Below are 523,218 nucleotides of genomic sequence, written 5' to 3'. Positions count from 1 at the left end.
AAGTTTATTGCCCAGTAGCAAGCCACAATGCATATGATTGTGATGTCTCATAAGCTAACCAACATAGAGAGGGGTCACCCCGAACATTGCAAGCATTTGCAGAAAAAAGCGCATTCTTTTCTGAAGGAGATAATTTAGCGAAGACATTTTTCCTCACTGGAGTTCGAAGGAAAATGTCTACCCTGCCAGGTGCATGTCTCAGATATATACCAGGGGTTTGTGAACAGGCTTGATTGACAGGTTTGCATCCATGAGGGTAATTCTAAGGGTCTGGGGTCTTAATGAGTATTCATAAGATGATAATGTATACAAAATAGGTTCCAGTTGATCATGATCAGGAAACTTGTCCACTGGAAAAGTTCTGAAAGCTTATTATCAGACCTTAATACCGCAGTCAGGAAGTGGAAAGTTTGCTTCTCACCACACTTCAATAAGTTCCAGAAAATACTATCCTGCAGCCTGGGTTTTCTGCTCCTCAGTGAGATCTAGTCAGCAATATAACTTGTGGTACCACTTCCCTAACATTGAGAGCAGAGTTAGAATCCTAGAATCCTACAGTGTGGAAACAGGCCCTTTGGCCCAACAAGTCCACCCGACCCTCTGAAGAGTAACCCACCCAGACCCATTCCCTTACCCTGTTATCCTATATTTACCCTGACTAATGCACATAACTTACACATCCCTGAACACATGGCAATTTACCATGGCCAATTCACCTAACCTGCACATTTTCAGATTGTAGGCAGAAACTGGAGCACCTGGAGGAAATCCACGCAGACACGGGGAGAGCGTGCACACTCTGCACAGACAATTGCCTGAGGGTAGAATTGAACCAGAGTCCTTGACGCTGTGAGGCAGCAGTGCTAACCACTGAGCCACTGTGTCGGGTTGAATTCTTATATGGTAAGGTTTTTAAAAATATTAATTCAGCATTTTTTTCATACTTTTGAATTTTATTTAAGTTCTCCTTTCATTGTCCCACCAGCAAGGAACAGAATATTACCTGCCATTTTAACCCACCAAGTAACTGTGATAATTCTTACTTCTTCTTTGCCGTTCATCCAGTAGCTGGGATTCTTAAAGCTCTGAAAATGCACATATTTGCAGTTGCTTTATCTCTTACACCATTTTACAAATGATGTGTATGTAATAGCTGCCATAGACTGTTCTTGCCCCTAACACTTTGGGCAATTTAGCACAGCCAATTCATCTGGCCTGCACATCTTTGGACTGTGGGAGGAAACCAGAACACCCAGAGGGAAACCCATGCAGACAGGGGGAGAATTCACAAACTTCACACAGACAGTTGCCTGAGGCTGGACTCAAACCCGGGTCCTTGGTGCTGTGAGGCAGCAGTGCTAACCACTGAGCCACCCTGCTGCCCCAGTAAAAACTAGATCAGTCATGATCTCATTGAATGGTGGAGCAAATGAGGGCCCAAATGGCCTATTCTTGCTTCTAACTGTATGTTCATGTGTATTTCTCTAAACATAGAGGTATTCATGTTTACATGATGCAGCACATGGTGATCTATGAAATACAAATGTTAATGGGTACATGTTGAATATTACTGTGCTGCTTTGTTTTCGTTAGCACTGGAGTCACATTAAAATGGGGTCATAATTGGAAACATATTTTGCAATGCACTGCCATACAGCAAAGCTTACTAGGATCCTAAGGTGAATGTGTTGACTTTTGATGATAGGTTGAGTAAATTAGGCTTATATTTCCTGAAGTTCAGAAGAATGAGAGGTAAACTCACAAAAAGATATGAAGTTCTGAAGGAGTTTGACATTGTGGACTTCAAGAGGTTGCTTTCTTTGACTAAGGAATCTAGAACACAGGGTACAATCACAGGGTAAGGGACTTTTCATTCTAGGACTGAGAGGAAGTGAAATTTCTTCAGGTAATCTCAATCTTCAGAAATGTCAAGCTGAGAGGAGTATAGATCTTCCATTGTTGACTATATTTGAGGATGAAATAAAGAAATGATTGGTCACTCAGGGAATTAAGGAAAACGGGGAGTAGTCAGTAAAGTGGAGTTGAAGACTGAGGTCACACTGAGTGCGTTAAATAATGGAACAGACTCAAGGGGTTGCTTTAGATCCTATTTCTTCTCCTACTCTGGAACATGAATGTGTAACATTGATTTTTGTATCTCCCTTAACTGCTGGGGTTCCAAACATTGTTAAATCTCTCCACTTCTATATCTTTCTCACCTATTTACCAAGCTTCTAAAAACCAAGCTCTTTGACTAACCCTATTGCTCAGTTGCACTAATAGCTCCTCAAGTGTCTTGGTGTCAAAGTTGGTTTGATAATGCTTCAGTGAAGCACCTTTAAGATGCTTGACAATGTGAAAGATTGTAAAGACCTTTTCATTTTTCTGTGTTTCTGATTGTGCATTGAAGTGAGAAAAAGACTAAAACCAAGGGTTTTGGAAGGGATTGCTGCCCTTTTTAAAACAAGCTGCCAGCACTCATTTTAAGTGCTGTTTAAACTGCTGTTTGTTCAAGCAGTGGAGAAAGTTTAATTGCAGATGAGCTACAGCTGAGGATAAGGGGAAAGGGGTACCAAAGGAGATTCACCCAGCAACAAGGAGCTGATGGTCTGTGAGCAGTTAGTGATGACTGTGGTATTCTGCCTGCCAACAACTGGGTACAGAACAACCTCGAATATCCGAACGAGATGGGAGGGGTGTACTTTGTTTGGATAACTGAGTGTTCAGATAACTGCTTGTTTGGATAATGGATCATGTTTTTACGGGACCTTGAGATGTTGTTTGGATAATCCAAAATTCGGATAATTGCTTATCGGATAACCGAGGTTGTTCTGCAATTGGATCTTGCATAGCTAAACAGCTTGTGGGTATGAATGCTTGTGAGAATCCATCGGATCTCAGAAAACAAAAAAAGCTAATCTTTCATCTCTCACAAACAAAAACCTCAAGTCTGAAGAAAGCCTGTCCACTTCCCCTCACCCGTTGCTGTAAGCAGTGGCTTTTAACCTATAAGAGATTTATACATGTGAACCATGCCCTCTGTGCCTCCTATAAGCAAGTGACAGTATGTAGAGAAGAGAGATCAAGGAGCAATAGGTCTTCACAAGCCAAAAGGATCATCTCAGAGAAGCCTATTCTTCAGGGACCAATGAATTTCCTTCCTAGACTTTCTATCTATCTTTTAAACCCATTTGTGTCTCATCTGTCTGTGTGTGGCTGTAGGGGGAGTTTTAAGGGGGTTGGAGCTTTAACCAGTAGAGTTATATGCAGACAGCTCATAATTATTTACCTGTAGTTTGAATCTATTTGTTTGTAACTTGTAGTAATACTTATTAAGTACAGAAACCTGATCAGTTTATTGTCAACCTGGGACTACTAACAGCGAAATTGGGGAATTCTGTGTACTTTTTATAAAATCTTTAATTTCTTCACTGACTCTGAGAATAGCAGGGCTTGATTACCAGTGAAGTGTTGAGAGTGTGTTGCTGGAAAAGCACAGCAAGTCAGGCAGCATCCAAGGAGCAGGAAAATCGACATTTCGGACATGAGCTCCGGCCTGAAATGTCAATTTTCCTGCTCCTCGGATGCTGCCTGACCTGCTGTGCTTTTCCAGCAGCACACTCTCAACTCTGATCTCCAGCATCAGCAGACCTCACCGTCTCCTACCAGTGAGGTGTACCAAAGTGCTATTGTTATGATCTCAATTGATGGTAATACAGAAAAAGTCAGATCCCAGTGTGAAACCTAGCTTCATAGATTGTATTTTTGAAATTTGGCAACCATGGTGGTCAGTAACTGAATATATTCACACAAAGCTGTCAATATACCTCTAATAAAAGAACTTAAGTGTATTACACTAAAGAAAATTAAAGAAAGCTGTACATATATGTATATGCAAATACATATAAAACGTGATCATTTAGCAGGAACTTATCATAAACAGCAAGAAGAAAAATCCAACCTTTTTCTCCCCAGCAATACCCTTGACAAACATTCAACACAAATAGTATCACTCTCATCTACATTGTTTACTTTCTTACTCAAACAATAAGCTGACAAGCATTTCCATTCAGTGACTTTGTTCACACTCTCTAGACAGGGTAACTCATTGACCTTCCTCTGGCTTTTACTACTTTGAGATTAAGCAATACATTTAATAGCATGAATCTTTTCTTTTGAAATTAAATGTCTTCTGGCCTTTGGCCCCTCTTTTACTTTTCCACTGTCAAAAAAAGCTCAACTTTATTTAAACAATTCAGCAATTATCCCCTGCAGGTAGCTTCTCTTGTCATATAAGCTTTTGTGACACAATTTCTTGGAAAGGCTGTTTTGACCCAATGCTCAAAAAGAAACTTCCAATCATTTTTTAAAAAGTCACAGAACTGAAAACCAAAACCTCAGGTTCTAAATATTAACAATATTCAAAGTTTGTGTAGAGATTTGTAGCTCAGGTGTTGGTTGCCATGGTTGTGGGTATTTTCGCCAAGCTGGGAAGTTGATTTGTAGACGTTGCGTCCCCTTTCTCAGTGACATCATCAGTGTTTTGGAGCTGCCTGTGAAGCGCTATTGTATTTTGTCAGTTGGTTGGAATTTATTTGATTTCATTCCTGCTGCTTCTGATTGCTGGTTCCAGTTATTTGTTGCATCGATCGGTAGACTGGGCCTAGGTCAATGTTTATTGATGGAGCCCATGGATGAGTGCCATGTCTCTTGAAATTCTCTGGCTGTTCTCTGTTTAGCTTGTCCTATCATCGTATTGTTGTCCCAGACGATTTTGTGGTCCTTGTCATCTATGTTTATGGCTACCAGGGACAGGCACTCATCCATGGACTCCATCAATAAACACATTGACCTGGAGCCAATACACCTGCTCCTGCAACAAACAACTGGAACTGGCAACTGGAAGCAGCAGGAACATAACCAAATAAATTCCAGAAGACACAGTACAGCATCGTTTCACAGGAGGCTCCAAAACACAGAGGGTGTCACCTAGAAAGGGGTCAAAATATCAGTAAATCAACTTCCAAGCACAACGAACATACCCACAACTATTAACAACATGCTATAAACTTTCATTGTTGCCAGTGAACTCACATACCAAAAAAAACTTTGAAAGCTGAATAACAAAATACTGCATGAAAGCAAATATTTGACTGCTATTGCTCTGTGAACAGGTACCTCCATAATAAATTAAATAAAATACCAAAAAGAACCCCTTCATGATGACTAGTGTAGTCTGGTGCAAATTTGAACAGAACAGCCTATACAGCCCATGGCAGCCCAAAGTACAAGCTGAATGGCCCAATCTTTGCCAAGATAGCAATTGAGAGCTACAAATGGTTTTAGTGTTCAGGCTCGGGGGAGCATTGTTGCTGACTGCTATCTAGAATCTGCTGTAAAATGTGCATATTAATAACATAGCAATGTGAATATTAGTTTAAGAAAAAGCCACTTGAATTTTCAATTAAAATAAACTAAGTGCCCAAGTTACTAACCCAACTGCAAAGGTTAAATGTTCCTAGCTGTGCAGCTAGGGTTAGGATTTCATATTAGCACCAAAAAGCCACTGAACTTGTAATGGTGCAACTTTCTTCATTTACAGATCAGTACATTTCAGACCTTTGTTACTGAACAAACACACTGTCTTCCCAGATTCCAACTTTTCCGTTTTTTTACATTCTTCATGCGATGCTAAGACCACTGAAAGGAATTCTTGTGATGCCATTTCTTGTGAATTTGTCACATCCTTTCCTTGAGCACCTTTCAAAATATCCTGTTAAAACATACAAGTGAGAAAACAGCTATTAACCTAAGGTGAAAACTCACATGATGTGATTAAACACAAGAATTGGATTCAAAAGATCTTAGCTGAATGTTTTGTAAACACAAATATATCACTTAAAAATATTCTTCATCTGTATTGGCAAGACCAAAAAATTGAATTTTCCAGGTTAGCCTCAGACTCTGGGTGGCCTTTTGGAAAATCAAGAATATTTTGCTGGCAATATTCTATCCATTGATAACAATATCTATATCTATTTAATCCATAATTTAACCTGTCTCAATGGTCTTGATGTGGGATAAAGGCAAGAGATTGGTACTAGGGCAATGATGTTCATTTGATGAGTTGGTGCAGTCTCAATTAGCTGAATGGCCTCTTTCTGTGTCATAGCACTTCTATCATTCTGTGAACATGTTCAATGTTTCTGCATGACCTTTGATGACCTTAATTTCCACTACATAATATTGCAAATAATGTTCCCATTCACTTACATATCTAGTTGATAGCATTGTTATCGATAGTGTTGTCAACACAATAAAAATAATCAATGCCAAGCTTCAGGCCAACAAAATTAAAGCAGAATGTGCCAGCAATAAGAAAATAAGCATATCTGCCTCCAGTCAACTTGTTGGAACTGGTCATCAACAACAACTGACAAGTAGGAATAATTTGTAGTTAGGTGGCTCAGGAAGGGAGGAATTTGCTGGAATCCCCTTAGCGACAGAGCTCCTTCCAAAGAGTGCTGATTCTGGCAGCTCCATGAAGCCAGTATTCCTTAAACAAGCTGAGAAAGAGAGCCAATGGAGTCCTTGTGACTAAAGGGATGAAGGGGTGTGGAGAGAGAGTGGGAGTGGGATACAGAAATTGCATGATCATCCATGATCACGTTGAATAGCTGTGAAGACTCAAAGGGCCGAATGGCCTATTAATGTTTCTATGACTCCATGTCTCACTGATAGTAATGGATTTTGGACAAGATGAGTGAAATTTTGAGACAATGGAGAGATCAAGAGACTTTTTTTGAGAAGATTTGTAGCTCAGGTTGAGGTTCTGGATGGAAGTTTGCTCGCTGAGCTGGAAGGTTCATTTCCAGACGTTTCATCACCCTTCTAGGTAACATCTTCAGTGGGCCTCTGGGTGAAGCACTGTTGATAAGTCCTGCTTTCTATTTATATGTTTGGGTTTCTTTGGGTTGGTGATGTCATTTCAGGTGGTGACATCATTTCCTGTGGTGATGTCATTTCCTGTTCTGACATCACCACTGGAAATTATGTCACTACAGGAAATGGCATAACCAACCCAAAGAAACTCAAACATATAAATAGAAAGCAGGAATTACTAACAGTGCTTTGCCAGGAGGCCCACTTAAGATGTTACCTAGTAGGGTGATGAAACATCTGGAAATGAACCTTCCAGTTCAGCGAGCAAACCTACATTCAGATCAAGTGACATGGTAGTTCACTGGTTAGCACTGCTGCCTCTCAGCATCAGGGACTTGGGTTCGATTCCACCTTTGGGCAACTATCTGTGTGGAATTTGTGCCTTTGCCCCGTGTCAGCATGGGTTTCCTCTGTGTGCCACGGTTTCATCCCATAGCTGAATGATGTGCAGATTAGGAGAACTAGCCATGCTAAATTTCCCATAGTATCGCTGGGTGGATGTGCATGCTAGCTGGATCATTCATGCGAAATTCAGGGTTACAGGAATAGGGAGGGTCTGAGTGGGATGCTCTTCAGAGGGGCAGTGTGGACTTGATGGGCCAAATGGCAGGGATTCTATGAAATGAAATTCTATGAAAAGGGAGGATGTTGAGATAGAGCTGGGTGCCATGTGGAAACTGTCACTGTGCTTTTGGATGATGTCATTGAGAACAAGTGTGGATAAGAAATAGGAAACAGCCAATCCTTGAGGGACACCAGAGGGTAAGATACAAAAGCTGGATGGAGGGAAAACCATTGAGCGTGATGTTTTTGACTATGGTGAGACAGACAGGAATGGAATCAGGTGAGTGCAGCGCACCCAGCCTGACAATGGGGAAGGGATAGAATAGGCAGATGGTGGATTCAGCTAGGTCAAAGTTACAGACTGGTTGATAAGAACAAGCAGCAATAGATTATCATTATATCTTTCACATCTGGTCAGCTGGTTTGTGATGCAGAGGGACAACACTGGCTGAGCTCACCAAGAAGGTCCCGTCTTCTCAGCCTTGCCCCTTGCCTGAGGTGTGGTGACCCTCATGTTAAACTCACCACCAATCATTGCTGTCTAATATTAGGGCAACGTTCCCTACCTCTGACATTACTGTGAAGGATGGATTTGGGGCTGAATGTTTTCCATATTTTGGTTAAGTATCATTTTCATCAAGTTTCATGGAAAGTTTCTCTCTGCAACCTACAGCAGGTTCTCTCAGCAGGCTCGGGCTGTTTTCCAGGAGCAGAGAAGGCTGAGGGGGTCCTGACTGATGTTTACAAAATTATAGGACATAATAGGAGTAAACATTTCCCCTTAGAAGTAGGGTTTAATTACTAGGCGACATAGATTTAAGATAAAATGCAGGAGGTTGAGAGGGGGTTTAAGGAAAGATTGTCTTTACCCAGCTGGTATCCAGAACTCACCACTGGAAAGGTTGTAGAGACAGGAACCATCAATAGATTTAAGAGGTAACTAGATGCGCACTTGAAATGCAATAGCAAACAAGGCTATGGCCAAGTGTTGGGAAATGGGATTGGAATAAATAGGCATGTGATGACCAGCACAGGTACAATGGGCCAAAGGACCTTTTTACGGGCTGCAATACTGTATGACACAATGCGCATTGACAGTATGACAAGCTGTCTGGCTTTGTGCCTGCACGAAATTGCATGGCAAGGCAGAAGCACTATGAGTCTTTCAAGTGCGGCTGAGGAAACAAAGCAATAAAAGACAAGGCAAAGCTGGGATGCTGTCAACATCCAAGTTGGAGCCAGGTGAGTGTAAGCTGAGACAGCAAGTCAGCAGCCCTGTGGGGCAATCTGCTCCAGTTGTGAGCTGGGTGTCTGTTTGTCTACAGTGACTGTGCTTGCAGGAGTCTTTCAATGAGAGGTGTCGGTGCTGTCCAATGTGCAGCATTAGCAGTGCAGGGCACTACTGTATATTGTAAGATGTGCCATGACAATGTTGAGAAGCTAGCATGTGTTGGATGCTAGCATCTATGGGCATTGGGTTTGCATGGCCGCTGCCCAAGGAGAGTGCCTGAGACAATGGTGATGGTTGTCCAAATTAGAGATCCAGGTACCCGCTCTGACTTTCATAAAAGGAATTCTCGATGTCTAGTTTCTATCCTATAGGTGGTAGAATTGGAGACTGCCTGTTAATGAAGTGAGATGAATTGACAATGAAGGCAATGACCAGGCTGAAGAAGTAGTAATGGTGAAACAACGAAATGGTGGAGGAACTGAATAGGTACTTTGCATTAGTCTTTATAGTGGAAGATACCAGCAGCATATCAGAACTTTAAGAGAGTCAGGGGCAGAGTGTAGTGGCCATCACTAATGAGAAGGAAGCTAAAAGGTCTGAAGGTTATCCAGACTGAATGGACTACACCAAGGTGATTTTCTGAGGAGATTGTAGAGGTGATCTTTCAGGAATCACTGGAGTCAGGGAGGATCCCAGAAAACTGGAAAATGGCTTATTTTACACCCCTGTTTTAGGAGGCAGGGAGGACGAAGACAGGATATTATGGGCCAGTTAGCCTGACCGCAGTCATTGGTAAAATTTTAGAACCCATTACTAAGCATGAGATTGCAGAGAATTTAGAAGTACATGGTAAAATAAGGGGCGAATCAGCATGGGTTCATCAAGAGGAATTTTAGAATTCTTTGAGAAGGTAATGAGCAAGTTAGATAGAATAGAGCCAGCAGGTATGATCTGTTTGGATTTCCAGAAGGCCTTTGATAAAGTGCATACTCAATAAGATAAGAGCCCATGATGTTAGGGGCAAGGTACTGGCATTGATTGAGGATTGGCTGACTGGCAGAAAGCAGGGAATGGGGAAAAGAGGTCTTTTTCAGAATGGTAGCTGGTGACCAGTGGAGTTCCTCATGGGTCCGTATTGGGACCACACCTATTCATATTATACATTAACAATCTGGATGAAGGAAGTAAGGACTTTGTTGCTAAGTTTGCAAATGACACAAAGATAGGTGGAGGGCCAGGAAGTGTTAAGCAAGCAGGTAGGCTGCAGAAGAACTGGTGCAGGCTAGGAGAGTTGGCCAGGAAGTGGCAGCTAGAATACAATGTGGGCAAGTATAAAGTTATGCACTTAGGTAGGAAGAATAGATGTGTATAGTATTTTCCAAATGAGGAAAGGCTTCAGAAATCTGAAGCACAAAGGGATTAAAGAGTTCTAGTTTAGCATTCTCATAAGGTTAACATTCAGGTTCAGTTAGCAGTTAAGAAGGTAAATACAATGTTAGCATTCATTTCAAGAGGGCCAAAATGCAAGAACGTACATGTACTGCTAAGGCTATATAACTGTCTGGTCAGACCACATTTGGAATATTGTGAGCAGTTTTGGGCCCTAGATCTAAGGAAAGTTATGCTGGCACTGGAGGGGCCCAGAGACAGTTTTGGGGATGAAGGGCCTGTCATACGAGGAGAGGTTGAGGATCCCTTGTCTGTCCTCAGTGGAGCTTAGAATGATGAAGGGGAAATCTCAATGAAACTTATAGAATATTGAGAGGCCTGGATAGAGTGTATGTGGAGAAGATGTTTCCACTAGCAGGAGAGACTAAGACCTGAGGGCACAGCCTCAGAATAAAGGAGCAAACCTTCTGAACTGAGGTATGGAGTAATTTCTTCATCCAGAGGATGATAAATCTGTGGAACTCATGGCTGTCCTGAGTGTATTTAAGACAGAGATAATTAGTAAGGGGATCAAGCGTTACATTCGGGAGAAAGCAGGACAATGGAGTTGAGAAACATATCAGCCATGATTGCAAGGTGGAGAATATTTGATGGGCCAAATGGCCTCATTTTACTCCTATATCTTACAGTCTTACATATAATGAGCAATAATCCCTGTCAACAGGCCTCTTGCCACTCACTGGCAAAAATCTCATCTGGATATCTGGAATTTAGTTGGGAAACGCGACTTGTTACTCCTAACATTGAGAAAGGCCTCACTCAACTTCTTACATGATTCTGCTAAATGTCCCAGTGTAGCCCATATCATTCAGGGCCGGGGAAAATCCTGCCATGATGTTCAATATCAGCCTTCAAAATCTAAATGGGTTCAGCAGAGCTCCTCAGACTCCTAGAGCAATGGTGCAGGTTTCTAGTTGATAAGTGCAGGTATGTTAAAATTGCTTCCAGTTTCACTAATAATGTTCCATTTCAACTATCCAAATTTAAAAACAATCAGGGTGAAATTGGACTGTCTCATTGGAATTGCACATGAGACACTTTGCATGAAATACCTACCTCTGCTATTCTGTTGTTAGTAATAAGCTGTGCTTGTAAATTCACTAATGCCTTTAATGTTTGCAAAGAACAGAATAAATCCAATTCAGACAATTACTGCGCCATCAGCCTACTCTTGATCATCATTAATGATTTCGTTGACAGTCCTATCAAATAGCACATACTCAGCAATAACCTGCTCACTAATAAAAACTGAAAGAACTGTGGATGCCAGAAATCAAAAGCAAAAACTGAAATTGCTGGAAAAGCTCAGTAAAGTCTGGCAGTTAAAGTTTCAGTTCCACTGACCTTTCTTGAGAATCTGCTCATTGATGTTCAATTTGGATTGTGTCTCAGCCCAAACAAGGACAAAACCGCAGAATTTCACAGGCTAAGTGAAAATGATTGCTCTTGAAATGAAGGCAACATTAGATTGACTGTGCCATCAAGGAGCCCTGGCAAGGCTGCAGTCATGGAAACCAGGGGAAAAAATCTCTAATGGCCAGGTCAGGCCTCAAAGGAAACTAGTTGTCATGGTTATTTGGAGCCCAGCATGTCAGCTCCAAGATATTTCTGCAAGAGTTCCTCAGGGCAATGTCCTACATTCAACCATCTTCAGCTCATGTCAACGATTACTCTGCTAGCAGAATAAATATTTGCTGATATTGCATATTGCTCAGTTCATTTGATAACTCTGCAGATAAGGAATTAGCATGTGCCTCTATGTTCCAAGATCTACACAACATTCAAGGTTAGGCTGCTCAGTGGAAGGTAACGTTAGCACCACACAGTGCCAGACAATGACCATTTTCACCAAGAGGGGATCTAACAACTTCCCTCCAATATTCAGTGTCATTGCCATTTCTGAATCCCTCATCAATATCCTAATTATCTTCATAATATCTTCAGTTCTGAAGAAGAGTCATACCATCCTCGAAACATTAATTCTGTTTCTCTCTTCACAGATGCTGGTTTTTCCAGCATTCCATGTGATTGTTTCAAATTTCCAAATTTTCCATGGTAGTTTGCCTTTGTCAATATCCTTGTGATCACCATTGACCAGATACTTAACTGCATTAACACAGAACATATCAGAACCTGGGTTTTCTTGTAGGATGTGGCTTACCCATTTTTCCACGACCTGTAAATCTATGGTATGATGGAATGGATGAGAGCAGCCCCAACACCATTCAAGATGTTCAACCTTATTCAAGACAAATTGACTAGCACCTCGGTCCAGCAACCTTAAAGTCATACCTTCGACTATTAATGCACCCTAGCACAACATGTAACATTTTCAGGATATACTGTTTTCCAAGGCTTCATTGGTAACACCTCAAAAGCCTGTGAACTATTCCACTCAAAAGACCAAAGGGAACATGTGCATCAGAACATCACCACCTTGAGGTGCTCCTCCAAGGAGGACACCGTCCTGATGTGGAACTATTCTGCACCGTTCCTTCACTATTGTTGGGTCAAGATCCTGGAATTCGCGGCTACAAGCTATGGAGATGTACCTTCACCACATGGACTGTAACAGTAGAGGCTCACCAAACCACCTCCTTCCTCAAGGGCAATCAGCAACAGGCAACAAATACTGACTTTGTCGGGAATATTCACATCCCATGACTTGTATAAACAAAAGGTAGACAGAAAAATCACATTTCATTATATTAATGTGTTGGCTATTAATACAGCATGACTGTGAAATAATAATCGTCCTTTCAATAATATATTAAATTACCTGGTCTTTGTACTTGCTGGGTTTTCGAATATTGAAGTAATCCTTCTCATCAGCAATGACATTATCATCAAGAGAGTTCAAACTGCATTCGTAACATATTACATAATTGTTAGTTTTGGCAAAGTGATAAATGAAGTAATTTTAATGATAGACTCCGGTTTCTGATTTTGAAAGAAATGAAAATATAAACCTTTTCTCATCCAAACAAGCTTCAGCATTGAAATAGCTGCTTGCCTCACTGAAGAGTGTTTTATTCCAGATTGGGTTGGATCTGAAGAAACATATAGACCAGAATTATTTCCTTATAAATAAACTAACAGTTAAAAGGCACACCAATATCGGAACATCAGTGCAGTGCCTTACGTATGGCACCATTGGTGGAGTAAGAATGCTTCTGGTCACTGTTTAACAGCATTGTGAGTATGTTGTTTCTCACTGTTCTTCACTTCTACTAAAGCGCAATTTTTCCAAAATACATAAAACAAAGAAACCACCTCATGAATAAGGGGGTTTCGTAAATCCACCAGCAGAAATTGAATTGAAGCAGGAGATTCAGTGCCAATTCTTCACTGATTTGTCCAAATACAGCTACAATATTGGCACCTAACTGCAAGGTGGAAAATAACAAGGGCAGCACGTGCATGGACAACACCACCATCCGCAAGTTCCCCTCCCAGCTCCCACCTAGACGTGGAACTACATCATTGTTCATTCAGTGTGGTTACGTCAAAATCCTGAAACTTCTTTCTCAACAACACTGTGGGAGTGTTGTGAAACCTACTCCACATAAATCTCAAGAATACCAGTCCTCCACGCAGTCCTCCACAAGTGGTCTCACCAAAACCATATATAAATGTATCAAAATCTGAATCCTGCACACCAATTACCTCACAATACAGTCCTACTTGCTATCGGTTTTTCCATTTGCTCGTTCAGCCTGTATGCTAACTTTCTGCGCAACTTCCATGAGTAGACTAATGTCTTTTAGAACACCAACATGTAACAATGCTGCTCCTTTAACAATGTTTTTTTTTTGGTTTTTTTCAGGATGTTGTAAAAACACAGGGTTCCAAAAAGTCTGGGTTTTACGGTCAATTTGATTATTTTGAACAGATACTGCATTGGGCAAAAGGCTTTCAAGTTTAAAAAAAAAGCACTTGTACATTGAAAGGGGAGTGGCCCAGTTGTCCCTGCTCTGCTTTTCTCAGGTTTAGTTTAGTTTTTGGCAGTCTGGCTATACATTGAAAGCAATCAGGCAGTTGTAAAAGATGCTGGACCCAAAGAAGCAGGTCCATGCTGATCCTCCTCTCTCTCTGATATCTCTCCTGTAAGACCCTGTGTTTGATTTTACCTTTTGTGCCAAAGGATGTTTATGGGGATTGTTGCAAGTATTTGGAACAACATCTTTAAGTTGGGATGATCTGTTGGGTTTTCAGATTGGTTAAGTTACTCGGTATTCTGTTCTCTTTTGTTTGTGTTTCATTCAGTAATCTTGTACATAAATTCTACCTTGTTTAATCCTATATGGTTTGACCGACTGCGTCCCTCCCGGAATATCCACGTTATACCAGCTTAAAACACAAGCAAAGTTGGGGTCTGGACTATTTTCTTGAAATGTTTTGTGGGGCCTGGCCTGGTCGATAACAAACTCTTAAGAGTTTCTTTGCTTTGCACATACAATGGATGCCCACAATTCTTGTTCCTTCATCTGTGTGGAAAATCTTGAGCGGTTTACCTGCAGTTTTAGAGTGAGCTAATTGTTGCATGAGTATTGCCTCTCTTATTGTGCCATGTTGGAGTACAGATAATGTGGGTATTTGATTGGGTTCTGCAAATGTTAAAGTATGCATTCCAATCCCTATAAACATCAGGCTTTGCATCAGGCTTTAGTTTATAAACTAAATAGAGACTGAGAAGAAAGGTAAATTAAAGTAGGTTGAATTCAATTTCAAATTGTATTCAGTGAAAGAATTAAAGGAATGAATCTCAACTCCTAAAACGAGGCTTTTTTGAGAGGTTTCAGAGGTTCAATTACCAAAAACTGTGAGAATGTGATAGTGAGCTGCTGTCTTGAACTGCCATAGCCCACATGCTGTAGCTACAACACCTATATTGTTATAAAGGGAGTTTCAGGACTTTGACCCATTGGTAATGAAGCACTATTCAATATTGTCAGTCAATTTGTCTGCCCGTGCCCAAGAGCCTAACAAAAAATAATTTAAAGGAATCTTCGTTGTTAAAGCTACAGTGGATTCTTTTAGGTGTCATGGTGCAAAAACAGCATTCCATGCATGGAATATACCTCCGGCTGTATTTTCAGGAAAGATTGAAGGATAAAGGAATGGATTAACAGGGAAAGAGAAAGAAAGATTAGATACAAACCGTGAATTTTGGCATTTTTAAAAATTCACAAGCAGAGGAATTAGATTCCGCACAAATCTTCACATAGTTCTTGGAAAGACAGCTTGTTGGCAGACAGTAACAATTAGCATTAGGTTATGTCTACCACATAACAGAGCAACATCAGGTATAAATTTCAATGGTGGTGATACCAGTATTGTCAGCTGTATGGAGATTTGCTGTTGGAATACAACAATACATTCCTAATGTTCTTCATTAAAAGGCCAACAACAAATCAACTCAAACAAGCCATGTTTGCAAAAACAAAAGTATTGTGATATGTTGTTCTACAACCTGGCAGTACTTGCTGAACAATCCCAAGTGCACTAATACCGACACTAAAAACCAAGTTAAGATAAGCACTTGAGCTTGTAATGTGGTTCATTTACACTTGTTAGAACAGCTTCATATGCGAGACTCCATTCTCTGCAAACTAAAGGAGTGCATTTAAGCTTACGTCTTTTTTCGAATTGCTTGGGGTTTTGGGGAGGAGCCTATAGTGTCCCATCACTTTCTCAATGGCAATGCCTCAACCTGTCAGAGCTTACTTGAAAACAAATCTATCAACCCCTTTTCTCCTGTAATATAAATAGTTGTGTGTGATTGTTTGAGTTCTGGCATTCTTGTGTTTGTCAAGAGGACAAGACAAAAAAGCCTCGAAAACTTATCATCATATTCAGATCATTGCATTGTCAATAAAGTAATCAGTCTGTTAACTTCCTCTGATAAAAATGCAGCATCCTGATGAAATTCACATGAAAGTTAAACATTGTGTTACTTAGGCAATGCTAGTTACAGAGTGGCAGAAATCAGAAGCAACTTGTAGCAACTGGTGATATGCTGGGTATCTCTTCCTCATTTGAGGTTGCCAACTGGTTAACACATTAACCAGTTGTTCATACACTGCTATTTTTGCAAAATCTGGCCCAGCAAGCTTTTGTCTGTCTGCTTGCTCGGATTTCTCAGCGCGTAGTATCTCAAAACGTTTTACCTACAGAATCAATGCAAGTAATCTTTCCCTTTACCCTTCAGAACTGTGCATGTTTGTTCCAGGTACATCACCAATCATGGGATTACTTCTCACAGAGGTCATAACTGTGGCAGTCATCGCAGAAGCCGCTTTCAATTTATGTTGATAGCTGGAAAAACATGTAGAAATTAAGTCTTTGCAGATGTATAATTGACTCTTTCCATCATCACAAATGGTTTTTCTGATGCTTACTGAATAACTACAAAATGATTTATTTTAGTTCCTACATTGAGTAAAATTGCGTTTGTATTAACTTTGTTAAAACACCATGGTTTTATTTTCTTTGACTCACAGATAGTACGATTTGTACAAATGATTACATTAAATACGTTCAGTGGTAGCCAATTCAGTCTCTTGAGCTTTCTGTGCCATTCAGTAGGTAATGTTTGCACTTCAAATCCCACATTCAAATCTACCCCGAAATACCTTTGATGTTCCTGCCTAATAAGCAGCATCCACCTCGACATTAAACATTTTCAATGATCCTGATTCCACTGCAAGAGTTTCCAAGTCATTCAACAAAGAGAAAACAAAGAGTAGAAATAAATGGGCCATTTTCATATTGGTGGACTGTGATTGTTGGGTGCCCCAAGGAACAATACTTGACACCCAGCTGTTGACAATGGTTTAGACATGGGGACCAAAGGCAATTTTTTCCAAATTTGTGGATGATTTAAGTTAGGCAGAAATCTGTGTTGTGAGGAAGATGTAAATGTTTCAGGGGAATTTGGACAGGCTTAGTGATAGGGCAAGAAGATGGCAGATGGAATATAATGTGGAAAATTGTGAGGTTATTCACTTTGGTAGGTAGAACAGATAGGCAGATATTTCTTAAATAGTGAGAGTTTGGAGATGTGCAAAGCAATGTCAGTGTCCTTGTCACTAAGTCATTGAAAGCTAACATGTAGCTGCAGCAAGCAATTAGGAAGGTTAGTGGAATGTCAAACTTTATTGCAACAAGGAAAACAGGAATAGTGAAACTTAGATTCAATTGTTTAGGAGCTTGGTTAGATGACACCTGGAGCACTGTGTGTAGTTCTGGTCTCCTTATCTCAGGAAAGATATTATTTGCATAGAGAGAGTGCAACAAAGGTTCACCAGACTTTGTCCAGGATATTTGGGATAATCCTGTGAAAAAAGATTAGCTAAACTGGACCTGTATTCTTTGGAGTTTCAAAGAATGAGAGGTGATCTCATTGAAAGCAACAAAGTAATTAAACGGATAGACATAAGATATTTTCCTTAGTCTACAACCAGGGAAAAAACTTTAAAAGTAAGGACCAAGATACATAGAAATATTTTTACTCAGATGGCCATGAATCTTGGAATTCTGTACCTCAGAAGTGCAGCTCAATGCAATCACACTAATTCTTGATTATCAATGACAAAGTAAAATGGGGATAATGCAGAAAAAAGACTTTAAAATGTTTGACCAGCTATGTTTGTGTTGAATGGTGGAGTAGGCTTAGATAGAGCCATAGAGTCATACAGCGCAGAAACAGGCCCCTTGGTCCAATGTGTCCATGCCAAACGGGTTTCTTAAACTAAACTACACCCATTTGCCTATATATCCTTCTAAATCTTTCCTATTCATGCACCTGGGCTGATTAGCAATAGTCAACATGGCTCTGTGCATGGGAATTCATGTTTCATGAGCTTGATTGAGCTTTTTGAAGAAGAAACAAAGAGGATTGATGAAGACAGAGTGGTGGATGTGATCAAAATGGACTTAAGTAAGGTGTTCAACAAGTTAGAGCACATGACATACAGGGAGAGCTAGTCATTTGGATACAGAACTGGCTCGCAGGTGGTGGTGGAGGGTTGCTTTTCAGACTGGAGGCCTGTGATCAGTGGTGTGCCACAAGGATCAGTGCTGGGTCCACTGCTTTCCATTATTTATATAATTGATTTGGATGTGAACATAGGAGGTATGGTTAGTAAGTTTGCAGATGACACCAAAATTGGAGGTGTAGTAGACAGCGAAAAAGTGTGCAATGGGATCTTGATCAGATGGGCCAATGGGCTGAGGAGAGGCAGATGGAATTTAAATTAGATAAACATGAGGTGCTGCATTTTGGAAAGGCAAATTAGGGCGGGATGTACACATTTGATGGTAAGATCCTGGGGAGTGTTACTGAACGAAGAGACCTTGGAGTGCAGGTTCATAATTCCTTGAAAGTGGAGTCACAGGTAGATAGGTTAGGCCCCTATTGGCACACTGCATGTAATTCTGTTCTCCCTGTTTTAGGAAGGATGTTGTGAAACTTGAAAGTGTTCAGAAAAGACTTACAAGGACGTTGCCAAGGTTGGATAATTTGAGCTACAGGGAGAGGCTGAATAGGTTGAGGCTATTTCCCCTGGAGTGTTTGAAGCTGAGGGGTGACTTCATAGAGGCAGGGTGGCACAGTGGTTAGCACTGCTGCCTCACAGTGCCAGAGACCTGGGTTCAATTCCCGCCTCAGGCGACTCTCTGTGTGGAGTTTGCACATTCTCCCGTGACTGCTTGGGTTTCCTCCCACAATGCAAAAAAAATGTGCAGGTTAGGTGGATTGGCCACGCTAAATTGCCCATAGTGTTAGGTGAAGGGGTAAATGTAGGGGAAGGGGTCTGGGTGGGTTGTGCTTCGGCGGGTCGGTGTGGACTTGTTGGGCCGAAGGGCCTGTTTCCACACTAAGTAATCTAATCTAATAATCAAAACCATGAGGGGTATGGATGGGATAAACAGACAAGGACTTTTCCCTGGGGTGGAGGAGTCCAAAACTAGAAGGTATAGGTTTAAGGTGAGAGGGGAAAGATTTAAAAGGGACCTAGAGGGCAACTTTTTCATGCAGACAGAGGTGTGTGTATGGAATGAACTGCCACAGGATATGGTGGAGGCTGCTGTAATTACAACACTTAAAAGGCATCTGGATGGATATACGAATAAGAAGGGTTTAGAAGTATATGGGCTAAGTACTGTCAAATGGGACTAGATTAATTTAGGATATCTGGTCATCATTGATGAGTTGGACTGAAGGGTTGGTTTCTGTGCTGTACATCTCTATGACTCTTTGAGTTGATGAATGGCCCACTCCTTCGACCTAAAAGGGACACTTCCCTGATCTGGACTCACCTGCAAATATAAAAATCCTTTACAAGTCAATTTGGACAAAATTGCTCTGGATCTCATATATTTCAATTAAATCATGCTTCACGCTTCACAGCTCCAGTAGAAAGAAGACCAATGTGTCCAATCTATCCTTATCAGTCAACTTACTAATTCCACGCATGAATCTCGTAAACATTCTCTGAACCTCTAATGCATTTCCAGCTTTCATTTAATAAAGAGACCAAATCTGCATGCAACATTTATGATGTTGTCTGACCAATGCCCTGTGTAACTCTAGTACAACATCCTCACATCTATATTCAGTTCCTGTCATAAGAATGGAGAGAATATCATTTGTCTTCGTTATTACTTGGTGCCTCTGCATCCTGACATTTTGTGACTAGATCATCTTGAAATTCTGCTGTAATTCTCTATTTAAGTAAGATTTTGCTTTTTTATACTTTTTGGCCAAAGTGAATTTCACTACATTTTCCCACATTATACTCCATCTGTCAGATATTTGCCCAATCACCCATCCACGTGATGAAGTGACCTGAAGGTATGTTTGCTAAATTTGCTGGTAGTACGAAAATAAGTTGTGAAGAGGATATGAGGAGGATACAAAGATAAATAGGTTGAGTGAGTGAGTGAGTGAGTGAGTGAGCGGGTGAGTGAGAGGAGATCTGGCAAACTGGGTACAACGTAGGAAAATGTGAAATTGTCCTTTTTGGCTCGAAGATTTAAATTGAAGCACATTCTCTAAATAGTGAAAGCTCTGTGATGCAAAGGTGTACCAGTGTGTACGATCAGTAAGTAATAAGAAAGCAAATAGAATGCTATTTTTTTTGCAAGAAATTGAAAACTGAAGTTGGGAGGTGATATTTCTGTTATACAGAGTGACCAGTGAGAACACATCTGGAGTAGGATGCACAATATTGATTTCCTTAATTACAAAAAGATATAAATATGCTGTAAACATTTCAGAACATGTTTACCAGGTTAATATCAGGAATTATTAAGGGCTGATGAAAGGCTTTTGTCCAAAATGTCGACTTTCCTGTTCCTCGGATACTGCCTGACCTGCTGTGCTTTTCCAGCACCACTCTAATCTTGACTCTAATCTCCAGCATCTGCAGTACCCACTTCCGCCTAATATCAGGAATAGGCAAGGCTGAAAGTATTGGGGTCTGGAAGAGTAAGAAACAATTTGATTGAAACACAGAAGATGCTGAAGGGTTTTGACAGGCTGGATGTGTGGCAGAATCCAGAACTATGGGTCATTGTTTAAAAATTAGTGATTGCCCTTTTAAGACAGAGACAGAAGCAATCTTTTTTTCTCTCAGAATAAATATCAAAGAACAAGTTAGCACAGGAAGATGCCCTTTGGCCCACCAAGACTGTGACAACACATGATACCTTTCTAAACTAAATACCTTCTGCCACATTGCAATTTGTATCCATCCAGTCCCTGTGTTTTGGACCAGACCAGACCTGCCCCATCCCTCCCCTAATTATTGTAAGGAGAGAGCCTATACCCTAACTTTTACATGTATTTAAAGGCAAGTGTAAGGCGCTGTATTTTCAATGTGGTTCGATTGGTCCACCACTAGGCTTTAATGAAAAAACACTTTATTCTTACTATACAGTTAAAATACAAACCAAAATGGCATAACCTGATCTCTACTGAAATACTTAACAAGATAATGTATCATTTAACTACTAATCATCAACTGTTCCAAAAGTATGCTGAAACCCACAAAACATACCTTTTGGCAAAAATGCAATTCAGCAAAACAGTTCTGGCTCTCACGTGCTGTCTCTCTCCAGCCCAGAAGAAAGAAACAGTCTGCCCCTTTACTTTCTAAGAGGAAGCGTCACTGTCGAAGACTTCACTTGAGTAGCTGAGAACTTAAAACATTTAGCTCAGCAGTCAGCAGAGGCCTTCCCACTAACTGATGCAAAACAAAAAGCCTGCAAGGATCTGTATGAGCCCTGGCCCCGTCCACTCATGGTTTTTCTGTCTCATTTAAAAAACACCAAAGGAGAACACAAATACTGTTTACAGACTGCCGGTCTGAAGGAGATATGTCTGCACCACTGTGACAATGCAGTCTGCAAGAGATGATGTGGAGGTGCCAGTGTTGGACTGGGGTGGGCAAAGTGAAAAATCACACAACACTAGTTTATAGTCCAACAGGTTTATTTGAAAGTACAAGCTTTTGGAGCACTGCGTCTTCATCAGATAGCTACCTGACAAAGGAGCAGCCCTCCAAAAGCTTGTACTTTCAAATAAACCTGTTGGACTGTAAACTAGTGTTGTGTGATTTTTAACTTTGCAAGAGAGACAGCACACAACACCTCTCTCATAAAGGCACAGTACTGTTACACCTGCCTATTCATGTAGCTGTCAAGATGCTTTTTAAGCATTGCTATTTTATCTACTTCTGCCACCTCTTCTAGCAGCACATTTCGGACACTTACCACTTCTTGCATAAAAAGCTTTCCCCATTTTACCTTAAACCTATGTCCCCAATAATTGACATTTCTATCCTGCCAAAAAGACTAAAAGTGTCCATTCCATCCATTAATTTTATAATTTTGCAAACTTTCATCATGTCACCCCTCAGCTTTTGATGTTCAAGTCAAAACATATTAAGTTTGTTCAATCTCCCTTTGTAGCTTAAACCCTCCAAACCAGGCAACATCCTGGTAAATCATTTCTGTACTGTCTTCAAAGTCTCCATATCATTCTGGTAGTGTGGTGAGCAGAACTGTATACAAATTCCAAATATGGCTTAACTAAAGTTCTATACAGCTGCAACATGACTTGAAAATTTTTAATGTTCTATGCCCTGACTGATGAAGACAAACATGCCATATATCTTCTTGACTTACCTTATCCACTTGTGCTGCCACTTTCAGGGAACTATGGACCTGTGCACCTAGATCCCTTTGTATGTTAATGCTTCTCAAGGTTCTGACATTTACTGTATATCTCCCTCTTGCATTAGACCTTCCCAAATGCATCACGGCACATTTGTCCAGATTAAAATTGTGGTGGGGGGAGATCATGGCCTTGAGGGATTATTGCTTGACTATTAATTCAGAGACCCAGGTAATGTTCTGCGAATACTGCTTCAAATCTTACCACGGCAGATGGTGGAATTTGCATTTAATAAAAACCTGGAATTAAAAGTCTCATGATGACTGTGAAATCATTGCTGATTGTCATAAAAGATCCAATCTGGGTTCACTCATGTCCTTTAGGGAAAGACACTGCCATCCTTACTTGGTCCAGCCTACATCAGACCAACATCAATGTGGTTGACTCTTAAATGCCTTCTGGGTAATTAGGAATGGACAATAAATATTGGCCTAGCCAGCGATTCTGTCATCCGTGAATTAATAAAACAAAAACAATGTTGTGAATAAAAACCAAAAGAACTACAGATGCTTTAAATCAGAGACTAAAATAAAAATTGCTGGAAAAGCTCAGGAAGCTTGGTAGCATTTGTGAACTCTGGCTTCTCTCCACAGATGATGCCAGACCTACTGAGCATTTCTAAAAATGGATGTATGTTTGCTCGTTGAGCTGGAAGGTTTGTTTTCAGATGTTTCATCACCATGATGATATCATTTCTGGTTCTTTTTCTCAGACGGTGGTAAATGGGATCCAAGTCAATGTGTTGGTTGATAGAGTTCCGGTTGGAATGCCATGCTTCAAGGAATTTTCATGCGTATCTCTGTTTGGCTTGTCCTAGGATGGATGCATTGTCCCAGTCGAACTGGTGTCCTTCACCATAGGAAATAATGTCACCACAGAAAATGACATCACCAACCCAAGGAAACTTAAACACATAAATAGAAAGTGGGTTACACCACCAGTGCTTCATGCAGAGGCTCAGTGAAGATATCACCTAGTATGGTGACGAAACATCTGAAAACGAACCTTCCAGCTCAGCGAGCAAACCTACATCCAGAACCTCAACCTGAGCTACAAATCTTCTCAAAACTCACATTTCCAGAAATTTCTCATTTTGGGATGGTGAATAAAGTTGTGGGGATTCAGATTAATTCTTGCAATCAGATAATAGTTCAACTGAAAGTAGGAAAACAATAGGAATTAAAGAAGATATGTCAGTGTGAGTGAGGTACAGAGTGGAATGTCCCAGAGTGGAATGGTGGCATCATTACCTGTTTCAAATTTACTTGGGGGATTTGGCCCCTGAAACCGTAACACAAATTGGTCAAATTTATACCTGATTACAAACCAAGGAGATCACTTTGACTTTGTGCAACTATGTAAAACAGGTAACAGCAAACTAGCAGTCAATTTTACATCTCTTGTGGTTTTTTATTTCCATTGAGAGCAGATGGACCTTGATCAGCATGCAAAAAAAAAAGACTTTTTCTATGTATATTTGCAAACACACAATGCATACCTAGAGCATATTTGTTTCCAGGTCAGAAGCTGGCTTACATCCAACACAGATTGGGCTTGACAATACAATTACAAACAGGTTCTCCCAAGTCAAATATCAGGTGTACTGACATTGAGTTTCCTCCCATTTCACTGATTCAGGTCAGACCTAAAGCTTGGCCACTTGAATAAGAGGGCAATCATAGTAATAAAATCAAATCTCAACCTAATCCCACACAGCAGCTTCATGAGAGGGGGAAGAAAAGAGAAAGATAACCACACAATTGTCTGCACCTCCCATCTTTGTAATGCACAGGCTTGGAAAGCACAGTAAGCAATGCTAGTGAGTCATATCCATATTAAATTCTTTTTAGTGGGGTGAAATGAGTAAAACCTCTTCTAAAACAGAAGAAAAGTTCTTTTTGTTTCCCATTTGAAGGAATTAACAATTCACTCGATAGTATAGACCTTGAATATTTTTGAAAAGAGAAATTTATTTTTGAAGATTTACAGTTACATCAAGAATAATGCAAGAATAAAACATTTCAAATGATCAAAGCAATTCATATTATAGGAGAAAAGGGACCTTTTAGCAACCTTTTCTCATGTAGTATAAATTGTGATTTCTTTTCAGCAATCTTTGAACTTAACCATTCATATCTCTTAATATTTCCAGGTTATAATTCACTGCTGGCTCCCTCACCTCTTCAACACCTTTGTGAGAAATTATCATTCAACTAACATTTTTTTGTTGTTGTAAAAACGTACAAACATATGAGCTAGGAGTAGAATGAGACAATTCAGCCCGTTAAGGTTTCTCTGCCATTCAACAAGACCAAAGAAGGTGACCTCAGAATACAATGGGATCTTGATCAGATGGGCCAGTAGGCTGAGAAGTGGCAGATGGAATTTAATTTAGATAAATGTGAGGTGCTGCATTTTGAGAAAGCTTATGCACTTAATGGTAAGGTCCTAGGGAGTGTTGCTGAAGAAAGAGGCCTTGGAGTGCAGGTTCATAGCTCCTTGAAAGTGGAGTCGCAGGCAGATAGGATAGTGAAGAAGGTGTTTGGTATGCTTTATTGGTCAGAGCATTAATATAGGAGTTGAGAGGTCATGTTGTGGCTGTACAAGACTTTGGTTAGGGCACTTTTGGAATATTGTGTGCAAATGTGGTCTCCTTCTTATCGAAAGGTGAAACTTGAAAGGGTTTAGAAAAGATTTACAAGGATGTTGCCAGGATTGGAGGATTTGAGCTATAGGGAGAGGTTGAGTCGGCTAGGGCTGTTTTCCCTGGAGAGATGGAGGCTGAGGGGTGAGCTTATAGAGGCTTATCAAATCAAGGGGCATGGATAGGATAAATAGACAAAGTCTCTTCCCTGGGATGGGGGAGTACAGTACTAGAGACCACAGGTTTAAGCTGAGAGGAGAAAGATATAAAAGAGACCTGAGGGGAAATGTTTTCACACAGAGGGTGGTGCATGCATGGAATGAGCTGCTAGAAGAAGTGGTGGAGGCTAATGCGATTGCAACATTTAAAAGGCATCTGGATGGGTATATGAATAAGAAGGGTTTAGACGGATTATGGGCTGGGTGCTGGCAGGTGGGACTAGATTGGTTTGGGATATCTGGTTGGCATGGACAAGTCGGACCATAGGATCTGTTTCTGTGCTGTACATTCCTATGACTCTATGATTCTGTGATTATCATGGTTTATCTGCTTATAATCCATACTGCTGCCAATCCCTGATCCCCTTCCCAATGAATTGGTTATCGTCACTTACCTTTGTCTAATACATACAGGGACAAATGCAGCCAAAGTAATTGAAATTATGTTGGCACCTGCTAATATAAAAATCACTCCATACAAAATATTTTTGTTGTCAGGTTGCAGGTGAGAGTCGTTGGAACCCTGGAATGGAAGAGAAATTAAATTATTTTCCAAAAGGATAGCAGCTCTAGAGTTAAAAATGCAGTATAATGAGAAATGAAAAACAATTAAAATTTAAATTCACTTACCACAATTATCAAACCCATGTCAATAAGCTTGGAAAGCACAGAAACATTTTGTTCTAGCTGTCTGAAAACAAAGATACTTAGATCATTCTCACGAATATCGATGTTTCTTAAAAATTCTGAAAATTGCAAATGTTGATATTCAGAGAGACTTGGGTGTACTCATACACAGATCACAAAAAACATGTAGACACAACACTTAGGAAGTCAAAAAGGATTTTTCCTTTATTGTGAGTTTTTAAAGCATGGAAGGAGGCCCTTTAGCCCATCAAGTCCATTCTGGTCATCAAACATCCATCTATACTAATCCCAGCACTTGGCTCATAACTTCTTATGTTCTTATGTTCCCATTACAGTCTTGAGCTGAAGGGCTGAATTCTGGGAGTGAGGTGAGAGTAACTTTCATTGACATTAGGGCAGCATTTGACCGAGTGTGGGATCAAGTAAAATGGAATTGAATGAGAATCAATGAACAAACCCTTAATTGCTTGGAATGATACTTAACATAAAGATGGCAGTGGCTAATTATCTCAGAACATTATAATATGAGTAAATTGGAGTAGGGGCAAGCCACTTAGCTTTTCAACCCAGCTCATGTATTGGGGAGAAGGTATGGAAGCCTGAACACATGCACCAGCCAGTTTCGAAACAGTTTCTACCCTCCTATTGTTAGAATTCTGAGTGGACTCACAAACTCTTAGCATTCGCCTGTACCTGTGTTTTGGTTTTTGCTGCTGTTTACCTATTATTTACTTATCTATGCTATTTAATTATGTGATCTGCCTGTATTGCTCTCACTGTGAGCTTCTCACTGTGACTCGATACACGTGACAATAAATTCAATTCATTCAATCCGTACTGATGTGCAGCAAGACCTGGACACAGTATTTCATTGTTCCGTCTCTGTCACTGGGTCTAAATCCTGGAATTCCCTTCCGAACCTCACTGTACGTCTATCTTCAACAGATGCTCTCAAGAAGGTAGCTCACTGCCATTTTGTCCACAGCACTTGGCGATGGACAATAAATGCTGACCTTAGTAGCAATGTTCATATCCAGATAATTAACATGCAACACAAATTTAATGCAACATATTCCTCATTGAAATTAAATTAAAATTTTCATGCCACCACTCACCTTCATTTGTGTTAGTACTCGGCAATGTTTTCTTTGTTAGAATTAGTTTCTTGTAGGAGTGATAGAAACAGTTTTTTTTTGTCATTCTAATTTCTAAACATATATTAGTTTATCTTGACAATTAGGAAAAGATTTGTTGATTCTCCTTTGGAAGTTTTGATGTACGGTTGTGACGGGTATCTGTTTCACTCTTAAGATAATTTTAGGACAGATGATCAGCTGGTTAGCAGTCAGTGTAGCCAGTTACAGGGAGGTCTAAATGCGGTCATTAACTGTACAAGTGTTTCAGATCAAGAACTGTTTGGTACTGGAACTCAGATATCATTGCTCATGCATCTGATATGCTCAGTTTACATTAAAGATATAAATGGAATAGATAACCCTTTCACCCAAGGGAGTACATCAAGTTAATGCTCCAGAAACTATCAATGCATCCTGGAAAGAGCATCAGCAGTATATATATCACCATATAAATATGATGCAGAAGAATCAAGACTTGTACATGCATTTTTCACGACCACAGGACTACTCAAAGCACTCTATAGTCAATTTCTGAAAGTTCATGTAATGTGGTAAATGCAGCCAAGCAGAAACTCTTGCAGAACCAATGGAGCTAATGGGAGATTAAGGCCAAGATCCACCTGCCAAGTGCCACTAGCCAATCAAAGGATGTCTTTAGCAGGCTGGCACTGGCTGTTGCTAGTAACACACCCAATGCCTCAGAATGATGAGCAGACCTTGCATAGGTGAGTGATGTGGGAAAGGATTGGCTGGAAGTGGGTCCCAGGAGAAGGGCTGTCAAAAGAACAGATAGGAACATGCGTGGCAGAGGACAGCCCTATTCCTGATGCCTTAATCAGCCACTGAATGCCTTTGAGCAGCAGACACCATCCTCACCACCTCCAGGACCCCACAATCAAACATGCCAAGGCTGCTTGTCACAATCTCAACGTGGCATACCCCACAGTGACCACTGAGTAAGTAGCAGAAGGATAGTGGCAGGACTGTAGCTCTGTGGGCTTTCATTCACCAATTATGGGCCTGAGTTGGTGGTAAGATGAGATATAATCAGGGTTGAGACAGGAAGGTGGCAGCTCCCACTCTCACCCATCACCTTCCTATCTGATTAAATCACCCTGCCGCTGAATTGATCACAGAGCAATGGCAGGATTTCATGCCATTTGTGCTCAGCCACATCTCACAATCAATAATGAAATGATGAAAAGCATTCAGAAAATCAAGGGCCTAATACTGGGGCATTTCAAAAAGCCAATATGTCTAGAATTGAAGCAGAGATCAGCAGATTCCAGCTTTGATGGAGTGGATGTGTAAGGTAGCAGTAGGAGTAGGCCATTCAGCTCCTTCAGTCTGTTCCAAAATTCAATAGGATCATCTGTGGCCTACTCCTTATAACTGCCCTTGATCTATATACCTTAGTATCTTTGCTTAAGAAGAGTTTCTCTATGTGGGAAAGTAACAGTGAAGACAATGATAACGAGATGGAATTTTTAAACTGAGGGATGCACATTGACCAGGACATCAAGGAGAAGCCCTCAGTCTTCATCACATTCTGGCAGAAGGTTTATATGTCCAGTTGAGAAAGCAGATGGGAGCTTGTTTTAATTTCTTGTCTGACAAATGATACCTTCAACACTGCAGATACTCACAGTACAACAGTGAATTATTAGCAAGATGATATGCTCAAGTCGCTGGAGTGCTACTACTGAGCCATGGGTAACAAGGTCACCTCAGATTTGAGACCTTGCTGTTGAAGAAGGCAGGATTACATAGATGGAGACCTAACTCATGAAAGGTACAGGACATTTATGAAGGATCGGATGCCAGTAGAGCAAGAAGGATGGTTCTGTTAGTTAATGATGAACGGGTGACCCAATAGCATGGATGACCAATGTTCAGGAATGATTTGGAGATGCCGGTGTTGGACTGGGGTGTACAAAGTTAAAAATCACACAACACCAGGTTGTAGTCCAACAGGTTTAATTGGAAGCACACTAGCTTTCGGAGCGACGTTCCTTCATCAGGTGATTGTGGAGGGCTCGATCGTAACACAGAATTTATAGCAAAAATTTACAGTGTGATGTAACTGAAATTATACATTGAAAAATTGATTGTCTGTTAAGCCTTTCATCTGTTCGAATACAGTGATAGTTTCACTTCTTTCATGTGTAAATCACAAAACCTTTGTTTTAAAGTTGCATTCTCAGGTTAGCTGTTAAACATATTGTCTAGTTATCACCATTGTTAAGGTGTTGGCCCCCTGTGTTCTCTGTCTATGCCATGATGTTTAGATTGATTCTAATCTAAAAAGTGAGATAACAGAGTTTTACATAAATTCATGCAGTTTTTGAGCTCAGAGTTCTACATGAATACATGCAGTTTTTGAGCAAAGTGCAATGTAACTCTGCAAGTACAAATTCACTCCACAAAATATATGTGTGCATGTGGGTCTTTGTCTGTCTGTGTGTGTGTGTCTGGGGTGGGGGTTGTGAGTGTGAGAAAGTGTGTGTGTGTGTGTGTTATCTCACTCGCTCCGAAAGCTAGTGTGCTTCCAATTAAACCTGTTGGACTATAACCTGGTGTTGTGTGATTTTTAACAATGTTCAGGAAACCATGGAAATTGTGTTATGACTCACTGTGCTGATTCTTGAGCCCCACTACTCAGGTGACACCACAAAAGTTAAAGATTTTTTTCAAAGGATGCAAAGTCCCTAATTTACCCACCTGAAGTAATTAGGTTAACAGAAAACACTGACCAAGTTCTAGAGCTTAATAAGTGTTACTAATTATTATAATTGAATAAATATAAACCACAGGTGAAACTGAACTGTTAACTATCAATGTATAACAGTATTAGTGGAAATTCTAACCCCCTTTTTAAAATCCTCTTCTAACACACACAGATAGACAAAAAAATTGATGTTATGGGTGAAGGTAAAACAATAAAGAACAATTCAATAGCTCTCGTCCACAGGCTTTGATGAGTGCTCCTTTTGCTCCCCAAGATCTTCTACAGGTTCTTTCCAAAAGGCACAGGGTGACTGGTATACTAACTAAAATTTTTGAGTTACTGGTTAAAGGTAAATGGTGGTAGAGAATAATTGATTCACTTCAGGCTTCAGGAACATTTATTGAAGAGATTTAGAGACACAGCATGCTTCTTCCAATCTGGAAAATCTTCTGCCACGGTATTGATCACATCAGCGAGCTGTTCAGATACCCAAGAATCAATCAGAGACTTGTCTTCAAGCTGACAACCTTTGGCATCTGGTCTCGAATGCACAAACTAATCAGCATTCCTGCTGCCAGCTGAATCTCAGTCTGCACACATACCCAGGTGAAAGTGAGGACTGCAGATGCTGGAGATTAGAATCAAGAGTGTGGTGCTGGAAAAGCACAGAAGGTCAGGCAGCATCTGAGGAGCAGGAAAATCGGTGTTTCAGGCAAAAGCCTTTCATCAGGAATCTTTCCTGATAAAGGGCTTTTGCCTGAAAAGTCGATTTTCCTGCTCCTCGGATGCTGCCTGACCTGCTGTGCTTTTCCAGCACCACACCCGCAACACATACCAGGTGCCATGCAGCTTCATCTCGCCTCTCCAAGTGCTTACAAACAAACAGCATAAACACAAGTTCACAGCAAATTCCAGTAATTGTTTTGAAAATGTGCAACGGCACCTTCTCGGGTCCTTGATTTTAAAAATTACCTTTCCCATTTTAGTTAAAAAATAGAAAAAAATCTAAATAATTAGTGCAGACAGGGGAAATGATAAAACCAAGAAGTCACTTGTGGGCATGGCATACAGGCCTCTGAACAGGACTTAGACGGTCGTTTGAATGCGAGCATAAGAGGTACAGTTAATAAGTTTGCAGATGACACCAGAATTGGAGGTGTGGTGGACAGTGAAGAAGGTTACCTCAGAGTACAACAGGATCTTGATCAAATGGGCCAATGGACTGAGAAGTGGCAGATGAAGTTTAATTTAGATAAATACGAGGTGCTACATTTTGGGAAAGCAAATCTTAGCAGGACTTAGACACTTAATGGTAAGGTCCTAGGGAGTATTGCTGAACAAAGAGACCTTGGAGTGCAGGTTCATAGCTCCTTGAAAGTGGAGTCGCAGATAGGATAGTGAAGAAGGCATTTGGTAGGCTTTCCTTTATTGGTCAGAGTATTGAGTACAGGAGTTGGGAGGTCATGTTGCGGCTGTACAGGATGTTGGTTAGACCACGGTTGGAATATTGCGTGCAATTCTGGTCTCCTTCCTATCGGAAAGATGTTGTGAAACTTAAAAGGGTTCAGGAAGAATTTACAAGGATGTTGCCATGGTTGGAGGATTTGAGCTACAGGGAGAGGCTGAACAGGCTGGGGTTGTTTTCCCTGAAGCTTTGGAGGTTGACAGGTGACCTTATAGAGGTTTACAAAATTATGGATGGGATAAATAGACAAAGTCTTTTCCCTGGGGTCAGGGAGTCCAGAACTAGAGGGCATAGGTTTAGGGTGAGAGGGGAAAGATATAAAAGAGGCCTAAGGGGCAACTTTTTCACACAGAGGGTGGTACGTGTATGAAATGAGCTGCCAGAGGAAGTAGTGGAGGCTGGTACAATTGCAACATTTAAAAGGCATTTGAATGTGTATATGAATAGGCAGGGTTTGGAGGGATATAGGCCAAGCACTGGCAGGTGGGACTAGATTGGGTTGGGATATCTGGTCGGCATGGACGGGTTGGACCAAAGGCTCTGTTTCCATGCTGTACATCTCTATGACTAAGTCAGGGGAATTGGCAGAAACGAACAGAAATAATCATGGGAGATTTTGATATATATTTACACGCACACCAGAAAAGTCAGATGGGCAAAGATAACTGAGATGTGGAGTTCACAGAATGTTTTCAGGATGCTTTCTTAGAACAGCATGTTCTAAAGCTGTCTGGAGAAAAGAATATGCTTGATCTTGTGCAATGCGATAGGAATAATTAATGATCTCAGTGAAGGCACCCCAGGTCACAATGACTGTAATATGACTGAAAGAAACTTTCAGTTTGAGGGAATGTGCTGAGGCTATTTTTTTCAATTTTAAAACAGGGAATTATGCAGCCATGAAACCGGGCTGGCTAAAGTGAACTGGCCCATTAGATTAAAGTTGGGTCAGTAGAAATGCAGTGGCAAATATTTAAAGGGATATTTCAGAATAAACAGAATACATACGCTCCAAAGGGTCAGAAAATTTCCAAGGAATGCATGCACCATCCATAACACAGTAAGACTGTAAGACACAGGAAAAGTGTGCTATTTGACGCATTGAACCTGTTCCACTATTCATAGATGAACCAACTATACAAGGAAAAGTAGCAGGTCAGAAGGTTAGATGGAATATGTAAAAGATCAAATAATGACACAGTCTCCCCTATTGCACTGAGCAAAAAAATCTATAAGGAAAGGCATATTAGAATATATGTGAAAGCTAGCCAGAAATGTAAAAACAGATAGAAAGTGTTTCTATGTATGCCAGAAAATAGTTAACAAAGTTATATAAAATGAGGCTAGAGAATTAATAATGGAAAATAAGGGAATAGCAGCAGGTATTTTGCATTGGTCTTCAGTACTGAGGATCCAAATAACACCAATAAATCAAGAAATGGAAGGGAGGGAGGAACTCCAGAAAGTCAAAATAATTGTGATAATTTATGGGCGGCACAGTAGCTCAGTGTTTAGCACTGTTGCCTCACCGTGCCAGGAACCTGGGTTCAAGTTTGCACATTCTCCCTGTGTCTGTGTGAGTTTTCTCCAGATGCTCTGGTTTCCTCCCATAGTCCAAAGACGTGCAGGGTTAGGTGAACTACCCATGCTAAACTGCCCATAGTTTTCAGGGAAATGTAGGTTAGGTACATTAGTCAGGGGAAACGTAGAGTAATAGGGTAGGGGAATGGGTCTGGCTGGGTTACTCTTTGGAGGGTCACTGTAGACTTAGAGTCATAGAGATCTACAGTACAGACGTTTTGGTCCAACTCATCCATGCCGACCAGATATCCCAACCCAATCTAGTCCCGCCTGTCAGCACTGGCCCATATTCCTCCAAACCCTTGCTATTCATATACCCATCCAAATGCCTTTTAAATGTTGCAACTGTACCAGCCTCTACCACTTCCTCTGACAGCTCATTCCATAAATGTACCACCATCTGCATGAAAAAGTTGCCCCTTAGGTATCTTTTATATCCTTCCCTTCTCACCCTAAACCTATGCCCTCTAGCTCTGGACTCCCCCACCCCAGGGAAAAAAATTTGTCTCTATATCCTATACATGCCCCTCATGATTTTATAAACCTCTATAAGGTCATTCCTCAGCTTCCATCGCTCCAGGGAAAACAGCCCTAGCCTACTTAACCTCTTCCTATAGCTCAAATCCTGCAACCCTGGCAACATCCTTGTAAATCTTTTCTGAACACTTTCAAGTTTCACATTTTTCCGATAAGGAGATCAGAATTGCACGCAATATTCCAATGTCGTGTACAGCCGCAACATGACGTCCCAACTCCTGTGCTCAATACTCTGACCAATAAAGGAAAGCATACCAAATGCCTTCTTCACTATCCTATCTACCTGCAACTTCACTTTCAAAGAGCTATGAACCTGCACTCCAAGGTCTCTTTGTTCAGCAAACCTCCCTTGGACCATACCGTTAAGTGTATCAGTCCTGCTAAGATTGGTTTACCCAAAATACAGCACCTCATATTTATTCTTTCAATCTACATACCCAGAAAATAGCACTGTCCTATTCCTCTATAAAACACTGCTCCATGTTAAATTAATACTTGTGGCTTACATTTTAATAAGAGACATACCTCAGTAAACCATATTCGAGAAAGAACACACTCTACTCACTACTGCAGACTTACTGTAAGGCCATGCTTAAAATGCCCACTTATCTGTTTCTGTGCTGTGAACTCTCCCAAATAGTTTCCTCTAAGATCAGTTGTGAATTTCACTATTTGTTAATTTTCCCAGACGCATTTCCATGTCCAGTGATACATGAATTGGGCTGAATGGCCTGTTTCCACACTGTAGAGATTCTATGAATATTCTATTCTATGAATCACAAGAAGTGATACCGAGTAGATTGGTGGAGCTGTGAGCTAACAACTGCCTGAGTCCGAATGAACTTTATCCTGAATCCTAATAGACTTTATCCTTGGGTCTTTAAAGAAGTGACAAGTAAGTTAATTGGTGAATTGGTTTTAACTTTCATAAACTCCCTTGTTTACGGACAGTGCCATTAGATGGGAAGATAGTGAATATAATTCCATTATTCAAAATAAGATAGAGTCAGAAAGCAGGAAATGACAAGACAGTTAGCTTAGTATCTGTCATAGGAGAAATGTTAGAATTTATTGTTATTCAAATTACAGCAGGGCACTTAGATAACTTGAAGAAAAACAGGCAGATTCTACATTGTTTTAAAAAAGAAGAATTTATGTGAGGGGAAATTCATATTTGAACCATCTGCTGGAGTCCTTTGAGGAGGTGGCACATGTTGTGGATAAAAGGGACTGTACTTGGATTTCCAAAAGGTATTTGACAAATTGTCACATTAAATGTTATTGCAGAAAATTGAAGTTGTTGGAGAAAGGGGTAGAATAGCGCCATGTTTAGATGCTTGGCTGGCTAACAGGAAGCAGAAATGGGCATAAGTGGGTCTTTTTCAGGTTGGCAAGGTGTAACAAGTAGCATGCTGCTCCTACGTCTACCTAATTTATTCATCTAAATTAGTGTAAACAACAAGGGCCAAGGAAAGACTTGAACCCAAATAGAATTCTTTAATCATGGAAACTAACTCCCAACTCATTCGACCATCAGTCGTTTCGATTAGACACAGCATGTCTAGAAGCTTTCAATTAGAGAAGTGTTTCATTTTTAATGCAGCTTTATACCTAGGTGATAAAAAATGCATTGAAGGAAACAGAAACTACACAGCAAATCTCGATGAGGATAAATTTTTAACAAGTTCAAGAAATTGCAATAGAAGAAAAAAAGCTTTCATTTTGTAGTAATGTGAACAGACCTATCCAAAGGAATACAACTGAAGGATATTTGGGTTGAATCACAAAATCATTAGGGTACAGAAAGAGGCCATTTGGCCCATTGCATCTGTTTCGACTACACGAATGAACAATATGAATTTGTGCCATTTCCTTGCCTTTGTCCCAAACCCTGAACATTATTTCTGTTGATATATTTATCTTGAACGCCTCAATAGAACATACTTTCACTACATTTGCAGACTGTGCATTCCAGACCCAAACCACTCACTGTGTGAGAAAGTTCTTAATCTCACAACACAATTACTTCCTTTTCAAATTACGTTAAATATGTGCCCTCTAGTTTCAATCCTTTAACAAGTGGAAAGTTTTGCCTCATCTATTCTATCAAGGTCTCTCATGATTTTGAAAACTTATCAAATCTTCTATCCAAGCAAACTATGCCAACTTCTTCAATCTTTCATCATGACAGGAGTTTCTCATGCCCGGAGTCATTCTTGTAAACCTCTACTGCACATTGTCCAATGTGTTGATGTCCTCCTGAAGTGTAATGCTTAGAAATGTGTATAATACTCCAGTTGAGGTCAAGGTTCAGCATAACCATCTCGTATTCTATGCGTTCATTAATTAAGCTTGGGAAACTATATATGTTATTAACTGTTCTTTCTAACTTGCCTGCCACCTTGAATGACTTATGCACATATTTACACAGCTCTCTCTCGATCCTGCACATCCTTTAGAGTAGTATCCTTTTTCTTTATACTGTATCTCCATGTTCTTTCTGCAATAGTGGATCACCTCACAACTCACCACAATGAACTTCATCTGCCACCTATCTGCCCACTCCACCAACTTGTAACTGTCCTTTAGAAGCTCCTTATTGTCCTTCTCACAGTTTACAATCTTATCAATTTTGTGTCATCCACAAACTCTGAAATTGTCCCCTCTACACCAAGATTACGGTCACTAATATATATCAGAAATCCCTGGGGAAATCCACAACTAATTGTCTGCTTCATTGTGCCAGGTCTCGGTTAGAGCCACAACATCATGTCACATAGTAATCTGGGCCTATAATTTACCACTCTTATTTATGATACTCCATGTATTTACTCCATGGACTGTACTCCTGGCTTAGAATATTTATATTTCTCTCTTATTCTAGTTCCATCTATTAACGTTCAGTTCTCTCCCAGCATTTTGTGTACCCTGGTATTCCTCTCTGATATTCTCTCCAGATTTGCTGCAGCCCTGGTGATTTAGTTTAAAACCCCTCCAACTGAACTAGCAAAACATCCTGCAAGGAACTTGGTCTGGATTTGCTCATATGAAACCCATTTGACTTTTATTATGCCATTTCTCCGAGAACCAGCTTCAGGAAATGAAAGTCTTCCCTCCTGGACAATCTTTCCAGCCATGTACTCATCAGTCCTGTCCTCTTATTTCTTGATTCACTTGTACGTGGCACTGGAAGTAATCCATAGGGAGGTCACACTTATTACTTTTGAGCACTTGCTTGCTAACATTCTATATAAATACTGACTGCCACACTGCCCACCTTACCCAAGTGACTGGTACCAAAGGTAAATCACAACCTCTGACCAACTACTCTTCCCACTGAAGAATACCCTGCAGCTGCTCTGAGAAATCTGTGCTGGCATCAGATGTGCCATCCTGGAGTCATGTTCTGTGACCATAGAAACACCTATCTGTTCCCCTAACTATCAAACTCCCCGCCACCTCTATATCTGCACTTTTCTTCATTCCTTCCTGTACAGCTCAGCCATCCTCAGTGCCATGAGCTTGCTGCTGTCCTCAGACAAACCATCGCCATCATCTGCATCCAAAAAGAAAAGCCCACTGGAGAACAAATTGACTGCAGTTGATGCCCGCGCTCCTTGCCTGGTCCTCTTAGACTGCCTGGTAATCACCCATTCCCAGTTGGCCTGCAAGCCCTTCTCCCACCTTAAGATTCAATCCACACTGTTTTCTGCCTCACAGTTGCATCCAGCTGGCACTCAAACTCTGAAACCTGGAGCTCAAACTTCAGCAGTGATCACACATCCTATTTATGTGCTTATCTAAGTCACGTGAAATTTTCCACAACTCCACACATGTCACATTCCTCATAGCCAAGCTACCCTGGTGAACCTTGAGAATATTTTTGAAACTGTAAGTTGAAAGTACATTATTCACTCTTAATCAGCTCTTTGTCCTGTTTATACACATTGGATATTCAGGGGAAAGAGTAAGAATTAATTTGTGATGGCCTCGTGGTAGACTATTAATCCAGAAACTCAACTAATATTCCCCAGACCTGAGTTTGAATCCTTGCATGGCCGATGGTCAAATTGAGTTCAACAAATAGGAGAACAATAGAACAATTGGGGAAGGGGGGACAGAAGGTCAGTGGTTAGCACTGTTGGCTAAGAGGGACCCAAGTTCAATTCCATCTATGGGTGACTGCCTATGTAGACTTTGCACATTCTCCCTGTATCTGCATGGATTTTTCCAGGTGCTCCAGTTTCCTCCCACACTTCAATGACATGCAAGTTAGGTGGATTGGCCATACTAACTTGCCCATAGCATCCAGGAACATAGAGGCTTGGTGGATTAGCCACCGGAAATGCAGAGTTATGGGGATGGGGTGGATCTGGGTGGAATGCTCTTCGAAGGGTTGGTGTGGACTCAACTGGCTGAATAGTCTGTTTCCACACTGTAGGAATGCTATGAAAAATCTAGAATTAAGAATCTACTGATGACCATGAAACCATTGCCAATTATCGGAAAAATCCATCTGGCTCACTAATGTCCTGTAGGGAAGAAAATCTGCCATCCTCACCTGGTCTGGCCTACATGTGACTCCAGACTCATAGCAATATGGTTGACTCTCAAATGCCCTCTGAAATGGCCCAGCAAGCAGCTCAGTTCAAGCACAGTTGGCGGTGGGCAATAAATGCTGGCCAGCCAGCAATGGCCACATCCTCTGAGTGAAATAAAAGAAATTCCGGCAGACCCCCAAGGAACAAAGAAGGAACTCTTTCCACCTGACTCTGTGAACCCAATGAAATACAGAAACTAGGATCAGGAGTAAACCATTTGACTTTTCAAGCCTGTTTCACCATTCAATATGATCTTGGCTGATTCTCTACCTGTATGCCATATTCACATTTTCTTCCCTTACCTCTTGATGACTTTCAAGTCTATCTCTATATTGAATATATTCAGTGGCCTGGCCTATGCAGCCTTCTGTTGTAGAGAATTCCATAGGATTACTGCCCTTTCAGTGAAGAAATCACCTTACATCAGTCCTGAAACTGTGCAGCCTGGTTCTCAACTCCCTAACCAGGAAAAACACATTCTCCCTATATCTAGCCTCTCCAGTCCTGTTAGAACTTCCCTCGCATCCTTCTAAATGCTAGTGAATACAGACCTATTCAATCCAATCTCTCCTCATAGGGCAGACTTGTCAGCTTATATCACCCTAGTGAACACAGGTTGCACTCACTCTATGGCAAGTACAGCCTTTCTTATCTAAGGAGATCAAACAATACTCCAGCTGCAGCCTCAGCAAGACCCTGTATAATTGCAGTAAGGTATCCTACATCTGAACTTCAAACCTCGAGCAATGAGGACAATATTGAGAAAACACGATTATCCAAATATCAATTATCCGAATATCAATTATCAGAATGAGATCTCGAAGTCCCAATAGAAACATTACATCAAAGGTGTGTTTCCAACACTAATTGCATCTTTTGTTTACAGTGATTGAAAGTGAACTCAGCTTACTGCCGAGAACAGTCCTTGACATTGATGGGAGTCCAGGCAACCCACTTCCCCAGATAATCTCTCCAACATTGTCCTGTACAGTCGGAGGTGGCGTGTGTGTGTGTGTGTGTGTGTGTGTGTGTGTGTGTGTGTGTGCGTGCGTGTTTGTGTGTGTGTGTGTGTGTGGTCCAGTCCGGCTGCCCAGAGAGGGCGCGGGGGCGGTGGCCGGGGGGAAGTGGGGGAGTGGTGTTGGACAGGGTTGGGAGGCGGGCAGGGTGCGGTGGGCAGTGTTGGATGGGATTTGGGGGCAGACAAGGGGTGGTGTTGGATGGGTTTGGGGGAGGGCTGGCAGTGGGGTCAGACAGGGTGTGGTGTTGGATGGGGTTGGGGAGTGGGGGTGGGGGCATGCAGGTGGCAGTGTATGATGGGATTTGGGGTGGGTGGAGTGTGGTGTTTAATGGGGTTTGGGGCGTGTGGGGGCGGTATTGGACCTGTTTGCGAGTTGGGGGAGGGGGTGAGTGCGGGGCATTTTTGGACAGGGTTTGGGGCAGGCAGGGGCTGGTGTTGGACAGGGTTTGGGGTGGCGGGGGGTCGATATTGGATGTTTTGGGGGGGTGGGCAGGGGGTGAGCGGTGGGGTGGTTTTGGACAGGGATTGGGGGTGGGCTGGGAGGGTGGTGTTGGACAGGGATTGGAGTGGGCTGGGGGGGCGGTGTTCGACAGGGTTGGGGATGGGCTGGGAGGGTGGTGTTGGACAGGGTTGGGGGTGGGCTGGGAGGGTGGTGTTGGACAGGGTTGGGGGTGGGCTGGGAGGGTGGTGTTGGACAGGGTTGGGGGTGGGCTGGGAGGGTGGTGTTGGACAGGGTTGGGGGTGGGTGGTGTTTGACAGGGTTGGGGGTGGGCTGGGGGGGGCGGTGTTCGACCGGGTTGAGGGGGAGCATGGGGCAGTGTTGGTCAGGGTTGGGGGTGGGCTGGGAGGGCGGTGTTGGACAGAGTTGGGGGGTGGGCTGGGGGGTGTTGGGCAGGGATTGGCAGCAGGTGGGCTGGCAGTGATGGGCAGGGTTGGGGGTGGGCGGGGGGTGGTGTTGGACAGGAATTGGGAGTGGGCTAGGAGGGCGGTGTTGGACAGGTTGAGGGTAAGCTGGGGGTGTGGTGTTGGACAGGGTTGGGGGTGGGCCAGGAGTTGGTGTTGGATGGGGATTGGGGGTGGGCTGGGGCACGAAGTTGGACAGGGATTTGAGGCGGGCTGGGGGGGCGGTGTTGGGCAGGGTTGGGGGTGGGCTGGGGGGCTGGTGTTGGATGGGGATTGTGGGTGGGCTGGGGGCAGTGTTGGACAGAGTTGGGAGTGGGCTGGGGGCGTTGGGCAGGGATTGGCAGCAGGTGGGGTGGCAGTAATGGGCAGGGTTGGAGGTGGGCGGGGGGGCGGTGTTGGACAGGAATTGGGGGTGGGCTAGGCGGGTAGTGTTGGACAGGTTGAAGGTAGGCTGAGAGGGTGGTGTTGGACAGGGATTGGGGCGGGCTGGGGGGGTCGGTGTTGGACATGATTTGGGGGCAGGCTGGAGGGCGGTGTTGGACAGGGATTTGAGGCGGGCTGGGGGGGGTGAAGTTGGACGGGGAGGGAGCGGGCGGGGGGGTGGTGTTGGACAGGGGCTCGTGTACGCTGTGATGCTGCCTCGTCTCCTGAACGGGGAATGTACTTAACAGAAAACTCCCAACCCCAGAGGAAAGGCATTGTATCAATTAACCGAATAATCAATTAGCTGAACAAAACAGTGCCCATCTTGTTTGGATAATTGAGGTTACTCTGTATATCACCTGCCTTCCTAATTTTTTGCTGCATCTGCCCATCTACTTCCACTGACTGGTGTACAAGGACAGCCCCAATCTCTTTGTGCATTTACACTATCCGGCTCATCAGGAACTCAACAATTTGTGGAAGTCATGATGACATTTCCTCCATTATAAAGTTGCTGATGATTTTATAAAATACAACATGATTTGTCAATCCTCAGTTAATGAAGTCTTTAAGCAGCAAGACCTTAACGATATCTGAATGGACCTGCTAAGTGGCAACATCATTTGCACCACACAATTAACAGAAAATGGCCATTTACACCAAAATACAATTTAACCACTACCCCTTGACAATCATGATTTGGAGATGCCGGTGTTGGTCCAACACCGGCATCTCCAAATCATGACTACTATCAACACCACTAACCGTTGGCTTAAAGTGGAGAGGATCTCCAAGAAGATTGCACATATCAACCCTTGACAATCAACAGCATTACCATTGCTGAATCCCCCACTATCAATATCCTGGGTGTTGACCATTGACCAGAAACTGAACTGCATCAGCCAATTAACCAGCCTGCTCAATTGGCACCTTATCTACCTCCTTTAATACCCCCCACCCCCCACCATCAATGCACAGTGGAAGGATTGCATACTATCTACAACATAAACTGCAGTAACTCACAAAGGTTCCTTTGACAACATCTTCCAAAGTGGCAACCTCCACCACGTGGAAGGATAAGGACAGCAAATGTATGGGAATACCACTGGCAGCAGGTCCCATACCATTCTCACCTGGAACTGTTCCTTCACTATCCTTGGGCTCAAATACTGGAACTCCCTTCCTAATAGCAACATTCTCTGCCCCCCAACAACTGCAGTGGTTCAAGGAGATTCGCTTAGCTGGAGGGTCTTATGGAAGCTACAAAAAAAATCAAGGAGATATGCATGCACAGCTTGGCGGTATTGCTGCTGTAAAACCCCCAATTTTAAGGCATGGAAGTTAGTTTGTATCCAGTTTATGCACATCCCTGCATATAATTACAGAGGAAACACCACGCCTTAATTTAGTACTTAAGCTTGGATCTTGCAACCAATAACTAGTTGCTCGAGCACAACTTGTTGTCTGGCTTTTCTTTGTTGGCTGCGTTGGATTCATACACTCAGATGCTGGGATGGGACTGAGATGGCATGGGATTGAGGGTGATTTAGCAGTTTCCTGCTGCAGAGAAAAGTTTTGGAAAGGATTATAAGAGGTAGGATTTATGATCATCTAGCAAGCAACAATTTGATAACAGATAGTCAACATGGTTTCATCAAGGGCAGGCCATGTCTCACAAACCTCATTGAGTTTTTTGAGAAGGTGACCAGGATGTGGATAAGGGTAGGGCAGTTGATGTGTGTATATGGACTTCAGTAAAGCCTTTGATAAGGTTCCACATGGTAGGCTGTTGGAGAAAATGCAGAGGCGTTGGATTGAGGGTGATTTAGCAGTTTGGATTAGAAACTGACTTTCTATAAGAAGGCAGCAAGTGGTGCTTGATGGTAAATATTCAACCTGGAGTTCAGTTACGAGTGATGTGCCACAAGGATCTGTTTTGGGACCACTGCTGTTTGTCATTTTTAAAAATGACTTAGATGCAGGCATAGGTGGATAGATTAGTAAACTTGCAGATGACACTAAAGTCAGTGGAGTATTGGACAGTGTGGAAGAATGTTGCAGATTTCAGGGGGACTTGGTTAAGCTGCAGAATTGAGCTGAGAGGTGGCAAATGGAGTTCAATGCAGATAAATGTGAGGTGATTCACTTTGGGAAGAATAACAGGAAGGCAGAGTAGTGAGGCAGTGGAAAGATTCTTGGTAGTGTGGATGTGCAGAGGGATCTTGGAGTCCATGTACCTAGATCCCTGAAAGTTGCCACCCAGGTTGATAGTGCTGTTAAGAAGCCATAAGGCATGTTAGGTTTCATTGGTAGAGGGATTGAGTTCCGGAGCCATAATGTCATGCTGCAACTATACAAAACGCTAGTGCGGCCACACTTGGGGTATTGTATATAGTTCTGGTCACCCCATTACAGAAAGGATGTGGAAGCATTGGAAAAGGTGCAGAGGAGATTTACCAGGATGTTGCCTGGTCTGGAGGGAAGGTCTTATGAGGAAAGGCTGAGAGACTTGGGTCTGTTCTCACTGGAAAGAAGAAGGCTAAGAGAGATTTGATAGAGACATACACGATGATCAGAGGATTAGATAGGGTAGACAGTGAATCCTAGGAAGATGACATCAGCTTGTATGAGGGGGCATAACTACAAATTGAGGGATGATAGATTTAAGACAGATGTCAGAGGCAGGTTCTTTACTCAGAGAGTGGTAAGGGTATAGAATGCCCTACCTGCTAATGTAGTTAACTCAGCCACATTAGGGAGATTTAAACAATCCTTGGATAAGCACACTGATGATGATGGGATAGTGTAGGGGGTTGGGCTTTGATTAGTTCACAGGTCGGCGCAACATCCAGGGCTGAAGGGTGTGTTCTGCGCTGTATTGTTCTATGTTCTATATTCTATGCTTGTGTGCATCCTGATCAAGGGTTGGAAATCTCAAATGAAATCCAAACATCAAGTGTAAGACAGTGGCATTTAGGCATCATTATTTACTCTCCTTGATAATTTATTTACTAAGGTTCTTTGATGTTAATTTGTTGGTATACTTGAAGCCAATATTCTTGTAACAGGAACAGAGTTTAAATTCAATCAATCAACATGTTTATTGGTGGACTGATAACGATCCAGGAAACTGTTTATTATCAGAAATGAAACTGGCACACCGAACATCTTTCAGGTAATGTCACCCATTACTCCTCCAAATTGGCATCACTGGCAGAATACTCACTTTGAATCATTATAAACAATGACCTTTTGAACAACTGTCAGTTTATCTCTTCCCAACCTGAGGGAAATCAACCATGAAGCTGAATTTGGCATAAACTCAAACGATCATTTATGCTGTGTCATAGATTCAAAGCTACATGCCAGATGTGAAAGCAGGAATGACTGTCTCACATACTAACTTGTGTCAAAATATTTAAGGACAGTCTGATAGCTCAATGATTAGCACTGATGCCTCACAGCACCAGGGACCCAGGTTCGATTCCACCCACAGGTCATTGCTTGTGCAGAGCTTATGTGTCTGCATGGATTTCCTTTGGGTGCTCTAGTTTCCTCCCACAGTCCAAAGATGTGCAGGTTTAGTGGATTGGCCATGGGAAACGCAGGGTTAAAGGGATAGGATAGTGGGAGTGGGTCTGGGTGGAATACTCATTGGAGGTTTGATGTGGTCATGATAAATTGAATGGCTTGCTCTCACAGTGTAGGGATTCTATGAAAACATTGGCTGGAATCTTAATTGCTATGCAGAGTGGGTTTTGGAGGTGAAAGTAGACAGAAGTTGAGAGATCACAATATCATAAAAGTGGCTGCTGAAATAACTGTATTCCATCACCAAGTCACCCTTTATTTACATGTGCACAGTATACTGGCTATAGCCAGCCTGCTTGGAGTCAGTCCCCCTGAACTGAGAAGAATCTAAATCCCCTGTTTATTATTTTTTCCCAATATACAGCAGTACTGCTCATAATCCCCTGTTTATATGGTTTTTATTTTAAAAAAGAACCCACACTACCACCAATCCCACTTATATTGAAGATCCATCTGTGGAGTTTAAATTAGATTAGATTCCCCTACAGTATGGAAACAGGCCCTTCGGCCCAACAGGTCCACACCGACCCTCTGAAGAGCAACTCACCCAAACCCATTCCCCTACATTTCCCTCTGACTAATGCACCTAACACTACGGGCAATTTAGCACGGCCAGTTCACCTAACCTGCACATCTTTGGACTGTGGGAGGAAACCGGAGCACCCAGAGGAAACCCACGCAGACACAGGGAGAATGTGCAAACTCCACACAGACAGTTGCCCGAAGTGGGAATTGAACCCAGGTCCCTGGCACAGTGAGGCAGCAGTGCTAACCACTGAGCCACCATGCCGGCCCACCATTTATCTTTTTTTTTAAACAGTGTGACACTCCTGTTCTTCTTTTTTGTGAGCAGAAGCTCTGACACTTCTGTTTTCTTTTATTTACCCCTACACTACCACCTAATTGCAGTAGTGCTTATTTTTTCCCCCAGCATCCATGTTGTGTGTGTGCAGGTGTGAGATACGGCAAAGGAACCCATGCTGGCACACAAACTCTGCACACAAACTCTGACCTGTGGCTGGGATTGAACCTGGGTCCCTGGCGCTGTGAGGCAGCAGTGCTCACCAATGAGCCACAGTGCCATCCCACCAATCCCATTTTTTTTCCTCCCTGTTATAATATTCTATTAAACAATTCACAGTTTACAAAACAATTAGAATTTACAGCTGTGTACAGAGAAACAGCAATTTCCCATTTATATTGGTCAGTCAGGGCATCCAGATTGGCCTGGGTTAACAAACTCAATCATGGACCTCGTAGATGACAAGATCCACCTGATTCCCATCACGACAGCTGCTCAAAGCATTGCTAGAGGCAGAGTGAAGCAGTTCTCAGTTACTCAAATGGCAGTGACACAAAGTGAATTCATAGCAATCAACTACCCAACACGTGGTGAAAGGCCCAAGATATAGCTTGGGGTGGTTTGCAGTATCCAGACTGGGGTCAATGCCCAGCAGGTGATAGGACACTGCTTCTGAGCAGCAGACTGTAGAGCCTAGTGAGGCTTTTTTTCCAGTGTGTTTGTTTCAAGTCTTCATGGAACACCTCCACCATGAAATGCCTTCTTAGTCCTCCCTCTGACTGGAACTGCTGGCTGCCCAGAGTCTCCAGCGTGCCCACCACATATTCCTAAAGATTGGGAGTCCCAGAGGCAGCCTTGGCATTGGCCAACTCTAGGAAAATGGATCAAGTTCCCCTCACTCACCATCTGCCTTTGAAATACATTGCCCTCTCGTCACTGTCACTGGGACAACATCTCCTGGAACGGCCTTCCTCACAGGCACTGTCATTGTCCCTAACTCCAACAGTCATAACAGTTCAAGAAGGCAATCACTGTCACATTCTGAATCCCAATTAAGGATTGGCAATAAGTGCTTTCCCAGCCTGTGACACCCATCAATGAATAAAAAGATGGTAGGTGGACCTCAGAAACCATCAGATCTGGGAATGCTCCTGATGGTTGATGAAAAATCTAAGACAGTAAGATTCTGCCCTAGTAGTCATGTGGAAATAAACCCACTTGTTTATTTTGCCCCTTTTAAACAGATTTCACTCAAAAAGCTTTCAAGCTAAGATTACAAATTAAACAGAGGGCTTGACTCAACTTTCAAAATCTCTTTCAAACCATACATTTCATGATGACAGATTATTATTTTAACAGATTAACTAGTTGCACAAAATGAAATTAATGAGCTTCAGCCCAGTCATAACAAACCGAGAAGCAGTGATTTTCTTTGGCATACACAGCACAGGTCTGTCACAGATTCCAATAAAAGCTCCAGTTAGTGCAGATTTGCAACATGGAGTAAAACAGGTTGTTCTGGAAAGATGGGATGAATCTTGAAGTTTTTTTGGTTCAACTGAAGTTTTGTCAATTTTTGGAGAAATTCTCACTTCCAATTTCTGCGTCACTTCCAGTTTCTGCCTCATCTTACCACGTGCAAGAACAATTTGTTATTCAGCGGATACCTGCCAAAACGCTGGTGTCTCTTGCACCTGTGCCACCTTTAAAAAGCTGCAATACACCTGCTGAGAACTGGCATCCCAAAGCTGCCTGATTCAGTGATGAATCCGAAGGCGGCAGACAAGGGGAATATTCGGCATCGTTTCTCTGACAGGGACCTGGACATCCTAGTGATGGGAAGAAGAAGAATCCTCATTCTGGTGGTCCAGCAGAGGAGGCTATGCCAGCCAGGCCTGAGGTCTTCAACTGCATCAGTGCCATTACCTGGGTGCTGACTGCAGAAAGAAGATCGATGATCCCTCACCAATCTGCCAGCTTGAGTACCACACTGCTCTCTGCTACCACACACATCACTCCACCTCTGAACCTATGCCCAGCTCCTGTTGAAGCTAATGTAACACTACTCTCATTGCAACATATTCCCTCACACACCCTTATCCCCCATAGGTCTGCCATGTCGCTGGCCTGGCAAGAACTCCAAGTCCCCTCCTCTGTCCTTTGGAACACCTCACCACCATTCCCTCACATGCACCCAGGGCTAACAGCTGAGCCGGCCAATGTCATCTTGTTCATTTCCCCTTTATTTTCCCACTCTCTGTGCCCGTAACAAGGGTGAGATATCCTGCATGGGTGAGGTGGTGCTGACATTCTTCACTCTTTAAGAATCCTGGCCCCAGCAGGGGCAGACCGGGGTTGGTCGGGATTCCAAGGTATCCATGTGCCACCAAACGAGTATGTGCCACAGTGCATGACACTGCCATTCTCCTATTGAACTGGTCAGCTCCCCCAATCATTGCACACTATGAGGAACCACAGGCTGGGACGCCCTGTTTCCACGAGCCGTCCCATTGATGGCTGTGGAGAAGCAGTTACCAGCCGAACAATCACCATCACAGACCTCTGGGCATAACAGCACGGAGGTCTCAAATGAAGCATAGCCAATGCTGCACCTCTCAACCTCCCCCAGCCCCAGCTCAGATCCTGACACCTCGGTGACAATTACTGGCACAGAGAGTGCAGGAGCACAAGTTGATGAGCTCCTCACTGAGACGGCTCTACAGCAGGCCAAGGAAGAAACATGCCAGGACATTGCCACTTGGAGACTGGTTGGAGACCAGGCACCAGGCAGAACAGGTCCCTGCTGTGTCGGCTATTAGGTCCTTCAGCCAAACGCACAGGGAGCAGCAGTAACATAAAGCAGGCTATGGGATGCAATGGCCCTCATTGGCCAGAAGCTGCATCAATGCAATGAATCAAATGATTTTCTGTCTGTCTCCATGGACAGGTTGGTGGGATCTGGGCATAGGGGCTGCTGCAAAGGCACAGATACCTGCACTCCACCATCCTGGACACTTCCCCAAAACTAAAGGCATGTTGATAGAGGCATTGCGGAACCATGATCCCAGTCCAGAAAACAGGGTGATGCCAGGAGATATCCAGCCAGAGGTGGAACTAGCCACATTCTCCTCAGTGCTTTCCACTCAGAACACTTCAGAGGTAGCCATATCTTCCTTGCATCCTGCGCTCCCTATCATGAAGCACATTACTGAGCCAAATGGATTTTTCCAATAATTGGCAATGGTTTTATGGTCATCAGTAGATTCTTAATTTTAGATTTTTCATAGAATCATATAATCTACGTGTGGAAGTAGATCATTCAGCCCATTGAGTCCAAACCAACCCTCTGAAGAGTATCCTACCGAGACCCAGCCCCTCTACCATATCCCATAACCTATAATTAATCACGGTTAACCTACTTCGCCTACACATCCCAAGACACTACAGGGAAATTCAATATGAAAAATCCACCGAACCTGCATATCTTTAAACTGTAGGAGGAAACTTACGCAGACACGGGAAGAATGTGCAAGCACCCCACAGTCACCTGAGGCTAGAGTCGAATCCAGGTCCTGTGCTCTGTCAGGCCACAGTGCTAATCATGAAGCCACTGTGCTATCCTCCTCCAGGAGGAGTGCATTTAGCTAGTGCCCATGGATTGTGCCCTGAGATGTTGTTTTCCAGTGACCAACAAGGAGGTGGTACAGAGCATGTGGAGAGCTGAATTTGCCAGGTATATGCTGTGGTTTCCTTGTTGAGTTTTTCCAATGTCTGGCTTCTTTGGTGAATTTGGTAAGTTGGGAGTCTGAATATTAATAATGCAAGTTGTTGCATTAACTCGGCATTTAACAATCAATAATGACCGTCAATTGGCATCTTACTGCTGCCCAGTGAGAATCTCACTGCTTAGCTCATGAAAAGTACAAAAGATGGAGTGAGATGATTTGATATCAAGATGGGTCTCGATGTACTTATCACCTGAATCTTCCACACATCGCTCTATAGCTCATTTCACTCAGACTCTTAAAAGATCAACCTATATTAATCTTTCTTGGCTGGGTCAAAATCATGGCATGTCCTCCCTAACAGTGCTGGGATACTCCTGCATCAAATGGCCAGCAGTGGTACAAGATGGCAGCTCACCACTACCTCCTCAAAGGCAATGGGGGGATGAGCAACAGATGTTGGCTTTGGTAGCAAGCTCATGTCTCACAAAAGAATTGAAAAATCAAAGAAATCGCCAACCCAGCAACTAATCAAGCAATAGCTGAGGTCCTTAAACTGCATTGGTGAAGGGTCCTTCCGTTGCTAAATATGAGTATAACTGTGTCGATTTGTGTTCCAACTCTGAGCTGGTTTCTAATCAGTGCCAAACACAATCAGGGCAAAGACAAGGCTGAAGTCTTTGCAACTGTTTTCAGCGGATAAACCATTTTTGCCTCCTCCTGAACTCCCAAGCATCACACATGACTTGTGCTACAAAAGAAGCTGTTTCTGCAGCCTAGCTGCTCCGATACAGTTACAACATTCACCTAAACCCCCAGAAAATTTCCCATATATGTCCTATCCATGAAAAGAAAGCAGGATAATGTAGCCAATTACTGCCTCATTGGATAGGCATATGGACGAGAATGGAATAGTGTAGTTAGTGTAGATGGACTTCAGATTGGTTCCACAGGTCGGCACAATATTGAGAACTGAAAGGCCTGTGCTATGTTATAATATTCTATGTTTTATGTTCTATGCACTGCCCGCTCAGTCCACTCTCAATCATCCACAAACAACACCCACTGAATAATTATATGCTTGCAAATGCTTACTTTGGATTATGTCCACACCTCAATACAGGATCAAGGCTTAATCTTGTTGATTACTGTGTTTCCTCAGAAGAACATAATGATATTATGGGCATGACAAACAATGCAAAATTGGGCTTAACTTCTTGATTTAACAAACAATTCCTTAAAATTTCCCCAAACCCAAAGGTTGATTTCTGCTCAGTTCAATTCATGTTATGCCTCATATTTAGTTATCTATCCAACTATGGAATGAACCAATGATCACAAAGCTCTTTCCCAACTGCTGATCTTCTTCAAAGGGCTTTACTGTATATGAAGTTGATTTTAATTTCAATAAAAGGTAATTTTATAACTTACCTTCTAACTACATCTGGATCCACAGTGGTACCATTTCCACAGATAAAATACACATCCATCAAGGTCCTTAAGAAAGAAAGACTTACATTTATACAGTGCCTTTGACAACCTCACGACACTCGAATGTATATTAGAGCCAAAGTGGTACTTTCTGATGTTATCACTGCTATAACATATCAAAAAAAGTAGCCAATTTACACACAGGAAATTCCCACTAACAGCAGTGAGATAATAACCAGATAATACGTTTTTGAGGATGCTGAAATCAAACTTGAGAGTAAGGTCACGTCTGAAAGATGATGGGTCTAAGTGTAGCAATTCCATGAGACTGTTGAGTATTATATGGATTTTTGTACTTAGTCTGTGCAGTGAGTCCGAGTGAGATACCAACTGAGCCACAGGATATAGCAAGCTGGAGTGAGGGGGATATTGTAAAACAGAAAGTGAAACATGATTCTAAGCACATGGGACACATTCACACCATCTGGATAAATTGTTGCTTCTTTAACTACCAAAATATCTATTTTCATTTCATTTCATAGAACTGATCTAATGATATTACTGGTGCTGGTTATTTGATGAAATGTGCTGGTGGGAAAGGTCATTCAGTTACCTGTAATAGCACATCCAGATATAAGAAAATATATGGTCATGATGATCTTGAGGCATAGTGGTATTGTCTGTATCTCTGGGGCGAAGATCCAAGTTCAAGTCCTATCAGCCTTGTGCATTATAAAATGCCCACACAGGTAGATCATTAGATGTTGTCATGAGGTTCTAAAGTGCAATAGTAATTTCCCTACCTCTGGGACAGAAGGCCTGGGTTCACGTCTTACTTGCTTCAGAGGTGTGTAGTAATAACATCTCTGAACAGGTTGATTCGGGAAAATATCCAGATCTGGTTGTCTCAAACACAATTTAAAATGTGTAACATTTTTTAAAAATTATGTCTTTAACACAATTCACAAATACACCATGTCACTCATGGAAAACTTCAATAGTGAGGAAGATACTTGGATTAAGTATTTTTCAATTAATTGTTTTTTGCTTGAAGTGTGTCTTACTAAATAACGAGCTCTATGAAACATTGGCATGATTTCCACAGAGGCCTGGATTTTACCTGGTCTCTAGGTATTGCCTAAACCTATAAAATGGTGAAAGAAAGCAAGGTTTTGTCCTCGCCATGCTATGGTATTTCACTCGCGTTGGTGAAAGACAGTCCTCCTAACAAGATGCCAACTGAGGCACTCCACCTGCCAGTAAGGGATATCCAGGCGAAAGTGGGTCCTGTAGATGCTGGAGATTAGAGTCAAGATTAGAATAGTGCTGGAAAGGCACAGCAAGTCAGACAGCATCTGAGGAGCAGGAAAATCGACGTTTCGGGCAAAAGCCCTTCATCAGGATATCCATCCGTCTTGCATCCTCATTGTAGGCAAGAATCTTCCAAATCCATGATCCACGAGGAATCCCTATGGCCGCACTCCTTCTGCCCATATCAACTCACCCTTCCCATCCCTAGTAAATACCTCACTACACACCCACCTTATACTTAGAGATGGGAGGGCAGCTTGCTCCACTGATGCCTTCTCTACTATGTGCAGTCAGCACAATGGCAGCTCTTGAAGGCAAATTCTCTTCCTGTAAAGGGATGAGAGCTCCAGCAACAACTAACTAGTTCCCAAATGTTTGAAAAATGTGGCTGTGTGTCCCTCAAACAGCTAAGACAGGGTTGCTTTAGCTTTTGGGTCACTCTTCCCCCCCCCCCACTCTCTCTCTCTACCCACAAAATACTCTCTGTGGCCCAGATAGGCCCACATCTTGTCATATAACTGATATAATATAACTCAAGTGTGACCTTAATAGTATACCTGTCTTTGTTTTTGTTCCATTTTATATTAAAAATGGAAATGACTTTTATTTTCCATTAAAGTCGATCTTTCTCTACTGGCACTGGCTAGGTACAACATATGCAGTACATTGTTAGTGCATGGGCCACACAGGTTGAATTAGCTATTAAATGTAGTAAAAATACCACCAGCTCATTCCCAACACACATGGAGGATGGGAAGGGGGATCTGTGGCTTTGTGCCATCATCCAACGAGTGGAGGATATGTTGGTGTGGGAGGATTAACTGTGCACAGTTTTGAACAGTAAAGGTTGGTAATGGCATTATTGATTTGAATATTGAAAATCTATGCTTTGAAATTAGAATCTCAATGTGTAGATGGGAAACTATTGTGGCAGGCAACTTACAAAGCTATGCTTGGCAGGGACATTTGTTATGGACCAGACCAGACCCCTCAAAATACTTTAAGAAGGTAGCCTAGACACTAACTTTTTCTTATTTTAAAGGCAAATGTGAAGGGTCGTGTTCCAGATGCAATGCGACTGGTCAACGTTAAGCAAAACACAATTTATTTAAACACTGCCCAGTTAAAAATACAAATTGGAAAACTTAATAGAATAATAGATACAGTAGGGATGACTAATTAACTGTTCCAATATTGCAACATCCCATAGACACATCCCTTGGCAAAAAGGAATATTCAGACACAGATTCTTACATGCAATTCTGCAATCTGGAGGAAAAAAACATCAAGTGATAATTCAGAGAGAGTAGCAGCCAGGAGATAGTCACTAAAGCTTCTAACTCTGTTGAGACCCCAATAGTTTCCGATGCTACTGCAAAAACCAAAATCCAAAAAGATGGATCTGCGAGAGCTGGCCATACCCATTCAGACTGCATTAAAAAAAGCCAAGACCTCCCAAGCTGTTTACATTATCCCAGTCTGCTCAGTACCTCTGCCTCACAATCTTGCTTCAAAAACAAACCAGGAAAAAGTAACCTTTAAAGCCATAGCATTGTCACACTTAGCACAATACTTGCATCTTTCCCCCCTCAATCCTGATGTCAATCACAAGGGACTCCTCTCCTTCACCTCCAGTACTGAAGGTGTCTACATTAAGCTGTCCAAGTTCCAGCTAGATATTGGAAATAGGTCATGTCATAACGGTGCAAAAAGTGAGGAATGGAACAATAGGACATCCAAGAATTGGTTACCACCAGAATCACACAACTTAGGGCACCATTGAATCCTGTACTAATATTAATCAGGATTGGCTCAAAGAGTCTGCCATTGGTGACTGCTGTGATCAAAACTCTACTGGCCCTGAAGATACTCCCATGACCAATGGGAAGGCACATTGGAATTTGTTACCTTTTCTAATAAAGGCCTGGCAGAATAAACAAACCTTCCAAAGACATTGCAGAATTCGTTTCTAGCACCATAATCAGTGAAGTTTATGAAGAAGCTTGTTTCTTTTATTCTAATGTGAAATAAGAGTCTGTGCTACAAGAAGTCAACAGTTTGACATTTAGAAAGAGCAGCTTTATAAATTGTGAAACTAGCAATGTACAATGTGGTTTATAGCAATCCACCATTGACACAGGTGGATAATGTTACCATTATCCCAGAGGACCATTCTCTCATTAGAAAGAGACAGCTGGTGGTGGCTTAACCTGAGGGTCACCAAGCTTCAGACAAGCTTCATTGAAAAATGGGACCTTCATGGTAACCTCAGCCAGCACAGGGATTGAACCCACATTGTCACTCTGCATCCCAACCAGGCTCTAACCAACCAAGCTAAGCAGCCACTTACAGGTGGGTAGAATGACAGAAAATATTCATTTTTGATCCTCATGCCTCACTACACCCAGAGCCATTTTATTCTTTGCTTTTCAAAAACTAAATCCAAAGAAAAATGATTGCAAGAAACTATAAAGTGCTTGGGAATCTTCCTCTATTTTATTTTATTTTATGCGTCATCATGTTCATGCCACTGTCTCAGGCTTATTAATCACCACCAAATTCTTAATGCCTTATGAAGGATGATAGTAAGAGGATTGGAATATGGTGCTGAACAGTTGGTGGAGGATGACGTCTTGTGATGCAATGGCAACCACACACAACACTATGCTAAACTAAAGCCCTTCTCTTTTTACTTAATGAGGCGCAGAGCAAGCATACAGGCAGAGAGTGAGGCAGAGGGAAAAACCATTGCTTGTGCTTGCAAAAATGGCCATATGAAAGACAGAAACATTAGACAAGGAGTGTTTGTTTCCCTTAGCTATGTTTAATTTATGACTGAGTTGGTTGGGTGGCCCAGTTCTGAATGTTGTTAATTTTATATTTCAGAGCTATACAGGGATGACATTAGCTTCTACATAGGTTAAAAACAAGGACTGCAGATGCTGGAAACCAGAGTCTAGATTGGAGTGGTTTAGTTTCTACATATGTAAACATTTTTATTCATAGGCCTCTCAGTATTGACAAAATATCTGCACTCATGCTTAGAACCTGGTCATGTTTTCTTGAGTCACACTCAGGCTTAACCAATCTAGCAGAGAAAGCACCAATTGTAAACAGAATCCATAATCAAACACAGATCAGTTACACCATTGCACGCTGAGCAATGCTGCCAGTGCTAAATACTGACAGAAGTTTGCAACAAGCACATGAATAATACTGAGGAGAGGGAGGGCCTTTTCATTGAAAAGTTGAAAATTAAAGAAAAACTTCCTTGACAATACTTGTGATGCAGTGGGTAATGTCCCTGACTCTGGTCCAGAAGCTTTGGGTTCAAGGTCTTTTCATGGTGTAGCAAAACGGGGCAGGCAGTCAACATTATTACTGATCACTGTCCATAGGACAAAACTGGAGTGTCTGCCATCTCTGTCCCAGCTGGGGTGGATTCAGGACAAGCCTTCTTGCCCTTCCTGGGGTGATGGACACGTTTCTATAAGTTGAACCTGCCTTTGGACTAAGAACTAAAGAAGGAGAATGTAATACCAATCAGTTCCTGGAGAGGTAAGTAGCAAACAGGTAGCTCTGGGATCACAAGTGCAGGTCTTTTTTTATCAGGGAACAATTTGACCCTGATCTATTCCTAGTGTTATTGGGAATGCTCTGTGGCAAAGACCTTTGACTTCAATTGCAGTATTGTTTACATTTCTGGTCTATCTTCAGTTTGGCACTAGAAACATCATGGTAGAAATTTACATGCAATATCTTTAGGAGGAAAGTCAAAATAACAGCAGTATGTACTTTTTTCAAGATGCACTGCAGAAATTCACCAAGGCTCCTTAAACAGCACCTTCCAAACTCATGGCCACTTTCACCTAAAGGACAAGGGCAACAGATATGGGAACCTCATCATCTGCAAGTTCTCTTCCATGACATTCACCATCCTGACTTGGAAATATATTGTTGTTTCTTCAGTGTCATTTGGTCAAAATCCCGGAATTCCCTTCCTCATGGCATTGTAGCTCTATCTACAGCACAGGGACTGCAGCATTTCTAGGTGTTGCTTCACCACCAACTTTTCAAGGGCCACGAGGAATGAAGAATAAATGCTGGCCCAGCCAGTGACACCCAGGTCACATGAATTAATGATATGAAAATGGCTAGAGTTCATTGGAACAGTGCATGGCTCCCACCTTTCAAGAGCCAAACCAAGAGAAGTCAACCTTATTATTTCAGCATTGCCCTCCATGTTTATTAGAATTAGAATCCCTACAGTGTGGAATAGGCCCTTCCACCAAACAAGTCCACTCTGACCAATAACCCAACCAGACCCATTTTCCCCTGACTAATAGCTTACACTAGGGGCAATTTAGCACAGCCAATTCACCGAAACTGCACATCTTTGGATTGTGGGAGGAACTGGAACCAAAGCACCTAGGGAAAACCCACACAGACACAGGGAGAATGTGCAAACTCCACGCAAATAGTTGCCCGAGGCCAGGATCGAAACAAGGTCCCTGGTGTTGTGAGGCAGCAGTGCTAACCACTGAGCCACCAGGCTACCCATAGTTTTGTGCAAGGCTTTTTCTGACATGCATTAATGTAAGATTTGACAATATGTGGATACTGTTTCAAATATAGTCTGTCAAACACAATAAATATTTAAATAGTACACATTTTGAAATAATTCTGAACTGTGTGCAAAACATTGACTCACTTTGATGAATATTCTTCAGCAACTGGGCAACAGCAGTCCTGAGGAAATTCCTGGCCCCAAAGTCAAAATGTTCCAATAAAATGCAAATACCTCACTCATTCAGGCCAATGTTGTTCAGAGACAGGTATATACAAAATTCAACAAAGCTGCGCTGGATCTGACTTTTTATGAGAAATATCCCAATTTAAATTGATGTAGACCTTTCATACTTACAGGAGGAAAATAAAAAACATTATTGATGTCTTTTAGAAACTTTTTACAATCAACCTACCCTTTCAGGTTCATGCTTTTGACAGCTGGTGAGATTTTTGAAACAATCACAGTGTTTTCAGGTTCACCAGCTTCTAAAACACTGCAATGGAACAAACATTGTTTAGAATTTCTGGGGAAGTATAATCTTGTGCAATAATGCTTTTCCATTTTTATAGCCAAAATAAATTATCCTCAACTTAAAGAAACTATTAGTCAGACAGGTGGAGGATTACATTTATCAACTGCAAAAAAAATTACAGTACACTAAAATAAACATTCACAAAATCCCTACCGTGTGGAAGCAGACCATTTAGCCCAGCACACCCCCCTCCATCCTATAAAGCTGCATTTCCCAAGGCTAGTCCATCCAGCCTGCACACCCCTGGGCACTATAGGAAATATATTATTGCCAACCCGCCCACTCTGCACATCTGTGGACTGTGGGAGAAAACCCAAGCAGCATGGGGTGAATGTGCAAACTCCACACAGACAGTCGCCCAAGGTTTGAATGAACCCGGGTCCCTGACACTGTGAGGCAGCAGCGCTCACCACTGAGCCACCGTGCTGCCCTCATTTGAAATATAATTCATTGTAACCAGGTGGTCTAAATACATACAGAGACAAACAGGTTTGGATATGACAGACAACCTTGGGTGTGTTTCTGTTGAGGTTGGACACGTAAAATGGGTCAGATGCCAATCCTCCACCTTCTCAGCCACTCCCAAACTCACCCCGACATAACATTGGAGGATAGGTGGTGGGGCAGAATCAGCAGTCCATCCACATATGTAAATAAATATTTAAGGATCAATCAACTTTATTAAAAGATTGATCGACTTACTAATTCATTGCCCATGCCAAAATATGGCTAGCACAGGGAGTTGGGCGGGACTGGGTCGGTATGTTCTTAAATGGCTGCAGAAGAAAGGCAGGAAAGAAGGGTGGGAGCACCTTTCACACAGTACTCTTTACACACTCTGTGGGAGCAGTAGAGAAAGTGTAAATACTGACGACTGGGAGCTGAAGGTATGTAGACAATGGAGATTTCATAGATTTCTTACAGCGTGGAAACAGGCCATTTGGCCCAACAATTCCTCACTGATCCTCCGAACAGAAACCCACCCAAAGTCATTCCCCTACCCTATTACATCACATTTACCCCTGACTAATGCATCTAACCTACACATCTCTGAATACTATGGACAATTTAGCCAATTCACCTAAACTGCACATCTTTGGACTGTGGGAGGAAACCAGAGTACCCGGAGGAAACCCACGCAGACACGGGGAAAATGTGCAAACTCCACATAGATAATCACCCGAGGCTGGAACTGAACATGGGTCCCTGGTGCGGTGAGGCAGCAGTGCTATCTACTGATTTGCTGGCAACAAGTAATTGACTGATTTGTGGACTAGTGATTCAAGGAACAAACCAGAGAACAGGAAATTCTACACTGAGTACTGTGCGATGAGAAAGAATTAATTACTAGTCTTGTGGTGCAGCATCCCTTGGAGAACTGCATAATATGATAGAACTTTTCGTTTAGATGGAGAGGGTAGTAGTTGAATCTGAAACTAAAACTCTGAATCGAAGCAAAGGGAAATATGAGGATCAAATTGGAAAGGATGGTTGGGGAACCTTGATGAAAAGGCTGACAGTGGATGGTTAAAGTTTAAAGAATGTACATATGAATTGGAACAATTATTAGTTCCTATCAGATGCAAAAATAGAGGGAAAATAACTCACCAATGGCTTACAAAATAAAAATAGGGTTAGTATTAAATACAAAAAGGAGACATATAAAATTGCTAGACAAAGCAGAAAGCCTGAGGATTGGGAGCATTTTTGAATTCAAGAAAAGTTTGATCAAGAGAGGGTATGAGAGTAAGATTGCAGGGAACATAATATTTCATGTAAGTATGTGAGGAGAAATCATTTGGTTAAAGACAAATGTAGATCCCTGACAGCACATAGGTAGGGAAATTATAATGACTTACAAATAGTTTACTCGTATTTTAGTTCTGCCTTCACAAATAGCCTCCCAGAAATGTTGGAGAACCAAGGATCTAGTGAGAAGGTGGGATTGAAAAAAATCAGACAGTAAGAAAATAGTGCTGGGCAAATTAACGAGGTTAAAGGCTAAGAAATCACCTGGGCCTGATAATTACATCCTAGGGTACAAAAGGAGGTGGCTATGGAAATATTGAGTGCATTGTGGCCAACTTCCAAAATTCTAAGGACCCTGAAGCAGTTTGTATAGGTTGGAGGGTACCAAACATAATTCTAGTATTTTAAAAAAAAGCCAGAGAAAGGAAAGAACTACAGACCAGTTAGCCTAATGTCAGTAGAGGGGAAAATGTTAACATGATAACAGAATATTTATAAAAGATTGATAGGATTGGACAAAGCGCGGGGTTATGATAGGCAAATCATGTTAAATAATCTACTGGAGTTTTTGAGGATGTAACTAGTAGAATAGATAAGGGAAAACCAATAGATGTAGAGTAGTTGGATTGTCAGAAGCCCTTTGATTAGGTCCTAGATGACAGATTAATGGCAAAATTAAAGCATATGGAATATAGGATAATATCTTGTCCATGAACTGAGAACTGGTTGACAGGCAGGACAGATATTGACAAAACAAGTCCTATCGCAGCTGACTGATGTCACAATGGCCATCTGTGCGTGCTTCAGCATCCATCTTCAATGTTGGAAACACACACTCTGACACTATATTGGGTGAGTTCCCTGCTCTGCTTTAAAAAAAATTGATCCGTCAAATGCACCTCCATTTACCAACTCATCTGAGAGGCAGTATTTCCAAAATAATAAGTAACAGTCTTGCACAGACCGTAGACTAAAATCCAGGAAGAATGTTATACAAACGGTTCCCTGTCTTAGAGTCAAGAGTGTCCTCCCTTATTTCACACCAGCATCTTTGAAAATTTTATGCACCTTTAAATCGTATAATGTTTGATCTAATCAAGTGGCAAAATAAAAGCATGAAATGTATGTTAGCGGGATGCTCAGCATACCATACCCATTCCACAAATCTCATGTAATGGAGGAACCGTTTGTTGGCATACCAGCTGCAACCAAGAAAGCAGTGCTCCTCCCCAAACACTATTAAACAATTTTGACACATAACTCTTGTGACATAAACTGTTTAACTTATAAATATTTAAATATCATTTATTTTTAACATCATTGACGTTAAGCTTGGGTTTTGAATTTCGAGTTAATAACATCTTTTTGTGTGTCTGAAGGTAATAATTATCTTGCAAGTATGTCTGTGGCCATGGTGATTTCTTTTACAACAGTTTGTGAGAGCTTCTTTGACAACGTAATGAGGTTTTATTTACTTTAGGCTTTTATGAGTTAGCATGGCAGACAGTTGTACCACAACACTTATTTTGAAAATTTGTAAACACAGGATTTATCTTTAAATTTATGAGAAACACTCAGAGCTCAAAGAAAGGGATTCTTACATTAATTTCCCTACAGTATGAAAACAGGCCATTTGGCCCAACAAGTCCACACTGACCCTCCAAAGAGTTACCCACCCAGACCCATTGCCCTACCCTATATTTACCCCTGACTAATGGACCTAACACTATGGCCAATTCACCTGACCTGCTTATCTTTGGATTGTGAGAGCACCTGGAGGAAACCCACACAGATATGGGGAGAATGTGCAAACTCCACACAGACATTCGCTTGAGGCTGGAATTGAACCTGGATTGCTGGTGCTGTGAGGTAGCAGTGCTAACCACTGCCCCAAGGTTTCAGTTTTACTTTGTTTTGGGCATTTCTGTGCAGTCTATGCACGAATGTGCATGCACACAGCAGATTTCCTGAGAAAGGGAAAACATAGTAGCACTAGGTGACATTATAGTAAGGTGTTAGTGATAATTCCAAACTAGAAGTGTTGGGCTAAAACTCTGAAGAGATTACTTGAAGTTGCATATATTTATATTTAGATCTACAATAGCTCCAGGAATAAACGACTGAGGCTCTAGTTAATGTGTTAAAGTTACAGTTACTTAAACCAGTAGAGAAAGGTATTTTGATGTGAATACTGCATAAGATTTGTTGCTGGGTATTGTACTGTAAAAAAAATTCTAAATAAGTATTTTAGGATTAAAATGCTTTGAATTTGTGTTATGAGTAATTAGGTTGGTGTATTCTATTTTATCTTCATTTATTTTCCTTAATAAACTTCTGTTTTAGTGTTAAAATACATCTGCAATGTTACATGCTGCTACCTCAGTAAGAGAACTCCTCGTTATAACCTAACAAAAAGGAATGATTTGTTAAGCCAAATTTCAGAATGGGATGTGACTTGTCCAATAATAATTTCAACTGAATCATAACACTGTGGCATACCTCAGTATCTTTTTCTTATTAAGAAGCACACTTCCTGGCGAACTGTCAAAAATTAGTTGTAGCTTACTGTTTCCATCAACGACAAAGACCTGAAGCAAAAATATTTGATGAGCTACACATGGTAATTATACTTTTCTGTTAATTTTCATTTGACGAAAATATATGGGTATAATGATTAAAGTGCAGGAAATTAAATAAGAGGCTGCAAAAAAAGGCTAATACAGAAAAACCTCTACACTAATTGTAGTAAAGGTTTTATTCAAATTGTGGTGGAGAGTTGTTTTTCGGACTGGAGACCTGTGACTAGTGGTTTTCCCCAGGGATCAGGCTGGATCCATTGTTGTTTGTCATCTATATAAACAATTTCAATGTGAATTTGGGAGGCACGGTTAGTAAATTTGTGGATGACACCAAAATTGATGGAAAAGTTGACGGTGAAGAAGGTTGTCTAAGATGACAAAGAGATCTTGATTAATTGGGCCAATGGGTTGAAGAGTGGCAGGTGGAGTTTAATTTGGAACAATATGAGATTTTGCATTTTGGTAAAGTGAACAAGGGCAGGACATATATAGTTAATTGTAGGGCCCTGGGTAGTGCTGTCGAACAGAGAGACCTAGGGATTCAGGGACATAGTTCTTTGAAAACAGTGTTACCAGTAGACAGGGTAATTAAGAACATGTTTAGCACACTTACCTTCATTGCTCAGACCATTGAGTATAAGAGTTGGGACCTCATTTTGAGGTTATACAAGAAGTTAGTGAAGGTGCTTTTGAAGTACTGTGCACAGTTCTGGTTGCCATTCTTCAGGAAGGATATTATTAAATTAGAGAGGGTTCAGAAAAGATATGCGAGGATGTTGCCTGGACGGGAGGTTTTGAGTTATAAGGAGTGGTTGGATAGGCTGGAATTTTTTTCACTGGACCATAGAAGGCTTAGGGGTTCATAAAGGTTTATAAATTCATAAGGGACATAGATAAGGTGAATAGCAAGGGTCTTTTCCCTAGCATTGGGGGGAGGGGTGGGGTTGAAAACTACGGGGACATATTTTTAAGGTGAGAGAAGAAAGATTTAAAAGGAGCCTGAGGGACAATTTTTTTACACAGAGGGTGGTTTGTATGTGGAATGAATTGCCAGAGGAAAAGACAAATGCAGGTACAGTTACATCATTTAAAAGACATTTGGTTAAGTACAAATGGAAAAAGGTTTAGAGGGATATGGACCAAACTCAGGCAAGTGGAACTTGTTTGGGAAACTTGGACAGCATGAACAAATTGGACCAGAGGGACTATATGATTTTATAGCTGAAAACAATGGGTTCAAGAACTTGTCACTGTTTACTAGGGGGAGATTTCTGATTACCCAGCAATAAGGCTTGGATTTTACAAATGAGGCAAATCCAAGAAATCTCCTGACCCATTCCACCACCTTAAGGATAAATGTTCATTTCTGGTTGTTAGGAATGGGGAGGTAGGTAAAACTAAATCAGACTTGCCAAATCCAAGCACAGATTTGAAGTCGCCATCAGGACCACCATTAAATATTAGGTTCTCTATGGCTCATCTTCACACCCCATCCACCTCCAACTCCCATATTTGCCAAATCATGACAAACAATGCCCCCATTCATGCCAAATGATAGGTCATCCCTTCATGTCAATCCATGCTACTCCACCACCCCCATATCCACTTACAGCCTGCATTATAATTTAGCGCCAACCTATCACAATCCATACCACCCTGTTAACATTGTCATGTTAACATTGAACAGTTTGCAGAGAAGGTTTGCCAGGATGTTGCCTATTCTGGAGGGTTATAGTTATGAGGATATATTGCATAAACTTGAATTGTTTTCACTGAAAAAATGGAGGCAAAAGGGTGACCTGATAAAGGTCAACAAAGTTATGAGAGGCATAGATAGGGTGGATAGTCAGAGGCATTTTCCCAGGGTGGAAAGGTCAACTACAAGAGGGCACAGCTTCAAGGTGAGAGGGCAAATGTTTAGGGAATAAGTGTGGGGAAAATGTTTCACACAGGTTACTGGGTGCCTGGAATGCACTGCCTGCAGAGGTGGTGGAAGCAGGCATGGTATTAGGCAAGAACTTTCGAAAGCTGATTGGGGGCAGATATTCGCAGGTAAAGGGATGGCTGGAAAATGGGAAGCCTTCAGAAATGAGATAACAAGAATCCAGAGAAAGTATATTCCTGTCAGGGTGAAAGGAAAGGCTGGTATGTATAGGGAATGCTGGATGACTAAACAAATTGAGGGTTTGGTTAAGAAAATGAAGGAGGCATATGTCAGGTATAGACAGGATAGATCGAGTGAATCCTTAGAAGAGTATAAAGGAAATAGGAGTATACTTAAGAGGGAAATCAGGAGGGCAAAAAGGGGACATGAGATAGCTTTGGCAAATAAAATTAAGGAGAATCCAAAGAGTTTTTACAAATACATTAAGGACAAAAGGGTAACTAAGGAGAGAATAGGGCCCCTCAAACATCAGCAAGGCGGTCTTTGTGTGGAGCCACAGAAAATGGGGGATATACTAAATGAGTATTTTGCATCAGTATTTACTGTGGAAAAGGATATGGAAAATATAGACTGTAGGGAAATAGATGATGACATCTTGCAAAATGTCCATATTATACAGATTACAGAGGAGGAAGTGCTGGATGTCTTGAAATGGGTAAAGTTGGAGAAATCCCCAAGACCTGATCAGGCGTACCCGAAAACTCTGTGGGAAGCTAGAGAAGTGATTGCTGGGCCCCTTGCTGAGATATTTGTATCATCGATAGTCACAGATGAGGTGCCAGAAGACTGGAGGTTAGCTAACGTGATGCCATTATTTAAGAATGGTGGTAAGGACAAGCCAGGGAACTATAGACCAGTGAGCCTGACCTCGGTGGTTGGCAAGCTGTTGGAGGGAATCCTGAGGGACAGGATGTACATGTATTTGGAAAGGCAAGGACTGATTAGAGATAGTCAACATGGCTTTGTGCGTGGGAAATCATGTCTCACAAACTTGATTGAGTTTTTTGAAGAAGTAACAAAGAGGATTGATAAGGGCAGAGTGGTAGATGTGATCTATATGGACTTCAGTAAGGCGTTCGACAAGGTTCCCCATGGGAGACTGATTAATAAAGCTAGATCTCATGGAATACAGGGTGAACTAGCCATTTGGATACAGAACTGGCTATTGAGGGTTCACGAGGTCAATTCCTGGAATGGCAGGACTATCTTATGTTGAAAGATTGGAGCGACTGGGCTTGTATACCCTTGAGTTTAGAAGACTGAGAGGGGATCTGATTGAGACATATAAGATTATTAAAGGATTGGACACTCTGGAGGCAGGAAACATGTTTCCGCTGATGGGTGAGTCCCGAACCAGAGGACACAGCTTAAAAATAAGGGATAGGTCATTTAGGACAGAGATGAGGAGAAACTTCTTCACCCAGATACAGACAGTGTAGTTATTGTAATGAGGTCAGCCCAGTGGTCCTCATAGAGTATGAGTTCCCTGATTGGGGCTGTTAAACCAATCTAATCAGGGAGCTCTGGCTGACAGGTATAAACAGGAGAGTCAGGGATTTTGCTCACTCTAGAAACTGGCTCTGTGCTCGCTTGGTCAGTGTCATGCACTCTGCAAGTGTAAGTAAAGGGTGACTTGCTGACTCAATACCAGCCTTGGTGAAAGTATTTCAACATGCTTTTCATTTCAAAAATTTAAAATGCTGGCTATTTACATAACCAGACAGCTTAACAGTTTCACATACTTTATCACCCTTTAAAGTACTTAAGAGTCATAGAGTCACTGAGATGTACAGCACAAAAACATATCCTTCTGTCCAACTTGATCATGCCGATCAGATATCCCAAATTAATCTAGTCCTATTGGCCAGCATTTGGCTAATATCCCTCTAAACCCTTCCTATACACATCCCAGATGCCTTTTAAATTTTGTAACTGTATCAGCCTCTACCACTTCCTCTGGCAGCTCATTCCATACACGCATTATATGGTCCCTTTAAATTTAGGTCCCTTTAAATTTTTCCCCTCTCACCCTAAATTTATGCCCTCTAGTTCTGGACTCACCTAGCCCAGGGAAAAGATCTTGTCTATTTACCCCATCCATGCCCCTCATGATTTTATAAAGTTCTATAAGATTACTTCTCAGCCTCAGACCCTTCAGGGAAAATAACCCCAGACTACTTAGCCTCTCTCTTGTAACTCAAACCCTCCAACCCTAGCAACTGCCTTGTAAATCTTTTCTCAATCCTTTCAAGTTTCACAATTTCCTTCCTATAGCAGGGAGACCAGAATTGCACGCAGTATTCCAAAAGAGGCCCAGTCAATGTCCTCTACAGCTGCAGCATGACCCCCAAACTCCTATACTCAATGCTCTGACCAATAAAGGAAAGCATACCAAGTGCCTTCTTCTCTATCCTGTCTACTGCGACTCCACTTCCAAGTAATTATGAACCTGCATTCCAAGGTCTCTTTGTTCCGCAACACTCCCCAGGACCTTATTATTTAGTGTATAAGTCCTGCTCTGATTTGCCTTTCCAAAGTGCAGCACCTCACATTTATCTAAAACTCTATCTGCCACTCCTTGGCCCATCAGCTCGTCTGATCAAGGTCTTGTTGTATTGTGAGGTAACCTTCTTCACTGTCCACTCACCTTCTATCTACAAACTTACTAATTATACCTCCTGTATTCACATCCAAATCATTTATACAAATGATTGTCTACTCTAAAAATTTCTAACTGTGGAATATGGTCTGTGGTCCAACAAAGATTCGGTCTGTTTGAACTCAGCACTGTGTTCACTATGGGCTAGCTGAGTTCGTGTTGTGTGAGTTTTTTCCTGCTACAGTTTCTCTTCCAACAAAAAGAGGGTTATTGGAAATGAGGGTTGGACCTCTGGATCCAGAACTACAATGCATTTTGAATAAGTGCAGGAATCTGGATTGCTTGAGTGTCAGACAAGCACTATGTGACACAGCAGAGAGAGGGTAGTAATGACCTGGAGTTACAGGCTCTCAGTGAAGGCGTGGACCCTGATGTTTTTGCGTGGTGTCATTGAGGACCAACGAGTAAATAAGAAATAGGAAAGGGTAAGGGTGCATGAGATGTGTCCCTAATTACATGGACAATCTCCTGAATTTTTCAAAGTCTGCAGCATACCTTTTGAGGTGATGGGGATAGGGAGAAGTTCTCAAGAAATTCTTAATGGTGGGATGATGTGACTGTGGACCTTGGCAAAGACAGAATTTAAAATGTTGGAAGAAATGTCAAACTGCAGAAATCTTGATGAACAGACTTGCATGATCCTCAGACAAAAGAAAATCACCTCCCATAATTATCATCACACATCACCTACTTTCAATTCCAAGATTCAAAATGCAAAAGACAAAACATTGTAGTGAAATACAGACTTACTTCTAATAGGTGATGAACACTGTTGCTGGGTAATCCTCCATCAATGGCAGCAACCTTTACCTTCCAGCCTCCCTTCCGTGTAAAGTCCAAATGATTTTTTATTCTTGAAATAAAACAACAACACAAACAATTGCTAAGACTGGAAGGTCACTATTCTGCCTCCTGGTTGTACAGTCCATCAGACATCAGCAGATGGGAAAAACATACATGGGGAGGGCCAAGGAAGATGCAACAAAGCACATTTAAGAAGGACCTTCAAGAACGTGACTCAGGTTGGAGGGAAGGGTATTGCAATGTACCAAGGCTAACAGCCAGAGTCTTCATAGAAGTGCTACAGTGTGGAAACAGGACATTTGGCCCAACAAGTGCACCCTGACCCTCTGAAGAGTGTCCCATCCACACCCATTGCCCACCCTATTACTCTACATTTCCCCTGACTAATGCATCTAGCCTACACATCCCTGAACACAATGGGCAATTTAGCAAGGGAAATTCATGCACCCTGCACATCTTTGGACTGTAGGAGGAAACTGGAGCAAACTCATGCAGACACAGGGAGAACATGCAAATTCCACATAGACAGTCACTCAAGGTTGGAATCGAACCTGGGTCCCTGGTATGTGAGGCAGCATTGCTAACCACTGAACCATCATGTCACCCTATTGTTGTCCATTGGTCGACTAAGTCTAAGTATGTAAGTATTACAATTGTCAGGTACACTCGATCTGTTATTGCAGATACTGTATTTTCCTTCTGAATTCTTGCATATCCAGCTAGCTGACTTTGCTGCACCATCAGTGGTCAATTCTCCAGCTGGCTATGGGCATTGCGCTTGGGAAATCCCTTCCCTAAACTCTTCTTGTCTTTACCTCTTCAACAATTTCCTTAAAAACCAAGGCCCAAACATCCCTGAGCATTCGGGGGCCTTTGGATGGCAACCCCTGGAAAAAGGTCGACAGCCGAATGACTGGCCCAGAAATTCCAACCTCACAGTAATAATGGGCTGTGGGCAGGTACAATTTCACCCCTCATTGGACAGAAATTCTACCCTTTCAAGCTGCCAGTCAATTTGATCAGCTGTTAGCTCCTGTAGTCCAGCCTGTGCCAGAGCTCCTCACAGTGTGCTGCCAGGGGGTACAGACAGTCACACAAAGGAGGCCTAGTGGATCCTGAGCTGAAGGACACTGGCGTGTATCTTTGGGCCAGGTTTTTCATAGCATCCCAGGAAGATGGGAATGGATTGGCAGGAGGGATATCACTTTGCAGCCAGGAAGGAGGTTGGGGGGGGTGGTGGGGGTGGTGGTGCTGGTTTAAAGGGCATCACCCTGAAAATAGCATCCCCTCCTTCCCACTGTTCCAACTGTTTTTAAAGAAAGATCCCACTCCTGCCAACCTGCTCACACCAATCATTTTATTGCATAAATAGTGTCATATTGTCAATTGAGCTTTTAAATAAGCTTTTAATTATTTATTTGCATTCAGTGGGTGGATGACAATGTCCACTCCCTAAGATGGGATGAGTGGGAAGTGGATGGGCTAGCTACCTAATCAATATTATGTTTCCACCCATCCTACCAAAAACAGAGGGGGTATGTACTATCCAGCCTTAAGTCGTTGACCGCCTGTCCTAATAGTTTCTTAAGCGGATCAGTGTTAAATATTCTTTAGTGACCCTCTTGTGAATGGCCTTGGCTTGGTGTATAATGGAAAGGTCATAAATCCAGGCAGTAAACAAATTTCTTTCAGTGGAAAAATTGATTAAGAATGTGCAATTCGCTACGACAGGATGCGATTGAGACTCTCCAGTGTCAGCTTCTGCAGAAACCCAAATTTGTCAGTAGTAAACGATAAAATAGAACTGTCATTTGCACAAGATCAAAGCTATCTCGAATGCTACTGCTCCCAAGATTTACAGTTTAAAACAGAATCTCAACAGCAGATTTACAATACTTAAAAATTGCAATAACAATTAATTGTGGGCTATTCAAAATTTGTAATATAAATTATTTTTATTTAGTTTAATAGAAGTTTAATGCATTCTGGAAGGAAAAGAAACAGAAAGATTGACTGAAAGGTTGAGATGATGCAGTTGGAATGGCTAGTTGGACCAAGTGACCAGTTTCTGTGCTGCATGTAATTCTATGCAAAGTGCAATATAAATACAATACGTTGCCATGGTTGTGCTTATTCAGATAATGCCTCATAACAAATCATTTTGACCATCCTTGAGCTCATTCAACCTGCAGTCTTCAGAGTAAGATTGCGTGTACTTAGTTGTTCAGCCATGGATCATTGGAAATGCTGCCATTTTTGTTGCTAATCTTTATATCTTGCTTTGCAAAAACTAGTATTCAAATTGTTCATTAAGTAATTAGGGTGTAGTGAGGTTTATTGAAAGGTTTTTCTAATACATTCACGGACAAATTGATTTAATCCAACAGCACAATATTGTACTGTGTGCTATTGGTGAAGGAGCAAATAGACGGTAAGACAGAAGAGGAGTAGAAAGCCATTCGGCCCATCAAGTCTGCTCAATTGATACTCTCGATCGAAACCTCTTAGTCTGATTTTTCTACTTGAGTGTATAGCTGACACAATTAAAAGAGAGAGCCAAGATATTTCTTACAAACTGATTAAATCCCCATTGTGACTCAGGGCAAGAGGTTACACAAGGTGCAGGCCATTAACAAACCCTTAGGCCTTCTTTAAATAGCTTGCACTCCCACATCTTACTTCAATGTCAGCAGAAGCTGGATGCTAATAACTAGGGGCTAATATTGGTGTGGGCTACATGTTGAACCTCTGCCTTTGAATCTGAATGAGGTCACTGAAAGCACATCTGTTAAATTGGCAGGGGTGTGTGCGCAGCATGTGCCCCTGGTGAGTGCCATGTTACTGACATTTGGACCCACCAGCCTGCCCATTCTCAGGGGGGCGAGTGGTTAATAGGAGGGCCTGAAAGTCAGGCCAGTCATGTTTGGACATCAATATCATGGATTGTGATTTCTCCCACCAGTTAGTTTTATGCCCCCTCACTGATAACATCAAAAATCCAAGCACAGTATTACTTACCGTAGACTGCCCTGCCAGAGGTGTTCACTGTTTAAAGAGGTTTGAATATAAAAAGACTCTGCCGCTGTTTTGTTTATTGGTAGTGCATCCGTTGTGGAGAAAATGACTTCCACAATGCAGAATGTAATAATGCCATTCTTCCCAACATCATAGTCAGTGGCCTAAGTATGCACGTGGAAACGTTAAAATCGTTAAATTACTCATGCATCTGATTGACATCTATATATGTAATTTACAGCAGTTCAAGCTTTGCTATGAGGAGAGAGAGATATCAGCACTGAAGTTCAATACATCCGCATGTACACGTTAAAAAGGTTGGATGCACATAACTGGGACAAAGGGAAATGTGCAGGCAGCAGTGATTCACATATAATTAATCACCTACAAGTGGTCTTTAGTTTTATTAAAAACATAAATCTATATTGCTCACTTCCAAGGCCACTATCTGATTTCTGTTTGAATAATGAAACTTGATAGGTGCACATTACATGAAATACTAACAAACCCACAGATTTACTCTGAGGTGGATCAAATGGAGCCAATGGGCCAATTTTGTTTTGGCTATACGATCTCAATAAGAAATTGTTAAATTGGGTCCAAATGCTAAATTGTTTGAATAAAATATATAAGGAGCAGCATTTCCCTTCAGCATGGGTCTGAATCCCATTGCCTAGTTCCTCTCTTCTAGAAGATGAATAGTGTGAAGAAGGTTTTCATCAACAGAGGCTCTCAAAGACTGGATCTTTTCAGGGAGTTGTGTTCCCCAGCACCCCATTTCAAAGATTAGGGGGATCCGACCCCACAATTCCACAGCCACTCCTTGAAGACCAGAAGCATTATTGATTGTTTTACGATGAGGCTTCTACCTGCATCTCAAGTGGAATGCCCCCACTCTAAAAGGGGTGGCCACTGCTGAGACTAAATGCAGCCCCCAGTGCTGAGGAGCTCAGGTACATTTGGTGTCAGGGGTCTTGTCAATGGGGTATGTATAGCATGGGGTGTGGTCTGGGTACAAGAGAACAAGGAGAATGCTTTTTCTTTTTATTTAATTCACAGGATGTGGGTATCGCTGCAGAGCTACCACTCCTAAACTCTCTTGAGAAGGTGGTGATGAGCTGCCTCCTTAAACCAGGAGGTATGGAAGGGAGGCTAGCACTTCCTAGTCTGAAATCAGCCCACTGTATCTCAGCTGCCAGATCTCCCCTTCCAGCACCAGCCTTCCATTGTCACTGGTAGACTTAAACAGTTTATTAAAACATTAACTGTTTTTGATGCACGCTTATTTACTTCTTTAACCACTTGAAGAGATTTAAAAGCTACAAATAGGCCTAATGGGCAGGAATTCTTATTTTTTCCCATGTCTCCCAAACTAGAGGGCATAGGTTAGGGTGAGACACAAAAATGTTGAAAGGGACATAAGGGGCAACTTTTTCACACAGAGGGCGGTGTGTGTATGGAATGAGCTGCCAGAGGAAGTGATGGACGCTGGTACAATTATGGCATTTAAAAGACATCTGAATGGGTATATGAATAGCAAGGGTTTAGAGGGATATGGGCCACATGCTGCCAAATGGGACTAGATTAGGATAGGATATCTGGTTGGCATGGATGAGTTGGATCAAAGGGTCTGTTTCTGTGCTGTATGTCTCTATGTTTCTATCTCTATGTCTATGTACAAGTGAAAGATGTCTACAGTCATTAGAAATGTATTTCTATCAATTTTATATAACTTCTGAAGTCTGCCCATGCTAGTTATTGCATGAGTAATCATGGACTTGGCATGGTGGATATAAGGGGCATTGGGTTTGGGTGAGTTGGCATGGAAGGTATGAAAGCACATAGGGAATGGGTGGGAGTGAGGGTATGTCAGGGCAATGGTTTGAGAATCTACCAAATCTTAAAACAACTGGGATTAAGTCCTAGAAAAGCAGGGCAGGTTTGATGTCGAAAACAGTCCTGACTTCTATTTCCCATCCTGTGGTGGAGGATGTGAAATTCAGTCCCCAGTGCCTTTGCTCAACCCCATGACGGCCTAGAGTCTATCCCACAGCCCACTCACCCCTACCCCAATGAAACAGAAATAGCATGTTTCATGTCACTTTTCACCAAAGTGGGCCTGGAAATTTCCTGGCCTGAAGTATCCACACTCATTGCCAAAATCCAGCCCCTCGGCTCAAGCAAAATATCCAAAGCTAACGAAAGTTGAAGCATCTTACCTCAAACACCGCAATCTCTAACCCATCAATGATAAATTCAGTTGGAACAACTGGAGAGAAACCAGAATCAGCTATTAAATTCCTCCATTAATAATACTTTTATTTTTAGCAATACTTTGATTAAATTATTTTAAAGAAGTGCAAGTGTCGATTTAAATCACTCAGCTTTTTAACACATTTTAAAAATAATTGATACATTCACTTGAACAAATTAGAATTTCTTTCATTGGGCTCTTGTGGCACAGTGGGAGAGTCCATACCTCGAGATCTGGGTTCAAGTCCCACCTGCTCCAGAGTTGTAAAATGATATCTGCGAACAGGTTGTTCAGAACAAAAATGAAGGACAAAAGAGTAACATGAAGGGCTGCTGTGGTAGTATCCCTACCTGTGAGTAAGGAGGCCAAGGTTTTAAGCCTCACCCTCCAGATGTGTGTAATAATATCTCTGAACAGTTTGATTAAAAAAAATCTAGAATTTCTTTCATATGGGACAAGTGTCCTAATGTCATAGAAATGTACAGCATGGAAACAGATCCTTCGGTCCAACGTGTCCATCCCGACCAGATATCCCAACCCAATCTCATCACACCTGCCAGCACCCGGCCCATATCCCTTCAAACCCTTCCTATTCATATACCCATCCAAATGCCTCTTAACTGTTGCAATTGTACAGCCTCCATCACTTCCTCTGGCAGCTCATTCCATTTTATATAACTCCTGTGTGAAAACGTTGTCCCTTAGGTCTCTTTTATATCTTTCCCCTCACCCTAAACCAATACCCTCTAGTTCTGGAATCCCTGACCCATAATGTGATGAACTATAACTGGAAAATCAGAAAAACTGTGAAAATTTACATAATTGAATAACAAAACAAGTTAATAATGACCAAGTCAAATATATATTTTCCATTTCATATTATTAATCCTTCTTAAATTGATAACATTCTTTACAAAAATATTATACCAAAATCTTGTTGCAGTTCCTTAAACATTGTGTGGGTACTAATAGTCTACAGACACTATAGACGTATAAAGACAGTCATTTGTGGTAATAATTCACTTACATCACAGTGGGCAGCAAATTAAGACAAGCTAGTTCTTGTTATGTGGATCTATTATCCCAATGAGCTTCTTTGTGTATTACAATATATGCTAACAAATGCAAATGAATCTGACATTGTATGTTCCTGATAATAAAGACACAAGATGGTGTCCAAAAAGAGACAAAAAGCCAACAGATTCTGCCAGTCTGGTCTGAACAAATAACATTTTGCCAAATAGCAATGGGTCTTTTCGTGGGAACAGCAGTGTTGTTATCAATACCCAAGGGAGGTGCTTGCATGGAGACAATAAGGAACACTTTGAATGCACAAGCTTCATTCAAATGCAGAAGGTTGTTAGAAAAGAATCAATAACCTAAATAAAAAAAAGTTTTTGCAAAAAAGAAATCGAAAGCAATCCTGAAAGATCACCTAGAAATGTTTAACTTAAAGCATTCAGCAGGAAAACACATCTCATTCATCCTGTGTATCGCCAGAGCAATTTAATTATTTCCTATTTTCCATTTAAGCACCTAACATATTCTCTGTGTTATCCTTTTACTTTCCCATTGTTCTCATCCTTTCATCTATAATTTCTTCCAGTTTTGAGAAAGGATTTGAAGTACAAACTCATCTGTCCTCTTCACAAATGCTGACTGACTCACTGAGTGTTTCCAGCATTTTGTGCTTTTGTTTCTCATTCTCTGATGTCTGGCCTTTTCCTTGCAATTTATCAATATTGTGAAAACAGTTTGGAAAGCTCTGAACACAAACGAAATGTATGCAGAATGCCAAGAAACTGTCCACTGCATATGGAAATGATCCAGTGTAGAGTAGCCCTTAGCAGCACTTCACCAGATTTTGCAAATTACTTCCAATGCAGCTGTCTGTTTTCAGTTCCACTGCACATTCAGCAAGATTGACATTCTGCACAATGGCAGGGGAACAGGTCAACCACAAGAGGGAGAAGCCATTCTTCTTACCCTCTTTCTCTCAACATCCTAGAATGTTGAAGAGCAGGTACTTCTCGACTAAAAGAGACACTGTGTAGTATTCACGGCAGTAAGCAATTTGTTAACAAGGAGATGGACACGAGTATGGTATGTTCATATAATATTGCATAGTCAAAGCTACCGTTGGCAGAATAGATGGGCTTTTTGATCAATCTTTATACCATACTGATAAATAACCAGCAAAATCCCCCTTCCTCCCCAGGGTATAATTAACTGTCCAGAACTCTGCCCCCTGCAGGCCTGAAATGGTTAATGGCGGGCAAGACAAGGTGGAGCAGCAGACTTGAGTGTGAGCAGGATCAAGTCTCGATTAAATGTAAATTCACTTGTTACTCTCCCCACCCTGGGTTATGTCAGGATCTATTATCCCCAAACCTGTACAGTGTGTAGAAATACAGTTAAGGTGCAGTGCATTGAATTTTTTACATTCTAAGATGGAAAAATAACATTGTTTGAGTTCACCCCTTGACACATCCTCACTGTCCGACACTGACTTCTGGTCTAGCTATGTCTTAAAATGTAACTCACAGAGTCTTAAAGTCATACAGCACGGAAACAGACTCTTTGGTCCAATCAGTCCATGCTGAACACAATCCCAAATTAAACTTCCTGCTCCTGGTCCATATCCCTCCAAACCTTTCCTATTCATGTATCCATCCAAATGTCTTTTAAGCATTGTAATTGTACCTTCATTCACAACTTCCTCAGAAAGTTCATTCCACTCTCGATCCACCCACTGTGTAAAAAAAAAGCCTCTTATGTGTTTTTTAAATCACTGTCTTCTCACATTAAGAATGTGGAGTTTCCATGCTCTCCCCGTGTCTTTGTGAGTTTCTGCCAGGTGCTCCAGTTTCCTCCCACTATTGAAAGATGTGCAGGTTGGGTGACTTGGCCATGCTAAATTGCCCATAGTGTTCAGGGATGTGTAGTTTAGATACATTAGTCAGGGGAAATTTAGAGTAGTAGGGTAGGGGAATTGGTCTGGGTGGGTTACTCTTTTGTGGTTTGGTGTGGACATGTTGGGCTAAATGGCCCGTTTCCACACTGTGGGGATTCTATGAAGCTAGATGTCAAGAATTCTCAACATGGAAGTCAATGTGAGTACCTAATGACTTCAGTTCCCCTCTGGCTGCAAGCAGCCTCTGTGATACTCAGCATTAATGAGTCTCTCAGGCACAATCCATGGCCAACAACTGCACATGCTCCTCACCCACAGACATTGGCATCAAACTTTGCCATCTCCTTGTGAACATCATGGCATCTCACCAATCCACAGACCAAAGAGCATTCACTGAAGTCTTCCATTGTGTTGGAAATCGATAGTACAAAATGGGAAAGGCAATGGCTGCTATCACATCCCTAGTGGGTTGGGTAAATGTCCCACCCTACGGGGTGAGGTTTGCAAGACCCACACTAAGACCATACTAAGAAAACAGCATTGTAAACAGATCATGCACTGTACAGGATACAGACCTGCAGGGATCGAATCCATGGCGAATCTAATGAATTGGCTCCTTGTGTAACCACTTCATTCACATTTGGACACAGAGATCATGGAAAGAATGGGGATGTTGTAGGCTAGAGGACAATGGTGTCATTAAGGAACATGGTGACACACTTACATTTGGGGTGACACACACATGCAAACAAGCAACTGTAGAGACTTCACCTACTACATGGGCGGCACGGTGGCACAGTGGTTAGCACTGCTGCCTCACAGCGCCAGAGACCCGGGTTCAATTCCCGCCTCAGGTGACTGACTGTGTGGAGTTTGCATGTTCTCCCCGTGTCTGCGTGGGTTTGCTCCGGTTTCCTCCCACAGTCCAAAGATGTGCGGGTCAGGTGAATTGGCCATGCTAAATTGCCTGTAGTGTAGGTTAGGGGTATGGGTGGGCTGCGCTTCGGCGGGGCGGTGTGGACTTGTTGGGCCGAAGGGCCTGTTTCCACACTGTAAGTAATCTAATCTAATCTACTGTGCAGTATAGCTCATGACATCAAACTGTCCTCAATGCATTTTCTACTTTCTCTTTCTAGGAATTCAGCCTGGCACTGCCCTGTCTGTTTGTGAGGAAGAGGCATCTGGATTTCTTGCCAACCATCACTATATCTTTGGTCCTGGGATCAACAGAGTGATGGGTGATGTACTACATGTGTGTGTGCCACACTAGCAGACCCCAAGGGTACTGGACCTGGCTCTCCTTGACAGTCCCAACCTGTCATTGGAGGCAGACGGATGATTGCATTTTTTGGTGCATTGTTGCAGCCTCTGAGCAGTAAAGACTATTGCATCCCACATGCCTGCTGCTCTTGTCCCTCCCTGTTCATGTGCACACAGTCTCTGGTAATGGAAACTAGGAGAGCGCTTTCTCCTGCTCAGGGGCTGAGCAGGTGCCTGGTCTCTGGTAGTCCTCTGAGTGCCAGTGGCCAGGGACATTTGTTCTTTCAACAGCTGCAGAGCTGTCACAGTGGAGTTCTCACCAGATTAACATTCCCACTGAGGTGTCAGTATCTCAGCTGGGTGAGGGGTACATTAGGCAGCCTTGTGATACTTCCACTAATGCCTCAGTAACCTCATTCACTGCTGCTCCTTTGGGAAGAGAACACTCCTCCTTCACACCATACCCTCCATTAGGACCTTCAGGTCCCTTTCAGAGATTGACCTTCTCTAACATGTTCAGATTGTATCCATCAATGAGCAGGCAGCTCCAGAATACCAGTGCTTACCCAGGCACAGAGCTTCCACGTGAGGGTGCAAGGGTCCCTATCGCAGGGCAGACAGCCACTCAGTACTGTGTTACTCCAGGAACAATCCTTTATAAGGCGGGAATAGATTTGGATGAGGGATATCATTGGAATGGAGCAAGCAGCAAATAATATTCATGCCACACAAGTAGCAGGAAAAGACCATTTCCAACAAGAGAGAATTGCCTTGACAGTCAATAGCATTATCTTCACTGAATCTTCCACTATCAACATTCTGGGAGTTACCTCTGATCAGAGGCTGAACTGGACCTGTCATATAAATACTGTGGCTACAAGAGCAATCAGATGCTGGGAATCTTGCAGTGAGCTTGACTCCCCAAAGTCTGTCCCCTATCTACAAGGCACGAGTCAGGAATATGATGGACTACTCTCCACAGTCCTCCCCACTTGCTTAGATAACTCCACCAACACTGAAGAAGCTTGACACCATCCAGGAGAAAGCAAACCGCTTGACTGGCAGCACATCCACAAACATCTACTCCCTCTATCACCGACCGTCAGTAGCAGCAGCATCTACCAACTACAAGATGCACGACAGAAATTCACCAAAGATCCTTAGACAACACCTTCCAAACCTATGACAACTTTCATTTAGAAGGACGAGGGCAACAGATACATAGACACATCACCACCTGCAAGATAACCTCCTCCCTCCAGCCAAAACTACTCACCATTTTGACTTGGAAATATAGCAGTCTTCCTTTTGTATCAATTGGTCAAAATCCTGGAATTCCCTACCCAATGATATTGTGGGGCTAACTGCATCATGGGATTGCAGCGGTTCAAAAAAGGAACTCATCACCACTTTCTCAAGGGCAACTAGACACAGGCTAAAATGCTGGCTAGCCAGTGATACCCAAATCCCATGAATGAATAGGAATAAATGAATGAAAAAGCCCATAGTAACATTCTGAGGTACTTATCCTGAAGGGCACCTATACTCAAGTTCATTTGGTTTAAAAAACGTCTGTTGCAAGTCGACTTCAAATAATACCTTTTATCACTTTCTTGCAGTAACTGATTCTGTAAAGTTATAACAATTAGTATATATTTTAAAAAAGCTAAATTTGTTCATTCCATTTTATGTTACTGCTTGCTTTATTTTTAGGAAATGAACTAGGGTAAGATCTTACGGTCCCCCAATGGTGGGTTTACAAACAGGAAGCCCAATTGTCTTCCCACTGTCCCCAGCTCCATTGTTGATAATTTTATAGAGTGTGGGTAAAGTCTCAGGCAGGCTGCCAATTTGAGGATCTTGAGGTCTATTATTGGCTACTTGAGTGCTGTTTCCTGCCTGACTTCAATTTTGAAGGGGATAGAATGAGTGCAGAGCTGAATGAATCCCCAAGGGTTCCCTGCTCAGACTTCAAGCAGGAAGGTGGTGGATCAGATATCTCCACACTGGGCACACTCTGCCCCATGGGAATGCATCCTCCTCCAACCAGCCTCTCTCTCAGGACCCTCACTGCCAATGAGCTTCATCTCTTTTCCCCTCCCTTCTCCTCTCCTCCCTGTTGTAGGACTCCAGCTACCTGGTCATGTGCTCTGGGAATTTCAAATCTATGGATTGCTTGTAGTCCCAGTCCTGGCCAGTGTTGGCACTGCTGCTGCTGGGTCTACAGAGTTATTGGCCAATCTGATTGGCCTGAGAGCTCCCAGGTGGAGGTCAGCCCATGTGAGGGTTGAGATCCACACCTCCAGCCAATGAATGCACTTTGCCAGGTTAAGTAACTTTTGGGGCTTCTGAAGTTGCAAGGGAATCATTCTATCGACTCTTTGGCTGCAAAGAATCTGCCATTTGAAAAATCCTACGTGATGTTTATGTTACTTGCAAGAGCCGGTGTGCATACATGGAGAACTCTCTTTTCCAAAATGTCTGCAGATGCTGGATCAGTTGAGACCTTCAAGATTATAATCAAGGGAGTTTTGTTACAGTCGCAAGAGCTGTAGACGTAAATGGTGTTTATGGACAGATCAACCATGATCTAACTGAATAGTAAAACAGAGAAGTTTATAAGATCTATGAGTTCCCATATATTCCCATCACATTACTATAGTATGTTTAAAAATATCACTAAAACTCTATCACAAATTAATTAAAATCAGATTTCTTTAATGGAACTGCCAGAGTTATGTAGTTCTGTGAAGTTGGTGGTCTGCATTTAAATTCCAGTAAGATGATTGTGTTCTTAAGGGTCCCCTATGATTACTTTGTGTATTAAATCCGTTCCCCACCATTTGCACATTTGTCAAATGGAGTCCATAAGTATTTCCCAAGATCTGAGCAAGTACCAGTCAGAGCACATTCATCGGCCCTGGATTGCCACTGACCGCAATCAATCAACTGCAGAAAATTTTAATGATCGCACTTTATCTTCAAGCTCTGAAAGGCTGAAACGGGCTGCATACAATTTTGTTTTAATTTGACAGTCATGATGGACACAGTGTGATTGTTGTTTTGACTGAGCAGGAGGGACAGTGGAGTTGAATGTGAGTCTGGGTGGTTACTTAACTTCAGAATATAGGAATTCAGACAAAAGAGACCTTCTAAAGTGGGAAAATGGGAGGTTTAAAGATTAACATGGAATTGGACAGAATACATATCAGAGAAACTTGCCAGCAAAAATACTGGTCTATTCCAATCATTCCATTTATACCTTCCCATTCTGCATCTGCATTTCCTAATTGTTTTCTCTTTACATGCAATAAATATTTACTTAAATCTATCACTGTTTCAGTCACTTTGCTTTGTAACAAATTTCACATTCTGTGTCAAGGAATTTCTTCTAATCTGACCTGATCTGGTATTGGCATCTTTTAATTATGCCTCACCATTGCCCAACATCTCTACACTCTCCCCCCCCTCGCTACACCAAGCCCACTTGTCTGATCTCGCCTACAAATAGGACCCATTTCTCTACAATCATTCCATCAAAACCCCTTCATGAAATTAAAGATATGTTTTAATTTAAAGTAAAAAATAATGCAGGGCCAAGGAGAAATAGCAAGAGAGCCAGACATATTTCTGAACTTTTCCAAACAAAAACAATGATCCGAATGGCCTCCTCTGTATCCTATGTTTTGACAGAAGCAATTTTTAAGTTTATGTTCTGATGCAGTGGGAATGGAGTGGGGAGATGTGGGGATCACTTGTAAAGTGGAGGGAACCCCAGAAATCTGGGTGCTGCGTAAGTGCTTTAAGACACTGGAGCAACCTTGCAATGATGTCCTGGAGCTGCTCTTCACTGGACATAAAAGCACTGTGTGGGTTCACTCCAAGCATGTAGAATCCAGGAACTGTCTTTCAATAATGTAACAATAAGATTTGAGCCTGATGTATCAGTGAATGGCATGTATTGTATGTTTAGGCTGCATATGTAATAAACAGTCTTACAAAGACCTCCAAGCCTAAAGTTAATTCATGACCTTGTCTTCTCTTCAACCAGCCTGTCTCAAACTCAAACTCATGAATGTTGGCATTAAACCAAACAACAAAAGATTGGGTTTCTTGAATGTTTCTAAGACTTGGATTGACTTTGCTTTTTCTTTCTCCTTTCCAGAATGAAGAGCTACAGCCTGCTCAACCTCCCAAGGTACAAATCGAACCTTCTCAGTTCTGGTAACAACGTTGTAATGTTTTTCTGCACTTCCTCCAGGACTTTCAGATTGTTTTTACAATATATGAAGAATGAAACTGTTCACAGACCTCCAAGTGTGGTCTAGCCAAGGTTCTGTGTAAATGTATTCCCTACTTGGAAGGTAAGAAAGTAAATGGCAGGCAGCAGAATGAGCTAAGGATCACTGGGAGAAGCAACACAGGTTTATTAGTCCATAAATGGTGCCAAGTGCAAGGATTCATTTCCACAATTTGGCTTGAATAGTTGACATGAAAGAACACAATGCAAAGTTCAGGAATTTTAAGTTAATGGCTTCATCCGAAAGTTAAATACGCATGAAAAATAATAGCACTGTCTATATAATTGAGAAAAGTTAGAAATGTGGAGTGAAGAAAGTATAAATGTACAATTACACAATGCTGTGATTAATCAAAGACTTTCCGAAAGTTGAGAAGTATTTGAAATTAGAGATCAAATTTCCCAATAGCCTATTGATTACCTTAGTCTCTATGTATAAGAGTCAGGTGGATGCCAAAGAGGCCATTAAGGAGTCCTAGACCATTACAACAGCATAAATAACTTAACTTGCATTGTTCTTCTGCTACTGGCTGCACTCCTCAGTAAAACTATATGAATTTCCCCAGGGGAGCAACACACACATGTCTGCCATTGGATAAAGACTCCTTGTTGCAGGAAAGTAAATGTCAGAGGTGATAATTTTGTATGATCTGGTCTCCTTTGTGTCTCTGATTAGTTTGTCTCTGGTCAACAGCAGGTAGCACCCATGTGAAATGGGAGAACGGTGCATGGAAATCAGTTTCCTGAGACAGAGACAATATTTCAAGTTAAGTCTGCACAGTTCACTGCAGAGTTTGTACAGTCATTATGGACTGTGAGATTTGGATACTAAGCAAAATTGGCCAGGGCTGACTGTGTATGTTTTTGATTACTTATCACATGACACTCATATAGAATCCTATATGCAAAATAATTGGCATTCCCAATGTAAAGAAAATGCAAGCCGCCATATACAACAACACACAACCTTGAATACAAAAACATTCAATTCTCAAAGACAAAAAAACCATGAAATTACCATATACAGGAGCTCAGAGCCCAAAAAAGACACCTCACCCACACAAAATTTAGTCCCTGTACACTCCTGGGATACACTTCTGAAATTTTATTCTGAACTTTTATTTCTTTATTTATCTTATTACAATGATTTTGTACTTTTGAAGTTCTGTCATGCTGAACTTCTTAGTTCCTTATTTTTCTATTTTTTTTCCTAAGAATTTGTACTCAGGAATCTGTACCTAGGTACCTTTGTACCTAAAATGGTGCCACAAGTGGCGACTTGTCAACTTTTCACTGTTCACATGTGACAATAATACTAATTCAAATTTTAAAAATATCTCATTCACTGAAGAAGATGAGACATACACAAAATGTACCTGGCTCCTTCCCCCTCTTCACAGCCTCCCTTTTCCAGAGATGTGAGGATATCTGGAACTGCTGCCTGCTTTGGCAGTTGGAACCCTCAACTCGTTTAAGGTGTACCTGGATCTGAACGAGACGTGCTGTAACCTGCAAGGCCATGTGACCAGGTACTGGAATGTTGGATTCAGATGAATGACTAACCCTTTTTCTGGCTGATGGGCTGAATTGCCTCTTTCTGCACTGTAACTTTTCTACAATTCTATGGTTTATTGGCTTCTTTCTCCCTCAACCATATAAAAGAAACCGGAGGCTGGAGAGCTGGGAAAGGCTGAACATTAACCAGTCAGTATGTGACAGCAACTTCCACCCTCCGTCTACTGTTTCTGGGTGACAATGGATCCAGTATGAGTGGAAACTGGGAAAGAACAAGTTCCACTCACATCCAGGGCTATTTGCACTACATGTGACAAGGTAGCATATTATATGCCCAGGAGAAAGTGGAGACTGCAGACGCTGGAGATCACAGTCAAAAAGTGTGGCGCTGGAAAAACACAGCTGATCAGGCAGTATCTGAGAAGCAGGAGAGTTGATGTTTCGAGCATAAGCACTTGATTAGGAATGTGGTGGGGTGGCAAGGGGACTGAGTGATAAATGGGAGGGAGGTGGGGCTGGGGAAAGGTAGCTAGGAATGCGATAGGTAGATGAAGGTGAGGGGTAATGGTGATAGATTGGAGTGGATAGGTGGGAAGGAAGATGGACAGGTAGGACAGTTCAAGAGGGTAGAGTTGAGACAAGGTGGAGGGGGAGAAGGGAGGTAAGGAAATTGGTCAAATTGACATCAATTCCATGTGGTTGGAGGGTCTCAAGGCGGAAGATGAGGTGCTCTTCCACCAGTCCTTGGTTGGCTAGGATTTGGTGGTGGAGGAGACGCAGGACTTGCTTGAACTTGGCAGGGTGGGAGGGGGAGTTGAAGTGTTCGGCCACAGGGCAGTGGTGTTGTTTAATGTGTGTGTCCTGGAAATGTTCTCTGAACATTCTGCAAGTTGGCCTCACGTCTCCCCAATGTAGAGGAGACCATATCGAGAGCAATGGACACAGTAGATGACGTGTGTGGAGGTGCAGGAAAATCTCTGCCGGTTGTGGAAGGATCCTTTGGGCCTAAATGAATGAGGGCATGATAAATGTGATGATAATAAATGTTGCCAATCCATAATGTGGTTATGAGTTGCCAGTTTGTCCTTTGTGTCCAATGTTGCTATGGAAATACAATGAGGTAGTGATTAAATTGAATGTCAGCAGAAGGCCACAGACCATCTCCAACCTTCCACTGACAGCAAGAAGCCTGGGCAGAAGCCAGAGTTCTTTTGGGAAGTATAAGTGACCTGAAGATATTTAAACCAAGGAATTTTCATTGGCAAAGTCTACATTAGAACTATAGGCTTATCTTGCAACACTGGGCTTTGGGAACTTGCAGTTTTTAGATCAGAGTGGTGCTGGAAAAGCACAGGATGTCAGGCAGCATCCGAGGAGCAGGAAAATTGACATTTTGGGCAAAAGCCCTTCATCATCCTCTATTCCTGATGAAGGGATTTTGCCCGAAACGTCAATTTCGAAGCTACTTAGATGCTGCCTGAACTGTTGTGCTCTTCCAGCACCACTAATTCAGAATCTGGTTTCCAGCATCTGCAGTCATTGATTTTACCATCCTATTTTTCTCCCCCTAGCATCACAAGTGCAGAAAGAGGCTCCAGTATTTATTCAGGACCATGAAAATCATGGGAAATATAAGGTTTCTAGGCAGGCAATGCTGGATTTTCACAAATTCCTGGAGGTTTTGTGCACATTTACAAATAGCTGGTAGAACTCAGATGCAGAAGTTTAACATCCAATTCCAGAAGAACCCAGTTTTGCTGGCTGGTTTAATGAGTTAGCGTGTGATTCACACCTGAGGGAAACTCAAATGCAGCAAGGTCATTTGAAGTCAGTACTAAGTTCAAACAGACGACCTTTCCACTATAGCAGAGACCTAGCACAGAAGTCACAATTTTTTGGAGTAGACAAAAATGTACATGAAGGGCAAATTCTGGGTAATCCAAGATGGAAAAAATTCTGGCTGTAACAGGCTGCTCCTTCTTTGAGGTATTTTAGGTGTTGGAGGTGATTTCCTCAAATTCCAGGAACAGCAATTACTGTTTTATATGCTGTTGCATTGTTTTGGATCTTTGGAGAAAAAAAGTCAGAACAACAGCACTTTCAAAAGGCAGAGTAACAGACAAAGGCAGCACATAGTGAGGTCAGTACAGGAGAGAGAGAGAGAAAGAGAGAGAAAGAAACCCACATTGATAACTAACACAGCAGTGATCCTGCACAGTTACTGCCTTTGCTATTTGAATTCATGTATCACTGGACATCGGAGTGCGTCTAGGAAAATTTAAAAAATGTGAAATTCACAACTAATCTTCGAAGAACCTGTTTGGGAGAGGTCGCAGCACAGAAGCAGATAAGTGAATATTTTTAATTGTGGCCTACATAAAGTCTGCAGTAGTGAATAGAGTGGGTTCTTTCTTGATTATATGTTTTATTGAGCTATGCTTCTTGATTAAACTTAAAAATATAAGCCATAAGTATTTAGTTAGCCTGGAGCAGTGTTTTGTAGATGAATAAGACTGTGCTATTTTCTGGGTCTATAGATTTAAATAAACAAAAATGGCCTTTAGTAAAGCGATATGCTCTTCTTGTTGGATGTGGGAGTTTCAGGAGAGTTTATGGGCTACTGAGGATTATGTATGCAATAAATGCCATTGGTTGCGAATCCTATTAGATTGAATGGATCGGTTGGAGAGACGGGAAGAAGCAAAGAGGAATTTACAAGAGCAAGGGGATGTGGCGGATGGCAGTTATAGGAAGGGAAACAGGTTGCAGATACAGTCACATAGATGGGTTAACTCCAGGAAAGCAAGAGAGGTAGGCAGGTAGTGGCAGGAGTCTTCTGCGGCTATCCCCATTTCAAACAAGTATGCTGTTTTGGAAAATGTAGGAGGTGATGGATTCTCATGAGAATATAACACGAACAGCCAAGTTTCTGTATCAAGACTGGCTCTAATGCAATGAGGGTTACGTCAGGTTCCAAGCAATCAATTATCTTAAGGGACTCTCTAATTTGAAGCTCAGACAGATGTTTCTGTGGCCAGCAGTGAAAAATCAGAGTGGTGTTTTGCCTCCCTGGTGCCAGGATCAAGAATGTCTTAGAGAGGATGCAGAATGTTCTCAAGTGGGAGAGGGACCAGCAGGAGGTCATTGTACACATTGGAACCAATGACATAGGAAGGCAAAAGGATGAGATTCTGAAGGGAGAATATTGAGAGTTAGGCAGGAATTTGAAAAGGACATCCTCGAAAGTAATAATATCGGGATTACTCCTGGTGATATGAGTTAGTGAGGTCAGGAATAGGAGGATAGAGCAGATGAATGCATGGCTGAGGAGCTGGTGTATGGGCAAAGGATGCACATTTTTGGATCATTGGAATCTCCTCTGTGGGTAGAAGTTAACAGTGCAAGAAGGATGGATTTGTACCTGAATAGGAAGGGGACTAATATACTGGCAGGGGATTTGCTAGAGTTGCTCAGGAGGATTTAAACTATTAAGGTGGGTGGAATGGGGGGAGGGGGAACCCAGGGAGATAGTGAGGAAAGAGATCAATCTGAGATGGTACAGTTGAGAAAAGAAGCGACTCAAACAGTCAGGGCAGGCAGGGACAAAGCAGAGAACAAGGTAGAACTGATAAATTAAACTGCATTTATTTCAATGTAAGAGGCCTAACAGGGAAGGCATATGAACTCAGGGCATGGTTAGGAACATGGGACTGAGATACCATAGCAATTACAGAAATGTGGCTCAGGGATGGACAGGACTGGCAGCTTAATGTTCCAGGATACAAATGTTACAGGAAGGACAGAAAAGGAGGGAAGAGAGGAGGGGGGAGTGCTGTTTTTGATAAGGGATAGCATTACAGCTGTGCTGAGGGAGGATATTCCAGGAAATACATCCAGGGAAGTTATTTGGGTTGAACTAAAAAATAAGAAAGACATGATCACCTTATTGGGATTGTATTATAGACCCCATAATAGTCAGAGGGAAATTGAGAAACAAATTTGTAAGGAGATCTCAGTTATCTGTAAGAATAAAAGGGTGGTTATGTTAGGGGATTTTAACTTTCCAAACATTGACTGGGACTGCCATAGTGTCAAGGGTTCAGATGGAGAGAAATTTGTTAGGTGTGTACAAACAGTTTTCTGATTCATTATGTGGATGTACCTACTAGAGAACGTGGAAAATTTAACTTTTGAGAAATTAGGCAGGGCAGGTGACTAAGGTGTGAGTGGGGGAGCACTCTGGGGCCAGCAACCATAATTCTATTAGTTTTAAAATAATGATGGAAAAGGGTAGACCAGATCTTAAAGTTGAAGTTCTAAATTGAAGGAAAGCTAATTTTGACGGTATTAGGCAAGAACTTTTAAAAGCTGATTGGTCCCAGAGGTTCGCAGGTAAAGGGATGGCTGGAAAATGGGAAGTCTTCAGGAATGAGATAACGAGAGTCCAGAGACAATATATTCCTGTTAGGGTAAAAGGAAAGGCTGGTAGGTGTAGGGAATGATGAATGACTAGAGAAATTGAGGGTTTGGTTAAGAAACAGAAGGAAGCATATGTCAGGTATAGACAAATCAAATGAATCCTGAGAAGAGTATAAAGGCAGTAGGAGTATACTTAAGAGAGAAATCAGGAGGGCAAAAAGGGAACATGAGATAGCTTTGCCAAATAGAGTTACAGAGAATCCAAAGGGTTTTTGCAAATACATTAAGGACAAAAGAGTAACTAGGGAGAGAATAGAACCCCTCAAAGATCAGCAAGGTGGCCTTTGTGTGGAGCCACAGGAGATGGGGGAGATACTAAGTGAGTATTTTGCATCAGTGTTTACTGTAGAAAAGGATATGGAAGGTATAGATGTAGGGAAATAGATGATGACATCTTGAAAACTATCTATATTACAGAGGAGGAAGTGCTGGATGTCTTGAAACGCATAAAAGTGGATAAATCTCCAGGACCTGATCAGGTGTACCCTAGAACTCTGTGCAAAGCTAGGGAAGTGATTACTGGGCCCCTTGCTGAGATATTTGTATCACTGATAGTCACAGGTGAGGTGCCGGAAGATTGGAGTTTGGCTAACATGGTGCCACTATTTAAGAAAGGTGGTAAGGACAAGCCAGGGAACTATAGGCCAGTGAGCCTGACATTGGTGGTGGTCAAATTGTTGGAGGGAATCCTGAGGGACAGGCTGTACATGTATTTGGAAGGCAAGGACTGATTAGGGATAGTAAACATGGCTTTGTGCATGGGAAATCATGTCTCACAAACTTGATTGAGGTTTTTGAATGAGTAACAAAGAGGATTGATAAGGACAGAGCGGTTGACGTGATCTATATGGACTTCAGTAAGGTGTTGGACAAGGTTCCCCATGGGAGACTGATTAGCAAGGTTAGATCTCATGGAATACAGGGAGAATTAGCCATTTGGATACAGAACTGGCTCAAAGGTAGAAGACAGAGGGTGGTGGTGGAGGGTTGTTTTTCAGATTGGAGGACTATGATCAGTGAATGCCACAAAGATCGGTGCTGGGTTCACTACTTTTCATCATTTATATAAATGATTTGGATGTGAGCATAAGAGGTATAGTTAGTAAGTTTGTAGATGACACCAGAATTGGAGGTGTAGTTGTCAGTGAAGAAGGTTACCTCAGATTACAACAGGATCTTGATCAGATGGGCCAGTGGGCTGAAAAGTGGCAGATGGAGTTTAATTTAGATAAATGTGAGGTGCTACATTTTGGGAAAGCAAATCTTAGCAGGACATACACACTTAATGATAAGGTCTTGGGGAGCATTGCTAAACAAAGAGACCTTGGAATGCAGGTTCATAGCTCCTTGAAAGTGGAGTCGCAGGTAGATAGGATAGTGAAGAAGGTGTTTGGTATGCTTTCCTTTGAGTACAGGAGTTGGGAGGTCATGTTGTGGCTGTACAGGATATTGGTTAGACCACTGTTGGAATATTGTGTGCAATTCTGGTCTCCTTCCTATTGGAAAGATGCTGTGAATCTTGAAAGGGTTCAGAAAAGATTTACAAGCATGTGGGCAGTGATGGAGGATTTGAGCTATAGGGAGAGGTTGAACAGGCTGGGGCTGTTTTCCCTGGAGTGTCAGAGGCTGAGGGGTGACCTTATAGAGTTTTATAAAATCATGAGGGACATGGATAGGATTAAAAGACAAAGTCTTTTCCCTGAGGTGGGGGTGGGGGAGGGGGTGTCCAGAACTAGACGGCATATGTTTAGGGTGAGAGGGAAAAGACCTGAGGGGCAACGTTTTCACGCAGATGGTGGTACATGCATGGAATGAGCTGCCAGAGGAAGTGGTGGAGGCGAGTAAGATTTCAACATTTAAAAGGCATCTGGATGGGTATATGAATAGGAAGGGTTTGCAGCGAAATGAGCCAGGTGCTGGCAGGTGGGACTAGATTGGGGTGGGATATCTGGTCAGCATGGACGGGTTAGACCGAAGGTCTGTTTCTGTGTTGTACATCTCTATGACTCTCTGACTCTAAATGTCATGAAGTGAACTTATTTAAATGCCCAGCCCTTTAAAAGTTAAAACTGGCTGCCTAATCAGTGAAAGTTTTCAAAAAAAGTCCAATTTAGCCATTACAATAGCTGTTGCTACATTTCAGTGTATTCCCTGGTTGCTTCCTATAAGCAACAATTATCACATCAATTTGATGCTTCTTCCTCTCCTGACGTCCCCAGCAGTATCCTTCCACTGACACTCTCATTCATTTGGCTGAACTGGTCCTCACCATTAACAATTTCTCCTTCAAATCCACCCACTTCCTTCAGGCCAAAGGGGTAGCCATGGGCACCAACATGGGCCCCAGCTATGCCTGTCTCTTTGTTGGCTACGTAGAACAGTCCATCTTCCGCAGTTACAACGGTACCACTTCTCACCTCTTCCTCCGCTACACTGATAACTGCATCGGTGCCATCTCATGGTCCCGCGAGGAGGTTGAGCAGTTCATCAACTTCACCAACACATGCCACCCCAACCTTAAATTCATCTGGACCATCTCTGACACTTCCCTCCCCTTCCTGGACCTCTCCATCTCCATCAATGATGACCGACTTGACACTGACATTTTTTACAAACCCACGGACTCCCACACCTACCTGGATTACACTTCTTCCCACCCTACCTCCTGCAAAAATGCCATCCCTTATTCCCAAATCCTCTGCCTCCACCGTATCTGCTCCCAGGAAGACCAGTTCCACCACAGAACACACCAGATGGCCTCCTTCTTTAGAGACCGCAATTTCCCTTCCCACATGATTAAAGATGCCCTCCAACGCATCTCATCCACATCCCGCACCTCCGGCCTCAGACCCCACCCCTCCAACCGTAACAAGGACAGAACGCCCCTGGTGCTCACCTTCCACCCTACCAACCTTCACATAAATCACATCATCCGCCGACATTTCCGCCACCTCCAAACAGACCCCATCACCAGGGATATATTTCTTTCCCCACCCCTTTCCGCTTTCTGCAAAGACCGTTCCCTCCGTAACTACCTGGTCAGGTCCACGCCCCCCAACAACCCACCCTCCCTTCCTGGCACCTTCCCCTGCCACTGCAGGAATTGCAAAACCTGCGCCCACACCTCCTCCCTCACCTCCATCCAAGGCCCCATAGGAGCCTTCTACATCCATCAAAATTTCACCTGCACATCCACCAATGTCATTTACTATATCCATTGCTCCTGATGTGATCTCCTCTACATTGGGGAGACTGGATACCTTCTCACAGAGCACTTTAGGGGACATCTCCAGGACACCTGCACCAATCAATTCCACCGCTCCGTTGCCCAACATTTCAACTTCTCCTCCCACTCTGCTGAGGTCATTCAGGTCCTGGGCCTCCTCCACCGCCGCTCCCTCACCACCCAATGTCTGGAAGAAGAACGCCCTCATCTTCCACCTCGGAACACTTCAACCCCAGGGCATGAATGTGGACTTCATCAGTTTCCTCATTTCCCCTCCTCCCACCTTAATCCAGTTCTAACCTTCCAGCTCAGCACTATCCTCATGACCTGACCTACCTGTCAATCTTCCTTCCCACCTATCCGCTCCACCCTCCTCTCTGACCTACCACCTTCAACCCCACCCCCATCCATCTATTGTACTCTTTGCTACCTTCTCCCCAGCCCCACCTCCCTCCCATTTATGTCTCCACCCTGGAGGTTCCCTGCCTTCATTCCTAATGAAGGGCTTTTGCCTAAAACTTTGATTTTCCTGGTCCTCAGATGCTGCCTGACCTACTGTGGTTTTCCAGCACCATTCTAATGTAGACATCAATCTGATTGACAGCTCAAAGAGTTTTTTGAATGATTAGCTGTCTATGATGTGGAGTTATTAATAGATGGTACTAAACACACAAGACTTAAATTTTTGAATAAGTTTTAACACTTTTTTTTAATATAGTAAAGATGGCAACTGATATTTAAATTTTTTGTCTCCACATGGAAACAGGATGTCTGTTTAATATTAAAAAGAACTAAAGATGCTGGAGATCTGAAGAAAAGAACAGAAATTGCTGAACAAACTCTGCAGGTCTGGCAGCATCTGTGAAAAGAAAGCAGAGTTGATGTTTTGAGTTTGGTGACTCGTCAGAACTGAATTTATTTACTTGGCAACAAAAGAATGGTAACATAGACAGAAGTTAAGATCTACAAAGCAGTGACTGAGAGCTTGGTGGCAGCAAATTCAACTGAGGCCTTCAGAAGAGAATTGAATAATTAGAATTTGAAGAGGCCTCTGCCTGTGCATTCATCACTCTGTGGTTCGGTGCCCAGTGACTTGGCAGCAACAAAAGTAGAAAGGTTTTGTAAATTGACAGGTTTTGGCCTGTTGAACCCAGTCATACGCATGTTTTGGAAGCCAGGATCTTTAGGTATCAGATGGACTGAAACTTAGCATTTATCTTCAAATGATGTTCAATGCCCCACGGCCAATGAATAAACTTTAAATTATGATATACTGAATTAAAGTGAGGGGGTTACTATAGTGGATTTGATATTTATTGCTTAAACAGTTCACATCTTTCATTCTTAATGCAGAGCTAGATTGGCCAACTCTGCTTGATATGTCCATCGTCAACATGTTATTCTCAACATCTGTGGCTGTTGTAACTGTTTCTTTTATACCTGATAATTGTAAGATCACAAGGTCATAAGGTGTAGGCCATACATCCCATCGAGTCCACTCAACCGTTCTATAGGATCATATCTAATCATCCTCTACTCCACTTGCCTGCCTTTTCCCAATAACCCTTGATTCCCTAGAAATCTATCTACCTCAGCTTTAAATATTCCTAACAACTCAATCTCAACAGACATCTGTGGTAAAGAATTTGACAGATTCACTACTCTCTGAGGGAAGAAATCCCTCCTCTGTTTTAAATGGAGAGCCCTTTTCCCAAAAGGGGAAATGACCTCTCCACATCTTCCCTGTCAAGCCCCGTTAAAAACTTTTATCTTTCTATAAGGGCTCCTTGCATTTTTCTAAACTCCAATGAACATAAGCCCAAATTACTTAAACTCTCCTTATAAGAAAATACTTCCATATGTGGGGTTAACCTAGTGAATCTTCTCTGGCCTGCCTCCAATACCAATACATCTTCCCTTAGGCAAGGAGACCAAAACTATTCATATCACTACTCACCACTTTTATTTTCCATCTTGGTAAATTCAGGTGGATTGTCATTTTCATCAGCAATGATAATTTTAATATGTCCTGAAAAACATGAGTTAAAAATTTAGTCAGAGAGCTCTTCGAGAGAACAAAGTGGAGATTGATCCAAACAAAGCTGGCTGATGGATATCACAAAGTGGTTGCAGATGAGTTACAGTAAGTGTATGAAGATCATGTAAGACAGTCAAATGTTACATACCAATAAGACAGATCTCCTGGTAGGAATAGGTATATGCTCCACAGAACAAGAACTATTGTAATTAATAATGGAAATCTCTTAACACATCCAGTGGAAACTGTTGAGGAAAGCTCTGTAGAGTTTAGTTGGTATTTAACTGAAGTATTGATAAAATTAATGAGAGATTATCACCTCTGTATAAAATAACACACAGATATCATTTTTTTACATTATCTGTGCAAGACTTGAGACATGGGAATTCTATCATACTAGTAAGAACTAGGTAAATTTTGAGGGGTGAGCTGGTGAGTGTTGGTTGTTCTGAGGGGAAGGTGTTGTGGATGGACTGGCAATAGGCTTTGAGATTTGGCTGTATTATTCATAATTGTGATCATTGAGAAAAATGAAGGATTCTGGAAGGGGCAGAGCATTGCTCTCAAATTTTGAGAAGAAGAGTCTTTCACAGACAGTTAAGAAACCAAAGGCTATTTTAGGTACCGACCTCAACAATGGGTCTCATATTCTTAGCAATGGGCTCAATACCAGAACAGATTGAGTGCACACTTTGTCGATACTTTAATGCTTTAAAAATCTAAGCAGTGCACACAAATTTCAATCTCTACTTGTGGAGAAAGCACATAAGCAGTTTCTAAACCGCTATGCAAGTAAAGCTGACCTTCTTCACTCATGTTTGAAGAAAGAACAGTGTTGTAGTCCACAACTTGTACTCTGAGTTGAACAGCCTGGACACTTTCACGGTCGACAGACCCACTGTAAAGCAAAGACCCTGATTGCTCCATCACTTGAAACCAGTTTTTACAGAGTGAACTACTCAGCCTTTCTCCCTTCTCATCGAGACACTCAGTCCCTTGAATAAAGAAGTGCAGTTCTGCATCAGTGTCTGGATCAAAAGCTTGAATGGCAGTAACTGTTGCATTAATTCTTCCATTTTCACTTGCAAACACATCAGAGAGTGAACTTCCAATCAGAACAGGAGTTTCATCATTGACATCCAAGATATCCACTTCAATGGTCATGTCGCCAGTGTTGGGGTTGAACCCAAAATCGTTGGCAGCCACTTTCAGTCTATATTTACGTGGTCCACCATCATAATCAAGTCTATATTCTGGATTTACCCGGATACATGCAGCAGGTTGATGTAGCTCTATCTTCTCAGTGCTGAGAATAAACTGTCCCCTGGCCCCATCTTCAAGACTGTAGATCAATAATCGGTTTGGATCAGTTACATCATTATCCGAGGCCCAAATGGAAACAATGCAGTGATCTGGAATAAAAAAAACTCAGTGAACTTGTTTTGAAATATCATCAAAACTAAGTATTTCCATTGGCGAACCATAAAAGCAAACTTCCATTTGTAAAGCCAAAACATGCACATTCTGTTCCATTTAACTTCATGTAGAATTTAAAATGTGGCATCACAAGGGAATTTGGGTTAGACTTTCTGTTTCTGTTTCTGTGGAATCCCTGATGTGGCAGATTCTGAGAGAACTGCCTGGGTGATTGAAGATTCTGGTCGGGCAGCATCTGAGGATCAGGAGAGTGGACATTTCAAGCATAAGCTCGGCATCATTCCTGATGAAGACATTTTGCTCGAAACATCAACTCCACTGCCCCTTGGATGCTGCCTGACTGGCTGTGCTTTTCCTGACTCTGATCTCCATCATCTGCAGTCCTCACTTTCTCTCAGATTGAAGATTCCGCAGGGCAGTTCCATGGTACTTGGAACCCTCTGAAAGCACCCATTTAAATCAGATAATTTGGAAGGTCCTGCTGTGGTTAATAGTTCCTTGGGAAACTTAGATGATTAGAAACTTGGATAACTAGAAAGGTTATATCCCTAGCTTACCACACCCACCTTCAACTACACCTCCCCCAGTACCCTTACAATCCTCAGACCCTCTCCTCCCGAAGCTGATACGTCTTTTCCCCTCAATGGACTCTGACACACCTCTGTCCCCTGGAAACCAACTATCACTCCTATTTTGCCACTAGGGCACAGACAATCTCCTTACCTCCCCATTCCCAAACTCATGAACGACAAAATATGGAGTCAACAATCCACAGAATTGCCCTTGTTTGATGATTGTGCTTTAAGTTGGTGCTAAACTATATTCAGCAGGTAGATTGAAAAAATAAATATTTTGCACTTATATCAGTACAGCTGGTATCATCTAGTGATCTTTATCAAGTTTAATGTAATATGTACAATGTGGATTGATAGAATGCCTTTTGCCCGAAACGTTGATTTTCCTGCTCCTCGGATGCTGCCTGAACTGCTGCGCTTTTCCGGCACCACTCTAATCCATATTTCATTTCTCTGACTGGACTCCTGACCTCAAATTTCTTGGAACTTTTTTCTTCAAGTATCGCATCAAGATCCCAATCTGAAACTTAAGGGAACTCTCATTTTCTGATTTGGTTGCATGAACCTCTGGAGGCTGTTCCAGTCTACCAGAGAAAAGAAAGGTAGGAACCACCTTAATGCTTAGGTTACAATCATGGCCGGGACTGTTTTAAAAAATGATTTTTCTTTCACAAATGGTTTTTCTTTCAAAAGATGATTTTTAGATCACCTCGTTTCCAAGGGAAAAGAACCCCTGAGTGTATATCACGCCTTTCACCATCTCAGTAACAAAACGCTGCGGCCACTGTACTTTTGAACTGTAGTAATTAACTGCAACACTCAGTTTGCACATAGCAAAGTCCCACAAAGAGCAGCAGGTCAGGCAAAGATATTCCAATGGTCATCACAGCAGTCCGAATCATGTGTAAATCCCGACACAACTGACTCCAAGGGAATTGCCCAGGAAACTTAAAATTCCAATGGACAATTTCGCAGAGTCTGGAAACCATCCAAAATGGCCCCTTAAAGTTGTGATAGTAACCCCAGGAAATGTTGGAGGATTGAATTTTGAATTCCTGAGTAACTATTAAACTGAACCAGTGAGTCACCCTAATCCACAACACTAACCACACCTGCACCCCACCCCTCCCCGAAGACTCTCAACACTATGCTCGACCACTTACCACTTCTCACTCCATGGCCTAAACTGACATTCCCCTACACCCCAACTCCAACCACCCCACCCTCCACCCCAATCCTGTCAGCCCTGACACAGCAAGAATGTAAATTCATTGGAGGTGGTTCTGAGGATGCATATTAGATCAATACCTGAGAATGGGTCGTTTGTCTTATGAAGATAGGTGGGGCAAGCTGGGATTGTTTCTACTGGAGTTTAGAAGAGTGAGAGGTGCCTTGACTGAAGTGTGCAAGATTCTGAATGTTTCCTCCCACAGTCCAAAGATGTGCAGGTCAGGTGAATTGGCCATGCTAAATTGCCCATAGTGTTAGGTGAAGGGTAAATGTAGGGGTATGGGTGGGTTGTGCTTCGGCGGGTCGGTGTGCACTTGTTGGACCAAAGGGCCTGTTTCCACACTGTAAGTAATCTAATCTAATCTAATGTGCAGGTTAGGTGGGTTGGCTATGCTAAATTGCCCATAGATTCCAGGGATGTACAGGCTAGTTGGATTAGCCATGGGAAATGCAGGGTTACAGGGATAGGATAGGAGGTGGGTCTGAGTGGGATGCTCTTCTGAGGGTCAGCGTGGACTCAATGGGCCGAATGGCCTGCTTCCACACTGTAGGGATTCTATGAGGAGTATTTATTTTCTCTCGAAGCGTTTGAGAGACTTTGGAACTCTCTGTCCCTGAAGGCAGTGGAGATGGTATCATTGTATTTTCTTAAAAACAGAGGTGGATAGATTTTTGTTAGGCAGGGGAATCAAGGATGCTCGGGCTAGATGGGAATGTGGGACTCAAAACATAAACAGATCAGCTGTAATCATATTCAGTGATGGAGCAGGCTCAATGTGACAAATGGTCTATTTCTGGCGTTATTTTATATTTTCATAGTTAAAAATCACACAACACTATGTTATAGTCGAACAGGATTATTTGGAAGCACCAGCTTTTGGAGCACTGCTCCTTCATCAGGTTGTGAAGTATAAGATTGTAGGACACAGAATTTATAGCAAAAGTGTACGGTGTGAAATTATATATTGAAAAAGAACTGGATTGTTTGTTAAGTCTCTCATCTTTTAGAATGGGCATGTTGGTTTCAGTTCTTTCATATATAAATCCCAGCTCTTTCTTAAAGTTACATTCTCAAGTGAACTTTAACAATAGGTGCCATGTTGGCCCAGATAATGCATTGAAGGTGTGAGGAGCCTTGTGTGAGGTTGTCTGTGCCCCAATATTCAGACTGATTCTAATCTAAATATTTTCATTTGTATGTTTCCAGCCCACCTACATCCCAACCTGTCATCCCTGTGTCTCCCCCATCCTTGACCCAACCCCAGTGAAGCCAGCCCAGCCACTCAGACTGCTGGCCTCTGACTGATTCTAAGCACTCATCCATTCACCTGGCACCATTGCACTCTACACACTTTGCACCCTGCCCTTCATCCCCCCCCCCCCCCCCCCCACTCAAATGGCATTCTAATTCCCTCACCCTTCCACCTTTCCCACCAGATACTTAACCTCCCTCATCTATCTTGCACCATAATCTCTCACAAATCTGACATTATAAATATCCACTTACGCTCCATCCCCCATATCACCATTCTCTAACTTACTTTATGTGTATATCCTTTCACAATGACTGTCAATGAGGTTGTCAATGGTTGGGTACATAACAGCAGAGAATGCACATCCAGCCATGATCTTCCCTGCTTCTGGATTCGAGGATTCTTGGACAGGTCTGTAACAGGAAGTCCCTGTCCAGAATCTCCAGCACAGAAGACATCAAAAGGTAAGTGGGTAATTTTAAATACAACCAGGTTGGGACATGGGCTTTCTGACTCTGATCGGAATTTCTGGAATTTAAGACACAATTTCACTCAAACAAGTGTATATAGATACTTGTATTTCAAAGTAAGGCGATATGTGGACAATTTTGCACATGGCGACTCAACTGTATGGAGGGATAGTCAGCATAAATGACCAAAGGGATGTGGATTACTGCAGTTAATATGCAACTCTCTTATACCTGAAAACCTGTGATCTTTTAACCATGGAACTGGTGCATGCCCAGATAACAGAAGTGTCTGCGTGCAAATGTGACGGAAATTCCAGATCCTTACGTGGAATCACATTTTTCACATTCCCTATTTGTTATTTCTGCACATAATTGTTGCTATGATCTCATTATATAAAAACAAACATCAATTTTCCTGACACACTGACTAAATGTTTCTTCATTTTATAGCAGATAAATTTGATGAAAATTGGTTAATTTGGGGGTAAGATTTGATCAGGTACTGAACTATTTGCTAACATTTGAGTAAAATAATTTGGGTTTAATTTTTCATCCATCTCATAAATATATCTCTTACCTAGCTGATCTTCAGGTACAGCAACAAAAATGGTGCTCTGGTTAAAAACTGGTTTATTGTCATTCACATCCTAGAATATAAAATTTAAATAATAGTTTAATTCACTTCAACAAAATACACTGACCAGGTACTAATTATTAATTTGCTACAATGTTCTACCTTCTTTCACCTCTGTCACCTTTTGATGAAAAGAAATAGTAAATTGAATAACTATATGCAATATAAGTTTCAGGGATGTAGTCGGACACGCAGCTGCCTTAAGATGGTCTGCCATTAGGTCATGGCTGATCTGTACTTAGCTGCCCTTTCTTGTTTACAGTCCAAATCTCCTCATCCAATCCCTTACTTATCAATAATCCGTTGGTTTCTGTCTTGAAAGTTTCAATTACCACAACAGCCACAGCCTTTTGGGATCATTCTGCTCATTTATACTGCAACGACTCGAAGATCAAATAGGCCCTCCCTGGGTTTTGGCCTTTTGTTTTGTGGTTTTTATGCCCACATTCTTAAAGTTAGGGTCAGGGCAGATACTGACTGGAACATAGGAACACAGGACCAAAGGAACAGGAGGAGGCCATTCAGGCCCTTGAGCCTGTTCCATTATTTAACAAGATCATGGCCAATCTGTGGCCTAGATTCACATACCTGTCTTTTTACTCCACCCACACTGTGCTATTTATACCAAGTGAGGAGCAGTTGTGCGACATCTTTGCAAGGTTGCTCCAGGGTGTTAAAACACAGACCCACCATGTAGTGCACAAAGTGGAAGACAATGGTCTAGATGAGGTCTGACTAAGACTGCCACTTCCAACCTTGCTATTGACATAAAAATGCTCCTGTGCTTGCACACAACACGGATAATAGGTTTGATGATCAGTGGTAAGTCAGAGTAATGATAAGATTTTAACAAAAGGCAAGATTTCAACATTTTTCTAAAGTCAAAATAGAATGGACAAAGAATTATGTAAGCAAATCTGTCGTATAAAACTTGCCACCAGGAACATTACTGTGTCAGTAAAACTCAATATGCAGAACCGATCAGACTGCTTCGATAAGACAGGGTCTATGAATAATTGATCAACCTTATACTTTTCACAGAGCTTAATTTCTTGTTGCTTGACCAGCCATCAAAAATAGATAAAAAGAGAAATAGATCTACCTTGTTTCTCTCTTCTTGAATTATTAAAATACTCCCAGAGGATACGTTGATTTTATTGGAGCAGAACTTAAGTTTCTAAAGAGTTTTGCTATAAGCATTACATTGAGAGCCTGACGAGTGTCTAACACTCCACGAGATATCTTATAATGAAATAGAAGTCACAGTACATTCTGTTTAAGTTCCAGAATAACTTTATGGAATGATCATGTCAGGACATCTTCAATGGCAGCAGGCAACTGGCTGACCAAGTGGTGAATGTGTCAACATTCTAATAGAAACGATCCAGTAGCATCTAATAGATTGGTTCAAGGGACTGATTAGCCTACTTTTGTTCCTATGTTAGCTAATAATTTGTTGGTCTTTTTTAAGTAACACAATATGATCTTTTACCTTAATAGGAAGCCAGAACCTCAGTTTAGCCTTTGAGCCAACAGAATGCTGCTCACATGACACTGAGTGGTAGAGCAAAGTGTGCAGAGGACACTTAAAGTCTGCAGAGGAATATAGGCAGGTTAAGTGATTGGGCAAGGGTCTGGCAGATGGAGTACAATGTTGGTAAATGTGAGGTCATCCATTTTGGTAGAAATAACAGCAAAGTTGGCTATTACTTAAATGGTGAAAAATTGCAGCATGCTTACTGTGCAGAGGGACCTGGGTGTCCTTGTGCATGAATCACAAAAAAGTTGGTTTGCAGGTGCAGCAGGTAATTAAGAAGGCAAATGGAATATTGCCTTTCATTGCTAGAGGGATGGTGTTTCAAAATAGGGAGATTATGCTGCAGCTGTATAGGGTGCTCGTGAGGCCACACCTGGAGTACTGTACAGTTTTGGTCTCCTTACTTGAAAAAGGATGTATGTGGCACCGGAGGGGTGGAGAGGAAATTCACTAGGTTGATTCCAGAATTGAGAAGGTTGCCTTATGAGGACAGGTTGAGTAGACTGTGACTGTACTCACTGGAATTTAGAAGAATGAGGGGGAATCTTACAGAAACATATAAAATTATGCAAGGAATGGATAGTATAGAAGCAGGGAGGTTGTTCCAACTGGCACATGAAACTAGAATAAGGGGGCATTGCCTCAAAATAAGGGGAAGCAGATTTAGGACTGGGTTGAGGAAGAATCTGTGAAATTCCATGCCCTGTTGAGACGACCTTGCTGAAAGTTTTTAAAGCAAAGATAGATAGATTTTTGAACAGTAAAAGAATTAAGGACTATGGTGAGTGAGTGGGTAAGTGGAGCTGAATCCACAAAACTATCTTATTAAATGGAGGAATGGGCTCAATAGGCCAGATAGCCTACTCCTCTTCCCATTTCTGATGTTCTTATGTTATGAAGAATTCTCTAATCTATACTTAAAGGTCAGACTAACTTAAGAAGCCAAATTCTGGAGCTAAATCCAAAGCCTCTGAGTCAGAGGTGAGATTCGTATCAAGGACTAACACCGTTGATGGACAAACATGGACATAAGAGGTCATGGAGATGTAGCGTCTGCATTGGAGGTCATGGTGCGTATACAGTGAGGTTTGGGGCCATGGGGATATGTGATGGGCATGGAGCTGAGATGGGGATCATGGGGAATAGAGTGGGCATTGAGGTAAGGAGTGGGCATGGGGAAGTCACTCTGTAACCCATATCAACTCCACGGGCATGGGGGGACTCAAAGGACAACGGAGTAGAATATTGGGGTATAGAGTGAAAATGGGGGTATGGAGTAGGCATAGGAAGTCATGGGGGTGCAGTGCCATAGCAGGAGCAGTATGGAGTTGGCATGGGGAAGTCTTGGGGGTACAAAGTGCACACCAGGGGTATTAATGTATGCAGTGGACATAGGGTATGGAGTGAACATGAGGAGGTCATGAGGATATGGGGTGGACATGGGGAGGTCATAAGGTTATGGCGCAGACATGGAGAGATTATGGAGAGGACCTGGGGAAGTCATGAAAATATGCAGCAAACAAAGAGGGCATGAATATGTCATGGGGATATGGAGTGGAAAGGGACAGGTCATAAGGGTGTGGAGTGGACAGGGAGACATCATGAGTGTATGGAATGTGTATAGCACCGTTGAGAGGTGGGGAGATGAGGGAGATAGGAGGTCGGTAAGGGTTTTACAGAGCCGCACAGTCAGTGTCTGACCTGGACAACATTCTAATGAAGAGAGACATTTCTTCTAATTTGCCTCCAACCTGCTTTGGGAGGTGTTGCTGTGATTCCAGCCTGCCCCTCCCATCGCACCATGAAGTCAGTGTACGCAGGAATTAGCTGGCATTTGACTGGATTGCAAACTGGACAAGTATCCGTGCAATTCCAGTTTTGAGGATGAGAATCTGGACAAATTATTTCAGTCACTCAAACAGTTAATTCAGGATTAAAATGGAACATGCGTAATTCCCACATTAGTCCATGACCTCTCCCAACCATGGTTTCGGAGTTAGGGCAGGGAACAGCAAAAGCAACAGCCAGTTCCTCATCACTGAAGATTCTAATTGACATAAAATGGTTAGTGTCACCATGGAAACCATTGGCCATTTTTTCCAAGTTCCAGCTTCAGTAAATGGCCCAACCACTTTCCACCTGCACCTGCCCAAAATGGAATGAAAGCCCCAATTAATTTTCTGGCAACTAAGCGCAAAAAAAGTTTTTTTTTCTAATTTCTCTGGGGAGAGCTCTTTTCAAAAGAAAACTTTCTGAATTCTTACAGATGTGAGTCAACTTTGAAAAAGAAAGCCATTTGTTTAATCTTAGAGCCTGAGATTTGCTGGATGTTAATTGAGCTGTGGAATTTAAAAAGCATTTGCAGTGACCTGGACTTGAACAGGGTGTTAGCAAGGCAGCAGCCTTAAAGGTTAACAGTCAAACATCAAAAATGTGCTCCAGGACTGAGACTACTCAGAGCTATTACCATTGGAATTCCACTCAGACACTGTTAAAGTGACACTTCTATTAGAAAATGGAGAGAAAAGAAAATCACTGTTTCATGTCATACCTCCACTTTGATGACAACCTGTACTGTAGAGCTATGTGGAGGATTACCACAATCTCTGGCTTGCACAGTTAAATTGATAATTCCATTCAAAGAGTCATCCATGGATTCCCTGTCCAGTGGTTTGACTGCAGATATTATTCCAGTGGAACTATTCATTGTAAAATGCTTAACAGGATCCCCTTCAATGATTGAGTAAATAATGTTACTGTTCGGGGAGCCCTCCTGGTCCCTATCAAAAGCCTGTGAATGAGAAAAGTCCAAGAACAGTGAAGCAGTCACAGCCTTTCAGAAATGACATTTACTGGAAGTTGAAAGCTGATTAGTTAATGATTTGGATTTGTGTCAACTGTTGGCTAAAACAGCTGCATTGTATCTGGAGGCTAACAGCACTCCTGGTGATTTAATGGCTAAGTGTTCATTGATCTGAGCCAATTCAGCAAATGCGTTCAACCACCCTTGTGTGGAACCTCACCTTACCTGAAGATAGAGCTGTGTAATTATGTTGACAGTTCATATTGCATTGGACCAGAACCTGGTTCAAATTGGTGCTAGCAGTATAAGAGAAACAAAACCCTGATTCTGTTTTGTTAACAGCAGCATTCCCATTGAAAAGTAAATCATACAGGTAATAAAATGGCTATTGATTTGTTATCACTATACATTAACGTCCAAGATCAATTTTAACCCTTGGTGGATGAAACACATGATTTTCTTAAAATAACTAGCTCTTGTATATTGTTGCATTTTTGCCAAAAGTGTGACCATGTGAAGACATTTGAGGATTAGCTAAAGAGGTAAAGAGTAAGAAATAAGATGGAGCTGGAAACAAAAGGTATGGTGTATTATTATTCTGGTTCATGACTATTTTACTAGAGGGAGTGTTAGCTTACATTTTACCATTTTGAAAAAAAAAATCAAGGTTTCAAATATTTTCTGTAGGTTACTCCTGCCTTTTCTTTTCTTTAGGGAAGACATAGAGAAACATTGCTTGTGGGTCAGTCATAATTTTTGTTTAAACCAAAATAGCTGATACTTATGGAACAAAATAAGGGAAACCTCAACCAGGGGGCCAGGGTTAGCAGAGAGGTGGGTGGTCGGGAGTGGGAATGGATAGGGGGTGGCAGTTGCTAAGTATGTGAACAGGGGCATGGGGATTAGAAACAACTAAAACCTATAATATATCTTGTTGAAGCCATTCTCTGTTGCTGGCTCACTTACAGGCTCATTCAAACCATTCTAACTCACTTTGGAGATTTTCAGGATCAGTCCTTAACCAGCTGTCTGAGCAATAATGGATGAGAGGCTGGACAAACAATTAAAACAAAGGACTATCCCTTTAAATACAGGACAGTTGGTCACAGTGGTGTCAACATATTTTCACAACATGACCACTTGCATAGAAATGTTTGACCCTGGGTTCTGTGTCCAAGTGGGGTGAGGTGGAATATATCTATCTATGACCAGATTACAATGCTGATGAAATAGATTGCATTGGACAGTACACTCCAATGTTCTGAGTAAACACCTTAGACTGTTTACAGAATCATAGATTCCCTGCAGTGTGGAAGCAAGCCAGTTGCCCCTCTAGCCCACACATCCCCCTACTCTATCCCTGCATTTCCAATGGTTAATCCACCTAACCTGCATCTCCCATCACACTGGACAATTTAGCATGGCCAATCCACCTAACCTGCACCTCCCATAAAACTGGACAATTTAGCATGGCTAGTCCACCTAACCTGCACATCTTTGGACCGTGGGAGGAAACTGAAGGAAACCCATGCAGACACGGGAAGAATGGATAAACTTCACACAGGCAGATGACCAAGGGTTGAATCGAACCCAGGTCTCTGGCGCTGTGAGGCAGCAGCACAAACCACTGAGCCACCACGCCACCCCAAAATTGATTCTATGAGCTTAACTCTGCTGATGTTCAACAGTATGAATTGGGATTAGTCCATCCTGTATCAGAGAGGAATCTTTACATCAATTCTGTTTAGCTTATCTATGTGTCTCATGTAATGCCAGAACGAAGGGACCAAAACTCCTTCCTAACGGCCGAAATCCTTTGATCTTGATTCAAATCCCTATTTCTGACCCAGTTCAGACAAAGAGTTACCTAGCTACCTTCCCAGAACTTTTTGGGCTTGATGTCCTCAGTCTTGGGGTGGGATAGAGATGGGGCAGGGTCAGGTGCCTGGGTGGGGGCACGGGTGTTAGGGGTGTTTGGATGTCAGGAGGGTGTTGGATATCAGTGTCAAGTATAGGTCAAACTTTGGACAGGAACTGTGTGTGTATGTGTGTGTGTGTAATATATATATAACATACATATATAAATAGGTATACATTCAGTTTTATGGTTTGCCAGGAGTTAGAAGGCTTTAATCCACTTAAGTCTTCCTGGGCAACTATTCAGAAGTCAGTTGGAAACTTCCAGCTATCCAGAAGATTGGAACAGAGCTCTGCAATATTCCAGATATTCACATGGTGCCTTTTCCCTATGGACCTCAACGTCACGAACATGTCATGACCCATTCAAAAATAGAAACATTTCACTGGAATTTTCTTCATACCTGAACCTGGACAATATCTTTGATTACATTTTCCTTAATGAATCCAGTGTAACTATTTCTTTGGAAAATGGGTACTTCATCATTTGCGTCCGAGATGGAAACTTCTATCTGTACATTGGTTGCAAGTCCTCCACCATCTCTAGCTTGTAGTATTGCAAAAAACTGCTGTCTCTTCTCTCTGTCCAAGAACATTTTATTTTTCACAAAGAATGTCCCAAGATGTGGATCCACGTCAAACGTCTGCAATCTGTCATAATCAAAGCCAAATATAAACCATTATCTAACTTGTGATTCAGGAATAACATAAGAAATTGGAGATAGTGTAGGCTATCAGCCCTTTTTTTTGAGTCCGTTCTTCATTCATTCAGACCACGACTGATATTCTACCCTAAACCCACCTACCCACACAATCCCCATATTCCTTAATTCTCTCTGTATCAAAAGATCTATCAATTTCTGGCTTGAATATTCTTAATAAATAAGTGTCAGCAGCCCTGTGAAGTAATGATTCCAACCCATTTGTGATCTATTTCATTTACTGGTACTTTGATTTTCATTCTTAAATTTTTAGTAACACCTTTCAAATAAAAGGTATTGAATACATTTCAACTTCCAGTCCAATAGATTGTTTTGGCAGACAAGCAACTTGATCAGATTCAATTCTTCCATTTCCCACTGAATGGCCAATTGAGTGGAATTTCTTATGATGCTTAAGAACAGCTCCGGTAACCTGAATCTTGTGACTGAAATTAGCAGTTAACCATGTCACCTTTTAATATGCAAGAATCATTTTGCAACTCGGATCCTGCCTGTTCGAATGCAAGTAGAATCACAGAATGCTTACAGCACAGAAGGAGGCCATTTTCCTCTCCAGCTCTCCAAAACTGCATCATAACTTGGCGCCATTCTCCTGACCGTCATTCTCCTGTGCTTGTTCATTGTTTCTATTCAAATAAACATCTAATGCCCTTTTGAAGGCTTCAGTGAACCTGCCTCCACCAAAATTCCAGATTTGAGCCACTCCTTGTGTAAAAAGTTTCTTTTCTCGCATCACATTTGCTCCTTTTGCAAGTCAATGTTAAATCAGTGCTGTCTTGTTGTTGCTCCTCCTTCCTGACTTGCTGAGCTTGTTAAGTATTTAAATGCTTCAATGAGATCACCAGTTTATTTAAGTGTGCATTTTGTCCGCAAATCTCTTATGTTTCAATATTTGAATGGATGGTCTAACCAGACATAACCAGTTCTGAGGAAGGGTTACTTGACCCAAAATGTTAACTCTGATTTCTCTTTATGGATGCTGCCAGATGTACTAAGCTTTTCCAGCAATTTCTGTTTCTGTTTCAGATAGAATTCTAACCATCACATGTCCAATTTGAAGGTCAGGAGGATGTTCAAAGCATTCTGTCTTCAAATTTAATTTTTGAAATAACATCAGATCGAGCCAAGGTGGTCAGTTGGTACCAGTGCAAAAGTGGCACCACACCACCCATCTTTAGATGTGCAGCCTTATTCATTTACAGGATGTGGACATTGCTAGTAAGGCCAGCATTTATTACCTATCAATGTTCTGTACATTTCTGGTCTCCTTCCTATCGGAAGGATGTTGTGAAACTTGAAAGGGTTCTGAAAAGATTTACAACGGTATTGCCAGGATTGGAGGGTTTGAGCTATAGGGAGAGGCTGAACAGGCTGGGACTGTTTTCCCTGGAGCATCGGAGGCTGAGAGATGACCTTACAGAGGTTCATTAAATCATGAGGGGCATGGATAGGATAAATAGACAAGGTATTTTCCCTGGGTAAGGGAGTCAAGAACTAAAGGGCATTGGTTCAGAAATGGAGGGGTAAGACTTAAAAGGGACCTAAGGGGCAACCTTTTCACGAGAGGGTAGTGTTAATGAAATGAGCTTCCAAAGGAAGTGGTGGAGGCTGGTACAATTACAACATTTAAAAGGAATATGGATGGGTATATGAATAGGAAAGGTTTGGAGGAATACGGACCAAATGCTGACATATGGGTCTGGATTAGGTTAGGATGTCTGGTCAGCATGGATGAGTTGGACCGAAGGGTGTGTTTCTGTGCTGTACATCTCTATGACTCTATGTTGCTTTTGAGAAGGTGGACAGTGCGCCATCTCCTGGAATCACTGCAGTTTATTCAGTAAACCCAAGGGTGGGTATATTCTTGGTGCTCATTTCTGCAATTGCTTGACATAACTGTGTGGTTTGCTGGTCTACTTCAGAGATAATGAATAATCAGCCACATTTCTGTGGAACTGCAGTCATCTCAAGGCCAGACCAGCTATGGATGCCAGATATCCTCCTGATTGCACTATTGAAAAATTCACTGAGAAAACTCTCACTCCATTGCCTAAGAAAACCATTTATTCATCCAGTAATGGACTATTCGGTAGCAATTAAAAGAGGCTCAGACCATAACACAAAACAAAGAACAGTGAATGCTGGGGATGCAAAACAAACAAAAACAGACATCGCTGGGAAACTCAGCAGGTTTGACAGTGTCTGTGGAGAGAGAAACACAGTTAATGTTTTGAGTCCAGTGACCCATCATCAGAACTCATATATATCAATAGTATTATAAGTAACAGTGTTTTGTTAGTCATATCAAAATTGCTGGGAATATGGTCCTCTGTCCAGAAACATATTGTTACCATATCAAGATGTAGATACTTCCTTCCTCCTGACTTCTACAACACTTTGTAGAAATTAACAAAATTGGTAATTCAACCTCAGAATCAGAGTGAACAGCTACATCTAAAGATTAGGAAACTTACACGCTGTCAGATCCAAGAAGTTGATAGGTTATTCTGTGCAAATCTGAGCTATCAGCATCTGTAGCCTTTGTAAACATAAAGAGATCAATAAACAGATTGTATGTAAATGATTTTAAAATATATTTTAGTAAAATCTCCCTATAATTTCTTACAGTGATGCAAGTCACACTGTAGCCATTTGGACTATCTTCTGGGACTTCCAGTAGAAAATAATCTTGGTCAAATACAGGGCTGTTGTCATTTCTGTCTGTTATATCAACATGTACAATGGCAACAGAACTGAACATTTCTTGTGTCTCCATTTCAACAGCACAAATCTGAAAAAATAAAAATTGTACACTTTGATAAACTGTCATTCTAATTAAACAACTGAATAAAAATCATACCGTAACCAAAGTAGACCAATAACAATAGCTATTCTGGAGAAAATCTAACTACACATTGGTTGCAGTACTTAAGGAGGCCTTTTCCTGTTCACAGGACGCAGTGTATATCACTGGGGAGACAATTGTAGTAGCTGGAGGTTTACACTGTCGTCTTTAACCTAGTGTTTGGGCTATGGGAATGCTTTCCTCAACTTTCATTCCATCTACAGGCTTCTCTCATCTTTATAACCTTCTGCTTGTCTTATAACAGAACGACACAAATGCAGTTGTGTTCTCTTACACCACTCCTTCAGTCTCAACCCCTGCAATTATGGTCCCTACAATCTTCTGAGATTCCCCATTGCTCTTGTTCTGAACGTTTGAATTCCCTTCACTTCCTCCATTGTGTCCAATTGTCTAGTTTCTGCAACTCCCTCCCAAAAACTCTTACCTCTTGCTCTTCCATTAAGGTGTTCATCAATACCTACATCTGAATGGCCTCTCCTGACATCAACTTGCAGTGGGGAGTGGTTCATTAATTTTGTCTGATATTTTCTACTGTGAAATATTGCCTGTGGTTTTACTATGTTAATAATAATGACATTGTCAATCCAGTCTTAAAAACGTATAGTTAGCACTTAATTGCTGTCTGCAATGGCCAGACAAATCAATTGTTTCAAATTTCCAATCCTTTAGGAGTATTCAAAAATGTGGGGCATTTTGGAAAATCATAACAAGTGCATGTATCTCCACAGCTACTTCTTTTTGAACCTGAGGATGCAGCTCATCAGATCCTGAGGATCTTTCAACTCTAACATAAACATAAACCATAGTCGGCTGAAGGTTTTCTACTATAACGTATTAAAATTTTGCTTCCGTTCAGTAGGGATTTGAGAAGGAATTGAATGAGCTGTTTTATCAAATAAGGCAATTTTGTTTTCAAATGTGTTGTACAAAGTACATTGGCTATAAAACTATATTGTTTACATACCATTCAAATAAATGTTTGATATTGGAATTAACCAAGAGTTATTTTTAGATTTAAACAATTAATTTGCTATAAGTTGAAGGAACAATAAATCGCTTGCTTCAATACATTTTACAAAAATAAAAGTGGGTGGCATGGTGGCACAGTGGTTAGTACAGTGGTTAGTTCAATTCCCACTTCAGGCAACTGTCTGTGTGGAGTTCAGACATTCTCCCCATGTCTGTGTGGGTTTCCTCTGGGTGCTCTGGTTTCCTCCCACAGTCCAAAACTGTGCAGGTTAGGTGAATTTGCCGTGCTAAATTGCCTGTAGTGTTAGGTGAAGGGGTAAATGTAGGGGAATGGGTCTGGGTGGGTTGCTCTTTGGAGGGTCAGTGTGGACTTGTTGGGCTGAAGGGCCTGTTTCCACACTGTAAGTAATATCAGTGCCTACTGTCTGTGAGAGCAACTCATCTAGTCCCATGCTCCAAACTCTTCCCCCACAGCTGTGCCAAACTTTTCTCATCAAATAATTACTGAATTCCCTTTTGATGGCTTTCATTGAATCTGCTTCCATCAATTCCTAATCATCCCCTGCCGAGAAACGTTTTCCAAATGCTGCCTTTGTTTCTTTTGCCAATCCTCTAAAATGAGGGTCTCTGATAGTCAACCCTTCTACAGATGGAAACAGCTGCTCCTTATCTCCTCACGCAGGCCCCCCGTGATTTTGATCATTTATGTCAAATCTCATCTTAATCTTCTCTTCTCTTAGGAGAGTGGCCTCAGCATCTCCAATCCACTCATGAAACCAAATTGTCTTATCACTGGGACCATGCTAGTCAATCTTTTTTGCACTCTAAGTGCTTTCACATTCTTGATAAAAGTGTAGAATAAAATATTGTACAAGATAATCCTGTCACCATCCCAAATAGGACAGACATCAAACAGATTTAGCAATGTAAGGCTGGGTATCTATGACCTGCTGAGGGCCATCAACAGCAGTGGAATTGTATCAACCACAGTATGTCACTTTGTGGCTTGGCACGTCCTCTACTGTGCCATTACCATCAAGTCAACCTTGGTTGAGTAAAGAGTGCAGGAAGGCAAATCAGATGCAGTACCAGGCATACCTACAAAATAGGTGTCAACTTGATGAAGGTAAACAAGAACATAAAAATGTAAGAACATAGGGTTCCCCATGGTAGGCTCATTCATAAAGTCAGGAAGTATGGGATACAGGGAAATTTGGCTATCTGGATTCAGAACTGGCTGGCTGACAGAAGACAGAGAGTGGTTGTAGATGGGAAATGTTCTACCTGGAGGTCAGTCTTGAGTGGGGTCCCGCAGGGCTCTGTTCTTGGGCCTCTGCTCTTTGTAGTTTTTATAAATGACTTGGATGAGGAGGTTAAGGAGTGGGTTAGTAAATTTGCAGATGACACTAAGGTTGGAGGTGTCATCGATAGTATAGAGGGCTACTGCAGGCTGCAGCGTGACATAGACAGGATGAAGAGCTGGGCTGAGAACTGGCAGATGGAGTTCAACTTGGTTAAATGCAAAGTGATGCATTTTGGAAGGTTGAACTCGAATGCTGAATATTGGATTAAAGACAGGATTCTTAGCAGTGTGAAGGAATAGAGGGACTTTGGTGCGCAAGTACATAGATCCCTCAAAGTTGCTACCCAAGTGGAGAGGGTTGTTAAGAAAGCATATGCTGTTTTGGCTTTCATTAACAGAGGGATCGAATTTAAGAGCCACAAGGTTTTGCTGCAGCTCTACAAGTCCCTGGTGAGACCACACTTGGAATATTGTGTCCAGTTCTGGTTGCCCTACTATAGGAAAGATACAGAGGCTTTGGAGAGGGTGCAAAGAATGTTTACCAGGATGCTGCCTGGACTGGAGGGCTTGCCTTATGAAGAAAGGTCGAATAAGCTTGGACTTTTCTCTCTGGAGAGAAGGACAAAGAGAGGAGACCTGATCGAGGTATACAAGATAATGAGAGGAAAAGATAGAATCAAAGACTTTTTCCCAGGGCAGGATTGATTGGTACGAGAAGGAGACGTCAGAGGTAGGTTCTTTACGCAGAGAGTTGTGAATGCATGGAATGTTTTGCCAGCTGAGGTGGTGGAAGCAGAGTCATTGGGGACATTTAAGCGACTGCTGGACAAGCACATGGATAGCAGTGAGTTGAGGGGTGCGTAGGTTAAGTTACTATGTTTTACATAAGGATTAATTCTCAGCACAACATTGTGGGACAAAGGGCCTGTTCTGTGCTGTACTTTTCTATGTTCTATAAGAACTAAGAGTAGGAGTAGGCAATTAGGTCCCTCAAGCCTGCTTCACTCTTTAATGGGATCGTGGATGATCTCATCTCAGTCTTAGCTCCACTTTCCTGTACACTCCCCATAACCCTTTAACCCATTACTAGTTAAAAATCTGTCAATCTCCTCCTGTGTCCTGGCTTTCTCTGCCCTCTGGGTACTGAATTGTACAGATTCATGATCCTTTGAGGGAAATTATTCTTCCTCAGCTCTGCTTTAAATATGCCATCCCTTAGCCTAACACCTCTTGCTCTATATTGCCCTACAAGAGGAAGCATCCATTCTCTGCTTTCTTTGTCAATCCCCTTTAGCATTCCCTTCCCATCTCAGGCGACTGTGTGGAATTTGCACATTCTCCCCATGTCTGTGTGGGTTTCCTCTGGGTGCTCCGGTTTCCTCCCACAATCCAAAGATGTGCAGGTCAGGTGGACTGGCCATGCTAAATTGCCCACAGTGTTCAGGGAGGTATAAGTTAGGTGCATTAGTCAAGGGTAAATATAGGGTAGGTGAATGGATCTGGATGGGTTACTCTTTGGAAGGTTGGTGTGGACTTGTTGGGCCGAAGAGCCTGTTTCCATACTGTATCAGTATTATATCCCCTCTCACCTTTCTAATACTATTTATCAGAAACTTGCCTGAACCAGACATATAAATACCTAGGCTATAATAACAGGTCAGAGGTTGAAAACCTTTTGATAAATAATTCAATTTCTCACTTCTCAAAGCCTCTGCATCATATTCGTGACACGTGACGCATATGATGGGCAACATTCCACTGGTCTGAATGAATGCAGCTTTAACAACACTCATGAAGCTCAACATATTCCACAATGAAGCAGCCTGACTGATTGGTAGCCCAAACACTGCCTTCAATATTCACCCCCTTCATCAGCAGCAGCACAGTAGCAGCAATGTGTACCATCAACAAGGTACACTTTAGTAACTAATCAAGACTCTGCTGAGAGCACCTTACAAACCCATGATCTGTTGGAAATCTATGTGAAACAACTTAAACTCAGAAATTGGGCAAAAATGATTTCTAGCTAAATAAAAAAGCCATAGAACTACTGATGGTCGAATACCCTTACTCCCACTCTTCCCTCCCACAACAGCGATAGGGTCCCTCTTGTCCTTACCTACCATCCCACCTATATCCACCTCCAAAGGATCATCAGTTACCATTTCCGCCAACTCCAGTGGAATGCCACCAACAGACACATACCCTCCTCTCCACTGTCAACCTTTTGCAGGGACTGTGCCCTCCGAGACACCCTGGTCCATGCCTCCTCCATTCCTAACACCTCCCCACATTGCAGTGGATATTGCAGAAGGTGTAACACTTGCCTGCTTATTTTCTCCCCTCAGTATCTAAGGGCCAAATGCACCTTCCAGGTGAAGTAGTGCTTTACCTGCACTTCACTTAATCTAGTCGAATGTATTCGTTGCTCACAATGTGGTCTCCTCTACACTGGGTAAATAAAGCATAGACTGGGTGACCTCTGTCGGCAAAAACGAATCTGATCTTCTGAGTGCCTGCTACTTCAACACACTACTGTGTTTGCTGATCAACGTGACAGAATCTCTGTCTCGGGCTTGCTCCAGTGCTCCAGAGAAGCTCAGTGCAAGATGGAAAAACAACATCTGATTTTCTGCTTGTGAACTCTGCAACCTTCTGGACTCAATAACGAGTGCAATAATTTTAAGGTCTGAGGACCTTCTCCCAACTCCTTAACCTAAACTCCACACACCAGGCCCTGTCATCACTATTAACCTATTGTCCACCACTAACAATCCCCATTTTAGCAGCTATCCATCCCCCCAGGCTGACCTCTACCTATTCCTTTGCCTGCCAAACTACTCTATCTGGGTTCCATCTTCACCTAACATTTTCTCTTTCTCCCTGTCTCCCCACCCTCCTCTAGAATATATACCAACCTTTTCCTAGCTACAATCAATTCTGAAGAAAGGTCACTGGACCTGAAAGATTATCTTTGCGTTCTATTCACAGATGCTGCTAGACCTGCTGTGGTTTTCCAGAATTTTCTGTTTTATTTTATGATATCCAGCTAAATGTCCTTGTAAAAAAGAGCTTTCCCTTGCTTTTCCTGCAAATATGTAAGTAAGAATAAAGAATTCCATCCCTAAGGACATTGTTGGTCAATGTTAGAACTCTCAAAATTACATTGATTTCATGCCATGCACCTGAATTTTGCAAACTTAACAATTAATTACCACACAAGTCCTCAGTAATTTAGTTCATCATATTTATTCTGTTTTCTTAACTCCAATGGACCAATTAAATTAATGAACATCAACGTAATTAGTTTTTGCTGGAACAACATCAAACTGAAAAGGCATGCTACTGTAATGAAAATAGTTGCACAAGCAATAAAACAGACACCCATTGTGTGTTTAGCCTGTTGAACTGTGCTGAGCACAAATCAGGCCATTGAAGTGTATCAGATATACCAAGGACAGACATTAGTGAAGGGATCAATTCACAAAAAGGCAATGTGGAGAAATCCTAAAAGAATTTGGAAGACAGCACATCAAGGTGGTTTCAAAATTGCTTGTAAACACCAAAGTTGCATAGGTTCTTTGAATCTTCGCAATTATTGGTAACTGCACTATTGTAAAGTTTCAGAAGTTTTACAGGATAGTGTTTAAGAAAAATCCTGACAATCTCACATAGTAGTTGCAACTTCACAAATAGACGGTGTTGAAACTTCTCTGCAAACATCAAACCCATCACAACCCTACCTTTCCTCTCCATTATTCCAGCTTTTCACATTGCAATAGCTCAACCTGAAATCAGGATTCTGCTCCGACAAGGTGAACATAGAACATACAACATAGAACAATACAGCGCAGAACAGGCCCTTTGGCCCTCGATGTTGCATCGACCTGTGAACTAATCTAAGCCCATCACCCTACACTATCCCATCATCATCCTCGTGCTTATCCAAAGACTGTTTAACTGCCCCTAATGTGGCTGAGTTAACTACATTGGCAGGCATGGCATTCTATGCCCTTACCACTCTCTGAGTAAAAAACCTGCCTCTTACATCTGTCTTAAATCTATCACCCCTCAATTTGTTGTAATGCCTCCTTGTACAAGCCAACATCATCATCCTCGGAAAAAGACTCTCACTGTCCATCCTATCTAATCCTCTGATCATCTTGTATATCTCTATCAAATCCCCTCTTAGCCTTCTTCTCTCCAATGAGAACAGACCCAAGTCTCTCAGCCTTTCCTCATAAGACCTTCCCTCCAGACCAGACAACATCCTGGTAAATCTCCTCTGCACCTTTTCCAATGCTTCCACATCCTTCCTGTGATGGGGCAACTAGAAGTGTACACAATATCCCAAGTGAGGCCGCACTAGCGTTTTGTACAGTTGCAACATGACATCATGGCTCCAGAACTCAACCCCTCTACCAATAAAACCTAACACACTGTATGTCTTCTTAACAGCACTATCCACCTGGGTGGCAACTTTCAGGGATCTATGTACATGGACTCCAAGATCCCTCTGCACATCCACACTACCAAGAATCTTTCCATTGACCAGTACTCTGTCTTCCTGTTATTCTTTCCAAAATGAATCACCTCACATTTAACTGCATTGAACTGCCAGTCTCTAACCCAAACTGCTGAGTTTTTCTTGCAGTTTCTGTTTTTGTGATGCATAAGAGCTTCATGTGAAAGGAATAGAGAGTTTAGGTGGAAGGGTGTTGTCTACTGGATCTTTCAGGAATCGACAGCATGAGTTGCTAAAGGTCCATTCTTCCTACATTAGCTTAGTTTGCTTCCGGGTGCTCTGGTTGCTTCCCACAATCCAAAGCAGGTCAGGTGAATTGGCTACGCTAAATTGCCCATAGTGCATTAGTCAGGGGTGATGGTAAGGGATTGGGTCTGTGTGGGTTAAATCAGAGGGTGGATGTGGAGTTGTTGGGCCAAATGGCCTGTTTCCACACTCTCGGGATTCTATGACTTCTATGAAATCACCCTCAATCCCATGCCTCCGCATTTTCTCCAACAGCCTACCATGTGGAACCATATCAAAGACTTTACTGAAGTCCATGTACACCACATCAACTGCCCTCCCCTCATCCACATGCTTGATCACCTTATCAAAAAACTCAATGAGGTTTGTGAGACACGATCTGCCCTTGACGAAACCATTTTGACTATCTGCAATCAAATTATTGCCTAATAAATGATTATAAATCCTCTCTCTTATAATCCTTTCCAAAACCTTTCCTACAACAGACGTAAGGCTTACTGGCCTATAATTACCTAGGTCATCTCTGCTGCCCTTCTTGAATAAGGGCACATTTGCAAGCCTCCAGTCCTCTGGTACTAAACCAGTAGACAATGATGACTCAAAGATCTAGGCCAAAGGCTCCACCATCTCCTCCTTGGCTTCCCAGAGAATCCTCGGATAAATCCCATCTGGCCCAGGGGACTTATTTACATTCACACCTTCTAGAATTGATAACACCTCCTCCTTACTAACCTCAATCTTTTCTAGTCTATTAGCCCATATCTCAGTCTTCTCCTCTACAATATTCTCCTTTTCCTGAGTGAAAACAGATGAGAAATATTCGTTTAGCACCTCTACGATCTCCACATGGTCTAGACACAACTTCCCACACAACTCTTCTGCTTAATAAGAGATACAATTTCTTTAGTAAACCATGGTTCCCTTACTTTCTCACTCCCTCCCTGCCTGATAGTGACATACCTATCAAGGACATGCAATATCTGTTCCTTAAGCCAGCTCCACATTTTGATTGTCCCCATCCCTTGCATTTTGCTACCCCATTCTATGCCTCCTAAGTCTTGCCTAATCATGTGATATTGCCCTTCCCCCCCATCTATAACTCTTGCCCTGTAGCATGTACCTATCCATTTCCATTGTAAACTAAACGTAACTGAATTATGGTCACTCTCTCCAAAGTGCTCACCTACAACTAAGTCAAACAACTAGCTTAGTTCTTTACCAAGCACCAGATCCAGTGTGGCCTCCCCTCTTGTCGGCCCTTCAACATACCGTGTCAGGACACCCTCCTGCACGCAGTGGACATAAACTGATCCATCCGACATACTAGAGTTATAATATTTCCAGTCAATGTTGGGGAAGTTAAAGTCCCCATAATAACCACCGTGTTCGTTTCACTCCTACCCAGAATCGTTTTGCCAATCCTCTCCTCCACATCCCTGGAACTTTGCGGAGGCCTATAAAAAACTCCCAGCAGTGTGACCTCTCCTCTTCTCTCCTGTTTCTAACCTCAGCCCATACCACCTCAGTAAACGAGTCCTCGTCAAAAGGCCACCTTTCAGCTACCGTTATACTATCCTTGGCTAACAAAGCCACACCTCCCCCTGTCTTAATGAAAGGTCTAAACCCTGGAACCTGCAACATTCATTCCTGATCCTGCTCTATCCATGTCTCCGAAATTGCCACAATATCGAAGTTCCAGGTACCCATCCATGCTGCAAGCTCACCAACCTTATTCTGGATACACCTGGCATTGAAGTAGACACACTTCAAACCAGCTTGCTATCTGCCAGCACACTCCTGTGTCCATGTTCTCCCTACTCACATCCTCTTGTGCACTGAAACTATACCACAGGTTCCCACCCCCTTGTTGAGCTAGTTTAAACCCACCCAAATAGAGCCAGCAAATTTGTAGAGGTCCCACCTTTGCCAGAATGAGCTCCAATTATCCATATACGTGAAACCCTCCCTCTTGCACCACATATTTAGCTGATATCTCTCCCTGTATCTCACCTCACTATTCCATGGCACAGGTAATAAACCAGAGATAACAACTCTGTATGTTTTAGCTCCCTGAAATCCTGCCTTACATCCCTATCCCTCTTTCTACCCATGTCGTTGGTACCTATATGGACCATGACTTGGGGCTGGTCACCCTCTCCCTTCAGGACCCCAGGTGCACTTATCAATATAATCCTCAACCCCATTGTGACCTTTGGCATCACCAATTTGCTCCAGTCTTATCTAATCATTGCTAGAGCTTTTCTAGAAATGGCTTGTCTTTCAATTCTGAGATGATTCTGTCTAGAGTTCCCGAAGGTTCACATCTACATTTCACCCTTTGCAGACATCTGCAGACATAGTTTGATTTCTGTCTGTGAGCTGATGCCTGCCTGTACTACCTTTTTGCCATTTTCTTTGGCTTCCCCACTGCCTCTGTTGCTGTGGGTTGGTATGAATGGGTGCAATCCACCTCATTGGTAACGCTGCTGGATTAGCAACTTAGAGGCACAGCCCAATGCTCAGATTTCACCATGGCAGCTGGTGGAATTAAAATTCAATCCACTTACCTGCCCTAAACATGTGTCTGAGCAGGTTGATTAATATTATCTAAACCTTCACCACACAATTAGTCTCAGTCAGGGTAACAATGACATGCTATAGTTCTAGAGGGATCCAAAAGGGGATGGATTTGTCCCATTGCCATCAAGAGGCAAACTAATGGGCATGCCCAGAAGAAATGGCGAAAGAAGGGCTGGATTTGTCTTCTATGAGAACTGCTCCTTGTCTATCCTACCAGTCAAAAAGCAGATTTTTCTTATGTATGCCTTAGTGGGAGACACCTACTATGTCCCAACAGCATCCTCGGGGTATCAAAAAGAATGGACATAGTGCATTCTATATGGAAAGAACATGGCTATTAGCAATATTTCTTCTGATTTAACCATTAGCCACCAAATTTAGTTTAAGCCAGAAACTGATGAGAAACTGCACATAGCTATCTGTCCACCCAGATGATATAAATGAGGATTTGGCAGTTTGGAGCCATGGAACTTTCAACTATTCCACATTTCATCGCAGACTGGATGAAGATCATTTTTGAGGCAAAGAAAGTTGTCCATAAATGGGCCATGCACAAGAAGGAGATTAAAACTCAAGCAGAAGAGGCAAGTGGAGACTTGCAGACTCCAAGTTTCTGCAGTAAAATTTGGAATTGGGGACTGGACATTCAAATCCATCCGTTGATCAGAATTGTGTCTCATGTGATTGTTGTACTGCAATTTGTGATACATATCAGTGTAATAGTCTTGTTTCATTTGTTAAAACAGAATGTTAAGAAATGAAAGGAACTGACACCAGGGATTGGTCTCAGATACCAAATGATAGCTGGTATAGAAGAGGGTTTGTCATGACTGCTGACTATAGGCTATAAATAATCTAGACATGGTTAGTTGGCAGTATTTCTTATTAGGTTGGTAAAAACAATGACTGCAGATGCTGGAAACCAGATTCTGGATTAGTGGTGCTGAAAGCGTACAACAGTTCAGGCAGCATCCAAGGAGCTTCGAAATCGACATTTCGGGCAAAAGCCCTTCGTCAGGAATAAAGCCATGGAGGGCTTTTGCCCGAAATGTCGATTTTGAAGCTCCTTGGATGCTGCCTGCTGTGCTCTTCCAGCACCACTAATCCAGAAGTATTTCTTATTATTTGTTCATCATCATTTGTATTGATATTAAGATGTGCAAAGTGTAAAACAATGTATTTGTCACAGAACAAAAAGAAAATGAGTAAGATATTGTAAACTGATCTGTAACTTTGTTTACATTTATGACTAGATTTTTGATAAGTACAATGATCCAAATGGCATTTCAAATAACAGAAATGAAATAATGCTTTGCTGACAGTACTTTACTGTAAAGGGAGTAACGCTCACCACTGTCTGGAGGTGCCCGGTAGGATGTAGCAAACCTAGTTGGGATGATCCTCAGATAAACCTTTGGATCAAAAGGAGGGAGATGTTGGAAGTGGCTGAAGATAACAGGAACTGACAAGATGCTTGACAATGGGCTGTTATGTGAATGGAATTACGCTGAATCATTCAGATTCGCTAAGAGCTAAGATTGCAGGAAATCAGTTACTGCTGTCACTACCCAATAAAGATAAAACATTCAGGATTGGTCACAGACTCAGATAATTCCAAATAAGGCGAACGCTTGGCACAGAGAGATGTGTACAAAGCATCCTAGAAAACCCCTGATTTTTCAGCAGAACTTTGAAGAATAACACTGCAAGAGGTCTGAAGGCAAGGTGAAGACATTGAGAAGGGTTTCCTGCCTGGTCACTACTAACTCTCCCAAGTAATAATGTTTGGGGTTAGTTACAGAACCCAGCATACTTAAAAGTGCGTGTTATTCATTTAAGTATGTAATAAATTAACAGAGCTTTATAGAGCTCTAAGTATCTCTGCTGTATCTTGATCTATGTATATACTGTTGTCTTTGAGAGACAGGAAACACTAGCAAAACCAAAGCCATTGTTTTCCCTCCATAAAGTCCCTTGCCTAGCTATCAAATCCATTCCTTTTTGTAAAGTCTTAGCATAACTTCTGATGCCTCGGTTAGGATCCCAAATGGTTTCATAACAGTCATCTCAACTTGTCCATCCCAGCTTCAAAGATTTATGATAACCCACCCTCTGGGGTTCATTGCTTCTGCATCACAGTGAAAATTGTGCCATATAGTTTATATTGCTCTTCCTCAGTCTTCCTAACAAAATTCATCACCACGTATTCATCCAAATTAAATTTCACCAGCCAGCTCTGTGCTCAGTTCACTGATCCATGCCCCCTAGGATCTGTTTCTATCCATCTCTTTGTGAACTTTGGGCTAGATGTTAAGGAGCATTGTAAATCTTGACCCTTCCTAACAGCTGGCAGCCTGCCAAGTTGAAACTCAGCTGTCCAGGAACCGTGTTACACCGGCAGCAACTTTATTTGTTTCAGAAATGAACATCCATTCCCATCCTGAAAGAGGTTCTGCCCAAGAGAGCTGGCAGCCATGTCTGGGATCATAGCCAGAACCCCAAACGAAGATAGGATAGGATTCCAGCTTAAAGGGAAGTCAGGAGATTTTTGGACTGGCCAGGCTGGCAGACTGCAGCTGGGGTTGGGGGGGGGGTGGTTGGGTGGGGTTGTGAGGGTGGGGGAAGGGGTTTTGTTGAAGTCTGAGAGATTGGCTCCAAGGAAGAGATAAAGTGAGAGATACAACCTCAGAACAGGTACTCCAATGGGCAAAAACCACCTCAACAGCAACCCAAGCTGTCAGAGTACCTGCCTTATCCTTGCATGTGCCAAATAGTAGTGAATCCCCTGGTCACAAGGGCCTCAATAGGACTATATATAGATGAATTGCGTGATGCCCTCCCTGCCCTTTTGTAACACAGGAGCCAGGTTGGAGGTGAGTGGGAAAGCCAACCACTTGATTTCATGAGCCCCCCTAACCATGAAATTAACAGAGTAGTCAAACACAGTCATACCCTACTGAGTTTTGTTTCATGGTTGTTACAAAGCTGTTTTCCCCTTTAAGCAGAATGTAAAAATACTAGCTATCTGATCATCAAAACCAGCAAACTAAAGCAAACAAACACAATTGTCTTGATGAAACAAGCAATTATGCGCATGTAAGGCTTAGGAGTGAAGCTGCACTAGCAGAGGCAGCCCTGGGAGTACAAAAATGTGCATCGTTTCTCCAGAGTATGGATGGTCAGTTGCTGGAGTCCAACAAGGGAATGGGTGGTAGAGAATTGGTTCAGCAAAGTAAAAACTAAAAGCTTGACTGTTGGAAGTCAGAAATAGAAAAACAGAAAAATGCCAGTTGAAGCAATACTGAACTTGAACAAGGTATTAGTTGGACCCAAAGTTGAAGTATTGAATGCAGTTTGGGCATCAAATTATATAAAAACTATAATAATGGGTGTAAATAAGTATTTGGGAGAACAGCACTTGAGTGTTATTGAAAAAAGAGTATTCTTTTTCGGCTTTTCATCTTGCCTCATCAATACAATTGACAAGTAGTGTCAAAACACAGGGTAATTAACAATATATTGTAGGAGAGTAAAGTATTGATTAGTTGACAAGTGGACTCTGATTAGCAGAGGCATCACCAATTGATGATGGCTGAGAGTTAACTGCCAAAATTTGTATATGTTTTAAACCAGACAAGTTAACTATGGTCAATGAAGAAATGGACTGAAGAAATGAACCAGAGAATATGATCACCTATTTTGTTAAGTTGAAAGAGGCACAGTGTGTGTACATGTTCTTGTTGTCTGCACAGGACAGGACCTTATGTACTAAGACATGTAGCTTTCAGTAGATGCAAGTATACCACAGTGTGAGCCTGATTGACAATCCTAAATTAGTACATGTCGTCCAATCGCAAAAATCACTGTGTTGTGGGTTTCATCGGTATGGGCTAGTCAGTTATTGTCAGTACGTTACTCGTTGCAAACTGTCTTCAGTGGATCAAAACCTTGGAACTCACTCTCTCTCTCTCTAACAGCCTGATGGGTGTCCTTATCCACATGGAATGCTGCAGCTCAGGAAGGTGACTCATCATCACCTTCTCAAGGGCGATCACTGATGGGCAATAACTAGTGTTGCTAGCATCCACAATTAATACACATTATCACATGGTTATTGTGGGACCTTGCTGTGTACAATTTGTTTTGTACATTACCAACAGAGGGACTACATATCAAAAGGGCTTTGTGAAGTGCAAAATACTTTGAGTTATCCTGAGATCATAAAAAGGGACAATATAAATGCAAGGTGTTCCTATTTTCCTCTACCATCAATGCTTCTTTCATGAGAAAAGCATGTCAGTCCCATGTTCTGTAAGCAAATCATACTTGGCTTACCGTCAAAGTCTATGAACTGTTCCATCTATTTGGAATGTAACAGTGAGTCTGGAAGATGGAGTAGCATTTTGGGAATTTGTGGTTATACACATTTATGTAATTGTGGTCTAGAGCGCTGTATGGGCGAGCTAATTCTTTGGCTCTCTTCCATCTATTACTGTTCACCCCTCCAATAGTGCAAGGTCTGACCCTTGCTTGTGGTTTCTTCTTCATTTTCCACATGTTGGCAAAGGATATTGGCTCCAGTCTCCAGCATTTCCTGCTCACTGCCAATATTTTAGTCCCTGATGTAACTTATGTTTTTTTCCCTCTGCTCACCGCCTCATGCTAGGCCCCAAGACAAACCTCCTGTTAACACAGAGACAGGGTCAGAAAGCAAATGAAAAAACTTTCAAGGGAGAGAAAATGTAGAAAAAGAATTAGTAGGAAAGTAATTGCAGAGTGGTGCAGAAATTTTTAATTTCTGGGCTGAAGTATCTTTTCAGAAAAAGTCCTAGGATTGTTGAGGGGCCCAGGCCACAGTTACATGTGGCTGGTGTGGGTCTTGCGTGGGGGACATCATCTGACAGGGGAGACAAACATGTTGGAAGTATGGAACAGAAACAGAAATTGCTGGAAAAGCTCAACAGATCTGGCAGCGTCTGTGAAGAGAAATCAGGGTTAACGCTTCAGATCCAGTGACCCTTACAGCCTCAGGTAGCTCATGCGTATTTCTGTGCATTGGCTTTCAGCAGGCACTGTATTACACGATTTGAGGTCCTTGGATTGGGCACTATGTCTCTTTGAAAGAGTTTGTGGCCACACAACTGGCCACACTCCCACTGGCCATTTGCAGCATATGCCTGGACTGAGTGCTTATAAGGCCCACCTCCCCCTTTCACTATTTAATATATCTGATTAAAAGGCATTAACAAAGCTGACAGACAGGGAATCAAATTTCAGGAACAATGGTCGTGACTGGGATTTCTATCTTTTTGTATAAAGCCATCAGAAATTAGGTAAAGCATAAACTTTTCCACTTTTTCCTGAGGTTACTTTGTTAAATAAAATTTAAGTGACGACAATCACAGCATGTTGCATGAATCCTGGTGTGAACGGGTTGTCCATGAGCATAGATTGAGTAGACTGGGCCTGTAACCTGGAACCTAGAAGAATGAGTGGTGAATTCCTTGAAAACGTATTCTGTTCTCAAGGGGTTTTGTTTTATACTTTTTTACTTTATGTCTCAGACTTATGCAGCAACAACATTTAGGGGAAGTGGTGACACAGCAGTTATGTCATTGGACTAGAGAAAGCTGGATGTTCAAGTGCATGAAACTCAGAGGGTAAGTGTGCAGGTACAGCAAGTAATCAGGAAAGCTAATAAAATGTTTTATTGCAAGGGGAATTGAATGTAAGCGTAAGGATACTATGCTTTAAGGATAATCTCTGCAATATAATGTCATACAGTCATAGAGATGTACAGCACGGAAACAGACTCTTTGATCCAACTCATCCATGCCAACCAGATATCTGAAATTAATCTCGTCTCATTTGCCAGCACTTGACCCATATCCCTCTAGAGTCAAGATTAGAGTAGTGCTGGAAAAGCACAGCAGGTCAGGCAGCATCCGAGGAGCAGGAAAATTGATATTTTGGGCAAAAGCCCTTCATCAGGAATACAGGCAGGGTGCCTGAAGGGTGGAGAGATAAATGAAAGGAGGGTGGCAGTGGGGAGAAAGTAGCATAGAGTACAATAGGTTAGTGGGGGAGGGGATGAAGGTGATAGGCCAGGGAGGAGGGTGGAGAGGATGGGTGGAAAAGAAGATTGGCAGGTACGACAGGTCATGAGGATGGTGCTGAGCTGGAAGTTTGGAACTGGGGTGAGGTGGGGGGAAGGGGAAATGAGGAAACTGTTGAAGTCCACATTGATGCCCTGGGATTGAAGTGTTTCGAGGCAGAAGATGAGGCGTTCTTCCTCCAGGCGTCGGATGGTGAGGGAGCGGCGGTGAAGGAGGCCCAGGACCTCCATGTCCTCGGCAGAGTGGGAGAGGGAGTTGAAATGTTGGACCACGGGGCGGTGTGGTTGATTGGTGCGGGTGCCCCAGAGATGTTCCCTAAAGCACTTCACAAGGAGGCATCCAGTCTCCCCAATGTAGAGGAGACCGCATCGGGAGCAACGGATACAATAAATGATATTGATGGATGTGCAGGTAAAACTTTGATGGATGTGGAAGGCTCCATTAGGGCCTTGGATAGAGGTGAGGGAGGAGGTGTGGGCGCAGGTTTTGCAATTCCTGCGGTGGTAGGGGAAGGTGCCAGGACGGGAGGGTGGGTTGTATATGCCTCTTATCGTTTTGTAGACCTCTATTAGGTTGGCCCCTCAACTACCAGCTTTCCAGTGAAAACAATCCAAGTTTATCCAACCTCTCCTTGTACCTAAAATCCTCCAGACCAGGCAACATCCTGGTAAACCTTCTCTGCAAGCTCTCCAAAGCATTCACGTCCTTCTGGCGGTGTGGCAACCAGAACACAATATTCCAAATGTGGCCTCACTGAAGTTTTATACAGCTAAAACATCACTTGCCAACTTTTATTAACAACAAAACAGAAGTTTCTGGAAAAGCTCAGCAGATCTGGCAACACCTGCAAAGAGAAATCAAAGTTAATGTTTCGGGTGCAGTGACCCTTCCTCAGAACTTCTGCCAATTTTTATGTTCGGTGCACCATCCAATAACGGCAAGTTTGTTGTAAGCCTTCTTCACCAGCTGTGTTGCCATTGTCAGGGACCTGTGGACATGTAAACCCAGATCCCTCTGTATGTCAATGTAGACATTGGAAGACCCTGATCGTAAGACCCTACAGCGGATAGTGAGGATAGCTGAGACGATCATCGCGGTCTCTCTTCCCTCCATTACAGACATTTACTCCACATGCTGCATCTGAAAGGCTAAGAGCATTGTGGGAGACCACACACAACTCTTCTCCTCCTCCTGCCATCTGGCAGAAGATACCAGAGCCAGTCTTGGTCTCTCACAGCCAGACTATGCAACAGTTTCCTCCCCCAAGCTATCAGGCTCCTTAACACGTTATGATTGGACTCTTTCCCATCTGAAATTCTTTGCACGACTTTGAATTGCTGTTAGAAAAATGTCTATTATTCATCATTCTTCTGGTACACTGTAAGTTGCGTGTTTTGCACTTCTTATGCACTTTATGATTGTGCACTGTATGATTGTGCAGTTTGTGCTGTCCATGTAGCACCCTCAGTCCTGGAGGAACGCTGTCTTGTTTTGACTGTATCAGTTGAATATGGTAGAAATGACAAATAAAAAGCTACTCTACCCTACTCTACTCTAAGGGTTCTGCCATCTATTGTATAATGAGCACCTGAATTTGATCTTCCAAAATGCAGCACCAGATTAATCCAGATTGTCCAGATTAATCTCCACCTGCCATTTCTCTGCCCTAATGTGCAATCTATCTATATCCCACAATTCTCCTCACTATCTGCAACACTGTCAATTTTGCTGTCATCTGCAAATTTACTAATCAGATGACCTAAATTTTCCTCCTGATCATTAATATAGATTAGATATAAGTATCAAAGGTCCCAGCACTGACCTGTGTGTAACACCACTAGTTACTGCTTTCCATTTTAAAAAGCACCCTTCCACCACTACTGCCTGTCTTCTATGAGATCCCCAGGGGACTTAATTGAGTGAATGTTATTATTTTTCTGCCTCTTATTCTAGATGAGGAAAACAATATTTATTAATATTTTATGAACCAATCAAAAGATTTTGCTCTCCTTGAACATATCACGCTCAAATTTTCCAAATCCTTTCAGTAACAAATCTTCATTTACAATATCGTGACAGGTCAACTATTGCATTAAAAGGTACTTAGTTGAGCATACCTGAAATTGTGAAAAGTCACTCTTCTCAAAGTCTAGTCTCTCAGAACTTGCCACTTGGAGTGTTAATATTCCCTCATTATAAACAATATTTTGATTCAATTTAAAAGCTGTGGAATTTGCCCCAAAAAGAAATACTTCAAATGTCCCATTGTAACCCTGTTGAGGATAGATAATATGTTATTTAACTCAGTTACCAGAAAATAGATTCCAACTTTTAAATAAAAGTCAAATAAAACTGAAATGAACATACTTGATCAAGGTCTTGTACGAATATGTGAAGAATGGGTACACCATTTGCAGTCTCCTCAGGCACACTCACATGAAATTTGTCAGTAGATATTCCATGCACTGAGTAAAATGTTGGTTTATTGTCATTCACATCAAGTATTAATACTGTCACTGCTGCTGTTGTTGAAGCAGATAGGTCTTTAACACCCTCAACAAGTTCAAAAGCCTAAATGTAAGAAAACATTTTTATTTTGCCCTGATTTAAATGTGTATTAATGCAACAAGGTAATGCAACAGTGCAAGAAAGATCAAATCTGCTGTAGTTCCCACCCCCAACAATTTTGATGACCTACTTTTTCCTGTTTTTCAAAAATCATCCAAACATCTGCACAGCCTAATCTTCAGTAACTCATTTGTTTTCTAAACTGAGCACTGTAAGCTTTGCAGCTGACACTGACATTTCAAAATTCCTGCTGTGCTGTGCATCCACAGTAGATGTTATAGGTTTGAGCCTGAAAGTATTGAAAGGACACTAAAAGGCAAATGCGTGTATTGATTTAATATAGAATTTCTGCACATTACAACAGCTGATAAGTTACAGGGGTATCTACTTTCTACTCTCCCCACTCCTGTCAATGGAATGAAATAAATGTTATAAGTGGCAAGCAAAAAACATCCAGACTGCATCTGGCCGGTAATTTTAACCTAAGAAGGGTCAACCTAAATACTGAAATGTGTACTGAAGTTAAAACTGTGGGGTTAAACTGGAAAACTATATCTCTGTGATGATGTTTAAAATCACAATGTCAGAGGTTCACAGCTGAGTAGGACTTACAGTGATATCAATTGTTACATGTTCTTTCATCTCTTCTCTGTCCAGCAAAGAGACAACAGTGATCGTGCCAGTTACTTCATCCACAGTAAATGCTTTTGTACCTAAAGTAACCAAATTAACAAACATGTGACCTTAACATAACATTCAAGGATATGGGACATGTGCAAGAAATTGAGATTAGTGCACCTTTAGTGGTAGTTATGTCACAGCAGACTTGATGGATTGAAGGGCCTCTTCTGCACTTAATGAATCTATGAATTTCTTCTATCAGAGGGTTTGAGTGTTTGGGACTCTTTGTCACAGAGAACTCTGGGGCAAAGTTCTTGTGTATATTTAAGAGATAGATTCTTAGTCAGTAGGCAAATCAGGGTTAACAGGGAAAAGGCAGGAAAGTGGATGATAGGAACATCTGATCAGCCATAATTCTATTAAATGGTGGAGCAGGCTCAAGGGGCTGAACAGTCAACTCCTGTTCCTTTTCTAATGGTGTTATGGTCTTACTGTGTCAAAATGTTCCTCCTGTTTTGTGCCTGAGCCTTTACATTTAATATTACAGTTATGGCCCCATTGGTTTCAATCCCTTAATCAAAAAAACAATCATTCTAGCTACTGGGTCCCATTACCCAACAATTTAAATTGTCAGATCATCCCCTATTTTCAGCTAACAAAGACAATCTGAACATTCAGTCATTCTATTTATTTGCATTGTCTATTGCACCAGAGGACACAACAGCAATGAAGTGGACTTGAAAACAAATTAGCAGTCTTTTCTCATGCAATGTAAACTGTTGCTTCATCCTGAGATTTGGCATTCTTCTGATTCTGAGGAAAAGTAAGGGCAGCAGATGCTGGAGATCAGAGTCAAGAGTGTCATGCTGGAAAAGCACAGCAGGTCAGGCAGTATCTGAGGAGCAGGAGAATCAACGTTTCGGGCATGAGTCCTTCATCAGGAATGTGGGGGTGGGGGGCCCACAGGCCCTGTGGCTGATCACTTCAACTCTCCCTCTCACTCTACCATGGGCATGCAAGTCCTGGGCCTCCTCCACCGCCAAATCCTGGTCACCCGATGCCTGGAGAAAGAAAGCTTCATCTTCTGCCATGAGACCCTCCAACTGCACGGCATCAACATCGATTTTATTAGTTTCCTCATCTCCCCACCCCTCACCTTACCCAATCCTCTAACTCCGCACTGTCCTCTTGAACTGTCCTATCTGTCCATCTTCCTTCCCACCTATCCGCTCCACTCTCCGCTCCGACCTATCACCATCAACCCCCACATTCATCGACCAATCGCATTCCCAGTTACCTTCCCAACAATCCCACCCCTTCCTATTTATCTCTCTGCCTCCTTAGGCCACTTCCCACCCAATTTTCCTGATGAAGGGCTTATGCCTGAAACAACGACTCTCCTGCTTCTCAGATGCCGCGTGACCTGCTGTGCTTTTCCAGCGCCACACTCATTCTTCTGATTCTGTCCTGAAATCACAAAAATCTTTGACAAAATGTTTAATTATTTAGCAATAATAAAATATGTTTGTACTTCCCTCTTATGAAGGTCTCTGCATATTCTGGTCACAGGTGAAGTGGCCTGTGATCAGAATCAGTAAACAATTGATTTGCAGACCTCTTGATGCCACGGAGGCTCACCCACCAGCTATGACAGCTGGGAAAATGCAAGCAACCCAGTTATGGTTTCTCACTTATCCATTCTGGTTTTGCCGAACTGAAAAATTACTTCAGTATTGTCAGAAAACCATTTGAATATATGGAGCCTCATAGCTGGATCCAATCTTTCCCCCACCCCACATTTGAAACTTTAAGGGTTTCAGACACTGGACAGCAATGAGGAATGTTCCCACTTGCACACTCAAGCTACTAAGGAAAAGTTAAGAAACTGAATAGTTTCCTGGGAGAGATAATCCATAGATTCAGGATGAACATAGAACATAGAACATTACAGCGCAGTACAGGCCCTTCAGCCCTCGATGTTGCACTGACCTGTGGAACTAATCTGAAGCCCATCTATCCTACACTATTCCATTTTCAACTATATGTTTATCCAATGACCATTTAAATGCCCTTAAAGTTGGCAAGTCTACTACTGTTGCAGGCAGTGCGTTCCATGCCCCTACTACTCACTGAGTAAAGAAACTACCTCTGACATCTGTCCTATACCTATCACCCCTCAATTTAATGCTATGGCCCTTCGTGCTAGCCATCACCAACCAAGGAAAAATGATGTGGGGATCATCTTGCCTCATGGCAATAACTTTGTTAAATTCTGTCATATTCTGAGACTATAATTGTCCAAAATTGTGGCTCCAGGAACAGACAAGCGATTGGGAAATCAACATTTAGCAACTATCCTTCTGACTGACTAAATATTCTAGCTTTTCCCCGATCCCACTTTTACTGAGATGCCCATGCTTAGCTACTTCCCCCATTTAGTAACACTGCATATTCTCTGCCCTCAGCATGCCAACGTACTCCATTGTGTCACCTGCCCTTAATATTCAGCTCCCATCCTTCACTGCCCTCTTCATCTCTATGACTATTCCCCTGCCCTCAGCATCTCAGTTTTCTGCCCCCATTACCCATGATCCCCTCATTTCCTGCCCAACAATCTTACCCTTTCACTTCCATTCTCTCGCTTTCCTTTCCACCCATCCCACTCTCTATTGACCTTTTCTGTTAATCCCCTTTTAGGTTAATCATTTATTTAAATGGATCTCTGTTTTTAGTTGAAGCTCATTTGCCTGGCCTGGTCAGGTTAGTTAACACCAAGCAGATGTTGGGTTAGGTTATGGCCTAGTTGATCTTTTACCCCAATCACAGAAAGCATTTATGGCAGACTGCATATAAATGAGACTTCTCATGAACTGAAGTACATGGAGAGGCTTCAGTGTGACTGCTTATGCAAAGAACTGACATTTTTCTGAAGTAGACAACTTTGTGAAGAAATTTGCGCTTAGCAGAGAGCGGAGGAAATAGTTGACTGTATCAGATATATGCCATTGGCGGACCAAGCTCAGACGGTAATATGGCCTTTTCCTGCTCTTTTCTTCTACACTTCTATGAATTAACTCACTAAGTGTGCTTCGACAGCTCTCTGAGGAATTGCTCACTCTCTCATTTATATAACTCTATCCCTTCACCATTGCATATAATCATAGAATCACACAAGAAACACCTGACCCTTCGACCTAATCTAACTTCACAGCTCTTGGATGTAATGGTGTACCAAGTGCTCATCCAGGTACTTTTTAAAGGATGGAGTCAACTTGCCTCTACCACCCTCTCAAGTAGTGCATTCCAAACTAGCATCATACTTTCGGTTAAAAAAAGGTTTTCCTCACATTGCTCTCCCCTTACCTTTAACACGTCCCCTAATGACTCACCCTTCAAGGGGAACAGCTGCTTCTTATCCACTCAGTCCATGCCCCTCATATTGCTGTACTCCTCAGATCACCCCTCAGTCTTGCCTGCTCCAACAAAAACAACCCAAGCCTATCCAACCTTTCGCCTTAACATAAATTTTCCATCCCAGGCAGCAACCTGGTGAATCTCTTCTGCAGCTCCTCCAATGCCGTTTTCCCACTTGCTCGTCAAAGACAGAGAGAATGGAAAAGTCTATCCTCAGAACCGCTTTTCAGCCATGAACACTGCTGCTGCTTAATATCACATAATGGAAACTTGCCCTTTACAGAGTGGATGTTCCCAGTGCTAAAGATTTCCCAGTATTGTGCAGATGACAGATTGGCAAGTTTAGAATATGTTCAGCAAAAAGAATTAAAATCTTCATTTGTGTTTTTATTATGTGGTAAGGATCTCACATCAATGCTGAAATACGTACCATTAATACTATACCTGACTGGATTGTTAATACCTTGGTCTCCATCAATTGCTGTTATAGTGATGATGCTTGTATTCTAAACAAAGAATATTTATGATACATTACCAGATCAATTGGAAATCACATGCAATAATATAGCACATTTTGCAAATAATGTTAATTTACTATCAAACATACCACGGGTAAATTCTCTGGAACTCGAACATAGTAAAACGAGCTTAAATATTCTGGTGGTTTATTTGGTATGTCAATCACATTTACGATCAGTCTGGCAGTGGAATATTTTGTTTCTGGTTCTCCTTGATCCTGTTGAAAGAATTCGATTAATTTTACACCTTCCAGCATGTATTACTAACTATTTTACAAGAACCTTAAAAGTAATTCATCTGCTCTGTTGTGATAAACCCAAAATATCTTGGCCAACTTTGTACTTGAATGAAAACTGATTTTTTCAATAAGTTGTGAGAAAGCTTTTAATGCTGGATAGATCCAAGATTGTAATTGGGCAGAAAAGCAAAGGTAAACAAGATATTTCGGTGACAGAGAATGTTTTGCAATGCTGTGGACTGTAGGAGGAAAGGGAGGTCTGAGGGATGAAAGAATTTGTACAGGTTTGAGCCCTTGGAAGAAATGAATCAGGGTGGGCAGTTGATAAAAATCACTCCACATCCTACTGTTCTCTATCTTTATCTATATACATTCACACAGTGGACATATATCTTGCTCAGTTGGCTTTACTGCTTTAGCAACCTAATACTGAGCATTGCCTCTTAATCAATTCAACTAATGAGATATCTGCCTAGTGACAAGCTGTTCCATCTGCTCCTTGTCATTAATCATTAGATGAGACCTCACAGGTTATACTGAGTGATACGGCATGGTTTTTTAAAATGTAAATAAACTTTGCAACTGAAACCTTGCTTAGACTTTGGAATGACCTGGATTATTACTACATACCTCTGCTTTGACAAGAAGCTGATAAATGGTGCTTACAGAGAAGTCCAGCTGACCTTTCAGGTAAATGCTTCCATTTTTGGATATTTCAAATAAATCATTATTATCTGAGGGTAGAAGCTAGATAAAAATATTAAGAGGCAAAATCCACCAAATGTACTTCACATATACAATTTATGAAAAGCACTGCATCTAATGTATTAGACAAAATGAATATTAGAGCATTAGAGAAAGGGAAGTATAGCAATTACCTCGAGAATTTCATATGTTACAGAACCATTATTGCCTCTATCAATGTCTCTTGCAAATACCTTGAATATTTCAGTTCCCACATTTTCATTCTGCTCCAAAAGTAAATAAGGTGTTTTTAATAATATGTTCTCAGAAGCAATTTTGCCATTATTATGTCATTTTTGACAACACGTAATTGACCATAATTTAAAGCTGCAAGTTCAAAGCGATACAATTCAACATGTGAAACTGGTTACCTCTGCAACTTCAACTTGATACGGTAACCCTTTAAATACTGGCGAGTTGTCATTAACATCCTCAATATAAATATGTAAAGTCTTTCTCACCTATACAAAACAAAATAACGTTAACTATTTTTCCTTATTCCTATCACACTCATTTTCTCCTATTAATACCCAAAAATCACTGCTGCCACAGAAGAGGAAAGCTAGGTTTATTGGGAAGCTCGTGAATGATCATATGGTAATGTTGCATCAAAGCGCCTGACTCAATGTGTTGACTGGAATTTTGGTTATTTAGAAGCTTCACTTGTAAAGTGACCTTAAAAACTTTTATAGAAGTCATTCAGTTCAAACATACTCAGTACCGTCTTGGTAGAAAAACTTTGAAAATTGATTCTCAATATGAAGTGAAGGGTATGTATCTGTAAACAATAATAACTTGCTGTTGATGTAACTTACCAATGCATTTATCCCATCATCAACTGTAATAATTACTCCAAAGTGATCATTGCTATTTTCATATACCTGCAAAAGGTTAATGTGATGATTAAGTGTAAAATATTTAAAATGCCTTGTGGAATATTAAATTACATTGGTCACTAATTTTCAGTACATTTTCGAGGCTTGTTGCTTTGGTTCAGCTGTTAATCCTGTTAAATTGCAAACAGAAACATGTCACACCAAAATATTAAACAGGACAAAAGAAATATCACAGGCTTCTGATCATTTTGCAAACTTATGAACATATGAAACAAGAGTAGACATAGATCATTCACCCCCTGAGCCTGATATGTCATTCAATTAGATGGTGGCTGAGCTATTTGTGTTTGAATTACACATTGCCATCCATTCCCAAGTTTTCAACTTCACCACCTGGTGAAACAACCTGGTAGAATGTTAGAACAATTGTCCAATGTTCATTGTATTTACTTTTCAGCTTTTCTTTTCATTTGTCTAGAAATGATGGCTCCACCAATCCACTTCAGTGATGAAATGTGGACAAAATAAAAACCAAAGGAACCGCAGATGATGCGAATCAAAAACAAAAATTAGAAATTGCTGGAAAAGCTCAGCAGGTCTGGCAGCATCTATGGAAAGAAACCAGAGGTCACCAGAGGTAATGTTAACTTTAGTTTCTTTTCACAGATGCTGCCAGATCTGCTGAGCTTTTCCAGCAATCTCCATTTTTGTTTATGAAAGGTGGACACTTGGGGCCCCCAAAACGAAGCTGACCAATCCTCATGAGCTGAATGGAAGATGGCCTGTTCAACAAGGCAATGGTATCCGCCACCTTGACTAAGTGTACATCCAGGTCACTTGGCATATCAGTGAGGGCATAAATGCAGACCTTGAGGGAAGGGGAGAGACACCTCAACACTTTACTCCAGTGGGCAGTCATACCCCTCAGACCAAGATATTCAAAATTGGTTTGTATCAGAGACAGGAGTGTATGGCTGCAGATGAGGCAGGTATGGTGACCCCGGGGTTAAAAATGAGAAGCGTTAGCACCAACAATTATCTCAACAGTTACGACATTCTTGAAAGCTGTATGGACAAGAGTGGGGACTACGGACAGGATCGCAAACTGACTGCAGCATCCTGTTACAGGGAGTAATTCAAGTAGGAGATTAAAATATGAATATAGTTATGGTAGAGGACAGTATAACTGGAGGGATAGATACTGTTGTCTGAAGACATGAGCAAGAGTCTGGAGGAAGGTGTTACCTCCTGGGTGCCAGATGTTAGGACATCTCCTCAGAGGGACTGTAAGGATCCAATACCAACAACCCTGCAGGAATAGGAATGAGGCTTTCTTGAAAGACTTCAAACAGGAACAAAATTAAAAAGCATATAACTCTGAATTACAAGGAGATTGAAACTGGGAACTAAATATTCAGGGATATGTGATTTTCCAAAGGACAGGCAGGAAAGAAAGGATGTTGAATAGCATTGCTGTACAGTATGAATAAGTATGATAGCAAGAAATTATCTTGGATTGGAAGGTATAGGATACACATGGATAGAGATATAGAAGAAAATTAAAAGGGTAAGAAGATATTGCTAGGAGTAGTTTATAGGCACCTTAGGTTTATGTGGGACAGACAATAAGTCAGGAGATGATGAGAGCATGTGACAAATTCAATACATTAATCATGGGTGCCTTTAACATTCATATAAATTGTGACAGTCAGAATGACAAGGATGTGTTTGTAGAGTTTATTCAGGATAGTGTCCAAGAACAATACATTATGAATCCAACCTGGAATCAAGCTAGTTTGAGGCTGGTGATCTATAATGAGGTAGATTTAATAAATGATATCAAAGTAAAAGATCCCCATGGAAACAGTGACTGTAATATGGTAGAATTTAGCATTCAGTTTAAGAGGAATTGACTTGGATTGGAAACAACTGTGCTAATGGGGTGGCACAGTGGCTCAGTGGTTAGCACTGCTGCCTCACAGCACCAGGGTCTCAGGTTCAATCCCAGCCTTGGGTAATTGTGTGCAAACTCCACACACATTCTCCCTGTGTCTGCGTTGGCACCCTCTGGGTGCTCCAGTTTCCTCCCACAGTCCAAAGATATGCAGATCAGGTGAATTGGCCATGCTAAATTGCCCATTGTGTTAGGTGAATTAGTCAGAGGGAAATGGGTCTAGGTGGGTTACTCTTTGGACAGGTGGTGTGGACTTGTTGGGCCAAAGGGCATGCAGCATGTCTAATCTAATTTTACACTCCTTTTGGAAGGAGTAACAGGAATGCAGAGTACTGGGCTAATAGTAAATGAACAGAGAGATCTCAGTGTCTATGTACATAGATCCCCAAAAGTTGTCACCCAGATTGATAGGCTTGTTAAGAAGGCATACAGTATGTTAACCTTTATTAGTAGAGGGATTGAGTTTTGGAGCCATGAGGTCATGCTGCAACGTACAAATCTCTGATGTGGCCACACTTGGAGTATTGCATACAGTTCAGGACACCACATTATAGGAAGGATGTGGAAGCTTTGGAAAGGGATCAGAGGAGATTTATCGGATGTTGCCTGGTATGGAGGGAAGGTCTTATGAGGAAAGGCTGAGGGACTTGATGCTGTTTTCATTAGAGAGAACAAGATAGAGAGGTGACTTATTTGAGACATATAAGATAATCAGAGGGTTAGATAGGGTGGACAGGGAGAGCCTTTTTCCTCAGATAGTGATGGCTAGCACAAGGGACCAAAGCTTTAAAATGAATGGTGATAGATATAAGACAGATGTCAGAGGTATTTTCTTTACTCAGAGAGTAGTAGGGGCGTGGAACGCATTGCCTGCAACAGTCGTAGACTTGCCAACTTTAAGAGCATTTAAATGGTCATTTTACAGACATATGGATGAAAATGGAATACTGTAGGTTAGATGGGCTTCAGATTGGTTCCACAGGTCAGTGCAACATTGAGGGCCGAAGGGCCTATACTGCACTATAATGTTCTATGTTCTATGAGAGTACAAAGGAATGAGGACAGAGCTGGCTCTAGCGGACTGGAAAAGGAGATTGCCAGCAAGGACCATTGAGGAACAAATGGAACACATTTACTAAAATAGTTCATGGCTCACAGCAAAGACATGGACCAGTGAGAAAGAAAGATTCTAAAACTGGGATAAGCCAGCCATGTCTGCAGAAAGCTACAAAACAGAGGAATTTGGGAATCTTTCTGCACAAATCACAAAAAGCTAACATCCAAGTTCAGGAGGTAATCGGCAAGGCAAGTGGAATGTTGGCCTTATATTTCAAAGGAAACTATACAAGACATGAGTCAGACTACAACTGGAATACAGTGAGAAGCTTTATCTAATGAAAGATATACTAGCATTGGGGGCAGTCCAGAAGACATTCGTTGGGATGAGGTATGGAGGGACTGTTTAACGAAGAGAGGTGGGGCCTGTACTCATTACAACCTAGAAGAATGAGAGGTGACCTTATTAAAACATACAAGATTCTTAAGGGACTTGGCATGGTAGGTGCAGAGATGTCGCTTCTCCTTGTCAGAGAGTCTCAGACCAGACTACATAACCTCAGAATAATGGGTTGCATAGATGAGGAGTAATTTCTTCTCTCAGAGAGTAGTGAATCTGTGTAATTCTTTATCACAGAGAGCTATTGATACAGTATAATCAAAGCTGAGATGGTCAGATTTTCAGCAGGAGAATCAAAGATTTATGGGAAAAAGGCAGGAACGTGGAGTCAAAGATTATCAGATCAACTATGATGTCATTGAATGTCAGTATAGACTTGATAAGCTGAATAGCCTACTTCTGCATCAACATCTTATGGTGTTAAAACCTTACCAAAGAGTGGTCTACCTAGGAAATTGAAAAGTGCCAGTTATCTTCCCCATCCTAGCCTCCTTCCCCCTTCCCCCAGGAGTGACTTGTAAAGGCTCTGAATGTGAAATATGTTTGAAAGCGACTTGAGCATCACTTCAGAGTTACAAGCTTGCTGTGATCACACAGTTACCTTTTCTCTACAAGCACCAACGCAACAGGTTATTCCCCCTTCTTCACTTTGATATTCCCATCAACTGGCACGTGGCCAGGCTCACAGCTTTCTGTGGTTTTAACTCCACAAAGTGTGTGTAATGTCAGTGACAATGTCTCCGCCCAGAAGCCAATTTGAATGATAGGACTGGCCTCCATTTGAACAGGAGACCATCCCTGGAAGACTGCTCCCTAAAGAAGGTGGAGGTTGTGGGTGTAGTGGCGGTTGAATTGCTGCATGTAAACTCAATTCTTAATCGTCTTTAATACTGACAACAATTAGTGAATATATTCTTGTAACCTTTAAGATATTTGAGTTGTGAGCACCCTATAGACGTTAAATAGACCAGCCATTCTAATGAGCTGGACAAGCCCCAGAACCCAACATTTATTGCTTGAGACATTTAACCAGATGTGATTTGTTACAATCAGGCTGTAACATCGAATCCTTTGCTGTGGCATGTCGTTTAACATTTTTGTTAGCCAGCTAATTTCTCAAGGTTTCATGTCAAGCCAACACAAGCAATACATTCAGGAGATAATCTAATTTATAACTCAAAATGATTTCAAGAAAAGCATTTTAAGATGATACCAGGCATGAGAGTTTTTTGTTATGAGGAGAGATGACTGAAACTCTCCTTTCACAAGCTTTTTTCACAAGATCAAAGAGGATTAAGGGGAGATCAGAGATTTGTAAAACATGATAAGGGATGTCATATTTCAGAATTTGTAGACCACTTGCCCACAGCAAGGATTTGGAAAGTAGTTACTTTGGATTAGCATAGGTCTGCATGGAAATGTCATAGACTGCAAATGAGAATGCTTTGACGAACATACATGAACTGTCGGTGTAAAGAGGAGAATTTGTTGTAGCACACTAATCTGCAGGCCTCCCATCTTTATCCAGCTGACTGCACTTTCAACTTGCAAGTGTCAAGGATTGATCCCAATTGACTGAAGCCAATCAGGTCCTTGGTAACAAGACAGGTCTGTTTCAATGATTCCATTAGGCAGAGACGTAATCTTAACCTGAGGACTGAGTGAGGAAATTCTAGCACCCAACCTTTTGGAGGCTGGGCTCATTGTTAGAAATGGCCTAACAAAATAAGTAATTGTTAATTATTTGCAGCTTTTGATTATGGCAGAGGGAGCAGGAGTGTGTAGAAAAGGCTACTGGTGCAACAATAGGATGGTTTGCTTATTTTGATGAAAACTAAATATGAGCAAAATGTAGAAGTTCAGAGTGTGAATGAAATATTTGCACGTTTAGTGCATCTTACTATTGTTAATCTAGAGTGTTAGATACTAGCTGTTTCCATGTCATAGAGTCATAGAGATGTACAGCACAAAAACAGACCCTTTGGTCCAATTCATCACTTTCAGGGCAATGGCCCATATCCCTCTAAACACTTAATATTCATGTACACATCCAGATGCCTTTCAAATGTTATAATTGTACCAGCCTCCATCACTGCCTTTGGAAGCTCCTTCTATGCATTCAGCACCCTCTGCATGAAAGAATTACCCCATAGTGCCTTTTCAAATCTTTCCCCTCTCACCCTAAACTTATGCCTTCCAGTTTTGGATTACCCTACTTTGAAGAAAAGACCTGGATTATTCAACTTGGTTCAGTTAAAATCATTTGTGACTTAGGAGCAGGATGAACATCTGATCCCAATGAAGACTTGCCCTCACAAACTAAATTGACACTCCAGCAGAGTGAAGTATTAAGAAACATGATGCTAAATCAAGTCTAGTCTGATGGTTTAGGTCTATGTTAGTTGAGCACTGAGGTATTGGGCCAAGGTACCAGTGGTCATGATTTTAAATTGAATGATGTGGAATGAAATGCAAAAGTGTCTGGTAAAGTTTTGATTTGCATCAGAAAAGATAATGATTGGATCTGCTGGATTGGTGCCAAAATGCAAATGGCTGACTTTGGAGAAAGGACTCAGTCATTCTGTCTCAACAGACCTGGGATTTGCTCCAGTTCCACATAGTGTGGTTGATCTAATGCCCTGTGAAATCGTCCATTAAGCCATTCATTTGTACACCATTATTGGAGATCACATTTGTATGAAGTGTCATATCGGTCTTGACATTCAAATCAGATCAGATTGAGATCTAACAACTGCATCTTGTCAAACATTGGAATTATCTCCTCACGGAGAAAGTGAGGACTGCAGATGCTGGAGATCAGAGCTGAAAATGTGTTGCTGGAAAAGCGCAGCAGATCAGGCAGCATCCAAGGAGCAGGAGAATCGACGTTTCGGGCATAAACCCTTCTTCAGGAATGCGCATTATCTCCTCGCTACAACCTGAGACCAATAACAAGATGGAAGAGTATTGTACATAGAATACAGAACATTACAGCGCGGTACAGACCCTTCAGCCCTCAATGTTGCACCAACCTGTGGAACCAATCTGAAGCCCATCTATCCTACACTATTCTATTTTCATCCATATGTTTATTCACTGATCATATAAATGCTTTTAAAGTTGGTGATTCTACTACTGTTGCAGGCAGTGCGTTCCACGCCCCTACTACTCTCAGAATAAAGAAACTACCTCTGACATCTGTCTTATATCTATCACCCCTCAATTTTAAGCTCTGTATGGTAATGGTTCTAAAAGGGTTGATGTTCATGTTACCTTGGCTACACTCATTCTTCTTATTTCACACAATCTGGGGTGGACACATGCAGTTCTACTCCAGATTTCGGAGGGAGAAGACCTATCTGTATCAGCTGCTTATGGTTCTAGTATTATTCCTGACCAAATGTATTTGTTCTTATTGCTATTATGTCATGATCCTTTTTGTATAATAAGAATATGGCCTCTTCTACAGATTAGCTAAGAGGATGTATCACTAATCATTAGATAGGCACAAGAAAAAACAAAGGATGGTTAGTGGCAGTGAGTTACCTCAAACAAACCTCACCTCATACCACATACTAGAGGTGGCAAAAATTAAAAGGTACCAAAAGTGGTCATCTGAGAAAATACACAAAAAGCTTTCTAGCAGTTTAATAAACCAATAGGCCAATCAGTCATCCTCATGACATCTCTCTGTTACAATCCTAGGCATCAAGTCAGGAAGCATTGGGAACCCAATGATGTGCAGACAAATGTATAGATGTATTGACATCAACATTAACTTGGAAGCATATAAAGTCTAATGGCCTGAGTTCAAATAATTTCTTAGAAACCTCCTTTCAATTAATTCCTATTGTAGCCATACCTCTTATCTGACAAATCAGTGATCCTCCAAGTTGAACACAACTTGTAGAAGGTACTGATGGGAAAGAAGGATACAGAATATATCTCTGGGTATAGCATGTGAATGTCCACCACCAGAAGTAGTGTAATCATATGCTCTGGATGAATCTAGTCAAAAGCTGAAGAACATAGCCAAGTGATTTAGTTTTCCTCAGGTGCTAGTGGAATCAAACTCAAAGAGTGATTCAAATGAAATCAAAATACTGGGGATGCTGGAGATTTGAATACTTGCAGCTTAGTGCATGGCTACAAGGGTAGGGTAAGGAATGGGTCTGAGTGGGATGCACTTTGGAGGGTCAATGTGGACTTGATGGGCTGAATAGCCTATTTTCACACTGTAGGGATTCTGTGATTCTATGCTGTTTGGCATGCAAGTAGTCCTGTTTGGTAGTTTACTATTTTGATACCTCAATTTTAGGTATGTCTGGTGCTACTCCTGGCATATCCTCTTGCACTCTCCATTGAACCACTTTCCATATCCCCAGTTTGATGGTGATGGTTGTGTGGGGGCTATGGCAGGTCATGACGTTGCAGATTATGTTGAGTACAATTGAGCTGCTATTGGTGGCCCACAGTGCTGCATCAGCACTGGAGATATTTAGGTTATTGAGTTGCTGGTGACATATAAGTTCCTCCCCCTTTTGGTTTCTCCAATGTTGGATTTCCCTGTTCATCGGTTTTTGGGTAACCTTACAGCACCTGGAACTTGTGGTACAAAACCATGAGTGAAGGTATACATTCACAAGGGACTCAACCTTTATTAGATCAATGCAGCAATATCTGTTGAAATCATGCTATCAGCTGCCAAATCTTTGGGCATTACAGTCTTAAGTTGCTCAAACTGTTCGAAGTCTGTCCCATTTAGGACAGTGTTAGTGCTACACAACACGATGAAGGAAATTCTCAATGTGAAGGCAGGACTTCGTCTTCACAAGGTCTGTGCAGTGGTCAATCACACTGATATTGTCATGGGTACATGCATCTGCAGCTGGCAGATTGGCAAGAATGAGGTGAAGTATGTTCTTCCCTCTTGTTGGTTCCCTCACCACCTGCTGCAGACCCAGTCTAGCAGCTATATGCTTTAGAACCCGACCAGCTTGATTAGTAGTACATTGCCGAACAACTCTTGGTGGTGGTAATTGAAACCCTCCCCCAGTCAGAATACATTTTGCACCATTGCCACCCTCAGTGCTTCCTGAATGTAGCTGAGGGAGGACAGTATGGGTAATCAGCAAGATGTTTCCATATCCATGTTTAACCTGAAGCTATGAGACTTCATTGAGTTTAGAGCCAATGTTGAGAACTCTCAGGGTGACTTTCTCCCATCTGTATATTACTGTTCCACCACCTCTACCAGGTGCGTCCTGCTGTTGGGATAAGACATATCCAGGAATGGTGATGATGGTGTAAAGTATAATTCTGTGAGTATAAATATGTCAGACTGCTGCTTGACTAGTCTGCGAGACAGCTCTCCCAATTTTGGCACTAACCCCCAAAGGTAGCAAGGAGGAATTTGCATTATTAGAGTTAATATTGACAGAGTTGCTTTTGCTATTGTCTTTTCCAATGCCTCGGTTATTGCCTGTTAGTCTGTCCTTTATTATTTCTTTGTTGAGACTTGACTTGCTAGGAAGAGTCAACCACATTATTGTGGGTCTGAAGTCATAGGTAGACCAGACCAGGTGAGGAAGGCAGATTTCCTTTCCTGAAGGACATTAATGAACTAGATGGGTTTTTGTGAAAAATAGTCGTGGTTTCATGGTCATCATTAGATTCTTAATTCCAGGTTTTTTAAAATCAAATTTAAATTCCACCATTTGCCAATGTGTGATGCAAAGGCAGGTTCCCAGAACTTAGCTGAGTTTCAGGATTAATAGTCTAGCAATGATACCACTGGGCCATAATATGGGTTCCCTAATATGGGCTCTGGATCAGAAGGTCCAGGTTCAAGTCCAAACCTGTCTGATCAGGTTGATTAAAATATCTAAAACTGAAAAAAAAGCATCATTCATAAAGGAAAAGCAGCTACTTGGATGTCAGGAATGAACAATGGCAAAAAGGAGGCAAAGTAAATCATCTCACAATCCTAAGATAAAAATTGCAGGATTTTTTAAAATGATGAGAGATTTGAAAGTGTTGACATGCAAAGGCACTTGTATTAAATGATGGAGCAGGCTTGATGGATTGAATGACCTAGTCCTGTCCCTATATTCTTATGAGGATACAGCAACAGTGATTAACCAAGGAAGTTAGAGATAGTTCCATATTGACAGAAAAAACATACAATATGGTAAAGATTAGCAGTAAATAGAATTGCAAAAGTTTTAAAAGCAAAAGATGACCAAATTAATTACTGTAGAGGGAGAAAATAAACTCTTCGTGTAAACTAGTAAGTAATTTCACAATAGACAGTAAGAGCTTCTTTAAATATATGAAAAGAGAGCAAGAGAGAGACCAAAGTGTGCATAGGCCCCTTAGGGAATGAGGCTAGAGAAAAAGAACGGGGAACCAGGAAATGGCACAAAAATTCAACAAATACTTTGTATCAATCTTCACAGTAGAGGATATTAATAGCTCAACAAAAATACTAAACAAAAGGTATGGAGGAAACAAATACAATGACTATTATAAGAGAAGAGTGTTAAGGTAACTAATGGGACTAAAGTCTAATAAGTACCCTCGATCTAATGGGTTGCATCCTAGGATACTAAAGAAAGAAACCATGGGAATAGTGGTTGCACAGTCAGTAATCTTCCAAGAATCCTTAAATTCTGTAAAAATTCCAAAAAATTGGAGTTGTCAATGTAACACCCTTATTCAAAAAGTGAGAGAGATGAAAACGGGTAACTATAGGCTGGTTAACTCAACATTTATTGTTAGAAAATGTTAGATTCCATTATAAAGGATACAATAGTGGATTATTTTGAAATACAGAATATAATCAAGCAGACTTCATGACAGTGAAATCATGTCAGTCGAATGTATTGGAATTCTTTGAGGAGGTAGTAAGCTGGATATATAAGAGGGTAAAAGGTGTTTGGTAAGTTACTGCTCAAATGATTACGCAATGAGATAAGATACATGGTAACACCACTCCCTGCGAGTTTCCCTCTAAACCACACAACATCCTGACTTGGAAATGTATCACCGTTCCTAGAGCGTTTGTGTATCAAAATCCTGGAACTCCCTCCCCAATTGTATTGTGTGTCGAGCTTACAGCTCATGGACTGCAGTGGTTCATGAAAGAAGCTTATCACTTTCTCAAGGGCAACTGGGGAAGAGCGATAAATGCTGGCTTACCCTGTGATGCCCACATTCCATGAATGAACCTTTTAAAATATGTTCATGTGTTGGGGCTATCATATCAGCATGGAATGAGGATTAGCTAACAGAAGTTACATACAGGGGCATTTTCAGAATAGCAATGTGTAATTGATAAAGTGCCACAGGGATCAATGCTGGAGATACAAGAATTTACAAGGTATATTCGTGGGTTGGATCAGGAAATTTGGTGTACTATTGTCAGGTGTCCGGATGATACAAAAACCATTTTGAAAGCTTCAGAAGGATAGAGACAAGGTTAAAAGGTGGGCAAAAACTTGGCAGATGGAATATGATGAGGAAAAATGCAAAGTTATGCACTTCAGCAAGAAGAATAGAGGAGATAAATATCATTTAAATGGAAAGAAAAGTTGCAAAACATAGCACAGAGAGATTTGGAGTCCTCATGCATAAATCACAAAAAGCTGTGTAAGTTCACCAGGTAATAGCGAAGGCGACTGGAGTGGTGGACTTAATTTCAAAGGGAATGGTGTATAAAAAATACAAAAATCTTGCTAAAACAAGTGAAGTCACTGGTCAGACCACACCTAGAGTACAGTTTTGGTCCCCTTTATGGTAAGAAAGATATGTTGGCATTGGAAGCTGTCCAGAGGAGGTTCATCAGGTTGATTTTGGGTATAAATGTATTCAGAGAGGTTATGTGGTTTGGCTTGCACTGATTAGAATTGGAAAGAGAGAGTGTGTCCATTCAGTGTTCTTGTTTCACTAACAGAAGTCTTGGGAGACTACTATTCCCTCAGTGTACTCCGGTAGGTAGTGCCTTGAACAGTAGTGTTGACTACCTGATATGAATTAAAACAAAAGCTTGGAGGCTAACTTTTCCCTCATGCAATCTTCGTGACAATGCTTCTGTCAACCAAAGCCATTGAAGAAACGAATTAATCGTATCTGTCTTTCACACAGCATAAATTATTATCTCTCTCTGAAATTTCGTATTCTTTTCTATTCTGTCCTGATGAGTGCATGACAAATAATTTTGACAGCACATGCCTGTCATATTAAACTAATTAATTGGACTTTTTTGAGGAAGTAACAAATAAGGTGGGATGTAGGTGATATGTAAATATGAAGAACTTGGATTTCCAAAAGCTATTTGATAAGGTGCCACATTAAAGGTTAGTAGACAAACACATGGTGTAGAAGATAACATATTAGCAAGGACAATGCATTGGTTAGACAATAGTAAGTTGTAAGTAGGGATAAATTGGTCATTTTCAGGCAGCATGTTGAAAACAGCACCATAGGGATCAGTGCTGTTCACCATTTATATCAATGACTTGAGAATATATGATAATTAAATTTGCTGATAATTCCAATGTAGATAGGAAATTGTCAAGAAGTCATAACATGTCAGGTTAAGTGAGCAATTTGATTTATTTGATTTATTGTAGTCATGTGTACCTAAGTACAGTGAAATGCTATGTTTTGTGAGCAGTACAAGCAGATCATAGCAAACAAAGACATAGAAGTCACAGGATGTTTAAAGCGAGGTAAACAGGCAATAAAGTGACAATTGGAATTTAAGGTAGAAAAATCTGAACTGTCCATATTGGCAGACTGACTAGAATAGCAAATTACTGTTTAACTGGAGAGAGATCAAAGAACAGGGTAGAACAGAGGGATACTGGTGTCCTGGTACATGAATCACAACAGGATTGTTTGCATGGGCAATTAATAATTATGAAGGCAAAAGTGATGTCGGTGTGTCTGGAAGGGGAATGGAATATAAAAATAACTGCTGCAGCTGTACATGGACTTGATGAGGCCATATGTGGAATACTGCATACAGTTTGGCTTTTCATATTTGAGAAAAGAAAATGATTGTTAGAAGCAATCCACAGATGGGATAAAGGACTTTTCTAATAAGAAATTATGTATTAGGTTGAATTGATACCAACTGGGGTTTAGACGAAAGAGAGGTAATCTTACTAAAGCATATAGGATCCTGAGGGGAGTGGATTGATTGATCCCTCAAAGGATGTTTCCTCTTGTCGGGGAGACTCGAATTAGCAGGCACAGTATAAGAATGTGATTGGCCCCTTTTAAAGATAGAGGGGAATTGATTTTTTTGTTCCCTCAAAAATTTGTGAATCGATGGAATTTTCTTTCCCACAGGCATTGTAGGCTGGATTGTTGAATTTAGATTTTTGATTTACAAGTGAGTCAAGGGTTGCAGGGTGCTGACAGGAAAGTGAAGTTGAGAGCAGCCATGATCTTACCAAATATCAAGCAGTCTCAAAGGAACTGCTCCTGCTCTGAAGGCCTATGTTCCTAAGTCAAATGGTTATGATTCATTATTATCTACAATGCTGCTGCTGAAGACCAATTTCAGTCCAAGGTCTCCAAGCTACTATGAAAATAACTTAAACATCATGAACGAATTCTACACTTGGCAAACAAGGTATAGAAATGATTTGGAGATGCCGGTGTTGGACTGAGGTGTACAAAGTTAAAAAATCACACAACACCCAGTTATAGTCCAACAGGTTTAATTGGAAGCACTAGCTTTCGGAGCGACGCTCCTTCATCAGGTGGTTGTGGAGGACACAATTGTAAGACACAGAATTTATAGCAAAGATTTACAGTGTGATGTAACTGTAATTGTAAACTGAAACATACCTTGATTATTTGTGAAGTCTCTCATCTGTTAGAATGCTAGATGTCAACATTTTCACATCTTTTCTGGCTGACACCAATTGTTACAGTTAACCCGAGAATGTAACTGTTAAAAAATGTTTACATATGAAAGAAGTGAAACTATCATGGTCGTTCTAAGAGATGAGAGACTTAACAAACAATCAAGGTATTTTTCAATGTATAATTTCAGTTACATCACACTGTAAATTTTTGCTATAAATTCTGTGCCTTACAATTGTGTCCTCCACAACCACCTGACGAAGGAGCGTCGCTCCGAAAGCTAGTGTGCTTCCAATTAAACCTGTTGGACTATAAGCTGGTGTTGTGTGATTTTTAACAAGGTACAGAAAAACTGCCCTTTATAAAATTTTCACCAATATCACAGTGTGCTAAACTCAAGTAAAAAGAAAAAGTAGATAGTTCATCAAAAGAACACTCAAACCTCTCTGTCAATAGCTTCTTTTACAATGACATCACCGCTGCTGCTGTTCACCATGAAATAAAGTAATGCTAATTCTCCTTCCAGCCCATACGAGAGTGGGTCACCATCTTTATCATCAGCTGCTATCCGGAAAACAAACGTACCTGGGATGAAAACATGAAATGACAATATTTAGATATCAAGTTGTAGTGGTCAAACCACAGAAATACAAAGGAGGTGTCTCATGCAGTGATGGAAATGGGTGAAGTGAAAGAAGATGATGATTGTTTAAACTGAGACAACAAAATAGGAAAATAAAAGAAAATAATGTGAGTTTGGAAAAGGATGAAAATTACAAGGTAAAGTCTATAGAGTTTATAGTTAGACTTCATAAAGTTTCGTCTTATTTATATGTTGGCTACTTATTCAGAAAGAAAGGCGGAGAACACTGCTGCATCTTTATCAACGGAACTGAGGTTGAGAAGGTGGAGACCGTCAAGTTCCTCTGAGTTACAATAACTGACAACCTGTCCTGGTCTTCCCACATCTATGCGATGGTCAAGAAGGCACAACAATGCCTCTTCCTCAGGCAATCAGGAAATTTGGCATGTCCACAAGGATTCTCGCCAACTTTTACAGGTGCACCATAGAAAGCATACTGTCTGGGTGTATAATGGCCTGCTATGGCAACTCTTCTGCCCAGGACCATAAGAAACTACAGAAGTTGGTGTGCAGAGCCCAGGCAATGCCAGAGCCAACCTTCATCCATGGACTCCATTTATATGGCTTGCTGATGTGGAAAGGTTGCTATCATCATCAAAGACTCATTGCTCCCTGTCAGGCAGAAGATATAGAAGCCTGAACATACGCACCAACATGTTTAGGAACAGCTTTTTTCTGGCTCCTATTAGACTGATGAATGGACTGTCCAACTTCAAATAATGCTGATCTTGCTAACGTTGATCTTGCCAAGTGCACTCCTTGTATAATGTAGCCTGTAAGCCTCTGCATACACCCTATCATCTGTACATCCTTGCTTACTATGATCTGACTCTACTGCTCATAAACAAAGCTTTTCACTGTAGGTCAGTACACATGACAATGAAACAATCATTCTTACACCACCCTGAAATCAGCCTGATGACAAAAATGATCCCAACTGCAGAGTGCGAGTTCTGGAACACGTTATATGAAATGGAATGATATTTCCTCTCACTGATGTAGTGGAGATGAGCCTTCCAGCTGCCTGTGTAACTTTTCTATTAATCCAAAAACATTTCCCTCTGGCGTCTGATTATAATAGTTGGATGTGTTAGGAACTGGATAACTACATCCCTTCTGTCAGGAGACTGCAATGAGATAAGTGGGGATTTGACTGTTTTGGAAGACAGGAAAGGCAAAGTACATGAAATTTGATGGAGCAGCAAAGGAGTTTATGACAAAGGTCAACTCGTCTAGAAGCAGAAGTTGACCATTCAGCCCATTGCGTCTACTCTACCCTTCAACAGCTGCTTATGTTCCTTTGCTATTTCCTGTTCCCATCTGCACAACTTTATATACTTCCAAACTTAATACATCAGCTAACTTATATATACAGCTTTCTTACTCGTTCAGCAGATTGGGCATCGCCTCAGGGAACTTCTTGGTGTAATATTTTTTAATTAACATATTGAGAGATGTGATTACAGATTTCTGGAGCAGGGAGGGCTTGAAAGCAGGGGTCCTAGTTCAGAGGCAGGGACACTACCACCTTATAAAAGAATCTCTTCGATCCTCAGGGTAGGTGTCCTCGGCCCAACTGTCTTCAGCTTCTTCATCAATGACCTTCCCTCCATTATATGGTCCGGAGTGTGGATGTTTGTCGATGATTGATTGCACAATGTTCAGCACCATTCGCAACTCCCCAGATACTGAAGCAGTCCATGTTCCAAGATTAGGACAATATCCAGGTTTGGGCTGACAAATGACAAGTAACATTCATGCCTCGCCAATGCCAGGCAATGGTCTCCTCCAACAAGAGGGAATCGAACCATCTTTATTGGATATTGGCATCACTGACACTGAATCCTCCAATATCAACATTTTGGGGATTAACGATGACTAGAAATTGAACTGGACTAGCCACAGAAATTCTGTGACTACAAATGCAGGTCAGATGATCAGAATCCTGCAGCAAGCAATTCACCTCCAGACACCTTACCACCAATGCACAGTAGCAGCAGAAACTATGAAGGTACAAGACGTGAGTTGACTGTGACAAACTGGATAACTTTATTAAAATGCACAGCAGTGAATAGGTAGTAAGGAAATGGATGCATGCATTGCAACAGTTATCCACTCATTTTGGGCAAAAAAACACAACAGGCCTAACCATACTTAACAGAAGAAATTAAGAACAGTACCAGATCCCAAGAGAAGTTATATAAAATTGCTGAAAATAGTAGCAAACCTGAGGACTAGGAAGAGGTGAGAATTCAGCAAGAGAGGTTGATTAAGAGGCTTTCTGAAGAAAGGTTACTGGACCCCACATGTCAACTCTGATTTCTCTCTACAGATGCTGTCAGACCTGAGTTTCTCCAGTAATTTCAATTTGATTGAGAGGGGAGTATGCAACCAAATACTAAGGAACGTAAAAGCAGACCATAAGAGTTTATATAAGTATGTAAAAAGAAAAAGATTCATGAAGACAAATATAGGCCCTTTACAATCTGAAACAAGAAAATTGGTAATGGCGAACAATGAAATGGCAGATCAATAAACTAATTTTGTTCTGTCTTCATACAAGAAGACACTAAAAACTTCCTGAAGAAGGGCTTATGCCCGAAACGTCGATTCTCCTGTTCCTTGGATGCTGCCTGACCTGCTGCGCTTTTCCAGCAACACATTTTCAGCACTAAAAACTTCCCAGGAGCGGTAGTGAAGCAACGATTGTCTAAGGAGGAATTGAAGGAAATGCATATTCGCAGTTTAAAAAATGGTGTTGGAGTAATTAAGGGGAATGAAAGCTGATAATCAAAGAGTTAGGTACAGTGGATTGTGAGTGCCTTTTTCCCCAGATGGTGATGGCTAGCACGAGGGAACATAGCTTTAAATTGAGGGGTGATAGATATAGGACAGATGTCTCTCTTTACTCAAAGAGTAGTAGGGGCATAGAATGTGCTGTCTGCAACAGTAATAGACTCATCAACTTTAAGGGCATTTAAAGAGTCATTGGATAAACATATGGATGAAAATGGAATAATGTAGGATGGGTGGGCTTCAGACTGGTCCCTCAGGTCAGCGCAACATTGAAGGCTGAAGGGCCTGTACTGCGCTGAAATATTCTATGTTCTAAATCTCTGGGGCTTGATACTCCATGCACCAGGATACTAAAGGAAATGGACATGAAAATAATGGGTGGGTCAGTTGTCATTCTTTAAAACTCTCTAGATTCAGCAACAATCCTGGCAGCTTGAAATATTCATAAAGGAGGGAGGGGAAAAAAATCAGGAATTATAGACCAAGTTTAATATAGAAGTGGGATTTGATATCAAGACACTCACAAAATACCAACAGTATTACACAAACCAACCTAGATTTTGAGGATGATATCACTTCATCTGATATTGAAAAAGAGGCAAAGACATTGTAAAGTGTAAGGGCTCTGACAACATTCTGTCAACAGTACTGAAGACTTGTGATCCAGATGTGCTGCTCCCCTAGCCAAGCTCTTCCAGTACAATACTGGATTAGTGGTGCTGGAAGAGCACAGCAGTTCAGGCAGCATCCAATGAGCAGCGAAATCGATGTTTTGGGCAAAAGCCCTTCATCAGAATTCCTGATGAAGGGCTTTTGCCCGAAACGTCGATTTCGCTGCTCGTTGGATGCTGCCTGAACTGCTGTGCTCTTCCAGCGCCACTAATCCAGTATTTGCTTTCCAGCATCTGCAGTCATTGTTTTTACCTCTTCCAGTACAATTACAACACTAGCATCTACCCAACAATGTGCAAAATTGCCCCGGTATGTCTTGGACCCAATTAAAAAAACAAATTCAATTCGACCAATTATTATCCTATCAGTCTACTCTTGATCATCAGCAAAGTAAGTGAAGACTTCATGAACAGTGCTATCAAGTGGCACTTTTAAAGGAATAACTTTCTCATTGAAGCTTGGTTTGAGTTCCGTCAGGGCTCCTGACCTCATTACAGCTGTAGTTCAAACATGGCAAAAGAGCTGAATTCCAGAGGTGAGAGTGACAGCCCTGACAGCCAAGTATGGGATGAAAGAGCTCTGGCTAAACTGGAGTTAATGGGATGCAGAGAGATAATTCTTCACTGGTTGGAATCATAGAGAACAAAGGAAGATGCTCGTGATTGTTGGAGGTCAGCTCCAGGATATCTCTGCAGGAGTTCCTCAGGGTAATGCCCTAAGCCCAACCATCTTCAGCTGCTACAATGATGACATTTCGTCAATCATAAGGTCAGAGTCGAGGGTGTTTGTTGATGATTGCGTGATGTTTAGCGCCAATTCATACCTCCTCAGATACTGAAGCGGCACGGTGGCACAGTGGTTAGCACAGTGGTTAGCCTCACAGCGCCAGAGACCTGGGTTCAATTCCCGCCTCAGGCGACTGACTGTGTGGAGTTTGCACATTCTCCCCGTGTCTGCGTGGGTTTCCTCCGGGTGCTCCGGTTTCCTCCAACAGTCCAAAGATGTGCAGGTCAGGTGAATTGGCCATGCTAAATTGCCCATAGTATTAGGTAAGGGGTAGATGTAGGGGTATGGGTGGGTTGCGCTTCGGCGGGGTGGTGTGGACTTGTTGGGCTGAAGGGCCTGTTTCCACACTGTAAGTAATCTAATCTAATGAAGCAGTCTGTGTCATTATGCAGCAAGACCTGGGTACAGCCACAATTGGGCTGGAAAGTGGTAAGTAGTACTTGTGCCACATGAATACCAGGCAATGGTCATCTCCAACCAGAGAAAATCTAACCAACTTCTTTGAATGTTCAATGGCATCACCGCCACTGAATTCCCAACATACTAGGGGTTGTCATTGACCAGAACTTGAACAGCCTTATAAGTATTGTTTCCAGAAGAAATGGTCAGAGGCTGGGAATACTGTGGCAAGTATATCAACTCCCTTCTCCCAAAGACTGCCCACCATTTACAAGATACAACTTAGGAGTACAATGGAATACCCCTCACACTTCCCTAGTTAGGTGTAGATCCAACAACATGAGAGATGCTCAACATCTTCCAGGATAAATAGAGTTCACCCACCATCTTCAACATTTACTCCCTCCACTAATGATGCAAAATGGCAGCTGTGTGGCTCATTTACAAGATGCAATTCAAAAACCCACCCAAGATCCTTCAATTATATTTTCAGACCCACAACCTCTACCACCTAGAAGGACAAGAATAGCAGATGCATGGGAGCACCATCACCTGAAAATTCCCCTGCAAGCCACACACCAATCTGAGTTGGAAATAACCTGCTGCTCCTTTAGTATTACAGAGGGCAATAAATGTAACCGGTGATATCCACATTCCATGAAGTAATAAAAGAAAAACACAGTGTTACTGATTTTACACACTGCTACACAGACATTGCCCTCTTAGTGTTACATCAATAATCCACTACAGCTTCATTAAATGGGTGAGTGGTACATTGATTGGTCAACTGTACTGCAGAATTCTCGAGAAGAGACATATTGGACTGAAAATGTTAACTCTGCTTCCCACTCCATAGATGTTGCTAGGCCTATTGACTTTCTCCTGCATTTTCTGTTTTCCTTTTAGAATAATTAATTCAATTGATTGCTCCAAATGTGATATCAATGTCAAAATTAATATTATTCATTAGTGAATAAATAATATTTAGAGCATGATTTGTAAATTTCATCGATTTATGTCATCTTACCTCTTGGTGCAGCCTCAGTTACATGTACAACAGTCATGTTTGCCTTAAAGGTTGGAGCCACATTTTGTGACCAAATTAATGTAGACTTTCCTGTAAAATAGTAAATAACAATATTCAACATGATTGCTTACAATTTAGGCAAACCCAAAACTATATGCACTCCATGAACCATGGAATAATTTGAATGACTTCGGTTGAAGTTTAATAACTCTGAGCATTCAGAATGCTTCCTTGTTCATCAAAAACTTTCAGATTGCATATTTTTTTAAAAAAAGGAAATAGTATAAAGCTGCAGCATTGAGTATGGAATACAATTTGATCTTTTTTTTCTCAAACTCGTGGCAGCCTTGGGAGGAAGAGATTTCTAATTCACTAAGCTGTTTACCACTGAGGTTTTCTTTACCTCACAGCTGGGTGTGGATTGCAAGGAATAGTCGGTAAATCTCTTATCTTTCTATTATTCAATTACCAGGGTACAGTAGTAGAAAGCAGGTGAAATGCCTTGTGTAAAGGAATTAGGACCCTGGAACAATTGTGCAGTGATGTCTCAGAGCTGCATATCATCAAGTACAAATGCCACAGATTGGGTAGAGTTCAAACAGTCTAGAAGAATGTTAGAAGGAACAGCCTGGAACTCTGTACCAGACCAGACTACAAAATAGACATGAACCCACAAAGAAGAAGTAGATCAGTCTTTACCTAATGTAACTATAAATCAGTGCTTGGTATATCTATGATTATCATGTACAGCAGCATACACAACTAATGTATAATTAATAAATAAATAAATTTAAGGTCTAAATCTGAAGATATTCCTTAACTTTCACATCTCCTTGACAAATCTGTAAAAAACTCAAATTCATAGTGTAAGTTCAACTATATGATAAATATAAGTAGGCCTTCAACATGTTTAAAATAGCAGTTCCTGATTTCCTTTCCTCTGATCTGTGTGATTCCATGTTGGGGTAATGCTGATAATAGCTGGACTAACATTAACTCTCACAAGGGTAGCACAGTGGCTCAGTGGTTAGCACTACTGCCTCACAGCACCAGGCACCTGGGTTTGTGGAGTTTGCACATTCTCCCTGTGTCTGCATGGGTTTCCTCCAGGTTTCTTCCCACAACCTATGTGCAGGTTAGATAGGTTAGCCATGCTAAATTGCCTATAGTGTCAAGGGATGTGCAGGCTAGGTGGATTAGCCATGGGAAATGTAGGGAGGTGCAGATGGATGGGATGCTCTTCGAGAGTCAATGTGGGTTCAATGGGCCAAATGTCCTGCTTCCACACTGTAGGGGTTCTGTTCTATGAACACTCAAATCAAAGGCGACTTCATGATGCTTTTTTCTACTCATGAGTTGTCATAACTCAGCTTGGAACCTGTCTTCTATTGACATCATGTACTTTCACCAAGCTTGCTGTGTACCCCTCAGGAATGGGACATTAGATGTTTTGCTCTTTCAGATTGAGGAAAATTATGTGCCAGTTGTAATGAACTCTTTCAATTAACCAAAATCTGAATCTAGAAATATTTCTGTTTTGTATGGCTAGGTTTCTCCATAGGAAGAATTGCTGAAAATAGCATACATCCATGAACAATAGACCAGTTTTCCTCATCCATAAATAATTATAACTGTGTAGGTTGGGATTCCTGTATTATACTGCCCAAAATTGGGAACTATAGTTTGGGAATTCAATATCACAAATCATGGAACACCAGGAAAGAGTTAGTGGCAGTTGCTGGAACAGGGGTGGAAGGTGTAATGAAGGGTGAGGGTCCACTAGTAAGCATTTTTTTCTGCTCCTGCTGTAATGCCTCTCAAATACATTGTGTTGAAGCTTCCCAGTTGATTGTAGAGATATGGGTTTACAAAATTAATGTTAATAAATTCTATAGGAGAATGACTGAGAGATAATGAGCTATTGGAAATCTCATTTCAGCCTCTACTTGAAGCAAAGGAGGGAAATCCAACCTTTTTTCTCTGTCGTAACATTCATCAATATATCAAAGTTGCATCCATGATCACAAAAATTGTGATGCATAGTTTGACCAGCTAATTAATAGTATCATTCAACACGGTCGAAATCACTTACCTGGAATAAGTATGATGCAGACTGCGTATAAATAATGAAGAGTTCTCATTTGCACAGTCAACATTTCTAACCCTCCTTTGAAATATTCTTTGTTTTTGATACGTGAAAGTATGATAGTGATGTCAAAAATATCTGCCAAATATATGAAAATATAATAAGATTTGTTTTCCCACTTGCAATTTTTTCCACATTTCTTGCTGTTGGTAAACAAGAGTTTACTGATGATAATTTCTCAAGAAGCTCCAAATACTCTGAAAATGCTCAAAATCCTGACAGATGCAGATAAAATTTTCCATGAAGGCTTACCGTTAATATGGCACATTTAACATAATATTGATTTTAAACAATTAATTCAAATGATAACTTGAATCTGCTTCTAGAATAATTGATAAATTAAACAGCTTTAATGCTGGAATATTTTATTGTAAAAATTACTTGTATGAATTCATATTTCTGGTCCATTCATTAACAATAATTTTATAAACCCATATTTCCTCTCAATAAAACAACATTGCAGTTAAAATGTACCTTTAAGACAGAAATATTTAGTCACACATCAAATTTCCTTGCTACGACTTGCAATATCTGGAAAACTTTTGTGTTCCATTAAACCTCCTCAAGTTTTCACATTGTGGAACTTTCTGTCCATATTATCTTGATTCAACTTGCTTCCCAGGGAATATTCATCAGTGGTTATTGCATAAATCACACAAGCAGTAACGATGTGTAGCAGTGAAGGCAGTCTGGAGAAACTTCTGGCAGTTCACTCAACTTGAATCACCATGGCAACAGAAGCTCCTAGTGCTCATTAAAAGTAGGCTGAAACCAACTGGGAACTCCAACACATCATAACTGATTTTCATCAACAGAGGGCAGTTGGTCGTGTAAAATACAAAAGCAAGTTATTCACACCAGAAGTACATTTAACATTAAAAGATATGCATTTACGTTGAACAAGTTAAAAGAGAATTAGAACAAATTATGATTAAACAATATGGGCTTCTTTCAGCAGCAAAACAAGTGTACAAGCATGATGAATACTTCTAAAAGTGGAAAACCAACTTAATTTTCTGAGAGACATCCTCCTCAATTCAAATAGGCAGTCATCTAAGATTAAACGATATTTTTCCAGTTCCAATATTGAATATGGCTATTACATATTTCCATCTTCAATGATTACTTTACCATGACAGTACTGTACGAGCTGTCAGAATTTGTACAAAAGTGTCTTTAAAGGTAAGTTGGTTTTTAATACAAGTTCTGTTAGGCTACCAGATGTCTCTGATGGAAAAGATTAACAAATTCAAATATTTGTGAAGGAAATCAATCTGTTATTGAAAGAGGAATATCAATTCTCTTAAAAGATGAGGAGTGACATGAAGGCTAATATTTCAGAAGGTACAGGAAATTAAAGAAAAACGTCTATGAGGGCTGTAAGTCATGCAAAAGTAATTGAGGGATTGCTGGGGTGAGATTTGGGAGACATACCCATGGTACATTTTCCAGTCAGCAGAATCAAGCAGGACCAGTGCAAACAAACCATCTGCACTGGAATTTTACTCCTTGAACATTTCCAGCCTAGCATGTGATTGCTGTTAAAAGTTAACATTTAAAGCAGCCTTGAATATATGTAAAAGCTACACACATTCCTCATCATTGATCACTGTATCCTGTGGAATGATCGTGAAGAGAAACATCAGACAGAAAATGTCTGCAGACATCTTCACAAATCATTTTCCTTTACTGCCAATTGCTTTTACTACTATTTCTTACTTTTAGTGCTCGGTGCACCATTTTTCTGCTCTGGCTCACTAAAGATGTTTTTAATTAATGGTCTTAATTGTTGCTCAGCAATGGCTCTTTCGGGTGGTTGAAAAGACATACTGCATATGTATTTTAGATAAAAATGTAAGACGTAGGAGCACAACCATTTGGCCCACCAGGTCTGCTCCATCATTCAATAGCTTGTCTAGTAATTCTCATCTTCACTATCCTTCATTTTCCCCAGAGCCCTGGGAGTTTGCTTATTGGGACTGTGGTGTATACTTGGAACAGCATAATTAAGTCTAATTGGATAGGCTAAAGGGGTTCTTTATTCTGATCTTGTGTTTCATCGTGTAAATTTTTGTCTGCTTTGAAATCTCGTAGTCAACCTTGCTATCTTACTCTGGGTAATTTTCACTGTACAGTTACTGAAACAAATTGCAAAGTTATACTCTGGTGCTGGCTGCTTAAGAATGTGTTGAGTGGTCTGGCTTAGTCCATAACAGATTGGGGGCTCTTTTGCGGGATTTTAAACAGCGAGTGGTAGGTGCTAGTATCTTTATTTCGGGTGTTGGTTTGGTTGGGTAGACAAAGCTTGGGATAGTAATGGCTCTTGCAGTCACCAAAAGTTTTCTGGAAGTGGATGCGGTCACTTTGGAAGGTTTGCAAAAAGTGAATAAGACTAAGCTGCAGGAATTGGCAGAGAAGCTGGAATTGGAACTGCCTGCTTCTGTGAGGAAAGGAAAGATCATTACAACAGTAGGTCAACATTTAAACTTGCTGGAGAAACCATCAGAATCTATAGAGATGGCAAGAATTCAATTACAAATGAAGCAGCTTGTGTTAGAGGCGAGAGATAAGGAAAGGGTAGCAAAAATGAAACAGATTGAGTTATAATTAAAAGCAGAAGAGAGGGAAAAAGAGAGAACAGAGAAAGAAAAAGAGAGAGCTTTTAAACTTCAAAAACTGACGCTTAAAAAGGAAAGTCAGCTTAAAAGGCTGGAGATAAAGGTTGAGGGTAGGCTTGGTGAGGCAGAGAGTGAGGATGAGCAAGCCCATGGTAGTCAGAAGCCTAGTGAGAAACTGTTTAAATATGTTCAAGCATTGCCTAAATTTGGTGAGAAGGATGTGGAAGCCTTTTCATCTCATTTGAAAAGGTGGCTAAACAAATTCAGTGGCCAGTGGCAACGTGGGTTTTGTTGATCCAAACAAAACGTGTAGGTTGGACTAGTATTCACATCCCTATCAGAGGAGGTATTTGGGGAGTATGAGGAGGTGAAAAAAGCCATTCTAAGTGTGCGTGAACTTGCACCAGAAGCCTATAGACAACATTTCAGATGTGCATGGACGTACCCTGGTCAAATTACATTGAGTTTGAAAGGATCAAACAGCGTAATTTCAATAGGTGGATAAAAGCTTTAAAAAATGAGCAAACCTATGATGCCCTTAGGTAATTATTTTGGAGGAATTCAAAAATTCACTGCCTGAAGTAGTGCAAACTCATGTGGAAGAGCAGAGAGTTAAAACAGCAAGGTTAGCAGCTGAAGCGGCTGATGATAATGAACTGGTCCATAAAACTTGGTTTGATTTCCAGAATCAATTTCAGTCCATGGGAGATAGAAATTGGGGCAAAGAGAAATCCTCACATGGAAATGGAAAGATAGATCTCAGTGAAGATCATAAGGAGAACCTACCACAGGATGAAAAAGAACCCTTGAGGGGGACAAAGACGTTAAAAGGCTACAGTGTTTTCATTGTAATAAAGTGGGTCACACAAAATCACAGTGCTGGTGGGCTAGGAGAAAAAACTTTCAAGAAAGATTAAATAGAGCTAGAGAGTGGGCCAGACAGTATTTAAAAGTATCACAGCATACAGTGAAACAGGAAGCGGATAAGAAATCACAAATTCACAGTTTTGTAAGTGGGGATAAGGTATTGGTGTTACTTCCAGTAACAGGCGAGCCTTTAAAAACAAAGTTTAGTGGACCGTATCAAATCAAGAGGAAGTTGAGTGAGGTGAACTGTTTGGTGAGGACTCCAGACAGGAAGAAATCTCACACAATGTGGTGTGTGAATATGCTCAAAAGGTATTTTGATAGGGAAGGAAAGCAAGAGGAGAAGGTGTTAATGATTACAGCACAGAAGGAAGAACCATGTTCCGAGGATTCTGAATTGGACATTCCTCAAATCAAATTGGACAATGAGGAAGTTGTCAAACATTGGGATAAATTATTGAGTTACCTTCCACAAGAAAATCAAAATGACCTGAAAGAGTTATTACTATCACATGGGGAGATATGCAGAAATAAACTGGGAAGTATTAACTTAATTGTGCACGATGTAGAGATAGGAGATGCTGTTCCAATTAAACAAATCTTTATGGGCATAGCCCTTGAAAGCTGGCACAGGTTGAGAAGGAGATAGAGCGTATGCTCCAAGATGGAATGAGTTGCAGTGACTGGAGCTCACCTGTAGTCATTGTGCCAAAGCCAGATGGTACCCAATGGTAATGTGTGGACTATCGCAAAGTCAACACTGTTACAAAGACTGATGCATATCCAATTCCACCATTGGAGGACTGTGTCAAAAAAGTGGGACAAGCAACTTACATTTCTAAGTTGGACTTGCTCAGAGGCTACTGGCAAGTACCTCTATCAGAGACAGCAAAGGCCATTTCAGCTTTCATAATGCCAAATGGACTATATCAGTTTAACGTCATGCCATTTGGTATGAAAAACGCTGCAGCCACATTTCAGAAACTAATAAGGTCAGTGCTGGATTACCCAACTGTGAGGTGTGTATTGATGACCTGGTGATTTTTAGTCACTCGTGGAAGGAACATTTACAGCATTTATTGGACTTATTCCATCGACTTCGGAAGGTAGGTGTAGTGGTAAATTGAGCTAAAAGTGAACTTGCCAAAGCCCAAGTCACCTTCCTGGGACATGTTATTGGGCATGGACACATGGCCCCACTGGATGCAAAAACAAAAGTAATTGGGGAATTTCCCACACCTTCGACGAAAAAAGCAGTACTACAGTTCCTGGGGTTGAATGGATTTTATCAAAAGTTTGTACCAAACTTTGCAGTGTGGCTGCACCATTCACCGAATTGTTAAAAAAAGGGCAAGAAGTTTCAGTGGACAGTGGACTGTCCAAAGGCATTTGATGGCTGAAATACTGTGTTAACCACTGCCCCAGAATTAGCCACACCAGACTACACGAAGCCTTTCAAGGTGCCTATTGATGGCAGTGATGTGGGTGTCAGTGTGATGCTCCTGCAGGAGGATGACAAAGGGAATAGAAAGACCCATCGGGTATTTTTTCCAGGAAGTTGAACATTCATCAACAGAAATATTCAATGGTGGTGAAAGAGACTTTAAGCTTGGTGTTGGCATTACAACATTTCAGTGTTTATATTACTAGCAATGCATCTGAGACAATTATATACACCGATTATAACCCATTGACATTTGTGGAAAAACTTTAAGGACTGTTTAGATGGAGATTGTTGTTGCAACCGTGCAATTTGACAATTGTGCATGTGGCAGATCATGAAAATGTGATTGTCGATGCCTTATCAAGATTCAAATGAGATACGGAGGTGTTTGATGGAGGGGGTTTACCACGGCCTGAATCTACATGTGGTTGTGCATGTTTGCATCTTTACAATTAGTGTAGTGTATTTGTGTGTTTAGATTACTAACCGGGGTTTTGAAGGGTTAAAAGTGAAGCCATCTTTTGGTATTGATGGTTAATCTTTTTAAGGGGTGAGGTGTCACAAAGCTATTCCCTTTTTTACTAAAAGCTGTTCCTTGGCTCAAGGAGACTCTGCCCTTGATTTTTTTCAGCGGGGTAATAAACCAGGCCGGGCTCCAATCAGTCTGGTTTGGTGCAGAGATGAAAAGGATTTTGAGAGGCCTTTTGTTTATATGTAAACAGATGAGACTTCAGGCCAAAGGGGTGGTGCTTTAGAAGTGATCTGTATAAACAGAGAGGAGTGGTCAGCTCTTTAACTGGATTGAGCAGTTTTAGTTCAGTCTTGAACTAGGAAGTTCAGCAGTGAGTTATGTGGACACTCTCTCTCTTTTCTGCCCTTCAACTTCAACCTGTAAGCATGTGTTCCATTTAAACTGGGTTTTAAAGGGAGTTTGCTTATTGGGATTGTTGTGTATATTCGGAACAGCATAATTAATTCTAGTCGGATAGGATGAGTTCTGTAGGGGTTCTTTATTCTGTTGTGTTTCATCGTGTAATTTTGTGAATAAACTTTTGTCTGTTTTAAAATCTAGTTGTCAACGCAGCTATCTTACTCGTGGTAATTTTCACCCTCTCCTTTTCCTGAAGGGTCTCAAGGACACTACATGCTGACCATTTCCTGATGAACTTGTGGTCAAATGTGTTTTTCTGCATAAACTTCTCCATGAAGGACCGGTGATACAGAACGGTCCAACTACTCGGAGCGTTCCGCAGCAGCGAGGCCAGGCCCATCCTTCGCAACACCGAAGACAGGTAGAACCTCAGTACGTAGTGACACTTGGTGTTTGCGTACTGGGGATCCACGCACAGCTTGATGCAGCCACACACAAAGGTTGCCATCAGGGTGAGGGTGGCATTGGGTGTGTTTTTCTCCCGTTGCCCAGATATTTATACATCGAGTCCCTTCGGACCTGGTCCACCTTTGATCTCCATATCAATTGGAAGATGGCCTGGGTGACTGCAACGGCACAGGTTCTGGGAATAGGCCAGGCCTGTGCCATGTATAAAAGCAATGATAGTGCCTCATACCTGATGACCAGGTTTTTTCCCACGATGGAGAGTGACCGTAGCTTCCATCTGCCCAGTTTCTGCCTCACTTTGCTTATACACTCCTCCCAAGATTTGGCGCACACCCCAGCCCTCCGAACCAAATACCCAGCACCTTCAGGTGGTCGGTCCTGACGGTGAAGGGGATCGAGGATTGGTCGGCCCAGTTTCCGAAGACCATGGCCTCGCTCTTGCCTCGGTTTACCTTGGACCCGAAGCCCGTTCGAACTGGTCACATATGCACGTGTCAATGCACGGACAGCGGATCCGAGCAGAAAACGGCGATGTCATCCACATACAGGGAAGCCTTAACCTGCAGGCCCCCGCTGCCAGGAATAGTCACCCCTCTCAGGCTCGCATCCTTCCTGACGGATTCGGCAAATGGCTCTATGCAACACACAAACAAGGCGGGTGAGAGAGGGCAGCCCTGCCTGACTCCAGATCTGACTGGGAAGCTATCTGATTCCCACCCATTGATTGAGACTGCACTGACAATGTTGGTGTAGAGCAGTCTTATACAATTGCATATTCCCTCCCCAAAGCCCATTTTGGAGAGAACATCTCTCATATACGTATGTGATATCCTGTCAAAGGCTTTCTCCTGGTCCAGGCTGATCAGGCAGGTGTCCAACCCTCTGTCCTGCACGTAGGCGATCGTATCCCTGAGGAGTGCGAGACTCTCAGCAATCTTCCTGCCCAGTACAGCACAGGTTTGGTCAGGGTGAATCACCGACCCCAGAGCAGACCTGACCCAGTTGGCGATAACCTTTGACAAAATTTTGTAATCTGCAATCAACAGTGAGATTGGTCTCCAATTTCTGATTTCCTCCCTCTCCCCCTTCCGCTTGTAGATGAGGGTGATGATGCCTTTCCTCATGGATTCACTGATGGTACCTGCCAGAAGCACACTGACATACACCTCCATCAGGTCCTGGCCAATCAAGTCCCACAGAGCAGAGTAGAGCTTGACTGGTAAGCTGTCGCTTCCGGGAGTTTTATTATTTTCGAGGAACTCGAGGGCCTTGGTCAGCTCATCCAGAGATAGCGGCTGGTCCAGCCTCTCCCGTGTTCTATCGTCTAAGACCTCCATGATAGAGGACAGGAACGATGGGCAGGCCACGCTGTTGGTTGGCTTCAAGTCATATAGACTGGCATAGAAGGATTTGCTGATCCTCATGATGTCAGCCTGAGATGACGTTACCGAGCCATCTTCTTCCTTCAGGCTGCTGAGCACGGAGCTCTCTTTGTGCACCTTCTGGAAGAAGAAACGTGAGCACATCTCGTCCTGCTCCACCGAGCGGACCCTGGACAGGAAGATTATCTTGGAGGCCTCCGAGGCAAACAGTGAGGCTTGCTGGCCCTTCACCTCCTTGAGGTCCTCCGTGACATCCACCCCCATCGTCTGTAGCAGGAGCAGGTTCTGCATACTTTCTTGGAGTTGGGACAGTTTTCCCCGCCTCTCTCTCGCCTCCTGAACACCTTTGAGGATGAAGAGCTTCGTGATGTTCCCTTTTACTGTTTCCCACCAGTCCGCTGGGGACTCAAAGAGGGGCTTCACGGTTCTCCAACCTGTGTAATCCCTCCTGAGCTCCTCAATGTTTGCTGGGGTCAACAGCTTTGTGTTCAGCTTCCACGTTCCCTTACCAGCCCGCTGCTTGTCCTGTAGGTGACAGTCGGCCAGCAGGAGGCAGTGGTTAGAGAAGAACACCAGCTTGACGTCGATGGATCTGACCGAGAGCACTCGGGACACAAACAGGTAATCTATCCTTGAGCGGACAGACACATCTGCTCATGACCAGGTGTATCTACGCTGCGCTCCATCTGCAGGGGTGCTGAAGATGTCTTGGCATCTGGAGCTGTGGGGCGGTGGGTACCTCTTGGTTCTCATTGGGTGGGGGGAGGTCTTTACCCATCCCCTCAGAGGGATTGTCTTTTCCTATTTGGGTGGTGCTGCCCTCCTTTCTCCCTGCGGCGCTCTGTCTCTTCCTCTGGTGACGTCCCTCCTTGCACCCATCCTCACCATCTGAAGAGCTGCCTGTATCCTCGTCGTGTAGGTGTCGTTTCCCCTTTTGCTGGGTGGTTTTCGGGGCCTGCTGAGGTTTCCTCTTCCTGCTTTTGACTGTAATCCAATCCTCTGCCTCCTTTGCTCCCTCCTCTTCCATTTCCTCCGTCTGTCTTGAAGGAGCTTGGATCGGCTGCTGCACCTCCCCACTGTCTGCTGTCTGCTCCGCTCCAGCCTGCCCTTCCTTCTGGGTGCCTCCAGACACCATTCCTGTGCTGGTTTGTGGTACCTTGCTGGTCTTATGCAGGTCCACGGCTCGTGTTGCCACCTCCGGCCATCTGTGCATAGGTGGCAGCCCCTTGACTTGAGCAGGCCTTGTACATGTGGCCTGCCTCTCCGCACAGATTACAGTTCTTGGCCTCTTCACATTTCTTGGTCGGGTGGCCTTCCTGCTTGCAGTTTCAACAGACGGTCACGTTACAATCCGCCGCCATGTGGCCTGACCTCCTGCAGGTTGGTAAAAACAATGACTGCAGATGCTGGAAACCAGATTCTGGATTAGTGGTGTTGGAAGAGCACAGCAGTTCAGGCAGCATCCAAGGAGCAGCAAAATCGATGTTTCGGGCAAAAGCCCTTCATCAGGAATAAAGGCAGTGAGCCTGAAGCATGGAGAGGTAAGCTAGAGGAGGGTGGGGGTGGGGAGAGAGTAGCATGGAGTACAATAGGTGAGTGGGGGAGGGGATGAAGGTGATAGGTCAGGGAGGAGAGGGTGGAGTGGATAGGTGAAAAAAAAGATAGGCAGGTAGGACAAGTCATAGGGACAGTGCTGAACTGGAAGTTTGGAACTAGGGTGAGGTGGGGGAAGGGGAAATGAGGAAACTGTTGAAGTCCACATTGATGCCCTGGGGTTGAAGTGTTCCGAGGCGGAAGATGAGGCGTTCTTCCTCCAGGCGTCTGGTGGTGAGGGAGCGGTGGTGAAGGAGGCCCAAGACCTCCATGTCCTTGGCAGAGTGGGAGGGGGAGTTGAAACAGGGCGGTGTGGTTGATTGGTGCGGGTATCCCGGAGATGTTCCCTAAAGTGCTCTGCTAGGAGGTGTCCAGTCTCCCCAATATAGAAGAGACCACATCGGGAGCAACGGATACAATAAATGATATTAGTGGATGAGCAGGTAAAATTTTGATGGATGTGGAAGGCTCCTTTAGAGCCTTGGATACAGGTGAGGGAGGAGGTGTGGGCGCAGGTTTTGCAGTTCCTGCAGTGGCAGGAGAAGGTGCCAGGATGGGAGGGTGGGTTGTAGGGGGGTGTGGACCTGACCTGGTAGTCACAGAGGGAACGGTCTTTGCGGAAGGCGGAAAGGGGTTGGGATAGAAATATATCCCTGGTGGTGGGGTCTGTTTGGTTGTGGCATCACACTTTCATGCCCTGCGTATGTCAGGTAACCTCTGCTTCCTCCGATTGCGAAGCTGGAGGGTGGGTGGAGGATGTTCCCACTGGCATCGACCCTCAGGATTACCCTGACCTGCTGCTTGCTGGTCCAGATCCCGAAAGGATTGACCACATTGATGCTTTCTCCCTCGACCTGGACATATCTTCTCAGGAAGGTCAGGACATCCGCTGTTGGGATGTGGGCGTTGTACATATGGAAGCACACACAACAGGACCGCTGACAAGATGGAGAACAGAGGTTCCCCTTCCTTCTCCTTGAGGACCTTCAGGAGCTGCTCGCAATTCTACACGCTCCTGAAGGTCACATCGAAATAGCCTGCCCCAGGAAAATCCTGCAGGCAGTACATGTCTTTTTTTTATTTCAAAAATATACTTTATTCATAAAATACTTTAATGATCTGTACAACTGGACATGCCATACATATGTAAACATTCCATTTGTTTGCATACCGAAAACAGAGTAATCATTCCTATTTACAGGTCTGTACGATTACATTTTTAGCTGAGGCGTCAGCAGAGCCCAAATGACTGCGTGGGCCCCCTGTTCTTCTTTAGGCAGGCAGATGTTACACAGTAGTCTTTCCCCACCACGCCTTGGCGGCAGCTGCCCCAAGCTTCAGCGCGTCCCTCAACACGTAGTCCTGGACCTTGGAATGTGCCAGTCTGCAACACTCAGTCGGGGTCAGCTCCTTCAACTGGAAGATCAACAGGTTTCGGACCACCCAGAGAGCGGCCTTCACCGAGTTGATGATCCTCCAGGCACAGTTAATGTTCGTCTCGGTGTGCGTCCCGGGGAACAGGCCGTAGAGCACGGAATCCCTCGTCACGGCGCTGCTCGGGACGAACCTCAACAAACACCACTGCATTCCTCTCCAGACTTCTTCTGCGTAGACACATTCCAGAAGGAGGTGTGTGACAGTCTCGTCCCCCCCGCAGCCGCTTCGAGGGCAGCTTGCGGTGCGGCTGAGAGTCCGGGCGTGCATAAAGGATCTCACAGGCAGAGCCCTTCTCACCACCAGCCAAGCCGTGTCTTGGTGCTTGTTGGAAAGTTCTGGCGATGAGGCATTCTGCCAAATGGCTTTGACAGTCTGCTCAGGGAACCGCTCGATAGGATCCGCCCTCTCCTTTTCCCGAAGGGTCTCAAGGACACTATGTGCTGACCACTTCCTGATGGACTTGTGGTCAAAGGTGTTTTTTTTCATAAACTTCTCCACGAAGGACAGGTGATACGGAACGGTCCAACTACTCGGAGCATTCCGCGGCAGTGAGGCCAGGCCCATCCTTCGCAACACCGGGGACAGGTAGAACCTCAGTACGTAGTGACACTCGGTGTTTGCGCACCGGGGATCCACGCACAGCTTGATGCAGCCACACACAAAGGTGGCCATCAGGGTGAGGGTGGCATTGGGTGTATTTTTTCCTCCGTTGCCCAGATCTTTGTACAGCGAGTCCCTTTGGACCCGGTCTATCTTTGACCTCCATATAAACTGGAAGATGGCCTGGGTGACTGCAGCAGCACAGGTTCTGGGAATAGGCCAGACCTGTGCCACGTATAATAGCAATGACAGTGCCTCACACCTGATGACCACGTTTTTTCCTGCGATGGATAGCGACCGTAGCTTCCATCTGCCCAGTTTCTGCCTCACTTTGCTGATACGCTCCTCCCAAGACTTGGTGCACCCACCAGCCCCTCCAAACCAAACACCCAGCACCTTCAGGTGGTTGGTCCTGACGATGATTGGGATCGAGGATTGGTTGGCCCAGTTCCCGAACAGCATGGCCTCGCTCTTGCCTCGGTTTACCTTGGACCCCCGAGGCCCGTTCGAATTGGTCACATATGCACACGAGTCTGCGCACGGACAGCGGATCCAAGCAGAAAACGGCGACGTCATCCATGTACAGGGAAGCCTTAACCTGCAGGCCCCCGCTGCCAGGAATAGTCACCCCTCTCAGGCTCGCATCCTTCCTTCCTGATGGACTCGGCAAATGGCTCGGCAAACAAGGCAGGAGAGAGAGGGCAGCCCTGCTTGAATCCAGATCTGACTGGGAAGCTATCTGATCCCCACCCATTGATTGAGACTGCACTGACAATGTTGGTGTAGAGCAGTCTGATCCAATTGCAGATTCCCTCCCCAAAGCCCATTTTGGAGAGAACATCTCTCATATCTGTGTGATATCCTGTCAAAGGCTTTTTCCTGGTCCAGGCTGATCAGGCAGGTGTCCACCCCTCTGTCCTGCACGTAGGCGATCGTATCCCTGAGGAGTGCGAGACTCTCAGCGATCTTCCTGCCCGGTACAGCACAGGTTTGGTCAGGTTGAATCACCGACCCCAGAGCAGACCTGACGCGGTTGGCGATTACCTTTGACAGAATTTTGTAATCCGCATTCAACAGTGAGATTGGTCTCCAGTTTTTGAGTTCCTACCTCTCCCCCTTCTGCTTGTTGATGAGGGTGATGATGCCTTTCCTTATGGATTCACTGATGGTACCTGCCCGAAGCATACTGACATACACCTCCATCAGGTCCTGGCCAATCAAGTCCCACAGAGCGGAATTGAGCTCGACCGGTAAGCCGTCGCTTCCGGGAGTTTTATTCTTTTCGAAGGACTCGAGGGCCTTGGTCAGCTCGTCCAGAGATAGCGGCTGGTCCAGCCTCTCGTGTGTTCTGTCGTCTAAGACCTCCGTGATAGAGGAAAGGAATGATTAGGAGGCCACCCTGTCGGTCGGCTTTGCGTCATACAGACTGGCATAGAAGGATTTGCTGATCCTCATGATGTCAGCCTGAGATGACGTTATCGAGCCATCTTCTTCCTTCCGGCTGCTGAGCACGGAGCTCTCTTTGTGCACCTTCTGGAAGAAGAAACGTGAGCACGTCTCGTCCTGCTCCACCAAGTGGACTCTGGACAGGAAGATTATCTTGGAGGCCTCTGAAGCAAAGAGCGAGGCTTGCTGGCCCTTCACCTCCTTGAGGTCCTCCGTTACATCCACCCCCATCGTCTGCAGCAGGAGCAGGTTCTGCATACTTTCCTGGAGCTGGGACAGTTTTCTCCGCCTCTCTCTTGCCTCCTGAACACCTTTGAGGATGAAGAACTTCGTGATGTTCCCTTTATACTGTTTCCCACCAGTCCGCTGGGGACTCAAAGAGGGGCTTCATGGTTCTCCAACCTGTGTAATCCCTCCTGAGCTCCTCGATGTTTCCCGGGGTCAACAGCTTGGTGTTCAGTTTCCATGTTCCCTTGCCCGCCTGCTGCTCGACCTGTAGGTAACAGTCGGCCAGCAGGAGGCAGTGGTTAGAGAAGAACACCGGCTTGACATCGGTGGTTCTGACCGAGAGCATTCGGGACACAAACAGATAATCTATCCTTGAGTGGATAGACCTGTCTGCCCGTGACCAGGTGTATCTACGCTGCGTTCCGTCTGCAGGGGTGCTGAAGATGTCGTGCAGCTTGGCATCTTTTACCGTGTCCATCAGGGCTCTGGACATCGCGTCCAGTTTACTGTACCCCCCGATGGATCATCCATCTGCATCAATGATACAGTTGAAGTCTCCGGCCAGAATGACCGGCCTGGACGTAGCCAGCAACAGTGGAAGCTGCTGCAGCACAGCCATCCGTTCACTCTTACCCACTGGGGCGTACACATTAATCAGTCTCAGGGGAGCATTCCTGTACATGACGTTAGCGATGAGGAGGCGCCTGTCCACCACCTCCTTAACCTCGGAGATGGTGAAGTTGCCTCCTTGTAACAGGATAGCCAGGCCGAAGGCGCGGCTATCGTTGCCCCCCGACCAAACTGACGGCCCATGGGCCCACAAGCTCGACCATCTCCTGTAGCTGCTGAGGTGCGGTATCCCACACTCCTGCAGAAACAGGACGTCGGCTTTAACGTTGGCCAGGAAGGCCATCGTAGAAACACATCGCGTAGCCGATTTGATGCTATGCACATTGATGCTGGCAATTTTTAACCCCATTTTAACAGTTTACGAGGTTGACACTGTTCATTTGCTGCTGGTCTTTCCCCTCTGCTTCAAACCCGCAGCATTCCAGCAAAATCTTCTTGATAAACACCGTCCTATCGACCGGTGTATACTCCTCCACCTTCTTCACAGTCACCCTGACTGTGTTGCGAATGCCCTGGCCTGGGCTGCGAGTCGCTGCTCTGAGGTTGGCTGGTACCTGAATTGGCATTAGGCTGAAGCCAGCATAAAGATCCACCAAGAGTAGGTCAGCACAACCAAACGAACATCCAACGTCCTATCATGATCCAGCGATGATCTCTAGCAGCTCCGACGACTCGCAACACGCCCACCGTAGTATCCCCCCTACCAGCACACGTCAGCTGCGTTGAACCTGCAGCACTCGAGCAGAATCTCTTCCTCTGATCGTCAGGAACTACACATATTCTGAGCCAAAAGGCCGAGAAACAATCAGTGCAGCAGAGTCAGCCAAAGCATCACAAGCAGGACTTCTTTCCCAACCTCACACAATGGAACTGAGGCACGTGAAATCATATTTCACTGACTCTAAATATTTTAAAGTTGCAGAGATCTGCATTATCTGTGTAATCCCAAGTACAAATGCAGCTCACCGCTATGATCTCTTTATAATTATCTCTGAGAATGAGACATTGAGATTGAAGTGTCTAGCACAGGTCTAAGTGCTGATGTGGGTGGGGTAAAGGTGGTTAGGTGTCCAGAGTGAATCAGTAGCCAGAGGAGAGGGCATAAGGGGTTAGGAATCTCACAGGTTGAGGTGATGTCTTGGATTACAGGATATATCCAAGTGTTTCTTTTCGAAATATAGTTAAGAGAATACTCAACAATTTGCTTATATATGAACATTTATTAAGTAATAGTAAAAAATTGGAACAGAAAGGAAATAAAATGACTTAAATATGGCCATCTATGAAGTAATAAAAAATATGAAAAAGGAAAGAAAAGGAAGCAATGAGTCTCACACCCTCCTGCCCATTGGGGACTTCTCGATCGATGGCTGGTTTGGAGGCTTAGATTTGTCCCTGGCACCGTCCACAATCCAGGTCTGAGGTGAAGTCCAAAAATATGAAATGAAACTCTCTCTCTTATATATGGTAACAAACAGTCAGCAAAGAAAAGCTGATACAGAAAATAAGCTGCTTGCAAGTAGAGAAAACAAGTTTTAATCGTGCCGTCGCCCTCAAGGTCATGCAGCTTTTGAATATTATCAATAATTTTCAGCCCATCCTGTCCAGGTGAATGGGAGTAACTGAGTGAAGATGCTGCTTAACATGAGCCTTAATGGCAGGTAGGTGAAGTAGCAGAGTTCGAGTTAGTGTGAGGTAGCAGAGGTAAGGTGGTAGTACTTCACCTAATGGAAGGCAAAATATCATGAACCTTTTTCCTGTATGTCCCTTTGGAGAGTGGACGCTGTGCTGACCCAGTGCAAACTTCAAATCAGGTTGACAGGATCTGGCTGGGTCGCCTATTGTTATCCTGAGGAAGAAGATTGGACCATCTCTCAACCATCCTGCCCACCATGACATCCAGATCTCTGTCAGCAAATCATCAAATTGCCTCTATTGGCCATCTCTGGAGCGATACCTCCAACTCTGCAAATGAGAATGGCAGTTCCTGGCTGACAGTGATTGATTTGTTCCATAGATGGGGATTAAATATGATGCCAGTGGTGGGAATTGTGCAAGGTCATAGCAGTGGCAAGTGGAGGCCACTAGAGGCATGGTACTTACCTAACGAGATGAGAAGCAAAGAATTGTGAGACAACTCACCGCAGCTCACGGAGAGAAAGTTTCCATGAAAATCCATAAAGCTGAAACCTAGTAGATTCTCAGTAAAATTCAACCAAATGCCTTTTGGATGGGGTATTAAAATGAGGCCATTTATCTATTAAAGATCTCACCACCATCCCTCCACACCCTAATTATGGACTATCTGATAATTTGTTGTTTATAGGACCTTTGTTATAGAATATTTCAAATGTGATGAAAATTTGCATTCATACAGCTCACTGACTGTGGAAACATATACATAATTACTTTACAGAGATTTCTTAAGAAAATGCACATTATATAAAAAAGCCATCACAGAATTTTATTTTACAACGACTGAGCAACCTTCTCAATCTCACAATGTCCTAAAGGTTTTGAGCCAAATAATCATTCAGAAATGCAGTCTCAATTATAACATAGGGAAACACAGAAATAAATTTGCATACAGCAAGGGGGAACATGAACATTGAGAGTTAGGAACATAGCAACAGGCCATTCAGCCCATTGAGTCTACTCTCCTATATAATATGTTCATGGTTCATCATACAGTTTGATGCCCTTTATGCACACTACCCTTGTAACCCTTTATGCCCCTGGTGATCAGAAATCTATCAATCTCTTTAAACATACTCAAAGTGTGATCTTACACAGCCGTCTGTGGCAGAGAATTCCAAAAGTTCACAAAACACTAAGTAAAAGAATATTTCCTCAGCTTGATCTTAAATAGCATCTCCTTCATATACCTGTGGTTCTCGACACCCTAAACAGGGAAAGCGACCGACCTGCATCAACCTTGTCTATTCCTTTAAATATTTTCTAGGATTCAAATCATCTCTTATTCTTTGAAACTCTAGAGAACACAGATTGAGTTTGTTTACTTTCTCTTCATAGGACAGTCCTACTTTTCTGGGAACAAATCTCATGAACCTTGGTCGCAGTCCCTGTATGGCATCTTCTTGAGATTAGAAAACCATCCTGCACACAGTGTAGTCTAATAAAACCCCAACAGAGCTGTGTTCAATCCTCTTGCAATAAAAGCTAATGGACCTAATGGCTTGCAGCATCTGCGTGTTCGCCTTCAGTAACTTATTGACAAGTCCCTTTGCTCATCTACATTTACAAACTGCCTATTATTCCTCCTACCAAAGTGGTGGCCTCTCACTTTTCCATATTATGTTGCATCTGCCTTCTTCTTGTCCACTCTCTAAACCTGTCTAAATCCTTCTGAAACTGTCTTCTTCATAACACACTGTTTGTCTTTGTATCATCTGCAAATGCAGAAGTATTATGTTTGCTCCCCACCTTCGGATCGTCGATATACACTGTGAATATCTGGGGCCCTAGTACACCGCTTGTCACAATCTGCCAACACGAGAATGACCTATTTATTTCTATGCTCTACTACCTTCCTATTGGCCAATCATTAATCCATGTCATTACCTCCTGCACCATGTGCTTTAGTTTTGCTAACCCTGATCAAAAGCCTTATGAAAATTGAAATACACTACATTAATTTATCAATTATATCAGTTACACCATAAACGTAGGTAACCTTGAAAGAATATATAGTTACTGTAAGTCATGTAATAGTTCTTTAAAGACTGTCCACTGCCTATGTACAGTCAAACCTTTTAATATAATTTCCCCATCCAGTTCAGCAAAATTGTGCTTTATGATTTTGTAACTTACCTCATTCAAAGTTAACATCCTTGCTTTAGATTGAACTACCTCACATTCAAATACAAAATAAAATTCAATCATACTATGGTTACTTGTCTCTAAAGATTCTTTCACAAAAAGGTTGTTAATTAGTCCTTTTACATTACAAAATACTAGATCCAGTCTGTCCTCCAGTTGGATCCTCAGCATACTGTTCTGGAAAACAATCTATAACACACTGCATAAACTCAGTCTCCCCAGCTTGAGTGTTCAGTTGATTATGCAGTGCATCTGCAGATTGAAGTGTCCCATGATGACTGTGTTCCTAAGGTACAAACTTCTGACATCCTCTGATGTATACCATGCCTCACACTAACATGGTAAAAACAGTCGGTGGGAGGGGGGGGGGAAAAGAGGGTGGAATGGATAGGTGGAAAAGAAGATAGGCAGGTAGGACAAGTCATGGGGACAGTGCTGTGCAGTGGGAGAGGGACTCCCTGAGATTCTTGTAGAGAGAGGAGGAAAACTTCTTCAAGGTAGGCATCCTTGCAAGAGGATTCGCAGTGGGGTTAAAATCAACTAGGTAAAAACAAGGACTGCAGATGCTGGAAACCAGATTCTGGATTAGTGGTTCTGGAAGAGCACAGCAGTTCAGGCAGCATCCGAGCAGCAGTAAAATCGACGTTTCAGGCAAAAGCCTTTCATCAGGAATACAGGCAGAGAGCCTGAAGGGTGGAGAGATAATACGTTTCAGGCAAAAGCCCACACTAAAACTACCTATAAATGGTTCTGATGGCAATGTCTGCTGCCCCCTGCTGTATCTTAATTCCAACCAAACCAATTAAAACAGGTTGTTCTTTCAGTTTAAGATCGTCCCTTAATAATGCTTTGATCCCACCCCTTACTATCAGCACAACTCCACTCCCTTTCTAGGTGTTGAATATTCAGTTCCCAGTTCCGGTCCCCATTCAGCCATGTCTGTGTAATGGAAATTAGATCATACCCATGTGTCTTCATTTGTTCTTTTAGACCTTGTTGTGAATACTGCATGCATTCAGGTAGACTGCCTTTTAACTTGGACTTTTTGACATCATTCCAATTTGAAGACATTCAAAACAATACAAAGCACTGTCTCTCCTGTTGTCCACTCTTCCTAGCAGCTTTTCTACTTCTTGTTGTCAATTTTACTTTCTTCTAATCAGTGTTATTCTTAAGGTTCCTACCCCCTTTAATAGTTGGTTTAAAGCATCCCCAACAGCACTAGTACATCTCCCTTTGACTATATTGTATCAGTCCCAGTATAATCAAGGCGTAAGACAGCTCCCACCTACCTTAGAATTGTTTCCACGTCTCAGGAACATGATACTCTCCAGCTTAGACCATTTCTCCAGGCCGTGCCTTTCAATCAATCGATCCTCCTGCATTATGCTCATTAGCATGTGGTACTGGGTATAACCCTGAGATTACTGCTCAAGGTCTTGCTTTTTAATTTCCACACTAACTTCCTGAGATTTGCTTTCAGGACCTTATTCCTCTTCTTTCCCATGTCGTTGATGCCAATGTGAACTACAACTTCTGGATGATCCCCCTCCCCAGAAGGATATCGTGCTCCCCATTCCATGGGCCTGGAACCAGTGAGTCAATGGCATCTTGGAGTCATATCTAAAGCCACCGAAATGCTGTCTAATCACCTGACTGGAATTCCTCCCCTATGTCCTCGCCCTTCTACTTACTCCTCCCCTTTACAACAGAGATGCCTTGGTGCCACAAAATTGTGTTTGGCTGTATTCCCTGAGGAATAAAATAAATAAGCCTAACTAGTAACATTACTTCATTTAGAATTTACTCTTATTTTCTTCTGGTTTCCTTTATAATTCAATTTCAATATGACCAGATGTAACATTTTTCTCTCTTTTGCCAAACTTTTTTTATTGCAATCTAATTAGTTACATTTTCATTACAAGTGATATGCTTTTCTAGTTTTAACTGTTTAGGTTCGCTCCTTATCACCAACTATTAAACTTACAGTTTTCCTACTGTTATAGTTCAGGAAGCCAAACAGGAAAGGAACATTGTTTACTGTTGAACAGCTACTACTAATGAATACCTAGGCTAGCTCCAGCCCAAGACAGACAATTCTGCATACCCATCATGAAAAGGGTTCAGGGAACTCACACTTGACAAACTGCAGGGGAAGATTAATTCATGATTCTCGATGAGCCTTAAAGGGGTTACCACATCTACGATGTCTTCCTTCACACTGAGCCCACACACCGATTGCCTCCTCTCTTGGACTGAGGACCATAAGCTTCATCCTCTCTTTATCCATTGCCCAGAGACTTATCACACAGGTCAGGGTGTCTGTGCTCTCAGGAGTGAAGGCTCTGAGCATCACCCTCTATCCACACCAATGAATGAGCATACAAGCTATTTTAATGAATCAGCGTTACCCAGGACTCCACTCTTCTCAAATTGTAGCAGGAATCCATTATAGCTTCCCTTCAACAAAAGACAGTTTTGGTTTATTTAACTTTTCACCTGAAGCAAGGATCTCAACTACCGTGCTCACACAGATTCATACCAATACACCAATCTAGGAACCAAACTCAAATTTTCTATTTTAAAGGCAACAAGCCTAGTCCAAGGCAAGGGCACAACACCTGTAAATAGGCCATAAACAAGGGTGAATTTTAAAGAATTCCTGAATCAATAACAGTGACAGGTTTAAAGTACAGAATTCCCAAACATGGGCATATCAGTTAAAAGCACAATGGGGAAAATGGGAGTAGGGGAGAAGCAAAGGAATGGAGCCTTTGTGGTGGGAAATTGGAGTTTATAAATCTGAGGGAGTCTCCACAATTTATGTTCTATTTAAGTGAACCTCTCAACTGATAAGGACTATTTCATGGTGTGCTTATAGAGTCAGTTTCCCTGTTGGGCATAGGGTGATAGTGTCAGCTATTTCAGATCATTCATCTATTTTCTTCTAATCCCCATGCCATCCATTCTGTCAAACTTCATTTCCCTCACTGTGCCAGTATTATCTTTCTGCATATGTGCAAGGTAAATTGGCAATCCTGATTCAGCATTCACTTTTCCAATCCTTGAAAAAGATTGTTTCCTTGACTAAAATGTTCCATAATTTGATATCAGAGAACTCAGGAATCAAATTCCCCAGGACAACTTTCAAGATTTAAAACTAGCTATACATATTTCAGCATTATTACATATCAGAACTGATAATTGGTTTCCTTATATGTAAAGGTGCTGACAATGCACCTTCTTTGGTATTTCTAATCCTTAGTGAAATTTACATCTATGTGACTGATGGAAACAGGGTCCTATCATATTTGAAGCCATAAAGAATGTCTTGTCTTTTTTCCATGTAGCATTGGATAAAACAAAACATTCAACTTAAAATGATTTTTTTTTTAAAAAAAAGGAAGAGGCATTTGCTTTTACATCTGGGAATAAAGAAAAATGCAAATGCAACATATGATCATTTGAACTTCCTTGCCCTGCACAAAATAGTCACCAACTCTCATCTGCAAAGAAACAAAAAGATGAACAATTAAAAAAAAGGCATAGAGCAAAGGGCAGGTAACAGGAGGAGGATTCAGAGAATTAGCAACACAATTAGAGATGGGAAGAGTGACTATATCCTTGATTTATTGCACACATTGTCACATGAAATCTAGTTAGATCTGAAACATGTTATAAAGTACATGTTATAAAGTACATTGTTAACAGCTAACCCGAGAATGCAACTTTAAAATAAAGGTTTTGTGATTTACACATGAAAGAAGTGAAACTATCACTGTATTCGAACAGATGAAAGGCTTAACAGACAATACATTTTTCAATGTATAATTTCAGTTACATCACACTGTAAATTTTTGCTATAAATTCTGTGTTACAATCGAGCCCTCCACTATCACCTGATGAAGGAGCGTCGCTCCGAAAGCTAGTGTGCTTCCAATTAAACCTGTTGGACTATAACCTGGTGTTGTGTGATTTTTAACTAGTGTAAACTACAATGACTGCACTGTGAATTTAGCCTAATCTAACTAAACATGCAATCACTGCTATTTTAGAGTTAGTGAACCAGATTTCACAATTGGGCCTCCAGATTCTCACAGTAAAATATTTCTAAAATACTTCCAGAAATATTTTTAAACCATCTCCTTTTGTCTAACTGAAATTTCTCATGTGTAAAATAGTGGTTCAATAAATCCAGAAAGTACTATTTCACAATCAGAAAATTAACATATACACAACACTATTAAATTAAATCTGTACCAAACACTTTGACTTGAGGGCCTCAATGTTTTCCAAACATATTCAAATTTTTAAATCCAAAGTTGAGGTTTTATGTTGAAATTGGATGGTGAAATCTCAGCATGTACAATGTTTTTAAATTTTCCAGGCGCACTGATGCTGTTAAATAATCAAATCACCTATACTGATGGAATATTTTAAACTATGACTTTCTATTCCTTGCTTTTCTTCAAAAAAATTCTAAAATGAGAGGCTGTAAACACGAAGAAATAAATTACAGGTTATACCACACAGTCATAGAGCTGCACAGCACGGAAACTGACCCTTCGGCTATATGCTGAACAGATGTCCTAACCTAGTCGGGTCCCACTTGCCGGCACTTGGCCCATATCCCTCTAAATCTTTCCCATTCATATACCCATCCAGATTACTGTTAAATGTTGTAATTGTACCAATCTCCACCGCTTCCTCTGGCAACTCATTTCATACTTGCACCACTCGCTGCATGAAAAAGTTGCCCCTTAGATCCCTTTTAAATTTTTCCCCTCACCGTAAACCTATGCCCTCTAGTTCTAGACTCCCCCAACCCAGTGAAAATACCTTGTCTATTTACTCTGTCCATGCCTCTCAATTTTATAAACCCCTTTCTGGTCACCCCCCAGCCTCTGACGCTCCAGAGAAAACAGCCCCAGCCTGTTCAGCCTCTCCCTATAGCTCAAATCATCCAACCATGGTAACATCCTTGTAAATCTTTTCTGAACCTTTACAAGTTTCACAACATCCTTCTGATAGGAAGGAGACCAGAATTGCATACAAAAGTGGCCTAACTAATGTCCTGTACAGCCATAACACGACCCCCCCCCCAACTGCTACATTCAATGCTCTGACGAATAAAGGAAAGCATACCAACCGCCTTCTTCACTATCTTATCCACCTGTGACTCTACTTTCAAGAAACTATGAACCTGCACTCCAAGGTCTCTTTGTTCAGCAACACTCCTTAGGTCCTTACCATTAAGTGTACACGTCCTGCACTGATTTGCCTTTCCAAAATGCAGCACCTCACATTTATCTAAATTAAACTCCATCTGTTACTCCTCAGCCCATTGGTCCATCCAATCAAGATCCTGTTGTACTCGGAGGTAACCTTCTTTGCCATCCACTAGGCCTTCAATTTTGGTGTCATCTGCAAACTTACTAACTATATCTCCAATGCTCACATCCAAATCATTTATATAAATGACCAAAGGCAGTGGATCCGGCACTGATCATTGTGGTATGCCACTGGTCACAGGCCTCCAGTCTGAAAGGCAACCCTTCACACCACCCTCTGTCTTCTACCTTCCAGCCAGTTCTGTAACCAAATGGCTAGTTCTCCCTGTGTGCCATGAGGCCTAACCTTGCTAACGAGGCTACCAAGAGGAACTTTGTTGAATGCCTTACTGAAGTCCATATAGATCTCATCCACCGCTCTGCCTTCAACAATCCTCTTTGTTACTTCTTCAAAAACCTCAATCATTTGTTAGAGCTTATGTTGCATTCTCTCAAAATTAGAAATTACACTTAAGGTGATTGGAGTACACACAGTAGATTTTCAATTTATTTCATTACTATAAATCCATCATTTCAGCCCAACTATTCTAAAAGGATCAAGTGAATTAAATGAACATGCAAATTGGGCTGATATTGTAACAACTGATCAGTTTTTATGCGCAGGTGACAAGTTGAAAATCCACACTTTGAAACTATGAAAAACTATGAAAAAAGGGGGGGGAATTTTACAACAATATGATAAAAGAAAGTAATCAAATAAAAGGAAGTGAGATCAAGTTGGATCTAATAATAGATTAACATATTATAGGTTGTAGGACATAAACAACCCATGCGTTCTTTTATGAAGAAAAGCACAGAAATCTCAAAATGTTAAAGAAACATGTTATTTAATGGCTTTAAAGTAAATAACACAATTCCAAAGGGGAGATCCACACAAGCTACAAGTAACAACAGAAACACAGTTTACATAAAGGGACTTTTAAATAAGGAACATGAAAAAAAAATCCCTGTTTACAGTTCAAGTTATTGTACTAAGCAATGACAACTAAACACATTTTTACAGTATAATACACTTACAAAAACAAGCTTGTTATAGTCTGCTATAACATAATCCAGTAACGTTAGGGAAGACATTCCATGAACCAAAATTTGGTAAGAAATAGTTTTACAATATATAAACACATCTAACTGGATAACTAAACAGCATCCAGAGAGACACAATTTAAAAAAAATGTTTGTTATCTTTTTCAGTGCAAACGTATTTATACAAGGCAGTCTTGGCTGCTCTACTCCCTTCTGCATGAAGAAAAAAAGCTGTTTGCATTTGTACTTAATTTGATATTAATTCACTCAGTTATTCACAAGAAAAATCTGTATTCCTTTGAAATTAGTCTGTAAAAATAGACCAACACTTGATGCAATCTCCTCAGTAAAGATGTCTATTCTTGTAGCTTTGATATGTTTCAAAACCAGACATCAATTTAAATTACTATTATCGTATGGACGTTAGTTTGGAAACCACGCTTCAAGGAGTTAAAGCACCAGTGTAAAAATTCAGAAGCAATAGTCTGGTGAAAGTTTATTTATGAAACGGTAACAGAGTTGCAAAGATAGAGGGGTGAAAAGATGGTGAAGCCACAAAGATAGAAAATCATGCTACATCGGAGGTTCTGCTACCATTTCATAAATGTATGGAGGTAGTTATGTGCAACATGAACAAAATCTTAACTACAGTGAAAAAAGAATGTCTATGTTACATACATTGAAGGCTATTTCAGATCAACCACTGCCATATAAGGATAATGCATCTCATCTGCAATGTTCTATTAAAGGTCCTACTGTTGATGTAACAGATCAGGCACACTTATCTCATTAACATATATACATTGCCAGTCTTTTTAAAAAAAATGTTTTCCTTGCCAGGTCATATTAAAACAGTTTAAAAACAAACTGCATGTTCTTTTGTGGTCATAGCTTACATATGAACCAAATTATAAATTCTTCTCGTAATATTTCTGCCATTCACATCTTCATGCCTGATATGTACTTTCACAATGGCGCAGATATAACAGGATTTTGGTGCAGTAGCAATAACTGCCATTTTCCAAACAAAAAAAAATTATTTTGTTTTCTTTTAAATACACATGTTGTGGGATTAGACTTGTAGAAAAGACAGCAAAACCCAACCCAGTTTAACATGGAGATGCAAAACTACAGGACTGGCTTCACATTTAAGCATCCTTCCAATCTGTGAAACTGCGGCATCATCAGAAGCTTTGGTGTAACAAAAGCCACAATATGAAGTAATTTAAATATCTGAAATGGCATCACAGAACACAAAGGCAGTAATGGGCACAAATTAGAGATTACAGTTAAGTGTGAAAAGAATCTGGCACTGTGCTAGAATTGGTACTAAATAAAACACAGACCCAGGCTGCATGAGCCACTGTATCTAACAAACAGCTTTCCAGTACCATTTTATCTCTAACATCTGTGGCATCATGCACTTAAGCAATACATGCTCATTGATAATGCATGACAATAAACTATGCCAGGCCTCAGACTAATCAACCAAGAGTGCTAAGGTTCCACAATAAAGCTCATATATAAACTGCAGTGTGGAAAGTATTTAAGCTCGTTATAGGAGGGAGCGATTTATAGTAATATATTAATGGGACCCAGGTAAAGTGTTGGGTTGCTCAAATTTTGTCTCGCAGTGATTGAAATGCCTCAATTGTACTGCTTACTAACTTTCTCATACATGCAAAAAATATTTTTCTTAATTTGAGAGCTGCTTATTCAGCATTTTCTCTGAAGTATATTTATTTGCACAAAAAATGCACATTTAATTCACATATCATATTGATATAAGATTTACCACAACTGTAAAACTTGTAGCAATTTAATTTTCTCTACAGGGTTTGCTTTTGACACCTTCAATATTTATTTATATGTACAGTAACACGAGATGTATAATCTTGTACAATAAAAAAGTCAGACATTATTTTACCTTTCAATAGTGCAACATGTATCTGTTGGTACCATATAGCTTTTAACAATGCTTATTGGAAATCACTGACCATGGGTTTGAAGATAGTATCTTCAGGTGTGTAAGACAGCCACGTATGTGCTTGTTCAGATTTAACACATGCACTGGTTTCACAAAATCACAGGAGTTATTTTGCTGGTTTCAAAATGCTCTAAAGACGATTACTTCTAAACATGAAGTTGTCATAGAATACCATCAAGAAACCAAGTCATGAAGTGCAAACGAATTTGTGCTTTTTTTTCTCTTCTTTATCAAAATCGCAATGGACGTTTCATGCAGTATGATGTAGGCGAATGCCATGCAGTAAGCTGCATTACCCACTCAATACCTAAAGAATGAAGAAGTAAAATTAATAAGTACTTATGAAAAAAAGCTCCAAATCATATAAATGGCTTCTACATTTAGTTTACACCTCTTTTTAAAATGTATGAGCATGCCTGATGGTGTCATTGTGTTTCAAATCTCTCGAGGTGCAGGTGTATGACTGCTGAGGGTGTGATACAGAATATGTAGCTGACAGCTACGACTAACAGTGCTCAAACACTGGTAACGGAAGCTAGACACTTCATGGGCTTCTGCAGTTTCTCAGGTTCACTTGGTGCAGGATCTGTAGTTGTTCGGAAACTGAATGCTGACGTGCCTCCATGTCCCGGACTAAGAGCAGGGTTCTGACGCCTGTTGCTTTCTACTACGCTTGAAGTGTTAGAGGCCAGACTTTCACGAGTACTGAAAGACACCATGGATGGAAAAACATTAATGCTTCCAAACACTAATGCCACAACATTTAATCCTTCACAACCTTTGGCCTCATTGGGTGACTCAACTCAAAGAGGCCAGAAGTCTCCATTGTGTAGGAAATATAAAGTTTCAATGTATTGCAAAAGATATTGCTCTTCCAAAGTTTTGGTGACAATGAAGTGGGGAGACATATTCAGGATGCTGCAGAAATTTTGGCATTACATTTGAAATGACAGTATCAGAATTTGAAGCTGTTACTTGGTGCAATGGAACTATATAGTACTCTACTGCAATCCTTTATTAGTACATACATATTTTTTCACAAGTGGTACATCTTTCACTGCTGGATATGGTTAGTTTATAAGTGAAAATGATTGTGCTTTCAAAATAAAAATGTAACCTTTAATCTTCTCAACCTCCAATTTTTGCTGAAAATGCTAACAGTTATCACAAGAATCAAAATCAAGAATAGCTTAGAACAAATAGCAAAGGAAAACGGCATTAAATTCAAGCAGTCAGAATGAAAGAGGGCCCACTACGTTAGATTTATCATTAATGTCAAATTTAATGCAGGCAGACTCCCTCGGTTCCTTCCTGCTACACATTTAAGGCCCAGATGAGACAGTACATTAGAACGGTATTTTCACCAACCTGGAGCAATTTCAGCTCATTGGCAGGATGAGACAACCCCCCTCCCCCACCCCACATAACCTTTCATGCTCCAAAGCAAATGGCCAAGTATATGGAACACTAGACCAGTTAACATTGGACATGTATGCCAAGCATAAATATACCCATAATCTTTTCGTGCTAAATAGGCAGTTTTATTCAGATGATCCATTACAAAAATGAGTAATTTTCAAATTTTGCATTGAATTCAATCATATTTTTAACCAAAAAGTTTCTGATGATGATGTTTAAGCATGAGAAACCGATTGTCCAAACTATTGAACAACAGTCTTCATTGCATATTGACTAACGGTTATTAATTTCACTGCGATATAGTAAATGTTTCTAATATTTTTAATTCTTTCTTTTTAGTTCTTTCAACTCAAATAGGACATATATCCTAAATATATTGCTTCAGGTAGGAAGTAACCATTGCTGAATGTCACATCAGATTTTTGGGAATGTATAGCCCAAGTGCTTCGAACTATTTGGGATGATAAACACTTTCCATGGGCAGGAGGAGAAAGTTCAAACCAGAAGCAGGAAGTCAGAGCATTACTTCAAAAGGAACTTTCCTTTACATTCTTTGATGAGATGCCAAAATTATTCCACTAATTCACTTTAACTGAGAGACTCACCAGGATATTGAGGGCAGTTAAGGATCAACCATGGTGCTGCGGGTTTGAGTTACATAGAAGGCCAGACCAAGTAGAGACAGAAGCTCGCCTTATTTAGTGAACTAGGTGGATTCTTACAAGTGTTAAATAATTGTTGTCAATATCATCATTATTGAGACTAGTTTTTATATTCCAGATTTATTACATTGATTTTAAAGTCTGCCAGCTGCTGTGGTGGGATTTAAAATCTGTCCCCCCACTCCTCTCCCCAAGCATCTGTCACTAGATGACTAGACCATTACCACCAATCACTACTTCATCATCTCCTGCTTCTCTGCAAGAGAAAGCATATTAGTTGGTTTATAAACTTCTCAATACAGCTTTAAAGAATTTATAAACATAAAATATACTGTTAGAGTAAATCACATTTTGCGTAAGGCCACAACCAGACAATTCTCAATTTTTATCCCTATATTTTACATATTTTAACTTGTGTTGGCTACTTTCAAAGTCCTGTACAATGAAATAATCTAACACAATCAAAAATGTAATACATGTCTCAAATGAATGACTGCTTGGATTTGTCATTTGCTTGCTTACCGTGGAGAATTAAATCCACTGTCTACAGTGATACTGCTGCTGTCCATACTATCTAATCGAGCAGAATGTAAAGCTTTCTGGCTGGTACTGTTGTCACTCTCTTTTGGGCTCAGAAGAGTTAGATTCTTTTCAAACTTTCTCTGGAGATTTTTCTCTTTCTCTCGTTCTAACAACCACTGCACAGTCCCACCATCATCTCGGCTTTTACCCTCCTCTTGGTTTTTGTTGATCCCATCTTCTGAGTCATCATCAGACACATTATAGTAGTCAAAGGAAGATTCCTGATGTCCTGTTTCATCCTCTTGTCCCTGTAGGACAGGCAGTGATTGCGCCACACTTATTAGGCCAACAAAGTTCTCACAGTCTGGGTGAAGCACCTCTGATGGTTTATGTTGGGGTTCATATAAAGTGGATTCCTGATAATTATTCTCCATGTGATTTACAGATTGAATTTCTGACTGTGATTTAAATACTTGTCCATTTGGCAATGATGGGGGAGATGCCTGCCCAGCTACAGGCAAATTAACGCTATTCATACCTATAGTTTCCGGATAATGTTTCTGCTGCAGTGACAATTGCTCAAGTTGTCCATTCACATTCTCTTCAATAGGTGGGTGCTTCAAGAACCTATCCAGAGGAGACAGCTTCTTGACACCATCTGACAAGGTTAACGTATCATAATCTTTAAACAGACACTCATCATTACAGTTAGCTGATGGAGAAGACACAGCCTGAGCAGTCTCCTTGGATGCATTACACTGAAAGTAATCATCAGCTTTTGCATCGTTAGTACAGTCAGGTTCGTCATTTTTAGGCAAACCATCGCCAAGTCTTGAGTGCTCCACTGGATTGCAGGCTTCACTAACTGTTGCTGCCTCATCAATATTTACACATTCCGGTATGCTTGGCTCAGTAACATGATTTGAATGTGATGACAATCCTGGTCTGTGGTGACTGAGTAATTTGGAAGAACGTAATTTGTTATTATTTGACTGGCTTTCATCCACGCTGCATTCTTGCATCTCTTCTGCTGTGCCTGATAAAGTCATGCCAAGAGCTCGATTAGAATTATCCATTGACCTAGACCTCTCCTTGGCTTTGCTGGCCCTATCAGTTCTTGACTTTCTGTCTTGAGTATGGCTGTGGCTCCGATGAACCTTGGATTGCAAACTTTCCCGAGAATGTTCATGAAATCGGCTCTCCATCCTTCGCTTGTAAAGATCACCAGACACATCCCATTCGGGGGTCACAGGAAAATGAGATTCAACCATGTTAATTTTATCATGTGAGAGAAACCCATTATCACCCTTCATTTCTACAATGGCACTTTTCTCACATGGGGATCTGGTAATTGGGTCATAAAACTCATACTCTCTTGATTCTGCAACATCCAGATGGGTATCTTCTGATTGTTCCCCTTTCGGAGCCCTGGACTTGCTGTGTGACCGGGATTTACCATGGGACTTCTTGTGACTTCTACTTTTTTTGCTCTTGCCACTATGCTGGGCGGATGAGCCTGCTTTATTTCTGTGGGCCTTATCTTCTTCCAACTTCTTCATTAGCGCTGTGTGCTTCATGACGTTTTCCACCGTCAGGTCTGGATTAATGCGTTTGATTATCTCCTGTTCCACTTCCCTTGGTATAGAGGTTGGATTGTCCTCATCACGTAACGGCCATTCCTCAGGAGGGAACTGGGCTGAAAAATTCACTAACTGCTTTGACTTGTCCTTTTTAAAGCTCAATCTGAACAATTTCAGTCCAAATTTTTTGGATTGCTTTTCTCCATCCTTGGGTTTTGGCAATGTTTCAGTTTTGTATGAACAGTTAACCGTACTCCTGCTTTTCTCAGTCTGGGTTATCGGCATCTGGCTGAAAGAAGGAGGGCAATAGGAATCTTTACATTCCTTCATTGATCTTTTCTGGAGAGTGGAGGAATGATTGTGAAATTCTTCTCTAAAACAGTTGCAAGAATCACAATGGTTTCTGTGATGAGCTCTGTCTCGGAGGCAGCCAGAATTCGAAGGAGTTATAGTCCCTAGCTGTGGTGAAGTACATCGAGCCCGGTCAGGTATCCTTTCATCTAGATGGTACCATTTACTATTTGTTCTTATGAGAGAAGGGGTGATAAAATAAGTCTGAGGAGTTACAATGAAATATCCATCAGGAGTTGGGTAAATTTTCCGCTCTCTTACGAGCATGTTCAATGTATGGCGAAGAATATCTTGACTAGGTGTTGGGACCCCTAAAAATTAAAGAGTAAAAACATTTAAACAAGACTTATTACAATTCAATATGGCCATTTTCTACTGAAAAATTAAAAATCACTTAAGTGACTTTATGCATTTAAATACTAGTGATCTTAAATATAATTTACTCTACTTGTACAGTAAATACAACTGTTCAGTACAAAAACTTCACAAGATTCATTAATAATGAGAAAAATTACAGAATGCTGACTTGGTTAAATAGCAACTATTGTTTTCACTACATATCCAAGGTGAAGAGTCTGAATCTGTAAAGCAATTGTTCCTGGTAACAGGTATGCTAACCATATATAAAGCTAGTTACGTTATTTTTCAGTCAAGGCACTGGGATGTTGCAGCACAGTCAGTCAGTCAAAAAAAGGAGACTCCATCTGTCTTGCTCTGGGTTATTACTCCCTGCTGAAAGAGTTGCAATATAGTACAAAATGATGGAAAACATTGTAATACTCAGGTTGCCTTAATTTTCAGGATGTTGTGGGATAGGTTTTGATGAGTAGTAATAAATCATCAAAAGGGAAGAATTTTAAGAAACATTAAAATTATTTCTATTTACAGTTTAAGATAAGACTTGACGTTAAAAAATAGCTAAGTCAGACTATATGTGCAGAGTTGGAAAGAGTTAACAAAATCAGATAATGAGCAAATTTTTGATCCCTGGTGAATGATGATGTTTTGGCACGAGGTTGTAGCGTGGCTGTATCCCTGTATGGAATTTCCCCATCAAGGTGATTAAAAATATTCAATTTACATTGGACAAGCCATTGAGCAAAGGCTAATGAGTACAGAAAGAGAGACAAAGAACAGTGGGAAAATTCAATCACCCCATATTGCGCTTACATGTCCGGTGGCTGGATCAAGAACTGGCAATGGGAGGAGGTTAGGAAATGGTGTGCGCAATCCAAGGAAACAGAAAGAGAGCAGGAAAAATGGAAATGAAAAATAAAAATGGCTGGATGGGGTTTGTCGGAGGTGGGTGGGCGGGGTGGGGGTGGTTAGGCAGCTGTCAGAGTGAATGTACCACAGGGAGAGAATTCCTGTATGGTGAGGGGTCAGGCTCCTAGTCAAGACAGAAGCATGGACTGCAGTGGTGACTTCACAGTATTAAGCCTCGATCTCTGATCTTTGCTCATGTTCAGACAAGTGGAGCCTTGCAATGTAAATCTTGTAATGTAGTAAAATGATGGATGTGTTTATAAACAATGTATGATTTAATTAAACACAGTGCAAAATCTCACCCTATCCTCCCTCCGCAGTGTGGTGCTGAGTCACAGATTAACAAGGTTCATTTTAAATTCTTGGTCTGTGCTGATCTCATCCAGGACACAGCTGTAGAAGTTACAACTGGACTTAGTGATCTAGGTTTAGGGAGAGACATATTAAAAAGAAACTCAGATAGAGCTTTCACTCTTCAATATTATCCGCAAAAAGTAGATGTGGACCTTGATTGATGGAAGGATCAGGAACTTAACGTCACCATTGAAGACACTCCTATCAAGAACAGTCACTTTGATAAGGAATCAGGAACCATCAGCAACTTGTTACTGGCCAAGAATTAGTCATCACCCTCGCAAAAACCAGAAACAAAATTTTGAATTTTAGCTTTGGTAGTCTAATGGCAATTGGAGCACCCACTTCCATTTAAAACTAGATAAAAGATTCTCAGTGCAGTTTTCTAATGTTTTTGGAAATTGACTGTCCCCACTCACAAGAGAAGACTGCACAGTTTTAACTGGAAAATACCATCATTCTCAGCACAGAGTCAAAAGTGGAGAATTGAAACTTTCGTGCAGTATCTGGCCGATGTTACAATGCAGTAATATCACCATCTTTTCTTAAAGATGTGAACAGTCTGTCCGCTTAGGTGGACATGATCCCATGGTGCCAGATCAAGCACAGCAAGGAAACTCTTCTTGCTGTTTTGGTCAAAGATGATCCTTTAACCAGCAATCACTAAATCAGAATATGTGGTGATTACCCCACTATGGTTTGTGAACTGGTGTGCACAAATTGACTATCATATTTGAAATTACAATTCAAAAGTATTTAACTGGCCATAACACATTTCCAGAATTTGAGAAACATAAATACAAGCCTTTTCTTGTTTTGTTCCTTGGTGTCCACCCTCTCCCATTCTACAACAAATTAGTGGTCTGCATCAGCTGCTGGTGTTCTTGAGACAGGAACTCATGCCACTGCAGGAACAAGCACTACCTCATTTACACTGTAGGGTCTTATCCAATGCTGGCACTCTTATAGAAATGCAGCACTGTGTTGGATCAGATATTTGCCCTTGCCATTACCTTGTGCCTAGTACTAAAATGACCAGAACAGGGTAAAATTGGTTTGTTTGATAACACTCCACGAACGTATCTTGGAGCAATTTACCACATAAATGCTATTTAATAAGAAATCATCATTTGTACGGCCACTGCAACAAAGCAAAGAGGTTAGACAGACTTTTGTGCTATCCAATTATTTTATGATATAGCATAGAATGAGATAGTGATCCCACCTTGCCTGAGCCAGCTATTTGAAGGAGTTTTCTAAACCATCACAGTACTCCTTCCACAGAACCCCAAAAACATTATGGCACATAAGGCCATTCGCTCCACTGTGTCTGCGTCAGCTTATTAAATTAATCATCCATCCCAATTCCACTTTCCCTCACAGGTTTCAGCCCTTCAGGAACAGATCGTGGTTCCTTTTAAAACAGTCAAGTGTTTCTGCCTCAAAAGCAAAATAGGGCAGTGCACTTCAGACACCCACCGTAATCTGTGTCGAACAGTTTTCAGATCCTCTGGAACCCTCCTGGTGACTGACTGCTTCACTAAACAGAACACCATCCACTCTATCCAAGCTCTTCTTTATTTGATGACCTCTCAGCTCCCTCTACTTCTAAGGAAAGCATCCCAAGCCTATCCAATCTTTCCGCATAGCAGTATTTATCAAACCCTTGCAACATGCTTATAAATCTCCCCTGTACTCTCGCTCTAGATCAATTATGTCCTTCCTGTAATGTGATGAACAGAATGGTGGCTAAAGTGGTGACTCAGTTTTTAACAGCTTCAGCATTACATCCCTGTCTTGCATTCAATCTTTCTTTACCACCTTACCTACCTGTCCTGCCACTTTTGGTCATTGTGAACATGTACTGCAAAGGCTGCTCATTTCCTCTACCCATCTCAATACCCTTCTATATATTGTGTATTCCTTGCTTAGATTGCTCTGCCCAAATGCATACCCTAGTATATGTCCAGATTAGAATTCCATTTGCCACTAGTCCACCTACTCAACCAGAACAGTGAAATCATCCTGCTGTCAATAGCTGCCCTCTTCACAATCAACCACACAGGTGTATTTCCCAATCATGCCCCCGCAACATTTGGAATTTAAAATCATTAGTGAACAGCAGAAAAAGTATATGACCCACTACTGAATCCTGTGGCACTGATTTCTACTGGAAACTACTTTGCAGTTGTAGTCAGCCCCATGAACTTTTCCTTCAACTAGTTACTCAATTTCATTTCATTGAATCTGCTTCCAAATGCTGTGTCCAGCAGTACATTTCAGATCCTAAGAACTTGCGTAAAATGATAAGAAGCTGTGCAAGTATCATTGCTTCCTAAGCCACAGGATCTCATGCAACTGGCTGAATGCTGGAAGGTAGAACTGCTGGAAACTGGAACATTAATTTCTGTCCTTTTAATGAATACAGTAAATTCACCTTTCAAGTACAGCAGTCTGTGCGAGCCCCAACATCAGGATCCTGCGCTGGCCTTGCACAATATGGAAATGTGCAATTCTTAAAACTATTCAAGATGGCGGCGACCCAGCAAGTCTGAGTCTGTAGTACTCTGCCCAAGACTCAGGCAAAGTGGGCTGCCCGCCTCCACCACATCCTCTAAAACATTTTAAATAACTTTTACCCAGCATATTTAGTCATTTGCACCAAACTTGAACAGTTTGGTGCTGTGCTTAACATGATAAAGGAAAAAATGCCTGCAGCTCGCAACAGGCAGGAACCCCTCCCCCACCTCCTCCAGCAGCAGCGGAGACATCCATGGCTGCCTCGGGGGACTTACCCACAGAGGCAAGCCTGGTCTCCGTAATTAACAAGCTGCAGGAAAGGATCGATGCCTTCATTGAAGAATTCAGGACCAGGTGGGAGTCACTCTCGGTTGTGCTGCAAAAGCATGACCAAGAAATTGAAAAGCTCGAACATCACGTTGGAGGGGTGGAGCTAAAGGCTGCGACCTTGGAGACTGCCACTGAATTGGCCGTGGGCCGGGTCCAGACTCTCGAACAGCGAGTCCGGACCTTAGAGGAGCAAATCGACGACCTCTATTAATAGAGGTCGTTGAAAAAAGTATTCAGTTGCTGGGCCTTCCCGCCTTCCCAAATGGGAAGAGGAAGGCCAGCTGGCAGTTTTTTTGGAGCAATGGGTCCCTGAAATATTAAAGCTGGAGTCCGGATCAGGCCAGGTACGGGTAGAGTGGGCCCACCGGGTTGCTATATGCAGGCCCAGGTCAGACCAGCGCCCCCGCCCAGTCCTGTTCCGACTCCAATGCTACAGAGAGAAACAGATACTCCTAGAAGCCTCTAGAATCCTGGGGAAGGATTCCCAAGCCATGGAGTACAAGGACTCTAGGATTATGCTATTCCAGGATTTTTCTCCAGCCGTGGTCTGCAAAAGGAGGGCATTTGATGAGGTGAAGAAGCGTCTGAGAGATTTAAACATCCAGTATTCCTTGCGTTACCCAGCAATGCTGCACTTCAGCCATGAAGGATCCATTTATAACTTTGGATCACCGGAGAAGGCTAAAGAATTTTTGGACTCTCTTAAAGACTGTAAGAATTAAACCGTATGGTTAATTATGCTATTTTGCACCCCCCTTCCCCCGGATTACCTTTTCTCGTTTCATCCCCTTTATTGTTTAATATCGTCTCTGGGGAGCAGGGAGGGGGGCTTATTTATTTGTTACCTATTATGTGATTTTCTTATTGTTTACAGGCTTAGTTGATTCGTGTGGGGGGGGGGGGGGGGGTCACATTTGTTCTGTCCTACCTCAAATTTGTTTTTCTGAGCAGGGCTTTTTTTCCTTCTTCTATTATTATACTTAGTTATCTATTACTTGCTGGGATTGTAACTTTATAGTTTTATATGTTTATACTTTGTATTATCTTTACTAAACGCATTCAAGTGTGGGTGGGGGTTGGGTGTGGGGTATTCACTTTTAACTTTGGTTTTATAGTACACGCGAATTTATTCACTCTATTATGTGGTGCCTGGGTCGAGGGCAGGATGCTGGTTGGGAGAGGATATGGTGGGTTTATTGATAGATAGTGATGCCCCCTGCGAACAAGAGGGAAAATCTTCTTTTAAAATGTGTGTTTTATATTTTTCTTATTTAGAAAGATTTTTTAACTATAATGGTGTTAATGTAATGGAGAGCAGTATGGAATTTTGAAACTTTATTGTCCCCCGGCACACCCCTTCAAATTTATAATGGAAGCGTTCTCCAAACTGATGGCTTTTGGGACTCGTCATACAATTATAGGAGATTTTAATTGTACTATGGACCCAGAGATAGACTGGATACCCAAGAGTACTACGGGTATATCTCCTAGATCCAGACAATTGGCGGATTTGAATAAGGAGCTAGGGTTAGAAGATGTGCGGAGGAGCCTTCATCCCCAGGGCAGAGACTTTACTTTCTACTCTAGCCCCATAATTGTCATATTAGAATTGGTATGTTTTTTGCTCCCTCGACTTTTTTGAACTCCATAATATCCTGCAAAATAGGTAATATAATAATGTCTGAGCATACTCTAGTATATATGGAAGTTAAGACTAGGGACGATGAGACAAGCCACCGACATTGGCATATGGATTCTTTCTTAATGAAAGATAGTAAATTCGTAAAATATTTCTCTCAAGAATTTAAAACATTTTTGGAAATTAACTTGGGCATGGCCAGTAACCCGATGATGTGGGAGACCATCAAGGCCTATGCAAGAGGTCTCATTATTTCATACTCGACAACACAGAAAAAACAAAACGGAGAAAGCAGCGTCTACTCGAGACTCGCTTGAAGGCAGCTGAGATAGCATATGTTGATAGGCCCTCTATTGCTAAATTACAAAGGGTTACAGCCCTTAAGACAGCTTTGAGTACCGCACTTACTCAAACAGCAAAGAGGGAAATATTATTTGCAAAACAAAGACTATATGAATACGGCGATAAGCCTGGTAGATACCTAGCATTTCTCAAGGAGAAAAAAAAGGCCCCTCAGCTATCACATCCATTAGGGAAAGTGCCGGTACTTTGACTCATGACCGCAAAAGGATCAATACAGCCTTCAGAAAGTTTTATTCTGATCTGTATAAATCACAGGATTGTGAAGACAGAGCTAAGAAGACGGAGTCCTTTTTTAAAAGTCTGGCTTTCCGGGCTTAACCCCGGAACAGGGGTTGATCCTGAATGCTCCCCTGACAACCCAGGAAATACTTGATGCAATCAGGCAGCTTCAGAGCAGTAAAGCACCTGGCCCAGATGGATTCCAGGCTGAATTCTACAAAGAGTTTATAGGGGTACTGGCTGGTCCACTTATAGACATGTACAATTATTCATATAGTCAGAGCTGCCTCCTGTCTTCGATGAGAGAAGCAAATATTTCTCTCATCCTTAAAAAAGGAATGGCCCCATAAGATGGCATATCATACAGGCCAATATCTTTGCGAAAGGTAGATTTTAAAATTCGTTCAAAAACATTAGCATTAAGGCTGGAGAGGGTTCTACCATACATTATAAAAGAGGATCAGACGGGGTTTATCAAGGGCCGCAGATCATCTAATAATATTAGAAGGGTTTTAAATGTGATCCAAGTCTGTCATCAGGAAAGAATACCGGGAATAGTAGTCTCTTTAGATGCGGAGAAGGCATTCGATCGGGTTGAATGTTCATATCTGTATTACACACTGGAAAAGTCTGGTGTCAGAGAGGTATTCGCCAAATGGGTCTCAATACTATACAATGACCCCAAAACGGCCATGATTACTAATGGTTTAGGCTCGGGTAGCTTCAGTGTGGGTAGGGGCTGTCATCAGGGATGTCCTCTCTCACCGTTATTATTCACGCTAATAATTGAACCACTAGCGGAAGCTATAAGGGCTGATTCTGATATAATGGCTCCGAAGGTTGGTTCAGGTAAACATAAAATTACCCTTTATGCAGAGGATATTCTTCTTTTTCTTAGTAATCCTTTGATATCTGTGCCCCGCTTGATCCGGTAATTAATTTATTCAGTGCGTTCTCAGGCTACAAAATCAATTTCACAAAATCAGAGGCCATGCCGATGGGTGGTCTTGCTAGTATGTCCAATTTATCGGACGGGTCTTGCTTTCCCTTTCGGTAGTCTCTGAAGGGTTTTTTATATTTAGGGATTTTTATCACCCCAGGTTTTGGTCAGCTGTACAAAACCAATTTTGTGCACCTATTAGAGAGGATAAGGCAGGATTTTCAACGCGGGGGTGGGGGGGGGTGGGGGGTGTGTGGAAATCTCCTGATATCTTGTTTAGGCAGAATAGTTCTAACTAAAATGAATATTTTGCCTCGTCTCTTTTACCCTAATGAGAATGCTCCCTGTGATGCTGCTGAGGCCAGCATTGCTTAAACGATACAGTTAGCTTGGTTCTTTCATTTGGAATCATAGGCAGCCCCTTATTAAATTAAAGAAGCTGCAGTTCCCACAAGCAAGGGAAGGACTGGATTTTCCAGACTTTAGGAAGTACCAGCTGAGTTCTCTATTAAGCTACGCAGCCGACTAGGTCTTGTGTGACCTGCAATCAATCTGGCTAGATATTGAGGCTTCTCAAGCAAAGTGTCCCCTTATTAATCTCTTATTTTTAGATAAGATGAAAGTCATTATGGACCATTGTAAAAACCCTATTGTATTAAATACAATTAAAGCTTGGAAGATAATGCGGCAAGACAAAACCTCTCCTTATACTCCTATAGTGGGAGCATGGGATTTTCAACTGGGGCACACAGACGCTACATTTAAAACCTGGAGGTGCAGCGGTATTTCTTGCTTGGGGAATCGGTTTGATGGGGACGTTATGATGTCTTTTGAACAGCGGCACCAGAAATTTGGGCTGCCTAATGGAGACCTTTTCCGATATTTCCAAATTTGAGATTATATACAAAAGAAGACCACATTATTGGATAGCTCTTATAAATCAGATAGGGAAGGAAGAAAGAGAGTGTTATGGCCAATGGTCCACTCTCGCTCAGCACTCTTTATCACTCATTACAGAACAAAAAGTATTGAAAGACATGGAACAATTGTTTAAAACATAGAATCAGGAAGTGGGGTTGGAAATCACTTTGGAAATGTGAGACGACATCTGGGAAAATGCCAGAAAGATCTCCATTTGTAATAGAACACAAGTCATCCAATTAAAGATACTCCATAGGACTGATATAGCACCGGAATGATTGGAGATGCTCCTGCCCTAAACTTTGCCAATGTGTCCTAAATGTAAAGTAGAAGGGGGCACTCTCATGACATATCCATAAGCAGTGTTTAAGATCCATAATTACTGGACCAGAGTAGCAAATGCGCTGATAGAAATCTTGGGAGCAGAAATTGGAGTAGATCCAGTATAGTTTCTCCTGGACTTTCCGAACCTGCCTTCCCTGGATGTGCACGGGAGGAAATTATTTTCCATTCTCTCCTTTTGTGCAAGGAAAAATATCTTAGTAAACTGGGTAGCTGAGGGCCCTCCAGGACTTTCGAATTGGCACAGGTTAATCATGGAGTGTATTCCCCTTGACTTCCTTACAAATATGGTGCACGAAAAAACTGAATTATTCTATAAAATATGGCAGCGCTTCCTGAACTATATAGATACAGATATTTCGGCCATATTGTCAAGGGCTTTTATCTAGTTGTGGTAGTGGTTCTGACTGGTCCAGGGGTCCCGGAGGAGGGGGGGGGGTAATCCCGAGTGAATACGGATTTTATTATGTCTTGATGCTAATTCACTCTGAGCATGTACTTCATTATTTACTTACTATGTTATCTCTTTTTTTTGAGTCATGTAAGATATTCTATTATAGGCCTTGGTTATTTGTAGGTTAGATTAGTTCTTCGTTGAGTGGGGTTTTTTTCCCCTCTGTTTTTGCGTCTGTTGTGTTTTGGTTATTATTTATTGAATATTTAATGGTATATTAGTTTGTATTATTTTGCAAGTTTGCAAAAGACGTTTTAAAAAATTTCGTCTTTTCCTTCAATAAAAATATCTATATATAAAAAAAAACTAGCAAGTCAGGATGCAATGGTGGGTATTTTCCAGGGTGTTCCTAGTCATAGAATCATACAGCACAGAAACAAATCCTTTAGTGCAACCAGTCCGTACCAAACATAATCCCTCACTAATTCCTCCTCCTGGCCCATATCTCTCTGAACCTTTCCTAGTCATGCACTTATCCAAATGTCTTTTAAAAATGTTGTAACTATTCCCATGTCTACCTTTTCCTCAGGAAGTTCATTCCATACTCGAACCATCTTCTAAAAAAAAATCTGCTCCTCAGGTTTTTAAAATATTCCTTCTTTCACCTTAAAAATGTGTAGCCTAGTTTGGAAATCCCCCCTCCTAGTGAAAAACTCCTATTAGTAACCCTATCTACACCCTGCAGTGTGTCAAATGTAACTCATCTGATTCACTCATGTCTTTAATGAGAAGAGGTAAAAACAATGACTGCAGATGCTGGAAACCAGATTCTGGATTAGTGATGCTGGAAGAGCACAGCAGTTCAGGCAGCATCCAAGGAGCAGCGAAATCGACGTTTCAGGCAAAAGCCCTTCATCAGGAATAAAGGCAGTGGGCCTGAAGAGTGGAGAGATAAGCTAGAGGAGGGTGGGGTGGGGAGAAAGTAGCATAGAGTACAATGGGTGAGTGCGGGAGGGGATGAAGGTGATAGGTCAGGGAGGAGAGGGTGGAGTGGATAGGTGGAAAAGGAGTTAGGCAGGTAGGACAAGTCCAGACAAGTCATTGGGACAGTGCTGAGCTAGAAGTTTGGAACTAGAGTGAGGTGGGGGAAGGGGAGATGAGGAAGATGTTGAAGTCCACATTGATGCCCTGGGGTTGAAGTGTTCCGAGGCGGAAGATGAGACGTTCTTCCTCCAGGCGTCTGGTGGTGAGGGGGCGGCGGTGAAGGAGGCCCAGGACCTCCATGTCCTCGGCAGAGTGGGAGGGGGAGTTGAAATGTTGGGCCACGGGGCGGTGTGGTTGATTGGTGCGGGTGTCCCGGAGATGTTCCCTAAAGCGCTCTGCTAGGAGGCGCCCAGTCTTCCCAATGTAGAGGAGACCGCATCAGGAGCTCCATGCTTCAGGCTCACTGCCTTTATTCCTGATGAAGGGCTTTTGCCCAAAACGTCGATTTCGAAGCTCCTTGGATGCTGCCTGAACTGCTGTGCTCTTCCAGCACCACTAATCCAGAATCTGATGTCCAGCATCTGCAGTCATTGTTTTAACCCTTAATGTAAAATTACTCCTGAGCCCTCTCAAAGGTATCCTAGGTCCAGATTCAGAAGTACTCTGCATCTCCAGAGAACTCCAGTATCTTTGAATTTTCACTAGCCCTCATTCCTGATGAAGGGCTTTTGCCCAAAACATCGATTTTCTTGCTCCTTGGATGCTGCCTGACCTGCTGTGCATTTCCAGCACCATCCTAATCTTGACTCTGAACTCCAGAAGTCATGTTTTGAAAATTCATTCTGATTGAGGCAGCCGCACCTTAACATGAGCGCTTATGGTTGTGAACCATTAGATGTACAATCTCCGAATCAGCTGCCACGGTCTCTGCAAAAATAGTGGATGCACATTTTGGAGATGGAGGTCTGATTCTGGACCTCTACTGCTAATTTTGCTAAGACAGGGACCTTTCCATGTATATGAAAATATCAGACCATTCTAGTGAAGTAACAAAAAAGCTTTGCAGTATGTCTTTTCTTTCTATCTCCATAATCATAGGACATCCTATTTATTATAATTATGAATAGTGGAGATTTTTTTTCGCATGTCTCAGCAACTTCCATTTGTCAACAGTGGTTTTGTAAAAATGAAACTTCCTTGTCTTTGAAATTCCAACAAACGAGAGCAGCTACAAAGCATACTGTGCCCAGATTTTTGAGTGGAACCTGGATCTGATAGATCCAGGCTTGTTTAACTTTTTCTGCAAATTGTTGGTGGACCAAGGGAAGCTGGTGAATCCTCATCCCACCTTCCCCGCTGCTCCCCCAAATGTTTGTTGCAGGACTTTCTGAAGGAATTTTTATATCAGGATTTCTCCATCCTGGTGGAACAAACCAATGTCAAACTGGAGAATAAGAGGTGAGTGAGACTATCCTGGGATTGTCCTGTTATTGCCATTGTATGGCATTTTTAAGGAGACAGGACGGGGTGGTGGTCATGACCCCGCGTGCAACAGTCCCAGTGTCGACCACTCCATTGCAGTGCTGGATCATTTGCAATTTTTGTGGATTGAAGCCAGCTTCTGAAGATATTGATAAGACAGAAAGCAAGATGCCTTTCTTTATGGGTAAAGTTTATTAACTTCTCAGTCTTACAGTTCCATCCATACTCCAGTCCCACCTATTTATTAATAAAATAATCCCAATCACCTGCTTTTAGATATTTTTAATTAACTCCTCTGGAGCAGATGGGACTTGTAGTGGAGAGCAAAGAAGGTTACCTTTGAGTACAACGGGACCTTGATCAGATGGGCCAATTGGCTGAGGAATGGCAGGTAGAGTTTAATTTAGATAAATGTGAGGGGCTGCATTTTGGAAAGGCAAATCAGGGCAGGCCTTAATGGTAAGTTCCTGGAGACCTTGGAGTGCAGGTTCATAGTTCCTTGAAAGTGGAGTCAGAGGTAGATAGGCTAGTGAAGGTGGTGTTTGGGATGCTTTCCTTTATTGGTCAGTGTATTGAGTAAAGGAGTTAGAAGATCATGCTGCAGCTATACAGGGCATTGGTTAGGCCACTGTTGGAATGCTGTGTGCAATTGTGGTCTCCCTCCTAGCAGAAGTGTGTTGTGAAACTTGAAAGGGTTCAAAAAAGATTTACAAGGATGTTGCCAGGGTTGGATGGTTTGAGCTATAGAGAGAGAGACTGAATAAACTGGGGTTATTTTCCCTGAGACTGAGTGGTGACCTTAGAGGTTTGTAAATCATGGATAGGGTAAATAGACAAGGTCTTTCCCCTTGGGAAGGGGGGCGGAAAAGAGTCCAAAATGCGAGGGTACAGGTTTAAGGTGAGGGGGGGAAAAAGATTTAAAAAGGGATTTACACTATTCCCTTCTTTAGGAAGGATGTTGTGAAACTTGAAAGAGTTCAGAAAAGATTTACATGAATGTTGCCAGCGTTGGAGGGCTTGAGCTATAGGGAGAAGCTGAATATGCTGGGGCGGTTTTCCTAGAGTGCCAGAGGCTAAGAGGTGATCTAATAGAGGTTTATAAAATCATGAGGGGCATGGGTAGGGTAAATAGACAAGGTCTTTTCCTGAGGTGGGGGAGTCCAGAACAAGAGGGCGTAGGTTTAGGGTGAGAGGAGAAAGGGACCCAAGAGGCAGCTTTTTTCACTGAAGGGATGATGTGTGTATGGAATGAACTGCCAGAGAAAGTGGTGGAGGCTGGTACAATAACAACATTTTAAAATTCATCTGGATGGGTACTTGAATAGGAAGGGTTTGGAGGGATATGGGTCAAGTGCTGGCTTGATTCTTGCTGGCTAGGGCTTGATTAATTTAGGATATCTGGTCAGCATGGATGAGTTGGACCAAAGGGTCTGTTTCCGTGCTGTACATCTGTGATTCCTGCCCTAGAAGTAGGGACATTGTTACTATGCAACAAGAACCCGAGCAAGTGAACGGGAGGAATAATTGTTAATTTCTTTTCTTATTTCTGCTCCTGTTTTAATGAGCCACCTTAAAGTTTAAACGCCAAAATTTAATTCTGTATTTGGATTTGAGATCTATTTTCTGTAATAACTGTTCAATAACTTTACGAATTAATGTAACACTTGGCAAAAGTAGCTGATGTTTCACATAAAGGACGAAGTTGCACAAAAGACCTGCTTATCCAAAACTGTTATTTTTTTAAAAATCTCCAGAATAAATGCCCAAGCAGAATGTTGAGAGACTGTGGAATATTGTGAATGAGAAGAATTTGGCATATAACCAATTTTTTTTTTTTAAAATGCTGCAATGTTCAAGATGTACTGCACATTCCAGATGACTTTTTTTTCTTTTATGGTCAACTGAGACCACTTATCATTCATTCGCATGTTGCCAGTGTCAGAGTTTTATGTGGTGTCATAACAGATGTATTTTGTATATATACATTGGGTGAGCTTGTCTTGGAAAGTTGGGCTTACAGCCAAGTGAAGAAAGCAGAGTTGGCAATTGTGAATTGAGTTCCACTGAATTCTTTTAGTTTATAGAGTTAAGATTACAGGGCAGAAACAGTAGCACTTCAAAGTCTGTTTTGCCAAGTCTATGATTGCAGTGACCTGCCTGTTAGGATTAAACAACGAATCAGATTTTGCACCTTTTATGAATCTTCAGACATACTCCAAATGATGGGGTCATATTTTCAGATTCGTGGAGACTCCACATGCCTTTAAAAATGATACAGGATCTGGCTTACAAAGTATTGCCTCCAATTCCAACACATTCCATTTTCACTAGTAGGATAGATATGATTCAAATTTGAGAGAAACCTGAACTTAACAGGGCCATGTGAACTCAATGCGGAGTCAAACCAATGCCACTTCCACTGTGTTGCTCTCCCTCAAGTGAAATTTGAAATTCTAGCATGTTGTGATCACAAAGTATCCTCAACTGTTAGACCTTATTAATCTTACCGCAGTACATATTACTCAATCTAAATAGCCTGCTCTCATGTAGCTCTAGGATCTGTTATAATGGAAATAGGACTTCGTGTATGTGGGGAAAGTGAGGACTGCATATGCTGGAGATCAGATTCAATGAGTGTGGTGCTCAAAAAGCCCAGCTGGTCAGACAGCATCTGAGGAGCAGGGGAAAAATCGACGTTTCAGGCATAAGCCCTTCATCAAGAATGAGGCTTGGAGGCCAAGGGGGCTGAAAGATAAATGGGAGGGGAAGGATGGTCTCTCCAAACGCAGATAGGGGTGGGGAGAGAAATATATCTCTGGTGGTAGGATGTGTTTGTAGGTGGAAGTGGCAAAGGATGATGCGATGTATGGAGAGCCCTTGCACCCTACCCCTCCAATCACAAGGACAGAACCCCCCCCCTCCCCACCCCCCGTGCTCACCTTTCCACCCTACCAACCTCCTGGATACATTGCATCATCTTCTGCCATTTCCATCACCTACAAACAGAGCCCTCCTTCCAAGGCCCCAAAGGATCCTTTCATATCCGACAGAAATTTACCTCTACTTCCACATGTCACCTACTGTATCCATTGCACTCAAAGAGATCTCCTCTACACTGGAAAGGCAGGACGCCAACTTGCAGATCATTTCAGAGCACATCTCTGGGACACCCACACTAACCAACCCCACTGCCCTGTGGCTGAACACTTTAATTTCTCTGCCCAATCCCCCAAGGATATGCAGGTCCTGGGCCAAACCCTAACCATCCGATGCCTGCTAGAAGAATGCCTCATCTTCTGCCATGGCACTGTGTTAATGTGGATTTCACCAGTTTACCCATTTACCCTCCCCCCACTTTATCCCAGTCCCAACCTTCCAACTTGGCACCACCCTCTTGAATGGTCCTACCTGTACAGCTTCCTTCTCACCTATCTGCTCCATCCTCCTCCTCCTCCACCCTATCACCATCACCCCCCCACCTTCATTTACAGATTGAACTCTCAGCTACCTTCCCCACCTCTTTCATTTATCTTTCAGCCCCCTTGGCCCACAAGCCTCATTCCTGATGAAGGGCTTATGCCTGAAACGTCGATTCTCCTGCTCCTCAGATGCTGCCTGAACAGCTGTACCACACTCTTCGACCATCATTTAGGTGCCCAAGACACTTCTGAAGGGCTTCCAATAACAGCCGAACTCCATGAAAATGTGATATATACATACGAATGGAAAGCTTTTGGATGTCTGATGTGTTGCATAGGTTTTGAAGAGAATTTCTTTTCTTTTTGTAATAACTGAATTGCATATTTCAAATAAACTTCAACGCTGTTTTCTTTTCCCTCTGTTTATGTTCAGGTTTATGCTAGCAAGATTCTCAATAACCAAGATTTTTTTTTTCCTCTTTTGCTTTTCCTGCTTTATTTCTCACAGCACCAGAACTCCTGCAAACAGGCATTTTGAAGCAGTTCTGCAGTTTTAAAAAAAAACATGCTGTCGCTGATTCCATTTTGTCATTTGGGTTCGGAATATTTGCCATAGATTAATTGCAATTGTCACATCTCTAGATCTAGAGGCATGTTGGAGAAAATCTGTCTGCAAAGTCTAGGACACTGAGTACATGGTGAAGCAAAGGCACGTGCTGTGGATCTTGAAGAAAGCTGTCCAAGAGCTAGCTACCTCAATGGCATGGCTTTTCCTATGGTTGGACAGCTTGGCATACAACAGCAATGTAGGCAAACTGGTAACTAGCCACTTACAATAAAGTATACAGCAAACAAGGAAGTTAAGTGTGTTAGCAGTTGGACAGCTCCAGGAGAAATGCCAAGAACAGAACATGGACATCAGTACTAGGCCTTTGATACAGTCAGTCAATCAGGAGGGGCTTTGTGAGGTGATTGGGAAATTCAGCTGCCCTGAGAGAAACTGGCATGCTTTTGCTGGTTTTGGATGATGAATTTTCTGACCCATCTCCAGTCACTAATGGAATTGATCAAGGCTGTGTGTGTATGAACCAGCCCTCTTCATGGTTTTTCTCCACTATGCTGTCTGATACCTTACTAGGATCACTAGAATAGAAAGTATCAAATTATCATATGGACAGTGAGCTGCTCAATCTCATACAATTCCAGACAAAGACCAAGGGCTCTAAGGTCATACTTTACAATTTCCTGTTTGCTGAAGGCTGACTGTGTCCACTAACCACAGGTTCAGAGCTTGGTGATGCATTTATTTTCCGTTGCATGTGACGACCTCAGACCTACAATCATCATGAAGAAAATGGCAGTAGCACACTAGCTTGCTGCAGGAAACATTTATCTCGAGCCCAAAATCATGACCAGACCCTGTCAACAGGGTGTAAATTCACTTCCTTTCACAGCACACTCAAATGGTCTGTGTTAATAAAGCCACATTGCTAGCATGAGTACAACCCTCTACAGATTTTAAACATCCAGTCTGTGAATGAAGAGGCTCAGGGATATACACAGGTTAAGTGAGTAGGCAAAAACTTTAACAGATGGAATATAATGTGGAGAAAGTGAGGTTGTGCACTTTGACTGCATGAGCAATGTCTTCTCCACACCAGGTCCTCTATTCTTCCTGCCATTGAGCCAATATAGGCAAAATCAGGAATAAAGTAACTGCTCAGTAATGTGATCAGTCACAGTTGCAACAGATCTGTAATACATACCTATGGGTTAAGTGAGGGGACAAAACAACTTGTCAGATGGAATATAATGTGAGGTAATGCACTTCAGGAAAATTTGAAGAGCTGAATCATTTAAATAGCAAAAGACTGCAGAAAATTTCAGTGCAGAAGAATTTGGGGTCCTTGTGCATAAATCACAGAAAAGGCTTGCATTCATGTTTAGCAAGTACTAGAGAAGGCAAATGGAATATTGACCCCCTTTTTGTTTCAAAGGGAATGGATATAAATGTAGGGAGATTTGCCTAAGCTTTTGCAAGGCACTAGTTCAACTACAATCAGAATAATTGTAAACATAGTTTTGGACTCTACCTAAGGAAAGATATAATATCATTGAACACCATCCAGAGAGTGTTCACTGGGTTGATCATGTGGTGAGTGTCTAATGAGGAGAAGTTGAGTAGATTGGGCAACTAGTTTTTTTTTTTAAGAATTATAGAAGAATGAGCGATCACCTTATTGATTCAGTTCAAGATTGTTGGGGGACTTCAGAAGCTTCTGAAGATCCGATGGTGGGACAGAAGTGGAGGGAGAGAAATGCGTGGAGAGCAAATCCCAATCCACCAAGACTTCATTGTCTTCAACATAGTGTTTCATTTGCAGCAAAACCTTCCAAATGTCAAGTAGCTTAGCAGGTACTTGTGCACGGTGGAATCCTAACCATACATCCCAGGTGATGGGCATGGTCATCTTCACCTCAGGCTGAATAAGAGGGAAGAAAAGCACATGGCAAAATGAACCACTATGATTTGAATTAAGTTCGAATCTAAACCAAAAGCAAATAACCTTGACAAAAGAAAACATTTAAAAATGTATTTTAATTCCTTTATGGACTATCACTAGCTAGCCCAGTATTTTTTGTTTTATTTGCCCATTCCTGATTGCCCTAGGTGCTGGTAAGCAGTTGATTGGAATCACTGCAGTCCTGAGGTGTAGCAATATGTGCAGCGCTGTTGAGGTGGGCACTCTGGACTTTCACCCAGCCACACTGAAGGAGCGACAGCAAGTTATGTGGTAGTGGTGATTGTGATCTATGCATCTGCAACCCCTATCCTTTATGGTGTTAAAAGTCATAGATTCAGCAGGTTCTGGATTAGTGGTGCTGGAAGAGCACAGCAGTTCAGTCAGCATCCAAGGAGCAGCGAAATCGACATTTTGGGCAAAAGTCCTTCATTAGGAATAAAGGCAGTGAGCCTGAAGCGTGGAGAGATAAGCTAAATGAGGGTGGGTGTGGGGAGAAAGTAGCATAGAGTACAATGGGTGAGCGGGGGAGGGGATGAAGGTGACAGGTCAAGGAGGAGAGGGTGGAGTGGATAGGTGGAAATGGAGATAGGCAGGTAGGACAAGTCCGGACAAGTCATGGGGACAGTACTGACCTGGAAGTTTGGAACTAGGGTGAGGTGGGGGAAGGGGAAATGAGGAAACTGTTGAAGTCCACATTGATGCCCTGTAAACCAAATCTTCTGCCACCTCCAAAAAGACCCCACCACCACAGACATATTTCCCTCCCCACTCCTTTCCGCCTTCCGCAAAGACCGTTCCCTCCGTGACTACCTGGTCAGGTCCAAGCCCCCTACAAACCACCTTCCCATCCTGGCACTTTCCCCTGCCACTGCAGAAACTGTAAAATCTGCGCCCACACCTCCTCCCTCACCTCTATCCAAGGCCCTAAAGGAGCCTTCCACACCCAAAGTTTTACTTGCACATCCACTAATATCATTTATTGTATCTGTTGCTCCCGATGCGGTCTCCTCTACATTGGGGAGACTGGGCGCCTCCTAGCAGAGCGCTTTAGGGAACATCTCCGGGACACCCGCACCAAATCAACCACACCGCCACAATGGCCCAACATTTCAACACCCCCTCCCACTCTGCCGAGGACATGGAGGTCCTGGGCATCCTTCACCGCCACTCCCTCACAACCAGACGCCTGGAGGAAGAATGCCTCATCTTCCGCCTCGGAACACTTCAACCCCAGGGCATCAATGTGGACTTCAACAATTTCCTCATTTCCCCTTCCCCCACCTCACCTTAGTTCCAAACTTCCAGTTCAGTAACTGTCCCAGTGACTTGTCCGGACTGGTCCTACCTACCTATCTCCTTTTCCACCTATCCACTCCACCCTCTCCTCCCTGACTTATCACCTTCATCCCCTCCCGCACTCACCCATTGTACTCTATGCTACTTTCTCCCCACCCCCACCCCCACCCTCCTCCAGCTTATCTCTCCACGCTTCAGGCTCACTGCCTTTATTCCTGATGAAGGGCTTTTGCCTGAAACATCGATTTCAAAGCTCCTTGGATGCTGCCTGAACTGCTGTGCTCTTCCAGCACCACTAATCCAGTAATTTTACATTGTTAAATGAAAGACATGCATGTCCATAAATTGGATATAAACTCAAAAGATATTGCCTTGATAGCAAGTCAACTATGATCTACTTTTTGAATTTTTGAAAGAGACTACATTTATTTTTTTAAAAATCAGTGTTTGTTATTTTACTGCTGACTATTACTGGATTAGTGTTAGCATGACTGATTTCATGATCCTTCATCGTCACAATGAGGTACTTGTAAATTGTCTGTTTAATGGACAGCTCCATGTGATTATAAACATTGAATTGGGATGATGACTTCAAATGCTTGTTTGAAGGCTTTAAAAATGTTTAGACAAAATGAATGGAATTTTACAAATGATAACATTCCTTTCAATAATGGTTTTCTTCATTAAACACTTAAGAACGCTATTCAATTTCATGGTAGTTCCTGAGGTATACCCATGGTGGATACCTACGAATGAAAAGGCAAAGGGTGCTGTGTAGGGCGCAGTTTGTCATTAAGGAGTAGTATTGGAGGAGTAGTCATTTGACCCAGAAACTGGTCCTCCATTCAAAAGGATCATGGTTAATGCACCCCAGGCCTCAACATCTCTTTCTTGCCAGCTCAGCTCCCTGATATTTATCTGTTTAAACACTCTCCATGATCTCCAAAACTCTCTGGGGTAGAGAGCATTCACTACTCTTTGAAGAAGTTCCTACATATCTCAATTACAGAAAGAAGGACATTTATTTAAAACTATGTCCCTAGATCAAGATCTCCCATGGGTGGAAATAACTTCTCAACATCTATCTGGTTAAGCCCTCTCAGAATCTTGTATGCTTCAATGTCACCTGTCCTCCTTCTAAACTCATGAACAAAATGGTCTAAACTGTTTATATATTCTTGTTAAGTTGGACCCTTTATACCATGCATCAGTCCAGTGAAATCTCTTCCTCTCCAATACCAGTATATTCTTTCATAAATAGAGGGGGCATAACTTTACACAGTACTCTAGGTGCTGCCTTAGCAACATCTTGTATAATTATAACAAGACTTCTCTGGTCCTCTTAGCAATAGGAGGCCAATATTCAATTTGGCCTTATAATTACTTGCTACACTCGAATGTCACCTTTTTTTGTGTTTCATGTAAAAGATCACTCCACTCAAGTGCTGTACTTTTTGTGGAGTCTCTCCCCATATAAATAACAGTTCATTTTCTTGATTCTCCCTCTCAAAATGCATGATTTTTCACTCTCCAACGTTACACATCATCTACCAAGTTTTTGCCCACTCACTCCTCAGAAACCATTTGCTGGAATGTATTTCTTTCCTTGAATACTGGTAACACAGCAGTTTAATTATCAAGGTCAACCATATCCATGTAAAGCTTTACTGGTAATCATTGGGCTTTGCCAGCGACGAGAACAGATCATGAACAAGTCTGACATAAATTACATAAGAGTGCGGTTTAAAAATGCCAGCCACTACAAAGAATGAAACTTGATTTCAGAATAAGGAAATTCGCATGTCCACAATGGGATTAACCGCACTGGCGTTACATAAGCAACCAATTCAGAAAATCCTTGAAATCCAAAACATCAAAACAGGAAGTCCTGAAAGACAAACTGATGCCTATAAAAAGGCTCGTCGTACCAGAAATGGTCTACTTAATTTACAGGCGCTGACCTTCTACACATTTTCATTGGTTTACGTAAAGATTCAAAATGCAGAGAGTGAAGACCATTTCTGATTAGTCTTTCCTGTACTCACCACTTTCATGTACTGATTCACCACTGAGGCATACAGCTTTGAGGACAAGCTAACAAACCTTTCCCCCCAACCCAACAGTGAAGAAAACAAAAACTCTTTTCATTTAGTCAAATTCAGAATTGTTGCTAACCTCAACATATTTGTCACTGGAAACATACCTGGGAAACAAGTAGCTAAGTGCTCCATGAGTGCCTCCTGTGTGACTGGCTTCCTTGAAGCATTCATTGCAGAGATGGCCAAGCAAAGTATTTCTCCAAGAGGAATAAACTGGGACTGGCTGATGGGGGACATGCTGATTGGTGACACATCACCTGTAGATCAGACAGAGAAATAGACTCCATTAGGTTCATGATATAAAATATAAGCTATATTTATTCTGTTTAAAAGCCACACCAACCCTCCGAAGAGTAACCCACCCAGACCCATTCCCCGATAGGTACCCTGATTAAGGCACCTAACCTACATATCTCTGAACTTGATGGGCAATTTAACTTGGCCAATTCATTTAATCTGCACATCTTTGGACTGTGGAAGGAAACTGGAGCACCTGGAGGAAACCCACGCAGACACAGGGAGAATGTGCAAACTCCACACGGTTGCCAGAGGCTAGAATCAAACCCGGGTCCCTGGCGCTGTGATGCAGCAGTGCTAACCACTGAGTCACCATGCCGCCCCGACTCTGCCCTCATCAATCCTCTTTGTTACTTCTTCAAAAAACTCAATCAACTTCATGAGGCATGATTTCCCATGCACAAAGCCACATAGACTATCCCTAAATCAGTCCCTGTTTTTCCAAATACATATAAATCCTGTTCCTCAGGATTCCCTCCAACAAACATGCCCACCAATGTCAGGGTCTATAGTTCTCTGGCTTCTCCTTACCACCTTTCTTAAATAATGGCACCATGTTTGCCATCCTCCAATCTTCCAGCATTCCACCTGTGGCTATCAAATGATACAAATATCTTAGCAAGGGGCCCTCAATCACATCCCTGCAGAGCTCTAGTGTATACCTAAGCAGGTCCCAGGGATTTATTAATGCTGCAGTGAAATTTTATTAAAACAGTCACAGCCCAAGTCTACCTGAACATTTGAGGCCAGAGATATGCATTAGGCCAGGAATGACAAGAAGCATCCATTTTTGCATATGAAGAAATACAAAAACTTCATCTAGGTTGCAGACTGTGGAATAACCTCCATTTTACCCACTGAACCAGGAAACTAACGAACAGTTTGAGAGCAAGCATAATAGAGAAACAAATATTTTATTATAAAACTAAATTGAAAGCTTTATTAGATGGAAGCACTGCAGCAGTTTAAAAGCGTGGAGACTTTAAAGGCAAGATAACTGAAACAGCATTAAGATACTGCAAGATTAAAAGCCATCAGATTACAAATTGCAATGGAATGGTGCATATTTGGAGCAGCTTTAAAATATTAAGAACAGATAATATTAAAAAAAAGCTATGGCAGGAGCAATAACACCAAAGATTAAAGACACCTAAGGCAGGGCAAGAGGTATCAGTGCAGGAGCATTTTGGGACAAGAGACAATAATTCTATTAGTTTTTAAATAGTGATGGAAGAGGAGAGACCAGATCTAAAAGTTGAAGTTCTAAATTGGAGGAAGTCCAGTTTTTATGGTATTAGGCAAGAACTTCAACACCTGATAACTTGCAAAACTTTGCTCCCAAAAAGGAACAGCTGGATAATGAAAAGCCTTAAAACATGAGATAAAGAGAGTCCAGAGACAGTATTTTCCTCTTAAGGTGAGAAGCAAGGCTGGTAGGTGTAGAGAATGCTGGATGAGTAGAGAAATTGAGGATTTGGTTAAGAAAAAGGACAAAGCATTATGTCAGGTATAGATAGCAGAGGTCAAGTAAATCCTCAGAAGAGTATAACGGGAGTAGGAGTATACTTAAAAGGGGAAATCAGGAGGGCAAAAAAAGGGGACAAAGAGAGAGTTAAGGAGAATCCAAAAGGGATTTTATAAATACATTAAGGACAAAAAGGATAACTAGGGAGAGGATAGGACCCCTCAAAGATCAGCAAGGCAGCCTATGTATGGAACCACAGGTGATGGGAGAGTTTCTAAATGAGTATTACATCAGTGTTTACTGTGGAGAAGGCCATGGAAGATATAGAACGCAAGGAAATAGATCGTGACATCGTGAAAAAAAATGTCTATATTACAAAAAAAAAGGTCGTGCTGAATGTCTTGAAACGCATAAAAGTGAATAAATCCCCAGGACCTCATCAGGTGTACCCTAGGGCTCTGTGGGAAGCTAGGGAAGTGCTTGCTGGGCCTCTTGCTAAGATATTTGCATCATTGATAGTCACAGCCAATCTCCAGTCTTCCAGCACCTCACCTAATGTGGTGCCACTATTTAAGAAAAGGAGATAAGGAAAATGAATAAATTACATTCAATAGGACCTACAACTGATGACAAAATTGCCAGATTATAAAAAAAGCATAAAATGCTTTTGAAGAAATTCTAATAACTTTTGAGAATTAATTTAGTCCAACAACATAAAATTCTTGCTCTTAAAGATAAACAGACTGGTTGGAAAATCAGGTAATTTTAAATATGACATCTAAAGACTAGGTTGGACCATTGGGAATATGGAGCTTTGAATTCAGAATTTGTAAAAAAGACGAATGGGTTTCTGGATTAATAGTCTAGTGATAATACCATTTGGCTGTTGCCTCTCCTCATAGCAGAAAGACAAACGTTTAAGATGACAATGTGATTGAAACTATTACTGGATAAAAAGATACCATAGCCATTCTTAGGGGAAATTCATAATTCAACTGATCAGAGTTTGACAGAAATGGTTTCTACCAAATGGATACCTTATTAAATTTTGGGCTTGATACAGAAATAAAGTATCACCATCCTGTCAGATTAGATACCATGGCTGAAGAAACAGAAGTTATTGTCTACACAGTGCAAGTAGAACCCCTCCCAAGATTACATTTATGCTATAAGTAACAATGCAAAGAGCAGAAGACTAAGCATTGAAAATGTGCACTTAATGCACAAGCAAAATTTCTCAGTTTTGAGCCCATGCATTTCTTGACCTCCACAACACTGCAGGAGCAGAAGAAATTCCATATGTTTCAAGAGAACAACTAGTTCAGAAACAAACCACTTGTTGACTGATCAGTAAAGGGGCAAAACAGTGGATGATATCATGGTGGCTTCTCTGTGTCATGGCTGATCCCACGCAGAAGAAATCAACCATCAAGACTAACTATTTTGACAACAAAGAGAGCTGTTTCCTGTCTACACAAAAGGAAGATTGTGATATTATGGAGGTTGATAGGAATGGAAAATGTTTCCTCATCAATTCAGATGACAAAAAAAATTAACAAACTTTGCCAGAAGCAGCAAAGACTGGGAATAAGAATGCACATCACAACCCATATGAGCTCACTGATGAATTTCTAACTGATGTTGTTCAGACAGCAAAAAGCCCGAACTAAAACAGTAAATTTAACTTGGATACCAGATATGGGGTGACCCAAATTCAATGTTTCCTTCTTTTGTCTTTTAAAGAGGAAGTGTCAAAAATGATGTCAAAGACAATGCTACATAAGCAACAATCCTATTGTACCACAAGTGGATATGTTAAAATGTTTAGTTCACAAGAGGGGGAAATGGAAGCATCCAAACTACTAATAAATTGAAGTAAATAGTTTACATATTTTGGATTGATTGATTTTTCACATTCATAGCAATAGATTGCTACTTTGTGTGATATACAGGGAGATTGTATCATACAAAATGCATCAGGGAAGCGGAACACAGTGCAGAATACAGTGTTACAGCTGCAAAGAAGGTGGAGCGCGAGAGAAATCAGAATTAACATTGAAAACGTCAGTTCAGCAGTCTGATAACAGCAGGGAAGCTGCTGTTCTTGAATCTATTTGTACAGGATCCAGTGACAGAGGGGGAGCTCAGACCTAGGTTTCAGAGTTTAGAGATGAGAGTTTGTTTAGAGTTAAGGTGTTGAAGGAAGAACTGTAGTCAATACGTAGGAGCCTGATAAAGGTATCCTTGTTATCCAGATGTTCCAGGGATCAGTGAAGGACCAGGTAGATTGCACCCGTCGGGGACCTGATGTGCTCTTAGGCGAATTGTGAAGAATCAGGTAATTGAGTAAGCTGGAGCTGATGTGAGCCATGACTAAACTCTTAAAGCATTTCATAAATATGGAGGTCAGAGCATTGGATGGTAGTCATTATGGCATGTTGCACTATTTTTATTTTGCTATAAAGTCTGTGTCTTAGGATTCTGCTCCACAATCACCTGATGATGGAAGTAGTGCTTCAAAAGCTAGTGATTCCAAGTAAACCTGGAGGACGATAACCTGGTGTTGTGTTGTGTGAGTTTTTAAACTTTGTCCACACCAGCCCAGCACCAGCACCTCCAAAATCATAATTTTTACTTGGCACTGGGATTATGGTGGTCTTTTTGAAACAGGTGGGGAAATTCAGATTGTGGTAATAGGAGGTTAAAAGATGTCAGTGAATACTACGACCAACTGGAACACACAGAATCTGAGTGCACAGCCGGGTACTCCATCCAGGCCAGTCGCTTTCCAATGGGTTCATTCTCAAAAGGAGGAGAAAGTGAGGACTACAGATGCTGGAGATCAGAGTAGAGTGTGGTGCTGGAAAAGCACGGGTCAGGCAGCATCTGAGGAGCAGGAGAATCATCGCTTCTGGCAAGAGAAGGGCTCTTGTCTGAATCAATGACTCTCCTGCTGCTTGGATGCTGCCTGACCTGCTGTGCTTTTTCAGCACCACACTCTCTACTCATTCTCAAGGAGGCCAATCTAACGTTTGCCCTGGGTGACCATGGGTACAGGTGTGTCCGAAGCAGTTGGGATAGGTGATGTCATTTCACTGCCCTTCTTTCAATGGGAGTGCAAAATGGATTGAGCTCATTGGGTACGGATGTATTGTTGCCCGTGATTCTGTTCAACTTGTACCCTGTCATGTCATGTAAGCTTTGCCACAAATGATTGGATTCTGTATGCTTGGTCTGGGTCTCAACCTTAGTTTGGTATTGCCTTTTGGCATGTCTAATGGCCTTACAAAGATCATATCTTGGATTTCCTGTATATGTCAGGGTTGCCCAACTTGTAAGACCTGGACTTCCACAGGGAGTGGATCTCCCAGTTCATCGATGACTTCCAGAGGAGGAACATTTGAATTAGCTTCTTTGGCGCACACAGTCTTCTATACGCTTACTAATAAAGTCTGTGATGGTAGTGGCATACATTTGTTTAGTTTAGCTGCTGAGGTTTTGAATATAGATCAGTCTAAACTAACCTATCCTGTGGAAACCCTTTTATTGCCTCAGACTAACACTGCACTACTTTCTGTATTAGATCCTCATGCTTCTATTTCTGCCTGTAGGCCAGGAGAAGGAGCACAGCGTTGTGATCTTATTTTCCAAAATGCAGAGGGAAGAGGGAGCAGTAGGCATCTTTGATGGTTGTATAGCAATAGTCAAGGATGTTTGGACCTCTGGTGGAATGGGAGATGTATTAATGGTATTTTGGCAACACATTCTGGAGGTTGGCCTGATTGAAGTCACCAGCTGTGATGAATGAGGCATCAAGGTATTTCTGTCTCAACACTGTTTGGAGTGTTGTAAACCTTATCAAATGCACTCTTAACCTCCCTATGGGAGTGGGATGTAGACTACCTTCAGGATAGCAGAGATGATAGATTCTTGACCCAGGGAGTGTAACACATGGGGTCACCACATCTGAGCACCAGGTGGTGTCAATTCAGAGGCAGACCTCATCACCCCTTGCCTTGCCCGAGGACACTGAACAGTCCATTTGGTGACCAGAGAAACTTCAGGTTGTAAGGCACAGTCAGGTGTAGGAGTGAGTCATGTCTCTCTAAAAAAAAAAGAGCACACAGCAATCTCTCAATATAAAAATAACTAAAAATCTTTGAATGTATAGGATGTAAACCACAGGGGAAAAATACATATTCTATGAAGTAATCGTTCTGAAAGAGCTAATGTTGAGATTATATTAGGTTCTACCAATCTGATAATCTTTCAGTGTTGGGTGGAGAATAGATGGGGTCAGACATGTCATCTCTTGCTCCTTTCAGTCTTAATTATTCAATGTAACTTGTACATCTTGCGATCATGCAATAATCTACACGTTGTTGTTAAGTAGCTCTTTTGTTCCAGAGTCAATAGTAGTTGTTTATCCTCTGCCTTTGTTAACCGATTAGATGTTTAGATTTAGCATAGAAAAAAGGAGGATTGTTGGCAGTATTTTAAGCTAGCCATAAGCCTAATATGTTTAACACCGCAACATGTGACAATGCTTGAATTGTAACTTAAGTTAACCATCATTGACAAATACAGGTTTAAGCTTGCTTCTGGTGAACAGACAATTAAAAATAAGCAGCATTCTGATTTCCCAATCAGAAACCTCTGCTGCAAGCATTTGTACATAGTTGCTGGGCAAAGAAAGGATCAGGTTCACTGATGAAGTATTTGCAGTTTGATATACTGCTACTACCAGTGACCAAATCCACACATGAACAATGACCAACTGGAACAAGATTCTGGACTGCTTCCACCATTTGGAATACAATAGCACCCCAGCATAGATGCCTTTCAGCAAAAAAAAATCGAAATTGGAGCGATTCCAAGTGGGGAAGTGAAGGGAAGAGAGATTACAATGCATCTCTGAGGAATAGTTTAGAAGAATAAATTGCCAACTAGAAACCATGTTTTTGCACACTTTTCATCAACTTACAGTTAACTACAATAGTGTTGCAAAAATATGTTGCTTTCAGGAGATCTAAACTCATTTCTGTAAACCCCTCTAACTAGGATTGCTATCAGAAAGGCCAGCTTAAGGAACCCCTTTTATTGTAGGCCCTCAGGATTGACAAGATACAAACATATACACTTTATTTTCATTGAAGGTGCAACCAGTCTAGTGCTATATGCCAGTGTAAACTGGAAGTTGTGACACTGAGTTTTGCATTCCAATCTATAAATTCTCACCCTGTGACAAGACAGCATTGTTCTCTTGTGTACCAAGACTACTATTCTTCTTGATTGTACTGGCGCGAGAGGTTGCAAATTTGACTAAAACCATGGATTTCCCAAGGCAAAAATGAAACAAAAATAAGTTAACAAACCATTTGCCTCTTGTTGCTTTTACATTTTTCCCAATAAGAGGGAATGAGCTCAACGGTTATATAAAAAAAAAGTTCAAAATTTAGCTGAGAACTTCATAAGTCACCCAAAGAGTTCTATACTTGCAAATCATTTGTTAGTCGTTATTAGATCACATGTACTTCATTCACATTTCTTACTGTCTTGACATTTCTATTCAATTTCACCTGCTTTAGAGTGCTTTGCAATTGTTATGTATTGTACAAATAGAAAGTTTATGATATTTTAATTTATTCCCCAAAAGGTCTATTTGCCAACTGATGTGCAATAAATTCTGGAAACTGAACTATAAGCACTTAAATCATAAACTGAGTTAGGGATTAGCACTCCATTCTTTGCTAGCTTACAATGCTACATTTGGAGCATATTTCCATGCTTGTTATACCGTAGAGAGTTATAATATTATAGCTTAACGTGGAGACAGCCTTACTGGAGAAAAGTCAGGTCAGCGTTAATTAGAGTTTTCCCCTTCTCTGTTTACCTTTTGCAGTTGGGAAAAGTGTTGAAATAATGGAGTTTCTGTCTCTAATGTTTAAAACCAGGGAGAAGTTGAAATTCCACAGATTTCAGTAAGATACTGGAGGAATGACAGGTCTAAAATTAAGAAAAAAGCAACTTAACAGCGTAAATTGAAGCCAGAGGCACAGCCATGACAATTTTGAAAGGATTTCCTGCTATTATGTGCAGCCTCCATGCTGGTGTAAAATCATACTGAAAATACATTTCAATTAAGAAATTAATATTAACAGCTTGCAGCTAAACCACAAAAAATGTTACTGGTTTGATTAATTAGGGATTGAAACATTTGCAAGTGTTGGTTATACATTTCAGCAGGAGCTTCTTATATGGAGTATAACCTTGAAGTAGAAAAATATCCCAACGTTCTTTGAAAATGCATAATTGTATAAAAAGTACTGTCAAGACAAAGTTGAAGCTAGGAAAGAAACAACCAAGAATTTTGTCACAGATGGCCTTTAAAAAGGGTTTTTAAAAAAAGAGAAGGGAGATGAAAAGATAGTGGGGTTTACAGAAAGAATTAAAAAGCATTGGGTCTAGATGACTGAAGGAAGTGAAGTAGTACAACCCACTGAAAATATAAATAATTCTTCAATAAATAACCAGATTATTTGTTCACACATGAAGGTAGCCATTAAAACAGTGAACTGAGTGATCAGGTGAAAATTCATCTCACTGAAGGCTACAACATGAAATGTTTTGTTATAAAGTTAAAAATCACATAACACCAGGTTATAGTCCAACAGGTTACTTACCGAAAACTACACCACGTACATGCACACTAAGAACAAAATAACCTGTTGGACTATAACCTGATGTGTGACTTTTTAAACTTGGTACACCCCAGTCCAACACCAGCATCTCTATATCATGTTTTGTTATAGGTATTAATTGAGGATAGGACTTTGCATTTTCAAAATGAAAGTTAGATTGATGTTGAAACAGTGGAAAATACAGGGTATCTCCTGGCAGGACAAAGCATACCAACATTCAGGGGATCCCCAACATGTTTGACCTAGAGTCCATGATGAGACCATTAGCTGAGTCAGGTGACCCAAATGGATGATGGTCAGAATGGCATGCTTTCTACAAGAACGATATCAAAATCAAAACCAACACCTGTGTTGCAGATATCCTTGTAGTCGAGTCCTCAAGTTGACTAGGATCATAGTCAATACATGGAAATCCTTGCAGGTGACCAGAGTGCCTGGAGGCAAATAGGACATGAGAAAAGGAGTGGACAAAAGGAATGACCAATAGCAGAAAAAGAGATTTTGCAGGAAGGAAAAACACTTCAAGTTAACCTCGAGGCAACTTTATTCAACTGTGCCAGTTGTGGAAAGGATTATAATTTATTAATCCACTTCTCCAGCCACAACAGACAGTATGTTCAGTCTAGAATTGACATATACCCTGGGACTCTTGTTTCCTGAGACAGATTGATGCCAGAGGGTAAACCAGGGCTTTAAGCTGAATGGTTTTCCTCTGCAACAAAAAGCTGCCTGAGCCCGATTTCTTTTATTCCACTTAGCCTATCGCATGCTCATATAACAGTCATAGCTCAACCTAAATTTTTATACAAGACAACAAACTGAACTGTAAATAAATGGCAACTTTTGTCAACTCTACTAGTAGTATTATCCAATAAGCAGTGAATAATTCCTGCTCTCAGGCAAAGATGGTCATTTCCTTGCTAATCCTTTCAATTAAGTTTACTCCGCGGCAGTCACTACCCTATTTATCTGATTTTCCAGTGGCAATGTGATGAAAGCACTCTATTGAGGTCTCAAGAGGAGGACAGCTATATGCTGCAGAATAAATGACTAGTTATTTCCTAATTGTGATGAAAAAAACCCAGATTTTTCAAAAACAGGTCATGGTTTGCTAATATTCCATAAGAGTTATAGTTCCAGGATAAAACAGATTGGTGATTCTTCTATCAGGATACAGGCGGCAGGCAAGTCTGCATATGCTGTGGTGACACAAAGAATGCACACATTCAAAGAAGCACTCAGCATCATTCTTAAGTGACCAAAAACAGCAGCCAGTCTCAAAAGGTGGCATTGCCGGAAGTTGAGGAAATAGTTTCAGCTGGAGGTTATGCATTATCCAGGGTTTGAGGAGACCCTGAGATAATCATGCCACTGTTCCTGCCACATCAAACCCAGAGTTAAAGATCACTGTGGTTTTGTTATGTGGACGGATGGAATTCAGATTCTGTAATACAGTAGCCCCCCATACCCGCAGGGGATACACTCCAAGACCTACTGCGGAAGCCTGAAATGGTGGATAGTCGCGACCCCATTCATTTAAAATGGGAAATTTACCTTCCCGGCAGCCCCTTGGTCCCTGGTCCTGGAATGTTCCATGTAATATGCTGAGGCTGCGGTAAACCGCAGGTAACTGAAACAGCGGAAACCGACTCTGATTTACAGCAGATGAAAAAAATGTTCATTTTTCATTTATATTTTAAAATTGGCAGCATTACCAAAATTTACATTACAACACAAGGGCCCTTCTCCTTTCAGAAAGCAGTGACCTTATTTTATACAGAATACGTGGTGATGATTTTGCAATTATGTGCAGATTCCCCTCCCCAGTGGGGTCTCCTCACTGCCACTCCTTTTCCCCCACCTCACCTTGGTCCCATCGCATCACCTGGGGAAGGGCTCTTCCCAGAGCTGCAGACAAACCTCCAGCTGCGCTTATTCCCTCTCACCTTCTGCTCCTTGTTAAAGTTTCAGGTATGCAGTCCCTACTCCAGCTCTGCCAAAGTCTCATCCCCAGAGGCGAGATATGGTATAGATATATAGAATCATACAGCGCAGATCCAGACCCTTCGGTCCAACTCATCCGTGCCGACTAGACATCACAAACTAACCTAATACTATTTGCCAGCATTTGGGCCATATCCCTCTAAGTCTTCCTGTTCATGTACCCATCCAGATGCCTTTTAAATTGCTGTAATTGTACTAGCCTCCACCACTTCTTCTGGCAGCTCATTCCATACTCGCACCAACCTCCGGTCCTTTTTAAAATCTGTCCCCTTGCATCTTAAACCTATGCCCTCAAACATGAACTCCCTTACCCTGAGAAAAAGACCTTGGCTATTCACCCTATCCATGTCCCTCATGATTTCATAAACTTCCATAAAAGGTCATTTCTTAGCTTCCCATGCTCCTGGGAAAATCCCTGCCTATTAAGCCTCCAATCGTGGCAATATCCATGTAAATCTTTTCTGCACCCTCTCCAGTTTAACTATATAGCTTTCTACAGCTTTCCTATAGAACAGTTAAGCACCTTGCCCAAGTCTCCCTCGGTTCATCTCTTGTAGTGAGAGATCAGCAGCACATGCACGGTGGGCCAAACTTATATACGCAAGCACAGAAGACCCAGAACCGGTCTGACTGGAAGAGCACCAAAGTATAGAGAAAAACGTTAATCCGGTGTTGATTTAAAACCAGCTGTGTACTGTTCACTTAAAACAGGTTTACAGATGCCTGAACACTACATTAATGAGGAATGTAACCCCTTCTCTTGGAGGGTGGGTTGACTCAGTGAATAGCTTGCATGATGGCAGGTAAAATTGCGGCCATCTGTCTGAATGACAATGAAGCTATTTACAAATGTAAGAGGACACCTCACTTCATCTCTGAAAAGACAGGTGATGCTGGGGGATTGTATCTTAGGGGGCTCTGCAATTTCACTAAAGTATTTCACCAGTGTTCATTGTGATTTATCTTCCTGGCTCACAAATGTTTCCTAATTAACAGTTCATCACCTTGGCGATAAAGACAAATTCTCTGTTCAATACTTTCATCTGATCCTGCTTTGGAAGACCTGCCGTGGGTTTTTCTTTGCTGCATTATGCAATTCAGTTAAGACTTTACACTTTAAATACTGCACTTTGGAGTGCACTCCCATCTCATTGCAATGCTACTGCCAGGCTGCTTTTGTGTGCAGGAACAGGCACATGCATGAAAAAGGATGCACCTCAGGGCTCTTAGAGCTCAGTCACTCTGCACCTACCTGAATGCTCACAGCATCCCTGCCTTGCCTTTTTGTGTTGCCGCATCATTCAGAATTGGCAGGGTTTTGTGCTTCTGACCTGCCATGCTTTTCAGCACAGACAAAGTCAGGAAACGTGTCATGTTTGTCAGTCATCTGTCAAAGAGCGCACATGATACTTTAGTGCACCATGCTACATCCATGTCACAGATACATATAGCGTGGCACTTTGAAAAAGTCGCATTTTCAACTCAGACTCTCCAGCATCTGCAATCCTCTGTAACGCAGGTCTGTACTGTAAGCACCAAAAGTACACTGCTCCCTTTCCCACTGCAGCATGTGTTAGCACCTTATGCAGAAGGCACACAAAATGTGGTTCAACCAAACGGCCATATCTCAAAGTCTAAGGGTCCACAGGCTAATCAATGGGCATTGTCCAATATCAGACAGGAGCTTAGACATGGTCAGTGATAAATTAGGGGTGATCAATGTCAGGGGTTCTGTACCATTCCCTGAACTGTAATGGACCACACAGTCAGTTCTGAAGATCCAGCACAATCACACAGGAGGTTAGTGGTCAGATGGAGTTTCAGAGGATAATCAGGAATCTGGACACTCGGCAATCAAGGCTGCCCTTTGGTCATGGAGCAGGCCATGGTCAGTCTTAAATGCAAACTTATGGGACACGGAGTTAGGAAAAAAGTACATTCCCTTAGACAGGGATCAAACATAGTAGGGCACTTTGGATGGGTAGCTTGTTAATGTGATTCTTGTACCTACAGTGACAACATTGACAGGTAAGGGTGTAATGTGAAATAGCAATACATTTATGCACTGGAGCCTGTGATAATGATGAAGTCTCACCCATTTCTCTTATGTGCTCTCAGATGCTTTACTCACGCTTCCCTCCCACTAATGGCATAGTGGCTCAGGACCTGGGTTCAATTCCACCCTCTCGTCTGTGAGGAGTTTGCACACTGTCTCCTCCTATCTACTAGAGTTTCCTCCAGGTGCTCCAGTTTTCTTGCACAGTCAAATGACATGCAGGTTAGCTGGATTGGTCATGATAAATTACCCGATATAGTGTCCAGGGATGGGTGGATTAGCCAAGAGAAATGCAGGGTTATGGGCATTGGGTCTGGGTGGGATGGTTTTTGGAGAATTAGTGTGGACTGGATGGGCCGAATGGCCTGCTTCCACACTGTAGTGATTCTATGATTCTAACAAAGGGTTAATCCTGGCTGGCTAGAAATGATTGGGGGAACAGCCTGGCCTTTAAGTATGGCACCATTGCAGAAATCCTAGTAAGGGTGTGTAACCCTGCAGTCGATGAGGGCAAGATAGCAAAAAAAAAGCTACACTGCTGGGAGGTACGATGCATAAATAATGAAATAAACAAAGAGCAAAATTGCAGAGCTAATTCAGTAAGCTCATAGAGAAACCCTACATGAAACTCCCTGAAATTGGCACTAAACCAATCTTGGGCAAAGTTCAGGTCCATTCCAGTTTAAAAAAGGTGAATTTTTGTCTGGTAAACAGTTATGTTATTTTATAAACATTAAATTCCTTTCTAAGGAAGGCTTGGAAGGGTAGGTTAGATGGATAAATGGCCTTCTTCAAACTGAGAGATTAAAGAAAACTACAATTCAATCTCCTTTTGCACTTACTGTTGCCAGCCGAGTGTGCTGTGAATCACAAATTTTCCTCGTATAGTCAGTCATAGAGATATGTACAGCACGGAAACAGATCCTTCGTTTTAACTTGGCCGTGTCAACCAGATATCCCAGATAAATCTAGTGCTATTTGCCAGCACTTGGCCCATATCCTCCAAACCTATTCATATACTCAGATGCTTTTTAAAATGTAATTGTACTAGCCTCCAATTCCTCTGGCAGCTCATTCCATACATGCATCTTTGTGAAAGAGTTGGCTCTCTGGTTCCTTTTAAATCTTTCACCTCTCACCCTAAACTAATGCCCTCCAGTTTTGGACTCACTCAGCCCATGGAAAATACGTTGTCCATTTACCCTATCCATGCCCCTCATGATTTTATAAACCTCTATAAAAGGTCACCCCTCAGCCTCCAACGCTCCAGGGAAAGTAGCCCCAGCCTATTCAGCCTTTTCCTATAGCTCAAACATTCCAACCCGGACAACATCCTTGTAAATCTTTTCTGAACCCTTTCAAGTTTCACAACATCTCTCTGATAGGAGGGAGACCAGAATTTCTTATTCTACAGTTTTCAGCCTGTCTCTGTAACACTTGCAGGATTTATTGCTTAATACCTTCAAACAGAGTATAAGCTTTCTGCTTTTGCTTTACAAAAATAAGCAAGTGCAGATTTGTAGTCCCAGAACACGATCATTTCCCAGAATACCAGGTCATTTATACTAAAGGAGAACCATATGTCTCTCTCAACACTGCACCACTGTATAACCTGGATTACAAATTTAAGTTGAGGCTGCATTTGTAAACTAAAAACATCCCTACTTATTGCAATGCTCATGTTATTTTATACTTTGATTGATATCTTGCTAAGTGTTCTTTAAAATGCCATCTCAATACAATAGCCACCACAATGCCTTTTTTCAAAAAAACAATTGTGTAGGAATTTAAAGTATGGAGTCAATTCCTGTGGCAAAACCAAGTTACTGTGTCATAAAATAAAATGCTGACTGGTTTTCTCTTCACAGGCACCATTAAACTTTTATATCAGAGACTTCTTGGGGGTTGCAAAAATATCTTACCAGCAAACTCTTAGAGGGCTGCTGATGAGCTGTAAAATTGTGTGCAGGCACTTGAGTTTGTCTATTTGAGTGGCTCGGAAATATCATGCCACACTTCAAAGAGGACAAGTTCTGGTGGTGGCCTGATCAAAATTCCTCTTTCAATTCAACATTACACAAAAATCAAACAAATTAGCCACTCATTCACCACATCCATTGTTCTTGGCGGATTGCACTGTGCATAAATTGGCTGTTGCGTTGTTTACATTTGAATGATTGCACTTTAAGGTATGCTAAGGGTATTGAAAGATCCTATTGAAGGCTCCATTCATCATTACCTTCTGTGTGCTTTAAATTCAGTGCACTGCGAAAAAAAAAAGGCTGCTCAAGTTCAGTATTATTTCCATAAAGTTCAGTGAGCCTTCCCACTCACAGTGAAAATTTTGTCAGAAAATTGGTCAGACAAGCTCTTTACTAATAATTGGCACTTTGTTTGTTACCAGGTCAATCTGCAAGTTGGCGGTAGGATACAGCCAGAGAGTACAAGGCAGTTAACCAAAACCTACCTGCCTGGGTATTGTGTCGCCCAGTCAGTGAAAAGATTATTTTATAGTCATTTCAAGTCTACATTAACAATGGTGGGGAAAGCGAAACATTAGACCAACAGGCACTGTGGCCACAATATAGGATTCAATAGTTTGGAAATTCATAATATGTCCTGAGCATTGTTACAAACAGAAATACTGCACAGCCACCATACTCCAATATTTATAAAAACGTTTGCTGTCTTAATTCTGATCAATAAGTATTGCACACCAATACAGTAACATTTTATTTGCAATTGTGCATCTGTAGGGAAGTATTTGAGTCTAGTCAAGTGGCTCAAAAATGAAAGATCAATTTAAAAAAGGAGGCAGCCATTTGGTCTGGTTCACCTGCACAACACAACCTTCGCCTGTCTAACTACCTCTTGAATAACTTCCAATTTTATTGTTAAAATTGGTTTGCATTCCTTTCCTTAGAAGATCTAAATTTAAAAATAAGACATTTTAAATAATAAATGGATTTAATAATCAAAAAAAAAGCTAGATGCAAAGGAATTATTCCCTCTGATAAAGCGAATGAAGAACAACAGATTACAAATCTTAACATTACAGCTAAAATCAAACCATTTTACACATGAAGGATATTGGAAATTTGGATTTCTGTCTCCAAGGGCTCTGGATGCTATGTCAAAAGACATTTGCAAAGCTGAAATTGATAAGTATTTGTTAGATGTGAGCATCATAAAATAAAAGGCAGGTGATGTAAGAGAGGCATAGAGCAGCCATTACCTGACTGAACAGTCTACTCATCTTCTGATGTCTCCAAAAGCTGTCATCCTTAAAAGGACATTTCAGATTTCCCACCCTGTTCCTCACATAATATTCCCAAACTTAAAACTTTTACTACTTTCTGTTGTTCAACTGGAGACAAAACACATGAATGCATGGCTGGAAAGTTGGAGGAGGGGAGCTTTAGACTGTGCGACACAAAGCAACTCTGAGGAAGATGGAACCTGTACAGGTTAGCCAGTTGTTCTGAACAGAACCTGGCCGGAGCTAAGTGCAATGCATTACATTAGCGCTGCTGGGGAGGATTTAAACCAGTTTGACAAAGGGATTGCACCCAAGAATAGATACATTGGGACAAAAAAAATCAGAAATGAAAATGGAAAGTCCAGAATTAGTGGATGAGTCTTGAAAACAGAGGAGAAAGTGTTGGAGAATAAAAAAAAAAGGTGTTTCATAGTACCGAATAGCAATTTACTTCACAAAAGAGGGAGATGATACAATTTTTAAAAAATAACTCATGGGCTTCACTGATAAGACCAGCATTTATTGCCTGTCCATAGTAACCTTTGAGAAGGTGGTAGTGAGTTGCTTTCGAGCCACTGCTGTCCATATTCTGTGGGTCGACGAACAATACTGTTATGAAGGGAATTCCAGGATTTTGACAGACATCGAAGCAATACCAATATATTTACACGTCTGGATGGTGAGTGGCTCAGATTGGAACTTGAAGGTGATGGTCCCCATGAATCTGCTGCTCTTGTCCTTGATGTTATGCTTGTAAGTTTGGAAGGTGCTAGTTAAGGATCGTTGAATTTTTGCAGTGCATTTTGTAGGTAATACTGAACAACTGATCAATGACAGTGAATAGATGTTTGTGGAGATGATGTTAATCAAGGGGGCTGCTTTGTCCTGGACTGCGTCATTCTTCTGGAATGTTGGGAGATGCACTCAACCAGGCAAGTGATGAATATTTCATTAGTCCTGACCTGTGCCTTGTAGATGGAGTCTCTTACTGCAGATGGTCATTGCCTGGCATTTATACGGCACATATTATTTTCCAGTTTCCAGCCCAAGTCTGAATATTATCCAGGTCTTTCTGCATGTGGATATGGACTGCCTTAGTATCTGGAATCATGAATGGTGCTAAACTTTGTTTAATCATTGGCAAACATCCCCACTTTTGACCTTTATGATGGAAGGAAGGTCATTGATGATGCAGCTGAAGATGCTATCCTGAGGAAGTCAGCAGTGATATTCTGGAGCCGAGATGACAGGCTTCAAACCACCACAACCATCTTCCTATGTGCCATGTATGATGCCAACCAGAGAACAATTTTCTTCCAATTCCCAATGAATCCAGTTTAACTAGGACTCCTGGATGCCATCCCCAGTCAAATATGGCTTTGATGTCAAAGGCTGTCACTCTCACCTCATCTCTGGAATTCTGCACATTCGCCTATGTTTAAAGCAAGCCTGAAATGAGGTCAAGAGCCGAGTGGCCCTGGTGGATTCCAAACTGGGTGTGAGTGAGCAGGTTATTACTGAATAGATGCTACTTGATAGCACGGTTGAGAACACTTTCCATCATGTTACCGACAAAATCAAGTAGACTGATGGGGAGATAATTGGCTGGGTTGAATTGGTCCTGCTGTGTGCTCACAGGACATACATGGGCAATTTTCCACATTGTTGAGAACAGCCATAATTAATGAGGAAGAACTTGAATCACTGGTTGTGATAAGCAAAGGGAAAGTGGAAGCATTAATGTAATTAGCATCCCATATAGCTGATAAAATAACCAGGGCTCGATGAAGTATTTCCCAGAATAATAGAAGAAGCCATGGAGGAAGGGTTCTGTGGTGCAATGGTCATGTCCCTAACTCTAGGCAGTGAGACCTGGGTTCAAGTCTCACCTGCTCCATAAACATGTAATGACATCACCGAAAAAATTGGTAAGAGAATAGATATGGAAGGATAGTCAGCATGGATTTGTTCAGTGAAGATTTGACGAGCTCGATTGGATTTTCTTTTGAGGAAATAGCAAGAAAGATTGAGGAGGGTAGTATAATTAATTGTGGTGGACGTGGATATTAGCAAGGTTTCTGACAAGGTCCCACATGGTAGACCGATTTGAAAAAAAAAACCTCATGGGATCCAGGAGAACATGGCAAGCTTGCTACAAAATTGGTTCAGTGGCAGGAAACAAAGGGTAACTGACTAGGAAGACTAGATGGCGTTTTCCAATTGGCTCTGCAGGGTTCAGTCCTAGTCCCCCACTTTAAACAGTGTCGATGTAAATCTAGAGAGCATGATCACAGTTTTGCAAATAACACAAAAATTAATATTTTGGTTGACAGTGAGGAGGATAGCTGTAGATAACAGGAAGATGTCAAATGGATTGATCAGGTTTTACAAGAATGTTGCAAGAACTTTAAAAATAGTTACAGAGGAAATATTGGATAGGGTGAAGATGTTCTCCTTAGAAGAGAGAAGAGATTTGATTCACACAACAAAAATGTATAGCAATATTACAGCAGTTGTTGCACTTCTAAAGAAGGTTTTGAGAAAACATAAGGTCCAATACAAACGTATGGTCTTACTTTCTCTTTTCTAGTGGTTTGAACACCATGAACATCTTGTGTGTCCACACTAATTTTTACTGAGATATTTTGCACATTTGAGTCCTCAAATTTGTCAAAGTGCGCAAAACTTGAGACAAGCACGTTTCTTTCCTGACATTCTTTCTGCAATGAAACAATACTGAACAAATTAATGTGAACTTAGCATATAATAAATCGTCCATTTGGCTACATTTCCACATAACAAATACACCTGTAACAGTATTGGTGTTCCAGTAACTCATGATACTGAACTCAGTTTGGCATGTTCTGGTACTGCATTAGCAACAGCAAAATGCATTTCTATTTTTGCTGTAGTAAAGTTTGACAGTATAAACGTGGGAAAATGAAATCAGACTAGTTTACTCATGTCCAAATTCATGCAAGGCCTACTTATTATACTCATGAGGTTTGGTGTGCTAAGTTTCTGACATTCAACAGTGTCTCTTTGTATAATTTATTCATGTGTGAGAACTGAAATTAATTTCCTGTTCCATCAAGTCCCAAAAGTACCTCTAAAGTTTAACGCTAAAAATAATTTCCTTTAAGTTTTCTTTAAAAAGTTTAACTAACCTAAATTTCTCTTGATCATAAACTTACACGCAAATAAAGTGATTAAACTGGTTGCTTTGGAAGGAAGTGACACATTCATGTCACTAGATAGTAAGTAGGATAATCACAGTTCAACACTAATGAGTTATATTTATTTAGTTGCCTGGGTGGTACAGAACTTCAGTGTTGCTGAAAAGAGAGGCATTGCTGAAGGCTTTTATCTCGCACTCATCAGGACAGGAGGAAGAAAGACAATTTACAGACAGACAATCATAAAAGTCCAGGTGTTAGAGAAAAAGATGCTGATTGGGTGGCAGGTCAATTCTGATTTGCTTAGGCATGGACTTGGAGAAAGCAAAAGGTATATCGCCCTTTCAGCAATTTATTTGATTTTGTTTTGAAAAAGGCATTTGATTTCTTTGCAATTTTCTTACTAAATCTCCCTTCCATGAAGGCAGTAACTCATGCCGGAGCGCAAATCCACAAGAAAGTGGGACCCTCCTGCAGCTTCAATGGTTTAGATAATTCCTCTGTAAAGCTGGACGCTGCTTATAGTAGTACTCACTTCTCAATGTAAGGGTCAAGGCTGACCCTCCTGTAACCTAACAGCGAGATATGTGCATTTAAATCAGCTATTGGATGAAAATCAGGACAATAGGAGCCCTCATCAAATCTTCCTCGCCCTACTCTGTGGTCACTCAAGTCATCCTGCTGGAGAAGAAATGCAAAAGGAGTAAGGAATTATGTAAAAGCTGAAAGAGTCACACATGGCTGGTCAGAAAAAGGTTTAGGAAATTTAGTATAACAAATGAAAGAGCTGACAAAGCTGAAGAATTTGTGATGAAGAGCGCAGGAATCTATCGGTTGAGCAACAAGTTGACAATGGCGGAGCAAATGGCTAGGAATCAGGAGTAACCTAGCATCAGGAAACCTTGGGTGGAAAAGCAGGAAGGCTACTGAAGAGATATGAAAGTTAATACAATAGGTTAAAATGTCATTTATTGGGATAGTGCAGCATGCCAAGGGCACAAATAAAGGAAATGAACAAGTGCTTTGGATAAGACGTGCGTTGCTGTATACTGAATGCACTCTGCTGTGTGCATGGCAAAGATTGGATAATGCTCAATAATGAAGGTTAGACTTTCAGCAGAAAGTGGAGAAAACGATAGGTGGAAGTGATACAATGTTGAAAACAACCAACTCAATAGAGACCAGTAATTGATCTTGGATTTTCCTGGTCTATGAAACTCCAAATGTAATACATTGATCCTTTGGGAAGTTATGTATGCATATTCTTCACTTTTAAAGTGCTAGAAAGACATGAGGCTATAAAACAGCTTTGTGGTAGGTCATTAAATTATCAGATTTATAGATCTAAACTTGTCCATAAAATGTTTAAACTTTTGACCACAACAACAGTTTGACATTCTGGAGAAAAATTTCTACAGATGTTGATTTGTACTATGGGATCTTTAACAGCAACCTGAATAAATCAGGAAAATAGACTGGTCTATGGTTTAGCATTACATTTGACAGTCATAAACACTTTGGCTTCCTCCGTGATAGACAGTTGTATGCAAAAGTTAATGCATCATTGACTGGGATATACAGAGTTTATTAAATGAAAGATATATTGTGCAGTCAAGAATGAAAAAACAAAATAGAAAAGTTAGATTCTGCTGCACCCAATTTTCAACAAAAGAACTGGAGCAACAGAATTTCTCAATGCTGTGGCCCAAATCTCAATCAAGGGTGGCTGAAATACATATATGACCATGTTGGATCAGCTGATATTGGCATGTGCTTAGCAGCCACTTAAAACAAGCAGTAGGTGATTTCCAGTCCAGAAGCCCAATGTAGGCCAGTGAACACGAGTGATGGCTGAATGGGACCTGGTGTACGGTCACTGTACAGCTTGTTTGCACAAATGTTTCATACAGTGTTTGCAAAGGGGAGCCTAATGCTTGTTGTAGTAGCTCCCGATGATGATCAATGAGTGCTGTATCTGCCATGCTTGACCCAACTGGTATTTCTTTTCACCCCCTCCCACAGGAGCCTCAGCAACCTAACTAGTCAACAAAAGGAATGAACAGTGAATATGGAACGGGTACATTTTCATCTTTGAGCTTCTCTTGAAATAGAAGGAGACCCCATGCCACTACTGCAGGCTGCTGCCACACTGGACCCTGTCCTTTCTGCTAGCCCTCACACAAGAGATTTGCTACTAAATTGGTCACCTTCAAAGTGACAACCTGCTTCTGTCCTTCCAACTGACTTCTGTTTAAAACTGCACAGATCAGTCTAATCTTTGAGCTAAATTTTTTAAGTTACTTTTCTTTGGAATGCTACACCCAAGTGTGAAATTAAAAGGTTGAATCAGTACCTTCAGATGCACGGATGACCAATTAAATCTGAGTGCTGCAATTAAACAGGGCACGATTTTGTGGTATGATAAACTCCAATGATTGCGATTTTTGTGAAGATTTGTAGCTCAGGTTGTGGTTCTGGTTGTAAGTTTGCTCTCTGAGCTGGTAGATTTGTTCTCAGACATTCTGTCACCATGTTAGGTAACATCAGCGAGCCTCCAGTGAAGCACTGGTGTTCTGTCCCACTTGCTGGTTATGTGGCTTTGTCTGTTGTGGTGGGTGATATCGCTACTGGATCTTTTTCTGAGAGATTGGTAAATGGGGTCCAAATCAATAAATTTGTTGATGGAGTTCCAGTTTGAATGCCAGGCCTCTAGGAATTCCTGTGTATGTCTTTGTTTAGTCTGTCCTAGGATGGATGTATTGTCCCAGTCAAACTGGTATTCCTCTTCATCTGTGTGCAAGGATATTAGTGATAGTCAGTCATGTCTTTTGGTGGCCAGTTGGTGATCATGTATCCTGGTGGCTAGTTTCACCTGCTGAAAATGCATTGCTGGAAAAGCGCAGCAGGTCAGGCAGCATCCAAGGAACAAGAGAATCGACGTTTCGGGCACAAGCCCTTCTTCATGTCAATTCTCCTGTTCCTTGGATGCTGCCTGACCTGCTGCGCTTTTCCAGCAACACATTTTCAGCTCTGATCTCCAGCATCTGCAGTCCTCACTTTCTCCTCCGGCTAGTTTCACCTTCCTAGATGTCACAGTGGAACAAAGCAGCCAATGGAGAACTGCAGACCAACGTCTTCAAGAAAGTAACAGGCACTGACCAGATACTCAACTACAGAAGTAATACCCCATTATCCACAAACGGAGCTGCATCAGGTCATTAATTAAATGAGCAACAACACACAGCAGAACCCAGGAACTACGAGAAGCTGAGTAAAAAAACCTAAAAACATAATCAAGAACGGGTACCCAATAAGCACAGTCCGCCAATCCTTAAACAACAAACCTAAACAGGAAGGCAACATGCCCAGAGACTCTAGCCACACTACCATACATCAAAGACATCTCAGAGCTGATGACCAGACTACTCCAACTTCTAGGCATTATGTTAGCCCACAAACCTACCAATACACTGAAACAGCTACTGGTGAATCTAAAAAGGACCCTGTACCAATAACGAGAAAAACAAACATCATATACAAAATACCCTGCAAGGACTGCAACAAACACTACATCAGAGAGACAGGCAGGAAACGAGCCACCAGGATACATGAGTACCAACTATCACTAGTATCCTTACACACAGATGAAGAGGGACACCAATTTGACTGGGGCAACACATCCATCCTAGGACAGGATAAACAAAGACACACACAGGAATTTCGAGAAGCTTAGCATTCAAATTGGAACTCCATCAACAAACATGAATTTGGACTCCATTTACTAACCTCTCACAAAGAGATCCAGAAGTGATATCACCCACCACAACAGACCAAGACACATAAATAGAAAATGAGACAGAACACCAGCGCTTCATCGGACACTCACTGATGTTACCTAGCATAGTGACAAAACATCTGTGAACAAATCTACCAGCTCAGTGAGCAAACCTACAACCAAACTCCAACAAGTTTTCATTTTAAAATACATGAAGAGATGAGCTTTTAGCTGGCCTTTTCACAGAGTAGAATTTTTGGCCTAATTATGACTTTTCAAATGGAAAGGTCTCTTATAAGAAACTGGAAAAATAAAAGCTTTAGTTTTAAAATGGGAACTTACACAACAGAGGCAGCCAACATACTCAGCTTAGCAACCATGAAAGGAAACATTCCAACCAACTTGTCCACTAATGTACAGAAATCCACCCAGTCATCATGGCCCTTGCTTAGCGTCCTATTAACAGCCAAAATCTAGTGCTCTCAAGCGGTCTCAGTCCTTTAATTCACATTTCACCTAATGCAGAGTACTGCAAATAGACTCTGCATCTGAGAAGGAGGTCTTTCTGAAGCATTGTACATTTTGTTTGCACAATGACCTTGCACCAAATCCAGTTCTGCTATCACTCTGGCCTACATTGTCCTTAATAGAAATCATATCATTAAGCCCACCTCTTCCCCCAAATCTTGCTTTCAAATTCCTCTATAACATCCTCCCTCCACTATATTCCAAGAGCTCCATACCATTCCAATTCTGGTCTCCTATATATCCCCAGTTCTCAGATCTTCATCTTCAGCTGCCTGGATACTATACACTAGAATTCCCTCTTCTCTCGGAATCTTTACTATTCTTTCCTTCTTCGAGATACTCATAAAACCCACGTAGAAACAGATCATTTTTAGGCTGTAAAATCAGCAAAGGATATGGGATGAATAGGAATTTGGCACTGAGGTACAGATTCAGCCATGAGAGTATTGAATTTCAGCAAGCTTGATGGACCGTATGGCCTCCTCACTCTCACAATTTCTATGATTCATACAATCAGAGATGTACAGCATGGAAACAGACCCTTTGGTCCAACCCATCCATGCCGACCCAATATCCCAATCTAATCTAGTCCCATTTGCCAGCACCCGGCCCATAAACCCTTCCTATACATATAATCATCTAGATGCCTTTTAAATGTGGGAGTTGCACCAGCCTCCACCACTTCCCCTGGCAACTCACTCCATATATGTACCATCCTCTGTGAAAGTGTTGTCCCTAAGTTCCCTTTTATAGCTTTCCCTTCTGACCCTAAACCTGTGCCCCCTAGTTCCGGACTACTCAACCCAAGGGAAAAAAAAGAGACCTTGTCTATTTATCCTATCCATGCCCTCCCATGATTTCATAAACCACTATAAAAGGTCACCCCTCAGCCTCCAATGCTCCAGGGAAAACAGCCCCAGCCTGTACAGCCTCTCCCTATGGCTCAAACCCTCCAACCCTGGCAAAATCCTTGTAAATCTTTTCTGAACCTTTTCAAGTTTCACAACATCCTTCTGATAGGAAAGAGACCAGAACTGCATGCAATATTCCAAAAGTGGCCTAACCAATGTCCTGTACAGCCGCAACATGACCTCCCAACTCCTTGACGCAATATTCTGACCAATGAAGGAAAGCATACCAAACGCCTTCTTCACTACCCTATCTACCTTAAAAGTAGAGTGGCAGAAACTATGAACCTGCACTGCAAGATCTCTGTTCAGCAACATACCGCAGGACCTTACCATTAAGTGTATAAGTCCTTCGAAGATTTGCTTTTCCAAAGTGCAGCACCTCATATTTATCCGAGTTGAACTCCATCTGCCACTTCTCAGCCTATTGGCCCATCTGGTCTCGATCCTGTTGTAATCTGAGGTAACCCTCTTCGCTATCCACTACACCTCAATTTTGGTGTCATCTGCAAATTTACTAACTGTATCTCTTATACTCACATCCAAATCATTTATATAAAATGACAAAAAGTAGTGGACGCAGCACCGACCCTTGTGGCACAGCATTGGTTACAGGCCTCCAGTCTGAAAAGCAACCCTCCACCACCACCACCCTCTGTCTTTCACCTTCGAGCCAGTCTGTATCTAAATGGCTAGTTCACCCTGTATTCCATGAGATCTAAGCTTGCTAACCAGTCTCCCATGAGGAACGTTGTCAAACACCTTACTGAAGTCCACACAAATTACATACACTGCTCTGCCCTCAATCTTCTTTGTTACGTCTTCAAAAACCTCAATCAAGTTCGTGAGACATTATTTCCGATGCATAAAGCCATGCTGACTATCCCTAATCAGTCCTTGCCTTTCCAAGTACAAGTAAATCCTGTCCCTCAGGATTCCCTATAACAACTTGCCTACCACTGATGTCAGGCTCACTAGTCTATAGTTCCCTGGCTTTTTCTTACCACCTTTCTTAAATAATGGCACCACATTAGCCAACCTCCAGTCTTCTGGCACCTCATCTGTGACTATCAAAGATACAGATATCTCAGCATGGGGCCCAGCAATCGCTTCCCACAGAGTTCTAGGCTACACCTGATCAGGTCTTGGGGATTTATCCACTTTTATGCATTTCAACATATCCAGCACCTCCTCCTTTGTGATATGGACATTTTTCAAGATGTCACCATCTATTTCCCTACATTCTATACCTTCCATGTTCTTTTCCACAGTAAACACTGATGCAAAATACTCGTTTAGTTTCTTCCCCATCTCTTGCGGCTCCACACAAGGGCTGCCTTGTTGATGGTTGACAGGCTCTATTCTCTCCCTCGTTACCCCTTTAGACCTTAATGTATTTGTAAAGTCCCTTTGGATTCTCCTTAATCCTATTTGCCAAAGCTATCTCATGTCTCCATTTTGCCCTCCTGATTTCCCTCTAAAGTATACTCCTACTGCTTTTATACTCCAAGGATCTTTGCTGTCTATACCAGACATAGGCTTTCTTCTTTTTCTTAAAACTAGCTCAGCTTTTCTAGTCATTCATCATTCCCTATACCTACCAGCCTTTCCTTTTACCCTAACAGGTATATACTGTCTCTGGATTCTTGTTATCTCATTTCTGAAGGCTTCCCATCTTCCAGTCATCCCTTTACCTGCAAACATCTGCCTCCAATCAGCTATTGAAAGTTCTTGCCGAATACCGTCAAAGTTAGCCTTCCTCCAATTTAGAACTTCAACTTTTAGATCCGGTTTATTCTCTTCCATCGTGATTTTAAAATTAGTAGAATTATGGTTGCTGGCCCCAAAATGCTTCCTCACTGACACCTTAGTCACTTGTCCTGCCTTATTTCCAAAAAAAAGGTCAAGTTTTGCACCCTTCCCTAGTAGGTAAATCCACATACTGAATCAGAAAATGCTCTTGTGCACACTTTTAATTCCTCTCCATCTAACCCCTTAACACTATGGCAGTCCCAGTCTATGTTTGGAAAGTTAAAATCCTTTGCCATAACCATCCTATTATTCTTACAGATAGCTGCAACCTCCTTACAAATTTGTTTCTCAAATTTCCTGCTGACTATTAAGGAGTCTATAATACAATCTCAATAAGGTGAACAATCTTTTTTATTTCTCAGTTCCACCCAAATAACTTCCCTGGATGAATTCCCAGGAATATCCTCCCAAAGTACAGCTGCAATGCTATCTCTGATCAAAAACACTACTCCTCCGCTCCTCCGCACCCCCCCCCCCCTCCCCACCCACTCCTATCTTGCTCCCCTTTCTATCCTTCCTATGGCATTTGTATCCTGGAACATTAAGCTGCCAGTCCTGTCCATCCCTGCTGGCGGGTGTGACTAGATCGATTTGGGATATCTGGACAAGTTGGACCCAAATGTCCGTTTCCATGCTGTACATCTCTACGACCTGTCCTGATTGTTCTCCATATTGAGTAATTTCAAAACTGGTTTGGCAATTCTTTGACATTCGTGCCATGAAATATTTCGCCACGTTAAAGTTGCAACAGAATGCATGTTTTAGATGAATTAGAACCTGAATGTATATCTTTGGGAATGAAAATCTCTCTTACCTCCCTGACAATGTACATGGGGTAGACATTATTAGGCTGATCAGATTCAATGTTCCTGCCCACTGTCAATCAATCAATAATCTTAGATCCCCTTGATTCTCAAAATCTAAATCCTTCGGCCTTAAAAATACTCAAAAAAAATTATTGGAGTCTCAAAACCTCAAGACTGCCTGAGGAGAAAGAAAGATTCACCTTAACTCTTAAACCTCTTTTTTTAAAAGAAGTTTTAGATTTTCCCACAAGAGGAAACATCTTCACAGAATCATTACTGTGCAGAGGCTATTCAGCCCATCGTGCCCGCACTGATTCTAGTACCAGGAGCCAATCTCCTGCCTTACCCCCACGTCCCTGCACAGCACTTCTTTCCAAATAATCATCCTGAATGCCTCAATTGAACCTGCCTCCACCGCATTTCCAGGCAATGCATTCCATACCCAAACTATGTGTGAAAGTATTTTTACTTCCATCACAGTTGCTTCATTTGCACATCACTTTAAATCTACCCCTCTTATTTTTTTCCCTTATGAGGGGGAATGGTTCCTCCCTTACTATTCTACCTCCAGCAACACAAGAAGTCCGATACCCTCCAGGACAAAGCAGTGCACTTGACTGGCACCACACCCACAAACATTCACTCCCTCCACAACTGATGCAGCTCAGCAGCAGCAACGTGTACCATTTGCAAGATGCACTTCAGAAATTCACCATGGCTCCTTTGATAGCACCTTCCAAATCCAAGGCCATTACCAGCTAAAAAGGACAAGAATACCACCTGCAAACTCCCCTCCAAACCACTCACCATCTAGATGTGAAAATACAGCAACATTCCTTAGTGTTGCTGGCTCAATATCTGGAATTCTTTCCCTTATGTCATTATGGGTCTGCCTACAATAAATGGACTGCAGTAGCTCAGGGTGACAGCTCACCACCATATTTTCAAAGGGAAGAAGGAATCGACAATAAATATTTGCCCAGCCAGTGACACCCACTTCCTATTAGTGGGTAAAAACAAGCAATCATGGCTGATCCTCCATCTCAAAGCCTTCCTGCTCTCTCCTGTATTCCCTGACACTTTTAGCTTTTAGAAATCTATGCATTTCTTTCTTAAATATATTCAGTGGAATTGTCTCTACAGCTTTCTCTGATTCACCACCCAGAGTGAAGAAACCTCACCTCAGAATAGCCTACCACATCCCAAGACCATAACTCCTGAACTAACTGCTCATATTCAGGCCCCATCCAGTTTTTGCCAGGTCCCACATACACACACAACCCTGCCCTCTTCTTCTCCCCTCCTCAGTGTACAACTAGAGGTGGGATGGATATTACAACATGGTGAGTTTGTAGTGTTTCTTTGTTCTCTCCTGGGTCAAGGGATGCCTATCATGAGGAGCTCAGTGTGCTCTCAAGGAAATCAGCAGTAGGAGAGAGACAGATGCCCACTGTAAATCAACCCCTTTCCTTTAACTTCTATTTCCCCATCTTCCCCACTGCACTCTCCCAGACCTCAGGCTCTAGCAGCTACTGGCAAATACCTCTATGCTCCAGGAGGCACTGCTGCAATGAAGGTTTGTCAGCCTCTGATCACTGTCACCTCTTGGGAGGTAGTATTTCAATCTCTGGGATCTTTCATCCCAAAAGGCCAACCATTTGCCAGTTACGTGACTGACACTTCAGTGGTATGACATGGAGTTCTTGCCATCTCTTCAACTTGTATGCCCTGTTGCCCAGATTAAAATTTTTGCCCACATAACAGATTTATAACCATAACCGATTTATAACCCCAGGCAGACACAGTGGATATGTTCTAATTAACCTGTTCAGAGATGGAATTACATACCTGGCACACACATCACTTGAACTGGAGTTAGGGACACTACTATAGCACCACAAGAGCCTCTCCTAGGCAGACTTAATATCTTTTGGTGGCAATGCAGTGGAACAACTACAATGATGACCTGTAATTAAATTATAGAGTCAGGGAATCACAGAATTATAGAATCCCTACATTGTAGAAGCTGGCCATTCGGCCCGAGTCTGTACCGACCCTTCGACCCAATCATCCTGCATTCTCTATGGTTAATCCACCTAACCTACACATCTATCCCTGGACACTATGGGCAAGTTTACATGGCCATTCCACCTAGTCTGTACATTTTTGGACTGCGGGAGGTCACCAGAGCACCTGGCAGAAACCCATGCTAACATGGGGAGAATGTGCAAACTCCACACAGTCACCCAAGGCTGGAATTGAACCCAGGTCCCTGGTGCAGTGAGGCAGCAGTCCTAACCACTGAGCCACTGTGCTGCCCACCCATATCATACCTTTAATGTAATAAAGCTCAAGAGGCTGTACTTGGAGCACTGCAGATATCTCAGGTGTTATCGGCTTGAGATGGTAACTGGTGGAGGAACGCCTGAAGGAATTTGGAAACCAGGATGAGAATTCAGATTTTGCTTAAATTGGGAACAATACAGATTATGCCCGAAACGTCGATTCTCCTGTTCCTTGGATGCTGCGCTTTTCCAGCAACACATTTTCAACAATACAGATTACCAAGTAGAAAAGAAAAAAATCTATATGGTCACAACAGAATCAAAAAAAGGAACACTTATGTAATCCCAGTGTGCTAGAGATTCTCACAAATGGAAGAAAAGCAAAGAACAGATTTACCTCTACCTACTGCCATTCATGCAAAACATATTTTAGATCTCCATTTAAAGCAATGTCAAAGCACTAAATCAAGTGTACGATGCGCTTCAAGAAGACATAAACACAAGGAATCACCTTACTGCTAAAGTTCGCTTTAAATTTGTCTGATTTATGCACATTTTCTTTGAAGTCTGTGCAACAGGGATTCCCAGACTCCCAACATTTTTGCCACATATTATACCAAAAAAACTTACACCTTAAAAGAGAAAGTTTGTTTATGCTGGGCAACTTGTAATACACTAAACTAGGTCCCCAAACCTGGAAAATACATTGAAAGACAGGCTTGAATTAGGAATGCTCGAGTAGCAAGTGCAGACTTGTTCTTTTTAATTAGAATACCCTCGATTAGTAGAAACTTGAAAACCACACAGAAAAAAAATCTAAAGAATACGTTTAGTCTTAAAAATCGAACTAAGCACAAGGTTGTTATTTATGATAATCTCAATATCAACAAACATTGTCCTTTACTAACTGACAGATCAATCCCAGTTAAAGAACGTTGAATTCTGCAGCCCAGAGAACTGATGCAGCAGATCAAATACTGCATCAGGGTGAGGGTGCAGTCAGTGAACGCACCAAAATCATTTCACTGAATCTCAAAGGAGGCTCGAACGCGTACTAAATTATACCTGATTTGTTCATTTTCTTTGCAGCTTTTCTGAAAGGCAAAATGGGGACCCTGAGGTGGCGCACAGGAAAAATGCTGGAAATCGACGACAAGAGAATAGAGAGAGAGAGAGAAAATTCACGCAAAACAATTCCCCATAAATTAACCCGATTCTTGGGTTTCAGATCATGAACCTTTAAGATATTATTTCTCACTTTCTCTCTCTCTGTTTCAGGACTGGTTTCCTTTAGGTTTGCAATCCCTGATAGACACACACAACACAAACAGCCATGAGCAGCTGTTAAACATATGACATCATGACTCAATGCTATCTGTTGTTCCAGCTTAAAACAGTTCACCTCCTCTCTCCTGGCCTTCCAACATTTCCACTCTGTCTGAAATCCCCACGCAGCTCCTCAGCACACAGCTACATTTAGCAGCAAGGAAACAGAATCCTTCATATCTTGGCTTTCCACAGACGCTTTAATCCCCAGTGAAGAGTCTGAGACATTTCTTCAGTGCACCCTCCTGATATATTCACTTTGCCTTCTTACCCAGAATGCGCAGGCCATATAAAGACAATAGAGGTGTGACCATTTGCATTGTGATCTGGTAGGCAAATGTTTGAAAACTCCTTCCAATAATGGCTATTGACACGCCAGTGGGCGGCCTGCTGCACCTGTTGCCATGGCAACAAGGCTTGGCTGCTCTCTCACTGGATCCCAGCACTTTCCTCCAGTCGCACAATTAAAAATTTAACACCTGAGTTTCGCTTAAAGGCTGAAAAAAAAACAAACAGGCTTCTGCCTAATGCTGACGTTTTCTCCACCGACGACCAGACTGCTCCCTGTCTCAGAGCAGTTTATGTTAATCGTTTTAGACAGTGTTTGAGCAAGGCACTCCCGAAAACATGCTATTCCATCTGCAAATAATGCATGAAAAACGACCCGTTTTGTGGAAGCTTTGCGTCTCGCAAAATCTGACTTTCTTCAGTACTACTCAAGTTCTGTGATACCAAATGACTTTATCAATGCACAAAAGCTGTGGCTGCATTTTTCTAAACAGTACACCATTTTCAAAAATACTAATGTTTAACATGTGATTGCAATACGTTTGGAGAACCACTGCTAAGTTACTCTCATCAGTTCTGAAACCTTTTCAAAAAATAATCATAACACTTATGGAAAGCAAATTTGTACAAATTTGCAGTAGGCCATTGAATCATTCAAGTCCGATTTCTCCATTCATTAATATCATGATTGATCTGTTTGTGTTTCGAATCTCATCTATCCATGTGCCCTGATAACCCTAGATTCCTTATCCAAACTTTGTCCTGTGGAGGGTACTTGAATTTGAAGGTTAGTGTCCATGCCTCTCAGTCGTGTCTCACAAACTTGATATTGTTTTTTGAAAAAGTAACAAAGAGTACTAATGAGGGCAGAGCAGTTGACATGATCTATATGGACTTCAGTAAGGCGTTCAACAAGATTCCCCATGGGAGACTGATAAGCAAGGTTGGATCTCATGGAATAAGGGAGAACTTGCCATTTGGATACAAGTTAGAAGACAAAGGGTAGTGGTGGAGGGTTGCTTTTCAGACTGGAGGCCTGTGATCAGTGGAGTGCCACAAGGATCGGTGCTGGGTCCTCTACTTTTCCTCATTTATGTAAATGATTTGGATGTGAACAGAAGAGGTATAGTTAGTAAGTTTGCTGATGACACTAAAATTGAAGGTGAAGTGGACAGCGAAGGAGGTTACCTCAGATTACAATGGGATCTTGATCAGATGGGCCAATGGGTTGAGGAGTGGCAGATCGACTTTAATTTAGACAAATGTGAGGTGCTGCAGCGGTGTGTAATAACAACTCCACAACAGGTTGACATAGAAAATATTTTTTCCATGTGTCTATTTAGGTACACATAAAAGGCCTCATTGCATTACTCAAAGTGCAGCAGGTGTATTCTTCCAAGTGTCGTGGTCAACATTTATCCCTCAATCAATGTCACTGAAGCAGATTACCTGGCTATTGTCTCAGTGCTGCCTGTAGGACATTGACGTATGCAAGCTACCTGCTGTGTTTTCTCCATTACAACAATAACCAGTCTTTAAAAGAAATTCACTGACTGTAGAGTGTTTGGGATGTCTTAAGGTTGTGAAAGAAGCAGGATAAATGCAAGTCTTTGTCTCTGCAGTCCTTGCTATGAAAGGATTGTCTTAAGAGCAAAGATTAACTGGGTCAGGACCCTATTCACTGGAATTTAGAAGAATGAAAGGTCCTGTAATTTAAATGTGTAGTGTTCTTAAGGGGCTTGACAGGGTAAGTGCTGAGAGGTTGTTTCCCTCATGGAAGAATCAAGGACAAGAGTGCATAGTCTCAGAATAAAGGGGCACCAATTTAAGACTGAGATGAGGAGGACTTCCTTCTCTGATGACTGTGATGTCTTTGGAACTCCTTGTCACAGAGAGCTGAGTATATTTAAGGCTGAGATAGACAGATTCTTGATCAGTACAGAATCGAGGGTTACAGGGAAAATGCAGAAAAGTAGATGTGAGGAATGTCAGATCAGCCATGATCCTATTGAACAGTGAAGCAGGCTTGAAGGGCCGAACAGCCTACTCAGGTTCTTAATTTTTATGGTCATCTGGTCTTTCTTTTTTCTCTTTTTTTGTGATAATTTGTTGATTTTTTTCCATAATTTAGTTTTGCTGTTGGTCTCCTGTAAATTTGGTTTGTCATACTCAGGATTATTTATGAATATGGAATTACAGCTGCACATCTTTAATGCAAATATGGTGGTGATGTTCACATTATACTGTGAGGATTAATCTGTATTGTCTTCTCATGGGACCCATCTAGAACAGTCTTTTCAGTGGGTGGTGGTCAAGAAATATCACCATTCTACTAGAGTCACTTCTTGGAAATAATGCATCATACATGTCTATCACATGGATGTCAGGTGAGTACAAGACCAGGATCTGCTAAAGGTGACTCCAATGTTTGAATATCAACACACTGCTAACCATCTATTCTTACAAGTGATAAAAGATAAATGGCTTGAGAAAATATTGGAGGACTGACTGTAGAACTATACAAGATTAGAATGGTGCTGGAAAAGCACATCAGGTCAGGCAACATCCGAGGAGCAGGAAAATCGACGTTTCGGGCAAAAGCCCTTCATCAGGAATGAGGCTGGGAGCCTCGGGGGTGGAGAGATAAATGGGAGGGGAGTAGGGCTGGGGAGAAGGTCGCTGAGAGTGCAATAGGTGGATAGAGGTGGGGTAAAGGTGATAGGTCAGAGAGGAGGGTGGAGCAGATGGGTGGGAAGGAAGATTTACAGGTGGGCGAGGTCATGAGGATGGTGCTGAGCTGGAAGGTTGGAACTGAGGTAAGGTGGGGGAGGGGAAATGAGGAAACTGGTGAAATACACATTGATGCCATGGGTTTGGAGGGTCCTGAGTGGAAGATGAGGCTTTCTTCCTCCAGGCATCGGGTGGTTAGGCTGTAACGATGGAGGAGGCCCAGGACCTGCATGTCCTTGGCATAGTGGGAAGGGGAGTTGAAACGTTTGGCCACTGGGTGGTGGGGTTCGTTGGTGCGGGTGTACCAGAGATGTTGTCTGAAGCGCTCTGTGAGAAGGCGTTCAGTTTCCCCAACGTAGAGGAGACCACATTGGGAGTAACTGGTAGAATAAATAACATGTGTGGAAGTGCGGGTGAAACTTTGATGGATGTGGAATGCTCTTTTGCGGTCTTGGATGGAGGTGAGGGGGAGGTGTGGGCACAGGTTTTGCAATTCCTGTGGTGACAGGGGAAGGTGCCAGGAGGGGAGGGTGGGTTGTTTCGGTGCGTGGACTTGACCAAGTAGTTGTGGAGGGAACGGTCTTTGCGGAAAGTGGAAAGGGGTGCGGAGGTAGTGTGTCTGGTAGTGGGGTCCATTTGAAGGTGGCGGAAATGTCAGCAGATCTCTCTACGTATAACCACACAGCATATTTCACTTGAGATCAGGGCAACTAATAGTTAAAACTTATAAATGCAAAGTTATTGCTCATATTCTAGAAGTAGATAAGGCTGAGTTTAATAGAGACTATCTTCAGCAAATAGAGCAAAATGGTCAATGAGTAACGTCACAAAATATCAGTGGGAGAAATTTAAAAAGTTAATTATGACTTCCAAATGACACACATTCTACTTGTCAAAACATATAGTAAGAGGTGAGAGATAAAGTAAACAAAGAAAGCACACAAAAGTGCAAAAGCAAAGCACAGGTCCTATCGTAAAAATTGAGAACTAATGCACATGATGAGTATAATCACAAAGGAAGGGATTCCCATTTAAGAAAGAGATGAGGAGGAATTTATTTTCTGAGGGTAGTGAATCTGTTTTGTCTACCACAAAGGCTACAGAGAATGGGTCATTAAATTTATTCAAGGCTGAAATGGGCAGAGTATTAAACAGTTAGGGAATCAAGGGGTATGGTAAAAAGGCAGAATAGTGAAGTTGAACGTTATCAGATCAGCAATGATCTCACTGGATGGCAGAGCAGACTTAATTGGTAATGGCCACCTATGCTTCCATTCGCCAATTTTGGTCTTGTGGTCTTCTGTTAAATAATTTCTTCACATTAGCATGTGAAGTAGAGTGTGGCATATTGTTAATGAAACCAGACTGGTGATCCAAAGACCTCGGCTGGTCCTCCAGAGTTATGCATTCAAATCCACCAAAACATCTGGTGGAATTTAAATTACAATTAATAAATCTGGAATTGAAAGTCAGTATCAGTAATAGTGACCATGAAGCAATCATCCGCTGTCATAAAAATTCAACTGTTCCATTAAAGACCCTTAGTGAAGAAAATCTGCTTTTCTAACCTGCTCTGACCTACATGTGACTCCAGACCTCCATTAATAAGGTTGAATTTTAACAGACCTCTGAAATAGCATAGATAGCCACTCAGTTAAAGGGGCAATTAGGAATGGACAACAAATGTTGGTCTGACCTGTGATGCATATATCCTAGGAACGAATCAACTTATCCACAGAAAAAAAAGACTTGTATGCAACATCTTACATGATTGCAAACTGTTCCAAAGGCTTTGCAGCAATTGAGTAACTTCTAGCTGCAATGTGATGTAGGAAATGTGGCGACTAAGCTGTTGCAAGTTCACCCACACATCAATGTAATAATGACTAGATAATCCATTTTTATGTTGTTAATTTGGGACACTGAGGGTGACTGCCCTGCTCTTCATCAAACGAGTGCTGTGGAAATGTTCATGTCCACTTGAGAGAGCAGATTGGGCCAATTTAATGCCTCATCTGAAAGCCAGCACTTCCAATATACTGCACTCCCTCAGTTGCTGAGCAATTTCACAACCAAGGGACTAGATCTAACCTCTACAGTCCTATTGCTACGAACATTGGTGGCTAATTAAAAATTGGAGGATCAAGCTCCACAAATATCTCCATCCTTAATGATGGGTAGGGGCAGAGGGGTCATGGGTGCAAAAGATAAGATTGAGGCATTGTTCAGCAAGGGGTGCCAACTGAATGATCTCTCTTGGCCTCCTCCAGAGATCACCAAGTCACTGATGCCATTTTTCAATCAATTCCATTCACTCCACAAGATAGTAAGAAATGGCTAGAAGTTCTACGTACTGCAAAGGGTATGGGCCCTGTCAACATTTGGCAATAATACTGAAGACCAGGGTTCCAGAACATGCTGCACCCCTAGCCAAGCTGTTCCAGTAGAGCTGTAACATTGGCTGACAATGTAGAAAATTGTTGAGGTATTTATCCTGTAAGTAAAAAGCGAAACAAATCCAACCTATCTAATTACTGCCCTGTAAGTCTATTCTCAATCATCAATAAAGTGATGGAAGGTGTCATCAACAGTTTTATCAAGCAACACCTGCTCAGCAATAACCAGCTCACTAATGCTCAGTTTGGATTCCACCAGGGCTACTCAACATGACTGCATTACAGCTTTAACTCAAGCATGGACAAAACAGCTTAGTTCCAGAGAAGAGGTGAGTGTAACTGACTTTGACATCAAGTCTACATTTCATCAAGGAGCCCTGACAAAACGGGGGTGAATGAGAAGCAGGGGGTAAGGTCTCTACTGTTTGGAGTCATACCTGGCTCACAGGAAAATGGTTGTGGTGGTTGGAGGTCAGTTACCTCAGCTCTAGGACATCTCTGAAGGTGCTTCTCAGGATAGAGTCCTAGGCATAACTGTTTTGTCAATGACTTTCCTGCTTCATGAGGTCAGAAGAGGGGACATTTGCTGATGTTCAGCACAGTTTGGAACTCTTTCAATACTAAAGCTGCATTACTAAGTGCAGCAAGACAAGGACATTATCAACATTTGGGCACTTGTACAACGCAAGTGCCAGACAATGACTACATCTTACAAGAGAGAATCTAACAATTATTTCTTCACATTCAATAGTATCACAATCTCTGAATTCCCCCAGTATCACCATTCTTGAGGTTAAGATTGACCAAAAATTGAACTGAACCAGTCATATAAATACTGTGGCAACAACAGCAGGGCAGAGGCAGTGAAGAATTCACCTTCTGGCTCCACAGGCCCTGCAAACTATATACAGTGGTGCTGGAAATTAGATGATTGTTTTTGACTGGCACAGATTTTATAGGCTGAATGGCATTTTTCTATGCTGTACCATGAATATAACAAGACGTGAGTCAATAATTGAATGAAATACTCTCCACTTACCTAGACGTATGCACCTAGACCTGACACATAGAGGACAAAGCAGCTCACTTGATTTACAACCTCTTCACAATATTCAATCCCTCTATCACCTCTGCTCAGTAGCAGCAGAATGAACCATCTGCAAAACACACTGCAGATATACATCAACAAGTCACCTTAAACACCACAATTCAAACCCACCACCACCACCATCTAAAAGGACAAGGGCAGCAGATACATGGGAACACCACCAGCTGCAAGTTCCCTTCCAAGTCACTCACCATCCAGACTTGGAAATATAATATCATTCCTTCAGTGTCACTGGGTTAAAATCCTGGAACACGCTTCCTCATGGCATTATGGATCTACGTCCACTAAATGGACTTCAGCAGTTTAAGAAGGTAACTCACCACCTAAAGGGGATGGCAATAAATTCTGTCCCAGCCAAGTGATGCTTACATTGCAATAGCGAACAAAAAAAAGTATTACACTGGAATGTCTGTATGAATTTTGTGCTTAATCCCTGTAGAACATTAACCCATAATCTTCAGACTCAGAGATTAAAGTGTAACTGAGTCACATGATAGTGCCAACATAGTTGAGCTGTCAAGAAAACTAACATTGAATACAACCAAGGATGTGGCAAAATTAATATAAACAAAAAAGCATTAATGTACAATATAATTACACTACGGAGTGAGAAATCTCCAGACTTAAATAACACATATTTCAAGGTTCTAAAGGAGTTGGTAAGTCCTAACGATAATTTTTCACAGTTCTCTTGATTTGAGAGTCATTTGTTTAGAAATGAAAAGTGCATATTTGACTATGCCACCATAAGGTGAGAGAGGGTTGAAAAATGTAATGACAAATCAATTAGCTGAATGTCTGTTTTTTATGGAAATTACTAGAATCGTAATTAAATGTAGGGTGTAATGGATTCCTGAAGGCTAAACTAAGCCTGACAAATCTGACTAAATATTTTGAAAAGGTTATTGAATTATTGGGCAGGGAAATGTCTTATCATTATTACTAATGTGGATTTTCAGAACACATTTGATAAAACTATTCATAAGACAGTGTTAGCTAAAGTCAAAGCTCATGGAATTGAAGGCAAATTATTGATCTTGATGAGGAAAATTGGCTGACTAACAGGAGGCAGAGACAAGCATTAATAAGCATATACTGTAATTGATGAGGGCGTTTGTGGGACAGCTGTCATGTCCCTACCTTATGGCCAGGAGGCTGGGTTTATGTCCAAACTGCTCCAGTGGTGTGTCTCAACATGTCTGAGTAGGCTAATTAAAGATACCTGTACTCTAATTGGCCACACTGGACTAGTTGTGTCCCACAAGACACTGTGTTGTGACCTCAACTCGTCACGATATTTGTGAACAACTTAGATAATGGGATAGAAAGCCACATATCCACGTTTGCCAGTGACACACACATTAGGCAGCATTATAAGCAAAGTGAATGGAATTACAATATTATAAAGAGGTATTGATTAAGTGAATGAACAAAACTGTGGGAAAAGATTCCAATATAGAGAAACTTATGATCTGTAATGGATGGGCACATGGTATATTCTAAATGGTGAAAAGCTGACAAAGTGCAGTTCCAGACAAATTGGCCTGGGTGTGTGGGGGCTAAGGAGAGAATGCAAGTCTAGGTATGTAAGATATTAGAATGGTACAAAGAGGTATTGAAAATAATCCAAACGTCTGACAGAATGCAGGTCCTCATGCCTAGAAGACTTAATATAAGGAGACAGAAGTCATGAGTCAGCTACTGCAAAGTTCTGGATAGACCAACTTGTGGAATATTCGGAGCAGTGTCAAAAAGGTATCCATGGAGGGAGCACAGCATTGACTTGCCAGAATGATACCTGGACTTCAAGGGTTAAATAAGGAGGAAAGATTATGCAAATTAGATTACATTCTCAACTAATTAGAAGGTTAAGCATATTTTGATCCAGGTTTTAAAATATTAAAGGCAACAGAGAAGGTTGATAGAGGTAAGTTATTTCTGCTGGTTTAGAAGTCTAGAGTCAGGGGGTATAATCTAATTTCAGGGATGGAATTAGGAATCACCTTGACACACATAGATTGGCACATACACAGTTGAGAACTCTTTTCTGCAAATGGTAATTGATGCTGGATTACTTATTAAAGTATGAGGTTTCTGGAATTTTGTGAAATACAAGATTAATGGATTTGGGACAAAGATATCAAAAAGGGAGGAAGCAGAAAGTAGGAAACCATAAACTGGTTAGTTTAATGTCTCTTGTTCAGAATAGAATCAATAACTAAGGAAGTAATATATGACAGTTGCAAAGTTAAAGTGCAATCCATTAGATTAAGCATAGTTTTATAAAAAGTAAATTGTGTATGCCTTATTTCATAGTGTTTTTTGAAGATGAATAGGAAGGGTTTGGAGGGATATGGGCCAGGTGCTGGCAGGTGGGACTAGATTGGGTTGGGATATCTAGTTGGCATGGACGTGTTGGACTGAAGGGTCTGTTTCCATGCTGTACATTTCTATGACTCTATGTAACAAACAAAATGAATAATGGGCATCCTGTAGATGTACTATATCTGGATGTCCAGATTACATTTGATAAGATGCAGCACAAGAAGTCAATAGACAAGGTAATTTCACATGAGTAGGAGTAATTCATTTGCTTGGATAGAGGATAGGCTAACCAATAGAAAGCATAACATCAAGATAAGTGGGTCTTTTACTGGTTGGAAAAATGTAACTAACCATGTACAATCTGTATTCATGACATGGATGCAAAAGTAGAAGGTACAATAGTAAAATTTACTGAATGCACTGAATAGGTGGGAAAATAGATTGCAATAGAGAAGAAATCTATAAGTGGATATGGATAGGTTAGGGGAATAAGCCAAAATTTGCTAATTGGAGTTTAATATGGATAAGTATGAGGTCATTCATTTTACTCAAAAGAATGAAAAGGCAATCTATTTATCGAAATGGAGAAAAACTTCATAATGTTTTGGTGCAGAGGGATCTAGATGTGCTTGTGCATGAATCACAGACAACTAGTATACAGGGACAGCAGGTAATAAGGAGGGCAAATGGAATTCTAGCATTTATTGCTAAAGCATTAGAGTATAAAAGTATGATGTGGAGGTGCAGGTGTTGGACAATGGGAGACAAAGTAAAACATTACACAACACCAAGGTTATAGTCCAACAGGTTTGTTTGAAAGCACTAGTTTTCAGAGTGCTGATCCTTCAGCAGGAAACTAGTGGGGCAGGATCATAAGACACAGAATGTATAGCAAAAGATCACAGTGATATATTGAACAAACCTTGATTGCTGTTAGGTCTTTCAACTTTTAGAATGGGGTGCAAGTTTTGACTCATTAATACATAATTAGACTAGATTCCCTACAGTGTGGAAACAGGCCCTTCGGCCCAACAGGTCCACACTGACCCTCCGAAGAGTAACCCACCCAAACCCTTTCCCTCTGACTAATGCACCTAATTGACAATTTAAGCATGGCCAATTCATCTTTGGACTGTGGGAGGAAACCCACGCAGACATGGGGAGAATGTGCAAACTCCTCACAGAGGGTCATCTGAGGTTGGAATCGAACCCAGGACCCTGGTGCTCTGAGGCAACAGTGCTCACTACTGAGCCACCGTGCCATCACATTGTATGCATTGCATGACACTGTGATCTTTTGCTATAAATTCTGTGTCTACTAGTTACCTGATGAAGGAGCAGCACTCTGAAAGCTAGTACTTCCAAATAAACCTGTTGGACGATAACCTGGTGCTGAGTGATTTTTAACAGTATTAAAGTAGGGAAGTGTTACAACAGTATAAGGCATAAATGAGACCACACCTTTTTATTTTGGAGTATTGCATATACTTGTGGTTCCCTTGCTTGTGTTATGGACTAGGCCAGACCACTCAAAACATTCTTAAGCAAGCAGCCCTAGACCTAACTTTGCAATTTGTTTTGATAAGTGTACAGTGAAAATTACCCAGAGTAAGATAGCTAGGTTGACTATTAGATTTTAAAACAGACAAAGACATTTATTCACAAAATTACACTATGAAACACAAAGAACAGAATAAGGAATGCCTACAGAACTTAATCTATCCAAACTAGACTTACATATGCTGTTCAGGATATACACAACATTCCCAATAAGCAAACTCCCTTTAAAACTCAGTATAAATGCTTACAGGTTGAAGTTGAAGAGCAGAAAAGAGAGAGAGTTTCCACATAGCTCCCTGTTGAACTTCCCAGTTCAAGACTGAACTAAAAACAGCTCAGTTCAGCTCAGCTAACTAGAGAGCTGACCACTTCCCTCTGTTTATACAGGTCACTTCTAAAGCATGACCATATTGGCCTGAAGTCTCATCTGTTTACATATAAACAGAAGGCCTCTCAAAATCCTTTTCATCTCTGTACCAAATCAGTGCGATCAGAGCCCGGCCTGGTTTATTGCCCCTCTGAAAAAAATCAAGGACAGAGTCTCCTTGAGCCAAGGAACAGCTTTTAAGGAAAAAAAGACTAGCTTTGTGACATCTCCCCCCTTCAAAAAAATGAACCATCAATACCAAAAGATGGCTTTATTTTTAACCCTTCAAAACCCTGGTTGTAGTTTAAACACACATATACACTACACTAACTATAAACATGCAAACAAGCATAACCACATGCAGATTCAGGCTGCGATACATCCACCACCGAACACCTCCGTATCTCATTTGAATCTTGATAAGGCATCGACAATCATGTTTTCATGATCTGCCACATGCATAATTGTCAAATTAAATGGTTGCAACAACAAGCTCCAACTAAACAGTCTGGCATTTTTGTCCTTAAATTTTTCCACAAATGTCAATGGGTTATAATCGGTGTATATAATTGTCTCAGATGCATTGCTGGTAATATAAACACTGAAATGTTGTAATGCCAACACCAAGCTTAAAGTCTCTTTCTCCACCATTGAATATTTCTGTTGATGAGTGTTCGACTTCCTGGAAAAATACCCAATGGGTCTTTCTATTCCCCTGTCATCCTCCTGCAGACCGCACCAACAGCTACATCACTGGCATCGATAGCTACCTTGAAAGGCTTCATAGAATTCGATGTGGACAATACTGGGGCAGTTGTAACACAATGTCTAGGCTGTCAAATGCCTTTTGATGGTCCACTGTCCACTGAAACTTCTTGCTCTTTTTTAATAATTCGGTGAGTGGAGTGGCCACACTGCTAAGGTTCAGCACAAATGTTGGGTAAAATCCATTCAACCCCAGGAACTGTAGTACTGCTTTTTTTGTCAACAGTATGGGAAATTCCCCAGTTAGTTTCATTTTTGCAACTCGTGGGGGCACTTGTCCATGTCCAATAACATGATCCAGGAAGGTGACTTGGGCTTTGGCACATTCACTTTCAGCTAGGTTTACCACGAAGATGGTCTTCCAAAGTCGATTGAACAAGTTCGATAAATGCTGTAAATGTTCCTTCCACAAGTGAATAAAAAAATCATGAGGTCATCTATACACACCACACAGTTGGATAATTCGGCAATGACCTTATTAGTCAGTCTCTGAAATGTGGCTGCAGAGTTTTTCATACCAAATAGCATGACTTTAAACTGATATAGTCCATCTGGCATTATGAAAGCTGAAATGGCCTTTGCTGTCTCTGACAGAGGTAGTTGCCAGTAGCCTCTGAGCAAGTCCAATTTAGAAATGTAAGTTGCTTGTCCCACTTTTTCAATACAGTCCTCCAACCATGGAATTGGATATGCATCAGTCTTTGGAATGGCATTGACTTTGCAGTAGCCCACACATCACCGTTGGGTACCATCTGGCTTTGGCACCATCACTATGGGTGAGCTCCAGTCACTGTAACTCACTTTGATTATGTCATCTTGGAGCATGAGCTCTATCTCCTTCTCAACCTGTGCCAGCTTTAAAGGGCTATGCCCATAAGGATGTTGTTTAATTGGAACAGCATCTCCTATATCTACATCATGCACAATTAAGTTAATACTTCGCAGTTTATTTCTGCATATCTCCCCATGTAATAGTAATAACTCTTTCAGGCCATTTTGATTTTCTTGTGGAAGGTAACTCAATACTTTATCTGAATGTTTGACAACTTCCTCATTATCCAATCTGATTTGAGGAATGTCCAATTCAGAATCCTCGGAACGTGGTTCTTCCTTCTGTGCTGTAATCATTAACACCTTCTCCTCTTGCTTTCCTTCCCTATCAAAATACCTTTTGAGCATATTCACACAACACACTGTGTGAGATTTCTTCCTCTCTGGAATCCTTATCAAGTAGTTCACCTCACTCAATTTTTTCTCAATTTGATAAGGTCCACTAAACGTTGCTTTTAAAGGCTCACCTGTTACTGGAAGTAACACCAATTCCTTATCCCCAATTGCAAAATTGTGAATTTGTGATTTCTCATCCACTTCTTGTTTCATTGTATGCTGTGATACCTTTGTTTCATTGTATGCTGTCTAGCCAAATCTCCAGCTCTATTTAATTATTCTTTAAAACTTCATACATAGTCCAAATGAGTGGTCTCTGAATTCTGACTTATTAGTTTCTCCTTAATCAATTTTAATCATCCTCTGACTTCATGCCCAAAGATTAATTCAAATGGACTAAATTTGATTGATTCATTCAATGCATCTCTGATCATAAAAAGTACAAGCGGAACTCCCTTATCCCAAGCATCTGGATAATCCTGACCATAAGCCCTTAACATGGTCTTTAGTGTTTGATGCCATCTCTCTAGTGGTCCCTGTGATTCAAGATGGGACACAATAGATTTGAATTGCTTTATTCCCAAGTTATCCATAACCTCCTTGAATAATTTGGATGTGAAGCTTGATCTTTGATCTGACTGAATCTCTATTGGCAGTTCTTATCTAGTAAAAAATGTAAGTAATTCGCCTACAACCCTTTTAGCTGTGCTGTTGCTTAATGGGATTGCCTCTGGAAATCTAGTCGACACATCCATTATTGTTAATAAATACTTATTTACACTTGTTGTTTGAAGTTGGGGACCTACACAACCAATCAAGACTCTTGTGAAAGGTTCCTCAAATGCTGGAATAGGTATTAAAGGTACAGGTTTTATAACTGCCTGTGGTTTTCCGATTAACTGGCATGTATGACATGTCTGGCAAAATTCAACTACATCCTTGTGTTGTCCAGTCCAGTAAAAATGTCTTTGTATTTTAGGCTGTGTTTTCCTCACCCCTAAATGACCTCCAAGTGGTAGCTCATGCTCCACTTGCAGCACCTCCCTTCTATACCCTACTGGCAAAACAATTTGATGAATCTCTGCCCATTTCTCATCTGCTTGAATGTGTGATGGTCTCCATTTCTTCACTAAGACATTTTTTGTTAAGTAATAACACACTGGCATGCATTCACTTTTATTCTCATTTTAACTCCTCATCTTTCTGCTGTAATTCAATCAGCTTAGTTGAGCTTAAAATACTGGCTTGTTTACCTATTTGCACCTTCTCTGTTCCACTTATCTGATCAAATCAAGTTTCGGATGACACTACGTCAGCTTTTTTGTCTGTGCCTTTTGATCTCTCTTCCTTCAGCTTGTGCTTCCATAATCTTGTGATCACACCATCAGGGAAAATTCCTGGATAAACATTCTCCAGGTCTTCAGTTGCCTGCGTCTCCACGGTCTTTTCAACTAGAGTAGGCAGCATGCCTACCAGTGAATCTGCAATTGCAAGGACAAATTGTACTCCTGGTGCTGAGAGTTTGTCCAGTAGTCCTACTACAAATTCTCCACTCTTCTCTGGACTCTCTAGCCTCACTTTACATAACTGAGCACCTTTTGTCTCACCATGAATTCCTGTTACCAGTATCTTCTCTGGCAATAGTCTCTCGGGAATGAATATCTCCTCATCCTTCAGCATTACAGACTGAGAGTATCCTGTGTCCCTTCATATTGTAACCTCCTTACCCAATACTCCTGGCCTGTGTGAATAAACTTTACCCTTGCATGTATATTTTTTAAGCAGATCTGGCACTTCCTCCTTAATCAACCTCTGAACATCTTGTATACTCTGAGGCAGTTGTCTAACTTCCCTTGTGCTTTTTGATACTAGTCCATAAAAACGTCCAGGCTTGTCTGGTTTTCCTACCTCTGGTTTTCCCCTAGTCCACCAACACTGATTTTGTGTGGCCCACTTTATTAAAATGAAAACATTGGAACCTTTTAACTTCTTTGTCCCCCTCAAGGGTTTCTCTTTTACCCTGTGGTAAGTTCTCCTTATGATCTTCACTGAGATCTACCTTTCCCTTTCCATGTGAGGATTTCTCTTTACCCCAATTTCTATCCCTCATGGACTGAAATTGATTCTGGAAACCAAACTGAGTTTTATGGACCAGCTCAAAATCATCAGCCGCTTCAGCTGCTAACCTTGCTGTTTTAACTCTCTCCTCTTCCACATGAGTTTGCACTACTTCAGGCAGTGAGTTTTTGAATTCCTCCAAAATAATTACCTCTCTAAGGGCATCATAGATTTGCTTGATTTTTAAAGCTTTTATCCATCTATCAAAATTACTCTGTTTGATCCTTTCAAACTCAATGTAGCTTTGACCTGGATCCCTCCTCAGATTCCTGAAATGTTGTCAATAGGCTTCTGGTACAAGCTCATATGCACTTAGAATGGCTTTTTTCACCTCCTCATACTCCCCAGATACCTACTCTGATAGTGATGCGAATACCTCACTAGCCCGACCTACAAGTTTTTTTTGGATCAACAAAACCCACATTGTCACTGGCCACTGCATTTGTTTAGCCACCTTTTCAAATGAGATGAAAAAGGCTTCCACAGCCTTCTCATCAAATTTAGGCAATGCTTGAACATATTTAAACAGTCTCTCACTAGGCTTCTGACTACCAGGGGCTTGCTCATCCTCACTCTCTTCATCACTATGCCTACCCTCAGCCTTTATCTCCAGCCTTTTTAAGCTGACTTTCCTTTTTAAGTGTCAGTTTCTGAAGTTCAAAAGCTCTCTCTTTTTCTCTCTGTTCTGCTGCTCTCTTTTTCCCTCTCTTCTGCTTTTAATCGTAACTCAAACTGTTTCATTTCTGCTGCCCTTTCCTTATCTCTCACTTCTAACTCAAGCTGCTTCATTTGTAATTGAATTCTTGCCATCTCTATAGATTCTGATGGTTTCTCCAGCAAGTTTAAATGTTGACCTACTGCTGTAATGATCTTTCCTTTCCTCACAGAAGCAGGCAGTTCCAATTCCAGCTTCTCTGCTAGTTCTTGCAACTTGGTCTTGCAACTTGGTCTTATTCACTTTTTGCAAAACCTCCAAAGTCATCACATCCACATCCAGAAAGCTTTTGGTGACTGAAAAAGCCATTACTATCCCAAGCTTTGTCTACCCAACCAAACCGACACCCGAAATAAAGACACTAGCACCTACCACTCGCTGTTTAAAATCCCGCAAAAGAGCCCCTAATCTGTTATGGATTAGGCCAGATGACTCAAAACATTCTTAAGCAGGCAGCCCTAGACCTAACTTTGCAATTTGTTTCAGTAAGTGTACAGTGAAATTACTCTGAGTAAGATAGCTAGGTTGACTACAAGAGTTTAAAACAGATAAATAAATTTACTCACAAAATTACACTATGAAACACAAAGAACAGAGTAAAGAACCCCTACAGAATTCAATCTATCCAACTAGACTTACTTATGCTGTTCTGAATATACACAACAGTCCCAACAAGCAAACTCCCTTTAAAACCCAGTAATAAATGGAACACATGCTTACAGGTTGAAGTTGAAGAGCAGAAAAGAGAGAGAGTGTCCACACAGCTCCCTGTTGAACTTCCCAGTTCAAGACTGAATTAAAAACAGCTCAGGTCAGCTCAGCTAACTAGAGAGCTGACCACTTCCCTCTGTTTATACAGGTCACTTCTAAAGCATGACCACTTTGGCCTGAAGTCTCATCTGTTTACATATAAACAAAAGGTCTCTCAAAATCCTTTTCATCTCTGCACCAAACCAGACTGATCAGAGCCCGGCCTGGTTTATTACCCTGCTGAAAAAATCAAGGACAGTCTCCTTAGACCAAGGAACAGATTTTATAGAAAAAAGGACTGGCTTTGTGACACCTGAAGAGGGAGGTAGTTATTTTGGAGGCAGTTCTCTCAAGATTAATAAGAGAAAATCTAATTGAGGTGTATAAAATGCTGAAGGGGATTGACAAAGTACATATAGAAATGATATTTCCTCTTCTGGGGCAACCTTGGTCTTAGTTTTAGGCTAAGTGGTAGCAGATTTAAAACAGAGACAAGGAAGAATTATTTCCCTCAATGGGGCTGAATCTGTAAAATTCGCTACTTCAGAATGTGCTGGATGCAGGGAAATTAAGTAAATTTAAAGAGAAATTTTCATTAGCAAGGTTGAAGGATTATGGGGAGGGAGCAGGAAAGTGGAGTTGAGGCCAAGCTGAAATCAGCCACAATCGTACTGAATGGTGGAGAAGGTTCAACGGGCTGAATTGCCTTGTCCTGCTCCTTGTCCTTATATCCTTATATGGAGCTAGGTTATAAATTAGCCAAAATATGTTTCAGTAATGACAAAGCAGATTCAAGGGAATTGTCAGCATAGATTATGAGCTAATATACCAATACAAACCTGAAGCCATTCATCATTACTAGGTGCACATCACTGAGGTAACGCATTAACATTCAATTGACAGTCCACCATTGCTAATTATTTGGGCCCTGCAATGCCAAATAAAGAGGTGAAATAGCCAGGTGCAGGTACATCCAGTTTGAGCTGTTTTACATTGGATGCCATTGTGAAGCAGTTAGTCTGTGTCTATTGAACAGCTTCTGGAAGGATGCAGAGCAGGCAAAGCATGAAGAACAGTACATTTTTAAAAAATTCATTCCTGGGATATGGGCAGCACAACATGGATCAGCAGTAATTAGCTATCCCAATTAAGAGTCAATCACATTGTTGTGAGTCTGGAGTCACATGTAGGCCAGACGAGGCAAGGATGGCAGATTTCCTCCCATGGAGGCCACTCACAAAACAGATGGGTTTTTACACATGCACCATTATACTAGCTTTCAATTCCAGATTTCTATTGAATTAAAACCATCTGTCATGGCGGGATTCAAACCCAAGTTCCAGAACATTATCCTGGCGTTTTGGACTGCAAGAACAATGACAATACCACTATATTCCCAATTCCACTGTTTTCTGAGTTGATACCACTGATGCTATTCTGCAGCCAAATGCTTCAGCTACGACTTCTTAATCTCAGACAACTGAAAATGCATTGTGCATCAGAAATTATTCCTCCCATCAACTCTATTTAAATAGGTCAACAGCTGCTTGCAAGTTGGTTGCTAGTTGACTTTACCTCACGGAGAGTTGTTCCTTGCGAGTGAATAGCATGTGCAGAGGGCATGTGGTGTTGTGGATTGATGTGGGTCACAGAGGGTAAGGGAAGATGTTGTAAGTAATAGTGAGAATGGCAAAGCATGAGCCTTGGTGAGAGATGAGTACAATAGCAGAGATACAATGAGGTATCCAACAAATTGGTAGCACTTATGCTAGCAGGGTGGGAAAGGATATTGACTTTCTTCCTACATTGCTGAGCATTTCTTGAGACAGCTGAGAATGCTTTAACAGGGGTGGAAACCTTGAATCAGTCTGTCATGGTCTGGTGTTGTCATCTTCTCAGCTAGTCCTGGAGAAGAGGAAGTCCTGCCTCTGCATCACCCAGTCCAGCAGGATCACCACGAACCTACTTACAAAGAAAGATACAAATTTCTCCCAGCTGCCATGACTGGGGCAATACATGAACCATACATGACAGTTCTGGACAGACAGTGCTGGAAGTCGTGGATTTGCTCGCCAAGCCAATGTGCTTTTTCTGCCAAGTTTTGTTGCCTCACTGGATGACATCATCAGTGTACTTCTTATAAGGTGTTGGTGCTCTGTCCTGCCTGGTATTTATGTGTCTCTGTTTGTTGGTACTTCTGGTTCTGTACCTGAATAGTTTGTATACAGGGTCAAGTTCAATGTGTGTATTGATTGAGTTCCAATTGGAGTGCCAGGCTTCAAGGAATTCTCTGGGGTGTCTCTGTTTTGCCTGTGCAAGGATGGTTACATCGTCCCAGTTGAATTTGTGTCCTTCGTTGTCTGTGTAGTTGGAAATGAGAGAATGCTGGTCATGTCTGGCAGTGGCAAGCTGATGTTCATGCACTTGTATGGTCAGTTGTCTTCCTGTTTGTCCTATGTAGTGTTTTTCACAGTCTTTGTAGAGTATCTTGTAGATAATGTTCGTCCTGTTGGATGTGGATGTCGAGTTTTTAACCTTTGTGAGGAGCTGATGGAAGGTGTTTACTGGTTTGTGAGCCACTTAGATTCCCAGGGATCTGAGTGGTCAGGTTGTTATCTCTGATCTGTCTTTGATGTATGGTATGGTCGTTATCATGTCTGATCATGTAGTGTTTTCATCTTTGGGTTTGTCCCGTAAGTACCAGAGAATACTCCTCTTGGGGTTATCTGTTTCATTTAAATTCTTTGAACAGAGGCTTGTCTGGATGTACAACAGTATTTCAAAGATATGGTTAATATGAAGGGATGCCAATTAATTTTGTAAGTGGTGATTTGTTCTGGGAATGATGCTTGATAAGGTATAACCAAAATCAGATGTGAGGACACACAATAGGATAGCTACTAATGGATATAACAAGAGAATCACTATGATTCACAGTGGAAAACCTTCCCCAAAAAAAACACAACTCAGACCTGGCCAAAAATACATAAGTTTTAGCATTTGATTTCTTTCACTGACATTCACGATATCAGCTCCCATTACTTTTACACCAAGTACCTGAAAGTCTTCTGAACCCACATGGACACAGGACATCTCTGCTATTTTCCACTTCCTCCAATAAGGCTTCTCATCCAGCATTTGAAAACCTCTGTGCTCAATCTTTCTCATTTTGTGCCATTGTTCAATATGTCTCAGGTTGGCTCTAGCATGCATTAGTTTTCACAGAATCATAGAATCCCAAGTGTGGAAACAGACCATTTGGCCCAACATGCCCACACTGACCCTCCAAAGAGTAACCCACCCAGATCCAGACCATACCCTATTACTCTACATTTACTCCTGACTAATGCACCTAACCTACACATCTCTGAACACAATGGACAATTTGAGCATGGCCAAATCATCTAACCTGCACCTAACCTGCACCTAACCTGCCCATCTTTGGACTACACTAAAGTAGTACAGGTTAAGTTTCATGGTACTTGCCACAAACAATACTGCCCCCTGAAGTGGTGAGCAATATTAGTTCATACTAGCTGGATACATTAGTCTTTTAAAACAGCAGGCAACTCAACCTCACATGCTGCCTGTATTGTGTCAATGTATATGGGTTAATTGTGCATCTCCAATGTATATACATAACGATTGATGGAGCTCATCAAACAACATGTCCCTTTGCTTGTGCACAATGAAATGAATACTTACTGGACTCAGAACAGAGATACAGAACCCAGTATCCAATATTAAATGCAAGTCCCAGTTGCACAACATTTGCTAAACAATCCTGCTAGTACTAAGAACTATACAAGCAACTAATCTACGATTGTCAGTTGGGCTTGCAATTTGGCTCACTTACATCCCCTAGAAGTTACGTATTCACATACAGAGCTCTGTCCTTTGCAAACAGAAAGAATACAGTAAAGGTAAAGCCACCATCCTCTCAGAGGACCATAAGGTTGCTCTCTCATTACAGCGAGATTACTGGTGGTAGTTTAACCTAAACACCACCAAGCTTCAAGTGAGGAGCGAGTTGAGAAAATTGGGCCTTCATGGTAACCACGTCGCTCTGCATTGCAAACAAGCTATATAGCCAAATCAGCTAACCAATCACAGGAAGAATATGACTACCTATTGTACAGTTTTAAGTTTTGGTGTCAGCTATTCCCCAGTGCATTCCTTAAAAAATCAATCAGTGTTGACTTGCCTGATTGGACTTGAATGAATGATTGGCAGTTAACTGTTTGCTGGTACATTCTCCATGGCAATACCTCTACTAACAAAAGTCTACTTGCCATCCAATCAGCACTTTCTACTCATACATTATAAGTTTTTGTTCACTTTGAGATTTGGAATTCTTATGATTCTGTCACGATGATTTCAAAACAAAAAGCAATGACATCATGTCTCTTTACTCAATAACACTCAAAATCTATATTAGCAAACGAGTCTTTCACAAATCAGGTATTGTGATCTGACACCATTTTCAGGACTATCAAATGTAGCCTCTAGTAACTTTTAAAGAGACAGTTTTAATGTCATAAATACAGGGAGATCATTTGATATCATCTCAATGCGTTAAATATCAGTGGGTCACTCATTATCTTGCATTCTTGTGCTCAAGTTGCCGCAAACTACTGTTGGAAAATTGAATCCTTGGTTCACATATAATACCTGGCAACCAATCACAGAACTGTAAAGCTTAAAAGGAGGTCACTTGGGCCATGATTCCTAGCTTGGGTATTTCAAAGACTTGCTTCATTATACTCACTATCCTGATCTTTCTGTATTGCCCTGCAAATTCTTCCTGATCATATTTTTATTCAACTCTATTTTGAAATTACCAAATCTTCTTCCACCATCATTACAAATTATAATAACTTGCTGTGTAAAAATAGATTCACATGCTTCCATCACAGATTCTCTTGTCAATTACCTTAAACTTGTGTCTTACAATTACTAGTCGCATCCCCCGCAAAAGCAAAGTAGATCAATCTTTCACAACTCCATCGATATGTTTTAGTCCAATCCCCAGAACAGTATCTCTCACCCTATCTTGGCAACTTCATCATTTCCAATATTGATCAACCTCGTAATTTCTCTGCAGATTTCTTGTTTATAGTCATTTGGTACTAAATTGCACAATAAATTTTTCTATTTTGCAAAACTCCGCACTCTATCAAAATGATAGTAGAAACACAGATACAGCAATGTGGTCTGAACTGTCCAGTTTGCACTTGTCACTAACAAATTTCTGCTTGAATACCAGAGCCTTGCAATATGGTCTCCTCTGACTCCAAATCCAAACGAATCTGTATTAAATCTTTGAAATTTTACATAATGCAGTTCCTTCAAAGCAGAGTCGCAAGTAGATAGGATAGTGAAGAAGGCATTTGGTATGCTTTCTTTTTTTGGTCAGAGCATTGAATATAGGAGTTGTGAGGTCATGTTGCGGCTGTACAAGACATTGGTTATGCCACTTTTGGAATAGTGCATGCAATTAGAGTCATAGAGATGTACAGCATGGAAACAGACCCTTCGTTCCAACCCGTCCATGCCGACCAGGTTTCCCAACCCAATCTAATCCCACCTGCCAGCACCCAGCCCATATCCCTCCAAACCCTTCCTATTCATACACCCATCCAAATACCTCTTAAATGTTGCAATTGTACCAGCCTCCACCACTTCCTCTGGTAGCTCATACCTATGCCCTCTAGTTCTGGACTCCCCGACCCCAGGGAAACGACTTTGTCTATTTATCCTATCCATGCCCCTCATAATTTTGTAAACCTCTATAAGGTCACCCCTCAGCCTCTGACGCTCGAGGGAAAACAGCCCCAGCCTGTTCAGCCTCTCCCTATAGCTCAAATCCTCCAACCTTCGCAACATCCTTGTAAGTCATTTCTGAACACTTTCAAGTTTCACAACATCTTTCCGATAGGAAGGAGACCAGAATTGCATGCAAAGTTCCAACAGTGGCCTCACCAATGTCCTGTACAGCCGCAACATGACCTCTCAACTCCTGTACTCAATACTCTGACCGTAAAGGAAAGCATACCAAATGCCTTCTTCACTATCCTATTGACCTGTGACTCCACTTTCAAGAAGCTATGAACCTGCACTCCAAGGTCTCTTTGTTCAGCAACACTCCATTGGACCTTAAGTGTATAAGTCCTGCTAAGAGTTGCTTTCCCAAAATGCAGCACCTCGCATTTATCTGAATTAAACTCCATCTGCCACATCTCCGCCCATTGGCCCATCTGGTCCAGATCCTGTTGTAATCTGAGGTAACCCTCTTTGCTGTCCACTGCACCTCCAATTTTGGTGTCATCTGCAAACTTACTAACTGTACCTCTTATGCTCGCATCCAAATCATTTATGTAAATGACAACAAGTAGAGGGCCCAGCACCGATCCTTGTGGCACTCCACTGGTCACAGGCCTCCAGTCTGAAAAACAACCCGCCACCACCACCCTCTGTCTTCTACCTTTGAGCCAGTTCTGTATCCAAATGGCTACTTCTCCTTGTATCACATGAGTACTAACCTTGCTAATCAGTCTCCCATGGGGAACCTTGTCGAACGCCTTACTGAAGTCCATATAGATCACATCTACCGCTCTGCCCTCATCAATCCTCTTTGTTAGTTATTCAAAAAACTCAATCAAGTTTGTGAGACATGATTTCCCACACACAAAGCCATGTTGACTATGCCTAACCAGTCCTTTCCTTTCCAAATACACGTACATCCTGTCCCTCAGGATTCCCTCCAACAACTTGCCCACCACTGAGGTCAGGCTCACCAGTCTATAGTTCCCTGGCTTGTCTTTACTGCCCTTCTTAAACAGTGGCACCACGTTTGTCAACCTCCAGTCTTCCGGCACCTCACCTGTGACTATCAATGATACAAATATCTCAGCAAGAGGCCCAGCAATCACTTCTCTGGCTTCCCACAGAGTTCTCGGGTACACCTGATCAGGTCCTAGGGATTTATCCACCTGTACCCTTTTCAAGACATCCAGTATTTCCTCCTCTGTAATCTGGACATCTTTCAAGATGTCACCATCTATTTCCCTACAGTCTATATTTTCCATATCGTTTCCACAGTAAATACTGATGCAAAATATTCATTTAGTATCTCCCCCATTTTCTGTGGCTCCACACAAAGGCCACCTTGCTGATCTTTGAGGGGGAAGGTGAGGACTACAGATGCTGGAGACCAGAGTTGAAAAGTGTGGTGCTGGAAAAGCACAGCAGGCCAGGCAGCATCCGAGGAGCAGGAGAATCGACATTTCGGGCATAAGCCCTTCTTCAGGAATAAGGCTGGTTGCCAAGCGGGCTGAGATAAAAGGTCGGGGGGGGGAGTTTGGGGGAGGGGCGCTGGGAATACGATAGATGGAAGGTGAGGGTGAGGGTGATAGGTCAGAGAGGGGGTGAGGGCAGAGAGATCGGGAAAAAGATTGCAGGTCAAGAGGGCAGTGCTGAATCCTGGGGTTGGGACTGAGATAAGGTGGGTTAGGGGAAATGAGGAAGCTGGAGAAATCTACATTCATCCCGTGTGGTTGGAGGGTTCCTAGGCGGAAGATGAGGCGCTCATCCTCCAGGTGCTGTGTGGCCAGAGTCTGGCGATGGAGGAGGCCAAGGATCTGCATGTCCTTGGCGGAGTGGGAGGGGGAGTTAAAGTGTTCAGCCACGGGGCGTTTGGGTTGGTTGGTGCAGGTGTCCAAGAGGTGTTCCCTGAAACATTCCACAAGTAGGCGGCCTGTCTCCCCAATGTAGAGGAGACCACGGTTGGTGCGGGTGTCCAAGAGGTGTTCCCTGAAACGTTCCACAAGTAGGCAGCCTGTCTCCCGAATGTCAGGCCCCAATGGATCCTTCTATATCCGTCAAGGCCCCAATGGATCCTTCCATATCCATCCACCTCCCTCCAAGGCCCCAATGGATCCTTCCATATCCGTCGCAAATTTACCTGCACCTCCACACACATCATTTACTGTATCCACTGCACCCGTTGTGGTCTCCTCAACATTGAGGAGACAGGCCGCCTACTTGCGGAACGTTTCAGGGAACACCCCTGGGACACCCGCACCAACCAACCCAACCACCCCGTGGCTGAACACTTTAACTTCCCCTCCCACTCCACCAAGGACATGCAGGTCCTTGGCCTCCTCCATCGCCAGACCCTGGCCACACGACGCCTGGAGGAAGAGCGCCTCATCTTCCGCCTAGGAACCTTCCAACCACACGGGATGAATGTAGATTTCTCCAGCTTCTTCATTTCCCCTCCCCGCACCTTATCTCAGTCCCAACCCCCGGATTCAGCATTGCCCTCGTTTCCTGCAACCTTCTTCTCGACCTCTCCGCCCCCACCCCCTCTCCGGCCTATCACCCTCACCCTCACCTCCATCTATCGTATTCCCAGCACCCCTCCCCCCCACCTTTTATCTCAGCCCACTTGGCATACCAGCTTCATTACTGAAGAAGGGCTTATGCCCGAAACGTCGATTCTTCTACTCCTCGGATGCTGCCTGGCCTGCTGCGCTTTTCCAGCACCACACTTTTCAACTCTGATCTTTGAGGGGCCCTATTCTCTCCCTAGTTACCCTTTTGTCCTTAATATATTTGTATAAACCATTTGGATTCTCCTTAATTCTGTTTGCCAAAGCTATCTCATGTTCCCTTTTTGCCCTCCTGATTTCCCTCTTTAGTATACTTCTACTTCCTTTATACTAGATCTGGTCTATCCTTTTCCATCACGACTTTAAAACGAATAGAATTATGGTCACTGGCCCCAAAGTGCTCCCCCACTGACATCTCAGTCACCTGCCCTGCCTTATTTCCCAACAGTAGGTCAAGTTTTGCACCTTCTCTAGTAGGTACATCCACATACTGAATCAGAAAATTGTCTTGTACGCACTTAAGAAATTCCTCTCCATCTAATCCTTTAACACTATGGCAGTCCCAGTCGATGTTTGGAAAGTTAAAATCCCCTACCATAACCACCCTATTATACTTACAGATAGCTGAAATCTCCTTACAACTTTGTTTCTCAATTTCCCTCTGACCATTAGGGGGTCTATAATACAATCCCTTTCTTATTGCTCAGTTCCACCCAAATAACTTCCCTGGATGTATTTCCAGGAATATCCTCCCTCAGCACAGCTCTAATGCTATCCCTTATCAAAAATGCCACTCCCCCTCCTCTCTTGCCTCCCTTTCTATCCTTCCTGTAACATTTGTATCCTGGAACATTAAGCTGCCAGTCCTGCCCATCCCTGAGCCATGTTTCTGTAATTGCTATGATATCCCAGTCCCATGTTCCTAACCATGCCCTGAGTTCATCTGCCTTCCCTGTTAGGCCCCTTGTATTGAAATAAATGCAGTTTAATTTGTTCGTCCTACCTTGTCCCTGCCTGCCCTGACTGTTTGACTCATTTCTGTTCTCAACTGTACCAGTCTCAGATTGATCTCTTTCCTCACTATCTCCCTGGGTCCCACCTCCTCCCCCCCTCCCCCCCACCACCACCTTACTAGTTTAAATCCTTCCTATCAAAACCTTGACAGGGTTCAGAAGACATTTACAAGCATGTTGCCAGGGTTGGAAGATTTGAGCTATAGGATGAGGCTGAACAGGCTGGAGCTATTTTCCCTGGAGAGTTGGAGGCTGAGGGGTGACCTCTTGGAGGTTTATAATATCATGAGGGGCATGGATAGGAAAAGTGTTCAAGATCTTTTCCCTGGGGTAGGGGAGTCTAGAACTGGAGGGCATAGGTTTAGGGTGAAGAAGGGAAAGATTCAAAAAGGACCTAAGGGGCAACGTTTTCACACAGATGGTGGTGCATGTATGGAATGAGCTGCCAGAGGAAGTGGTGGAGGCTGGATGGGTATATGAGTAGGAAGGGTTTAGAAAAATATGGGCCATGTGCTGGCAAATGGGACTACATTAGGTTAGGATATCTGGTGAGCATGGACAAGTTGGACCAAAGGGTCTGTTTCCATGCTGTACATCTTTAAGACTCTATGACTCTCTGTAGGATCTGTGATAATGTAAACTTCACAACTTTAATAACCTCATGGATTTAAAAATCAGCGATGACTCTCTCTGGAATAAACTGTTTCTTGTAATGAAAGGGACAACAAGAAGCTGTTATAAAGGACTTCAAAGCAACATGTGAATTAACCATCTCTGGGAAGAAGTAACATAATCACCTGATTCCTGGGAGAGAGAAGATAATAACTGCCTCATGACAAAGGGGCAATTAAGTCTGTCTTTAGAATAACGTCCTTAAGTAAAGGGATTAATTGCAGAAACAGACAGCTAGACCCAAATGTAACAAGGAACAGGGAAGCTACTTCTGATAAGAAGGTAAGCTACAGATTTGACTTCTCCAAAAGTATCATTAATGATGGGGATGAAAGAATCTAATGGATCATCAATAATGTCACATGAAAGAGAGAAAGCTGTATAAAATTCCAACTCCAGTAGAATTTAGTAGCAGAACTCTGGAGAACAACTTTGCATAAGGATTGAACTCTGGACATTTCCAAAGACAAACCGCTACTAGTGGGATCATGGTCAAGTTCCACCATAATTTGGGTAATAGCCGAGTTGGGTTGTGAGGCTAACCTGCTTAGCTGAGCGGTCTTATTTAGGTTGCTACACGCAATAAAGTTTAAATCATTGTTGCGGTACATGATCATCTGTGAGATTTAAGTAACCAAATTAAAGATAACTTGTGGTAATTTACCCTGAACAGATCCTTTCCATCAGAAGACAGATCATTCTTATCCCCTCAAATTGAAGCATATATTAGAAATTTACAGTACAGAATGACATTTGGCCAAGTGTGTTTCTGCTAATTTGTTTATGTGCGAGAATTGCTAGCAAGTCCAGCATTTATTGTCCATCCCTAATTGCCCTGGAAAAGGTAGTGGTGAGTTGCCTTCTTGAATTGCTGAGACCCTTGGGCTATCAGGACTTCCACAGTGCTGTTAGGAACGGAATCCTGTGATTTTGAGCTAACAACTGTGAAGGAACAGATGATAATTAACAGCCTCATTATTTATATGACAGGTGCAATTCAGTTTCTAGTTAATGTTAATCTCCAGGATGTTGACAGTGGGGGATTCAGTAATATCCCTGAATGCCAAGGGGAAATGGTCGAGTATTAACTGGCACTTGTGTGGTACAAATGCTACTTGCAATAAGAAGATGGATAATTCTCCTCACATTCCACCCTGACCTTAAATTTACCTGGAACATCTCTGACACCTCCCTCCCCTTCCTGGACCTCTCCATCTCCATTAATGATGACCGACTTGTCACTGACATTTTTTACAAACCCACGGACTCCCACAGCTACCTGGATTACACCTCTTCCTACCCTACCTCTTGCAAAAAAATGCCATCCCATATTCCCAATTCCTCCGCCTCCCAGGAGGACCAGTTCCACCACAGAACACACCAGATGGCCTCCTTCTTTAGAGGCCGCAATTTCCCTTCCCACATGGTTAAAGATGCCCTCCAACGCATTTCATCCACATCCCGCACCTCCGCCCTCAGACCCCACCCCTCCAACCATAACAAGGACAGAACGCCCCTGCTGTTCACTTTTCACCCTACCAATCTTCGCATAAACCAAACCATCCGCCGACATTTCCGCCACCTCCAAAAAGACCCCACCACCAGGGATATATTTCCCTCCCCAACGCTTTCCGCCTTCCACAAAGACTGTTCCCTCCGTGACTACCTGGTCAGGTCCACGCCCCCCTCCTACAACCAACCCTCCAATCCTGGCACTTTCCCCTGTCACCGCAGGAATTGCAAAACCTGCGCCCACACCTCCTCCCTCACCTCCATCCAAGGCCCCAAAGGAGCCTTCCACATCCATCAAAGTTTTACCTGCACATCCACCAATGTCATTGTATCCGTTGCTCCCGAGGCAGTCTCCTCTACATTGGGGAGACTGGACGCCTCCTAGCAGAGCGCTTTAGGGAACATCTCTGGGGCACCCGCACCAATCAAACACACCGCCCTGTGGCCCAACATTTCAACACCCCCTCCCACTCTGCCGAGGACATGGAGGTCCTGGGCCTCCTTCACTGCCGCTCTTTCACCACCAGACGCCTGGAGGAAGAACGCCTCATCTTCCGCCTCGGATCATTTCAACTGCAGGGCATCAATATGGACTTCAACAGTTTCCCCATTTCCCCTTCCCCCACCTCACCCTAGTTCCAAACTTCCAGCTCAGCACTGTCCCCATGACTTGTCCTACCTGCCTAACTTCTTTTCCACCTATCCACTCCACCCTCCTCCCTCGATCTATCACCTTCATCCCCTCCCCCACTCACCTATTGTACTCTATGTTACTTTCTCCCCACCCCCACCCTCCTCTAGCTTATCTCTCCACCCTTCAGACTCTCAGACTCTCTGCCTTTATTCCTGATGAAGGGCTTTTGCCCGAAACGTCGATTTTACTGCTCCTCGGATGCTGCCTGAACTGCTTTGCTCTTCCAGCACCACTAATCCAGAATCTGGTTTCCAGCATCTGCAGTCATTGTTTTTAACCTAATTCTCCTCAAAGTATAAGTCAAACAGAATTTATTTTTAAAGACGTTACAGCTGCTGTCTGTGGCTCCAAAAACATATTACTATCATTTTCCCTTCCCCATAATGATAGAAACATTTACAGCCAAATCTTTTGTCCTACACAGCTAGTTAGGTAAGGCACTTGTGTAGCACAAATGTTACTTGCCCATTATGAGGTCAATGCTGGATATCACCCAGGTCTTACTGTATACAAGCAGAGACTGCTTCAGTATCTGAGGAACTGTGGATGATGCTGTCCTCCGCAAACATCTCCATTTCTGACCTTATAATAGAGGAAACATTAGTGATGAAACAGCCTATAACAGTATCCTGAGTAAATCCTGAAATTATGTCCTAAGATTGAGATCACTGACCTTCGACAAGCACAACTTTTTTACCTAGCCACCTTTGTGCTAGACATGGCTCAAACTAAGTGCTGAAATTTCACCACAATTCCATGTCTTCAAAAGTGCATGTCTTCAGCGCAATGCCTAGAATACTGACAAGACCCATATTCTTTGCAGTATCTATGACTTCACCCATATTTTCATATCATATGGGATGAAATTAATTGGTTGAAGACTGCCATCTGCAATGTTGGAGACCTCAGTTGAAAGCCGAAATGGATCATCCACTCGAAGTTTATTAGATTTGCAGGCATCAGAAATGTAAAGCATGCAAATATAACCTACACAGTGCAGTTTAGAACGCTTAACAGAATTTAGATGAGCAATTATGTGCATAAAACATTATTACATTTTGGGACAAAAGTACTGGAAGAGAGAATTGAAAAGGATCTAGGATATGCCAGTGTTAAAATTTTTCAAAACCGAAATAACTGCATATGATGTAAAGCAGAAACAAAAACTGAAATTGCTGGAAAAGCTCAGCAAGTCTATGAAGAGAAATCAGAATTAACATTTTGGATACGTTGATCCTTCCTCCGAACAGTGCTGCGGAAGTGTCACTGGACCAGAAACGTTAACTCTGATTTCACAGACCTGCTGAGCTTTTTCAACAACTTCTGTTCTTGTTAAAAAATTTTCACTTGCTTAACTGCATATACTTTTCTCAAAAACATGCGTAGAAGAAATGCAAATTGTAATCTACAGCTTTAGAACAAGAATATAGATGCAGTTTTATTTGCTGACAATGCCATTCAGTGGTATAAATGGAGGAGATTTCATAGCATTGGGCATGTTTTTGAATTTCTTCAACTAAAACTAGCTTTATCTTCAAGAATTTTGACATACTGTGTAAGTAAGATGTTTGCTATGATAATAAATTTCATGGATACCAATATGAAAATGGTATACCAGTGTTGGCCATTTCCAACCTGGCAATTACATAGGAAATAGTTTCTGCCAATCTTTTGATGATCTAACAAAGGGTTGCTGAGAATGTTGTTTGTTCAGTGGACTTTCTCTCTGTGCTTTCTCTCCGTGGATGCTGTCTGACCAGCTGTGATCTCCAGCATTTGTTGGTTTCAAGGCAAATGGAATGTTGCTCTTCATTTCAAAGGGAATGAAGTATAAAAGTAGGGCAAGGCACTATCTGACCACGACTAGAATAGCAAAGCGAAACAGTACCCATTGACAGAAGGATCAAGAATCAGAGGACATAGGTTTAAGCTGATTGGCTAAAGAATCAAAGGGCGTGGCTAAGATTTGTATCCACTGCCTGAAAGAGTGGCGAGGGCAATTTAAAAGTGGCTTTCAAAGGACATTGTATAAGTAGGTGAAGGGAAAAGAATTACTTAGCTAGAAGAAAGGGCCTTGGAGCACAACTCGGTAAAATGCACTTACAAATAGCTGACATAGACCAATGATCTTCTTCTGTGATGTAATCATTCTGTGATATTATTCTATGGTCTGACTGGGAAATATAAACTAAGTTAACAGATGTATACTATGAGAACTTCCATCATGCATGACACAAAATTCAAACTCAAATGGAGCACAAGGTCATGGCAATCAGCATGGATTAGTTAGAAATGTGCTATTGGATGATGAATATAGCATTAATCGGATAAATGGTCCATGCCTAAAAGGGAAATTCAGGAATCATTACTGTACTTTGTGAAATAAATGTAACTTTATTTACCATACAAAACCTATCTTAGATTGATTTGTTATCTGAAAAAAACTCAGCATCTGTTTTCAATTATCTCACTCCCATCTATGCACCTAAATCATATAAAAAGTGAAACATTTCCATAAATTAAGTGGAGACAAAACTAAACATTTATGCTACTATTCAAGAAGTAACTTTTGCACTCTCTCTTTTCCCAAGGTGTATTAAGGCACTCACTGCTGCCCTGAGTGAAATCAACTAACTCAGCACAGGCCAGAAGTCTATCCTGGAACTGTTCTTGTATGACTTAGTCACTTGCTGATTCAATCCTGTTCAAGAATGGAAACTTACCTCCATTGAAATTGTCATGGACTTTCCTAAACTAAAGGCTTTAACCAAGGGGTGGCTCACAGCACCAGGGTCCCAGGTTCGATTCCAGCCTTGGGCGACTGTCTGTGTGGAGTTTGCACATTCTCCAAGTGTCTGCGTGGGTTTCCTCCCACAGTCCAAAGATATGCAGGTTAGGTGAATTGGCCATGCTAAATTGCCCATCGTGTTAGGTGCATTAGTCAGAGGGAATTGGGAGGGGGTGGGTTACTCTTCGGAGGGTCGGTGTGGACTTGTTGGGCCGAAAGGCCTGTTTCCACACTGGAAATCTCTAATCTCTAAAAAAGGAAATTAAGTATTAATAACAATAAACCACATCAGTAAAATAAAATATTAATTATTTCCTGCTGGATAACAAATTATGACTCAATGGGCAGATCTTTTGCTACTGAGGCTGGTCTGCCATGTCAGACAATTTCCTCAATAGAAAATGCCCCCTTATGAGCTAGTTTCACTCTAGGGAGGTGGGTGGGAGTAGGGCTGATCCTCCTGGAAACAGGTTGGGAATTGTCCAAATGGTTGGCTGAGTGGCGAGGCTTCTTGAAAGGCCTACCTAAGTTCTCTGGGACTTTGACCACATTGTTTGTTAATGTGTTACACTCTTCAGCCCTCAAGCCACATCAACATAGTTACCTAATCCACATGGCATTTTCATATTCCCATGCCAAGTTAATGGAATTTCATGTCCCCTCCATCCACCATCCTGCCCCTGCCCCCTCCACCACCCACTACGCCTGTGGCTCATTATAGCCTCTTGCCAAATTAATGTCAATCCTTGCCAATGCCCTTCCAGTAGTCCTCCGCACCTTTTCTGCTAACTCGTCACGTATTAGGGATGTTGTACTATGTTAAAGGCACTGCATGTTGTTGTTATTCACTGAACTTTGTCTATTGACCAGTACTGTAAAGATTTTAGGTATTGAGATTCCATTACTGGGTATCATTACCTATCCATCAATGAAAGTAGGCAAGCAGGTGCAGTGAACAATTAGGAAGGCAAATGATTTATTGCATTTGTGACTAGGATTTGAATCCCAAAGCAGGGATGTTACACTGAGGCTATACGGAGCCTTGGTGAGTCCACACCTGGAGTACTGTGTGCGGTTTTGTTCTCACTATGAAAGGGTATACTTGCTAAAGAGGGAGTGCAGCAGAGATTCACTCGGCTGATACCAACCATGACAGGACAGCAGAGTGATTGGATCTACATTCTACATTGGGCCGATATTCATGAGAGTTTAGAAGAATGAGTGGGGATCTGATTGAAATGTATAAAATTCTAAAAGGACTAGTCAGACTTAGATGCAGGGAGGATATTTTCCCTGCTTGGGAATCTAGAACTGGGAGTTGCAGTCTGAGGATCGGACTGAGATAGGAAAACTGTCTTCACTCAAAGGTTAGTGATAAGGACTGAAAGCGAGGCATTTGTATAACACATTGCATGGCCACTAATGTTTCAAAGTGTTCTATATGTAATGAAGTACTTTGGAAGTGTAGTCACTCTTGTAATGTCAATTTGATTGATTTAGATGAATTAGCAGGTTTATTTGACTGTATTTAGTACTCTCCTGGGTACAGCACATGTAAAAAGAGAAATCTAAAACTTCCAAGTCTTTTGCTTTGAAACATGTGCACGGTGGGGGAGGGAACATATTTCACTACAATCATATGTTATGAAGTGTACTGTACCATTAAGAGAGAGGGAGTGCTGTTTTGCACTGAGAGTAGTCCCAGAGTATACTGGAAAACTGAAAATATGTAACATTTGGCTGTGAAATATATAACTGAGTTGGTTGCTGTTTTGACAATAATTCAAATTTAACCAATCAGTTTAAATTATGCCTCAGGATGCTAAAACCCAAGCGAGTTTGAATTTATTGCTTTTACCAACATTAAACCAATGAGATGATCCGATGTTGGGGGTATAAAAAAGGCAGGCAGTTTGAAAGTCAGAGTAACTGTCATTGAAACACTCTCTATCAAAGGTATTTTTTCATATAAATATATTCACAGTAAAAAGAAAGAAGAAAACCCAGGGAGATCTTCAGCTGGAAGAAAAAAGACATGGATGACGACAGCTGCTGTATGGTTTTGAAATTAAATCAATGCAATTTTAGTGGGTGTAGGAACAGTACATTGTTATAGTGGTGGAGGCAGGTAATAAGCAGTTAAGAGAAAGAGGGGCTTAGAGTTGTGAATAGTTGTTGTTTAATGTTCACTTTTAGAGTTAAAGAATAAATTGGTATGTTCTCTTGAGATAGTGGAATTTGGGAGTTCTCTGTCACTCATGTTTTAACAGATTACGAGGCGAGGTGAGCCTTTCTGGGTGTTTGGTTTAATTAACAGAAGGGTTCACTGCTGTATCATAACAAATATGTGGATATACGAATCCGGCTTCTCTGATTCCAAAATTGTCAGGTAACTGTGCATTAGGCGATTTGAAATCACAAGACTTCCAACAGACTCCAAAACACATTTGCTTTTGAACTTTCCAAGCTTCTGGTGACCTCTAGGGTCAATTCTATGAGATGTCTGTCATGCAGAAGAAGTGCTAAGGAACAGCAGGTGAGGCAATAACAATCGCTCCACTGCATTGTTAAAGTGTATCATTTAAGCAAGAGTAAATAATTGGTGTGAAAGAATGAATTGTCAATGATTCCCTGTCACATGCTGATCAAAGAGGGTATTAAATCGTGTGACAAATGATTTATTATCTTGTTTGAACAATCACTGTAAGTATAATTCACAGTTGCAGAAGTAGCAAAAGATAGCAGAATTCTGCTTCATATTGTAATTTTATATTCTTTGCTAATTATACATTTCTGAAACCTGATTGTGATAACATTCCAAATCTAAATAATAACATACTTTTTTTTGTATACTGCAACATCTGCTTCAATCCCATCAAATGAATGACTTCAGGAACAAATCATTGTTCTCAGTGATGCAGCAATTCTTTGTCATTCTTTATTTCTTCAACTACTCCCCACAAAGCAGCTAGCATACTTAGAGGGAATGCTGTCACAGGGATGGTGAAACAACTGTAGGAGGGCATCAGTGATCAAAAAAAGCTTTTTGGTCAGCTGCATTGCTTGCTACAGAGGGATTGATTGTGGACGACCAGCCTTAATCCAGGATCACAGTTACAAAGAATGTCATCTGGGATTTAAGACTCATTTCAATTCTGAGGAAACAGAAAAGCAGACAGGATGAACTCAAGCGGTCAGTTTCAGGAAAGTTGACTACAGACTTGGGAGGCAATGACCTCTCAACTCTGACTTGACAATAAGCACTCAAGTGGATTGGTTATGTGTCTGAGACTTGTTAAAGAAAAGCAGCCATCCAAACATTACTTTTCATTTTACTGAATCGCTCCACTGCATTGTTAAAGTGTATCATTTAAAGCAGGGTGGATTCAAATTTCGCACATAAGCAGGTATCAGGAATTGCCATTCGCATCTTTGTCAATACAACTGGTACATTCCTCAATGTTATTCGAAAGTCATTATAATTTATGATGGCAAAGGCTAGCCTGCCCAGGGAGCTCAATCCAAAAGGTCAGAAAAGGGACCAGACATATTCCATTATCCAGAAGCATGTTGCCTAATTCAAAGGATCCTTGCAATATTTACACAGCTGCCTGCTTCACTTTCCAGTTTCTTCAGTAATTCGGGATACACTTGTTTCAGAAAAGAACTGCGAAACTACAATCGCCTGTCAGATTTTTGAACTCACACTCACGTTAAATTATCTAAACACCCGGTTCAGGGGATATAGATTTTTGTTTAGTCTGTTATCATATACTATAAAAGCATTGGAATGGGTTAGAGGCAATCTATACATCATTAACTTGTTAACTGGTGGACATATCAGATGTCTAAAACAATCAACACACTATCAAGCTGAATTATTTTACAAAATTCGTCAACCGCAATTCATATTTTTTACTGTCTACCTCTCTTGCTGTTGAGCAGGTGAAGTCAAAATTTGAGGTAAACTTTATGGTATAAGCAAGACTGCATCAAAATGATAAAACTTTAACAAAGGCAGACTGTATTTTAATGGTCTCATAAGGCTGTGGGACTCATCAATCACTCCATTCTCAGCAACAGCTTATTTGGGTAAACTAGTTAATAAATACTTTTCTCAGGATTAGGTATCCCTTTGAAATTTTAGACAGCAGTAATTTACAGAGCGGAATATTGGAGCCTCAATATTTACATACCCCAGTTATTCCAAATTACATTCAGACTTATTGGTCACTCACTATAACAACAGTAAGAGCATTAAAAAATTGGCACCTTCTTACTGTCTGACCTGTTACAGTTCTAAGTCTGAAAATTTTGTAATATACATATTAAAACAAAGAACTACGTATGATGGAAATCCAAAACGAAAGCAAAAATAGCTGGAGAAACACAGCATGCCTGACACCATTTGTAGAGAGAAAGTTAACAATTGGGGTCCAGTGTTCTGAGTTCTGAAGAAAGGCCACTGGATCTGAAACATTAATTCTGATTTCTCTCAGTAGATGCTGAGTTTCTCGAGGGTAAAAACAATGACTGCAGATGCTAAAAACCAGAGTCTAGATTAGAGTGGTGCTGGAAAAGCACAGCAGTTCAGGCAGCGTCCGAGGAGCAGTAAAATCAACGTTTTGGGCAAAAGCCCTTCATCAGGACCAATCTAGAGCTGAGTTTCTCCAGCAATTTCTGTTTTTGTTGTAACTGCTTGATCATTCCAAAGGTATTGTCAGCTGGAAAGGTATTGTTCCTCTTAAGGTCTCACAACAACCAACTTACCCTTTAAACTATAACAGAAATGCAGAAAAACTTCTTTTAAATGTTCTCGCACCTTGCATGGTTTCACATTAATAGGGATTTTTGTGCTCTTTCTTCATTGACAGTAGTTAGAGAAGTCTGCTACTACAAACAAGATTGAGTTGAACAGAAATATTTAACACATGTAACATAGAAACTTCATAAACATAATCAGGTGTGAGTGAGAGGTGCTGAAAGTTTGACTCGGATATCACGTGAACAAATAAAGGATGCTGCCTTCTGTTAACCATGAAATTGGAGATTGGATAAGCAGATCAGCATGTCCGTAACAAAAAATGCACTTCCTCAGAAAAGATCATAGATTATCTGAGCCTAAGTAACCTGTTTTCTCCAAACAGGGAAAGATCATTTAAAATGTTTAAAACTAATGTAAATCAGAGTCATATACCCTACTTTTTTATTTATTCTTTCAAAGAATATGGCCATTGCTGGATGAGTCAACATTTATTGCCTATCTTCAGCTGCCTTTGAGAAAGTGGTCAAACTGCCATATCTAGTATGCCAAGAAGTATACCAAGAGTGCTGTTTGGAAGGGTGTTCCAGAATTTTGTCCCAGTGACAGTGAACAAACAGCAATATATTTCCAAGTTTGGATAGTGAGTGGCTTGGAAGGGAATTAGAGGTGGAGTATTTCTCGTGATCTGATGCCTTTGTTGATCCTTGTGCAGGCTGTGGAATTGAAAGGTGCTGTCAGAGGAGTCTTGGTGAATTGCTGCAGTGGTCCACACTGCTGCTACTATGCATCAGCGGTCAGAGGAGTGATTGTTCAAGGTGGTGGGTGGGGTGAGAATCAAGCTAACTGGTATATCATGGTGAGGTTTTTGAATGTGGTTCAAGCTCCACTCTTCTAGGCAGGTGGAAAGTAGTCCATTACACTTCTGAGGTATGCATTCTAGATGGTGAACCAGAATCAGGAGACGAGTCACTCATTGAAGAATTCCCCACGTCTGGTCTGTCGTTGTAACCGCAGTATTTACTTGGCTTCTGGTCAATTTTGATAGTGGGGGATTCAGCAATGGCCACGCCATTGAAGGCTAAGGGACAGTGGTTAGATTCTCTTTTGTTGGGGATGGTCACTGCATGTTATATGTGTTGCATGAATGTTATTTGTATTAACAGGACAGATAATTCTTCCCAAAGTATTAGCCAAATAAAAATGATTTTATGAAAATAAGTTACTGCTGCTGTCTGTGGTTCCAAAAACAGATGACCATCACTTTCTCCATAATAAAAAAAGCTCACAGCATAATTTCTGCCCTGTACAATTAGGTGCACAGGGGAAAGAAATTTGTTTTAAAAATAAAAAAAAGTACACAGGAGCCTGACTACTAAACTAAAGATCTTAAAATTAAGGTATTCCATTAAACAGGTTAATTCTGCAATTATAATTAAAGGAAAAGAAGCACTTGCATTCATAAAGTGCCATTCATGTGTTCACAATGTCTAAAAGGCTTTATCAACAATGATGTAGTTTTGATTTCATGTAGGAAATGTGGCAGCCAATTTTATCTAAAGCTGTGAAATGAGGTGCTATACACGAATGAGCTCAGTGTTGCACTGAATTGTGTTGCAGTGGATGAATAAAGTGGACCTGGCGAAATGTGGGCAGTTTAAGGTGAAAATTCCAAATGAACATATGCAGAGCGATAAATGATTTGTGGATTTGTGTAATCTTTCTTTCTCAGCATTTTTATTTGCATCTTGGAGCTGAGAACATTTTTTAAAATTGATTTGTTGGTGAAGGATTAATTATTTTTATGTTAGGTAAAATGGGAGAAAAGCCTAGTTTTCCTTCATGAGACAACCATTGTTGTTTGACCGGATGTTAATCCAGACATTAATACTAAAACAATTGCAGAAACATGCAGTTTTTAATCATGCATTTCCATTTTAATAAGGGGCAAGAATGTAATCTGAAAATCCACTGCACCTGGAATAATGATGGTAACATTCTCGAGCAGCCAACAAGTCATTTAAAGCATGGATAAATGGCAGAATGTTTGTTCATTTATCTTTAGTCATGCAACAATAATCAGAAATTGCTCTACGAGAATTGAGAAAATGCTGAAACAATTTGTCAAGGTTTACCCCAGTGACCAGGCTGGATGGGATGATTGACAAGAAAAGAGATGACACCAGCCACAATTGCTACTTGTAAGATGATTACTTTCGGCACCACAGTGTGCCATTTGGAGAATGTATAAAGATAGAAGTTCACACTCTTAAGGTATACCAAAGCACCTACAGCCAGTAAGTGCTGTTGGAAGATGTTATCTAAATCATGTACAGCAGGATCACATAGACTGTCACTTGACACTCAATAGTGTTACCATCACTGCCCTCTGCACCCCCAACCCAAACCCCCACCCCCAACCATTAACATCCTTTCGGTCACCATTGATCAGAAACTCAACTGGACTTGCCACATAAACACAGTGGCTACAAGAGCAGCTCAGAGGCTAGGAATAAGGCAGCAGGTGACTCACCTCCTGACTCCCCAAAGCCTATCCACCATTATAAGCCAGAGGTCAGGAGTGTGATGGAATACTCCCATTTGCTTGGATGGATGCAGCTCCAAAAACACTTAAGGAGTTTGACATCATCCAAGTAAAAGTAGTTCATTTGATTGTCACCACACCCACAAACATCCGTTCCCTCTACCATCTCAGTAGCAGCAGTGTGATTTGAATTTTTAAATTATTGTCACATGTATTTTGTAATGTGAGCAGTGTTGTATAGTGATGCCATCTTAAAACAAAAATTAATCAAAACATAGAATATAAAGGCAGAAAAATGAAGAAATAAAGAACAAGTGTGTACCATCTAATGGATGCACTGCAGTATCACACCAAAGATCCTCTGGTAGCACCTTCCAAATCCTGTAACACTTCCATTTAGAAGGATAAGGGCTGCAGGTACATCATCACCTGCAAGTTCCCCTCCAAGCCACTCACCATCCTGACCTGTAAAAATATCACTGTTCCTTCACTGTTGCTGGGTCAAAATCCTGGAATTCTCTCACTAAGGGCATTGGCACATGCACTGCAATGGTTCAAGAAGGCATCTTACCACTGCCTACTCAAGGGCAACGTGGGACTGATAATAAATGCTAGCCAGCCAGCAATACCCATGTCCCACAAGTGATTAAAAAATAATTGTGATTACGATCAGACTACCTGAGTGTTATTTTTTTGAATAGATGTTTTCAGGAAGATATTGTAAACAGATTATCAATTTTTTTGCAGGAGTGAAGAGGGAGTTCTAACACCACACAATATAATGTAAAGTTAAAAAACATTGAAAATAAGAACAGGTGGAGGCTGTTGAGCCCTTTACTCCATTGTTTAGAAGGATCATGGCTGATCATTCAAGTCTGTCCCCCATTCCTGCTTTCTCCCGACACCCTTTGATTTTTTTAACCAAAAGAACTATATCTTTCTTGAATACATTCAATGTTGTTGGTCTCAATTCTTTGACAGAGAACTCAACAGCCTCATCACTCTTTGCGTGAAGAAATTTCTCCTCAGCTCAGTCCTAAATGGCCTACCCCTTTTCCACAGATTTCTAGTTCTGGACTCCCCGGTCTTTGGGGAACATCTCTCCTGTGTTTACCTTGCCTCATCCTTTTAAGAGTTTTAAAGGTTTCTTTAAACCATCCCCCGCTTCTTTTGAACTCCAGTGAATATAATCTGAACGGATTCAGTCTTTCTTCAAACATCGGTTCTGATATCCAAAATGTAAATTGGAACAATTAAGTTGTAGTTTTCAAAATAGAAAGGAAGGACTTGGAGTTGCTCTAATCCTGCTCCTCCACTGCAAGTGCACTGGGTTGTGGCTTCTGGCCAATTGTCAACCTAATTCAGATTTATTTCTAGGTATCGTGTCTATTATATTTCAGCTGGTGGAAAGCATATGTGCATCACTGGGGTGTCTGCCAGAGATTGGGGAAGGGAAATCATCACTGTGACTTTTTGCATAAGTAGGCCTCACTGTCATTTCTGAAAAAAAAATCATTTTTAAAGGAGCTGGCTTTTAATGCAACTATTGTTCTGTATCAACTACAGTTTAAAAGTAATCCTCTTCTCGCCCAGGACCTCAGCAATGCTGGATACCAGGGACAAGTAGGCTAGCAATATAAGCTGTATGGTATATTCCCATCATATGTTTTCATTTATAATATCCCGACGGAAGAGCTGTCTTCCTGATTTTCTTTCTGATTTTTGCACAGAGGAAAAACCCCTCCACAAAGGGAAAACACGGGAAAGTCCGTCCCCTATGTTTACTGGCCAATGAAGTGCAGCAATTATTATTAGAATAAATTCACACAGAAGATTAATTTAGCATCAGGGTAATGACAATACAGAAAGGACAGAATGAGGCCATTCAGTTCATCCCGTGTGTGTAGTACTTGTTCTTGAACTGGAGCTGTCTATTCTAATCAAATATTTTTCTCATTCAAGTTAACAAATTCAAAGAAAACAACTGCGCAAGTCAATAAAAATCACTCATATAAATTTCTGCCTTGACAGTCTCTTGTAAAAAAAGTAGCTTGCCCTTATGTAGCATGACCGGCAACCTCACAATATAATGTAAAGGTAAGAACATAGAAAATAGGCCATTGAGCCCTTTACTCCATTATTTAATAAGATCATGGCTGATCATCCAACTCTGACCCCTATTCCTGCTTTCTCCTCATACCATCAGTGTCGATAGCCAAGGACTTTCTGAATGCTGAGGTAGCAAAACAGCCATTAAGACCCTTCAATAATAATGCAAGCATGATGAGCAGGTTTCAGACATCAACTTTCATAGCTATAAGAACATAAGAATTAGGAGCAGGAGTACACCATCTGGCCCTTCGCGCCTGCTCTGCCATTCAGTAAGACCATGGCTGATTTTTTCATGGGCTCAGCTCCACTTACCCATCCACTCACCATAACCCTTAATTCCTTTACTGTTCAAAAATGTAACTTTGCCTTAAAAACATACAATGAGGTAGCTGAAACTACTTCACTGGGCAGGAAATTCCACAGATTCATAACCCTTTGGGTGAAGAAGTTCCTCCTCATCAAAGTCTTAAATTTGCTCCCCCTTATTTTGGGGCTATGTCCCTAGTTCTACTTTTACCCACCAGTGGAAACAACCTCCCTGCTTCTATTTTATCTATTTCCTTCATACTTTTATATGTTTCTATAAGATCCCCCTTCTTTCTTCCAATGAGTACAGTCCCAGGCTATTCAATGTCTCCTCATAAGCCAACCATCTCAAGTCTGGAATCAACCTAGTGGACCTCCTCCACACCCCCTCCAGTGTCAGTACATCCTTTCTCAAGTAAGGAGACCAAAACTGTACACAGTACTCCAGGTGTGGCCTCACTAGCACCCAATACAGCATCCTCTCCTTATTTTGAAACACCACCCCTCTAGCAATGAAGGGCAATATTCCATTTGCCTTCTCAATTACCTGCTACATCTGCAAACCAACTATTTGTAATTCATGCACAAGGACACCCAGATCCCTCTGCACAGCAGCATGCTGCAATTTTTCACCATTTAAATAATAGTCTATTTTGCTGTTAGTCCTACCAAAATGGGTGAGTTTACATTTACCAACAGTGTACTCCATCCACCAGACTCTTGCCCACTCTCTTTGTCATTGCTTCGTGATTCACTATGAATCATCAGCCATTGACAAAAATCATGATGCCTGCTGTCAACTGGTTTGGATCTTCATAATGACCATTGGTTACAGTGGCTTGACAACAGTTGGCAAAGACAAAAACTACTGTGCATACTTGATAAATGCATGTGTGGCACATGTGGAAGAATCTGCCTCTCAATGATTCAGCCATCAGCAAAGATACACAATGTGAAAACACCCCCAACTGAAATGCATTAGTTTATTGGGTGTCCATCATCTTCCATAGGTGGAAGCATGTCCATGACAACAACAAAATCTAGTCACTGTTGTGACGTTAGAGGGTTATTGCAAAGTTCCATAAACAGAACGGGTAAATCAATGACCATTTCAGGAATGTTGTTTGAAGGATAGATGGAAGATGGAAATGGTAGAACTCCGCTACTCTGTCTCAAAAATTTTATGGGAACTTTTATGCATACCAGTGAGGGCATAGGACCTCACTTTAACATCTCATCCAAAGAATAGCATCTTGAACAGTGACGCACACTGTCAGTAATACACTGAAGTATTACATGTTCACCCTGGTGAGCTACTGCCCCCCTAAACCTAGAATATCTTACAGTAAAATGTCGTCCCTACTGTCGGCTGTGCGAGTTCATCTCCACCATCTGACAGCAATCTACAAACCACCCCAGGCGGATGTGAGGAATGTTCTGGGTGAAATTTACACCGCTACAAATGCCCTGGAGATGAAATTTCCTGAGGTCTAAATCAGTGTGGCTAGCAATTTCACCAAAGCCACATTCATGAGAGTGCTGCCAAAGTCCCACCAACACATCCCCTGCCCCATCAGAGGACTGAACATCCTTGACCATTGCAACACAATCCTCAAAGGCACCTACCATCCATATCCCATGCACTTTGTAAAATCAGATCACAATGCTGTGTTCCTTCTCCCAGCTAACAAGCAGAAGTTGAAATGAGAGGATCCTTCACAGAAAGTAGTACAATGCTGGCCTGAGGCAGCAGAAGAGCTTCCCCAGGATAGTTTGGAATCGATGGACTAGACCATATTCAAGAATTCAACAGACAGCCTAGACGAGGATGCCACCAGCATCACTGATTTCATTAGCAAGTGCATGGAGGACCACATGCCAAAGAAGTCAATCCGTGTGTTTCCCAACAGGAAACCTTGGATGAACCGGGAAATCGACTGCCCACTGAAGACTAGGTGTATGGCATTCAAGTTGAACGATTCAGACCTATACAGAAAATCCAGATGTGACCTCCACAAAGCCAACTGAGATGCCTCATGGACCAAGTGAGAGGCCGAAACAAACCATATGGACACCTGCTGCTTGTGGCAAGGCCTGCACAACATAATAGGATATAAAATGAAGCAGGCACAAACACAACACTCCCTGATGCATTCAATGCTTTCTATGCTCAGTTTGAGCAGAATGCCAGCAGCACAGTGACACATGCCCCAGCACCCCTGAACAAACCTCTTCCCACTTCAAATGTCGGATTAGTCTTCCTGAGAGTAAACCCGAGGGAAGCAAGTGGCCCAGACGGAGCCCTCAGTCATGCACTTAGATCCTGTGCAGACCAACTGGCAGAGGTATTTGCTGATATCTTCGACTTCTCCTTGCTACAATCTGAAGTCCTTATCTGCTGCAAGAAAACCACCAACATCCTAGTACCAAAGAAGGCACATGCAACATGCCTCAACAACTATAGCCCAGTGGGTCTGACCCCCAAAATCATGAAGTGCTTCGAGAGGCCAGTCATGGCCCACATCAACTCTTGCCTCCCAGTCTGCCTCGATCCTCTACAATTTGCTTAATGATGAAACAGGTCCACAGTGGATGGCACTTCCCTAGCCCTACACCTAGTCCTACACCTAAATAGTATGGATACCTATGTGAGGTTCCTACTCATCGACTACAGCAGCCGATAATGTGTATGTCCCTGCATGTTATGATCTGATCTGCCTATGTTGCTCGCAAAACAAAACCTTTCACTGCCCTTAGGTACATGTGACTACAATAAGTCAAATCAATGTGCTAAATCAAATCAAACTAAATTGGGAGTTCAAGTTTCTAGAGTGGGATTTAACATGGAACCCTTCTCCCTCAGAAGTAATGGTAAACCTCACTCGAATATGTTTAAAATGTTATTTTAACTTCCCCATCATTCTTCTTTGTTTGTTCCTCCATCAACAGAAATAATAAAGGTTGTTCTGCCATAGAATGCATTTTGTCAACACAAATTGTCTATAATGCAACTGACCAATTCTGGATGTTGTTTGGATAACACAAACTTTCTGCTGAATGGGTATAGCCATTTTATACTAGCAATCTTGTACAATGTGATTTTCGATTGTGGTTTTCCATAGTGTGATTTTCTGTGCAAGGTGGCAGAGGAACACCACTGACACGTTATAACAGGATAACCTGTACCCCTGAAAACTGTAATCCATCTCCTTCATTCAAATATGACAGAATGGAAATCCCAATTCATCGGAATGGGGCGAACACTGCTACAATTTCTGGGCTTGCTCCATCAACATAAAATCGATAGATTCCTGCACCAGTACCAAAGTAGCCTAGATACCTAGTCATGGAGTTATACAGCACAGAAACCGATCATTCGATCCAACCACTCCACACCAACCAAACTCTCAAACTAAACTAGTCCCACCTGCCTGCAATTGGCCCATATCCCTCCAAACATTTCTTATTCATTAAAATATGTAAATATCTTTTAAAGATTGTAAATGTACCTGTATCAACGACTTCCTGTGGAACTTCATTCCACACACTCTCTCAAAAAAATTGTCTCTTGTGTCTTTTTAAAATCTTTCTCCTGGTCTTGAAATTCACTCACTCCAGGGAAAAGACAACTGCCATTTACCTTATCTGTACCTGTCATGATTTTATAAACCTCTATACGGTCACCCCTCACCCCCCTATGCTCTAGTGAGAAAAGTCCCAGCCTATTTAGCCTTGCCTTATAACTTCAATCCTCCATTCCTAGCAAATCTCACTGAACTCTCTCCAGCTTAATACTATCCTTCCTATAATAGGGAGACCAAACTGGACACAGTACTCCATAACAGGCCGGAGGAAAAATGTAAAATGTAGATGAAAATCTGTTTGTATATGAAGATATGATGGAGAGGTGCTGGTGTTTGACTGGGATGGACAAAGTTCAAAATCACACAATGCCAGGTGATAGTCCAACAGATTTATTTGGAAGTACAAGCTTTTGGAGTGCTGCTCCTTCATCAGGTAGCTACCAGATGAAGAAGCGCAGCTCTAAAAACTTGTATGTTCAAATAAACCTGTTGGACTATAATCTGGTATATGATTTTTAACTTTATGAAGATAGTTCAGGAGAAGGATATTTGGCTCCTTGAACCTTGTTTAAAAATATTGTGTATGGGATGTGCTAAGAACTTTTAGTTGCATTTGAACTGAATGGCATACTAAACTACTTCAGAGGCAATTAGGAGCCAACCACTTTGCTTTGTGTCTGGAATCACCAAGACTAGTGTAAGGATGGCAGATTTCGTGCCCTAAAGAAATCAGTGAACCAGGTGGGTTTTTATTTACGATTTACAATGGTTCTATGGTCGCCATTAGATTGACTTCTTTTTGTTACTGAATTCAAATTTCACCTTACACTGTGGGATTTGAACCTACTGTGGGATATACAATGCTTGCACTGGTGCTTAATTTCCTTCAGAAATTGATGATAGATGCTCTGCTACTGATCTGTAAAATGAAAGTACTTATTTTCTCCACAGCCTAGCTAAATGTTATGAAGAAATCAATAATTTAACATACATAGAGAGGTAGAAAGTTTGAAACGGAAATCAGTTAAAAATTGTGAGCAGAATTAAAGCATATTATTCCATTGAAGGTATAACACACACCAGACAGAAAGGAGGCAAAATGTGGATGAAAATCTTGGAAAGCAATTAGAGGTCAAGGGGACAAACATTCAATGTTTAATCTCCACATCCCTGTATTTCTGATGCTCTTCTTCTGCCCCTGTTCATCTTTTTCTCTGTTTATATGCACAAAGGTGCAAATGATTCCTAGCACAGTTTGCCAAGAGTTCCTGCACCCGATTTGTTCGGGGTTAAAGGCCACCTGGTGGGAACAACATCAATTTTCCTTGATTCTCAGAAGGTTGGCATTAGAGCCAAAAGATGGGAAGCAATGGGTAACAGCACAGGTAGCTAGATAGTTGGGGTTCACTTGATGGTTCCAGTGACACTGTATTTAGCTATACATCGTTTGAATTTGAAAGTGACCATATTAATTATTACTACGGTACACACTTCTCAGCAACAGAGTACAGAAGGGTCATTGGTGCTTTCAGATGCATTGAAACTGATGCTCCTGAGTTTGTACATGCCTGTTTCTGGACTAGATTGAGTCCGGTTCCCCCATTCAGGAGCTTGTGGAGGTTTGTTGAATCCCAGCAGTAAGGGATTACATCTCTGTTCTCCACCTCCCTCCCCCACACCCACCATACATCCCATCCACACACTTTCCTGTCTCCTTGCTTTCATCATCACTGACTCACTTTGTTATTGTTTCACTCCTTCTCCACTGTCAGTACTGGCTGCTGTAATGATCAAGTTCTGATGTTTCCAAACTACCATAGGTCATCTGCGACATGACGATTTATAGACCACAGCCTACATGGGCTGAATTTAAGATCTTGTGTCAAGCTCTTCGTTGTAATTTCAGCAGAGCAGACAAGGGGCCACTCCGTCTGCCATCAAGATTGGGAAGGATGGAAAAAGGGTCAGGGCAGGGAAAGGGGAGTCTGAGTTGAAGTACTTTGTGTCTTTTGACTTGACAGTCCCATCTATTACCTTTGTAGGGGCTTGTCAAAGCATATGTACTTTGGGAGTGAATGATCTATTAAAATGAGAGTATCAATTTTTGTCTCAGGAGAGAGGTTTTCAAGATACACTACTTTGCCAGACAACAATTTTCAACAGTGTTAATATTACAAAGCAGGCAAGGTCATGACCAACCACAAATTACACTATTATGTGAAAGCTGTAAAATTAAACAAGGCAAATTGAATGTTTACAACTAATGCAGCACTACATGAGAAGCTCATTCTCCTGTTTTAGGAAATGCACTCAGCTCAAAAACAGCTATCAAACTGCAAGCATGGCTGAACTCAAAGGAAAGGAAGCATCAGTTTCATTTACAGATTTTTTAATCCTCACACATAAACTCACAGCATGAGAAAGCAACAAAATATTGCTGTAGGGTTAGCACAAATGTTTGATACACAAGATGTTTAAAGTTATTGGTGCAATTTGTTACAATTGACAACCCATCTAGTTCAAAGAACTAGTATTTGTCTAGTAAACCCTGCTGTGAGTTAATAACAGGGTATATGGCTCCGTGGTGACTCAGTTCTGTTGCACACCTATTCTAAGAGTTAGGAACACTGAACGTAGAAACCATAGAAACCATCAAAATGATGCAGCACAGAAGAGGACCATTTGGTCCCATCAAGTTCATGCTGACCCAGTTACACACAGATAACCTTTCTAATCCCATCTTCCTGGTCAATATTCCTGCATCTTAAAGCACTTAGGGTCCAGATCCAGGCACCTTTTAAAAGATTTTAGGGTCTCTGCCTCCACCACAACTCAGTTAGAGACAAAAAGACTGCAGATGCTGGAATCCAAGGTGGACAAGCAGGAGGGCTGGAAGAACACAGCAAGCCAGACAGCACCAGTCCTGAAGAAGGGTTACACTGCCAACTCAGGCCTCCTGCTTGGCCACTGCGAACTCAGGCAGTGAATTTCACACTTCACCCAATTTGTCTCCTCTAATCCTTCTGCCACTTATAAGGCTTGAATCAATGACCCTTGGTTCTTCCACTCTCTGCCACGGAAAGCAGATTGCTCCTGTCTACTCTATCTGTACCTCTCACAATTTTCATAGAATCCCCACATTATGGAAGCAGACCATTCAGCTTATCGAGTCTATGCCAACCCTTTGAAGAGCATCCCATCCAAACTCATCCCCTAACCGTATAACGCTGTATTTCACATGGCTAATCCACCTAGCCTGGGCATCCTTGGACACTATGGGCAATTTAAAATGGCCAAACTACCTGACCTACACATCTTTGGACTTTGGGAGGAAACTGAAGCATACAGAGGAAACCCATGCAAACACAGGGCGAATGCGTAAACTCCACATAGACAGTCACCTTAGGGTGGAATTGAACCTGCTTCCCTGGTGCTGTGAGGCAACAGTGCTAAACACTGAGCCAGCATATGTCAATCTTGTCCAACCTCGGCCTTCACTGGTCTAAGGAAAATAATCCCAACTTGTCCAATCTCTCCTTGTAGCATGAATTCTCCAGCCCTGGCAACATTCTAATTAATATTCTCTGCACTCTCTCCAGAGCAATTATATCCTTCCTATAATGTGGTGACCAGAACTACACATAATATCCCAGTTGTGGCCTCATTAGCATCTTATGCAGTTTCATCATTATGTCCCTACTTTTGTATTCTAGGCCTCTACCAATGAAGGAGAGCATTCCATATGCCTTCTTTACAACCGTATCTACCTGTATAGTTACGCTTGCACATCAAGACCTCTCAATTCACCCATCCCTCAGTATATTCCATTTATTATGTTTTATTATTGTTTGACCTCCCAAATACATTACCTCACACTTATCAGGGTTGAACTCCCTCTGCCTCTCTCCTGCCCTCCGTCAACCCATCTATATCATTTTGCAGCTGACAGCTATCCTCTACATTATCTAATACACAGTCAATTTTTGTGTTGTCTGCAATTTTTCCAGTTGTGTGCCACACATTCAAGTGCAAGTTGTTAATGTATAAAACAAGCAGCTAGAATCCCAAAACCGAGTGCTGCAGAACACCACTTGAAAGTTTTCTATTGTCAAGGGCAGCCATCCACCATTACTCTTTGTTTAGAACATAGAACATAGAAAAGTACAAAACAGAACAGGCCCTTAGGCCCATGATGTTGTGCCGAGTCTTAATCCTAATGTAAAATGTAGTAACTTAATCCACGCATCCCTGAACTCACTGATATCCATGTGCATGCCCAGCATTCGCTTAAATGTCCCCAATGACTTCACTTCCACCACCTCAAAAGGCAGTGCATTCCATGCATTCACAACTCTCTGCGTAACGAACCTACCTCTGATGTCTCCTTTATACCTTCCTCCTAATATCTTCAAACTATGACTTCTCGTACCAGTCAATCCTGCCCTGGGGAAATGTCTCTGGCTATTGACTCTATCTATTCCTCTCATTATTTTGTACACCTCAATCAGGTCTCCTCCCTTCCTCCTTCTCTCCAGAGAGAAAAGTCTGAGCTTATTCAACCTTCCTTCATACGGCAAGCCCTCCATTCCAGGCAGCATCCTGGTAAACCTTCTTTGCACCCTCTCAAAAGCCTCTGTATCTTTCTTATAGTAGGGTGACCAGAACTGGACACAATATTCCAAGTGTGGTCTCACCAGGGACTTGCAGAGCTGCAGCAAAACCTCGCGGCTCTTAAACTTGATACCCCTGTTAATGAAAGCCAAAACACCATATGCTTTCTTAACAACCCTATCCACTTGGGTGGCAACTTTGAGGGATCTATGTACTTGCACACTCAAATTCTCTGTTCCTCCACTCTGCCAAGAATCCTGTCTTTAATCCTATATTCAGCATTCGAGTTTGAACTTCCAAAATGCATCACTTCGCATTTATCCAGGTTGAACTCCATCTGCCATTTCTCAGCCCAGCTCTGCATCCTGTCCATGTCACGCTATAGCTTACACTATCGACGACACCTCCACCCTTTGTGTCATCTGCAAATTTACTAACCCACTCCTCAACCTCATCACCCAAGTCATTTATAAAACTACAAAGAGCAGAGGCCCAAGAACAGAGTCCTGTGGGATCCCACTCAACACTGACTTCCAGGCAGAATATTTTCCATCTACAACCACTTTCTGCCTTCTGTCAACCAGCCAATTCTGAATCCAGATAGCCAAATCTCCCTGTATCCCATACTTCCTGACTTTATGAATGAGCCTACCATGGGGAATCCTATTTCTTGTTGCTAAGTTAACTTTGAATCAATTTTGACATATTACACTGTATCCCATGGGCTTTTACTTTTTTGAGCAATTTGTAGGATCTCGTCAAATGCCTTACTAAAATCCATGTGGACACCATCTACTGCAAAACCCTCATTGATCGTCCTTGTCAGTTCCTCAAAAATTCAATCAAATTTGTAAGTTATGACCCTCCCTTGACAAGGTCATCCTGACTATTCCTATCTAGACCATGCCTTTCTAAGTGACAGTTTATCTGATCTCTAAGGATTGATTCTAACAATTTACCCATCCTGAAATTAAGACTAACTGGCCTATAATTGTTTGGCATTTCCTTTGAACCCTTTTGACACAACAGAACCACATTTACATTCCTCTAATCCTCCGGCAACTCATCTGTGTCTTGTGAAGATTGAAAAATAATCCTCAGACCATCTGCTAATTTCTCCCTAACATCCTTCAACACCCTGGGCAACACATCACCTGGCCCTGGCAACATGTCCACTTTCAAGGATTCCAACTCCTCTCACACTTCCTCTTTCATTGAGATTATTTTGTCTATTTATTGCAGAGCTGCTCTTGGATTTTTATATCCACATTATCCTTTCTTTGTGAACGTGGAGACAATAAATTCAATTAAAATTCTTCCCATATCCTCTGCATCTTCATATAAGTTCTCATCTTCACATTCATATAAGATTGGAAAGCACAATTATTGATCTATTCCAAATATCTTCAGCACTCTGATTATGTATATAGAACACATACAGAATTATATAGAACTGACAGCACTCAAAGACAGCACAGGGTCTTTATACCCTGCACTCCCAGCCACCCGCCCCACTCGATTTACTCCATGTTTCAGCATATTTTTCTATTCATAGAACATAGACCAGTACAGCACACTACAGACCCTTCAGCTTTCGATGTTGTACCAGCCTTTCATTCTACTCTAAGATCAGACTAACCTACATGCCCTTCATTGTACTATCTTCCATGTGCCTATCCAAGAGTCGCTTAAATGTCACTAATGTATCTGACTCTACTACCACTGCTGGCAGTGCATTACACTCACCAACCACTCTCTGTGTAATGAACCTATCTCTGACATCTCCCCTAAACCTTCCTCCAATCACCTTAAAATTATGTCCCCTCGTGATAGACATTTCCATCCTGGGAAAAAGTCTCTGGCTATCCACTCTATGCCTCTCAACATCTAGTACACCTCTATCGAGCCATCTCTCATCCTTCTTCGATCCAATGAGAAAAGCCTTAGCTCCCTCAAACTTTCTTCATAAGACATGCCCTCCAGTCCAGGCAGCACCTTGGTAAATCTCCTCTGTGCCCTCTCGAAAGCTTCCACATCTTTCCTATCATGAAGTGACCAGAACTGAACAAAATATTCCAACTATTCCTTTCCCCTCATGGGCTTATCCACCTTTCTCTTTAATGTATCCAAGCTGTTCCCCTTAATTATTGTTTAGCACAGAGTTCTACATTCAGTCCATTCAGATTAATCAAGATGACGTGACTCTAGGATTTAAAAAATTCTTTTCCTCCTCAGATTTATTTTTATTTGCTCTTGGGATATAATGTTGCTCGCTATGCCTGCATTTACTACTCATCCTTAGTTTCTTTGCAGAAAGTGGTGCTGAGCTATCTTCTTGAACTGCTGTAGACCCTGGGGTCTCAGGATACCTAAAATGCTGCTGCGAATGGAGTTCCAGGATTTTGGCCCAGTGACAAGGATGGTGAATGACTTGACGGGGAACATGCAGATGGTGGTGTTCCTATGTATTAACTGCCCTCCTTCCAGGTGATACGGGTTGCAGGTTTGAAAATTGCTGTCACTGGAGCCTCTGTGAGGTACTGCTGTGCATATTGTAGGTAGCACACACCTGCTACTGTGCATTGGTGGTGAAAAGAGTTATTTTAATTCACTCAGGGGATGTGGTCTGGGCTCATTGCATCAACAATTATTACCCACACCTAATTACTCTTGACCTATGTGGTATAGATACAGGCATAATGTTGTTAGGAATATTGAATATTGAAAGTGGTGGATGGAGAGACAATTAAGTGGGCTGCTTTGTCCTGGATGTTGTCAAGCCTCTTGAGTACTGTTGCAGCTGTACTCATCCACACAAGAGGAGAGAATCGATCACATTCCTGACTTGTGCTTATAAATAGGAAGGCTAGGGAGATGCGAGATGAGTTAGATTTCCAGCCATTAGTCCAATCTTGGAGCCACAGTATTATATAACTGGCTCAATACTGTTTCTGGCCAATAATGTCTCTCAGGATGTTGATAGTGAGTAATTCATCAATGGCCAAAGGTCAAGAGGTGATGGTTAGGTTATCTCTTATTGGAGATGGTCATTGCCTGGCAAGTGACACTTGTGAGCGCAAACCTGGTTGTTGTCCAGGTCGTAGAGTCACAGAGTTTTTACAGCAGTGAATGAGGTCCTATTCCAATAGTTTCAATATCACGGATGTCAGACTCATTGGGCTGGAGTTTCCTGGTTTATCTCGACCACCCTTCTTGAATAACGGTACCACATTAGTCATTCTGCAGTCATCTGGCACCGCTCCTGTGAGTAGAGAGTGTTCGAAAATTAACGTCAGATCCCCTGCAATCTCCTCCATTGCCTCCCACAGCAGTCTCACTTGGGCTATGTGACTTATCGACTTTGAAACCTACTAAAACCTCCACTCTCTCGATGCTGATTTTTTTTCAAATATATCACAGTCCCCTCCCTGATTTCTAGATATACATCCTCCTTCTCTACAGTGAATATAGATGCAAAGTACTCATTTAAAATCTCATGAATAAATTGCCACTTTGGTCATGACTGGCCTTATTCTTTCTCTGGTTGTTCTCTTGTTTCTAATACATTTATAAAATGCCTTTGGTTTTTCCTTAATGTTACCTGCCAGTGTTTTCTCATGTTCTCTCTTCACTCTCCTAATTTCTTTTTTAAGAAACTGCCTGCACTATTTTACTCCTCTTGGGCATCCACTGCTTTGAGCCTTTGAGCATCTTTCTTCTTCTTATCCAATTTTATACATCTCTTGACATCTAGGGTTCACTGCGTTTGTTGATCTTACCCTTCACCTTTACAGGAACATGTTGGTCCTGCATTCTCACTCTCAGCCTTTTAAATGTTTCCCACTGCTCTGAGTAGAGTCTTCCCCAAGTAGCAGCACCCTGTCCACTTCGGCCATATCCTGTCTTTTTTAATTAAAATTAGCCTTCATCCAATTCAGCACATAAGTTTTCCAGTCTCTCTTTATCCTCGTCCACAATTACCTTAAATTTACTGAATTATGGTCAAAATCAGAGAAGTGGTCTCCCAATGCCACATCTAACACTTACATGGCTTAGTTTCCTACAGTTAGGTCAAGCAATGCCATCTCTCTTGACGGACTGTCTATGTTTTAGCTTGAAAAGCTCTCCTGGATACATTTTAAGAATTCTGCCCTCTCTAAGCATTTCAAATCTTGGGCTTTATTGTTGCAGCTGCTACATTATCTGAGGAGTTAAGAATGGTGCTGAACATTGCAGAACCATGAGTAAACAGTTCCAATCATGACCTTCTGAGGGTAGGAATGTCATTGAGGGAAAAGCTGAAGATGTTTGGGCTGAGGTCACTGCCCTGAGGAACAGTGATATCCTGGTGCTGCGAATGATTGGTCTCTAATAAGCGCAACCATCTTCTTATGGGTCAAGTATACTACAGTACACTACAGTACTTTTCTCCTGATTCCTATAGTTTCCTGTTTCCCTGAAGTTCCTAGCAAAAGTCATTAATGAACCAGATGAGTTTTTATGACAATCAGCAATGGCTACAAATTACATGATCTTCCACAGTGGCAATGAATTGATGTCTCCAGATCGTTAGCCTTTGTTCGGGATTACCAGTTAAGTGTCATCACCATGAGACCACCTCACAGCAACTCCCAAATTCATAGTTAAGTTTCATCCTTTTGTTTCCTTCACTTCTTGTCCAGTGAGACAATTATCTGGAAGGCAGGACTATATTTGATTTTAGTGCAAATTAAACTTCTCTTTTTATAACTCCAGTGACTTTGGAGGTGAAATTGCTCCTTGTTGCACCCGTTTCCTGCTTTCAGTAAATGGATGCCTGGGGGTCCAATTCAGGGCTGACCTCACACATCCGCACGATGTCAAAAACATGTCTGACATCATATTGGTTAGAGCTGTAGGGGCATTCTGCTGAATGCTGAAACAGGCCTTAGACCCTTACAACTATACAAATAAAAACCTAACACTTCTTTTGGAATATATCCCGTATAATGATTGGTCTAAGTGGAGCAGTCATTTCAGTCTAAATGGAACCTGACTAGAGGCTCTCAATAACAATAAAGTAATAAAATGACAACAAATACTGCAGCTGTCCCCAGTCTTCTCTGAAAAGAAAATGTCACCATTGTCTTACCAGACCATAGGGCTGCTCTCCCATCAGAGAGGGACAACTATTGATCATTTAACCTGAAGGTCATAACACCTCCAGTGAAGGGAGAGGTTGAGAAAGAGAAAGCAGGAATTGAACCCATTCCATTAGTATCATTCTGCATTACAAATTAACTGTCCTACCAATTGAGCTAACCGATTACGACCCAATAGCCCTTCTGATACTGTTCGTGATCAAAATACACCACATTGCCAAGCCGCTTCTGAAAGCACAATGAGGGACAACATTTCCCTTAAATATTAAGATGATGCCTGGATCAATTTTAGGTGATCCCCTTCAGGATAATGCTAGATGAAGATTGGGTCCAAACCAATTTACTCACAAAGTTCTCTCACTAGAAAAAACTGCAAAAAAACAGTTCAGCATGATAAAATTGGAATGGTGGAGGGTAGTGAAAAAGGGAGATATAAAGTACAACAAAACTAGGGTATGCACAACAAATGAAGTCAATTCATCATGATGTTTTGAGGAAATAAAGCTGATTTCAAATAAATTTGTTGAAAATCTCTATGACACAAACGGCAGAATTTTCTCTGCCCTGTGTTGGTGGGCTTGATAGTGATGGGGAGGAATGTCTGCCAAGCAACACAGTGAGAGCCACCTTTCTTTTTTTCCACCATCAGGAGACCTAACCATGATGGGGAGATGGGAACAAAATCAGCAGATTGCTCCATGGATATAGGCTGCCAATAATTAAGGCCCCAGTTGGAGCCGACTCTGTGACCTTTCTGTCATTTTGCCAGTGGCAGAGCAGTCTCCTGGCAGCTCAATGAAAACAGCATCCTTGTAGCAGGCTGGACAAGCCATCAATGGGAGAGGTTTAACACAATGCTGAGATCAGGTTTCTCCTCCACCTCCAACCACCCACTAGCCTATATCACAGCTGTTTTAAGTTTTAATGTTTGGGCCTCCAGGTTTTGGTGCCCTCATTGTCTGAGCCTGTCTCAGTACCAATGGCTTCTTTCGGGTGCTCCAGAGTTGCCTGAACTCTGACTAGGACAGTAGCAGCTCACTTGTCACTCTCAGTAAGACAATTATGGAGGCAACTAATCAGAAGGGCCCTTCTGGGAAGGGAGTTCAACTAGTCTGGTTCCCAGCCAATCAGGCTCACGATCCCATTAAATCCCCATAATGTTATGATTCTGAAGCCCATAGGGAAAAGAAAATATTTATTAAAATCTCCTCATTTAATCCTTCACTATAGTAGCAAGTGTTAAAGCAGATTTACTCGCAATTTGATTTTTCTTATGATAGAATATGCCGGTTTTCCAGTAATCCATTTGCAGCATATATGATTTCTGTGGTGGGAAATGACATTACCAATGGTGTTTTCTTTTAATTTAAAAATGACTCTGACCTCTGGAATGCTCTGTTTTTCTCATTACTGCCAATCACAGACATGGAACCAAACGTTAGTTGAGCAGTGTGGAAATCAATGCCATTCATAGAGCAAAGTACTTTCCCTAGTTTAACCCTGACCACAGAAAGTAAATAACTTAAAAATGGATTTGTTTTAAAAGTATTTTTGGCTTCCTTCATTACCTTTCCTTGGAAAGTTAATCTATGTGTTGGTCCAGCTTTACCAACTACTCCACATATGAATTACCATTTTTGCTTTTGGCATACAATTGACATGACACATAATGAGCAATTGTTCTATAATAATTAATATAATTACACTCATTTTATTTTTTATTATTAATGCAGTTTTATCATTGCTTATGTTACAGCACTGACTGTATTTCAAATGTACTGCACTGGTCATAAAGTGCTGTGGTCTTAAAAGTTTTCTTTATTCTTTCATTGGATTTGGGCAATGCTGGCAAGGCTGGCATTTGTTGCCCATCCCTCTTGAATTGAGTAGCTTGGTCGGTCATTAAAGAGGGCTATTAAGAATTAACCACACTCCTATAGACCTAGAAGCATGTGCATACAAGACCAGGAAAATATGACAGATTTTCTTTCCTCAAAGACATCAGTAAGCCAGATGTTTTTTTTCTGACAGCAGTCAATAAGGTTCACTGGCACCCTTACTGAGTTTAACTATCAGTAATTTTGCCATAGAGGGGGACTTCAATCATGTCCCCACAGCATTATCATGGGCCCCTTGATTATTAATCCAGTGCAATTACAGCCATGCCCCCATCTCCTCCTGCTATATATTATGCTACATAAATACGAGATTTGCTGAAAAAAAGAGACATAATGTCAAACATTTTTGTCTTGCACTCAGCAGGACAGAATGTCAAATTTCAAACAGACCAAAAGATTCATTAGGGCAGTATGATGGCCCAGGGGTTAGCACTGCACACAGCACAAGAGATCTGGGTTTGATTCCAGCCTCAGGCAACTGTCTGTGTGGATTTTGCACATTCTCCCCACATCAGTGTGGGTTTCCTCTGGGTTCTCTGGTTTTCCTCCCACAATCCAAAAATGTGCAGGTTAGATGAATTGGCCATGTGAAATTGCCTACTATGTTCAGGGATATGTAGGTTAGGTGCATTAGTCAGGGATAAATATAGGGTAGGGGAATGGGTCTGGGTGGATTACTCTTTGGAGAGTCTGTGTGGACTTGTTGGGCCTGTTTCCACACTGTGGGGATTCTATGATTCGTGTACTACATGAGAAAAGTTTTCAATGGACAGGAAGAAGATTATATCAACTCGACTGATGCTTTGCAACCTTTTATGCTCCAGCCCACATGTTAAAAAAAAGTCATAGAGTCATACAGCATGGAAATAGACCTTTTGGTCCAACCACTCCATGCCAACTATAATTCCAAACTAAGCTAGTCCCATCTGCCTGTGCTCGGCCCATTTGCACCCAAACAATGTATCTTAAATATTGTAACTGTACCTGCATCCACCGCTTCCTCTGGAAGTTCATTCCACACATGAACTACGCTGTGTAAACAAATTGCCCCTCATGGCTTTTTAAAACCGTTTTTCTTGCAGCTTAAAAATATGCACCATTCTTGAAATCCCCCATCCTAGGGGAAAAAAACCTGCTATTCACCTTATTTATACACTCATTATTTTATAAACCTTATACGGTTACCTCTCAACCTTCTGCACTCCAGTGAAAAAAGTCCCAGCCTATCTATAGCCTCTCCTTATAACTCAGACCATCCACTCCCAGCAATATCCTGGTAAATCTCTTCTGAACCCTTTCCAGTTTAATAATATCCTTCCTAGAACAGGGAGACCAGAACTGGACACTTTACTCCAGAAGACACTTCACCAACAAACTGTACAACCTCAACACGACATCCCAACTCCTATACTCAACAGTTTGAGCAATGAAGGTCAGTATGCTAAAAACCTTCTTAACTACCCTATCTATATGTGATGCAAACTTCAAAGAATTATGTATCTGAATCATTAGGCTTTCTCTGTTCTACAACAATGTCCAAGGCCCTACTTTTAGTTGTATAAGTCTTGTCTTTGTTTTACCAAAATGCAATACCTTGTATTTAGAGTCATAGAGATGTACAGCATGGAAACAGACCCTTCGGTCCAACCTGTCCATACCGACCAGATATCCCAACCCAAACTAGTCATACCTGCCAGCACCCGGCCCATATCCCTCCAAACCCTTCCCTATTCATATATCCATCTAAATGCCTCTTAAATGTTGCAATTGTACCAGCCTCCATCACATTCCAACTGGCAGCACATTCCATACACGTACCACCCTCTGCGTGAAAACGTTGCCCCTTAGGTCTCTTTTATATCTTTCCCCTCTCACCATAAACCTATGCCCTCTAGTTTTGGACTCCCCGACCCCAGGAAAAAGACTTTGTCTATTTACCCTATCCATGCCCCTCATAATTTTGTAAACCTCTAAAAGGTCACCCCTCAGCCTCTGATGCTCCAGAGAAAACAGCCCCAGCCTTTTCAGCCTCTCCCTATAGCTCAGATCCTCCAACCCTGGCAACATCCTTGTAAATCTTTTCTGAACTCTTTCAAGTTTCACAACATCTTTCTGATAGGATGGAGACCAGAAGTGCATGCAATATTCCAACAGTAGCCAAACCAATGTCCTGTATAGCCGCAACATGACCTTCCAACTCCTGTACTCAATACTCTGACCAATAAAGGAAAGCATACCAAACACCGCCTTCACTATCCTATCTACCTGCTACTCCACTTTCAAGGAGCTATGAACCTGCACTCCAAGGTCTCTTTGTTCAGCAACACTCCCAAGGTCCTTACCATTAAGTGTATAAGTCCTGCTAAGATTTGCTTTCCAAAATGCAGCACCTCGCATTTATCTGAATTAAACTCCATCTGCCACTTCTCAGCCCATTGGCCCATCTGGTCAAGATCCTGATGTAAGCTGAGGTAACCCTCTTCGCTGTCCACTATACCTCCAATTTTGGTGTCATCTGCAAACTTACTAACTGTACCTCTTATGCTCGCATCCAAATCATTTCTGTAAATGACAAAAGGTAGAGGGCCCAGCACCGATCCTTGTGGCACTCCATTGGTCACAGGCCTCCAGTCTGAAAAACAACCCTCCACCACCACCCTCTGTATTCCATGAAAGCTAAGCTTGCTAATCAGTCTCCCATGGGGAACCTTGTTGAACGCCTTACTGAAGTCCATATAGATCACATCTACTGCTCTGCCCTCATCAATCTTCTTTGTTACTTCTTCAGCTCAATGACCCAACTGATAAAAATCTCTTTTTAATCTTACTTAACCTTCTTCACTATCCACTATACCACCAATCTTGGTGCCATCCGCAAACGTATTAACCATGCTTTCTATATTCTCATCTAAATCATTTATAGAAATGACAAACAAAAATGGACCCAGTACCAATCCCTCTGGAACACCACTGGTCACATGCCTGTTGTCCTGCTCTTGGAAGTCCTCCTTAAATGTAAGTTGGCAGGGTGTTCTTTAACCCGCACCATCCTCTTCTTCCATTTTACTGCCACTCTGGCTGGTCATATATCTGTGAGTCGAAAGATGTATCCTGCCAGTCTCAGTTGCTTCTCTGTCACAAACTTGACAAAACATTTGTAAAAGCAGCTGAGTCCTTCCAGACACTTTGCAATATTTCCAAACATTTAATTCACCTATAATTAGAATACTGGTTCATTTTAACAATATCAGCGCAGGGTTCACCTTGTAGCTATTAGCTTTCTTTCACTTCAGCGACTAGCCGAAATGTTGCCTGAATATTTGTTGCCCAAATATTGGATCCTCGCAACACTGTCAGGGTCTTGAGCATTTCAGGATTATAGGGCTCACCAGTGTGCATCCTTATTCTAGAACTCTATGTGGCAAATCACTCACAAGATGGCAGATACAGGTAGCACTATACAAAGCAATCTCTCCCCACCACGAGTACTACTGGTAGCATGCGTAAGTTATTATAAAAATCAATGGCGATAGGATTTGTTGCAAAGTACCAGGATCCCAATATACTATGTAATAACCCACCGTTGGCAATGGCCTAGTAGTATTATCACTGGACTATTAATCCGGAGACCCAGGTAATGTTCTGGGGACTCGAGTTTGAATCCCACCATGGCAGATAGTGGAATTTGAATTCAATAAATATGTGGAATTAAGAATCTATGAATCCGGTGCTGATTGTTGGGTAAAACCCAGATGGTTCACTAATGTCCTTTAGAAAAGGAAACTGCTGTCCTTACCTGCTCTGACCTACATGTGACTCCAGACCACAGCAATATGGTTTACTCTTCAAATCTCCTCTGGGCAATTAGGGATGAGCAATAAACACTGGCCTAGCCAGCAATGCCCTCATCCCATGAATGAATAAAAAACAACAAGTAGTTATTGCTATTCTCAAAATGCACTATTTTTTTCCAATTTCCATTTGAGTACAACAGCTTCCTAGAATATTATAAACATGACAAGCAACTTCCCCAGTGTCCTTTGTTGCTTGGCGTTTGTATGGTGTCATTGTTGGCTCATTTTAGGCACTTTGTATTGAAGGAGCACTGACATTAGTGAACTGCTTTTTTCTGGTTGGTTGAGAAAATAAGCTTTCTCCCAGATGTCGTGCTTTCCAAAGGCCACAGCAGATGCATAGAGCAAATCTGCTGACAGCCTTCAAAAAATGGATTTAACAGCCAAAAATAAAAGCACAAAGTAACTCACAAAAACTGGGATACCCAGAGTGCTCTTAGATCCAGCACTGGGCTTGGTATCCCACCATTGGGGTTTCAAGTAGTGTAAAGATTTATTCTTAGGTGCTAATTCATCTGTTTTCTCTTGGCACAGACAGACTTAAATGCTTTCAGCATCTTCTGTCTCTGTTTTCTAGAAACTTCAATATTTTATTCTCCACAGTATTGCTTGATGCCAAATGGCTAGACCCCACTCCTGCACTACATCATGGGTCAGATACAGACGAGTTACTGTCCCACCAGAAACTCCCAGGGAAGATACAACAGAGAGTAGATACAGAGTTAAGTATAACATTTTTTGTTTTAAAAGGGTCAATTTTCTTGAAATTAAAGAAAGGGACAGAGAATTGTCTGCAACTTTAAGTTATAATTGTTACAATTATTTTCTGGCCGAATCCTTTCTTCTCCCACAATGCAGACAGTTAACCAAATGTGCTGGAGTGTACCCTCTGTCATTGCAATATCACCAAAGTTAGCTTTTCTTTATTCTACCAATCTGCTCCATACTTAATGAGCCAATGTACAGGGGTTGGCAACTGGTTAATGAATGCCCCAAGTAAGTATTATCGGGAGGCTATCCATATTAGCTCTCTTGTTTGCATTGCCAAAGCATAAAAGATGCAACCTGGTTGACATTCTTCTGTCTGTGAGATAGGCAGCAATTCAACCTCAGGAAGGACATCTTTGAGGTCAGATGAGGTCATCTGCTGCACTTCTTTTCATGGCTAAACCAATCAATTCTTGAAAGGGATCATCCACCAGAAGTGCTATGTCGGCGGTTGGCCCTTGCTGGGACTGTGGGTGATCTCTGCTGATGCTTTGCTTGCAAAACTACATAAGCTTTGGAGGTTCTCAAACCACATGTCACGGTGTGGCAAATTCCTATCCACAGCTGGTGTTGCCAATTGCATCAATTGTCAGCGAAGGTTTTCTCACTTGCCATGATCAATGTTGAGGGCTTTCAAGTCTTGTTTTACAGTAATCGTGAATCCAAATTTTAGGCAGACTGCTGGTTTCTCGTCATGAGCTAACTCACAATACAACATATCCTTGTAGGTATAGCCATCTTCAATCCAGTGCACTTACACAAGCTAGAATAGCATTTAGCTATTGTTCTTAGATATTCTTACTGCTCTTAGTTACTACATAAGCATGGATCAAGATCCCACAAATAGTAACCATGAAAGACAAGTTTGCTGAATGAGTTAGGCATGTTGTGTATAGTTTTTAACTTTTATTTAGAACTAATTTTATCAGGGGTCTTTCCTTGAGAATTTCTGTCTGCTGAGTTCGAATTAAGTTAATCCCACAATGTTTCTACATGTTCTGTAGGATTGACATAACCATCCACAGAGGAAGAAGTTGTCCAAGAATTGTTACATTCCTCCAAATAGCCTGCATAATTTTGATGAGCCTTAGTAATGCAACAAATCAAATACTCTGAAGATCTGAGATTTCTCTCTCCAGAATATATACTTTCCCATTTAAGCAGTATATAGAGTAGGTTTCTTTTCAGTTGTGACAATAAAAATAGGAATTGTTTACTAATTTTATAATTTTATTAACGGAAATGAATACATAATACGCTTTGCATGAAGAAGCATAGATCTCCCAGCCTCATGATCCTCAGGGTGAAGCCCAGTGCAGTCTGGAACCAGGGCCCGATGTGGACTTGGGGCTAGGTGCTAGCGTGGTATAGGTTGGAAAACTGTGGTTCTGGCCTTTTATTTCTGCATTGCTGGACATTTTACTTATACTATTTTCTAAGATCTTTTAAGTAAAGAGGCTGTACCTCGGTACCTTTGCAGCTAAGATGGTGCTATAAGTGGCGAGGTATAAACTTTTCACTGTTGTCATTGAATCTATTTGACAATAAAGTCTAATTCTAATTCTGTGCCAAAAACTATCAAAAGATATAATACAAATGTAATTGAATCCAGTTTGATATTATTTGCAACTATTCTAGACTATTTAAGAAGAGCTAAGAATGTAATATTTAATAAGTAAAAATAGAATTTCCATCAACATTTGAAGTTTTACTTTAAAATCCTGCAGAAAATATCTGCATCAGGAGGAAGAAAATATCTTTTGAGAAGTATTATGAGTGTCCCTAATCCTTCTGAAATTTCAGTGAAAGGGTCTTATTTTCATATTGTTAGGATTCTTCCTGCTTTGACAATATGGTTAATAACCCTTTCTCTCAGTTCCTCCCACTTTCATATGATGCTGTATAATTTAACATTATACCTTAATTAATTGGTGAAGATTCCTTATTGAAGCTGCGAGGTTTTATCTCATCAAATTATTTGAGAAGTTTTCACTCTTACATGGATATTTCTTTCATCTCTCTCCTATTCTTTCAAGCTTAAAAAGAATCCTTCATTAAAGGTTTATCAATAAGGATGTTTTATTTCTCTGAGTATCTGTCTTTACAAGTATTGCTTTATTGCTGGTTTCTACGGTATTCATGTGATAAATATTTTTATAGAGGCACCATAGAAAGCATTCTATCTAGATGCACCATGACTTGTATGGTAATTGCTCTGCTCAGGACAGTAAAAAACTACAGAGATTTGTGAAGACTGCCCAGTCCATCATGCAAGGCATGCTTCCATCCATTGATTCCATCCATACTTCTTATTGCCTCAGGAAGGCAGCCAACATAATCAAAGACCCCTCCCACCCCAATTATAATCTCTTCCAACCTCTTCCATCAGGCAGAAGATACGAAAGCTTAAATTCATGTACCAACAGATTCAAGAACAGCTTCTTCCCCGTTATTATTAGACTTCTGAATGGACCTCACAAATTTTTAATTTAATGTTGATCTCACTCTTTGTGCATCTTCTCTGCAGCCATAATGCTGCATTCTTTGCTTTGTTCTGTTATCCGAACACACTTTGTCTGGCATGATTTGCTTGAATTGTATGCAAAACAAATTTTCACTGTACCTAGGTATACGTGACAATAACTTTTCAAATCAAATCAAATCAAAATCTTTGCCATGTCTCATCAGTTGGATCATTCAAGTATTCATCCTGAAATGAACAGCTTTCATTCCCAGCTGAGGTATTACTACATCTCTTTCCAGGCCTTACTTTAGTAACTATTCTTTATTCCTTTTTGTTGTCAGTGCTTGATTAGCAGCAAATGTGTACTGTCTCCACGAAAAGTTTGTACAAATTTCGATCGTCTGAATTATTAGATTTCCTACAGTATTGAAACAGGCCATTTGGCCCAATAAATCTTGCCAGTGAAACTTCTGCCAGGCAAAAGGTATATTCTAATTTCAAAGTAGTTCTTTTTGGCCTTTTCTGCTAGTTGCTTAGATCTCTCAATGATCATTATCTTTAGTGTCTGTGTTAGTCCCACCTAATTTGTTATGCTTATTTCTCTGTCTTTCTAATCAGATATTGTTACAATTCAGGCCAGCGGAATGAGTCTTCTTCTTTAAATAGTGCTTTGGTATTTTCAATAATCACTTATGCTGGGAGGGATAGCCTTGATTTAACAGCTGATCTAGATAACAGTACCTTCAATACAGCATTGTCCCCAGTACCATGCTGTGGATTAAATGCTTTAATGCTGGAGGAGAATAAGAAAACAATAACCTTATGATTCAGGGACAAAAATAACACCAACTAAGGCAGAGTATATATGCATCAGAGTGAGCAATTCTTTACGCTGAAAAGGTTTGTGATAGGTTATTGCAAATATTATATTTTCACATAATATAAGCTTTCCCCACTGCCATCTCCTTCTTAAGCGAAAAAGTTCATACAAATTTCAATCGGCTGAATTATTAGATTCCCTACAGTGTGGAAACAGGCTATTTGGCCCAACAACAATCGACAACAATTGTAGTGGAGACTGAATGATAGAGTCAGAGAGTCATAGTGGGTCTACAGCATGAAAACAGGCTCTTCGGCCAAATTTACCCATGCTACCCAGTTTTCACAATTTAAATTGGTCCCATTTGCCTGCCTTTGGTTATATATTCCTCCATACCTATCCCATCCATGTACCTGTCTAAATGTTTCCTAAATGATGAAAATGTACTCGCTTCCAGCACTAACCCTGGTAGCCTGTTCCATCAAGTTCACCAACTTGATTGGATTTCTTTCTCCAGCTTAAAGTACGTGGTGTTGCACGTACTTTATAATTAGGTTGTGTTTCAGGTTGCCATGTGCAAAATATAGCTTCATTGGAGCTACAGTAGAATCATTAATATTGATGTTCTGAGAACATTGATTACTGGACCATACATAAAGATAGTCATATATACTGATTCTGTTTCTCACATTCATCTCTTCCCAACTTTTAGAAAAAAAGGAATACTTGGATTTCTATATTGTTTCAGGACATGAGTGTGTCCCAAACTGCCTTATAGATAATTAAATTTGGTTTTGAAATGGAGTCAATATTGTAATGTGAGATAAATTTGCCAGATTTGTTTTATTTAAATGATTTTTTTAGGACTAAGTTTTCTTGGATGTAGTCAGTCTTTCTTAGTTCCTGGAGCAGCAACATATTTTGGTGATGAAGTAATGGCACAGTATCATCAGGACTCTACATTTCATTTGTATACTGACCAAAATGTCATACAAAACTCACAGAAAACAAATCAGCAGTGTTTCATAGCTTGCAACATTCTGGAGAAAGAAAATTTGTTTATGTGATTAATAGATCCCCCAGTCACAATAACAACAGCTTGAGATAGGACATCGACTGCCTTTCTGTCCTAACGTTTAATATGATGCACAAGAGACCCTCCTGTTTTCACTGGGGCAGTGCATTAACTTATCTTGATGCTGCCACTGCATGTACAGAACCCACTCTATCACAGTCAGCAGCTAAAAACCAATATCGATGCCATATTTGTACATGGTATTGCATTACTAGCACAACCCAGGCACTTGTTTTCCCTTAGAAATCACAGGAGATTTTGGATTACCATTCTAATGATAATCTCCAGGATGCACAACTGATTTTAAATCTGTTATCAAGAGATGGGAGTTTTAGCTCAAAACTACAAACACGTAAATAGGCTCAAATATGTACTAAAGATCTGGGGCAAATCTGGATTAATAGATATGGTTTAAATGGGTCCACTGATTGTTCTACTTATGCACAAGGTTTCACAATATTATGTATATTTATGTACAATATTACACAGAGAAACAATCCATTTGGTTATGGTCTTTGATTCTGTTCATACTCCACATGAGTTTGTTAGAGTCATAGAGTTATACAGCATGGAAACAAGCCCTTTGGACTAAGTTGTCAGCACGGAACAATAATTCCAATCTCTTCTAACCTTATTTCATATCATTAAATCAACAAATCCTTTTACTCATTTCTCCATCAATATTTACATAGTTTTCCTTAAATGCATCTACTTAATTTGCCTCAATCATTTCCTTGGGAGTGAGTTCCATTGTTGGTCAGTCAATTGTTACCACTGCTGGGCTTCAGGTCCTCTGGGAGTGGGTTGCTTTTGGTGGCCACTTAATTGACTACTACTGGCAAGATGCAAACTTGGGTCCTGGTAATTAGAAGCAGTCTTATGGTCTTCTGGGTCTATAACAACTTCACTTTTAAATAAGTTAAATATAGCTTTTCAGATTTTGAATTATATGCTTTTAGAAATGAACCCAGATGGGCAGGAACAGAGATCATCCATTGTCTAATTATTCAGTTTCATTCTTTTGTTGCAACAGTGACTATACCTCAAAAGGACTTTATTGGTTGTAAAGTGCTTTAAGATGTCCTGAGGCACTCATGATATCTATGTTTTTCTATTAGCTTTTGTGTTTAACCAGCTAAATAAACAACTTGACATTCAACATCCTTGGGGTTACAATTGACCAGATACTGAACTGGATTAGCCATACAAATACAGTGGCTACAAGAGCAAGTCAGAGGCTAGGAGTCCTGCAGAGAGTAACTCACCTCCTAACTTCCCAAAGCCTGTTCACCATCCATAAGGCATAAACTAGGAATGTGAAAGAACACTCTCCACCGGCCTGAATGATCCAGGATAAGCAGCCCTCTTAATTTGTACCACATCCACAAACATCCACACCCTTCAACACCTGGCATCAGTGTGTACCATCTACAAAATACACTGCTGAAATTCAACAACAGTCTTTGGACCAAACCTTCCAAACCCACAACCACTACCGTCTCGAAGGACAAAGGCAGTAAATACAAGGGAATATCACCATCTGCAAATTCCTTTCCAAATCATTCATCAACCAAATTTGGAAATATGTTATTGTTCCTTCATAGTCTATGAATCAAAATCCTGAGACTCCATTCCTAATGGCTTTGTGGGTGTATCGACACCAAATGGACTGGGACTGTTCAAGAAGACAGGTCATCAACACCTTCTGAAGGGTAACAAGGGCTGGGCGATAAACACGAGCCCAGCCAGCGGCACCCAACTCCGACCAATATATTTTTTTTTAAACTTGCTTTGTGAATTCTGTCTCATTTTTTAAAAAAACCTTTTTTTTCAGGCCTTTTTTGTACAAAATAATCTTGTCTCGGTGGCTATAGATGTATGCTTGAATTATATCCACTGAAGAAAAAAAGAAACACAAGTTTCCAAGCATTTTGAATATGCATAAATGTATTAAAACCCTTCCAATTAAGTACTCAGTTCCAGTTTCATCGATTTGCCCTGCGCAAAACACAAAGGTATAAATGCCTTAAAAATTAAACTGCAAAGTATCCATTATGGTGGAGGTAGAATATAAAATAATCTTTTACAGGAAAAGTAGATAAATATTTGCAAAAGGAAAATGTAAAGGAGTTGAAGGAAAGAAAAACTAAAAAAGTAATTAAATGGACAGCCACCTTAGAGAACAAGTACTGATAGGCTGAAGGCCTCCTTCTGTGCTGTTAAACTCCATGACTAAATAAATTGGTAATGTTAAGAAAAAGTGGAAGGCTGATTTAAAAGTGAGAGGAGCTGTCTACATATTATGTAAAGAATTATATATAAGGCACAGCAAGAGAATGGGTGGGGAAATACTCACCCGTAACATGAAAGCTTCTAAACTGACTATTCCAAAACATTCTGAATCAGATTTTGCTAATTTAGTGTGCAGAGATACTGCTGAACTGAGGATTGCACAATGTGACTGATTGTGCAGATGGACTGTTGCCCTTGGAAACAAGAATTATTTTTTCTTAATCCTTCAGCCTTAAGCAGAAGAATGCTAAAACATTTAGTTTTGATAACTTCGCTGTTCAAGCTCCCTGCAACATGTCCAGACAATAATGCCACAATTTACTTTACAATATGTTATGAAAGCAAATTTCAGACCTATTATTTTCTGCTCTAAGCAGTAGTTAGCAAAATGGTTCCAGCTTTTGCATTTCCCTTTTCCACTTAGTGGCGATCCATTGTAAATGGGATCGTTACCCGACTGCCATTTAATCAATACATCAACATTATTTTGAAAGCCTATTATTTCTTTGTTAGCACATGGCTTAGCAATTCTCATTAAAGCAATTGCAAGTTAAATCTCAATAGATAATATATTAGGCAAAACCTAATCACTTTTCATATCAGCCCGATATGCATTTAAAATTTGCAGAGCAAAGTCTTTTCAACTTTCCATCAAAAATTCTACTGCAGCCAGTGGGATAACAGGCCTGTTGTATCTGTGCTATAACTGTAGATCTTCTTTCTATTCTCCATACTGAGCTTGGTGACTCTTTCTTCGACATACCTTATGAATATTCTAGTATATCAATTCTCATTAAATTATCTTCCCATCTTTCTCAAAAGTATTCAAAGTCTATTTTAATGTCAAGATGATCCTTCACACAGAGACTGATCAATATGTGAAACAGATTCCTGAATAAAGTGGTGAGTGAAAATCCTAAAAAGATAAAAGAGGCAACACAATGATGCACTGGGGGATTTTTTTGTTTTGTTTTCAATAAACTTTCACCTTCATATTTATCTTGTGGTATTATAATATGTTAATTTACAGAACATTTATTGTTCTTTTCTGTGATACCTATGAACCAAAATTAGCACCATGGTTGTGGATAAGTGTGGGGGAAAGGATTCAAAATAAGTTTCAAATTTATGGTGCTTCAAAATTGGAACATTGTTCAGACGATGGTAACAGGCTTTCAAGTCAGACTGAAACATTGCTTTCAGTATTTTTTTTACTGTAATAGGGCATTATCCTTTCAAAAATGCTAACTGAATTCTGGATCATACTGTCCGAATATAGACATTGCTAGACAAACATTACCATGGTGCATCTGGTTCACCATCCTGACTGTCCTACGATACAGCAATAATGGAGTTGTTGGCTAACCATAGAAATCAATCTCTATCACTAGTGTCCAAAAGACTCAGAAGTGATAAAAAGAAAATCCCAGTGGTGGCAAACACTAGGAACCATGAGCAGACTTTTCCCAACAGTAAGCATTTTTCAAGTGAGATTCATTGCGGTTAATCTGCCAAGATTCCAAGCAAATTTTCTCACACAATCTTTTGCATTTCACTCATTAATTATACAACCAGGGTCTTAAGCACCCTTCCTGGAGAATTTCTCACCGCTGCTGGGACCATCTGGCATGCATGCAAATAGGTTGATGCCATGTTTAAAGCCCAGCTGGACCCCATTTCAGATGATGCAAGCCAGGAAACCAGCCCTCACAATATGGCGCTGACCATTATGACACAAAGGAAAGTTTACACCCTGTTTAACCAAGGTTGACCTGGAGTTGCTGGTGGACAATGTGAAGGACAGAAGGATTATTCATTCCTCCTGGAGGCCACACCACCAAACCAAGACAGCTTGGCCCTAGGCAGCAGCATAGGTCATTGCTGCATCTCAAATCAACAGGATGTCCAACATTGCAGCAAAAAGGACAATGATCTTCTGCATTTCACAAGGATAGTTGTCACTATTTACTTTCTCGCAGGGTCACAATTCACTCTAACTTGCCACTGCACTCACCTCTCTCAAAGGTTTATAGATTGCAACTCTGTCTTTTATATGGCTTTTACTAATCTTATATTCCTAAACTACTAACCTTTCCTGCCCTCTGTGGTTCCTCCACACTGATTGGGACCATTCCAACTCCTTCATTACCAATAACTGCTTTTCCATTCATTTCCATCGTACTCAATTTCTCCTTTTGCTCTTGATGCAGAAATATTTGGCCCACTCTCTGCGCTTTTGTCTCCACAGCACCCCCACTGACCTACCTGTGGTCTTGCCCTCCAAGACTTACCATGCCTCAAATCCCTGAACTGCAAGGACACAGACCTTTGAAATTTGGTAGGACTAAGCTTCTGACTAACCACAACCAATCATCTGGACTTGAACCTGGCAAGTCTCTTGACTGACTTTTGGTTACCTGACTGATTGTAGTCCCCTTCTCCCCACTAAGGGCTGGTCCCTCTGACTTTCACAAAATGTTTGAAGGCCATGTAGTATGTCCACAGCGCAAATGGCTGACATATGGTATGGGTGTGACACAGATTTTCACACTCTGCCTCTCACTTTGCAGTGAAAAGGAATGCAAGCCAGAGATGCTGGTGGCCCTTAACTGAGCACTGCAGACTATGAGTACTGAAAAGCAATGTGACCCACACGCAGTCTGGCAGACTGTAAGTCAGTTCAGACATCAGTAAGTGTGCTCTAGAAAATATTGTGAGGCTCCAAGTAAATGCAAAGAGAGTGAGTTCGAAGAAAGCAAGCTAAAAGTATTGAGTCGGAAGAGATAGGAGAGGTCTTGAACAAGTACTTCTCTTCAGTATTTACGAACGAGAGGGACCGTATTGTTGAAGAGGAGAGTGTGAAACGGACTGTTAAGCTAGAAGAGATACCTGTTAGGAAGGAAGATGTGTTGGACATTTTGAACAACTTGAGGATACACAAGTCCCCCGGGCCTGACGGGATATATCCTAGGATTATGTGGGAAGCAAGAGAGGAAATTGCAGTACCGTTGGCAATGATCTTCTCGTCTTCACTGGCAACGGGGGTGGTACCAGGGGACTGGAGAGTAGCGAATGTTGTGCCCCTGTTCAAAAAAGGGAATAGGGATAACCCCGGGAATTACAGGCCAGTTAGTCTTACTTCTGTGGTAGGCAAAGTAATGGAAAGGGTACTGAGGGATAGGATTTACGAGTATCTGGAAAGACACTACTTGATTAGGGACAGCCAGCACGGATTTGTGAAGGGTAGGTCTTGCCTTACAAGTCTTATTGAATTCTTCGAGGAGGTGACCAAGCATGTGGATGAGGGTAGAGCAGTGGATGTAGTGTACATGGATTTTAGTAAGGCATTTGATAAGGTTCCCCATGGTAGGCTTATGCGGAAAGTCAGGAGGCATGGGATAGAGGGAAATTTGGCCAATTGGATAGAAAACTGGCTAACCGGTCGAAGGCAGAGAGTGGTGGTAGATGGTAAATATTCAGCCTGGAGCCCAGTTACAAGTGGAGTTCCGCAGGGTTCAGTTCTGGGTCCTCTGCTGTTTGTAATTTTTATTAATGACTTAGATGAGGGAGTCGAAGGGTGGGTCAGTAAATTTGCAGATGATACGAAGATAGGTGGAGTTGTGGACAGTGAGGAGGGCTGTTGTCGGCTGCAGAGGGACTTAGATGATGCAGAGCTGGGCTGAGGAGTGGCAGATGGAGTTCAACCCTGCCAAGTGTGAGGTTGTCCATTTTGGAAGAACAAATAAGAATGCGGAATACAGGGTTAATGGTAGGGTTCTTAGTCAGGTGGAAGAACAGAGGGATCTTGGGGTCTATGTACATAGATCTTTGAAGGTTGCCACTCAGGTGGATAGAGTTTGTAAGAAGGCCTATGGAGTATTATCGTTCATTAGCAGAGGGATTGAATTCAAGAGTCGTGAAGTGATGTTGCAGCTGTACAGGACTTTGGTAAGGCCACAGTTGGAGTACTGTGTGCAGTTCTTGTCGCCTCACTTTAGGAAAGATGTGGAAGCTTTGGAGAGGGTGCAGAGAAGATTTACCAGGATGTTGCCTGGAATGGAGAGTAGGTCGTACGAGGATAGGTTGAGAGTTCTCGGCCTTTTCTCGTTGAAACGGCGAAGGATGAGGGGTGACTTGATAGAGGTTTATAAGATGATCAGAGGAATAGATAGAGTAGACAGTCAGAATCTTTTTCCCCGGGTACAACAGAGTGTTACAAGGGGACATAAATTTAAGGTGAAGGGTGGAAGGTATAGGGGAGATGTCAGGGGTGGGTTCTTTACCCAGAGAGTGGTGGGGGCATGGAATGCGCTGCCCGTGGGAGTGGTAGAGTCAGAATCATTGGCGACCTTTAAGCGGCATTTGGATAGGTACATGGATGGGTGCTTAATCTAGGTTAGAAATTTGGCACAACATCGTGGGCAGAAGGGCCTGTTCTGTGCTGTATTGTTCTATGTTCTATGTTCTATGTTCTAAAAGCAATAGCATGCATCTTTGCAAATGCACAAAATGCATGTGTCCTTGAAAAAGTTCTTGAATTAAAGTGTTGAAGTACTGTAGAAAATGGCCCAAAAGTAGGCATGTTGATGTAATGAGACTAATGGTTTGTCGACGCAGGCTTGTCAGATAAAAGGTGAAGGAGCATGACGTCCATGGAGAATGCAAAGATTTTGTTGTGAAGACACAATTAGATGTTTGACCAGGATTAACATCTGGTAAACTGCAGCTGCCAGGCACCATTCTGATTTACATGTTGGGAATTTGTATTGTCTACCTTTAGGAAAGGAGAAGAGGATTGGAAGTGGTGTATAAATAAGGTGGGTGGCTGCATCAATGAGATGCAAATACATATAAGTAAGTTATTTGCATTCAATGGCAAGATTGCAAAGTCCTAATTTCAGGCTAATTGGCAAATCACAAAAAATTTCTCAATGTTGATTTTTTTTCATTCCGTTTGTATTTCCAAACATTTTCCCCACAGCAGGGAAGGAAACATTTTGCCTCATAAATCCAACTATTTAACCATTTTTTTCCCAATTATGCTGCTTGATCCCAAAATATTACTTCCTGCAAAAAAACCTAATCTACTTAATTTTTATTTAAAATGAATAAACTGCATTTCCAGGGAAAGTGTTCCGTTGATTGACTGGTCATTCTCTTCCTGCAACCTTAGCTTTGAATGTTCTCATTACCTTATTCGTAGCATATTGCTAGCACGCCTGTTCCAAAAACTGTTACACACGTCTTTCATAATAGGCTGATAGGCAGCAAGCATTTTCAAAACAACAGAAGATGTCAGCAACAGGGCATTTACTGTAGCATTATCAAGTAGTATTTACTGAAAAACTGCTTAGCGATGTTCAATTTAACTTCCACTGGAACCACTCAACTTTATGTCTGATTGTAACCTTGCTCCTAATACAAGTGTAGCAGCTGAATACCAGAAAAAATGTGGCATTGAGTTCCAGTGACAGCAAGTCAGCAATGAACTGAATATTGGCTTGGGAGTGGGTGCTGTTGTTGACCTATCTTAACAACATATCCAACATTAAATCCTTAATTACTCATAGCCAGTTCTGCTGTGCAGGACATGTCACTTGTCTGCCTGACACCAGACTTCCAAAGCAATTTCTCTACTTTGAACTCGGTTGCGAAAGGAGATTTCCAGCACGGTAGTGAAAACATTTTAGGGATGTCCTCCAAGCATCCCTGAAGAGATCAAACATCTCTCACCCACCCCATGGGAGTCCCTAGTTTACAAGTTATCAGAATGGAGATGGATAATTCAGGAAGGAACTGAACACATTATGAGAGACCACTTTTTTCCACTTTTGGACTATAAACTGAAAATTGAAAGTTGGCCTGCTATATGACTAAAATTACCAGGAGCAGTTTTGCAGCTTGAAGACTGATGGATTGTGTGATGCACAGGTTAGCTGCACAAGATTGTTAGACAGGGGAAGAAATGTCTGCAACACAAATTCCCAGCTCGGCGAACAGAACCACAAGATTGTTACTGTTTGGATCAGTGATGTGGAGGCTTTGAGACAGAGTTGCACCAGGAATTTTTGTGTTAAAGAACAACTGCCTAACTGCAACCTTTGGATTAGTCAGGATACAGTTTGTTACAAGCCAGTGAGCACAGTGCATTCAGAGATATTCAGAAGCCTACCAACAACAACCATCTCTCAGCATCTCTTCTTGTCAGTGAAAATTACAAAACACGAGACTCTGAAAGAGAGTTTGAATATAATAAGAAAAACTACTACATCCACCAAACAGCTATTGCATCAAAGACTGAGCTTCAGTCTTCAGACAACATTGTGCTAACATCACTACAAAAAAGTCAAAAGAACTAAAATAAACAACTCATCCCACCCCATCTGGTTAGGAGTCCTGAATATCAAAATTTGTTTTTCTCTGTTTATAATCTTTCCCAAAATATTTGTGCCAAACTCTCTATTTTTGTATCTCTTATTTACAAATGAATGTGTTTGTGTCTGGGGACTTAAATGTATATAGGTTAGGTTGAATAGTAATAATGAGGAATCCACTTTTATTTACCATTTGTTAAAGAATAAGTTTGTTCACAATAAACAGTTATTTTCTTGCTATAAACAAAATCTGGTGTGAATTACTTTTCTCCTGAATAGCAGTCAGTCAAGCAAATCTATAATTTTGGTGGTTGAATTGGGTATGACACATTTTTGATGGTTTGTGGAATAGTGGAACTCAGTCGTCAAAACATTCTTCCCAACTGAATCACGACAACATCAAGCGATCACTTGTCTGGAACAAACTGTGGAGACAACAGAGTGAATGTACAAACCTCCAAACACTTTGTGACAACTAATTTTTTTGGCAGACCATGAGAGAATTATGAACTGCATGCTAATATGGTGAGATACCAATGTATGGAATTAAGGTCGTCGTCACTTATTAATGAGATTCAGAACTTGCATTGGAAAATTTAAAGGGAAATTTTTTTTTTGAGAATCAGATTTTTTTATTCTCCCCAGACATTTCAGCATTTCCCCTATCATTCAAGGGTTGGGAAAATTTCACCTCCTATCTACCCAATCCTTCAAATACCATCTATCCCACATCTGACAGAATATGCAGATTCCCCATTGAACTTCAGATCCCAGTGAATTGGAATGGATGTCAGTCATACTTGACCCCAAGGAACTGCCTAAGACAAAGGAGAATATTTAACTGAATGTGACACTGAGGAGGCTTAGTAAAATTAAAGCCAATGGGGTTTGAGGGAAAGCTCCCTTGAATCTGTAGAAACTCCTGCTGGTTCATTGGAGTCTCATCATTTCAGCCCAGAATATGGTTGCTGGAGTTGCTCCAGACAACAACCTAAGTTGAAGAATTCCCATGAGAGAATAACTACCTCATAAGAGTCATAGAGATGTACAACACGGAAACAGACCCTTCAGTCCAACTCGTTCATGCCGACCCAAAGTACCCAACCCAATCTAGTCCCACCTGTCAGCACTTGGCCCATTTCCCTCCAAAACCTTCCTATTCATATACCCATCCAGATGCCTTTTAAATGTTGCAATTGTACCAGCCTCCACCACTTCCTCTGGCAGCTCATTCCATACATGTACCACTCTCTGAATGAAAAAGTCGCCCCTTAGGTCCCTTTTATATCTTTCCCCTCTCACCCTAAACTTATGCCCTCTAGTTCTGGGCTCCCCCAACCCAGGGAAAAGACTTTGTCTCTTTATCCTATCCATGCCCCTCATGATTTTGTAAATTTCTATAACATCACCTCTCAGCCTCCGACACTCCAGGAAAAACAGCCCTGGCCTATTTAACGTCTCCCTATAGCTCAAATCCTCCAACCCTGGCAACATCCTTGTAAATCTTTTCTGAACCCTTTCAAGTTTCACAACATCTTTCTGATAGGAAGGAGACCAGAATTGCATGCAGTATTCCAACAGTGGCCTAACCAATGTCCTATATAGCCACAACATGACTTCCCTACTCCTGTACGCAATACTCTGATCCATAAAGGAAAGCATACTAATGCTTTCTTCACTATCAATAGACAATAGGTGCAGGAGTAGGCCATTTTGCCCTTCGAGCCAGCACCACCATTCATTATGATCATGGCTGATCATCCTCAACCATATCCTATCTACCTGCAACTCTACTTTCAAGGAGCTATGAACCTGCATTCCAAGATCTCTTAGTTCAGCAACATTCCCGAGGCCTTACCATTAAGTGTATGTCCTGCTAAGATATGCTTTCCCAAAATGCAGCACCTCACATTTGTCTAAATTAAACTCCATCTGCCACTTCTCAGCCCATTGGCCCATCTGATCAGATCCTGATGTAATCTGAGGTAACCTTCTTCGCTGTCCACTACACCTCCAATTTTGATGTCATCAGCAAACTTACTAACTGTACCTCTTATGCTCACATCCAAATCATTTATATAAATTATGAAAATCTTGACATTTTATGATACTGCCATCAATGAATTTCCCTCCATAAATATTCTAGGCATGACCACTAACCATAAACTAAACTAGACCTATCACATAAATACTGTAGCAACTAGAGGAAGTCAGAAGCTAGATATCTTGCAGTAAAAGACTTACCTTCTAGCTCTTCTTAGTAGTGTGACAAATTTATTCATTGGCAGTAAAGTATCCTGATTGCTTTAAAGTTTACATTTTCTCAATCTGTATCAATCTCTTGCATGACAGATTATCCACAAGGAAGGTCGACTTTAAATGTAAATACAAGTAGAGACTGAGCAGTACCATTTCTAGGAGAAAGTGAGGACTGCAGATGGTGGAGATCAGAGCTGAAAAATGTATTGCTGGAAAAGCGCAGCAGGTCAGGCAGCATCCAAGGAGCAGGAGAATCGATGTTTCGGGCATAAGCCTGAAGAAGGTCTTATGCCCGAAACGTCGATTCTCCTGCTCCTTGGATGCTGCATGACCTGCTGTGCTTTTCCAGCAACACATTTTTCAGCCCAGTACCATTTTCTATTTGTATTTAGCATTTAATCAATTTCAATGAACAATGAAGAATTTACTTCTATGTATATAACAATGCACCTAAATCTGTAACTCACTTTGGATGTACAATGCTCTGAGGACTCTGTTCTCAATGGAAATTCTTCTAATGGTTGGCAGCTTCCATGTAAGTACTTCAGGACTGAAGTTGAATGTTTAGACAGGCCACTAATTAAAGCAAAACTGAATTATTTTCTAAAGTCTCGGTAAAATAGTTGAACTGTTCGATAATCTCGTAAGGAAATGCACCAAAAATGTAAGTATACCACAAATCAGTAGTCACTAAACTCAATCTTCAGTCAATGCTGATGGCTGACTTCAGTCAAGTCAGCAGTAGAGTTGAACTGAATTGAATTAGTTTTATTGTCACATGTAGTCAAATGAGTACAGTGAAAAGTTTACTAGTCATGACTTACAGTGTCATGGATATTGGGTTTGGATAAGTCTCTAGGATCCTGATTGCTAACCAGAGTTCCTTCTTGGAAAGTTCATATCCATGTACATTGGGTAAGAACATGAGCTCAATGTACAAAAAAACCCTTCCGAGATTATAAAAGTTTTTTTTGATAAAGCTATCTAGAACAAATGATCATTTTAGTGCAATCAAAACCATTTGGCAAACTGTACTAAATGAAGGAATTATCATTTTCTTTAACTGCTTATGCCCAGCTCGATTAAATGGTGTTGCAAGACTTCAGAAATCTGGTGAAATGTATTCTTTTCACATAATTAATGATTGTCAGGTCAGCTGTGGGGATGAGGGTAATCATTAAAATTTACATTTAGAAACACTGCATTGTGAATCTTGATGTACAACAATGCTTGTGCAGTTTCTGGTTACTAACAGGATGATCAAAGGCAGTTTGAGATTCAGCATTATTTTAAATGTGGCACGATAATGACATAGTCTTTTACAGGGCAATGCTTTAACATGAGATCAATGATAATCAACGCAACATGCTTCAGAATGCAGATGTCACTAAATATCTTCAAGAGGTGATGAATCAACATCATGTTGACATTAGCATTACACAACATTAAAATCATCCAGTCCAGACATTTTTACAGCTTAACTATGCCAAATCATTTACAATGTTAATACTACTACCCTGAAGATAGTTCACCTTCATATCCACAGACTGTTCTAGAATATTTAGTTCTCTTTTGGGTATACTACAAATCAATGACAACTGGCAGCTTGAATTATGTTGCCTGCCTTATCAAGTCCACCAGCTGACTCACTCTTGACTAAACAGCAATCTTCATTTTCCAGTTTTTTTTTCATTTTAAAGGTTAAATGTTAAAAACGATTAAAGTTAATTTCACAAATGGAAAACAACTTACTCACTTCATGGTCCTCCCATGTGCTAGGTGATGTGTGACAAAGAACACATTATCTTAAATCACAGCAGGCTTTTTGAAAAGATCACTTCCTATAGGCTTCCTGTGAAGGAAGTAGCTTCCTTAAGGAAATGAATGAATGATTACTTAGCCATGCCTGAGTACATTCATATTTTTTATGGCAAGAATATTGATCATTAGGTAAAAATGTCAGCTGTTAGATGAAATGTGTTTCATAGTAAGTACAACATGAAGTAATTAACCCTGTCCCTTAGAGCTCTGTTTTCTGATTGCTTGGTACAGCAGCCGTTCAGGATGGTGAGGGTCAGAGGTTAAAACTGTGAAAATAAACAGCCTGGGCCCATTTTCCCCTCGCATTTGGGCACAAGTGCCGCTTGATTGTCAGAAAGTGATCTTATCCAAAATGAAAAATCAAAGTGATCAGTTTAGTTCCTGACAAAATTTGCCCTCTTCTTTTTGCACCACATGTTATCTTACACAGCACTGAATTTTCTTGAGGGAGAAGACAACGGTAGTAGGATCAAACAGGCTGAATTAAATAAATGAAAAAAAATGTCAGTACTAATTCTAGATTACTACATAAATACAAAGCACCAATAAAACAGGGATAGACATAGAATGAGGTTCCACCCTCATCAGAACAATGTTATGCACACATCTTCAATAAGATTATGGTAATAAGTGCAAAATACTTTGCAGAACTATTTTGCAAAGATAAGGATCCTGCACATATTTACTCTCATGGACAAGGAGAATGTAGCCACAATCAAGGCCATTCTGCATCACTTTGTGATTATTTGAATGCTACTGTAAGTCACAGTCATACGTGAAGTGAAAATGTCAGAGTTGCTCCTGGACACAACTTGAATATAGAACAGAGAACAGAACAGGTCCTTTGGCCCTTGATGTTGTGTCAACTTTTATCCTACTCTAAGATCAAACTAACCTACATACCCTTCATTTTACTATCATCCAAGAGTCGCTTAAATGTCCCTAATGGATCTGATTCTACTATCACCGCTGGCAGTCCATTCCATGCACTCACCACTATCTACTTAAAGAAAATTGGGTGAACATTTTCTTTAAATTTCTGAAAGCAATCAAGAGAGAAAAGCAGGACCCTTAGTAGAGGTTCTTTTCATGCTGCATAGTACAAATACATATTTTTCTTAACACAAATATAGGCAGAACATATTCTTCTCTAACAGTATATAATTATTAAAGGAAATTTAATTGAAAATTATTGCACAGGACAAATTCTGAATTTTTTAATATGTCCACTTGCAAGCACACGTGGCATGAATAAAGCATTTATCCTTGTTATTATTTCAGATCAAATCACGTATGTGGCTTAAATTCTAGGGGATTTTCTGAAAACATTCCTGTGTGACCACTATAGCAACAGAAGCAAAACACATTCATAGGTTTCCTGCAGCTGCCAAAACCATCAATTACATTGGCTACTTCCTTTGAAAATACTTGGCACTTGCTCCTTGAAACATTGAGAAGTCCAAATACTAAAGCAGAATAGGTTCTGTCAGACCCAGCTCAACTTGAACTTAGCAAAGGGAGTTTTTTTTTTAAACAATTCTGCGTATTTGAGCCAAGAGCTCCACTCATTTCGTTAAAACAAAATTTGATGGTTTGCCAGAGTAAAATATCTTTACCATTAGTAATATAGAATTGTATTTATCCAGGGTCAGCATGTTGGAATAAAAGCTTGGAGCTCTTTACAATGCTCCATGGCAAGCTTAATTCCCTGCAGAGCTCGTTCCTGGTCTCAACCATGAGCAGTTGCTGAATTGAGGTTGAATATTTCTCTGCACAGAATATCAGAACACCCAAGCTGTGCTCACCCATCTTCAACTAGCTGACTATAAAGTAGAGTTGGCAGTATTCTGAGGGTTAATCCTCTATGGCAATTCTAAAAGTTATACATCAGAACTTTCATGAATATTAAACAAATTAAGGAACTCTTATTCAACTGCAAATTCCAGCTGAGCAGAAGAATACATAGTTTATAAACTGGACTTGATCTACAATTATATTTTGCATATCACTTTAGGCATTAAATGTAGTTTCACCTCATTCTTTCTATAACTGTTTTGCAATTCCAGTTTACTCATGCTACAAATTTTAGTGTTCCCGCAAAGCTGGTTTAGTTCTTCATTATGTTAAATTTGTGAGGGGTCAATTAGATGTGTAGGTTTGAACTGATTCCAAAGTTAAGCAGTATGCAATTCTCTCCTTGGCAGAGTCTCAGTTCTATTTAGATTCATAGAGTTATACAGCACGGAAACAGAATTTCAGTCCAACTTGTCCGTGCTGAACAGATATCCTAAACTGATCTAGACTCATTTGCCAGCATTTGGCTCATATCCCTCTAAACCCTTCCTATTCATATACCCATTCAGATGCTTTTTATATGGTGCAATTGTACCTGCCTCCACCACTTCCTCCGGCACCTCATTGCACATAGGCACCATCCTCAGTATGAAAAGGTTGCCCCCTTGGGTCCCTTTTAAATCTTTCCCTTCTGTTCTAAAACCTTTGTTCTAGCATCGGGTCATAAGCATCACTGATTCCAGAATCAGGCTTCAACTGTATTACAACTATCATACACCGAAACCCACTTAGTGACACTACAGCTCTAAGCATGCAACCTCAACTGCACCATCTAAATATAACAATGCTGTTCAAACAACAAGTCAAAGAAGTGCACAACAGCACAAAAGATGGTTGCATACGGTAGCCATTTGCTTTTTGATTTGCTGAAGATTGTTTTGTAAATTATAAAATAAACACAACAATTGAACAGAATCAACTTCTAGTCACTAATTCCCTTTCATGTACCTACTGTTTCACAATAAAGGAGTTTCAATTGGTGACAGATCAGTTCCAGGATCTGTAATTCTATACTGAAGTATCAAATGTAAAGTAGACGCTGTGTGAAACTTCTTCACAAAACAAATTCATGAATAATGGGCAAAAAGGGCTGCAATCTGCACCTTTCAGAAAGATTCATTAGTTCTTGGAATGACAGAAATTGAAGCCTTTGTTAATACAGAATTAACGTAAAATCCTTAAAATCCACAGAGCACTGACATGCTGCCATGGCAACAGATTCCATCTTGCTATTACTTGCTGCTTTTCTGTAAAAACCAACATATCCACAATCAATTCTGACGTTTTGGCTAATGTAGGACTGTAATTATTTTAGAAGATTCCAATTTGTATCTCACTAGCAAGTCAAAATACAGGTTAGACATTAATCAGATTCATATATGTTATCACTCATCTATGCCACCGAGTAACAATAGTATTGTGACAAACCTGGCTGCTCCTACCCCAAAGCAGAAAAATAGCCCACAAACCTGAAGTCAGATAGCCCCGTGATGCAGAAGAAATAAAAGCGGGTGGGAAATGTTTGTGCAAGCGATAGTCCTTTTCGCTGCGGGACCTAATGCGGTCTGAGGCCCGGTCTGAAAAATCTGAGCTAGGCCAAGCCCGCCGTAAGGTTGTACTCCTTGTTTTCTTCATTTGGAGGCTACATGCATCTAATCCTTTAGCAATGTGAATCAGGCTCCATAGCTCTTGCTGTGCTCTATTTGATTAGAAATAAGCCAACGTGCTGTAAGGATTAGCAAATATTCTGGTACTGCCTCCTCCACATCGTGAACTGCAGGCTTGCTCCTATACCTTGACTGATCCAATTTTACACACATCCCACAATGCATTACACTTCATTTAAAATCACCACTGCTTATAGTTTCCAGCTTCACATAAGAAAAAAAGGCACATAATGTGGCTTCTCAGCCAAAGAACAGGCAGCGATTTTCAGCGTGAAAAGCCTTGGGATCTCAGACAATAGCTCAATTCAGCATAGGAGTACTTGGCTAACTGTGAGCCAGAAAACAAAAGGCCCAAACAAATTAGGAACCCAGCCTTGGGTTTTGACCCAAGCAGTACACCCAGGAACTGTAGGATGCAACTTCAATCCCCACTGTCACAAGATTAGAATAATGCTTTGATGACAGCGAAAGTGGTCTTCTGCCGACAACAAAATCCAATCAGTGGAAAAGGATGAGCAGAATACATAAATCAGAAACCAATCTCCAGTTCAAAAGCCCTGCAGCTGCATTCACACAGAGAGGTTGTGCGCGTATGTCTGTCCGCAGCTGAGGATTAGAGTTCCTGCAGGTATCTGTGAAGCAATCTATTTCTGAGAGATACGCAACTAATGACGACCCAACGTCATCGCTGTATTTTCTTTCACTCCCCGCAGAAATTTCTCAGAGCCTGGTTTCCACTTCAGCGTGGATAAGAAAAGCTGGACTACAAGTGGTTCCAAATGTTTAGCTTTCAAATTTTGTTAAGCGTAGAGTCGAGTCTGCTGTGTTGCTCTGGCTGCTGTACTGATGAATGGCTCCCTGCTTCTGAATACAGTGAACAGCTATTGAACGGCAGGAAACGAGTCAGCCACCCAGTCCCATGCTAATCAAGGAGCTGTCTTATGTCAGACGCACTGATTCCGTCAAGCTTCGCAGTTTTAATGTACAACCCTCAGGCCCACTGCTAACCTGGCCAGATTCCAAGAACTATAATCAGAATTAGTGTATTTACATCTAAAACTGCATATCTTAGGGTGGCCCAAAGTGCATCATAAACAGAGCCTTTTGATGCTAAAGTACTGCTGGTAGTGTGCCTTTCTAATTAACATTTAGTTGTTAAAAAAAGTCTGCCAAGGCAGGTCAGCTCATGCAACAGATGTAATAGGCTCCTGACATTAGAAAGTTATTAAATGGATCTGTAATAGCAGTCGAAACAGAAACAATAACTACACACTGGCTGTTAACAACTGACACAACTACCCTCAAGTTTGCAATATCCACAAGCTCAGTTTCGGATCAGCTGTTTTCTGGCATGTAAAATCATTCTGTGCTATAAAAGAGTGGAACACAAGGGGGAAAGCTGCAACAGATGCAACTCTATACTTTGCACTGCACTGTATAGCAAATCTCTTGTGAAAAATTAATCAATCATAGTTAGCCCATCTACTATAAAGTGAGAAATAGCTTGACACATTGATTATAATTAAGTGCTTTTCCACAAATTTATGAGACACAAAGTGAAAGAAATCAAACAAAGACTGGCCAGTAGAAACTGCCCTGGGAACAGTGATGCCTCCTACCACTGAGTACAAAAATAAGCAATGGGAAAGCGAAGAGATTTCAAATTTATTAGATGCACCTTCTTGAGAAAGAGAAAGAGAAATTGAAAGGGTATGGGGGCTGGTGATAAGAAGATTTAATGTTTCTGTTGAAATTTACTCTAAGGAACAGGATGGGGAATTTTTTTCCCAAAAAGGAAGGGTGTGCTGGCAAGATTCCATTTGGGCTGAGAGACTATCATACATTAAACTGTGAATGTAATGTTTACAAAAAAGTTGTATTTATTTTAAATTTCAGGACAAGTATTTTCATTCACAGCTTTCTGGTGGAATGCTTGAAACAACAAATCTTCCAACTCACCAACTGTCCTTTAATTTTATGGGTGGATATTTAATTGCAAACAGCCACAAAATCACAGCTACCTCCTGGTTACAGAGAAAGAAAATAAAGCCCTTGACCTCTTCCACATTAACTACACCAACAGAATTCATCACAAAATTGAATTTTCTTTGTTGAAAAGATGGCAGGAAACAAGGCTCTCCCATTAAAATGTGGATCTTGTTGTGGAAATTTGGCACATCTCATTTCATGCTTTAAGAAAGAACGCAGATTCCATTTTCCAAGTTTTTGTTTGGAAACTTACTAACAAAAAATTATCACTTCACGATGGGGAGGGCATTGGGTGAGGGATGGCTGCATGAACCGAAGACAATTAAAACAGACTTGGCATAAAATTCACACAGGATTTCAATGATGTCAAGGAAACTACCAAAGATAGTACTCAATTGCCAAGCCAAGACAGTTACACTAAACTGGGCCTCAGGGGCTGTAAGTACTTTCTGTAAAGTGAGAAGAGGGTGGTGCATCTCTTCAGCTTAAAATGATCTGCACCAGCCTCCATTACTAATTTTGGCAGGGTTCTTTGTAATCAATATGCTTTCTTCTGACAGCACTGTACAATGCTGGAATTGACTACTTTCACAGAAAGATGAACCATTCTCTGAATGTTGATTTGAATATTCCTAAAAATGTTTGAAATTGCATCTGCACACATGTATATCTGTACAGAACATTTGTGATGATGTTGTGATTTGGGGGTAATAATGACACATCCCACTTTATAATTTTCCATGGCAAACAGGAGCCACCTAAACCCGAGGAGAATCAGCACAACAAGCAACACAAAGACTACACATTAATTCAGCAAATCCCAGGGTATCTTGATTAGATGGGCCAATGGGCTGAGGACTGGCAGATGGAGTTTAATTTAGATAAAGCAAGATGCTGCATTTTGGGAAATCAAATCTTAGCGGGACTTATACGCTTAGTAGAAACGTCTGAGGGAATGTTGCTGAACAAAGAGACCTTGGAATGCAGGTTCATAGCTCCTTGAAAGTAGAGTCGCAGGTAGATAGGATAGTGAAGAAGGCATTTGGTATGCTTTGCTTTATTGGTCAGAGTATTGAGTACAGGATTTGGGAGGTCGTGTTGCAGCTGTACAGGACATTGGTTAGGTCACTTTTGGAATATTGCATGCAATTCTGGTCTCATTCCTATTGAAAGATGTTGTGAAACTTGAAAGAGTTCAGAAAAGATTTACAAGGATGTTGCCAGGGTTGGAGGATTTGAGCTATAGGGAGAGGTTGAATAGGCTGGGGCTGTTTTCCCTGGAGTGTCGGAGGCTGAGGGATGACCTTACAGAGGTTGATAAAATCATGAGGGCCATGGATAGTCTTTTCTTGGGGTGGGGAGTCCAAAACTAGAGGGCTTAGTTTAAGGGTGACAGGGAAAAGATATAAAAGAGACCTAAGGGGCAACTTTTTCATACAGAGGGTGGTGCGTGTGTGGAAAGAGCTGCCAGAGGGTGGTGCGTGTGTGGAAAGTGTCTCTATGACTCTTTACGACACAGAGAGTGAGGAATCAATTTCACCACAATGAGCATGTCCTGCCTCAAAAAGAAATATGGAAGATATTATCAGTGTCATATACTTATGACATTGCAGGAAATTTTCAAACACCTTTAGGAGGAATGTCATAAATTTGGAATGCTAATGTTCAGTTTCAGATATAAGGTGCTGAATTTTCCCATTTTGTGAAGCACAGAAGACCATTAACCTTCACTGTGAATTCCTAGATGTTGTGTTTCATCCGGGACAATGCACTCACCTAGGCCGTTATCTTTATGGGTGTATTTATCTGCTCCCTTTACATGGGAAGTGGCAATAGATGTGGAAAATTATGAGGGAAGTGAAAAATCAGAATCTCGATCTAGGGGAACATCAAAAGCTTTGCTCTGAGGGTTGAACAACAATTGCACCTTGCTGATGAATTCAATTTGCATCTTATTAATAAAGCAAATTGTTTCATTTCTGTGCATATTGTAATTCTTCACTTCATCCCCTAAAAACTAAATGATGCTAATTCCCAACATGATAGCCAGAGCTGGTGGCAGCTGCTCATTACTTGCTCCTCTGGGCCTTCATCCAGCACAATGTCTTTGTCTGTTCCATTGACACCATCTTCCTCAACCCTCTCAGCAAACCACCAGCCTCAGCACATCATTGTGCCTGTTCTTATACAACTCATACACTATTTCAGCCTTTCAGGACTTCACTTTGAAGCTAGTGCACATTATTGACTTGCATGCTTTTGCCTGATTGCTTTGCATGAAGGGGCACTCATATGTTTCATGCATCTGTGCAGGATGCATATTCAAGCTCCTAACTTCATTTTCTAGCGTTCACTAATTTTGCATTTACTTGGATGCTGCCAGCTCCGTTGCTTGCAGCTTGTCACAGTTTGGAGCACTGAAAAGTCAAGGGGGAGAACATGTTGCTGTGCGTCACCTTGCTCGGTTAATGTCACATCTACAGCATGTGACAGTAGCTTATTATGGCAAAAATACTGCATTATGCAACAGGTTAATAGTCATATGTCAAACAGGACAAGTCCTTAGTGGCAACAGTGATAAGTCAAGGGGCACCACAGGAGCCTCATCACATTCTAGTCCCGGAGTTTGGCCATAGACAGGGTCATGGAGATCAAGGGCAATCAGTCCAAGGAATTCAGGCCCATTAGTCAGGGTATTGTGGAAACATCCATTCTCCAGCTGTGTGACAAAGAGATGGACTGAGTATCATGACAGTGGTTAGAAGACCAGTAAGCGGTGATGCAGGAGGAAGTGACATCTATTGACTGACTGAGTAGGAAGCACAGGGGCCAAAAGGAGTTAGTAGTTTGAGAGGATGAGGTTGGAGAAAGTCATTGAATGGAATGATACATGCAATAATGACAGCTGTATTCCTTGAGCCTTGGTGAGATGTGTGTGCAGTGGCAGAGTCAGAGTGAGTGGTGACCTGTGAGCATGAGGTAGCAGAAAGAAAATGGGGGCACTCACATTGTGAATCACAGAAGATCATTAACCTTCGCCATGTTGCACTTCATCTGGAACACTGTGCTGACCTGGGCTGCTATCTCAGTTGAGGCTGACTGAGTCAAGTCATATGGCCTTCCTTGCCAATTAGCAGGATAAGCACCATCTTCCTCTCCCCCATCCTGTTTACTGGCACCTCCATATCCTTGTTGGTTGAATAAAGGTGCTAACCTGTCTCTCTAGACCATTTCATTAGGGATAATGGTGCAGGACCACATTGTGATGGGCAGTTCCTGGCCTACAGTGGTGTGTAGCTGGGGTTTATATACATATAGTGCCAGCAGCAGTGAGCACTTCCACCTCTCTTGCCACACAATTCCTCAGGATGGGCACCATAGAAGCCAATTACACAATTTATTAGATGAAGAGTGGAAGATTACAGGAGAAAACCTCACCACAGGCAATGGAGGGCTGGCTGCCAGGAATCTTGCTTAAAAATTGCTTTGCTAAAAAAAGGGAAAATTTCAGATCTACACGTTTTTTTTGAGTGAGATTCATGAAGGATGGAGAAGGTCAATGGTGAAGAAACCTTCAGATGGGGGCCCAGAGAAACATGCAGCAAATTGCTGCCGTTACTTAAGGGCATAATTAGAAACTTTTTCTTGATGCAAGTTTCTGACTTTTTTTCATTTTCCCCATATTTCTTAACATTTCTCATCTCTTAAGGAAGCAGAACACTGCACCTAATGTCTGAGATTGTCAAATTGGAAGATAGCAATTGCAGAAATGTACTGTGAAAGTTGTTTTATGAGGTGTGAGATAGCAATGCCTTGATCTGAAACTTCCAAGGCCTGAGATCTTTCACTCAACTTATCCAGCTTCCTGCCACCTTACCACTCCACCCACCTACCTTAATGTCTTGCCCATCGTAGTCCCTCACCCATTTACCTTACGCATGTACCACCTCTCCACAGCTTGTGAAAATGCTTTGGGACTTTAAACCCCAGTTGATGGCAGTTACTGCTGTTAAAAAAAAGGGCTGTTCTTTGATAGTAGGTCAAAGGTCAGGAATTATGTGTCAAGTAACTCACTTCCGGACACCCAAAAGCATGCCTACAATTTCCAATACAAGTTATACATTTTCTAAATATTCTAAAAATCTCTAAAGAGGAGGAATAGGCAGGAATATTGGGAGAGGTTTAGGCAGTAAAAGCAAAGATAAAGGGTGGCAATGGCCTCGTGGTATTATAACTAGACTACTAATCAAGAAACTCAGCTAATGTTCTGGGGACTCAGGTTCAAATCCTACAATGTACATGGTGGAATGTGAAATCAATTGTTAAAAAATTCTGGATTTAAGAACTAATGATGACTATGAAACCACTGTCAATTGTTAGAAAAACCCATCTGGTTCTGTAATGGCCTGTAAGGAAAGAAATATGATGTCCTTGCCTGGTCTGACCTACACGTGACTTCAGACCCACAGCAATGTGGTTGACTCATGGGGATAGCCAATAAATGGGTTAGCCTGAGTTGCCCTCATCAGCGAGTTATTTAAAAAGGAAAAGTTGCCTTAGTCCCAGAGGACCATAAGGCTGCTCTCTCATTAGACAGAGACAACTGGTGGAGATTTTACCTGAGGGTCACCACACCTTAAGTAAGAATTGATAAGGTAGAACCTTTGGGGTGACCCCACAGTACATGATTTGAACCCACACTATTGGTGCCACTCTGCATCACAAATCTGTGGTGGATTTGTCCTTTAACAGATGTAGATACAATTTATGCTCAAGGCAAAATCAGTAATGCATAAGAAGCTCATTGTGTCCAGTTCAAGTTTCTTTAAAAGTGGCATACACCTGCCAATTTTCTTTAGTTGTGTCTGGGGTCAGCTGTTTGCCTTGTTGAACTCTGCAGCACAAGCAAGGGGAACAGGATACTGGCAACTTGTGTGGAAGCATTAGCGAGGATGAGCATGGCAGCAGTGGATGGGTATGGGATTGGTGTGAGGATTTGGTTCAGGTGTGGAGGCATGGAACAGGGAAGTTAGAGAGGAGTGAGAGTGGGATGGGAGACATGGATAAGTAAAGTGGGAAGGAGCTGGCATCCTGGATTTTGGAATTGGGGGTTCAGGGAAGTTGGTGGAGTCAGTTGAGGTAAGCTGAAAGGCTAAGAGGCAGGTTGTTATCCAGTAGAGTTCTCACAAAGCTTTGTGTTGAGCTATACCATTTCAATTATCCACACTGCAAGTAATCTTAGACTATGTCCTTTCCAGTGATTAAAAGGGAAGGCTAGCTGAGCCTGTAATTTCAACCATGACCCAGAGTGGTGATTTAACATTGGACACAAAACAGTGGATAGCACCGTTGCCTCCTAGCACCAGGGACCCGGGTTTGATTCCAACCCCTGGCAACTGTCTGTGTGGAGTTTGCACATTCTCCCCGTGTCAGTGTGAATTTCCTCCGGGTGCTCCAGTTTCCTCCCACAATCCAAAGATGAGCAGGTTAGATGAGTTGGCCATGCTAAATTGCCCATAGTGTTCAGGGATGTGTAGGTTAGGTGCATTCGTCAGGGGGAAATGTAGAAATAGGGTATGGGAATGCGTCTAGGTGGATTACTCTTCGCAGGGTCAGTGTGGACTTGTTGGGCCGAAGGGCCTGTTTCCACATTGTAGGGATTAATTCTAAATAAATATCTAATGAGGAGTGACCAATAAAAATACAACATTGTTTCTTCTACAATAAAGGAAATGTCCCCAGTGCTCCGGTAACCATTAACATGTAATAATCATGAGGTGCGCCATTACATTTATCTCAAACTGTTCGTCTCAACAAATATTGATTATGCTCAATAAAGTGAATTCAGTAAAATATGAACTCAAATTTAAATCTGAAATAACACAGCCTTTACACTTCCAATAAGTCTTACCATAGTGGTAATAGATTTGGGCAGCAAAGTTTTAGTCACAATTAGGGTCTCCCACTTTTTCCAAGAGTCTTGATTGCCACATTGTCAGCTGATGGTGGGATTCAGCAGTCGGAAGGTTCTCTCTCCCCTCCCTTCATCATTGCAGGTTTCCAATGCACACCGCTGGCACTTTTAATTTTAATTGCCAACCCATTCGGAAACAGGAAAATTCAAGAGGGCACAAGTGGCACCCACATTTTATTCTGACATTGAGAATGTTGCATCTCTGAGAAAATTACATCTTACATATAGGATCAGCCACTATTTTACTATTGCAGTTATAAGATTCAGCTACCTATTTAGAGAATTGCTTAGTGTTATTCAGCAAGCATAGAGTATCGTGAAATGTCTCCTTCAATTTTATCGTGAGCTATTTCAACATTTTTCATGGAGAAACTAAATAAAAACCGCAAGAACAGTGGATGCTGGAAACAAAAACAGAAATTGCTGGAAAAGCTCAGCAGGTCTGACAGCATCTGTGGAGAGAAATCAGAGTTCACATTTCGGGTCTGGTGGCCTTTCTTCGGAACAGTTCTGATAAAGGGTCACTAGACCCAAAACATTAAGCTGCTGAGCTTTTCCAACAATTTCTGTTTCTGTTATTCATGGAGGGCCTATGTTATGCCATTTCTTTTAATTTCCCATTTTCCTTTATGGAATTTTAACTGCCATTGCCACTTAGTCTACACAGCAGCAGTTTTTCTGATCTTGACCTAAAAATTTTAGTTCAGAAACTTCTTGAAAAAGACAAGTGGGTGAAAAGTGCATAAAATGTATGTATGTGTGCATGTGGATGTGTATGAAACACTGTGATCATGTATATACAGGATGAAACTACACCATGAACTCATTGACTGTGTTGCTCCAACATCTACAGCAAAGCACTGCCACGTGTTCCTTTGTCTGTTAGTACATTCCCTTTAATGCCTTGTTGTCAGTGAGCACATTAGTTTAACGTTTAATAAACATGCAAGTGTTTGTGTTCCTACACATAAAACTCTCATTCCTGGCACATAGACAAAGTTGTCACCTCCAATCCTAAAAGTGGGTGAAGGCATGTGAAATAAAGAAAATGAAAACAGAATAGACTCATGACTTCATAAGTATTCCTCATGAGGCAGATGAACACCGACACAAATCGTGCAGCTGAATGGAGTAATTTTCTGCTCAATTCTATTTAAACTGTCCATTGTTCTGTGTACTGCGGGGACATTACCTGCCTGTAGAATTGAGTAATTTGAACTTGCCACTGAATAAATTTGAAGTACTGATGAGAAGAACTCATTGAACACTGAAAAAGATTTGTGGCTCGTCACTTTAACAGCTGGCAATGTAGTCAGAAAGCATTCAGCACTGTTTAAAATTAGAGCTTGGATTAGATTGTTGGTGAATAGCATGCATGCTTATTTTACAGCAGCTGTTACTGTAACCAGCTGAATAATTTCTTCATCCTGAAGCAGGTTGAGAGAGGAATAACGCCAACACTTTAAAGCCTGCTGCTGATTAATAGTGATGGCAAGTAAGGAAATTGACTGGAATGTTCCGCTCCAGGCTGAAAATCATAGGATTTGGCTGGAGAGTCTGCACAGCATCAAATCACTTTGCCTAACTATGTTAAAACATTTTGCTTTTCATGGTATAAAGCTCCTGTCATTACAAAATTGCACCTGGTAGTTAAGGTTCAAAATACCATGGGAGATCAGTTCATTCAGATAACAATCCAGCATCTAGTGTGACCATCAGGCTCACAAATGTCACACGTGGAGAGTTTGTACTTGTTCTCTGGTGATGCAAATAGCATCCTGACAAAAGAGCAACAAGGCACAAGTGAACTGATAACAATCCCTGAATATGGAACGTCTTCAAAAAAAAAGGAAGGAAGCCACTCATTTCCTGGAGTTTTTTTTAACCTGGAGCTAGGGATTTTGCAAACAGCTGCCAATTTATTAACCTCTCTCAGTGACACCAATTCGAGCGACCTTAGATAGTTTTCAGCACACCTCAAAGCCCATTCAAAACATTTATTATTTTTTGAATTATCGTCACTGTTGTAATCAAAGTTATCATTTTATATGTTGCAAAGTCCCACGGACAGACTTGAAGGTACATTTGAGCTGTTGGTGTTAGTAGGGGGATGAATTTAAAGATCCTGGTCACAGTACTCTGTTGCAAAATTAGTCTGCAGTATGCACACCCAATTTTGATGCTGATCACAGCAGATACTGTTTCAGTAAGGTCACTGATGTGGTGCAGGTACTGTGCATTGGAAGTATGCAGACAGCCAGAGGTCACTCCACATTTAACACTGAACTGACGCCAGTAGTGCCATTTTTAAGCTAAAAACTCCAGCAAACACTGTCTCCTAACCTCGCACAGCTGACGATGCATTCAGCAGCAGGAAGTACCCCTCACCAGTACTATTTAAAGGAATCATTAGTTACTTTCTGAATAGTTGTGGATTGATGTTTTCCGGCTGTTGCTTAGTTTCTCAAAATGTTTGGTAGTTTGTGCTGCTATTTTAAAGTTGCTATCATCCACAGGGAGTAGTGTGGCACATGGTGAAGGCCATTGCTTGGACTTTAGTTTTTCTGCACAGATCATTTGTTTGCAAATATAGAAATTGTGGTGGTGTGGTGGGGGGGGGGGAGGTGGGGGTGGGGGGAATCATGTCTAACAAATGTCATTGGATTTCTTCAGCAGGTGACAAGGTATATATATGAGGGTAACGCAGTTCATGTAGTCTACTTGGACTTTGGTAATGCTTTTGACAAGGTCTAACATAGCAGCTTGGTTAAGAAGCTAACAGCACATGGGATCCAGGCCAGTTTGGCAGATTGAATCCAAAATTTGCTTAGTGGCAGGAACCAGCTTTTGTGACTGGAAGCCTACAGCCAGTAGTGTACCGCAGGATTTGATACTGGTTCCTTGCTGTTTGTAGCATACGTTAATGATCGAGACAATGATAATAATGAGTAATCATCATCATCATCCAAACAATAGGCTTGTTTTGTAAGTTCACAGATGACAGGAAAATTGGAAGTCTGGTAAATAACGAGGAGGAAAGCCCTAGAGTAAAGGACAACATAGAAGAGTGGTCAGATGGGCTGAACAGTAGCAAATGGTGTTTAATGCTGAAAATTCTGAAGTGATGAATTTTGAGAGGACTAATGAGGCAAGGGAATACACAGTGAATAGTATGACCCTAGAAAGTACAGAAGATCAGAGGGACCTTGGTGTGCATGCTGAAGGAAACAGGATAGGTAGATTAGGTTGTGAGGAAGACATATGGGATACTTTTATTACTCAAGGCACTGAATATAAGGGCAGGAAGGTTATGATGTTCTGTTTGCAGTTCTAAGGAAGATTTATATATGACTTGTTTAAGGGCCATACAGATTCAGTTTAATGCCACCACAGCTGAGAATTCCAGAATCCAGCAAGCTGTCAGTTTACATACCTGTCCTCCAACACATTGTTAGGCTTCCTAAGGCAAAGTAGCTGTGGCTCCATGGTGGGAATCTATTTCTCAAAAGGCAGTGAAAGCAGAGCGCTTGAGTATTTTTTAAGAGACAGCAGGATAGATTCTTGATTAGCAAAAAGTAGAAAGGCTATCGGGGATAGGCAGGAACATGGCATAATTGTATCAGCCCTGAAAAGCAGAACAGGCTGAACACGCACACTGATCTATTCCTGCTCATAATTTGAACATTTGTATGTATTCCTTCTCTAAAGAACATTAAAATGTTGGACAATGAACGCTGTCATCCAAAGAAAGGTCTTGCACTATTATGCATACTGGTATTCTCAACCGTGGTGACAGTATTTGAATCTGCATAGCCTCCAGACTGAGTTTCCAGTGCAGCAGAGAGACAATAGACCATCTCTTGTGCTGGTGTGGAAGCTGAGGAACTGGCTATCAGACGTTGAGGTTTGGTTCCACATATGTTTTCATGGAGCTGGCCACCACTACCACTAGTGGTGGCCAGCTCCATTAAACTCCATTTGCTACTATTCAGCCCATCTGGGAAGAGTTCCAGCTCCATGTAAAGCCATATGCCAAACTGATGCAAACTCCTCCCTTCTTAATCTTGACCACAGAATTTCTGACAGGTCTGCCTTCCTATGAAGCACCATATTGTGCATACCCGTCAGTCATAGAATCATACAGCACGGAAACAGGCTCTTTGGTCCAACTAGTCTATGCCAATCATAATCTCAAACTAAACTAGACCCACTGCCTGCACAAGGTCCATATCCCTCCAAACATTTCTTATTCATGTACTTATCCAAATGGCTTTTAAACGCTGTAACTGTACCCTCATCCACTACTTCCTATGCGTGAACCACCCTCTGTGTAAAAATGTTACCCTCATGTCTTTTTTAAATCTTTCTCCTTTCACCTTAAAAATATGGCACCTATTCTTGAAATCTCCCACCCTAGGGAAAAGATACCTGCCATTCACCTTATCTATACCCTTCATAATTTTACAGACCTCAGTAAGGTCATCCCTCACCCTCCTCACAGTCCACCAAGTAAACACCAGTGCTACCCTGGACCATTGCTCTGGCTGCAGAACGTTTGTGCTCAGTGTCTCATCATATTCAATCCCATCTGTGAGCTATCTTCTAAAGAAAGCACACTGACTGTATGTAAGGTAGTGGATGTGAAAGTGAGAGTGGGTGATTGTGTTTCTCCTTTAACATTGTATTTTGCTCTTCTACCATTGCCTGTCCTGGTTGCTGTTCCTGGATATTTGAAAGACTGAGGCTGTGGAGCAGGAAAGTGAGGAAAGGCTTTCACCAATCTTAGCCTGTAGGTCAAATGTGAGTGCGCAATGAAGGGTAAGTCAGATACAAGGAGCAAGATAATGTATGAGCATCTTGTCATGTTCAATAGTTTCAGTCCCACTGTTGGTCATGACTATTCCAGTGATAGTGACCACCATCTGCTAAACATGATAAGATCATGCAGCCATGTCCATCCCCAGTAAGGTGCTACTGCCTGCAATTATGTATCATCTTATCCTGTAGGAGAGACAAAAATGCGTCAGAAAGGATGGTCCAAGGTATTTGGGTTAAGTGACTCTTCTGGTGGAATACAAGCTGTGAGATGTGGACACAAAGCTTGCAGCAGTGCTAGGTGTGTGGGTGTGAAGTGAAGCATATGAATGCTAGGTCCAAGTTGTGGTTGATAAAAATTGTTGGTAGGTCAGCACTGCAGCTGATTGGTTGTGACATTTAAGGGTACATTTCAAACCCTGAAAACTCACGTGAGGTCACTAAACTTTGACTGCATCCAGAAGTTTGGGTCTTGACAGCTGAACAGTTTTCTGTCCCCACTGCCTCTGGTGAGGTGGTGTGGAGGCCTTCCTGGTTTCCTCACCCAAAGTCTTAGTTTAGCTCAGCGTTGCAAAATATTGGTGCAAATTCTTTGCCTTTTTGCACCACAGTTCAGTGTTAAACTTGCTCATACACTTGTGCAATTGCTTCAGCATCTACTTCAGGAAGAATGCTACTTTCCTTTAAAAGGTGGGGACATTGTAGAGCAGGCTAGTTTGAAGTGTTCTGAAGAAGGGTCACAAGCCTTGAAAGGCTCATGCTTTTTCCTCTTTCTGATGCCAGACTGCTGATTTCTCCAGCAATTTCTGTTTTACTTTAAAGTGATGATACCTCTCACAATTCTGCAAACCTTGCTCTAGTGCCACTGTATACGCTGGCCTGGACTACATTTAGTTGAGTGAGTTAACAAAAGGTTTGCAGACATTGGAAGCAATGGAGGCAGGTTAATTGCACCTAACAATTCTTGGGCAGGTTTTCTGGGCTAATGGAGTTTTGTGATTAGGTCAGAAGTCACATGACACCAGGTTATAGTCCAACAGATTGGAACCTTCACACTACCATTTTGATTCACTATTTTACCCTGGGTGCAGATGTTGCTCTTGGAGCTGGAGCCAAGAGGCTACACAGTAGTTATTTGAGCACCCACCAAAACTGCCAAGACTGGAATGCCATCTAACCCTTTCAACCAGTTTTTACTAGACCATAAGATATACGAGCAGAATAAGGCCATTTGGCCCATTGAGTCTGTTCCACCATTCAATCATGGCTAATATGTTTCTCAACTCCATTCTCCTGCTTTTTCCCTGCAACCCTTGACCCCCGTATTTCAAGCTATTCAATGAGATTCTGATTGCTGTGCAAAACTCCATACACCCACTTTCTTCACATAATCCTTAACACTCTTAATAAGAGCATTCAAGACTGATCAATAGTAATACCAACTCCCTTTTTTTATTGCATTATCCAAAGCAGATGGCAGAGTGCTGCTGCATTTTGGGAAAGGAAACTTTAGCAGGACTTATACACTTAATGGTAAGGTCCTAGGGAGTGTTACTGAACAAAGAGACCTTGGAGTGCAAGTTCATAGTTCCTTGAACGTGGAGTCGCAGTTAGATAGGATAGTGAAGAAAGTGTTTTGTATTCTTTCCTTTATTGATCAGAGTATTGAGTACACGAGTAGGGAAGTCATGTTGCAGCTGTATAGGACGTTGGTTAGGCCACTTTTGGAATATTGCATGCAATTCTAGTCTCCTTCCTATCAGAAGGCTGTTTTGAAACTTGAAAGGGTTCAGAAAAGACTGAGAAGGATGTTGTCAGGGTTGGAGGATTTGAGCTATAGGGAGAGGTTGAAAAGGCTAGGGCTGTTTTCCCTGGAGTGTCAGAGGCTGAGGGGTGATCTTATCGAGGTTTATAAAATCATGAGGGGCATGGATAGGGTAAATAGACAAAGTCCTTTCCCTGGGGTGAGGGAGTCCAGGACTAGAGGGCATAGGTTTAGGGTGAGAGGGGAAAGATATAAAAGAGACCTAAGGAGCAACTTTTTCATGCAGAGGATGGTACATGTGTGGAATGGGCTGCCAGAGGATGTGGTGGAGGCTAGTACGATTGCAACATTTAAGAGGCATCTGGATGAGTATATAAATAGGAAAGGTTTAGAGGGATATGGGCCGGGTGCTGGCAGGTGGGACTACTCTGGGTTGGGATATCTGGTCAGCATGGACGAGTTGGACCGAAGGGTCTGTTTTCATGCTGTACATCTCTATGATTCCATATGAAATGATACCATACTGGCCAGAAACAAATTCCTCCATATTCTTTGGAATAATGCTGAATTGCCTTATGAGATCATCTAATACCTTATTGTGAGAGGGAAGTAACTTTCCTTTCAAGTTTGGATCTCTGGAGGCCCCAGTTAGGTGCCCTACGAATGCAGCTGAGTCCCTGTGAATCTTGGTCCCAGTCTAATTCTCGATCCCTGAGCTCCTCTCCTGAGAACATTCTTCCAAATTATTTATATTGACTAGATTTGGATACCATGAACAATATCTTGGGTTTGTAATCAAAACAAATTGTACTTGCACAGAATTAAATGCTAATCTGATTAATGCATACTAGACAAATGTGTCCTGTAGAAACACAAACAACACAAAAATGGCTTAACGGGGAATTTAGAGATTAACTTGTTAGACTCCAATTCCAATAACTATAATAAAGAAAACCTTTGGAAACACTTTGTACTATTTAGAAATGTATCAGTGAAAAACAGAGTTTTCACCACAGGCCACATGAAGTTTTCACAATCCAGCTGTGTATTCCACATTCAAGTACTCATAACACGATCCTATTCCAAATAAGCAGGCTGACAGAAAACTTGGTAAACATGTTAATGAGGGATTAGCAATGAAATAAACAAATAAGTGAAATGGGACAAGCTTTGGCTCCAAAGTGCTAATCTGGACTGGGCCGATTAAGATTGCTTTGGAGGACTCAGGAGTTGGCCCTAATATGTCTCTAAATTAGACTCCATCACTTAGCATTTAGAAAGACTAATTTCTGTTGGAGAACTGTTATGTTAACATCATAGTCTTTTTGTTTCATTAACAAGAGAGAGACAAATCTGAGAGTTGGCCACTTGCCCATGTTTCACTGCATCTGTCTAGTTAACTTGTGGTCTCTAAAACAAGCTGAAGGTCTTTTAAACATGAATTTCAAACAATGTAGAAGAAATATTTTATCGAGTGGCCAACATAAGCTCAATGTACGAATGCTTTCCTCTCAATTCCACAACCCCCAATTTATTCACTAATTTTAAAAAAATTTATGCTTCTCTTTCAAGTTGCACATGATACAAAAACTGAAGGATCATTAATTTTGTGATATAGGATCTGTAAGAAAGCCAAGTCATGACATCCGGCCTGAGAAATTACTGAATTATTTTTGACAGTATTATAGAACATTCCATCTTACAGATATCATGTTGCTTATAAACAGTAAGAACATTGTTGTCAAGAATTACTAAATTTCAATGATTCAACACTCCCACTGGTGCTGACAGACAGATAGCCTGTTGCAATTTTTATAATAATATTTATCAACAGGCTTTTTCATAATATTGACATTTTTTATGATAGTTTTTTTTTGTAATGTAAGCTAAATTCCTAAAATTACACTTACTCATTGATTCCCTTAACTTCTTGAGCAAAACTGAAACAAAAGCTAACAGAGTCTTTGGACTGGTGGCTGTTTGTGCAACTGTTCTTTCTTTAACTGTATCTTCTTCCTCTCCACAACTTTCTCTTGCACCACTGCCAGGCGTTCTTGTGTCCCCATAGAACCACTGTTCTGGAGCATCAAAAAGGCCAAAGAAACAGGGTAGGGTTGTAGCAATGGAAAAAGGCTAAAAACAAAAAGTCTTAAACCATCTGCAACGTGTTTATCAGAAGAGATTGAGGGGCAAGAGATGTGAGAAGGATGATTAGATACAAATATAGGTTGTTTCTCACAGGAACACCATCCCTAGATGAGGCAGGGAGTGAGCAGGCATAGAAATTCCCCTAAGCAGGCTACATCACTCCCAAACAATGTACAGAGCTGTCGTCCAACCAGAAGGAACATCGATTGAGATAGCCCTCGGCATTCAGTCAAATAGGAGGAAAGTGCTTGGTGCGGCCATCACTCCCCCAAGTCTACAGGAACGACAACTGTCTCTCCCTCACCTACTATGATGTGCTGCCGGGCTGCACTGCTTAAGAGCCAGTGCTACTTTTAGTGGCCTTTGCTCCTGGTCCCAGCCTTTGCTCCTGGTCCCAGCCTTTGCTCCTGCTCTCAGATTTTGGCCCCACATCTGGACTCTGCCACTGATTCCAGCCTTTGTCTGTGCTCTCAGCCTTGGTGTTTCCCTCGATCTATGCCTTTCCTTCTGGCCTTTGCTTCCGCAATTGGGTTCTCAGTTCCTGGCTCTCCCAGACACATAAAACCTGCCTCAGTAGGGTCCTCTGTTTCAGTGCAGCAGAATGTAGAGATGTCAACTGTGCAATTTATGTTATTCACTGGTGGCCAGCATTTAATACCTGTTCCTAGTCACCCTTGATGTGGTGTCAAGATTAATTTTGGCTTAGGAACGTCTGATCGCAAAGCACAAGCACAAGAGGCCATTTTGATGGCCATGCTTGCATTCATATAATTACTCAATGTCTATGTTTTCAGCCCCACTGAAACCATGGATTCCATCATGGCCTCTCCAGTGATAGTAAGCTCTACCTTCTCCCTCAGTGTGAGGACATGTAGCTGTACAGGTTCCCCAACCTGTTATGATCTGCTGACTCTTGCCTAAGCCAACTTGCCCTGCAAGAAATGAGTAATGTGCCAATGAATGTGGGCCCTGTGTGGCTATCTGCTCCTATTGACTTCAGTGACTACCTAGAGGACCTCCTGATTCATTGGGGAATGAACCTCTCACTATCCTTATGTACCAAGACCTCGAATGCTACATTAAATTAGATTACTTACAGTGTGGAAACAGGCCCTTCGGCCCAACAAGTCCACACCGATCCTCCAAAGAGCAACCTACCCAGACCCATTCCCCTCCATTTACCCTTCATCTAACACTAGTTAATTGGAGGCCCTCCCTAGTGGGCAATTTAGCATGGCCAATTCATCTAACCTGCACATCTTTGGACTGTGAGAGGAAACCGGAGCACCCGGAAGAAACCCACGCAGACACGGGGAGAATGTGCAAACAGTTGCCCGAGGCAGGAATTGAACCCAGGTCTCTGGCGCTGTGAGGCAGCACTGCTAACCACTGTGCCACCATGCCGCCATTAGAACCTATCTTATACTAGACGGTACCACTCCTGCATCTTTCCCAGGTTAAAACCATCTTACAACTCCCCCAGGTCATAGCTCTACAAGAGGATCCAGCTGGTTTTAAGGACTACAGACTAGCTTGAACTTGTGCTAGCCTGTATATGCACTCCCTTTCTGAAACTTAGCTGTGCAATTGTGAGTATATCACAGGTTTCAGCTGCAATCATGTAAATGAGCATATAGGACCTATTAGGTGCTACACGCACCAAGTGCAAAGGTCTGAGCTAAATGTGCATTGCAATCCCTGGCCTTTTTTATAGACAATAGATGCAGGAGTAGGCCATTCTGCCCCTCGAGCTTGCACCACCATTCATTATGATCATGGCTGATCATCCTCAATCAGTATCCTGTTCTTGCCTTATCTCCATAACCCTTGATTCCACTATCCTTGAGAGCTCTATCCAACTCTTTCTTAAACGAATCCAGAGACTGGGCCTCCACTGCCCTCTGGGGCAGAGCATTCCACACACCCACCACTCTCTGGGTGAAGAAGTTTTTCCTCATCTCTGTCCTAAATGGCCTACTCCTTATTTTTAAGCTGTGTCCTCTGGTTTGGGATTCACCCATCAGTGGAAACATGCTTCCTGCCTCTAGAGTGTCCAATCCTTTTATAATCTTATATATCTCAATCAGATCCCCTCTCAGTCTTCTAAACTCAAGGGTATACAAGCCCAGTGGCTCCAATCTTTCAACATAAGATCGTCCCGCCATTTCAGGAATTGACCTCATGGTAGATATCAAAACGTTTACACCAAAGGATTGGCAAAATCAACCCTCATGATAAATAAATCATCGGGAAGCAAAGAACTTAATAAGAGTCAGAATTTTCAAGCTGCAAGGAGATATTTGTGCACTGGGGACTTGCATTTTATGTCCATGGAGACAAGCATTTACTGTATTATCAAATGTAGCACCAATGATTTTGATATGTGCATCTAGCTCCCAGTTCTCATCAGCTGTTGTAGGACAGCTGTACAGTCTGACATATAACATATGAAAGAACCCATGGACTGGATCAAACTAAGGAAAACTTCTCAGTTATACAAAAAAAAGAACTGTGGATACTCTAAACAAAAACAGAAATCACTGGAAAATCTCAACAGGCCAGGCAGCATCTGTGGTGAGAAAACAGAGTTAATGCTTTGGATCCAATGAGCTTTCCTCAGAACTGATTATAGCTAGGAAAAGGATGGTATATGATGATGATGGGCTGGGGAGAGGGGACAGGAGTAAACAATAGGTGGTGATAGAGCTCAAAGAGAGAGGGAGAAAATCAGCTGGGCAGACCAAGGAGAGGGTAACAGTCAGCCTGGGAGAATGAAAAGTTGCTAGTGAGGGCCATTAGTATTTGACAACGGGTTGATTATGGTAGCAGGTGAACTGATGGCGAGGCCTGGTGTGTGGGGGGTTGGAATAAGGACATGAGAAAAGTGGGATATGTCAATTATTGAACCCAATATTGAATCCTGATGGCTGCAGGGACCCCAAGCGGAAAATGAGATGCACGTCTTTCAGTTGGCATCACCAGAACACATGTGACAGAGACAGAGAAACTGGAATGATGGAGTCTTTATAGGAAACTGGGTGCATCATCCATGTAAATGTGAGAATCAGTTGGTTTTTAATGGATATTGGTGGCCAGCTTATCCCCAGAAATAAGAACAGAAATGTCAAGGAAGGAAGTGAAGGGGGGAGTCAGAGATGGATTAGGTGAAGGTGACAGCAGGGTGGAAACTGACAGTGAAATTGATAAAAATTTTCCAATTCTGGACAAGAGACAGAAGCAGTATTGTTGATGTACCAGGGAAAGTGCTGTGGATGGGGGCCCAAGTAGAATTGGAACAAGGAATATGGCACATACCCCACAAAGACAGAGGCATGACTAATACCCATGGGCACTCCTTTGATCTGAAGGGAGTGAGAGAAGTTAAAGGAGGAGTTGTTCAAAGTGAGGATGAGCTTGGCCAGGTGGAGTAGGGTGGTGGTGGATGGGGCGATGCAAGGCTTTTTACCAGGAAGAAGCGAACAGCCCTGAGACTATCTCAACGGGGGTTGGATGTGTAAAAGGATTGTACGTCCACAATAAAGAGGAGGGGGCTGGAACCCATGAACTGGAAATTCTGTAATTGACATAAATTCTGAAACTTTCAGAGGAATTGCGGATGTAAGTGGGAAGAGACTGAACCAGGAGAGAAAAACAAAGTCGAAATAGGAAGAGATGAATTCTATGGGACAGATAGAAACAATGGGTCTTCCCCAGCAGTCCTGTTTATGGATTTTGGGAAGGAGGTAGAAGTGAGCTGTACAGGGATTGGGAGACTATGAGCTCCAAATAATTGAGCTTCCACCACAGAGACAGTTGTAACTTTTTCAGGACTTAGCTTGGCTGTGTACATTATTCTGAAGAACAGGCATTCTGAAACCTTCATAATGGATTTGTGTGTGCTGAGCTTGAAGCCAGCTTTCCTGGTTTCATGTAGCTAGTGGTTGTGGCCTTTTCCAATTACACCCTGGATCAGGATATCATCAGCTATATCAACTGCTCCTTTACATCATTCACTCATGGGATATGGGCATCACTGACTGGTCCAGCATTTATTGTCCATTCCTAGTTGCCCTTGAGAAAGCAATAACGAGTTATCTTCTCAAATAGCTGCAGTCCATGTTCTTTAGGTAGACCCATAATACCCTGAGGGAGGGAATTCCACATGTCTCTGTATTCTGCCTGAACACATATTTCATTTCAAGGCCAGAAAGTGAATGCAGGAATTTATTTGAATTAATGGGCTGTGTTTCATATTACCAGCAACAAAGATTCCCTGTCAAGTATCATATTTGACAGGCTATTATTGAGATCAAGTATGCTAAAAACCTATGCCCTGTGACCTAAGAATGTTTTTCTGTGGTATTTACCTCCACCCTCCTTGCATCGCAGTGTCTTCCAAAACCAAATCAGCAGGCACGGATCATAGCTGCCTATGATCTCTTTGAGTTTTGGAATACGAAAGAGTTTTATCCTTACCGCTCCATTAATCTAATCTGTAGGTTTTATGGCTCTGTCAATCACTTTCTTTTCTTCAATCTCTCAGAGCTTATTTTCAAGATTTTATTTTAGCTCTTTACATATTTTATTGAGTGGGGGAGAAATGTGGATCGTTCTTTCACTGAGTCTATAGAGATGTGCTACTCAGTTCTTCAAAGCATCTGACCATTTCATTAGAACACTCTGGATACATTTGTAATAGATCTTTCTTGTTTCTGATAGGAAAGTCCTTTTCAATGGGTGTGCTTCTCTCAGTGTCACTTGCTTCCACGCATGATTTACTAAAGTAAGCTGCAGTTCTTTGCAGCTACTCAATCCCAGGATAGCAGAACCATCTGTTATAGTGAAATAGTACACACAATTAACACTACTTCAAGAAAGTAATTTTTTTCTTGGTTCTCAGCCATGGCTCCTTGTTTGTTTTTAGCTGAGAAACTACTCAATTATTTGGGAGAGGGGAGGAGGTGAAGTGTTGTGATAGAGGTTAGGGGTTCAGGAGGGTAGGGAAAGGGTTAAAGGGCGGGTCAAAACTACCTTTGGAGTGTGGGGTGACCTCTGATGGTCCCAGGTATCCCACAAAATATCCAGACATTTACTGCTTTTGGATCAGACAGGATGAAACCTTTAGGAGACAACTTATTGTCTACTTTAGAACTTCAACACGCTAAAGGCCAAGGAGGTCACCTACACTCCAGTGATATTTCAGAGTTGGAAGACCACAAACCAAATTTTAGTGCCTTCCTACCTTCTAAGATGTCGGCAGAGGAACACCTAAAATCCAGCCTACAGCATGGTTCCTTTTCTCTGAATATTTTATTTCAAGAAGGTGCAATTGCAGCATGGTTTTTAAAACTCTTCTTTTTATACTTGATGCTCTAAGGATGTAATTCAGAATGAAAGAACCTAAATGGCACATGCATGTTAAAGTATTTCTTGCAATATAATATTAACACTGGTGCAAAACTAGTAATTCATTCGTCAAACATTAGTGATATCTTCTAACAGGAGAATGTACATATAGACACACTTGACTATTGCTTATGGCAGCTTTCACCTAAATCTACAATGATGTTGCTGTTTTAATAATAACCCTGAATTCTGCAATAACTCTTGTTCTTCACTCAATGATTTTTAAATTTGTTTTTCAGGAATGCTCCTGTTTGAATGTTTAAAAATAAGGTTAAAAGTAGGATCAGAACTTAGACTGATTCTGTAAAATTCATTGTTATTGCCTCTCTGAAGCTGACTCCAACTTCTGAAATCTACACATGCATCCTTTCAGGATCTTCACATTTGGCTGCACATGTAGATTTTCCGAAGTTGCTGTTAGTGATTCCACACTTCCCCTGTTGCTACGCCACAGACTGCAATCAAGTAGAAATCACTGAATCATGAGAGGTTTTTCTTTGGCATTATTTGTCGCTCAGTAATAAACCTTAACAAAGCACCTTTCTAAACGAGGTGTAACTGAGTTTTAAATAGTGTACTGAGGAATAGCTTCGGTGCTTATGAGAAGCTAATTTAATATATATGGAGGATCAAATTTCTCCAGCATTGACAAAAACAATTCACATATTTTTACATGTTTTTTAAAGTTTATATATGAATCCCAGTCGAAAGTGTGGTGCTGGAAAAGCACAGCATGTCAGCCAGCAAAGTGGAGCAGGAGAATCGATGTTTCGGGCATAAAATGTTTGTCCCAAACATTTATTCTCTTCTCTGTACAATTGAATTGAAAGGAAGGATCGGGGTGCCATATAGTTAGTACGAATGCCTCACAGCACCAGGAACCTGGATTTAATTCCACCCTTGGATGGCTATATGTGTGGAGATTGCATGTTCCCCCTTTGTCTGTGTGGATTTCGTCTGGATGTTCTGGTTTCCTTTTACAGTTCAAAGATGTGCAGGCAAAGTGGGTTAGCCATGGGAAATGCAAAGTTATAGGGATGGGGTGGGTCTGGAATGGATGCTCTTCGGAGGATCAATGCAAGCTGAATGGCCTGTCTGTACTCTGTAGGGATTTGAGGATTGAATGTGTTATAACTAATGGCTTTCTGTCTGTGAGAACACATCAATGTGACTTGTTGCTCAACGACAATGCCTTTGTTGGACTCTTAGAGATATGCTTAACTTGGTATTGGCTTCAAACTGACATCAGGAAAGGGGAAATCCATTTTTGTACTCGAATATGTTCCCAAAAAATGGCATGCTAAATGGAAAATATGCTGAATGAAAACCAGTAGGAAAATGTTAAAAATCACACAATACCAGGTTATAGTCAAACAGGTTTATTTGGAAACACTAGCTTTCGGAGCACTGTTCCTTAATCAGGTGGTTGTGGAGGTTAAGATCATGCTCACAGAATTTATAGCCAAAGAAATCCAGTGTCATGGAGATGTGATACAGTAAACAATCTTAGATTCCAGTGGGAAAGCATGCAATACGTGTTTACATGGGGTTAAATTCCTAACCTGTAATTTTTCCATTAAAAATTCCACAATACCTTACCTTCTGCACATCACTTCCTACTTCCTCCCTATTGCCTGACTCTCCCACTGGCTGCCTTTCCTACTTAATGCCTCTGCTATTCACTGCCTGCACCCACTATTGACCTCTCCAGACACTTCCACTTCTACCAATTTGCTGTCTCTCTCCCTTAACACCTCTTTCTTTGAATCTCTCATTCACCACCTCTCCCAAGTCTCTCACTTATTATTGATGCTTCTGTTATCCTGACTGCCCCACTCATCACCACTCGTGAATCTCTTGTTGTCCATTCCGCTTCAATCCTCCCAATCACTGCTTCCCTAGGAGGGGGGGTGGGGGTGGCAAGAAGGAGGGGCCAAACTAGGTAACAAGAGGATCTCAAAGTTTGAGAGACTGGGCAGGTTGAGAAAGCGGAGAGGAGGAGCATGAAGGATAGTGGGGTTGGCAGGTGGAAGGCTCAGCATAAAGAGAGATATAGTGTATGGGAGGATTGGTGAGTATGAAGGTTGAGAATACTGGGGATTGGCAAGTGTGAGGGTTCAATTCCCAAACTGTCCGTGATAATTTATGGCGGGTTGCCTCTTTGATTTGCTCCATGCTTGATGTGAGTACAGTGCTCCTCAGCAATATAATCACATGTCCCTCTCTCAATTGAGAGAAATGTCTATGGTCTGTCATGGATTATAGCCAATTACTTTATATTGAGTTAAGATACCACAAGAACTTTTAACTCTATCATAGCGTCAAGTCAGAAACTGGCGATTTTGTTGCAGGTTAAAGAGTTAGCAAATTTTTAGGGGAGCACTGTTGCAAGAGTAGAACTGAAGGGAAGTTAACACCATATATTGGAAGCAATCTTCAATCTTGTTACATACATTGCTAGATTTTGGAAGATTGCTAGATTGCAAAATAAGACACACTGAAATGTTAACTAGACATGCCTTGTTTTGGAGAGGAGGAAGTTAAAGCCCTATCATTATCAATATATACCATGACACTGTAGAGAGTTCTTGAGGTACAGTGGTAATGTCCCTATCTCTGGGCCAGGAAGAGTTGGTTCAAGTCCCTTCTGCTGCAGAGGTATGCAATACAATGTCTGAGTGGGTTGATTAGGAATTATCCATGCTATAATACTTTTTAATGGAGACATCACCCACAGCATTTGACCAATGTTTACAAGTTGTCTCAGTAATGTTGAACAGGGATAAGTTTAGAGCAGTGACTTTTGTGGCTCTTTTGCAGCTGCTATTGTCAGGTTCCAAGCCTCATCCTTCTACTTTCACAACATTCTCCGAAATGACACATCTAAGATCAAGATTCTTTGCTTTCTTACTCATTGCTTCTCTGTGGGTATCAGGTACCTCCACTGTGAGCAGCCAAGCCTCACAATGATCCTCAACCTGTTTCCTTCTCACCAACGTGCCTCACTGTCACTATTTACAAATTCTGTCTTCCACCTCTCTGAACACAAGCCTTTCCTCACATCTCCCTGGTTTCTGTCTATGCAGAAGAATATATCACACGACTTGACAAGAGTCAGAGACATGGGATTGTGGGATGGAGTGGGTGAGGCTATTCAGTGACAGGCTTGTTGGATACTGAATACTTCTGTCCAGCTAGACACTGGGAAGGAGGTCTTCCATCACAAAGCTGAAGATTGGAACAGCAACCTGTCAAAGGAAGCCTGCATTAGATAGATCCTTTGCTAGGAGTTTTACCTCCTTCCACTTCCACCTGAGTGTCATAGAGTCACAGAAATGTACAGCATGGAAATAGACCCTTTGGTCCAATTCGTCTATGCTGACAAGATATCCTAACCTAATTCAGTCCCATTTGCCAGCACTCGGCCCATACCCCTCTAAATCCTTCCTATTCACATACCCATCCAGATGCCTATTAAATGCTGCAATTGTACCAGCCTCCACCACTTCCTCTGTCAGCTCACCCCATACACACACCACCCTCGGTGTGAAAAAGTTGCCCCTTAGGTCTCTTTTAAATTTTTCCCCTCTCACTCTGAACCTATGCTCTCTAGTTCTGGACTCCAACACCCCAGGGAAAACCTCTTGTCTATTTAACCTATCCATGTCCCTCATGATTTTACAAACCTTTATAAGGTCACCCCTCAGCCTCCAACACTTCAGGGCAAACAGCCCCAGCCTATTCAGCCTCTCCCGATAGGTCAAACCCTCCAAACTTGGCAACATTCTTGTAAATCATTTCTTAACACTTTCAAGTTCAACAACATCTTTCTCATGGGAGGGAGACCAGAATTGCATGCAATATTCCAACAGTGCCCTAACCAATGTCCTGTAAAGCCACAACATGACCTCACAACCCCTGTACTCAATGCTCTGACCAATAAAAGAAAGCATACCAAACACCTTCTACACTATCCTATCTACCTGCGAATCTAATTTCAAGACCACTCTGCCTAGTATGGCAGCATGTGATTGCTGAGGAAGCTGGTTTTGCTTTTGGTGCTGTTGCAGCTAAAAAGTCTCTGCACTGGACATTCAACAGAGTGGGGCTGTACAGTGGCATTTCGTGCTCCCATACCACTATAAAGGTTGGTAGTAGAGAAGTGCAGCTAAGGGTAGGCTAAGTCCAGGTCAGGTGAAGAGACTTCCAAGCCGTTGGTACTCAATCTTTCGAGCAACTATAGCTCCCTTTGAGAAAGGAGGCAAAATAGCTTCTCACCGGCTTTTGAGGACCTGAATGACCCCTGGATGGGTACATGAATTGGAAAGGTTTCGAGGGATATGGGCTAGATAAGTGCAAATGGAACTAGATCAGTTTAGGATATCTAGGTGCAGGCAAGTTGGACCAAAGGGTTCTGTGCTGTCCAACTTTATGACTCTATGGCCTGAAACTTTAACTCTGTTTTTCTTTCCACAGATTCTAATAGACCTACTGAGCATCTACAAAGTTTTCTGTTTTTACCTCACCCGTCATTGGTTGCAGCACAGGTGCAATGAATCAAAATCTTCCCGGCTTGTTGGTTCACTGAGCTGCTGAGCTCTCACCCTCTTTAGTCTGCTTGGGGCTGCTCCATGTTGGATAAAAAGGCCAATTTTACCCACAAAATCTCATTTAATTGTGTGGAAGACTTCAATTCCCTTCCCATATCAACTACGTAACTTTCTGACTTCACGGTCAAAAAGTACTGGAAAAAGCACAGCCACTCAGGTAGCATCCGAGGAGCAAGAGAATCAACGTTTTGAGCATAAGCTCTTCATTCCTCCTTTCTGACTTCATGACCAACCTACCCCTATAAAAAAACAGTTGGAGGCAGGAACATGAGAACAGGCCAGCCTGACCTGATGTATTTTCTCATTTTTCTGCGTATACCGACTCACCTTGAAGAGCCTAGCAGAACTCTCTCCAAAGCCCCACTGCAATTGTCACTTAAGATTAAGTAATTCAAAGGACAAATTACAAAACATAAAACTAATTGCACAGTCCTATCATGCTCAAGGAAGACATTGATTAGAAAAATTGTGCCAACATCATCATGCTGTCACTGCTAGACCTCTTTTAAAATATGACAAAAGCAAAATGCCTTGGAATGGGGAATAGTGAAAAATTGTGTATTCTGATTGCCACAGGGACTGTGGGCCTAGTCAAGTTTCATTGAGGTTAACAATCACACAACAACAGGTTATGTTCCAATAGGTTTATTTGAAAACACTAGCTTTCAAAGCGCTACTCCTTCATGAAGTGCTAGTGAGAATAGAAGACCTTAGACACAGAATTTATAAGAAAATGATCAAAGGGTCATACATCTCATGCAAGTGAATTGGATACATCATTTAAGATGGCCCTTAAATCTTCAATAAGTTAGAATAGAGGGGCAAGTTTCAATTGCTTAATATGTAAATCCCAGAATTTCTTTTTCAAGTCACTGCCCTAAGATAACTTAAGGAGTTATCAATATAAAGGAGGTGACACCTCCAGCCAGACAATGTATTTTAGTTGTGAGGGGTCTTGCTTGTAGTCTGTCTATGTCATAACCTGGAGTCAGACTGGTTTTATATCCAAAATAGGAGTTCATAAAATGCCACATTGACTGACTGTCTACAAATTGTGTGCTTTTTGTGCTCTCCCTCTCTCACACACACACATAAATCTGTAGGGTGAATTTGCATTTGCAGATTTGTATTTGCAGATACATTTTATTTCATTCAAAAAAGACACAATTTGTGGACAGTCAGTCAGTGACATTTTATAAATTCCTACTTTGAAAATAAAACCGGTCTGACTCCAGATTAAGACATAGACAGACTCGAAGCAAGACCCCTAACGCTTAAAGTACATTGTCTGACTGGAGGTGCACCTTTTTTATATTGATAGCATCTGCAGTTATCTCAGGGGCGTGACTTGAAAGAAATTATGGAATTTGCACATTAATCAATTGAAATCTGCACCCCATTCTAACTGACTCAAGATTTAAGAGCAATCTTAAGTGGTGTGTTCAGTTCGTTTGCATGAGTTGAATGACCCTTTAATTTTTTTCTTATAAATTCTGTGTCTAAGGTCTTCCTCTCTCACTAGTACCTGACGAAGCAGCAGCACTCCTAAAGCTAGTGTTTTTACATAAACCTGTTGGACTATAACCTGTTGTGTGATTTTTGACCTTGTCGAACCCAGTACAACACCGGCACCTCCACATCAAATTTTATTGAAAGTCAGATGTGAACTCACTTTCTCCTAGTGAACTCTAATACTGAACTTTTAAGGAGAAGCAACTGGCATTGCTACTGTATAGACTTAGATTCTCAGCGTCAGTCTGACCTAAAAGGTTGAAGGACGAAGACCCACAAGCACTGATGTTATGCCAGGCAAATACAAAAGCTGCTTCCTGATTACACCCCTAGCTGGGAAAGTGGGACTCTTGTTCTTTGGAACAAAACTTGATTGGGACATTTGAAGGCCAAATCACTTGGTGGTACCTTGCTGCTGAAAATCTATTCAAATTGTTGTAGTTCTGTTCGCCGAGCTGGGAATTTGTGTTGCAGACGTTTCGTCCCCTGTCTAGGTGACATCCTCAGTGCTTGGGAGTCTCCTGTGAAGCCTCACAGGAGGCTCCCAAGCACTGAGGATGTCACCTAGACAGGGTACGAAACGTCTGCAACACAAATTCCCAGATCAGCGAACAGAACCACAACAACGAGCACCCGAGCTACAAATCTTCTCACAAACCTTGAAAATCTATTCAAGTATGCCTATAATATTGAGTGAAGGGGACTGTGTTTAAAAGGACACTGCATGATTCATTGTGTTGGGCAGAGTAAAGAGAGCCAGTTGAATCATTGGGAATCACTTGGGACGATGAGTAAAAAGCTATATATCTGCTGAGAACTTGCTGCATGTAGAAATGTGACATGATATTTTCTGATGCGGTAGGAAGTTGTTAATGAATACATTTTCTGTAGTCTAGTGCATTTGTTACTTACTAATTGATATGAAGATTTTGCTTGTTACAGTAAAAATCTTAAACATGCAATAATCTTGTGTGATTCTTTATTTAGGTCACTGACAAATATATGCAGCTATTTTTAAAGCTATTGGTGTCTTGAGAATCAGTATCTTTAATTTTGACCTGTGCTCCCTTTACGCACAGCTGTCCTGCTGGCAATAAACCACTAACCTCTTTTTTAACCTCTCAAGAAATTATTGCTTTTCAATTTTGAATTAAGATAATTTTTTTGACAAATCGCATCTGGCAGATGAAAGAAATTTCTTCATTTAAAGTTAAAATCAGCTTTTCTCTCCCACTACTTTTGAAATGCTAATTTCATGATGATTGTTAATTGCAGGGTCTGGACAAAAACACAACATTCTCACACTTTCAGGAAGAACTTCATCTCAAGTTAGTTTCCAAAATCCTTTCGTCATTTGTTTATTTGCAAAAAAAACCACAGCCAATCCAGACTCCTTTCCAACATGACAGGATTAACATTTTGCTCTGTCCACATGCACTCCAATAATATGGCACAAAAAGATTATCCTTTGCCAAATACTGTTCAGTCACTGAGCGAAATGAGTTCAAGTAATATGAGCAACTTATAACAAGTGACCTGCTCCAGATTTGGCAGATGCCACACAAAATGTTTCAAGTGAATGTATGAAGAATGGAAATGTCACAACTACAATGATAAGATCTGAAAAATGTTCGTATCAGTCAGCACTCATTTTGGTCCATTGAACCACGCATTTACCATCCTACTTGTATTGCATTTTGATGGAACAATCAAAAAACTAATCCCAATCCTCAGTCACTCTTGGCTGTTTTATCTCCATTGCATCAAATATTTATCATCATTTTCTTTGTTAGGTCTGTGACCTCTAACCCAGCCATCCATACAAAAGAAAACAACACACAATCTCAGGTCGTCTCAAAGGAAAATAATTACTTGGAAATGTTGTTAATGTTGCTATTAAGGAAACAGTAAAACATCCTATGCTTCAATAGTCCTTTATGTAAATAATTTTTACTTGACCTATAGCCTCACCTTTGTCAATACCAATATTACAGAATTTGCAACACAGATGCCAGTCTGGAGAAGTAAAGTTGTTCTCCAGTCAAAATATTAAAATACATCAAACATTTTAAAATCTCTTTTAAAAATCTCCTCCTAAAACCAAGGAGAAAGAAACAGAAACAGGAGCTGAAGAAGAGTATTGTTTCATAGAAGTATCATTTTGGATCTGATACGTTAACTTTGTTTCTCTCTCCACAGATTTTCTCAGATCTGATCAGTTTCTCTCGAAAATTCAGCTTTATTATGACTTTACAATTCAGGTTAATTCAGGTTTCCAGTATCTGGAGAATTTTGCTTTTATCTCTTCATAATATTCTCTGCTGGAGGAAGGAAAGTGTCTTGGGGGAAAGGGGTAAGTTTAACTTGCATCAACAACATATAAGGGCAGATATTGGATTCACTGCCCATTAGACTGCAAAAATAATTTACAACCAGCATTTATAATGGGTAAAAACCAAAAGAACTGGAGATGCTGTAAATCAGAAACAAAAACAGAAGTTGCTGAGAAAGCTCAGCGAGTCTGGCAGCATCTGTGCAAAGAAATTAGAGTTATCATTTCGGCCCAGTAACCCTTTTTCAGAATGGGCTCCTCAGTTCTGAGGAAGGGTGAGCAGATCTGAAACATTAACTTTTATTTCTCTTCATAGATGCTGGCAGACCTGCTGAGCTTTTCCAGCAACTTCTGTTTTTGTTTATAACGGGTGTCTAATCTAATATTGCCCATTTATACTAACACTGAACATTGCTAGGATCTTCCTCAAAACTTTACGCTTACCTTCTTGTTTTAATGCTTCTTTTCAGAGGGACTTATTTGTTTCTTTAGATTCAGTAGGTTGCGCTCTGTTCTAACACTTTTTGTACTTCTATATTTTATTAATTGTATAACTTATTTTAGTTTAGCCCCTAGCCATGACAGAAGTTAACTTCAAATAGGTAAACCTTTGATGGTGATAAAAATTCTAGTTTCAAATTGCAGGCATATACAGTTGAATGTCTGCAGCATGGTTCCGATAGTTTTGACATCTACTTGTTCAAGCTCTATCTATCAATGCTGGTTATAAATTATTTTTACAGTCTAACGGGCAATGTATCCAATATCTGCCCTTTTATGTTGTTGATGCAAGTTAAACTTACCCCTTTCCCCCAAGACACTTTCTTTCCTCCAGCAGAGAATATTATGAAGAGATAAAAGCAAAATTCTCCAGATACTGAAAACCTGAATTAACCTGAATTGTAAAGTCATAATAAATCTGAAATATTTTAACTAATAGTTCTCCATTTTCATGTATATTTTTTAGTGCATACACTCCTGATCCTTGTTTAAGTAAAACCCAAAATGTAAAATCTCACACATATTAAATTTAGGTTCATTTGCCTACCAACTAAACAATTCTGATAACCTGTTCACATTTTCCTGAAAGCTCTTATATGTCTTCTGTTACTTTTAATGGTCAGGGACATTTGGGCTTAGGCTCATAAGTGGTAAGCAACATTCATGCAATACAACCGCCATGTAAAAACAATCTCCAACATAAGGGAATCAAAACATCTGCCTTTGTCAAAATTGCTGAATCTTTCACAATTTTCCACTCACAGTAACCTGATTACAGTTGTTAAGAGAAAGACAGTGGCCAAAAATTCTGTAGATAGTAACTAATTTTTTAACTCCCCAGTGCTAGTCCACCATTTACAAGGCATGGTCAGGACTGCATGATGGAATACTTCACATTTGCTGGGATGAGTGCAGGCCCAACAAGAAGTTCACACCATCCAGAACACAGCTCTTCAACATCCCATTCAACACCTTAAATATTCACCCCTGTCACCACTGCAGCCTTGACAGCACCAAGGTTGCCTTGACAGCACCTTCCAAACCTACAACCTCTGCCTCATAGCAGAACAAGGACAGCAGAGGGAGAGGAACACCATCGCCTGCGACTTCTCCATCAAGTCACACACCATTCTTGCCATTGTATTGCTTTACTTCACTGTTGCAGGATCAAAATCTTATTATTCCATCCCTAACAGCAATACGGGACATCATCCTTTTCGCCTATTCAAAAAACCTTCTTCAAGGATAATAAATGTTGGCCTTGCCAGTGACTCTCACATACCATATATAAAACTACATTTATTTCCTTCATCTTTTGAATTGGTCACATAAAAAGAAAGCCTCCAGCAAATCTGTTAAATGTGGTTTGTCTTCAACAAATCTATGCTGGCTGCCCTGATTACCCAGCCATTTCTAAATGCTAACTCTCCATTTCAAAATGCTTGCTCATGATTTCTAAGAGTACGTTCTCAAGTGATTGCATTGAGTTAGCCAGTTCTCACTTCCTCTTTGAACAAGAGTTGGTTTAGCTACTCTAGTTCTGTGACCCCATTTGCTAATTTGATAAGCACTGAAAAATTTTGGTCAACGTATTTCCTCTCTGATTGATTTCAGAAGTTTATTGCAAAAGGCCCAGTAACTAATCTACCTTGATTTACTATGATAATCTCCTTTGATTGAGAGTGTTGGGACAGTGAAATGTGCTATGTAAATGCAAATTGTTGTTGATAGGTTCCTGTTGATGTATCTTTACAACAGCATTCAGCATTTTTATTAACTGCATGAATATGTTGTCCTTCAATAATTTCAGCTTTTACGTAGGATCAGTAAAATTCTATACAATAGGAACAAAACAAACAAGTTGCATCCTGACATAAAACAAGATTGAAGCAACACTACTTGTGAAAGCAAGAGTTGTGCATTTTACAAATGAAAATTGTGTAAAGCTAGGGAACAATGTACTCCGCTCTCTGCTGTGTCCAAAGTTTGATTGCCAAACCATGTAATAATATGTCAGGATTTACGCTGAAAGTTTAGTAAGATATTTTTTCTGCATCTTTGCACAGAGGAAAATACATCCCAAAGTATTAGATAGTCACTCACTTCTTTTCCTATTCACAATCACATGAAAACAAAATACTGGTAAATCCTACTCAAGGCTAAAGCTCAGTGAAGCATTTAAGCAGCCATGCACTAAATCCTTCCATAATGTTGGAAGTACACAGAATGTCCTTAATCTGATATTGATTAAAACCTTGGCATACATTCAAGTAATTAGAACTTTTTCTCAGTGCACTGAATGGTACAAAACCATTCGCCAAATAAAACATAACATATTCTTTTTGCTGCGATGTATCTTAGAAAATTACAACATTATGTGCAACAGATTGTATACCTCGAGCTGCAGGTGCATAGTTCAAATAGCTGAAATACACATTTTACTGAAAACACATTATTTTGTCTGTTTTAAAATAGAAGTATTTAGCACATTTCAATTCGGAAATCAAAACATTTTTAAGACAAAAAGGCTGAATTTTATGGGCTATGGGAGATACAGCTAATGACCCTCCCTCCATCACCAGGCCTGGAAGGACTATTAGTCCCAAATGAAATAACTTTTAAGGAGAATATGCCGGGGACAGCTAAACAGTGTCACGGTTGGATTTCTGTCATATTCCTGAGAGCTGCCAATCAATCTGATTGGCTTTCTGTGGCTTCAGAGACAGGGTGAAGGGGTGAGTTGCCAGGATTTGGAGGGTAGGCAGGGAAGAATGAGGGATGTGTGGGCTTCCTTTGGAGGAGCACACTTGATGTGTATAGGGCTCCTCCAATTAATATGCCCTCATCCCTCCCCACTTCGCCATCATTTGAAAGAAGTCCTTTCAAAAACTGCCCTTCATACTCTGCTGGTGCTCAGCACTTTAGGTATTTTTGCTAACTAACCTGTTTAGAGATGCTACTACACGCATCAGGAGCTGGAAGAACTTGATCCGTGGTCTCCTGGTTCAGAGGTAGGGACACTACTATTGTGTCATAAAAGCCCTTCCCTTGTTTTATGGTGGTGGAGTCAGATCAAAATCCTTACTTGCCAATTAATTGCACAGCTAATGACTTCAGTAGGTCTGGAGGGTGATTTTCCCATTCCTTTATTATGGAGAATGGATTGGGGCAGGCAGGAAGGAGCTGGGCTGGGCACCCAAAATACTTAATGTACTCTAATGTCGAAAACACAGTAGATAGTGGCAGTGATGTAAAATCCAATCCTGTGGATATTTCAGTTATTATTGCAGCAATCTAAGATATATCTTACCATTGATAACTTTTTATTTACTTGGACTGGGTTTATGGGTTGGATCTTGATTAGGTTAGATTACTTACAGAATGGAAACAGGCCCTTCGGCCCAACAAGTCCACACTGACCCGCCGAAGCGCAACCCACCCAGACCCATTCCCCTACATTACCCCTTCACTACAGGCAATTTAGCATGGCCAATTCACCTAACCTGCACATTTTTGGACTGTGGGAAGAAACCGGAGCACCTGGAGGAAACCCACGCAGACACTAGGAGAACACGCAAACTCCACACAGTCAGTCACCTGAGGCGGGAACTGAACCCGGGTCTCTGGCACTGTGAGGCAGCAGTGCTAACCACTGTGCCACCGTGCCATTATGGCCACAAATTGGATGGACCACCTCCCTCCCATCCCACAGATGTAAAATGCAATACGACGACATTTAATGTGGGACAAAGATTTTGAAGAATATAAAGAAGTAGGAAAGACCTTAAACTAGGAATTAGGAGAGCTAAAAACAGCCATTAAATGCTCTTGGAAAGTAGGATTGAAGAGAATCTTAAGGCATTTTATACATATATTAGGACCAAGAGAGTATTTAGGGAAAGGCTAGGTCTACTCAAGGACAAAGGAGGGAAATTATACATGCAGCCAGAGGAGGTGGGTTAGGTCCTTAATGGTTACTTCTCCTTGACGAAGGAGAAGGACATGAATAGTGGTAAGATGAGGGAGTTGATATGCTAGTCAATATTAAAAAGTAGGAGGTGTTGGGTATCTTGAAAAACATTAAGATGGATAACTCCCGAGAACCTGATGGAAGCTATCCCACGATACTGAAGGAGGGGAGGAAGGAGATTGTTAGGGCATTGGCAGAGATCTTTGTATCCTCTTTCCCAGAAGACAGGAAAATAGCCAATGTTGCTCCTTTTGTTTAAGAAGAACAACAGGGATAATCTAGGAAATTTTTAGATTTAGATTTTTAGATTACTTACAGTGTGGAAACAGGCCCATCGGCCCAACAAGTCCACACCGCCCCGCCGAAGCGTAACCCACCCATACCCCTACATCTACATCTACATTTACTCCTTACCTAACACTATGGGCAATTCACCTGGCCTGCACATCTTTGGACTGTGGGAGGAAACCGGAGCACCCGGAGGAAACCCATGCAGATACGGGGAGAACGTGCAAACTCCACACAGTCAGTCGCCTGAGGCGGGAATTGAACCCGGGTCTCAGGGGCTGTGAGGCAGCAGTGCTAACCACTGTGCCACCGTGCCGCCCATCAAATTATAGGCTGGTGAGCCTTACATCAGTAATAGAGAAATTATTGGAGACGATTCTTAGGGAGAGGATTTACTTATATTTGGGAAAAAAAAGTGGAATTTTTAGGGATAGTCAGTTTGGGTTTGTACAGGGGAGATCTTGTCTCACTAATTTGAGTTTTTTTGAGGAAGTGACAAAGATGACTGATGAGGATAAAGCTTTACTAAAGCTTTTGACAAGGTACCTCTAATGGAACGCTGCTCCAGAAAATTAAGTCATACGTGATCCATGGTGAGCTGGCAAATTAATCACAAAATTGTCTTGGCCGTAGAAAATGGGGGTATTTATGGTGGCCTGATTTTCTGACTGGAGGCCTTTGACCAGTGGCAATCTGCAAGGATAGTTACAGAGACCTCTATTATTTGTAATTTATGTAAATGATTTGGATGAAAACATGGGTGGTCTGATTAGTAAGTTTTCACATGTTACGAATTGGTGGAGTTGTGGATAGTGAGGAAGGTGTCAAAGGATACAGCAGGATATAGATCAGTTGGAAAGTTGGAGAGAGAAATGGCGGATGGTATTTAATCTGGACAAGAGTGAAGTGATAGTCAAATGGGAGGTCAAATGTAAGAGGAAAGTATGTAGTAAATGACAGGACCTTTATGAGCAATTATGCACAGAGAGAACTTGGAGTGCAAGAGTATTGCATCCTAAAAGTGGCAACACAAGTGGATAAGATAAAGTAGGTGTATGGCATGCCAATCTTCATTGATTGGGACACTGAGTATGAAAGTTGGCAAATCACATTGCAGCTGTAAGGCCATATTAGGAGTATTGTGTGCAGTCTGGTCAACATACTATAGGAAGGATGTGAATGCTTTTGAGAGGGTGCAAAAGAAGTTTACCAAAATATTGCCTACCTTGAATGTATTAGCTATTGGAGAGGGTGAATAAACTTGGATTGGTTTCACTAGAGCATTGGAGGCTGAGGGGCCACTAGATAGAAGTATATAAAATTACGAGAGGCTGAGATAGAGTGGACTGTGGGAGTCTGTTTCCCAGGGTGGAAATGTCAATGCGAGGGGACACAGGTTTAACATGAAAGGTGGAATGTTTAAAGAAGTTGTGCAAGGCAAGATTTTATAAGTAAAGGGTGGTAGGTGCCTGGAACGTGCTACCGGAGAGGTGGTAGAAGCAGATATGACAGCAATGTTTAAAGGGCGTTCAGGTAGACAGATGAGCAAGGAGGGAATACATAGATATGAACCATGTGCAGATGGATGGGATTACACTTTGAGAAAGCACAGAAATGGCATCTGCAGAGCCAAAAGACAGCAAAACAAAATCTGAGAAAACAGTTTAAAAAAATTAAAATTGGAGTCATAAAATGAGAAAGTGCAGGAGAAACTCAGCAGGTCTGCCAGAATCTGTAGAGAAAGAGAATCAGAATTAATGATTCAAGTCCAATGACTCTCCTTTGGAACACTGGAACAGCAAATTCACTTTAAAATGCAATAGTTAATTCAATCTATAATATTCTATTTACTTCTTTGTCCAGTCCACAACCTATTTAACTGGTTTACATATTAAACCCTGTTAGATCACAAATAATCACTCACCTTTGACAGGTCACAGTTACATTCATTCACCAATTAAATTATATTATTTGCTAATATTTACAAATGAATTGCAGTCACAAAGGCCTGTAATTAAAATGTTGCAAAGTGAGTCATTAACGGAGAGATAACAGAAGATTGTGATGAGAAGATTGGAAGGAGGGGCTAACCCAGAAGGAAGAATGTCCAAGTGGAGAACACAGGTCCAATTCATCTTGTATACCTTAAAATGGATCTCCAGCATGTCAATTTTCAAGCTTTTTTAAACCTCTGGATGAGAATTATGCATCTGGATAGGTACATATTTTCATTATGGTTGGAGAGAGTAGGGAAAAAAATGGGTTTGGACAAATTCTGCTTAAAGTTCTAATTTTCACGCTATTAATCAGGAAGCATGGGATCATTCTTATATCCAAGATTCAACATGAGAGTCTAGAGGGTGAATGTGGATGAACTGCAGCAGGAAATATGGAACAGGATGTTACAACTTCTATCCACTGACTAGGCTGATGCAATTCTCAATTGATTCTCAACTGTACCTACTAAACCACTGTTCTATAATCAATATTGGTTACAGAAAAGAAGTCACCAACGAGTCTTTAAATTCAGACAGTTGAGGAAAGTCGACAAAGTTCAGAGACTCTACAGAGCAACTTGAACTTAACAGATTAAACATGCAGAGACGCAATGGTGTTCTTGGTTCTACAGGCAGGAAACTTGCTAATGCAACTTCCAGTGACAAGTGGAAGGATCATTCCAAAAGCCTTCAGTTTTATGGCTGACCCAAGCCCACCACTGATCCAAGCTCAACAGGCCCCTAACAGCGCTGGATCCCAGTTACTGGATGCTGATGAAAACCCTTGTCCCAGGCTCCACCACAAGATATAGACTGCTAGATGGGCAAGTGTGATGACTTTGCTGGTTACTTTCCTTTGCTACCTATGGGGAAAGACCAAGCATATTCAACCAAAGGTTTAAAATTCATGAAGAAGATCCCAATGTGGCTAGGGAGTTCTGATTTGATTTAATAACAGTCAGGTTGTTAATTAGCTCAGGAAATGACTTGCACCCTGCTTCTCGGCTGCCAGGCCTCCTCCAGCAGTTCGATGGGAAGCAGTGACCACTGCTGGGACTGCCATTAGTCCTTTCAGGTGGAGCTGTACAGGAGACAAGATGAGAGAACAGTGCTTTGCCCAAGTCAGTTCAGGCAGGTCAAAGTAAGAAGGGAGACTAACATTGGGAAGGGAGAGGATAAAACAAGCAAGGGCAATGGGTAGAGGGTTGAGTGGGACTTGGGTTGGCATGGGCAAGTTGAACCGAAGGATCTGTTTCTGTGTTGTACATCTCTATGATTCTAGTTTAGAATGGCATTGCGGTCAGCACAGGCATGGTGGGCCAAAGGGCCTGTTCCTGTGCTATGGTGTTCTACATTCTAATCGACTACCTGATGCTTGATTCTGAGATGCTAGGAGCGAGTATCAGTGGACCACGCACTTTCTGATCCCAACTCTCTCATCCCGCCGAAAAATGTTAATCCAGCCCCACATCAATACATTTTCTGCAGAAATTTGAGTCTATTTATTTCTGTTTAATTTCATGTGTGTCATTCTGTGCTTTGCTCAAATAAAGAGATTTCCATGCTACATAGATCTAAACTATTATGCATTTTTAAAATTTTCATGCGTTTCTGGTGCTCACCTGCAACGGCGTGAACACTAGGTTCCGTATCAGAAGGATTAACTTATTCACCCAACCAACACACGTGTGACTAACATAGGTTTATTTATTTAACCACAACATCAACATTTAGATTTCTTTCTTTTTAATGTAACTGTTGTACTGAGTAGTACTAATTCACATTACTCTGCAACTAGTCCAATTTAAAAGTTAACACTACACTTTTTGTTCAAAGGGCCTGGTGGTCTCGGTCAGCAATTGTAGCCATCAATCTCAAAGTAGCATTTCGTCATGCTGGCAGAGGTCTCTGCTAACTTCTTACCCAAGTTAAAAAAAAGTTTGAACCATTAGACATTGTTAGTAGAAAAATTATCCGTGAAAGTACAATTGCTACCAGTATTGGAATTACAAAACCTTGACTCAGATCTGGGTTACAATCTTTGGATCTGCATTTTAAGGATTGCCTGTCAAATTAAACTATTATTAGGAGTAGGGGCGTTCAGTTCATGGGCAAATTGTATAGCCAGAGTCAGCATGCTGTCTTATTTTACTGCTTTACAAACTGAAGACACTGGGCCCCTTTGGCAGCCTCAGTTGCATTGAAACGGCTTCACCACACAAGCGCAACAACAACGTCAAGGCTCTGAAAGACATAACGTTGCCAAGGAAACATTCCCGCTGTTCTCATTCTTTCACTTCAACAGTTGCCAGGCCTTTCTATCTGTGCAAAAGCTATAAATCAAAATTGTGAGGCACAAGCTTATGGTGAAATACCTACAAAAATGGAGGCTCAAGACCTCCAATAAGACAGTATAATGTGGTTAGTCACTGAGCTTTACAGAATAATTAAAAACATTCTTCAGTCTTTGCTGTATTGGTTGATCTTAGTTCGGGTGACAGTAAAAACACAACAATTGGCCTCAGCTTCGAAAGCTCAGCGACGGGGGACATCAGCCAAGGTCTCTTCCTGGTAACTATTCATGATTCCTACTGAAAATGCATGCGGGAAGGTCAGATGAGGAAGGAATCAGATTCGATTGCAATGCTCTTTCATTGCTGAAAAGCCTACTGACATGAATGATAGTCACTAGGGCACTATGCCAAAGCATAATTGACATCCAAGTAATTGTACTCCAGCAAAGAATCACCCCATTCAGGAAAACATGGGGGGAGAGAAAAGGAGAATCAAATCTGCAAAGGGATTGGGGGTGGGGGAGAAACACACTTTCGGGAGAGCACTTCAGAATCACAGCACAGCTCTATTTCTGTTCATACATCAATAAATAGGAATGCAAATGGAAAAGAAATTAAATTAGTAATGCATCCAGAAATACTTCTGGCCTAGAAAAGCTAAATTATCTCGAGTGTTGCCAGTATTACAAAGATTTAAAGAATATTACTGTTATCGAACTCAGCTTTACGTGTAGCGGGCAGTAGGCTTCTCTAAATCTTCTTTACTTCCAGTTATCGTCAAGATAACTTGGGTTTTACTAGCAGAGTACACAATGTGTCACGGATACATTGTTTTTTTATATCAGTTCTTGAGTTCGAACTTGGATCCTTTCCATTATGTTTTATGTTTGTCAATGGAAATAACAGTAACGTTGACACAAAGAAAGCTCCTAACCTTAGAAACACAGAGCAAAGCAGCAAAGTGACATTCCTTGATATTAAAAAACTTTATGCTACTATTCCCAGTGGAAGGTTTGGATGCAGACTGATAAAATTGAAGTGTCAGGGTATGGTTTACACTGTACAGTGTCAGGGTGGTCTCAGAAAATGGGGGGAGGGGAAGGAAAGCAAATAACAAAGGAACGTGACAAGGAAGAATTTGAAAAAATGAGTAATGAACAGATATTTAAAATCTTTTAAATGATACCGAAGGCCTAGATTTTTGCAATGGCGGTGAGCGTTTCTGTTGTGGCTTTAAAGCATGAACCCCACCTCCTGAACCAGAACCCATTGTTTGGTGATGGTGGAATATCAGGCATTCTGGAATTCATGAATTCCTTTTGAATGCCAAGGTGAGCCCATTGAAAACAGCATTGGGAATCCCCAGTGAATGAAACTCGTAATACGGAGATTAGACCAGGTAAGAGCAGCTCTGTTCTCAGTGCATTTTCTTTTGGACAGCCAGCATGCTCCTTTGGAAATCTGGGATATCCCTGATGGTTTGGTCCCAAGGCACCCCTAGGTATTTCTTTGAGGTTGATATCAGGAACATTAATAGCAAGGTGGGAAGGTTAGGTGCCCTTTGGAACTATAAACTGGGTAAAAAGTGAATAAATCCCTTAGGACTGTCCAATTTGTCAAAACTCATCCAGACACATCAAGTGGGTCAAAATGTTTTGATGAAGAAGAATATTTTTTTCAATAAGTGTTTTCTGAAAAACAGATTTTCAGTAAGACAACTGTATTTTTCTCTTATGTGCGTAGGTACATAGAACTGTTCAGCACAGGAACGGGCGCTTTGGACCATGATGTTGTGATGTGCAGGTTAGGTGAATTGGCCAGGCTAAATTGCCTGTAGTGTTAGGTGAAGGGGTAAATGTAATGGAATGGGTGTGGGTGGGTTGCTCTTCGGAGGGTCGGTGTGGACTTGTTGGACCGGAGGGCCTGTTTCCACATTGTAAGTAATCCAATCTAATCTAATCTAATCTAATCTAAACATGACGCCAGATTAAACTAATTCCTTCTGCCTGCCCTTTATCCATTTCTTACATATTCATGTGCTTATCCTAAAGTCACTTAGTTGGCCCTATTGTATTTGCCTCCACCATTACACCTGGCAATATGTTCCAGACGCCTACAACTTTCTGTGTAAAAACCTTGCCCCTCACATCTCCTTTGAACTTCCCCCCTCTCACTTTAAAGGCATTAGATTAGATTACTTACAGTGTTGAAACAGGCCCTTCGGCCCAACAAGTCCACACCGCCCCGCCGAAGCGTAACCCACCCATACCCCTACATCTACATCTACCCCTTACCTAACACTACGGGCAATTTAGCATGGCCAATTCACCTGACCTGCACATTGGACTGTGGGAGGAAACCGGAGCACCCGGAGGAAACCCACGCAGACACGGGGAGAATGTGCAAACTCCACACAGATAGTCGCCCGAGGCTGGAATCGAACCTGGGATCCTTGTGCTGTGAGGCAGCAGTGCTAACCACTGTGCCACCATGCCCCCTAGTATTAGACATTTCAATTCTGGGAAAAAGATTCTGACAATCAAACCTATCTATGCATCTTATAATTTTATACATTTCTATCAAGTCTCCCCTCAGCCTCTGCTGCTCCAGAGAAAAGAACCCATGTTTTTCCAGCCTATCCATATAGCTCATACCCTCTAATCCAGGCAGAATCATTGTAAAGCTCTTCTGTACACTCTCCAAAGCCTCCACATCCTTCCTGTAATGTGGCAACCAGAATTCAACACAATGCTCTAAGTGTGGCCCAGCCAAAATCTTCTAAAGCTGCAACATGACATCTTGACTCTTGCACTCAATGCCATGACCAATAAAGGCAAACATGCCATATTTATTCTTTACCACCCAAACTACTTGTGTGGCCATTTTCGGGCAGCTGTGGACTTGAACTCCAAGATCCCTCTGTACATCAATGCTGTTCAGGTTCCTGCCATTAATTGTACACTTATCCTCAACATTTGATTTCCCTCAACTGGTGCTTCCAGGACCTCACACTTATCCAGATTAAACTCCATCTGCCATTTCTCTGCCCATACCTTCGACTGATCTACATCCCGCTGTATGCTTTGACAATCTTCTACACTACCCACAACTCCATTGATCTTTGCGTCATCTACAAACTTTCTAACCCATCCATCTATATTTTCATCTAAATTATTTATATGTATCACAAACAGCAGAGGTCCCAGTTTGGATCCCTGCAGACCACCACTAGTCATGGACATTCAGCCTTTAAAACACCCTTTCACCACTATCCTCTGCCTTCTATGGGCAAGCCAATTCTGAATCCATACAGCCAAGTCACCGTGGAACCCATACATCTTAAATTTCTGGACGATCCTATCATGGCCCCTCTTGCTCTCCTAATTCCCAGTTTGAGTTCTTTCTTGCTTTCTTTATATTCCTCACATGTCCTGTCTAATTTTAGCTTACTAAAATCCATGTAGACAACATACACCGCTCTACCTTTGTCACCTCCTCGAAAAATTCAATCAATTTAATAAGATATGACCTGCCCCATACAAAGCCATGCTGACTGTCTCTAATTACATCAAGCTTTTCCAAATTCACGTAAATTCTATGCATAAAATCTTTCTAATAGCTTCCCAACTATTGATGTGAGTCTCACTGGTCTACAGTTTCCTGGATTACCCCTATTTCCTTTCCTGAACAAAGGAACAACATTAGCTATTCACCAGTGCTCTGGGACCTCTCCAGTGGCTAGCAAGGATACAAAGATCTTAGTCAGGCCACAGCAATATTCTCTCCTGGCCTCCCTCAAAAATCTGGGGTAGATACCACTAGGCCCTGGAGATTTACCCACTGTAATACTCTTCAAGATACCCAACACCACTTCTTTCTTGATCTTGAAATGCCCTAGCTTATTAGCATGCTCCACACTAAGCTCACTATCCTCCACATCCTTCTCCTAAATGAATGCGGATGCAACGTACTCATTTAGGATCTCACCCACAAACTCTACCTCCAAGCACAAGTTCCCTCCTTTATCCTTGAGTGGACCTACCTTCTCCCCACTTATCCTCTTGTTTTTAATGTATGCCAAGAATGCCTTGGGATCCTCTTTAACCCTACTTGCCAAGGTTATTTCATGGCCCCTTCTTGCTCTCCTAATTCTCTGTTTGAGTTCCGTCCTGCTTTATTTATATTCCTCACATGCCCTGTCTACTTTTAGCTTCCTAAACCTTACATACACTGCAGGTACTTAAGGTACTCAATGAGTTGGCATGGAAGGTGAAGGCAGAAAGAATTATGCAAATTGGAACTGAATTGGAACAGACTTTTAAAGGGCCAAAGGTAACGGGGCATATCGTGGCATAAGAAATTTGAAAGTACTACTGGAGTAGGGAGAGGTCATTTAAGTGTCATGGATGGGGCATGGGAATATAACAGGGTAAGAGGGAGAGATGGCTGGCAATATGTTTTATATTTCTTCCACTTTACAGAGGTAAAATACCCTTTTGGATCTCGTCTTGGAGAATCTTAGGTGGAGATAAGACATCTTAGAGAGAGGTAAGAATTGTTTAGTGGAGGTAATAACTCGTTAGGATTGTGAAATGGCATGATTACATTGAAAAAAACAATGCGTAAACTCAAAGAGATTGTCAAAGGTGCCAAGGACTTGTCCAAAATTCTGAGTTAAATAAAGAACATTGTTCATATAAACCAGAACAGGATTTGTGCTGCATGACTGATTTCCCAAATTATCATTTCCACAATAGGATGTCTATCAATTGGGCATTCTGATGGACAGCTCCAGTTGCTTATTAAATTGAAATGTGTATTTTCATAAGGGATTAAGCACTCAAGATAGTTTTGGGGCTGACTGAATAAATTTCAATTTGAATATCTGTTTTATTATCATGTTCTATCTAGTAGTGCCAAGATCAGCAAAAGATACTGCCAGCATGCCTTCTGAGGTTTACCCATGATGGATATAAGTTAAGTTGGCATTTAGAAGGAAGGTAAAATATTGCAAATATCGAATATGAGTTGGCACTGAAACTATAAAGGGCCATAGTAAAAGGGCATAGAGGGTATGAGGGGCCAAAGAAGGACAAACATGGCACAAGTCAGGCACCAGGAGTGTGCGGGGATGAGGGGCTATGAGCAGAAGGGACATTTTATGCTTTAATCTTTACTTTTAAAGCTTGATCACAATATATCACAGAGTCCTTACAGTGGCCACTCAGCCCATTGAGTCTGCACCAATCCACCGAACAGCATCCCACCCAAAACCAGCCCCCCTACCCTATCCCCATGACCCCATATTTATCATGACTAGCCCTCTAACTTGCAGATGCCTCATCACTGTAGACAATTAAACACTGCCAATCCACTTAGCCTGTACATCTTTGGTCTATAGCAGGAAACCAGAGCACCCAACTGAAACGAGGAGAACATGCAAACTTCACACAGTCACTGAAGGCTGGAATTGAACCCAGGTCCCTGGTGCTGTGAGACAGCAGTGCTAACCACTGAGCCACCATACTGCTATGTGGGAGTCCTGGGCCACGTTTTCTGCCTTGAAGCCTCCTAGCCTTCCCCTAGGTCACTCAGCTGGACACTCAATCAAACACCAGCACTCCCCGAACAAAAGTTAGCAGGCTGCCATTTTTAATGGTAGAGTTTCCAGGTCGGGGATTTCTTCTGTCCCTACACACCCAACCTAGGAAAGGAAATGCAAATAATCTCTTGGCAGATGTTAGCAGAAATAAGTTTCAATTTCCCTACTGGGGAGCAGCTTTGACACATTCTTCCATCTATATAACTGATTGGGAACAGGAGGACTCACTAAATTTGGGTTTACATCTTTGTAACTTCATAATTTGGCACTAGAAGTAAGAAAATTAGTTTAGTAGGTAATATGTTATTAATACCACAACACAGAATCCATATGGTGTGTAAACAGGCCTTTCAGCCCAACAAGTCCACACTGACCCTCCAAGGAGTTTCCCGCCCAGATCCATTCCCCTACCCTTTTATCCTACATTTACCTCTGACTAAGGCACCTCGCCAAACATCCTTGAACACCATGGGCAATTTAGCACAGCTGATTCACCTAACCTGTACATCCTTGGATTGTGGGAGGAAACCCACACAGACATGAGAAGAGTGTGCACACTCTACACGGACAGTCACCCAATGTTGGGATTGAACCCATGTCCCTGGTGCTGTGAGGCAGCAGTGCTAACTACTGAGCCACCATGCCACCCATTACTAAAGCTACTAAATTAAAAGTCTTTGAAGAAGTAATGCTGGGTATAGGGGATACTGTCAAAGGTCATTTCAGCAACCCTGTTTGGACCATCATAGTTTCTTTGATGACAGTGAAATTTACAGTTTACTTTGGTGAGAAGCTGTGCATGAGCTCTTTGAAATGTACATGGAAATAATAATAAAAAGGTCCGTTCAACCCAACAGGTCTTGTGCTGTGGCTGCAGACTGTGTGATCTATAGAACAGTACAGTACAGGAACTGGCCCATCGGCCCACCATGTCTGTGCTGACTGTAATGCTACTCTAAACCAATCCCATCTGCCTGTGCTGGTTCATATCCTTCTATTTCCTGCCTGTTTATGCATAGTTCAGAAAGATTACTTTCTCAACGATGCCAACATCCTCTGTCACCAAGACAGCCAGGTGAGGGAGTGTGTGCTTCTGAGGGGGTGGTGTCCTGCTGTCCTTGTCCATCTGGGCTACATATTTAATAGTGTAGTTGAAGAAACCATTGAAAAGAGGAATGCTACAATTGACATCTGATGACAACCAGCAATGGTATTAGGTTCAGAATGCAGAATTCAAACGATAATGAGAGAACGCCAACTCATGCTTAAGAGTTGTATGACTTTAAGGGAAATTTAGACACATTTGTACTGCCATAATTTTGTTATTCTTGTTTTTTATGATAAATTTCCCTCAATTGATCATTAACGTTAACCAGTGGTAATTGTTTCCTTAGTTCTAAGTAAGGGTTAAATATTATGAAGTATCAAAATGAATGGGGTATTTTCCCACTCCCAGAGTATACTGAACTAACATGATTACAGAGATTTGTAAAATTAACCAAATGATGAATATAATTTGCATTTTTATCCTTTTAATATAACTTATTACATTAATGAAAGCCTGTTATTTTCTGAGCCATGTGAATTATCCTTCACCAGAGCTGATTAGTCACCATTCTTAGACTCCCATAAAAAAGATTTAAGCAATAAATATGTCTCAACCAGGAATCCTTCAATTTGTTACAAAGTTTGTGGAATAATTAATGTTATGACTTCATGCAGAAAAAAAAGAGAAAATCTGGATTTACAACTGGCTACCGTGTAGAAAAATTACAGGGGATTTTGTTTCATACAGAACATAGCTGAATTAGCTAAACACAGATTCAAAGCAGTTGTGAGAAGAAAGGAAAAGACAGTGTGAATTTCACTGCTATCAAACACCATCTAAAATACTTTTCAAGAAGACAACTTGGCTTCTCAGGTGGCTTTGTGGATAGATGCTTGTGTGGTCTGGTACCTAGCTCAAAGACAAGAACAGTCTCAAGTTCAAAACTTGCATTATTAATCTTAAACAATAGTCACTTAATTTTAGTTGGATAAAGCAAACATGGTTTCTGTTTGCTGTCACAGGATTCCTGCTTCAAAGTGCAAATCTTCAGACTGAATAACAACAGGTCCAGGGCTGTCTATGGAATCTTCTCAATTTGAATTGACTGCTCTTCTTTGTGTCTGAGATCACACGGATGGACACTTGGTCAAGGCATTAGAGGACCAGAAGGCTAGAGGATTCTGAGATCTATGGACCAAAGCCTTAGTGTATTTCAGTAGCGCCTTGAAGAGTTTGTGAGGAAACTAAGGAATAAACTATTACTAACCCTTTTCAAAGTATCAAAACAACTTACTTTTATCATTCCTCTCTTCATTATTTTTTGACAGGTGCAATGACATCTGGCACATGTGTGAGCAAAGGAGATTAATTTAGACAAGTAGAGTGCTGTTTTTAATTAAGGACAATTGGGTACACAGAACTCTTGTAAATCATAGCCTTCTGTGTCCATATTTGGTTCAGAATTGCGCTAAGTTGCTGACACTTTCAAAATTCTGATTCTGTTTGCTTGGAATTGGAGCAATAAGTAAAAATAACTTCAGGGAAGGGAGGGACATGGTGGCTAGAGTCAGAGTTCGCTGAAAGGGAATAGATCAAAAGAAACTGTGGTCTGACTTAATTAAAATAAGCTGTTTTTCCAGTTTTACATAGATTGTTTGGATCATCATTTTTTGTTATATTATTAGTTGAAGTAAAAATGATAGCACACATGTTTTGTTTCCCATTTTACACCCATTTTATATATATTGTTTCCTGCTATTGCTATCCATTTCAGCTTTGTCAATTTCTCCATTTACTTTATCTATTTCTAATCATTCTATCCTTTTTGTTTCCATGTTGTGTGCCAGCATTGCAATTGTTTGGTTGTTTGACTGTATGAGAGGTGTATTTGCCATAATATTTCCTGGTGATTTCAACTGGAGGAGGCTTGGTAAGATTCTGGTGAGGAAAACTGGTAGGTCAGGTATTCCCAATACCGACAGCTTGTCCTTTTTTGGAAACAGCATCCATATTCTCCATATTGGAATGGAAATGCTACAGAGAATGGCACAGACAAGCAGCAGATGGGTTTCCTGCTTCTGGTGTAGAGATTGTAAAGGAGTGTGTGTGTTTGTGTGTGTGTGTGGTGGGGGGGGGGGCCGGCGGTAGGGGAGTGTGCATTCAGTGTGGTTTGGAGAATTGGAGGTAGATAGCAAGTGTCAGATATGGGGTTGCAATCTGATTATAAACTGTGAGAACAGGAGCTGGTAATCAAACAGGGTAGGTTTGGGTAATACTAGTGGGTTCAATGGGAGGAGGAAGACAACTTGATAGCAAGGAGATTTTCAATCAGAAAGGAGAAAGTAAGTTAGACTAGGAGAACACTGGGAGGAAGTATTCATGCTTGGCCTAGCATTTGGAAAGGCTACAATTAAATTTAAAACTGATCTGAAACATGAGGCATGCAACCTCATTAAAATATTTAAATGGCCAATTCATCTGCTTGGAAAAGTTCCATTTCCACCATACCATATGACCATTCTACCACTAACCTTGACTATCTCCTTCAGAACTGTGGGATATAGTCCATCCTATATGGGTGATTTATCCACCTTCAAAACTTCCAGTTTCCCCAGCAGATTCTCCCTTGTGATAGCCACTGCACTCACCTCTGTCCTCTGACTCTTTTGAAGTTCTGGGATACTGCTGATGTCTTTCATCATGAAGACCAATGCAAAGTACCTATTCAGTTCCACCGCCATTTCCTTGTTCCTCATTGCAATTACTTCTTGAGCCTCATTTTTCAGCAGTCCAATGTCCACTCTTGCTTCTTTCTTACCTTTTAGCAGGGTGGAGCAGACTTGATGGGCTGACTGGCCTAATGCTGCTCCTATATCTTATCCATCACCAGACCATGGCAACACGACGCCTGGAGGAAGAGTGCCTCATCTTCCGCCTAGGAACCCTCCAACCACACGGGATAAACGCAGATTTCTCCAGCTTCCTCATTTCCCCTCCCCCGCTTTATCTCAGTCCCAACCCTCGGATTCAGCACCGCCTTTTTGACCTGCAATCTTCTTCCCGACCTCTCCGCCCCCACCCCCTCTCCGGCCTATCACCCTCATCTTAACCACCTTCCACCTATCGCATTCAAAACGCCCCTCCCCCAAGTCCCTCCCCCTTACCTTTTATCTTAGCCTGCTTGGCACACCTTCCTCATTCCTGAAGAAGGGCTTATGCCCGAAACGTCGATTCTCCTGCTCCTTGGATGCTGCCTGACCTGCTGCGCTTTTCCAGCAAAACATTTTTCAGCTCTGATCTCCTGCATCTGCAGTCCTCACTTTCTCCTATATCTTATCATCTTATCGTCGAACCCCGTCCAACCTCCATTGAAACCAGAACTGGTATGTCACATTTGGGTGTGAGATTGTTTAAAAACTTACATCCACTCAACTCACATCAGCAGCTTTTAGAGGAATAAAACTCCACTCATTCTCCTTATTTAGGTTTCTTTAATCAGTTGGACATGTGCTTAAAACTGTGTATTTATTTTCATCATAACTACTTCTTGTTACCATGACACTATATTGTTGATCAGTTATGGAATTTCTCTTACCTTTTGTGAACTGTGTCCAAGTGACAGTCCTACGATGTAATGTATTATTGTAGGAACACTGGAAAAAGTCGTGCAGAATCCTGAACTCCACACTGCCTGAAGCTCTGAGTTCGGGTCCTATGTTCGGAATTACTAGCTGTGAATGATGTGCTCTTAATGTAGCCAAACAGGTTGATCATCAGCCTGTAACCCCTCTAATACATCTGATAATAGGCAGTAGGAGGGGGAGAGGTTCCTGATAAGCCATCCTGCAAAAGGCACTGGCAAACCACACTTACTTTGCTTTTAAGTGTGTACCAATCTAATAGAAGACCTGGTCCAAATCTCAGAAATGAAGACAGGAGAGAAGACAGATAGACTAACATGGAAGCTGGATCACACCCGAGATAACGTACCCCAAAGGCAAGGTGGCATGATGGCTCTGTAGTTAGCAATGCTGCCTCACAGTACCAGGGACCTGGGTTTAGTTCCTGCCTCATGTGGACCGAAGAGTCTGTTTCCATGCTGTACATCTCTATGACTCTATGACTCTATGACTATCTGCATGTGACTGTCTATGTGGAGTTTGCACATTCTCCCCACAGGGTATATGACTAGGAAGGGGGGGGTTTAAGCTAACTCTGCAGGGGCATGGGAACCTAGACTGTAGCTTTAGGGTGCAGGCCTGGAGTGTAGGGAGGTTAGGAACATGGCATCAATCTCAAAGGAGGGTGCCTGTAAACAGGAAGGTGGCTTGAAGTGTGTATACTTCAATGCGAGAAGTATACGAAATAAGGTAGGTGAACTTGCAGCGTGGGTTGGTACCTGGGATTTCGATGTTGTGGCTATTATGGAGACATGGGTAGAACAGGGACAGGATTGGCTGTTGCAGGTTCCAGGGTTTAAATGTTTTAGTAGGGTCAGAGGTGGGGGTAAAAGAGGGGGAGGTGTGGCATTGCTTGTCAAAGATAGTATTACAGTGGTGGAAAGGACGATGGATGAAGACTCGCCATCTGAGGTAGTTTGGGCTGAGGTTAGAAATAGGAAAGGTGGGGTCACCCTGTTAGGAGTTTTCTACAGGCCTCCTAATAGTCCTAGAGACGTAGAAGAAAGGATTGCGAGGATGATTCAGGAGAAGAGTGAAAGTAATAGGGTGGTTGTTATGGGGGACTTTAACTTTCCAGATATTGACTGGGAAAGCTATAGCTCGAGTACGTTAGATGGATCAGTGTTTGTCCAATGTGTGCAGAAGGGTTTCCTGACACAATGTGTAGACAGGCCAACAAGAGGTGAGGCCAAATTGGATTTGGTTCTGGGTAACGAACCAGGCCAGGTGTTAGAATTGGAGGTAGGTGAGCACTTTGGGGACAGTGACCACAATTCGGTGACTTTTACTCTATGATGGAGAGGGATAAGTGTGCACTGCATGGCAAGAGTTATAGCTGGGGGCAGGGAAATTATAATGCGGTGAGGCATGACTTTTAGAATGCGTGGCTTGGAAAAGTAGGCTTCAAGGGAAGGGCGCAATCGACATGTGGAGCTTGTTCAAGGAGCAACTATTGAGTGTCCTTGATAAGTATGTACCTGTCAGGCAGGGAGGAAACGGTCGTGTGAGGGAGCCGTGGTTTAATAAGGAATTGGAATCCCTTGTAAAAGGGAAGAGGGCGGCCTATGTAAAGATGAGGCGTGAAGGTTCAGGTGGGGCGATTGAGAGTTATAAGGTAGCCAGGAAGGATCTAAAGAGAGAGCTAAGAGCAGCAAGGAGGGGACATGAAAAGTCCTAGGTTGGTAGAATTAGGGAAAACCCAAAGGCTTTCTATAGGTATGTCAGGAATAAAAGAATGACGAGAGTAGGAATAGGTCCAGTCAAGGATAGTAGTGGGAAGTTTCGTGTGGAGGCTGAAGAGATTGGGGAGACACTGAATGAATACTTTTTGTCAGTATTCACTCAGGAACAGGACATTGTTGCCGATGTGAATATTGAGTCACAATTAATTAGAATGGATGGCTTTGAGGTATGTAGGGAAGAGGTGTTGGAAATTCTGGAAAGGGTGAAAATAGATAAGTCCCCTGGGCCTGATGGCATTTATCCTAGGATTCTCTGGGAAGCAAGGGAGGAGATTGCAGAGCCATTGGCCTTGATTTTTATGTCCCTGTTGTCTACAGGAATAGTGCCAGAAGACTGGAGGATAGCAAATGTGGTTCCCTTGTTCAGGAAGGGGAGTAGGGATAACCCTATAAACTATAGGCCAGTGAGTTTCACTTCTGTTGTGCGCAAAGTCTTAGAGAGAATTGTAAGGGATAGGATTTATGAACATCTGGATAGGAATAATGTGATCAAGGATAGTCAGCATGGTTTTGTGAAGGGCAGATCGTGCCTCACAACCTTATTCAATTCTTTGAGAAAGTGACTAAGGAGGTGGATGAGGGTAAAGTGGTAGATGTTGTGTATATGGACTTTAGTAAGGCGTTTGATAAGGTTCCCCATGGTAGGCTACTGCAAAAAATACGGAGGTATGGCATTGAGGGTGAGTTGGAGGTTTGGATTAGGAATTGGCTGGCTGGAAGAAGACAGAGTGTAGAAGTTTATGGTAAAGGTTCATCTTGGAGTGCAGTTACTAGCAGTGTTCCGCAAGGATCTGTTTTGGGACCATTGCTGTTTGTCATTTTTATAAATGACCTGAGGAGGAGCTAGAAGGTTGGGTGAGCAAGTTTGCGGATGATACGAAAGTCGGTGGAGTTGTTGACAGTGAGGAAGGATGTGGCAGGTTACAGCAGGATATAGATAAGCTGCAGAGCTGGGCAGAAAGGTGGCAAATGGAGTTCAATGTAGCTAAGTGTGAAGTAATTCACTTTGGTAAGAGTAACAAGAAGATGGGGTACTGGGCTAATGGTTGGATACTTGGTAGTGTGGATGAGCAGAGGGATCTTGGTGTCCATGTACACAGATCTCTGAAAGCTGCCACCCAGGTAAATAGTGCTGTGAAGAAGGCATATGGCGTACTGGCTTTTATTGGTTGAGGAATTGAGTTCCGGAGTCCTGAGGTCATGTTGCAGTTGTATAATACTCTGGTGCGGCCACATCTGGAGTATTGTGTGCAGTTTTGGTCACCATAGGAAGGATGTGGAGGTACTGGAACGGGTGCAGAGGAGGTTTACCAGGATGTTGCCTGGTATGGTAGGAAGATCGTATGAGGAAAGGCTGAGGCACTTGGGGCTGTTTTCATTGGAGAAAAGAAGGTTTAGGGGTGACTTGATAGAGGTGTGCAAGATGATTAGGGGTTTAGATATGGTTGACCATAAGAACCTTTATCCACGTATGGAGTCAGCTATTACAAGGGGGCATAGCTTTAAATTAGGGGGTGGTAGGTATAGGACAGATGTTAGGGGTAGATTCTTTACTCAGTGAGTCGTGAGTTCATGGAATGCCCTGCCAGTAGCAGTGGTGGACTCTCCCTCTTTATGGGCATTTAAACGGGCATTGGATAGGCATATGGAGGATAGTGGGCTAGTGTAGGTTAGGTGGGCTTGGATCGGCGCAACATCGAGGGCCTGTACTGCGCTGTATTTTTTTCTATGTTCTATGAAGGGTTTGGAGGGATATGGGTCGGGTGCTGACAGGTGGGACTAGATTGGGTTGGGATATCTGGTCGGCATGGACGGGTTGGATCGAAGGGTCTGCTTCCATGCTGTACATCTGTATGACTCTAAGACAATCTGCATGAGTTTGCTCTGGTTCCTCCCAAGTCCAAAGGTGTGCAGGTTAGGTAAATTGGCCATGCTAAATAGCCCATAGTGTGAGGTGCATTAGTCAGGGGTAAATGTCGGGCATGGGGAATGGGTCAGGGTGCATTGCTCTTCAGAGGGTCAGTATGGACTTGTTGGGCCAAATGGCCTATTTCCATACTGTAGTGAATCTAATCTGTAACTGCATAAAGGAAATTAATGTACAGCTGTGATCTGTGGAAACTCACGGCAAACATGAGAGCTGATATTTTAAAAGATTTATCATACTATCATTTTCCTGTTTCTCTGGTGGCTCCATCCACCTTTAAACATTTGACAGACATGAGAAAAATATTTCTGGTGTGCCTTGTCACAGAGTAACAGATTTGATTGCCAACTCTTTGTGACAATAAAGATAACATATTTTGTAAAATATATCAGCAATAGAAATATCAAAATATTGAAATCCTATGCCAATTTTAAAAAAATGCTTCTTCACTCTTCTGACCAGTTCCTCTCCACACATTTTTTACTCGGTCAGAGAAGCTAGCTTGGTAAACACAACAAGCTATATAAGACATATTACGTAACATCACATTATTCAGATAGTTGTATTTACTGCTGATCCTTGCATGTGACATTTTAGAGTTAGCATTTACATAATATTTTATCACAGCTGCCATGACTTTGAACAGGAAAACTATACCCACAGCAAGTTTTCTCAGATTGCTGGGATCCCTGAAGAGTTGGGAGGGAAAAAATTCTCACTGATCACTGTATCCCTGCATTTATTCAATAGGTTGAAGATGCAATGTCTGCCCAAAGTCTGGCCTCAGATTAGCAGACATGTCTGTGGCAGCAGTAGCCAGGACTGGGACTACAAACAGTCCTGGACTCTAAGCCCTAGAGTACAGAATCACCTAAGTGAGTCTCACAGCAGAGGAGGTGAGATCTGACTGAGGGAAGAGGGCTGGTGATGGAAAGGCTGGGGGTGGGGAGGCATCTGACCAGAGCACACCTGTACTTGTATTGTCCAGTAAGGAATGAGGGCACTTAACAGAGGTGCTCAACAACATTTTCTCCCCCATCACGTTTGCACCCAAAGGTGGAGCAGAATGAACTGCTTGATTCTCCCATGTGAAGTTCTCTTGCCAAACACAAAAAAAGAGCAGACACTGTCCAAATATCATGAAGCAGGAATTCTTTATTGCACTTGTCATTACCACCAAGAATTCCTCCAGTCAAATACAAAATGGATGGTAGGGTACACTCTCCAGGCCTCACTCAAATCCCCTATTAAATGTTGGACTGGTTAGGGACAGACAGGATGGTGGCAGGTGGACTTTGGCTGGTCTACAGGAAAAGGAACAGCCCTCTACTCGACCACCACTATCTCTATGTTACTGTAGGCAAACCAAAAGGCAAACTTTCCTTTCTGTGATGTGTTCATGGTGCATGAAGACCATCAGAGTATGGAAGACATTTCCTGGCCTTCAATGTCTGACGTGTAGTGGAGTTCGGGTTTAAAAATGGCACCAACAACAGGCAGAGGCACGCATTTGCACCTTTCCTTGGGCATGACTGAATGAGATAGGTTCCATAGGGAACAGATGCATAACTAATAAGAAAGGCACTCCAATATTCCAATATTCCATGAGCAGTCCAATATTGCATGAGAAAAATCACCATGGACTAAGGGAGATAAGCAGCCATGAATTGCACTCAAAAAAACATTCAATGAGAAAGGAAACATTCATCTTTTACAAGCTATGTTGTTAGTGAATCCTGAGATGACCTCTGGATCCATGATTTTGAAATTGGACTCTCATGGAGAAAATCAGTCCCTTTAATGCAATCGCCTCATGGGTAATGGGTCTCCATTCAAAACTTTCATTTCATCAAATATTATTTTTAGAGTTGTTCATTTTTCTTTGATAATGAATGTTGAATTTGTTATGATCTTAGTATGTTCTCATGTATGCAGCTTTGATTTTTATTAAACTAGAACTGATGAATTGTGAATTAGTCAAGGGGTTAATTTATTTTATTGACTTTTAACTTCTTTACACTCCCAGTAACATGAAAAACAACAAAACTGTTAGCATTCGCCATGCATGCCAAATGAATACTCATTTCCAATGACAGTTTTCTTTGAAAGTGGATGAAGGAAAGTAAAATATTGTTCAGCAATCACCTCTACAGGTTACTAAATCACACTAATGCCTTCTTGGAGAGAATGCAAGCACTAACACGTTTTCAATTCTGCCATTTACTTATCTAGGGATGCAGAAATTGAATTTTCAAGCTCTGTCACTTGCAGTTCGCAGTCTTCTGAATGCTTTTTATTCCATATAGCATGTGAATGACACCATGTGTCATGCCAACATGCAGTTTTAGTTCAAATATCTTATGTGCAATTTCTGTGATCCACACAGACCGTAAACGAATGGAGCATTCAGATTTTTTTTTCATAAATTACGAATGCAAAGTCTATTCTTTCAAGTTGGCAAGAAGGCAGAGGCTGTGTCAAACCATGGCACCTCTGTAACAAAGCACCCCAAAGAGCTCGTAAAATTAAACATGCTTCAGTGCACAAAAGTGACCTCAGTGTAATGTGGGAAGCTGTGAGAAAAGTTTTGTTATTTAGGTGCCTGAAGGTCGTCTTATATTTTTACAACGCACCAGGTCAGCCAACGGCCATCAGATAGTTTTTTTGGTCTTTCTTCCTTGGCGATTTGCTCCTGGTTTTATAGCTTCCTCAACACCTTTCATTCTTCTTGAGTGGACTTTTTTAACACTGCAATGCCTCATCCACATACTCAATATGCAATGGGTGAGCCTCGGCAATGGGTATCAGCTGATCTCATCCAATATGTGGGCGGCACGGTGGCACAGTGGTTAGCACTGCTGCCTCACAGCGCCTGAGACCCGGGTTCAATTCCCACCTCAGGCGACTGACTGTGTGGAGTTTGCACGTCCTCCCCGTGTCTGCGTGGGTTTCCTCCGGGTGCTCCGGTTTCCTCCCACAGTCCAAAGATGTGCAGGCCAGGTGAATTGGCCATGCTAAATTGCCCATAGTGTTAGGTAAGGGGTAGATGTAGGGGTATGGGTGGGTTACGCTTCGGCGGGGCGGTGTGGACTTGTTGGGCCGAAGGGCCTGTTTCCACACTGTAAGTAATCTAATATCTATACATATATACCACCATCAATAGCCATTAGTCCTGTCTGCTTTCCATCTCTTTCTCCTCTTCCAATTGAACAGTGCTGAACGTATCACTATCCCATTTGAGGTAAACTAATTTGCCACTCATTAGTGATTGAACTTTTCAAGTAATATAGAACAAAGGTAAACAAAGTCCCTTGCATTTATGTTTGTCTTTTCAGGACCATTGGACATCTCAAAACACTTCACATTTCTGAACTGTAGTCACCATCACAATGTGGGAAACGTAGTCGTCAAGTTGAATTTAGTAAACTCCCACAGCAATGTGATAATCACCAGATGATTGACAGATAAATATTAACCAGTGATACCTCTCTTGCTCTTCTTCAACATAATTCCATGAAATCCTCCCACCCTAAGCAGGAAGATGGGGCCTCGTCTGAAAGATGACATCTCAAAACATGCAGTGCTCTTTCATTTCTGCACTGCAGTGTTAGCCTTGATATTTTTGAATTCATGACCTGGATTGAGACTTGAGCCCAAGTGGGCGGCCGAGGACATTCTTAGACAGAGACAGGAATCCTATGGCAATGTAAGAGTATTTTTGGCTGACATTTTCTGTTATTTTTGTATTAATGAGTGACACTAAACAGGAAAAAAAACAGAGGCCATTTCATTTGATAAAGAGTCCTCATCAAAGTAAGGCCCTCTTCCTCTGTGCATATGCACAGAATTCTTTTCCTCTCTTCCTCTTAGGCACCTGAATAAGTCTCATGACAGAGTATACAGAAAAGGTCTTTTCTCTGGTGTAGGGAGTCCAGAACTAGAGGGCATAGGTTTAGCGTGTGAGGGTAAAAATGTAAAAGGGGCCTATGGGTCAACTTTTTCACACAAAGGGTAGGGTGGTGCATGTACGGAATGAGCTGTCAGAGGAAGTGGTGAAGGATGATACAATTACTACATTTTAAAGGCATCTGGATGGGTATATGAATACAAAGGGTTGAGAGGGACATGGGCCAAGTGCTGGCAAATGAGACTAGATTAGCTTAGGATATCTGGTCGGCATGAACTAGTTGGACTGACTGGTCTGTTTCCATGCCGTACATCTCTATGACTATGACTCTATGACCGCAAGACCTCTCAGACCCCACACATGACCAATATAAATGCTGGATTTTCCAAATGTTTTTGCAATCAGCTTGTGGTCTTTTTTAAAAAATAGTTTCCTGCTTCCCATTTTAACTTTGTGTAAACACGTGGTTTCTTACAAAGTAAACTGTACAGAATTGCACAAATGCAAAGGTGAGCTTCATTTACAATAGACAGTTGCATTAACTCAAGGAAAGAATTCTATGCATCAGATTATCTACACTAGAAAACTCCATAGCTACATGGAACACCAATTAACTTCCCCTTGTTATAGAATAATAAGATTTAATACCAATCTGAACTGTCAAACCTTCAGGATTGTCTTGGAGTCTTCAACAACTATAGATTAATCTTAATGCTCAACTCTCTTGCCCTTCTGCAGGGCAGCTGGGATGGGCAATAAGTGCTGGCCCATCTAGCTTGACCCACATCAGAGAATCACAGAAGTGTTATGGCACAGCAGGAGGCAATTCAGCCCATTGTGTCTTCACCAGATCTTCAAATGAACATCATTAATTACTGCTCACTTCCCGTTTTATTGCCATACCCTTGCATGTTACTTCTATCCAAATAATTATCCAGTTACCTTTTGAATGCCTCAATTGAACCTCCTTCCTCCACACTTTCAAGCAGTGACCCTAACTACTCGCTGTGTAGAAAAATCATATTAATTCTGTGTCCTCTAGTCCTTGATAATCGTATGAGTGGGAACAGTTTCTCCCTATCTATACTATGTAGCTCACTTACAATTTCAGAAACCTGTATCAGATCTCCTCTCAGCCTTTCCTCTCCAAGGAGAATAGTTCCAACTTCTTAAATCCATCCACATGACTGAATTTCTTCATTCTTGAAACCATTCTTGTAAATCACTTGTATACTCTTTCCAATGTTTTCACATCCTTCCTATACTGTGGTGCCCAGAACTGGATATATCACATGAATGAATAAAATCAAAGCAGTCACAGAAAAACCATAGCCAAATCTGACAAATTTTAGTAAATAAATCAGGCTACATCATTTCGTGATATGCTGTAAAGGGTATAATACCATTGATACATTACCTTTCATGTCTTTTGAGTCTCCAATCTGTGGAGTTTGTATATTCCCTCTGAGAATGTGGGTTTCCTCCAGATGCTCTGGATTCCCCTCACAGGGCAACGATATGCAGGTTAGGATAGACTGTCTGGATTCCCCTCACAGGGCAATGATATGCAGGTTAGGATAGACTGACCATTCTAAATTGCCCATAATGTCCAGGGACATGCAGGCTAGGTGGATTAGTCATGGGAAATACAGGGTTACATGGATAGGGTAGGGGGAGAGTCTGGGTGGGATGCTCTTCAGAGGGCCGGTGTGGACTGGATGGGCCGAATGGCCTGCTTCCACACTGTAGAGACCCTGTGACTCCATGATTCTACTCAATGGTTAATTCCTCCACATACATATTACTCTTTTCCTATTATTACTACTTCTATGGTAGGGTAGGATACATTTGCAGTTTCTTGCATGAAAATAAAACAACTGTATCTCCTTCATGGAGCATCAGTAAAACCTCATTTGTGTTTACTTTGTTGCATTGGCACTGCACTCAAAAGAAACCATCTGCTTGGATGATATATTTTAATAGTTTAAAAGTTCAAACTCTCAGATGCCAGATTCAACATGAAGGAATACTACCAATTAGTTTTTCAACAAGGTCTTCAAAGATGCAATATGAGTTATTTATATCAAAGTGCTGCCTTTGTTGAGAATTTATTTTCATGAAAGCTTTTAGAGAGGAATTAAAGTTAAATTGTTGAGTCTATAACAACAAATGCCTGAAGACTCACTTATTGGGTGGTCTAATAACGTAATTCAGATATACAAAAGGATTTGGCAACCTTCTATAAAGGATTTTACTTCATTTAAACCCAATTAACTAATGATCCATGAGGTTTTCAAGGTCAGCAATTAGCATATAGTGTAGAATTTAAAATAATTACAAAAATGATAATGTACTTGAAATACAGAACAAAGACTAATTTCTTTCTCTTTTTAACCCAGGAACTCAGAGGTCTTTCTGCTGAACTGTGTGAACTCAGACTGGCTTGATGTGACATAATGTTTTGCTCTGTATCACTCATTACCATGTTGGTAAAGTCAGAGTCATACAGTTCTATAGGAATTGAGTGGTCTCTGACACCTTGGGCAGAATTTACCTGGCAGTAAGTTTGGAAGTGAAGGACTATTTAATCGGGCTTGGGTGGGGCGGTGATGTACCAGATTTGGACTCTGCCACCTTCCTGTGTCCACCTACAGAGTCATAGTCATAGATTCATACAGCACAGAAACAGACTCTTCATTCCAACTCGTCCACACGGACCATTCATCCCAACCTGACCTGGTCCCACTTGCCAGCATTTGGTCTGTATACATCTGAACCCTTCCTATTCATATGTCCCATTCGGTGCCTTTGAAATGTTGTAATTGTACCAGCCTCTATCACTTTACCTGGCAGTTTGTTCCATACACACACTACCCTCTGCTGAAAAGCTTTTCTCTCAGGTCCTTTTTAAATCTCTCTCCTCTCACCTTAAATTTATGCCCTCTGGTTATGGACTCCTCCACCCCTGGGAAAAAAATACCTTGTCTATTTGCCCTATCCATACCCCTCATGAGTTAATAAACCTCTCTCAGCCTCTGACTTGGTTAATTCCGGGCAGGAAGGCTGTCAACAGCATTCTTACCCAGATGTTAGTTGAGGCCCTTAAAAGGGCAGTGTTGCTGGATCAAAATCCTGTAACTCCACCTCCATAATGGCATTGTGGGCTTACCTACAGCAAATGGTTGTAGGTTGAATGGTTGAAGAAGGCAGCTCACCATCACCTTCTCAAGGGTAAATAAGATTGGGTAGTAAATACCCAGCCAGTGATACCCCTATGTCATGAATGAATACTTTTAAAAAAATGTAAATGTGCTGATTATTTTGAAGTTGACATTCTTGCTTTTGCCCTAGTTAGTTAGAGATAAGAAATACTGCAGATGCTGGAATCCAATGTAGACAGACAGGAGGCTAAAGAACACAGCAAGCCAGGCAGCATCAGGAGGTAAAGAAGTCAACGTTTTGGGTGTAACCCTTCTTCAGGACTGGAGGTGGGATAAGGGGAGCTGCAAATAAAGAGGGTGGCGGGGGCAGGGTGGTGAAGTGGGAATAAGTGAAGACAAGTAGAGGGTACGACCTGGTTGGTCAATGGGAGGGATGAATCTGGTTGTTAGCAGGGAGGAGTGGAGGTGGAGGGATAGGGCTGCAAAGGGAGTTGGGGGATGGGAAGGGAGGTTATTTGAAATTGGGGAACTCAAATTCACTTGGTCCCTCTCGGACACCTCGCTCCCCTTTCTTGACCTCTCCATTTCCATTTCCGGCTACAGTCTCCAGACAGACATTTACTACAAACCCATAACTCCCATAGCTACCTGGACTGCACCTCCTCATTCCCAGCATCCTGCAAGAACACCATCCCATTCTCCCAATTCCTCTGCCTCTGCCACATCTGCTTGGGCGAGGAGATATTGCACTTGCAACGTGATTTTCCTCCCTCTGTCATCCAGACAGCCTCCACCAGATCACCTCCATTCCTTGTTCCACTGCTTTAAACCCCCACTCCCCCACAACGCAATAAAGACAGGGATCCCCCTTGTCCTCACCTACCACCCCACTAGTCTCTGCATCCAATGCATCATCCTTAAACACTTCCACCAACTCCAACTAGACCCACCACCAAGAGCATCTTCCCCTCACCACCCCTCTCTGCCTTTCACTAGAACCATTTCCTTTGATAGGCCTTGGTTTGCACAACTCTTCTCACCAGCCCCCGTGAACCCCCAGGTACCTTCCCCTGCAACCAGAAAAGATACAAAACCTGTCGGTGCACCAAACTCCTCACCTCCATCCAGCGCCCCAAACAATCATTCTGAGTGAGACAGAGATTCACCTGTCTCTCTTCCAACCTAGTTTATTGCATCAGGTGCCCCCAATCTGGTCTTCTTTACATCAGAGAGACCAATTATAAACTTAGGGAACGGTTTGCCGAGCATCTCAGCTGGGTCCACAGGTCCAGTCCAAGCCCATTTTAATTCCCCTTCCTACTCCCTTTCTGACATAACCATCCTTGTCCTCCTCCATTGCTACAATGTACCAAACCACAAATTGGAGGTACAACACCTCATCTTCCGCCTGGGCAGCTTACAGTCTGGAGGACTCAACACTGAGCTCTCCAATTTCAAATTACCCTCGTTCCCATCCCCCAAATCCCTTCCCAGTCCCTTCCACTCCCTTCCATTCCTCCCAGCCACCAACCGGATTCATTCCTCCCAATGACCAACCAGGTCGTAACCTCCACCTGTCATCTCCTATCCCCACTTCACCACCCTGCCCCCACAAATCCCTTTATCTGCAGCTCCCCTTGCACCCACCCCACATCCTGAAGAGTAATTACACCTGATACATCGACTTCTTTACCTCTTGATGCTGCCTTGCTTTGTCCTAGTTAGTGTAAGACTACCGAACACACCAAACTAGGTGCAGGAGTTAGCCACTTAGCCCAGTGAGTCAACTCTGCCATTCAATCAGATTATGAGTGATTTGATTGCTCCACATTCCCAACCAGAATCTCCAACAAGAGGAAACATTCTTTCTGCATGCATTGTGCTGAGATTCCTCATGATTTTATATGTTTCAGTCGAGTTGCCTCTTAATCTTCTGAACTTTGGCAGTTACAAGCCAAGCTGGTCCAACCTTTCTTCATAAAACAATGCATCCATTCCAGGTATTCGTTTAGTAAACTTTCTCTGAACTGTTTCCAAAGCAGCTACATCCTTCCTTAAGTAAGGAAGCCAATACCATACACAAGACTACGTATGTGGTCTCACCAATATCCTGAATAACTAAAGCATAATCTCTCTACTTCTGTATTAAATTTCACTTTCAATAAGCAAATAATATAGTGTTACCTTTCTGAATTACTTCCTGTCGCTCCAGACTGGGCTGTTGTGATTCTTCCATGAGGGCACCCAGATTCTTCTATACCTCAGAGCTCTGCAATTTCTCACCATCTAAATACAGGGCAACCTCGATTATCCGAACAACATGGGCGGGGAGTATTTTGTTTGTGTAATCAAATGTTCGGATAATCGAATGTTCGGATAATACAGTTTACCCAAGCATCAGGATCTTGAGATCTTGTTCGAAAAATCCGTAATTCAGATAATCGATGTTTGGATAATCGAGGTTATACCAGATGCTCCTTTTTCATTCTTCCTGACAAAGTGGACAATTCCACATTTTCTCACATTATTCTCCATTGGCAGGATCTTTGACCTCTCTCTACACCTTTGTGGCCTCTTTATGTCCTCTTCACTATGTACTTTCCCACCTATCTTTGTGTCAACAGCATACTTAGCTACCATATCTTCCATCATTTAATTCAAGTCATTATGCAAATTATAACAAGTTGAGGCCTTAGCACTGATCATTATGGCATACTACGCATTATATCTTCTAACTCGAAAATGACTCATTCATGACTACTGTTGTAATCGAATCAATCTTCCATCCAAGCAAATACACCACAAGAACTTATTGTCTACAAAAACATTTAAGGTCACATCTTATTAAATGCTTTCTGGAAATCCAAGTACAGTATATACAGCAGTTCCTCTTCATTTACTGCATATATATCTTTGGGAATTGGTTAGACAGTTGGTTTGTGATACAGTGACACAAACAGCACAGGTCCAATTTGTGCACTGGCTGAGGTTACCATGAAGATTTCACCTTTTCAAACTTGCCCCTCATCTCTAAGGTGGTAACCCTCAGGTTAAGCTCACCACCAACTGTGTTCTCTCTAATGAGAGACAGGATTATGGTGGTGACTTTTATACCCAGCACTCAGGGAAAGTCTCTGACCAACATTAAATATTTGCTGGCCTGGAAGTATCTATGGAGAGAACATAGAACATAGAACATAGAACATAGAACAATACAGCACAGAACAGGCCCTTCGGCCCACGATGTTGTGCTGAACTTCTAACCTAGATTAAGCACCCATCCATGTACCTATCCAAATGCCGCTTAAAGGTCGCCAATGATTCTGACTCCACCACTCCCACGGGCAGCGCATTCCATGCCCCCACTACTCTCTGGGTAAAGAACCCACCCCTGACATCTCCCCTATACCTTCCACCCTTCACCTTAAATTTATGTCCCCTTGTAACACTCTGTTGTACCCGGGGAAAAAATTTCTGAAAAATAGAGTTAACATGTGGAGTCAAGTGACCCTTTGTCAAAATTGTTCGGATGAGTTCTAAATTAATTTTGACTAAGGCTCACTGGACTCAAAATGTTAACTCCATTCATTGTTCTCTCCAGAGATGCTACCAGTCCTGGTGAGTTTCTCCCACACTTTCCGGTTTTGTTTCATAACTCCGGCATCCGCAGATCTTTGTTTTATATTAAGTCTTTGCTTTTGGTCAAACTTTTCCCATTTTGCAGAGAACCTGTCAACCATTGAGAACAGCGTGTCCATCACCTTTGAACAATACCACTTTTAATCTCCTGCAGGTGCCTGAAAATCTCCCACATCAATGTTTATCTTAAAGTGACTGCTTTGATTTAGACAGCCACAGGGCAGAACAGTTGGAGCCACTGAGGCATTCTCTCAAACTTGAGATGCCATTTGACTTAACTATGTGATCACTTTCTTTGGTTGCCCTAACCTCCTTACACTATATTTTAATAGCACTTTATAATGAATGCTTTGACTTGTATAATGTTTCAACTGGGTCTAACCTTTCCAAATTTCTCTTTGACTTTGCATCTTCTGTTTATCTTTAAAAAAAGGAATTTATTTCACCACAATTAGACATAAAGCTTTTGCTTGACTGCAGTTATAAAATCTGCAATGCATAACGCAACCTCTGAATGTCTGAGGTTGCAAAGGTTTAAAATATTTGAAGTCGATTTATGGCCGTTGCAATACCCAGTAAAACCTGAAATCACTGTGAAGATAGCCTTATGAGCCAGCTCATGCTCTAGCTGATTCTCAAGTTACACAACCATTTTCGTGCTGCTGTACATCAATGAGGTGTCAGTTAGCAAACATGCAAGGCTTTGAAAAAATGCTCAGTTTTACACAGTGGGGATGATCTCATAGAACATAGAACAATACAGTGCAGAACAGGCCCTTCAGTCCTCGATGTTGCGGTGACCTGTGAACTAATCTAAGCTCATCCCCCTACGCTATCCCATCACCATCCATGTGCTTATCCAAGGATTGTTTAAATGCCCCTAATGTGGCTGAGTTAACTACATTGGCAGGCAGGGCAATCCACACCCTGACCACTCTCTGAGTAAAGAACCTGCCTCTGACATCTGTCTTAAATCTATCACCCCTCAATTTGTAGTTATGCCCTCTCATGCAAGTTGACAGCATCAGCCCAGGAAGAAGACTTTAACTGTCTACCCTATCTAATCATCTTGTATGTCTCTATCAAACTCCCATTTAGCCTTTTTCTTTCCAATGAGAACAGGCCCAAGTCTCTCAGCCTTTCCTCATAAGACCTTCCCTCCAGACCAGGCAACATCCTGGTAAATCTCCTCTGCACCTTTTCCAATGCTTCCACATCCTTCCTGTAATGGGGCGACCAGAACTGTATACAATATTCTAAGTGTGGCCGCACTAGCATTTTGTACAGTTGCAGCATGACATCACGGCTCCAGAACTCAATTCCTCGACCAATGAAACCTAACACACCATATGCCTTCTTAACAGCACTATCCACCTGGGTGGCAATTTTCAGGGATCAATGCACATGGACTCCAAGATCCCTCTGCACATCCACACTACCAAGAATCTTTCCATTCACCCAGTATTCTGCCTTCCTGTTATTCTTCCCAAAGCGAATCACCTCACATTTATCTGCATTGAACTTCATTTGCCACCTCTCAGCTCAACTCTGCAGTTTATCCAGGTCCCCCTGCAATCTGCAACATTCTCCCACACTTTCCACCACTCCATCGACTTTTGTGTCATCTGCAAATTTACTAATCCATCCACCTATGCCTGCATCTAAGTAATTTATAAAAATGACAAACAGCAGTGGTCCCAAAACAGATCCTTGTGGCACAACACTAGTAATCAGACTCCAGGCTGAATACACCACTCGCTGCTTTCTTTCAGAAAGCCAGTTTCGAATCCAAACTGCTAAGTCACCCTCAATCCCACACCTCTGCATTTTCTCCAACAGCCTACCATGTGGAACCTTATCAAAGGCTTTACTGAAGTCCATGTACACTACATCAACTGTCCTACCCTCATCCACATGCTTGGTCACCTTCTCAAAAACCTCAATGAGGTTTGTGAGACATGACCTGCCCTTGATGAAACCATGTTGACTATCTGCAATCAAATTGTTGCTTGCTAGATGATTATAAATCTTATCTCTTATAATCCTTTCCAAAACTTTTCCTATAACAGACGTAAGGGTCACTTGTCTATAATTATCTGGGTCATCCCTACTGCCCTTCTTGAACAAGGGCACAATATTTGCAATCCTCCAGTCCTCTGTTACTAAACCTGTAGACAATGATGACTCAAAGATCAAAGCCAAAGGCTCTGCCATCTCCTCCCTAGCTTCCCAGAGAATCCTCGGATAAATCCCATCCAGCCCAGGGGACTTGTCTACTTTCACTCAGACCCCATCCCGGTAAACCTGCATTTCCCATGGCTAATCCACCTAGCCTCCATGGACTAAACTGAAGGCTGCGGGAACCATGAGAATTGTAAGAATCAGATCGGTTAGGAACATGTCAACATGGATAGGACATTCAACTCTCGACTCAATGAGACCAAGGCTGATCTGTGGCATAAGTCCATATGCAGCAAAATTTGTAATAACCGGCATCTTATGAATTGCCAAAAATTATATACCTCAAATACCAGAAGTTTCCTGTATTGTTGAGATCTCCACAATGTCTGAGCAATCAGTTAAGGTAGCAAGTGAGAAGGCTCTTTGACAGTAAGTTTTATTTAAAGCAAAGTTACATTACTATTTAAATAATTTCTGGGATAAATAAAGCGTAAAGGTGATATGCATAACATTTCTGTTACTTAGTGTGTGTGTCTTTACATTGATTATGCGAACTTCGTAATTATCTAGAATATTTGATCAACCAGCACACTCCTGTTCCCATTGGTGCCAGTTAATAAAAAAAATGTTTTATCTGCCTTAATACCTTTGCTTAACAAACGTTTATCAATCTCAAACTTAAAATCAATAATTGATCTAGCATCAACTACCATTTGTGGAAGGGAGTACCAAACCTCTACCACCCTTTGTGTGCTTCCTGTCATCTCTCCTGAATGGTCTGGCCAAAATCACAGACCATGTCCCCTAGTTTTAGAATCCCAACTAGTAGAAATCATTTACCTTTATCCTTTCTTTTCCTGTTCATACCTTGAAGACTTTGATCAGATCACCCCTTAAGCTTGTGAATTCTAGAGAAAATAGGCCTCATTTGCCTAATTTCTCCTCATAATCTAACCCCTGAAATCCTGGGCTAAAGAAAAAACAATGAACTACAGGTGTTGGAAGTCTGAAACAAAAACAGAAATTGCTGGAGAGACTCAGCAGATCTGGCAGCATCTGTGGAAAGAAACCAGAGTCAGTGTTCAAGGTCCAGTGACCCTTCTTCAGAAGTTTCTTAGACATTTTTCAAAAGATAACCAGTAATATAAAAGAAGATTGTAACAGTGTTTTTTAGATATATAAAAGGTAAGACAGAGGCAAGCGTGGACATTGGACTCATGGAAAATGAAGATTGGAGAAGTAGTAATGGGGATCAAAGAAATGGTGGAGGAAATGAGTAGATACTTTCCATCAGTCTTCATGGTGGAAGACATCACTGGCATATCAGAACTTCAACAGAGTCAAGGGGCAGAAGATAGTGTAGTAGCCACCACTATGGGAAGTTGAAGATCTGAAGGTGGATAAATCACTCAGACTGGATGGACCTACCTTCCAGGGTTCTGAAGGAGACAGACAAGGAGGTTGTAGAGGCATAGGTGGTGATCTTTCAAGAATCACTGGAGTCAAGAAAGGTCCCAGAAAACTGGAAATAGTTAACGTAACACCCCTGTTTAAGAAAGGAGGGAGGCTGAAGACTGGAAATCAGAGTCCAGTTAGTCTGTCCTTGGTCATTATTAAGGATGAGGTGAGGAGTACTTGGAGCTGCATGGTAAATTAGGGCTGAATCAGCACAGCCATGAAAAGAGAAGGTCATGCCTGACAAATCCATTAGAGTTCTTGGAGGAGATAATGAACAAGTTAGACAAAGGACAGACAGTCGACATAATCTATTTGGATTTCCAGAAGGCGTTTGACAAAGTGCCACACAGAACGCTTCCAAATAAGATGGTGTTAAAGACAAGGTACTGGCATAGAAAGAGGATTGGCTGAATTGCAGAACATAGAGAGTGGGGTAATTGGATCTTTTACAAGATGGCAGCCAATAACTAGTGGAGTTCTGCAGTGGTTCAGTGTTCATGTTATACATTATTCATCTGGACAAAGGAACCAAGGGCGCTGTTATTTAGTTTGCAGTGACACAAAGATGGTTGGAGGGACATGTAGTTTTGAGGAAGTGGGGAGGCTGCAGAAGGGCTTTGATAGGCTAGGGAAGTAGGTAAAGAAATGGCAGATGGAATACAATGTGGGAAGTGTGATGCTGTGTAGTTTGGTGGGAAGAACAGAAGCATAGACTTCTTTGTAAATAGGAAAAAGATTTTGGAAATCTGAAGCAGAAAGGGACCTAGGAATCCAAGTTCAGGATTCCCTTAAAGTTAAAATGCAGGTTGCAGTTGGCAATGTTAATACTAATTTTGAGAGGGCTAGACTTCAACAGCAGGGATAGAATGTTCTGGTCAGATCACATTTGGAATAGTGTAAGCACTTTTGAGCCCAGTATCTAAGAAAGGATGTGCTGGCATTAGCAGGGGTCCCAGAGGATGTTTACAAGAATGATCCTGGGAATGAAGAGCTTGTCATATGAGGAGTCATTGGAACTATGGCTCTGTATTCAATGGAGTTTAGAAGGTCAAGGGAGGATTTCATTGAAACTTACACAATACTGGACTGCATGGATGTGGAAATGGTGTTTCCATTAGTAGGAGAGACTAGGACCTGAGGACACAGCCTCAGAGTGAAGGCACAACACTTTAGAACTGAGATGAGGAGGAACATCTTCAGCTAGAGGGTGGTGAATCTATGGAACTCATTGCTACAGAAGACTGTGGAGGCCAAGTCACTGAATGAATTTAATACAACGATAGATAGATTCTTGAGTAGTAAGGGGATAGAAGGTTACTGGGAAAAGGCAGGAGAATAGACTGGGGAAAAAAATGGATCCACAGGATACTCAATGATCAAGGTTTAAATAGAAAACGAGACGGGCTTAGACTGTCGAATTCTATATGATTTTGAATACACAATTTCTCATATTTTCATGCACAAAGACTGGGTCTAGTTTATTTATTTTAAAACAGCCAGCAGAGGACAGTCACACAAATGCAGAGCTCTTGTCACCAAAATAGTTTTCTAGTCAATGTTGCTCTTATACAATGTTCAGAGAATGTGCAAAAAGGAACTACATACATAATGTTACAAATGTAAAACAGACTCACATTTCCACAGAGTTGGCTGACTCCGGGCACCTTTAAAAAATGGCAGATGGATCACGGATCGCGAAATCATATCCCATTTCTTAAAGATCATACATTTACCAGTATGGAGAAATTGAGGGATGCAAATAATGTAAATGGGAAACCTAAACTGAACATGTTTTGGAGGTGCTGGTGTTGGCACCTGAAAACTGGGTGGGGAGGAGGGGGAGGTGAGTGGAATTCAAAATCACACAACTCCAGGTTGTAGCCCACAGGTTTACTTGGAGGCACCTGATGAAGGAGCAGTGCTCCGAAAGCTAGTGCTTCCAAATAAACCTGTTGGACTCTAACCTGGTGTTGTGTGTGATTTTTAACTTCGAACTGAGCATGTCATTTGAAAGTTTAAATACAGCCTATTTTGTCTGCTGCCAGGGTCTTAGCTTGCAATGTGGGATTCAATGTAAGGGTGTGCGATACTGAGAGTTGGGGTGTGACAACGGGAGTGGTAGAGCATGAGTCTTGGTGGGAGGTGGATACAGTATCAGAAATAGAGTAAGAATGAGGGATTGAGTTGAAGATAGTGGCACTCAAACCTGGCAGAGTGGAGAAGATATTGACCTTCTACTTACAGTGATGTCCATCCCTCCAAATGACTGAGACTGCTTTAACCTGGGTGTCAACCTTAGACAGGCTGTCATGGTCTGATGTCAAGGCCTTCACTATTGGCCCTGGGGTAAGAGAATATGCTGCCTGTGCACCATTCCATCCAGCAGGATCTCCAGGAAACTGACTTCCATGTCTATCATGGCCAGGATAAATAGCAGGAAATCTAGAAACTATGCAGGATAGCTCCAGGTTGGCAGTGCTTGTCCATATACACAATACCCTTGTAAATATGGCTTGAGTGCATGGGATACTGATGAATTTTGGGATAACTGGTGACTGACCAGTTATTCCAGGAAAAGTGTGTGGTAAGATGGGGAAGAAATTGGATGTAATACTCACTGTGTTGGGCTCAAATGCCAACTAATTTGGTGAGTTTCTTAAGATATGGCGAGGAAACTCGTTCAGCCTTGCAGAGAGAATAAAGCATCCAAACTCAAAGCACACTTGGACTTAGGCAAAACAGCCTTATGTTTCCATCAATTGTATCTGGGAAAATGGAATTTCAAACAGCTCCACAGTTTCAACAAACAGAGACCTTGACAATATACTGACGTTACCACGTAAAATTGGGAGCTTGATTTAAATTTAACAATGGTCATGTAGATCGCCAAGGACTTAGGAAAACCAGCAGTAAACAGAAGGCAGGAGCTGTGTGCTGAAGTGATGCCTTTTACAGCATTTCTTATGGACCTTGCCTTTCCAGGTTTTCCTTTTGCTACTATACATGCATAAGCTCAATGAAAATATCAGGGACATTGTCAAAATCAAAAAGGTTTGAGGAGTTACATGAGCTCATACAAAATAAATCTTGTGCCTCGGGCACTTATGTTCCACTTCAGTAATTTTGAAATCTAACACTGATGTAAGTTGCACTTTTGCTTCCTTAGGGTTTCCTCTCATAATAAATGTGATCCAAAGTTAGGCATTTATGCAGCTTAGATGTTGACAAGTGTGTTCCCTGTTGTATGTTTAGTCTAACTTACATTTCGTAGAATCTATACTCAGGGCCCTTTCTCAGTCATGTTGTTTTTTTAGCAGTGTTTAGATTTTTCAGAGTTGTGAATCAACTTTAGCTAGTTTTTAAAATGTTTAGTTATGATTACTCTCGGCTTCTAGCTCAGTGGTATGGACCTGCCCACTGTGCCACAAGATCTCACAGATTACACATATTTCCCCTTTAATGTTCACTCCAATAATGTGTTTTGGTTTTAGCGTAGTTTGCAATTATAGGAATGTTCTACTCTGCTTATTACCTCTCCTTCCCAACCCCCTTGCATATCACTCCACTCTCGCAAGTCTCTCACTCACCATTTCCCTCTCCTACCTCTCTCACTTGCAGCTTCCCTCTCCCAACTCACCCATTCATAGCTTCCCTCTGCTGATTCTCCAACTCACCAATTCTCTCTCCCAACTCTTCCGCTCACTGCCTTCCCTAACTTTCATCCTTGCCATTTTGCTCTCCCAACATTCCCACTTGCTGACTCCCCTGCTTGCTGCTTCTGACACATTTGCCACCACCCTGAGCCTTCCATTCGCTGAGGTCCCTTCTTCTCACCATCCTTCTCCCGCACTCACAGGAATAATTCAGGAAGGGGAATCAGTGAACGTGAGGTAGCAAAAAGAGTGATGCAGAGGGAAAGGCGGCATGTGGAAGGGTCTGGGAGGTGATGAGTGGGAAGTTGTGAAACAGAAGTAGTAAGTGGGAGGTTCAGGATGGGAAGCAATTGGGAGGATCGAGAGAGATGGTGAGTCAGAGGGTCCGAAAAGAAAGTAAGCAGGAAAGCAAAGAGCCGCTAATGAATACGATGTAAGTAGACAGCAATTAAGTTACTAAGATTTCTTAAGACTTCGTCAGATGATTATTTCGTTCAAGGGAGGTTTTTCATTTAAAAATTACAGGAAAGGAATGTAACTCATCCTTATTACATGGTTCCTTATGGGAAAGTGATTTTCATTCAGCATATTTTTGCTTAGTATGCTCTTTCCTTGGAACACATTAGCAATGCTAAATGAGTGATTACTATATGTTATAGGAACATGTTGTGAACAAATTGGCAATTGCTTTTCTTAAATTGTAACAGGGAATACACTTCAACATTTACTTCAATGGCTGTAAATCAACTGGCTATGAGTAGTTCAAATGCCAGTTTTAAGTGGCTGAAAAAAAACATGTGTGGGCAAAGACAGAGCAGAGATCCTACAGAAATGACAGAAGGCAGCAGCAAGTTTCCGAGATGGCACTGAAATAAGTGTGCACAAATTTTGGAAGAAAAAGTAACATGATGCCAGCTGGAGAAGGAATATGGAAACTTCCTTGCAAGGACGCAAGTAAAAATCAAAGGACTTCTCACCTCTAAGCTGCTGTCATGCCACTGGGTGTTACTTGGTCATACACCCACTTGAAAGACAACTCTGAAGTGATTAATGTGATTAATTATGGATTAATGTGACCCTAACCCTAACCCTGACCCTACTGAAGTTACAATAAAAACTAAGCTAAAGGTCATTCAGGAACACAGCAGTGGTTAGCACTGCTGCCTCACAGTGCCAGGGACCCAGGTTCAATTCCTGCCTCAGGCGACTGTTTAGGTGGCGTTTGCACATTCCCCCTGCGTCTGCGTGGTTTTCCTCTGGGTGCTCTAGTTTCCTCCCACAGTCCAAAGATGTGCAGGCCAGGTGAATTGGCCATGATAAATTGCCCACAGTCAGAGTTAAATATAGGGGAGGGAAATGAGTCTGGGTGGGTCACTGTTCAGAGGGTTGGTGTGGACTTGTTGGGCCGCAGGGCCTGTTCCCATACTATAGGGAATCTAATCTAAACAGACAAACCTGGGAGTGTCCTGATTTTGAGAGGCGCCAGACAAGTGGGGATGGCTGTTAAAGTCAGTTGAAATTCTATTTCAACACCAGCAGAAACACTGTGACCAATTCTGGGTTGGATCTGTTACCTTACACAAGTGAATGTAATTTGAGGATTCAAGCTATATTCATTAATCTCTGATACCATATATTAGTGTTTTGTACCTGCATGCTAGCGGTCTGTATGCTTTATGTCATTATGGAAGAGGGATTTTTGCATTAAATGTAAAGATTAATAAATTGAGACCTTATATCCCATTAATAGAGTCATATGTCATCAAGATCCACAGCACAGAAAAAGACCCTTCAACACAATAAGCCTGTACCAGTCAAAAACACGCACCTACTAATCTAAAACAAGAACTAAAATTGCTGGGAAAACTCCAGGATCGTGCTTCTTTGGTTTTCCTTTTACCAACTATTTTGATCCTACTTTCCAGCATTTGGCCCTTAGCCTCATATGCCTTGGCGTTACAATTTCCTTATTCTGCTTTATTATCTTTATTGACGCATGGATTGCTCATTGCATTTCATGTCTATGGGTGCCTTTAAGAGCATTTAATAATGCTTCTGAGAGCATCCTTTGAAGCTTTCTTTCATTACCTTTGAGAGCTTCCAGTGCCTTAAGTGAATGTTTCTCGGTGTCTTTGAAAGCTTTGAGTTTTCAATGCCTATGAGAAGATATTTGTGCCTAAGATTCCCAGCCAACACTTTTATAATCATTCCAAACAAGAACATTTGGTAGCTGCAATAATTTTAAGACCTTTGAAACTCCAAGGTGATATGCTCAAAATCTTCCAATGTGTATGGCTCAGTTACAGATTACATTCATGGAACCACAAGAAAATCTTTCGTTAAAGATCATTTACATATTTCTCCAACATTGCTCCATTCATCATTAATACACACTACCAGTGACTACATTGCAGCGGTACTACATTTGCCATGAAGTTGTTTCAATGGTGCTAAAAGGTTCTAAAAAGCATTACATAGTTACCTGCAAGTCTTTTATTTTGTTCTATCAATTCAATATTCATAGCAAGACCTGGAATTTACAATCTGGACATAATGTCCCAGACTTCCAGTCAGGAAAATTGGTTGAGGCACTCATCTCTAAGCATGTCAAAAATGCATCTTTGACACTGCATCCTGGAGTTTCAGGGATTTCCTGTCCTGAGTATAGGATGCAACTATCAAGCGAAAGCAGCTGGGAACGCATAGTAGCAAGATGCTGAAGTGACAAGGCAACAACTCTTTGATGTCAGCAACACATTGAATATCATTTGAAGTCCTACGGCCTTGAAATATTATGGCAACTGTCTTTTAAAACTAGTTTCCATCTTTCAGTCTCAATTACTTTAATGTATTTTTCATAATTTAATGTGAGCAAACATGGAAAAGGCTTGACAGTAATTGATGAGTGCTTACAAAATAGTAAATGATAGATTGCATTGATATTCATTGAAATAAAAACAGAAAATTCACTCAGCAGATCAGGCAATAATTGTGAAATTTAATGGGCTTTCTCTGGAGCCTCGTGCACAACAGTAGAAAACGTATCAACTTTTGCCACTAATTGAAACAAAAGATCCAGCAAAATAGGAGCTGATATTTCACAAACCTGTATCAAAATTAGTCAGCACCTTTTGAATTTCCTTCACTCCAATTATGGCTTTACCCTTCGTTCAAACTAGTTTCCCCTGCAGCTGACTTGTATATGAAACACTTGTGCAACTTTTATTCTCCTTTCATTTGAGACAATTTTGAATAATCTAATACTTATATAATGAAGATTCTTTTAAGTTTACTTTCCAAGAAAAATCAACTTTTGAAACACAATGGATTTTACAAGACACTGTAATTAGTAAATAATACTTTCTATTCTGGCAATCATGGTCCTGTGACAACTTACGGTGGACTTTGCATAAATGAATCTCGTAAAAGTCACCATCGTGTTACTCAACCATTGGGCTGCTCTTAGGGAGTGAGGCAACCACCTGTGGTTTAATCTGGGGTCACCACGCCTCAGGCAATGGGGGAAGTTGTGAAGGAGAGTCCTTCTTGGTAACCTCAGTTGATGCAGGAATGTTATTGCTCAGATTCACTACCAGTGAAATTTTATTTATCGTACATTGAATGTCAGAGTACCACTGTTGACTTCACTCTTCTACTTTGCAACTGAACAACAGAATGTGTCTGTACCTGGAAATTTTAATGATATTCCAGTGAAACTTACTCCTAGCTCTTTTCAATTACAACTAGTATAAAAATAATTCCCAACACTTTCATCTTTGTCGCAATATTCCTCTCAAAACAAAAGCACACCTGAAATTATACTTGCATTGGCTCATAGGCATGAAAAAATCTGTATTGAATTGCATTTGTTGAATAATTACACAAAATAATGAAATATATGTAGTAACATGCACAAAATGACATTGCCAAGCAACAGCGTGAATAATTTATTTCCTTACATTAGCAGCACATCTATACTACATGATACTGTTTCGCTTAGAATGGGTTTTGTTTTATTTTTGGCTCATCAACAATAAAAACTTGTGTTTATATAGTACCATTAATTTTGTAAACTTCTCAAGGCGCTTCTTCGGGGTATTCTCAAACTTTAAAGCAAACCACATGAAGAAATATTAGGGCAGACAGCCAAAACCTTCAGGGAGGAGAAAGTGAGGACTGCAGATGCTGGCGTCAGAGTCAAGAGTGTGGTGCTGGAAAAGCACAGCAGGTCAGGCAGCATCTGAGGAGCAGGAGAATCAGCATTTCGGTCATAAGCCCTTCATCAGGAATGACTGATGAATTTCTGATGAAGGGTTTATGCCCAAAACGTTGATTCTCCTGCTCCTTGGATGCTGCCTGACCTGCTGTGCTTTTCCAGCACCACCCTCTTGAGTCAAAATTTTCGTCAAATAAGTAGGTTTTAAGCAGTGTCCCAAAGAAGGAAGCAAGAAAGACAGAGTTTTAGATACTGAATATCAAACATTAGGCCTTGGCATCTGAAGGTCTGGTACCGAATGGCAGGGTGATGGTAGTTGGGATGCACAAGAGACAAGAAATGGAGGAGCACAGATACCTTGAAAGATTGTGGTGAATGTTCACAAACTTGAAATATTAATTCTGGCTTTCTCTCCACAGAAGTGGTTGGAACTGCTGAGCTCTTCGATTATTTCCTGTTTTTATTTCAGCATGTGCAGTATTTTCCTTCTATCTGCTGGAAGGTTGTAGGGATTTCAGAGATTACAGAGATCAAGAGGGTCAATGCCACAGAGGGATTTGAAAATAGGAATGAGAAATAGATCAGCAAACAGCTGAACTTGACATTGTGCAAATTCTTTTTTAATTACTCACTGGATGTAGCGTTGCTGGCTGAGCCAGTATTTATTGCCCATCCCTAGTTGGCCTTGACAAGATGCTAGTGAGCTGCATTCTTGAACCACTGTAAGTCATTTAATGTAGGTACACCTACAATGCAGTTAGGGCGAGAGTTCCAAGTTTTTGACCCAGTAACACTTAATGAACAGCGAAATATTTCCAAGTCAGGATGATGAGTGATTTGGTGAATTTGCAGGTGATGGCATTCCTATATCTCTGTAGGAATGTCCTTCTGGGTGGTTATAGTTGTGAACTTGGAAGGTGATGCCTAAGGAGTCTTGGTGAATTTCTGCAATGCATCTTTAGCTGATTTACATGACTATGACTGAATGTTGGTGGTGGAGAGAGGAATATTTATGGATTTTGTGCTAATCAAGCAGGCTGCTTTCACCTGGATGATGTCAAGTTTCTTGAGTGTTGCTGGAGCTGCACTCATGCAGGCCAAAGTATTCTATCACACTCCTGATTTGTGCCTTGCAGATGGGGGGCAGGAGAGAAGTACTCACTGCAAGATTCCTAGCTTCTGACATGCTTTTGTAGCCACAGTATTTATATGGCTGGTCCAGTTCAGCATTTGGCCAACAGTAACCCCCAGATTGTTGATAGTTGGCAATTCAATGACGGTAATGATGTAGAATGTTCAGGGGTGATGGCTAGATTCACTATTGTTACAGATTATCCACAACTTGCACTTCTGTTCTTGCTGAATCTGGGCAGGGACTCCTTCATTTCTGAGGATATAGGACATACACAGTTTTGAAATTCCAAAGGTAATGGACAGTGGAAGGTGGGAGGTCAGCCTGGAATGCTTTGTAATAGTTAAGTCGAGAGGTGACAAAAATATCAATAAGGGCTACAGCATTAAATGAGCTGAGGCTTGTTCAGAGTCAGGTTCTGTAAAGCAGATGAAATTGACAACCAGTGAAGTTCTGTGCTCAGTAGCTCATTTCAGAATCAAATTCAACATCAGGTAGTTACCAGGGAGGGTGGTATAGTCAATGTCACAAGGAGCATAGTTTAATGCACAGACTGAAGACAGTGACTTCAATCTTCTTATGCATGGTGGAATACTCACTACATATGCCTGGAAGCGTACAGTACCAACAAATCTCAAAAAGCTTGCCATATCCAAGAGCAGGAGGCTGCTTGATTGATATTCTTCCCTCTAAACCACTGTACAGTAGCAACAGTGGGTACTTTGTCGCAGCTTCCAAGCACATGACTTATAACACCAAGAGAAATAAGGTCAACAGGCGATCACTACTACCTGCAAGTGTCATTTTCAAGACACACATTATCCTGACTTGAAAGTAGGCTACTACTCCTTTGTTGGAGAAGAATCAGTAATTGTGGAATTGCCTTCCTAACAGTGCCGTGATGGATTGTAGCAGTTTCAAAATGCAGTTCATCACTACTATAATGGTGACTGGGAACGGATGGTACGTGCTGGCCTTGTTATTAATCACATATTCCATAAACAAATAAAAGAAGAGTAGAGAGTGCTTCTACGGAGTCCTGGACTGTGTGGAGTTTGCACATTCTCCCCGTGTCTGCGTGGGTTTCCTCCGGGTGCTCCGGTTTCCTCCCACAGTCCAAAAATGGACAGGTTAGGTGAATTGGCCATGCTAAATTGCCCGTAGTGTTAGGGGCAGGGGTATATGTAGGGGAATGGGTCTGGATGGGTTGCGCTTCGGCAGGTCGATGTGGACTTGTTGGGCTGAAGGGCCTGTTTCCACACTGTAGGTAATCTAATCTAATCAATAATCATCATTCAACTAACATCACTAAAGTGATCTGGCCAGAAATAGATTGCTGTCTTTTGGAGCTGGCTGTGCATAAAATGGCTGCTACATTTTCAAAAACACAATAGAGGCTGTATTACAAGAAAAACATTTGCTGTGAAGTACATTGGCATATCCTAAGGTTGTGAAAGATGCCAAATTAAAAAAAACACTTTCTCTCAAACTGGACTGTTTCTCATTATTATTCAAGTTCTCAAATTTTATCCAGGTTTATGTTTAACAGTACTATACATAATCCAGATTCAGTTTTATTCATTGGGTTCATGCCCTATTTCTGTAAACTATGAAAGAAAATTGCAAGAATCATTTTCTGTAGTGGGGGATCTTCAGTCTTTGGCAATTTGTTGGGGCTGTTAGATCCCTGGTGGTCCAAGGTCAAGTCTGGCTGTTGTCTCTTCCAGTCCAGTTAATAGTTCAAGTATCCAATTCTCTGTTTGTAAAAAGGCAAGCATGCATCTGTTTTCTCAGTGTGGGGACCTGCAAGTTCCTGTGTCCTTTAACAGCTATTTAAACCAACCCTGGAATTTTTCTCTTTTAACAGAGCTATGGTCTGCATTAAGCAGCATATGTTTGCTTAAAGGAGCAAGAAAAATTAAACTTATGAGTTAACGATTAGTCGATATCAGATATCAGACAAGAAAAGTGTTATTTAGTTAGTAATGGTCAAACAATGGTAAATACACAATTCTTCCATCCTTGGATACAATAAGAAATATTAAAGGTCCTGAGTTACCTTGCTCAGGCAGTTCGCAGGGTATCCCCTCTCCTTCATGTTTATTGGGTTTTAATACATCCACTGGCCTGGTTCTAGCTTGCTAATTAAGATAACAATTCAGTGACTCTGACATCAACGTCACCAGAGGGACTCTGAGGTGCATTTGGGGTATAAAATGCTGAGGTGGAAAATCATGGAGAAAGCAGTTGTGTTGGTTCCACAATGTCTTCCTGCCTCATTGCATTTCTCTTAGATGCACCTTCAGTGCATCAATGATAACCTACTCACCTGTGATAGCAAGTTAATCAGCAACCAACAAGAAATGGGTTAATTGTGAGGGTTATATAATATTTCAATTTTACTCTGTTGCAAATACAGGGATAGGGAGACTGATTTGGTTTGACTTTCTATCCTCATGCCATAACATCAGGTTAAAATGATTGTAGGAAAGTTGAGTTGGTGACTTCACAGATGATTTCTTAAGGACAATAACACGCAGCGAGAAGTTAAAAATGCAAGGTGGCACAGCTAATTCACAACTTCACTGCTTTACTACAAATAGTTATGATTTTAACTCAAGGAACAGAATGTTTTAAATATCTACAAAGTTAAACATCATTTAGCAATGCTATATTCTTGCAAGCATGCAATAAAGTTCAAAAATATGCATGGGAAGATTTGGAAGTCCCCAGTGAGAAAAGGACAAAATGGGAATTTGAGTTGTTGTGATCAAAGTTTTGCCCTGTTCTTGCTCTGTTACCATTTTGCCTAAAGCTTTTTTCTCGTGCCTTAGGCTTCAGCTAAATCAGATGAGAGCCTTATGAATATTGCATAGTGAGGGTCATTAATGCACATACAATCCCAATGCAATGTCAATGGATGATTTAGACAGCACGTGTGCCATGAACATTCCTCTCAGCAAAACCTAGTGGGTCTGATAAATTAAAAGGTTGAAATCATTCTCACGTGACTGAGGAGAACACTGTTATGTGAGGGTTGAAGGACTCTGGAACAACCTTGCAATTATGTCATGGAGCTGCACGCAGTCATATAGCACAGAAGAAGCCATTTGGCCCATCGGGTCTGTACCAATTTATCTATATTATCCCCACTTTCCAACACTTGGCCCATAGCCTTGGATGTTATAACATTTCAAGTGCTCATTGAGGTACCTTTTAAAGGTTGTGAGGTTTCTTGCCTCCAGGACTATTCCAGGCAGCGCATTTCAAGATTTCCACTATGTTCTAGGTGAAAATTCTTCTCCTTAAATTCCTGCCATTCACCGAGTACTCCTTTGTTTTGTCATTTCTTCCTAAGTGCATCACCTCACATTTTCAAGGTGAAATATGGGGAGCCAAAGGCTAAGCAATATGATTGCTGGACTGTTAATCCAGAGACCCAGGTAATGTTCTGGGGTTCCAGGTTTGAATCCTGCTATGGTAGATGGTGGAATCTGAATTCAATAAATATATGGAATTAGGAGTCTAATGATGACCATGAAATCATCACCGATTTCCAGAAAAACCTATGTGGTCACTAATGTCCTTTCGGGAAGGAAACTGCTGTCCTTATCTAGTCTGGCCTATATGAGCCACCAGACCCACAGCAACGTGATAGACACTTAACTTCCCTCTGGGCAATTAAGGATATGCAATGACTGCTGGCGTAGCCTGTAATGCTCACATGCCTTAAATGAATAAAGAAAGATGCCACTGTGTATACCAGTGATTGCAAATTTACACAAAGCCTTTTTTTTGTAATTTTAGGCATGCCTGGACTCATCATTTTGTTTTCTTGACTCTACACATACTTCATTTCAGACAAAAAAGTCTTTTTAACCATACCAGGTTTCACTTTATTAAGAAAATACACAAAGTTTGCCAGATTCTAGGGTTGCTATTGTGACTCAATGTTACATTGGTGAAGAACATGATAGTTGTGACAATTCATCATGTAGGGATTACGATAGTTAGTTGTTGAAAGTTGGGTTGTCATATGTATTCATAGGCTAGTGGGAAATAGAGGCAACAGTTGTGCAATGTGTTGCAACTCCTAATATGCAACACCGCAGAGAAAATGCACGTTCATTCCTGCTCTCTGAACAAGACCGATTGTAGCGGTCTGATAACTTGCCGCAAGGGATTAGGCAGAATCTAAAATAACAGTCCTCAATGCACTGTTTTTACATGTCTTTTAGCAGCTGGTTCTAAAGCTACATGCACAGAGGCCTGGAAGTGGATCAACCTTTTACAAACTTGAACATTTCCTATAGAATTTGCATCCTAGTAAGACCAGAGTTAGAAAAATGGAGCTAAAAATATTTGGTAAGATATTCTCAAGAAGAAAAGAAATACCAGAAGATTTTCATTTCCAAATATTTTCATCAAACATCTCTGTTAAAAAATAATGAATAGCAACTGAATTTCAATAAATCACCATTTGGCTGCACATTTTGTTTTATAAGTAAAGCTGTTTAAGAGAATAAAAGAAACAATCTAAGTCATCGATATTCATAATCTGTGGCTAACATTGATGTGGTAACATTGCCAATATTTTTATATAAGACCCTTTAACTAGGTATAATATTCAAACTAAGAGGAGACACTAATTTCAATTGCCACAGTATGTTTAGTCTGAAATATGATTTGGAGATGCCGGTGTTGGACTGGGGTGTACAAAGTTAAAAATCACACAACACCAGGTTATAGTCCAACAGGTTTAATTGGAAGCACACTAGCTTTCAGTACCTGATGAAGGAGCATCGCTCCAAAAGCTAGTGTGCTTCCAATTAAACCTGTTGGACTATAACCTGGTGTTGTGTGACTTTTAACTTAGTCTGAAATAGGCTTTCTAGTGTTTTGTTACCAGCGTGCAGACACAATACATGCTAAAATTTACAGTTTGCCTCAATTTTTCTGTCATCTCTTAATTGTGCCATCACAGTTAGCGACCAGTTAAAAAGAGTAATTATTTGCCCACTGTCAAGGTCTTTGAAGTGTTTCAACTGTTGAAGACAAAACATGAATGCTATATATATTATTGAGCATTTGATCAGGATGAGAAAAGTGAAGTATCAGTTTCCAAGAATCATTACCAAAAACAGGCCGTAAACATGTAGTTCTGTAAACTATAAGTACAAACCAAATGACCGAAATACACTCAGTACAGCTCAGTATTCTTGTCTGTTTTCGCCATCTACTGGTGTCACTCCAATTTGCAACAATCTCACAATTGGTTGGAATGAGGGCACAGGGATAATTCCTCTTTTCCTTGGAGATGTCAGTGATATGTGGGAACTGTAGAAGAATGATCGGAAGAGATATACCATTCCCAAAGCAAATTACGCACAATGGTCATTATTGACATAAGTGACTTCATGAGCTGAAATGTACTTGAAACAGGAATTTGTAACCAAAGTATTTTTCTCTTTTCTGTGATGGAATTGTGTCCTTGATATATCATCTTCTTTTAAGAGCAGAATGGCTGCCTTGAGAGATTGGAAGAAGATGAAGCACAGTGACAGACCAGAGCATACTCTGCCAACCTGAGCATCATATGATAACACTGAATGAATTGGTGGTACCAATGCTACTTTAAACTTTGACAGTGTGCCTTCTGAGTAAAGTTAAAAATCACACAACACCAGGTTATTGTCCAACAGGTTTACTTGGAAGCACTAGCTTTCTTCCAATTAAACCTGTTGGACTATAACCTGGAGTTGTGTGATTTTTAACTTTATACACCCCAATCAAACACCAACACCTCCAAATCCCTCCAAGTAAATGTAGCTCAAAGGAAGAAATGTAAGGTTGTGCAATGGGTGATGAGAATTTGTGGAATAGTTTTGCTTCTCAGCATGCAAACCTTTGGACCATGCTATGAGGGAGTCTTGCCTTTCCAGACGTCCCCCAAATAATATTACTGTTGTATCTAGTTCCATCCACCTCTGCCCACGCCCCCCAACCCCTCCACCCCCACCCATCACCCCCAACACACCTGCTACACTGAAATATTTTTATAGAATCTTAGAATCACTACAACGTGGAAGCAGGCCATTCAGCCCACTGAGTTCACACCAACCTTCTGAAGAGCATCCTCGCCAGACCCACCCCTTAACCTATCCCAGCAACCCTGCATTTCCAATGACCAATCCACCTAACCTACATGTGTTTCAACTATGACAGGAAACCAGAACACCTGGAGGAAACCCACGCAGACATGGCGAGAATGTGCAAACTCCTCACAGACAGTTGCCTGAGGCTGGAACAAAACCCAGGTCCCTGGTGCTGAGAGGCAGCCACTGTCTCACCTGTTAGCATGTCCTTGTCTCTCAAGTTCCTCCTCTCAGCCAACTCATGGAGATGCATTGTTTTAATTGGGTCTGCTGGCTAAATGTGCATTTGCTTGTGGACTCAAATGAATGACATGAGAAATTTGGAGGTTGTGCAGCTCACCATCGTGCTGGTTAGTCCTGTTTTACTACCAATGCTTGTAGCAGGGAGAGATGGCAATGTAGTGGTAATGTCCCTGGACTAATAATCAAGAGCATCAGGCTGACTCCCTGGGAAAATGCATACAAGTACCAACAGGACAGCTGGATGAATTTGAATTCAGTTAATAAGAAATCTGGAATTGAAACCTAGTCTCAACTCATGGCGACTGTGGAGCTTTCACTTATCTTTGTACATAATCCTTAGAAGAGTATAAAGGCAGTAGGAGTATACTTAAGAGGGAAATCAGGAGGGCAAAAAGGGGACATGAGATAGCTTTGGCAAATAAAGTTAAGGAGAATCCGAAGGATTTTTACAAACACATTAAGGACAAAAGGGAGAGAATAGGGCCCCTCAAAAGCAGTCTTTGTGTGGAGCCACAGGAGATGGGGGAGATACTGCTTTTAGTATCTGTGCAAAAGGACATGTAAGAATAGAATGTAGGGAAATAGATGGTGACATCTTGAAAAATGTCCATGTTACAGAGGAGGAAGTGCTGGATGTCATGAAACACATAAAAGTGGATAAATCACCAGGAACCCATCAGGGGTACCCTAGAACTCAGTGGAAAGCTAGGGAATTGATTGCTGGGCGCCTTGCTGAGATATTTATATCATCGATAGTCACAGATGAGGTGCCAGAAGACTGGAGATTGGCTAACGTGGTGCCACTGTTTAAGAAGGGTGGTAAGGACAAGCCAGGGAACTATAGACTGGTGAGCCTGACATGGGTGGTGGGCAGGTTGTTGGAGGGAATCCTGAGGGACAAGATGTGCATGTATTTGGAAAGCCAAAGACTGATTAGGGATAGTCAACATGTCTTTGTCTGTGGGAAATCATGTCTCACAAACTTGATTGAGTTTTTTGAAAAAGTAACAAAGAGGATTGATGAGGGCAGAGTGGTGGACACGAACTACATGGACTTCAGTAAGGCATTCGACAAGGTTCCCCATGGGAGACTGATTAGCAAGGTGAGATCTCATGGAATACAGGGAGAACTAGCCATTTGGATACAGAACTGGCTCAAAGGTAGAAGACAGAGGGTGATGGTGGAGGGTTGTTTCTCAGACTGGAGGCCTGTGACCAGTGGAGTGCCACAAGGATTGCTGCTGGGTCCTCTACTTTTTGTCATTTACATAAATAATTTGGGTGTGAGCATAAGAGATACAGTTTGTAAGTTTGCAAATGACACCAAAATTGGAGGTGTAGTGGACAGCAAAGAGGGTTACCTCAGATTACAACAGGATTTTGATCAGATGGGCCAATGGGCTGAGGAGTGGCAGATGAGAGTTTAATTTAGATAAATGTGAGGTGCTGCATTTTGGGAAAGCAAACCTTAGCAGAACTTATACACCTTAATGGTAACATTCTCGGGAGTGTTACTGAACAAAGGAACCTTGGAGTTCAGGTTCATAGCTCCTTGAAAGTGGGGTCGCAGGTAGATAGGATAGTGAAGAAGGCGTTTGATATGCTTTCCTTTATTGGTCAGAGTATTGAGTACAGGGGTTGGGAGGTCACGTTGCAGCTGTACAGGACATTGGTTAGGCCAGTTTTAGAAAACTGCTTGCAATTCTGGTCTCCTTCTTACTGGAAAGATGTTGTGAAACTTGAAAGGGTTCAGAAAAGATTTTCAAGGATGTTGCCAGGGTTGGAGGATTTGAGCTATAGGGACAGGTTGAATAGGCTGGGGCTGTTTTCCCTGGAGCGTCGGAGGCTGAGGGATGACCTTACAGAGGTTTATAAAATCATGAGGGGCATGGATAGTCTTTTCTTGGGGTGGGGGAGTCCAAAACTAGAGGGCTTAGTTTAAGGGTGACAGGGAAAAGATATAAAAGAGACCTAAGGGGCAACTTTTTCATACAGAGGGTGGTGCGTGTGTGGAATGAGCTGCCAGAGGAAGTGATGGAGTTTAGTACAATTGCAAAACTAAAAGGCATCTGGACAGGTATATGAATAGGAAGGGCTTAGAGGGATATGGGCTGAGTGCTGGCAGGTGGGGCTAGATTGGGCTGGGATATCTGGTCGGTATGGACGAGTTGGACCGAAGGGTCTGTTTCCGTGCTGTACATCTCTATGACTTTAATACATCTGGTTCACTAACATCCATAAGGGAATAATATCTGCTGTCCTCACTTGATCTGGCCTACATGTGACTCCAGAACCACAGTCATGTGGTTTACTCTCAACTTCCTTCTAAAGTGATCCAGCAATTTATTGGAGATGGCCAATAAATTCTGGGCCTTGCCATGTCCTATTAAAGAATTAGAAAGAGTAAAGCAGCATAAAAACTTGTGAATATCTCAAATTATACATTTGAGGGAGATTGCTCAATTGATTACTTCCTGTTTTCTTAAGAAATTCTGAAGGGGAGGTGATTCTTAAGGTTTAGTGATATTATCACTGGACTGTTAATCCAGAGACCCAGGTAATCCTCTGCAGACCCGGGCTCAAATCCTACCACAGCAGATGGTGAAATTTGAATTCAGTAAAATTCTGGAATTGGGAGTCTAATGACTACCATGCATTCATTTGGCAGAAGTGGGTACTGCAGATGCTGGAGATTAGAGTCAAGATTAGAGTGGTGCTGGAAAAGCACAGCAGGTCAGGCAGCTTCCAAGGAGCAGGAAAATCGACGTTTTGGGCAAAAGCCCTTCATCAGGAATGAGATTCATTGCCATTCATGAATTCATTGCCAACTTTCGGGAAAAATCCATCTGGCTCACTAACGTCCTTTAGGGTTGGAAACTGCCATCCTTACCTGGTCTGGCCCACATGTGACTCCAGATCCACAGCAATATGGCTGATTCTTAACTGCTCTCTAGTAATTAGGGATGAGCAATAAATGTTCTCATCCTATGGATGAATTTTTAAAAAGGCTGGTTCCCTGCTCCTCCATCCACTGCAAATAGTATTACTTTTCTGACTGAACACAAATCTTAGCTGTTTGTCGCATACTATTGGCCCACATTTTCCAACTGGTGCCAACCACACACAGATTGCCTCTTCACTCCTTCTTTATTATATAACAAAAGAGCTGACCAGGGTTCCTTCAGTAATATGGAGCAGATTTTAAATCTGATAATTCCCTCATAACACACAACAGTTGGGTAAACCAGCCATGCCCCTTTTACACCATAGTTAGTTCCGTATTCTGTCATTTAGAAGTCCAGCCTTGCAGACAGCCACTTTGATAGCTCCTGTGAAAAGGTAAGTGCAAGGTTAGTGCGCTAGGAGGGTAGGGTGCCAGGAAGACAAAATGCCAGGTGGGTAGAGATATGGTGCTGGGAAGAGTGGGGGTTTAGGATGGCAGTAAATGGGGTGTCAGAGCCAGGTAAGTGAGTATGTGCAATAGATATTGTTTGCAGATAGCAGGTCCACCAGGGTAGTGAGGAGAGTGGTGTCTGTTCCACAGCCAGGGTGTGGAAGTGTGGGTCCAGCGTAGTGGCTTCACAAAGTGCATGGAGGTGTCAGGTGTTAGACTAGGTTTTTAATTGTCAAATGTTTCTTGAGTAATTTAACTGCAATTGAAACCACCCGAAATCTCTAATTCAAAGGGATACTTTTGAAGGGTTCCAGGCACAGGGCAAAAACAATGCCTGCAGATGCTGGAAACCAGATTCTGGATTAGTGGTGCTGGAAAAGCACAGCAGTTCAGGCAGCATCCGAGGAGCAGTAAAAGCGATGTTTCGGGCAAAAGCCCTTTCCCAGGGTTCCAGACAAGTGGGACTTGCCCAGAGGTGTCTTCAGTTCTTTGGGCAATTCCTTCAGAACATGCTACACAGGAGATTCCTCAAGTTGCCCATGCACAACTCCAAACCAACGGTTACCTGGCCATCAGAAAATTAGATTACTTACAGTGTGGAAACAGGCCCTTCGGCCCAACAAGTCCACATCACCCTCCAAAGAGCAACCCACCCAAACCCATTCCCCTCTATTTACCCCTTCACCTAACACTATGGACAATTTAGCATGACTAATTCACCTAACCTGCACATCTTTGGACTGTGGGAGGAAACTGGAGTACCCGGAGGAAACCCACGCAGACACGGGGAGAATGTGCAAACTTCACACAGACAGTAGCCCAAGGCGGGAATTGAACTCGGGACTCTGGCACTGTGAGGCAGCAGTGCTAACCACTGTTCCACCATGCTGCCTACTGCCACTGCGCCGCCCACAATCTGGGCCATTATCTTACAGTTTCCTTCCTCAACACTCTGGAGGGTGTTTGCACCTGTCAGCTATCAATGGTCATATGCATGCCTCAGAAATACTGTCACTATTCAGCAACCTGAAAAATTACTGTAGCAGTCTTTGTATTCACACCACACCGAGGTACTAATGTAATGGGTGAGTGTGTCTGAAGACAGGACATATTTTTCCCAGAGCAAGTTGTTCCATGTTAGGGTAATTACTTCGTTATTCCTAAAGTAGATTTTGACAACAATCCCAATTTCGGCACTATTCCATAGATATTAGTAAGTACGACTTTGCAGGGTTGACAGGGCTGTTGATGTACAGTCATAGAACCATAGAGATGTGTAGCACAAAAACAGAGCCAACCAGATATCCCAACCCAACCTAGTATCACCTGCCAGCACCTGGCCCATATCCCTCCAAACCCCTCCAATTTATACACCCAATTCTGGTGCCGAGATCGATACTGGGTGATCATCTGGTTTCATTTCTTCGTTGGGGGAAGTATAGTGATTGACACAACTGAGTGGCTTGCTAGGCAATTGGTCTCTAACTGTTGTAAATGTTAATTAATTAATTTTTTCTCAAACTGCAATCTTTGGGAGTTGGGTTTAACCCAACCCTCTCTAATTAAACGGGAATGTTTTTAAGACTTGCAGTCTTTTATTCCTCTGACATCAACACCATCAGAAGGGAGGAAGATGTGGCTAAAGTCTGTGCAATTCTCACTTTTTCCACCCCACTCCCACATCCCTTCCCACCCCCCATCCCCCCTTTGACTTAGGATGCATCCCAGTGAGACACAGCAGATATACAAATTTTCAGCTTGCTTACTCTTTATCCATTTTTGCCCTAACTGTTATGAGGATTTTCTCCTCCAGATTCTCATCTCTAGTTCTGAGGAAGGGTCATCAGACCCAAAATATTAACTTTGATTTCTCTGCACAGATGCTGCCAGACCTCCTGAGCTTTTCCAGCAACTTCTGTTTTTGTTTCTCATCTATCGTGATCAGGAGGGAGTAGTGTGGGGGCCCTTGTTGATTGTGGTATGTATAGAAATAGTTTAGACTTGAATGTAGGAATGATCAGTAAATACGGGGATCGTACAAAAATTGATGGGATGGTAAATAATGAGGAGGCTAGCCTTAGATTACAGAAGGATATAGATGGACTCATAATTGGCAAATGGAATTCATTGGATAAGTGTGATATAGGACACTTAGGCAGGACAAGCAAGGCAAGGGAATACATGATGAACAGTTGGACTCTGAGAAGCACTGAGGATCATAAGATGTGCATGTTTATCAATCCTTTAATGTAGCAGGGCAGGTAGATAAAGTGATTACGAAGGCATATGGAATGCTTACCTTTATTAGCTAAGACTTTCATCAGTCAGAGCATTGAATACAGGAGTTGGGACAGATTTATATGGCTCTACAAGACAAAGGCAAGACCACATTTGGAGTACTGCTTACAATTCTGGTCGCCCTGTTATTAAACTGGAAAGGGTGCAAAAAAGGATTTGCAAGGATGTCACTGAGGCTGAAACATTTGAGTTATAAGGAGAGGCTGGACAGGCTGGGACGTTTTTCCCTGGAGCATAGGAAACTAAGAGGTGACCTTACAGGGGTTTATAAAATCATGTGGAGCAAAGATAATGTTAATAACCAAGGTATTTTCCCCAGGATAGGGGTGTCCCAATCTAGAGAGCAAGGGTTAAGGTGAGTGGGGAAAGATTTAAAAGGGACCCGAGACACAACTTTATCACACAGAGTGATGGATGTATATGGATCAAGCTGCCAGAGGAAGAGGTGGAGGTTGGCACAATTAGAACCTTTGACAGACCTTTGGACAGTTACATGGATAGGAAAGTTTCAGAGGGAAACGCAAGCAAATGGGACTTGTTCTGTTTAGGAAACCTGGTCGGCATGGGCGAATTATGCCGAAGGGTTTGTTTCTGTGCTGTATAACCCTATGATTCAATGACTGAGTTTAAGAGGAAGAAGATGATACTGGAGCTGTATAAAGTATTTGTTAGGCCACAGCTAGAGCATCATGCACAGTCTGAAATCTGCATTACTGGAGTGCAGAGGTGAATTTAATGGATGCTGCCTGGACCGGAGAGTTTCAGTTATCAAGAGAGATCAGATGAACTGGGATTGTTTTCATTAAAGCAGAGAGACTGATGGGGACATGATTGAGATTTTTATAAAATTATGAGGGGCACAGATTATGTAAACAGGAAGAAATATTTCCTCTGGATGGAGGGATAAGTGTCTGGGGACATAGACACAAGGCAAGGAGCAGAAGGTTTAGAGGGGATGTGAGGAAAATCAATTTGACTGAGAGGGTGGTGAGAATCTGGAACTCACTGTCTATCTGGTGATAGAGGTAGAAACCCTCTTAATATTTAAGAAGCATTTAGATTGCAAAGTTAAGACATATAAGGCAATGAGCCAAGTGCTGGAAATGGGATTAGAATAATTAGGCGCTTGTTTATCACGAACACAAACTCGATGGGCGAAAAGGCTTTTTCTACACATTGGACGTCTATCATTTATAAAGGCAGACGTACTCATTTAGGATCTCAGCTGTGGTCTCTCCTCCAGAATAGTGAATTTTCTTTTGGAACTTAAGAGCAGGTGTAGGCTATTCGGCCCCTCAAGCCTAATCCACCATTGTAGATCATGGTTAATCAAGGACTACAACAACATTTTCCAGTGCTACTACCTTGTCCTTTTAGGATTGTTTTATGAATGAAGACATTTTGCATTTCAAAAGAAAAGACTTGTACAGCAATTTCCCAGTCCCAGAAATGTTCTCTCTGCATAATTCAACAATGAGCAAGTGAAGGTGTCAAACTGGTGTCGCGTATATATGCACAAATCACCTTGTTTTTCTGATTCAATGTGTGTATTCCAATACTGACAGTGACTGGCTTCTGTTACAGGATTAATGGATTCAGATGATCTTCCCCGAACATTATATTTGTAAACACAGAGATTTAAAAAAAACTAATAATAGCTCAGTGTTTAAGACCCAGCATATTTGTGAAACAGTTATACTACTCTAATTTACTGCAAACTATTCAAACCTGGAACATTCTGGAAAGTAGATTCTACCGTTATGTTCATATAAGCATCATCTATCTATACGTACTCTGTACAGAGTACGTATTGATAGATGATACTCTGTACATACTGCACTTAGACAGCCATAAGATATTTCATAAGGTGCCACATCGAAGGTTGCTGAAGAACATAAAAGCTGATGGGTAAGGTATACATTTTGGCATGGGTAAAAGAAAGGTTAGCTAATTGGAAACAGAGAGTTGGCATAAATGGGTCATTTTCTGGGTGACAAGACGTAAAGAATGGTACGCGATAGTGAATAGTACTAGAGCCTCAATTTTACAAAAATATATATAAATGGTTGGTTGAATGGATGGAACGGTTGGGTGCTAACTTTGCTGATGACACAAAGATAGGCAGGGAAGTAAATTGTGAAGAGGACATAAGAACACCACAAAAGAGATATAACTAGGTTGCGAGTGGGCAAAGATCTGGTAAATGAAGCATCATGTCAGAAACTGAGATGCCCACTTTGGCACTAAGAATAAATAAATGCATATTCTCTAAACGTTGGGAGATTGCACTGCTCTAAGATGCAGGGGGATCTGGGTGCCCATTCTGCATGAATCAAACATTAGTACATGGGTACAGTAAGTAATTAAGAGTGCTAATAGAATTTGTATTGACTATTGCAAGGGAAATTGAATACAAATGCATACTTCAGTTATATAGGGCATTAGTGAGATCACAACTGAAGTAGTGTACAGCATTGGTGTACACATTTAAGGAGGAATGTTACTGCATAGGGAGCAGTTCAGAGAAGGTTTACTAGGCTAATACCTGAAACGGGCAGGTTGTCTTAAAAGGAAAAATTGGACAGGTTAGGTATGTACATGTTAGAGTTTAGAAGTGTTAGGTTGATTGAAACATATAAGGTCCTAACGAGCCTTGACAGAGTGGATGTGGATAAGTTGTGTCCACTTGTGGGAGAATTGTGAAAGTCACCGCTTAAAAATAAGTGCTTTTTTTTCAGACAGAAATAAAGGAGAATTCTATTTTTCACAGAGGATCTCTCCTCAAAAAACAATAGAGGCAGAGTCTTTGAATATTTTAAAAATAGAAGTAGGTGGATTATTGACAAGCAAGAAAGGGAATGGTCATAAGGGCATGCAAGATTGTGAAGTGATCATATCGACATGATCATATCATAACATTACTGAGTGGGCACCAAGCTGAAGTGGTTGAGTGGTCGACTTCTGGGTCAAATCTGACTGTTCATGTGTTGAAGCTGTATGCAGTATCTCCAAACTGACACAATGTGGCAGTGTTGCTCAATGTTAAATGTAGTGAAATGCATACACAAATTGCCTTCAATTTCTTATTACATTCCACATTGCTCAGGATCAACCTGATTTTTGATTCTCTTCATTCAACTCACAGGGTCACTAATTGCCTATTGATATTAATGTAATTTTACATATATCGGCCACATTAAAAACAAATTTTAGTTTCTTGATGCTCTTAAGAGCCTTCAGCTAAGAATGAATTCTCGATTTTATTATTTACACGGAGAACATGTGCAAAATTGCTTCACAGGAAATAAAGTGCTTTCAAATTATCATTGCCATAATGAGATTTGAAAATAGCTAACTTGCAAAGTCATATAAGCAACAATCATCTGTAGTGGGGTGAGTTACGACACAACAATAGTTAGTACACCATGAAAACACCAAATCTCTTTGTACAGCTTTCTCAAAACACTGACATCAATTTGAAAAAGCAGATGGGGCCTTAGTTTACCTCTCTTCTAAAAGACGGCACACTTCAACAATGCTAGACTTCCTCAGTGCAGTGTAATTTCAGCCTACACCAAAGGATGGGAGTTATATCCATAACTTCTGGCTCAGAGACCAATGTGCTACCAATGAGCCAAACACTAAAAAAGATCCAAAACTAGTAAAATGATAAGAGCTTCAATATTACTGTTACAGGCAGATGAATGTTTCATCAACTCATGTGAATATTTGATTCCATTCTGGGGATATTTGCATCACCTACAAGGGGAAACATTTGTTACCCACCCATATTTGCCCTCGGGTTGGTGACAGTAGCAGTTCAAGAACTGTCTCTGTCACAGTTCAGAATTTGATTTGGTGACTATTGAAGCAGCAACAATACATGTCCATCGTATGCAACACATTTTGCTTTGCCCACTTGTTAACACTTCAGCCCAAATGGAGGGATTAAAATGTGTCACAAGAAAACATCAGGCAAGCACCTGTTATAAATCACAAACTTTTACTGGAGATAAGGCTCATTATAGAACATAGAATGTTACAGCGCAGTCCAGGCCCTTTGGTCCTTGATGTTGTGCCAACCTATGAAATTAATCTGATGCCCATCTAACCTACACCATTCCATTATCATCCATGTGTATGTGCAATGCCCATTTAAATGCCCTTAATGTTGGCGAATCTATTACTGTTGCAGGCAGGCCGTTCCATGCCCCTCCTACTCTCTGAGTAAAGAAACTACCCCTGATATTTGGCCTAAATCTATCACCCCTCAATTTAAAGCTATGGCCCCTCAGGTTAGCCTTCACCATCTAAGGATAAAGGCTCTCACTGTCCAACCTATCTAACCCTCTGATTATCAATTAAGTCACCTCTCGATCTTCTTCCCTCCAACGAAAACAGCCTCAGTTCCCTCAGCCCTTTCCTTGTAAGACCCTCCTTCCATACCGGCAACATCCTAGTAAATCTCTTCTGAACCCTTTCCAAAGCTCCACATCCTTCCTATAATGCGGTGACCGGAACAGCAGGCAATACTCCAGGTGTGGCCTTACCAGTGTTTTGTACAGCTGAAGCATGATGTCGTGGCTTCGAAACTCAAACTCCAACCAATAAACACCAACACACCATATGCCTTCTTAACAACCCTATCAACCTTGGTGGCCAAATTTCAGGTATTTATGCAAATGGACACTGAAATCTCTCCATTCATCTACACTGCCAAGAATTTTACCATTAGCCCAGTACTCTGTATTCCTGTTATTTCTTCCAAAGGGATGTACCTCAAGTTTTTCCACATTAAACTCCATTTGTCACTTCTCCACCCGGCTCTGCATCTTATCTATGTCCCCCTGTAACCCACAACATCTTTTGGCACTATCTACAACTCTGCCTACCTGAGTGTCATCCGCAAATTTACTAACTCATCCTTCTACGCCCTCATCCAAATCATTTATAAAAATGACAAACAGCAGTGGCCCCAAAACAGATCCTTGCGGCACACCCCTGGTAACTGAACTCCAGGATGAACACTTGCTATCAACCACCACCCTCTGTCTTCTTTCAGCTAGCCAATTTCTGATCCAAACGTTAAATCACCTTCAATCCTGAAACTCTGTATTGTGTGCAATAATGACTCTCAATATACTTAGATACTACTGTGCAGTACTTTGGCAGTTTTGTTCACATCCTCAATGTGAAAGGCACATGAAAATAAGTTGTTTGCCTATAAGCAAGACCTAGCACAGATGAATGATAGGGGAGAACTTGTTCAACCTTGCACAAATTGGTGCAATACCACACTAGTGCAATGAACTAACCAATCCGCGCAGTTCATGTCTCATAGGTATGTGCACATGTAATATCTTGGGCTACTGTAGAAGCACCAATAATTATTAACAGTTACTGCAAGAAGTGTGACTGCAAGTGAACTTGATAGAGTGTTAGTCTGTTAAACAGGGTAGACACAATCCCTAAACTTTTCCTACTCAATATATGTTGTGTTTTTTGTGCATTTGGCTTTCAGAGACTGTGGTTGCTGTACTAATCAACCTCAAGACATGTCATAACGTTTCATTTTGACCTTTGGCTAATTTCCTGCAGAACTTAACATCTACTTCAATTTTGTTTGCTATTGCACGCTTACTAATTATATATCTTAAGTTATGAATGACTACAGAAAACCCCAAATTAAAACTAGAGCTATGTCAATGCATGTACTAAATTCCAGAATGATGCTAAATTGTAACTAGGATGTACTCCTATTGTAACACTCCTGACATGTTTAAGCACTATGGTTATGAGGCACTTTGTTGGATGCAATAACTGAAATTCAAGTCATAAATAGCAGGGACATAGGTTCAACATCAAGAAGTTAAGCTTTTCTAATAACTTGAATAATTCAGTTACCAGCACAGAATGGATCTAAAGAAATCAGTAAAATCTTGGTTTGGTCCTGGTTGATCCATGTGCAAAACTAATGAATCACTGCTAGGATGATAGTGAAGGTGCTTCAAATGAACTGAATTGAAAACAAAAAGGAAAGAAAAGGTATATTTCCAGTTTCTTCACAAAATAGTCTGAATAGTGACCAAGTAATTGTACATAATGTGATCACCACAGATCCATTTCTGTCAATTTGAGCCTCAGGTCAAAGATACATGGGATTTCTCATTCACCTCCATCGTCACTCTTAACCCGGTTATGTAGACTAGGTTTTGTTACACCTGCAGTCAACATTGTGAAACTGGTGTCATCAAGTACTGAATGTCCTCACCTATAGCAATACAACTTTTCACCGTAGAGCTTAAAAGCAACTGTAGAAATGCATCTGGTGAAAGGACATTGGTCTGAAATACTGGGTTGAATATTGACCCAGCCCTTTGGAGTGATGCTGGAGACTGGGAGGACCAGGAAAATAGAAGCAGCCAAATGAAGGTAACTCCGTAATACCATGGAGTTCACCAACAGGTGCAGTGGGTATGGGTCATCTGCCTATTTCACAGAGATGGACAGTCACAGTCTAATTTAGGCGCCACTTTAAGGGCTAACACTGCTATCTTCCCACCATCAGAATGAGAGACTCTATGCTCAACAACTGAGTTGTCGGTGATGAATCCAAAGGAATGGGGGTTGGACAGCACTTTGCTCTAATGTCTCTCCCACCCTTGTGCCTCGATATTTAATGAATTCTACGCATGTAACCGAGACCACCTGTGTGTTGAAGCTCCCTTACACTTGGAAGGTGGAAGAGGTGTAGTGCTAGCCTGACACTGCTGTGGGTCTCTGATTGGTCTACAAACTCAGGAAGCTACCTATGAATTCAGATTCAGCCAGTTACAGGTCTTGGAAGGTTAAGTCAATGGACATGCTGACATCAATTATCTTGGGACCCTCATATGGGTCAACGGGCTTGAAATCCCAGCCCTTCCTTTGTCATCAGGTAGTGGAGTCGTGCTCAGACCCAAAGCTTCTTCCTCAGAGACAGTGACGCTATCCACTACATCACAAGATCTCATTATCCGTCCTCTGGTGAATATTAAACATCTACTGTTTCAAAGGACATGTGCGTGTATCCTGCTTGGTCTTTGTCCAGTACTAGCATTACCTAAATTGTCTGGTCATTATCTGATTGCTGGTTGTGGGAGCTTGTTGGTTTTCCCACATTACAACATTTCAGAAATCAAGTCGTCGCCATTATCTTACTGGACCATAGGACTGCTGTCACATTACAGAAAGGGATGACTAGTGGTGATTTAATCTGAGGGCCCTTATACCTCAAGCAGGGGAGAGACTGAAAATAGCATATCGGGAGCATAGAGGTTTAAATTCTCAGATTTCGATGACTGCTGGCTCTGGGGGAGATCCAAGGCACAGCCCTGTATAAGCAACAGACTGCAGAACAACCTCGGTTATCTAAACGTTAACTATCCAAATTTCAGATTATCCAACCAAGATCTCAAGGTCCCGTAAAAACATTATCCATTACCCGAGCAATCAGTTATCCAAACAATCAGGCGAAAGTGAGGACTGCAGATGCTGAAGATTAGAGTGCAGTGCTGGGAAAGCACAGCAGGTCAGGCAGTATCCGAGGATCAGGAGAATCAATGTTTCAGGCAAAAGCCCTTCATCAGGAAGGACGCAATCCAAACAATCAATATTTCAGAATAAAAAAAGTCCCTGCTGAAAATGTGTTGCTGGAAAAGCGCAGCAGGTCAGGCAGCATCCAAGGAGCAGGAGAATCGACGTTTCGGGCATGAGCCCTTCTTCAGGAATCAAGAAGGCTCATGCCCAAAACATCGATTCTCCTGCTCCTTGGATGCTGCCTGACCTGCTGCACTTTTTCAGCAACACATTTTCAGATCTGATCTCCAGCATCTGCAGTCCTCACTTTCTCCTAAAAAAACTCCCTACCCCTCTCATTCGGATAATCAAGGTTATTCTGTATAACATAAGGAGTCCCATGTTAATCTGCACAAGCCTGACTTTGTGAAGTTGTATTGCTTACAGGTCACCATCAATTCCCCATAGCTACTCTCTCCTCTTCACACATACATCCTCACCTCCCACATAACCTGCCTTGTTAATTGTTTTTATCCTGGAGTTCTGCATTCCAATTTAGGAGATTCCTTTGAAGGCTGCTGGTTGCATTCATGCTTGTTTTTATTTCATATGAAGAAATATGGTCTATTTCAGTTTCAAATGTGTCATCAATGCTAAATTTAAAAATAAGCAACATAAAGGTGAATGTGATTAATAGATGGATATTGGTCAGATTTATCGATCCAAAGAAAGTCTTGCAAAACTCAGCAATAATCATCTGTTATTCTATTTCATACTTAAGAAGAAAGCTTGCACAAAAGGAAAAATAAAGAATCAAATTGACTGTAAAAAAAATTAACACTTTCTCTCCCCACAGACACTGCTTTCTTTTTTTTAACACAGTTTAGTTTTACATAAAGGGATGGCACAGTGGCTCAGAGGTTAACACTGCTGCCTCACAGCGCCAGGGGCTCAGGTTTGATTCCTGCTTTGGGCAACTGTCTGTGTGGAGTTTGCACATTCTCCCCCTGTCTGTGTGGGTTTCCTCCGGGTGCTCCGGTTTCCTCCCACAGTCTAAAGATGTGCAGGTCAGGTGAATTGGCCGTGGTAAATTGCCCATAGTGTTAGGTGCATTAGTCAGAGGGAAATGAGTCTGGGTGGGTTACTCTTCGGAGGGTCGGTGTGGATGTGTTGGGCCGAAGGGCCTGTTTCCACACTGTAGGGAATCTAATCTAAATCATAAAGGGTTTGTCTGTGAGTTCAAGTGAGTGCAAAAGATCCCAACATACTCAATCTAATATTCTTTCCTTATTTAGCATAGATTAACTACATATTCAACTCATCAGCTGTACTTATATTGGGTGATATTTTCCCAAATAACAACAGTGCATTACTAAACTAATCACAATCACACAACACTTGTAGATATCCTGAGGATATGATAAAGTGGATTCTGAAGGTAAACTTTTTTTTTCTGAGATTAATCTCTGCAGGAACAAATTAAAGATTCTGATGATGCCTTAAATATTTCTAACTACACATTGTAGTAATGTTGCATTTTGTAGCTTAATGAAGTTAGAATAATTTATGTTCCAAGAAGATATCAGACATGAATCAGGACCTGCCCATACCAGCCCACATCATAATGTATCATCTCAAAATAGTCAGTCAGGAATTTAGGAGCTTTAAGGTGGTTTAGGTTTACTGATCAGGAAACATTCTTTACTGCTGAACCAGTGATTAATCTCACTGAAGCATTTCATTAGCACAGTGTTGCTTTGTTCACTCTCTTGTACTTTCCTACAACAATGAATTGTCCTGGCTTGAGCACTAAGTGCTTTTATTGTGACTTACTACTTCTATTTTCTGGTAGTATACAAGTATGACAATTCCTTCAAAACAGAACAAAAACAAAATATTCAGTATTAATTTTCTCAGTCACTTTAAGTGCTGATATAGAATTCAGTTAAATTTATTTTCTTGATCCTGCAATAATCATGACGTGGCCTAGAAAACAAGTGGGGTTGGGGGCAGGACAACTGTCTGCGTGTGATCTTGGCCAGATGTGCTGCCATTTGTCACTTATAGTCAGTGCATCTTCCTCCTATTTCTTGCTTCCTCGACAGAACATGGTATGGGAATGCTTGCATAAGTTCCATCTACTTCCAAATCTTGGACAGTGAGTGAAATGACATTTTCAAAGTAAGGCAAACATTTTATTAACTGGCAAATATGGGACCAGGAGTGTGCCAGTTGATCAAATATTCTGAATAATCAAGATAAACGCATAACTGTAGTAAACCCTGACAAACAAAGCTTTGAAACATCAACATCCCTCAAAAAATCTATTTTAAAATATCAACAATATCCCATAAAATCAATACAAAAATACACAGCAAGGAATAGAAACACAATGCATGAGGTATATACATCACTGTTTTACTTTGTTTACAGCATAAATACTCAGACATCGTGATATCAAGAGTGCTAGTTAAAATAAAGTTTGCTGTCGTAGAGAATTATCTTCACTAATCTGCATTTTACTTTCTTCCTCTTGTGAAATATGACAGGCCCTTTGGCATTTCCCATAGTAACATGATGGATATCAGGAGTTCACTAATCTAGAAGACAATGGTTCTGAAATGGAAACTGTATTAACTTTCACCCAATCTGATGATTTCGTATGGACTTGGGATCCTACTAAGGATCTCGTTAAGTGAAGTCCAGGTCTCCTAATAGTCTTCGTGACAACATATATCTTACTAATGTGTCTTGTCACTGATTGCTCTCATGCAATAAACTACAGTAGGTTCTGTCCTCATGTGATCTCGCGTTATAAGAAAATCGCGCAATAGCCGTGCCCTTTAAACTAATGGGGTCGGAATCGCGTTATAGCCATTACAGGTAAGGAAAGTTCGTGTTCTATAAATAATGGTCTAAATTCTTCAATCATGTTAAAGCCAATTCGTGTTGAAGAAATACGCATTAAAACAGAACAGACTGTATATCATATTTCAGATAAAAGCCTTTTCCTAATAAGGCTCACTAATGGTTTTCCTCTACCATTTAAACCAAGACCCAGTCAAAGAAAAACGATGGTGGTGCTATCCCAGCCATAAGTTGTAGCGGCTGGCAGTGCAACACAGTCAACAGTGATCAGAATTCCAGTGGACCCAGGAACAGTAGTCAAAGTTTACAGCTTTAAATACTTTAGAGTTTTGAGAATGACTCATACAGACAATTGGCAGCTGTAGCAGCTGAACAGTCAAACAGCCTGAAGGCAAACTCATGGAATAATCAACAAGGGAGAAATTTCATTTAAAGGTAAAGCCTTTTAACTTAGACCTAGTAGGTTGTACAAAAACAAATATAAACTAGAAGCTGGTCATACCTGGCAGTTGCAAATGTTATCAGGAAGCAAGAACCTGCAGCAGTCCGGATTAGAGTTTAGCTGGGAAGTGAACAAGCACCAAAACTACCCTGACTAAAGAAAAATCTCTGTTAGGCAAGAGAAAACCTTCAAGTTAACAGTGCAGAATGAGCTGAGTTATAAAAGTTATAAAAATTAGTATCTTCCAGCCCATAATGTGCATTGCTGCCATAACATGTGTCTTCCATTAGGAATGGTGACAATAAGGAAATCCAGGACCATAAGTAATTTAAAATGAAGGTAGCCAGCATCAATAACATTGCAAAACCAGACTTAATGGGACAATGGCTAGTTAAAAAGCCTGAACAGACAGTGTCTAACTGAAGAAGAAGAGTAAGAAAACCAAAGAAGCCTCAATAAGAGGAGGAAGTCCATCATTTAAACAGTGGTTTGGGCAGGAAGAATTTAATAAGACTGAAGCTACCAGACATCATTTGGAAAGTTGTGGAAAAGGATGGAGTGAATTGTCCATTTTGCCTATTTACTTGTTACTGTTTTGCCCTTAATGTATTTGTAGAATTTCTTTGGATTCTGCTTAACCATCTCATGTCCCTTTTTTGCCCTCCTGATTTCCCTTTTAAGTGTATTCCTACACCTCCTACACTCCCCAAGGGACTCACTTGATCCCAGCCGTATGGACCTAACATATGCTTCTTTCTTTTTCTTGACCAGAGCCTCAATACCTCTAGCCATCAGTGCTCCCAACTCCTGCCAGCCTTGCCCGTCACATGAGCAAGAGCATTCTGTCCCTCAACTCTCGTTATCTCACTTTTGAAATCCTACCAGACATCCCTTTACCCAGGAACAGCCTCCACTGATGAACTTATGAAAGTTCCCATCTAATATCATCAAAATTGGCTTTGTCCCATTTTAGACCTTAAACCTGTGGACCATTCCTTTTCCATAACTATTTAAAAACTAATAGAATTATGATCACTGGTCCCAAAGTGCTTCTCCATCAACACCACATGCACTTGCTCAGAAACCTACAAATAGCCTTCAGATAATGACACTGGTTGAGATCTTTGGCACAGGTAAAAGACAGATAATAGTCTTTAAGGGTGAGTCACAGCTCTTCTATAGTCCAAGAAGCTCAGCTGGAAAAGCCAGTATAAACATTTACCATAAATTAGAGGTTAATGCTTGGTATATGTCTAATACTAAGGGGTATGCATTTAAAATGAGAGGGGGAAAGTTCAAAGGAGATGTGGGGGTGAGTTTTTATGCAGAAAGTGGTAGGAGTCTGGAATGTGCTTCCAGGGACAGTGGTGGAGGCATACATGATAAGAGCATTTAAGGAACCTTTGGATAAGCAGATTAATATGCAAGGAATGGATCAAGGGTAGGTAGAAGGAACTAATTTAATTTGCATCATGTTCGGCATAACATCATGGGCCAAAGGGCCCAGTCCTGTGTCGTACTGATCTATGTTTTATATTCTATATGCTAAGATAATCAATTTCAGGAATGGTAGTACATTGATTTTCAAAGGCCAAGAAATAATGTTCTCAAGTTCTTCATACATGTAAGGTATACATAAGAAATAAGAAAAATAAAAGTTGATTCTTTCAGAAAGGCTATTATTAACCCAAAGTGTAATGTACATTTATAGAGCCAGATACCGAGAGCAATGGAGATACAACTATAGGTGAAAGGAGAAACTTTTCAGACAGGAGAAAGATAAATGCAAGTACCTGTTTTGTAAGCTGGTGAGAGAGCAGAGAAAGAAAGCAACACACATTGGAATGGTATGAGAGATAACAATGCAACTTGGGATGCAAGATAGAGTTTTTATTCACTTGTGGGATGAGGCATTGCTGGCTGGGCAGCATTTACTGCCCATTCCTAGTTGCCCTTCAGACAATAAGCTACCTTCGTGAAACACTGCAGTTCACGTGCTGTGGGTTGACTCAAATGCCCTTAAGAAGGAAATTCCAGAATTTTGACCCAGCGACGGGCAAGGAACGGTGATATATTTCCACATCGAGAGTGCGTTGCGGGGAAAGCACAGCAGGTCAGGCAGGATCTGAGGAGCGGGAGAATCGTCGATCCTAATATATTTCCAAGTCAGGATGGGAAGAGCTTGGAGGGTCAGTTGCAGATAACGGTGTTTCCATGTATCTGCTGCCCTCATCCGTCTAAGCAGAAGTGGTCAGGGGATTGGAAGGTGAATGTTTACAGTGCTTCTTATAGATACTGCTGTTACTGAGCATCAGTGGGGGAGGGAGTGAATCCTTGTAGATGTAGTACCAATCATGCAGGCTGTTCTGTCCTGGAAGATGTCAAACTTCTTCAGTATTGTTGGAGTTGCACTCATCCAGGCAAGTAGGAGGTATTCTACCACACTCCTGATTTGTTGTCTTGTAGATGGTGGACAGGCTTTGGCAAGTCAGGAGGTGTGTTACTCACTACAGTATTCCTCGTCTTTGACCTGTTCTTGTATCCCCTGTGTTTTTGTGGTGAGAACAATTGAGTTTCTGATCAATGGTAACCCCACGGATGTTGATAGTGGGGGATTTCACTGAGCATTGGTTAAACTGTCTCTTCTTGAAGGTGGTCATTGCCTGATATGTGTTTGATGTAAATGTAACTGTCACTTGTCAGCCAAAGCCTGGATATTGTTGAAATCTTGTTACATTTGAACATGGACTGCTCCAGTACCTGATGAGTTGTGAATGGTGTTGAGCATTGTACAATTATTGTCCTTACTGCTGATCTTACGGTGGAGGAAGGTAATTGATGAAGCAAGTGTAGATAGTTGGGCTGAGGACACTATCATGAAGAACTCCTGTAGAGATGTCCTGAATCTGAGATGACTGACCTCCAACAACCATAATCATCTACCTATGTGCCAGGTATGACTCCAACCAATGGAGAATTTGCTACCTAACACTCACTATTTCCAGTTTTACTAGGGTTCCTGGATACCATACCCAATCGAATGTAGCCTTGATGTCAAATGCTGTCACTCTCACTTCACCTCTGGAATTCAGCTCTTTAGTCCAAGTTTGAACAAAAGCTGTCATGACGTCAGGAGCTCTGTAGCCCTGGTGGAACTGGGTGTCAGGTTATCGACCTGAGCAGGTTATTTCTGAGCAGGTACTGTTTGATAGCACTGTTGATGACACCTTCTATCAGTTTACAGATAATTGAAAATAGACTGATGGGACCAGGTTGCATTTAAGCAGAAAGGATAGATAATCTGTTGAAGAGTACAATCCAGTTCAACGTGAAAAGGAGGGCAGGAATACAAATTAATACATACAAGACTCTAGCCAATGTTGCACAATATTGTCCTGTGAGGAGAATACTTCCTCTAAATGAATAAAAAGAAGACAGCCGTTACTATTCATTGAGTCCATGCTGGTCCCAAGGAATTTCCAGTGAGTGCCACTCCTTGTTTATTTCTTTTGTTTAATATAATATATCTTTATTAAGAAAATATAGATTTTTAAATATTAAAACAAATACAAAACAATGCAATTCAAAACAGTACAAAAATAGTACAAAACTAAACCTAAATAATAAAAACAATTCCCCAACCCACCTTCCTATACGAATGTATAAACATATATAGAGAAGTATAAAATTTTTTAAAAATCTAAACTAGCTATTTAACTAACTAAATAAATACCTAACAACAAACAAATAAATAGTAATAACTCAGCCCAGCCAAACAAAACACTCATACATTCACAGTTCCTCCTCCCTGGATATTGGACTCATGAAACACAATCGTTACGGCTATATAAAAGCCCTTGTTAGTGTGTCAGATAAATCTGTTTCCAGGTATTTCAAAAAGGGTTGTCATGTCTTGTAAAAATTCTCAGTTTTGTGGTGTACCATATTTGTGAGAAAATCCAGGGGAATATGCTCCATAACAATCTTCCGCCAAACCGACAGGCCTGGGGTGTTTTCTGATATCCAACCTAGCAAGATATTCTTCCTTGGACAGAATGTAAGAATATTGAAAGGTTTTGCCTTATGCGAGTCTGCAGGAAATATAATGGGTAGGCCCAAAAGGAGCAAAATAGGGTCCTTCTCCACCCCTACACCTAAAATCTTCTCCATTGCACCCACCACAGTGCTCCAATATGTTTGAAGCTTGTCACAAGACCAAAGACAATGGGTAAGAGTACCTGTACAGACCTTGCACTTGGGGCATGCTGAAGATACCCCTGGTTTAAATTTTGACAAATGGTCTGGGGCTAAGTGGACCCTGTGGAGAATCTTCAACTGTAAAGCATGGGTCCTATTGCAAATTGATATCTTCCTTGCATTCTCCCAAATATCCTCCCATGCCTCTGAAGAAACTTCAACACCCAGCTCTCTTTCCCACATCTTGCAGAGTCAATCAGACTCATCTGAGGTGGCACCCCCCAATTAGTGAAATAGAGTACAGACAGAGAGTGTACTCTTAGCTCTTAGTACCCCTCTTTCTATGTCAGATTTGTAGGGATCAGTCAAAAGTGTGGTCCTTTTTTGAATAAAATCCCTAACTTGAAAAAAACGAAAGAGATCTCGTACTTCTGTATAACTGATCGAAGGACATCATTACATCTCCCTCAAATAAATCACCCATGCAAGATATACCCCTAGCTGCCCAACGTTTAAATCCTGAATCTATCATACCTGGTTGAAAACTCGGCATACCCACTAAAGGTGTAAACAAAGATGTTTTGCTAATATTACCTTCCCTCTGCTGAATTGCCCTCCATGCTTTAACAGTATTGATGACTATTGGGTTATGGCAATATTCCCTAACTGTCCTCACCTTGTCCAAAAACAGCAAACTGGTAAGGGGGCACCTTGCCTGGGAGACTTCGATATCTAGCCATATTGAAAGAGGGTCCCCACAAACCCAATCACTTATGTAGGTCAAAAGCGAGCTTAATTGGTAATTTTTAATGTCCAGCAGGTCTACTCCCCCCAGTCTGTGAGACAAGAGCAGTTTGGCTAATTTAATGAGGGGCCGTTTATGGAGCCAGATAAAAGAGCTGAACCAACTTTTCAGTCTCCTGAGTGTTTGTTTTTTGAAAATCAGGGGGAGCATCCATATTGGGTATAGCAAACGAGGGAGAATATTCATCTTAATAAGCGCTATCCGACCCAATCATGAGACTGGAAGTGCCTCCCATCTTTGGAGATCTTGTTTAATTTTTTCAAATAATTGAGTAAAATTGGCTTTGAACAGCCAATCCAGAACTGGAGTAATGAATATGCCCAAATACACAAACCACCCTGTGACCACCTAAATGAATCTATAGTCACTCTCAAGAGCCAACTCTTTCGTAAGACCACCCATAGGCATAGCCTCTGATTTAGCAAAACTAATCTTATACCCTGAAAAAGCGCCAAATGCATGAATGCATTGTATCAGGCAAGGCACTGAATCTGCTGGATTTGTCAAGAAAATTAGAACATTATCTGCATACAGCGAGATCTTATGTAATTTTGACCCCACTTCTGGAGGTGATATATTGAGATCCCCACGAATGGCCTCTGCCAACGGTTCAATCACCAACGTAAAAAGTAATGGTGAAAGGGGACAGCCCTGCCGGCTGTCCCTAGAAATATTAAAATTGCTTGATTGTACCCCGTTGGTAATGACTGCAGCGAGAGCTACACTGTATAGAACCTTTACCCATCTTATGAAAACTTCGCCCAGACCAAATCTGTCTAGAGTATAGGAAAGGTACGGCCAGCCAACTCTGTCAAATGCCTTCTCTGCATCTAAATAAATCACCAATCCCTGTATTGACTGCTGTTGGCATGCTTGAATTATGTTAAGCAGCCTCCTAACGTTATTGGAGGATCTGAGACCCTTTATGAAACCCGTCTGATCCTCATTAATAACAGCCTTAACGCAAGAGCCTTAGAAAGGATTGTAAAGTCCACATTTAAGAGCGAGATGGGCCTGTATGAAGCAGTCTTCCGGATCCTTCCCTTTTTTAAGGATAAGTGAAATATCGGCCTCTCTCAGAGATGGTGGGAGACAAACATGATTGTATGAATTATTAAACATATTCAGCATCAGGCCTGACAGTATACTTTTAAATTCCTTATAGAATTCACTGGGAAGTCCATCAGGACCGGGCGCCTTTCCACTCCGAAGCTGCCTCACATCTTCCTGCACTTCTTGCTCTGATCATGGGGCATTGAGAAAGGACTGTTGTTCATGAGTCACACCCGGGAGCTTCAGATCTCTAATAAAGGATCCCATTTTGGCCTGCCCGTCCTCACAATTCTCAGACTGATATAATTTAGAGTAGAATCTCTGGAATGCCACATTAATCTTTTTAGAATCACATGTTAGGTTCCCAGACCCTTCCCTAATCGCTGTAATGGTTTGTGGGGCACTTCTCTTTCTGACAAGGTATGTTAAGTATTTTCCTGGCTTGTCACCATGCTCGTATAACCTTTGATTTGCAAAAGCCAGCTCCTTCTTTGCCGTCTGTGCGAGCACGGAATTTAGTGCAGACCGCAGTGCCATAATCCTCTGTAGTTTGACCAACGAGGATCTGTCAAGATAGGCCTTCTCGGCTGCCTTCAACCGTTCTTCAAGAAGACGTTGCTGCTCACCCTTCTGCCGCTTCCTACTTGTGGAATATGAAATAACTAACCCTCTGGCATAAGCTTTGGCAATTTCCCAGAGAACAGATGAGCTATCAACTGAGCCTATGTTGATGTCTAGGAATGCCCGAAATTCCCGAGAGAAATACTCCACAAACTTGCTGTCCATGAGAATAAAGGGGTCCATTCGCCAGTACCTTGAATCCACTGTAACATCCTTAATTTTAACCATGAGGTACACTGGAGCATGATCAGAGATGGCAATATTACCAATCGTACAGGATGTCACCAGATCCAGGGTTACCGCAGGGGTCAGAAAAAAATCAATCCTCGTGTGACATCTGTGCGGATTGGAGAAAAACGTGAAATCCCTACCTGCAGGGTGGAGATACCTCCAGACATCCACCAATCCTAATTCCCCACACATACCCAATAACTGTTTATTTTGTGCAGAGGGTATCGAGGGACCTTTAGGCAACCTGTCTACTGTGGGGTCCATGAGGCAGTTAAAATCTCCCCCTATAATGATGTGCCGAGACTTGAGACTTATCAGTTTAGAAAAAGCATCTACCAAGAATTTAAGAGGATGAGCTGGGGGACAATAAACATTTAAAATGCCATATTCTTCCCCATTTATCAAGGCTTTAAGAATTACAAACCTCCCGTATGTGTCTTTAACACATTCCAACAATTTAAATTAGAGATTTTTCCTAACCAATATAGCCACTCCCCTATTCCTGATATTAAATGATGAAAAATAAACTCGGTCAAAGCCATTCTGCTGTAATTTCAGATGCTCCTTGTCATCCAAATGTGTCTCCTATAACAAAGCAATATCCACCTTCTTTCTAAGACTCAAGAGTACCTTTTCCTCTTAATTGGTGAGTGACTTCCCTTGATATTCCAGGTACACCATTTAATTAAATCATTAGCCATAATCTTCTGCAATTACATTTAAATTCCAGAGAGGAGGAACCCGAACCACAAATTGCTAAGCCTTAGTGTCACATGATCCACCAAATATAAAAACTACATAAACTAAAACCACTACATTTAACAAACATACAAAATTATTAAAAATAAAAAACAACAAAATCCAGAAAACTAACCAACATATAAAGCGCCAATAGCGCTGAGTAGGGGAACTCACCCCCTGCCCGGACGGGGCAACCACCCGTCCCAAACTGCCCATGAGTAGGCATCGAACCATCTCAACCACCTTCACTTCTCCCAGCTAGAGCCGATCGCAAGCACAAGCTAAAAAACACCCATAGAATATCAATATGAATAAAAAAAATATTTTATAAAAAAAGGGGAATAAATACCCCACCCATCCTTTGGTATGTCCTAACTTAGAAATTTAAAATGTACATCTTAACCACCGCCAGACATAGTTTGAACCAAATTATTGTCAATAGAGGTAAAAAAAGGGGGAAAAACAAAGCTCCAATCGGATTTCCTCCATTTCTTTTACAGAATGATAAACGCACACCCAAGCAACGATATTTATACATACTACAATTGTTTAACTTAGGTTAGTTTGTCTACAAAGTCTCTTGCCTTCCACGATGTGTCAAAGAGATGCATGGATCCATCGAAGGTGATCCGAAGCACTGCCGGATATCTCAGGGAGTACTGAATCCCAAGCTCCTTCAATCTTCTCTTGACACAATCATAGGATTTTCATTTCTGGATCACCGCCGCTGAAAAGTCCTGAAATAACATGATCTTAGACCCCTCGTAAATTAGGGCCTTTGGATCCTTCACCTGGAGTCTGGAAGCCTCCATGACTCTCTCCTTATCCCGGTAATGATGGAACCGCACCAGGAAAGGACGAGGGCGTTGACCCAGACCTGACCTCCGTGCTGCGACCCGGTGAGCCCTCTCTATCTTCAATCCTCTCATGCCAGTCTCCAAGTCAAGGAATTTCAGAAGCCAATCTTCAACAAATTCCGCAGGCCGCTCACCCTCTTTACCCTCAGGCAGACTGATGATCTGAATGTTTTTTCTCCTGCCCCTGTTTTCAAGATCATCCACTTGGTCACGCAAATTACGAACCTGCGTCTTCAGGGCTTGGATCTCTTCCTTGAATGAACTGGCATTAGCTTCCACCACTGTGACCCTGTACTCCACCTCATCCGTCCTCTTCTCCAGGTCTCCCAGCTGCTGCTCATGATTCTGCAGCATGAGAGACACTGGAGCCAGCTTATCGTCAATCTGTTTTCCCAACATCTTGTGAGATTTCGAGAGCTGGACATAGGAGAGCAGATCCTGGAGAATAATCTGCTCTGAGGCTGCTGCAGGCTGAGCTGCAGGCCCGGCCTCAGATGCTCCTCCTCCCTTTTTAGGCATTTCTGGACAGCTGAAAATACAGGTAAGTCAATTTTTAAATGTTTCTTGGGGCTCCACAATCTTTCCAACACCACAAGAAATCCTGATGACCTGGGTTGGATGAGTTAAAGGACTGTCCTGCTGCGATGCGAAGCTCTGCAGTGTGATCTTCAGATCGCCACCATCTTAGATTTCTCGCCCCCCCCCCCACCCCTTGTTTATTTCTTAAGCTGTCCTCTGAATGGCTGCTGAAGCCAGGTCAGTAGAGATTGTTGAGACAAAAATCAATTTAAATCACAATAATATCAAATGGAATTCCATCAGGTGAATCAGGGTGACATTCAGATCATTATAGAGTCATCGAATCACAGAGATGTACAGCACGGAAACAGACCCTTCGGTCCAACTCATCCATGCTGACCAGATATCATAACCCAATCTAGTTCCATTTGCCAGCACATGGCCCATATCCCTTCTCACCTATATACCCATTCAGATGCCTTTTAAATGTTGTAATTGTACTAGCCTCCACTACTTCCTCTGGCAGCTCATTCCATACAAGCACCACCCTCTGTGTGAAAATATTGCCCCTTTGGTCGCTTTAAAATTTTTCCCCTCTCACCCGAAACCCATGCCCTCTACTTCTGGACTCCCCGAGCCCATGGAAAATACCTTGTCCATTTACCCTATCCATGTCCCTCATGATTTTATAAACCTCTATAAAGTCACCCCTCAGCCATCAATGCTCCAGGGAAAACAGCCCCAGCTTATTCAGCCTCTCACTATAGCTCAAACCCTCCAATCCTGGTAACATCCTTGTAAGTCTTTTCTGAACCCTTTCAAGTTTCACAACATCCTTCCAATAGGAAAGAGACGAGAACTGCATATAATATTCCAAAGGTGGCCTAACCAATGTCCTGTATAGCCACAACCTGACTCTCAACTCCTAAACTCAATGCTCAGATCAATAAAGCATACCAAACGCCTTCTTCACTATCCTATCTACCTGTAACTCCACATTCAAGGACCTATGAACCTGTACTCCAAGGTCTCTTTGTTCAGCAACACTCTCCAGGACCTTACCATTAAGTATATAAGTCCTGCTCTGATTTACTTTTCAAAAATGCAGCACTTCACATTTATTTCTATTAAACTCCATCTGCCACTCCTCAACCTATTGACCTATCTGATCAAGATCCAGTTGTACTCTGAGCCAACCTTCTTCGCTGTCCACTACACCTCCAACTTTGGTGTCATCTGTAAAGTTACTAACTATACATCCTATGTTCACATCCAAATAATTTATATAAATGATGAAAAGCAGTAAACTCAGCACCGATCTTTGTGGCACACCACTGGTCACAGGCCTCCAGTCTGAAAAGCAACTTTCCACCATCATCCGCTGTTCTCTACTTTTCAGCCAGTTCTGTATCCAAATGGCTAGTTCTCCCTGCATTCCATGAGATTTAACCTTGCTAACCAGTCTCCCATGGGGAACCTTGTCAAACGCCTTACTGAAGTCCATATAGATCACGTCCACCGCTGTGCCCTCATCAATCCCCTTTGTTACTTCTTCAAAAAACTCAATCAAGTTCGTGAGACATGATTGCCCAGGCACAAAGCCATGTTGACTATCCCTAATCAGTCCTTGCATTTCCAAATACATGTAAATCTTGTCCTTCAGGATTCCCTCCAATAACTTGCTCACCACTGGTGTCAGGCTCATTGGTCTATAGTTCCCTGGCTTTTCCTTACCACCTTTCCTAAATAGTGGCACCATGTTAGCCAACCTCCATCTGGCACCTCATCTGTGAATATTGATGATATAAATATCTGTGCAAGGGCCAAGCAATCACTTCCCTAGCTTCCCACAGAGTTGTAGGATACACTTGGTCCTGGAGATTTATCCACTTTTATGCATTTTAAGACATCCAGCTATTCCTCCTGTTATATGGACATTTTTCAAGATGTCACCAACTATTTCCCCACATTCTATATCTTCCATGTGCTTCTCCACAGTAAACACTGATGCAAAATAGTCATTTAGTATCTCCCGCATCTTCTGCGGTTCCACACATAGGATTTGAGGGGCCCTATTCTATCCCTTGTTACCCTTTTGTCCTTAATGTATTTGTAAAAACCCTCTGGATTCTCTCTTACCCTATTTACCAAAGCTATCTCATGTCCCTTGTTGCCTTCCAAATTTCCCTCTTAAGTATACTCCTACTGCTTTTATCCTCTAAGGATTCACTTGATTTCTGTTGTCTGTACCGGACATAATGCTTCCTTCTTTTGCTTAACCAATACCTCAATTTCTTTAGTCATCCCTACACTTACCAGCCATACCTTTCACCCTAACAGGAATATACTGTCACTGGACTCTCGTTACCTCATTTTTGAAAGCTTCCCACTTTCCAGCTCTCCCTTTACCTGCGAACATCCGTCCCCAATCAACTTTTGAAAGTTCTTGCCTAATACCGTCAAAATTGGCATTCCTCCAATTTAGAACTTCAACTTTTAGATCTGGTCTATCCTTTTCCATCACTATTTTAAAACTAATAGAATTGTGGTCGTTGGCCCCAAAGTGCTCCCCCACTGACACCTCAGTCACCTGCCCTGCTTTATTTCCCAAGAGTAGGTCAAGTTTTGCATCTGCTCTAGTAGGTACGTTCACATACTGAATCAGAAAAGTTTCTTTTCCACACTTAACAAAGTCCTTTCCATCTAAACCCTTAACACTATGGCAGTCCCAGTCTACGTTTGGAAAGTTAAAACCCCTACCATAACTACCCTTTTTTCTTACAGATAACTGAGATGTCCTTTCAAATTTCTCAATTTCCTGCTGACTACTGGGGGGGGGGTCCGCAATGCAATCCCAATTAGGTGATCATCCCTTTCTTATTTCTCAATTCCACCCAAATTACTTCCATGAAGTATTCCAGGAATATTATCCCTAAGTACAGCAGTAATGCAATCCCTTATTAAAAACATCACTTCCCCCTCCTCTCTTGCCTAGCTTTCTGTCCTTCCTATGGCATTTGTATTCTTGAACATTAAGTTGCCAGTCCTATCCATCCCTCAGCCATGCTTCTGTAATTGCTATGATATCCCAGTCCCATGTTCCCATGCCCTGAGTTCATCTGCCTTTCCTGTTAGGCTTTTGTACTGAAATAAATTCAGTCCTACCTTGTTCTCTGCTTTGTTCCTGCCTGCCCTGACTGTTTGACTTGCTCCTTTTCCCAATAGTACCAGTCTCAGATTGAAGTCTCTCCTCATTATTTCCCTGGCTCCCACGCATTCCCCACCTCCTCCCCATCCTCCCACCCCCCCACCTTACTAGTTTAAATCCTCCTGAGCAGCTCTAGCAAATCTCCCAGCCCATATATTCGTCCCCTTCCAATTCAGGTGCAATCCGTCCTTCTTGTACAGGTCACTTCTACGCTGTGACCATTAGTAATCTAATTGAATGGCTAAACAAGAGGTAGGTGAATGACCTGTCCTTTGTTCCTATGTTCAAAACAACTGCCTACATGAAAGTTTCCCTGCATCTTACATCAAAGAAAGAGTTAAATATAAATTTGATGTTAGACAAAAATACGCACATCAAAAAATATTCAAATTAAACTTTCTCGGTCAAAACAATAATTCCTCCAGATTGTTTGCAGTCTTTGAACGACTACATTCGGTAACAGTCATTTCAGATAATACCATTGTTCATATTGAGCCAAGGTGATACAACTCGGCTGTCTTGATCCTGACAACGGATATTGAGTGATGGACAAATCAAACTTTATACCTTTCACATTCTGGAGACCTACCTTGTTCCTGCAGGCAATTGGGTATGTCAAACACAAAATCCCATTGTTACAGTGATACAGTAAACCTGAAATGGGAAACAAGTCAACTCTGAATACCTCTGTATTCACTTTCACTTTATTAAACCTAATTGGAATAAAAGGCAAATTGGTATCCGTAGCCTGAGGAAGTCAGTGATATATATATATATATAAAGCATTGCAAACTATTTTAAACATTTTTTGGTGGCTATTCTCTACAATCAACTGCATCAATGCTTGAACTTAAAACTTTATGCAGAATTATCAAAATTTCAAACATGATTGATATAATTACACCTTATTGCTGGATTTGTGTTCTCATCATTATTTCATTGCTTTTAAGGTCTGTTCAAAACCAGAGAAGCAAACTCAAAATAAACAGAATTTTTGCTCAACTTTATTGTGTTAAAATATACAATGTGGAAATATGAATTGTTAGTATATTGCATATGAGGAGAAAGTGAGCACTGCACGTGCTGGAGGTCAGAGTCGAAAAGTGTGGAGCTGGAACAGCATTGCCAGTCAGGCAGCATCCAAGGAGCAGGAGAATTGATGTTTCGGGTATAAACCCTTCAGGAATGTCATCAGGAGGGTTTATGCCCAAAACACCCTACCCTGCTGCCATAAGAGATGCAAAATCTATGCCCACACCTCCCCCTTCATCTCCATCCAAAGCCACAAATGATCATTCCACATTTGGCAGAGATTTTACTTGTACATCCTTCATTTATTGCATCTGGTCTCCTCTACATTGGAGAGACCGAGTACAAACGCACAGAACAGTTCAGGGAAAATCTCTGGTCCACATGCACCAACCAACCACACTTCCTGTGGCCATCCACTTCAACTCCTCCTCCCAATCCCCAATGATGTGTCCATTCTGGGCCTCCTCCACCGCCTACACAAGGCCACCCGCAAACTGGAAGAACATCTCATCTTCCTATGATCACACAGCATGAACATCGAACATTAGTTCACAAATCTCTCCTCTCCCAACTCCATCCCATCCCAGATGGGATTGAATGCAGCACTGATAAGTGAAGTAAAGTGTTTTATGTGGCACCTTGTCATATACTTGCTGAAAGTCTAGATATATCACATCCACTAGATCTCCATTATCCACCCTGCTGGTTTTGTCCGCCAAGAACTCCAACAAGTTTGTCAACCACAACTTGCCTTTCATGAAAGCGTGCAGACATTGATGAATTAAGCTTTGTTTTTCAAAGTGTATAGGGTGCCAAGCTGAGGCACCAATGTTTCAACCAGCCTGGCTATTTCATGAATTCTATGCAGACATTTAAAAACATCTCCATGTGAAAATGCCCTCACACTTGCCCTCCTACCTTGACATTGCCCATTTCTCCAGTCTGGTGTCACTGAAGACTCTCTGATCGAGCTTCCAGCATCAGGAGTCCACCCACTGTTTGCAATAGAATGGCAAGATGGAGACAGCCAATTAGGAAACCATCTTCCAGAAAGCTGACCTGACTAATGCTGTCAACGTGGGCTGGTTCAGGACCCCACAAAAGCCTGTCACCCACTGGAAAATCCAGCGCAGTGGCCTGGTATCAACTCTATTCAATCCCATCATTATTTTCATCACCCTATTTTGATAAGGAGAGAAAAAACAAAATCTACAAATATTTTTAAAAATTGCATTTGTTGGACACCTTTCAAAATCTCAAGGATATTTCAAAGGGCTTTACAGACAATGAAGTACAGTACTTTTGACATATCATCACTGTTACCATGAGGGAAATTTGATAGCCAACATGTGCACATCAAGCTCCCAAATATATCAACCTGATCATGACAACATAATCTGTTTTCTAGTGATGCTGATTGAGGGATATCTATTGTCTCATTCACTGTGGAGAACCTTGCCGTTTATCTTTGAAATAGTGCCTTGGGATCTTTTACTCTCTGAAAATGATAAAGTAGACCAGGATTAATGTTTATGTGAAAGTGTCTTTATTCCAGTTTTACAGATACAACATCCAACTTATATCCAAGTTATGTATATTCCCTGGGGGAGTAGGTAGTATAGTGGGAATGTCACTGGACTAGTAATCAGAGGCAGGCTAATCCCTTTCTGAGTTTTCTGCCTCATTGATACAGTTGTCTTTCTTGACTTCCCTTGTTCTAACTTTCCCTTCAATTTCCATCTTAAACATCCAGTTTGTCCCCTCCCCCACCCCCACCGCTACTTAGTTTAAACGTAGCTATGTTGCAGTAGCAAACCTGCCTGCCAGAATGCTGGTCCCTAACCTATTCAGGTGCAAACTGTCTCTCTTGTAGAATTTATGCTTACCACAAAACATACCCCAGTGATCCAAGAATTTAAATCCTTGCTTCCTGCACCAGTTCCCCAGCCACACGTTCAAGTCCATTATCTCCCTGTTCTGGCTTCACCAGCCCGAGGAACTGGAAGCAAACCAGAGATAACCACCTTGGATGTCCTGCTTTTCAGTCTTCTTCCTAGTTCTCCAAAGTCCCGCTGTAGTATGTTCCTCCTCTTCTTCCCGACATCATTTGTGCTGACATGTACCACCACCTCTGGCTCTTCACCTTCGTCATATGTGTGATTGTGTGTGTATTTTGAAGATATTTGCTGGAATAAGCATTTGTACTTCTATATTTCCAACTATGGATGCTAACCATTTATTGTAGGGGGAAATGGGGGGAATGTGGGGGAGGGAGGAAGGGGGAAGGGGTCACTTGCACACATATCTGTGTGCCCTTGTTGACAACTTCCATTTCCCAACACTGCTACTTGGTAAGCCTATTCAGCTGAAGGTCACATGCATCCATGGAACCACATCCCAAAAATCAGTGTACCATAAGAAGGGAATTATAATATACTATTTTAAAAAGCACTCACACACATACATTCTGAATATAAACAACATTTGGTGAACTTCCAAAAGGCTGAATGAAAGGCATAGTTCATATCCTTGTTGTGTCATTCAACCTGATCCCAGCTGACACTATCAGAGTTGATCATTGATGTGGCTTGTAGATTTTATTTTCAGGAACTACTAGGACTTCAAACAGGAATTAATTGCAAGAAGCAAGCATCTTATCTGTGGCACAGCACATTTTTAATTTATGATGCAGATCTAAATATTGATATAATCTCATGAATTTTCATGGCCTGCATCCTCCAAGTACAAAGGGCCCAATCTTCAAACGATGATAACTCCTTGGGACTGTTTTGCAGGATGCTTTTATTTTAAAAAAATGTTACTTGTGGGTTTTGGCTACTGTATATGAACTTATTCCAAACATTAGAAGTATGAGACTCCATTCAGATTCTCACATGCTCTGCCAAAGGGGAATTACAGAAAAACACTATGCCTTAAATATAGCTCTCTGCCATACATCACCTATTTTCTACCATGTTTAAATGTTAGAATGTAAAACATAAGAACATAAGAATTAGGAGCAGGAGTAGGCCATCTGGCCCTTCGAGCCTGCTCCGCCATTCAATAAGATCATGGCTGATCTCTTTGTGGACTCAGTTGCATTTACCCTCCAGTCACTCTTAATTCCTTTACTGTTCAAAAATCTATCTATCTTTGCCTTGAAAACATTCAACAAGGTAGCCTTAACTGCTCCACTGAGCAGGAAATTCACAGATTCATAACTCTTTGGGTGAAAATGTTCCTCCTGATCTCAGTCCTAAATCTCCTTCCCCTTATTTTGAGGCTATGTCCCCTAGTTCTAGTTTCATCCTCCAGTGGAAACAACCTCCCTGCTTCTATCCTACCTATTCCCTTCATAATTTATATGCTTCTTTAAGATTCCCGCTCATTCTTCTAAAATTTCACTAAGTACAGTCCCAGTCTACTCAATCTCTCCTCATAAGGCAACCTTCTCACTTCCAGAATCAACCTAGTGAACCTCTTTTGTACCCCATCCAGTTACTGAGATCTTCAGAATGTTATTACAATTCCCAACTCCCATTCTGGCATTAAGCTGGTCTCGTGACACTTCCTGGTTCAGTACAAAAATTCAATAGAGTGGAAGTTACACAGGGCTTCAACCTAATTTCGTGACACAACGTTCATTAAAATTTGGCATTCTTTATATCCCCTTTGTGTCTTAATGTCAGATCACAAGTGAACAGCAATACAAAGTAAATGCACAGAACACTGTTGTTTCAACAGTTTGTCCATCCAATCTGTCCATCTTCAATTTGCTTTGACAACTCATGAATGCTGTGTTCTATCAATAAATGTTACCTGAAGAAAGGAATATGAGTGAGCACAATTGCATTGTGCTATTCATTCTAGCACCTCTTTCTCATTATCTTTCTCACTTAAAGGGCAACTGGCTTTCAGATTCCACAATTAAAATTAAAATCATAGAATTATACAGAACAGAAGGAGGTAATTCAACTGAGTGTACCTCTGAAAGAGCTATCCTATTAGACCCATTCATTTCACACAGCCTTGTATATTTGTCTTCCTTTTCAAGTATTTATGAACCTCTCTAGTATCTTTCTAATTTCCTTTTGAAAGCTATGACTGAATCTGTTTCCACCAGATGTTCTGGTCATGCATTCCAGCAAACATCAACCAAAAAATCTTTCCCAGTTCAGTTGCCAAAACCACAAATCCAATCTTAACTTCCAAATTGAAGGTAAAACGTTTTACATTTAACCTCAAACTTCCCTTTTGCTACAAGCAATGGTGTGCAACCCGAGCAACGACAAGTTAGTGCATGGGCATAATTCTGCACCTCTCACCTTGGTATGGTTGAGGTATCAACACACGATATTGTAAAGTCATCATCAATGCAGAAATCTCAAAGAACAGTTCAGCATAGGAACAGGCCGTTTGGTCCACCGAGCCTACACTGGCATATGATACCTTATTAAACTAAAAACACTTTGCCTCTACATGGCCCATATCCCTCTAATGCCTGTCTCCTCAAGATTCTGTCAAGTTGCCTCTTAAACATTGCTATTGTATCTGCTCCTACCATCTCCTTCGGCAGCGCATTCTAGGCACCTACAATCCTAAAACTCACCTCTCATATCTTCTTAAAAGTTTCACCCTGTTATCTTAAACCTATGTCTTCCAGTAATTGACTATTCTCCTTCAGAAAAGCATGAAATGGACTCCATCGCTGACTACCAGGATATAAATAACCTTACACAAAAATATAATTTTATACCTTAAAAATAGCATTAGTTCTGATAGGATTAATATTATTCGATCTATATTTAAGATTGTTTGGACAGCAAACATTAAAGAGTAATAAAACTCTTCACCGGTTTGAGCCAGCATAGCTAATTTAGCAGTTTCACACAGTCACACAGTGCAAAGCCTAACCCTAAATCATTCTTTTTGCTTGGTGCATTAAGTTCTTCTGAAATGCTTAACATTGCCATAAAATGTCTGTTGTTTCCTTCCATTGTATTAAAATGTCACAATCCTTCCTGTAGATTGTATGGAATGTTGAATTTTACTTTCTCTTGCCAACAGAGCCTTCCGACAATTAATGCTCTGTTCCTTCCTGTACAGAAATTCACGGCAACATGACGTTGTACCTTATCAGTGAATACCGTAGCTTTAGAATGGATGGGTGAATGTATGAATTTTATGAAAATTTTATGACGCCCAACAATTATCTTTGAAATTTGTGGTGAATATGAAATTGAGCCTAATGAGTTTACACTTAAATAATCTTATAATAACATAAAGACTATCTGACAAAAAATTACTTCTTTTTCTCTAAAACAAGCTTTTCTACAGTTACTTAGTCCCTCCCACAGAGACTGCAGGTGAAACTGCCATCTTGTACAATACTGTGTCTTAGGAAAATATGATCTTCGTCCTAATCTGCTGACATGTAGGATAGAAATGTGATGGCCAACAGCTTGGACTGTAAACATTGGAGAAACTTAAATCACATTTTACATTATTTCCATTCCCCTGATACCGAGAAAAAATGTGTTTGGAAACATTTCTCCTTCCTCTCCTATATTTACTATCCTGAAATATTATCATGACGCTTGCACTTTATCATGAGTACTCCTCAGATGTGAAGAACTCTACTCAGGCCACACAACAATTGTTGACCTTTCACTGCCCTGAGAAAATGATGGCCCACCTACTTGGAGCCAATGTATCACATCTAAATGCTTTGCGAAGCCAATCAGGGACTTTACAATTACAGTTACATGTGGCCCAGACTGGATAAGAACATAAAAACATAAGAACATAAGAAGGTGCCGGAATAGACCATTTAGCCCCTCGTGCCTGCTCCACCACTTAATACGATCATGACTGAATTAACCTTGGCCTCAACTCCACTTCCCTGCCCACTCTCCATGATCCTTCAACCTGTTACTAATTATGAATTTGTACGTTCTCCTTAAACTCACTCACTGTCTTGGCATCCACCACACTCCAGAGAAGTGAATTCCACAGATTCATAACCCTGAGAGAAGTAATTTCTTCTCATCTCTATTTTAAATTGCCAACCCTTATCCTAAAACTATTATCTCATGCTCTAGATAGCCCTACATGACAATACATCCTTTCTCCACCTACTTTGTCAACCCCCTTTAGCATCCTCTCTACCTCAAGTAGATCTCCTCTTAGGCTTCTAAACTGTAGAAAGTGCTCAATCTCTCTTCATAAGACAAACTCCTCATCTCTGGAATCAATCTAGTGAATCTACTCTGAGCTGTCTGACACAGCAGTGTATCTGCACAGTTATTGCCTTTGCTGTTTGAGTTCAAGTATCTCTGGACATCAGAGTGTGTCTAGGAAAAATTAACGAATAGCGAAAGTCACAGCTGACCTTGGAAGAACCTGTGTGGGACAGCACACAGTGCAGGTACAGATAAGTACATTGTTTTAAATGTAACTTTGCTGTAAATCTACAATAGTGAGTAGAGTGGATCCTTTCCTGATTATATATTTTATTGAGATCTACCTCTTGATTAAATTTTAAAAATATCAACCATAAGTACTAAGTTAGCCTGGAGCAATGTTTTTAGAACTGTAAGACTAGGCTCTTTTCTGGGTCTGTAGATTGTGAAGGAGCAAAGATGGCCTTTTGTAGAGTGATATGCTCTCCCTGTTGGATGTGGGAGTTCAGGGAGAGTTTCCATGTTACTGATGATTACATCTTCAGGAAGAGTGTTTGGTTGTGAATCCTATCAGATTGCATGGATCAGTTGGAACAGCAGTTGGAGGCAATAAAGAATTTACAAGAGCTAGGGGGTGCGATGGATGGCAGTTATAGGAAAGGGGAAAAGCTGTAGATACAGTCAGGTAGATGGGTTAACTCCAGGAAACATAGGCGAGTGGGGCAGAGAGTGCAGGAGTCTCCTGTGGCTACCTCCATCTCAAATAAGTAAGCTGTTTTGGAAAATATAGAGGGTGATAGACTCGCAGGGAAATGTAGCATGAATAGCCAAGTTTCTGGTATCAAGAATGGATCTAATGAAATGAGGGGTACATCGGGTTCCAAGCAATCGATTGTGATAGGGGATTCTCTAGTCAGGGGCTCAGATAGACGTTTCTGCAGCCGGCAGCAAAAATATCAGAATGATTTGTTAGCCCTGAGTGCCAGGATCAAGGATATCTTGGAGAGGGTGAAGAATTTTCTCAAAGAGGAGAGGGACCAGCAGGAGGTCATGGTACACATTGGAACCAACGACATAGGAAGGGAAAAGAATGGAATTCTGAAAGGAGAATATAAAAAGTTAGGCAGGAATTTAAAAAGGAGGTCTTCGAGGGTAGTAATGTCTGGATTACTCCCGGTGCTATGAGCTAGTGAGGGTAGGAATAGGAGGACAGAGCAGATGAATGTGTGGCTGAGGGGCTGGTGCAGGGGAGAAGGGTTCACATTTTAGGATCATTGGAATCTCTTCTGGGGTAGAAGTGACCTGTACAAGAAGGACGGATTGCACCGGAATTGGAATGGGTCCTAATATACTGACAGGGAAATTTGAAAATCATGACGGACATGGATAGAGTAAATAAATAAGATCTTTTCCCTGGGATGGGGGTGTCCAGAACTAGATGGAATAGGTTGAGGGTGAGAGGGGAAAATTTTAAAAGGGACCCAAGGGGCAACATTTTCACACAGAGGCTGGTGAGTGAATAGTACGAGCTGCCAGAGGAAGTGGTGGAGGCTGGTACAATTACAAAGTTTAAAAGACATCTGGATGGTAAGTGAATAAGAAAGGTTTACAGGGATATGGGCCATGTGCTGGTAAATGGAACTAAGAGTAGTTGAGGATATCTGGTTGGCATGGACGAGTTAAACGGAAGGATCTGTTTCCATGTTGTACATCTCTATGACTTGAAAACTGCCTCTAATGCAATTACATCCTTCCTCAAGTAAAGTTTCAAAAATGTTACACAATACTCCAGGCAAAGTCTCACCAATGTCTTGTACAGTTGCAGTAATATTTCCCTACTTCCATACTCTATTCCTTTAGCAACAGATGCCAAAATTCCATTTACCTTCCTTATTACCTACTATATCTTCATACTAGATTTCTGCAATTCATGCCCAAGGACCCAGATCTCTCTACACTAGAGCACTGTGAAGTTTCTCTACATTTAGATAATAAGCTGACTTTCTATTTGTTCCATTCAAACTGGATAACTTCACGCTTACCCACATTAAAAACCATTTGTAAAAATCTTTGTCCATTTACCAAACTTATTCATATCCATTCGTAAGTTTCTTATTTCTTTATTGTGGCTTACTTTCCCATTTTAATGGCATTTGCAAGTTTGGCAATAGTACCTTCTAGCCCTACACTGATGACATTAACATAGATTGTAAATAGTTGGTGCCTGAGGACCAAACCAGTGGCACACCACTAGTTACATCTTGCCTATGAGAAAAAGATCCATTCATCCCAACTCCTTACTTGCTGTTGGTTAGCTAATTCTCTATCCAAGCTAATATATTACCCCTACCCCCATGTGATGTTAATTTGCTCATTAAGAATTTGTACAGTGGCTTACAAATGCTTTCCAGAAGTCCAAATATATTACAGTGACAGGATCCTCATTACCATAATACCCATAAGACATAGGAGTCGAAGTAAGGCCATTCGGCCCATCGAGTCCATTCCACCATTTAATCATGGCTGATGGGCATTTCAACTCCACTTACCAGCATTCTCCCTGTAGCCCTTAATGCCTTGTGACATCAAGAATTTATCAATCTCTGCCTTGAAGACACTTAGTGTCCCAGCCTCCATTGCACTCCATGGCAATGAATTCCACAGGCCCACCACTCTCTGGCTGAAGAAATGTCTCCGCATTTCTGTTCTGAATTGACTCCCTCTAATTCAAAGGTTGTGCCCACGGGTCTTAGTCTCCTCGCCTAACGGAAACAATTTCTTAGCGTCCACCCTTTCGAAGCCATGTATTATCTTGTAAGTTTCTATTAGATCTCCCCTTAACCTTCTAAACTCCAATGAGTACAATCCCAGGATTCTCAGCCATTCCTCGTATGTTAGACCTACCATTCCAGGGATCATCCGTGTGAATCTCTGTTGGACACGCTCCAATGCCAGTATGTCCCTCCTGAGGTGTGGGGCCCAAAACTGGACACAGTACTCCAAATGGGGCCTAACCAGAGCTTTATAAAGGCTCAGTAGCACATCGCTGTTTTTATATGCCAACCCTCTTGAGATAAATGACAACATTGCATTCGCTTTCTTAATCACGCATTCAACCTGCATGTTTACCTTTAGAGAATCCTGGACTAGCACTCACAGATCCCTTTGTACTTTGGCTATATGAATTTTCTCACCATTTCGAATGTAGTCCATGCTTGTATCTTTTTTCCAAAGTGCAAGACCTCGCATTTGCTCACATTGAACTTCATCAGCCATTTCCTGGACCACTCTCCCAAACTGTCTAGATCCTTCTGCAGCCTCCCCACTTCCTCAGTACTACCTGCCTGTCCACCTAACTTCGTATCATCGGCAAACTTTGCTAGAATGCCCCAGTCCCTTCATCCAGATCATTAATATATAACGTGAACAGCTGCGGCCCCAACACTGAACCCTGCGTGACACCGCTTGTCACCAGCTGCCATTCCAAAAAAGAACCTTTTATCCCAACTCTCTGCCTTCTGTCAGACAGCCAATCCTCAATCCATCCCAGTAGCTCACCTCGAACACCATGGGCCCTCACCTTACTCAGCAGCCTCCCGTGTGGCACCTTATCAAAGGCCTTTTGGAAGTCTAGATAGACCACATCCACTGGGTTTCCCTGGTCTAACCTACTTGTCACCTCTTCAAAGAATTCTAACAGGTTTGTCAGGCACGACCTCCCCTTACTAAATCCATGTTGACTTGTTCTAATCCGACCCTGCTCTTCCAAGAATTTAGAAACCTTGTCCTTAACGATGGATTCTAGAATTTTACCAACAACCAAGGTTAGGCTAATTGGCCTATAATTTTCCATCTTTTGTCTTGATCCTTTCTTGAACAATGGGGTTACAACAGGGGTCTTCCAATCATCCGGGACTTTCCCTGACTCCAGTGACTTTTGAAAGATCTCAACCAACGCCTCCGCTATTTCCTCAGCCACCTCCCTCAGAACTCTAGGATGTAGCTCATCGGGGCCAGGAGATTTGTCAATTTTAAGACCTTTTAGCTTTTCTAGCACTATCTCTTTTGTAATGGCAACCATACTCAACTCAGCCCCTTGACTCTCTTTAATTGTTGGGATATTACTCATGTCTTCCACTGTGAAGACTGACGCAAAATACTTATTAAATTCTCCAGCTATTTCCTTATCTCCCATCACTAGCCTTCCAGCATCAGTTTGAAGTGGCCCAATGTCTACATTTGCCTGTCGTTTGTTTCTTATGTATTGAAAGAAACCTTTACTACCATTTCTAATATTACTGGCTAGCCTACCTTCATATTTGATCCTCTCCTTCCTTATCTCTCTCTTTGTTATCCTCTGTTTTTGTAGCCTTCCCAATCTTCTGATTTCCCAGTGCTCTTGGCCACTTTATAGGATCTCTCTTTTTCTTTGATACATTTCCTGACTTCCTTTGTCAGCCATGGCTGTCTAATCCCTCCCTGGATAATCTTTCTTTTCTTGAGGATGAACCTCTGTACTGTGTCCTCAATTATACCCACAAACTCCTGCCATTTTTGCTCTACTGTCTTCCCTGCTAGGCTCTGCTTCCAGTCGATTTTCATCAGTTCCTCTCTCATGCCCTCGTAATTACCTTTATTTAACTGTAACACATTACACCCGATTTGCCTTCTCTCTTTCAAACTGCAGACTGAACTCTTCCATATTATGATCGCTGCTTCCTAAGTGTTCCCTTACTTTAAGATCTTTTATAAAGTCTGGTTCATTACATAGCACTAGGTCCAAAATAGCCTGCTCTCTTGTGGGCTCCATGACAAGCTGTTCCAAAAAGCCATCCTGTAAGCATTCCATGAATTCCCTTTCTTTGGATCCACTGGCTACATTATTTACCCAGTCTACCTGCATATTGAGATCCCCCATGATCACCGTGACCTTGCATTTCTGACTTGCCTTTTCTATTTCCCGATACATGTTGCTCCTCTGGTCCTGACCACTGTTAGGAGTCTGTACATAACTTCCATTATGGTTTTTTTGCCTTTATGGTTCCTCAATTCCACCCACACAGACTCCACATCATCCGACCCTATGTCGTTCAGTGCCATAGATTTAATTTTGTTTTTAACTAACAAGGCCACCCCACCCCCTCTGCCCACCTCCCTGTCTTTTTGATAAGTTGAAATTCCTTGGATGTTTAACTGCCAGTCCTGACCCCCCTGTAACCACGTCTCTGTGATACCTACCACATCATAAACATTCATGATGATCTGTGCCATAAGTTCATCTACTTTGTTACGAATGCTATGAGCATTCAGGTAAAGTGCCTTAATGCTAACTTTCTTATCATTAGAGATATTGGAAGTCATAAGATGTCCTAAGTTATCCTTCCTTTTCGTTGCATTCCTAGTCTGCCTCAAGCTTAAATCCACCTGCATACATGCTATCCTCCTGCTTATCTTTCCATTTAACTCCATACTCCCTGTCGCTTTCACTTTCCCTTCCCCCCCAACTCAGAAGTTTAAAGTCCAACTGACCACCCTATTTATCCTCTTCACTAGAACATTGGTACCAGATCGGTTCAGGTGAAGACCGTCCCGACGGTACAGATCCCCCCGGTTCCAAAACTGATGCCAATGCCCCATGAAATGGAATCCCTCTTTCCCACACCAATCCCTTAGCCACATGTTTACCTCCCTAATTTTCTTATCCCTATGCCAATTGGCACGTGGCTCAGGCAGTAATCCAGAGATTATGACCCTTGAGGACCAGTACTTCAATTTCCTTCCTAGTGCTTGATAATCCGCAAACAGGTCCTCCACCCTAGCTTTGCCTATGTTGTTAGTCCCAACGTGGACCACAACAACTGGATCCTCCCCCTCCCGCTCCAATATCCTTTCAAGCCGGTCGGAGATGTCCCGCACCAGGCAGGCAACACACCATGCGAGACTCCCGATCCGGCTTGCATAGGATACTATCTGTCCCCCTAATTATAGAATCCTCTATAACAACTACTTGTCTTTTTGCTCCCCCCTCTTGAATGGCCTTCTGCACCATGGTACCGTGGTCAGCTGGCTCATCCTGTCCAGAGCCCTTTTCCTCATCCGTACAGAGAGCAAGAATCTCATACCTGTTGGACAAGGCTCCTGCACTCCTAAACTCAGGATCCCCCTATCTGCCTCACTTACAGTCAGACTCTGATGTCCCTGATCACTAACTGTGAATTACTTAATCTCCCAGGTGTGAGTGCCTCCTGAAACAAAGCGTCTAGGTAACTCTCCCCCCACCGGATGTGCCGCAGTGTTTGAAGCTCAGATTCCAGATCATCAACTCTGAGCCGGAGTTCTTCCAGCAACCAACACTTGCTGCAGATGTGGTCACTGCCATTCACAATGGGATCAGCCAGCTCCCACATCATACAGCTGCAGCACATCACCTGCCCAGCCATCTCTGCTTAGTTAATTACTTTATTACTTTGTATAAGTTTGAGTTAAAATACTTTCTGATACCTCATGACTATCGTCTTTTTCTAAAAACCAATTAATAGATAAACCATAAAAAGTAAATTTTTAACCAATCACCGATAAAGAAATAGAAAATCCTTACCTTAACAAACCACAATCCTATTTTTGGTTAAAGGTGCGGGGTACAGGGGGTGGGAGACACAACGCATGTAGTGTCTCGGGTTCAGCCACTGCCCAGATATATTACCGGCAGTCCCCTCTTCCTACTTATTAACTAGGTTAGAGGAGGAGGGCGGGTGGGAGACACTACAGTAGTAGAGTCTCAGGTTTAGCTGCCTTGCTGAAATATATGGTCACTGCTTTCCTTCCCGGCTGCCCCTCCGGTCCTCGTCACTTCCTCCACTGCTCCCGCTCCTTCTCCACTGTTGCTCGCACTTACCCGCTTTGCTTGCTACATCTTTAAAGAAGTCGAGCAAATTAGAATTAACCATGAGTAGCCCTTCATAAAACATGCTGACTCTTATGGATTCTGCTTTAACTTTCAACGTTTCCTGTTATTACTTCCTTAATAATGGATTCTAACAATTTCCCAACATGTCAAATTAACTGGTCTGTAGTTTCCTACCTTCTGTCTCCCGCCCTTTTTGAATAAGGACATTAAATTAGGATTTTCTAATTCACTGGAACCTTTCTAGCATCCAGGAAATTGTGGAATATTATAACTAATGGATCCACCATCTCTGCTCCCACTTTCTTTAAGACTCTCTGATGTCAGCCCTCAGGCCCTGGGGACTTACCTGCTTTCAATTCCAAAAGTTTTCTGACTACTCTTTCCCAAGTGATGATGACTGTTCTAAGTTCCTTTTCTATAACCTCTGCATTGCCTGTTACTGTTGCAATGGTACTGGTGTCATCAACTGTGAAAACTGAAGCAAAATATTCTAGTGTTGCTACTAGTTTTGTGTTTCCCACTATTAACTGACCAGTCATATCTGACCTCATGCATATGTAAGTATCTTTTATAACTCCAAAATGTTATTGTGGGACTCCAGTGTCTCGACTCCCAATTAAATTTGAAATTCTAGCTTGCCGTCAGTGGACTGAAGAGTAGCAGGTGGAGTTTAATTTAGATAAATGTGAGGTGTTGCATTTTCATAAGGCAAACCAGGGCAGGACTTACACAGTTAATGGTAGGGCCCTGGGAAATGTTGCTGAATAAAGAGATCTCGGGGTGCAGGTGCATTGTTCCTTAAAAGTGGCATCATAGGAAGATAGGATAATGAAGAAGGTGTTCAGCACGTTTGCCTTCATTGGTCAGAACACAGAGTATAGGATTTGAGACGTCATGCTGTGGCTGTACAGGACATTGGTGAGACCACTTCTGGAATTCTGTGTACAATTCTGGTCACTCTTCTGTAGGAAAGATGTTATTAAACTTGAAAGGGTTTAGAAAGGATTCACATGACTATTGCCAGGACTAGAGGGTTTGAGTTATAGGGAGACACTGAATAGGCTGGGGCTTGTTTTCTGTGAAATGTCAGAGCGGTGACCTTATAGAGATTTATAAAATCAGGCAGGGACAATTACAATATTTAAAAAGGATCTGGATGGGTATATGAATAGAAAAGGTTTAAGAGGGATCTGGGCCAAGTGCTCCAAATAGGACTAGGTCAGATTGGGATGTCTGACAGCACAGATGAGTTGGACCAAAAGATCTGTTTCTGCGCTCTACGAATTTTTGATACACTTTCCTAGAGGGTCACAGAACATAAACCATTACAGCACAGGAACAGGCCTTCGGCCCATGATGCTGTGCGAAATGTAACGCCAAATTAAACTAATTCCTTCTGCATGCCCTTGGTCCGTATCCCTCCATCTCTTACGTATTCATGTGCTTATCTAAAAGTCCCATATATGCCCCTGTTATATCTACCTCCACCACCACCCTGGGCAGCATGCTCCTGATTCCTACCACCATCTGTGAAAAATACCTACCCTTTGAACTTTCCCCCCTCACCTCAAATGCATGCCCCCAGTATTAGATTCTTTAGGATCGTTTTCTCTAAGATCATTAATTAATCCCACCTTGTTACACAATGCCAAATCCAGAATAGCCTGCTCACAGGTTGGTTTCATAACATATTGCTTCAAGAAACAATCTCTAATACATTCAAATGAGCTCTCCAGTCTCTGTAGACACCACCAAATCATACCCATTCACCTCGATTTGAGCTATTAATTCATTAATCTGATTCTGTATTCTTTGTGCAAAGCCCTTTGTATTAAATTTCCCTACTCTTAGGATTCCTTGATGCAACATGATGCTCACACGTTCTGTTATTTTCTAGTAACAATCAGTTGGGGCTGGTAATTTCCCTTCTCTAAAGAACAGGAGTGAACCACTTCGTCTCTTACAACAATAGCTTTCAAAGGTAATTTCCTAATGCTGGCTCACAAATTATATGATGTATTTGTTTTCGTTTCGTAAATCATAGAAATAGCATAAAGTATTTTCAGCTCGCCCATCCATTAAGCTAATTTCTTTCTCAGCTGCCTCAACTTTCTCTTTAAAAACAGAATACTTTAGTTTCCAAAAAGAGAGACATGTTACAAAGCAAAGACTCATTCAGACAAATGCAAGAATGTGAAATTTGAAACAATCTTAGCAATTTATACCTTTTTATTATTCACTTGAGGGAAGTGGGTATCACTGGGTGGGTCAGCATTTATTGCCCGCACATGGGTGGCCTTGAGAAGGTGATAATGAGCTGCTTTCTTGAATTGCTGCAGCCCATGTGCTGTAGGTTGACCCACAATGCTGTTGTGGAGGCAATTCCAAGATTTTGGCCCATACGCCAGGCAGAAAGGGAGCTGGTCAGGTTAATCCAACAGACCAAGGCCTTTCCATTTTATTCAATTTATTTTTCCAAAACTGAACTATCTCTTTGCAACTATAAATTACCTAAATAATAAAATGTATCTGTAATGTTACAAAACTGAAGTAGAAGTTTTACTTTGATGTTGTTTATCAAAAATATCATGACTTCTTTAAAAATATTCTCAATGAATTATTGCCAACGTAGTTACTTACCCTTGCCCTAGCTAATTGGGCAATATAGCCTTATCCTTCAGATGCCTTATGGCTGGTATCAACAAGTGACCCATATATTCCTGAGTTAAACAATTTTATTTCATCTAGCTTTTCTAATGTTATACTTTACCTAAAAATCTAAAAATATCCAACTGGGACAAATTCATCTGAGTTTCATACAGTACCCTGGCTTCAAATTGCAGCCATTCGGTTCAAAGTCAAGCTGCTGCTCCTTCTAAGTGTTCCTTCTTTTCAAAAGCAAAGATATTTCACACTACCTGGAAGCCCCCAATTCCAAGTTAAACTGTCACAGAGAAAAGTCTCGAGGCTAACACTAATTTCCACTTAAAGACACCAACTGTAAACATTTACACAACAGTTCAGCTCATATAGATGAGCTACTTGAGATACATGACTTTTTTTTAGAAGAGACAGTTGGTTCACTTCTTTTACTGCTTTCCTGATAGGTCAGATCATTTATCCAGTCTGTGTCTCAAGTACACAAACCAGGAAAATCCCAAATCCTCAGTTGTCAAGTTAGTTAAACTGAATTTCCTTAGATTCAGGAGACAGGAAATGGTCAACTTCCACTCTTTGTTGATATTCAGTGGTGCCTGTTGGAAGTTGAGAATGTCTTTCCATCCCTTCTCCCTAAACACCTCGCAGTGGCTGATTGGCAACTTAATACATTGTTCTGTAAATATTTTGAAAGCGAATGGGGGCCTCACACAGCATTGAATATGATCAACTTTCACAACTGCACGCAATTTTGATTATATGAGTAATTATCATTTTTTTCCTTTTGACTCATAGTTATAACTGGCCAAGTTCTTTTCCAAAAAAAAACTAATTTCCACAGATTATCTTTTTCCAAAATATTTAAGTGTTCCAACCACCTTCTGCTTTTATCAATATATTCATGGGAGGACAAAAGCTGAAGGAGTAACTAAGAATGTCTGGAATCTAATATCAACTTGTTTACTCAGCGTAGAATTAATATCTTCAAAAATGTGTCATTTCTACTATACACTAAAAGTAGATTTTAGAAGCCACAAGCAATGTCAAATCTTGAATAGTTGGTAACTATTTTCTTAGTCCACATTGACTCCAATACCTACCCCTAACTCTACTGCAGTTTATTCATGATTCGGAGATGCCGGTGTTGGACTGGGGTGTACAAAGTTAAAAATCACACACCAGGTTATAGTCCAACAGGTTTAATTGGAAGCACACTAGCTTTCAGTACCTGAAGGAGCGTCACTCCAAAAGCTAGTGTGCTTCCAATTAAACCAGTTGAACTATAACCTGGTGTTGTGCGATTTTTAGCAGTTTATTCAGCGAGAGCTTAAGGTAAGAACTAAGAAGGTTTTCAATGAGCCACTCGGGGATTGTTAAAACACATTAGATCGATGAAGAGGAACTTGATGCTGAAATACCTCTGGATAATTTTATGCTTTGAGTTTAGGTTGAACATAAAACATGGGTGACTCATTCAGGATTCAGACTGAAAGTGAATAAGTATTATGCAATATTGGATTAGGTATCACTTCCTAATCATGATGATGGTATGACTATGAACATGCGAATTAAAGTTTAAAAAAAGTGAAAAATCACCATGAAAGCTTTTGCATTCATTTGTTTAATTGTGTTATATTTTGTTTCCATTTTTGGAAACAATGGAAACAATATATGTTTGGATGGAAGGAGAGAGAGAGAGAGAGAGAGAGAGGATCAGGTTTCCACAGACTTTCACAATATAATGTTAATGATAAAGACTTCAAACCACTCATCTAAACATAACATAAAGAGCAAAATAGAAGTAGGAAGGACTGCATATCTTAATGGAGTTACCTGATTTTTCTCTCTATTTAAATTACTGGCAGAAAGTTTAATTTTATCCATTATTAGGCATAATTTTCCAACCATCAATGATGTAATGTCCTGAGAAAGGCAAGAAAGCAGAAAACAAAAATAGACTCATAACAGTAAAGTTCTCTCTCCAACACCCCCTCAAGATAGCTGAAAGCAGTCTAGCAGATCACATGTACAAATCCATTTTCTATACAAGAACAGAGAGTGTTGGAGAAGGACAGCACCTGTTGAAAGAAAAACCAGAGTTAACATTTTGAGTCCAGTGTCCCTTTGTCAGAACCTTTGTTTCTGAATTCCAGCATCCGCAGTTCTTTGTACTTAATTTCCCTCCAAGTTGTGTTCCAGCAACGCTTTATACACAAGTTCAAGGATGATAAAATCAGGTTATCCGACCTCACCCACTGCAGGTGTACATACCTTAGTATTCCAACACCAAGGAGGAGAATGTCAATCATGTTTTCACACTCCCCTAGATTAGATTCCCTACAGTGTGGAAACAGGCCCTTCAGCCTAAGCAGTCCACACCAACCCTCCAAAGAGTAACCCACCCAGACCCATTTCCCTCTTACTAAGGCACCTAACATTATGGCGCAATTTACCTGACCTACACATCTTTGGACTGTGGGAGGAAACCCACGCTGACACGGGGAGAATATGCAAACTCCACACAGTCGCCTGAGGCTGGAATCAAACCTGGGATCCTGGTGCTGTGAGGCAGCAGTGCTAACCACTGAGCCACCGGCCACCCCTTGTCAGCAACTGTCTTGGAATAATGCAAATGGCTTTGAAGAGAATGGTCAGTTCGATGCAGCTGTGATGCTCACATGGTGGAATAGCCAACAGACTTCCATCATTAAAGATCAGACATAAATAAAAGCCACAAATCATTATCCCAACAGAGAATTAACAACATCATATGAGAAAGGATAATGCAAGTGTCTACATAAGTAAGTGAGAATAAACAATTTATGCATTTGATTACTATTGTCATAAGCATGAAATGTTTACAGAACTAACAGTGAAATTAGAAACCCTTAAAACTTCCTGAACTATATCTTCAGAGGCAGGCCATAATGCAAGAAAAGGGGAGGCTTTCTGCTCATAGTGTTGAATTATTAAACTTTTTCAGAACATCTAAAGTAGCTCTTATTTGAACTTACCACATGCCATCACAACACTAATTTATGAATCTGGCAAGTTCATTGAGTCAATTCATTAAACAGTTAAAAGAGTGTAACTTGATACTTAGAGAAACAAAGATTATTATCTTTGTAAGTAGAGTGTCACGGCTTCAGTGAACTCTGTAACTGCACTTAGGCTGAAAGAACAACAAAGCCTGATTTTCAGAGGGGATGATTAGAGATCCATAGAGCACAGAAAAATGCCCTTAGCTCCATCATGTCTGTGCCAACCAACAAGTACCAAATTTCACTAATCCCATGTATCTGCACTTGGCCTATAGCCTACTACACTATGGCATTTTAAGTACTCATTTAGATGCTTCTTAAATGTTGTGACAATACTTGTCTCCACCATCCTCTCAAGCAGCATATATTCCCCATACTACCCTACCCTGCCCCCTACCAGCCTCCTCTGATCCATAGAAAACAAATCCAGCCTATTCAGTCTCTCCTCACAACTGAGACTTTTCATCCTTGGCAACATCCTTATGGTCTTATGGTCTTATGGTCTTATGGAATCTCCTCTGCACACTCTCCAGTGAAATCACGGCTTTCCAACCAGAACTGCACACAATATTCCATCTGTGACCTAATCAAGGTTTTATAGGTTGCACCAAGACTTCTTTACTCTTATGTTCCATACCATAGCTAGCCTCACCTTCATCCCCCTACGCTCTTGGATTAACGAGTTCAACATGCAACATGACATCGAACAATTCTTCCGCTGCCTTCGCCTCCGTGCCTACTTCTTCAACAGGGATTCTCGCCCACCCTCTGATGACCCCTTCTCCCACCTCCAACACACCCCATCCACCTGGACACCCCATGCTGGCCTCTTGCCCACCTTCGATCTCTTCATAGCCAACTGCCACCGCGACATTAACCACCTCAACCTGTCCACCCCTCTCACCCTCGCAATGTTCAGCCCTCCACTCCAACCCCAACCTCACTATCAAACCAGCAGACAAGGGAGGCACGGTGGTAGTTTGGCGTACCGATCTTTACATTGCTGAGGCTAAATGCCAGCTCGCGGATACCTCCTCCTATTGCCCCCTTGACCATGACCCCACCTCCCACCACCAAACCATCATCTCCCAGACCATCCATAACCTCATTACCTCAGGGGATCTCCCATCCACCGCCTCCAACCTCATAGTCCCACAACCCCGCACCGCCCGTTTCTACCTCCTGCCCAAAATCCACAAACCTGACTGCCCCACCGAACTCATCTCTGCATACCTCGACACGGTCCTGTCCCCCTTTCTCCAAGAACTCCCCACCTACATTCGGGACATCGCTCACACCCTCCACCTCCTCCATGATTTTCGCTTCCCCGGCCCCCAACTCCTTATCTTCACCATGGACATCCAGTCCCTATACACGTCCATCCCCCATCACAAAGGCCTCAAAGCACTCTGCTTCTTCCTTTCCCGCTGACCCAACCAGTACCCTTCCACTGACACCCTTCTTCGACTGACTGAACTGGTCCTCACTCTGAACAACTTCTCTTTCCAGTCCTCCCACTTCCTCCAAACCAAAGGAGTAGCCATGGGCACCCGCATGGGCCCCAGCTATGCCTGCCTCTTCGTCGGATATGTGGAACAGTCCATCTTCTGCAGCTACACTGGCACCACCCCCCACCTTTTCCTCCGCTACATCAATGACTGTATCAGCGCTACCTCGTGCTCCCACGAGGAGGTTGAACAGTTCATCCACTTTACTAACACCTTCCACCCCAACCTCAAATTTGCCTGGACCGTCTCAGACTCCTCCCTCCCCTTCCTAGACCCTCCATTTCTATCTCGGGTGACGGACTCAACATGGACATTTACTATAAACCGACCAACTTCCACAGCTACCTAGATTACACCTCCTCTCACCCTGCCCTCTGTAAAAATGCCATCCCATATTCCCAATTTCTTCGCCTCCGCCGCATCTGCTCCCAGGAGGACCAATTCCAATACCGAACAACCCAGATGGCCTCCTTCTTCAAAGATGTGGTTGACGATGCTCTCCACTGCATCTCCTCCACTTCCCGCTCCTCTGCCCTTGAACCCCGCCCCTCCAATCGCCACCAGGACAGAACCCCACTGATCCTCACCTACCACCCCACCAACCTCCAGGTACATCGTATCATCTTTCGTCATTTCTGCCACCTCCAAACAGACCCCACCACCAAGGATATATTTCCTTCCCCTCCCCTATCAGCGTTCTGGAAAGACCACTCCCTCCGCGACTCCCTCGTTAGGTCCACACCCCCCACCAACCCAACCTCCACTCCTGGCACCTTCCCCTGCAACTGCAAGAAATGCAAAACTTGCGCCCACACCTCCCCCCTCACTTCCCTCCAAGGCCCCAGGGAATCCTTCCATATCCATCACAAATTCACCTGCACCTCCACACACATCATTTACTGCATCTGCTGCACCCGATGTGGCCTCCTCTACATCGGGGAGACAGGCCGCCTACTTGCGGAATGCTTCAGAGAACAGCTCTGGGACACCCGCACCAACCAACCCAACCACCCCATGGCTGAACACTTTAACTCCCCCTCCCACTCCGCTAAGGACATGCAGGTCCTTGGCCTCCTCCATCACCAGACCATGGCAACACGACGCCTGGAGGAAGAGCGCCTCATCTTCCGCCTAGGAATCCTCCAACCACAAGGGATGAATGCAGATTTCTCCAGCTTCCTCATTTCACCTCCCCCCACCTTATCTCAGTCCCAACCCTCGGATTCAGCACCGCCTTCTTGACCTGCAATCTTCTTCCCGACCTCTCCACCCCACCTCCTCTCCGGCCTATCACCCTCACCTTAACCTCCTTCCACCTATCACATTCCCAACACTCCTCCCCCAACTCCCTCCTCCCTACCTTTTATCTTAGCCTGCTTGGCACACCTTCCTCATTCCTGAAGAAGGGCTTATGCCCAAAACTTCGATTCTTCTGCTCTTTGGATGCTGTCTGACCAGCTGCGCTTTTCCAGCAATACATTTTTCAGCTCTGATCTCCAACATCTGCAGTCCCCACTTTCTCATAGCTAATGAAGGCAAGTATCCCATATGTCTTCTTCTTCACTCCCCGTCTACCTGTGCTGACACCTTCAAGGATCTATGGACATGTACACAAAGGTTCCTTTGTTCCTCAGTACTCCCTGGGGACCTACCATTTATTGTGTACAGGGTGACCGCCATATCCGTGGTTTCAGTTACCCGCGGTTTACAGCAACCTGAATATATTACATGGAAAATTCCAGAACCAGGGACCAGTGGGCTGGTAAATGAATGGGTAAACTGCTATCCACATTTTGGGGTATCTGCAATAAGCCTTGGAGTGTATCCCCCGTGGATACAGCGGTCACCCTGTATATCCTTTCCTTACTGGACCTTCCAAAATGCATCATCTCACGCTTATCAGGATTGAATTCTATCTGTCATTACTCTGCCCAATTTACCAGCCGTATCAGACTTTAACCCCTGAGACTACCCCTACTTTCATAATTTTAGAATATTTTCCTTAATAGGTGCTCCCATGATGTAAAGGCACATCAACAGATTTACTCTGATAGTAATATCTACTTGAACTAAGTATCATAGCCAGGGGACTTTCCGACATGTACGAGATTATCTAAAAGAGTCAGGAGCCAAATCTTCACGAAGGAGCAGAAAACAGGATCAGATATACATCTGGATTCAAGCCCATCGCTGGTGGGAAATTTACTAAAATTTGAATTTTCACAAAGGTAATGTCTTCTCTTATCCAATTACATCCAGTAGGGTTGAACATAAAGGTAGGTCAGATGAACTGTAGGATTAATTTGGACACCCATGACAGCCATTACAGAGAATTCTGGTTGTTCTGAGTGGGAAATCTGAGATTTATACAAAAACTTTCCACTTCAGCAGAGAAAAGCAAGACAGAATCAGGTGTTTACAGCACAGGATGAGGTCTGTTTGGCCCATTGTGCCTGTACTGGTCAAAAGATATCTGTTTACACTCATTTTCCAGCTTTTAGTCCATAGCCATGGAGGCCGTGACAATTCAAGTGAAGAGTGTTAAAAGAACTACTGATTCAACCACACTTTCAGGCACTGAGTTCCAGATTCCCACCTCTGAATGAAAAGAAATTCTCCTCAACTCTTCTCTTAGCCTTCTGGGATTTCTGCTATAGGCTGGAGAGGAACTCAGTGTATAATTGGAGGGCAATATGCCCACTGCGATAGGAGTCATGAACTGTCTCAAGGCTGTATATGAACCACACAGGTGGAGTACAGGCAAGACAATAGTTTGGACAATTGGACATTTTGCTGCTTGAGTGTTTAGCTATGTTAATTGCTGCATTTTCTTACTTGACACCAGTCTCTGCACATAATAAAATGGCAATTTTTTAACTGCATGTTGCATTTACTTGGATGGCACATTTTTTGTTTTATTTGAAGTCTCTTCACTTTTTTATTGACAAACCAGACTTCTGCAAGTATCATTTTTGAAGAAGGTTTGATGTGTACCTTCTCAACAACGTAGTTTTCCAAACAGGCTTCATCAGTCTTAGCATTGAAGATTGTGGAATCAAAATAAGAATGTTCACCCAAGTGACTCAGATGAGGCCTACAGCTTTGCACACAGCTCAGTTTACAATGGTGTGGTGCAAGTGCTTATGAGTTTATACTAGGTCCACTGAGCATACAAAAATTTTGCTAGTTTGCTAATTTCAACTCTTGAACAACACTGAAGACATGGATGGTGAAAGAGAAGCAGGCTGGAGAAACTAAATCTTGAAATCTTTTTGTGGGCCTCTGTGGATCTCTCATGCATCTGCACAACCGACAAAAATAATCTGAGTCGCTGCCTTTCAGTGACATCTGGCCTGTATGATTGTGATCACACTTACCTTCCTTGGCATCTGGGTCAACGCAATCAAACCAGCTATTCACCTGGCAAGGTTAAATAAAAGTCACGGACATTCCCCAAGTACAATCTGAACCTCAAACAGCAATTTTGTATATTTTGGTGGAGGCCCTTCTACATTGGCAGATCAGTTAACAGAATTCTTTCAGTTTGCTGCGAAGGACATAGGAACTTCCCTGTTCAATTACCATCAACATACCCAGACCGTGATGTGCATCGATTCTCAAGGTTCCACGGCCTCTTCAGATTTGCAAGTTCTCTGCAATACACTGGATGGTTAAAATTTAAAATGAGGCAAGGGGCATCTTGTAAATGCGCAAGTAGCCACCGTCCATTGAAATAAATTAGACTGTGTACAGCATTGAACAATATCATTTTCATTTGGGTATTTTTATTTTTTTGATTCAGTTATGAGATGTGGGTGATATCGACAGGACAGCATTTATTGCCCCTCCCTTGTTGCCATTGAGAAGGTGGTGGTGAGCTGCCTTTTTGAACCGCTGCAGTCCACCTGCTGTAGGATGACTCAAAATGCCATTGGGGAGGGTAATCAAAGATTTTTACCCAGCGACAGTGAAGGAACGATGATATATTTCCAAGTCAGGATAATGAGTGGCTTGGAGGGGAACTTGAAGGTGGTGCTCCCATATATCTGCTGCCCTTGTCCTGTAAACTAGAATTGGGGTTGGGGGAGGAGGGGGGGATTGGGAGTTTGGAAGGTGCTGTCTGAGGATCTTAGGGCTAATTTCTGCAACGTATCTTGTAGGTAGTACACAGTGCTGCTACTGAGCGTCAATGGTGGAGGGAGTGGATGCTTGTGGGTGTGGTGCCAATATAGCGGGCTGCTTTGTCGTGGATGGTGTCAAGCTTCTTGAGTGTTATTGGGGTTGCACTCATCCAGGCAAGTGGAGAATATTCCATCACACTCCTGACTTGTGATTTATAGATGGTGGACAGGCTTTGAGGAGTCAGGAGATGAGTTACTCACAGCAGGATTCCTAGTCTCTGACCTAGAAACAGATGGTGACATCTTGAAAACTGTCCATATTACAGAGGAGGTAATGCTAGATGTCTTGAACCACATAAAAGTGGATAAATCCCCAGGACCTGATCAGGTGTACAATAGAACTTCGTGGAAAGCTAGAGAAGTGATTGCTGGGCCTCTTACTGAGATATTTGTATTATCAATAGTCACAGGTGAGGTGCCGGAAGACTGGAGGTTGGCTAACATGGTGCCACTGTTTAGGAAAGGTGGTAAGGACAAGCCAGGGAACTATAGATCAGTGAGCCTGATGATGGTGGCGGGCAAGTTGTTGGAGGGAATCCTGAGCGACAGGATGTGCAAGAATTTGGAAAGGCAAGGACTGATTAGGAATAGTCAACATGGTTTTGTGTGTGGGAAAAAATGTCTCACAAACTTGAATGAGTTTTTTGAAGAAGTAACAAAGAGGATTGATAAGGACAGAGCAGTAGATATGATCTATGTGGACTTCAGTAAGGCGTACGACAAGGTTCCCCATGGGAGACGGGTTAGCAAGGTTAGATCTCACGGAATACAGGGAGTACTAGCCATTTGGATACAGAATTGGCTCAAAGGTAGAAGACAGAGGGTGGTGGTGGTGGGTTGTTTTTCAGACTGGAGGCCTGTGACCAGTGGAGTGCCACAAGGATCAGTGCTGGGTCCACTACTTTTCATCTTTTATATAAATGATTTGGATGCGAGCATAAGAGGTACAGTTAGTAAGTTTGCAAATGACACCAAAATTGGAGGTGTAGTGGACAGCGAAGCGTGTTACCTCAGATTACAACGGGTTCTTGATCAGATGGGCCAATGGGCTGAGAACTGGCAGATGGAGTTTAATTTAGATAAATGCGAAGTGCAGCATTTTGGGAAAGTAAATCTTAGCAGGACTTATACACTTAATGGTAAGGTCCTAGGGAGTGTTGCTGAACAAAGAGACCTTGGATTGCAGGTTCATAGCTCCTTGAAAGTGGAGTTGCAGGTAGATAGGATAGTGAAGAATGCATTTGGTATGCTTTCTTTTATTGGTCAGAGTATTGAGTACAGGAGTTGGGATGTCATGTTGCAGCTATACAGGACATTGGTTAGACCACTGTTGGAATATTGCAATTCTGGTCTCCTTCCTATTGGAAAGATGTTGTGAAACTTGAAAGGGTTCAGAAAAAATTTGCAAGGATGTTGCCAGGGTTGGAGGATTTGAGCTACAGGGAGAGGTTGAACAGGCTGGAGCTGTTTTGCCCGGAGCTTCAGAGGTTGAGGGTGACCATATAGAGGTTTATAAAATCATGAGGGGCATGAATAGGATAAATAGACAAAGTCTTTTCCCTCGGGTGGGAGAGTCCAGAACTAGAGGGCATAGGTTTAGGGTGAGAGGGGAAAGATATAAAAGAGACCTAAGGGGCAATGTTTTCACGCAGAGGGTGGTACATGTATGGAATGAGCTGCCAGAGAATGTGGCGGAGGCTGGTACAATTGCAACATTTAAAAGGCATCTGGATGGGTATATGAATAGGAAGGGTTTGGAGGAATATGGGCCGGATGCTGGCTGGTGGGAGTAGATTGGGTTGGGATATCTGGTCAGCATGGACAAGTTGGACCGAAGGGTCTGTTTCTGTGCTGTATATCTCTTTGACTCTATGCTCTTGTAGCCACTGTGTTTACGTGGTGAGTCCAGTTCAGTTTCTGGTCAATGATAACCTCCAGGATGTTAATAGTGAGGGATTTAGTGATGGTAACACCATTGAATGTGAAGAGGCGGTGCTTGGATTGTCTTTTATTGTGCTGGGTAACATTTTGAAAACTGCATTTTTACTAGACCACAGTGATTCTGCAATGTTTCTGCCAAAATGAATCAAAGATTAAAAAGATTTTAAAAAGGATTATATGGGTATAGGTACAAATGCAACTTTGTTCAAATCTCAAGTTACTACAAATTCAAATGTAAACTGTGGAAGAATTGTGATTCTATATGAGAATAATAACATCATGAAGGCTAATGGAAAGCTGACCTTTATATCCAGAGGATTAGTGGTGCTGGAAGAGCTTCCTGATGAAGGGCTTTTGCCCGAAACGTTGATTTCGCTGCTCGTTGGATGCTGCCTGAACTGCTGTGCTCTTCCAGCACCACTAATCCAGTATTTGATTTTCAGCATCTGCAGTCATTGTTTTTACCTTTATATCCAGAGGACTAGACTATAACAATGCAGAAGTTATGCTGCTGCTATTCCATGTCGAGTACTGTGAGCAGATCTAGGCACCATACCTTAGAAAGGATATACTGGCCTTGGAGGGAGTACAACGTAGGTTTACAAGAATGATTTGGAGATGCCGGTGTTGGACTGGGGTATACAAAGTTAAAAATCACACAACACCAGGTTATAGTCCAACAGGTTTAATTGGAAGCACACTAGCTTTCGGAGCGACCTCCTTCATCAGGTGATCACCTGATGAAGGAGCGTCACTCCGAAAGCTAGTGTGCTTCCAATTAAAACGGTTTACAAGAAGATTACCTGGACTTCAGGGATTAAGTTACAAGGAGAGATTATACAAATTAGGCTTATTTTCTCCAGAATTTAGAAGGTTAAGAGGTGGCCTGATCAAAGTCTTCAAGGTTACTCTCGAAGCGTTCAGAAATTTGCAACAGCAACAGTATGTGATGGATGGCAGTTAAAGGAAGGGGGGAAAGTCTCAGATACAGTCACATAGATGGGTTGACCCCAGGAAGGGTAAGAGAGGTAGACAGCTAATGCAGGAGTCTTTTGTGGATATACCCATTTCAAACAGGTATGCTGTTTTGAAAAATGTAGGGGGTGATGGATTCTCAGGGGAACGTAGCACAAACAGCCAAGTTTATGGTATTGAGACTGGCTCTAATGCAACGAGGGGTACGTCAGCTTCCAAGAGATCAATTGTGTTAGGGGATTCTGTAGTCCGAGGTACAGACAGACGTTTCTGTGGCCAGCAGAGAAAAAGCAGAATGGTGTGTTGTTTCCCTGGTGCCAGGATCAAGGATGTCTCAGAGAGGGTGCAGAATGTTCTCACGGGGGAGAGGGCCAGCAGGAGGTCATTGTCCACATTGGAACGAACAACATTGGAAGGGAAAAGGTTGAGATTCTGAAGGGAGATTACAGAGAGTTAGGCAGAAATTTAAAAAGGAGGTCCTCAAGGGTAGTAATATTTGGATTACTCCCAGTGCTACGAGCTAGTGAGGGCAGGAATAGGAGGATAGAGCAGATGAATGCATGGCTGAGGAGCTGGTGTATGGGAGAAGGATTCACATTTTTGGATCATTGGAATCTCTTTTGGGGTAGAAGTGACCTGTACAAGAAAGATGGATTGCACCTAAATTGGAAGGGGACTAATACACTGGCAGGGAAATTTGCTCGAACTGCTTGGGAGGATTTAAACTAGTAAGGTAAGGGGGTGGGACCCAGGGAGATAGTGAGGAAAGAGATCGATCTGAGATCGGGTACAGCTGAGAACAGAAGTGAGTCAAACAGTCAGAGCAGGCAGGGACAAGGTAGGACTAATAAATTAAACTGCATTTATTTCAATGTATGGGGCCCAACAGGGAGGGCAGATGAATTCAGGGCATGGTTAGGAACATGGGACTGGGATATCATATAATTACAGAAACATGGCTCAGGGATGGGCAGGACTGGCAGCTTAATGTTCCAGGATACAAATGCTACAGGAAGGATAGAAAGGGAGGCAAGAGAGGAGGGGGAGTGGCATTTTTGATAAGGGATAGCATTACAGCTGTGCTGAGGGAGGATATTCCCGGAAATACATCCAGGGAAGTTATTTGGGTGGAACTGAGAAATAAGAAAGGGATGATCACCTTATTGGGATTGTATTATAAACCCCCCAATAGTCAGAGGGAAATTGAGAAACAAACTATCTCAGCTATCTGTAAGAATAATAGGGTGGTTATGGTAGGGGATTTTAACTTTCCAAACATCAACTGGGACTGCCATAGTGTTAAAGGTTTACATGGAGAGGAATTTCTTCAGTGTGTACAAGACAATTTTCTGATTCAGTATGTGGATGTATCAACTGGAGAAGATGCAAAACTTGACCTACTCTTGGGAAATAAAGCAGGGCAGGTGACTGAGGTGTCAGTGGGGGAGCACTTTGGGGCCAGCGACCATAATTCTACTCGTTTTAAAATAGTGATGGAAAAGGATAGACCAGATCTAAAAGTTGAAGTTCTAAATTGGAGAAAGGCAATTTTGACGGTATTAGGCAAGAACTTTCGAAAGCTGATTGGAGGCAGATGTTCGCAGGTAAAGGGACGGCTGGAAAATGGGAAGCCTTCAGAAATGAGATAGCAAGAATCCAGAGAAAGTATATTCCTGTCAGGGTGAAAGGGAAGGCTGGTAGGTATAGGGAATGCTGGATGACTAAAGAAATTGAGGGTTTGGTTAAGAAAATGAAGGAAGCATATGTCAGGTATAGACAGGATAGATCGAGTGAATCCTTAGAAGAGTATAAAGGAAGTAGAGTATACTTAAGAGGGAAATCAGGAGGGCAAAAAGGGGACATGAAGTAGCTTTGGCAAATAGAGTTAAGGAGAATCCAAAGGGTTTTTACAAATACATTAAGGACAAAAGGGTAACTAGGGAGAGAATAGGGCCCCTCAAAGATCATATACTGGATTAGTGGTGCTGGAAGAGCACAGCAGTTCAGGCAGCATCCAAGGAGCAGCGAAATCAACGTTTCGGGCAAAAGCCCTTCATCAGGAATATTGATGAAGGGCTTTTGCCCGAAACGTCGATTTCGCTGCTCATTGGATGCTGCCTGAACTGCCGTGCTCTTCCAGCACCACTAATCCAGTATTTGGTTTTCAGCATCTGCAGTCATTGTTTTTACCTTTTTACCCCTCAAAGATCAGCAAAGCAGCCTTTGTGTGGAGACACAGAAAATGGGGGAGAGACTAAATGAATATTTTGCATCAGTATTTACTGTGGAAAAGGATATGGAAGATATAGACTGTAGGGAAATAGATGGTGAGATCTTGCAAAATGTCCACATTACAGAGGAGGAAGTGCTGGATGTCTTGAAACAGTTAAAGGTGGATAAATCCCCATGACCTCATCAGGTGTACCCAAGAACTCTGTGGGAGGTAGAGAAGTGATTGCTGGGCCTCTTGCAGAGATATTTGTATCATTGATAGTCACAGGTGAGGTGCCAGAAGACTGGAGGTTGACAAACGTGGTGCCACTGTTTAGGAAGGGTGGTAAAGACAAGCCAGGGAACTATAGACCAGTGAGCCTGACCTTGGTGGTGGGCAAGTTGTTGGAGGGAATCCTGAGGGACAGGATGTACATGTATTTGGAAAGGCAAGGACTGATTCGGGATAGTCAACATGGCTTTATGCATGGGAAATCATATCTCACAAACTTGATTGAGTTTTTTTAAGAAGTAACAAAGAAGATTGATGAGGGCAGAGTAGTAGATGTGATCTATATGGACTTCAGTTCAACAAGGTTCCCTATGGGAGACTGATAAGCAAGCTTAGATTTCATGGAATACAGGGAGAACTAGCCATTTGGATACAGAACTGGCTCAAAGGTAGAAGACAGAGGGTAGTGGTGGAGGGTTGTTTTTCAGACTGGAGGCCTGTGACCAGTGGAGTGCCACAAGTATTGGTGCTGGACCCTCTACTCTTTGTCATTTACATAAATGATTTGGACGTGAGCATAACAGGTACAGTTAGTAAGTTTGCAGATGACACCAAAATTGGAGGTGTAGTGGACAGCGAAGAGGGTTACCCCACATTACAACAGGATCTGGACCAGATGGGCCAATGGGCTGACAAGTGGCAGATGGAGTTTAATTCAGATAAAAGTGAGGTGCTGCTTTTTGGGAAAGCAAATCTTAGCAGGATTTATACACATAATGGTAAGGTCCTAGGGAGTGTTGCTGAACAAAGAGACCTTAGAGTGCAGGTTCACAGCTCCTTGTAAGTGAAGTCGCAGGTAGATAGGATAGTGAAGGCGGTGTTTGGTATGCTTTCCTTTATTGGTCAGAGTATTGAGTACAGGAGTTGGGAGGTCATGTTGCGGCTATACAGGACATTGGTTAGGCTACTGTTGGAATATTGCGTGCAATTCTGGTCTCCTTCCTATCGGAAAGATGTTGTGAAACTTGAAAGGGTTCAGAAAAGATTTACAAGGATGTTGCCAGAATCTGAGCTACAGGGAGAGGCTGAACAGGCTGGGGCTGTTTTCCCTGGAGCGTCAGAGGCTGAGGGGTGACCTTATAGTGGTTTACAAAATTGTGAGGGGCATGGATAGGATAAATAGACAAAGTCTTTTCCCTGGGGTCAGTGAGTCCAAAACTAGAGGGCATAGGTTGAGAGTGAGAGGGGAAAGAATTAAAAGAGACCTAAGAGGCAACTTTTTCACGCAGAGGGTGGTACGTGTATGGAATGAGCTGCCAGAGAATGTGGTGGAGGCGGGTACAATTGCAACATTTAAGAGGCATTTGGATGGGTATATGAATAGGAAAGGGTTTGGAGGGATATGGGCCGGGTGCTGGCAGGTGGGACTAATTTGGGTTGGGATATCTGGTCGGTATAGACGGCTTGGACCGAAGGGTTTGTTCCCATGCTGTACATCTCTATGGCTCTATGACTCTAAGGTTGGGGAGTCCAGGGCTAGAGGGCTTATGTTTAGGGTGAGAGGGGTAAAATTTAAAAGGGACCTGAGGGGCAACTCTTTCACACAAAGGGAGATACATGTATGGAATGAGCTGCCAGAGGAAGTGATGAAGGCTGGTACAATTATAACATTTAAAAGGCATCTGGATGGGTATAAGAATAGGAAGGGTTTCGAGGGATATGGGCCAAGTGCTGGCAAATGAGACTAGATTAAGTTAGGTTATCTGGACGGCATGATGAGTTGGACTAAAGGGTCTATTGCCGTGCTGTATGTATCTCTGACTCTATATTAATAGGGAAAAACGGAGTAAATAATGATAAACTATTTTCACTAGTTGGAGATCCTAGAGCTAGAGGGGACATAGTCTAAAAACTTGGCCAGACAATTCAGGAAAGGTTATAAGAAGCACTTCTACCCACAAAGGGTGGTAGAAATATTTCTACAAATGGCAATTAATGCTAAATCAGTTGTAAATGTTAAGTCTGAATTGCTAAATTTTTGTTCAGCAAAGATATTAAGGGAAATGAGCCAAAGGCAGGAATATGGAGTTAGGTCACAGATCAGCCATGAACTTATTGAATGGTGGAACAGGTTCAAGGGCCGAATTACCTACTTTTGTTCCTACACTCCTACATTCCTATCAACTATTATTCATTTAACTTCACTCTGATTATTTTTAGTTCTTTGGTTCGCTAAGAAAGGAAGTGCACACTCAACAAAAGTTTTTGAAGATGTTTCAGACTTTGCAACATAATTTCTTCACAAACAAGGAATAAGATTCAGAGAAGATTCACAGTTCCTTTTGTTGCCCAGTGGCTTCATCACAGAAACATTTAAGTATTGGGCTTTGGCTCAAGATGAGCATCTACTGCAAGAATCGCCAAACCCAAATGACATTCCAACACTCAGGAGGAACACTGAACTTTGTGACCTCTGTTTTTGTCTGAAAGAATGGGTGGGGAAAAATTGTGAGGTTAAGGGTTTGCGGAGGGTGAAGAGAAAGATTGCAATTCTGCAGCTTTTTTGATGCCCAAGACCCTTGGTTGGGTAGATTAGGCAGATCCAAAAATGAGTGAGCAACGCACTCACCTGAAACAGGTGCATAGCTACACCAATGTGCATATTGGGCTCTTAACCAGTTTACAGAAAACTGATGGTAACATCTTTGCACAATTGGCTTGAGTGCTTTCTCTGTACTCTTTACTCAGTTATACTAAATGTTCACAAGTCCATCTGAATATTGTATCAGATGGACTTTGAATACAAAATGATTGACCAAGTTTCAACCAGAGGATATCAGTATTTGTAAGCACAAAATAAGTAGCCAAGAGCCCAAATGTGCCCTTTTTTGCCCTGACAGTGTTCTTGATTGTCAATTGTTAGCAGTCTAATTAAATGGGCTTTATCAGGTGTAACATTAATATTGCAATGCAAATATTTAAATCTACATTTAAGCAGCCAATTTGCACAATTAATTTTAAAAAGAACATTTCTTAAAGACCTATAACCTCAGAAATAAATCTTGTGCATTTATAATTGCAAAAATGAAGTGGTAATCCCTTAATTAATTAATCTCATTGGATCCCTGCACATCTCCATTTGACAAAGATCAAATTAGGTTGTCTAAGGATTACTTTTATTTCCTAAAGGACCAGGTAATTAATTGCAGTCTACTTTGAACTAATTTGTTTCCACTAATACATATATATATAATTTCTGGAGCAGTTTTCAGTTAATCCTGGTAAAACATTCCACCTTGACTCATGTTTCTTTATATAAGCCCCTGCAAGTTGGAATAAAATCACAATTATGTTAAATAAGTTCCTTGATGTGGTTAACATCAGATTGTACAGAAGATAGGTGGAATGTTGGGTATGTTGCTTAAGATCACTTGATCTCCTAGAGCTCATTCTGATCACTTTCGATGATTAGTGAGAAATCTTTAGATTTTACTTCTCCTGAATTGGCTTGGTGCTGTTTTTAAAAAAAAATTATTTGCATTTCCTAGGCTATAAAACAATATCATTTTTAAGAAAGCACTCAAATTAATAGCAAGTGAGAATAATTCCCAATAATATACTCAAGATATAATTTAGACAGTTAAAAACATGCTGTGTGCAGTGGTAATTTTCCAATCTTTAGCACATAGAATCTTGGTTCAAATCCAATCTCAAAATAGGATGACCGCAGAGGTATGTCATAGCATATCCATAATACAAAAAAAACAAAAGAAGGTTCTGTCTTAGCCTTTGAGGGGAGGTTCAGGAGCATTGGTCACTGAAGGTGCTGTGTTTTTCTAGTTTGTGAAGCTTCCAAGCCTGGTGAGTTTGAGATAGAAGTTGCAAATTCTTCAAACTGAAAATATTTAGGCCATCAGAATTGTCAAAGGCTCATACCAGCAGCTTCTGAAGGGAATTACAAAAGTATCTGCACTTCAAGAATAAAAAAACTGAAAGGACTCAGTTAAGTAGTGTTGAGGTAAGAGCAAACTTTATGTAGAATTGAGTCTCTGCAACAGACAGTATTGAGAAATATGTTAAAACTTTACATAGATGTTTGTGTTATTTCTTTCTAAATTGTATTCTACGTCTGTACCAATTGATTTTTTTTTCTCTTTTCTGCAATAAACTTTTGTTCCATTGTTAAAGAATAGCTGCAGCTTCATGTGTCTATATTTTGCTAACTAACCATTGTGTTAACTAACTTTAAAAAAATTACACGTATGACCTATCCCAGGCTCACTCTGGTATCTGAACTATTCAGCAATGCCATCACCAAGGATCATAACACATCTCTTGACCCAAGTGCTTCGTGGACAATCAACTTGATTCCTGTTAACCTGGCAACTCCTTAATCCAACCTGGCATGAGCCCAACAAACTGGCCTGACCACCCGTTCAACCCAAACACCCTCACCCACCTGTGATCTTCATCCATCACCCACATCTCTGCCACCCTGGTCCCTCATACACTTATTGCCCCTCACTCCCTGGAGGAAATACTGAAAGAAGTAAGGAGATTTCCCATTTTTAGGGCACTCAAATAACCAGCTCAACTTTGCATTAAAACCAATCCACAAATTGTACATGGTAAAGTGCCTAGTCAGGAGCATATACCATCAGGCTTCCCAGTTCCAATGCGCATAATCTGCAACAATAAAAATATTGTTTCTACCTGAAAAACAAAACATACCAAGAGGAGAAGAAAATTGTGTATAAAAGTAGTGCCAAACTCTTAAGAGGCAGTTCCTGAGATTATGGGAGACATGGAAGTGCATGCTGTTATAAGTAGAATCATTCAGTGATTACAGCACAGGGGGAGGCCATTTAGCCAGTTCGGTTTTCATTGTTTAATCCCACTTTTAAAAATACATTGAATATATCCATGTACTCATACCAATTAAGGATAAGTGCTTTCCGTAAAAACTGGTTTCAGCCAACCTATCCTTTACCATTCTGAAGGATGAGTTGATGCTCAGGCCTCACTGCTCTGTAATAATGCCAGGCTACCTGGAAGAATGTGGTGTAAGCAGGTGGCTGGGAACCCAGTTGCCACCTCTCAATAGATGCAATAAATTTAACATTAGTACTTCTCACCTCATATTTCTCTCCATGTTTAGTTGCTACAAACTTGGTATCACTTTATTTCCTACATCCTAATGCTTTTCCTTATTCTTTATCATCTGATTCTGCTGCTAAACTAGATCAGTGACAACATTTGTTAATTAAAACATCAAAGCTTGACTGTATTAATTGATAATGATAGTTACCTGTAGTCATTCTTGCAGTTTCAGTACACCTTGGTATGTTGCATCTGCCTAATGATTGTACCCTCTTTTTCATTCTCTCTCTCAGTGCAATTTATTTAATTAAGCTCGCGTTAATGAAAAATGCTATTTTGGTAGACATTGGTATATCATGACCTAAACTCACATCATTCAGGATTATGAATATATCAGTTCTTAGCCTTAGCTCTTACTGAAACAAGTTGGTCCACTTTCATCTGGTATGTAGACTTGCATTTATTTAGCCTTGCCCTAAGCATAATCAGTCAGTGCACTGGATACAAAATGGCATTGGCATTATAGCTTTTAGTAATGTGACCAAACCATTTGAATTTCATGTTGAAACAAGAAAAGAAGACAAGAGGCTTCATGCTAATATTTAAAAGATAAAAACTTCGGGAACATTCAGTACCTTGTTTTCAGAGTTTCCCCAGTGTTGCTGAAATAATGTACCAAGATCAGCTCCAAGTGACACATTTCATCATAAAATTTCTTCAATTACATGTACAGAAATGTATGTCAGACATGCACTGGATCATTTGGCTGCTACCCTGTTCCAAAGAAGCTCAATGCAATTTCAAGGAGCTCAGCAGCAGGAAGCAAAGGGTGATGGGTAATTTTCTGACTGAACAGTTTTTTCCAATAGAGCTGCATAGGGTTCAGCAATTAGTTTTGTTTTATGTATTAATGGAATCTTCATTTGTCTTCCTGTATTACAACTGAGAATTTACAGAGTTTATAAAGATTTTGAGGGTATTGTTACCCTTTGTAAGGCACATTACTGGAACAGATGTAGAAATAGAATGCGTCAGGATATTGACATTAACTTGTTCTCAAATAGTCCTTCTATTTTACACTGTAAGTAGGAGATATAATGATTAGTCAATTCTGTATTACTAGAGCTAAGGATTACACAATGGAGCTGGCAAGTTTTGCGAATGGAGCTCAAAGATCAAACTAATAACAGAAATTGTTCCAAAATGAAATGCAGATCATATTCCTTCACTTAATATTGATCATTTCATCAGTTAGTGTCTGCAATACTAGTGAGTTAATTAAAATTGGGTTTTTGTTGTGATTCATGCAGTTTTGCAAATCATTTTGTTAACACAGAGCATGCAGGTGATACATAGATTTGACAGAAATATTACAGGAATACTATGTCATAAGAAAACATTCAGGAAGCTAAATAGATGCGTAACCAGTGCCCTGATATCTAGCACAATCATCAAGGGGACCCAATATTGAACCAATAGGTGCCGCCCTAGAAATAGTTTTTGATATCATCACCGCTTTCCTTTCTAGGAAAGGCTTTACAAATATGACTTCTCTTTGGAACTTGGGAAATGTAAATTGGAAGTACTGATATGGAGTTCAACAGGACTTGTGGGATTTTCCATCTGTTTGAGAGTAGGTGAAAGATTCCTATGGGCCACATTAACTTCCATATGTGCATTTTTAATATACAATAGTATGCAAGCATGATGTTAGTGTGGCGGGGGGTTTTGGGAAATAGAGCACTAGGTCAGCATATAGAGAGATTGAGGAGAAGGTCAACATTGAGTCAAGTAAGTCTCACAGGAAGGACAGGCAAGACCAGGTAAATGAACATGGTGTTACTGACAGTTAAAGTGGATCTATTTTAATGTGGAGGTGCTGGTGTTGACTGGGGTGGACAAGGTCATGAGTCACATGACACCAAGTTATAGTCCAACAAGTTTATTTTAAATCACAAGCTTTTGGAGTGTTGCTCTTTTGTTATCTGTTGAAGGTGACGAAACAGCAACACTCTGAAAGCTTGTGATTTCAAATAAACCTATTGGACTATAACCTGGTGTTGTGAGACTCATGACCTTATTTTAATGTGAGGAGTAGAACAGGTAAGGCAGATGAGCCTACAGCCTGGATTATAAATGGGACTATACTGTTGTAGCTATTACAGAAACATTGTTAAGAGAAGGGCAGGAACAGCTAAGTGTTCCAGGGTGTAAGATGTTTCAGGTGAGATAGAAACAGGTGTAAAAGAGGTAGGGCAGTTACGTTACTCAAATAGAAATGAATGCTGGAAATAGGTAAGCCAATGGGAAGCTCAAACCATACTCTTCCAGGTAGCCTGACACTATTACAGGGCAACAATACCTGGGCAGCATCGGGCCTTCTGAAAAATTATGGCCTGACCAGGACAAAAATCCTGCTGCCTCCTGGTTGCATACAAAGTAGGAGCAAAAGCAGGCCATCCAACTCCTCAAGCCTGCTACGGCATTTGATAAGACCATGGCTTTTCTGACAATGGCCTGAAGTCCACTCTTCTGTCTTCCCTCTCCACTCTTCGACTCCCACCACTCACGTTGCACCCAAGGCCTTCAAAAGAAATACTTTCTCGCTGGAGACAGCAAGTGTGGGCAGGATGGGAAAGCAAGGAGGGTTGCTTAAGGCATCTTGCATTTACTTTGCTCTACGGTTTATCAATTAAATTCTCAATACTCTCCAATCCTAATTTTTAAGATCATTTGCCATTAAGATTGAAATGAAGGTTAACACTCTCATCAACACAGAATCCAAGATTTTTGAATGTAAAAAAAATTCTTAACTATCCTATTTTCTCTCCACTTGCCTGGCTGAGTGCAGTTCCAATAACACTCAAGAAGAGTGGCACTATCCAGGATAACGTAGCCTGCTGGTTTGGCATCACATCCTGCACCTTTAATATTAATTCCGTTACATAGTGCTAACAGTGTGTTCCATCTTTGAGATGTACTATAGCCACTCATCAAGGTTCCTTTGTCAGAATTGGCCAAACCCACTTCAGAGGCCAAGGGTTGTGTCATGTCCTCTCCAAGCCACATGCCAAACTGACTTGGAACTACATCACTATTATTTTACCTCTACACTGTCAACATCCTGAGTGCTGCAAGTGCACTTACACCATGCAGACTATTAGCATTTCAAGAAGGCTGCTTAGTACCATCTTCTCAAGGCAATTGAAGATTGACAATATGTCAGCAATGCCTGTATTTCATGAACAAAAAAACTGCAATACAGACCAGCAAAGTATATCAGCTTTGCTGATCTGTTCAGGCATTGAGAACTTGGCCTATCTAAACAAGATAAACCTCCTGCCAACAGAAGGCAGATGTACTTATCACTTTATTTTGAAGTTTCCCTACAAGCATGAACAGGAATGATTAGTATCAGGAATAAATCTATAGCAAGGGATTTCGAACCAACTTCTGATTTCAGATAAAACCAAAATGTTAATAGTCCGCATGGTGTAAGTGCACTTGCCGCACTCTATGAAGGAAGCCTCAGGATGTTGACAGCGTAAAGGTAAAATAATGGTGATGTAGTTCCAAGTCAGTTTGGCATGTGGCTTGAAGAGGACATGACACTTAGGAAGCCTACAGACGGCTTCTACCAATGACTCTTCCCCTTGTTATTTCTTACCTCCGCCTGTATGGATTCTACATCATCTGATTCAAGATTCATTCTTGCTAGAGTCCTGATTCAATCTCATATTAAAATAGAACCACCCCACAATCCTGCCTGTCCTTTCAAAAAGTCACACCCTACTAAATGTTCAGTTCCTAACTTTGATCCCTTTATAACTGTGTCTCCGTAATGGTCAAAAGAAAATACTCATTAATATCTATTTATACTGCTAATTTGTTTATTGTATTCTGAATACTACATGCATTCATGTAAAGAACTATTAATTTTATTATCTTTTGTTCTGCCTTTGTTCCTATTTGCTGTTCTTTTTATATCCTTGTATATTCTGTTCCTTCCTGTCCCCCTCTCAGTATCATTGTCGAAATACTTTCCCTGTAATGCTGCCTTTTTTTTATTTGTAAGCCTACATTTTCCCTGCTCATGGGTTAGGCAATTTTCTGTCTGAATGTGCAGGTTAGCTAATCACCGAATAAGCCATGAGAGCCATGAGAGAGCAGTTTTTAAGTTGTTAAGGGTACTGCAAAGTCCAAATTTTTTTTTGCCTCTCTGTTGCTTTGAAACGGCTATTTTGAACACTTCACTATGGAAGGGGTAGCTTGGAGCTCAATGAAATGCACTTTGAAGTAGGTAGTTAATCAGGAGCACACACCTTTTGTCTAAATGACTGGAAGCAAATACATGAAAGTAACTATTGAGGCCGCAGCCTTAGATCAAAAGCCTAATATTTTAGTGCAAGCTAGACAAGTACAGCCAACTAAAACTAAAGAATGTGAACATACACAACAGTTTCAATTTTAGAATAAAAGTAATGCCCTAACTCACAGAAGAGGTCCACGCTAATTACATAGTTGTTGCTAAGACAGTAACCATGGCAATAAGCAAGGTCATGAAAAGGTGTACAGAAGGGGTGGCAAAGTGTTCTCAAAATGTTTTACTGCCATGAAACATGATATATGTACATGAGAAATGTTCTGTCAGAAATGACAGCAGTATCCTTGCAGGACAAGAAAAACCAAAGCCTATGAACATCCATATCTACAAAGCTTCATATTCAGTCATAACTGAATTACACATCATAAAGTGACTGGACTGATGTAAATGGATTGGATTTGAATAAGTAACCTGCTTTCAACACATATTATGATACAACCTATCCTTCAACTATGAACACTGAAATGATGAAAAAACGTTTTAGCAATGCAACCTTCTTGGGGTCAGAGATTTTATGTAATACATAAAACACATGTATATGATATAAAATACACACAAACAAACACTAATACACACTGATAAGATTCTGCAAGTTCAACAGCTGTGTAAAAAGGCATAAATCTTTATTTACACATTTACCCTAGTCATAGAGAGTCATAGAGATGTACAGCATGGAAACAAACCCTTAGGTATAACCCATTTATGTCAACCAGATATCCCAACCCAATCTAATCCCACCTGCCAGCACTCAGCTCATATCCTTCCAAACCCTTCCTATTCATATATCCATCCAAATGCCTCTTAAATGTTGCAATTGTACAAGCCGCCATCACTTCCTCTGGCAGCTCATTCCATACACGTATCACCCTCTGTGTGAAAAAGTTGCCCCTTAGGTCTCTTTTATATCTTTCCCCTCTCTAGTTCTAGACTCCCCAACCCCAGGGAAAAGACTTTGCCTATTTACCCTATCCATCCCCTCATAATTTTGTAAACCTCTATTAGGTCACCTCTCAGCCTTCGACGCTCCAGAGAAAACAGCCCCAGCCTATTCAGCCTCTCCCTATAACTCAAAACCTCCAACAACCTGGCAACATCCTTGTAAACCTTTTCTGAACCCTTTCAAGTTTCAAAACATCGTTCCGATAGGAAGGAGACCAGAATTGCATGCAATATTCCAACAGTGGCCTAACCAATGTCCTGTACAGCCGCAACATGACCTCCCAACTCCTGTACTCAATACTCTGACCAATAAAGGAAAGCATGCCAAACACCTTCTTCAATATCCTATCTACCTGTGACTCCACTTTCAAGGAGCTATGAATCTGCACTCCAAGGTCTCTTTGTTCAGCAACACTCCCTAGGACCTTGCCGTTAAGTAGTCAGATTCCTTTTAAGATCAAACGTTTTCTTGAAAGATCGAATGGAACTTCAAAAACAAAATTAATTCTCATAAATCCAAAGTAAAAAAAAGCAACTAAAAACAAACCAATAACAATGAAATACATTTACACTAATAAATTGATAAATTCTTTGTGGTATTTTGTTCCTATTTGTTTTCAACACATTATTTTAAATGAATGAGATTGCTACCAACGATTGTATATTTAGACCATCATTGTGGCATAAATTACAAAAAGTGGTTTGGTGTTTTAGCTAGGGAAGATCCAGCTGGGCCTGGTAGCATGTTATAGTCAGTTATTAGCAGGTATTTTTAGCATTGATCATCACTTAATTAATAGCCCAGATATTTGAAGGGCAATACTGTCATTCCAGTATAGATAGGGGCTGTGTAAGGGGTCCCTGTGGAGTCCCCATTGCAACACACACTGGAGGAATTGCCAGAGAAATTGAAGGAAATTCATCTACAATCGCTCCAAATGTCTCCATTTCAATCAGAGAATGTGTAGGGTTCCAATTAAATTAAGTAAATAGTTACTATGACAACCCCTCTCTCTCCCCAGGACTGATACCCTAGTCCCATTCTGGACCTAATGAGACCTTCATCCCCTCTGGATCCAAGCTTCAGCCGGTCCACCCCATGACCCAACAACACCCTTCCCATTGCTCTGGACACAATCTGCCTCTGACACTCCCAAACCCAACAGCACCCTTTCCCTGCTGGACCCAAAATCTCCCAATAACTCTAAGCTATCCTGAACACTGTATCATTTATCTGGTCCCTTGTCACCTTGCATTCTAGCCCCCTAATACTATCTCTACCTGGCACCCTATCTTCCCAGCATATTAATCTCACAATTCTGCAGTACAAGAGAACTGTCAGAACCAAGTATAACTCCACATTTCTGCAGGAGCCCTCATCAGATTCACCTATCAGAAATGCAGTGGTCTTGTGTGGAGTATGAATTATAGTACAGCAACAAAAGATTACTACTCCTTGGAAAATCCCACCCAATAACTACTCAAATATTTAAGGTTGGGTTGATGCTTTCCCACTATCAAACAAAAACATCCTGAGCTTGTTACAGACGATTTGGCAAGGAACTCAATAGAGATGTTTAAAATAGTTATTTTTGGACAAGAGCTCATTAGAATAGAGAATGCATTCTTACAGGTGGCCTTTGAAGTTAAGTCACACACAACATTTAATAAAGTATTAGGGAAAGATTTAAACAAAATATTAAGGGCTGTGTGGAAAGCACATGATTTAGATTACAGAAATAAGCAGAAGTATTCTATCTCCCTCCTCCTCACAACATATTCCCTCGATCAACTTTTGATCACGAGTCCTAATATTTCTTTATGCAGCTCAATGTCAAATTTTATTTGATAATACTCATGTGAAGAGATGTGGGCTGATTTATTACATCAAAGGCACCATGTGAATGCGAGTCGTTTATCTTGAAGATTCTCCAATGCAGAACAAGTTAAAACTGGAAAGTCAAATATTCCACAAGTTGTTTAGTGTTAATGATTGAGGTTAGATCAGCCATCTGTTTTACAGGTCACCTGATTTTATTTCCCATTGAAGTTTTAGTTGGGATTGGCTTGGCTGGCCAACTCTGTCCCATCAGTCTCCCGCCAGATGGATTGGTAAAATTGCCCCATGTGATATGCATTAGAAGGCAATTAGTGTAACATTCCTGTCTCTGGGTTAGAATGTCAAAGTGTAAGTCCAATCTGCTCAGAAGGTGTGTTAAAGCAGGAGGCGTGTCCAAATAGGTTCAACTGGTGATAGTGTGATTAAATGCTCATCATTTTGTATTCTGGATTATATAAGGAGGTTAAAGTCCTGGAGAGAGAGCAAAGGAATGAAACCAGGAATGAGGGATTTTAGAAACAAAGGAACATTAGAGAAATTGGGCTTATTCTCCTTGGAACAGGAAAGATTAAGAGGCGACTTCATTGAGGCTCCAAAGTATAAACAACTTTGACAGGGTAAAGACAGAGTCAACAGTTAGTAAGTCAGTAACTAGAGATCATAATTTCAAGATTGTCAGCAGGAGAGCTAGGAGTGAGATGAAGAGAAACTTCGTTATTCACAGAGTTGTTAGGATTTGGAATGCGCTGCCTGGGAGAGTGGTGGAGGTGGATCATAGACAGTTTGAAAAAGAGAGCTGGATATATATTTGAAAGGGGTGAATTTAGAGGGCTACCTTTTCAGGAAAACAGTTCCAAAAACTCATGAACCTGGGAGAAAAGAAATTTGCCTTATTTCTATCTTAGAATGGGCAACTCCTTGTTTTTAAACATGATCCCTTAGTCCTAGATTCTTCCATAATTTAAAAGAGACCTAAGTGGCAATATTTTCATGTAGAGGGTGGTACACATATGGAATGAGCTGCTAGAGGAGGTGGTGGATGCTGGAATAATTAAAACATTTAAAAGGCATCTGGATGAGTATATGAATAGGAAGGGTTTACAGGGATCTGGGCTAAATGCTGGCAAACGGTACAAGATTAATATAGAATATCTGACCAGCATGGACAAGTTGGACAGAAGGATCTGTTTCTCTGGTGTCTGCCTCGATGACTCTAAGATGGATGATTTTTGTTTGGGTTCCTAAAGCTGGTTTGGAGCTACTGCCTGCAGCATACTGCCAGTCAAGACCCCATGGGATGTTGTGGTTCTGTTCGCCGAGCTGGGAATTTGTGTTGCAGACATTTCGTCCCCTGTCTAGGTGACATCCTCAGTGCTTGGGAGCCTCCTATGAAGCGCTTCTGTGATCTTTCCTCCAGCATTTGTAGTGGTTTGAATCTGCTGCTTCCGATTGTCAGTTTCCAGCTGTCCACTGCAGTGGTCGGTATATTGGGTCCAGGTCGATGTGCTTACTGATTGAATCTGTGGATGAGTGCCACGCCTCTAGGAATTCCCTGGTTGTTCTCTGTTTGGCTTGTCCTATAATAGTAGAGTTGTCCCAGTTGAATTCATGTTGCTTGTCATCTGCGTGTGTAGCTACTAAGGATAGCTGGTCGTGTCGTTTCGTGGCTAGTTGGTGTTCATGGATGTGGATCGTTAGCTGTCTAAAAACGGCACTAAAAGAAAAAATGGCCAAACTAACACACAACAGAGAGGACACCACAACACACACCTGGGTTAGAAACCTCTCCCACAGACAACTCAGAGGCATGGAAAGAACAATACTGGCCAAGGGAATCAACTACAACCACAGGGACGTCAAGACAGCAGACTTCCTAGCAGCACTAGAATGCACACTCAGGAACAATGGACTGACAGAAGAGACACAACAAACAGTGAGACAAAGTATCGTACCTCTGATAACAAGGAAAAGACAAATACATAACCTCAACACAAAGGAGAAGGAAGCACTAAAATCACTAAGAAATGATAAGAACATAATCATACTACCAGCAGACAAAGGCAGAATGACGGTCATCCTGGACAAAGCAGACTACATCCAAAAAGCACAACAACTACTTGCAGACACCAACACCTACCAAAAGAGGGACCCCACCCCACAGCTCACCAGTAGGATAAACAACACATTGAGGAACCTATAAAAAACGGACAGATAACCAGGTTTGACCTACAAAGAATGAAACCTGAAAGCAACAACACCCCCAGATTCTGTGGATTACCTAAAGTGCACAAACCAGACATCCCACTCAGACCCATAGTATCACTACCAGGGACACCTGGGACAAACTGGCTAAAGAACTACAGCAGAAACTGAAACACCTGATCAGTGGATCCAGACCCTCTATACAATCAACACAGGAATTCTTGGACATCATCAGAAATATACACATTGACAAGGAAGAAACCATGGTCTCATTCGATGTAACGGCACTATTCACCTCTATCAACAAAACCACAGCCAGAGAAACAATAGCCAACCTGCTGGACATACTGAACAGACAACAGGACGTTGAACCTATCAACAAAGATGGCATACTCAAACTACTGGACCTGTGCCTCACAACACACTTCACATTCAACAACCAAATATATAAACAAATCAACGGCACACCCATGGGCTCACCCATCTCTGGACTCTCAGCAGAAGCGGTAATGCAAAGATTAGAACAAACAATCTTACCACAAATTCAACCCAAACTCTGGGTCAGATATGTGGATGACACCTTTGTAATCATTAAAAACACAGAAATAGAGAACACACACCGGATCATCAATGCCACACTCACAGGAATCCGATTCACTAGAGAGGAAGAAAAGGACGATCAACTCCCATTCTTAGACGTGATGGTACAGAGAACACCGAACGGAGAATTCACCACAAAAGTATACAGGAAAGCCACACTTACACAGAACAAGTCCTGAACTACGAAAGCAACCACCCCAACACACAAAAAAGAAGTTGCATCAAGACACTGTTCAAAAGGGCCACAACACACTGCAGTACACCAGAACTGCAAAAAGAGGAAGAAGAACACCTATACAATGTATTCGCCAAAAACAGATACCTGCGCAATTTCATCAACAGATGCCTAAGAGAAAGACAACAGAACGAGGTCATGCTGCAACCCAAAGGACTAGCCACACTACAACTAGCCACATCAAGAGCATTTCCGAACTGACAGCCAGACTACTGCGACCACTAGGACTCATAACAGCACACAAACCAACAGCCACTCTCAGACAACAACTCACCAGAACAAAGGACCTGATACCCAGCATGAGCAAAACCAATGTAGTGTACAAAATCCCATGCAAGGACTGCACAAAACACTACATAGGACAAACAGAAAGACAGCTAACGATCCGCATCCATGAACACCAACTAGCCACGAAACAACACGATCAGCTATCCTTAGTAGCCACACACGCAGGTGACAAGCAACATGAATTCGACTGGGACAACACTACTATTATAGGACAAGCCAAACAGAGAACAGCCAGGGAATTCCTAGAGGCATGGCACTCATCCACAGATTCAATCAGTAAGCACATCGACCTGGACCCAATATACCAGCCACTGCAGAGGACAACTGGAACTGACAACCGGAAGCGGCAGATTCAAACCACTACAAATTGCGGAGGAAAGATCACCAAAGCGCTTCACAGGAGGCTCCCAAGCACTGAAGATGTCACCGAGACAGGGGACGAAACGTCTGCAACACAAATTCCCAACTCAGCGAACAGAACCACAACCACGAACACCCGAGCTACAAATCTTCTCACAAACTTTGGACCCCATGGGATCTTTAAATTATTGCATTAAAAAATTTGGAAAAATCCTTAAGCCCAGAAACCATCCAAAGCATTAAGTTATCAAACATATATATCACTGACTTCTTCTGAATTTCAAAATTAATTAAACTTTCCTCCCACTTTGGAACTTGCTTGTGTCTGAACTCTTGATGGCATGTGTTTTTATGGATTTTATTTGGATGCCTGTCACTTACATTTATAGCATTTAAACAGATAAACACCAAGTAAATTGGCAAGTATGCTCTTTCAAAATATACGCAGTCAAACAGAGTGGTAAAATTGTCCCAGCATCATACTGCTTCTAACAAACCAGTTTAAATATGCAAGTAAGTATATGAATCTCGCTCAAGCCTCTGACCTTGAATTCAGTGTAAGAGACATCTATAGAGAGTTCGGGTAAACCAGCTGATCAGAAGTTAAAACTTCCAATTGCATTTGCATATCAGGACTTCATCAACACATACCAGCAATTCAGTTTCAATATATTGCTATTCCAAATATCAGGTGATCTGTTCCACATTGTAGGACTATTGAATATCCAATCACATAATTTTAAATGTGAAAAAATCAAAACTCATCCTTTCTTCTCCTGCTAATTTTCTGTACCAAATAAATTTCAAAGGCAGAACAAACAAATAAACTTAAAAGATAAGGCTAGCACTCCAGGAAGTGCCATCTTTCACAACATCTGTCTAATTCTCTTGAATTAGTATGCTTGTACCTCCAAGGAATAATAAAAACATATGGGATGATTTCACAGTTGGATGCTCAAGGAGAACACACAGCAGGAAATTGTGGCCATGTGGCCTGTAATTTCCATCCACTTATTTTAATGGGTACAACACAGTGGCTGCAGCCTTGCAAACTCATAGCTCATCCTCTCCCTGCACAACATTTCTTGCTGGGAGAGCCCAATTAGGGAATTAGTTCTACAGTAAAATATCAGCAACCTGCTCATTTTGAAAAGATTTATCAAGTAACGAGGAACAGAAAGACCGTCCATCTGAAGGTGATTTCTAATATCAGATTGTAACATGAACACTTCACATTCGGGTATTCTGTATCAGCTCTCTTTAGAAGGCTAGGTATCATCTCACAACTTTACTGTGAAAGTCACTGTCAATCCAACAGTGGATTCAAATTTACAGTAATTAACTTTGTTTACTGACATTGATCCATGTAAATTACCATGATTAGTTATAGGTCAGATAATTCAAGATATTCTATTAGAAATAGCATAGTACCTGCATACAAAAACACCTATAATCTTTAGCCCTTAATTCTATTTCTTGGAAATTAAGCTTGGTTAGTATCTTTCAAAGTTTAGAAGATGTTTCAAAAAATGGCAGAGGAAGGGAGGATCTCCATGCCTTGTGCCCTTAGATAAAACAAATGTGAAATTTTACAGGTCATGCAATCCAGACTGGAAGAGCTTTGTACAAAGGTTCCATTAGCCTGTGGAAGTAAGATAGGTGAATGTTGCTCCCACTCTAGAGAGTGCCTTCTCAGCACTCACGAAAAAGCCACAGTGGGACTTTTCCTATTGAGTAAGTCAGACCCTTACAAATATCAATCTGCAGAGGCTTCTACTTTTTCAGATGGTGTCTAATGTCCTTGTGATTGAATTGATTCTTACTGTGATTCATTAAAGCACAAAACAAAATTAAAATCTGCACAGATCCTTTAGAAGTGGGGAGCTCCACTTCAGGAAAGCAAGTCAATAGTCCAGCATGACACATGACACACTCAATAACCAGTACCTTCACAAAAACATTTTTATCGCCTCTGCATGGATCTTCTTCCAAAGAAATATCACTAAATGGATACCAACACTTGACATTTTTGTTGAATTATCAGGTCACAGAAGTGTAATTTTTTGTGCTGCTGATGTTCGAAGCAAAAATAAATTGCATTATCTTTGATACAGATGTGGAATAACAAATTTGGTGTAAGATGGAACAGGAAAGGGGAATATAGGAAGTAACATGGGGATTTATGAAACTCACAAAAATAGAAATTGCTGAAAAAATTCAGCAGGTCTAGCAGCATTTGTGGAGGGAAAGCAGAGTTAACGTTTCAAGTCCTGTGACCCTTCTTCAGAAGGGAATTGATGTTGTGCCAAAAAGGGTTTCTTCTGCAAAGATTTCAACAAATACATTTTTCTGATACAGCAAGAGTGAAATTCACAGGATGGGGAGTTAAAGTGGGTAGTGGCACATCTGTCACCATTTCTGCAGCTAGTTCAATATTGGTTCCACTGACTTGAATGGCAGTAGACAGAATACTGCACTGTTTATCTCATGCCCAAGTCAGTTTCTCTCCCATAATAATAATGAAGTTTATCCCCAAATCATTGGCTTCCTAGATACTCGAAGTAAAGGTTCAAAATGCCTTTACGTTACAAACATAGACAATTAAAAAGAAGCGAAACACAGAGTGCTATTTTCCCTTGAGCAGCTGAATCTTTGATCTTGAAGCTACTGCAGCTAAGCTGCAGCTGTGTATTCCCACTTGGCTGCATTCTGACCCCATTTCCCTGGCAGTGCCTGGTGCAGTTAGATCAGATATGCTCTCTCTGTTGCATCTAACCTTGGACTTGACTTCAGACAAGTTTATAGCTGATAGTGCCAACTATTTTGGAGAACACAGCCAAAAATATATTGTTAATATTTAAAAGGCAACCTCCATGTGTGGTGCTTTAAAAAGGCTGCAGGCAACAGTTGTATTTTTTAAAAATAATAATGTCTTAATTTTTAGCTTTTTCAGCTAAAATAGCAGAAGCTCCTTTAACTGCAAATTAGATAAGATCAGGTTGTGTTCAACAATAAGTCTGATTAATATACAAAATTTCCTATGAATTTCCATTCTCCTGAATTTCTATTAACACATGCTTATAATTAACATGTTTCAAGTCAGTTATGCACACCCCAGTGATAAAATGTGACCTTTCAAACTTCTTTTGCCCTGTAGCCTCCCTCACTAATTAATCCCCCACTGATATGTAACAAAGGCATCAGTATTCTAAGAGATTATCAAAAAGGTCGAGAAGAAAGTGAGTTTCCAATTCACCTCAGTAACCAGTTATTCCAGGCCATTAATTAAACCACTTTGTTAATCCAATAACTTCTCAGTCATCTTTTTTACTGCTACCCGGCTTTCCCAAGTCAAATTCAAATTTGCAAGTAATTATAGCAGGATTTCAACACATTTTCTAGTTCAAATTAGTCCCCATTTCTAGATAACTTGTCTCGGAATGCAACCAATTAGTCATTACAATACTTCTGAAAGATCTCTTGAACTCACAATTCTGAGGTGACAACTACAAACTGAGCCAAGCAGACATCATGAAACAGAAAAAAATGAATTTCACAGGAATCAATTGACCATATATGTATACATGTACAAGCAAGATTTGCATTTACCTTATTTATTAGAGTAGCAGGAATAGGGATCTTTCAATAGGCATGAAGTTGTAGGATGGTCTTTTCTAATAAGTTTGCATAAATTACTCTATACAGTACAATCCTGAATATCTAAATTTCTTAATACTGTGTGCATGGGAATAAATTGGACTTAAATCATTGAATAAAAGGGTATTAGTCAAATCAAATTTCTCTCTTAAATTTAACAATAATTGAGGGTACAGAACTAATCCTCAAGCTATGAATACTCTGAAAACTGTTGTGTTCCATAATTAAGTTGTGCAACATAATAGGTGATGTCTCATATAGCACCAGAAATGCAATATTTTTCAAATCAATCAGTTATGCTATACTGATGAAAAGTGACCTTGCAACCTTTTTGGGTGTTGCCTCCCCACTAATCACTGTCCCACTGACATGTGACAAAGACTTGTCCTTTAAGCTTTAATTTCATCTCAGCATTCAGTTATACAGGTCATTAATAAACCAGTTAGAACGTTAATGCTAATCCAAGAGTTGCTCGTTTACAGGTAAGATATTAAAACTGAGGGCACAGCTATGTGGTCAGACAGTTTTAGATGATTTTATGGCACAAACTGTAGTTCAGGGGAACTCTCCAGGTGTCATGGTTTTTGCTGATCCCTGAAACATATATCCAAAATTATTCATCTGTAGAATATTGGTGTTATAAAATTTACTGGGTTTTTTGGCCTGCATAACACACTACAAGTAATTCATTATCTGCTAAGCACTCTGCAATGTTTTGAGACCATGGAAGAAACTACAAGAAACATGTTCTTTGCTTTTAGCTACAAATTAATATCACAACTAATAATTCATTTTATTTCCCTCTGTCAAATCCCACTATACACTTAAATGATATAACAGGACACATTGATTAGGTTTTTATGTTTGTCATTGTGAAATATTATGATCACCAGAGAAACTAATAACATTTAAAAGGAAATTCAAACTCAGCAGTTCTGAGAAGGATCACTCAACTGAATCCTGTGCAAGGACTATATATATTTTTATTTTGGAAATATCTAAAAAGTGGAAATTTAAACTATTAGAGTTTTTAACAACTGTGAGCTACATTAACAACTTAGTACTGCGGAGAACTGCGCACCACACCTTAGGAAGGATATATTGGCCTTGGAGACAGTACAACATAGGTTTACAAGAATGAGATTACATAAATCAGCCCTGTTTTCACTCGAATTTCAAAGGTTGAGGAGTGATCAGATCAAAATCTTCAAGATATTAACAGGAAAAGAACAGGTAGATGAAGATAAATTATTTCCATTGGTGAGATTCTAGAACAAGGAGGCATACTCTGAGAACTATTGACAGACGTTCAGGAGAGATATTAGGAAGCACTTCTGCACACAAAGGCTGGGAGGTGTTTGGGACTCTCTTCCACAATGGCAGTGATACTGGATCAGTCATATTTTAAAATTTTAATATTTTTGTTAAGGAAAGGTATAAGGGATATGGACCAAAGGCAGGTGCATGGAGTTCAGCTACAGATCTCATTGAATGGTGGAACAGGCTTGTGAGGTTGAATGGCCTACTCCTGTTCCTATGTCACTTGAAAAAAGTGAAAGTGTTGGGTCGTTATTTGATGGTCACACAAACGAGGTAACATTTACAGAAACAGGATTTGATTACTTTGAGAAATATACTGGCACCAGGTTATCTTTCTGCTTAAACAAAATTGCCCAGCAACAGCTTTTCGAATCTGCTGTTATGTACAGTTTGCTCCAGACCTGGGATACTTACACTCAGACGTCTAAAAATCTGCAAGGTGAGTCAGATACTTCTTTCTGCTTCATTGACTAGAAGGAAAGTAGTGCTGAAATACTTTGGAAACAAAGAATTTCTAACTAATAATAACATAATACTTAATCACCAAATATCAAAAAAATCTGTGAGAAAGGCATCTCATTCCAACTCAGCCTTTTGGCTTGGACTCTCAAACCACAGAAACTTGTTGCTTTTTGCCTACATTTTTTTTCCACACATCATATTTCTGTAAAGCTGTCTATCTTATCCATGCTATTTGTAAATAAATGTGTGTGCATTCAGATTTAAAGTGGGTGTAGTTTAAATTTGTGTTTTATTAATTAATAATTCATTCTGCTACTTGTAAAGGATGAGCTTGATATAATTACTAAGTTGTTTGTTTGTGTATTTATGAAACCCAGTGTAAGTTTCTTCTTTCTTAAATGGTGGTCAAGGTCAGGCAAGTTCACCATCTTAATAATTAAACTAGTCACCTACATATTTGTGAGAATTTACAGAACAGAGAGATTTGACTTTCCATTAGGTTCCCCATAACGGTTTGTGGGCATGTTGTACGGTCATTGGACACCAACAATGAGAGATTGATGTGGACTAAAAGTAATTCATAAGTATGGAAGGAATAGGTACCGGTTTCTCATACTGTAAAATAAAATGGCATCAAAAGTGATGAAATATATCCTATAGATAGGGGAGGTACCTCTGAGTGATTTATAAGACTGGAAGAAGGCAAAGGCTGTAGAGTTGGCAAGTGAATTGAAGGCATATTTCTTGAAAAAGCAGAGAAAAAATTAAACTATTGGCACAACATTTGGTGGAAATACAGGTCATGCTAGGGCTGCCAAGTAATGAGACACTTGAGTTAGTGGGAATGAGTCTATAGCTATAGTAGCTTGAACATGAGAAAGATCTAAAGCTGCTGGAAACAAAAAGGGAGAAGGAACATAAAGAACTGATCCTAAGGAAAAAGAAGAATTGAATTTAAGAGGCTGGAACAACAAATTCAGGTGAGAGAAAATGAAAAAGAGAGGGAAATAAGAAAAGCCTTAAAAAGATGCAAATTTAAAGCAGAGACTTTGAATGCAGATAGCTCTAATGACATAAACCAGACCCTCAATCTAAAGTACAGTCAGGAAAATGTTGAAATTTGTACAGGCTCTACCAATATTTGAGGAAGAGGATGTGAAGTCATGCTTCATATCATTTGAGAAGGCATCAAAACAAATGAAATGGCACAGGAAAACTGGACAGCGCACTGTCAGAGCAGGTTCACAGGTAGAACACATGAAATTTATACATCGCTGTTAAAGAAGGTAACTATGAATTATGACAAAGCTAAGTGGGACTGTGAGTGCTGAGGAGGATGTAATGAGGCTTCAGGGTGAATTAGACAAGTTGAATGAATAGGAGAAAGTGAAGACTGCAGATGATGGAGATCAGAGTCAAAACTGTAGTGCTAGAAAAGCACAGCAGGTCAGGCAGCATCGTGGAAGCAGGAGAATCGATGTTTTGGACATAAGCCCTTCATCAGGAATTGGTCAATGGGGTTTGTATGTACTGAAGTATAGATGAATAAAAAGTATCAAATTGAGACAGCCTGGACAAACTGGGATAAGGGCACCATACTTTTGCCTGGCCAGGGAGTCCAAATAAAGGGGACCCAAATTTGAGCTGGCAAATCTGTTCAAAATCTGTTCCATTTAGCACATTAGTAGTGTCACACACAGACCAAACCTATGTGCCTCCAGTTCAAATTCCAAAATCTAAAATAAAGGATATCAATAGACAGAAATCACACACCTTACATCACAGGGCAAGTCTGACCTGTGCTAAGAAAGAGCTAAAACAGGTAGTCTTTGAGCCAAGACAACCGTATGTTGAAATTAGAGTCATTAGGCCAAACTCAAAATAAAGGACAATACACAGTAAACTTTTCATAAGGTTAGCCCTTTGCTTTATGCTCACTTCAAAGCAGTAAGTAAAGAGATAGTTAAAGATATTGAAGAGTTGCTAAAAGGTTGTGAAGTGTGACTCAGAATGAGAAATGATCCAACCAAAGTTGTTTTCATTCCATGGTTAAACACATGAAAAGCTTGAGAATATGTACAGATTGACTTCTTTGAAGTGGAATGGAAAGAATATTTTGTTTTGGACAATAGCTATAACAAGTGTTGAGTCTATGCCCAATGCCTCAAGAACTAAAATAATAAGGTTTTGAGAATTTTGTAATGTATGGGTTGCAAGAGGTATTGCAAAATAATGGCCCAAAGTCTGAGTTAAAAGTAGTTATGTGTGAGAACAGAACCAAATTCACTTTATTACAGTGCTCCCTGAATTTGTTTCTGTTGTTAACCTATTTTGATGCTTAAACTGGTGTTACCCTAGAGTGAAAATGGCAGGTGGGAAGAGTTGTTCAGCAGGGTGGAGGCTCAAACATTACCATAGATTAACATTTTGCAGACTGTGTTGCTGTCAGTAGTAAGCCTCAGAACTCATTGGATTAGGCCACCCATAAGCAAACAAAAAGCATATTCACAGGGACCTTGAAGCCAATTCCAGGATTAAGTCTCTCCTCCACATGTGTTATTACTGCCTCAGAGCTTATGGCCTACATTTCTGGAGAAACTTCCACTAGTGTCACATAGATCATTTGCATGAAAGAGAACATTGACCAAAAACAAAGCATGATCAAATTCCTTCAACACTCCAAACCAGAAAGAAAGGAAGAGTCACAAGCTGGAAGCTTTGCACGATAACAGAATTCACCAGGAAACCAGAGACCCAGAGTATTCCATTAAGATGAATCAATCAATGTCATAGTCTCAGCAACTAAGTGGATTTGGTAGTCAAGATCAAAGCTCAAGGTTGATACAAACAGATGTTGAAAGAACTGAGCTGAAAAATGTTTTGCTGGAAAAGCGCATCAGGCAGCATCAAAATCGACAGCAGAATCGACATTTCAAGCATAAGCCCTTCTTCAGGAATCTCCTGAATGCTCCTTTGATGCTGCCTGACCTGCTGCGCTTTTCCAGCAACACATTTTTCAACTCTGATCTCCAGCATCTGCAGTCCTCACTTTCTGCTAGTTGAAAGAACTGAGTCAAGCTAATGGAAATTGACGGCGACAGACTGAAAGAAAAAAGCCAGATAGTTTAATTGAAAGTATATAGGAAGGAAGAAAACAATCAGTAATTATTCTCCTAATTTCTTATCAAGTGATGTTATTTTTGCTAAAGATAAACTGGTGATAAAAAATGTTATATAACTCCTATGTCTTTGAGGCTTGCACTTAAGCTGTTACAATTTCCAAGACCAAAGGCTGTCAGATTAATTTCTCAATTTTTTTTTAGAACATAGAACAATACAGCACAGAACAGGCCCTTCGGCCCACGATCTCGTGCCGAACATTTGTCCTAGCTTAAGCACCCATCCATGTACCTATCCAATTGCCGCTTAAAGGTCGCCAATGATTCTGACTCTGCCACTCTCACAGGCAGCGCCTTCCATGCCCCCACCACTCTCTGGGTAAAGAACCTACCCCTGACATCCCCCCTATACCTTCCACCCTTCACCTTAAATTTATGTCCCCTTGGGCTAGAAGTATCAATTCCATTGACTTACAAAGGAATTTGAGTGTCCAGTTATCACTTCATGATAAACTTTTCTCAAAAATGTATCCACTGATATACTTTGTGAAGTACCACTGCTGTATTCAGGAAAAAAATATAGCGACCAGGTCTCCCAAATATTGGGAGATTACAATAACGTACTTACATGATATATTCCCATTCAGTTCAGTAAATGTTCTAAATCTATTTTTCGCAAAGTTGAATGAGTATAATATCAGGCAGATCCAATTGAAGAATAAACATCATTTCATTCACCTGCATTTTATGAATATAAGCAGTAAAAATGTGAGATGAACAAAGCCATCTCATATTATATGAGTGAGTTTCTAAAGGTCAAGATTTAATCATTGGTGGGAAGAGATGGCTGAGTGGTATTGTTGCTGGGCTAATAATCCAGTGATGCAGGTAATGTTCTGGACACCGAGATTCAAATCCCACCTGGGTAGAACAAAGAACAGTACAGCTCAGAAATAGGTCTTTCGGCCCACCAAGCCTGCACTGACACATGATGCCATTCTAAACTAAAAAACCTTTTGCCTCCATGTGATCTGGATCCCTCTATTCCCTGGCTTTTCATGGATCTATCAAGATGCTTCCTAAACATTGCTATCGTATCTGCTTCTACCACCTTCTCTGGCAGCATGTTCCAACTACTTACCACATTCTGTGTAAAATACTTGCCCCTCTCATTTGCTTTAAACTTTCCCCATTTTATCTGAAACCTATGGTCCCTCATAATTGACATTTCTACCAGGGAAAAAGATTCCAACTACTCATGTTATGCATGTCACTCATAATTTTGTTACCTTCTATCTGGTCGCCCCTCAGCCTCAACACTCAAGTGAAAACCAAACAAGTTTGTCCAATCTCTCCACATACCTTAAACCCTGCAAACCAGGCAACATTCTGGTAAGCCTTTTCTGTATCCTTTCCACAGCCTCCACATCCTTCTGTAGTGTGGCAGCCAGAACTGTGTGCATGTTCTAAATGTGGTCTAATTAAAATTCTATAAACCTGCAATGTGATTGCCAATTTTTACGCTTTATGCCCTGACCGATGAAAGCGAAAATACCATATGCCGTTTTGACTTTCTTATCCACCTGTATTGCCACTTTCAAGGAACTGCAAACCTGAATTTGAATGCAATAAAAATCTGGAACTAAAAGCCTAACGATGACACAAAACCATTGTTGATTGCTGTATAAATCCACTTGCTTTATTAATGCTCTTTAGGGAAAGAAGCATCCATTGTTTGTCTGGTCTTGGGAGGTTGTAGAGCTGGAAGAGGAAGAACTTTAAAATTCAGCTGGAAGCTCATCTCAGGATCAAATACAACACCAAGGTTATGAATAGACTGGTTAAGATTACTGCCAGGAAGAGGGATAAAGTCAGTACAGAGTTCCTGAGTAAGAAGTGAAAACAATCATCTCAGTCTTTATAACACTTAAATTTTGGAATCTCATCCTATACTATGTGTCAGGTACACTTTCTGATAATTTAGCATTAATGGAATAGTGAGAGATATGACAAGACATGGTTCAGCTTCAGATGATATCATCAAGGAACAGCATGAAGATAAGAGACAGGAGATAACGTGTAGATCCTTAAGGCACTTGGGATAATAGAACAAGAACAGGAAGGTAAGCCATTGAAAATGAATCTCTGGCTTAGATCAGATATGTAAAATAAAACAGATGAGAGCAATTCCAAACAGCTGGACAGCAAATGAGAGGCATTGGAAACTAAAGTTGTAGTTGAACATGTCAAAAGCAGCAAACAGAATGAGGTGGGAAAGGTTTTCTTTGTATTGATAGGATATCATCTGCAACTTTAATAAGAACTGATTCTTATTAAAGAGGTTGAAACCTGGTTGGAGGGATTGGGATTGGGGGCGGAATTCAAAACTAGGGGACATATTTTCAAGGTGAGAGGAGAAAGATTTAAAAAGGACATGAATGGCAACTTTTTTTACACAGAGAGTGCTTTGTGTGTGGAATGAACTGTCAGAGAAAGTGGTGGGTGCAGGTATAGTTACAGTGTTTAAGACATAGGACATAAATAGGTCAGGTTTGAAGGGAATTGGCCAAGCACAGGCAGACGAGACTAGTTAGCTTTGGAACGTGGTCGGCATGGACCAGTTGTACCAAAAAGTCCGTTTCCATGCTGTATGATTCTATGCCTTAATGGTATACATGTTCAAGGACTTTGGAAAGGAAAGTACATTTGAATATGAGTGGTGAGGAAGGTAGAGTTAAGGGCTTTTTATACTTTCTTCTTTCATGGAATGTGGACATACGGATAAGGCCGGTCTTTGCATATTTCCCATCCCTAACTGTGCTCAAGGGCAAATGAGAACCTGACACATTTTGGAGGAAAGGGCGGTGATGACAGCAGATTTCAAGACATGGACTAACAGCTGAAGAGATAGAATCATTGAAAATACCAGCTAACACAGATACCAAGGAGGGAGTGGGTGGTCAGCAGTTTAGTGGGAACTGGGGCAAAATGTGGTTGGCAACTTGCAATATCAGCACTCTTTATTGATTGGAAAACCATTAGTGGATACTGTATCCTAAAGAACATCTGACCATTGTCTTATTTTAATAAACAGCAACTTTGAAAATCTGCAATGACAGAACAAAACTACCAGCTGTCAAATTCAACTGCTCTGTGCTTTGCTAGAAAAAGAAGCTTTTGTCTTAAGTGCCTCTCCAAACTCCATTCTTTCAGTATTTTGCACACTGAGTTTTCTAATGAATGACTGAAATGTATGCTTTTAGTGTAGGCAATTATTTTATATATTAGTGTTTTTTTAAACCTATCTATATAAGAGCTGATAAAGTCATGAAAGGTATACAGCAGAGAAACAGACGCTTGAGTCCAACACATTAGATTAGATTATTTACAGTGGGGAAACAGGCCCTTCGGCCCAACAAGTCCACACCGCCCTGCCGAAGCGCAACCCACCCATACCCCTAACCTAACACTACGGGCAATTTAGCATGGCCAATTCACCTGACCTGCACATCTTTGGACTGTGGGAGGAAACCGGAGCACCCGGAGGAAACCCACGCAGACACGGGGAGAACGTGCAAACTCCACACAGTTAGTCGCCTGAGGCGGGAATTGAACCCGGATCTCTGGCGCTGTGAGGCAACAGTGCTAACCACTGTGCCACCGTGCTGCCCAAATCTGACAAGATATCCTAAATGACAACTACTTCTGCTTGAATTTCTGAAATTAGTATTAGCTGCTGAAAGAATAAAGCCATTAGCACAGCAGAACACTTAAACACAAATAAAACAATACAAGAATATTGTCATTAGGTGACCTTATACAGACCATTTGAATTTGGTGACAGAAATCTGACAATCACAAAAACCTTCTGAAAAGCCTTGAACATCCATCCTCTTTTGGAAAACTGACCTCAATTTGAAAATCTGATAATTACAATACATGACTTTCCAGAGATTTGCCTTATTAAAATTACATTTATCACGTTTATTTTGTCAAAAAATAGATTCAATATGTGTTTTTTTTTCCTGGAATCCTGCATCAACCATTGTCCTCAATCCTATACTGTTACAATCTCAATTCTTACACCAAATGATCTCAAATGGTGACTGTAGTTAACACAGGCCAATTGGTATAATAATCAATGCAGAAACCAAGCAGAGACCATCTTTGATTTGGGGTTCCCATAATGTATTGACCGTTTTTGAAAAAAAACCTCATATTTTTACACAGAAGTGGTCAGGTACACGCCAAACCAATTCCATTCAAAATTTTGAGACTACGTATCAACCTCTGACATATACTTATGAAATAGCTTATGTGTAAATTGTTGAATTTTGTATTGTTTTTCTTGTAATTGACAGAGCATGTGGTGACCTCCCCAGTCAAGTAACACAACAACCAAGAGCTGGCAATGTATTCAGCATACCGGTTTGTATACACTATTGGAATTGTTTTTCGAAGAACTATTAACTAGTTTACTCACCTAGATACTAAGTACAGTACTGCATTATTAAAGTACATATATGCAGTATCATTATTGCAATCAGTTTTGTGTTTGTAAATTTTAAAACGGAATGGGAATCATTACGACTTCTTAAAACTTTTTAGCTAATCAACAACTGGTAAAAATACGTGCATTATATTCCCAGCTAATACTATATCTAAGTGGATCCATATTCTCCAATAATTCTTCATTAGATCGGAGCGCATTAATGACATACTTATGTGTCTAAAAAGTAACTATTCAATAGTCCGGTTGCATGGCAGCATTCCAGCAGCCAGCAGCTAAGAGTTATATCTTTCATCTGCTCTGGGTAAACAGGCTTTGCAAACACCAATGCTTTCGCTTAGAGTCTGGCCTCTCCGACCAGAATGGATCTGCAACTCCTCCGTTCTACCAGAGAAATGTTGCCTGCACAGTGAACCATTTCAGTAAATATTGAAAGATAACTAGTTTAAATAGCAGGCTGCGATATTAAGGTCTGCGCTGTTGCACTAGAGTTCAAAAACAATAAATCGGAATCACATGCTTTTTATTCAGCAAGTCGGGGTGTATGTCATTACCATCCAAGTACTTGCAGTCTCTAGTCCGTCTTTTGTGAGGGCATTTTTTGAAAAAAAAACTGGCGCGTCTGTTAAAGGCATCAAACAAATTGAGGACAATTTCGAAATACAGTGTACGACATGAGTCCGTGCAAATGCATTTGCTCTATCATTATGTCCTTTTGGAAACTGCCTAAATATATCTGAGATGAAAAGTTCATCATTGTCAACTAGAGTGGGAGTTTTGAAAGGTGTGATAATCAACTGGTTGCAGTACTGAAGTAGTAACTAGAGAGATTATGGGTTCAAAACCGAGGGCAAGATCTGACAATGAAACATTCGCACTGAGATTGCAACATGATTTCCAGCCTCCACACAGTAGTTTGCTTTTTTTTGTTAAAGCAGGTCACACAACACTGGGCTGGTGCACTATCCCCCAAAATACCTGTTCAAAGTCAGAATGTTTTACACCGAATGAAGGCATTGGCACTCACCCAGATACTTTATACCGAAGCCCCGGGGAGGTTTAAGGGATCTCCTCATCCAGGCTTCCCTCAACACTTCCAGGTGGGACTCCTTGCCCTGGATCAGCAGGACGTGTTCGTCGATCCAGCCGAGGAAGAAAGCCTCCGAGATGGCGTCTGTCACTCTCTTGTTCCAGAAGTGCTGCATGTTCTCCGCTTTAAAGTCGGCGAAGATCTCGTAGCCGGTGTGATGGTGCTGAATGTTGTCGGTGACCGCCACCGCAGCCCTGGCCGAGCCGCTCCGAGCCAGCACCACGGCCAGAGAGTGGGGGGCGATCTGCAGGAACTTCTCCATTCCCCCCTGCGGCATTGCCCCCGAGGGGACGGAGCGGCACCGCTGCTGCAGCCGCCCGGGGGAACTGACAAAACTATGGGCAAGAGTGTTACTCTGTCAGCCTCTCCGCAGTGAATCCCCCGCAGCCAGCGATGCTTTGCATTTCTCCGCACGGATGGTATCGGAGCGCAGCCCGGGGAGAGGGAGGGGGCAGTGCTCAGGGTGAGGGGAGGAAGGGCCTCACCGCGGGGTGGGGAGGGCGGTCCTCCTGCCCCCTCCCCACCTCCACCTGCCTTGGGCTCCCAAAACCAGTCCCCTGCTCCGGGGAAGGACGTGCCGCCACTGTTTCTCCTTTACCTTGACAATAACAAGACTCCCCTTCCCCTCCCTCCCGTTCCTCTGACCCCGCTCCCACTCCCAGATCCTGCTGCCCGCCCGTGGGAAGGTGCCACTCTGCCGACCCGCTGACAGCTCCACCACCGCCCGCGCGCCTCCGCGCGAGCCCGCCCATACAGCGCGCACGGCCGCTTGCCCGGCTCGCTCCAGCTCGCCCGCGCGCTCCCGGCTCCAGCCAGCTGGGCTGCGCGCTCTCGGCTCACACGCTCCCACGTAAGGGGAGGGTATGTCAGTGAAAGGTGCTTGGAGAAGGGGAATTGAGCGATGTGACTAAGACCAAAAGACAGAGAAGCAGAAATTAGGCCATTCAGCCCACTGAGACTACTCCACCATTCAGTCATGGTTGATATGTTTCTGAACCCCATTCTCCTGCTTGCTCCCTGTAACCAGGGTGGCACAGTGGCTCAGTGGTTAGCACTGATGCCTCACAGCCAGGGGCCTGCGTTCAATTCCTGCCTCCAGCAACTGTCTGTGTGGAGTTTGCATATTCTCCCCATATCTGCTGGTTTGCTGGATATGTATGCCAGGTGAATTGGCCTTGCTACATTGCACATAGTGTTAGGCGCATTAGTCAAGGGTATGTATAGGGTGGTGAAATGTGTCTGGGTAGGTTACTGTTCAGAAGGTTGGGTTGGTGTGGACTTGTTGGGCTGAAGGGCCAATTTCCATACTGTAGGGAATCTAGTCTAACTCTTGATCCCCTCGATAACTAAAGAACCTATCGATCTCAGTCTTAAATACACTCAGTGACGGTCTTCACAATCTTCTGTGGCAATGCATTCCACTCTGGCTGACAACATTTCTCCTCCTCTCCATTCTAAAAAAGTCTTCCCTTTACTCTAAGGCTATAACCTCAGGTCCAAGACTCTCCTATCAATGGAAACATCTTCCCAACATCTATTTTGTACATTCAGTATTCTGTGCGTTTCAATTAGATGTCCCTCATCCTTCTAAACTCCATGAAGTATAGTCCCAGAGTCCTCAAACATTCCTCATATGTTAACCTTTTCTTTCCTGGGACCATTTTCGTGAACCTCCTCTGAACATGCTGCAGGGCCAGTGCATCCTTCCTGAGGTGTGGGCCCAAAACTGCGCACCATACTCCAAAGTGGTCTGACTAGAGCCTTATAGAGTCTGAGAAGTACATTCCTGCTTTTATATTCAAGTCCTCTCAAAATAAGTGCCATTTGCCTTCCTAACTACTGACTCAACCTGCTAGTTTACCTTGAGAGAATTCTAACTAGAACTCCCAACTGTCTTTGCACTTCAGACCTCTGAATTTTCTCCCCACTTAGAAGATAATCCATGCCTCTATGCTTCCTACCAAAGTGCATGACTTCACACTTTCCCACATTGTACTCCATTTGCCACTTCTTTGCCGACACTCATAACCTGTCCAAATCCTTCTACAGCCTTCCCTACTTCTCAATGCTATCTGCTCATCCTTTGTATCATCAGCAAACTTAGCCAGAATGCCCTCAGTTCCTTCATCTAGATCATTAATGTATAAAGTGAAAGTTGTGGCCCCAAAACTGAGCCTTGCAAAACACCACTTGTCACCAGTTGCCATCCTGAGAAGGACTCTTATCCTGATTCTCTGCTTTTTGCCAGACAGCCAAGCTTGTATCCATGCTAGAACCTTTTGCCCTATTTTACCATACACTTCCAAGTATTCAGAAATCTTATCCTATGCAATGGATTCCAGGATCTTACTCACAGCTGAGGTTAGGCTAATCAGTCTGTAATTTTCCGTCTTTTGCCTTCCACTCTTTTTAAACAGGATGTCACGCTAGCGATTTCCTAATCCTCTGGGAGCCTCCCTGATTCTAGCGATTCCTGAAATGTCACCACTAATGCCTCAGCTATCCCTTCAGCTATCTTCCTTAGAACTGTTTGTCAATTTTATAAATGACTTAGACACAGGCATAGGTGAATGGATTAGTAAATTTGCAGATGACACTAAAGTCGGTGGAGTAGTGGACAGTTTGGAAGAATGTTACAGGTTGCAGAGGGACTTGGATAAACTGCAGAATTGGGCTGAGAGGTGGCAAATGGAGTTCAATGCAGCTAAATGTGAGGAGATGCATTTTGGAAAGAATAACAGGATGGCAGAGTACTGGGTCAATGGAAAGATTCTTGGTGGTGTGGATGTGCAGAGGGATCTTGGAATCAATGTGCATAGATCCCTGAATGTTGCCACCCAGGTGGATAGTGCTGTTAAGAAGGCATAAGGTGTGTTAGGTTTCATTGGTAGCGGGATTGAGTTCCGAAACTGCAATATCATGCTGCAACTATACAATACGCTAATGCGGCCACACTTAGAATATTGTGTACAGTTCTGGTACCAATATTTCAGGAAGTATGTGGAAGCATTGGAAAAGGTGCAGAGGACATTTGTCAGGATGTTGCCTGGTCTGGAGGGAAGGTCTTATGAGGAAAGGCTGAGAGACTTGGGTCTGTTTTCATTGGAAAGAAGAAGGCTAAGTGGGGATTTGATAGAGACATACAAGATGATCAGAGGATTAGATAGGGTAGACAGTGAAATACTTTTTCCTAGGATGATCACATCAGCTTGTACGAGAGGGCATAACTACAAATTGAGGGGTGATAGATTTAAGACAGATGTCAGAGGCAGGTTCTTTACGCAGAGAGTGGTAAGGGCGTGGAATGCCCTACCTACTAATGTAGTCAACTCAGCTACATTAGGGAGATTTAAACAATCTTTAGGTAAGCACATGGATGATTTTGGGATAGTGTAGGGGGACAAGCTGAGAAAAGTTCACAGGTCAGCGCAGCATCGAGGGCCGAAGGGCCTGTTCTGCGCTGTATTGTTCTATGTTCTAACTCTGGGGTGTAGTCCATGTGGTCTAGGTTATTTATCCATCTTATTCAAAATCACTGGACATGAATGCTACTGTAACACATTTACTGGTTACCTGATCCTGACCAAAGATCTCTGCAGAACCCAACAAAACTGGCTATTCCTACGCTGCACTACTGTTACAATGATGTTGTGCAATAAAAGAATCAACTTGCCTGTGGGATCATACCCAAGCCCTTGAGAACAAATTAAGTTCTTCTGTTTTGAAGTGTAGTGAGTAGTACACAGGAAAGCGCACAAATGCAATGAATTCAATGATCAATGATTTTCCAGTGACATTGGACAGCATGAATAAGTGTTAGCCAGGATACCCTGTCCTGAAGTTCTGAAGGACCACACCCACTAGAAACATTAATTTTGTTTCTCTGCCAGACTTGCTAAGTTTATCCATCAATTTCTGTATTTGTTACCCATTTCCAGCATCTGCAGTATTTTGTTTTTTACCCCAGAGGTTCTTTGACCTTCCGAGTTACTTTTTGGCAGAAGCAGTTTGGGAATCCATTGCAACTTGCTTGTTGGCAGCTGGGTGGACAGGAGGTTTCCCTATTCTTTCCTCCTCCATATCTTCATCCTTCTCTTCATTCTGTTCTGACTCCTTGGATTCTGGAAGACTTTTCTCCCCCTTGTTTATAAGCCCTAGGTAATTCAAAAGTGTAAAGTAGTGTAATTTATTTCGTAAATCATTTACTTGTGGCACTGTTGATAGGATTCTTGCATGGATTTTTTTTAAAAGTGAAGCATTGCTCTGCCACTCCTGGATGTGAGCATGTGACCTAAACTGATGTTAGCCTGCTAAATGGATGTTACAGACCCTTATGTTCAAGGGGTATAAATTCCCTTTGTGACTTGGCCGACCATCATTGCACAAAGAAATCAGTAAAAATAGATTAACTAGTCATTTACTTTATTTGTGGGATTATCTCATGTTTGTGAAACTTTAATATATGCAGAACATCTGTTTACCTACCCACTAATTGCATGTAAAGTATTTCAAGTGGTCTTTGAGACTGTGATAGCACAAAATTTCCAATTATTTTTCAGCAATTCACTGCATTCATTCATCAATCCTATTTATCTCAGAGAGGCTGATTGCAATGTTACTTTTTATGAGCTCAATAAAGATATCTCTCTGTGAATTAACTTAATCTATTTTCTTCCCATTTAAAGGGAGGACACATTTTTATACATCTCTCAGAAAATTCAAAGTGTTTCACAGCAAATTAAAAATTATTGAAATGTAGGGAATGTGCTAGGCAATTTTCCACAAGTACCCATAATCAACAAGTTATGATAAAGTCAACCTTAGTGGTGTTGATTGAAGAATAAATGTTGGCCAGGACAATAGCAGACTGTTCCTGCTTGTTTCTGAAAACAGTTATAGATCATTTGCACCCAACTAAGACTTTGACAAAATCTTGTTTTACCAGCTCTTCTTAAAAAAAGAACCTGTATCATTGTAATAGCTCCTGAAGTGCGATGCTAGATTATATGCTGAAATATAAATCATGAGGTGTAAATCTGTTGCAATTCAGAAGTACGATAAATGCTATCCCTGAGCTAAGGTCATTCTTTTTGCTTTTTTTCTCCTTGTGAAACTAAAATTCTAATTTTGCAAATTTAGACAAAAGTGTAGATAAGACAATTCCTCCAAGGCAAACAGAAACTTTCAATACTGTCTCCACTTTAGCTGATCAGAGGATGGGTCACTCAACCCAAAATGTTAACTCCAATTTCTCTCTACAGATACTGCCAGACCTGTTGAGCAATCCCAATTTTTGTTAAACCTTATAATACTATGATTACTGTTCCCTATGTGTTCTTCTATTGACCCTTACCTACTTGACCACCTTCATTTCCCAGAACCAAGTCCAGCAATGACTCCTTCCCCAATGGACTGGATACATACTGATGTATAAAACTTTCCAAAACACATTTTAGAAACTCTTCCCTTCTCTGCTTGTACATTATTAGTATTTAATTTATTCAAAGATAATTAAAGGCCCTCATTATCATTACCAAATAGTTCTCGAATTTTTATGTAGTTTTCCTCTAAATTAGCTCCTTTACTACTAACTAATGGTCTATGGAATACACCTAACAGTGTGATTGGACCCCATTATTGCTACAACATCTTATTCCTATGTGGCTATTTGTGCTTGTAACTTGCCCAACTTATTTACTATACTTCATGCATTTATATACATGTATTATAATCCTGTCTGCAACTGTGTGGATGAAGAGAGTTAGTTTTTACTTTTGTATGTTAATTTTCTTCAGAGTTGCAGCCTGCACCACAGGCTAACAACATTGTGAAACCGACAGTCAAGTAGGCAAGTCGTTCCCTATCTGTTAACTGCCTCTCCATTGGCAGATTCTCAGCTCTGTCATGTTGTGATAACACACAGAAACTGGGACCCTAGTGTCACCAGACTAAGGCTTGAGAGGAATTCATAGGGATTTTGCATCCAGACATACTTTGTGCGAGTCCCTGTCGCATAGACATACCCTGACACTCATGAACCAAACTCCCATCTGTCGGCAAAAGCTCCACTGCCTTGTGAATGCCATTTCTTTATTCATTCATGGAATGTGGATAGGCCAGGATTTATTCCGTAATTGCCCTATAGAAAGTAGTAGTGAACTGCTTTCTTGAAACAGTATAGACTTTGGGATGTAGGAACATTCACAGTACTGTAGAAAAGGGAGTTCTGGGACTTTGGCCCAGTGCCAGTGAAGGAACAGCAATATAGTTTCAAGCTAAGATGATATGTGGCTTGGAGGGAAATCTGTAGGTTATGGTGCTTCTGTGTTCCTGCTGCCTTTATTCTTCAAGGTGGTGGAGATCAAGGGTTTGGAAGGTATTGTTGAAAGACCATGGGTGAGTTACTGCAGTCTATCTTGTAGATGGAACACACTGCTGCCACTGCTGGTGAAGGAACTGAATGTAGACTGTGGTGGATGGGATTCCAAACAAGTAGAATGCTTTGTCCACGATGGTGTCAAGCTTTTTGAGATGTAAGCAGGCAAGTGGAGAGGCTTCAATCATACTCCTGATTTGTGCCTTGTAGTTGATGGATAGGCTTTGGCAAGTTAGGAGAAAAGTTTCTTATCACAGAATTCCTGGCCTGTGACCATTTCTTGTAGCCACAGAATGTATATGGCTTGTCTTATCCAGTTTCTGGTTTATGATAAACCCCGGGATGTTGATAGTGGGTAACAGAGTGATGATAAAGCCATTGAAAGTCAAGGGGCAAGTTGAAGTCTTTGGGAGTAATCCCTGACAATCCATGGACAGGTGAACCTCTGTGTAATTAACTGTATAGCAGCTCCTGTGGTGAAGCTGGTGAAAATCATAGAACTTTGCACTCCTTTAAACTCAACTGGGATTGTCAAGAGTGAACCCTGACATTTAACAGCCTCTGGTCTTGATATGTTTTGACTAGTCTTGCACGTCGCAGAATGTTAAGACGACATCAGAGACCAAAGTTACAATTGATAAACCTAAATCGGTTGGTGCAAAGGGCATTGCTGTTCTCTGATAATGGTCTGGACTGTCATGTCCCATAGCCATGGGATACCTCAGCTTAATCAGTCTTTTGTGTATTAATATGCTGACCTTACATTTTCCATTGTCTCCAATGGGGGCTTGGAGCTTAGAGCCTCTGTTTTACAAGTGGATAGCATCCATCACACTAGATAAACAAACAACCCACTGGATGTGATGTGAAGATGATGGATATTGACAGTCTCAGTTTGGAGACAGATTTTGATAGTTGGGACCCCTAGAGACTGATGTTTGGAAGGGCACTTGAAGAGGAGAGCCAAACACTGAAAGGGTTCAGAAAAGATTTACAAGGATGTTGCCAGGTTTGGAGGATTTGAGCTATAGGGAGAGGTTGAATAGGCTAGGGCTGTTTTCCCTGGAGCATTGGAGGCTGAGGGGTGACCTTATAGAGGTTTATAAAATCATGAGGGGCATGGATAGGATAAATAGACAAAGTATCTTCCCTGGGGTGGGGGAGTCCAGAAGTAGAGGGCAGAGATTCAGGGTGAGAATGGAAAGACATTAAAGAGACCTAAGAGGCAACTTTTTCATGCAGAGGGTGGTAGGTGTATGGAATGAGCTGCCAGAGGAAGTGGTGAAGGCTAGAACAATTGCAACATTTAAGAGGCATCTGGATGGGTATATGAATAGGGAGGGTTTGGAGGGATATGAGCCGGGTGCTGGCAGGTGGGACTAGAGTGCGTTGGGATATCTGGTCAGCATGGACAGGTTGGACCGAAGGGTCTGTTTCCGTGCTGTACATCTCTATGACTCTATGACTCTAAAATGAAAACTCAGCTGCCAAGAGATTAACTCAGCCAGATGATGCTTAACACAGAGTTGACCATCACAACACAAACTAGTATCTCGCGAGATTGGAGGCTACTGCTCTAAACCTAATTTCGACCTTACAGCATTATCTCTTAGCTTGACTCCATCTAATACTTTACAAACCAAAATTCCAAAAAGTCAGGGAATTTTTAAAAAGTGGGATGTGCTAGAAATATTGAGCAGATCAGATCATCAATCTGTAACATTAACACTTTCTCTCCACAGATGTTGCCTAACCTGTTGGGTATTTCCAAAGTTTCTGTTTTTATTCCACTGAATACTTTGCTATTTTGTAACTAGTGCTACTTGCTTTTCCTGATTCTTTGTGCACTTTATTATTCCCTCTTAACCTGACATACTTTTCTCCCATCCACCTGCTATCTTACCTTAACCCTGCCTTAACAGTACAAGCATTACCACCCAACAAAGCCATTGATACAGCACTGTGAAAGACATCAGTTCTGTCCAACTACAAAAGCAAAACAATGTGGATACTGGAAATCTGGAATGAACAAAAAGTACTGGAGAAATCAAGGTCTGGTAGCATCAGTAAAGAGACTGAGTTAAAATTTCAGATCAATGATCTTCGGTCAGAGCTGAGTTCAACACATCAAGCTGATTCAACATATCACCTTTAAAGTAGGAAAATCCCACAAATCACCAAAACAGTAATCAAGTAAAAGTTGTTATTGAGTCAAAGAAAGAGATACAAGTCAGAATAACTCAGAGTTTGTCATTTCAGTTTGGTTAGTCACAGTATACAAAGGTATTTATCCAAATGCCCAGAAGGAAAATAGAATCAGCAGCTAAAGAGTTGGTGGCATAGATCCATTATGAAAGTTTTAGTCTTAAGAACAAAGAACAAAGAACAAGGAAAACTTACAGCCCAGGAACAGGCCCTTCGGCCCTCCCAGCCTGAGCCAATCCAAATGTACTGTCTAAACCTGTCGCCCAATTCTTAAGCATCTGTATCCCTCTGCTCCCCACCTACTCATGCATCTGTCCAGACGCATCTTAAATGAACCTACTGTGCCTACCTCTATCACCTCCGCTGGCAACATGTTCCAGATGCCCACCACCCTCTGTGTGAAGTACTTGCTGCGTGTATCCCCCTTAAACTTTCCACCTCTCACTTTGAAAGTGTGACCTCTCGTTATTTAATCCTTGACCCTGGGAAAAAGCTTGTCTCTCTCCACCCTGTCTGTACCCTTCATGATTTTGTAGATCTCAATCAGGTCCCCCTTCAACCTCCTTTTTTCTAATGAAAATAAACCTAACCTCTCTTCATAGCTAGCACCTTCCATACCAGGCAACATCCTCATAAACCTTCTCTGCATCCTCTCCAAAGTGTCCACATCCTTTTGGTAATGTGGCGACCAGAACTGTACATAGTATTCTAAATGCGGCCAAACCAATGTCTTGTACAATTTTAGCATAGAACATAGAACATAGAACAATACAGCACAGAACAGGCCCTTTGGCCCACGATGTTGTGCCGAACTTCTAACCTAGATTAAGCACCCATCCATGTACCTATCCAAATGCCGCTTAAAGGTCGCCAATGATTCTGACTCTACCACTCCCACGGGCAGCGCATTCCATGCCCCCACCACTCTCTGGGTAAAGAACCCACCCCTGACATCTCCTATACCTTCCACCCTTCACCTTAAATTTATGTCCCCTTGTAACACTCTGTTGTACCCGGGGAAAACGTTTCTACTCTATCTATTCCTCTGATCATCTTATAAACCTCTATCAAGTCACCCCTCATCCTTCGCTGTTCCAACGAGAAAAGGCCGAGAACTCTCAACCTATCCTCGTACGACCTACTCTCCATTCCAGGCAACATCCTGGTAAATCTTCTCTGCACCCTCTCCAAAGCTTCCACATCTTTCCTAAAGTGAGGCGACCAGAACTGCACACAGTACGCCAACTGTGGCCTAACCAAAGTCCTGTACAGCTGCAACATCACTTCACGACTCTTGAATTCAATCCCTCTGCTAATGAACGATAATACTCCATAGGCCTTCTTACAAACTCTATCCACCTGAGTGGCAACCTTCAAAGATCTATGTACATAGACCCCAAGATCCCTCTGTTCCTCCACCTGACTAAGAACCCTACCATTAACCCTGTATTCCGCATTCTTATTTGTTCTTCCAAAATGGACAACCTCACACTTGGCAGGGTTGAACTCCATCTGCCACTCCTCAGCCCAGCTCTGCATCATATCTAAGTCCCTCTGCAGCCGACAACAGCCCTCCTCACTGTCCACAACTCCACCTATCTTCGTATCATCTGCAAATTTACTGACCCACCCTTCGACTCCCTCAATTAAGTCATTAATAAAAATTACAAACAGCAGAGGACCCAGAACTGATCCCTGCGGAACTCCACTTGTAACTGGGCTCCAGGCTGAATATTTACCATCTACCACCACTCTCTGCCTTCGACCGGTTAGCCAGTTTTCTATCCAATTGGCCAAATTTCCCTCTATCCCATGCCTCCTGACTTTCCGCATAAGCCTACCATGGGGAACCTTATCAAATGCCTTACTAAAATCCATGTACACTACATCCACTGCTCTACCCTCATCCACATGCTTGGTCACCTCCTCGAAGAATTCAATAAGACTTGTAAGGCAAGACCTACCCTTCACAAATCCGTGCTGGCTGTCCCTAATCAAGCAGTGTCTTTCCAGATACTCATAAATCCTATCCCTCAGTACCCTTTCCATTACTTTGCCTACCACAGAAGTAAGACTAACTGGCCTGTAATTCCCGGGGTTATCCCTATTCCCTTTTTTGAACAGGGGCACAACATTCGCTACTCTCCAGTCCCCTGGTACCACCCCCGTTGCCAGTGAAGATGAGAAGATCATTGCCAACGGTACTGCAATTTCCTCTCTTGTTTCCCACATAATCCTAGGATATATCCCGTCAGGCCCGGGGGAACTTGTCTATCCTCAAGTTGTTCAAAATGTCCAACACATCTTCCTTCCTAACAGGTATCTCTTCTGGCTTAACAGTCCGTTTCACACTCTCCTCTTCAACAATACGGTCCCTCTCGTTCGTAAATACTGAAGAGAAGTACTTGTTCAAGACCTCTCCTATCTCTTCTGACTCAATACACAGTCTCCCACTACTGTCCTCGATCGGACCTACCCTCGTTCTCGTCATTCTCAGGTTTCTCACATACGCATAAAATGCCTTGGGGTTATCCTTGATCCTATCCGCCAAGGATTTTTCATGCCCTCTCTTAGCTCTCCTAATCCCTTTCTTCAGGTCCCTTCTGGCTATCCTGTATCCCTCCACTGCTCTGTCTGAACCCTGTTTCCTCAACCTTATGTAAGCCTCCTTCTTCCTCTTTACTAGACATTCAACCTCCCTCGTCAACCAAGGCTCCCTCACACGACCATTTCTTTCCTGCCTGATAGGTACATACGTATCATGGACACGTCGTATCTGCTCTTTGAAAAAGTTCCACATTTCCACCACATCCTTCCCTGACAGCCTATGCTCCCAACGTATGCTCCTCAAATCCTGTCTTACAGCATCGTAATTTCCCTTCCCCCAATTGTAAAATCTACCTTGTTGTGCGCACCTATCTCTCTCCATAACCAAGGTGAAAGTCACAGAATTGTGGTCACCATCACCAAAATGTTCACCCACTAACAAGCCCACCACTTGTCCCGGTTCATTACCGAGTACCAAATCCAATATGGCCTCCCCTCTGGTTGGACAATCTACATACTGCGTTAGAAAAGCTTCCTGGACACACTGCATAAACACCGCCCCATCCAATCTACTTGATCTAAAGAGCTTCCAATTAATATTTGGGAAGTTGAAGTCGCCCATGACTACGACCCTGTGGCTTCTGCACCTTTCCAAAATCTGTTTCCCAATCTGTTTCTCCACATCTCTGCTGCTATTGGGGGGCCTATAGTAAACACCCAACAAGGTGACTGCACCTTTCCTATTTCTGACTTCAGCCCATACTACCTCCAGAGGCAGATCCCCCTCAAACTTCCTTTCTGCAGCCGTTATACCATTTCTAATTAGCAATGCCACCCCCCCCTCCTTTTTTACCACCCTCCCTAATCTTACTGAAATATCTGTAACCAGGAACCTCCAACAGCCATTCCTGTCCCTCATCTATCCATGTTTCCGTGATGGCCACAACATCGTAGTCCCAGGTACTGATCCACGCCTTAAGTTCACCCACCTTATTTCTGATACTCCTTGCCGTGAAGTATACGCACTTGAGCCCATCTCTGTGTCCGCAAGTAGTCCCTGTCAGTGCTACCTTCTCCACAGCCTCCCTACAGTCTTGGGCATCCTGACACACAGCTAGCTTACTTGCTGGACTACAAGTCCGGATCCCATCCCCCTGCCAAATTAGTTTAAACCCCCCTGAAGAGTGCTAGCATTACTTGACTTGCCAGCTCTTATACCCAATACCCCGTCCAATGAGGGCAAGCATACTATATGCCTTCTTGACCACTCTATCCACCTGTGCAGCAACCTTCAGGGTACAATGGACCTGCACTCCCAGATCTCTCTGCTCATCAACTTTTCCCAAGGCTCTTCCATATACTACGCTCTAGAATTAGACATGCCTAAATGCATCACCTCACATTTGTCTGGATTGAAATCCATCTGCCACTTTTCCGCCCAACTCTCCAGTCTATCTATATTCTCCTGTATTCTTTGACAGTCCCTTATGCTTTCTGCTACTCCACCAATCTTTGTGTCTTCTGCAAACTTGCTGATCGTACCAACAGTGCCCTCTTCCAGATCATTTATGTATATTACAAATAACAGTGACCCCAACACTGACCCCTATGGAACACCACTGGTCACCTTTCTCCATTTCAAGAAACTCCCTTCAGCTACTACTCTCTGCCTCAACCAGTTCTTTATCCACCTAGCTAGAACACCCTGCACACTATGTGACGTCACTGTCTCTATTAGTCTACCATGGGGAACCTTATCAAATGCCTTACTAAAGTCCATGTATATGACATCAACATCACTTCCTTCATCTATCAACTTGGTCACTTCCTCGAAGAACTCTATTAAGTTGGCAAGGCATGATCTCCCCCGCACAAAACCATGTTGCCTATCACTGATAAGCACATTATTTTCTAAATATAAATAGATCTTATCCCTCAGTATCCTCTCCAGCAACCTTCCCACCACCAACCCAAGTTTAATTGAAGGAGGTTGCCTGGACCTTGGAAGGTGCTATCTATGGCATTCAGTCAATGTTGACTCCTCGTCCTGGAGGATAAATGGATTTCAAATGGATCAGGGAGTATATTTCACTGAGTTGATGGTCCTCCAAATGCAGATGATGTTTTTCTCAGTGTGTCGCCTGGGGAAGACAGAGACATGCATCATAGATCTGCTGAAGATGAATCTTGAGAAAAACCATGGCATCCCTCTTCAGGCTTCCTTTGCAAAGGCACCTTCCAGCAGGAGATGTGTGACAGTCTCTACACCCCCCACAGCCATTTCGAGGGCAGTGTACGGTGGCATATGTTGAGGGACACACTAAAGCTTGGGGCAGAACCATCGGGTGCAGTGGGGGAAAGACTACTGTCTGAGATTCTTCTGCTAAAGTTAAATTGGGGTCCATTCAGTTATGGAACCGTCAAGTTGCCTCAAATGCATGTAACTATAGTCTTGTTCAAGTAATAGATGCCTTTGGTTTGTTTGGATAGTGTCAAACTCCAATGTTTATTTGTTTCCTCGATATCCTACTTTACAGAACCACACTTTTATTTTAAATATATATTTTATTCATAAAAAATATTTTTATATGTATATAATAAATATATATATACATAAAGATATGTACCATGTTGCCTATCACTGGACAATTTGTCTTGGTGGTAGTAAGGGACATGTGTAACTGCAAAACAGTGGAGAACCTAGCTTAGGTTCTTTGGGGAGCACCAGAAGAACAGATAAATGTTGGAAAAGAAGCTAATGAGATTATTTAGCTATGAATGGATGTATAAGAGCGCACCTAGCTGACGGCAGTGAACAGATTGCAAGCAACCATGACGCGCAATTTGTACGATGTGTAAAGTAGGTGAGAAGTTGGCAAATTCCCAATCTAAAAGTTTTTTGGTCTGCACCTGCCTATTTCTGGCAGTAAATCTACGTTTGTCAGCATTCATTCCTAGGCTTTGGGAGCTGTTGAATGTTCTCAGTACATCAAACACAAGAAAAAAGCATAAAATGACAAAGGCCGCAGATACATCAGAGTGTGGTCAGGTGCCCCATGACCTCCAGAATTGTTAGAGAAAGATTGATATATTTTCATGAACATGAATAAAAACTCAAACATCAAATCTAAGTTTAAACCAAGATGGACTCTGCAATCTGCAAATTGCAGAGCTGTAACAGACAATATTCACGCAGCAAGGTCTTGGACAATCAACCTCCCGTTGAACCCAGGCAGGCCTGGAACTTTTGGATGTAGGTTTGCCCACTGAGCTGGGAGGTTCATTTCCAGATGTTTTGTTACCCTACTAGGTAACATCTTCAGTGGGGCTCAGGCGAAGCAATGCTGAAAATTCCTGCTTTCTATTTATATGTTTGGGTTTCTTTGGGTTGGTGATGTCATTTCCTCAGGCCCACTAAAGATGTTACCTAGTAGGGTAATGAAACATCTGGAAATGAACCTTCCAGCTCAGCGAGCAAACCTACATCCAAAACCTCAGCCTGAGCTACAAATCTTCTCAAAACTCGCTAAAGCCTGGAACTGCCTGGTCAGGTGTTCAAAGATAAAAAATTACACAACACCAGGTTAAAGTCCAACAGATTTAGTTAGAAGCACTAGCTTTCAGGGCACTGCTCCTTCATTAGGTGGTTGTGCACTACCACCTGATGAAGGAGCAGTACTCCAAAACCTAGTGATCCTAATTAAACCTGTTGGACTCTAACCTGATGTTATGTGATTTTAACTTTGCATATCCTAGTCCAACACCAGCATCTCCAAATCATGGTAAGGTGTTAACAGCCACATTGTTTCAGAATGAGCCATTGTTTACATCTCCAGTGAAGCTGCTTTGTTAGAAAAATGCTACACAGACTTGGTGGCCCTCAGCTCAGTATGAGGCCAGAGGCACAGCATGACATGAGCAGCATTTAACAATGAAAGGTTCAAAACCATGTTCTGTGATCTCCAAAAATGGAAAATAGTCACCTCATTGGATCTTCCTGCCCCCCACCCAATGCTAGTGTTGGACACAGGTCACAGAATTGTTGAGATGGGCATGGTAAGGGGATAAAAGGGGCAAACCAGCTGTCTGTTCTTTTTGTACCTTCTTCAGTGACATCTCCAGACAGTATACCCTCGACTGTCAGCCAGGCTACACCGCATCTTCAGCTCCTTGAACCCCATGGTGAGCATCATCATACTGACCAGCTCAGTGAGACAACCCAAAGGCACAAACCAGCACTAGATGAGAGGGGAAGCCCAAATTGACAACTGCATATCCTGCAACATCAGCCAACCCTCAAAGCCCGAGGAAGAGCCTGTCCCAGCCTTACTGAAATTGCATTACCAGTTCTTACAGGCAAACAGTTCAAATACACTGGTAGGGCCTGTGGATAGGGTGTGGAACATCCTTGGAAGCACGTGCCAGAAGTAAATAGTGAGTGTAGGTTGAAACTGTTTACTTAGAGATTGTAGACTGTTTACTGAAGAGCCTGTGAAGTGTTTGGTAGAGTTTGATAGAATTTACTTAAGGTATAAAAGTAGAATGTGATAAATATTGTTTTTCCTTAATGAAGTGTTCAGTAAAGTTCTGTTGGAACTTCCCTGACTCTTGTCCCTTTGTGTATCTCACCACATTATATGCCTAGGTTTATAAGGGTTACTGAAGACTGGTCAAGATTTCTCAGAGTACATTTACCCACCCTTTCACTTTACCACCTGCAAGTTCCCCTTCAAGCCACACACTTTCCTTACTTGGAACTATGTCCCATTTCTTCAAGATCACGAAGTCAAAATCCTGGAACTCTCTCCCCAACAGCACTCTACAGGTCTCTAGACCTCTAGTACTGCTATAGTTCAAGAAGGCAGCTCAACACTACTTTCTCCAGGCAATTAGAGATGGGTAACCTTGCCAGCAAGGCCCACATCCATGAGCAATAAACCAAAAACATAAATAGGAGTAGATCAAACCAATTCTTGAGCTTCTTCTCCAACATTCAAAAAGTCAGCAACCTTTCTGTCGTATCCACATGCCCCTTCAGTTTCAAAGATTGACAAGCTTTAGAATGAAGGAACTTTTTCTTATCTCAGTGCTAAATGATTGACCAATCCTTCTGAGTCTGTGACTCCCTTGTTTTAGATGCTCCGACTTAAGGAAATAGCCTCTCATAACAATCAATTTCAATAAACTGACCGCTCATACTTAATCACAAAATTGGCTGTTGATTATTGGATACAAAAAATGTATCAATGATGATTCTACATAAAAAAATATCCACAATCCATATCAGCAATGGTCCTCCTTCAGTTTCCATTCAACTTGCAACTCGAACCCCTATGCAAGTGAGATCCTAAACACAACCAGATCTCATGGTTATCAGGAACCATATACAGTCATCAACTCTCCTGCTCGTCAGATGCCGCCTGACCTGCTGTGCTTTTCCAACACCATATTTTCGACTGTGATCTCCACCATCTGCAGTCCTCACTTTCTCATTCTTCAAGATTAGGGAGAGTAGATTTAAGACAGGGATGAAGAGGAACTGCTTTTCCCAGAGACTACTGAATCTATGGAAGTCTCTGCCCGTGGAAGCAGTAGAGGCAGCTTCATTAAATATATTCAAGACATAGTTGAATGGGTTTTTGCATGGTAGAGGAATTAAGAATTATGGGGATAATGCAGGTAGGTGGAGCTGAAACAATGGATAGATCAGCCATGATCTTAATGAATGGCAGAGGAGGCTCAATAGGCCAAATGACCTACTCCTGTTTCTATTACTATGAAACTATGACAAGAGAAGGGTGCCAGTAAGGTGTCTATTTAGAGAGGGGTAAACAAGTTTGGGGTCACTATTTCCAGACATTGGCCTTCGCACTGAGCCCACAACAAGGCCTCCAGGGTACATTTGGCCACTTCATCAGCCATCTTTCTTCCATTTATTCATGCCATCTGTGTGTGCCATTAGCTAGGTCAGCATTGTTTGCCCATCCCTAAATGACCAGGAGAAAGTGATGGCAACCAGCCTCCTTGGCTATCTTTGAGGTGTTAAGTGCCATTAGGAAGGGAGCACCAAGGTTTCGATCCTGTGACAATGCAGTAGGCACTGAAGAAAAGCAATTGGCCCAAGGTTGGGTGGACAGCCAGGCATGCATTCATGATTGGTAAAATACCAGTGGAGAAGGGGAAGGAATGAGTATAGTAGTGCCCAACAAGATAGCTCATTTTATAACCACTGCCCATTTTTTCTCATACCTCTACCCCAGGCCTGCCAACATTTGGACATCAAATTCCAATAAATGAGTTACAGTACACAACAGCCTGTGATTCTTTTAAGCATCATGTTTCAATTTCAAAGGTGCCAACATAAGAATCCAGCAAACGTGATTCAGGGACTTTCCTACAATTAAACAAGAACAATAAAATAAACTCCCCCGGAGCTGCTGTCATTTCCCTCTACATAAACTGGAAATGCAATTGCATTATCAGTGACTCTGGAACAGAACACCAGACTAAACTCCTGCTATGACATTAGAAAGGTCTGTGGAGGAAAATAGGAGGATATGATTTTGCAAACACAAAACTAGTTATACTCTTATTTTGTTAACAGATTTTCAAGGAGGTTGTATTAAATGTTATATAAGGAATAGCAACTAAATCTGGAAAATATTTTTTACATTTTAATATTTTAATATTGTGGCTACAATACTCATTGGCCATATAATGTTTGACCATTGCATACTCAATCCTACCTTGCTATTATTTCCTTTAAAGTTATCCCTTTCAAAATTTTCTACTTTTCCAATCAAAGCTTTCTTATGAAATAACTAACAAAATCTCATCTCTGATTTTAAGCCTATCCTATTATAGGTTACTTATGTGCATTCCAGTGGTTACTTGTACTTGTGTAAACTCTCTTGCTGCACATCATTTTGTTTTAATTATGACAGCTAAAGCTGGATCTAAAGAATGATCTCCCTCAGCTGTCCAAAAGTGTCATTCTCCATTCCCCATCTATTAGTCATTGTGTCCCCAGGTAAGGAAAACAATACAGGCTACAATTAAGATGCCACCAGGATTGAAGTTGAAAATAGTGCGTGAGGCAAATCCCGAAATATGGATTACGTGATGTCAGGAACAAGGGAGAAACCTCATAGTAGTACTTAACATAAAAGTATTTATAAAAAAGAAAAAAAAACAAAGGATATTAATTCAGACAGTCAGTACCCATTTTTCAAACGCTAATGGAAACTAAGGCCTCAATATGACAGGCAAATGATGTGTGCATGTTTCTGCTTGGAAATGCATTACCAAAAAATATTGGAGAAGGACAAAACGCATCATGCAGTATTTACAAGCGAAGATTGCTGGGAAACTCAGCATGTCTGGCAGCAACTGTGGAAAGAAAACAGTGAGCATTTTGAGTCCAATGGACCTTCTTTCAGCCACCAATCTTTCTCCCATGCATCTACCATCCACCTCTCATCTTACACAGTGCTCCCAGCCGCTAACCTCACACCTCCCCCCAAGCTGTCCCTCATCACAACAGCTTAGAGGACTTCTTTTACCCTTGATGGAAATTAGGTTAGTGGCTTAATAATGGCATTGACTGGCTTGTGTGGGGCCAGTGCAGTACAGGACCATTCAAATTGCAAACACGAAGTGTCAATAAACCTTTCTCTGTGTGCCTACCTCTCTCTCTCTCTCTCTCTCTCGTGTGTGTGTGTGTGTGGGTGTGTATGTGTGTGAGGAAGTATTTACTCTTGATGGAAATGAGACTAGAGGCCTAATTATTGGCAGTGACTAGGATCTCTGTATTCAAGCACTTTTCCCTGGATGCTGCAAAATATTCCCCACGGAATGTGGTAACAGAAGGTGGTGGTGAGAGTGAAATAGCCCAATGTGAGGCAAGAATTTACTCATGTCCTGTACAGAAGAATGAAAATGATGTTGGGGCAGGCAATAAGCAAGGAAATAACTAATGACTGCAAAAATGGTACGGCTTTTATCATGGGGATTTTAATCTGCATGTAGATTGGTCAAACCAGCCAGGTCAGGGTATCCTTGAGGAGGAGTTTGTTGAGTGTATCCATGATAGTTTCCTTGAATAGCATCTAATGGAACCAACAAGGGAGCAAGCTAGCCTAGATTTGGTCCTATGTGATGACACAGGAATAATTAATGACCCTATTGTCAGGGATCCTCTTCGAAGGAGTGATCACAGTCTGGTTGAATTTCAAATACAGCTGGAGAGTGTGAAGATAAAATCCAATACCAGGATCCTGTGCTTGAATAATGGAGACTATGATAGAATGAGGGAGGACTTAGCTAAAGTAGACTAGAAACAGAGACTTTATGGTGCAACAGTTGACGAGCAGAGGAGGACCTTCAAAGAAATTTTTCAAAGTGCTCAGCAAATGTATATTCTAGTGAGAAGGAAGGTCTGTAAGAGGAGGGGTAATCTGCCATGGGTGTCTAAGGAAATAAGGCAAGCTATCAAAGTGAAAGAGAAGGCATACAAAGTGGCCAAAAAGAGAAGGAATCTAGAGGGTTGGGAAAATTTTAAAGGTCAACAGAAAGCCACAAAAAGAGTTATAAAGAAAAGTAAGATAGAATATGAGAGTAAAACTAGCACAGAATATAAAGACAGATAGCAAAAGTTTCTATAAATATATAAAATGAAGGAGACTGGTTAAAGTAAATGTTGATCCTTTAGAGGATGGGAAGGGGTAGTTGGTTATGAGATATGATGAAATAGCTGGGACATTGAACAGGTACTTTGCATCGGTCTTCACAGTGGAGGATACTAATAAATTGCCAATAAGTGATGAAGAGACGAAAGGAGGTGACGACCTGGAAACAATTATTATTACAGAAGAGCTAGTGTTGGGTAAGCTAATGGAGCTAAGGATAGATAAGTATCCTGGCCCTGATGGAATGCATCCCAGGGTGCTAAAAGAGATGGAGGGAGAAATAGCAGGTGAACTGCCAGTAATTTTCCAAAATCTGCTGGATTCTGGGGTAGTCCCAACAGATTGGAAATCACAAATGTGATGTCACTGTTTAAAAAGGAAAGTAGACAAAAGATGGGGAATCATAGACCAGTGACCTTAACCTCTGAAATGGGGAAGATGCTTGAGCCTATTATCAAGGAAGAAATAGCAGGGCATCTCAAAAGAAATTGTCCCATTGTACAGACGCAGCATGGGTTCATGAAGGGCAGGTCATGTTTCACAAAGCTTCTGGAATTCTAGAAGACATTACAAGCAAGGTGGACAACGGGGACCCAGTGGATGTGGTGTACCTAGATTTCCAAAAGGCCTTTGATAAGGTGCCGCACATGAGGCTGCTGCATAAGATAAGGATCCATGTTGTTAGGGTAGAGTATTAACGTGGGTAGAGGATTGGTTGACTGACAGAAAGTAAAGAGTAGGGACAAATGAGTGCTATTTCGGCTGGAAATCATGACCAGTGGAAGGTCTCAGGAATTGATGTTGGGACCATAATTATTTACAATTTATATAGATGATTTGGAGTTGGGGACCACGTGTATGGTGTCAAAATATGCCAATAACATCAAGGCGAGCGGCAGAGCAAAGTGTGCAGAGCACTGCGAAACTTTGCAGAGGAGCATAGATACATTGAATGAGTGGGCAAAAGTTTGGCAAATGGAGTACAATGCTAGTAAATGTGAAGTCATACATTTTGGTAGGAGTAACAGTAAAATAGATTACAGAGGAACCTCGATTATCTGAATATCAACTATCTGAATTTTGGATTATCCGAAGAAGATCTCAAAGTCCCGATAGAAACATTACATCAAAGAAGTATTTCAACACTATTTGTGACTTTTGTTTACAGTGATTAAAAGTGAACTTGGCTTACTGAAATGCTGCAGAACAGTCCTGGACATCGATGGGAGCCCAGGCACCGTCTCCAAATGACTGACTGACAGCCCCCTCTCTCTCTCTCTCTCTCTCCCCACACTCACTGGAATTCTACACAGGGGTGTACCCTAAACCCCCCTCCCCGAGATAATGTCTCCAAATGACCTGTACAGTGCAAAGGTGGAACTTATCAAAAAGTTGTAGTGTGTGTGTAGACAGCAGCAGTCTTACTGTTAGCGTCCAGTCTGGCTGCCCCAGAGAGGATGTGGGGGGTGGTCGGGGGACTGGGCAGGGCGGCTGGGTTGGACAGGGGATGGGGACATGGTCAGTGGGTGGGGGCAGATGGGAGCGGCATTGGACAAGATTGGGGGTGTGGACGGGGTTCGGGGGGGCAGATGGGGTGAGGGTGTGGACAGGGCAGGGTTGTGGGGCGGATGGGGTTCGAGGAGCGGACGTGGACTCAGGGGTGGATGGGGATGGGGTTAGGGGGTGGATGGGGGTGGGAGCAGACAAGGTTGGGGGCACAGATGGGGGCAGGAGTGGACAGGGGATGGCTTTGGGCGGGGTTGGGGGTGTGGACGTGGTTTGGGGGCGGATGGAGGGGTAGGAATGGAGTAGGTGGGAGGTGGACGGGGGTGGGTTTGGGAAGGTAGATGGGGGTGGGGGAGATGGGGTTCGGGGTGGACGGGGTTGGGGGGGTGGACGTGAGGAGGCGGGGGGTGTGCTGCTGCCTAGTCTCCTGAACAGGGAGTGGACCTAGCAAGTGCTCACTGTGTCAATCCCATTGAACTGATGGTGGGTGCAGGAGGCTTCAACAGTGCTGCAGGTCCCTGACACACAAGTGTGTCTGTGCTCAGAAACAAACCATGAAACAGAGAGAGAGAGAAAGGCAGGTAGAGCAAGAAGAAAGGAAACATCAGAAAACTCCAAGCCCCAGAGAAGAGGCATTGAATCAATGAACCAACTAATCAGTTATCAGAAAGAAATAGTGCCCACCCATCTCATCTGGATAATCGAGGTTCCTCTGTATTACATGAATAATAAAAAAGTTCAGCATGCTGATTTGCAGAGGGACCTGGGTGCCCTCATGCATGAATCACACAAGGTTGGTCTGCAGGTACAACAAGTAATTAGGAAGGCAAATGGAATTTTGTCCTTCATTGCTAAAGGGGTTGCATTTAAAAGCAGAGAGGTAATGTTACAGCTGTACAAGGTGCTGGTGAGTCACACTTGGAGTACTCTATACAGTTTTGGTCTCCTTACTTGAGAAAGGATGTTCTGGCACTGGAGGGGGTGCAGAGGAGGTTCACTAGGTTGATTCCGGAGTTGAGGGGGTTGACTTATGGGGAGAGGCTGAGTAGACTGGGATTATATTCAATGAAATTCAGAAGAATGAAGAGGGACCTTATAGAAACATATAAAATTATGAAGGGAATTGATAAAATGGGAATAAATACAATGTTTCTACTGGTAGGTGAAACTAGAACAAGAAGGCATGGCTTCAAGATTAGAGAAAGCAGATTTCGAACTGAACTGAGAAGGAACTTCTTCACCCAGAGGGTTGTTAATCTGTGGAATTCCTTGCCCAGGGAAGTAGTTGACAATACTTCAGTAATTGCTTTTAAAGCTAAGGTAGATACCTTTTTGAAAAATAAAGGAATTAAGGGATATAGTGAAAACATGGTTAAGTGGAGCTGAGTCCAAGAAAAAGATTAGCCATGATCTTATTGAGTGGTGGAGCAGGCTCGAAGGGCCGGACTGCCTACTCCTGCTCCTAGTCCTTATGTTCTTATGACGGAAGCAGTTCCCCAGAATTGCAGCAGGATTATGTCTTGAGTGGACTTTATAGCATGTTAAAGCTTACAGAAAAGAAGATAATTTTTTTAACAATATGAATAATTTGTTCCATGAGAGGGAGGAAGACATCGAAGATGACATTGAGATTAATATTGCCGATCGACAGAAAATAACCAACACCAAGCCAGAGATGAAATTAGTATTCATTGTATGAACTCCAGATTTGTTAATGCTAAATCAGAATTGGACTTAGTATACATTACGAAATGGAAATATCACAAGTATTAATATTAGATTAGATTCTCTACAGTGTGGAAACAGGCCATTTGTTCCAACAAGTCCACACTGACCCTCTGAAGAGTCACCCACCCAGATCCATTTCCCTCTGACTAGTGAACCCAACACTGTGGGCAATTTAGCATGGCCAATTCACCTGATATGCACATCTTTTGACTGTGGGAGGAAACCCATGCAGACACAGGGAGAACATGCAAACTGCACACAGTCACCCAAGGCTGAAATTGTACCCAGTTCCCTAGTGCTGTGAGGCAGCAATGCTAACCACTGAGTCACCATACCATAGATACTATTCCTTTGGTGCATTCATGTGAGCTCCTCAGTCCCAACACCTACATACTTTCTACAAAGACTAGGTTCTTACATAGCTGTATGGAGAAATGGATTGCGCATTAGTTATTCCCTGCAATGTAATAGTTTACTTCTTTTCACTGGTTCAGTAGGGTTTTCTGGAATCCGTAATGTGGACTTTTTAATACTTAAGCTATTGTAACTTGTATAATGGTAATATAAATGAAGGACATTCACATTATGCATGTCATAGTAGTGTTTTTTAGTTGCATTTGTAACAACTACATCTTTTTATTTGCTTTAGCTTTGGACTGTTGATGAAGAAAGGAAGATACTGTTTTAAACCAAAGACTTGCTGCAAAAAGATGGCTGCAGTTTTAAAAATCATGTTTACTAGAGCATACTATGAGTTTACACAATGCTGTATTTTCCTGGAACAGTAAGGGCAGAAGCAAACACCATGGAGCTGATGGGTTCTGAATTAGTGAAGAAAATAGCTTGGCAACAACGTTCTGATTGGCTTCTAACCAGGTGATCATGACTTGTATGGAACCAGTGCAGTAGAGAACCACTCAAACTACAAAGAGAAAGTATCAACAAACCTCTGTCCCTGTGTTTATCTATCTCTCTGTCTGTCTGTCTGTCTGTCTGTTTCTCTCTCTCTCTCTCATGTAGAGGTATTAGAAAGCCACTGAAAACAATAAATGCGAGAGACATCACAATGGGTCAGACAGCATCCATGGAGAGACAGCAAGCTAATGTTTTGAGTTTAGATGAAGGTAGCTATCTTCCTCTCACTTTTATTTACAAGATGTTGAAAGAGGAAAATAAGCCTTTCAGGATTCAGAGAGAACTAGTCATTTACATACAGAACTGACTCGAAGGTAGAAGACAGAGGACAGTGGTGAAGGGTTGCTTTTCAGACTGGAAGCATGTGACCAGTGATGTACCACAAGGATCAGTGCTGGGTCCACTGCTTTTCGTCGTTTATATAAATGACTTGGATGTGAGCAGAGGAGGTATGGTTAGTAAGTTTTCAGATGGCACCAAAACAGGACGTGTAGCAGACAGTGAAGAAGGCTTCCTCAGAGTACAATGAGATCTTGATTAGAAGAACCATTGGACTGACGAGTGGCAGATAGAATTTAATTTGGATAAACACAAGATAAATCAGAGCAGGACTTATACACTTAATGGTAAAGTCCTGGGGAGTGTTGCTGTACAAAGAGACCTTGGAGTGCAGATTCATAGTTCCTTGAAAGTGATAGATAGGATAATGAAGAAGGCATTTGGTATGCCTTCCTTTATTTGTCAGAGTATTGAGTACAGGAGTTGGGGGGTCATGTTGCGGCTGTACAGGACATTGGTTAGGCCTCTGTTGGAATACTGGTCTCCCTGCTATAGAAAGGATGTTGTGAAACTTGAAAAGGTTCAGAAAAGATTTACAAGAACATTGTCAGGGTTGGAGGATTTGAGCTACAGGGAGAGGCTCAATAGGCTGGGGCTGTTTTCCCTGGAGTGTCGGAGGTTGAGGGGTGACCTTACAGAGATTTATAAAATCATGAAGGGCATGGCTATAGACAAGATCATTTCCCTGGGGTGGGAAGTCCAAAACTAGAAGGCAGAGGTTTAGGGTGAGAGGGGAAAGATTTAAAAGGGATGTAAGAGGCAGCTTTTTTACACAGAGGGTGGTGTGTGTATGGAATGAGGTGCCAGCTGACGTGGTAGAGGCTGGTGCAGTTACAACATTTAAAAGACATCTGGATAGGCATATGAATAGGTAGGATTTAGAGGGATATGGGCCAAGTGCTGGCAAATGGGACAAGATTTATTTAGGATATCTGGTCAGCATGAACGCATTGGACTGAAGGGTCTGTTTCCATGCTGTACATCTCTATGACTGTCTGAATCAAAGACAGTGAAAGCACAAATTCTCAACTAGTAAATGAAAGAGAACTAGTGTGCTAACAACATTGTGCTAATGACAAAGAACTAAAAAGGGATTGAAAAGTATCGAAAAAATACTAGTTGAGTCCCGTCATTCAGACAGGTGCTATGAAACTTCATTGAACTTCTTTTCTTTTGTCCCCATTCTTAATATTTATATTTTGTTTGACTTTATGTGTGTTAGTGAATGGGGAGAGGGGAATGTGTGGAGGTTGAAATTTAAGTAGGGATAGAGTTAAGCTAAAAAGTTAAAAATTAACAATTTATATTTCCTAATTTCCTTTGTTTAAAAACAATGCATTTGTAATAAACAGTTATTTTCTTGTTAAGTCCAGAAACCAAATGAGCGTTTCTTTTCACCCTGAGTTACCCAGGTAAATTGGGGACTATGAATAGTTTGACTAAATGTTTTAGCATTTATGATGACTCTGATAAAAATGGGGATTGATTACCAGTGCACTACTCCTGCGAGTTGAGACGGATTTCAAACACTTTGTCAATATTCAGGCATGATCGTAATCAAGTGCCCTACTCCTGCTCCTACTTTCCACATTTTTATGTTTCGACCTACTGCGTTGAAATGTTTTAGTTTCATGAATATTCACAAGACATTTTTAAAAGGTTTTTTTAACAATGCTTTGCTTAAAATTTGGTCCTGGATCAATGGATCATTGCACTCATGTTGTTTAAGTAAATAAGTGAACATCATTAAATTAATGATTAATAACGCTGTTAGTGAAAGAGTAAGGAAAGTTACTATTAAATGTAATCATCTTGCAATTTCACATGATTTCCATTGAAGCCATTTTACTGAGCAAGCAAAGTCAGTATTATCTATTATAGTGCACTAGACAATATTCCCCTTTAGGCATATCATTCTTTTGGCTTCCATTAAGGGGACAGGTCAGATGTCTACATCTTGTTTGGTGAACAAAATTGCTGCCGGCAAACTAAGATAAAAGTATAGACACAGCAAACACTTGTGAAGGTAGTTCCTTTGTGATGTCAGGTATCAGAACCTTGGAATTTGTGCTGATTGTGGAGGAATATTCACTTACCCACAGCTCTTAATACAATATATCAATCAGCATCAGATACTTCACATTACTTTAAATATAAGTTTTGGTTAACATTCCTTCAGGTGTCACATATACTCCTCCCTACAACACAATGTTTTCAGGAACTTTTAAGAGAAGTAGTATCTTTAAAAAATTTAGTGACTCTCTCATACACAAATGAAACCTACTGCTTTCTGATTTCAAGCAATCTCTAAAGTTTAAGACAAAGTAAATTGATACCAAAGGCACATTTTACGAGCATGCAGTCACAGCCTTGGCTAAAAAATGTGGGTGTGCTACTTGTATTTTTCTTTCGCCCTAACCCTCACCCTATGATATTTTTTACATGCATGCCCTGTGGGCCAGAAGTGCACATGCATAAGATTTCTTTACACATTTAAATTCATGAACAGATTATAAACTTCCAATACTGGCACAAGTCCCTATTTGGAAGCAAGTGGTCATAAATGACAGCGAAAACCCCAGTTCAGAGAGAAGAATTGCAAACTCGAGAAATCTAAAATAAAAGTAGAAACTGCTGAAAACCTGCTTCTAAACAACAAAGACCTGAAGAATGAAACAATAAAGGGTTTATATTTTATACCAGTCTTGTTCCCCTTCAAATGCTTTACACATTCATATTAAATTCTCCAGTATGCTCTATTTTTCCATCTATTTTGTGTGGTGGGTGGGGACCATTTACCACATGAGAAAAAGACTTTGACATTCTGGTTAGGCAGGCTGTAAAGTTACTTGAAATTTAAACATGACAAAGTAAGAAGCAGGAGAGGAGTAGACCACATGCTCCACTGAGCATGTTTTACTATTCAATACACCTTTGAATGATCTTCTGCCTCATTATCCCACCAACTCCCCATGTTCTTTGAAATTAAAAATCTACCTACCTTAGTCTTAAATATATTCAACGATGTAGTATCCACAACTCTCCAGACTACAGAATTCCAAAGATTTGTAGTCTTTGAGTGAAGAAATGGCTCCTCTTCTTAATCCTAAATGATCAGCGCCCTATCCTGACACTGTTGCCTTGTGATCCACATTAAGCAGACAGAAGAAACAACCTGTGTATCTACTCTGTCAAGCTCTTTTAGAAATCTGGATGTTTGAGTGCCATCACTCTCAGTCTTCTTAACTCTGGAGTGCGTAGGCTTGGTTTACTCGGTCTCTCATCACAAGAGAAATTTCTCACTGCAGGAACTAACCTGGTGAACCTTCACTATATACCACATCCAAGACCATTACATACTTTCTTAGCTATGGAGGCTCAATTGTGTCCCAAACCCTCTACAACTAATCCATTTGTTTGTTGAACTGCATGCTAACTTTCTGTGTTCCTTGGACAGTGCGCCTGGTTACCTCTGGACATCAACATTTACAAATTCTGGGCTTTTAAAAAAATATTCTGCTTTTATATTCTTAGTAGCTTCTAAAGTGAATAACCTCACACTTTTCCACATGATACAATATCTACTAACTTGTTCCCCACTCACTTAACCTGTATATTCTGTTGTGCAGCCTGTTTGTGCCCTCCTCGCCATTTGTATGCTCACCTAGTTTTGTAACATCAGCAAACTTAGACAAATTGCTTTCAGTTGCTTTGTCTCAATCATTAAGTTTCTCTGCAAAAGAAATTGGATGAAAAATTTGGTTTGAGAGTGCCACTGGAGCTTTGCCCCCAGGCATGGCCAACCTGGCAACTTATGCCTAAAAGTGTCAGAAACACGTGAACTCATAACATCACTCATTCCCAATTTAGTGTGTGACTTGCAAACTTGTACCCTGAAGGTCCATTCAGCAGATTTGCTTGACACTCAGCAAACAATGTGTTCACCAGCAAATGGGGTCCAGCACAAGTATAATTGGAAAGGTCAGGCAACCAACGCCCGTTAAGGTCATTTGGAATACCTTCTATTTTTTGCAAAGATTCTGAAATCATAGTTCTCCACACCTATTGCCTCCAGCAGGGCAGGGGGCACAGCTTGTGATTTTGTGGAATACTGCTGTCTGCTGGATGCGCCAGATTTCATTCGTATACCACTCAATTCAAAAGATTCTCAGATTACTCATTTAGTTATTCACATTTTAGCAATATTTCAGGAAGATTGATGTTTCAGAAAAATCTTATTCATGCATTTGTTACTGATGGACTACGATGGTTCAAGAAGGTGGCTCACCACTTTCAAAGGCAACCAGGGATGGTCAACATATGCTGGCATGGTCAGCGGTGTCCAGGGTTCATGCAAGAATAATTTTTAAAACATATTGCTTCATTTTAGCTGTCTCCTACTACATGGGTATCCAGTCTGCTTTTAATGCTTGTTGTCAAGCGAATGTATGGAGCAAACACAGAAAAGGATGATCCATGGGATGAGATGTTTGAGATGAGGAGGGAAACAGCCATACTGCAATGTATCCTGTGCTGCATCCAGATAGAAGGAGATAGATGAAAACCTGAAAGCAAAGACATAAATCCAAATCCTTGCCCCTGGGTCAAGAGTACAGAGCTCCTGCTCCTCAAAGCCCACCCGGGAGAAAGGTGCACTTAAGGTTCACATTTCCATTCCAAAGGGAAGAGGTGATATTGGAATCGTGGAAAAAGGTTGGAGATTGCTGGGTGCAGAGATTGCTCAGGCAGAAGAGCTGTCTCAATGCACTGGCGCTCTGTCAAAGCCAAGGAGAAAAACAATAAAATATAAACACACATCCAGTCCTCACTCCTTGAATTCCCCCAACATCCCCACCCCCACACTCCTCATGTCTCATGCCTCATCCCTACATCCATAGCACCTCTTATACCTTGTATTCTACTTTATGCACCTTTACCCACCCCAAGATCTCTGATTTCTCCCTTGCCAACATTCGTCCTTCTTCCAAACCCCTCAGCCTTTATACCTTCCTCCTAATATCTTCAAACTAAGACTTCTCGTACCAGTCAATCCTGCCCTGGGGAAATGTCTCTGGCTATTGACTCTATCTATTCCTCTCATTATTTTGTACACCTCGATGAGGTCTCCTCCCTTCCTCCTTCTCTCCAGAGAGAAAAGTCTGAGTTTCTTCAACTTTTCTTCGTACGGCAAGCCCTCCAGTCCAGGCAGCATCCTGGTAAACCTTCTTTGCACCCTCTCAAAAGCCTCTGTATCTTTCCTATAGTAGGGCGACCAGAACTGGACACAATATTCCAAGTGTGCTCTCACCAGGGACTAGTAGAGCTGCAGCAAAACCTCGATGCTCTTAAACTCGATACCCCTGTTAATGAAAGCCATAACACCATATGCTTTCTTAACAACTCTATCCACTTGGATGGCAACTTTGAGGGATCTATGTACTTGCACACCCAGATCCTTCTGTTCCTCCACTCTGCCAAGAACCCTGTCTTTAATCCTATATTCAGCATTCGAAAATGCATCACTTCACATTTATCCTGGTTGAACTCCATCTGCCATTTCTCAGTCCAAATCTGCATCCTGTCCATGTCATGCTATAGCCTGCAGTAGCCCTCTATACTATCGACGACACCTCCAACTTTAGTGTCATCTGCAAATTTACAAACCCACCCCTCTACCTCCTCATCCAAGTCATTAATAAAAACTACAAAGATCAGAGGCCCAAGAACAGAGCCCTGCAGGACCCCACTCAACACTGTCCTCCAGGCTGAATATTTTCCATCTACAACCACTCTCTGCCTTCTGTCAGCCAGCCAATTCTGAATCCAGATAGCCGAATCTCCCTGTATCCCATACTTCCTGACTTTATGAATGAGCCTACCGTGGGGAACCCTAACAAATGCCTTGCTGAAATCCATATCCACCACTTCCACTGCTCGACCGTCATCGACCTGTCTTGACACCTCCTCAAAGAACTCAATAAGATTTGGGAGGCACGACCTGCCCCTCACAAAGCCATGCTGACTGCCTTTAATCACACTATGCTTTGCCAAATAGTCATAAATCCTACCCCTCAGAATTCTTTCCACAATTTTGCTGACAACAGATGTAAGACTGACTGGTCTGTAATTGCCAGGGATTTCCCTATTACCCTTTTTGAAAAGTGGAACAACATTCGCCTCCTTCCAATCCACTGGTACAACTCCCGTGGAGAGTGAGGAGGCAAATATCCTCGCCAGTGGCTTAGCAACCTACCTAGCTCCTATTTATATACTCACTCAAGTCCTCTGACACTCCCTGAGCAGTCACAGAATATAATAGATAGTACCCAATCTAGATAACTGATTTGCTGCTGCTGAGGAGAGCTGATGTTGGTCTGACGCTGCTCTCTCTCTCTCTCTCTCTCCTGAAGTCTCCATGTCCCTGACGTAGGGTCTGATTTACAAGTGTTGGTCTCTGGAGTTATCAATGGCTATATACCTCGAGGGTCTTCTTTTATCCTCTTTCCTTATATTTCTCGAGTCGTGGTGTCTTTTCCCCATTGGCTCAGGCTTACCTGTTAATTGTATATCTTTACCTTATTGGCTCCAGACCAAGCAGCTAGGTAGTATTACTTCATTGTCCTCCCATCCAAATAAGGCTTCTGCATTACCTCATCGTTCTCATTTTTTTCTGCAGAATATGGTTGGTACCAAGCAGTATCTGGATTCTGGTCATTCTCAGTTCACAAGCTGTTTTTTTCCCCTGCATGTCAACAGTTTTTTTTATTACTGAGCATTCCTAGCCCTTGTCAGCAACTGGTACCTCTGTCTCACTGCAGCCTCCTGACTAACATTTCATTTTCAGGAATATGTCTCTGACTGGTCCCACCTGTCTCTCTCTGTGTAGCAGCCTGGCTAACAATTCCAAAAGAGGCCTCACCAATGTGCTGTACTGTCGCAAACTGACATCCCAACTCCTGTATTAATGCACTGACCAATGAAGCCAAGTGTGCCAAATGACTTCTTCACAATCTTGCGTCACCCCTAGATCTCTTTATTTACCAACGCTCCCCCAGGCCCTCCCACTAAGTGTATAGCTCCTGCCCTGGTTTGCCTTACCAAGATACATGTGACAATGCTGTCACATTAACAAGGTTATTTTATCCTTGGGTTTCTTTTAAGAGAGATTGTAAAGGCGGAGGTGCCAAGGGGTCTAGGAAGAGTCTAGATTAACAATGGAAGGGGAGTGGCCTGTTCTCCCAGTTCAGTTTTTTCTAGTTTGGTTTAGATATTGGAGTCCAGGAAGGTTGCAAACTTCAGTAAATGATTCCAGACTGACTTTTAATGAAACCTCTTTGGATGTTGTGCCCCCTGCCTGTAAGAATCCATGTTTCAATTTACTGTTTTGTCAGGGGATGTGTTTGTGGGATGTTACTGGATTGGAACAATTAATTAGTTAAGATGCTGTATCATGTCAGTTAAGTCTTCCAATAGTTAAGTTCTTCTAAATTCCATTTTCTTTTGTTTGTGTTTCAATGGTCATGTTTAAATAAATGTTGTTTTGCTTAAAGATAAGTGATTTGACCAGCTGCCTCACATCTGGAGTATCCATTTCAATCTGCCTTTAAAATATAAAAAAAAGTTAGGGTCTGGGCTACCTTCTTAAAAAACTTTGAGGTTGTCTGGCCTGGTCCATACACATGTGTTGCTTTTCCAGCAACACATTTTCAGCTCCATACACGCAATGCCTATTGTTTAATTTAAACACCATCTGCAACTCCTTGGCACATTGTCTCATTTAATCATGGTCCCACTGTACTCTAAGATAACCTTCTTCACTTTTCCATGACACCACCAAATTTGGTGTCATCTGCAAACTAACTATCCATATCATCTCTCTTCACATCAAATCATTTATATCAATGATGAAAAGCAGTTGACCCAGCACTGATCCTTCCATCATATTGTTGGTCACAGGCCTGCGGTGCAAAAAAACAACTCTCTACCACCAACATCTGTCTCCTGCCTCCAAGCCAATTTTGTATCCAAATGGCTAACTTCCCCTGGATCCCATGTGATCTAACCTTGCTAACCAGTCTACCATGTGGAACCTTGTCAAACGCCTAGCTGAAGATCATATAGACAATGTCTACTCCTCTGCCTTCATCAATCTGTTTTGTCACCTCTTCAAAAAATTCAATCAAATTAGTGAGACACGATTTCCCATGCACAAAGCAATGTTGACTATTTTTAATTAATCCTTGCCATTTCAAATGCACATAAATCCTGTTCCTCAAAAACCCCTCCAACAACGTACCCACAACTGACATCAGGCTCACCGGTCTCTAGTTCCCTGGCTTTTCATTGCAACTCTGTGCGCTTCTATCCAGCATGCATCACCTTTTATAGCTCTTATATCATCTTAATGCCAATTCATACCAACCAACTTCCCACCCACTCCCCTTTGCCTTTATTCCGAGTATGTCAACTCACTCAGTATCAACAATCGATAGACATCAGGACCCTTGATGAGATTAAATAAAGTTCTCAAAGGTTTGTTGATTAATTCACAGATTAGAAACAATCTCACATTGATACAAATCAATTCACAACACTTAACAGCTTTACTTCATTATAAAATGGACATTGGAATTCATAATCCTTAAATGAGATTATAACAACTTGGAGGAGAAAGTGAGGACTGCAGGTGCTGGAGATCAGAGCTGAAAATGTGTTGCTGGAAAAGCGCAGCAGGTCAGGCAGCATCCAAGGAACAGGAGAATCGACGTTTCAGGCATCAGCCCTTCTTCAGGAAGAAGGGCTGATTCCCGAAACATCGATTCTCCTGTTCCTTGGATGCTGCCTGACCTGCTGTGCTTTTCCAGCAACACATTTTCAGCCATAACAACTTGGAGCTGTCATTCCAGCTGTGAAATGACAGACATCTCTCTGTAAAAGGTAGTGATAACACTCATGATGTAATCACTTTGTAATGACTAAACTTAGATTTATATACAGTGTGAAGTAAGATACATTTTTCATTGCAACTACTGATTTTATTTTCAAATTTTGAAGGACAAGAGTTTTAACTGCATTGACAGGGTTTAACAGCTCCACTTTACAGCTACCTTGACCATTCCCTTGAGAGTTCCAATGAGTTTGGTCATTCCAATGGGATTATATGTGGTTTACATACATTCATGCCAACATCCAACATATCAAAAGGCCATTTCAACTCTCCTTAAAGCAGCATTTACTGCCCATGTTTAGTTGCCTTCAGAACATAGTAGTGAACTGTCTTCTTGAACTGCTGCAGTCCATGTTCTGTAGATACTTTGGAGGGTTTGGAGGGTTGGAGTGTTTCTCACTATGAGGCAAAAGTGAGGACTGCAGATGCTGGAAATCAGAGTCTAGATTAGAGTGGTGCTGGAAAAGCACAGCAGGTTAGGCAGCATCCGAGGAGCAGGAAAATCAACATTTCAGGCAAAAGCCCTTCATCAGGTATGAAGGCAGGGAACCTCCGGGGTGGAGAGATAAAT

General features: G+C 41.6%; 2 protein-coding genes across 12 annotated transcripts; both read right to left on the bottom strand.

Annotated features, from left to right (window-relative positions):
* Positions 1-4,650: 4,650 nt before the first annotated feature.
* Positions 4,651-153,561, bottom strand: LOC140495808 (cadherin-related family member 2-like). Of its 3 annotated transcripts, XM_072594951.1 has the most exons (33): positions 153,384-153,561; positions 152,856-152,987; positions 150,764-150,853; positions 144,883-145,025; positions 131,131-131,196; positions 130,687-130,776; positions 130,450-130,539; positions 130,202-130,318; positions 129,422-129,550; positions 129,245-129,320; positions 125,392-125,492; positions 124,579-124,782; positions 124,329-124,484; positions 106,233-106,397; positions 106,081-106,145; positions 103,289-103,535; positions 100,716-100,955; positions 96,571-96,640; positions 91,832-92,440; positions 90,948-91,019; positions 71,262-71,311; positions 69,046-69,206; positions 65,974-66,076; positions 60,540-60,628; positions 58,151-58,219; positions 56,172-56,252; positions 49,879-49,944; positions 25,920-25,980; positions 25,685-25,812; positions 16,391-16,504; positions 13,156-13,236; positions 12,966-13,047; positions 4,651-5,773 (listed from the first exon to the last, which is right to left on the bottom strand). In XM_072594951.1, the coding sequence occupies exons 2-33, from the start codon at positions 152,917-152,919 to the stop codon at positions 5,597-5,599; spliced, it is 4,056 nt and encodes a 1,351-aa protein (XP_072451052.1). In that variant the 5' UTR covers positions 152,920-152,987; positions 153,384-153,561; the 3' UTR covers positions 4,651-5,596. The 3 variants fall into 3 exon arrangements, with proteins under 3 accessions (XP_072451052.1, XP_072451060.1, XP_072451068.1); XM_072594959.1 differs by lacking the exon at positions 58,151-58,219; XM_072594967.1 differs by lacking the exons at positions 4,651-5,773; positions 12,966-13,047; positions 13,156-13,236; positions 16,391-16,504; positions 25,685-25,812 and having other exon boundaries at positions 25,947-25,976.
* Positions 153,562-176,494: 22,933 nt separating this feature from the next.
* On the bottom strand, positions 176,495-489,993 carry LOC140495754 (storkhead-box protein 2-like). 9 transcript variants are annotated; one of them, XM_072594828.1, is made up of 4 exons: positions 489,335-489,993; positions 204,426-204,578; positions 181,298-183,539; positions 176,495-179,399 (listed from the first exon to the last, which is right to left on the bottom strand). In XM_072594828.1, the coding sequence occupies exons 1-4, from the start codon at positions 489,672-489,674 to the stop codon at positions 179,210-179,212; spliced, it is 2,925 nt and encodes a 974-aa protein (XP_072450929.1). In that variant the 5' UTR covers positions 489,675-489,993; the 3' UTR covers positions 176,495-179,209. The 9 variants fall into 9 exon arrangements, with proteins under 9 accessions (XP_072450929.1, XP_072450946.1, XP_072450937.1 ...); XM_072594845.1 differs by having other exon boundaries at positions 176,495-179,001; XM_072594836.1 differs by lacking the exon at positions 489,335-489,993 and adding an exon at positions 316,090-317,211.
* Between the last annotated feature and the right edge of the window lie 33,225 nt (positions 489,994-523,218).

This window comes from Chiloscyllium punctatum, chromosome 2 (genome assembly GCF_047496795.1).
Source record: "Chiloscyllium punctatum isolate Juve2018m chromosome 2, sChiPun1.3, whole genome shotgun sequence".
NCBI lineage: Eukaryota > Metazoa > Chordata > Chondrichthyes > Orectolobiformes > Hemiscylliidae > Chiloscyllium > Chiloscyllium punctatum.
Note: the sequence above shows the minus strand (reverse complement) of the source record. Positions and strands in the feature narration are given on the sequence as shown.

What these genes read in the sequence shown, in the direction of transcription:
- LOC140495808 (XM_072594951.1), bottom strand. Translation starts at nt 152,919, where the DNA reads ATGTTGACTGTGCAAATGAGAACTCTTCATTATTTATACGCAGTCTGC. An exon ending in CTCTGGCAGGGCAGTCTACG is followed by an intron (nt 66,077 to 69,045) that starts GTAAGTAATACT and finishes TTTTATTTCAAG; the next exon opens with AATAAAAAATCATTTGGACT. An exon ending in CCAGCAAGTACAAAGACCAG is followed by an intron (nt 5,774 to 12,965) that starts GTAATTTAATAT and finishes ATGTTTTAACAG; the next exon opens with GATATTTTGAAAGGTGCTCA.
- LOC140495754 (XM_072594828.1), bottom strand. Translation starts at nt 489,674, where the DNA reads ATGCCGCAGGGGGGAATGGAGAAGTTCCTGCAGATCGCCCCCCACTCT. An exon ending in CTTCGGTATAAAGTATCTGG is followed by an intron (nt 204,579 to 489,334) that starts GTGAGTGCCAAT and finishes TCTGATCTACAG; the next exon opens with GTGATGTGTCACCAATCAGC. An exon ending in AGTGGATTTAATTCTCCACG is followed by an intron (nt 179,400 to 181,297) that starts GTAAGCAAGCAA and finishes GGTGTCTTTCAG; the next exon opens with TACTCGTGAAAGTCTGGCCT.